This window comes from Salmo salar, chromosome 21, assembly GCF_965601325.2.
Source record: "Salmo salar chromosome 21, fSalSal1, whole genome shotgun sequence".
In the NCBI taxonomy this organism is placed as follows: domain Eukaryota; kingdom Metazoa; phylum Chordata; class Actinopteri; order Salmoniformes; family Salmonidae; genus Salmo; species Salmo salar.
Genome location: NC_138311.1, coordinates 5,223,039 through 5,799,754, shown reverse-complemented (window position 1 = coordinate 5,799,754; position 576,716 = coordinate 5,223,039). Strand labels below are relative to the sequence as shown.

The window sequence follows — 576,716 nt, the reverse complement described above, 5'->3', positions numbered from 1 at the left end:
TCCGTGTGCTGATGTGTAAATCCTATTTCCTTTCATCTCGGCAAAGCCAAACATGAGGAAATTAATGGTTTTATAATTTTATACGATTTTCGTTTTCTTATTTATGGTATCCAAATTGAGCATCAAGTAACAGAAAACTAATAATGACAATATATCAAATGTTTTGTTTTTCATTTTGTTCATACCTGGAAGTACACACCCCCTAAAATAATATTCACAGAGCATAGCAGATATTTGTTTACAGTCTGGGTTGAGCTGCAGTGTTGGCAGTACAGAGAAAGTATTATACATTTGTTATAGCCAGAAAAATTCAAAAATAGTGATGTTAGCTAAGGTGTGATGTTAGCTAACAACTGAGCAAAGTTGGCTTGCACCACCTGGCTAGCTAGCACTAGCCAGCTAACGTTACTGCTGACTAGCTAGCAAGCTGGCTAACTGACTAGCTAGAAGGCAGGCTAGATAGCCATACCTGGCTACTGGCTATAGTCAGTGGTGGAAAAGTACTCAATTGTCATACTTGAGTAAAAGTAAAGATACCTTAATAGAAAATGACTCAAGTAAAAGTGAAAGTCACACAGTAAAATATTACTTGAGTAAAAGTCTGTAAGTATTTGGTTTTAAATATACTTAAGAATCAAAAGTAAAAGTATAAATAATTTCAAATTCCTTATATTAAGCAAACCAGACGGCACAATTTTGTTGACAGGTAGCAGTGGCACACTCCAACACTCAGACATAATTTACAAATGAAGCATTTGTGAGTCCGCCAGATGAGAGGCAGTAGGGATGACCAGGGATGTTCTCTTGATAAGTGTGTGTCAAAATGTAACGAGTACTTTTGGGTGTCTGGGAAAATGTATGGAGTAAAAAATACATTATTTTCTTTAGGAATGTAGTGAAGTAAAAGTAGAAGTCGGCAAAAATATAAATAGTAAAGTACACCACTGGCTATAGTCATGCTGGTTATTCCCTCATGCTAGCTAGTAATAGCTAGAGGAAGTAAGTTAGTCCCTCAACCTGCTACAAGATGAAGCTGCCCGGCCAAAGGTACCTGCTGCATTGACATTTCTAGCTACATTACTTTCTGTAACTAATTTAGCTAGCTAGATCTTCTGTCTGGCTGATGCTCAGTAACTTTGTAGGCTAATAATAAACTGCAGTTGCTGTAAGTGGTTACCTATCTGGCCCTTTGCATAGCTATTTCTTACACATTCAATACAACAATATTCAGTTAAGCCACAACCAATGTTGTTATTGTGTGTGGGGTTCAGAATGTGCCTGCAGAAGGGCACAGTATGGCATCTGAGCAGATCATCATGAACTTCATCCAAATACATTAGCCAATGCAGTAAGCTGAAACCTCTCCAGGGTAGGGGGCAGTATTTTCACGGCCGGATGAAAAACGTACCCAAATTAAACGGCCTACTACTCGGGCCCAGGAACTAGACTATGCATATTATTAGTATATTTGGATATAAAACACTCTGATGTTTCTAAAACTGTTTGAATGATGTCTGTGAGTATAACAGAACTCATATGGCAGGCAGAAATCTAACCAGGAAGTGAGAATTCTGGTGCTTGTAGTCCTTTCAAGTCATTGCCTATCAAACACACAGTGACTTAGGGTTCATTTTGCACTTCCTAAGGCTTCCACTAGATGTCATCAGTCTTTAGAAAGTTGTTTGAGGCGTCTATGATGAACAGAGAGCGAACAGAGGGAGTTGGAAGTTGTTGACTCAGGAAGGCACTGGCGTTCATTGGCGCATATTCACGTGAGAGTTAGCTGTGTTCCAAAACGTTTTTCAAGACATTGCAATCGTCCGGTTGGAATATTATTGAAGTTCTAAGTGATAAAGATTGATGCTTTACAACAGTTGACATGTTTGAACGAACGTAAATATAACTTTTTTTACTTTTCGTCGTGACATTTTCGAGAGAGAACAACATTTATTGTGGACCTGGGATGCCTGGAAGTGCCTTCTGATGAAGATCATCAAAGGTAAGTGAATATTTCTAATGCTATTTATGATTTTAGATGACTCCAAAATGGCGGGTATCTGTATTGTCTAGTGTATTTTTCTGAGCGCAGTACTCAGATTATTGCAGTGTGCTTTCCTTGTGAAGCTTTTTTGAATTCTGTCACAGCGTTTGCATAAAGGAGATGTTCATCTATAATTCTTTGAATAACAGTTTAATATTTTATAAACGTTTATGGTGAGTATTTTTGTAAATTGTTGTGCTGATTCACCGGCAGTATAGGAGGCAAAATACACTGCTCAAAAAAATAAAGGGCACACTAAAATAACACATCCTAGATCTGAATGAATGAAATAATCTTATTAAATACTTTTTTCTTTACATAGTTGAATGTGCTGACAACAAAATCACACAAAATAATCAATGGAAATCCAATTTATCAACCCATGGAGGTCTGGATTTGGAGTCACTCAAAATTAAAGTGGAAAACCACACTACAGGCTGATCCAACTTTGATGTAATATCCTTAAAACAAGTCAAAATGAGGCTCAGTAGTGTGTGTGGCCTCCACGTGCCTGTATGACCTCCCTGCAACGCTTGGGCATGCTCCTGATGAGGTGGCGGATGGTCTCCTGAGGGATCTCCTCCCAGACCTGAACTAAAGCATCCGCCAACTCCTGGACAGCCTGTGGTGCAACGTGGTGTTGGTGGATGGAGCGAGACATAATGTCCCAGATGTGCTCAATTGGATTCAGGTCTGGGGAACGGGCGGGCCAGTCCATAGCATCAATGCCTTCCTCTTGCAGGAACTGCTGACACACTCCAGCCACATGAGGTCTAGCATTGTCTTGCATTAGGAGGAACCCAGGGCCAACCACACCAGCATATGGTCTCACAAGGGGTCTGAGGATCTCATCTCGGTACCTAATGGCAGTCAGGCTACCTCTGGCGAGCACATGGAGGGCTGTGCAGCCCCCCAAAGAAATGCCACCCCACACCATGACTGACCCACCACCAAACTGGTCATGCTGGAGGATGTTGCAGGCAGCAGAACGTTCTCCACGGCGTCTCCAGACTCTGTCACATGTGCTCAGTGTGAACCTTCTTTCATCTGTGAAGAGCACAGGGCGCCAGTGGTGAATTTTCCAATCTTGGTGTTCTCTGGCAAATGCCAAACGTCCTGCACGGTGTTGGGCTGTAAGCACAACCCCCACCTGTGGACGTCGGGCCCTCATACCACCCTCATGGAGTCTGTTTCTGACCGTTTGAGCAGACACATGCACATTTGTGGCCTGCTGGAGGTCATTTTGCATGGCTCTGGCAGTGCTCCTCCTGCTCCTCCTTGCACAAAGGCGGAGGTAGCGGTCCTGCTGCTGGGTTGTTTCCTACGGCCTCCTCCACGTCTCCTGATGTACTGGCCTGTCTCCTGGTAGCGCCTCCATGCTCTGGACACTACGCTGACAGACACAGCAAACCTTCTTGCCACAGCTCACATTGATGTGCCATCCTGGATGAGCTGCACTACCTGAGCCACTTGTGTGGGTTGTAGACTCCGTCTCATGCTACCACTAGAGTGAAATCACCGCCAGCATTCAAAAGTGACCAAAACATCAGCCAGGAAGCATAGGAACTGAGAAGTGGTCTGTGGTCCCCACCTGCAGAACCACTCCTTTATTAGGGGTGTCTTGCTTATTGCCTATAATTTCCACCTGTTATCTATTCCATTTGCACAACAGCATGTGAAATGTATTGTCAATCATTGTTGCTTCCTAAGTGGACAGTTTGATTTCACAGAAGTGTGATTGACTTGGAGTTACATTGTTTTGTTTAAGTGTTCCTATTATTTTTTTGAGCAGTATATTTTCGGAACATCACGCGCCAATGTAAAATGGGGTTTATGGATATAAATATGAACTTGATCGAACAAAAAATGCATGTATTGTGTAACATGATGTCCTAGGAGTGTCATCTGATGAAGATCGTCAAAGGTTAGTGCATAATTTTTTCTGTTTATCTGGTTTTTGTGATGCCTGTCCTTGCTAGGAAAATGGCTGTGTGCTTTTTCTTGTGTTGGAACTGTCCTAACATAATCTAACTTTATGCTTTCGCCATAAAGCCTTTCTGAAATTGGACAATGTGGTTACATTAAGGAGACGTGCACCTTTAAAATGGTGTAAAATAGTCCTTTGTTTGAAAACTTTGAATTATGACACTTTGTGGTTTTGAATGTGGCGCTCTGATTTTTCACTGGCTGTTGAATAGCCTTTTTATTGGTATGGGTATAATTCACAAACCTTCTTTCCTGCTTGCTGAAAGGCAGATGTAGAAAGGCATATGTGTGAGGATACCACATTAATTGTTATGAGAATTCGCCTACTTTTCTGAATGTATACCTACCACCTTTCAAGGATACAGTGCCAGTTTAATATTACTTGACTACTGATCCCCCCACACTCTCTCTTATTCACAGGACCATTCACACAGTCAGTCATTCAGCCTTATCCAAAAGCTCTCAAGGTCCTACATTACTTCCTCCTACAACACCCTGATTAGAAGTAAAAAGCATGGCCCCATGGATATCTCACTATCTCTGCTGTATCCTACCGTGCTGAGACAATCAGACTCTAAAACAGTATAACACTATTTTTAAATGGAATGCTCAACAGTGATTATTGATCTCTCTCTCTCTCTCTCTCTGTCTCTCTCTCTCTCTCTCTCTCTCTCTCTGTGTCTCTCTCTCTGTGTCTCTCTCTCTCTTTCTCTCTCTGTGTCTCTCTCTCTGTGTCTCTCTCTCTGTGTCTCTCTCTCTGTGTCTCTCTCTGTGTCTCTCTCATAGTTTACTCACTCAGATGGTATGTAGGCTGGTTGATGGAACCTACAGGCCTGTTTGAGGGACAACTGGACAGGACATATGAGAATGCTTGAACCTGAGCTGAGACCCTCGTCTCCTTCCCCTCTTTACCGTTCCTGTTCCTCCGCAGTAACACCCCACTACATTTTGTGATTTTAGTACCTATGCTATCTGTTCTCTCTGCATAAAAGCTTTGAAACAATGCCAGCAAAACATAACCTAGACTAATTTACTAGCTAACATCTCCAGTAGTCGTTCACTTTCTCTCAGCTTTGTTTGTATTGTCACAGCACTCGTGGATATGTGTAGAAAAGTGCATTGCCATTATCTGTTATGACTAATACAATGCAGGTTTAGAGATAGACCTCTCTCACATACAAGTCACTTTTTCTCCAGATCTAGTGTTTTTGTTGTTGTGTTGATTTATATCTAAGGTCATCCAGTTCCATGGTTATATTTTACTTTTTAAACTTTTTTTTAGATTTTATTTATGATTTATATATTTTTTTATGATACAAAACATACACACAACAAAATACAGACACATACAAACCTCCACAACATTACACCTGCCCAGACCCCTCCGGTTGACACCCCCATCGCCATCGCCCACATCACTCTGCTCCACATGGTCTTAAACTGCACCATTTTCTTTCTCTCAGTCGCCCACGCGCTTTCAACATTTAGATAATAAAGCATTTCACCTTGACCTGGTGTTATATTTTACATGTAGCTCGTAAACTGCTCTATTTTCATATTTCTTTTCACTTTAGGTTGAGGGTATAGTGAGTAGAGCACAGCAGCTAAAATGTTTCAGAAAGGTGGGTGTGGGTTTAAGGACTTCAACACTGAGTTAATGGCACTCAATCTGCTTGATTTGGATTATAGGTACATTTTCTGCAAATTCAATACCTTTGGATCTCACGCCAAAACCTCCTGGCCTTACTTAGTTGGGCAGCTCAGTTATTGAAGTTGGATTACTGCCATCTGCTGGATCATAAACATACTGCTGCTGTTATTCATGACATTAAATCAAATCAAATTTTATTTGTCACATGCGCCGAATATAAGCATTTCACCTTCCAGTGAAATGCTTACTTACAAGCCCTTAACCAACAATGCAGTTAAGAAAAATGCCACAAAAAAATAAATGAAAGGGGGGGGGGGGGGGGGGCACCGATCCAATAGAGGTTAAAGTGACTATGCATAGATAATAACAGAGGGTTGCTGGAGTCTGATAATTTTTGCTGGAGTCTGATAATTTTTAGGGCCTTCCTCTGACACCGCCTGGTATAGAGGTCCTGGATGGCAGGAAGCTTGGCCCCAGTGATGTACTGGACTGTACGCACTACCCTCTGTAGTGCCTTGCGGTCGGAGGACGAGCACTTGCCATACCAGGCAGTGATGCAACCCGTCAGGATGTTCTCGATGGTGCAGCTGAAGAACCTTTTGAGAATATAAGGCCCAATGCCAAATATTTTCAGTGTCCTGAGGGGGAATAGGTTTTGTCGTGCCCTCTTCACGGCTGTCTTGGTGTGCTTGGACCATGTTAGTTTGTTGGTGATGTGGACGCCAAGGAACTTGAAGCTGCTCCACTGCAGCTTCGTCGATGAGAAAGGGGGGGGGGCCTCGGTCCTCCTTTTCCTGTAGTCCACATTCATCTCCTTTGTCTTGATCACGTTCAGGGAAAGGTTGTTGTCCTTGCACCACACGGTTAGGTCTCTTACCGCTTCCCTATAGGCTGTCTCGTTGTTGTCGGTGATCAGTTCTACCACTGTTGTGTCATCGGCAAACTTAATGATGGTGTTGGAGTCGTGCCTGGCCGAGCAGTTATGAGTAAACAGGGAGTACTGGAGGGGAATGAGCATGCACCTGAGGGGCCCCCGTGTTGAGGGTAGGCCTGGCAGATGTGTTACCTACCCTTACCACCTGGTGGAGCCCAGAAGTCCAGGATCCAGTTGCAGAGGGAGGTGTTTAGTCCCAGGGTCCTTAGCTTAGTGATGAGCTTTGAGGGCACTATGGTGTTGAACGCTGAGTTGTAGTCAATGAATAACATTCTCATATAGGTGTTCCTTTTGTCCAGGTGGGAAAGGGCAGTGTGGTGTGCAATAGAGATTGCATCATCTGTGGATCTGTTGGGGCAGTATGCAAATTGGTGTGGGTCTAGGGTTTCTGGGGTGATGGTGTTGATGTAAGCCATGACCAGCCTTTCAAATCACTTCATGGCTACATACGTGAGTGCTTAGCTTTCTTGGGCACAGGGACTATGGTGGTCTGCTTGAAACATGACTCAGACAGGGAGAGGTTGAAAATGTCAGTGAAGAAACTTGCCAGTTGGTCAGTGCATGCTCGGAGTACACGTCCTGGTAATCCATCTGGCCCTGCAGCCTTGTGAATGTTGACCTGTTAAAAGGTCTTGCTCACATAGGCTGCAGAGAGTGTGATCACACAGTCGTCCGGAACAGTAATTTAGCTTGTCTGGTAGGCTTGTGTTAATGGGCAGCTCTCGGCTGTGCTTCCCTTTGTAGTCTGTAATAGTTTTCAAGCCCTGCCACATCCGACGAGCGTCAGAGCCGGTGTAGTACGATTCGATCTTAGTCCTGTATTGATGCTTTGCCTGTTTGATGGTTCATCAGAGGGCATAACGGGATTTGTTATAGGCTTCTGGGTTAGAGTCCCGCTCCTTGAAGGCGGCAGCTCTACCCTTTAGCTCAGTGCGGATGTTGCCTGTAATCCATGGCTTCTGGTTGGGTTATGTACGTACGGTCACTGTGGTGACGACGTCATCGATGCACTTATTGATGAAGCCAGTGACTGATGTGGTGTACTCCTCAATGCCATCAGAAGAATCCCGGAACATATTCCAATCTGTGCAAGCAAAAGAGTCCTGTAGTTCAGCATCTGCTTCATCTGACCACTTTCTTATTGAGCGAGTTACTGAGGCTTCTTGCTTTAATTTTTGCTTGTAAGCAGGAATCAGAAGGATAGAATTATGGTCTGATTTGCCAAATGGAGGATGAGGGAGAGCTTTGTATGCGTCTCTGTGTGAGGAGTAAAGGTGGTCTAGAGTTTTTTTCCCCTCTGGTTGCACATTTAACATGCTGGTAGAAATTAGGTTAAATGGATTTAAGTTTCCCTGCATTAAAGTCCCCAGCCACTAGGAGCGCCTCCTCTGGATGAGGGTTTTCCTGTTTGCTTATGGCCATATACAGCTCATTGAGTGTGGTTTTAGTGCCAGCATCGGTATGTGGTCGTAAATAGACAGCGATGAAGAATATAGATGAAAACTATCTAGGTAGATAGTGTGGTCTACAGCTTATCATGAGATACTCTACCTCAGGAGAGTAAAACCTTGAGACTTCCTTAGATATCGTGCACCAGCTGTTGTTTACAAACATACATAGACTGCCACCCCTTGTCTTACCAGAGGCTGCTGTTCTATCCTGCCGATACAGTGTATAACCAGCCAGCTGTGTGTTACTTCATGTCGTCGTTCCGCCACAACTCGGTGAAACGTAAGGTATTACAGTTTTTAATGTCCCGTTGGTAGGATATACGTGCTTGTAGTTCGTCCACTTTATTATCCAGCTGTTGTACGTTGGCCAATAGTACCGATGGCAGATTAGCCACTCGTCGCCGGATCCTCACAAGGCACCCCGAACTCCTTCCGCGAAACCTCCTTCTCTTTCTCCTGCGAATGACGGGAATGAGGGCCTGTTCAGGTGTCTGGAGTTAATCCCTCTCGTCTGACACATTAAAGAAAAAGTATTTGTCCAGTAATCGCTGTTCTGATGTCCAGAAGCTCTTTTCGGACATAAGAGACGGTAGCAGCAACATTATGTACAAAATAAGTTACAAACAATGCGAAAACAACTAACAAAATAGCACGGTTGGTTAAGAGCCCATAAAACGGAAGCCATCCCCCCCAGCGCAATCTTTACTCTTGCATTCGTACTGTTGATCACAACCGGTCATATTTAGTATCCATCAAAGCAACATTTGCAATGCAAATTAAGGGCATTTCATTAATTTGGACTAATTTGGATTAATTTGGACCAGTTGAGATGCGGTGGCATGACCTCAAGAGAGCATTTCACACCAGACATCCCAAGAATATTACTGAACTGAAACAGTTTTCTAAAGAGGAATTGACCAGAATTCCTCCTGACCGTTGAGCAGGTCTGATCCGCATCTACAGAAAACGTTTGGTTGATGTTATTGCTGTCAAAGGAGGGTCAACCAGTTTATTAAATCCAAGGGTTCACATACTTTTCCCACCCTGCACTGTGAATGTTTACATGGTGTGTTCAATAAAGACATGAAAACATATAATTATTTGTGTGTTAATAGTTTAAGCAGACTGTGTTTGTCTATTGTTGTGACCTAGATGAAGATCAGATCAAATTTTATGACCAATTTATGCAAAAATCTAGGTATTTCCAAAGGGTTCACATACTTTTTCTTGCCACTGTATCTGCAGAGGCATCAGGTTCTCCTCGTCAAACAATATTTTGTAGCAAATGTCCATGACATTCTGATTCATAATCTAGCTTTATTGTGACCATGGAACCTTTGGGCCAGCATAGTGCCCACCAAAATTCTAATGACAAACACCATACGAGAGCTTTTAAACCTAACCCCTACTTTCAGCACTGTACACTTTTGTAATTACTATATCTTATAAGAGCAGCTAGAACATTTTGGTACTGAAGTTGAAAATCGGTCTAAAAATATGACTGAGTTTCTGGACCAGGGGCACAAATGAGCGAGATTTAATATATATTTTTTAATCAGATATACCACATTGGTACACAATTTTGAAATTAGGACAGAGATTGGTGTTTTTTACTTTGTTTTACTCTGAGCCAAAACCAACTGGAACATGTGCTGTATGCTTCTAGTTACCCTTTGAAACATCATCTGCCAACTTTCTGTGAAAAAACACACTTGAAGCAGATGTAAACATTAACTTAAAACGATTTAATCAAAGACCAGTTGAAGAAGAGTTAGCAAAGTTTAGGATGAGGGGGATTAAGTCATTGATGTTGCCTGACAGCGTAGAATTGGTGCCAACAGCAAAGCAACTTCCCCTAATGTATCCTGGAGAGAAAGAGAGCGGGTGGCAGTGGAGGGATCATTCAAATTACATGAAAGGGACACACTTTTCAAACACACAGGTATCAAGTAAATAGCCTGATGTGGACACCAATTCAGAGGCAAACTATGTGAAAGTGTCTAGGAGTCATCTATAGGTAATACTAAACAACATGATAAAGAGACACACCTTGAGAGCATCATGCCAAACAGGAAATGTAAATAAGGGTCTTTCCTTGAAAGATGGGGAAGGCGAGGAGGGTCTCAGCTGAGGTCCAAGCATTCTGTCCATGTTCTGTCCAGTTGTCCCTCAAACAGGCCTGTAGAGGCCATCAACCAGCCTACATACCATCTGAGTGAGTAAACTGTGAGGATGGCAGAGAGAGAGAGAGCAAGAGAGAGATCTATAATCACTGTAGAGCATTCCATTTAGAACAGTATTACACTATTTATAGAGTCATATTGTTTCAGCACGGCAGGGTTAGAGAGAGATGCAAACTTACTGTCATGGGGCCAGGATTTCTGCTTCTCATCAGGGTGTTGTAAGAGGAAGTACTGTAAGACCTTGAGAGCTTCTGAATAGGGCTGAGATACTGGACTGTGAATGAGAGAGAGAGAGGGAGAGTGTCTGGGGGAATCAGTAATAAAGTAATATCATTGATCATCAGCCCCCTTGAAAGGTAGTAGGTATACATTCATAAAAAAATTGGCCAATGGTTATTGCAATTAATGTAGTATCCTCACACATACGCCTTTTCTACATTTGCCTTTCAGTAAGCAGGAAAGGAGGTTTGTGAATTATACCCATACCAATAAAAAGGCTGATTTTAACTTACTGCATTGGCTAATGTATTTGGATGAAGTTCATGATGATCTGCTCAGATGCCATACTGTGCCCTTCTGCAGGCACATTCTGAACCCCACACACAATAACAACATTGGTTGTGGCTTAACTGAATATTGTTGTATTGAATGTGTAAGAAATAGGGCCAGATAGGTAACCACTTACAGCAACTGCAGTTTATTATTAGCCTACAAAGTTAATGATCATCAGCCAGACAGAAGATCTAGCTAGCTAAATTAGTTACAGAAAGTAATGTAGCTAGAAATCTCACTGCAGCAGGTACATTTGGCCGGGCAGCTTCATCTTGTAGCAGGTTGAGGGACTAACTTACTTCCTCTAGCTATTACTAGCTAGCATGACTATAGCAGGTAGCCAGGTAGGGCTAGCTAGTCAGCCTGCTAAGTTAGCTACTGTAGTCAGTTAGTCGGCTTGCAACTAGCTGGTCAGCAGTAACGTTAGCCGGCTAATGGTAGCTAGACAGGTGGTGCAATCCAACTTTGTGATTGGCATGCTAACTTCATGATAAATTAAATATCTTCGCTGACATTATTTTTTCTTCCAAACTGTCACACAAATGTATAACACTTTCTCTGTGCTGCCGACACTGCAGCTCAGCTCAGACTGTAAACAACCACCAGCTCTCCGCCGAAGTGTATATCTTGGCCAATGTTTTTTCCGATGTGAAACAGCCCATTTGTCATTTTTATCAACAAAAAGTCGATAGTTCCTCTACACAGCCTATTTGAAAAATCTTTCCAGCTCTCTCCCTTTCAATTGTGCAAGGGAAAAAATGTCATAAAAACATTAAAAAGCCTTACCTGATTACTTCTTATCCCTTGCGCAAAAAAGCTCACACATGTGTCTGTCTGTCACAGGAAACTCGGAGGACCCAGAATATCCGATGAGCACTGGAGCCGGTGTAGTACGATTCAATCTTTGTCCTGTATTGATGCTTTTCCTGTTTGATGGTTTGTTGGAGGGCATAGCGGGATTTCTTATAAGTATCCTGGTTAGAGTCCCGCTCCTTGAAAGCGGCAGCTCTACCCTTTAGCTCAGTGCGGATGTTGCCTGTAATCCATGGCTACTGGTTGGGGTATGTACGTACAGTCACTGTGGGGATGACGTCATTGATGCACTTATTGATAAAGCCAGTGGCTGATGTGATGTACTCCTCAATGCCATCGGAAGAATCCCGGAACATATTCCAGTCTGTGCTAGTAAAACAGTCCTGTAGCTTAGCATCTGCTTCATCTGACCACTTCTTTATTGATCTAGTCACTGGTGCTTTAGTTTATTTCCTTGTAAGCAGGAATCAGGAGGATAGAATTAGAGTAAGATTTTCCAAATGGAAGGCGAGGGAGAGCTTTGTACCTATCTCTGTGTGAGGAGTAAAGGTGGTCTAGAGTTTTTTTTCCTTCTGGTTGCACATTAAACATGCTGGTAGAAATGAGGTAAAACGGATTTAAGTTTCCCTGCATTAAAGTCCCCAGACACTAGGAGCACCGCCTCTGGATGAGTGTTTTCCTGTTTGCTTAATGGCCTTATACAGCTCATTGAGTGAGGTCTTGGTGCCAGCATCGGATTGTTGTGGTAAATAGACAGCTAAGGAGAAATATAGTTGTAAACACTCTTGGTAGATAGCGTTGTCTACATCTTATTATGAAATACTCTACCTCAGGCGAGCAAAACCTCAAGACTTCCTTAATATTACATTTCGTGCTCCAGCTGTTGTTTACAAACATACACAGACCGCTACTCCTTATCTTACTGGAGGCAGCTGTTCTATCTTGCCGATGCAGTGTAAACCCCGCCATATGTTATCCATATCGTCATTCAGCCACGACTCGGTGAAACATAATATATTACAGTTTTTAATGTCCCGTTGGTAGGATCTTCGTGACCGTAGTGCGGCTATTTTGTCTTCCAATGATTGTACGTTGGTTAATAGGACTGATGGTAGAGGCAGATGAATCACTCGCCGTCGGATCCTTACAAGGCACCCCGACCTACTTCCCCGATATCTCCTCTTTCTCATTTGAATCACTGGGATTTGGGCCTTGTCGGGTGTCTGAAGTAAATTCTTCGTGTCCGACTCATTAAAGAAAAATCTTCATCCAGTACGAGGTGAGTAATCACCTTCCTGATATCTAGAAGCTCTTTTTGGTCATAAGAGGCGGTGGCAGAAACAGTGTACAAAAAACGTTACAAATAACGTAAAAAAACACACAATAGCACAATTGGTTAGGAGACCGTAAAACGGCAGCCATCTGCTCCGCCGCCATTCTGGGACAGAGAGCCGGCTGGTGATGGCTATTTAACAGTCTGATGGCCTTAAGATGATGGTCTTTTAGTCTCTCGTTCCCAGCTTTGATGCATTTGTACTGACCTCGCCTTCTGGATGATAGTGGGGTGAACAGGCCATGGCTCGGGTGGTTGATGTCCTTGATGATCTTTTTGGCCTTCCTGTGACATTGGGGGCTGTAGGTGTCCTGGAGGACATGTAGTTTGCCCTCGGTGATGCGTTGGGCAGACCGCACCACCCTCTGGAGAACACTGTGGTTGCGGGCGGTGCAGTTGCCATACAAGGCGGTAATACAGCCCGACAGGATGCTCTCGATTGTGAATCTGTAAAAGTTTGTGAGGGTTTTAAGGGCCAAGACAAATTTCTTCACCCTCCTGAGGTTGATGAGGCGCTGTTGCACCTTCTTCACCACACGGTCTGTGTGGGAGGACTGTTTCAGATTGTCAGTGGTGTGTATGCCGAGGAACTTTAAACTTTCCACCTTCTCCACTGCGTTCGCGTCAATGTGGATAGGGGCGTGCTCCATCTGCTGTTCCTGAAGTCCACGATCAGCTCCTTTGTTTTGTTGACGTTAAGTGAGAGGTTATTTCCTGGCACCACTCTTGGGATGTTTTACCTGGTTACATTTACGTTGACCAACACAACAGCTTTTCGGCATGTTTTGTTATTTCTTCATAACTAATCGACAATGAAGTTGGCTGTTTTGGGGGTCAATGGGAAATAAGATTTGATTTCCCCAATTTGGGGGCGTGGTCGAGGGGAATTCCATTTTTTGTGAACAATTGTTTTTTGGGGGGGTCACAAGGGCAATACAATCATAAAAATAAAATTACACTTTTTATATTATTTTTTTACTTACACACCCTCCCACCCATTCCAAACATACCCCTGCTGGCTCCACCCTGTCCCCTCCCCTCAAAAAGTTAATAAAATTAAAACAACACGCACTACACTAGTGCCTTGCAAAAGTATTCATCCCCCTTGGCATTTTTCCTATTTTGTTACATTGCATTTCATGTAATGGACATACACAAAATAGTCCAAATTGGTGAAGTGAAACAAAAAAATAACTAGTTTCAAAACATTCTAAACAATGGTGAAGTGGAAAAGTGGTGCGTGCATATGTATTCACCCCCTTTGCTATGAAGCCCCTAAATAAGATCTGGTGCAACTAATTACATTCAGAAGTCACATAATTAGTTAGATTGCACACAGGTGGACTTTATTTAAGTATCACATGATCTCAGTATATATACACACACCTGTTCTGAAAGGCCCCAGAGTCTGCAACACCACCAAGCAAGCGGCACCATGAAGACCAAGGAGCTCTCCAAACAGGTCAGGGACAAAGTTTTGGAGATGTACAGATAAGGGTTGGGTTCTAAAAAATATCCAAAACTTTGAACATCCCACAGAGTACCATTAAATCCATTATAAAAAAATTGAAAGAATATGGCACCACAACAAACCTGCCAAGAGAGGGCCGCCCACCTAAACTCACAGACCAGGCAAGGAGGGCATTAATCAGAGAGGCAACAATGAGACCAAAGATAACCCTGAAGCAGCTGCAAAGCTCCACGGTGGAGATTGGAGTATCTGTCCATAGGACCACTTTAAGCCGTACACTCCACGGAGCTGGGCTTTAAGCGAACACATTTGGTGTTCACCAAAAGGCATGTGGGAGACTCTCCAAACATATGGAAGAATGTACTCAGGTCAGATGAGACTAAAATTGAGCTTTTTGGCCATCAAGGAAAATGTTATGTCTGGTGCAAACCGAACACCTCTCATCACCCAGAGAACACCATCCCCACAGTGGAACATGGTGGTGGCAGCATCATGCTGTGGGGATGTTTTTCATCAGCAGGAACTGGGAAACTGGTCAGAATTGAAGGAATGATGGATAGTGCTAAATACAGGGACATTCATGAGGGAAACCTGTTTCAGTCTTCCAGAGATTTGAGACTGTGACGGAGGTTCACCTTCCAGCAGGACAATGACCCTAAGCGTACTGCTAAAGCAACACTTGAGTGGTTTAAGGGGAAACATTTACATGTCTTGAAATGGCCTAGTCAATGCCCAGACCTCAATCCAATTGAGAATCTGTGGTATGACTTAAAGATTGCTCTCCACCAGCGGAAGCCATCCAACTTGAAGTGGCTGGAGCAGTTTTGCCTTGAAGAATGGGCAAAAATCCCAGTGGCTAGATGCGCCAAGCTTATAGAGACATAACCCAAGAGACTTGCAGTTGTAATTGCTGCAAAAGGTGTCTCTATAAAGTATTGACTTTGGGAGGGTGAATACTTATACACGCTCAAGTTCAGTTTTTTTGTCTTATTTCTTGTATGTTTCACAATAAAAAAAATATTTTGCATCTTCAAAGTGGTAGTCATGTTGTGTAAATCTAATGATACAACCCCCCCCCCCAAAAAAAATGTATTTTAATTCCAGGTTGTAAGGCAACAAAACAGGAAAAATGCCAAGGGGGTGAATACTTTCGCAAGCCACTGTGCCATGCAGAGCCATTTGCTAATACAACGCCATCAAGTAAGAAGTTTACATCACATCCAACAGTTTAGAGATTTCCAAGGTGGCTACTTTCCATGTTTCCAGAGTGCTAGCACTGGCTTTATTCATACAGGCAACGGATAACTCCAACATAATCACGTCCTGAATGTATGCTAGCCATTTCCTTATATGAAGGTCATGTGGTGGCACCAGCACTGAACAAGTTTTTTGGCAGCAGTCAACCTAGCCAGCCAAACTTTGCTGTTTTTCATTCAGTGTACCTGTATCATCGTTAAGCATCAGCGTAATTGGTTCAAGGGGTAGGGGAATTCCTTCTTATGACGTGAATATTGACTTAGAGTATACCCAGGTTGCCATGGCAGCAACGGGATTGCAGGGTTGGTTGTTTAGCAATAGAACCGATGTTTGCCGCAACTATGGGGCAAAACAGATGGGATTGGCTTAGATTGTTGACAATATGTAAACTATATTTTGTCTCCAAATGTTTATTGAAAATATAAATACATTTGCACAATGAGCACTTGTTGTCTCTCAAATACATCGTTACAGTTGTTGGTTAGCTAGTTTGCATATATTTGCACTGACATGAAATCAGTCAAACACCTCAAAACAAGACATGGTGTCAAGAACAAGATAAAAGTTGCTGAAACTAGCAACCTACGATTCCCCACATGGGAGATTCTTGTCATTGTTTCTAGCTATCTGACCATTCAGAATCATAACAAAGCATGGCGTCCGGCCCGATTGATGCACACGCATAATTTTTGTGACATTGTCAGCCAACCATCTTCAAATGTTCTGCTTTCTTAACAAGTTACACAAAGAGCAATTATGGGGTGGATATCATTTATTTAACCTTCAAGAACAAATTCTTATTTACAATGATGGCCTACCCTGGCCAAACCCATCCCTAACCCGGACGACATTGGGCCATTTGTGCACCGCCCTATGGGACTCCCAATCACGGCCAGTTGTGATACAGCCCGGGATCAAACCCAGGTCTATAGTGACGCCTCTAGCACTGCGATGAAGTGCCTTAGACCGCTGCGCCACTCGGGAGGCCCATATCCATCGTGTGGCAGGGACCTGTTGGAAATTTGAGAATGTGATTTGTGTGTCTGTTTATCATGTTTGTCATGTCATTATGAGCCATATGAAGTGATTAGCCACAAAAATGTATAAAATTTTTTTTTTCTACATTAGAAGTCATAATTAAATGGTTATTATGTAATACTGATAGTATAAAAATCCTCCTCTCTGTGGGCCTAAATGCATCGTATTCTATATTTCTACCAAACATAGAGACCTTCCTTTTGAGTGTTCTGACCTTGGATTCAGACTGAATATCCAACATATTTTTCATGTTTTAAAACTTAAGGTGTGCTTGATTTAGCTTGTCAGGTAAAATGGAACCAATGGAATAGTGTGAAAACTTCATGCCAGGCAAGCTAAACCAAGTGTACCTCAAGTATTCAATTATTGGAGATACTGTATGGATTTGACCGATTTCTGCTCTGATCTTCTGTGCCTTGCAAGTATAGAGCAATTGAACTGCCAGCAAGGCCAAGATAATGCCAGTTTAAGGTCATATCTTTCTAAAGTTAGACTTTTCAGAATGTACACTTTGAAGTTATTGTTACTGCTCCAATTTCACATAGAATCTTATAAATCAACACATACTGCACCATTTACATGTAGTTTTCTACTTACTGATGAGCAACCAGTAATACCCTTAGTGACAGTAACCTGGAAACTAACATTGCAACAATACTCCCCAGTAAACATGCAGTCTAACCTCAGATAAAATCTTGAGGTTAGACTGAAGGCTAATACTTCACTGCTGTAGGCTACTAATTAAGGCACGTCTGGCTTAAACACATCATTATTACACAATGGTCAATAGGCTCTTTGAAGTTAACCCTAATTTTAAAATGAAAGTATTGTGGTGCATTTATAGCACAATGAGTAAAAACGACATTTGTTAGACAGACGTGCAGATACATGCTTAATATGGGTTGACACTCAGATTTCTGATTGTAGAGATTGATACATCTTCTAATTTGCTGTGTTTACATAGGCAGCACAATTCTGATCTCAGTTTCACTAATTGGTCTTTTGACCGGGCGGCTTTTGATAATATCTGATCACAAGACAAATTAGTGGGAAAAAATCAGAATTGGGCTACCTGTCTATACGCAGTCATTTAGGCTCAGACATGAACTGTCATGAATGAACTTTTACAGCATAACACACCTACCTGCTTGTGAAAAGTAGAACTGCCGTTAGTACTGTACAGTAGATTAAAATGTAAAACCAGAGCCGAATCGGAATTTATTTGACAAATGTAAAATACATAGAGTTGCCTCAGCCAAATACAACAATACACACATTAAATATCATTGAGGATTAAAAACAAAGTCAGACTTATTTTCATTGGCTCTGTTTGAAACAACTTCAGCTCACTGGCATGACAATTACTTTTTATGTCAGAAAAGTAATTTATGGTTGAGCTTTAGAAATCTAGAACTCAAACACAAGAGTGTACAATTGAATGTATTTCAGATAAATGTTTTCAATAGTGGATGTATTATATACACTGCATGTTATTAGAAACATAGCCTTGTCATGTCAACAGTTTCACCTGGTCACTATAGCCCTCATCTTTTTGTTATATTCACTGAGAGGGTACATGTTTAGATGCAGAGGTGATATCTCGAGATTCTCCTCTGCATCTAACCATTTGATTTTCCTATTCGCTGGTGTCTCCAGCTTCAGGGTCATTCTGATCCTGGTAATGTAGGGCTGTGTTCATTAGGGCACACAAGGGAATTTTTTGGGAATATTTTGGCAAAAGAAAACGGAAATTTGCATTTCTTATTGGACAAGTACTGAAACGGGGAGGGACTACCTAGACATTTTATTTTGTTTGGTACCGGGGCATCGGTGGCACATGAGTCTGAAGTTTGGGGAAGCAAATTTTCACCATAAATATTCACATTTATAATAAAGCATTCCATGCATCATCACATTTGCAGACTTATGTAAGATAGCCTACTATTCATAATGTGATGAGTAGATTGGATAGTCACAACTTAGGCTAATAATATAACTCAATCACTGTGATTCCTTTCTTTGCATGGAAAACAGTTGACTTTTATTATCAAATTTCATGCAATTCTATTACACTTTATATGACCGGACAATATTTTTCAATATGACAAAAATTACTGGTTAGCCTATACTCTGCTGACACTGACAAACAGATTAAAAACAATAGTCTGGGCCATTATTAACCACCACATCCTGTACACTGGAACTCCCAATGATGGCTATCTAGGGAGGGGGAGGTTGTGGATTTCTAGGTCGCAAGAAGCCAGCTGCCTGGGATGGCTGAGCTCCGAGAGCTCTAGGGCACATGGAGCTTCCCCCCACAATCATTGATGGGGGTGCACGGTGCAGCGATGAGTGCCTCTGCCTAGAAGGAGGTGGGGTGCCTCAGAGAGGGGGCGTCGCGGGGGGCAACGAGGGTCACCGTTGGCTCGGTGGTCCGAAGTTGCAGAAATCCGGCGGTGCCTAATGTTGGGGACAGAGGGAACTGTCTGGCTGCCAGCTGAAGGCGGACCAGACATAGGTAGAGGGACTGATATTGTCACCCCATTGTTTGATGTTGGCGATCACTTACCAAGCATCGGGGGCTCCAGGACGAGCGCGAACCACAACAATAAATGTATTAAATGTATTAAAAATATGTATTAAATGTATTAAATGTATTAAAAATATAAAACAGATTGGAGTCCACCTGTGGTAAATTCAATTGATTGGAAATGATTTGGAAAGGCACACACCTCTATATAAAAGATCCCAACAGTTGACAGTGCATGTCAGAGCATAAAACAAAACAAGAACACAGTGGCCTCCATCATTCTTAAATGGAGGAAGTTTGGAAGCACCAAGACTCTTCCTGGAGCTGGCCGCCCGGCCAAACTGAGCAATCAGGGGAGAAGGGCCTTGGTCAGGGAGGTGATCAAGAACCCGATGGTCACTCTGACATAGCTCCAGAGTTCCTCTATGGAGATGAGAGAATCTTCCAGAAGGACAACCATCTCTGTAGCACTCCACCAATCAGGCCTTTATGGTAGAGTTGCCAGACGGAAGCCACTCCTCAGTAAAAGGCACACGACAGCCCTCTTGTAGTTTGCCAAAAGGCACCTAAAGACTGACCATGAGAAACAAGATGCTTTGGTCTGATGAATCTAAGATTGAAGTCTTTGGCCTGAATGCCAGTCGTCACGTCTGGAGGAAACCTGGCACCATCCCTACGGTGAAGCATGGTGGTGGCAGCATAATGCTGTGGGATGTTTTTCAGCTGCATAGACTGGGAGACTTGTCAGGATAGAGGGAAAGATGAACAGAGAAAAGTACAGAGAGATCCTTAATGAAAACCTGCTTAAGAGCTCTCAGGACCTCAGACTGGGGAGACGGTTCACCTTCCAACAGGACAACGACCCTAAGCACACAGCCAAGACAACACAGGTGTGGCTGAATATCCTTGAGTGGTCCAGCCAGAGGCTGGACTTGAATCCGGTCAAACATCTCTGGAGAGACCTGAAAATAGCTGTGCAGCGACACTCCCCATCCAACCTGACAGAGCTTGTGAGGTTCTGCAGACAAGAATGGGAGAAACTCCCCAAATACAGGTGTGCCAAGCTTGTAGCGTCATACGCAAGAAGACTCGAGGCTATAAATCGCTGCCAAAGGTTCTTCAACAAAGAGTCTGAATGCTTATGTAAATGTGATTTTTCATTTTGTATGTTTTTACAAATTAGCACAAATTTCTAAAAAACTGTTTTTGCTTTGTCATTATGGGGTATTGTGTGTAGATTGGATTTTTTTTAAACTCCATTTTAGTACAAGACTAACGTAACAAAATGTGGAAAAGGTCAAGGGGTCTGAATACTTTCCGAATACACTCATTTTCTCCTCTCATCTAAAACTGCCTGAAATCTAGCCAGTTGATAGTGAAGCCAAATATTTGTATAACTGTGGTAAAGCTAGGATGAATGTCAGAGGACAGTTAGGTAGCACATTTTAGATGCTGTCAATGTAGCCTCTTTTAGAATCAAAGAGTGAAATACTTGCACACGCGTCTCTAACATGTAGGCACAGCATTCCCTAACAGTCCCATAAGTCAGAATGTTGAACAAACTTAATTTCAATTTACTGTACCTGTTGTCTGCCAATTTATATCCCTATGTCGGAGGTAATCTGATACAAAATATCCCGACCTTCAATACAGTTGTCTGTATATCGGTTTGTATTTCCGGTTTAGAATTTTCAATACTGATTAAATTCGCATGTGACAAACACTTGCACAATATGGACGAGCCTAACCAACAGCAAACACTTCCAGCTGATTGCAAGGAAACGTGCGTCAGTTGATTACGTTCTTCTCTACTTCTTCACATTTGTATTGGCAGATCACAACCAGCTGAAAGGTGCATAAACTGCCACCTACTGTACTGGAGTGTGAGGTCCCATCTTCACTGCTTCAGCATACGACACCTTCTGTACTACTCTGATCCTGGCAACCTAAACCTGTCTTTCTCTCCCCGGACACTTCTGATCTCCAGCACCATGGGTACCGCTGTAGTTAACAACTTTTTCCACCGATACTATACAGTCCTTTGTCTCATGCCCTTCTGCACACTTCTCACATCTCGTAATCTCCCTCCTACACACTGCTGCAACATGACCATAAGCTTGGCACCTAAAACACCATAATGGGGTCGGGACAAAAGCTCTCACGGGATAACTGACACATCCTAACTTGACTTTTGTCAGGTAAAGACTATGCATTAAAACTCAGGACAGACAGGGTCTTCTGTTTCACTACGCTCTCTAACGGATGTGCGTTGCACAAAATGGCGGGTGTCAGCCTCTGGGAATCTTCCATTTCTGTTGATCCTCCTTAACACTTAATGCCATCCCAGTTATCACTCCATTCAACGGCGCCCTGCACCGGAGATAAAAGCAAGTCACAGTTCTTGTCCTCAGGTGCGTGGTGTGGAGTACCCACTCCCTCTGGATGGAAGAAACGCAAAAAACATCGTCACAAGTACACTTCAAGTTACTTTCACTGACTCAGTCCCCAACCTCCTCTCCACCAAACCTGACATCACATATGGATCAGCCATTCTCTTCAAAAATCTAACTCCCACTGTACCAGAATCATCTTTGTCATGATCCGGACAAGGCTCGAACTCGGCGGTCGTCACCGCACCTGCCACGGGGGGTAGCTACTGAGACTTGATTGATTGGCAGAGGGAACTGATTGGTCAGGAGTAAAAGGACCTGCCCCCAGGACCATGCAAATCTTTCTATAAGCGTACGAATCTCTTGGTAACGTGACAACAATAACAGAACTCCGAGCATGCACAGATTCAAAATCTGCAAGTGTATTCACAGGAGAATATTAATCGTCGTAAAATGGACTTTTAATAATTCAGAAGATAAATCATCCTTGCAATTCTTATTTAATGTAATTAAATGCCAAGTGACACATCTGTGACCGAAGTAAAGATTTTCACACATGATACAAGCTTGCGAAATTAAATAACACATTTACGAATCGTACTTGCAAACACAAATCTCAATGTGCGATCACGAAATTGAAAATACAAACGCAAGTAGTTCTGTCATTATTATCCCATAAAAACAGGGAGAGAGAATTCACTTTGTTTCATCTGCTGCTGCTTGCTAATGTTTACTCAAATACATTTTTCCACATGTAATTGATGAACTTAGATTTTTATTCAATAGAGAGTGTCAATATGTTGTGAATGTTGTAGAAGATTATCTGAATATAGCTGCCAATAATGCAACCCATTCAGAGGTGCCTGAGCAATGAAGCAGCTGCCCCCCCACTTTCAAAATAGGGGTGAAAACGTATGTTTCTGCATCCCCCATGATCCATTGGGTAGTTCGTAATTTTCAATGATTAGTAATGTTTTGGGCTAGTCTGGATTAAAAAGAATATGTACATTTTATACACTGAAAAAATATATAAACACAACATGTAGTGTTGGTCCCATGTTTCATGAGCTGAAATAGAATGTATCACAAATTTTCCATACACACAAAAAGCTTATTTCTCAACATTTTTGGTACAAATTTGTTTACATCCCTGTTAGTGAGCATTTCTCCTTTGCCAAAATAATTCATCCACCTGACAGGTTTGGCATATCAAGAAGCTGATTAAACAGCATGCTCAATACACAGGTGCACCTTGTGTTGGGGACAGTAAAAGGCCTCTAAAATGTGCAGTTGTGTCACACAACACAATGCCACAGATGTCTAAAGTTGAGGGAGCGTGCAATTGGCATGCTGCCTGTAGTAATGTCCACCAGAGCTGTTGCCAGAGATTTGAATGTTAATTTCTCTACCATATGTCGCCTCAAACGTCATTTTAGAGAATTTGGCAGTGCGTCCAACCGGGCTTACAACCGCAGACCACGTGTATTTTTTTATTTTTATTTATTTCACCTTTATTTAACCAGGTAGGCAAGTTGAGAACAAGTTCTCATTTACAATTGCAACCTGGCCAAGATAAAGCAAAGCAGTTCGACACATACAACACAGAGTTACACATGGAGTAAAACAAACAAACAGTGAATAATACAGTAGAAAAATAAGTCTATATACAATGTGATGTGGCGTTGTGTGGGGGCGAGCGGTTTGCTGATGTCAACGTTGTGAACAGACTGCCCTATGGTGGTGGGGTTATGGTACAGTCAGGCATAAGCTACGGACAATGAACACAATTGCCCTTTATCAATGGCAATTTGAATGCACAAAGATACCGTGACGAGATCCTGAGGCCCATTGTCATGCCATTCTTCCGCCATCACCTAATATTTCAGCATGATAATGTTGCAAGGATCTGTACACAATTCCTGGAAGCTGAAAATGCCCCAGTTCTTCCATGGCATGCATACTCAGACATGTCACCCATTGAGCATGTTTGGGATGCTCTGGATAGACGTGTACAACGCATGTTCCACATCCTGCCAATATCCAGCAACGTCACACAGCCATTGAAGAGGAGTGGGACAACATTCCACAGGCAATAACCAACAGCCTGATAAACTCTGCAAAAGAGAGGTCGCTTTACATGAGGTAAATGGTGGTCACACCAGACTGGTTCTGATCCACGCCCCTACCTTTTCTTTAAGACCAACAGATGCATATCTGTATTCCCAGCCATGTGAAATCCATAGATTAGGGCCTAATGAATTTATTTCAATTGACTGATTTCCTTATATGAACTGTGACTCAGTAACATTGTAGAAATTGTTTAATGTTGCGTTTATATTTTCGTTCAGTGTCTATTATATCATAATTAACTCTGAACCCAAAGTGGCAGTCGACTGCCTTTCTTTAAATTACTGTAGTGTCGGTGAACTGCCTTGTTTGTCTATCAATAATATCTGTGTCAATATTGCAAAGTCTACTTGCAAACTACCTGTTGTCATCAACTAGACAGGGTATGCTGTCATTTCTTTTCACTTCAATAGTCAAAATGACAGCACCAAAGCGGACACACTTTTCACTGTGAAAGAGGCTGTATCTATGCTGGTTGGTGATATGGATTCGGACACGTCCTTGCACTTGGAAGAGCAATGATGTCGAGGTCAGTGAAATAAGTAAACATCAGATATATATGTTTGGTGTTGTCAATGTTTGATGTTGTGAAACTTAGGGAATAGCTCTCAAATTAGCAAATCCTGTCATACCGACCAAGTTTTCATGGCATGACTTGCTAATCTAATAGCTATTCCCAAGTTTCACAGCATCAAACATGGTTTTACCTGCATTAAGTAATTTTTGTTCAACAAAGGCTTTCTGCGAGGCAATAAAGACAGATTGATAGTTTACACAGTGTCACCTGCATACAGCGGTATCTTAGTGTTTTGCAATGACACCAATATGGTTTATATATACACACAGTAAAAAGTACAGGACCTAAAATCGACCCGTTGGACACCGTTCATAATACAGTATTGTATTTTGAACATATTGTATTATTAATACAATACTGTTGGCACCCTTGACGCATGTGGATCTTGTCCCCACGCACAGTGAGGAAGATGGTTCTGGAGGCAAAGAAAAGTCCAAGGAGAATTATACGACTTGGTCTCATCTTGGGGTCACCAAGTCTCTTAATCTACAATTAGACGCCACCCCCATGCCAATGCCAAGTTTTTTGGAAGGGTTGCCAGAAAAAAAGCTTTTTGCGAATAACCAATAAATGTAATGTCCAAGAGTTTGATAAATGGCATTGACACTTGGATTGCAACCAGGTGCTATGCCATATGAGACAAAAATAGAGGTCATTGGCCATACACATCACCGGCGGGTTTGGCGTTGAAAGAAAGATGTAAATTTGGTCAAAAGTGGATCTTCCAGCAAGGCAATGACCCAAAGCACACATTAAAAAAATATTCCTGAGTTAGAAAAATAAAACATTTAATATAAGTAGCAGGGAAATCCTGATGTGGGTGGGGCATTCACGTTGGCACAATCAAATGTAGCTACACTTACTGAGTGTGTAATGTAGTGTCTATTTGGTATACAGAAGTAAGTACTGTGTGTCTAAGACAATTTCCCCCTTGGGGACAAACCTCTCTGGGGTATGTGGGACAGTAGCGTCACTCGCCAACAGCCAGTGAAATAGCAGAGCGCCAAATTCAAAACAACAAAAATCTCCTAATTCAAATTTCTCACACATACAAATATTATACACCATTTTAAAGATAATCTTCTCGTTAATCCAACCACAGTGTCCGATTTCAAAAAGGCTTTACGGCGAAAGCATAGCATTAGATTATGTTAGGACAGCACCTAGACAAGAAAAACCAATAACCAGAAATACAGCTAAAATTAATCACTAACCTTTGATGATCTTCATCAGATGGCACTCATAGGACTTCATGTTACACAATACATGTATGTTTTGCTCAATAAAGTTCATATTTATATCCAAAAACCCCATTTTACATTGGCGTGTAATGTTCAGAAATGTTTTGCCTCAAACTTCCGGTGAATGAGCATATCAATTTACAGAAATACTCATAATAAACTTTGATAAAAGACACAAGTCTTCTGCACAGAATTATAGATAAACTTCTCCTTAATGCAACCGCTGTGGCAAATTCCAAAAAAGCTTTACGGCGAAAGCACACTTTGAAATAATCTGAGTACAGCGCTCAGAAACCAAAACAAGCCATACACATACCCGCCATATTGTGGAGTCAACAGAAGTCAGAATTATAGCATTATAAATATTCACTTACCTTTGATGATCTTCATCGGAATGCACTCCCAGGAATCCCAGTTCCACAATAAATGTTTGTTTTGTCCGATAAAGTTCATCTTTATGTCCAAATACCTCCATTTTGTTCGCGCGTTAGGTTCACTATTCCAAATGCAGAATCTGCGCACACTAAAGTCCAGACGAAAAGTCAAAGAAGTTATATTACAGTTTGTAGAAACATGTCAAATGATGTGTAGAAGCCTGAAACAACATTCTAAAGACTGTTGACATCTAGTGGAAGCCTTAGGAAGTGCAATATGACCCCATTTACACTGTATATTGGATAGGCAATCAATTGAAAAACTACAAACCTGAAAAACTACTCTTCTCAGCACGAGAGCAGATCCTTGTGCTCCACATGAAGCAGGCCTTCAGAAACATACTTCTGTAAAAGCTTCCTCACAGGTGTCTTAGGAATTAGTTTCTTGCAGTTGTGACTGGTAAAGTCAAGAAATAACAACTGAATAATTGAGTGAAAAACTAAATGTTGATATGATATTTACAGAGGGACAAGTAAAGGCAGGTTAACAATACTCACTGCCAACTTTGTTTTCCTTTGAGTAGAAAATAGTAAGCACACATTAATGGTTAAGAAAATGTTCAGACATTCAAACAAGAACAAACTGTCATAAATACTTAGTGTCCAGTATTGGTGATGGAGCTTGAAGGTCGCTTGCAGGTCTCTATTGTAGGGACCACCTCACTGAAAATAATGGACATGTATACAATAATATACGGTACTCATTGAAGTAAATTGCATACCTTGTAATGTAATATACAGTGCCTTCAGAAAGTATTACTTTTGTTACGTTACAGCCTTATTCTAAAATGGATTCAATTGTTTTTCTTATCAATCTACACACAATACCCCACAATGGCAAAGTAAATATAGGTTTTTAGAAATGTATGCTAATTTATTAAAAAATAAAAAACTGAAATATTACATTTACATAAGTATTCAGACCCTTTACTCAGTACTTTGTTGAAGCACCTTTGGAAGTGATTACAGCCTCGAGTCTTCTTGGGTACAAGCTGCAGATCCTCTCAAGCTCTGTCAGGTTGGATGGGGAGTGTTGCTGCACAGCAATTTTCAGGTCTTTCCAGAGATGATCGATTGGGTTCAATTACAGGCTCTGGTTGGGCCACTCAAGGACATTCAGAGACTTGTCCCGAAGCCACTCCTGTGTTGTCTTGGCTGTGTGCTTGGGGTCGTTGTCCTGTTGGAAGGTGAACTGTCGCCCCAGTCTGAAAAATATCCCTACAGCATGATGCTGCCACCACAATGCTTCACCGTAGGGATGGTGCCAGTGTTCTTCCAGACGTGACGCTTGGCATTCAGGCCAAAGAGTTCAATTTTTGGTTTCATCAGGCCATAGAATCTTGTTTCTCTTGGTCTGAGAGTCTTTAGGTGCCTTTTGGCAAACTACAAGTGGGCGGTCATGTGCCTTTTACTGAGGAGTGGTTTCCGTCTGGCCACTCTACTATAAAGGCCTGATTGGTGGAGTGCTGCAGGGATCGTTGTCCTTCTGGAAGGTTCTCTCATCTCCACAGAGGAACCCTAGAGCTCTGTCAGAGTGACCATCGGGTTCTTGGTCACCTCCCTGAACAAGGTCCTTCTCCCCTCGATTGCTCAGTTTGGCCAGGCAGCCAGCTCTAGGAATAGTCTCAGTGGTTCCAAACTTCTTCCATTTAAGAATGAGTCCACTGTGTTCTTGGGGACCTTCAATGCCGCAGACAATGTTTGGTTCCCTTCTCCAGATCTGTGCCTCGACACAATCCTGTCTCGGCGCTCTAGGGACAATTCCTTTGACCTCATGGCTTGGTTTTTACTCAGACATGCACTGTCAACTGTTGGGACCTTATATAGACTGGTGTGTACATCTCCAATTCATGTCCAATCAATTGAATTTACCACAGGTGGACCCCAATCAAGTTGTAGAAACATCTCAAGGATGATCAATGGAAACAGGATGCACCTGAGCTCAATTTCGAGTCTCATAGCAAAGTATCTGAATACTTATGTAAATAAGGTATTTCTGTTTTTTTATTTTAAAACATTTCCTAAAATGTCTAAAAACCTGTTTTCGCTTTAATTATGGGGTATTACAGTGCGGTTGCAAATGTATTCATCCCATTTGGTGTTTTTCCTATTTTGTTGCATTACAACCTGTAATTTAAATTGTTTGCATTTCATATAATGGACATACACAAAATAGTCCAAATTGGTGAAGTGAAATTAAAATAATTACTTGTTTAAATTAATTTTTTTCAATGGTGAAGTGGAAAAGTGGTGCGTACATATGTAGTCACCCCCTTTGCTATGAAGCCTCTAAATAAGATCTGGTGCAACCAATTACCTTCAGAAGTCACATAATTAGTTAAATAAAGTCCACATGTGTGCTGTCTAAGTGTCACATGACCTGTCACATGATCTCAGTATATATACACCTGTTCTGAAAGGCGCCAGAGTCTGCAACACCACTAAGCAAGGGGCACCACGACGACCAAGCAGCTCACCAATCTAAGTGTCACACCACTAAGCAAGGGGCACCACCAAGGAGCTCTCCAAACAGGTCAGGGACAAAGTTGTGGAGAAGTACAGATCAGGGTTGTGTTACAAAAAAATATCAGAAACTTTGAAAATCCAACGGAGCACCATTAAATCCATTATTAAAAAATGGAAAGAATATGGCACCACAACAAACCTGCCAAGAGAGGGCCGCCCACCAAAGCTCACGGACCAGGCAAGGAGGGCATTTATCAGAGATACCAATGAAGGTGCTGCAAAGCTCCAGAGCGTAGATTGGAGTATCTGTCCATAGGACCACTTTAAGCCATACATTCCACAGAGCTGAGCTTTACGGAAGAGTGGCCAGAAAAAACATTGCTTAACCTGTTGGGGCTAGGGGGCAGTATTGAGAATTTTGAAAAAAATATGTGCCCATTTTTAACTGCCTCCTACACCAACTCAGAAGCTAGGATATGCATATTATTACCAGATTTGGATAGAAAACACTCTGAATTTTCTAAAACTGTTTGAATGGTGTCTGTAAGTATAACAAAACTCATATAGCAGGCAAAAACCTGAGAAAAAAATAATAATTTTGGGGCTGTACTATTTTTTTTGAGTCATTGTTAATAGATACCACAGTGAGAAAGGATTCATTTCGCACTTCCTACGGCTTCCACTAGATGTCAACGATCTTTATAAAGTTGTTTGAAGCGTCTATGATGAACAGAGACCGGATGACAAGGAAGAGAAGTTGACCTCCCTGGGATGTCGTCACTTCATTATTGGCTGCACCTGCACAATCATGTGATGCGATACATTTTTCAAATACGTTTTTCAAGACACAGAAGAGGTCGGGTTGAAACATTACTGATGTTTCACGTTAAAAATGGCTCTAAAGATTGATGCTAAACAACGTTTGACATGTTTGAACGAACGTAAATAGATTTTTTTTTTTACTTTTCGCCGTGACTTCCCCCCCCCCCGCGCTACTTTTTAGTAGCCTACCGAAGCGCTAACAACTTGGAGTTATTTGGACATCAATTATGAACTTTGTTGAAAGAAACCACATTTGTTGTGGACATGGGATTCCTGGAAGTGCCAATGGATGAAGATAATCAAAGGTAAGGGATTATTGACAATAGTAATTTTGATATTACATGGTTACAAGATCGTGCTAACCTGTATAGCCTAGCCTATTGTTCTTAGCACAGCACCCAGTTTATTGCAAATTGTGATTTCCCAGTAAAGTTATTTTGAAATCTGGCAATGCAGTAGCATTTACGAAATGTTAAACTATGAATATTTGAATGACAATATTATAATTTACCAATGTTTTCGAATAGTAATTTTGTAATTCGTAACGTTGTTCACCGGAAGCATTTGAGAGAAAAAATAAATCTGAATTTCACCGCTACTGTAAAATGCTGTTTTTGGATATAAATATGAACTTGATGGAACAAAAAATGCATGTATTGTATAACATAATGTCTTGGGAGTGTCATCTGAGGAAGATTGTCAAAGGTTAGTGCATAATTCTAGCTGGATATCCGCTTTTGGTGACGCTTGTCTTTGAATTGACAAAACATTACACACAGCTATTTTCAATGTACTCTCCTAACATAACCTAACTTTATGCTTTCGCCGTAAAGCCTCTTTGAAATCGGACAATGTGGTTGGATTTAGGAGATGTTTATCTTTCAAATTGTGAGAAATAGTTGATTGTTTGAGAAATTGAAATGATTAGATTCTTGCAGTTTTGAATTTCCCGCCATGGTCTCTTGACAATGAATCCCTATACCGGGATAAGATCCCCAGAAAAAAATAAGCAAACACGTTTGGTGTTTGCCAAAAGGCATGTGGGAGACTCCCCAAACATATGGAAGAATGTACTCAGGTCAGATGAGACTAAAATTGAGCTTTTTGGCCATCAAGAAAAAAGCTATGTCTGGCGCAAACCCAGCACCTCGCATCACCCAGAGAACACCATCCCCACAGTGGAACATGGTGGTGGCAGCATCGTGCTGTGGGGATGTTTTTCATAGGCAGGGACTGGGAAACTGGTCAGAATTGAAGGAATGATGGATAGTGATAAATACAGGGAAATTCTTGAGGGAAACCTGTTTCAGTCTTCCAGAGATTTGAGACTGTGACAGGTTCACCTTCCAGCAGGACAATGACCCTGGGCATACTGCTAAAGCAACACTTGAGTGGTTTAAGGGGAAACATTTACATGTCTTGGAATGGCCTAGTCAATGCCCAGACCTCAATCCAGTTGAGAATCTGTGGTATGACATAAAGATTGCTGTACACCAGCGGAAGCCATCCAACTTGAAGGAGCTGGAGCAGTTTTGTCTTGAAGAATGGGCAAAAATTCCAGTGGCTAGATGTGCCAAGCTTATAGAGACATACCCCAAGATACTTTCAGCTGTAATTGCTGCAAAAGCTGGCTCTACTTTGGGGGGGGGGGGTGAATAGTTATGCACTCAAGTTTCACAATAAAATATTTTGCATCTTCAAAGTGGTAGGCATGTGTAAATCAAATGATACTACCCCCCTAAAAAATGTATTTTAGGCAACAAAATAGGAAAAATGCCAAGGGGGTGAATACTTTCGCAAGCCACTGTACGTGTACACTGCTGAGATTAAAAAAAATATTTAATCCATTTTAGAATAAGACTGTAATGTAACCAAATATTGAAACGTCTAGGGGTCTGAATATTTTCCAATTGCACTGTATTAAGGGCATGCATAAAATACATTTACTTGATGTTGTCCTGGCAGATTGGTCATTTGTATCCAGCTACAAAATCAACTGACAGAAAACCTAGAAATATATCATTGTCTCCAAATTTGCACTATGCCTCTTCCCCCATCATATCGTGTCATGTTCAAGCATGCTGTGAGTCTGAGTTGGTGGGCTTTGAGAGATAGAAGATGTCAAATTTAAAATCAAGTTCGAAGGGGTTTCTTAGGTCACAGAGTCCCAGTGTACACATGACTGCTTGTGTACAGTCGCACGTCATCTACCTCCGGTTGGACATCTGCTGCACTGCCCTAGGCACTGCCACAGTAGGGGTAAAAAAGGAGTATGGCATTTAACTCCTCAAACAATTGTGGTCGCTCTGTGCCATATCGTTCCTGTAACAAAAAGTGAAATACAATCAGATTACACATAGTGTGATGTGTACTGGATCATATATATATGTGATATGGCTTTGGTTAAACATTATGTGGCTAGTGTATTGTTTTGTCATGTCTTGCAGATAACAATGACAAAAGTCATACATTTTTGGCCACTGCAATCTCACATGGCTAATGTCCACTAGAAATGGCCATTTTACAAATGTCAGGGTATGAGGATTCCACCAGAAGTGCATTGGATGGACGTGGGACGCTCTACACCATTCAAAAGGTCTTCCAGGCCACATACATACTCTGTCACCACCGATAAGCCCACTATAATTGAGAATTTCAATAAGCATTTTTCTACGGCTGGCCATGCTTTCCACCTAACTACCCCTACTGCATTCAACAGCACTGCACCCCCCACAGCTACTCGCCCAAGCCTCCCCCATTTCTCCTTCTCCCAAATCCATTCAGCTGATGTTCTGAAAGAGCTGCAAAATCTGGACCCCTACAAATCAGCTGAGCTTGACAATCTGGACCCTTTCTTTCTAAAATTATCTGCCGAAATTATTGCTACCCCTATTACTAGCCTGTTCAATCTCTCTTTCGTGTTGTCTGAGATTCCCATAGATTGGAAAGCAGCTGCTGTCATCCCCCTCTTCAAAGGAGGTGACACTCTTGACCCAAATTGCTACAGACCTATATCCATCCTACCCTGCCTTTCTAAGGTCTTCGAAAGCCAAGTCAACAAACAGATTACCGACCATTTCGAATCCCACCGCACACTCTCCGCTATGCAATCTGGTTTCAGAGCTGGTCATGGGTGCACCTCAGCCACGCTCAAGGTCCTAAATGACATCGTAACCGCCATCGATAAGAAACAATACTGTGCTGCCGTATTCATTGACCTGGCCAAAGCTTTTGACTCTGTTAATCACCACATTCTCATCGGCAGACTCAGTAGCCTTGGTTTCTCAAACGATTGCGTCGCCTGGTTCACCAACTACTTCTCTGACAGTTCAGTGTGTCAAATCGGAGGGCCTGCTGTCCGGACCTCTGGCAGTCTCTATGGGGGTACCACAGGGTTCAATTCTTGGGCCAACTCTTTTCTCTGTATACATCAATGATGTCGCTCTTGCTGCTGGTGAATCTCTGATCCACCTCTACGCAGACGACACCATTCTGTATACTTCTGGCCCTTCTTTGGACACTGTGTTAACAACCCTCCAGACGAGCTTCAATGCCATTCAACTCTCCTTCCGTGGTCTCCAACTGCTCCTAAACACAAGTAAAACTAAATGCATGCTCTTCAACCGATCGCTGCCTGCACCTGCCCGCCTGTCCAGCATCAATTCTCTGGACGGTTCTAACTTTGTGGACAACTACAAATACCTAGGTTTCTGGTTAGACTGTAAACTCTCCTTCCAGACTCACATCTATCATCTCCAATCCAAAGTTAAATCTAGAATTGGCTTCCTATTTCGCAACAAAGCATCCTTCACTCATGCTGCCAAACATACCCTCGTAAAACTGACCATCCTACCAATCCTCGACTTTGGCGATGTCATTTACTAAATAGCCTCCAATACCCTACTCAACAAGCTGGATGCAGTCTATCACAGTGCCATCCGTTTTGTCACCAAAGCCCCATATACTACCCACCACTGCGACCTGTACGCTCTCGTTGGCTGGCCTTCGCTTCATAATCGTCGCCAAACACATTGGCTCCAGGTCATCTACAAGACCCTGCTAGGTAAAGTCCCCCCTTATCTCCGCTCACTGGTCACCATAGCAGCACCCACCTGTAGCACGCGCTCCAGCAGGTAAATCTCTCTGGTCACCCCTAAAGCCAACTCCTCCTTTGGTCGTCTCTCCTTCCAGTTCTCTGCTGCCAATGACTGGAACGAACTACAAAAATCTCAGAAACTGGAAACACTTATCTCCCTCACTAGCTTTAAGCACCAGCTATCAGAGCAGCTCCCAGATCACTGCACCTGTACATAGCCCATCTATAATTTAGCCCAAACTACTACCTCTTCCTCTACTGTATTTATTTATTTTATTTATTTTGCTCCTTTGCACCATATTATTTATATTTTAACTTTGAACTTTCTTCAAACTACAAATCTACCATTCCAGTGTTTTACTTGCTATACTTTATTTACTTTGCCACCATGGCCTTTTTGCCTTTACCTCCCTTATCTCACATCATTTGCTCACATTGTATATAGTCTTATTTTTTTCTACTGCATCATTGATTGTATGTTGTTTTACTCCATGTGTAACTCTGTGTTTTTGTATGTTGTCGAACTGCTTTGCTTCATCTTGGCCAGGTCGCAATTGTAAATGAGAACTTGTTATCAACTTGCCTACCTGGTTAAATAAAGGTGAAATAAATAAAAATAAATAAATAAATACATGGCTACAATGTTTGGGTTGCATACCGCATGTTTGACATTTCATCATCCCTCCACTTACTTTGACAATTCCATGATTGTCAGTTTCCAGCATAAAGTGGATGGTTGAGAATGGAATTTGTTTAATTTTCTAGAAAAAAAAGTGTGACAAAGGGCATAACACTGGTTACATCATTTCAGCCCTATTTCAGATTAATTTAACCATTACCTCTGTTGTGCCATGTCTGGTATAGCTGTGATCTGTAAAATAAAATATACATCTGGTAGCACGTAGTAGGGACACATTTGGTTACTGGGGTTGTGCTTTGCAAAAGTGTCAAAATAATTAACATTTTAAAAAGGAAATAAACAAGTGAACTTGTTACCCATATCCCTTCCACCAGAGGGCACATGCAGCATATTGAGCTGGACTTCATTAAATGCTCTGATTTGCTCACAGTCAAGTCTTGCAAAATCTACAGTGTATGTTGATTACAAAATAGAAGAATAACTAATGTGTCATATCGACATACAGTATATATTCATAAACAAATCTACATAAAAAAGAGAGCATAAAACCATCAAAAGATGCGTCGACTTGGGCAGACCACCAAAAGAGGCACATTTTAGCGTTGTCTTTACATGTGCACATGGAAAGCCTTTTACTGCCCTCACTAAACATTATGTTGCGGCTGCTGATAATTGCAAATTCCTCAGTCTTTAAACAAAAAAAGTATAATCTTGGACACACACCTAGAGGAAGTAAGAACACACAATACTATGTTGGCAACAAATGATTAAGTATAACCAAACATGGTACTCAAATGAAGATGCTGTGTTAAGTTGTTGAATGTGGAAATGAGGAAAGATTTCCCAGCCTCATACAACAACATCATACTTTTGGTCTCTAATAGGAGACAGATGTATTTGTCCAGGTCAAATGGAGCTGGTGGCCATCCCTGCCTTGTCATTTTGGAGTAACTTTTATTGTAAATAAGAATAGAATATGTTTGTAAATACTTTGCCTATTCATGAATCAGTTGGCTCATTCAATGAGGCTACTGTAGGTTACAAGGTTTTTTCATTGAACATCCTTTTTAACATAGGTTGTTGATATTCTATTGATGGTAATAATTGAGAACATGGTTTATACAACTCTTTTTAATCATATTGTGTGTAACTTAAATTATATTGGTTGGTGTTGTGAAACAATGTCTATTTGCACTATTTGATGTTCTATTATGTTGTGAAATGGTTTTCATTACATTGGAAGTCATTTTATATCACTAATTCCTATTCATTCATTCATATTTAATCTTCATATTTCAACATTAGGGGCCTTATTCTATTCTTATGATCTAAAACTCTATTTTTAAATTGCAATGTATGTCATTTTTCTATTGTTATTCAATATATCACAATCCTTAGTGGCGTTGGCAGAACGTGGATGTTTCTGGTTTTCAAGGATACAGTATTTTCAACCTAACTTCTGTTACCCCTGAAAAACGGAAGTGGGTTAATTAGGTTAATTATATCATACAATAAGAATGTATAGCAGAGCTGTTTCCGTTTGAATGTCGATCCCTGATGTCCCCTTTCCTTTTGCCCTGTGAACCAGATCTGTGTAGGGGGTTCTACAGTAGGTGATCTCCCACAGAACTTGATTTCCTGCAGAATTCATATTTATGAACAGAACACAACCGTTTTTCTTAGGTATTGCCACAATAAATTATATTGAAAATGTGTTTTAATGACTAGATTACTAATTTACTCCTATCCCTGAAAATAGCACCCACAATAATTAATTGACAGGTCTGAAACCCTACCAATCCTGTGACTCAAACATCCCTTCCCTGAAAACCCCACCCATAGTGATCGATTGACAGGTCTGAAACCATACCAACTCTGTGACTCTCACAAATATCCCGCTCCTCCCCTGACAATCCCACCCATAGTGACTGAATTTCTCTTTAACAATTTTCTTTCTCAATATATTATCTGGTAGGGCATTGAACAAGAACTGTCAACTTGAAAATGCAAACTGAGTTTGGCATTTAAATTTAGTCATAGATTATGTTCACATAAAAATAATATTGCAAATGTATTATTAATTTATCATTGTCATTATCAAATTACATTTTTGGGGGGCATCTATGTATATCGATAAATGACGGCCTGAAGCTGCAACAAAAATAATACAATTTAGCATATTTAAATGGTTTGGGCTAGACCAGGGGTCTTCAACCTTTTCTTTTATAAGAGCTACTTCATACTAAAAAATGTTTTTACGAGCTACTCATATACAGCCTGCATGTTTTGTTATTGTTGGGGCCTAATTTGGTTAATATAAACAAAGAACAGCACTGCAAACATAATGTAATTGCGTTTTGGGTCTTAAAACCACACATTTTCAACAAAAATCATTCTAGCCTACCGTGAGAACCTTGCCTTTTTAAGATAAGAGAAAATTAAAGGATTTTACATTTGAACATATCGTAGCCTCTAGTTACAGGACTAGGCTAATATAGATTGTCATTCTGTTTAACAGTGGCCTTTTAAACAACACACCACAGTGAGTAGGCTACATATTTGACATCAAATTGTTGTGGCGCCGATAGATGTGGTCGCCCTGTTCATGGCTCCTAAGCAACTTTGCAGTATTTTGCTTTTTGTGTGTTATTTCTTACATTATTAGCTCAGAACTTCTTTTGCACTATTATATACAGCCAGAAATAACTTTTGGATATTAGAGCGATGTTAAATCACCAGCATTTCGACCATAAATACGACTTTCCTGAAATGGACCCTTTGTTCATACCCCCCAAGGCAATTCCACTTATCCCAGAAACTGCTCCAAGACACCGCCGGCAGAGAAAAGGTATTCAGAGTGGACTTTTGGTCCAACTCAGGAGACGTGCATACCATCCACCGCTTCCGAGCATATTACTCGCTAATGTTCAGTCCCACGACAATAAAGTAGATTAGCTCAGGGTGAGGATCTCCTTCACAGACAGTAACATACTCTGTTTCACAGAATCATGGCCTCTCCAGATATACTGTCCCCGTCCATACAGCCAGCTGGGTTCCTAGTACATCGTGCAGATAGAAATAAATAACTCTCTGGAAAGAAGAAGGGAGGAGATGTGGGTTTCCTGATTAACTACTCATGGTGCAATTGTGGTAACGTACAGGAACTCAAGTAATTTTTTTCACCTGACCAAGAATACCTCACAATCAAATGCCACCGCATTACCTTCCGGAAAATTCTCTTAAGTCATCGTCACAGCCATGTATATTGCCCCTGAAGCCGATACCACAACGGCACTGAAGGAACTACACTGGACTTTGTGCAAACTGGAAAACGCATATCCTGAGGCCACATTTATTGTAGCAGGGGACTTTAGTAAAGAAAATCTTAAGAAAACGCTATCAAAGTTTTATCAACAAGTTGTCTGCGCCACACCCACATTAAAACTCTCTACCATTGCTACTATCCCTTCCGGGACGGCTACAGGGCCCTCCTCCGCCCTTCCTTCGGAAAATCAGATCACGTCTCCATCCTGCTCCTCCCTTCCTATAGGCAGAAACTCAAACAGGAAGTACCCATGGTAAGGACTGTTCAACGCTGGTCTGACCAATCGTAATCCATGCTTTAAGATTATTTTGATCATGCGGACTGGGATATGTTCCCGGGTTGCCTCTGAGAATAACATTGATGTATACACTGCCACGGTGACTGAGTTCATCGGGAAGTGTATAAGGGATGTTGTTCCCCCTGTGATGATTAAAACTTGTCCAAACCAAACCTTGGATAGATGGCAGCATTTGCGCAAAACTGAAAGCGCAAACCACCGCATTTCACCACGACTGGGAAAATGGTTGAGTAAAAATGTTCAGTTATGCCCTTCGTAAGGCAATCAAACAGGCAAATGTCAGTACAGAGACAAAGTGGAGTTGCAATTTAAGGGCTCAGACACGAGACGCATGTGGCAGGGACTCCTGACAATCATGAATTCTAAAAGTAAAATTAGCCATATTGGGGACACCGACGCCTTGCTCCCGGACAAGCTCTTTGCCCGCTTTGAGGAAAACACAGTGCCACCGACGCAGGCCAGCACAGCTCCCATGGACTGTGAGCTATCGTTCTCCAGACGGCATCCCTAGCCGCATCCTCAGAGCATACTCAGACCAGATGGCTGGAGTGTTCACGGACATATTCAATCTCTCCCTATCGCAATCTGTTGTCCCCACTTGCTTTAAGATGTCCACCATTGTTCCTGTACCCAAGAAAGCAAAGGTAACTGAACTAAATGTCTATCGCCCCGTAGCACTCACTTCTGTCATCATGAAATGATGTGCTTTGAGAGGCTAGTTAAGGATCATATCACCTCCACCTTACCTGATACCCTAGACCCACTGCAATTTGCATACCACCCCAATAGATCCACGGATGATGCAATCTCTATCGCACTGCACACTGCCCTACCCCATCTGGACAAGAAGAATACCTATGTAAGAACGCTGTTCATTGACTATAGCTCAGCCTTCAACACCATAGTACCCTTTAAGCTTGGGGCCCTGCGTCTGAACCCCGCCCTGTGCAGCTGGGTCCTGAGCTGTGTTGGAATACTCATACTAACCGTACTATTTGTGACATGAATTGAGTAAATTGTATGCTGATTGGTCATAGTATGGATATAGCTAGTATGCCAAAAGTTATCGGATGTCATACTAAATCCACCAAAATACGAAGTATACATGCAGCGGACACTATTTCCGTGCTTTTAGGGCCCATAATGCAATTCTTCAGAAAATGGGCATGGCTTCATAACGTTTTCAGATTTGAAGAAAATGGGGGAAAATATGCAGCCGAATTCATTGCTTTAACTAATTATGACAAGTGTTAACCTCTCTAGGGTAGGTGGCACCAAATCGTCCCACCTACGTAACAGCCAGTGTAATCCCGTGGCGCGTTATTCAAAAACCTCAAATGCAAAAACTTCAATTTTTCAAACATATGAATATTTTACACCATTTTAAAGACAAGACTCTCGTTAATCTAACCACACTGTCCGATTTCAAAAAAGCTTTACAACGAAAGCAAAACATTAGATTATGTCAGCAGAGTACCCAGCCAGAAATAATCAGACACCCATTTTTCAAGCTAGCATATAATGTCACATAAACCCAAACCACAGCTAAATGCAGCACTAACCTTTGATGATCTTCATCAGATGACAACCCTAGGACATTATGTTATACAATACATGCATGTTTTGTTCAATCAAGTTCATATTTTTATCAAAAAACATCTTTTTACATTAGCATGTGACTAGCATGTGACTAGCATTCCCACCGAACACTGCCGGTGAATTTACTAAATTACTCACGATAAACGTTCACAAAAAGCATAACAATTATTTTAAGAATTATAGATACAGAACTCCTCTATGCACTCGATATGTCCGATTTTAAAATAGCTTTTCGGTGAAAGCACATTTTGCAATATTCTCAGTAGATAGCCCGGCATCACATGGCTAGCTATTTAGACACCCAGCAAGTTTAGCACTCACCAAAGTCAGATTTACTATAAGAAAAATGTTATTACCTTTGCTGTCTTCGTCAGAATGCACTCCCAGGACTGCTACTTCAATAACAAATGTTGGTTTGGTTCAAAATAATCCATAGTTATATCCAAACAGCGGCGTTTTGTTCGTGCGTTCAAGACACTATCCGAAAGGGTAAATAAGGGTGACGAGCATGGCGCAATTCGTGACAAAAAAATTCGAAATATTCCATTACCGTACTTCGAAGCATGTCAACCGCTGTTTAAAATCAATTTTTATGCCATTTTTCTCATAAAAAAGCGATAATATTCAGACCGGGAATCTGCGTTTAGGTAAACAGACGAAAGAAAATAAAGCATTCGGTCGACTCGGGCACGCACCTAAGCCCATAGTACTCTGATCGGCCACTTGCCAAAAGCGATAATGTGTTTCAGCCAGAGGCTGCCTCGATATCGTTCAGCTTTTTCCCGGGCTCTGAGAGCCTATGGGAGCCGTAGGAAGTGTCACGTTAGAGCAAAGATCCTCAGTCTTCAATAAAAAGAGCCAAGATTAAACACTACTTGTCAGACAGGCCACTTCCTGCATGGAATCTTCTCAGGTTTTGGCCTGCCATTTGAGTTCTGTTATACTCACAGACACCATTCAAACAGTTTTCGAAACTTTAGGGTGTTTTCTATCCAAAGACCATAATTATATGCATATTCTAGTTACTGGGTAGGAGTAGTAACCAGATTAAATCGGGTACGTTTTTTATCCGGCCGTGTCAATACTGCCCCCTAGCCCTAACAGGTTAACTATCTGCTATCTAACTAACTACCCAATGTTTATTGACTTGATTATTCACATCATTCTTAGCTAAGTGGTATAGTTGTTGTGTGTTTCAATGGACATTGTTCATTCTGGCTATCTACTCCGACTTCAAAGCACTCTCTCGCAGAATAACTGATGAATTTACGAAAGCTCAACACCTGTTGAATATGGTCAGTGTCAGTAACCGTTGGCAAAAAAAGCGTAATTATATTGTTGCCAGCAGCACAGTTAGTCACCAACGCTCTGGATAACATGAAAACAGCCTAACCAGCTCTGCTAGGGTGAGTAAAATGGTCAGAGGGATGTGTTCTCTCATTTGTGTCTGGAAGTAGCTAGCCAACGTTACCCAGTTAACTTGGGTGCTTGACTGCCGTTGAACGCTTGGATCAACCCTACTCCACGGCGAGCGTCCATTGTGCACTCTGAATGCTCCGAGAGTGAAACGCTCTGAATTTAGGAACGGACAATTTGACAATGCTCTGGGTTTACAAATGCCCAGAGTGCACTCATTAAAATGCAAATCATTTTATAACATTTTTGACATGCGTTTTTCTGGATTTTTTTGTTGTTGTTCTGTCTCTCACTGTTCAAATAAACCTACCATAAAAATTATAGACTGATAATTTCTTTGTCAGTGGGCAAACGTACAAAATCAGCAGGGGATCAAATACATCCTGTCTGCAACAAGGCACTGAATCAATACTGCAAAAAATGTGGTAAAGAAATGTACTTTTTGTCCTGAATACAAAGTTTTATGTTTGGGGCAAGTCCAATACAACACATTACTGAGTACCACTCATATTTTCAAGAATAGTGGTGGCTGCATCATATTTCAGGATAAAAAAAGAAACAGAATGGAGCTAAGTACAGGCAAAATCCTAGAGGAAAACAGGTTCAGTTTGCTTTCCACCAGACTCTGGGAGATTAATTCACATTTCAGCAGGAATATAACCTGAAACACAAGGCCAAATATACACTGGAGTTGCTTACCAAGACGATATTGAATGTTCCTGAGTGGCCTAGCTACAGTTTTGATTTAAATTGGCTTGAAAATCTATGGCAATACTTGAAAATTGCTGTTTAGCAATGATCAACAACCAACTTGACAGAGCTTGAAGAATTAAAAAAATAATAATGTGCAACTATTGTACTTTCCAGGTGTGAGACTTACCCAGAAATACTCACAGATGTAATCGCTGACAAAGGTGATTCTAACATGTTTTGACTCAGGGGTTTGACTATTGAGATATTTCTGTATTTCATTTTCTATAAATTAGCAAACATTTCTCTAAACATGTTTTCACTTTGTCATTATGGGGTATTGTGTGTAGATGGGTGAGAGACAGAAATCTATTAAATCCATTTAGAATTCAGGCTCTAACACAACACAATGTGGAATAAGTGAAGGGGTATGCATACTTTCTGGAGGCACTGTATGTACACTGTACCATAACATTCAATCCAAAATTGGGCCTAAAGACTAGGTTGTTAAATTGTGAGGTCTGAGACCAGCTTGGCACTCCGTACTCATACTCTTCACTCTACAAAACACTTGAGGCCAGGACTGCTATTTTCACCATGTGACCTGCCAAATTCAAAGTGCTATTTTCTGAGTCAAACTATAATTCTTCACACGCACAGTATTTCATGCTGACATCAAACCTGGGTTTCAATACATTGTACAAAATTTCAAGCTTCATGGGATGGTTGCAAAATAAATTGTTTTGGGGCTGCACACGCGCACACACGCACACACCCACACACACACACACACACACATTATTGGTTCAAATGAAACCCCTTTATGAGAGTATGAATCAGTGTGTGCTTGTATCCTTTGTGCATTAGATTTTACTGTACCTGGTACTACATAGGACTACTTTATTTTCCTCATCACTCATTCCCTTGTTACAGAAGAGCAGTAGATGAAGAGCTTCGTCATGTTATGCCACTGGACTGTGGCCATTTTCTTCTTGCAAGGTCTACATGTTCCATTATTTATGCCTTTGCAGAGCCCAGATCTTTTCCGGAAGATAAGCATTCATGGACTGAGCATTAAAATGGGGGCGACTTCCTGTAAAAAGCAGGAAGTGTAAAGATTGTGTGTGCGTTGCTGTCATCCTAGCAGCCACCTTTCTTTTAATAAAAGCTGTTTCCAACCCAAAGCATTCTGATCTCATTGGCTCTGAAAGCTAAATGGAGTGTGTCAGAAGAGTACCATAGATGCTCCGCATCGGGCCTACTATAAACCCACTTTAAGCTTATTGTGGTATAAATGCTAATAAAGAATGTACATCAAATGTGTAACGTTACTGTATTACATCAAACATGTACTGTATTCGTTTTGGGGAGTTAAGGAGCAAAAGGACCCATGGTACAAGAGCAGCTTATATTTGACCTGCTGGTACAAAAGGCGAAAGGAGACCAGCAACTTTAATGTGAATGTTGATCTTATTTTTTGTGTAATTTTAGCAGATGCTCTTATCCATCATGTCAGATCAGAACAGCGTTTTGTTAATAGCAATCCTCCAAAACACGTCTAAGGATTGTTGACTTTTTATCAAGTGGATTATTCCACAAACAGTCAGCTTCAGATAAGACGAGTAGGCGAGGAGCAACTTGAGATGTCTCTAACATGTTCACTTCTATTTTGAAAGCGTCTCCAAGCCCAGGCTGTCTTTTACGCTTTGTCAACACCAGGCTGATGATCACGGGGCCTCACTGAACAGAGAACTGACTAACTGGAGGAATAGGACTTGGGGCCTAGGAGCAATGCAGAACAGCGCACAAAACGCAGCAACAACAAAAAGTTGGAATGGCAGCAACATAAAAACACAGGGTGGATTTTGGATGGTGACAGAGCTATAGAAAACCCATAGACAATGGGGATTCAAAGGAGACTGTTTAGTGTTGGTGATATGGCTGTAAAATATTTTTTCTAAATAAATAGATGACTTGACGCATAGGGCGATATGACCTTGCTATAGACAATCAAGCATTCATTAAAGCAAAACAAAAGCTAAAGCATCAAGACAAAAAAGTAATCAATTTACAGACAAAAATAACTGTATTTGTTACAGCCATCTGCTCTCTCCTCTAAACACTTTGAATCCTGGCAAGGATGAAGTGCTGTGTGTGTGTGTGTGTGTGTGTGTGTGTGTGTGTGTGAGAGAGAGATGAGGCAGTGCACTGCAACCATCTCCAAGTAGGAAACTCCCCAGAGACCTGTTACCTTGGTCGCTTTCCATCACAGTGATAACAGAAGTGATCCTAACCTTGGGGGAACGTGCCCGGCCGCTCTTCCTCATCTCTCTGTAGAGACCGCCACTGCCACAGCTGCAAACATGAGCTAAGAGGAAACCCTGGGTATATTTGTGTCAACCTGGCAAGACACAGGGTTGCCATTGGAGACATTTGGGTAATTCAAAGATGGCTGTGATAGAAAGGACAAAAGTTGTAATATCATCAGAAACGGCAAAAACACTGAGGTTTTAAGTCTTGATTTAGGGTTGAATTAATTTAATTCATTAGATTATCTCAGATGCCTTCCGTTTGCTGCCTAATGAACACAAGGTTGTGTACACCAAGTTGACAATTAGGAGCGCGCAGCAGGACTACTGGCCTATCACTGGAGTGTACAAGAGGAAAGCGCATCGTCATTAAGAAACAAATCACAATGGGTGTGTAGAGACTTGTTGACCTATTTTGTCCTTTTAGTTATACTGGAGCATAGGTCATCGACAACGGCTTTCCAACTTGACAACAGAGAATTGCATCAGAATTATGCTACAAAATGATGGTGTTATATTGTTATATAACTATTATATTGTTATTTAAGGTAGGCTCTTGTTTAATAGTCTGCTTTCATGTAGCATTCATTCCTCAGTGTTGGAAAAAGTACTCAATTGTCATACTTGAATAAAGATACATTAGTATATATTTGTATTTATTATGTATCACCTATAGCTGCTGCCTTCCTGGGGTCCAGCAAAATTAAGGCAGTTATGCATTTTTTTTAAATTTACAATACATTGTTTTAGTACTATATCCTCTTACATCTAGACGTTCCGCTAGCGGAACACCTGCTCCAATATCCAATGATAGGCGTGGCGCGAATTACAAATTCCTCAAAAATACAAAAACTTCCATTTTTCAAACATATGACTATTTTACAGCATTTTAAAGACAAGACTATCCTTTATCTAACCACACTGTCCGATTTCAAAAAGGCTTTACAGCGAAAGCAAAACATTAGATTATGTCAGCAGAGTACCAAGCCAGAAATAATCAGACACCCATTTTTCAAGCTAGCATATAATGTCACAAAAAACAAAACCACAGCTAAATGCAGCACTAACCTTTGATGATCTTCATCAGATGACAACCCTAGGACATTATGTTATACAATACATGCATGTTTTGTTCAATCAAGTTCATATTTATATCAAAAACCAGCTTTTTACATTAGCATGTGACTAGCATTCCCATCGAACACTGCCGGTGAATTTACTAAATTACTCACGATAAACGTTCACCAAAAACATAACAACTATTTTAAGAATTATAGATACAGAACTCCTTTGTGCAATCGAGGTGTCCAATTTTAAAATAGCTTTTCGGTGAAAGCACATTTTGCAATATTCTGAGTACACAGCCCGGCATCACAGGGCTAGCTATTTAGACACCCAGCAAGTTTAGCCTTCACCAAACTCCGATTTACTATTAGAAAAGTTTGATTACCTTTGGTGTTCTTCGTCCGAATGCACTCCCAGGACTGCTACTTCAATAACAAATGTTGGTTTGGTTCAAAATAATCCATAGTTATATCCAAATAGCGGCGTTTTGTTCGTGCGTTCAAGACACTATCCGAAGTGTAAATAAGGGTCACGTGCATGACGCATTTCGTGACAAAAAAATTCTAAATATTCCATTACCGTACTTCGAAGCATGTCAACCACTGTTTAAAATCAATTTTTATGCCATTTTTCTCGTAAAAAAGCGTTAATAGCGATAAAGCGATAATCCAAAGCTAATAATTATATGCATATTCTAGTTTCTGGGCAGGAGTAATAATCAGATTAAATCGGGTACGTTTTTTTATCCGGCAGTGAAAATACTGCCCCCTAGCCATAACAGGATATCTCTTGACACAATGATGAAAATAATCATGGCCTCTAAAGCTTCAAGCTGCATACTGGACCCTATTCCAACTAAACTACTGAAAGAGCTGCTTCCTGTGCTTGGCCCTCCTATGTTGAACATAATAAACGTCTCTCTATCCACCGGATGTGTACCAAACTCACTAAAAGTGGCAGTAATAAAGCCTCTCTTGAAAAAGCCAAACTTTGACACAGAAAATACAAAAAACTATCGGCCTATATCGAATCTTCCATTCCTCTCAAATATTTTAGAAAAAGCTGTTGCGCAGCAACTCACTGCCTTCCTGAAGACAAACAATGTATACGAAATGCTTCAGTCTGGTTTTAGACCCCATCATAGCACTGAGACTGCACTTGTGAAGGTGGTAAATTATTTTTTAATGGCGTCAGACTGAGCCTCTGCATCTGTCCTCGTGCTCCTAGACCTTAGTGCTGCTTTTGATACCATCGATCACCACAATCTTTTGGAGAGATTGGAAACCCAAATTGGCCTACACGGACAAGTTCTGGCCTGGTTTAGATCTTATCTGTCAGAAAGATATCAGTTTGTCTCTGTGAATGGTTTGTCCTCTGACAAATCAACTGTAAATTTCGGTGTTCCTCAAGGTTCCGTTTTAGGACCACTATTGTTTTCACTATATATTTTACCTCTTGGGGATGTCATTCGAAATATAATGTTAACTTTCACTGCTATGTGGATAACACACAGCTGTACATTTCAATGAAACATGGTGAAGCCCCAAAATTGCCCTCGCTAGAAGCCTGTGTTTCAGACATAAGGAAGTGGATGGCTGCAAACTTTCTACTTTTAAATTCAGACAAAACAGAGATGCTTGTTCTATGTCCCAAGAAACAAAGAGATCTTCTGTTGAATCTGACAATTAATCTTGGTGGTTGTACAGTTGTCTCATATAAAACTGTGAAGGACCTCGGCGTTACTCTGGACCCTGATCTCTCTTTTGACGAACATATCAAGACTGTTTCAAGGACAGCTTTTTTCCATCTACGTAACATTGCAAAAATCTGAAACTCTCTGTCCAAAAATGATGCAGAAAATGTATCCATGCTTTTCTTACTTCTAAGTTGGACTACTGCAATGCTATACTTTCCGGCTACCCGGATAAAGCACTAAATAAACTTCAGTTAGTGCTAAATACGGCTGCTAGAATCCTGACTAGAACCCAAAAAATGTGATCATATTACTCCAGTGCTAGCCTCCCTACACTGGCTTCCTGTTAAGGCAAGGGCTGATTTCAAGGTTTTACTGCTAACCTACAAAGCATTACATGGGCTTGCTCCTACCTATCTTTCCGATTTGGTCCTGCCGTACATACCTACACGAACGCTACGGTCACAAGATGCAGGCCTCCTAATTATCCCTAGAATTTCTAAACAAACAGCTGGAGGCAGGGCTTTCTCCTATATAGCTCCATTTTACCTGTCCCAGACCTGCTGTTTTCAACTCTCCAGAGACAGCAGGAGCGGTAGAGATACTCTCAATGATCGGCTATGAAAAGCCAACTGACACTTACTCCTGAGGTGCTGACTTGTTGCACCCTCGACAACTACTGTGATTATTATTATTTGACCATGCTGGTCATTTATGAACATTTGAAAATCTTGGCCATGTTCTGTTATAATCTCCACCCGGCACAGCCAGAAGAAGACTGGCCACCCCTCATAGCCTGGTTCCTCTCTAGGTTTCTTCCTAAGTGTTGGCCTTTCTAGGGAGTTTTTCCTAGCCACCGTGCTTCTACACCTGCATTGCTTGCTATTTGGGGTTTTAGGCTGGGTTTCTGTACAGCACTTTGAGATATCAGCTGATGTTTTATTTATTTTACCTTTATTTAACCAGGTAGGCAAGTTGAGAACAAGTTCTCATTCACAATTGCGACCTGGCCAAGATAAAGCAAAGCAGTACGACACATACTCCATGTGTAGCTCTGTGTTGTTGTAAAACAAACATACAGTCAATAATACAGTAGAAATATAAGTCTATATACGATGTGAGCAAATGAGGTGAGATAAGTGAGGTAAAGGCTAAAAAGGCCATGGTGGCAAAGTAAATACAATATAGCAATTAAAACACTGGGATGGTAGATTTGTAGTGGAAGAAAATGCAAAGTAGAAATAGAAATAATGGGGTGCAAAGGAGCAAAATAAATAAATAAATACAGTAGGGGAAGAGGTAGTTGTTTGGGCTAAATTATAGATGGGCTATGTACAGGTGCAGTGATCTCCAGTCATTGGCAGCAGAGAACTGGAAGGAGAGACAGCCAAAGGAGGAATTGGCTTTGGGGGTGACCAGAGAGATATATACCTGCTGGAGCGCGTGCTACAGGTGGGTGCTGCTATGGTGACCAGTGAGCTGAGATAAGGGGGGACTTTACCTAGCAGGGTCTTGTAGATGACCTGGTGCCAGTGGGATTGGCGACGAGTATGAAGCGAAGGCCAGCCAACGAGAGCGAACAGGTCGCAGTGGTGGGTAGTATATGGGGCTTTGGTGACAAAACGGATGGCACTGTGATAGACTGCATCCAGTTTATTGAGTAGGGTATTGGAGGCTATTTTGTAAATGACATCCCCGAAGTCGAGGATCGGTAGGATGGTCAGTTTTACGAGGGTATGTTTGGCAGCATGAGTGAAGGATGCTTTGTTGCGAAATAGGAAGCCAATTCTAGATTTAACTTTGGATTGGAGATGTTTGATGTGAGTCTGAAAGGAGAGCTTACAGTCTAACCAGACACCTAGGTATTTGTAGTTGTCCACATATTCTAAGTAAGTACCGTCCAGAGTAGTGATGCTGGACGGGCGGGCAGGTATGGTCAGCGATCGGTTGAAGAGCATGCATTTAGTTTTACTAGTATTTAAAAGCAGTTGGAGGCCACGGAAGGAGAATTGTATGGAATTGAAGCTCGTCTGGAGGGTTGTTAACACAGTGTCCAAAGAAGGGCCAGAAGTATACAGAATGGTGTCGTCTGCGTAGAGGTGGATCAGAGACTCACCAGCAGCAAGAGCGACATCATTGATGTATACAGAGAAGAGAGTAGGCCCAAGAATTGAACCCTGTGGCTCCCCCATAGAGACTACCAGAGGCCCGGACAACAGGCCATCCGATTTGACACATTGAACTCTATTAGAGAAGTAGTTGGTGAACCAGGCGAGGAAATCATTTGAGAAACCAAGGCTATTGAGTCTGCTGATGAGGATGTGGTGATTGACAGAGTCGAAAACCTTGGCCAGGTCAATGAATACGGCAGCACAGCCCCATGTCCCGTGTGGCTCAGTTGGTAGAGCATGGTGTTTGCAACTCCAGGGTTGTGGGTTTGATTCCCATGGTGGACCAGTACAAAAAAAAGGTATGAAATGTATGCATTCACTACTGTAAGTCGCTCTGGATAAGAGCGTCTGCTAAATGACTAAAATGTCATGTAAAAATGTATTGTTTCTTATCGATGGCGGTTACGATATCGTTTAGGATCTTGAGCGTGGCTGAGGTGCACCCATGACCAGCTCTGAAACCAGATTGCATAGCGAAGAAGGTGCGGTGGGATTCGAAATGGTCGCTAATCTGTTTGTTGACTTGGCTTTCAAAGACCTTAGAAAGGCAGAGTAGGATAGATATAGGTCTGTAGCAGTTTTGGGTCAAGAGTGTCCCCTCCTTTGAAGAGGGGGATGACAGCAGCTGCTTTCCAATCTTTTGGAATCTCAGACGACACGAAAGAGAGGTTGAACAGGCTAGTAATAGGGGTTGCAACAATTTTGGCAGATCATTTTAGAAAGAAAGGGTCCAGATTGTCTAGCCCGGCTGATTTGTAGGGGTCCAGATTTTGCAGCTCTTTCAGAACATCAGCTGACTTGATTTGGGAGAAGGAGAAATGGGGAAGGCTTGGGCGAGTAGCTGTGGGGGGTGCAGTGCTGTTGACCGCGGTAGGGGTAGCCAGGTGGAAAGCATGGCCAGCTGTAGAAAAATGCTTATTGAAGTTCTCAATTATAGTGGATTTATCGGTGGTGTCAGTGTTTCCTAGCCTCAGTGCAGTGGGTAGCTGGGAGGAGGTGTTCTTATTCTCCATGGACTTTACAGTGTCCCAGAACCTTTTTGAGTTTGTGTTGCAGGAAGCAAATTTCTGCTTGAAAAAGCTAGCCTTGGCTTTTCTAACTGCCTGTGTATATTGGTTTCTAACGTCCCTAAAAAGTTGCATATCACGGGGGCTGTTCGATGCTAATGCAGAACGCCACAGGATGTTTTTGTGTTGGTTAAGGGCAGTCAGGTCTGGAGAGATCCAAGGGCTATATCTGTTCCTGGTTCTAAATTTCTTGAATGGGGCATGCTTATTTAAGATGGTGAGGAAGGCATTTTAAAAAAACAACTAGGCCTCCTCTACTGACGGGATAAGGTCAATATCCTTCCAGGATACCCGGGCGAGGTCGATTAGAAAGCCTTGCTCGCTGAAATGTTTCAGGGAGCGTTTGACAGTGATGAGTGGAGGTCGTTTGACCGCAGACCCATTACGGAAGCAGGCAATGAGGCAGTGATCGCTGAGATCTTGGTTGAAAACAGCAGAGGTGTATTTAGAGGGCAAGTTGGTTAGGATGATATCTATGAGGGTGCCTGTGTTTAAGGCTTTGGGGTGGTACCTGGTAGGTTCATTGATAATTTGTGTGAGATTGAGGGCATCAAGTTTAGATTGTAGGATGGCTGGAGTGTTAAGCATGTCCCAGTTTAGGTCACCTAGCAGCACGAGCTCTGAAGATAGATGGGGGGCAATCAGTTCACATATGGTGTCCAGAGCACAGCTGGGGGCAGAGGGTGGTCTATAGCAGGTGGCAACGGTGAGAGACTTGTTTTTAGAGAGATGGATTTTTAAAAGTAGAAGTTCAAATTGTTTGGGTACAGACCTGGATAGTAGGACAGAACTCTGCAGGCTATCTCTGCAGTAGATTGCAACACCGCCCCCTTTGGCCGTTCTATCTTGTATGAAAATGTTGTAGTTAGGGATGAAGATTTCAGAGTTTTTGGTAGACTTCCTAAGCCAGGATTCAGTCACGGCTAGGACATCCGGGTTGGCAGAGTGTGCTAAAGCAGTGAATAAAACAAACTTAGGGAGAAGGCTTCTAATGTTAACATGCATGAACCAAGGCTATTACGGTTACAGAAGTCATCAAAAGAGCGCCTGGGGAATAGGACTGGAGCTAGGCACTGCAGGGCCTGAATTCACCTCTACATCACCAGAGGAACAGAGGAGGAGTAGGGTAAGGGTACGGCTAAAAGCTATGAGAATTGGTCGTCTATGACGCCCAGAATAGAGAGCAAAAGGAGCAGGTTTCTGGGGGCGATAAAATAGCTTCAAGGTATAATGTACAGACAAAGGTATGGTAGGATGTGAATACAGTGGAGGTAAACCTAGGCATTGCTATTACCTATTTCTGCTCTCCTGCGTCTGACTTCACTGCCACCAGTTCCGCAACCCTTACAACAATATTTACGCGTGTTTTGGGGAAGGGGGGATTGGGGGGCAAGTGTTTAAATTGTGCACTATTTAGCAATAATAAAAGAGTCTAGTAGCAGTAGATGTGATGTGTGTGTGTGTGTGTGTGTGTGTGTGTGTGTGTGTGTGTGTGTGTGTGTGTGTGTGTGTGTGTGTGTGTGTGTGTGTGTGTGTGTGTGTGTTGTGCATTCAGAAAGAATTCAGTCTCCTTGACTTTTTCCACATTTTGTTACGTTACAGCCTTATTCTAAACTTGATTAAAGTGCTTTATTTTATATATAAAAAAAAAAAAAAACGTAAATATCACATTTACATAAGTATTCAGACCCTTTACTCAGTACTTTGTTGAAGCACCTTTGGCAGCGATTACAGCCTCAAGTCTTTTTGGGTATGACGCTACAAGCTTGGCACACCTGTATTTGGGGAGTTTCTCCCATTCTTCTCTGCAGATCCTCTCAAGCTCTGTCAGGTTGGATAGGGAGCGTCGCTGCACAGCTATTTTCAGGTCTTTCCAGAGATGTTCGATCAAAATTCAAGTCCGGGCTCTGGCTGGGCCACTCAAGGACATTCAGAGACGTATCCCGAAGCCACTCCTGCGTTGTCTTGGCTGTGTGCTTAGGGTCGTTGTCCTGTTGGAAGGTGAACCTTCACCCCAGCCTGAGGTCTTGAGAGCTTTGGAGCAGATGTTCATAAAGAATCTCTCTGTACTTTGCTCCGTTCATCTTTCCCTCAATCCTGACTAGTCTCCCAGTCCCTGCTGCTGAAAAACATCCCTACAGCATGATGTTGCCACCACCATGCATCACCGTAGAGATGAGGCCAAAGAGTTCAATCTTGGTTTCATCAGACCAGAGAGTCTTGTTTCACATGGTCTGAGAGTTCTTTAGGTGTGTTTTGGCAAACTCCAAGCGGGCTGTCATGTGCCTTTTACTGAGGAGCGGCTTCTGTCCAGCCACTCTACCATTAAGGCCTGATTGGTGAAGTGCTGCAGAGATGGTTGTCCTTCTGGAAGGTTCTCTCACCTCCACAGAGGAACTCTGGAGCTCTGTCAGAGTGACCATTGGGTTCTTGCTCACCTCCCTGACCAAGGCCCTTCTCCCCTGATTGCTCAATTTGGCTGGGCGGACATTTCTAGGAAGAGTCTTAGTGTTTCCAAACTTTTTCCATTTCAGAATGACGGAGGCCACTGTGTTCTTTGGGACCTTCAATGCTTCAGACATTTTTTGGTACCCTTCCCCAGATCTGTGCCTCGACACAATCCTTTCTTGGAGCTCTACGGACAATTTATTCAACCTCATGGCTTGGTTTTTGCTCTGACATGCACTGTCAACTGTGGGACCTTATATAGACTGGTGTGAGCCTTTCCAAATCATGTCCAATCAATTAAATTACCACAGGAGGACTCCAATGAAGTTGTAGAAACATCTCAAGGATGATCAATGGAAAAAGCATGCACCTAAGCTCAATATCAAGTATCATAGCAAAGGTTCTGAATACTTATGTAAATATCTTTTAATTGTATTTTTTTTGTAATACATTACAGTTTTTGCTTTGTCATTATGGGGTATTGTGTGTACATTCACGAGGATAAACAATTATTTTATCAATTTTAGAATAAGGCTGTAACGTATCAAAATGTGAAAAAAGGGAAGGGGTCTGAATACTTTCCGAATGCAGTGTGTGTGTGTGTGGTGTGTGTGTGTGTGTGTGTGGATGAGTGAATGTCTGTGTGGATGAGTGGATGTCTGTGTAGGTGTGTGCATGAGTGAGTGCATGTGTGCTAAGGATTGGAGAGTCAATACAGGTGGTCAGTCCAGTTCAAGTGTTCAGAAGTCTGATTGCTTATAGATATAATCTGTCCCTGAGCCTGTTGGTATCAGACCTCATGCTCCGATACCATCTGCCCGACGGTAAGGGAGGGAACAGCTCAAGGCTGGTGTGTGTGGCGTCCTTGATGATGAAAAGACACCATTACTATTGCTCTCTATAGTCTGGGAAAGATTAGGAAAGATGGGAATGTTTCAGTGCTTTCTATACCAGTGGCCCAGAGAGGGAGACACCGGTGGAGTATTGATTATCTGTTGGCACAGCAAGAACTAATCAATCTCATGACCCCACATAGAAGCTTGGGCAACTGTCAACCTCACCAGAGCATGAGTATGTGTTGCATGAATACAACCACTGTACATAACATGATCAAAAGCTTATAGAGTTCAATGGGGAAAAGGTAAAGTACACAACATGTAAATCAAGCACAATATTTATCCAAAATCCTGTTAAGTGTATATTGGATTAATGCAAACTCCATTTACAGTAAGTGCAATATTCCTACAGTTTTTCAGTCCTCCCACCAGCCAAAAACCTGACATAACATCAAATTTGGCTACCTAATTAGCAACTAAACTTCCCTAGTGTATCTTTAAGGGGGATTCAAGATGTTTTGTGAATGACTGTACTGTGAAGGATGCAATTCTTGACTAAGGCCAAAAATAGAATATGTTTTCATCTTGAGGAAAGGAACAGGTTGATCCTACAGACTCTCACTGGACAGGAAAGTCCATGATCAGAGCTGGCTGTATTTTAAGGCCCTGCGCATCATTAAGTGTGTGTGCGTGAATATGTATGCATGCTTGTGTGAGTGCTGGCACATAACAGGCGGTGTCCAAGGGGGGTGAGAGAAGGCCAGAGAAAGGAGGGCACTGCCCACGTCTCTGATGATGTATAAGATATGCTTGGCATGGCTGTGACCACTGTTGCATTTTAACACTGTTGCGCTATAAGGCCTTCTCTACATTGACTGCTCTGAGGGGTTGGTATGGGGCTTGTACAGTTTATGCTTTCTGTACCTTGCCCAAAGCAAAGTTTAGAACATAATTAAAAGGTATCAACAATGTCATGTCTATAAAGGCCTGCATGGATGCATGGACCGTCTCCCCTTCCCGCCAACTTTCCTAACACAAATTCATTAAAGGAACAGATCTCTCCAAATTAACATTTTGTCAGACATTTTCAGACCTCAAAAGTAGTCTAATGTCTAAATTAATTCCACCTTCCACACCATCGGTGGGTAGATCCAGCTGTCTTCAAAAAGATCCTCAACCCCAAAAGAATGCAAGATAAGTACATAAAAAATAAATACGAAATTGTATGGTTCTTATCTGTTCCATTCATTTTGGATTAAGACATTATAGCTGCATCTACTCAACAGATGGCCTGGGACGTGGACCATCACTCCTATTGAGAGTATGATTATTTTAAATTGCCGCAAAGGAGCAAAGATGGTTTGGTGAGGAGAGAGGACTATCTATATGTCCAGAGAAAGAAATGGAAGAATTCGATGACTTCCATTACCAACTTTTGTGTGTGATTGTGATCTGAAGTTAGCAAGTAAGTAAGCACAGATAAACATCCATTCACACATTCATATCACAGTTATTACTATAGTCAGAAATAAAGTTTTCATTGTAATCATCATCAAACTATCAATACAAAATAGCCCTGTTACACAGTTGATATCATGGACAAATGGGACCAGTTTTGTTCCAAATGGACAGATGGGTGATATTAAGTACACTGCTTTGTCCCTTATCATGCATGCTCTATACACATTGCACGTGGGCAGATATATCTGTTGTGTGGAGACTGGAGAGTGGTTCCTAACTCATCCTTGTGCCAGTGTCACTGCCCTATATATTTGGAATAATGAATATTAATAATTAGTGAGGATTTTAAAGAGGTGGTTATTATGCGTGTGGGATCTGTCAATTTGTTCTATTGGTCTCTTGTCCTATTACTCATAATGTGGGTGCTCTCGAGAGGCTTTTGTGCTTTTCACTAAACATAAAAGTATGATGTCTAACATGTAAGAGAAAGTAATTTGTCTAAAATGATCAGTAAAGCAACAACTACATGAATGTAAAAAGGTAGTATTTTTGTAGATTTGTCTTTAAATGCAGGTTTCTAATAAGACTATAATGTACACAGCTGTCCAACTTCAATGTAATCCAACTTTATATTTTCAATTTATTTTGTTTATTTAACCATGGAAGTCATATCGGAATCGTTATCACTTTTAAAGTGAACCTGGCACTCTAAGTTAAAACATCAACAACATAAGAGCTTGGGGCAGAATTATAACTTAAAAAATGTATTACTCAATGTGTGCCATTGATTTCAATATATGATTTACTCAAACATCTTATTGACACTTTTTTCTCATGTTATGATGACAAATGGATTTGTAACCATTAAAGTAAAGTAACTACTCTATTGGGTTTGCTTCAGTCAAACTTCTCTAGAACTGGTATGCTAGCCTTGCAGTTTTGGCCCGTGGCGATGGCACAGACTGTTGGTCTGACCTGTAGCTTAGTCCCTGGACATTAGCAGGTGGGCTGGGGACAACCTGGAGGGTGAGGTTGGCAGAGAACCCTCCGGAACAGGGTGGGTGGATGTTGGCCATATGTGTGTGTTTGCCTATTTGTGTGTATGTGGGCAAGTATCAGCATTTCATCTGCTAGCTGCTCCTCACTACAAGCGGTTCTAGTTACTTGGCCCTCTCCTATTGGTGGAGAGCTGGGCTATGGGCATTCTGGGTGAATTATAGGGTGAAGAGGAGTGGATGGTTTTAACAGTGTTTGTCCTCTTCCTCGGGTGTGCACTGTAGGCCTGGTCTGCGCTTCCTCGTAATCAGCAGCATAGGGAGATATAGGGTTTACTCACTCTAAAAGTCAAATCAGACTAAGAGAGAGAAGTAGAGACTGATGATAGTCATTACCCAGCGGGAAATAAATATTGCAATGATGTCCTTATGACATAATTAATGACAGAATGGTCAGGTTGTATACCGTTGTATAAGGATGTTTTGTTAATGTCTTTTTAGCAAACAGAAAAATTATCTGGCATAACATCAAATCTACTTTTCATTTTGGTGGCTATTTAATTGAGTTGTCAACAAACGTGAATTCAAATTCAAATAAACTAACCCTTGAAATCCTTTTGTTTGAGGTTAAAATCGGGTTTGAATGAGTGTACGTTGACCCCTTTTTGCGAATTCAACCAAAAAAATCCATTGACATTCAGCGTCAGTATGTTGAACGAATATTTTGATAGAACATGCTTTTGCCCGGAGAGAAGGATCTGAAATTCCAGTGATGAAAATGATTCTGCTCGCTTTTTTCTATTTTGGTTGCAAAAAACAGACACTATATATACAAAAGTATGTGGACACCCCTTCAAATTAGTGGATTTGGCTGTTTCAGCCACACCCGTTGCTGACAGGTGTATAAAATTGAGCACACAGCCATGCAATCTCCATAGAAAAACATTGGCATTGAAATGCTCAGTGACTTTCAATGTGGCACTGTCACTTTCACCTTTCCAACATGTCAGGTTGTCAAATGTCTGCCCTGCTACAGCTGCCCCAGTCAACTGTAAGTGCTGTTATTGTGAAGTAGAAATGTCTAGGAGCAACAACGGCTCAGCTGCAAAGTGGTAGGCCACACAAGCTCACAGAACAGGACCGCCACGTGCTGAAGCTCGTATGGTGTAAGAATCATCTGTCCTTGGTTGCAACACTCACTACGAGTTCCAAACTGCCTCTGGAAGCAACGTCAGCACAAGAACTGTTCGTCAAGAGCTTCATGAAATGGATTTCCATGGCCGAGCAGCCGCACACAAGCCTAAGATCACCATGCTCAATGCCAAACGTCGGCTAGAGGGGTGTAAAGCTTGCCGCCATTGGTCTCTGGTGCAGTGGAAACGCGTTCTCTGGAGTGATGAATCAGTTTTCACGAATATGGGTGAATCTTCACGAATCCAGTGAAGGGAAATCTTAACGCTACAGCATACAATTACATTGTAGATGGTTCTGTGCTTCCATCTTTGTGACAACAGTTTGGGGAAGGCCCTTTCCTGTTTCAGCATGACAATGCCCCCGTGCACAAAGCGAGGTCCATACAGAAATGGTTTGTTGAGTTTGGTGTGGAAGAATATGACTGGCCTGCACAGCAGTGGAGGCTGCTGAGGGGAGGACGACTCATAATAATGGCTGGAATGGAGTCATTGGAATGGTATAAAACATGTGGTTGATACCATTCCATTGACTCCATTCCAGACTTTATAATGAGCAGTCCTCCCCTCAGCAGCCTCCACTGCTGCACAGAGCTCTGACCTCAACCTCATCGAACACTTTTGGGATGAATTGGAATGCCGACTGTGAGCCAGGCATAATCGCCCAACATCAGTGCCCGACCTTACTAATGCTTTTGAGGCTGAATGGAAGCAAGTCCCAGCAGCAATTTTCCAACATCTTGTGGAAAGCCTTACCAGAAGAGAGGAAACTGTTATTGAAGCAAAGTGGAGACCAACTCCATACTAATGCTCATAATTTTGGAATGAGATGTTCGACGAGCAGGTGTCCCTATAATGTTGCTCATGTAGTTTATCTAAGGGAGAAAAACGTCATAAATAACGTCCCGAGTGTACCTCTGTAAACAGCCCTAAACTACCCCATACAGTGCATTCGGAAATATTCAGACCCCTTCACTTTTTTCACATTTTGTTACGTTTTAGCCTTATTCTAAAATGGATATAATTTTTCCTCATGAATCTACACACAATACACCATAATGACAAAGCAAAAACAGGTTTTTAGACATTTTTGCAAATGTATTACAAATAAAAACAGAAATACCTTATTTACATAAGTATTCAGAGCCTTTTCTATGAAACTCGAAATTGAGCTCCGGTGCATCCTGTTTCCATTGATCATCCTTGAGATGTTTCTACAACTTGATTAGAGTCCATCTGTGTAAAATTCAAATTGAAAGGCACACACCTGTCAATATAAGGTCCCACAGTTCACAGAGCATGTTAGAGAAAAAACCAAGCCATGAGGTCGAAGGAACTGTCAGTAGAGCTCCGATACAGGATTGTGTCGAGGCACAGATCTGGTGAAGGGTACCAAAACATTTCTGCAGCGTTGAAGGTCCCGCACGTGCCCCCATCTCTGAAATGGAAGAAGTTTGGAATCACCAAGACTCTTCCTAGAGCTGGCCGCCTGGCCAAACTGAGCAATCGGGGGAGAAGGGCTATGGTCAGGGAGGTGACCAAGAACCCGGTGATCACTCTGACAGAACTCCAGAGCTCCTCTGTGGATATGGGAGAAACTTCCAGAAGGACAACCATTGTCACATGGGTCGTCGAAAGGGGACCAAGGCACAGCGTGTAAAGTGCTCATATTTCTTTTATTCACGAAAACACTTAAACCAAAATAACAAAAACGACAGCCAACAGTTCCGTGAGGTACACTGACTAAACGGAAAACAACTACCCACAAAACCCAAAGGAAAAACAGGCTGCCTAAGTATGGCTTCCAATCAGAGACAACGATAGACACCTGCCTCTGATTGGAAACCATACCAGGCCAAAACGTAGAAAACAAAACATAGAAATTGAAATCTAGAAAAAGCCCACATATAAACAGAAAAACACAAAACCACCCTGTCACGCCCTGACCACTCTACTATGGAAAATGACCTCTTCCAAGGGTCAGGACGTGACAGTACCCCCCCAAAGGTGCAGACCCCGACTGCACCCAAACAAAAACCAACAAAAACAACCCCAAACACAAAGGGTGGGAAGGGAGGGTGACAAACGTCTATGGCGGCTCATGTGCTACACCCAGACCCTTCCTCTCCCTCCGATCCTCCAGCAACGGAGGTGGCTCCGGCTCAGGGCGTAACCCCCGTTCGGCCAGCAGATCCCTCCGCTTCTGTAACACAGGCCTATGGATCATTATCGGAGGAATTGGACTGTAGATCATTACCGGAAGCTCTGTGCTGTAGACCACTGCTGGAGGTTCAGACCTACAGGCCGCCGCTGAAGGATCCGGGCTGCAGGCCGCCGCTGGAGGATCCAGGCTGCAGGCCGCCGCTGGAGGCTCCGGGCTGCAGTCTGCCGCTGAAGGCTCCGGGCTGCAGGCCGCCGCTGGAGGCTCCGGGCTGAGGAGCGTCGCTGGAGGCTTCGGGCTGAGGAGCATCGCTGGAGGCTCCGAGCTGAGGAGCGTCGCTGGAGGCGCCGGGCTGAGGAGCGTCGCTGGAGGAAGATTGCGAGGAGCAGGCACAGGACATACTGGGCCATGGTGGCACACTGGAGGGAGAGTGCGCGGAGCAGGCACAGGGTACACTGGGCCTTGGAGGCGCACTGGAGGTCTGGCACTTAGGGCTGGCACAACCCGTCCTGGCTCAATGTTAACCATAGCCCAGCAAGGGCGGGGAGCTGGAATAGGCCGCACTGGGTTGAGCTGGCGAACTGGGGTTACCGTGCGTAGAGCTGGTGCAGGATAACCTGGGCCGAGGAGACGCACCGGAGACCAGGAACGCTGAGCCGGCGCACTCCTTCCTGGCTGAATGCCAACTCTAGCACGGCAGCGGTAAGGAGCTTGCACCGAGCGCACCGGGCTGTGAGTGTGCCTGGGCGACACCGTGCGCACCACCGCATCACACGGTGCTTCTATCGTCACTCGGTCCCCACGGTAAGCACGGGGAGTTGGCTCAGGTCTTAACCTCGCCTTCGCCAATCTACCCGTGTGCCCCCCCCTTAAAAGGATCTCCTCCCAGGTCCACTCCTCTGAACCATACTGCTTGGTCCTGCTCTTCCTCCTGGAGAATGCATGCTGCTTGGTCCGTTGGTGGTGGGTAGTTCTGTCACATGGGTCGTCGAAAGGGGACCAAGGCGCAGCGTGTAAAGTGCTCATATTTCCTTTATTCATGAAAACACTTAAACCAAAATAACAAAAACGACAGCCAACAGTTCCGTGAGGTACACTGACTAAACGGAAAACAACTACCCACAAAACCCAAAGGAAAAACAGGCTGCCCAAGTATGGCTTCCAATCAGAGACAACGATAGACACCTGCCTCTGATTGGAAACCATACCAGGCCAAAACGTAGAAAACAAAACATAGAAATTGAAATCTAGAAAAAGCCCACATATAAACAGAAAAACACAAAACCACCCAAAACACCCCCCTGTCACGCCCTGACCACTCTACTATGGAAAATTACCTCTTTCATACATTTTACATTTTTACATTTTAGTCATTTAGCAGACGCTCTTATCCAGAGCGACTTACATTTCATTATTTATTTATTTTTTTAATTCCGTCAAGGGTCAGGACGTGACAACTATCGCTGCAGCACTCCACCAATCAGGCCTTTATAGTAGATTGGCTCGACGGAAGCCACACCTCAGTAAAAGGCACATGACAGCCTGCTTGAAGTTTTCCTAAAGACACCTAAAGGACCAGAGAAACAAGATTCTCTGGTCTGATGAAACCAAGATTGAACTCTTTGGCCAGAATGCCATCCGTCACGTCTGGTGGAAACCAGGCACCGCTCATCACCTGGTCAATACAATCCTTATGGTGAAGCATTGTGGTGGCATCATCACGCTGTAGGGATGTTTTTCAGTGGCAGGGACTGGGAGACTAGTCAGGATCGAGGGAAAGATGAACGGAGCAAAGTACAGAGAGATCCTTGATGATAACCTGCTCTACAGCACTCAGGACCTCAGACTGGGGCGAAGGTTCACATTCCAACAGGACAACGACCCTAAGCACACAGCCAAGACAACGCAGTAGTGGCTTCGGGACAAGTCTCTGAATGTCCTTGAGTGGCCCAGTCAGAGCCCGGACTTGAACCTGATCAAACATCTCTGAAGAAACCTGAAAATAGCTGTGCATCCAACTTGACAGAACTTGAGAGGATTTGCAGAGAAGAATGGGAGAAACTCTCCAAATACAGGTGAGCCAAGCTTGTAGCGTCATAACCAAGAAGACTCGAGGCTTTAATCACTGCCAAAGGTGCTTCAACAAAGTACAGAGTAAGAATCAAATCAAATCAAATTGATTTATATAGCCCTTCTTACATCAGCTGATATCTCAAAGTGCTGTACAGAAACCCAGCCTAAAACCCCAAACAGCAAGCAATGCAGGTGTAGAAGCACGGTGGCTAGGAAAAACTCCCTAGAAAGGCCAAAACCTAGGAAGAAACCTAGAGAGGAACCAGGCTATGAGGGGTGGCCAGTCCTCTTCTGTCTGTGCCGGGTGGAGATTATAACAGCACATGGCCTAGATGTTCAAATGTTCATAAATGACCAGCATTGTCAAATAATAATAATCATAGTAGTTGTCGAGGGTGCAACAAGTCAGTAACACAAGAGTAAGTGTCAGTTGGCTTTTTCATAGCCGATCTTTGAGAGTATCTCTACCGCTCCTGCTGTCTCTAGAGAGTTGAAAACAGCAGGTCTGGGACAGGTAGCACGTCCGGTGAATAGGTCAGGGTTCCAGCAGGTCTGGGACAACAGGTCTGGGACAGGTAGCACGTCCGGTGAACAGGTCAGGGTTCCATAGCTGCAGGCAGAACAGTAAGTAGTCTTTTCAAACAGCTCCTACACTAAAAAAGCATTATTAAAAAAAATGAATTTCAAAGTATTATTCCAACATCTTGTGGAAAATATATATAAAACACAGGAAATCTAGTTTTTTGACTGCACTGGGCCTTTAAGCCCGGTTACGTCTCCCTCTCTCTCCAGTTCCAGAAAGCTCTCTTTCTTTCTCTCTTGCTCTCTCTCCCCATCAGGGAGAAATAGGCTGTGACAGTCAAATCCTACCAGGGACCTCCTGCCTCTCAGCTCCAGCCTGGGTAATCAAAAAACGGTATTCTAATGATGGCTGACAAAATAGTCAGGGGATACCCTCCAGGGTGCGAAGATACTTTATATTATAGTAGACGGATCGATAGGGGGGTTGACATGAGTGGCCTCTATAGACAGGGCAGTGCTCTGTAGAGCCTGTAGTGAACAGCTCCAGGGGTTGTGTTTATATCACTGGTATTTAAAGCATGACCTCTATCTCTCTCACACACACACACATTCACCCATGCATGTATGCACACACAAGCGTGTACACATATGCACGTACACTTGCCACACCCATACAAAATATATACACACACACAGAGAGGCAAAAAAATCTAAAACACACCCATCAGGGGTCAGGATTTGTGTGTAGAGTGTGTAACCCCTCCTAGTGATATGCTGTGTCACTGTGTCACTGGGCTTTCCTGTAAGGAAATTCAATAAGGTCAAATATTGTTGTTAATAAGTGGCCCACCTACCTGCTGGCCGGGTCATCACAAATGAGAGACCACAGAAACTAGGTCATTAAAGTGGATTCATTCTGTAATTCTGAGAGAAAAGCACTAACAGACACATGCACGCATGCAGGCACTTATTTCCTGGTTGAAATCTAGTTTTGTGGTTGAAGTGAAATCAAATAACCAGATTACATGTAAAAATGTATTTTTCATGAGATCAAGACACGAGGGAAAGACATCATACTTTGGTTAATTCTTTAAAGAAACCAGAAAAATGTCTAAAAACAACCAGTTTACAGCCAGATGGCATTGCAACCAGAGCCCCACCTGTTTTGAGCCCCACATGTTTTGCATGTTATTTTGTCATTAATACCTGTCACATATCAGTTTGCAAACAATGTAAAAAATATATATCTCATTGATTTAATAAAGCTGCATACAAACATCGTCTCTTTTTTGTTTTATTGCGTAAGGTAGCTCCAAAATGCAGGGGTTTCAGCATAGCTCAGTGCTTTTGTGGTGGTGGGGCAAGCCAGCAGAAAATGCGGAGCATTGCGCTGTGATTGGCTCAGTGTTCTTTCACTCATGGGGACACTACATCACCGCCAAGTCTAAGCGTAGAGCTAGAAAATTCTAGACCTTTGGGTGCTGCTATAGAGTTACATTAGAAGTGCCCATCCAAGAAGGCTCAAGGTCATTGGCAACAGATAAAATGACATCAAATCACGTTATATGTACGGTACCTTTGATTGGACTGATTATGTCAACATCATCCTTTCAAAATCTTAGCTAGAAATCATCATCATGAATCATGTCGACAATCTACTGGCAAATCCTTTTTAATTCTTGTCATATGAAGATAAATAACGAAGAGAAATTGTAGATAAAACATATCGATGCTCATCGGCCACTGGACATAAACATTACACAACAAGTTGGAAATCGCACCTCCCGAGTAGCGCAGTGCTAGCTGTGCCACTAGAGATTCTAGGTTCGAGTCCAGGCTCTGTCGCAGCTGGCCGCGACCGGGAGACCCATGGGGCGGTGCACAATTGGCCCAGTGTCGTCTGGGTTAGGGGAGGGTTTGGCCAGCAGGGATGTCCTTGTCCCATCGCGCTCTAGCGACTCCTGTGGCGGGCCAGGCGCAGGGCACGCTGACACAGTCGCCAGGTGTACGGTGTTTCCTCCGACATATTGGTGCGGCTGGCTTCCGGGTTATGTGGGCATTGTGTCAAGAAGCAGTGCGGCTTGGTTGGGTTGTGTTTCGGAGGACGCACGGCTCTCGCCTTTCGCCTCTCCCGAGTTCGTACGGGAGTTGCAGCGATGAGACAAGACTGTAACTACCAATTGGATACCACGAAATTGGGGAGAAAAAGGGATAAACATTTGTTTTACAAAATTAAATAAAAGTTGGAAATCGCAAATTCAACAATGAGTGGTTTGGAAGTAACCAGTGACAGTGGCTAACTGCAAGCATTGCAAAGCAATCACTAGCCTGCTATTCAGTGGAGTGGCTGTGTGGTCCCAAATCTGGGATTAAGGGGCTCTTTTACAAATTTAAAATGATAAACATTCAACATTGGCCATGCTGTCAATGAAGCATGATTTGTTGCACGCTCAAAACAACTGTTAAGTCAGAGCTGCGAAAACTTGACTTCAGTGAGTTCAAGACAACTGGGAAGTCGGGAATAAATGAGCTCCGACTGGGAAAATAAGTTGTGAATGGTCATCCATCCAACTCGGAATTGTAAATCCTGCCTTAGTAGCCCATGTGCCTCACCCTTATAATATGGTCTATTTACCCCTCTTAATTTCGCCTTCTGTTCTGAGTTGGTGGTACACCAAGTCAGATAACCTGTTTGAGAGAAATGTAATCATTGAATATTGTAAGAGCTTTCGTTGTCTGCTTATATGCCCCCTTTAGTTATCCTACGGCTCTGACTTGGTGTATAGGGAGAACACGGTAAGAACGGCCCACTCCGCTGATAGCCATGTGTAGCAGTGGTAAAATGTTGGGGCAGCTTTATGTAGGCCCTAACAGTTTGTGGGCACCGTTTGTCACCGTTATAGTGGAAATAATGTATTGTTTAGTGTTGCGTTGTGTAGTGGCTTTTCTGGCATGCAGTGTACTGTATACAGTGCCTTCAGAAAGTATTCATACCCTTTGACTTATTTCACATTTTGTTGCAATATAGCCTGAATCTAAAATTGATTAAATACATGTTTTACTCATCCAACTACACACAATACCTCATAATGACAAAGTGAAAACATGTTTTCAGAAGTTTTTGCAAATCTATTGAAAATGAAATACAGAAATATCTAATTTACATACAGTATCAACCAAAAATGTGGACACACCTACTCATACCAAGGTATTTCATTATTTTTACTATTTTCTACATTGTAGCAATAACACATACGGAATCATGTAGTAACCAAAAAAGTGTTGACAATCCATTATTACTTTAAGACATGAAGGTCAGTCAATGATTCCATATGTGTTTTTCATAGTTTTTATGTCTTCGCTACTATTCTACAATGTAGAAAATAGTAAACATATAGAAAAACCCTGGAATGATTAGGTGTGTCCAAACTTTTTACTGGTACAGTAGATATTCACACCCCTTTGCTATGACACTGCAAATTGAACTCAGGTACATCCAATGTCCTTTGATTATCCTTGAGATATTGCTACAACTTGATTGGAGTCCACCTGTAACCAATTAAATTGTATGAACATGATTTAGAAAGAATCTCACCTGTCTATATAAGGTCCCATAGTTGACAGTGCAGAAGCTATACCACTAAGTCCAAGGAACTGTCCAATAGGTGCCCTTCTTTACGAGGCATTGAAAAACTCCCCTGGTCTTTGTGGTTCAAATCAAATTAAACTTTATTTGTTACATGCGCCAAATACAAGTGTAGACTTTACCGTGAAATGCTTACTTACAACTCCTTAACCGACAGTGCAGTTCAAGAAGAAGAAAATATTTACCAAGTAGACTAAAATAAAAAGTAATAATAAAAAGTAACACAATAAGAATAACAATAACAAGACTATATACAGGGGGCACCGGTATCGAGTCAGTGTGTGGGGGTACAGGCTAGTTGAGGTAATCTGTACATGCAGGTGGGGGAGAAGTGACTATGTATAGGTAACAAACAAACAGCGAGTAGCAGCAGTGTACAAAAGGGGGGGGGGGGGATCAATGTAAATTGTCCGGTGGTGATTTGATTAATTGTTCAGCAGTCTTATGGCTTGGGGGTAGAAGCTGTTGAGGAGCTTTTTGGTCCTAGACTTGGCACTCCGGTATCGCTTGCCGTGTGGTAGCAGAGAAAACAGTCTATAACTTGGGTGACTGGAGTCTCTGACAATTTTATGGGCTTTCCTCTTTCCAGTGATGTACTGGGCCATTTGCACTACCCTCTGTAGCGCCTTACGGTCAGATGCCGAGCAGTTGCCATACCAGGCGGTGATGCAACTGGTCAGGATGCTCTCGACGGTGCAGCTGTAGAACCTTTTGAGGATCTGGGGACCCATGCAAAAACTTTTCAACCTCCTGAGGGGGAAAATGTTTTGTTGAGCCCTCTTCACGACTGTTTTGATATGTTTGGACCATGATAGTTTGTTTGTGATGTGGACACTCTCGACCCGCTCCACTACAGCCCCATCAATGTTAATGGGGGCCTGTTCGGCCCGCCTTTTCCTGTAGTCCACGATCGGCTCCTTAGTCTTGCTCACATTGAGGGAGAGGTTGTTGTCCTGGCACCACACTGCCAGTTCTCTGACCTCCTCCCTGTAGGCCGTCGCATCATTGTCGGTGACCAGGCCTACCACTGTTGTGTCATCAGCAAACTTAATGATGATGTGGGAGTCGTGTTTGGCCACACAGTCGTGGCTGAACAGGGAATACAGGAGGGGACTAAGTACACACTCTTGAGGGGCCCCAGTGTTAAGGATCAGCGTGGCAGACGTGTTGTTGCCTACTCTTACCACCTGGGGGCGGCCTGTCAGGAAGTCCAGGATCCAGTTGCAGAGGGAGGTGTTTAGTCCCCGAGTCCTTAGCTTAGTGATGAGCTTCGTGGGCACTATGGTGTTGAACGCTGAGCTGTAGTCAATGAACAGCATTCTCACATAAGTGTTCCTTTTGTCCAGGTGAGAAAGGGAAGTTTGGAGTGTGATTGAGATTTTGTCATCTGTAGATCTGTTGGGGCGGTACGCGAATTGGAGTGGGTCTAGGGTGTCCGGGAGGATGCTGTTGATGTGAGCCATGACCAGCCTTTCAAAGCACTTCATGGCTACCGACGTGAGTGCCACGGGGCGGTAATCATTTAGGCAGGTTACCTTCGCTTCTTTGGGAAAGGGACTATGGTGGTCTGCTTGAAACATGTAGGTATTACAGACTCGGTCAGGGAGAGGTTGAAAATGTCAATGAAGACACTTGACAGTTGGTCCATGCATGATTTGAGTACACGTCCTGGTAATCCGTCTGGCCCAGCGGCTTTGTGAATGTTGACCTGGTTAACCTCTTTGGGCTAGGGGGCAGTATTTTGACGTCCGGATGAAAAGCGTGCCCAAAGTAAACTGCCTGTTCCTCAAGCCCAGAAGCTCGGATATGCATATAAACACTCTAAAGTTTCTAAAACTGTTAAAATAATGTCTGTGAGTATAACAGAACTGTTATGGCAGGCGAAACCCGGAGGACAAACCATCCCCCCCAAAAAATGTCAGCCTACCACTGTTTTCAATGGCTGTCACTTTTATTGTAAGTTGAAAACCTCCCAGATTGCAGTTCCTAGGGCTTCCACTAGATGTCAACAGTCTTTAGAAAGAGTTTCAGGCTGGTTTTTGGAAAAATTAGCTAGAAGTTGTAGTTTTTATAAGTGGCTCCCATTTTGGCTGTAGTGTTTCCATGCGTGTGGAGGAAAGCGCGTTCTTTGTTATTTATCTATGGTAATGAACATACTATTCTCCGTCTTAAATGTTATAGTTTATTTACGTATTAGGGTACCTAAGGTTTGATTATAAACATTGTTTGACTTGTTTGGATAAGTTTATTGGTAACGTTTGGGATTCATTTTGTATGCATTTTGAAGGAGGGAAACCGGTGGAATATTGACTGAAGCGCGCCACCTAAACTGAGTTTTTATGGATATAAAGAAGGATTTTATCGAACAAAAGGACCATTTGTGATGTAACTGGGACCTTTTGGAGTGCCAACAGAAGAAGATCTTCAAAGGTAAGGCATTTATTATTTTGCTTTTTCTGACCTTTGTGACGCACCTGCCTGGTTGAAATTTTTTTTTCATGGTTTTGTATGCGGGGCGCTGTCCTCAGATAATCGCATGGTGTGCTTTCGCCGTAAAGCCTTTTTGAAATCTGACACAGCGGCTGGATTAACAAGAAGTTAAGCTTTATTATGATGTATTACACATGTATTTTCATGAATGTTAAATATTTATATTTCTGTAGTTTGAATTTCGCGGTCTGCAATTTCACCGGATGTTGTCGAGGTGGGTTGCTAGCGGAACGCCTGCGCTAGAAAGGTTAAAGGTTTTGTTCACATCGGCTACCGAGAGCATTATCACACAGTCATCCAGAACAGCTGGTGCTCCCGTGCATGCTTCAGTGTTGCTTGCCTCGAAGCGAGCATAAAAGGCATTGAGCTCATCTGGTAGACTCGCGTCACTGGGCATCTCGCATCTGGGTTTCCCTTTGTAGTCAGTAATAGTTTTCAAGCCCTGCCACATCCAATGAGCATCAGAGCCGGTGTAGTAGGAATCAATCTTAATCCTGTAATCCTGTTTTAATCCAATACCTCGAGACATCTTTAATATTAGACATCGCAAACCAGCTGTTATTGACAAAAAGACACACACCTCCACCCCTCTTCTTACAAGAGGTAGCATCTCTGTACTGCTGGTGCATGGAAAATCCCGCTAGCTCTATATTGTCTGTATCTTCATTCAGCCACGTCTCGGTGAAACATAAGATGTTACAGTTTTTAATGTCCCGTTGGTAGGATAGTCTTAATAGTAGGTTATCAATTTATTTTCCAACGATTTCCTGTTAGCAAGAAGAATGGAAGGCAATGGGAGTTTACTCGCTCGCCTCCGGATTCTCAGAAGGTGTGGATCTGGGCCTGTTCTAGTGAAAGCAGGATATCCTTCTTGTTGGACTCGTTAAAGGAAAAGGTTTCTTCCAGTCCGCGGTGAGTAATCTCTTTCTGATGTCCAGAAGTTATTTTCGGTCATAAGAGACGGTAGCAGCAACATTATGTACACAATAAGTTACAAAATAAGTTACACAAAACACACACAAAAATAACAAAATTGCACAATTGGTAGGGAGAATGTAAAACGTCAGCCATGTTCTTCGGCGCCATCTTCATTTTCATTTTTGAATCTGTGTTTGAAATTCACTGTTCGACTAAGGGCCCTTACAACTAATTATGTGGGGTACAGAGATGAGGTAGTTATTCAAAAATCATGTTAAACAATATTATTGCACACGGAGTGAGTATATGCGACTTATTATGTGATTTGTTGAGCACATTTTTACTCCTGAACTTATTTAGGCTTGCCATATCAAAGGGGGTATCAAAGGGGTTGAATACTCATTGAATACTCATTGACTCAAAAACATAATTCCACCGTGACATTATGGGTAATTGTGTGTAGGCCAATGACAAAAAAATAGGAGTGTGAATACTTTCTGAAGGCACTGTATGTATAAATATATTAACGTACACACACACACACACACGCATGCACACACACACACAATTATACTGCATTGATCAACTGGGTTGCTGTTGCAGTGTCTGCTGTATGTGTAGTACTGCTCTTAGTGTTTTGGAAGATTTTCAGAGTGCAATGATATGGCTTAATAAAGATCTCTGTAAAATATTTCATGATGATTGCTGTTACTTCATAAGGATGCACTTGGGCCGTGTCCGGATACCTATACATGCGCTCTAAAGGCATTTTGGTTATAGGAAAATATAACGTTTTATAGTATGTGAAATGTTGAAAATTTAGTATGCTTCAAATGCCAGGATGTCATACTCATTTTGGCTTTTCATCTAGTTAAATTCGCTGCACACTATTGAGGAAGCTACGTGTGTCCGACTACAGCTGATCATCAGAATTGGGGACGCCCTCTACAAAAATGTATGAATGGTGGGGAACAAGCGTGATTGGGCATTAAATGACACCTTCTCAGTATGGATGAATGGTATGTTGATATTTGTTACGTACTGCATATCTTTTTACTAAACAGTACATTCTAAAATAGTATGTAATACGATTAGTACACAGTATGCAGCTTAAGTAATTAGTAGGCAAGACAGATTTCGGACACAGCCTCTGTTTCTGTTTTATGTTCAACTTCAACTGCCGGATGCTGGAGTGAGTGGTCGTGCTTCACTTCGCTCCGCGGGTAATATTACATTGCATTACATTACATTACAACGGAACAATTTGATTAGTGTAATGTTAGCTAGCTAGCTACATAGTTGTCTTTGCATCAAGGATAAAGGTGTAGCTAAAGGTGTAGGTGAAGCTTTGAGAAACTAACTTTGAGAAACTAACAAGGTTAGCTAGCCAGCTGTATTCGTTCGTTCGCACAGTTTTCCAAACGGCGTCAACACCACAACACCACAGCCACTGCTAGCTAGCCAACTTTACCAACTAGCAGTACTGTAGAAACTAAATACATTACAAGGGAACGATTTGATTAGTGTAATGTTAGCTAGCTACATAGTTGTCTATGTATCAAAGATAAAAGATAAAGCTAAACGCAGCCACTGCTAGCTAGCCAACTCTAGCAGCTAGCAGTACTGTATCATTTTTAGTCAATAAGATTTTTGCAACGTAAGCTTAACTTCCTGAACTTTCGAGTTGTGTAGTCCACTTGTGTAGCTAGCAGGACTGACTTTGTGTTAGCTAGCCAACGTTTAATTACTTCTGTGTTATGAAAGGAACTAGACACGGACACGAATGATCCATTGGTAGTTTGTTGTAATCAAGTATTGGTGCTAACCGTGTGTTATTGGATGCTAGCATGCTAGTTAGCTACGGCGTCATATGACACGGTGCACTGGGTGGGTTTCACGGAAGAATACTGTACCAAGTTATCTAGCTGAATAAACTAAGTTTGAGCCTATTCCTGGAAACATTAAACCACTGTAGTTTACATAAATTATAATTTCTAAAGTAGAAGTTGGAAAAGTTATATTTGAGTGTTTCAGTGAATGGTTAGTGAGGGAGGCCCTGCTCTCTCGCTTCCCCAGTTGTTTAGTTAATTTTCATTCCAATCTCCTTTGCATTAGCGTAGCCTCTCCTGTAGCCTGTCAACTATGTGTTTGTCTATCCCTGTTCTCTCCTCTCTGCACAGGCCACACAAACGCTTCACACCGCATGGCCGCTGCCACTCTAACCTGGTGGTCCCAGCACGCACGACCCACGTGGAATTCTAGGTCTCCGGCAGCCTCTGGAACTGCCGGTCTGCGGCCAACAAGGCAGAGTTCATCTCAGCCTATGCTACCCTCCAGTCCCTCGACTTCTTGGCGCTGATGGAAACATGGATTACCACAGAAAACACTGCTAATCCTACTGCTCTCTCCTCGTCTGACCACGTGTTCTCGCATACCCCGAGAGCATCTGTTCAGCGGGGTGGTGGCACTGGAATCCTCATCTCTCCCAAGTGGACATTCTATCTTTCTCACCTTACCCATCTGTCTATCTCCTCCTTTGAATTCCATGCTGTCACAGTCACTAGCCCATTCAAGCTTAACATCCTTATCATTTATCGCCCTCCAGGTTCCCTTGGAAAGTTCATCAATGAGCTTGACGCCTTGATAAGTTCCTTTCCTGAGGATGGCTCACCCCTCACAATTCTGGGTGACTTTAACCTCCCTACGTCTACCTTTGACTCATTTCTCTCTGCCTCCTTCTTTCCACTCCTCTCCTCTTTTGACCTCACCCTCTCCCCCTACTCACAAGGCAGGCAATACGCTTGACCTCATCTTTACTAGATGCTGTTCTTCTACTAATCTCACTGCAACTCCCCTCCAAATCTCCGACCACTACCTTGTATCCTTTTCCCTCTCGCTCTCCTCCAACACTACTCACTCTGCCCCTACTCAGATGGTATTGCGCCGTCGCAACCTTCGCTCTCTCTCTCTCCTGCTACTCTCTCCTCTTCCATCCTATCATCTCTTCCCTCTGCTCAATCCTTCTCCAACCAATCTCCTGATTCTGCCTCTCCTCCCTTTCTGCATCCTTTGACTATGTCCCCTATCCTCCCGGCCGGCTCGGTCCTCCCCTCCTGCTCCGTGGCTTAACGACTCATTGCGAGCTCACAGAACAGGGCTCCGGGCAGCCGAGCAGAAATGGAGGAAAACTAGCCTCCCTGTGGACCTGGCATCTTTTCTCTCCCTCCTCTCCACATTTTCTTCCTCTGTTTCTGCTGGTAAAGCCACTTTCTACCACTCTAAATTCCAAGCATCTGCCTCTAACCCTAGGAAGTTTTTTGCCACCTTCTCCTCCCTCCTGAATCCCCCCCCCCCCTCTCTACGGATGACTTTGTCAACCATTTTGAAAAGAAGGTTGACGACATTCGATCCTCGTTTGTTAAGTCAAACGACACCGCTGCTCCTGCTCACATTGCCCTACCCTATGCTTTGACCTCTTTCTCCCCTCCTTTCTCCAGATGAAATCTTGCAACTTGTGACGGCCGGCCGCCCAACAACCTGCCCGCTTGACCCTATCCCCTCCTCTCTTCTCCAGACCATTTCCGGAGACCTTCTCCCTTACCTCACCTCGCTCATCAACTCATCCTTGACCACTGGCTACGTCTTTTCCGTCTTCAAGAGAGCGAGAGTTGCACCCCTTCTCAAAAAACCTACACTCGATCCCTCCGATGTCAACAAATACAGACCAGTATCCTTTCTTTCTTTCCTCTCCAAAACTCTTGAGCGTGCCGTCCTTGACCAGCTCTTTTGCTATCTCTCTCAGAATGACCTTCTTGATCCAAATCAGTCAGGTTTCAAGACCGGTCATTCAACTGAGACTGCTCTTCTCTGTGTCACGGAGGCTCTCCGCACTGCTAAAGCTAACTCTCTCTCTTCAGCTCTCATCCTTCTAGACCTATCTGCTGCCTTTGATACTGTGAACCATCAGATCCTCCTCTCCACCCTCTCCGAGTTGGGCATCTCCGGCGCAGCTCACTCTTGGATTGCGTCCTACCTGACAGGTCGCTCCTACCAGGTGGCGTGGCGAGAATCCGTCTCCGCACCACGTGCTCTCACCACTGGTGTCCCCCAGGGCTCAGTTCTAGGCCCTCTCCTATTCTCGCTATACACCAAGTCACTTGGCTCTGTCATATCCTCACATGGTCTCTCCTATCATTGCTACGCAGACGACACACAATTAATCTTCTCCTTTCCCCCTTCTGATAACCAGGTGGCGAATCGCATCTCTGCATGTCTGGCAGACATATCAGTGTGGATGACGGATCACCACCTCAAACTGAACCTCGGCAAGACGGAGCTGCTCTTCCTCCCAGGGAAGGACTGCCCGTTTCATGATCTCGGCATCACGGTTGACAACTCCATTGTGTCCTCCTCCCAAAATGCTAAGAGCCTTCGCGTGACCCTGGACAACACCCTGTCGTTCTCTGGCCTGCTCGCCTCCCTACCTCTGCGGAAGCACAGTTCCCGCACAGCCCAGTCAAAACTGTTCGCTGCTCTGGCACCCCAATGGTGGAACAAGCTCCCTCACGACGCCAGGACAGCGGAGTCCATCACCACCTTCCGGAGACACCTGAAACCTCACCTCTTTAACCTCTATGGGCTAGGTGGGACGCTTGCGTATATTATAAGATATTCAAATACCTTAGAAATGCTATTACTTCAATTTCTCAAACATATGACTATTTTACACCATTTTAAAGACAAGACTCTCGTTAATCTAACCACACTGTCCGATTTCAAAATGGCTTTACAACGAAAGCAAAACATTAGATTATGTCAGCAGAGTACCCAGCCAGAAATAATCAGACACCCATATTTCAAGCTAGCATATAATGTCACATAAACCCAAACCACAGCTAAATGCAGCACTAACCTTTGATGATCTTCATCAGATGACACTCCTAGGACATTATGTTATACAATACATGCATGTTTTGTTCAATCAAGTTCATATTTATATCAAAAACCAGCTTTTTACATTAGCATGTGACTAGCATGTGACTAGCATTCCCACCAAACACTTCCGGTAAATTTACTAAATTACTCACGATAAACGTTCACAAAAAACATAACAATTATTTTAAGAATTATAGATACAGAACTCCTTTATGCAATCGCGGTGTCCGGTTTTAAAATAGCTTTTCGGTGAAAGCACATTTTGCAATATTCTGAGTAGATAGCCAGGCCATCACAGGCTAGATATTTTGACACCCACCAAGTGTGGTACTCACCAAACTCAGATTTACTATTAAAAAATTGGATTACCTTTGCTGTTCTTTGTCAGAATGCACTCCCAGGACTTCTACTTCAATAACCAATGTTGGTTTTGTTCCAAATAATCCATAGTTATATCCAAATAGCGGCATTTTGTTTGTGCGTTCAAGACACTATCCGAAAGGTAAAGAAGGGTGACGCGCCCGGTGCGTTTCGTGACAAAAAAAATCAAAATATTCCATTACCGTACTTCGAAGCATGTCAAACTCTGTTTAAAATCAATTTTTATGCGATTTTTCTCGTCAAAAAGCGATAATATTCCGACCGGGAAACCTTGTTTTCGTTCAAAGACGAAAAAATAAAAACATGGTGTCGGCTCGTGCCTCCAGTCTCATTGTTCTCAGATCGACCACTATCCAAATGCGCTACTGTTTTTCAGCCATGGCCTGCAAAGTCACCATTCATCGTTCTGGCGCCTTCTGAGAGCCTATGGGAGCGTTAGAAAATGTCACGTTATGCCAGAGATCCCCTGTTTTGGATAGAGATGATCAAGAAGGCCAAGAAATAGTCAGAGAGAGCGCTTCCTGTTTGGAATCTTCTCAGGTTTTGGCCTGCCAAATGAGTTCTGTTATACTCACAGACACCATTCAAACAGTTTTAGAAACTTTAGGGTGTTTTCTATCCAAATCAAACAATTATATGCATATTCTAGTTACTGTGTCACGTCCTGACCAGCAGAGGGCGTAATTGTGTTAGTCTTGGTCAGGATGTGGCAGGTGGTTTGTGTTTGTTAAATGTTGGGTTGGTGATTGGGACTTCCAATTGAAGGCAGGTGTGTTCAGTTGCCTTTGATTGGAAGTCCTATATAGGTGTATGTGTTTTTCTTTGGGGTTGTGGGTGGTTGTCCTTGCACTGCATTGTATGTGCCTGCAAGACTGTTGCCGTTGTAAGTACTGTTTATTGTTTTTTTCAATTGGATGCTTTACGTGTTTTATTTAATAAACATGAGTGTCCACAATCCCGCTGCGCCTTGGTCCTCTTCTCTCCATGACAACTTCTGTGACAGAACCACCCACCACCAAAGGACCAAGCAGCGGAAGAGGAGGAAGCCACAGGAGAACAAAATGGAGGAATGGACATGGGAGGACGTCCTGGACGGCAAGGGAGCCTACACCTGGGAAGAGATCCTGGCCGGAAGGGATCGCCTCCCATGGGAACAGGTGGAGGCGCTCAGGAGAGTGGAGGCAGCTAGACAGAGGAACCAACGCGAACGTTATGCTGGAACACGGCTGGCGAGGAAGCCGGAGAGGCACCCCCAATAATTTTTTTGGGGGGGGCACATGGGTAGTTTGGCCAGGCCAAGGAAGAGCCGTAAGCCAGCTACCCGTGACTACAGGGAGGTGCGTATGAGGTGGAGGGCACCATGTTAAGCTGAGGTACGCACCATCTCGCCTATACGGACGCACAGCCCAGTCCGCCCGGTACCAGCGCCCCGCAGGTGCCAGGGCAAGGTGAGCATCGAGCCGGAAGGGGTGACGCCAACCCTGCACTCAAGACCGCCAGTGCGCCCTTTCGGTCCGGTGTTTCCCGCTAGACGCACTAGCATGGAGGTGCGTGTCTCCAGGCTGGCACGTCCAGTACCAGCCCCACGCATCAGGGGTCTAGTGCGTCAGCCCAGCCTCGCCAGTCAACAGTCACCAGAACTGCCCGCCAGTCAAGAGTCACCAGAGCTGCCCGCCAGTCGTAAGTCGCCAGAGCTGCCCGCCAGTCAGGAGTCACCAGAGCTGCCCGCCAGTCAAGTCACCAGAGCTGCCCGCCAGTCGTAAGTCGCCAGAGCTGCCCGCCAGTCGTAAGTCGCCAGAGCTGCCCGCCAGTTGTAAGTCGCCAGAGCTGCCCGCCAGTTGTAAGTTGCCAGAGCTGCCCGCCAGTCGTAAGTCGCCAGAGCTGCCCGCCAGTTGTAAGTCACCAGAGCCGCCCGCCAGTCAGGAGTCACCAGAGCCGCCCGCCAGTCAGGAGTCACCAGAGCCGCCCGCCAGTCAGGAGCTGCCAGAGCCGCCCGCTAGTCAGGAGCCGCCCACTAGTCAGGAGCCGCCAGAGCCGCCCGCTAGTCAGGAGCCGCCAGGGTGGCCCGACTGCCCGGATCTGCCCGAGTGGCCCGACTGCCCGGGGCTGCCAGAGTGGCCCGACTGCCCGGGGCTGCCAGAGTGGCCCGACTGCCCGGATCTGCCAGAGTGCCCTGCCTGTTCGGGGCTGCCAGAGCGCCCTGCCTGTTCGGGGCTGCCAGAGTGCCCTGCCTGTTCGGAGCTGCCAGAGTGGCCCGTCAGTCAGGATCAGCCCGAGTGGCCCGTCAGTCAGGATCAGCCCGAGTGGCCCTCCTGTCCTCCGGCCCAGCCCGAGTGGCCCTCCTGTCCTCCGGCCCAGCCCGAGTGGCCCGCCTGTCCTCCGGCCCAGCCCGAGTGGCCCGCCTGTCCTCCGGCCCAGCCCGAGTGGCCCGCCTGTCCTCCGGCCCAGCCCGAGTGGCTCACATGTCTTCCGACCCAGCCAGAGTGGTCCGTCTGCCAGGGTCAGCCCGAGTGGCCCGTCTGCCCGGATCTGCCCGAGTGGCCCGACTGCCCGGGGCTGCCAGAGTGGCCCGACTGCCCGGGGCTGCCAGAGTGGCCCGACTGCCCGGGGCTGCCAGAGTGGCCCGACTGCCCGGGGCTGCCAGAGTGGCCCGACTGCCCGGGGCTGCCAGAGTGGCCCGACTGCCCGGGGCTGCCAGAGTGGCCCGACTGCCCGGGGCTGCCAGAGTGGCCCGACTGCCCGGGGCTGCCAGAGTGGCTCGACTGCCCGGATCTGCCAGAGTGCCCTGCCTGTTCGGGGCTGCCAGAGTGCCCTGCCTGTTCGGAGCTGCCAGAGTGGCCCGTCAGTCAGGATCAGCCCGAGTGGCCCGTCAGTCAGGATCAGCCCGAGTGGCCCTCCTGTCCTCCGGCCCAGCCCGAGTGGCCCGCCTGTCCTCCGGCCCAGCCCGAGTGGCCCGCCTGTCCTCCGGCCCAGCCCGAGTGGCTCACATGTCTTCCGACCCAGCCAGAGTGGTCCGTCTGCCACCTGAGCCACCTCCAGGATAGGTGGGTTGGGGAGGGAGGGTGTAGCACAGTGCCGTCGGTGACGGCAGCCACCCTCCCTTCCCTCCCTTATTGGTTAGGGGTTATTGTTTGCTGGTTTTGTTGGGGTATTGGGGATTTTCTTATGTTTTCTTTTTTTTAGGTGCATCCCGGGGTCTGCACCTTGAGGGGGGGTACTGTCACGTCTTGACCAGCAGAGGACGTAATTGTGTTAGTCTTGGTCAGGATTTGGCAGGTGGTTTGTGTTTGTTAAATGTTGGGTTGGTGATTGGGACTTCCAATTGAAGGCAGGTGTGTTGAGTTGCCTTTGATTGGAAGTCCTATATAGGTGTGTGTGTTTTTCTTTGGGGTTGTGGGTGGTTGTCCTTGCACTGCATTGTATGTGCCTGCAAGACTGTTGCCGTTGTAAGTACTGTTTATTGTTTTTTTCAAGTGGATGCTTTACGTGTTTTATTTAATAAACATGAGTGTCCACAATCCCGCTGCGCCTTGGTCCTCTTCTCTCCATGACAACTTCTGTGACATACTGGGCAGGAGTAGTAACCAGATTAAATCGGGTACGTTTTTTATCCGGCCGTGCAAATACTGCCCCCATCCCCAACAGGTTAAGAAATACCTGGGATAGGATTAAGTAATCCTTCTAACCCTCCCCCCCACCCCAAAAAGATATAGATGTACTATTGTAAAGTGGTTGTTCCACTGGATATCATAAGGTGAATGCACCAATTTGTAAGTCGCTCTGGATAAGAGCGTCTGCTAAATGACGTACATGTAAATGTTCTGACTAAGGCAGAGGTCAAACTTGTTTTGATATTTATCTGGTCACAGCTAGTATACACCAATAAAATATTATTTTAGCAAGTGTGGGGCATGGCACGATACGCTGTCTACGTATTATGTGTATGTATGTCAGTCTGCCTATTACAATTTATGATTACAAATTGACTAGCCTTACTCATAATGAAATAATGCTCTTCCAGAGTTATAGAAAATGTACAAAAAGATAATGGGACCCTAGTTCTTCACTGGGGCCACATCAATGAATATACATCTTCCTCTGGAGCCTGTTCAAGGTGACTGGATCTGTGTCCCAAATGGCACCCTAAGTCCCTACTTAGTGCACTACCCTTATAGAAGAAAAAAAATCATATTTGGGTTTTTATTTGGGGTTTCATGTTGGATCCTTTCCACAGAGAGTTCAACATGCAACCAAAAAGAGTTCTCCCTGGATCCAAAAAGGGTTCTCCTATGGAGACAGCCAAAGAACTAAGAGTGTACATACTGTAGGGGATAGGGTGCCATTTGGGATGCAACCTGATTTACTTAATAGCTATGAAAAGGTTCCGTTCCACTGAACTTCTGACGGATGTCATTCCTTCAACACAGACACACACCCTAAGACAACGCACTACCGTCTAGAGGAAAAACAGAAGATGAAGTAGTCCAGTAAGGACAACGAACCCTCAATGACAATCCTAGATGATGGATATGAGAGTAGCCTAAGATGTTTACATTTGCAATAGTATGTATCAAAGATGCTGTAATCAAGAACCTAGTAAAATGAAGATGAATACAACAGTCAGTGAACTACTGTATCTGTTACACTGCTACTATGTGCTACTGCGAGAGCACAGTTAGCACACCACTCACACCATTTCACAAAGGAAAACCAAATTTCCCAGGGATTAGGCTACAGTAGAATCAGAGTCAAACCATTATGGGGTACAGCTGTACAGCATTACTTCCTGGTCAGTATGGTTGTTTGTGGAAAAAGTAGCTAAACTGGTTAAGGATGTTATTCTGTTAGACAATTTCCTTCCATTCTCCCTAGAGATGAACGGAGTGGAGTAGGGTGAAGTTGCCCCTAGACGCTGATCTTGGGTCAGTTTTGCATTTTGGGGGTGGGGAAGCTGATCCTAGATCTGTACATCAGGGAAACTTCACCCTGAAGCTGTAAACAAGGAGTTGTTTTCCTTTCCAATTTAGACTGTGATGGAAAACCATCCAACCCTCAGAGACAAATATCGGTCTGCCAAAAACAGTCGTCATAGGCAACACCAACAGGCCCAGTATCCCCAGAGGCTGACCTGACAAACAGTTTCTAAGACTGAAATGAAAATAACAGGGGAGCTGTTACATGTAACTATCCCTGTGTAAACCTTGCGAGATGCCCTCTGTAGTTGTTGTAAAGACTATTATTGCTGTCGATTTACAGATTTATTTTACGTCTGTGAATAACAGGTGGGTCATGCTTTAAATATCCTTCATGATGTTGCACAATTCAATCATTATCTTATGAATGTGATCTGTGGTTACAGTGCATTCAGTCTGGGTACCAAAAGAGTTATAAAGTAGCTTAACTGCAAATGAATATAGCCTACTGTGTGGGTCTATGTAACATGATAGCCTACCAAAGAGACATCAGAGCAGGATTTCCAAAGATTGTCAGTTTAGTTCCTAAAGTGAATTGGAAAGGGGAATGGGGACAATAGCAAACATGGCAGTGAGAGTCTATCAGCAGGCCACAGCAGCCAAACACAGGTTCGCAATCTTTGCGCAATCTTCATTATGCGGAGCTGTCCAAGGTGCTGAAGCAGCGTCCGACTTTCCTGAGCTAACATGCTGACCACATACATGTTTTCATTGCACCCACACTGCTCGCACGCTTCAACGAGTGGCTGCATAGCCAGGCGCTAAAATAGAACTACTACCCATCTCCTCGTTGTTTTTTAGGAGAATATACCGATGTGGGTGATTGAAGGATGAACTGAGGTCCACACTCCAGTCCAGTTGGTGGTGGTAATGCACCTTAAAGTTGGTTGCCACCCGCCGTATAACGTCCAAAGAAGAAGAAGAAGCCTGAAGGAGGAGAGATTACTAGAAACAAACTCGGTTTACCCTTTTATCTGTGGATTAATTGTCAGAGTAGAGGACCTTGTGCATTTCAGGTAAAATAACAACCCAATGTTTATATCCCAGGACAAATTTGCTTTCAACAGCAAGCAAGCTAGCTAAATTGACATAAATGTTGAATGCTTTTGACCTGTCCTCAAATTAATATAGTTGGTTCAGAGTTCATTTAGATTTTTCAACCTGGGTGTCCTAATCGTGTCTGGTGTGGGTGGACAAAATCAACATGCGCTCGATGGTGCACGCGGACACACGCGTGTGAGCAGTGTGGTCAGCATGTAATAGCCCTGGCTGCATTCCCTCTCCATGATGCTGAAATGATTTCAATGCATCTATGATGGACACATTTGTGATTTTCAACAGGTTTGTGTGATGTCATCTGCTTTACCTGGGCTTCTCCCAATTAAGTGGCAACACCCTCTGTTTGTTGTTGAATAATATCATAACTTTATGAAGAGTATAGGCTAAAGTCTAAATGGTCATAGATTTTTTTTTATTATGGCATTTGTATCTCTTAGTTTATTCATAGTTATCACAAAGTTATCAACGCCCATATTATTTTCACACAATGTTATCAGGCACTCTCATTTGACAGAAAACTACTGGCAGTATCTTGTCATCTATTTACAGACATAGCCTGATCTGCAACACACCTCTTCTGCTTTTTTTCTTCATTAAAAGACAATGATAGTATCCTTTTGTTGTTTAGCCTATTCATAGCAGTTTTCCAGACACTTTACATTATGGGGGAAACTCACCTCAACCAAGCTATTACACTGAGTCCATTGTTTTGCATGCCACCTGTCGTTATGTTGACATCAGCTGTTATAGCCGATACTGTAGTTCACTTCTGCTTAGAACACTACCTGTCACCGCGCTACACGAAAGCATCCCCGACAGCCTATCACGGGGGAGTACCAGTACCAGCACCTGTGACTTCTTCCAGGAACACCTCTGTCACACAGGCTACAATCCGGGACCATTTAATAAACCCGACGCTTCAGAGTTGAATATGGATTAGGCACACATGATATTATATATTTGATATGCTATGAGTAGCTATAGTCTAGTAGCACTGTTACGATGCAGCCATTAGCCGATAAATTAGTCCAAACTCAATGCAGAAAATCTGTTTAGTATAACAACAAACTGCTGAAAAGTCACTGACATACCATCAATCATAGAGACAATTCTATCTCTTCGCATAATTCCTGAAAGCGTCCGTGATATCACGGCGCCGAAACCACGTGTCTACGTAATGGAAAGCCAATGTTTCAATTGCAACCCCTCCTTCCTGTTTATTTCCAACCAGAGATCCAAGGCGAAGCGAAATACATGCAAATATTTTCCCAGGCGCACCGTACTTTTGGAGTAGATGTCAGTGGTGCATTTGTGAAACAACTGAGAGATCCACCCTTTAGATAAGAAACACAAACCACCCAAAAGCATCAGGACAGACCAGAGCCTTCAAAAGGAAACAAACCTGGCTTTACCGTTGCAGTGAGAGCAAAACAAAGATATGAAAACTGGGGTTGTGGGAATTTGACTTCGGCAAACAGTTGGTTTTTGAAGAAAAAACACCACCAAGTGAAGTGACTTGATTTGGCAATGTCTTGTTTTATTGGGGCTATCGTTGCTGTCTGTGCGTGTGCATAGGATGCATCCTTCCCTGGCTGTTGATGCTGTTCAGATCCTTCTTCCTCTCATCAGAGTGATTAACTAATAGGCATGGTTTTCTCCTCGGAAAGCTCGTGTTTCACTGTTTTCACGTTAGTTCTGTTTGTTTAAGGGCAGCACGTCTCCTCCCGGTGCGACACATGCAATTTATAGAGTATATTTTCTATTACCGACTCTCGGAGGTGGCATCCTTTATTCGCCAGAAGAAGAAAAAAACACCTTTATTGCGAAGTCTGACAGATAGAGAAATATTTTCACCAGGTGAATGAAAACGCATTTATGCGACTTGGATATTTACTATTTTTCTATGATACAATTGGTAGCCCTATCCCGGAGAACTGAAACAATTGTGTTATTATGCAACCGCAAGGATCTCATCTATATCTGGGTGTTTAAGCCGCTGGATTGCTCTTCGCCCAAATCAATGTGGTTTCTTTGGAACATTTTCAGCAAAGGAACGCATATGCTGCAGTGTCTTTGTGGCAAGAGTCTTAAGAAAAACAAGAACCCAGAAGGTAAGCACTTTGCCATTGGATGTTCATTGCTTTTTTTCCGGTGGTGAACTGCACTGTCTGTGTTATAGCCCACGTTTGTTGGTTCTACGGGGTGATAGATCTGCAATGATTATTTGTGCAGCGAGTGGATGCAGTGGAGAGGGGAGGGGGATAACTTATCCTGTAGAGTCGCTATAGCCTGTCGGCGAGCCCTGGCATGGGGACGCGTAGTGCACAGACCGACACACACAGGAAAAAGCCCCCAGCAACCCCGAAGCATGATCTCCTAACTTTTTAAATAGCGTCCAGACACATGATATTTTAGCACTTTGGATGGACATTGGGATCACATGCTAATAAGGTTGCTCACTGAGCCGTCTGTCTATCCGTCTCTCTTTTAACCAGGTTTTATTTGTCGGGTTGCTGCAGCAGCATTTCCCCCGCAACACTTGCTTCTCGATTTAATAGGCTATTCGCTATGTTTCAGCGAGCTTGATGGATGAGCCAGACAGCCTATGTTTATCTCAGTATCCACACATACATAACGATACATGTTGTAATATTTATTAGCGATGCATTATCACATGCCTTATTTGGTCGAATGGAATGCATTGTTGGATAAAAGACGAACAGCGGCGCGTGCATGGGCTAATGCGATATTTTCTGAAAGCAAAAATACCCACTTCACAGCAATCTCCATTTGATTTCAGTCCTCATCACATTGGTGTGAAGTATCCCATCATAATAGTGATACTTATACCCCCAATACACAACTGCCTGGCTATTGAAGGCAGTGCATAAAAGTGAACCCACTCGGCAAAAACTGATTGAATCAACGTAGTTTGTAGTTAATTTCAACCACAAAATTCAATGTGATAACGTTGAATCAACGTAGAAAACTGATTGGATTAGTAAAAAGTCATACATGTAAAGGAACTTTTTATTTTTTACTTTTAACCTAAATCCAATGTCATGGTGATTTTGTTTTGATGATTTCACCATGAATTCAGGTGAGTTGACAACACAACCAAATGTAAAAAAATAAATGAAATAAAAAGACGTCTGTTCCCAGTGTGAAATTTCTCAATGCACCTGCGATTTTTTGCCACTGGGCAGGGGCGAAAATCTGATATCAACTTTGGAGGGGACAATTACATGAAATTTTCTCAAGAGCAATTCCTGAGGGGGACACCAAAAGTAGTGCTGTAACACATAGCCTACATTGTAATATGGTAAATGTATATTGAGGAACCAAAGAAATAAGGTGTTTGCCGTACTCCTAACTACCGGTACCCAAAACTACACAACTAATCACAACAGCAATACCATTGCCTTTAACAAATCTTAGTTCAGTCACCAGTTTAAGTTGAGAGTGGGGGTATCCATGGCATTTTCCAATTATGTTCCTATTTTACAAGTCCAAAAAATTGAGAACCTTTCATAATGTTGCCAAACAAAGACTCAACAAACTTACCTGAGACTCCCTGTCTCTGCCAGTCTGTCCCTGCATATCTGTCGCCAACTCTGCTGTCTGTGTGCCATCTGTTGCCTGCTCTGCCTAATGACATCATTGTGAAACATTTCCATTAGAATTTCATTTCTTTCTTATGAACATTTTATCAACTAGTCTTTGAGATATTAGGCTACTAGTGTTCTTACTTTGCGTTTTGGTATACTGAAAAATACTCTGATGTCCGTCTTTTATTTTTCTGCCATTTTTCTACCTGGCTAGTTGGCTAGCTACACACACAGTGTGTAGGTTATTTACAGTAGGAGATGGGCTTCTATCATATTCAATCATTCTATTTGGGCTTAGATCTAAAAGGTAGCTAGCAAATGTGAAACGGATTAAAATGACAAGAGTTGACAGCTGTATGAGTTCACCATTTACACAACATATGCTGCAACCTTTTGTAATTTTAATAGTTTGTTTCATATTGGCTGGCTTCCAACAATAGCTGAATTTGCAACGCTAGCGAGCACCAATTCAGTTTCAGTGGTGTTTGCTATAATCTTAGCTACCCGGGTTAAATAAAGGTGAAATAAAATAAATAAATAAAAGTTCACTTGCGACAATTTAGCTTTTGCAACGACACCATTAAATATATTTAAGACAATGGTAGAAGAGAGTGTAGTTCTGTTCAGTTTGGATTTCAGTTTATCGCTAACCTTATCACAGGGACTTTGAAGCACTAATTTACATCATCTGTATGCTGATTCCATCTTTGACGACGCCACATAAATGGAATAGGTACTAACTAGCTTAATAGTTAATATTTGCGCGCTAGCTCTGCATATTCAGCTAGTGTGTGTGCGCCATTGACTGGATGAACCTCCCGTCAGTTACGTGCATTGAGTGCCTTTCAGACAGTAGATACGACCTCTCTGTTACCTAGCAAGCTAAGGAACTGGCAGTGGATCAAACCATTGTGAGGCAAAGGGTGGGGGGGTTGCAATCATTTGAAACTTAAAAACGCGCTATTAAGTGTCTATAATCAGCACAATTGCTTTCATTGCGTATTATTAATTCACTGCTCAAAAAAATAAAGGGAACACTTAAACAACACAATGTAACTCCAAGTCAATCACACTTCTGTGAAATCAAACTGTCCACTTAGGAAGCAACACTGATTGACAATAAATTTCACATGCTGTTGTGCAAATGGGATAGACAACAGGTGGAAATTATAGGCAATTAGCAAGACACCCCCAATAAAGGAGTGGTTCTGCAGGTGGGGACCACAGACCACTTCTCAGTTCCTATGCTTCCTGGCTGATGTTTTGGTCACTTTTGAATGCTGGCGGTGCTTTCACTCTAGTGGTAGCATGAGACGGAGTCTACAACCCACACAAGTGGCTCAGGTAGTGCAGCTCATCCAGGATGGCACATCAATGCGAGCTGTGGTAAGAAGGTTTACTGTGTCTGTCAGCGTAGTGTCCAGAGCATGGAGGCGCTACCAGGAGACAGGCCAGTACATCGAGAGACGTGGAGGAGGCCGTAGGAGGGCAACAACCCAGCAGCAGGACCGCTACCTCCGCCTTTGTGCAAGGAGGAGCAGGAGAAGCACTGCCAGAGCCCTGCAAAATGACCTCCAGCAGGCCACAAATGTGCATGTGTCTGCTCAAACGGTCAGAAACAGACTCCATGAGGGTGGTATGAGGGCCCGACGTCCACAGGTGGGGGTTGTGCTTACAGCCCAACACCGTGCAGGACGTTTGGCATTTGCCAGAGAACACCAAGATTGGCAAATTCGCCACTGGCGCCCTGTGCTCTTCGCAGATGAAAGCAGGTTCACACTGAGCACATGTGACAGACGTGACAGAGTCTGGAGACGCCTTGGAGAACGTACTGCTGCCTGCAACATCCTCCAGCATGACCGGTTTGGCGGTGGGACAGTCATGGTGTGGGGTAGCATTTCTTTGGGGGACCGCACAGCCCTCCATGTGCTCGCCAGAGGTAGCCTGACTGCCATTAGGTACCGAGATGAGATCCTCAGACCCCTTGTGAAACCATATGCTGGTGCGGTTGGCCCTGGTTTCCTCCTAATGCAAGACAATGCTAGACCTCATGTGGCTGGAGTGTGTCAGCAGTTCCTGCAAGAGGAAGGCATTGATGCTATGGACTGGCCCACCCGTTCCCCAGACCTGAATCCAATTGAGCACATCTGGGACATCATGTCTCGCTCCATCCACCAACGCCACGTTGCACCACAGACTGTCCAGGAGTTGGCGGATGCTTTAGTCTAGGTCTGGGAGGAGATCCCTCAGGAGACCATCCACCACCTCATCAGGAGCATTCCCAGGCGTTGTAGGGAGGTCATACAGGCACGTGGAGGCCACACACACTACTGAGCCTCATTTTGACTTGTTTTAAGGACATTACATCAAAGTTGCATCAGCCTGTAGTGTGGTTTTCCACTTTAATTTTGATTGTGACTCCAAATCCAGACCTCCATGGGTTGATAAATTGGATTTCCATTGATTATTTTTGTGTGATTTTTGTTGTCAGCACATTCAACTATGTAAAGAAAGAAGTATTTAATAACATTATTTCTTTCATTCAGATCTAGGATGTGTTGTTTAAGTGTTCCCTTTATTTTTTTGAGCAGTATATTATTTAAATTACATAGTTATGTTTCAGTGATATATTGGGGGGGACAAATCATATTTTTCCCAGGATGGGGGGGTCGTGTCCCCCCCGGGATTTCCGCCCCTGCCACTGGGCAACTGTTTTTTTCAACAGGCTGTTACCAAGGGAAGACTATTGTACAGACAGCCTACATTGTAGGTTAACCTTGTGTTTTAAGTTGGCGTGGCAGCACTGTTTATTTTTCTTTCCTCGACATTGGTAGGCTACTGCAGCATAGTAGATAATCATAATGAAGCTATTTTGCCTTGTTGACACCGCAACAATAACGAATAAATAAACATTATATAGTCCTACTTTATAGTCAAATTCACATCATGTCCGATAACGAAGTCAATAAAGACAACTATCACTTTTGGTAGATGAAAAGAATAGCTAGAATATTCTGAATGTAGGCTATTGAACGAATTGCAGAAAAAACACAAACTTTCAGAAATGCCACTCTGGGGAGAATAACCAAATCGGCACATACAGCTGATCAATCACAGCTACAGTCATCTGTCGTCTGCAGTTTAGCCACTGTCCTGTCATGTGGCTCTTATTAAAACGGATATACAGTACCAGTCAAAAGTTTGGACACACCTACTCATTCAATGGTCTTTCTTAATTTGAACTATTTTCTACATTGTAGAATAATAGTTAAGACATCAAAACAATGAAATAACACATGTGGAATCATGTAGTAACCAAAAAAGTGTTAAACAGATTCTTCAAAGTAGCCACCCTTTGCTTTGATGACAGCTTTGCACACTCTTGGCATTCTCTCAACCAGCTTCAAGAGGTAGTCAACTGGAATTCTTCTTCAAGTGCAGTCGCAAAAACCATCAAGCACTACGATGAACTGGCTCTCATTAGGACCGCCACAGGAAAGAAAGACCCAGAGTTACCTCTGCTGCAAATTGCTGCAAAGAAAACACTACTAAAGGACACCAATAATAAGAAGAGACTTGCTTGGGCCAAGAAACATGAGCAATGGACATTAGACCGGTGGAAATCTGTCCTTTGGTCTGATCAGTCCAAATTTGAGATTTTTGGTTTTGTGAGACAGCGTAGGTAAAACGGATGATCAACGCATGTGTGGTTTCTACCGTGAAGCATGGAGAAGGAGGCGTGATGGTGTGGGGGGTGCTTTGCTGGTGACACTCTCTGTTAAGGCACACTTAACAAGCATGGCTACCACAGCATTCTGCAGCGATACGCCATCCCATCTGGTTTGGGCTTAGTAGGACTATCATTTGATTTTCAACAGGACAATGACCCAAACACACCCCCATGCTGTGTAAGGGCTATTTGACCAAGAAGGAGAATGATGGAGTGCTGCGTCAAATGACCTGGCCTCCACAATCACCTGACCTCAACCCAATTGAGATGGTTTGGGATGAGTTGGACCGCAGAGAGAAGGTAAAGCAGCTAGCAAGTGCTCAGCATATTTCGGAACTCCTTCAAGACTGTTGGAAAAGCATTCCTCATGAAGCTGGTTGAGAGAATGCCAAGAGTGTGCAAAGCTGTCATCAAGGCAAAGGGTGGCTACTTTGAAGAATCTCAAATATAAAATATATTTTGATTTGTTTAACACTTTTTTTGGTTACTACATGATTCCATATGTGTTATTTCATAGTTTTGATGTCTCCACTATTATTCTATAATGTAGAAAATAGTGAAAAATAAATAAAACCCTTGAATGAGTAGGTGTGTCCAAACTTTTGACTGGTACTGTACATTTATCTAGTGTATTTATGGAATTACCTGTACACTGTGGATGAGGTGCGTACAGTATAGGCTACTGGTGTCGCTGTGTAAATAGCAGGAGCCTATTCTATATCCAGAGGACTGAAATATAGAGCAGGTCATCTGTAAGCTATTTAAATCCTGTTTAAAGACAGCTGTTTGGGTCTGTGAATGTCTTTTTAGATAATTGAAAGACACTGATGTTTTGGACTCCAGTGTAAAAAGAGCAAAGCAAGCTTAGGCTATAGACCTGTGTTGACCCCCAAAACATATCCATGGAACCTATCTGAAACGTAAACATTGAAGGATCAGTCCTTTTTTTCACAGTCAGACTAAATTGAGGATGCAGACTGGGATGAGAGGGGCTCATATCAGCTGCTATATGATCCATACAGGCAAACAGGATGAGTTGAATGAATTCATCATCTCACACTTACAGGTAGCAAATCATGAGGTTTTGGATAAGTTTCCCAAAGTAATTACGGCCCCAGAAGCAGCAGTGAAGACAGAGAGACCCTCTCCGTCCAAAATGGCACCCAATTCCCTAGCCTACATACTTTTCTTTTTTACATGACATAACTCAGGGGGCAGCAAGACACATGATCAGATTTCCAACATTTGTCAGCATAGCAGATGGATCCATCTCTTTTCTCTTTCTCTCTCACACTATGCATTATATGGACTAGATGTTTAAAGTGAAGTTTCTATAGGAGCCTTCAACTCCACCAGATGGCACTTGCAGATAGCCTTGTGTTGGCTAATATTTGCCTGGCAGGGGCAAAATAGCTCTGTTGGCATTGATGTATGTTTGCGTATTCTGTACTGTAGGTGTGAGGTTAACACAGATTTTGTTTTTAGCTGGGGATGAAGGAAAGCTGATTGGTTTTGTGAGAGCAAACCCACTTCGCTGGGGAACGAAAATGACTCTGTACAGTTTCTCTGAGGGACACAAGCCTTCTGTCCTGTGGCATGACTGTAGAATATAGACTGAATATTTGACTTACTTAGTTGGTGCACCTTATTCTTATTCTGTGAAGTTCATGCATGCCAGATTCAATATAGAAACACAGTAACTTTACAGAGTACTCTAACTTATCAATCAAAATAAATCATTTGACACTGATAAACAGTAGAAGGCCTTTCCATATTTGAGATGTTGAGAGCAGTGAAACTGCAACTGTCAGCATCACATCAACAGTATAACTGGCTCGTCTCACTTCTCAGTTATGATTGACATGAATTGAAAGAAACACAAACATATTGCATTTCCCTCAAGGCAGCATAAACAGTGGCCCTCCATTGTTATTTTAGCAACCGCTGCGTACTGTAAATGTGATGAGCTGTGACAGTGCTGTCTGCCTTCTGTCTGTTCAACCCATACCCCAGGCCACACAGATCTAAGATCAGCTTAATGTCCTCAAATCCTGAACTTAACCAGAGGGAAGACCAAAGTAGGGCCCAGTACACAACCCATAGTTCATTAGCCCATGCCCCAGGCTAACTCTTTGATACCAAAGTCAGACAGTATTTTTTTCTTCAATTATCTTAACTTTACAACATAAAGTTTACAGGATAAGGGTATGGGAGTAATAGGGAGTTTGGCAAAGTCACTGAATAGGGCCTTCCACCATAGATACAACACAGGTGTGAGCAATCTTCAAGTGGTTCGCAGCGCTATCCACAACTGTGGTGTTGAATATGCGCAAACTGCTACTAGTTAGTGCTGGTCGCGGTGCTGTTCATGGTGCTGAATCTAAACCCAACCGTTGCTAGTTAGTGCTGACCGCAGTGCAGTCCATGGTTCTGAACTGACGGGAACTGCCGCTACTGCCGATTGCATTGTCCGTGGTGCTGAATCAGCATCCACCATCACTTGTTAATGATGGCCGTGGCACTGTCCATGGTGCTGAATTATTGTGCGGGTTGCTATAACAACACGATTGAGGTTACCACAGGGTAGTGACACATTATCTTCTTACCTGCAGCTTCTTCCAATGAAGTCGTAAATAAATACACTGCTCAAAAAAATAAAGGGAACACTTAAACAACACAATGTAACTCCAAGTCAATCACACTTCTGTGAAATCAAACTGTCCACTTAGGAAGCAACACTGATTGACAATACATTTCACATGCTGTTGTGCAAATGGAATAGACAACAGGTGGAAATTATAGGCAATTAGCAAGACACCCCCAATAAAGGAGTGGTTCTGCAGGTGGGGACCACAGACCACTTCTCAGTTCCTATGCTTCCTGGCTGATGTTTTGGTCACTTTTGAATGCTGGCGGTGCTTTCACTCTAGTGGTAGCATGAGATGGAGTCTACAACCCACACAAGTGGCTCAGGTAATGCAGCTCATCCAGGATGGCACATCAATGCGAGCTGTGGCAAGAAGGTTTGCTGTGTCTGTCAGCGTAGTGTCCAGAGCATGGAGGCGCTACCAGGAGACAGGCCAGTACATCAGGAGATGTGGAGGAGGCCGTAGGAGGGCAACAACCCAGCAGCAGGACCGCTACCTCCGCCTTTGTGCAAGGAGGAGCAGGAGGAGCACTGCCAGAGCCCTGCAAAATGACCTCCAGCAGGCCACAAATGTGCATGTGTCTGCTCAAACGGTCAGAAACAGACTCCATGAGGGTGGTATGAGGGCCCGACGTCCACAGGTGGGGGTTGTGCTTACAGCCCAACACCGTGCAGGACGTTTGGCATTTGCCAGAGAACACCAAGATTGGCAAATTCGCCACTGGCGCCCTGTGCTCTTCACAGATGAAAGCAGGTTCACACTGAGCACGTGACAGACGTGACAGAGTCTGGAGATGCCGTGGAGAACGTTCTGCTGCCTGCAACATCCTCCAGCATGACCGGTTTGGCGGTGGGTCAGTCATGGTGTGGGGTGGCATTTCTTTGGGGGGCTGCACAGCCCTCCATGTGCTCGCCAGAGGTAGCCTGACTGCCATTAGGTACCGAGATGAGATCCTCAGACCCCTTGTGAGACCATCTGCTGGTGCGGTTGGCCCTGGGTTCCTTCTAATGCAAGACAATGCTAGACCTCATGTGGCTGAAGTGTGTCAGCAGTTCCTGCAAGAGGAAGGCATTGATGCTATGGACTGGCCCGCCCGTTCCCCAGACCTGAATCCAATTGAGCACATCTGGGACATCATGTCTCGCTCCATCCACCAACGCCACGTTGCACCACAGACTGTCCAGGAGTTGGCGGATGCTTTAGTCTAGGTCTGGGAGGAGATCCCTCAGGAGACCATCCGCCACCTCATCAGGAGCATGCCCAGGCGTTGTAGGGAGGTCATACAGGCACGTGGAGGCCACACACACTACTGAGCCTCATTTTGACTTGTTTTAAGGACATTATATCAAAGTTGGATCAGCCTGTAGTGTGGTTTCCACTTTAATTTTGAGTGTGACTCCAAATCCAGACCTCCATGGGTTGATAAATTGGATTTCCATTGATTATTTTTGTGTGATTTTGTTGTCAGCACATTCAACTATGTAAAGAAAAAAGTATTCAATAAGATTATTTCATTCATTCAGATCTAGGATGTGTTATTTTAGTGTTCCCTTTATTTTTTGAGCAGTATATTTAGAGCCAATCTGTGTATGTTGACCAACCTTTGCATCGAAATGGCCAACCTTTGTATTTTGACAACATACAAGACAGAAGGTAAGACTTTACCACAGACTGATGAAGTACCGGTAGTCATGAATGGTTGTCTGAGGCTTGTTTTGTTTGTGTCAAGACTAACAGCTGTCGTTTACCTCATTGATCAACTATGGTCTCAGCTCACACAGAGGATTTGTCTTTCTCTTAGCAACTGCAGGTAGACAATAACTCCTGGCCCCCTCAGATATGTCACATCTGCCACTCCATACTTCCTCTCCAAGCTAAACAAACAACAAAAAACACTTCCTGGCTTATGGTTGGCTTAGGGTACATGGAAAGCTCAGTAAAGACAGGTGTTTAGATATATACAAAAGATAGGGATGTGTGTAAAGCTATTCCAGGAGTGCCAGTTTTTCTTAGAGTACAGGCAATTAAAGCGCAGAATTCTTTTCGAACACAAGAATGATGCAAATTAAGTTAGTAAAGTCAAAGACGGAAACTCTAACTCCAAACAGACCGATTCTAGATATCATTGAAGGCATGTTTCAACCTTTCAACTTGTGATGGTATTGACGGAATGATTTTGTCCCATTTCTTGTCACACTTCAGTGACACTGATGACCCCTGTAGTTAGCCCTTCAGATTAGTGGTCTGGTAGAACAGGCATTGCTGCTCTCTGATACACGTGCTCAGTCTGATGTCATAGAGAGGGGGTTAAGTCACTCTTGGTGGGCACATCATGATTCATTAATTCAATCAAGTAATGAAGTACTGTGGTGTAATTAGTGAACATTGGACAACTTTTACGTCATGTCACAGTGAAACTTTGAGGACACTTGGCAATAGTCCGAATTTTGTCTTAGTACTTTTTTGCCATTGTAATTAGTGTCAGTGACTCAAAGCTCTCTTTCTGTGTGTGTGTGTGTGTATTTATCTCCCTGATGTAAACCGCTATAAGATCCATACAGGCGAACAGGATACGTTGAATGAACCCATCATCTCACAGTTAGAGGTAGCAAATCATGAGGTTTGGGATAAGTTTCCCAAAGTAATTACGACCCCAAAAGCAGCAGTGAAGACAGAGACCCTCTCCGTCCCAAATGGCACCCTATTCCCTAGCCTACATAGTGCAAGACTTAAAAAGGAAGCAAGATGCACAGCGGTCCCTGTAGTATCAATGAGATTTCCAACAACATTTGTCAGCACAGTTAGAAACATCTGTTTTACAGTGTAAATGTAGATGGAACCATCTCTTCACTCACTCACTCACTCACTCACTCACTCACTCACTCACTCACTCACTCACTCACTCACTCACTCACTCACTCACTCACTCACTCACTCACTCACTCACTCACTCACTCACACCTCCTGCTGTCCGTACAGCTACCATCGCTCGGCTGCTTACTCAAATTCACCGCATGGTGCATAGTGTTTGTGGTGCATTGAGAGGTAATGCTCAGCTCTATGGTATGTTACAGAGGCTTGGGGGGACCATGGTTGTCCCTATCTGGCCATGCTAGAAAGGACACCATCGAGTCGAAGGTCACAGCCATGGACCAGAGCTAGGAGAGACTCAGGAGTAGAGTCGCTGGTCCAAAAAAAAGAGCTTTATTTCATACCTAACCATACAATCTCAGCGAGCAACAAAAGTTTTTCATTCAGAGAAAGTCAATAAGGTATGAGGAAGCTGATTCTGTATTTGGTAGAGACCAGGGATAGGCAACTTTGATGGGGGTGGGGGCCACAAAAACAATCGGAATTACCCCCTACACCACATTGCGAGCAAAACATTTTAGCAGCCTCCCTCTTGACAGTGGGGAGAAACATTTTACGTTTTAGAGTTAATTTAGTGCTATTCTACACGTTTTAGAAAAAGGAAACGCACACCTATAAAGGCGAGGTGCTGGCCAGCGGAGCAGAACACTAGAAAACAAAGGAAAGCCGCACACTCTAAGAGCTCAGATGCAAAAATTTAATAACCAACGTTTCGACAGCGAAGCTGTCTTCATCAGGGTATCATCACAAACACTGCGAGATGAGTCATTTATATAGTGTCAAGAGACACACAGGTGTTTGTAATCATGGCCAAGTATGGCCTAATATCATTGGTTAACTCAAATATTAAAAAAAAAATGGCATACAAAGGACATACAAAAAGACAAACAAATGGATAGCATACGATCATAGCATTTGTAGTCTAAAATGTATCTAACAAACAATTACAATGGCAAAATCACAATAATCACAAGAATGGCTTCAGATCAAAGTCTATGTTGAGACCGAAGGGAGCAAGGGTCTTTAAATTAAAGATCCAGGCAGCCTCTCGTTTTAACAATAAATTATCAAGGTCAACCCCCTCTCCTCGGGAGGGTGACATGTTCAATGCCAATATAACGCAGAGACGAAATCGAATGGTTTGCTTCCAAAAAGTGGGCCGCAACTGGGTAAGTCAAGTTTTTGCACCTAATGGTACTACGGTGCTCTGAGATACGTACTTTTAATTCACACTTTGTTTTACCCACATAATTTTTACCACAGGGACAAGTTATAAGATAAATTACTGCCTTAGTGGAACACATAATAACACCTTTAATTGGGATAGATTTCCCTGTTTGGGGGTGTTTGAAGGATCTACATTTATAAGTGCCATTGCATTGAGCACAGCCATTACACTTGTAATTTCCATCCAGTATGGGCGCAAATAGGCGTTGTTCAGGAATATCTTGGGGTGGTAAATCAGAGTGTACCAATTGGTCTCTGAGATTTCTGCCCCGCGAGAATATGACCAGGGGAAGATCAGGAAACACATTACCGAGACTATCATCATATTTCAGAATGTGCCAATGTTTGTGAACGATTCCTTTAATTTGTTCAGAGCACTTTGAATAGCGGGTAGTGAGAATAGCGGGTAGTCTTTTTGCGAGACTGACCTTGAAAAAGGTCATGTCTCGTTTTGTTTTGAATTTTCTCAATGGCAATATTAATCTGATCATTGTTGTACCCCCTCTCCTTGAACTTATCCTGAGTCTCAGCCATATTTCTGTCGAAATCTGATTGTTTAATACAAATTCTTTTGATTCGACAGAATTGGCTGTAGGGCAAACTATTTTTCAAGGGCAGTGGGTGACAACTATCAGCCCTCAACAAACTGTTACGATCAGTAGGTTTCCTGTAAAGATCAGTGTATAAAACATTATCTTCACACAAGATCAGAAGATCAAGAAAACTGATTTGACGTGTATCAGATTGCATAGTAAATCTCAAATGTTCAGAACAGGAGTTAAGAAAAGCATAAAACGCCTGAAGCAGTTCTGCATCACCCCTCCATAGAACAAAAATATCGTCAATATACCGTTTCCAAATAATGATGTTAGGCAAGAAAACATTTTTGAGAGGGTTGAAAATGGATTGTTTCTCCATGTAACCCACATACAGATTAGCATAGTTAGGAGCCATGGGGGATCCCATAGCAGTACCCTTCGTCTGAATTGTTTGTTAGATACATTTTAGACTACAAATGCTATGATCGTATGCTATCCATTTGTTTGTCTTTTTGTATGTTCTTTGTATGCCATTTTTTTTAAATATTTGAGTTAACCAATGATATTAGGCCATACTTGGTCATGATTACAAACACCTGTGTGTCTCTTGACACTATATAAATGACTCATCTCGCAGTGTTTGTGATGATACCCTGATGAAGACAGCTTCGCTGTCGAAATGTTGGTTATTACATTTTTGCATCTGAGCTCTTAGAGTGTGCGGCTTTCCTTTGTTTTCTAGTATTCTACACGTTTTGCCATGGAGCATAGAGAAAATGTTGCAGTTTTAAAGCAAGTTTGCTGCAATTCTACACATTTTGCCAAGGGGTGGAGAGAAGATTTTGGAATTTTATAACTAATTCCATGCAATTCTACTCATTTTGCCATGGGGCGGAGAGGAAAATGTGCTGTTTTATAGCAAATTTCCTGTAATTCTTCACATTTGGCCATAGGGTAGAGAGAACTGTTTGCAGTTTAATATGATATCTTAGTGAGACAGACAAACAAAATCAATGGGGGCCCCCGGGCCGGTAACTCGACCTTGACTACTAACTTTTGATAGCTGGCCGCTAGTGACTGAGTGACTATCAGTGACTGACTGAACGAGAGTACAGATTTTTTTAAATTAAACCTTGTGTAATGTACTATTCTAACTTGCAACAGTAAATTGAGACCCCTACTGAGTTCCCTTGTTATGTACAATCTACTCATTGACAGCCCGCGAGCTACTGGCAGCTGGCAATCTACCTTTTAGAGACCCCTTGGTATACTTTAACCTAATGGTGGTATTTAGAAAACATATATTGCCAAGTCCAAGAGGTGACTTGTATAATCCATTCTGCATTTTCTGTACTCACATGCACACTCGCAGGCACACACGCACACACCCACACAATATTATATGGACGATGAGTATTCAGTATCAATCGACCGACAGCCAGGTTTTGTATTGAATGTAGACATCACTTGCTTACTAGAATTGCTTGGGTTCATTGACTGTTGTGTAAATGCATTGTTTTTATGTATAGAGAGAGAACCTGGATTCAGTTATACATGCCAGAAAGTAGAGAGTGAAGATGTCTGAAATGATAGGACCTTGAACAGCCTTTAGAAATAGCAGTGTTTTTGTGTCAGTGTACTGAATGATATTTTAATACGACGTTCTGCTGTATGTTGACATGTGCTTGGACCAGAGCTAGGAGAGACTCGGGAGTAGAGAAGTAAATAAAGAGCTTTATTTCATACCTAACCATACAATCTCAGCGAGCAACAAAGCTAAATGAACAAATTAAAATAAATGAATAACTATATTATTAACTAGATGAACTGTACTGTTATTGCACTTCAATCAGAGAAAGTCAATAAGGTATGAGGAAGCTGGTTCTCTAGTTGGTAGAGACCAGGGATGGTCAACTTTCATGGTGGTGGAGGCCACAAAATAAATAGTTTTAGAGTTAATTTTGTGCTATTCTACATGTTTTGCCATGGGGCGTAGAGAAAATGTTTCAGTTTTAAAGCAAGTTTGCTGCAATTCTACTCATTTTGCCCTGGGGTGGAGAGGAAAATGTGCTGTTTTATAGCAAATTTCCTGTAATTCTAAACCTGTGAGTAGTATGATATTATCTTCCTCCCTGTACTTTTTATTTTATTTACCCCTTTTTTCTTCTCCAATTGGTAGTTACAGTCCTGTCCCATCGCTGCAACTCCCCTACGGACTCATGAGAGGCAAAGGTTGAGAGCCATGTGTCCTCCAGAACACGACCCTGCCAAGCCGCGTTGCTTCCTGACACACCACTCGCTTAACCCGGAAGCCAGCCGCACCAATGTGTTGGAGGAAACACCGTCCAGCTGGCAACCGAAGTCAGCTTGCAGGCGCCCGGCCCGCAAGGAGTCGCTAGTGCACCATGGGACAAGGGAATCCCGGCCGGCCAAACAATCCCTTAACCTGGACGACGCTGGGCCAATTGTCCGCTGCCTCATGGGTCTCCCGGTCATGCCCAATTGTAACACAGCCTGGTATCGAACCCTGGTCTGTAGTGATGCCTCAAGCACATCGATGTATTGCATTAGACCGCTGCGCCACTCGGGAGGCCCGCCACCCTGTACATTTACACACGCACACACACACACACGCAAGCATGCACACACGGACCCACAGGCAGGTAGACATGCGTGCACATTCTTCCCTATTGTGCTGAACAGTGTAAGGAGAGACTCCACAGTGTAATGTGAAATTACATGTGCATTTTAATAACCTAGATTTTGCTGATGGAAGACTTTTCTATGCAATTCTCACCTCAGAGCAAGTGTCAGTGCAACAGCCAAAGTAATATATCTAAAATCCTTGACTTTGCAAATCAGGGTTTAATACTGTATAAGAAAAAGGAGCAGTTTCTAGCTTGTTATAAGGCAGTTAATTCATGCTCGACTTGCAATTTGTGCCAAAGGAGAAAAGCCAGGCATTAGACCACAAGTCTATAATTAAAGGGGTTGGAAGAGATTTAAACAAGAACTCCAACAATTAGACTAACAACAGGGTTGTCCAAAAATAACCTAAGCACACACACCAATGGCTTGTTGCTATGGTTTCACAAACAAGCAATTACTGTGAGTTTATAATTGGTAGATCTGCAGTACTTTCTTCGCCCACATGGAAAAAAGTGTTGTAGACACACTTCACATTTGTTAGTACAGTTTCTCACTTCAGAAATAAAGACAAAGTGTATATGAACCAAGGGTAAGTAAGACTATATGAATTAGTATGGATATTATTGGCAGAATTAAAAGAAACAGAAACATCCTTTAAAGAAGTGAAGAGTCCAAGAATAAAAGTAGAAGACTCCAACCACTGTGGCATGTGTTCCTATTTGGTTTATTATTGAATCAGCATTTCAACGTCTAGGTTTAAGGGTAGAGACATTATGTTATGGTAGCATGGAATCATCTCTTATATGATTATTATGATCCCATTAAGTAGGCCTTGTAACAGGCGCTTGATGCAACGGGTACACATACTCGAGAGGCTCTTTCTGTAAGTTTCTTTAATATTAATCATCATGTTGTAGCCAACATGAAAATCGTCCGCAGCATTATCACTTTCCTCTATGAATTAATTTGGGTTCTCTCTCTTTTGCTCTTGAGAACTGGTTCCCATTCCATCTCCCTTGGAAAGGCAATCAAGTTAACATACAAATCAGTACAGATAGGGGAGAGGAGGAAGATGGGAAGAGAGTAAAATGGAGTAGTCCACAACAACAAAAAATCCTGTTGTTTTTACGGTACATTACTGGCAGCCAGTTACTGGTAAGTTATTGTAGAAAAAGGTACAGTATGTTACCTTAAATTCCAAAGAAACTTTGGCTTAACAGTACATTACTGTAAAGTGTACTGTACTGAACTCGACTCCACTCTATTCTACAGTACAGTATATGTACTGTACTGAACTGTACTCTTCTTTGCTGTACTCTACTGTGCTCTATTGTACTGTACTGTACTGTGCTGTCCAAACTGGTGAAACATAGACATCTATGATTGGTTCAGATTTGGTCCGGTCCGGACCAAATCTGAATCAGTCATGGACGTCTATATTTGGGCCCAATGAAGGCCGGTCCAGACGTCTGTGGATGTTGAAATCAAAGCTGATACAAACCGGTCCAGATGTATGTTGACGTTGAAATCAAGGCCAGGGTGGACTGACCAAATTTCAACAACTTTTCAATGTCCATGGATGTCCGATGTCGATTAGGGCTCAGTGAGTGAGGATGCTGGTTACAGTAAACGGAAAGAGTGGGGAGTCATGGGTAGGTGTCAGTAAGAGCCGGGAGAGGTGACATTAATGACAGAGAGAGAGTGAGATAGCGACTTTTCCAGACTTTTCACACACTTTCTTTGACCACCAGATGACAGAAAGAGAAAGAAAACAGTTATGAGCTGAACATAACAGTATGCCAGTGGAAGGGAGGACTGTAGCAGGTGACCCAACTGTGGTTTGTGACTACTATGATTTCCCATTGTAGCCAATTTAATTGCAGAAATACCGATTTGGTGACAGAATTTCAAGTTTTAATCACTTAATAATTCATAAACAAAATTGATATCAGTAAAAACAATTGCTAGATCTACTTTGATGAGGGAGAGAAATTAGAACATAGGTTTTTGGTAATGGAATTTTAAGGCACAAGGCAATATTTCTTGAACTTAAAGAATGCAGGTTTTTGGTAATGGAATTTTAAGGCACAAGGCAATATTTCTTGAACTTAAAGAATGCAGATTTTTTTCCCTAAACTAAATATGTGTTGCTATTGGTTGGCAGGGATCTTTACTTCAACATTAGTGTGTTTTTGAATGTATTTCTAATACTTTTTTCTGGTATTTCTAAAACATTTTTTCCAGTAGATGTTTTCTAAGACCCCTTTTCCAACTATTTGACTAGAAATCAAATCCTTTGGTTATTCCTAATTTTTTGGATGGAAAATGGTTGAAAAATATATATATGCCTTAATTTTTCACAAGAATCGTAGCTTTCATTTTACACCCAATTTGACATGCTCCTCTGAACTTCACGTTGGTGCTCATGAGTCCTTTTACATGAAAAATGACCTATATTACCTGTGTTAGATTTGAATGTACATCATAGGAGGCTGCTTTTTATTTAATTTATTTAACCTTTATTTAACTTGGCAAGTCAGTTAAGAACGAGTTCTTATTTACAATGACGGCCAAACCCTAACTCGGACGACGCTAGGCCAATTGTGTGCCGCCCTATGGGACTCCCAATCACGTCCGGTTGTGATACAGCCTAGAATCGAACCAGGGTCTGTAGTGATGCCTCTAGCACTGAGATGCAGTACCTTAGACCGCTGCGCCACTCCGGAGCCCTGCTGAGGGGAGGGCGGCTCATAATAATGGCTGGAATGGAATAAATGGAATGGCATGGAAACCATGTGTTTGATGTATTTGATACTATTCCACCATTCAGCTCCAGCCATTACCACGAGCCCGTCCTCCCTAAGAAAGGTGCCACCAACCTCCTATGATGTACAGGTAGGCCTAATCGAGGCCTAACCTAATGTATTGGCGCATACAGTTTTAGGAAAGGCATTCATTGCTTGTCATATTTTGGGAAGTAGCAGACAGATGTGAAAACAACTTCATTTCTGACAGTCCAAAGTTACCTTCTGCCTGCTGTGCAATTTATAAGTTAGCTGTGCTTTGTATGTATCAAAAACAGCTGCTTCCACATTTGTGATCTGGGGTGCGTGCTCATTTAAAAAAAAGAAAAACAACTGAAATGCGGCTTTTTATATTTTTATTAAAACAGTCATTCCAAACCTTTAAAAGGATTAATAATCCTGTATTGAAATTGGTGAAATTCTCAATGTACACTACTTTTATGTTGAATTTACAGAGTAGAAGAGGCCATCACTGCATTAATGGTAGTTATGGAGACTGTTAAGTTGACATTCTTTACAACTCTCATTAATTCAGTGATGGCCACTCTTACTCGGTAATGTCAGCATACACTTGAGCATGTACATCAGCTGATGTCACAAAGTGCTGTACAGAAACCCAGCCTAAAACCCCAAACAGCAAGCAATGCAGGTGTAGAAGCACGGTGGCTAGGAAAAACTCCCTAGAAAGGCCAGAACCTAGGAAGAAACCTAGAGAGGAACCAGGCTACGAGGGGTGGCCTGTCCTCTTCTGGCTGTGCCGGGTGGAGATTATAACAGACCATGGCCAAGATGTTCAAATGTTCATAGATGACCAGCAGGGTGAAATAATAATAATCACAGTGGTTGTAGAGGGTGCAACAGGTCAGCACCTCAGGAGTAAATGTCAGTTGGCTTTTCATAGCCGATCATTCAGAGTATCTCTACCGTTCCTGCTGTCTCTAGAGAGTTGAAAACAGCAGGTCTGGGACAGGTGAACAGGTCAGGGTTCCATAGCCGCAGGCAGAACAGTTGAAATTGGAGCAGCAGCACTACAAGGTGGACTAGGGACAGCAAGGAGTCATCAGGCCAGGTAGTCCTGAGGCATGGAGAGAAAGAAAGAAACCGAGAAAGAGATTGCTCTGTCTAATTCTCATACTTAAATTCACACAGGACACCAGATAAGACAGGAGAAATACTCCAGATATAACAGACTGACCCCAGCCCCCCGACACAAACTTTTGTAGCATAAATACTGGAGGCTGAGACAGGAGGGGACACTGTGGCCCCATCCGACGATATACCCCCCAGACAGGGCCAAACAGGCAGGATATAACCCCACCCACTTTGCCAAAGCACAGCCCCCACACCACTAGAGGGATATCTCCAACCACCATAACATGCTTACTTCAGCAAATACATTTTTTTGTGATGAAATTCTCTGGGCTAATGAGGTCTGTAAAAAGTTATGTGTAATTGACTGGAGAGGCAGAATGTCTTCATGGCTTGTCAACCTAATGCCGTCTTTCTCTGTATCACAATTAGAAGATTGTGAATTTACAAAATGCATTCCTACATTAATTGGTAATATCACCAAAGTCCACACTGAGATTTAACATTTTAATTACTAAAGTCGACTGAGTGATCAGCACTGTCGAGGAAAAGTGTTGTTATAGTCATTAATGGCATGCTTGGCTTTGTAAAACTGTGATATTGCCTGCACTTGTATACAATTAAATATAATTTACCTAAATAGAATAGAACTGCAGTGTAACATTTTTGAAGTTGAGTCAACTTAAAAAATCAAGGTAACCAGCTGCAATATGATTTCTAGTTTACTCCACTTTGGAGCAGGACAGTTCTACTAACATACATTCCTGAGTCGTCTTAACACATTTGCCAAAGTTTAGTCCCACATTTGCCAAAGTTGAGTCCCCTTCTTGAGTTCAAGTAAGGATATACATTTTAAGTTGGATGAACTATATATAGATGTCAACTCAACTATGGAAATTATTTTGTTATTGACATATGGCTGTTTTATTTTGCTTGAGACAAGTATGTTAACATTGAACTCCTTACCAGTTTCAGTCATGATCCAATTAATGGACCAGATACTGGGTTCTAACAAATCCACCCCGAGTTACCACAGACCAGAGGTACAAAAATCTCGCTAATGGTTAAAACAAATCCACTTATTTTTTTGCTAAATCGGGTTTAGTGCATCATATTCCAGCCTCTGAAATGTACAGTACCAGTTAAAAGTTTGGACACAACTGCTCATTCAATTTTTATATTTTTTTTGACTATTTTCTACATTGTAGAATAATAGTGAAGACATCGGAACTATGAAATAACAGATATGGAATTGTCTAGTAACCAAAAAAAGTGTTAAACAAATCTAAATATATTTTATATTTGAGATTTTTCAAAGTAGCCACCCTTTTCCTTGAATGACAGCTTTGCACACTCTCGGCATTCTCTCAACCAGCTTCATGAGGTAGTCACCTGGAATGCATTTCAATTAACAGGTGTGCCTTGTTAAAAGTTCATATGTGGAATTTCTTTCCTTTATGCGTTTGAGCCAATCAGTTGTGTTGTGACAAGGTATACAGAAGATAGCCCTATTTGGTAAGCAAAGAGAAACGACAGTCCATCATTACTTTAAAGGTCAGTCAATACGGAACATTTCAAGAACTTTGAAAGTTTCTTCAGCGCAGTTGCAAAAACCATCAAGTGCTGTGATGAAATTGGCTCTCATGAGGACCGCCACAGGAAAGGAAGACATAGAGTTACCTCTGCTGCAGAGGATACGTTCATTAGAGGTAACTGCACATCAGATTGCAGCCCAAATAAATGCTTCAGAGTTCAAGTAACAGACACACCTCAACATCAACTGTTCAGAGGAGACTCAGGCCTTCATGGCCGAATTGCTGCAAAGAAACCAAAGGACACCAATAATAAGACGAGACTTGCTTGGGCCAAGAAACACAAGCAATAGACATTAGACCGGTTAAAAATCTGTCCTTTGGTCTGATGAGTCCAAATTTGAGATTTTTGGTTCCAACCGCCGTGTCTTTGTGAGACGTAGGTGAACGGATGATCTCTGCATGTGTGGTTCCCACCGTGAAGCATGGAGGAGGTGGTGTGATGGTGTGGGGGTGCTTTGCTGGCAACACTGTCTGTGATTTATTTAGAATTTAAGGCACACTTAACCAGCATGGTCACCACAGCATTCTGCAGCGATACGCTATCCCATCTGGTTTGCGCTTAGTGGGACTATTAGGGTTCCAAAGTTTGGAAACTTTCCGGTAAATTTCTGGAATTTTTCCATGGGAAGGTAAGCCCGGGAACTTTGGGAATTTTGCTTAAATTTATCAAAAAAGTTAGCTTATAAAAAGTGAACCTTCTTGTGGCATATTTTGGTTAAACTATCCCCAATTCAATGGAATTACAACCCTCTGCATGAACAGTGCATTCTTCCATCATATGTACAGCTGACTCTCAAGATCTTGCACACTAATGATATGCTATTGAGCCCACACTACTACACTGTCTGAGCCAAGGACTACATGCTTTCTGGTAAGTATTGATTACAAAACTGGGTGGAGTGAATATATTTCATATGACATACAATATTTTTGTTAACTAGTAAATAAATAGTAGCCTACAGAAAAGTGTGTTTAAATCATTTGTAACTGTTAACAATTTCTGCTAGTTAGTTTTTGCTACCATGTGGGTTTTAGCTTGCTTGAGTCTGCTAACTGAGGAGTGTTAATTCACCTGTTTCCATACATGTTTCATTTTAAAACATTTATCTTACAAAGGAGTTGTTTAATCTAACTGTTTAAATATTTATCTGTACATGGAATTGTATATGTTTTTTCTTTACTCATTTTTTTCTAATCTTTACAGGAAAATGCCATTGGCACTATCTGACGTGTGGAGACATTTCACTGCAGCTAATGTAGAAGGAAAAGCTGTATACATTTGCAAATACTGTGCCAAATCATATGTGAAGAATGCAACAAAGATGCAGAATCATCTGCCCAAGTGCATAAAGTTCCCTCAGCGCTCACAACAAGCAACCTCTGGCAAAAGTCCCTCTACTTCTATTCGAGTTGAAAATTATGAATCAGACACCTTATCGATAGCAACAGCTCATGGTCCCCCTGGATTCAGAAGTTTTTTTGATTCAGTGGAGGAACGTAGTCAGAAATGCTGATGAATGTCTTGCTCGAGCTGTGTATGCAACTGGTTCATCTCTGATGCTCACAGGCAATGTGTATTGGAAGAGATTTCTGAATGTTCTTTGCCTAGCATACACCCCTCCAACCAGACATGCTTTATCTACTCATTTGCTGGATGCAGAGTTCAACAGAGTTCAAGTGAAGGTCAAGCAAATCATAGAGAAAGCAGACTGTATTGCAATCATCTCTGATTGGTGGTCGAATGTTCGTGGGCAAGGAATAATTAACTACATCATCTCCACCACTCAACCAGTATTCTACAAGAGCACAGACACAAGGGATAACAGACACACCGGTCTCTACATTGCAGATGAGCTGAAGGCAGTCATTAATGACCTTGGACCACAGAAGGTATTTGCACTGGTGACAAACAATGCTGCGAACATGAAGGCTGCTTGGTCTAAAGTGGAGGAGTCCTACCCTCACATCACACCCATTGGCTGTGTTGCTCATGTATTGAATCTATTCCTCAAGGACATCATGGCACTGAAAACAATGGATACACTCTACAAGAGAGCCAAGGAAATGGTTAGTTATGTGAAGGGTCATCAAGTTATTGCAGCAATCTGCCTCACCAAGCAAAGTGAGAAGAATAAGAGCACCGCATTGAAGATTCCCAGCAACACCCTTTGGGGTGGTGTTGTCATCATGTTTGACAGTCTCCTGGAGGGGAAGGAGTCTCTCCAAGAAATGGCCATATCACAGTCTGCCGATATGGATAGCCCCATCAAGAGGATCCTCCTGGATTATGTATTTTGGGAGAGAGTGGTAAGCAGTCTGAAACTCCAGAACACAGGTTTGAGGGAGACAATGGCATCCTGTCTGATGTTCAGACTCTGCTTGCAGATGTAAGAGAAGAAATCTGTACTTCCCTGCCCACTTCACTATTGCTCCAAGCAGAGGAAACTGCAGTTCTGAAATACATCAGAAAGTGTGAAGACTTCTGCCTGAAGCCCATACACGCTGCAGCGTACATGTTGGACCCCAGGTATGCTGGCAAGAGCATCCTGTGTGGTGCAGAGATCAACAAGGCCTGTGGTGTCATCACTACCGTGTCTCGCCACCTTGGCCTGGATGAGGGCAAGGTTCTTGGCAGTCTGGCGAAGTACACTTCGAATCAAGGGCTTTGGGATGGAGATGGATTATGGCAGTCGTGCCAACATATCTCATCAGCTACCTGGTGGAAGGGACTTTGTGGACCAGAGGCTCTTTCCCCTGTTGCCTCCATCATTCTCCAAATCCCACCAACATCAGCCGCCTCAGAGTGCAACTGGTCCTTGTTTGGGAGCACACACACACCAAAGCACTTAACAGGCTGACCAATACAAGGGTTGAAATATTGGTGGCCATCTGGGCAAATTTGAGGCTTTTTGAGCCTGACAACGAGCCATCCTCAACAAGGTTGAAAAGTGACAGTGAAGATGAGGCCTCAGAGTTCGATGTTCAAGAGGTGGACATTGAGGATGTCCAGGGAGAAGACATGGAAGCCTGAGAGGAAGACAACCAAAACTTTAGTTTCTAGACTATCATTTTACAGATATATGTTGAAAACGTTTTTGGGAGATGCGATGGATCATTGGGGATCATTCAATATTCCCTTCCTTTTGTTGTTCAGTGAAATCATCCCATGTGAAGAGTCAACTCATTTAATTAAAGTTCAATTCGTAACTAAATATTTTTTTTATGTCTATTGGAAGGATTTAATCATTTGCAATTATGTCTACTTATAAGGTAAAAGGTTTATGTTTCTGTCTCCATATCATATGGTAAATATATCCAATGCAAAAACATATACATTTAAATGGTATTAATTAGCAATTTAAATGGTATTAAAATACATTTCTGTTAAATCCCATTAATTCACATATATTTCGGTTAATTCCCACAGAAAGTTTCCACCTCTGAATATTCCCCAAAATGTGCAACCCTAGGGACTATCATTTTGTTTTCAATAGGACAATGACCCAAAGCACAGCCTCAAGGCTGTGTAAGGGCTATTTGACCAAGAATGAGAGTGATGGAGTGCTGCATCAGATGACTTGGCCTCCACAATCAACCGACCTCAACCCAATTGAGATGGTTTGGGATGAGTTGGACTGCAGAGTGAAGGAAAAGCAGCCAACAAGTGCTCATGTAGGAACTCCTTCAAGACTGTTGAAAAAGCATTCTTCATGAAGCTGGTTGAGAGAATGCCAAGACTGTGCAAAGCTGTCATCAAGGCAAAAGGATGGCTACTTTGAAGAATCTAAAATATATGTTGATTTGTTTAACATTTTTTTTGGTTACTACATGACTCCATATGTGTTATTTCATAGTTTTGATGTCTTCACTATTATTCGACAATGTAAAAAATAGTAATGAGTAGGTGGTACTGTATGTATTACTTTTAAACTGTTCCCTGTCAAGTGAAATAACTAAAGTAAAATACAATTTGCCGAAAGGCACACTGGGAAATATGTTTACGATACACACACATGTATTTTATGCCAACACAGTATTTTAAGTTGTGGGTCTCAGAAAACTAAACTCTCTTGTGTGATCAACTCAGCTATTGGTGTTGCAAATGCAAGCATCAATATTTAAGTTCACACAACATTGTTTTTCAAATTCAACTCACATTGAACAGAAATCACTGGGTAAATGGAGTATTCTGCTCAACAATTTCCCATTTTAAGTCCAGCCAATTTGGATATTTAAGCTACATGGACTTTTTCTAAGTTGGATTTTATACAGTGTGTATTATCTCCTGCATAAGCATTGAGTTTGTGCTGTCTATGTTAACTGTTGAATGTGCTGTGTAGCGGACCTCTATGATACAGTCACATGTCCAGAGCCATACATGGAGATAAGTGGATCCCTCCTATGAGCGGTGATGCCATAATTTTTCTGATTGTGTTATGGTAATTTTGGTTACGTGCCAAGTATCTTTTTCCAGGAAGTGAGCACAGGTGAAATGACAGTAAGGGAGATTAGTGTTCTGTAACCTGATTCTGGTTGATCTTAATTCATAATGCAACCCTGATGGTAAAGTTCATGACAAGCCACATGATCTAGTGGGAATTCATGTAGTAGACTATCTGCTTGTTTGTGATACAGCAGTTGAGTTTTATGGAATGAGAATCGCAAAGTTTTCACACTTTCACACAGTTGTTCATCCAATATGATAATGTCACAGGGACTTTACGTCACTATGTCTGCTGATGGTCCTGAGATGTTGTATAAAGTTGTGTTGTTTTGTAAAATATAATGGCACTTTCAGTAAAATCACACATCCTATGTGGCTTTAGTATGGAAGTGTAGTATATGGTTAAGTTAACATCACTATACCTTCCTGAGACCTGGACCACTGCCGCCTGGACCCAGAGATGCCTTGGATTTTCAGGGTCAGTGGTATCACTGATGCTTCTAGTTCATTGTTCATTGTGGCACTTTGCAGAGGGTCACAGGTTTGTGTCCTAGGCTGGGAAGACACGGACGGAACTAACTTCTGCTATAGAAGTATGGCTAGCTTGTGGACGGCAGAAAATAGCTACCTGCAAGCATCAGTGCACTCCCAAATAATGTTTTGAGAAACTGTCCTCTACATTTTGTCCTAGGTTTTGGCCAGTAACTGTTTGAATTAAGTAGAACTGTCATGTTAATGGTCAACTTATTGGTCAAAAACCCAAATGCATTGATATATTATCTTCTCAGTGAACATGTTAATTTGTCACACATCTCTCTGCCATGGTATCTGACCAGTGGTGGTACCAGTGCCGTTTAAGATTAGGGAGGACTTTTTTTATGAGCATAGACTAATTTCTATTACAACATATTGGATGACTGTCAGTCATTCATTTTCCATTCACCCAGCTCAATGTAACATCAATAGGTTTAGGCTACGACATGATACTCAATCACTTTCATAGCAGCCATACAAACAGCATCATCACATCTACGCTCTCTCCTCTCACATTTTCGCTTTGCTTGTGGACTTCTGTGCACAACACGATGTCTGCGAAAAAAAACTCTCCAAGCCAAACCTTCATACCATAACCTTTACACACAGCCTACATGGTTGTCACCATATTAACCTGTCTCCTAATCAACAGCCAGTGGAATCGCGTCGCGCTAAATGCAAAACCTCATAAATGCTATAACTTCAATTTCTCAAACATATGACTATTTTACACCGTTTTATAGATACACCTCTCCTGAATCGTTCAAACATGTCAAACGTTGTATAACATAAATCTTTAGGGGCTTTTTCAACCAGGGCTTCAATAATATTCCATTGGGACGGTTGCATTGTCTTTCAAAACTTTTCGAAAAGGGAGAGTACCCATGGGCGCCGACGTCACAATGGTAATGGCCCATCCCCTGTGACCAAGATAAACAGCCTCTCTTTCAGTCAATTTTGACAGTAGAAGACTCAAACCACTTTGTAAAGACTGGGGACATCTAGTGGAAGCCATAGGAAGTGCTAAATGATTCACAAGCCCCTGTGTGTTTCAATGGCAAATGTTTGAAGTGATATCCACACATCAGATTTCAGTTTCCTGTCAGGATTTGTCTCAGGGTTTTGACTGTCATATGAGTTCTGTTATACTAACAGACAGCATTCAAACAGTTTTAGAAACTTTAGGGTGTTTTCTATCCAAATCAAACAATTATATGCATATTCTAGTTACTGGGCAGGAGTAGTAACCAGATTAAATCGGGTACGTTTTTTTATCCGGCCGTGCAAATACTGCCCCCTATCCCCAACAGGTTTTAACTAACATCCTAATCAACATAGCTACTAGAACGAACACGTTGGTAAACCACAATCCAATCCATGTGTACAATCATGCAGTAGTGTACAACAAGAAGTTTAGCAGTTACACCGGCGATCCCCGGTGGCAATACATTTATAAAACCAAAAGCTTACCTTGATTTGGAAGTATTGGATAACCTTAGCCAGCTAGCTAACATAAATATAATTCCTCTCTGTTTGAGTCAGGTTGTTGAGTAGGTTAAGTTAGATGCATTAGCTAGCGTAAGAAAAATAAATAATAATACAACAAATCTCTCTTTCTCTCTCTGCTGCTTCTCCTTAATTTCTTTAGAAATTAATTTGTTCAAAACTGTTCAACTATTGTCTTTCTCTCTCTTTGAGTCAACTACTCACCACATGTTAGGCACTGCAGTGCTAGTTAGCTGTAGCTTCACGCTTTCAGTACTAGATTAATTCTCTGATCCTTTGATTGGATGGACAACATGTCAGTTCATGCTGCAAGAGCTCTGATAGGTTGGAGGACATCCTCCGGAAGGGGGTGAGAACCATGAGCCTCTTAGGTTTTGTATTAAAGTCAGTGAATCCAGAGGAGGACGGAAAATAGCTGTCCTCCGGCTACACTATGGTGCTACTCTACAGAGTGCTGTTGAGGCTATGTGAATATATTTCGTATAGTTTTATCTAAAAAGGATAACTTTTTTAATGTTTTACTATTTTTATGATATTCACTGAGTAGGATGGTCCTCCCCTTCCTCCTCTGAGGAGCCTTCACTGTGTCTGACATGGGATCCGAACCCACTTCACCAGTACCCTTTACCATCACTACCACATTCACACTTGCACTGATTGGAATATTCCTAAATGTTTTTTTTTCATCAATATAATCCTGACACTTTTATGAGCAATTTATTTCATCCCATTGAGATGGCCATATAAATACAAACACAGTGGTCATTTTTATGAATGTTTGTTTCATCAATTTGAATCATTGCAGAGCAAAACCTACCATATACTGCTTAAAAATGTATCTTTGTTTACATTGCCACACATATGTATTATACTGACAACTGGTGATAGACCCCTTTCAGGTAAATATCTACATTACCCAAATCTATTTCATGATTCCGACCACAAGAACAAATTCTAGTACAAAGACTGCAATGCGGTTTTGATTGAAAAGGGATCTTGGCCCTAAAATCCGTTATTACCTGCACCCATCCTTTGATATCGGACACTACTGTAGTTGCCCTAAATCTCTATCTTTTTCAGAGTGAACATGTGTATTGAGAGAGAAATCAGAATACAAACCCTACAGTATAGAATAACAATATGGACCATGCATTTTCCCCACATGGTTTGCTGCCTTGTGTCCTATACAGCTCCCATAAATAATTGTGTAATTTGGCCCATTCTCTGTCCTCAATCGTGGGATTTACCTGAAACATTCCCCCCCTGCATAAGAGTCCATATAGACTGGTAGGGTGTGGTGAAGGAATGTGTAACATAGCTCTAAGTAGATTCTCTCTCACAAATGGCACATCTCAGTGCTACTTCCTGTTTCGCTGTAGGATTTCCAATCACATGACAGGCAGCAGAGCCACATTGATTTTCTACAGGGACTCCGCTGTACCTTACTGTACAGTACTGATGGACCATGCTTTGGTTTACCACAATGAAGGAGGGACAGGGAGATTGATAGATAGTAAAGAACACTGTCCTAGGCTATTACAGATAGTATATCAAATCACATTTATTTGTCACATACACATGGTTAGCAGGTGTTAATGGAAGTGTAGCGAAATGCTTGTGCTTCTAGTTCCGACCATGCAGTAATATCTAACAAGATGGGTAGATTATAGGGACTCTAGGGGGGGTTTGTCAAAGGGTGCAAAGAGTGTTTGATGTCTTTTGTGACATGGTCAGGTTGTATATCTTAAAATAACTTGTTTTTCAACATATTTTTCGCAACCTGAATTTTTATTTTCATGGTAACTGGTTGTGATCTGGTTATCTGACCAGATAACAAAATATGACAAGTCTTGCTGTCTTCATGAAAAAGGGAGGTTGATCGATAGATCAGACTATTTATGTATATTGAAGGGATATTCAAAGGCTTCACAACGTTACGTCATGTCAAAAAGTTGATAAGTACCATATCTCTCTTTTTCGATACAGTCGTAGTTATCCCAACAAGTGAATTCTTAACATTTTTAAAAGTGAAGCTATTCTCCATTTAGAGCGCTTAATAAAGAACTGAACAGCCAGATTGTCAGGTCAGTACAGTCCAGAGTCTCTGTGGAAGGACCCTGAATGCGTCCCAAATGGCATCCTTTCTCTATGTAGTGCACTACTTTTGACCAGAGCCCCTGAATGCTTTCAAGGTTTAATTCTGTCTAAGGGACTTTAGAAGGAGGCTATGGTTTGGTCAGGGTTAGTTAAGGCAACTGGGGCGTACTCCCACTGTTGTGAATTGGCACTTTGGCTGATTGCCGGGGATGGGCCCTCTCTACAAGTAAAGCCCCCTTTGCCGTTCAGTGAAGAGGCATTGTGATAGACCTTTGATGTCACTATCACCTCATTTAATTCCTCACAAATTATTGTAATATTACTTGAAAAAATACAAACAATTCACCTCAGTCTTTACCAAAGTAGCACTTCATCTTTTATACCATTGGCCCAAAAGTAAACTAAGCTAAGCGGAAACGTCTTAAAATGTTAATATCACTGTCAACCACTTTAACGTTACAGTACAGAGACACTTTGCAGCTGCTTGTTTTCAACTGAGTCCCTCACCAATCCTCCCGTCCCACTCCCAAAATATAAGTATGTCAAAACACGTTGAAAAGAGGCGAAAATCCTGTAGTGTCTCTGCCGATGCGTCCTGGGGTCACAGGTTTGTGTTGACCTTTGTTAATCTCACTGTAACACTAGCCTCGCCCCTGTTAGCATCAAAAAGCTGCTGAAGTCTCCTTTCATCTGCCAAAACCATTTACCACATATCCTCTCCTTTTCTCTCTCTCGACCTCCTGGGTTTTCTCTTGCCTCAACTCTGTTCTCCGCTCACGCCCCAAGGCACTGGTGCTGCTGAGCCACACACCTCTCTTTCTCTCACTCTCTCTCTCTAACACTTTCATGTTGACATATCTCTCTGTCTCTACTGTATGCTCCTCTCCCGCATTCAAAGCATAGGCTACACCTATTTGTCTGATGGTAGGAATTAAGGTACCTTCAGGGATAAGTAAACAAACACATACATTAACACATACATTGCCATCACCACATACAAAGGTTGCATTTAATGTAACCCTAAACCTTACATTTCCTATACATTACCACACTAAACATTAAGGGTCAGTTTCCCAGACACAGATGAAACGAACAAAAAGTGACCCATGGAGCTTTTGTTGTCCAATAATAGACTTAATCTTGGTCTGGGAAACTAGCCATAAGTGTACTTGGAAATTTTGCTCTGATTCTGTTTAAGTGACCCATGCCGTTGATCTTTCAAAACACTGACATGACATATCTGTGTGTTGACACACAGTGTTGTTTCGCAGTCTGCCGAGAGAGTCCATGTGGTGTGACTATTTCCCAGCCATCCAGGAGCGGGAAGTGATGCAATTTCATTAAAAAGTCATGTCGACCCCAGTGCCGAGTGCAGGGCAGGCTTGGATTGTGTTCCTCTCACTACAAGGGTTCAAATATACTGCATGGGCAATGTTGTGTATATACCCGTTTCTTTCTTATGAAGCCTAGCTGTTTGATAGTGGTCTAACATCAGGATTGTGGGTTTGATTTCTGCTCGGGCCACCAATATGAAAAGGTATCCTCACACTACTGTAAGTCGCTTTGGATAAAAGCTTCTGCTAAATGGTATAATTGTATTATGATATGGACTTTGGCATGATAATACTTACTCACTTAGTGTTTGCGCTAGTGCAACATTTGCATCTGTCATGTTCATAAAGCATTCTTTCATACAGGATCAGCTTGATTTTAAATCAGAAACTGAAGCTAAATCACAAAAGTGTCTGTCTTTATACATACGGTGCCTTCGGAAAGTATTCAGACCCCTTGACTTTTTCCACATTTTGTTACGTTACAGCCTTATTCTAAAATTTATTTTTTTTAAAAATCCATAATGACAAAACGGAAACAGGTTTTTAGAAATGTTTGCAAATGTATTGAAAAAAATAAACAGACATACCTTATTTACATAAGTATTCAGACCGTTTCCTATGAGACTTGAAATGGAGCTCAGGTGCATCCTGTTTCCATTGATCATCCTTGAGATGTTTCTATAACTTGATTAGAGTCCACAAGTGGTAAATTCAAGTGATTGGACATGATTTGGAAAGGCACACAGCTGTCTATATAAGGTCCCACAGTTGACAGTGCATGTCAGAGCAAAAACCAAGCCATGAGGTCGAAGGAATTGTCCGTAGAGCTCCGAGACAGGATTGTGTCGATGCACAGATCTGGGGAAGGGTACCAAAACATTTCTGCAGCATTGAAAGTTCCCAAGAACAAAGTGGCCTCCATTATTCTGAAATGGAAAAAGTTTGGAACCACTAAGACTCTTATCTAGAGCTGGCCGCCCGGCCAAACTGAGCAATCGGGGAAGAAGGGCCTTGGTCAGGGAGGGGACCAAGAACCCAATGGTCACTCTGACAGAGCTCTAGAGTTCCTCTGTGGAGATTTGAGAACCTTCCAGAAGGACCACCATCTCTGCAGCACTCCACCAATCAGGCCTTGATGGTAGAGTGAACAGACGGAAACCACTCCTCAGTTAAAGCCTGCTTGGAGTTTGCCAAAAGGCACCTAAAGACTCTCCGACCATGAAAAACAAGATTCTCTGGTCTGATGAAACCAAGCTGTGGGCATGTTTTTCAGGGGCAGGGACTGGGAGACTAGTCAGGATCGAGGCAAAGATGAACGGAGCAAAGTACAGAGATCCTTGATGAAAACCTACTCCAGAGCGCTCAGGATCTCAGACTGAGGGGCGAAGGTTCACCTTCCGACAGGACAATGGCCCTTAGCACAAAGCCAAATCAATGCAGGAGTGGCTTCAGGACAAGTCTCTGAATGTCCTTGAGTGGCCCAGCCAGAGCCTGGACTTGAACCTGATCGAATATCTTGAAAATAGCTGTGATCTAAAAATAGCTATGCAGCAACGGCCCCATCAAACCTGACAGAGCCTGAGAGGATCTGCAGAGAAGAATGGGAGAAACTCCTCAAATACAGGTCTGCCAAGCTTGTAACGTCATACCCAAGTAGTCTCAAGGCTGTAATTGCTGCCAAAGGTGCCTCAACAAAGTATTGTGTAAAGGGTCTGAATTTAGAAATTAACATTCAATTCTCTGGCAACAGCTCTGGTGGACATTCTTACAGTCAGCATGCCAATTGCACGCTCCCTCAAAATCTGAGACATCTGTTGTGTTGTGTGACAAAACTGCACATTTCAGAATGGCCTTTTATTGTCCCCAGCACAAGGTGGACATGTCTAATGATCATGCTGTTTTATCAGCTTCTTGATATGCCATACCTGTAAGGTGGATGGATTATCTTGGCAAAGGAGAAATGCTCACTAACAGGGATGTAAACTAATTTCTGCACAAAATTTGAGACATACGTTTTTTTGTGCGTATGAAACATTTCAAGGATCTTTAATTTCAGCTCATGAAACATGGGACCAACACTTTACATGTTGCATTTTTATTTTTGTTCAGTATAACTACCTGCAACTGGACACAGACATTTATAAGATACTTCTTTGCCCGAATTAAGAACGAATAGTACAGGTTAGTTGAAAAATCTATGGTGGCGGTTTGTATGGGGCTTTCCTGTAACTTCCAGTAATGGACAACAACGTTTGGTTATATCACATTGTACAACAGATAATCTGTAGCTAACATTCTATGTTAATTTAATGGATCTTTCTCCATTCTGATAACAAAAATAAATAAATCAGCATAAAAAAAAGCATTTCCTGCACTCATTTGTTATAATTTCCATACTGTGCCACATAGGGCTGCATGAAACAGTCAAACACCTAGCTATGACGATTGAGATTTTTTTACCAAATATTGCGATTTGACTTGTGATTTAGATCAAAACACTTGGGTGAACTGTTGGAATCATGGAAATAGAATGATTATTCTAATTCTATAGTTGGAATATAGTGTGCAGCTCTTTCAATATATTGTTGTTTGACATGACAACGAATGAAAAAGCTAGGGAGGAGTTATTATGAGTTAGTGTTTTCCAGTGGACCCTAGATGTTACAAAACATGTTGTTTTCTCCAGAGTTCTCTCTTACTTCATGTAGCTAGCTAACATATTCATGCTTTGCCTATTCCTCTCTGATTTAAAATATACCATTGCACAAACAACATGCTGATCTAGGCCTACACCAGCACTGGTATCAGGCTGTATTAGCTAGCTACATTTGCTCTGACTCTGAGTACATTAGGCTAGCTAGCTATCCAACTAACTAGCGATTAGCATTAGCGGCTAAAATTGTTTATTTCAGCCACAACTTGCTAACAAAAGACAAACTAGACAAACTGTTTGAAGACAATAAGATACACAAACTAATAGTGCAATAGAACACCTGTGGATTTATATTATTAGGAATAAAAGTGGAAAGCACCATCGTTGTCACCAACATCTTGTTGCTTGTGACTCCATGGTTTAGCAACATGCTCTCCTGGAATGACAGGGGGCAGGGTTTGGTGTGGGAAGCGGCATGCAGGTGAAAGGAGAAAAACAACTCAAATCGCAATGGAGTAAACTATAAAAACAGACATTACACACGGCAGAGTGGAATATCACATTCAACAAACCAAAAATTGAAATACCGTTGTAGAATGCAAGGTAAAGTGCATCTATATCGGTATATAGTAAAATACAGTATACCGCCCAGCCCTAACCAGTGTAAACACACTAGGTATTTTTTTTAACTTAGCTGTGTCATTATATAGCTCCCAACCTGTGATCCGTGGAAATTGTTGAGGCTAGTGTCTACGATGTGAGTAACGTGAACGTGGATTCTTGTCTCAAAAGCAGTGACTTGCTCTGACTTTCTCTCTCTTTCACATTCCTTCTCTTTCTGCTGGCTCTCTGTCCTCCTCTTGCTTCCTCTCCATCTCTCTCTGTCTTTATCTCTCTCCCCCCAGTCTGTTTGAGGGTCTGTGCTGTGCAGTGTTGTGAGGTTGTGCGGTAGCGAAGGTGGTATGCTGTGTAGATTTTTGGTGCAGTGCAGCAGGCAGTATTGTAACGCCGCCTCTCTCACTCTCTCTCTCTGTATGTTTGCTTTTTTGTGGCCGCTGTTTGGGAGCCGTGGAACAATTCCAGACATTTCTGTTTAAAAAAAGGGCATTAGCCCCAGTGCTTCCGTCCCATCCATCACGCTTGGCAAGCCCCGGTGCTTTGTAGCCTTCCATTCCTGGGCCTGGTCACTTCCATAGCTTTGTCAAAAAAATGTATGAGGACCTTTTTAGAAGTTCTTATTTTTCTTATTATTTCGTGAACCTTCACCCCCCTTTTCTTCCCTGCCTGTTCTGTTTTTGAAACAAAATCAGTTCCACCTGACATCAGGTGTTGCTTGTATCTTTTGGGACTGCTCTGAATTGTGTCTATGTTCAATTATTCACTGACTTGGGAGATTGCTGTGTATGTAGTCGTTCATAACACAGGTATGTGTCTATGAGTATGAGACATGGAGTGGAGCAAGTGAAGGATATAATGAAGGTGGTACAGTATTATGAACACGTGTGTGAGAGGGCATGAGAGAGGGTGAGAGAGAGAGACTTAAGAGAGTCCATTAGCTAGACACAGCAGCATACCTCCCTGCATCCCAATGCTGGCTTACCTTTGAAGCTAAGTGGGGTTGGTCCTGGATGGGAGACCAGATGCTGCTGGAAGGAGTGTTGGAGGGCCAGTAGGAGGCACTCTTTCCTCTGGCTTAAATAAAAAACATCTAAATTCCCCAGGGCAGTGATTGGGAACATTGCTTTGTGTAGGGTGCTGTCTTTCGGATGGGTTGTTAAATGGGTGTCCTGACTCACTAAGGTCACTAAAGATCCCATGCTACTTATTGTAAGTGTAGGGGTGTTAACCCTGATGGCCTGGCTTAATTCCCAATCTGGCCCTCATACCATCATTCCCAGCTTCCAATTGGCTCATTCACCCCTCCTCTCACTGGCTTAAACTATTCCCCAGGTTGTTGCTGTAAATGAGAATTTGTTCTGAGTCAACTTAACTGGCAAAATATTAAAACTATTGAGTGCTGGACTTAGAGGCCCTGTAGTTTCAGTAGAACAGTACATGCTGTAGATAGACAATGAGGGGTACTGCATAGCTACAGCATGTTAGGACCAGGTGATACTCTGGGAGGAGAAACCCAGTTGGGTTATTAAAGGAACTACATGTAATATTTTAGCTGTACATTTGAATTCTTGGTGATATATATTTTTTTTACTTTATCATGATCCCAGAAAGATTAGTTACAGGGACGTGAATTATTTACTTTCTTTTATTTATTTAACTAGGCAAGTCAGTTAAGAACAAACTGTTATGTACAATGACGGCCTACCAAAAGGCAAAAGGCCTCCTGCGGGGACAGGGGCTGGGATTAAAAATAAATTAAATGAAAATATAGGACAAAACACACATCATGACAAGAGACAACACAACACCACATAAAGAGAGACCTAAGGCAACAACATATCATGGCAGCAACACATGACAACAGAGCATGGTAGCAATACAACATGACAACAACATGGTAGCAACACAATATGGTAGCACCACAAAACAGGGTACAAACATTATTGGACACAGACAACAGCACAAAGGGCAAGATAGGTAGAGACAACAATACATCACGCAAAGCAGCCACAACTGTCAGTAAGAGTGTCCATGATTTAGTCTTTGAATAAAGAGATTGAGTGTTTGTTGCAGCTCATTCCAGTCGCTAGCTGCAGCGAACTGAAACGAGTGACACATGGATGTGTGTGCTTTGGGGACCTTTAACCTGTTGAGGACAGACGTTCTGCTAGCGTAACCCCTAGCCAACAGCCAATGGCATCGCACGGCGCGAAATACAAAACCAACTAAATTACCACAATTACATTTTCTCAAACAATCAACTATTTTACACCATTTTAAAGATAAGACTCTTGTTAATCTAACCACATTGTCCGATTTCAAAAAGGCTTTACAGCGAAAGCAAAACATTAGATTATGTTAGGAGAGTACATAGACACAAATAATCACACAGCCATTTTCCAAGCAAGCATATATGTCACATAAACCCAAACCACAGCTAAATGCAGCACTAACCTTTGATGATCTTCATCAGATGACACTCCTATGACATTATGTTATACAATACATGCATGTTTTGTTCAATCAAGTTCATATTTATATCAAAAACCAGGTCACTATCCGAAGGGTGACACGCGAGCGCATTTTGTTGCAATTCTTTTTTAAATATTCCATTACCGTACTTAGAAGCATGTCAAACCCTGTTAAAAATAATTTCTATGCTATTTTTCTCGTAAAATAGCGATAATATTCCAACCGGGCAACGTTTTACTCATTCAAAGGCTGAAAGAAAAAAATTGAGTAGTCTCGTAATTTGCCATGTTGCATTGTTCTTCTTAATACAAATCTGTGCATTTAATACAAATCTGTGCATCTCCAGTCTCACTGTCCCCAGGCTGACCACTTACAAATTCTGCTGCTGTTCTTTGCCCAGAGACAGCAGACACCCCATTCCACTTTCTGGCGGCTTTAGAGAGCCAATGGAAGCCTTAGAAAATGTCACGTTACAGCACAGATGCTGTATTTTTGATAGAGATGCAACTGAAGGACAACAAATTGTCAGACAGGGCACTTCCTGTATGGAATCTTCTCAGGTTTTGGCCTGCCATATGAGTTCTGTTATACTCACAAACACCATTCAAACATTTTTAGAAACTTTAGAGTGTTTTCTATACAAATCTACTAATTATATGCATATTCTAGTTTCTGGGCAGGAGTAGTAACCAGATTAAATCGGATACGTTTTTTATCCGGCCGTGAAAATACTGCCACCTATCCCAAAGAAGTTAACAGAATGTGACCTGCAGAACGGGTGTTGTATGTGGAGGATGAAGGCTGCAGTAGATATCTCAGATAGGGGGGAGAGTGAGGCCGAAGAGGGTTTTCGAAATAAGCATCAACCAGTGAGTCTTGCGACAGGTATACAGAGATGACCAGTTTACAGAAGAGTACAGAGTGCAGTGATGTGTCCTATAAGGAGCATGGGTGGCAAATCTGATGGCCGAATGGTGAAGTACATCTAGCCACTCGAGAGCACCCTTACCTGCCGATCTATAAATTACGTCTCCGTAATCTAGCATAGATAGGATGGTCATCTGAAACAGGGATAGTTTGGCAGCTGGGGTGAAAGAGGAGTGATTACGATAGAGGAAACCAAGTATAGATTTAACTTTAGCCTGCAGCTTTGATATGTGCTGAGAAAAGGACTGTGTACCGTCTAGCCATACTCCCAAGTACTTGTATGAGGAGACTACCTCAAGCTCTAAAACCTCAGAGGTAGTAATCACACCTGTGGGGAGAGGGGCATTCTTCTTACAGATATCAGAGCACAAGTCAGAATTGGGGCTAGGAACAATAGGTGTACATGCACATTTCCAGATATCATCAACAGTAATACAATCAAGGCACGGTAGAGGACAGGGAGAGCTCTGCAGTGTTTATTTATGACATTTGAATATGCATTAGATGGCAACAAGATCATATTCTAAGAATTTTTGTATTGCTAGTGTTTTTGCTCTTTTTGACAACCGAACGAGGAACAAATGGTAATTCAGGAAGTTGTGCACACACAACAACAGCCGGAATGGCTAGTTGTATCTACAATAGTTACCTTCACCTCTTTCTCCTTTGGATCAGGAACATACTTTACTTGAAACCACTGTTACGAGGACTACATAACTCTGTTATAACACCAGATGTCATAAACTGTCAACCACTGGGATGGTGTCAACCATATTATGGCAATTGACTTTACACTGTCATGATGACACAGAACACTATTTAGCTAAGCGAGCAGTCTAGCCAATTGGGTGATGCTTTGTGGTCATGACGATGTAAGGTCAGTTGTAATAAGGTGACAACAGATGTAACCAGTGCTTGACTTGGACTGAAATAGTTGCTCATTTTGGGTGCTGGTACTGTTTATATACTGAACAAAAATAGAAACGCAACATGCAACAATTTCAAAGATTTTACTGAGTTACAGTTCATATGAGGAAATCAATAAATTGAAGTACATTCATTAGGTTCTGATCTATGGATTTCACATGACTGGGAATACAGATATGCATCTGTTAGTCACAGATACCTTAAGAAATGGGCCTCACAATGGGCCTCAGGATTTCGTCACGGTATTTCTGTGCATTCAAGTTCTGTGCATAACAAAATGGTGAGAAACAATGTTTTTGTGTGATGAAAACATTTGGGGATCTTTTATTTTAGCTCATGAAACGTGAGACACACTTTACATGTTGCGTTCATATTTCTGTTCGGTGTATTTAGGTGCAGAAGCTCCACAATACACTTGAGCTAATATTCTATGAGGTGCAGGAGCTCGGTGCCAGTACTTCACTTCGGTGAGCTCCTGCTGAAGTCAAGCACTGGTTGTAACTGTTTATGATATCTGTAATGTCTTTATTATCACAGTGTTATAGTCCTTTTGATGGAGGTTCAAGTGTTACTGATTAAAGCTACATTACTGTCTGTTTCACCAGTTGTCTTGTAGGAGAGCCTGTTGCTGAAGACAAACGCAGATTCAGCTCAGCTCCACTGTCATAGTGTTAGTCTAAGTCACAGCATGCTTCTTAAAACCTCTGAAGTATTTGAAGTAGTACAGTTAACATTCAAAAATGTTTTGTGATTCAACAATGCATATAATGACACATCGAGTAACTAGCGAAGCCAATGTTTCAGCTGAGGCCTCTGTTATGCAAAGCTGGTGCCAGCTCTTTTCATTTTTTTTATTTAACTAGGCAACTCAGTTAACCTCTCTAGGATATGTGGGACGAAATCGTCCCACCTACGTAACAGCCAGTGTAATCCCGTGGCGCGTTATTCAAAAATGCAAAAACTTCAATTTTTCAAACATATCACTATTTTACAGTATTTTAAAGACAAGACTCTCGTTAATCTAACAACACTGTCCGATTTCAAAAAGGCTTTACAACGAAAGCAAAACATTAGATAATGTCAGCAGAATACCCAGCCAGAAATAATCAGACACCTATTTTTCAAGCTAGCATGTAATGTCACATAAACCCAAACCACAGCTAAATGCAGCACTAACCTTTGATGATCTTCATCAGATGACAACCCTAGGACATTATGTTATACAATACATGCATGTTTTGTTCAATCAAGTTCATATTTATATCAAAAACCAGCTTTTTACATTAGCATGTGACTAGCATGTGACTAGCATTCCCACCGAACACTGCCGGTGAATTTACTAAATTACTCACGATAAACGTTCACAAAAAGCATAACAATTATTTTAAGAATTATAGATACAGAACTCCTCTATGCACTCGATATGTCCGATTTTAAAATAGCTTTTCGGTGAAAGCACATTTTGCAATATTCTCAGTAGATAGCCCGGCATCACAGGGCTAGCTATTTAGACACCCAGCAAGTTTAGCACTCACCAAAGTCAGATTTACTATAAGAAAAATGTTATTACCTTTGCTGTCTTCGTCAGAATGCACTCCCAGGACTTCTACTTCAATAACAAATGTTGGTTTGATTCAAAATAATCCATAGTTATATCCAAACAGCGGCGTTTTGTTAGTGCGTTCAAGACACTATCCGAAAGGGTAAATAAGGGTGACGAGCATGGCGCAATTCGTGACAAAAAAAATCTAAATATTCCATTACCGTACTTCGAAGCATGTCAACCGCTGTTTAAAATCAATTTTTATGCCATTTTTCTCATAAAAAAAAGTGATAATATTCCGACCGGGAATCTGCGTTTAGGTAAACAGACGAAAGAAAATAAAGCATGGGGTCGACTCGGGCACACGCCTAAGCCCATAGTACTCTGATCGGCCACTTGCCAAAAGCGATAATGTGTTTCAGCTAGAGGCTGCCTCGATATCGTTCAGCTTTTTCCCGGGCTCTGAGAGCCTATGGGAGCCGTAGGAAGTGTCACGTTAGAGCAAAGATCCTCAGTCTTCAATAAAAAGAGCCAAGATGAAACACAACTTGTTAGACAGGCCACTTCCTGCATGGAATCTTCTCAGGTTTTGGCCTGCCATTTGAGTTCTGTTATACTCACAGACACCATTCAAACAGTTTTAGAAACTTTAGGGTGTTTTCTATCCAAAGCCAATCATTATATGCATATTCTAGTTACTGGGCAGGAGTAGTAACCAGATTAAATCGGGTACGTTTTTTATCCGGCCGTGTCAATACTGCCCCCTAGCCCTAGAACAAATTCATATTTACAATGATGGCTTACCCTGGCCAAACCCTAACGACGCTGGGCCAATTGTGTTCGCCCTATGGGACTCCCAATCCTGGCCAGTTGTGATAAAGCCTGGAATTGAACCAGGGTCTGTAGTGACGCCTCTAGCACTGAAATGCTAACACACCTGATTAAACCAAATATATTCTAAACTGAAGACTTTGATTAGTTGTTCATTGGAGTCAGGTGTGTTAGCTGGAGCAAAAGAGTGTCACCAATCAGGGCCCCGAGGACTGCAGTTGCCCATCCCTGCATTAGATTAAAGGGATATTCCGCACCATCCACACTTTATATTTGTTTACGTAGCCACTGCTGCTATTTGTTTAGCATTTCATGCCCAAATTATCCCAAAGTCTCCCAAAGATTTTGTGTAGCTCAATTACTTGGTTTGAAGTTATTCTGACATTATTTGGGAATTCAATTGAAACATGCTAATATCTGGTACATAGGTTTTTGGTTTCAAAAACCAACCCAAACCAACCCAAAGTATATATTACCCTCTGTCCTGGTATATATTACCCTCTGTCCTGTCCATAGACGGGGGGGGGGGGGGATTTCATTATGATGCCGGGCTTCCAGAGTTTTTATTATATGTCCTGCATAAAATATAAACCTGTGGCAGGGTTATAATGAAGCGTAGTGGTGGATGGGGTCTAGTAAAGGTGCTGCAGGCCTTCATAGCTCCCATCCTCTGTGGTTGTAGCTAGATGGAGATTAAGTTGTCTATAGATCTAAAGTCAGTTTAGGCTTTTAATGTCCTCGTTAAGGACAGTGAACTAGTTCATTTTGCAAAACTTCTACCTGAAGCTACATAGATCCCAACTGCCTCTAGTAAGAGCCTGCGTCCTAAAAGTATTGAATAGGCTCCTTTGCTAGTATTTTCTGTTGAGATGGTGGATGGAAGCAGATGCGGTAAGACAAGGGAAGGTGGGTGATCTACAGTATTGGTCCACTGATTGAATCACACACATTCACACACACACATACAAATTCTAATCAAATGTTATTGGTTGTGTACACATTTTGCAGATGTTATTGCAGGTGCTGCGAAATGCTTATGTTTCTAGCTCCAACAGTGCAGTAACACACACACACACACACACACACAAACACTGCTGAATCAGGGCATACTAGTACATTATATCCCAGGCCCAGGGAAGTTGTTCCTGAAGTTGTTCCTGATTCCAGATGCCCCTCTGCTGTCAGAGGGATACACAGGCCATCGATAAGACATAGGTCACACAGACAGACTGTTTGGCACTCTCTTTCTCTCACACACACCACTGACTGGTGCTGGACTGCACAGATCAGCACATTCTCTAGATGCAGTGTACTGTCTCACTAGTCTGTGATACACCCAGAACCTGCATGTCACTCTGGAGACTGGTTCTGGTTAGAGAACAACCTAAAACCTCTGCACAGTACGAGCAACACCTAAGCCCTAATATAAAGTCCATTCAGAAAGTATTCACACCCCTTGACTTTTTCCACATTTTGTTGTGTTACAGCCTTATTCTAAAATTGAAAAAAATATATTTCCTCATCAATCTACACACAATACCCCATAATGACAAAGCGAAAACAGGTTTTTAGAAATTTTTGCATATGTACCCTTATTTACATAAGTATTGAGACCCTTTGCTATGAGACTCGAAATTGAGCTCAGGTGCATAAAAAATGTATAAAAACCTGTTTTTGCTTCGTCACTTGGTGGCATTGTGTGTAGATTGAGGAGTAAAAAAAACTAAAGCTGTAATTTAACAAAATGTGGAAAACATCAAGGGGTCTGTTTACTTTCCGAACTGTAGGTTTGTGTTTGCATGTGTGTGCGTGTGTGAGAGAAATGTTTCTATTACAGTATGAGAGTTTGTGCATTTCTTAGAGAGTGAAGGCAAATAGCTAGAGAGACAAAGGGAGAGACTGAATCTTTAATTAACGTTTAAGTCTTGAGACACTTGGTCTTTATTTTGTTTCAGACGACTGCACATTCTGCAAACCTAGAGTATAATGCCTCGCCCAAGCAGACAAACACAAATGCACGCGCATACACATACCTCTGACAGGACGAGGTAGTCCTCCCCCACACCTCCTTAACTAATCTTTGTTGTGATGAGAGAAAGGTTTTCCAATAATGAGACCACTAAATATATTCACCTCTCTGCATAACAACAGAGACATGCACAGCGAATATCAAGGCTGAACTTCACGACTGGCTTTTGAAAACCTTTCAATCTTGACTCACACCAACTTTGTCTTGTCTTGTTTATTTAAAACATTTCTTTTCAAAGGTCTAGAAAAGATCAGGACCAGTGCTAGAACATGCTTTAAATGTACACACACCAATGAGAGTAGGAGTCTTTTGAAAGCAGTACACAAATGCAGCTTTAGTTCACAACAAAATAGATTTAGTTCACAACAAAATAAGTAGATTTAGTTTACAACAAAATAAGCCCCAGTGGATTTGAATTTGTCACCTGCATCAAATACTCACTGTATTTCTCTCGCTGTGGATGCAATAACTCAACTTAGAAATGACCATCCACAAAAACATATTAGCAGATGCTGGATTCATCTCAACCCACACACAGTATATCTGGCCTCAGTCATGATGTTGCTAGCTAGCTAGCTGAGAGAATAGAAGAGGGTTTGTGAAAGTGGGGCAGATAGTGTAAAATGGCTAAGCTGGTGCAGACTTGGCCACTGTGGCAGTACTATAGGGATAAACACAATGCTTTGTGTGAAACTCCTCAGTGAAATGGCTGCAGCTCCTCTTCTACACCATTATTCAAACACAAGCTTTTTATATAGAGGCTTAAAGGTGCTACACATAGGATTCTTTTAATTTTTGCATTGTAATTTCAGAAAAATATCCATAAAATATTTGCAGTAATAGTGGAGTGATAGTGTTTCACAGTATTACTTACCCGCCAGTGTTACGATTGGCTATGATATTCACCTATTGGTTTATCCCACCAGAGCGGCATCTGTTGTCAAAATGGGAAAGTGGTTTTGACTTTGTGGCTGTGTTATCTAATTGAAATCGAGTCAAGTGGCCAATGTAGAAATCGGTCTGTCCTTTCCTGGTTGCTAAAATTCTACACTGTTCGTTCAATTTCAGTTTATGGAAGAAAACAAGCACTGAATAGTGTAGGGAATCATTGTACCATTTAAATCGCTGTGAAATATATTTTAAATGTAAAAAAGCGTATTTTCTTTAAGATGGTGAATCAAAACCGAGAGTCTGCTCCATGTCCCGGAGAAATGGGATGCGGGAGAAGGGGATATTTTTGGGGGATGCAGCCTAGTGCTGTTGCAATTCACCTAGCTTCCATATAGGGGAGAAATTCAGTGAAATTCTAGGCGTAGCACCTTTAATGATAGTTCCATAGCCTCATTATAACAACCTTACCGTGATCGTTACATTGTTGTGTGAGCATGTGTTGTTGTCAAACATGCGTCGAGTCTACTTTGACAGGCTGTCCCCTTGTCAGCCTGTGTCTAACAGGGTTGGGGTCAATTTGGAATTTCCGAATTGAATTCAGTTCAAACAATTCATTTGAATTGGCCACACCCCACAGGAAGCAGAATTTGAAGTCTCATTAATTTGACAAATTTTTTATCAAAAGGATATGTCACCCATTAATCCAAATAATACACATACCATTTTAAATATTAGTTTGACTATAACTCAAACATGTCAAACAGTATTTATCTTTGTCATGAGATGTGAGATAGTTCCCTTCCATGCTGCAGTGTTTGAGCTAATGCATTCTGGGATATGTATTTTTTCTGATATTTAAAAACATTAGGAAATGATGAATTATTATAGACAACTAGGGCTGGGCGATATAGTCAAAATGTCATGGTATTTAAAAAATGTTTGACCTCTATGACGTTACTTGACGGTATTTTATGTTTGTAACTAATAAAAGTTCTACATTTGCTTTATGAGTGGTACATGACTCTAGGGTGACAACACATACATTCTAAGTGATTTCGATGGGTCTTTCTCCATTCTGATTGTTTTATACTGTTCAATTAAACGTTTCAGCATTTTCATAAATTTCTGCATTTCCTGCACTCATTTGAGATCATTTCCACACTGTGATATGGGGAAAATATCTTGGCCTTATTTTTTACCAAATGTTGCAATTGTGATTTGACTTGCAATTTAGATTAAAAAACACTTTGGTGAACTTTTGGAATCATGGAAATGGAATGATTATTCTAATTCTATAGTTTTAATATGATAGTGGGCACTTTGAATACAGTGTTGTTTGACATCACAACAAATGGAAATGCCAGGGATGAACCAAAGTTTTGGTCAGTGTTTCCTAGGGGACCCTATAATCTTTGGCTACGTTCAATGTTTTCTCTTAGCTACTTTATGTAGTTAAGATATTCATGCTTCGCCGAATTCTGTTACTGTTGCACAAACAAAAGGCTGATTTAGGCCTACACTATTAATGGTATCAGGCTGTATAGCTAGCTACGTTTGCTCTGACTCAGGACATTTATTAGCTAGCTAGCCAGCTAACTGAAGTTAGTGATAGCATTAGCGGCTAACAAAAGATAAACTAACAGTTTGCAGATGTAAGAAACACAAACTAACAGTGTTGTTATAGAACGCTTGTGGATTTATATTAATAAGAAGCAAAGTAGAAACAGCATCGTTGTCATCAACATTGCTGCTTTAACCATGCAGACTGAACGCAAGTGTCTCGTAGTCGAGCGACAACAAATGTGCTCCTTGAGTGACGAGGTGGGACTAGGTCTGTGAAAAGCGGCATGCGGAGAGTGATGACTCAAGTAGCGGAGTAAACTATAAAAATGGGCGTTACACACGGTGTATCACATTTTAACAAACAAAACATTGAAATATCGTTATAGAAGGTAAAGTAAAAACCCAAACCGGTCCGTGCATCAATACCGGTATATAGTAAAATATGGTATCCCGCCAGCACTGTAGACAACCCACAACATGACAGTTAAGATTAAAGTTAGGCCTAAACCTTGCGTGCGAAAATGTGAAAATAGCAGAGAAAGTGTGTGTATGAAACAGAGAGAGAAAGTGTAGTATGAAGTTGCCTATAGAAGATGATCTAAGGTCAGTTTTATGTTTTGCTGGATGTAGATCTGTGGATACTACAGGTAAGAAAAATATAAAAATTAAGGAGATGGAGATAAAAAAAGAGAGGGAAGAAAAAAAATGGTCTGAGGTGTTTTAGCTTGCTCAAGCAAGACCCAACCAAGGTCCAGGACTTTAGTTGTGCCAAAGTTAAATCCCTTTCCTGCTGAGTAACTGGCTTCTTTGACAACCTTTCAGACCTTTTTAACATGTTGCTTTACCATCCCTCCTTCCTTCTATCCCAGAGGGGGACTGGCAAGAGCAGGATTCCTTTGATGTGTTTCATGACTAATTGATGGAGTTTCTTTTACATGATTCATAACCAGTTTGCTGACCGATCAGTTTTATTAATGGCTGAAATATAAAGGAGCTCGGGGAACGAGTGGGAACAGGAATAATGGAGTCAAATATTTCTGTAGAAACATCTTCTGGCGTTTGAAAACAGTGGATAAGTTTAAAGGTGTTAGGCCACACCTTTCCAAATGGCTACTCTACAGTATGTTAATATTATAGCATTTCAATGTACAGCTTTTCACAAAAGTATACTCAACTGTAACCTGTGGTCAGACCCCGCAAAGAGGAAGCAAAGTTGACAATGACAAGAAAAAATGACGTAGAAAGTAACCTTGAAAGGAAACAGACTCCAGAGAAGGAGACTACCCACCATTGATTCTTCTGGATAAAGGTTCACAATATTCAACCACATTTGTGGTCCATTACTCTGAGACTCTTGAACGGGTGTATCTGGTATCATGATGTTTATGGCAAAACAGAAAATGAAGATATGTATTTATCTTAGTGCTGAAATTGATGAGAACTTAGTGGTCTGGTACACACATCGACTGTATAGGCCACTCGCTGTGTACAGATACTAACAGATACCATTACAGTGTTGTCCTGTTTGTCTGACCTCCCCTGCTATTAGTCTGTCATATACCACCCGCCATGTGTAGTGCGATCAATAGGCATGGGATTCATTCACCATTCGGGTGTTCTTAAAAGTTGAACCTGATAAGCTTAACTTGATAAATGGAGTAGGCTGTTTTCCCTCAACTGCAGCTAGCTAGCTAGCAGTTCCATTCAGCCACATTGAGGCTAGAAAGAATAAACAACCCTTGATTAGCTATTAGTGGCTTTACTTCTAGTTCGGTGTGAAAAGCTGGGTCGTGTCAATTATGTTGGTTGTTATGAATGGACAAACTTCTGAGATTGTGGGAACTATATTCACATGGCTCGCATATCATGCTACAATGTTCCTAGCAAGCATCATTCGAAAGAAGATATGTCACAGTATCTGCTGGCCCATAGGCAAATGTAATGTGGGTGAACTATTGCTTTAAGGACATAACCGTGAATATGGTCTTCACTCTGTATATCTTAAGTGTGCTAAATTTAGGGCCAGGACGAGGGGAGAGAGTAAGGCACCCGTTTAGCTTTGTCAGTAGAGACCTGAGAGTCACTGCCGTTTTAAAGAGAGGGGAGCAGTGTGCTCGGAGAGTGAAGGTTAATATCTGCTGCTGCTGCTGCTGGGAATTACATGATGCACAGACACAGAGTGGAGTCTTTGTTAAAGGCAGCAGATCAATGAAGCAAAGAGACATATTTTAGCCCAACTATATTCACAGCTCAGAAGGCTCATAGCCTTTTATGCAAAAGAGTGAGATGTGTTTAAGCCCTTTCCAGTGCCATCAAAGTATTCACACCCCTTGACCTTTCCACATTTTGTTGTTACAGCCTGAATTTAAAATAGATTAAATTGAGAGTTGTAATGGAGACGCTGGGAGTCGAGAAGCAAGTGAGGTGCGTAACGATGGAGCCAGGTGTGCGTAATGATGTTAGACAGAACCAGTGATTTAGTAAACCGGCGACGTCGAGCGCCGGAGAGGGGGTGCGCAACCTGATTAGGTCGTCCACCCAGAGTGCTCAGAAAGACAGAAATCACATTCAGATTATGGTAATTCATATTAACAGAACATGCAAGTTGAGGATGCAACAATGTGCGGTCATTCTTACCGAATTCTGTTGCCCACTTTGAAGATGTTAATGTAACTGTCCACGTTTACTTTTCCTCAGCCAACAAGACAAGTAACGAACAGCAAAATCGCAAGCCTATGTCAATCTTCTATCACCCATGGTAGAAAAGTTGACCTATTCTATTGATCAGCTTATCAAGAAAGATATAGCCTATTCCAAACAGATTCTGCGACAGTTGTGGTACGATGAATCCCAAATTCAAACTACCAGTTGGCCTAGGCTACATAAAAAAATATGTTATAAAGCAGTCTGATGCAACAGATCAGATGCAACAGATCTGATAGTTTAGCTTAAAATGTAAAAAAGTATTATTTCTTCACTCTGCTACCTGACACTCTGCTACCTGACACTCTACTATATCATCACTCTACTACTTGACACTCTATTATATCTGTCACTCTGCTACCGGACACTCTACTATATCTGTCACTCTGCTACCTGACACTCTATTATATCTGTCACTCTGCAACTTGACACTCTACAATATCTGTCACTCTACTACCTGACACTACTATATCTGTCACTCTACTACCTGACACTCTACTATATCTGTCACTCTACTATCTGACACTCTACTTTATCTGTCACACTATATCCGTCACTCTGCTACCTGACACTCTGCTATATCTGTCACTTTGCTACCTGATACTACTATATCTTTCACTCTACTACCTGACACTACTATATCTGTCACTCTACTACCTGACACTCTACTATATCTGTCACTCTACTACCTGACACACTACTATATCTGTCACACTGCTACCTGACACTACTACATCTGTCACTCTACTACCTGACACTACTATATCTGTCACTCTACTACCTGATATTATACTATATCTGTCACTCTACTACCTGACACTCTACTATATCCATCACTCTGCTACCTGACACTCTACTATTTCCTTCACTCTGCTACCTGACACTCTATTATATCTGTCACTCCGCTACCTGACACTACTATATCTGTCACTCTACTACCTGACACTATACTATTTCCTTCACTCTGCTACCTGACACTATACTATATCTGTCACTCTCCTACCTGACACTCTGCTATATCTGTCACTCTGCTACCTGACACTCTACTATATCTGTCACTCTCCTACCTGACACTCTGCTATATCTGTCACTCTGCTACCTGACACTCTATTATATCTGTCACTCTACTACCTGACACTCTACTATATCTGTCACTCTACTACCTGACACTCTATTATATCTGTCACTCTACTACCTGACACTGTACTATATCCATCACTCTACTAACTGACACTCTACAATATCTGTCACTCTACTACCTGACACTACTATATCTGTCACTCTACTGCCTGACACTGTACTATATCTGTCACTCTACTACCTGACACTCTACTATATCTGTCACACTATATCCGTCACTCTGCAACCTGACACTCTGCTATATCTGTCACTCTACTACCTGACACTCTACTATATCTGTCACACTATATCCGTCACTCTGCTACCTGACACTCTATTATATCTGTCCCTCTGCTACCTGCCAGTCTACTATATCTATCACTCTGCTACCTGACACTCTACTATATCTGTCACTCTACTACCTGACACTCTAATATATCTGTCACCCTCCTACCTGACACTCTGCTATATCTGTCATTCTGCTACCTGACACTCTACTATATCCGTCACTCTGCTACCTGACACTCTACTATATCTGTCACTCTACTACCTGACACACTACTATATCTGCCACTCTGCTACCTGGCACTCTGTTATATCTGTCACTCTAATACCTGACACTGTACTATATCTGTCACTCTATATCCGTCACTCTGCTACCTGACACTACTATATCTGTCACTCTGCTACCTGACATTCTACTATATTCATCACTCTGCTACCTGACACTACTATATCTGTCACTCTGCTACCTGACATTCTACTATATTCATCACTCTGTTGCCTGACACTCTACTATATCTGTCAATCTGCTACCTGACACTCTACTATATCTGTCACTGTACTACCTGTCACTGTACTATATCCCTCACTCTGCTACCTGACACTCTACTATATCTGTCACTCTATATCCATCACTCTGCACACCTGACACTGTACTAAATCTGTCACTCTATATCCATCACTCTGCTACCTGACACTACTATATCTGTCACTCTGCTACCTGACAGTCTACTATATCTGTCACTCTGCTACCTGACAGTCTACTATATCCATCACTCTGCTACCTGACACTCTACTATATCTGCCATTCTGCTACCTGATACTCTACTATATCTGTCACACTATATCTGTCACTCTACTACCTGACACTGTACTATATCTGTCACTCTACTACCTGTAACTCTACTATATCTGTCTCTTTACTACCTGACACTCTACTTTATCTGTCACTCTGCTACCTGACATTCTTCTATATCCATAACTCTACTTCCTAACACTGTACTATATCTTTCACTCTATATCCGTCACTCTGCTACCTGGCACTACTATATCTGTCACTCTGCTACCTGACATTCTTCTATATCCATAACTCTACTTCCTAACACTGTACTATATCTGTCACTCTACTATCTGACACTGTACTATATCTGTTACTCTGCTACCTGACACTCTACTATATCTGTCACTCTACTACCTGACACTCTATTATAACTGTCACTCTACTACCTGACACTCTACTATATCTGCCACTCTACTACCTGACACTGTACTAGATCTGCCATTCTGCTACCTGATACTCTACTATATCTTTCACTCTAAATCCGTCACTCTGCTACCTGGCACTGTACTATATCTGTCACTCTATATCCGTCACTCTGCTACCTGACACTACTATATCTGTCACTCCGCTACCTGACATTCTTCTATATCCATCACTCTGCTACCTGACACTGTACTATATCTGTCACTCTGCTACTTGACACTCTACTATATCTGTCACTCTACCACCTGACACTCTACTATATCTGTCACTCTGCTACCTGTCACTCTACTATATCTGTCACTCTACTACCTGCCACTCTACTATATCTGTCACTCTGCTACCTGTCACTCTACTATATCTGTCACAATACTACCTGACGCTGTACTATATCTGTCACGCTGCTACCTGACACTCTACTACATCCCTCACTCTGCTACCTGACACTCTACTATATCTGTCATTCTGCTACCTGTCACTCTACGATATCTGTCACTCTACTACCTCACACTCTACTATATCTGTCACTCTGCTACCTGTCACTCTACTATATCCATCTCTCTGCTACCTGACACTGCTCTATCCATCACTCTGCTACCTGACACTCTACTATATCTGTCACTCTGCTACCTGTCACTCTACTATATCTGTCACAATACTACCTGACACTGTACTATATCTGTCACTCTACTACCTGATACTCTACTATATCTGTCACTCTATATCCGTCACTCTGCACACCTGACACTGTACTACATCTGTCACTCTATATCCATCACTCTGCTACCTGACAATCTACTATATCTGTCACACTATTTCCGTCACTCTGCTACCTGACACTCTAATATACCTGTCACTCTGCTACATGACACTGTACTATATCTGTCACTCTGCTACATGACACTGTACTATATCTGTCACTCTGCTACCTGACACTCTACTATATCTGTCACTCTACTACCTGACACTCTACTATATCTGTCACTCTACTACCTGATCCTCTACTATATCTGTCACTCTACTACCTGACACTCTACTATATCTGCCATTCTGCTACCTGGCGCTCTGTTATATCTGTCACTCTAATACCTGACACTGTACTATATCTGTCACTCTGCTACCTGACACTCTACTATATCTGTCACTCTATATCCGTCACTCTGCTACCTGACATTCTACTATATCCATCACTCTGCTGCCTGACACTCTACTATATCTGTCACTCTGCTACCTGACACTCTACTATAACTGTCACTGTACTTCCTGTCACTGTACTATATCCCTCACTCTGCTACCTGACAGTCTACTATATCCATCACTCTGCTACCTGACACTCTACTATATCTGCCATTCTGCTACCTGATACTCTACTATATCTGTCACACTATATATGTCACTCTACTACCTGACACTGTACTATATCTGTCACTCTACTACCTGTAACTCTACTATATCTGTCTCTTTACTACCTGACACTCTACTTTATCTGTCACTCTGCTACCTGACACAACTATATCCGTCAGTCTGCAACCTGATACTCTACTATATCTTTCACTCTATATCCGTCACTCTGCTACCTGGCACTACTATATTTGTCACTCTGCTACCTGACATTCTTCTATATCCATAACTCTACTTCCTAACACTGTACTATATCTGTCACTCTACTATCTGACACTGTACTATATCTGTCACTCTGCTACCTGACACTGTACTATATGTGTCACTCTACTACCTGACACTGTACTATATTCCTCACTCTGCTACCTGACACTCTACTATATCTGTCACTCTACTACCTTACACTGTACTATATCTTTCACTGTACTATATCTGTCACTCTACTTCCTGACACTCTGCTATAGCCATCACTCTGCTACCTGACACTCTATTATATCCATCACTCTGCTACCTGACGCTGTACTATATCAGTCACTCTACTACCTGACACTGTACTATATCTGTCACTCTGCTACCTGTCACTCTACTATATCTGTCACTGTACTTCCAGACACTGTACTATATCTGTCACTCCACTACCTGATACTCTACTATATCTGTCACTCTATATCCGTCACTCTGCACACCTGACACTGTACTATATCTGTCACTCTATATCCGTCACTCTGCTACCTGACAATCTACTATATCTGTCACACTATTTCCGTCACTCTGCTACCTGACACTCTAATATATCTGTCACTCTGCTACATGACACTGTACTATATCTGTCACTCTGCTACCTGACACTCTACTATATTCATCACTCTGCTACCTGACACTACTTTATCTGTCACTTAATTACCTGACACTATAATATATCTGTCACTCTGCTACATGACACTGTACTATATCTGTCACTCTACCACCTGACACTCTACTATATTCATCACTCTGCTACCTGACACTACTTTATCTGTCACTTTATTACCTGACACTCTACTATGTCTGTCACTCTACTACCTGACACTACTATATCCATCACTCTGCTACCTGACACTCTACTAGATCTGTCACTCTGCTACTTGGCACTCTACTGTATCTGTCACTCTACTATCTGAGACTCGACTATATCTGTCACTCTACTGCCTGACACTGTACTATATCTGCCACTCTGCTACCTGATACTCTACTATATCTGTCACACTATATCCGTCTCTCTGTTACCTGACACTCTGTTATATCAGTCACTCTACTACCTGACACTGTACTATATCTGTCACTCTACTACCTGACACTCTACTATATCCATAACTTTGCAATATGACACTCTACTATATCTGTCACTCTGCTACATGAAACTGTAGTATATCTGTCACTCTGCTACCTGACACTCTACTACCTGACACTCTACCATATCCATCACTCTGCTAATTGACACTCTACTATATCTGTCACACTATATCCGTCTCTCTGTTACCTGACACTCTGTTATATCAGTCACTCTACTACCTGACACTGTACTATATCTGTCACTCTACTACCTGACACTCTACTATATCCATAACTTTGCAATATGACACTCTACTATATCTGTCACTCTGCTACATGAAACTGTAGTATATCTGTCACTCTGCTACCTGACACTCTACTACCTGACACTCTACCATATCCATCACTCTGCTAATTGACACTCTGCTATATCCATCACTCTGCTACCTGACAGTCTACTATATCCATCACTCTGCTACCTGACACTCTACCATATCCATCACTCTACTACCTGACAATCTACTATATCCATCACTCTGCTAATTGACACTGTGCTATATCCATCACTCTGCTAACTGACAGTCTACTATATCCATCACTCTACTGCCTGACACTCTGCTATATCCATCACTCTACTACCTGACAGTCTACTATATCCATCACTCTACTACCTGACAGTCTACTATATCCATCACTCTACTACCTGACGCTCTACTATACCATCACTCTACTACCTGACACTCTACCATATCCATCACTCTACTACCTGACACTCTACCATATCCATCACTCTACTACCTGACAATCTACTATATCCATCACTCTGCTAATTGACACTCTGTTATATCCATCACTCTGCTACCTGACAGTCTACTATATCCATCACTCTACTACCTGACAATCTACTATATCCATCACTCTGCTACCTGACAGTCTACTATATCCATCACTCTACTACCTGACACTCTAATATATCCATCACTCTGCTACCTGACAGTCTACTATATCCATCACTCTGCTAATTGACACTCTACTATATCCATCACTCTGCTACCTGACAGTCTACTATATCCATCCCTCTACTACCTGACAATCTACTATATCCATCACTCTGCTAATTGACACTCTGTTATATCCATCACTCTGCTAACTGACAGTCTACTATATCATCACTCTACTACCTGACACTCTACTATATCAATCACTCTGCTACCTGACAGTCTACTATATCCATCACTCTACTACCTGACACTCTGCTATATCCATCACTCTACTACCTGACAGTCTACTATATCCATCACTCTACTACCTGACACTCTACCATATCCATCACTCTACTACCTGACACTCTAATATATCCATCACTCTACTTCCTGACACTGTGCTATATAAATCACTCTATTATCTGACACTCTACCATATCCATCACTCTGCTAATTGACACTCTACCATATCCATCACCCTACCACCTGACAGTCTACTATATCCATCACTCTGCTACCTGACAGTCTTCTATATCCATCACTCTGCTAATTGACACTCTACTATATCCCTCACTCTGCTACCTGACAGTCTACTATATCCATCACTCTACTACCTGACAATCTACTATATCCATCACTCTGCTACCTGACAGTCTACTATATCCATCACTCTGCTACCTGACACACTACTACCTGACACTCTACCATATCCATCACTCTGCTACCTGACACTCTACCATATCCATCACTCTGCTAATTGACACTCTATCCATCACTCTGCTAACTGACAGTCTACTATATCCATCACTCTACTACCTGACAGTCTACTATATCCATCACTCTACTACCTGACGCTCTACTATACCATCACTCTACTACCTGACACTCTACTATATCCATGACCCTGCCACCTGACAGTCTACTATATCCATCACTCTGCTACCTGACAGTCTAATATATCCATCACTCTGCTACCTGACAGTCTACTATATCCATCACTCTACTACCTGACACTCTACCAAATCCATCACTCTGCTAATTGACACTCTACTATATCCATCACTCTGCTACCTGACAGTCTACTATATCCATCACTCTACTACCTGACAATCTACTATATCCATCACTCTGCTAATTGACACTCTACTATATCCCTCACTCTGCTACCTGACAGTCTACTATATCCATCACTTTACTACCTGACAGTCTACTATATCCATCACTCTACTACCTGACACTCTACTACCTGACACTCTACTACCTGATACTCTACCATATCCATCACTCTGCTACCTGAAACTGTATCTGTCACTCTGCTACCTGATACTCTACTATGTCTGTCACTCTACTACCTGATATTATACTATATGTGTCACTCTTCTGCCTAACATTGTACTATATCTGTCACTCTGCTACATGATACTCTACTATATCTGTCACTCTACTACCTGACACTCTACTATATCTTTCACTCTGCTACCTAACACTCTACCTTATCCATCACTCTGCTACCTGACACTCTGCTATATCCATCACTCTACTACCTGACACTCTACTATATCTGTCACTCTACTACCTGGCACTCTACTATATCCATCACTCTACTAACTGACACTACTATATCCATCACTCTGCTACCTAACACTCTACTATATCCATCACTCTGCTACCTGACACTCTACTATATCCATCACTCTGCTACCTGACACTCTACTATATCTGCCACTCTGCTACCTGACACTCTAAAATATCTGTCACTCTACTACCTGATATTATACTATATATGTCACTCTACTGCCTAACACTGTACTATATCTGTCACTCTGCTACCTGATGCTCTACTATGTCTGTCACTCTACTACCTGATATTATACTATATCTGTCACTCTTCTGCCTAACACTGTACTATATCTGTCACAGTACTACCTGACACTCTACTATATCCATCACTCTGCTACCAAACACTCTACCTTATCCATCACTCTACTAACTGACACTCTACTATATCCATCACTCTGCTACCTAACACTCTACTATATCCATCACTCTGCTACCTGACACTCTACTATATCTGCCACTCTGCTACCTGACACTCGGCATTATCCGTCACTCTACTACCTTTCACTACCTATATCTGTCACTCTACTACCTGATACTATATCTGTCACTCTACTACCTGATATTATACTATATCTGTCACTCTTCTGCCTAACACTGTATTATATCTGTCACACTACTACCTGACTACTATATCCGTCCCTCTGCTACCTAACACTCTACTATATCCATCACTCTGCCACCTGACACTCTACTATATCTGTCACTCTACTACCTGACACTCTGCATTATCCGTCACTCTACTACCTTACACTGTACTATATCTGTCACTGTACTATATCTGTCACTCTACTTCCTGACACTGCTATATCCATCACTCTGCTACCTGACACTGTACTATATCTGTCACTCTACTATCTGACACTGTACTATATCTGTCACTCTACTACCTGACACTCTGCTATATCCATCACGCTGCTACCTGGCACTCTGCTATATCCATCACTCTGCTACCTGACACTCTATTATATCCATCACTCTGCTACCTGACACTGTACTATATCTGTCACTCTACTATCTGACACTGTACTATATCTGTCACTCTGCTACCTGACACTGTACTATATCTGTCACTCTACTACCTGACACTGTACTATATCCATCACTCTGCTACCTGACACTGTACTATATCTGTCACTCTACTACCTGACACTGTTCTATATCCATCACTCTGCTACCTGACACTGTACTTTATCCTTCACTCTACTGCCTGACACTGTACTATATCCATCACTCTACTATATTCATCACTCTACTACCTGACACTCTACTATATCCGTCACTCTGCTACCTGACACTCTGCTACCTGGCACTCTGCTATATCCATCACTCTGCTACCTGACACTCTGCTATATCTGTCACTCTGCTATCTGATACTCTACAATATCTGTCACTCTACCACCTTGATGTTATACTATATCTGTCACTCTACTACCTGACACTCTACTATATCCATCACTCTGCTACCTGACACTGTACTATATCCATCACTCTGCGACCTGACACTGTACTATATCCATCACTCTGCTACCTGACACTGTACTATATCCATCACTCTGCTACCTGACACTGTACTATATCCATCACTCTGCTACCTGACACTGTACTATATCTGTCACTATACTACTTGACACTCTACTATATCTGTCACTCTGCTACCTGACACTGTACTATATCCATCACTCTGCTATCTGACACTGTACTATATTCTTCGCTCTACTACCTGACACTCTACTATATCCATCTCTCTACTATGTTCATCACTCTGCTACCTGACACTCTACTATATCCATCACTCTACTACCTGGCACTCTACTATATCTGTCACTCTACTATCTGACTCTCTACTATATCCATCACTCTGCTACCTGACACTCTACTTTTTCCATCACTCTACTACCTGACACTACTATATCTGTCATTCTACTATCTGTCACTCTACTACCTGTCGCTCTACTATATCTGTCACTCTTCTACCTGACACTACTCTACTATATCTGTCTCTCTACTACCTATCACTCTACTATATTTGTCACTCTACTACCTGTCACTCTACTATATCTGTCTCTCTACTACCTGTCGCTCTACTATATCTGTCACTCTACTACTTTACACTCTACTATATCTGTCACTCTACTACCTGTCGCTCTACTATATCTGTCACTCTTCTACCTGACACTACTCTACTATATCTGTCTTTCTACTACCTATCACTCTACTATATTTGTCACTCTACTACCTGTCACTCTACTATATCTGTCTCTCTACTACCTGTCGCTCTACTATATCTGTCACTCTACTACTTTACACTCTACTATATCTGTCACTCTACTACCTGACACTCTACTATATCTGTCACTCTACTAAAGTACCTGACACTGCTATATCCAACAGTTTCCTTTTCTGCCACTCTACCTGTCACTCTACCTTTCACTGTACTCCTTGTCACTCTACTCTAGCTGTCTGTCTACCTGTTGGTCTAGATGTAATCAGAGACCAGGGACACAGTTATCAGGCCTATGTCCTTCTGTCACTGTACCTTCATCAGACAATTTCCCTCCTAATCAGCCTCCTGTATGCAATACATCTGACATACAGGAACCTGGCCTAACCAGAGACATATGGAAATTACTCTAATTTCAAGATATCTTATCACAGATTCAAATTAGGATTGTGAGATCCTGCTGTGCTGTCCTAAGTGGCAGTCACTGTCAACCTCCCAATTTGCCAACAAGCCACAACCTCCACAAGCCCCAGGGTAGGGTGGCACCTTCTCCCCTTATCTGTACTTTACTTCCTTTTCATCCCCCTCTGGTGTATCACCTTTCACAGCCAATGCAACATTCACACCCTCAAACCTGCCTAAAACAAGGCTGTCAGTAGAACCTGATCTGTTAGACTGACAGGATGGACCTTTTCTGTGCCAAAGCCCTGTTGATCGGGTCCAAACAACCTCTCTGTGCCCCCTAACCTCACTGCAATAGCAGGAACAACTCTCTTCTATTCTCCAACAGTAACTATATATTCTGATGACAGTGAGGAAAAGAGTGCGAGAGAGAGAGAGAGAGAGAGAGAGAGAGAGAGAGAGAGAGAGAGAGAGAGAGAGAGAGAGAGAGAGAGAGAGAGAGAGAGAGAGAGAGAGAGAGAGAGAGAGAGAGAGAGAGAGAGAGAGAGAGAGAGAGAGAGAGAGAGAGAGAGAGAGAGAGAGAGAGAGAGAGGAGAGAGAGAGAGAGAGAGAGAGAGAGAGAGGAGAGAGAGAGAGAGAGAGAGAGAGAGAGAGAGTTGGGGGTGTGAAGGTTCGTGAATTTTCCAGCTAACCAAATCAGCTCTCTTTTTTTGAGCGGTGTGAATAGAGTTGGAATGTATGTACATGATAGACTGACACAGAGTCTTGTCTTTGTTAAAGGCAGCGGTATGAGTTGTTTGAATAAATGTAGCCTCACACCGGAATATTTTCTGATCTGAGGCGTTCTAATAGAATGAGCATCGACAGGGTGGGAGGGCCTCTCTCTGGTTGGCATAGTCTACTGATGAAACTCTGCCGGATCATGAAAAATGGAAAATCATCACTTTACAAGCGAGACAGACGACACATTGATGAGAGGTTGGAGAGAGATGTACACAAGAAAAACATTTCATGCGTTGCTTTGTTTTTCCTATTCCCTGGAACTGGGGATAATTGTTTTCACACTAATTTCACAGATTGAACTAGGTTGACCACTGGAGATGTATATAATAAGGATGAGGAAGGAATTAATGAAGAATGAATGTGGAAGATGCAGCAGTCTGTAAGATCTATTCCTGTTTCATGGAAACAAGTGCAAATACAACTGAATATGTCTTAGTATTTGGAAGTGATCTCGATTAGGTATTTTTCATAACGATAGCAGTTCTGCATCTATTATGTCCCCATTCGAGAGTTTCTGGGCAGATGCGATAAGATATTATGCTGTTTTGGGGTACCAAGACGGAATGCATCATGTTTTCTTTCTGCATGGTGTGATGGTTTATGATATAAAAAGGGCTTTATAAAATACATTTGATTGATTAAATGATTAGTTTAGATATACCAGACCAACACGGGTGAACCCAGTCAAAATCCAGATTTACTGATTCACGCCGGGCCTTATTTGATTACACCATTGATGTGAGAGTTGGCAGTGGAGTTGATGGTGGTAAAAGGTAAGAGTAACTGACAAGGACACTCACTGGACTGCCAAAGTCCTCCACTGCAACGCCGGGTTTCACTGCTGAGCTCCTCACAAAAATCCCTTTCTTTGGCTCTTGGTCTTATTTTACGTTTTGAATTGTGTCATCACAATATAATATAATTAGCACTGTCAGAGTTAATCAATTAACTCTTCGTAATTTAAATGCAAAGAAAATGTATCACGATTCATCACATTGTCTGAAAGCGTTCAAAATACACTGAAAGCATCCAAAATACATAATCTATGATGCTAAAAACAACAGTTGACATTGAGGTTGAAAAAAGTGTGCTTGATCAATTTAGCCGATTTTGCTTACCATAACATTGGACAAAATCGAGACTTCAATATTCTTGTAATGCTTTTTGAATAAAAAAAAATCTTAAATTACAGGTCAATTTCAGCAAATTCAGAATTTGCCATTAATTGCAATTAATCACAGCAAATCCTACGATTAACTTGATTCAATGTTTTAATCGTTTGACAGATCTAAATATAATTAAATATGAATGTAAATATAGGAAATGTAAATATAGGAAATATGTATATGTAAGAACACTACCCTATAGGATAGAAGGTATTGTAATGTGTTATGACTTACCACCAAGTTAGCGTAATAAAAACTGCTTCATTGGCTTTAGCTGTTGGTGATATGATATGAACCACGGAAGCATTGAGAATCAAAAGTAACCACATAATATATCCGTATAGGTATGAGACAACTGGAGAAAATATCTTGATCATAGTGGGCCCTCTTCCTATACATGGCTGGATCCATCTGAAATCATACTAACATCATTCAATTGACTGCTCGTCTATGAAAGTTGTGTGTGGTATGACATGGGATCCATACAAAATGGACAACCTGGTGAATTTATAACTTTGCCCTTTAAATGTGAATTTCAGAAAGACTTGATAATTCATGTTTTCCTCACATATATGTCACAAGCACTTTTGGTTGAGGCGTATTGACTGAGCCCCGGACCAACAGAAAACAGAATCTTTGTTTAATTAGATTAAAAAGACCCATGGGAGTGGGTTTCTGTTTTGTTTTATGTTTTTTGTGTGTACTCTACAGTATATGTGTTTATTGCCGTGTGTGTGTGTGTGTGTGTGTGTGTGTGTGTGTGCGCGACTTTTATTGCCGTGTGTGTGTGTATCATATCTTGATCTTGTACCAGACCCTTTCAGTGTGTATACAGTATGTTACAGTGGATAGGAATCATAAGGTTACTTGCGTAACCCCGGTTCTCTGATATTATGAGTGAGATATCTCACATGTGGGGGTTTGCTAAGGACCTCCTACTCTCGGGAAGTATCAATCAAAAACATCTGTTGGCGAATGAGATGAGACCCTCACTTCCATCAAAGGAGCCACTCTCCCAGCCTCTGGTTATTCTCAAGCATGCTTCTCTTCCTCATGCTCTTGCGAGCAGGGAAATGCAGTGCGATATCGCACTCATAATATCAGAGAACCAGGGTTACGCAAGTAACCTTAAGTTCTCTTTCAACTATTCGTTTCAATATCTCACGTGTGGGGATATGTCCAACTCCCGTATCGCAAAACATGCTCTCCGAAGCCAGGAAAGTCCCAACATAGCAACCCTCAGCTGTCCCGAAACGAAGGGAGTACGCACCAAGAAGGTGCAGAGACAACCCCTCGGGCCGCCCAGTACAAGGCTAATCTCAGTTAATGATACATGTGCTAAAAACAGTTCACAAGAGGTAAACTCCTCTCTGAAGGCTTTCACCCTTGCCATTATACACTGAACAAAAATATAAAGTGTTGGTCATGAGCTGAAATAAAAGAACCCAGAACATTTCAATACGCACAAAAAGCTTATTTCTCTCAAATTTTGTGCACAAATTTGTTTACATCCATGTTAGTCAGCATTTCTCCTTTGCCAAGATAATCCATCCACCTGATAGGTGTGGCATATCAAGAAGCTGATTAAAGAAAATGATCATTACACAGGTGCACCTTGTGCTGAGGACAATAAAAGGCCACTTTTTTGTGCAGTTTTGTCACACAACACAATGCCGCAGATGTTTCAAGTTTTGAGGGAGTGTGCAATGTCCACCAGAGCTGCTGCCAGAGAATGTAATGTTCATTTCTCTACCGTAAACCACCTCCAACATTGGCAGTACGTCCAATCGGCCTCACAACCGCAGACCACGTGTATGGCATTGTATAGGTGAGCGGTTTGCTGATGTCAACATTGTGAACAGAGTGCCCCATGGTGGCGGTGGGGTTAAGGTATGGGCAGGCATAAACTACGGACAGCGAACACAATTGCATTTTATCAATGGCAATTTGAATGCACAGCGATACCGTGACAAGATCCTGAGGCCCATTGTCATGCCATTCATCCACTGCCATCACTTCATGTTTCAGCATGATAATGAAATCCATGTCACAAGGATCTGTACACAATTTCTGGAAGCTGAAAATGTCAGTTCTTCCATGGCCTGCATACTCACCAGACATGTCACCCACTCAACATGTGTGGGATGCTCTGGATCGACGTGTAAGACAGCGTGTTCAAGTTTTCACCAATCTCCAGCAACTTCACACAGCCATTGAAGGGGAGTGGGACAACATTCCACAGGCGACAAGCAACAGCCTCATCAACTCTATGCGAAGGAGATCTGTCGTGGTACATGAGGCAAATGATGGTCACACCAGATACTGACTGGTTTTCTGTGACGAACAGATGCATATATATATTCCCAGTCATGTGAAATCCATACATTAGCGCCTAATTAATGTATTTCAATTGACTGATTTCCTTATATGAACTGTAACTCTTAGAATCTTAGAAACTCTTAAATCTTAGAAATTGTTGCATGTTGCATTTATATTTTTGTTCAGTACAAATCAATATAATTGTCGCCATGAACCAGCAGGATACAGTCAAAAATAGCGAATAGCATGACACCCTTGCCCGAGCTCTCCCACAATCCAGGTGGATGCGAACCTTGCACACTGGACAACGACGAGGACGCCCGTGTAGGGAAAGCGACAGGCAAAAAGTCACAAGGTCCAAGTTGCGACAATGATAAAAAATAGACCCAGGCCAAAGATGGGTTTAGGTATAATAACCTGAAAAAACCCATGGGCAGACTGTTGGCGTAAACAGTGGCTGGTAGAGCTCAGTCCACCCATACGCTAGGGGTGGAAAGGGCAGTAGTAAAGTGAAAGGAGGAATATGACATCTCCAGTCTTTTCATTGGCCAAGAGCTGCTGTGAAAGGATTTTAAGCACAATAGTCTTGTCCCCAGACGAGCTAAAAGCTTATAGACTGTGCTCAGTTATAGATAAACTGTATCACTGTCAGGGGCCTTGGCAGGCCGAGAAAGTGGCAGAAGGGCCCTGACAAGATTAACCTTTTCGCCACTCAAAAGTCCTTCAAGGGCACAGGACCGTGGAAAACAGAATGAACTGAAAGGAGAACCAATCTGTACAGTCATACCAATTCTCCATGAAAGAAAATGCATCAACTGTAAAAACAGAGAGTGCAGAAGGGGCTGGTACTCTTTTCCAAGAGGCGCAGGCCTGTCTCTTTCTGGCATCCAGGAGGTCCACTCTGTCTTTGTCTGTTAAGCTGGATAAGCTCAGCCAAAGTGTGCTTTCTCCCATCACCGCTAGGCTCATGGTACATCCACTGCCTTGGATGGCACTCTGGGAGGAACGGAAGCTCTGGTCTGTAATCATAGATATCTCCTCCTAAGTATCTGGATCTTGGGTCTCCGTGTCCAATTGCTTCCCCATCTCCTCCAGTAACTCAGCCTGATACGCCAACAATAAAGAGTTTTGAACAGTCATGTTGAACAGTTCCTTTGTGGGACTATAGTCTATCCCCGTCGTACTGGTCCATTGACGGGCCATAGCGTTTAGAGAAGACGGCCACTCGATGTCGAGTCTGGCCGCGGCCCATTTGCAGACATGAAGGAGCCCAAACTCCACTGGAGGAAGGGCAGCTCCACAGTTCTCGGGACCGTCAGGTCTGCGGGCCTGAGAGGTTGGGAAAACGGGGTTGTTTGTCCCCAACTCCTGTACTATCTTGAGGATTTCCGAATGTTTGATCCCATCGCCATCCACGTCATCCCCAAACTCACTTTCCCCTGACACCACGTCATCTGACAGTGAGAGAAGGGAGACGAGGCTCACCCCACCTGGGCTCGGTTGTGGGGTGCTGAGCCTCAGCTGTCGTTGTTGGCTCGGACGCTAGAGGGGCTAACAAGATAGAAGCATGTTTCAGCCTCCTCTTCAGACCTGGTCTAGCTAACACAACGGGTGAATGCAGGTTAACTAGAGAAGGAAACTAGCAAAGGTGTCATGTTGCAGGTAGGGTATGCTAGTGAGGTTAGCTTGCTTCTCAGCAATCTAGCCAAATTAGCCTTGCAGCGTGAGCAAACTGAGTCTCAATAGTGACGCTAGCTACAAACAGAGACTAAAAAGTAGATTATGATTTCCACTCGAATACAAAAACCTTCCAGTTAGTACTCAACCTCTCAACAGAGGTCTGAAGACATACACTCAGCAGCGATATCTTTCATGGTTCGCTTGTGAGCAGGTAAGCAGGCAACGGGTATCCAGTTGATATGAGGAGCAGAGCCGCTGGAAAATGTGTGGCGAGACAGCATTTGGCCAAGTACTTTTCAATATATTATGGCGCCACCACACCATGTTCAAAGCAACAAGTGGTCTCCTACAGAGCCTCTCAACCACGCCTCTCAACAACTATGTTTGGTTGCACCAGCACTGGTTGTTTGATTCTGAACTCTGCACTTGGTATCTTTCTTCGCTCACGCTACTCTCCGTGGCTGTGTTATCTAGTGAAAACCCCCCTCTCCTGCCTGCCTGCCTCATGAGAGAGCGAACACACATTTTAATGGAAAACAAGGTATGTGTTAATAAAAGCAGTTAATTAAAGCAGTTTAGTCATCCTCCAAAACTATTTAGAATGATCCAATCTATTGCTAGCTAACATTAGGTTTAGAGTAGACTAGCTAGATAGATAGATATAGATAGATAGATAGCTAACATTAGCTAGCTAGGTTGACGCAATCATGCAGCCAGCAGCTTATGTTAATAATTTAGACTCACTGAATGAATGTGTTTGGCACAGGATAAAGAAGATTAAATTATCTTCTGCTGCTACCCAGGGGTACTGGCATTTCTGAAAAAGTTAGTCAGCCAGTTTGTTAGTCCAGGAATGTTCGTTGGCATATTATTTTATTTCCACGGCTGGTGATTTTTCACAAATGTTTGTGGCGCAAATTTTACACCACAGAGCAGTCTACATCGACAATATGAACACATTTCTCCAACCATATAAGATGGATGGCTATTGCAGAAAGAGATAATTGATGGATTCAGGCACCAACTTAACTTTCACAAATACAGAGACAGGGAGTCATCCTGGTGTCAGTCTTTTTTGACTAGCTAGTGCATAGTGACACCTACTGATGTGAACAGGTAATGCAGGTTTGGTTAGAATAGAGTAAGAGAATGAATGATATGCAATCAAATCAACTTCATGAAAAGGGGGATATTATTTTAAATTAACATTTTGAAAGTAGTTGACTTAATGATTGAACATATGGATTTAACATGCAATCAGTTCCTACAGTGAGCACCAGGGAACCAATCTCTGGTGGGCCAAATGGAAACCAGGACAACAACACAAGGTTAGTGGTTTTATGACTTACACATAAAAAACGTTGTTACAAAGTCTACTGTGTATAGTGTTAAATATAACTCTGCCTTTTTACAAAGTATACTGTGCATAGTGTTAAGTGTAACCCTGCCTTACATAAAGCTTACAGAATGAATAATTGCAGAAAAGCACTGTAATTGTTTTTTTACATAAAATGTAAATACTTTTCTACATCGGAACAAGTCTGTCTTTTTTAGCAGTCCACTGCTTAACATTGTGTGTGTATACAGGGGCGAAAATCTGATATCAACTTTGGAGGGGACAATTACATGAAATTTTCTCAAGAGCAATTCCTGAGGGGGACACCAAAAGTAGTGCTGTAACACATAGCCTACATTGTAATATGGTAAATGTATATTGAGGAACCAAAGAAATAATGTGTTTGCCGTACTACTAACCTGTTAGGGCTAGGGGGCAGCATTGACACGGCTGGATAAAAAACATACCCGATTTAATCTGGTTACCACTCCTACTCAGTAACTAGAATATGCATATACTTATTACATATGGATAGAAAACACCCTAAATTTTCTAAAACTGTTTGAATGGTGTCTGTGAGTATAACAGAACTCAAATGGCAGGTCAAAACCTGAGAGATTCCTTTACAGGAAGTGGCCTGTCTGACCATTTCTGGAACTTCTTTGCCATCTCTATCATTTACTAAGGATCTCTGCTCTAACGTGACACTTCCCACGTCGTCCATAGGCTCTCATAGCCCGGGAAAAAAGAGAATGTCGTCATTCCAGCCCCAGGCTGAAACACATTATCGCCTTTCTCAAGTGGCCCATCAAGAGACACTAGCTTATGCGCGTGACCCCGACCGCCCCCGCCTTTGGGATTTTTTCCTCTGTTTGCCGAAAAGGAGATTCCCTGTCGGAATTTTACCGCTTTTCTACGAGAAAAATGACGTAAAAATTGATTTTAAACAGCGGTTGACATGCTTCGACGTACGGCAATTGAATACTTTGAATTTTATTGTCAGGAATTGCGCCAAGCGCGCGACACTTCTTTACTATTTCGGATAGTGTCTGGAACGCACGAACAAAACGCCGCTATTCGGATATAACGATGGATTATTTTGGACCAAACCAACATTTGTTATTGAAGTAGACGTCCTGGGTGTGCATTCTGACGAAGACAACAAAAGGTAATGACATTTTTATAATAGTAAATATGATTATGGTGAGTGCTAAACTTGCCGGATGTCTAAATAGCGAGCCCGTGATGCCTGGGCTATATACTTAGAATATTGCAAAATGTGCTTTCACCAAAAAGCTATTTTAAAATCGGACATATCGAGTGCATAGAGGAGGTCTGTATCTATAATTCTTAAAATAATTGTTATGCTTTTTGTGAACGTTTATCGTGAGTAATTTAGTAAAATGTTAGCGAATTCCCCGTAAGTTTGCGGGGGGTATGCTAGTTCTGAACGTCACATGCTAATGTAAAAAGCTGGTTTTTGATATAAATATGAACTTGATTGAACAAAACATGCATGTATTGTATAACATAATGTCCTAGGGTTGTCATCTGATGAAGATCATCAAAGGTGAGTGCTGCATTTAGCTGTCTTCTGGGTTTTGGTGACATTATATGCTGGCTTGAAAAATGGGTGTCTGATTATTTCTGGCTTGGTACTCTGCTGACATAATCTAATGTTTTGCTTTCGTTGTAAAGCCTTTTTGAAATCGGACAGTGTGGTTAGATTAACGAGAGTCTTATCTTTAAATGGCTGTAAAATAGTCATATGTTTGAGAAATTGAAGTAATAGGATTTTGAAGATTTTGAAAATCGCGCCACAGGCTGGCAGTGGATGTTACGTAGGTGGGACGAATTCGTCCCGCCGGTCCCATAGAGGCTAACTACCGGTACCCAAAACTACACAACTAATCACAACAGCCTTTAACAAATCTTAGTTCAGTCACCAGTTTAAGTTGAGAGTGGGGGTATCCATGGCATTTTCCAATTATGTTCCTATTTTACAAGTCAAAAGAACCCTGCATATCTGTCCCCAACTCTGCTGTCTGTGTGCCATTTGTTGCCTGCTCTGCCTAATGACATCATTGTGAAACATTTCCATTAGAATTTCATTTCTTTCTTATGAACATTTTATCAACTAGTCTTTGAGATATTAGGCTACTAGGGTTCTTACTATGCGTTTTGGTGTACTGAAAAATACTCTGATGTCCGTCTTTTATTTTTCTGCCATTTTTCTACCTGGCTGGCTGGCTACACACACACACAGTGTGTAGGTTATTTACAGTAGGAGATGGGCTTCTATCATCTTATCTTTTATCATTCTATTTGGGCTTCGATCTTAAAGGTAGCTAGCAAATGTGAAACGGATTAAAATGACAAGAGTTGACAGCTGTATGAGTTCACCATTTACACAACATATGCTGCGACCTTTTGTAATTTTAATAGTTTGTTTCATATTGGCTGGCTTCCAACAATAGCTGAATTTGCAAAGCTAGCGAGCACCAATTCCGTTTCAGTGGTGTTTGCTATAATCTTTGCTACCCGGGTTAAATAAAGGTGAAATAAAATAAATAAATAAAAGTTCCCTTGCAACAATTTAGCTTTTGCAACGAGACCATTAAATATATTTAAGACAATGGTAGAAGAGAGTGTAGTTCTGTTCAGTTTGGACTTCAGTTTATCGCTAACCTTATCACAGGGACTTTGAAGCACTAACTTACATCATCTGCATGCTGATCTTGGAATAAAGTGACGATAGCAAAGATTCCATCTTTGACGAGGCCACATAAATGGAATAGGTACTAGCTAGCTTAATAGTTAATATTTGCCCGCTAGCTCTGCATATTCAGCTAGTGTTTGTGCGTGATTGACTGGATTAACCTCACGTCAGTTACATTCATTGAGTGCCTTTCAGACAGTGGATACCACCCCTCTGTTACCTTGCCAAATAAGGAACTGGCAGTGGATCATGCTAAAAACATGCTATTAAGTGTCTATAATCAGCACAATTGCTTTCATTGCGTATTATTAATATTATTTAAATTACATAGTTATGTTTCAGTGATATATTGGGGGGGGAAATCATATTTTTCCCAGGATGGGGGGGTCGTGTCCTCCCCGTCCCCCCCGGTATTTCCGCCCCTGTGTGTATAGAGTGAAATCCATTTTTACAGACATTGTAACCATTATTTGCATAACGCTCAGCCTTGCTATAGTAGTTCACTAAACTACAGAGTATGTTGTCCATTAAAGTTGTTGGCTCTTTTGATATCAGATTCAGAATGAATAATAACAAGATTTGAGGTAGTTTGAAAGGGTTTGATCCACTTTAGGCCAGCAGTGTTTTCAATTCACATGACCACTTTTGAACCTGTAGTGCCACATCTGTTGAGGAGAGCTATAGTAGTTACACTTCTGGTGAGAAAAAGAAGCGAGAATAACCAGAGAGTGGGAGAGTGGCTCCTTTTATTTGAAATGAGGGTCTCCCTTCATTCGCCATTTTACCTGTTTGTCTCTAACATACGTTTTTGATTGGCACTTCCGAGAGTAGACAATCTTTAGCGAACCCCCACATGTGATATCGAAATGAATAATTGAAAGAGAACTATGTGTGTCTATGTGTGCATATCCATGTGTGCATCCATCTGTGTCTCCATGGCTGCATTTATACAGTCAGCCCAATTCTGATATTTTTTTCACTAATTGGTCTTTTGAGCAATCAGAGTCACAGTACGGATAGCGTCTGAACAAGAGGCCATTACCTTAGAGCTTTATACAACACATCAGACAGTGACGAAGCTATTGTGATGATGTGACAAAACAAAAGCTTCCACACCCTAGGGAGTGAAGATTATCGATTTGATGATGGTTGGAGTCTAGGTTAATGTCATTGATAAAACACAGATTATTGTGTATTCCATGTTATGTGATGTTGCATCTGATAAGAAGATACGTGCACGCATGCACACACACACACTACAACTACACTGAACAAAAATGTAAATGCAACGTGCAGCAATTTCAACGATTTTACTGAATTACAGTTCATAGGAAATGATTAAATTGAAATAAATGATTTAGGCCCAAATCCATGGATTTCACATGACTGGGAATACAGATATGCATCTGTTGGTCACAGATACCTTTAAAAAAAGTAGGGGCTGTGGATCAGGACACCAGTCTGTATCTATTGTGACCACCATTTGCGTCATGTAGGTTGACACATCTCCTTCACATAGAGTTGATCAGGCTGTTGACTGTGGTCTGTGGAATGATGTCCCACTCCTCTTCAATGGATGTGCAAAGTTTGGATATTCGCGGGAACTGGAACAAGCTGTCATAAATGTTGATCCAGAGCATCCCAAACATGCTCAATGTGTGACATGTCTGGTGAGTATGCAGGCCATGGAAGAACTGGGACATTTTCATCTTCCAGGAATTGTGTACAGATCCTTGCGACATGGGGCTGTGCATTGTCATGCTGAAATATGAGGTGATGGCGGTGGATGAATGGTATCTCTGTGCATTCAAATTGCTATCAATAAAATGCAGTTGTGTTCATTGTCCGTAGCTTATCCCTGCCTATACCATAACCCCACCGCCACGAAGGGAAACTCTGTTCACAACGTTGACATCAGCAAACCGCTCGCCCACATGACGCCATACACGCTGTCTGCCATCTCCCCGGTTCAGTTGTAACCGGGATTCATCCGTGAAGCGCATACTTCTTCAGCATGCCAGTGGCCATCGAAGGTGAGCATTTGCCCACTGTAGTTGTTTACGACGCTAAACTGCAGTCAGGTCAAGACCCTGATGAGGACAACGAGCACACAGATGAGCTTCACTGAGACGGTTTCAGAAATTCTTCGAAAGAAATTCAGCTTTTATCTTTTATTTCAGCTCATGGGACCACCACTTTAAATGTGGCATTTATATTTTTTTTCAGTATACTATTTTATTGCAGTGAGAATGATCTTTCCACCAGACTTCACCTGATGGTACCCTAAAACTGGGTTGACAGGGAGGGCAGTAATATGTTCCCAGTCGTAGTTACTGTAAGAAGTTTTTTTTAAACTTCTCTGTTGTTCTCTTCTCTTGCGAAACAAGGCCAGGAGTCCCTGGAGCAAACAAGACTCCCCGCACGCTTCCATAAAGATTACCTCACTACCGCTGCACCACACAGTATTTGCTCCATTTAAAACCATGTCAATGTGCAAATAAAGACTTGCCACTTCTCCACTTTTCGCTACAGTGCCATAGATGTTAAATCTGATCTGTATACTATTATAATTTTTTATTGTTGTCTTTTCTGTCTGTTTGTTTGACGTCTTTATACATCCGTTAGTATGTTTGTATCTGTAAGTTTTGCTCTTTATTCCCATATGACTATTGTTTTTTGCCTTGTTGTCTTGAATGATATATTTGTGTATTTCTCTTACTCTTTTTATGAGCCACAAAATTATAAAATTATTTGAATAATATATAAAAGTGAAATGGCCCCTGCATATGAGTGCTAACCCCCCCCCCCCCCCCCCCGCACACACGTTTGGAGTTAGAGCTGCATTAAATATCCAAGAGTTTGTAATGTTAAAAAAATAATACAGTAAAATATTAATAATGGAATTGTCGTAGCTGGGGATGGCGTTACTTATTGATGCAATGCATGTTATGGAAATTGGGGAGTGGTTACTTATTTCTATGTGGCTTGACATTGCGTTATGAAACAGCCATGTGCGTCTGTCTCCTCTGGTTTAGGCTGTAGCTAACTTCTTCAGGAGCTTTTAAGCTTCTCTTGGCCTTGTTTTGTCATTCTTCTCCCTCCTGCCCCACATTCACTCACACGCTTTGGTCACGGTCGAGGCACTAGCACCCCACTGGGCACATCATGTCATTTCATTGTGGAAATATGGGTCATATTTGGTTGAAACATTGATCAATGAGATTTCAACCATTATTCACCCACTCAAAAAGACAGCAAGACAACCATCTAAAAGCACAACCAAATTCCAATGCAATAACAATGCTGCATATTTGGTAAGTTGTCAACAACATGTGTTATCACTGTGCTTTCAACCTTTTAAAAGCACAACAGAGGCCTAGATCAGATCAAGCATTAATCGGCGTAAGCGGACACCCACATACAGTAGCTGGTGCTTACGCGGTGTTGGACTTTGCGAATGCTATATACAGTGCCTTCAGAAAGTATTCATACCCACTGACTTACTCCACATTACACCATAATGACAAAGTAAAATCATGTTTGTAGAAATGTTTATTGAAATGTATTTATTGAAAATTAAATAGAGAAATATCTCATTTACATAAGTATTCACACCCCTGAGTCAATACTTTGTTGAAGCATCTTTGGCAGTGATTACAGCTGTGAGTCTTACTGGGTAAGTCTGTAAGAGCTTTCCACACCTGGATTGTGCAACATTTGCCCATTATTCTTTAAAAAATTCAACAAGCTCTGTAAAATTTGTTGTTGATCATGTAACAGCTGTCAAATCAGAGTGGCTGCTCGTGTGGTCATTGTCACGAAGCCACACCAGTCCCACTCGTGTTAGAAGTTGAGAACGAGAAAGTGTAGGCAACATAGAAATAATGACACTCAAATTGAAAATCATTAAAAAAAAAAAAAGAATGAGGATTTCATTCAGCCTAATTGAGGTTTAGATTACATCTCACATTCCGGTGTTCTAACTTGTCAACAAGGCTGCATGGGATTGCTCTTAATGCGACTACGTGCAGCCAATGACAATGTCCACTTCAGGAATATTGTTGCGAGCTGCATGTGGATTTGGCAGCTCGAACACAGTTCCACCTCAGACTGCCAAAAAAAACGCTATTCGGAAGTCGGCTAGCACGGATCTGATAGAATCTAGGCCAATGTTCAAATGGGAATACAGTGTCAGATATTTTTTATTGATACAACAATGTAATGTGTTATCAATGTACTTCATCTAATAGCACAGCCAAAATGACCTGGAATGCATTACATTAAAAGTACATTGTGCAAGTGATCAATGCCGTTCGAGATTCTGCACATATTATTATAGCAATTGCAAAGATCTCCACAGACCTGCAACCTTGTCATGCTATCTTGAACATGCACGCTTTCTATGATTACATAAGAAGACATTTATAGTTACAGGAACCTCAAAATATGGCCATAGATGTGTTACAAATTTTAAGGTTGAATAAATACTGTTACAATAGTTTGCAAGATAGCCTTAAGTTTAGCCTATTTAATGTATTACAAAAGTAATAATGAATTGTGTTTGGTTGAAAACGCAACCAAAGATCAACATTTATAGAATAGGACTGAATCAAATCAAACTTTATTTAAAGTGCATTTCAAGTTTGATTTGATTTAGTCCTATTATTTTTCTTACATTTTCGGTTGAGATGGAGAACTGAATCCAACATATCAATTATTAATGTGAAAACAAACTGGAATTAAATCCAGACTATGTCAGTGGCACAGATGGAACTATCTAAGCAGAAGATACATCTCCTTCAAATGCTGACATCTAGTTAAAACCAAACACAATTCAATATCCATTTTGAAAATATGGAGAGTGGTGCTCAGTAATGTGTTGTATTGGATTTGCCCCAAGCATAACATTTTGTATTCAGGGAAAAAATTAATTGCTTTGCCACATTTTTTGCAGTATTACTTAAATGCCTTGTTGCAAACAGTATGCATGTTTTGGAATAGTTTTCTTCTGTACAGGCTTCCCTTCTTTTCACTCTGGCAATTAGGTTATTATTGTGGAGTAACTACAATGTTGTTGATCCATCCTCAGTTTTCTCCTATCACAGCCATTAAACTCTGTAAGTTTTTAAAGGCACCATTGGCCTTATGGTGAAATCCATGAGCGGTTTCCCTCCTCTCAGGCAACTGAGTTAGGAAAGACGCCTGTGTCGTGACTTGACTTTAACCATAATCTGAAGACTGTTATTGATCTAATTAACTAACTATGTTTAATTGTTACCCGATTAAATTAATCATGTAATAATTAACTCATTAGGATCTGGAGCACCACGAGAGTGGTTCTTTAAAGAGTTACCATCTCCCGAATTAAACCCTAAAAGGTCTTTACCTATCACATCTATAAACAGTCAACTTATTAATCATAACCTCGTATCATATCATCATTCTGAACAGTCATAACCTCCTCTCATCTGCAAAAAGTAGAGCCTTACCTATGATTGAGTACTACACAAATTTGTTTAATTATTTATTTACAAGCTAATTAAATGGGAACACAGGATAAACATACACACTCTGCACCGGTTATTGACAGGTGACTTAATACGCTGAAAACAGGTCCCTAGCGGAATGACAATAACATGGTTGCTTGTTACAGAAGAGATAGGAGAGGGAGCGAGCGATAGGGACAGAGACACTTAACATTGGTACACTGTGTGGTGCCAGGACAACAACCTCTTCCTCAACGTGATCAAGACAAAGCAGATTATTGTGGACTACAGGAAAAGAGGGCCGAGCACGCCCCCATTCTTATCGACGGGGCTGCAGTGGAGCAGGTTGAGAGCTTCAAGTTCCTTGGTGTCCACATCACCAACAAACTAACAGGGTCCAAGCACACCAAGACAGTCATGAAGAGGGCACAACAAACCTATTCCCCCTCAGCAGACAGAAAAGATTTGGCATGGGTCCTCAGATCCTCAAAAGGTTCTACAGCTGCACCATCGAGAACATCCTGACTGGTTGCATCACTGCCTGGTATGGCAACTGATCGGCCTCCGACCGCAAGGCACCCAGTACTTCACTGGGGCCAAGCTTCCTGCCATCCAGGACCTCTATACCAGGCGGTGTCAGAGGAAGGCCCTAAAAATTGTCAGACTCCAGCCACCCTGGTCATAGACTGTTCTCTCTGCTACTGCATGACAAGTGGTACCGGAGTGCCAAGTCTAGGTCCAAGAGGCTTCTAAACAACTTCTACCCCCAAGCCATAAGACTCCTGAATATCTAGTCAAATGGCTACTCAGACTATTTGCAGTGTTTCCCCCCTTCTCACCCCCTCTTTACACAACTGCTACTCTCAGTTGTCATCTATGTATAGTAACTTTAATAACTCTACCTACATGTACATACTACCTCAAATAACCGGTGCCCTCGCACATTAACTCTGTATTGGTACCCCGCCCCCCTGTATATATTCTCGGTATTGTTATTTCACTGCTGCAGTTTAATTACTTTTATGTTTTTATGTCTTATTATCTGTATTTTTTTTAAACTGCGTTGTTGGTTAGGGGCTCATAAGTAAGTATGCAGTTCACCTGTTGTATTTGGCGCATGTGACTACTAACAAGTTGATTTGATTTGAAACTACTGCTTCAAGTAGCCATATACTTTGCACACGAACCACCGCCCACTTTCAGTAAGAAATCAAGAATGTATTTACGTGAAATGCCTAGGTTCACCGGGGATCTCTTGGGGAACAGGGCAGCCTTGGAAAGGGGGTTGGGCCTTTTCGCAGAACGCTTGGAAGGCTCTGATTGTCCCAAATTGTTCCAGCAAGTCTTCTACTGTTGTCCTTCTTTGTAGTTGTCCGGTATTCGGTTACTTGTCATGTAGTCTTGAACAGAACTACAGAGTTGATTACATTGGTGTTCTATAGATCACCTCTGACCATTCCCCATGTTCTGTGTTAGAAATATTGTTCCTTTTGAACGTGTTAGAGTTGCAGCGAGAAAAAGGTCTATTGAAACAAGGCACTTTACTTTGGTGAATTTGGAGAGGGAGAGCCTGGATCTTCTCCCTTAATTTACAACAGGTCATGAGTTGTTAATCCCCACTAGTTCTTTCCTTCCCCCTCTATGGGTGAGAGGGGGTCTGATTGAAGTTATTCATTGCAAACCTGATCTGACCTATTTGGATTCTCTTGGACAGTCATGGCACCTGTATCTTTGTATTGAATGGGTGTATTGATACACAAACCCAAAGTAGAATTAATAACTTCACCATGCTCAAAGGGATATTCAATGTCTTCTTTTTTTAACCAATTTACAAATAAGTGCCCTTCTTTGCGAGGCATTGGAAAAGCTACCTGGTCTTTGTGGTTGAATCTGTGTTTGAAATTCATTGTTCGACTGAGGGGCCTTACAGATAATTATATGTGTGGGGTTCAGAGATGAGGTAGTAATTCAAAAATAAAGTTAAACACTATTAATGCACACAGAGTGAATTCATGCGACGTAGGATGTAACTTTTGAAGCAAATGTTTACTCCTGAACTTATTTAGGCTTGCCATAACAAAGGGGTTGAATACTTATTGTCACGACTTCCGCCGAAGTCGGTCCCTCCTTGTTTCGGGCGGCGTTCGGCGGTCGAAGTCACCGGCCTTCTAGCCATCGCCGATCCACTTTTCATTTTCCATTTGCTTTGTCTTTGTTTTACACACCTGGTTTCAATCCCCCAATTACTTGTTCATTATTTAACCCTCTGTTCCCCCATGTTTGTTTGTGAGTAATTGTTCGTTGTAAATCGGTCCGTTATTGTGAGCTCGCATTATTGCTTTGTATTTTGTGTATTTTTTAGTAAAATATGTTGATTACTCATATCTGCTGTCCTGCGCCTGACTCTCTACACCAGCTACACACAGGACCTTTACACTTATTGACTGAAGACATTTCAGCTTAGAATTGTATTAATTTGTAAAAAAACAATAACAAAAAAACATTTGTAATTATGTTGTAATTATGTTCTTTTCTGTGCAGGCCAGTGACAGAACATCTTAATATAATCAATTTTCAATTCAGGCCGTAAAACAACAAAATGTGTAAAAAGTCAAGGGTGTGAATACTTTCTGAAGGCACTGTAGGCCTAAATAGTATCATTGATGATATGTGACTTATAAAGTATGGCTATATTTAATTTTCTCTGTTAAACCTACCCTTTGGAATGACTTCGATAGCAAAAGTGAATATGTTTGGTTATTAAGAGATCTTTCAATAATCATTATCATGATAGCACATTGGTTGTAGTGAGTGTAGCAGGGCAAGACTTGGTTAAAACTCTGTACTAGAGACCAAATTAATAGCTGCAGATGGATCAACTCACCAGTAGGAGGTGCTTCCCAGCCTATAGTTTTTTCTGATTGTGGATATAACTTTGAAGATCTGACGTTGTTTCAAAGGTACATATTCAACATATTTTATACATAGTCTGTCTATATTGAAAATTGGTTACAATGATTACATGATTCTGTGGTTGAAATTTCACCTTCAAAACAACAATTTGATTACTTTTTTGAAATCCAATGTATTTTTCACAAAGATTCCACATCACAATACGTTGACAAATTGCACTGAAACATAGTTGATTCAACTAGTTGTGCCCAGTGAAACTTTTCTTGGTATTTTTTGTTCTTTAAATAAAATGAAGAATTCTGATTACCCGTCATATTATTTGTTTATTGATAGGATGGCGGGGAAAGTAGAGAGGGAGACATGAGGGGCAAGTCAGGGCAAATACAGGAGGGTGACTGAGACAGTGCTTGAACCTCCTGGGTGGTCAGGAGTTGGCAGCACTACCACTAGAACAGACTCGAGCAATACCAGACTCATCCCATTGCTTTGTTGTTCGGGTGTTGGTTTTGGTGAAGAAATAACAGCTATTTAACACACAGGCCACTTCTTCACAGGTAATGACTAGCAATCTCATATCCTCTCTCTCTGTGTGTGTGACACTGGTCACTGACTAAAGACAGAGCGAACTGTTGTTATCGTGGATACTTACATTAACTCTAAGAGGACACATTAACACACACAACAGTACAGCGCTCGTTCACTCATTGCACATCTTGAATACGTTTCTCTCTCTCTCTCTCTCTCTCTCTCTCTCTCACATACACACATACACACAGACATTAGTTATTCACCCTTCAATTCTCTCTTAAATGTTTCTCCTTTCCTTCCCTCCCACTTACTCTTTCACTCTCCACCCCATCTTCTTCCCATCCCGCTCACTCTCCCACTTGCAGACATCTCTATGAATTCACTACTGCTGCTGTAAGCAAAGACTAGCTACAGGTCTATTGTGTGTGTGTGTGTGTGTGCTCGCACGTGTGTGTGAGTGTGTTCGGTGCAGAAATGCTGACTATTAGGAAGTTTCCGACTGTGACTTGTGTTTTTCTGAAACCTGTTCACCCTGCTGTGAGTGTGCGTGGCCCAGCCTTTTGGAGTGTGTTATGTTTGTGTTTTCCAACTGTATGGTTTGTGTTCATCTGGGTGTCATTCATCACCTTTTTTTTCTCAGTGTTGAGAGTATAACATTACCCTGTGTGACCTAACACAATTATATTATCTCTCTCTGGCTCTCTGTCTTTCTGTCAGACACGCACACACACACACTCACGGTAAAAACATTTGAGTGTCCTCCTCTTGACAACTTTTTTTTCTTGCAGGTAATTTCTACACATTTTGCCATAGGGTGGATACAATTTTTTTTGCAGTTTTGATGCTAATTTCTTGCAATTCTACACATTTCGCCATGACCTATGCCGTGTCAATATGATATCTTAGTGAGAGTGACTAACAAGATCAATTGGCGCCCCCTGGAGGTCAGGGCCTCTGGGCACGTGCCCTCCATGCCCGGTCGGTAATTCGACCATGATTACGACAAGTTTAGATAGGTAAGTTAGCTGGCTAGACTATCTAAAAAAATCTATTAATTGAGTGAATATCAGTGACCAACATAACAAGAGAAAAACTGCTAATGCACAACCAGATTTTGAAGTTGCACCTTGTGTATTCTACTATTCTAACTCTCAACAGTAAGTTTCGACTTCAACTGAGTTCCTAAAAACATACTACTAATAATATATATATATATTGTCAGATTGATTTGCATCAAAATGCAAATCAATTTATAATTTTTTTTATATATATATATATATATATATATATATATATATATATATATATATATATATAAAGTATTTGATCCCCTGCTGATTTTGTACGTTTGCCCACTGACAAAGAAATTATCAGTCTATAATTTTAATGGTAGGTTTATTTGAACAATGAGAGACAGAATAACAACAAAAATATCCAGAAAAACACATGTCAAAAATGTTATAAATTGATTTGCATTTTGATGCAAATCAATCTGACAATATAAGGCTTATATTTATACAAAATATTGGGTAGAAAATGTTTGAATTGCTCTCCTTCTGTACGTACATATCTGTATAGTAGACACAGTAGCCATCTGACATAAAGAAATACAGTGTCATAGCCATCTCTCTGTGGTTAGGCCTAAGCTTCTCTTCCTTTGTATACAGATATACACAACTAAAAATGGCACTGACAGAGAGGGCTGCCTTGCTTCTAGCTCTTAGGAAACTTTGTAGTATTACATTTTTTTATGTATTATTTCTTACATTAATAGCCCAGAAAATGTTTTGTGTTATTACATAGTGGATATCGAAGTGGCGGTCACTCACCTGCACTACCAGCATTACGACCAGGAATACGACTTTCCCGAAGCGGATCCTTTGTTTGCACCCACTAGGGCAATTGAACTGATTCCAGAGGCCGACCCAAAACAACGCTGGCGAAGGAGAGTTACTTGGAGTGGTCTTCTAGTCCGACTTAGGGGGTGCGCACACCACCCACCGCTTCCGAGTATATTACTCGCTAATGTTCATTCTCTGGATAATAAAGTTGATGAGTTCAGGGCGAGGGTTTCTTTTGTAACATACTGTTTCACGGAAACATGGCTCTCTAAGGATATAGTGTTTGAGTCGGTCCAGCCAGCTGGGGTCTCAGTTCATCGCGCAGACAGGAACAAATATTTCTCTGGGAAGAAGTAGGGCAAACACACCACCATGTGTTTCATGATTAAAACCTCTCTGGGGCAGGCGTGCCGCTAGCGACCCACCTCGACAACATCCGGTGAAATTGCAGAGCGCCAAATTCAAATGACAGAAATAGTAATAATAAACATTCATGAAAAAACAAGTGTTATACATTGGTTAAAAGATTAACTTCTTATTATTCCAGCCGCTTTGTCAGATTTCAAAAGGCTTTATGGCGAAAACATAATATGCGATTATCTGAGGACAGTGCCCCGCACACAAAAGCATACAAACATTTTCCGACCAAGCAGATGAGTCACGAAAGTCAGAAATAGCAATAAAATGAATCACTTACCTTTGAAGATCTTCATCTGGTTGCAATCAGAAGGGTCCCAGTTACACAATAAATGGTAATTTTGTTCAATAAAGTCTCTCTTTATATCCCAAAAACTTTTGTTGGCGCGTTTTGTTCAGTAATCCACTGGCTCAAAGGCGGTCAAAACATGCAGACGAATACATCCTAATAGTACCGGTAAAGTTTGTCGAAACATGTCAAACGATGTTTATAACTAATCCTCAGGGTGTCGATTATCTAAATAATCGATAATATTTCAACCGGACAATAGCATTTACGTCATTTACGTCATTTAGCGTATTCAATAGAAAGGAAAAAGGACGTAGGGCGCGCACACAGTGCATGCTTCCCCAGTCCCCTAACCAAAAGGTTTTTTTCTTCGTCATTTTTCAGAAAACAAGCCTGAAACCATGTCTAAAGACTGTTGACATCTAGTTGAAGCCATAGGAACTGCAATCTGGTCTCTAACCAATTACATAGTCAATAGGCATTCAATGGAAAACCACTCACATAAAGAAAATCCCACTTCCATGGATGGATTTTTCTCAGATTTTTGCCTGCCATGTCAGTTCTGTTATACTCACAGACATTATTTTAACAGTTTTAGAAACAGCAGAGTGTTTTCTACCCAATTCTACCAAATACATGCATATCCTAGCTTCTGGACCTGAGTGACAGGCAGTTTACTTTGGGCACATCATTCATCCGAATTTCCAAGTACTGCCCCCTGTCACTAAAATGTTAACGACTCATGGTGTAATTGTGATAACATACAGGAACTCAAGTCCTTTTGTTCACCCGACCTAGAATACCTCACAATCAAATGCCAACCATTTTTTTTATCCAAAATAATTTTCTTTGGTTATGGTCAAGGCCCCTCAAGCCGATACCACGACGGCCTTCAAGGAACTTCACTGGACTTTATGCAAACTGGAAACCACATATCCTGAGGCCGCATTTATTGTAGCTGGGGATTTTAACAAAGAAGATTTCAGAAAAAGGCTGCCGAAGCTCTATCTCCACATAGTACTTGCACTGTTAAATCACTCGACCACTGCTACTCCAACTTCCAAGATGCTTACATGGCCCTCCCTCACCCTCCTTTCGGCAAATCTGACCACGACTCCATTTTTCTCCTCCCGTCCTATAGGCAGAAACTCCAACAGGAAGCACCCGTGCTATGGACTATTAAGTGCTGATCTGACCAATCGGATTCCACGCTTCAAGATTGTTTTGATCATGCGGACTGGGATATGTTCCGAGTTGCTTCAGAGAATAACATCAACGTGTATACTGATACGGTGACTGAGTTTATCAGGAAGTGTATCGGAGATGTTGTACCCACTGTGACTATTAAAATTGTTGATAGATGGCAGCATTTGTACAAAACTGAAACTGCGAACTACCGCATTTAACCATGGCAAGATGACTGGGAATATGGCAGAATACAAACAGTGTAATTATTCCCTCCGCAAGGCAATCTAACAGGGAAAACGTCAGTAGTCGCAATTCGACGGCTCAGACACGAGACGTATGTGGCAGGGTCTCAAAACAACTATGGATTACAAAAGGAAAACCAGCCATGTCGCGGACACCGACGTCTTGCTTCCAGACAAGCTAAACACCTTCTTCGCCCGTTTTGAGGATAACACAGTGCCACCGACGCGGCCCGGTACCAATGACTGTTGGCTCTCCTTCTCCTTGGCTGACATGAGTAAGATATTTAAGCGTGTGGAGCCAATCTCCGCTGTGTAGTTTTGCACCTCCTTCATGGTTATCTTTGGTCTCTTTGTTGCCTCTCTGATAAATGTCCTCGCATGACTGCTGGCCCAGACGGCATCCCTAGTCGCATCCTCAGAGCATGCGCAAACCAGCTGGCTGGTGTCTTTACGGACATATTCAATCTCTCCCTATTCCAATCTGCTGTCCCCAAATGCTTCAAGATGGCCACCATTGTTTGCTTTTCTGTACCCAAGAAAGCAAAGGTAACTGAACTAAATTACTATCGCCCCGTAGCACTCACTTCTGTCATCATGAAGTGCTTTGAGAGACTAGTCAAGGATCATATTAGCTCTACCTTACCTTACCACTTCAGTTTGCTTACCGCCCCAATAGATCTACAGACGATGCAATCGCCATTACACTGCCCTATCCCATCTGGACAAGAGGAATACCCATGTAAGAATGCTGTTCATTGACTATAGCTCAGCATTCAACACCACAGTACCCTCCAAGCTCATCATTAAGCTCGAGGCCCTGGGTCTGAACCCCGCCCTGTGCAACTGGGTCCTGGACTTCCTGGCCGACCGCCCCAGGTGGTGAAGGTAGTAAACAACATCTCCACTCTGCTGATCCTCAACACTGAGGCCCCACAAGGGTGTGTGCTCAGGACCCTCCTGTACTCCCTGTTTACCCATGACTACGTGGCCAAGCAGGCCTCCAACTCAATAATCAAGTTTGCAAATGACAGAACAGCACCGAAGACGTGGATGTCGATTTAAAGCAGCCCCCCGAACCTCTCTGATTCAGAGGGGCTGGGTTAAATGTGGAAGACACATTTCAGTTGAAGACATTCAGTTGTACAACTGACTAGGTATCCCGCTTTCCCTTTCCCTAGTAGACTTGATTACCAACAATGATGACACAGCCTACAGGGAGGAGGTGAGGGCTCTGGGAGTGTGGTGCCAGGAAAATAACCTCTCACTCAATGTCAACAAAACAAAGGAGATGATCGTGGACTTCAGGAAACAGCAGAGGGAGCAAGTCCCTATCCACATCGACGGGACCGCAGTGGAGAAGGTGGAAAGCTTCAAGTCCTCGGCGTACACACCACTGACAAGAGGAACACACCACTGACAGACTGAAATGGTCCACGCAAACAGACAGTGTGTTGAAGATGGCGCAAAAGTGCCTCTTCAACCTCAGGAGGCTGAAGAAATTTAGCTTGGCACCTAAAACCCTCACAAACTTTTACAGATGCACAATTGAGAGCATCCTGGCAACTGCACCACCCGCATATGCAGGGCTCTCCAGAGGGTGGTGCGGTCTGCCTAACACATCACCGAGGGAAAACTACCTGCCCTCCAGGACACCTACAGCACCCAATGTCACAGGAAGGCCAAAAAGATCATCAAGGACAACAACCACCCAAGCAGCTGTCTGTTCAAATCAAGTCTGGTTAACCATTTGACTAGATGTTCAGGAATCTTATGGCTTGGGGGTAGAAGTTGTTTTGAAGCCTCTTGGACCTAGACTTGGCGCTCCGGTACCGCTTGCTGTGTGGTTGCAGAGAGAACAGTCTATGACTAGGGTGGCTGGAGTCTGACAATTTTTAGAGCCTTCCTCTGACACCGCCTGGTATAGAGGTCCTGGATGGCAGGAAGCTTGGCCCCAGTGATGTACTGGGCCGTTCGCACTACCCTCTGTATGCCTTGTTCACCCCGCTATTATCCAGAAGGCGAGGTCAGTACAGGTGCATTGAAGCTGGGGCCGAGAAGCTGTTTTTCAGTCTCTATCTCAAGGCCATCAGACTGTTAAATAGCCATCACTAGCACATTAGAGGCTGCTGCCTAGCCATCACTAGCACATTAGTGGCTGCTGCCTATATACATAGGCTTAGAATCACTAGGCACTTTAACCTCTATGGGCTAGGTGGGACGCCTACGTAACAGCCACTGGCAGCCTGTGGCGCGATTTTCAAAACCGTAAAAATCCTATTACTTCAATTTCTCAAACATATGACTATTTTACAGCTATTTAAAGACAAGACTCTCGTTAATCTAACCACACTGTCCGATTTCAAAAAGGCTTTACAACGAAAGCAAAACATTAGATTATGTCAGCAGAGTACCAAGCCAGAAATAATCAGACACCCATTTTTCAAGCCAGCATATAATGTCACCAAAACCCAGAAGACAGCTAAATGCAGCACTCACCTTTGATGATCTTCATCAGATGACAACCCTAGGACATTATGTTATACAATACATGCATGTTTTGTTCAATCAAGTTCATATTTATATCAAAAACCAGCTTTTTACATTAGCATGTGACGTTCAGAACTAGCATACCCCCCGCAAACTTCCGGGGAATTCGCTAACATTTTACTAAATTACTCACGATAAACGTTCACAAAAAGCATAACAATTATTTTAAGAATTATAGATACAGACCTCCTCTATGCACTCGATATGTCCGATTTTAAAATAGCTTTTTGGTGAAAGCACATTTTGCAATATTCTAAGTACATAGCCCAGGCATCACGGGCTCGCTATTTAGACACCCGGCAAGTTTAGCACTCACCATAATCATATTTACTATTATAAAAGTTTGATTACCTTTTGTTGTCTTCGTCAGAATGCACACCCAGGACTGCTACTTCAATAACAAATGTTGGTTTGGTCCAAAATAATCCATCGTTATATCCGAATAGCGGCGTTTTGTTCGTGCGTTCCAGACACTGTCCGAAATAGTAAAGAAGTGTCGCGCGCATGGCGCAATTCGTGACAATAAAATTCTAAATATTCCATTACCGTACTTCGAAGCATGTCAACCGCTGTTTAAAATCAATTTTTACGCCATTTTTCTCATAGAAAAGCGATAATATTCCGACAGGGAATCTCCTTTTCGGCAAACAGAGGAAAAAATCCCAAAGGCGGGGGCGGTCGGGTCACGAGCATAAACCCAGTGTCCCTTGATCGGCCACTTGAGAAAGGCGATAATGTGTTTCAGCCTGGGGCTGGAATGACGACATTCTGTTTTTTCCCGGGCTCTGAGCGCCTATGGACGACGTGGGAAGTGTCACGTTAGAGCAGAGATCCTTAGTAAATGATAGAGATGGAAAAGAAGTTCAAGAAATGGTCAGACAGGCCACTTCCTGTAAAGGAATCTCTCAGGTTTTGACCTGCCATTTGAGTTCTGTTATACTCACAGACACCATTCAAACAGTTTTAGAAAATTTAGGGTGTTTTCTATCCATATGTAATAAGTATATGCATATTCTAGTTACTGGGTAGGAGTGGTAACCAGATTAAATCGGGTATGTTTTTTATCCAGCCGTGTCAATACTGCCCCCTAGCCCTAACAGGTTAATAAATGGAGCACTAGTCACTTTAATAATGTTTACATAACTTGCATTACTCATCTCATATGTATATACTGTATTCTATTCTGCTGTATCTTAGTCTATGCCGCTCTGACATTGCCCGCAATAACATTTGCTAAACACGTGTATGTGACCAATAACATTTGATTTGATTTGATTTGATATACAGTACCAGTCAAAAGTTTGGACACACCTACTCATCCCTGGGTTTTTCTTTATTTTTACTATTTTCTAAATTGTAGAATAATAGTGACGACATAAAACTTTGCCATAACACATATGGAATCATGTCATAACCAAAAAAAGTGTTAAACAAATCAAAATATTTTTTATATTTTAGATTCTTCAAGGTAGCAACCCTTTGCCTTGATGACAGCTTTGCAAACTCTTAGCATTCGCTCAACCAGCTTCATGAGGTAGTCACCTGGAATGCATTTCAATTAACAGGTGTGCCTTAATTTGTGGCATTTTTTTCCTTCTTAATGCGTTTGAGCCAATCAGTTGTGTTGTGACAAGGTACACCAAAGATAGCCCTATTTGGTAAAAGATTAATTCCATATTATGTCAAGAATTGACAGTCCATCATTACTTTAAGACATGAAGGTCAGTCAATCCGGACATTTTTAAGAACTTTTAAAGTTTCTTCAAATGCAGTCGCAAACACAATCAAGCATTATGATGAAACTGGCTCTGATGAGGACCGCCACAGGAAAGGAAGACACAGAGTTACCTCTGCTGCAGAGGATAAGTTCATTAGAGTTACCAGCCTCAGAAATTGCAGCCCAAATAAATGCTTCACGGAGTTCAAATAACAGACACATTTCAACATCAACTGTTCAGAGGAGAATCCGGCCTTCATGGACAAATCATGGACAAATTTGTGCAGAGAAACCACTACTAAAGGACACCAATAAGAAGAAGAGACTTGCTTCGGCCAAGAAACACGAGCAATGGACATTCGACCGGTGGAAATCTATCCTTGGTCTGATGAGTCCAAATGTGAGATTTTTGTTCCAACCTCTGTGTCTCTGTGAATCAGCCAACAAGTGCTCAGCATATGTGGGAACTTCTTCAAGACTGTTGGAAAAGCATTCCAGGTGAAGCTGGTTGAGAGAATGCCAAGAGTTTTCAAAGCTGTCATCAAGGCAAAGGGTGGCTACTTTTGAAGAATATAAAATATAAAATATATTTTGATTTGTTTAACACTTTTTTGGTTACTACATGATTCCATATGTGTTATTTCATAGTTTTGATGTCTTCGCTATTATTCTACAATGGAGAAAATAGTAAAAATAAAGAAAAAGCCTTGCATGAGTCCAAAGTTTTGACTGCTGCTGTATATATTAAAATATGAATATCATACAGTGGACACCTAAGCCTTTGATGCTCAAATTTCTGACAGCTGAACCGTGAGGTGGACAATTATTGTTTTAGGAAAGTAGCCTAACAAAAATTGTCTATAAAGTTTTACATATGCTATATGTCAAAGAAAAAGTGTTTTTGTAATTTGTTCTCGGATGTTTTTAAGCACACTTAAATGTGGCTCATTTGGCCAACATCCCTTGTTTGTTGATGGCACTGGCTGCGCCAGGTTGGATCTAAATGCATATGGATGTCAATTAATGTCCGATAAATTAAAATCTTCCCTGTCATGTCGTCCACTGCCAAGCTTTCCTAAAGGAATCTATGAAATGGCGTATCGTTTTTATGAGGATTTTAGAATATTCACATGGAAATCTGTCACCAATTGGATGGAAATCTACACACCCTAAAGACTCTGGCAAGTGCGTTAGTCCAGTGTCACTTTGATTACGCTTTCACATCATTGTTCACCAGCAGTCCCAAACATTTAAAGAATAAGCTACCCGCCAAACAAACTGTACTTAAAAATAATTGTACTTAAACTCCCCCCCTCATAGTCATCTGGAGGTTGAGCATTTTTTGTCTGTATCTATGTCATTTTATATGTATTTATGTACAAAATAGGGGCCACAATGGAAATAAGTCCCTGACTTTATTGTGCAATCCTAAAAAAATATTTGTGTGTATATATGTATTTTTTAAACTGACAAATACAGTGGCTTACGAAAGTATTAACCCCCTTGGCATTTTTCCTATTTTGTTGCCTTACAACCAGGAATTAAAATTGATTTTTTTAGGGGTTTGTATCATTTGATTTACACAACATGCCTACCACTTTGAAGATGCAAAATATTTTTTTCTTGTGAAACAAACAAGAAATAAGACAAAAAAACAGAAAACTTGAGTGTGCGTAACTATTCACCCCCCAAAGTCAATACTTTGTAGAGCCACCTTTTGCAGCAATTACAGCTGCAAGTCTCTTGTGGTATGTCTCTATAAGCTTGGCACATCTAGCCACTGGGATTTTGCTCATTCTTCAAGGCAAAGCTGCTCCAGCTCCAGCTCCTTCAAGTTGGATGGGTTCCGCTGGTGTACAGCAATCTTTAAGTCATACCACAGATTCTCAATTGGATTGAGGACTGGGCTTTGACTAGGCCATTCCAAGACATTTAAATGTTTCCCCTTGAACTACTCAAGTGTTGCTTTAGCAGTAGGCTTAGGGTCATTGTCCTGCTGGAAGGTGAACCTCAGTCTCAAATCTCTGGAAGACTGAAACAGGTTTCCCTCAAGAAGTTTCCTGTATTTCCCTCCATCCATCATTCCTTCAATTCTGACCAGTTTCCCAGTCCCTGCCGATAAAAAACATCCCCACAGCATGGGATGGTGTTCTCTGGGTTATGAGAGGTGTTGGATTTGCGCCAGACATAACATTTTCCTTGATGGCCAAAAAGCTAAATTTTTGTCTCATCTGACCACAGTAATTTCTTCCATATGTTTGGGGAGTCTCCCACATGCCTTTTGGCGAACACCAAATGTGTTTGCTTATTTTTTTCTTTAAGCAATGGATTTTTTTTCTGGCCACTCTTCAGTAAAGCCCAGCTCTGTGGAGTGTACGGCATAAAGTGGTCCTATGGACAGACACTCCTATCTCCGCTGTGGAGCTTTGCAGCTCCTTCAGGGTTATCTTTGGTCTCTTTGTTGCCTCTCTGATAAATGCCCTTCTTGCCTGGTCCGTGAGTTTTGGTGGGCGGCCCCCTCTTGGCAGGTTTGTGGTGGTGCCATATTCTAGAATTTTTTTATATAATGGATTTAATGGTGAACCGTGGGATGTTCAAACTTTTAGAACCCAACCCTGATCTGTCCTTCTCCACAACTTTGTCCCTGACCTGTTTGGAGAGCTCCTTGGTCTTCATTGTGCCACTTGCTTGGTTGTGCCCCTTGCTTAGTGGTGTTGCAGACTCTGGGGACTTTCAGAACAGGTGTGTATATATACTGAGATTGTGTGACAGATCATGTGACACTTAGATTGCACACAGGTGGACTTTATTTAACTAATTATGTAACTTCTGAAAGTAATTGGTTGCAACAGATCTTATTTAGGTCTTCACAGCAAAGGGGGTGAATACATATGCACTCACCACTTTTCTGTTGTATTATAAAAAATTGAAAAATTGAAACAAGTAATTTTTTTTATCACTTCATCAGTTTGGACTATTTTTTACATTACATGAAATCCAAATAAAAATCTACTACAGTTTGTAATGCAAGAAAAATAGGAAAAACACCAAGGGAGATGAATACTTTTGCAAGGCACTGTAAAATGTATCAATCCAAACTGTGCAGCGGTCAATTAATGAATGGAAAGAGACATACACTACCATTCAAAAGTTTGGAGTCACTTAGACATTATCTTGTTTTTGAAAGAAAAGCAATTTTTTTGTCTATTAAAATAACATCCAATTGATCATAAATACAGTGTAGACATTGTTAAAGATGTAAATGACTGATGTAGCTGGAAATGGCAGATTTTTTATGGAATATGTACATAGGCATACAAATACCCATTATCAGCAACCATCACTCCTGTGTTCCAATGGCACGTTGTGTTAGCTAATCCAAGTTTATTGTTTTAAAAGTCTAATTGATCATTAGAAAACCCTTTTGCAATTATGTTAGCACAGCTAAAAACTGTTGTACTGATTAAAGAAGCAATAAAACTGGCCTTCTTTGGACTAGTTGAGTATCTGGAGCGTCAGCATTTGTGGGTTCGATTACAGGCTCAATATGGCCAGAAACAAATAACTTTCTTCTGAAACTTGTCAGTCTATTCTTGTTATGAGAAATGAAGGCTATTCCATGCGAGAAATTGCCAAGACACTGAAGATCTCGTACAGCGCTGTGTAATTCTCCCTTCACAGAACAGCACAAACTGGCACTAACCAGAATAGAAAGAGGAGTGGGAGACCCCGGTGCACAACTGAGCAAGAGGACAAGTACATTAGAGTGTCTAGTTTGAGAAACAAGTCCTCAACTGGCAGCTTCATTAAATAGTACCCGCAAAACACCAGTCTCAACGTCAACAGTGAAGATGCGACTCCGGGATGCTGGCCTTATAGGCAGAGTTGCAAGAAAAGCCATATCTCAGATTGGCCAATAAAAATAAAAGATTAAGATGGGCAAAAGAACACAGACACTGGACAGAGGAAGATTTGAAAAAAGTGTTATGGACAGACGACTCTAAGTTTGAGGTGTTTGGATCACAAAGAAGAACATTCGTAAGATGCAGAAATAAATGAAAAGAAGCTGGAGGAGTGCTTCACATCATCTGTCAAGCATGGTGGAGGCAATGTGATGGTCTGGGGGTGCTTTGGTGGTGGTACAATGGGAGATTTGTACAGGGTAAAAGTGATCTTGAAGAAGGAAGGCTATCACTCCATTTTGCAACGCCATGCCATACCCTGTGGACGGTGCTTAATTGGAGCCAATTTCCTCCTACAACAGGACAATGACCCAAAGCACAGCTCCAAATTATGCAATAACTATTTTGTGAAGAAGCAGTCAGCTGGTATTCTGTCTATAATGGAGTGGCCAGCACAGTCACCGGATCTCAACCCGATTGAGCAGTTGTGGGAGCAGCTTGACCGTATGGTACGTAAGAAGTGCCCATCAAGCCAATCCAACTTGTGGGAGGTTCTTCAGGAAGCATGGGGTGAAATCTCTTTAGATTACCTCAACAAATTGACAACTAGTATGCCAAAGGTCTGCAAGGCTGTAATTGCTGCAAATGGAGGATTATTTGACAAAAGCAAAGTTTGAGAGACACAATTATTATTTAAATTAAAAATCATTATTTATAACCTTGTCAACGTCTTGACTATATTACCTATTCATTTTGCAAATAATTTCATGTACAGTTGAAGTCAGAAGTTGACATACACTTAGGTTGGAGTGATTAAAACTTGTTTTTCAATCACTCCACAAATCTTTTGTTAACAAATTATAGTTTTGGCAAGTCGGTTAGGACATCTACTTTGTGCATGACACAAGTAATTTTTCCAACAATTGTTTACAGACAGATTATTGCACTTCTAATCCACTGTATCACAATTCCAGTGGGTCAGAAGTTTACATACACTAAATTGACTGTGCCTTTAAACAGGTTGGAAAATTCTGGAAAATGATGTCATGGCTTTAGAAGCTTCTGTTAGGCTAATTGACATAATTTGAGTCAATTGGAGGTGTCCCTGTGGATGTATTTCAAGGCCTACCTTCAAACTCAGTGCCTCTTACTTGACATCATGGGAAAATCAAAGGAAATCAGCCAAGAACTCAGGAAATAAATTGTAGACTTCCACAAGTCTGGTTCATCCTTGGGAGCAATTTCCAAATGCCTGAAGGTACCACGTTCATCTATACAAACAATAGTACGCAAGTATAAACACCATGGGACCACGCAGCCATCATACCACTCAGGAAGGAGACGCGCTCTGTCTCCTAGAGATGAATGTACTTTGGTGCGAAAAGTGCAAATCAATCCCAGAACAACAGCAAAGGATCCTGTGAAGATGCTGGAGGAAACAGGTACAAAAGTATCTATATCCACAGTAAAACAAGTCCTATATTGACATAAGCTGAAAGGCCACTCAGCTTGAAGAAGCCACTGCTCCAAAACCACCTACGGTTCGCAACTGCACATGGGGACAAAGATCGTACTTTTTGGAGAAATGTCCTCTGGTCTGATGCAACAAAAATATAACTGTTTGGCCATAATGACCATTGTTATGTTTGGAGGAAAAAAATGGGGAAGCTTTGCAAGCCGAAGAACACCATCCCATCCGTGAAGCACGGGGGTGGCAGCATCATGTTGTGGGGGTGCTTTGCTGCAGGAGGGGACTAGTGCACTTCACAATATAGATGGCATCATGAGGTAGGAAAATTATGTGGATATATTGAAGCAACATCTCAAGACATCAGTCAGGAAGTTAAAGCTTGATCGCAAATGGGTTTTCCAAATGGACAATGACCCCAAGCATAGTTCCAAAGTTGTGGCAAAATGGCAGTAAGACAGCAAAGTTAAGGTATTGGAGTGGCCATCACAAAGCCCTGACCTCAATCCTATAGAAAATGTGTGGGCAGAACTGAAAAGGCGTGTGCGAGCAAGGCGGCCTACAAACCTGACTCAGTTACACCAGCTCTGTCAGGAGGAATGGGACAAAATTCACCCAACTAATTTTGGAAATCTTGTGGAGGCTACTCGAAACGTTTGACCCATGTTAAACAATGTAAAGGCAATGCTACCAAATACAAATTGAGTGTATGTAAACTTCTGACCCACAGAAATAAAATCTGAAATAAATCATTCGCTCTACTATTATTCTGACATTTCACATTCTTAAAATAAAGTGGTGATCCTAACTGACCTAAGACAGGGAATTTTTACTAGGATTAAATATCAGCAATTGTGAAAAACTGAGTTGAAATGTATTTGGCTAAGGTGTATGTAAACTTCCGACTTCAAGTGTATGTTTTCATGGAAAACATGGACATTTCTAAGTGACCCCAAACTTTTGAACGGTAGTGTATATTACAAAACACCAATAAGTTTAATGACATTTGAAGATTGTCAAGCCAAGCCTTCGATACTGGGTAAGCCTACAAGGTAGAGATGGATGTATTTTCTCTTTATTTCTCTATTTATTGTGGTGCTGAAAACGTAAACCATGATATTGAAGTGCCTGTAGTCAGTATGCTTTGTTAATTGGTTGTGTGGTGCATTGGCACAGAAACCTGTTGGTGGGAAATGTTGTGCATATATTTTATATAATTATAAATGGCATCAAAATGTTGAACATATGATTTCCCCCTAACTGATCATTGCCTGCAGCCGGCTCTGATTTTAGTGTAATGAAACAGGCAGAGGAGAGTTAGCTGATTGACGTACCCTCAACCTTCTGGCCCGTAGCGCTGCGTGGCATCGACTGTGCCACAAAAGCCTGCTGAAGTCGATAACTACGTTTATAAACACAGTTATTGTTATTTGTGGTCATAAACCCCCCCTTAGAACAACCTCAATTCGACGTGGCATGGACTCCACAAGCTGTCGAAAGCGTTCCACATTGATGCTGGCCCATGTTGACTCCAATGCTTCCCACCGTTGTGTCAAGTTGGCTGGATGTCCTGTGGGTGGTAGACCATTCTTGATACACACAGGAAACTGTTGAGTATGAAAAACACAGCAGCGTTGCAGTTCTTGACCCAAACTGGTGCACCTGGCACCTACTAGCATACCCCGTTCAAAGGCACTTAAATCTTTTGTCTTGCCCATTCATCCTCTGAATTGCACATTTACAGAATGTCTCAATTGTCTCAAGGCTTACAAATCCTTCTTTAACCTGTCTCCTGCCCTTCATCTACACTGATTTAAGTGTATTTAACAAGTGGCATTAATAAAGGATCATAGCTTTCACCTGGATTCACCTGGTCAGTCTATGTCATGGAAAGAGCAGGTGTTCTTAATGTTTTGTACACCCCAGGTATGTATAGGCCTATATTGTATTTTTTGGGGTTGGTGGCCCCCTAGCAGCCACTAGGGCCCTTAGCGGTTGCTTATGTCTCTTATGCCTAGGGCCGGCCCTCCACACACACACACACACACACGCACGCACTGCTCCCATCTCTAATTTAATGAGTAATCTTTTCCCAGCTGTCATCAGTTATTGAGTCAGGAACAGAACATGGGTTCTACAACCAGTGTCTGGGCATTATCACATCAGTTTTGTCGACGGGCCAGTTAGAGAGCTATTGACTGAAAATGATGAGATTGCTGAGTTGATATCACAGACAAAGCACTGCGAGCGCTCAGCTGCCTCCTGAGCTAGGGCACACCTAAGCCATGGGCTCTATAGTCTGAAGTGGTGGCCTCCTCTCTTCTCCTCCACTCTATCCTTCACCAACTGTGATCTGAAAGAAGGGGACAGGTGTCAGTCAGATCAGTGGTGAAGAAGACGGGATTATTGAGATTCCATTATCCTGTCCTGTCGTATCTTGCCTCTCTGTATCCAACACAGAATCAATTCCACAAACACCAGAGGGATATCCTATGAAGTAGGTTGGAGGAGTTAGCGAGGTAACTTTGGTCAATCCTGAGTTCAACTTGGGATAACCGGTCATATGAAGTGGCTCACCTTTTAGCCAGGTACATTTCTGAGGGCCAATGAAATCGGACTCTTGCAAAGATTGCATCATCATCCCCTTCATTTGAAGATGACTGATTAAATATTTTATTAATTAAATGTTTTTGTATTCAAAAATTGTAATGTTAAAATATGTCACATTACACGTTTGTGACCGACCGGCTCGATTTGGTCTTATGTAGCAACATTTGAAGTTGTGTTTTTTCATTGGATAAATGTAGAGAACCAGAGCTTGAATATGGTATATCATACACTACAGTTGAGGAACAATGGAAAAGTAATTCTGCTTTGAAAGTTGATAAACTTGTAACCACACTTTTGAGAAAATGGCCTTGAATATTTTGGTACACCTATTGGAGAGCTCTTCTAAATTGATAGCGCTTCGCTTTCAGAGCGTTCAGAGCTCACACTGGATGCTCTGGTCGAGGCGTAGGGTTGATCCGAGCATTCTGACCTAACAGCAGTCAAGCACCCAAGCTAACTAGCTGGCTTGTTTGCTACTTCCAGACAGAAATGAGAGAACAGCTCACTCTGACCATTTTACTCTCCCTAGCAGAGCTGGTTAGGCTGTTTTTATGTTATCCAGATTGTTGGTGACTGTAACTGTGCTGCTGGCAACAATTTAATTCTGTGTTTTTGCCAACGTTTACTTACACTTGCCATATTCAACGGGTGTTGAGCGTTCGTAAATTCGTCAGTTATTCTGCGCTCTGGCACACTCAGACGAGAGTGCTCTGGAATCGGAGTAGATAGCCAGAGCGAATTTACCTGCTACGTCTATTGACAGTTGTTGCAGTGACATCATGAACATTCTATTGAAATGGTTACTTGCATAGATGGAGTCTTTTGTTTAGACATGTAGTAGCTAAGTAAACAATTAACCATAATCCCAACTCATGACATTACTACCTTGCATGAATCTGCAGGTAGCTATCCAACCAGCTTCAATGTTAGCTAGCGAACATTAGGCTATAACTAGCAATATAAATGGCTCTGAGATACGAATAATATTACTACACAGATCATACATGTAACGCTAGCTAGCTAGCTAACAGTATACTTTAACTTGAAATGAAATTGACTTTCTGACAAAATTATTAACGTGTAATATCTGAAAATGTAGCTAGCTAGACTATTTTACCCATATACATGGCTGGACACTTCTCCCTCTCTGTCACGGATACCATGGTTGCCCTTAGTTTGAAGACGTAATCCGGAGGCAAGTGTTTTATACAACAACCTTCTGTGTGTTCTCTTTTCAAATTTTCTCCATCTCCTTAGCTATCAAACTCTAATTCCACTGATTTCCAAACTCACTCCAGAAAGTGGAGAGCAACGCTTATGCAGTTATACTACATGATATCTTTCAAAAAAGCCACATTAGAAAGGATTACCGAAACATACTGACCAGCTCATGTTATAGACAGAAGCGTGCTACATGGCAGACCAATCCCAACTCCTCTCTCGCCATGTCCAGCCCACTCATTATCTCAGCCAATCATGGCTAGCGGGAATGTTGCTACCTTTTTTTGTGGCTAAATCAACTAAGCTTGTAATTTAACAATTTTATTTGAATTTACAGATGGCATACAAGTTTGTTATTAAGAGACATGAAGGTTCACATGTTCCAGAAGGCATTTCTGCCCCCCCCCTCCTGTAAAGTAGCTCTCCTGTAAAGTAGTGCATTGGATTCAGTGCAGCCAGAATATGTTCCTTGTCCAACACTATTGAACCTTCTCTTAATTTCTATGCTATGTTCACCTTGTTGGTAGGGAGCAGGGAGTTAAGGAGAATACACTTTTGATGTAAAATGCAGCTGAAAATTATTTTGCAGGAAGTTCGAACTGTCATGTCAATCTTTTTATTTAGCCATACCTCGTATGACTTTACATGCGTCATTTGCTTGTTGTCTACTTGTCACGTTCCTCGTATTCTCTCTCATCGGAAGATATGTCGAAATCACTCGATGACCAATACGCAGCAGGTTGACTGTTCCACATCATATTTATTTTAGATGGAAACGACAAAACAAAATAAACACTCAGAGGAGAAAGGTGACAGTTTCACAGGTGAAACGAAACACAGTGCAAAATTACAATTACCCACAAAAATCAAACAAACACACCCCACTATATGGGACTCTCAATCAAAGGCAGATAGACAACACCTGCCTTCAACTGAGAGTCCCAACCCCAATTAACCAAACAAACATACACTCACTAAACTCCACATAGAAATACCTAACCTAGAACCTACCCCAACACTCACAACCCCACTATACCATAACCAAACATAACTGCCACGTCCTGACCAAATATAATACAAAAAAAACCTAAGTATATGGTCAGGACGTGACATTACCCCCCCCCTAAAGGTGCATACACTGAATGCACAAAACCAACAGAAAAAAAAACAAAACAAAAAAAAACAACACACAAATAACCTCCTAACTAAAGGGAGGGAAGGGAGGGTGGCTGCCGTCAACGACGGCACAGTGCTACACCCCCCCTCCCCAACCCACCTCTATTGGAGGTGGCTCCGGTTCTGGCCTACTGTCCAACAGACCGTAGACAGACCTGTTGGGCTTAGGACAGTAGGCAGACTTCTTTGGTTCTGGTTCGTGGGCCGACTCCGTCGGTCCCAAGCTGTAAGCAGACTCCTTCGGTTCTGGGTTGTAGGCAGAATCATCACAGTCATAGTTAATCAACTTTATTTTAGAATTGTGACCAGACTCACCCGGTTCTGGGTCACAGGCAGCTCCCCTCAGTCCCGGGTCGCAAGAGGTTGTCGGATACTCTGGTCCGCACCCCGGTGTCGGATCCTCTGGGCCGCACCCCGGTGTCGGATCCTCCGACGGCCCTGACCCAGGATTCACCAGGCTGGGGAGACATGATGGATGCCTGGCCCTGGGCACAGGCACAGGACTCACCAGGCTGGGGAGACCCACTGAAGGCCTGGTCCTGGGAGGTGGCACAGGATGAACCAGGATGGGGAGACCCACTGGAGGCCTGGTCCGAGGAGGTGGCACAGGACGGACCAGGATGGGGAGACCCACTGGAGGCCTGGTCCTGGGAGGTGGCACAGGATGAACCAGGATGGGGAGACCCACTGAAGGCCTGGTCCTGGGAGGTGGCACAGGACTCACCAGGCTGGGGAGACCCACTGAAGGCCTGGTCCTGGGAGGTGGCACAGGATGAACCAGGATGGGGAGACCCACTGGAGGCCTGGTCCGAGGAGGTGGCACAGGACGGACCAGGATGGGGAGACCCACTGGAGGCCTGGTCCTGGGAGGTGGCACAGGATGAACCAGGATGGGGAGACCCACTGAAGGCCTGGTCCTGGGAGGTGGCACAGGATGAACCAGGATGGGGAGACCCACTGGAGGCCTGGTCCGAGGAGGAGGCACAGGATAAACCGGGCTGTGGGGGAGCACTGGAGTTCTGGTACGGACACTCTTTACCCACACTCCAGGCTGAATGCCCACTTTGGCCCGGCACGGGCGGAGAGCAGGCATTGGGCGAACTGGACCCTCCCAGCGCTCTGGAGACACAGTGCGCAACGCCGGCGCAGGATAACCTGGACCGAGGAGGCGCACTGGAGACCAGACGCGCTGAGCTGGCACCATCCGCCCTGGCTCGATGCCTGCACTCGCATGGCACTTGCGGGGGGCTGGTATGTAGCGCACCGGGCTTTGAACGTGCACTGGGGACACCGTGCGCTCCACAGCATAACACGGTGTCTTACCAGTACCACGCTGCTTCCGGTAAGCACGGGGAGTTGGCTTAGGTCTACCACCTGACTCCGCCAATCTCCCCGTGTGCCCCCCCCCAAAAAAATTGTGGGGCTGCCTCCCGTGTCCGTTGCGCTCCCTCTCCTCATACCAGCGCCTCTCAGCTCTCGCCGCCTCGATCTCCCACTGTGGGCGGCGATAATCCCCAGCTTGAGTCCATGGTCCTTTCCCGTCCAGGATTTCCTCCCAAGTCCATGACTCCAGATAGCCTTTCTCCTGGTGCCTCTCCTTGTGCTGCTCCTTCCTCTGCTGCTTGGTCCGTTGTCGGTGGGTAATTCTGTCACGTTCCTCGTATTCTCCCTCATCGGAAGATATGTCGAAATCACTCGATGACCAATACGCAGCAGGTTGACTGTTCCACATCATATTTATTTTAGATGGAAACGACAAAACAAAATAAACACTCAGAGGAGAAAGGTGACAGTTTCACAGGTGAAACGAAACACAGTGCAAAATTACAATTACCCACAAAAATCAAACAAACACACCCCACTATATGGGACTCTCAATCAAAGGCAGATAGACAACACCTGCCTTCAACTGAGAGTCCCAACCCCAATTAACCAAACAAACATACACTCACTAAACTCCACATAGAAATACCTAACCTAGAACCTACCCCAACACTCACAACCCCACTATACCATAACCAAACATAACTGCCACGTCCTGACCAAATATAATACAAAAAAAACCTAAGTATATGGTCAGGACGTGACACTACTGCAATAAAGTACAAATCTATTGTTGCTGCATTCTTTTAATTTCATATGAATATGTAATATGAATCATAGATTGAGATATTACCTAAGATAAACAGTTGAATCCTGATAGGATTAGACCAAAAGTTTTGAAAGATGAATTCTGTTGCATTTGGACACAATCAGTGGCGAATTTGGCATGTAAATCTTGGTGGGGCAAAAAAATTCAAAAATGGTTTTAGCTGCATGCCAGCAAAGCCACTGCACAACACAATACAACATTAAACAATAAATTAATTGCACTATAACGGTGACAAATGGTGCCCATAAACTGTTAGGGTCTACATAAAGCTGTCCCAACAGCAGAGCTTTCTTTTCAGCACCATGGAGTGAATCCTTACCACTGCTACACCTGGCTATCAGCGGAGCCTTGTCTGGCAGTGAAACAGTTCATTTAGCCTCATTTACTGCCTTAAAAAAAAAACATAGCTGATATGGCAGACTTGCTTAAACAAATGTGGTTTCTACTGACAATTGACATGTACAAACTATGGCAGTGGTTCCCAAACTTGTTATTGTCCCGTACCACTTCAAACATTCAACCTCCAGCTGCGTACCCCCTCTAGCACCAGGGTCAGCGTACTCTCAAATGTTCTTTTCTGCCATCATTGTAAGCCTGCCACACACACACTATACAATACTTTTATTAAACATAAGAAAGAGTGTGACTTTTTGTCACAACCCGGCTCGTGGGTAGTGACAAAGAGCTCTTATAGGACCAGGGCACAAATAATAATATAATAATAATCAATAATTTTTCTCTTTATTTAACCATCTTACATATAAAACCTTATTTGTTCATCAAAAGTTGTGAATAACTCACCACAGGTTAATGAGAAGGGGGTGCTTGAAAGGATGCACATAACTCTGCAATGTTGGGTTGTATTGGAGAAGGTCTCAATCTTAAATAATTTTCCACACACAGTCTGTGCCTGTATTTAGTACTCATGCTAGTGAGGGCCGAGACTCCACTTTCACATAGGTATGTGGTTGCAAAGGGCATCAGTGTCTTAACAGCAAAATTTGCCAAGGTAGGATACTCTAAGCGTAGCCCAATCCAGATATCTGGCAGTGGCTTCTGATTAAATTAAATTTTCAGAGAAGCGCTTGTTGCAATTTCGATGAGGCTCTCTTGTTCAGATATCGATAAGTGGACTGGAGGCAGGGCATGAAAGGGATAACGAATCCAGTTGTTTGTGTCATCTGTTTCGGGAAAGTACCTGCTTAATTGCGCATCCAACTCACTCAGGTTCTTCGCAATATCACATTTGACATTGTCCGTAAGCTTGAGTTCATTTGCACACAAAAAAATCATACAATGATGGAAAGACTTGTTTGTTGTCCTTGTTAATGCAGACAGAGAAGAGCTCCAACTTCTTAATCATAGCCTCAATTTTGTCCCACACATTGAAAATAGTTGTGGAGAGTCCCTGTAATCCTATATTCAGATCATTCAGGTGAGAAAAAAAACATCACCCAGAAACTCGTCATCATGCAAGCAGTCAGACAAGTGAAAATTATGGTCAGTAAAGAAAACTTTAAGCTTGTCTCTCAATTTAAAAAAAGGTGTCAATACTTTGCCCCTTGATAACAAATGCACTTCTGTATGTTGTAAAAGCGTTACACGGTCGCTGCCCATATCATTGCATAGTGCAGAAAATACTTGAGAGTTCATGGGCCTTGCTTTAACAAAGTTGACTATTTTTACTGTAGTGTCCAAAACATTGTTCAAGCTGTCAGGCATTCCCTTGGCAGCAAGAGCCTCTCGGTGGATGCTGCAGTGGACCCAATTGGCGTCAGGAGCAACAGCTTGCACGCGTGTTACCACTCCACTATGTCTCCCTGTCATGGCTATTTGCGGCATCAGTACAAATACCAACATGAGCAGCAGCTACGTTTGGCTACATACGGACCGTTTGTGGAATTCCCACGAGTGAGTAACGGTTAATGTGTCATGGCTGTCGAAGTGATTAGACCAAGGCGCAGCGGGTTGCGTGCTCATAATTATATTTATTAAAGCGAACACGGAAAAACAATAAACAAAGAACGACAGCTAACAGATTTGCAGGCTAAAACAACAGCAGTGCAAATACAACTACCCACAATCAACCAGGTGAAAACAAGCTCCCTATATATGACTCTCAATCAGGAACAACGATGTACAGCTGTTCCTGATTGAGAGCCACACAGACCAACAAAGAAATATACAAACTAGAAAAACGTAGAATACCAAAACAAGAACATACACCAAAACCCGGAACACATAAATAAAACACCCCTCTACATACACATAACCCCCGAACCACATAAAACAAATACCCCCTGCCACGTCCTTACCAAACTACAATAACAAATAACCCCTATACTGGTCAGGACGTGACAGTACTCACCCCCCCAAAGGTGCAGACCCCGTATGCACCTCAACAAAAAAAAACCAACTAAAGGGAGGGAAGGGAGGGTGGCTGCCGTCAATGACGGCTCCTGTGCTACACCCCCACTCCCCAAACCTCCTACAGTGGAGGTGGCTTAGGTTCGGGCCTAAGACCACCCCCTGACCAGTCTACTCCTCCCAAATACCTAGGCCTGACTCGTGTCACTGTAGACCCTGGACTGTAGGGCGACTCACTCGGTTCCGGACCGTAGGCAGACTCACTCGGTTCCGGACCGTAGGCAGACTCACTCGGTTCCGGACCGTAGGCAGACTCACTCGGTTCCGGACTGTAGGCCGTCTCATTCTTTTCTGGACTGTACACAGTTGCCGGATACTCTGGACTGGACACTGTTGCCGGATACTCTGGACTGGACACTGTTGCCGGATACTCTGGACTGGACACTGTTGCCGGATACTCTGGACTAGACACTGTTGCCAGACACTCTGGACTGGACACTGTTGCCGGACACTCTGGACTGGACACTGTTGCCGGACACTCTGGACTGGACACTGTTGCCGGATACTCTGGACTGGACACTGTTGTCGGAAGCTCGAGACTGAGCTGACACACTGGAAGCCTAATGCGTGGGGCTGGTAGTGGAGCTACCAGACTGGAGACACACACTTTAAGGCTAGTGCGAGGAGCTGGAACAGGCTGAATAGGACTGGGCTGATGCACTGGAAGCCTAGTGCGTGGGGCTGGTAGTGGAGCTACATGACTGGAGACACGCACTTTAAGGCTAGTGCGAGGAGCGGGAACAGGCTGAGTTGGACTGGGCCGACGTACTGGAGGCCTGGTGCGTGGTGCTGGTACTGGATATACCGGGCCGTGGAGACGCACTGGCGGTCTCGATCGCACCTCCTGCACAACCCGTCCTGGCTGGATGGAACTAGTAGCACTGTACGAGCGGAGTGCTGGTACAGGGCGAACTGGGCTGTGCAGGGGCCTGATGGCTGCCGTGCGTAGAGCGGGCGTAGGGTAGCCTGGACCTAGGAGGCGCACCGGTGACCAGATGTGCTGCGCTGGCATCCTCCTACCAGGCTGGATGCCCACTCTAGCACGGCACTTGCGAGCGGCTGGGATCACTCGCACCAGACTGTGCGTGCGTATGGGCGAGATCGTGCGCACTTCAGCATACCTCAGCGCTCTCCACTTCATACGTTCCCCATAATAACCACGGGGAGCTGGCTTAGGGCTCACCCTTGGCCCAGCCAAACTACCCGTGTGCCCCCCCCAGAACAATTATTGGGGGTGCCTCTCCGGCTTCCTCGCCACCCGTGTTCCCCAGGAGCGTTCCCGGTCCTCACCAGACTTCCTCCATGGGCCCTCTCCGGCCAGAATCTCCTCCCAAGTCCATGACTCACGACAGTCCACCCGTTGCTCCTTCCTCCGCTGCTTGGTCCGTGTTTGGTGGGTAGTTCTGTCACGGCTGTCGAAGTGATTAGACCAAGGCGCAGCGGGTTGCGTGCTCATAATTATATTTATTAAAGCCAACACGGAAAAACAATAAACAAAGAACGATAGCTAACAGATTTGCAGGCTAAAACAACAGCAGTGCAAATACAACTACCCACAATCAACCAGGTGAAAACAAGCTCCCTAAATATATGACTCTCAATCAGGAACAACGATGTACAGCTGTTCCTGATCGAGAGCCACACAGACCAACAAAGAAATATACAAACTAGAAAAACCTAGAATACCAAAACAAGAACATACACCAAAACCCGGAACACATAAATAAAACACCCCTCTACATACACATAACCCCCGAACCACATAAAACAAATACCCCCTGCCACGTCCTTACCAAACTACAATAGCAAATAACCCCTATACTGGTCAGGACGTGACATAATGTGATTGGATGTTAATTATTTCACTAGGCTACCTGTATTTGACATTGTGTTGTTATTTCGCTGAACACTATAAACAGAAAGGGAGGGAAGGGAGGGTGGCTGTCATCAACGACGGCACAGTGCTACACCCTCCCTCCCCCAACCCACCTATCCTGGAGGTGGCTCAGGTGCGGGACGTAAACCTTGCTCCACCTTCGGCGTCGTCCACTTTGGTGGCGCCGATAGCTGCGCCGGGCAGACGGGCCACTCGAGCTGACCCTGGCAGACGGACCACTCGGGCTGGGCCGGAGGACAGGCGGGCCACTCGGGCTGGGCCGGAGGACAGGCGGGCCACTCGGGCTGGGCCGGAGGACAGGCGGGCCACTCGGGCTGGGCCGGAGGACAGGCGGGCCACTCTGGCAGATCCGGCACGGCGGGCCACTCTGGCAGATCCGGCACGACGGGCCACTCTGGCAGATCCGGCTCAGGATTCACCAGGCTGGGGAGACAAGAAGGAGGCCTGGCTCTGGGCGCAGGCCCTGGACTCACCAGTCTGGGAAGACCCGCTGGAGGCCTGGTTTGAGGAGGTGGCACAGGAGAGACCAGGGTGGAGAGACCCACTGGAGGACTGGTCCGTGGAGGAGGCACGGGTTTGACCAGGATGGGGAGACCCACTGGAGGACTGGTCCGTGGAGGAGGCACGGGCTTGACCAGGATAGGAAGACATGCAGGAGGCCTGTTTCTGGGCGCAGGCACAGTCTTTACCAGACAACCAGCACGCACCTCAGGACGAGTATGGAGAGCTGCCTCAGGTGACATCATTCCCACGACACGCTCATTAGGGCGAATGCCATACTTTATGCACCACACTAGCAGCTCTCTCATCTGTCTCTCCTTTAATTTACCCATTAACTCTGTCACAGTCTCTGCCTCGTACCCCTCGCTCACCTCCCATGTCCTCCCGACTGGCTCTGGTTCCGACCTCCGCTCCACCAACTGTCCCGTGTGCCCTCCCCCCAAAAAATTATTGGGGCTGCCTCTCGCGCTCGTTGCGCTCTCTCTCCTCGTAATAGCGTCTCTCCGCTCTCGCCGCTTCAATCTCCCACTGCGGGAGGCGATAATCCCCAGCCTGAGTCTATGGTTCCTCTCCGTCCAGGATTTGTTCCCAAGTCCATTGGTCCATCACGCTGTACTCCTGCTGCTCCTTCCTCTTCCACCGCTTGGTCCTGGTTTGGTGGGTAATTCTGTAACAGCTGTCTGAGGAAGAAGTGGACCAAAATGCGGCGGAGTTAGGGTTCGTCATATTTAATCACACGAACACTTTACAACTACACAAAACAAGGAAAAACTGACAGCCAACACAGTCCTGTCAGGTGCAACCACTCTAACAAGAACAATTACCCACGAAACACAAAGGAAACGTAGGCAATTTATGTGTGACTCCCAATCAACCACAACCCTTTTCAGCTGTGCCTGATTGGAAGTCACACGGCCAAAATCAACGAAACAATAAAAAACACACACTCCCTTCTGCCACGTCCTGACCCAACTACACCCTCTACTGGTCAGGACGTGACAGGCCCATGTTGTTGCATTTAAATATTTATCCCTTTAAGCTTGATAAAGAGACCCTTAATCCCAGAATTGGACCACACACCCTCTCCACTGAATAGCAGGCTAGTGATTGCGTTGCCATGCTTGCAGTTAGCCACTGATTCCTTCCAAACCACTCATTGTTGAATTTGCAATTTCTAACTTGTTGTGTAATGTTTATGTCCAATGTCAAATGAGCACCGATACATTTTATCTATAATTTCTCTACATATGACAAGGATTGGAAAGGATTTGCCAGTATGTTGTCGGCTTGATTCATGATGATAACTGCTTGTTTAGCTTGCTAGCTAAGAAAGTATGATGTTGACATGATCAGTCCAATCAAAGCTATGGTAGATATAACGTGATTTGACGTAATTTTATCTATGGCTAATGACCTTTTATTTGTAATAATGTTTTACCCCTTTTTCGTGGTATCCAATTGGTAGTTAGTCTTGTCCCAGCGCTGCAACTCTCATATGGACTCGGGAGAGGCAAAGGTCGAGAGCCATGCATCCTCCGAAACACAACCCAGCTGAGCACTTCTAATGTTAATCTACGGCAGCACCCAAGTGCTTGAATTTTTGAGCTCTCCCTGTAGATTTTGCGGTGACATACTGTCCCCATGAGTGACGGAACACTGAGCCAATCACGGCGCAACTAGAGAACATTACCAACCCCTAAGTCGTAACTAGAGAACATTACCAACCCCTACGCTCTGTATTTTACGCTGGCTGCCCCACTACTTGCAAACACAGTAAGTCACCTGTCTATTACTTGCTAACTTTAAAATTGAGCGCAATGGCATGGCAAATAGCTAGTTAGCTAGCTAATTGTGTTTGAGAAAGTTGTTTACTTATGCACTACTACCTAGCTAGTGAACGTTAGTTTCTAACTTCAACATAGCCCAAATGCGTTTGGTATGAAATGTTATATATATATATATATTTACTATTTCATTTGTATGTGACCCGAACCTCATCAACAACAATCCCTATGAGGTTTTCTTGATATACTGTTAATGCCAGCATATTCCGCCACTTGTTGTTCAGCGACTAATACTTTCTGGGTCACCGAAAACAATCTGGCAACGTCCATGGATTATGTCTGTGTAATTATTTACACCGAGCTGCATAGCAGTGATCCCCAGTTTCGCAGCCTCTCTGATTTGGTCCTCCATGAGGGCAACTAATGGCAACACGACTATCAGTAATGGGTTTGTCGATCCGTCACATTTTCTTGACTACCAGCGGAGCCAGCTGGTAAATCAAGCTCTTGCCGAACCTGGTCGGGAGAAGAGCGAAAACATGTTATTCCCAGAGAAAAGCCTTCAATGCGCTTAATAGCTGTTCTTTCAATGTAGTAATGCCCTCCAGTTCTGCTATAACTGATGCTACAGTAGCATCAACTCTAACCTCCTCAAGAGCAGGCATTGATGTTGATGTAGTTATTAGAATACAGCACTCACAGCAAGTAAAAAAATGTTTGTTGGGAGGGTAGGGGAAGGGAGGGGAACGGGGGGAAGGTAGGGGCCGGGGTGTCTGGGCTCTTACAGTGCGATACAGTACAGTAGTTGTTGCATGTATGCACTCTCCGTCTCTGTTAAATTTATAATGGTTTTAAACCCCTTTTCGGATCATGGAGCAGCCAGGAAGCACTTTCCCTCCCCTGCCTTGGGTAGGCTATGTGGAGGGAACAGGATGAGGCTTGTCCCAAATGGCACCATATTCTCAATATAGTACACTACTTTTGACCAGGGCCCAAAAGTAGTAGGGAATAGGATGCCATTTGGGACGCTACCCTGGGGTTGTGTTTGTTATATAACACTGAGGGGTTAAGAAGTGACAGGACCGTTATTAAACAGGAAGTGATGGCAAGGTTCTGTTGCACCGTGCTCCTATCCACCTGAACCTGGTCTGCTGTCTGATGACTTCAGCTCACAGCGGGAAAGGCTGTGTGTGTGTGTGTGTGTGTGTGTGTGTGTGTGTGTGTGTGTGTGTGTGTGTGTGTGTGTGTGTGTGTGTGTGTGTGTGTGTGTGTGTGTGTGTGTGTGTGTGTGTGTGTGTGTGTGTGTGTGTGTGTGTGTGTGTGTAAAGGGGTGGCATGTCTATGTGTGTATCTGTGTTGTTTGTGTGAGTGTATGTTCTGTGCATGAATGCATGGATTTGCGTGTGTGTCTGTGTAAATCAGCTCAATAACGCTACAATCTCAATGGATGACCAACCTAGGACCTGATGCAGTGGCTTTAGAATGCTGACAATTTATTTGCTTACAGAGCTGTCTGTCTCAGACAGGCTGGTGTTTTATTGGCCACACAACTGTCAGTCTCTGATAGAGGTAGGAGCATGGAAAACGCTAAAAAAGTCAGTATAGTATTTTATTGTTAGTCATTATTTTAACAAGACTTTGAGTGATGTGATCAGATTTCAGCAACGTTTAGAAAGAAAATCATTGGCGATGTCGCTGTGAGATAACCACGAGCAAGGTTTGACACTGTCCTCGATGGGCTACTACCACCCAACCTACTGTTGTGAATGCTGTTTGGAAGAAACACCCACAATGTGCAATCAAGGCAGTGCCTCACTAAACAATTGAAGAATTTAATTTGAAAACACAGTATATACATTTTCAGAAATGTTGGTCAATTTACATTAACCTGTTGGGTCTAGGGGGCAGCATTTGCACGTCTGGATAAAAAAAATGTACCCGATTTAATCTGGTTACTAATCCTACCCAGTAACTAGAATATGCATATACTTATTATATATGGATAGAAAACACTCTAAAGTTTCCAAAACTGTTTGAATGGTGTCTGTGAGTATAACAGAACTCATTTGGCAGGCAAAACCCTGAGACATTTTCTGACAGGAAGTGGATACCTGATGTGTTGTATTGATTTTAAACCTATCCCATTGAAAAACACAGGGGTTTAGGAATATTTTGGCACTTCCTATTGCTTCCACTAGATGTCACCAGCCTTTACAAAGTGTTTTGAGTCTTCTGGAGGGAGATCTGACCGAACAAGAGCCATGGAACGGTGATGTCCCATTAGACACCTGGCGCGCTACTTCATGTTGGGTACCCTCGTTCCAATACGTTATAAAAGGCTATGCATTCGTCCACCTTGAATATTATTCATGTTCTGGTTAAAAAAGGCCCTAATGATTTATGCTATACAACGTTTGACATGTTTGAACGAACGGAAATATATTTTTTCCCCTCGTTCATGACGAGAAGTCCGGCTGGCTTACATCATGTGCTAACGAGACGGAGATTTTTGGACATAAATGATGAGCTTTTTTGAACAAAACTACATTCGTTATGGACCTGTGATACCTGGAAGTGACATCTGATGAAGAGAATCAAAGGTAATGGATTATTTACATAGTATTTTCGATTTTAGATCTCCCCAACATGACGTCTAGTCTGTATCGCAACGCGTATTTTTCTGGGCACAGTGCTCAGATTATTGCAAAGTGTGATTTCCCAGTAAGGTTATTTTTAAATCTGGCAAGTTGATTGCGTTCAAAAGATGTAAATCTATAATTCTTTAAATGACAATATAATATTTTACCAATGTTTTCTAATTTTAATTATTTAATTTGTGACGCTGACTTGACTGCCGGTTATTGGAGGGAAACGATTTCCTCAACATCAATGCCATAGTAAAACGCTGTTTTTGTATATAAATATGAACTTGATAGAACTAAAAATGCATGCATTGTCTAACATAATGTCCTAGGAGTGTCATCTGATGGAGATTGTAAAAGGTTAGTGTATCATTTTAGCTGGTTTTATGGTTTTGGTGACCCTGTCTTTGACTTGACAAAACATTACACACAACTCTTGTAAATGTACTGTCCTAACATACTCTAAATTTATGCTTTCGCCGTAAAACCTTTTTGAAATCGTAAAACGTGGTTAGATTAAGGAGATGTTTATCTTTCAAATGGTGTAACATAGTTGTATTTTTGAAAAATTTGAATTTTGACATTTATTTGGATTCAAATTTGCCGCTCTTGAAATGCACCTGCTGTTGATGGAGTGCACCACAGGTGGCACGCTAGCGTCCCACCTAGCCCCAAGAGGTTAATTTAAAAAACTATGTGAAAGACAGAGCAATTATTTTTTCATCTTATGATGACATGGGCTAGAGAAAAGACGGACATGATTTTAGCCAGTCTCCAGACCTGAACCCAATAGAAAATCTTTGGAGCGAGCTGAAAGTCCGTATTGCCCAGCGACAACCCCGAAACCTGAAGGATCTGGAGAAGGTCTGTATGGAGGAGTGGGCCAAAATCCCTGCTGCAGTGTGTGCAAACCTGGTCAAGAACTACAGGAAACGTATGATCTCTGTAATTGCAAACAAAGGTTTCTGTACCAAATATTAAGTTCTGCTTTTCTGATGTATCAAATACATATGTCATGCAATAAAATGCAAATTAATTACTTAAAAATCATACAACGTGATTTTCTGGATTTTTGTTTTAGATTCCGTCGCTCACAGTTGAAGTGTACCTATGATAAAAATTACAGACCTACATGCTTTGTAAGTAGAAAAATCGGCAGTGTATCAAATACTTGTTCTCCCCACTGTATTTTCTTTTTGGACATTTAGGCAAATTTTGTTCGATTATACACTCGTGGCCAAAAGTTTTGAGAATGACACAAATATACATTTTCACAAAGTCTGCTGCCTCAGTGTCTTTAGATATTTTTGTCAGATGTTACTATGGAATACTGAAGTGTAAATACAGGCATTTCATAAGTGGCAAAGGCTTTTATTGACAATTACATGAAGTTGATGCAAAGAGTCAATATTTGCAGTGTTGACCCTTATTCTTTAAGACCTCTGCAATCCGCCCTGGCATGCTGTCAATTAACTTCTGGGCCACATCCTGACTGATGGCAGCCCATTCTTGCATAATCAATGCTTGGAGTTTGTCAGAATTTGTGGGTTTTTGTTTGACCACAAGTTCTCAGTGGGATTAAGGTCTGGGGAGTTTCCTGGCCATGGACCCAAAATATCTATGTTTTGTTCCCTGAGCCACTTAGTTATCACTTTTGCCTTATGGCAAGGTGCTCCATCATGCTGGAAAAGGCATTGTTCGTCACCAAACTGTTCCTGGATGGTTGGGAGAAGTTTCTCTCGGAGGATGTGTTGGTACCATTCTTTATTCATGGCTGTGTTCTTAGGCAAAATTGTGAGTGAGCCCACTCCCTTGGCTGAGAGGCAACCCCACACATGAATGGTCTCAGGATGCTTTACTGTTGGCATGACACAGGACTGATGGTAGCGCTCACCTTGTCTTTTCCGGATGCCCCAAACAATCGGAAAGGGGATTCATCAGAGAAAATGACTTTACCCCAGTCCTCAGCAGTCCAATCCCTGTACCTTTTGCAGAATATCAGTCTGTCCCTGATGTTTTTCCTGGAGAGAAGTGGCTTCTTTGCTGCCCTTCTTGACACCATGCCATCATCCAAAAGTCTTTGCCTCACTGTGCATGCAGATGCACTCACACCTGCCTGCTGCCATTCCTGAGCAAGCTCTGTACTGGTGGTGCCTCGATCCTGCAGCTGTATCAACTTCAGGAGACGGTCCTGGTGCTTGCTGGACTTTCTTGGGCACCCTGAAGCCTTCTTCATAACAATTGAACCGCTCTCGTTGAAGGTCTTGATGATCCGATAAATGGTTGATTTAGGTGCAATCTTACTGGCAGCAATATCCTTGCCTGTGAAGCCCTTTTTGTGCAAAGCAATGATGATGGCACGTGTTTCCTTGCAAGTAACCATGATTGACAGAGGAAGAACAATGATTCCGAGCACCACCCTCCTTTAGAAGCTTCCAGTCTGTTATTCGAACTCAATCAGCATGACAGAGTGATCTCCAATCTTGTCCTCGTCAACACTCACACCTGTATTAACGAGAGAATCACTGACATGATGTCAGCTGGTCCTTTTGTGGCAGGGCTGAAATACAGTGGAAATGTTTTTTGGGGATTCAGTTCATTTGCATGTCAAAGAGGGACTTTGCAATTAATTGCAATTCATCTGATCACTCTTCATAACATTCTGGAGTATATGCAAATTGCCATCATACAAACTGAGGCAGCAGACTTTGTGAAAATGAATATTTGTGTCATTCTCAAAACTTTTGGCCACGACTGTATACATTTTGGGGAAGGATTTAAGGACTAATAAGGACATTGAAAGTCTGTTGGATTGACACAGCCCGCTGTGCAGCCTCGTATGTTTGCACCCGAGGCTAGGTTGTTTCCCTTTCACCTGAATGGCGCTGGATCTTGGCTCTCTCCTTTTGCTTTGTGGAAAACTATGCTTACCATGGCAAGCGGTACCGGAGCGCCAAGTCTCAGACCAAAAGGCTCCCGAACAGCTTCTACCCACAAACCATAAGACTGCTGGACAGTTAATGAAATGGCTACCCAGACTATTTACATTGACCCCCTTTATTTGTTATTTATAAAAATAAATCACTGACTCTCTTGTACTGGCTCTATGTAAACTCACTAGAATCTTCCCACACACTGACACTCCAATGCACACACACTCACACATAGACACACTTTCACACTCTTTACATATGCTTCTGCTACTCTGTTTGTTATCAATCCTGATTGCCTATCACTTTTACCCCTACCTACTGTACATACTTTAACTCTGCATTGTTGGGAATGGGCTCGTAAATAAGCAATTCAAAGTAAAGTCTACACCTGTTGTATTTGACGTATGTGACCAATACAATTGTATTTAATTTTATTTGGAAAGTACACTATATGACCAAAAGTATGTGGACACCTGCTCGTTGAACATCTCCTTCCAAAATCATTGGCATTAATATTGAGTTGGTCCCCCCATTGCTTCTATAACAGCCTCCACTCTTCTGGGAAGGCTTTCCACTAGATGTTGAAACATTGCTGTCGGGACTTTCTTCCATTCAGTCACAAGCGTTAGTGAGGTCGGGCACAGATTTTGGGCAATTAGGCCTGGCTCGCAGTCTGCTTTTCAATTCATCCCAAAGGTGTTTGATGGGGTTGAGGTCAGGGCTTTGTGCAGACAAGTCAAGTTCTTCCACACCGATCTCGACAAACCATTTCTGTATGGACCTCGCTTTGTGCATGGGGGTATTGTCATGCTGAAACAGGAAAGGGCCTTCTCCAAACTGTTGCCACAAAGTTGGAAGCACAGAATCATCTAGAATGTCATTGCATGCTGTAGCGTTAAGATTTACCTTCATTGGAGCTAAGGGGCTTGCCCGAACCATGAAAAACAGCCCCAGACCATTATTACTCATCCACCAAACTTTACAGTTGGCGCTATGCGTTGGGGCGGGTAGCGTTCTTCTGGCATCCGCCAAACTCAGATTTATCCGTCGGACTGCCAGATGGTGAAGCGTGATTCATCTCTCCACAGAACGCGTTTCCACAGCTCCAGAGTCCAATGGTGGCAAGCTTTACACCACTCCAGCCGGCGCTTGGCATTGCGTATGGTGATCTTATGCTTGTGTGCAGCTGCTTGGCATTGAAACCCATTTCATGAAGCTCCCGACAACGAGTTATTGTGCTGATGTTGCTTCAAGAGACAGTTTGGAACTCGTAGTGAGTGATGCAACCGAGGACAGCTACGCGCTTCAGCACTCGGTGGTCTCGTTCTGTGAGCTTGTGTGGCCTACCACTTCACGGCTGAGCCATTGTTGCTCCTAGAAGTTTACACTTCACAATAACACTTACAGTTGACCTGTAACGAGGGTCGTACAAAGGGGACCAAGGCGCGGCATGTGAAGTGCTCATATCTTACTTTAATGAAACACTAATACAAAAACAACAAAATGACCGACAACAGTCCTGTCAGGTGAACATACACTAAATAGGAAACAACTACCCACAAACAACAGGAAAAAACAACCCTACTAAATATGACCTCCAATTAGAGGCAAGGAGGAACAGCTGCCTCCAATTGAAGGTCAACCCAATAAACCCCAACCTAGATATAGACAAACTAGAAATCCAACATAGAAATAGAGAACATAGAACAAACACAAAAACACCCCCTGTCACGCCCTGACCACTCTACCATAGAAAATAACAACTTATATTGGTCAGGACGTGACATGGCCGGGGAAGCTCTTGCATTGCAGAAATTTGACGAACTGACTTTTTTATGACGGTGCCACGTTTAAAGTCACTGAGCTCTCCGGTAAGGCCATTCTACTGCCAATGTTTGTCTATGGAGATTGTATAGCTGTGTGCTCAATTTTATACACCTGTCAGCAACGAGTGTGGCTGAAATAGCCGAATCCACTAATTTGAAGGGGAGTCCACAATATTTTGTATATATAGTGTAACAATTTTTTCCCAGGTGAACAAATAATTACTTTGAAGGTGACTAACTATTTGAATACAGATTTAAAAAGGTTGCTACTTTCAAAAATATTTGAATACAGATCTCAGAAAGTAACAACCTTTTTAAAACTATCAGGAAGTGACTACTTTGTTGAAACTATTGGATTGGCTGCCTTCAACTAATGGCAGGGCTGTATCTGGAACTACATGTTGAAGATAGAGCACACACTATTCCAATCTATCTGAGAGTCATAAGCATCCAACTTGCTGTTTGCAATGTTTGCATATGGCCTTGAATTACTTTGCAGTAATTTCAGGTATCATGAAATTAATTGCAGCTTTCAACCTTTTCAGTGGCATGTTGAAAGAGTCATACAGTAGTTGACTGTCACAACTTATTTATACTTATCTTTACAAAATATCATTGGTTAATTGGTTTGACTTGATTATGTACACTTGGGGCAATGGACATTCAGGAGAATGGAATGTTCATGGCCCCAGTTGTACATAATCAAGTCTCGAAATTGTCTTTCCTAGCAACATTTTTAGAATCATTAATCAACTGTCAGCTTAGATGCTTCTTAGTTATGAGATGTTTTCTAAGTGTTCACAAATCTGGTTTCAGGCCGGGTCATAGCACCATCTCTGCTGCAACCTTGGTGTTAAATTATGTAGTAAAGGTTATGGATAGGAGGAAGCACTGTGCTGCCCTCTTTATTGCCTTATCGATTAAATAGCAGAAAACAAATAATTCAGTTGACATTCAAACCGATTATAGACTATGGTCATGTTTTCTATATTAATGTAGCTGCCACTGTATTGAAGCCATTGGATGCAGGTTATCACAGCGCACTACTCTTTATTATGGGAGATAGGTTCAGTATACATCATTGCATTCTATATCATAAAGTAGGCTGGCCCTCTTTGAAGTCTTGTAGATCGATGCATTGTACTCTTTTTGTTTATAAAGCCCTCCTGCATAAACTTCTGCCGTACCTTATTTAATTGTTAACTTACAGACATATGAGATACCAGAACCAGTCTCAGGGATGGCTAACTCTGGAAATCCCTTCGATCTCCACTGAGTTAGGTAAATCTGCTTTTAGTTTTTTTACACCTAACTTGTGGAATAATCTCCAAGGCTCTCTAAAATTGGATGAATTGTTGCCTCTGTGGCAATTCAAAAGGCTGATTGAGGACCTTTTTACCAAATAATGTGTTTGTTTTCTATGATTTTATTTTGCTTTTTGTGCATTGATGTGATTATTGATGTGCATATTGATGTGTGTAGTGTATATTGATGTGTATTGATGAGTATACAGGGCTCATCTTTGAAAGAGATCTTGGTCTCAGCATGACTCCCTGTCAAAATCAAGGTTACATTTTTTTTTAAGTATCATAATGCAGTGTCGTGTCTTTGGCATCATTAAACTGAAGACTGTTATTTTATCAAATCAATTCTCTGTAATTATTATTACGTGATTATTCTAATCATGTAAATGTAATTAACTAGGAAGTTCGGGCACCAAGGAAAATATTCAGATTACAAAGTTATAATTTTCCTAATACAACTTTTCAGATATTTTAATATCTGATCAATTAGTCTTCTAATTAATGAATTAGTCTCATTCCAAACGTCGTAAATCTGCACGAACCCAGTCTTCACTATGAATCATCCATTCATCAATTGTCTCAATCATTTATTTATTAACTAACTAAATAATCACAGGAATGCATAAACAAACAAAGTAGATATGGTTACAAGGAAATGATAGGGGATGTGCCCTAGTGGGCTTAACCGGTATGGCAGCTTGGTGGACAAAGGGACTGAGAAGGGCACAAAAGACAACAGACACTACACAGTTGATAATTATAACCATTGAAATGCTAATCCTTTGCACACGAACGCTCACTCATTCGGGAATAATTGCAATCAATATATATATTTACGTGGGTCGTCGTGATCTCTGTTGGAATCGTCCTTCTTTTCTGTTGGAAGTTCATCCGCCCGTCTTTCGTGGTTAGAATGAATACTTCAGAGTCCCATTCAGAAATGTTGTTATAGAATAGATGTTTTGGCGGTTGCCAGCCTTCGCATTCAATGGTAGAGAATTCCTAGCTGCAGACTAGAAATTAGTATCAAATATTTGCTCTTATTCTGTCGGTATCGATAGTCTCAGAGTTTCAACAACCATTACAACCTTAGCTCATACTCAGGTTTATGGTCTCTACTCAAACCTTAACCCTCTCGGTAATCGAGGTAAGCTGGTCTCTACTCAAACCTTAGCTCCCTCTGTGATCGAGGTACTGGTCTAAAGGGAAATTCCCATGGTGGGGGTTATATCCAGAACAGTAGGAAAGGGCTGTCCCATGAAGCCAGATCCATGTCTGTGCTCATGGGGCGGGACTATGACTTAGTTAAACTCCAAAGGGAATTGGAGTTTCCTTCATTAAACAGTTTAAAATCACATTACATAAAATCACGTTTCATCTTTACTCATTCATTTTATACAACAATAAGATGCAAGCCTCACAACTGAGACTCTTGTATAAACAGAGTTATGGTAATGTGGCTGTATTGTCTCTCATGAGTTTCATGAAATGTTCTTCATGTTTAAAATGCCATTTTTGTATTGTTTTTCCATTTAAAATGATAAGAAAATGTAATGAGATTCTATGTGAAATCATATTGCGTGGTATGACTGCTAGTGGGCAAGGAAGTTCTAACTTCATACAGTAGGCTTAGTCCCAAAGACAACCGTTGACTCACTTTGACTCTAGGTTCCTTCCATTTGTTATTTGAATAGCGACACACAACAAAAAATAAACCTAGCCAAGTGATCACAGTTCTGTTCCCTACATTTTCACTCCGTTACATGTCTCTCACTCAATTTCATTCCTCTACACCACAGGAGGTTGGTGGCACCTTAATTGGGGAGGATGGGCTCGTGGTAATTTACATTTACATTTACGTAATTTAGCAGACGCTCTTATCCAGAGCGACTTACAAATTGGTGCATTCACCTTATGATATCCAGTGGAACAAACACTATACAATAGTACATCTATAATGATTGGATCGGAATCGGTGGAATGGTATCAAATACATCAAACACATGGTTTCCATTCCATTCTCTGCCATTCCATTTACTCCGTTCCAGCCATTATCATCCTTCCCTCAGCAGCCTTCACTGCTCTTCACACGTCTGCTGCGCACCCACAATCCTACAAAAATGAGTGCCTATTAAAACCTATCTAACTGATGGGATACACAACCAAACTGTAAACAAGATACATTCCTTTCCAAATGACAATAGCTTTATCACAAATTCAATATGGACTGGTTGATTAAAGTAGGGACATATGTGTTCCAACCACGTCTCGTTTGTTTTAGGCTTTTTTGCAAACTGCTATAGTGGGCCATTTAGAATAGGTTACAACCCCCCTTTAACCTAGGCAGGTTCCAGACTAAAATATGGAGAAAAATAAATAGCATATTCATTAGTCTCTGGGTCTATTTTAGGGGCTCCTGAGTGGCGCAGCGGTCTAAGGCACTGCATCTCAGTGCTAGAGGTTTCACCACAGACCCTGGTTTGATTCCAAGCTGTATCACAACCGGTCATGATTGGGAGTCTCATACGGAGGCACACAATTGGCCCAGCATCGTCCGGGTTTGGCCGGGGTAGGCCGTCATTGTAAATAAGAATTTGTTCTTAACCTGTTGGGGCTCGGGGGCAGTATTGAGAAATTTTGAAAAAGCTGATGTCACAAAGTGCTGTACAGAAACCCAGCCTAAAACCCCAAACAGCAAGCAATGCAGGTGTAGAAGCATGGTGGCTAGGAAAAGCCCAAGAAAAGCCAAAACCTAGGAAGAAACCTAGAGAGGAACCAGGCTTTGAGGGTTGGCCAGTCCTCTTCTGGCTGTGCCGGGTGGAGATTATAACAGACCATGGCCTAGATGTTCAAATGTTCATAGATGACCAGCAAGGTGAAATAATAATAATCATAGTGGTTGTAGAGGGTGCAACAGGTCAGCACCTCAGGAGTAAATGTCAGTTGGCTTTTCATAGCCGATCATTCAGAGTATCTCCACCGCTCCAGCTGTCTCTAGAGAGTTGAAAACAGCAGGTCTGGGACAGGTAGCACGTCCAGTGAACAGGTCAGGGTTCCATAGCCGCAGGCAGAGCAGTTGAAACTGGAGCAGCAGCACGACCAGGTGGACTGGAGACAGCAAGGAGTCATCAGGCCAGGTAGACCTGAGGCATGGTCCTAGGGCTCAGGTCCTCCGAGAGAGAGAAAGAAAGAATTAGAGAGAGCATACTTATATTCACACAGGACACCGGATAAGAAGGGAGAAATACTCACGATATAACAGACTGACCCTAGCCCCCTGACACATATACTATTGCAGCATAAATACTGGAGGCTGAGACAGCAGGGGTCGGGAAACACTGTGGCCCCGTCCAACAATACCCCCGGACAGGGCCAAACAGGCAGGATATAACCCCACCCACTTTGCCAAAGCGTAGCCCCCACACCACTAGAGGGATAACTTCATCCACCAACTTACCATCCTGAGACATGGCCGAGTATAGCCCACAAAGATCTCCCCCACAGCACAAACCGAAGGGGGGCGCCAACACGGACAGGAAGATCATGTTAGTGACTCAACCCACTCAAGTGACGCACCCCTCATAGGGACGGCATGGAAGAGCACCAGTAAGCCAGTGACTCAGCCCCTGTAATAGGGTTTGAGGCAGAGAATCCCAGTGGAGAGAGGGGAACCGGCCAGGCAGAGACAGCAAGGGCGGTTCGTTGCTCCAGTGCCTTTCCGTTCACCTTCACACTCCTGGGCCAGACTACACTCAATCATAGGACCTACTGAAGAGATGAGTCTTCAATAAAGACTTAAAGGTCGAGACAGAGTTGTGTCTCTTACATGGATAGGCAGACCATTCCATAAAAATGGAGCTCGATAGGAGAAAGCCCTGCCTCCAGCTATTTTCTTCAAAATTCTAGGGACTGTAAGGAGGCCTGCGTCTTGTGACTGTAGCGTACGTGTAGGTATGTACGGCAGGACCAAATCGGAAAGATAGGTAGGAGCAAGCCCATGTAATGCTTTGTAGGTTAGCAGTAAAACCTTGAAATCACCCCTTGCCTTAACAGGAAGCCAGTGTAGAGAGGCTAGCACTGGAGTAATATGATCACATTTTTGGGTTCTAGTCAAGATTCTAGCAGCCGTGTTTAGCACTAACTGAAGTTTATTCAGTGCTTTATCTGGGTAGTCGGAAAGTAGAGCATTGCAGTTGTCTAACCTACAAGTGACAAAAGCTTGGATTCATTTTCCTGCATCATTTTTGGACAGAAAGTTTCTGATTTTTGCTAATGTTACGTAGATGGAAAAAAACTGTCCTTGAAACAGTCTTGATATGTTCGTCAAAAGAGAGATCGGGGTCCAGAGTAACGGCGAGGTCCTTCACAGTTTTATTTGAGACGACTGTTGAACCATCAAGATTAATTGTCAGATTAAACAGAAGATCTCTTTGTTTCTTGGGACATAGAACTAGCATCTCTGTTTTGTCCGAGTTTAAAAGTAGAACATTTTCCGCCATCCACTTCCTTATCCTCTTGGGGCTAGGTGGGACGCTAGCGTGCCACCTGTGGTGCACTCCATCAACAGCAGGTGCATTTCAAGAGCGGCAAATTTGAATCCAAATAAATGTCAAAATTCAAATTTTTCAAAAATACAACTATGTTACACCATTTGAAAGATAAACATCTCCTTAATCTAACCACGTTTTACGATTTCAAAAAGGTTTTACGGCGAAAGCATAAATTTAGAGTATGTTAGGACAGTACATTTACAAGAGTTGTGTGTAATGTTTTGTCAAGTCAAAGACAGGGTCACCAAAACCATAAAACCAGCTAAAATGATACACTAACCTTTTACAATCTCCATCAGATGACACTCCTAGGACATTATGTTAGACAATGCATGCATTTTTAGTTCTATCAAGTTCATATTTATATACAAAAACAGCGTTTTACTATGGCATTGATGTTGAGGAAATCGTTTCCCTCCAATAACCGGCAGTCAAGTCAGCGTCACAAATTAAATAATTAAAATTAGAAAACATTGGTAAAATATTATATTGTCATTTAAAGAATTATAGATTTACATCTTTTGAACGCAATCAACTTGCCAGATTTAAAAATAACCTTACTGGGAAATCACACTTTGCAATAATCTGAGCACTGTGCCCAGAAAAATACGCGTTGCGATACAGACTAGACGTCATGTTGGGGAGATCTAAAATCGAAAATACTATGTAAATAATCCATTACCTTTGATTCTCTTCATCAGATGTCACTTCCAGGTATCACAGGTCCATAACGAATGTAGTTTTGTTCAAAAAAGCTCATCATTTATGTCCAAAAATCTCCGTCTCGTTAGCACATGATGTAAGCCAGCCGGACTTCTCGTCATGAACGAGGGGAAAAAATATATTTCCGTTCGTTCAAACATGTCAAACGTTGTATAGCATAAATCATTAGGGCCTTTTTTAACCAGAACATGAATAATATTCAAGGTGGACGAATGCATAGCCTTTTATAACGTATTGGAACGAGGGTACCCAACATGAAGTAGCGCGCCAGGTGTCTAATGGGACATCACCGTTCCATGGCTCTTGTTCGGTCAGATCTCCCTCCAGAAGACTCAAAACACTTTGTAAAGGCTGGTGACATCTAGTGGAAGCAATAGGAAGTGCCAAAATATTCCTAAACCCCTGTGTTTTTCAATGGGATAGGTTTAAAGTCAATACAACACATCAGGTATCCACTTCCTGTCAGAAAATGTCTCAGGGTTTTGCCTGCCAAATGAGTTCTGTTATACTCACAGACACCATTCAAACAGTTTTGGAAACTTTAGAGTGTTTTCTATCCATATATAATAAGTATATGCATATTCTAGTTACTGGGTAGGATTAGTAACCAGATTAAATCGGGTACATTTTTTTTATCCAGACGTGCAAATGCTGCCCCCTAGACCCAACAGGTTAAGTCTGCAACACAGGCTTCCAGGGAGGGCAATTTTGGGGCTTCACCATGTTTCATCGAAATGTACAGCTGTGTGTCGTCCGCATAACAGTGAAAGTCAACATTATGTTTTCGAATGACATCACCAAGAGGTAAAATATACACTGAAAACAATAGTGGTCCTAAAACTGAACCTTCAGGAACACCAAAATGCACAGTTGATTTGTCAGAGGACAAACCATCTACAGAGACAAGCTGATATCTTTCCGACAGATAAGATCTAAACCAGGCCAGAACTTGTCCGTGTAGACCAATTTGGATTTCCAATCGCTCCAAAAGAATGTGGTGATCGATTGCAAACGTAATAAAATGGTGGTCCGATTGTCCAGGATTATGAGTAAAAACATTAAGATCCACAACATTTATTCCACTGGACAAAACTAGGTCCAGAGTATGACTGTGGCAGTGAGTTGGTCCGAATACATGTTGGACAAGTTTAAGCTCTCAAATCAAACGCAGGGCAAAAGAAAACACATGCCAAATGTGGGTATCTACTTTTTATCGACTAATTTTAGCTTTCTAATGCTGATAACTGTAAGTCTCAACTCCCATTACAAAGGAAATAACACCCTTATGAAACGGGAGTAAACGGTGAACAGTGATATCGCAGACAGATTGCTCAAGATTGACTTCGAAATTGGACATCTGTCCATGTACTGAGGACGTTGGGAAATGTTTTCAAAACCATCCGCTAGGTGCAACTGTGAGCGCTATTACCATCAAGTAAGCTTGGGTTTTGCTAGGGTGTTGTGGATGGGGGTGGTGGATAGACGTAATCCCCCATGACTCCGGATCAGAAGGTTGCATGTTACCCTATCCCAAACCCTAACCATTAACTTAACCATTCATAATTAATGCCTAAACATAATGTTTTAAACCTTAACCCTTAACCTAAACCCTTAAGTTCGAAATTTTATGTTTGGAGCAACTTCGAAATTTGACATTTAGCAAAAAGTGCGGTCGGCAGTGAGACTGTGAGGGCTTGTTTGATATTGATGAGAAAGCGCATCTGTTTCAGTAGCGCAAGTCGCGGCTCAAGTGGTGCTTGCAGTCCTTCATTTAGCAAATTACCTCACAACTCAAGTAGGCCATTGACAATGGCTGCATTTCAACTGCAACAATTTCTGTAATCAGCGCTTTTACCATACCACTATAACGTTTTTTTGTATGAAATAAGTGCAAAAACATATTTTTAACGCACATCTAAAGTAAATGTTTTCAAAAGTATGAGAACAACCGTAATTGATACACATAGAAAGGGACCCATAAGCTTTCCTTTTAGATGAAAAAATGCTGATGTGAAAAATGTATGTACAGTGAGGGAAAAAAGTATTTGATCCCCTGCTGATTTTGTATGTTTGCCCACTGACAAAGAAATGATCAGTCTATAATTTTAATGGTAGGTTTATTTGAACAGTGAGAGACAGCATAGCAACAAAAAATCCAGAAAAACGGATGTCAAAATTGTTATAAATTGATTTGCATTTTAATGAGGGAAATAAGTATTTGACCCCTCTGCAAAACATGACTTAGTACTTGGTGGCAAAACCCTTGTTGGCAATCACAGAGGTCAGACATTTCTTGTAGTTGGCTACCAGGTTTGCACACATCTCAGGAGGGATTTTGTCCCACTCCTCTTTGCAGATCTTCTCCAAGTCATTAAGGTTTCGAGGCTGACGTTTGGCAACTCGAACCTTCAGCTCCCTCCACAGATTTTCTATGGGATTAAGGTCTGGAGACTGGCTAGGCCACTCTAGGACCTAATGTGCTTCTTTTTGAGCCACTCCTTTGTTGCCTTGGCCGTGTGTTTTGGGTCATTGTCATGCTGGAATACCCATCCCGACCCATTTTCAATGCCCTGGCTGAGGGAAGGAGGTTCTCACCCAAGATTTGACGGTACATGGCCCCGTCCATCATCCCTTTGATGCGGTGAAGTTGTCCTGTCCCCTTAGCAGAAAAACACCCCCAAAGCATAATATTTCCACCTCCATGTTTGACGGTGGGGATGGTGTTCTTGGGGTCATAGGCAGCATTCCTCCTCCTCCAAACACAGCGAGTTGAGTTGATGCCAAAGAGCTCCATTTTGAAGAAACTTTCAAAGTTGTTGACATTTTCCACATTGACGGACCTTCATGTCTTAAAGTAATGATGGACTGTCTTTTCTCTTTGCTTATTTGAGCTGTTCTTGCCATAATATAGACTTGGTCCTTTACCAAATAGGCCTTCTCTGTATACCACCCCTACCTTGTCACAACACAACTGATTGGCTCAAACTCATTAAGAAGGAAAGAAATTCCACAAATGAACTTTTAACAAGGCACACCTGTTAATTGAAATGCAAAGCTGTCATGAAGGCAAAGGGCGGCTACTTTGAAGAATCTCAAATATAAAATATATTTTGCTTTGTATAACACTTTTTGGTTTCTACATGATTCCATATGTGTTTTTTCAAAGTTGTGATGTCTTCACTATTATTCTTCAATGTATAAAACAGTAAAAATAAAGAAAAACTCTTGAATGAGTAAGTGTGTCCAAACTTTTGACTGGTACTGTACTCACACACATACTCTCTCTCTCTCTCTCACTAACACTCTCACTCTCAAGTGTTATTTGTCATATGTACAGGATATACATGGTATACACTGTCCAATGAAATGCTTCTGTGGAGATTCCCTCTCGGTTATGCAACACAATAACAAATAATAAGAATAGAAAATAATAATAATAAATAAAAAGACAAATATCACACACACTGCTCTCTCCCTCTCCTCTCCTATGGAAAGTCTAAGAATAGCAGTGTCACCTGATGGGTTGATAATGCTCTATTGATGCATGCCCTATGCTGCCCTGTGCTGCACTGTGTGCTGCTGAACTAGTGTGTGTGTGTGTGTTTATTTTCGTGGTGGTGGGAAACAGATAGTCAGTGTGCTGTTGACACCCAGAATCCTGTTCCACAAAAATTATAGCCACAAACGGGACAGGGTTCCAGGGACAGGGGAAAAGGGTCTAGAGGGACAGGGGAAAGAGTTTAGTTACTGTGACCAGCTAGAAGGACAAGGTGTAGGTACTAAGTCCAGTTAGAGAGACAGGGGACAGGGTTTAGCTTCTTAGGTTAAATTAGAGAGACTGGGGACATGGGTTAGCTACTGAGTGTGGCTAGAGGGACAGGGGACAAGGTGTAGGTGCTGAGTCCAGTTAGAGAGATAGGGGACAGGGTTTAGCTTCTTAGGTTAAATTAGAGAGACTGGGGACATGGGTTAGCTACTGAGTCCAGCTAGATGGGCAGGGGACAGGGTTTAGGTACTGAGTCCAGCTAGAGCGACAGGGGTTAGCTACTGAGTCCAGCTGGAAGTACAGGGGGCAGGGTACAGGGTTTAGCTACAGAGACAGGCGAGGGAGACAAAGGACAAGGGAGACAAAGGGCGTCTGATTATGTGGCTATGTTCCATACCTCTCACTCTCATCTCATAATGCTTCACCTATGTGGAACACCTCAGTACGTTTCCAAACCTTGTTTTTTATGACACAGACCCATCCAGTGGAAAACGAAACACTGTTCCATGCTGTCCATTTCTGTACCAGAGAAAGAGAGAGGGAGAGAGATGGGTCATATATGTATTATTGTTAATCTGACCTGAAATGTCTCTGAGCAGCATTTGTGTCATAGTTAATCCAGAGCTTTTTGGGCCAGGGAGAGAGCCATTTGACCTGAACTCCTTTAATCTCTGTCACTCATCCTCACTTGTCACTCACCTTACAGCACCTCAGCATAGAAACTCGGTAGGGCCGGTTTCCCAGACAAAGATTTTCTAGTTCTGGACTAAAAGGCACTTTCTATTTAGAATATCCATTGAGAATATTTGTTCGTCCAGGACTGTGCTTAATTTGTGTCTAAGAAACCGGTCCTATAGGCCTAATTTACATGCCCATATAAGTACAAGGCCATCTCTGAAAGATAAGGTAAAGAAAGAAAAGCACCCAAGCTAACTGGCACCCAAGCTAACCGGCACCCAAGTTTACCGGCACCCAAGCTAACTGGCACCCTGGCACCCAAGCTAACTGACACCCTGGCACCCAAGCTAACTGGCTAATTCCAGACACAAATGAGAGAACACCTCGTTCTGACCATTTTACTCCCACTAGCAGAGCTGGTTAGGCTGTTTTCATGTTATGTTTTCATGTTATCCAGAGCGTTGGTGGCTGCAACTGTGCTGCTGACAACAATTTAATTATGCTTTTTTTGCCAACGTTTACTCACACTGGCCATATTCAACGGGTGTTCATCGTTCGTAAATTCCTCAGTTATTCTGCGCTCTGGCACACTCAGATGAGAGTGCACTGAAATCGGTGTAGATAGCCAGAAAGAATTTACAAATGCACCCGAATGTCCATTGAGAATGCACAAAAACTAAACCACTTAGCTAAGGTAAGATTGACGTAAATAATCAAGTCAATAAACATTGGGTAGTTAGTTAGATAGCATATAGTTAATATACTGGGAAGTTCAATGTATTAGTAGCCAACTAACGTTAGGTAGCTAGCTAACATGCCGGTACATACTGCTGTAATGATATGCTATGCGGTTCGTAAGGACAGCGTAGCTAACAAATTGTCAGCCAACATAATGTGTTATGTAATTTATTTGAAAAGTAATTACTTTATTACATTGCTCAACATTTTCTTAACCTTTGTCATAAATAGTTAAATTAATGTATCAGCTCTCGTCGGACTTTGGCTGCATAATTTCCACCATTTTCTTCAATTCTGAAAATGTTGTAAAGCCACGCCAATTTTCTGAAGAATTGCATTATGGGTCCCAAAAGCATGGAAATAGTGTCCACTGCTTGTATACTTCGTATTTTGGCGAATGTAGTACGACATCCGGGCACTTTTGTCATACTTACTATATCCATAATATGACCAATAAGCATACTACATACTCAATTTAAGTCTCAAATAGTACAGTTAGTATTAGTATTCGAACACAGCTATAGTCATTGTATTATCACACTACTTAGTCATAAGCGTAGTCACTTCTAAGCTAAGTCCGACCACCTATTTGCAGTTGGACAATCTTTCTGCACAAATGTGGATTGTTGTTCCTTTGCTCCTCAGCCAGCTCCCTCTTCCCAGGCGGTGACAAGGAGCCCCTTCTCCCACAGCTGCGGGTTTCAGAAACTCGTAGTCTGACCAGCCCGGCCTTGAGTCAAGATGGCAGATGAAACTTGTGTTAATTGAAGGTGCCTCCAATGTAGATCTAGGATGAGTAAACCCAACCTACATTCTAATTATTAGGGCTGAGTATGAGGCATGCGAAACTGATCTTAGATAAGCATTTAGGGGCTGTAAGGCAGACTCTCGTGGCCTGTACTCGTTCTCGTTCTCTGGAGCTGAGAGCGAGCATAGACATGGGCTTAATTTTTTTTTCTCTTTTCTTTCTTACCTAGCTTTTCCCAATGAAACTTGTCCTACATTTATTTCCCCCAAATTCATACTGAAGTATCTGTCTTCTAATTATGTCACAAATGGTGTGTGTTGCTTTATCTTCCTAACAAGAAGTGACTGGACTGGGAAAGCTGCCCTTGTCATACATACACATTGACGTATTCATAGCTGTTGTACAATGGAATTCCATTGAGGTGAGACAAGCTTGATTCAGCAAAGAACAGGGGAAAACAAGACATTATTTGGGAATTGGAGGCGTGCGCATTTCACACATTAATTGTGTAGTATTTTTCGTATTAAAAAAAACCTTTTTGCATCTTATTTTCAAGTTCTTTAATACTCATACTTACAGTGGAACTATATTAGTTAGTTATAAACTTCATATTTCAAAATAAGTCTGTTCAAACATTTGAAGTAGGCAATGTTAAGCAGAGAGATGTAGAGATGGAATGATAGAACAAAGGAAGGAAAGACGATTAAGGGCAGTAGGAGGGAGAGGAGTAAAGGAGCATTGTTGCTGCACAGTGTTTGTAGATGAAGGCTCATAGCAGCACCAGAGCAGGCCTCATTGTCACTGGTAAACGGGGCCAGCTACTGTAATGTACTGTAAAGTACAGTTTCCCCATAGACTACTGCCTTCTCACTGACCCGCTTTCTCTACCTCTCGCTCTCTCTACCTCTTTTCTCTCCCTTTGACACTTTCTGTCTCTTTCATTATTGTTCTCTCTCTTTGTCCTCTCTCCTTTTCTCTCCTCTCTCACTTTTTCTCTCTTTACTCTGTCTCCTGCTGGCTCCTATACACATACAAATCATAAAAACAATACCAAGGCTATTTTAGAAAATGTAATATATTTTTTAAATAGGTTGATTTTATACTATTTTTATTTTATAATTCTGGTCTTGCTTTCGGGGCCACTTTAAACAAACAACAACTTATAAAGGCTTCTTACAACATTCATGAAGTCTTCATAAGGGGCACTGCATAATGGTTCACAAACCATTCATAGAAAAGATCTTGTCAAGACCAACCTCAAGTGCTGTATTTACCCTGCATGGTGTTACAGTGTGATGCGTTCCACCCTCTGTCTTGTGTCTGTTTCCTTGTGAGTCAGAGAGTTGACCCCTGTAAATGTGTGTTCAGTAGAGTGGTCTCATCCCTACAGGATTAACCCATTAACTTCTGTGACCTGCAGACCCTCTCAGACTATTGAAGTTGACTCGTAGTCTTAATGACTGAGTGAGTCATTACACATGCACTCACACACACACACACACACACACACACACACACAATACAGGGAGAATGCTGAAGTGTTCTGGACAGTGTGCATTTATTGTGCTTTTATGTAATCAGTCGCAAATCAGTTGCAAATCAGTCCCTCATTCACATTTTCTGTGTTGCCTTTCAATAGGTAGTAACTTGTCAGTCTATTGCTTGTTTCAATCCATCCTTATAAAACAAAAAGCCTTTAAACCAGTTGGTTGTTTCTCTAGTTTACATCATTAATAATCATCTGTCTGGGTGACTAATTTGCAGTTAATATTCAGGTGCTATTTTCCCACTCCTGTGACTCAGCGCTCGTCATGTTCCTGAAGGTGAGAACCTACCCCAGGGGTGCAGATGCACCGCAGTCTCAATCACCTCCACTAAATGCTCCATTCGCAGACAGAGACCTGCGCCCCTAAATATCTCCCGTAGACACAGACTCCACCGGGGGTGATTGACTGCCTCTGCATCACTAGCGGCTCAGCTCCTAGCTGCTTTAAGTATCCAGGAAGCTGCATCTTCTCATGAAAGAGACTTAGAATTACCCATTAACCCGTTTTCACAGGCCGACTGGACAAAGTTCAACAGATGGTGTTGTGAGAGAAAGCGTTGCGCTAGTGATTTATTTTTTAACTTCCTCTTAGTGCTGAGACTGAGGGAAGTTAAGAAGATGTGGAAACAAACTGTTACTGGTTGCCTGGTTGGTTTTATACAAGGCTAATGGTTTGTCGTGGAAAATGATATGAAAATGACCTAGAAAAATGATCATCCAGATAGTTGTTGTATTGATTAGGCATCGATGTACTGTGGTTTTCAGATACCCTAGACATAAAAGCCTTAACAACTGCAATGTTTTTTCTTCCGATTGTGAATTGGCTGTATCATTATGCGAGCTGTCCCAAAACCACTCGTAGGCATTTGTTTGCACCTTGTTCAGTTATATAACTTCATTAGCTAACTAGCTAGCTAACAATCAGGGCCTCGTTTCTCAGTTGCAATGTAACTTAAGCTTTACGATGATCGTTGTCAGACCATGTGTCAATACTGATAAGATCGAAAGAAAAGCAGCGCTGCTCGTGGATCAGCTTTCTCAATTCAAATCTTACCTTGTCATTATTGTGGAATAATTATAATGTTAATGGGTCTGGGCCTTGTTTGCCAGTTGCAATTTAATTTAAACATTACGATGATCGTAACAGAGGCATCATTATTTGCGAGCCAACTTTTTAAGAGTGTTTCCCAAACAAGCACATAGAGAGAACATTCGCTAAGTGCGTCATTAAAGAAAAGCAGTGCTACTCAGATCAGCTTTCTCCATTCAAATAAAATACAATTGTATTTGTCACATGCGTCATAGACAACCGGTGTAGACGAAGAGTGAAATGCTTACTTACAGGTCCTTTTCCAACAATGCAGATTTAAAGATAAGATAAAAAATAAAATAAAACATTTTAAATAGTGACACGAGGAATAAGTACACGTGAATAGTGAATAAAAATAACGAGTAAAAATGACATGGCGCTACACTGAGTGTACAAAACATTAGGAACTGCCACTTTTTCCCTCAGAACAGCCTCAATTCATCAATGCATAATTGTGTCAAGTTAGCTGGATGTCCTTTGGGTGGTGGACCATTCTGGGTACATGCAGGAAAATGTTGAGTGTGATAAACCCAGCAGTGTTGCAGTTCTTGACACACTCAAACCGGTGCACCTGGCACCTGCTACCATACCCTGTTCAAAGGAATCTTAAATCTTTTGTCTTGCACATTGACCCTTTGAATGGCACACATACAGATGTAGGATCTGGAGGGGACTAAGCACGCACCCATGAGGAGGGGACTAAGCACGCACCCATGAGGGGCCCTTGTGTTGAGGGTCAGCGTGGCGGATGTGTTGTTGCCTACCCTCACCACCTGGGGGCAGACTGTCAGGAACTCCAGGATCCAGATCCAGAGGGAGGGGTTAAGTCCCAGGAACCTTAGCAGAGTGATGAGCTTCAAGGGCACTATGATGTTGAACGCTAAGCTGTAGTCAATGAACAGCATTCTCACGTAGGTGTTCCTTTTGTCCAAGTAGGAAAGGGCAGTGTGGAGTGCAATAAAGATTGCGTCATCTGTGGATCTGATGGAGCAGTATGCGAATTGGAGTGGGTCCAGTGTGTCTGGGATGATGGTGTTAATGTGAGCCATGACCAGCCTTTTAAAGCATTTCATGGCTACATATGTGAGTGCTACGGGGCGATAGTCATTTAGACAGGTTACCTTGGCGTTCTTGGGCACAGGGACTATGGTGGTCTGCTTAAAAATATCCATAAAGATACTTGCCAGCTGGTCAACGCATGCTCTGAGTATGCATCCTGGTAATCCGTCTGTGGCCTTGTGAATGTTAACCTGTTACTCATCTGTTAACCTGTTACTCAAGGTGTTACTCACATCAGCTACAGAGAGCATGATCACAAAGTTGTCCAGAACAGCTGGTGCTCTCATGCTTGATTCAGTGTTGCTTGCCTCGAAGCGTTCATAGAAGGCATTTAGCGCATCTGGTAGGCTTGTGTCACTGGGCAGCTCGTGGCTGGGTTTCCTTTGTAATCTGTGATAGTTTGTAAGCCCTGCCACTTCCGACAAGCTTGTAGTAGGATTTTAACTTAGTCCTGTATTGACACTTTGAGTGTTTGATGGTTCATCAGAGGGTGTAGCTGTATTTCTTATAAGTTTCCAGGTTGTTGTCCCACTCTTTGAAAGCGGCAGCTCTACCCTTTAGCTCGGTGCTGATGTTGCCTGTAATCCATGGCTTCTGGTTGGGATATGTACGTACGGTCACTGTGGGGACGACATTGTGATTAATGAAGCCGGTGACTTATGTGATAAACTCCTCAGTGCCATTGGATGAATCCCGAAACATATTCCAGTCTGTGCTAGCAACCAGTCCTTTAGCTCAGCATACGCTCCATTCGGAAGTGATCCGATGAAGTGGGTCACTGGTACTTCCTGTTTGAGTTTTTGCTTGTAAGCAGGAATCTGGAGGATAGAATTATGGTCAGTTTTGCCATCTAGAGGGAGTGACGGAGAGCATTGTATGTGTTTCTGTGTGTGGAGTAAAGGTGAGCTAGAGTTCTTTCCCCTCTAGTTGCACAGGTGACATGCTAGTAGAAATGAGATAAAACAGATTCCTGTTTCCTGCCATTAGGGGCGCAGCCTCTGCATGAGCATTTTTTTGTTGGCTTATGGCACTATATAGCTCGCTGAGTGTGGTCTTAGTGGCAGCATCAGTTTGGGGTAGTAAATAGACAGCTACAAAAAGCTCTTGTTAAATAGTATGGTTTACAATTTATCATGAGGTATTCTAACTCTCGAGAATCTCGAGACTTCCTTAACCTCTTGGGGCTAGGTGGGACGCTAGCGTGCCACCCGTGGTGCACTCCATCAACAGCAGGTGCATTTCAAGAGCGGCAAATTTGAATCCAAATAAATGTCAAAATTCAAATTTTTCAAAAATACAACTATGTTACACCATTTGAAAGATAAACATCTCCTTAATCTAACCACGTTTTACGATTTCAAAAAGGTTTTACGGCGAAAGCATAAATTTAGAGTATGTTAGGACAGTACATTTACAAGAGTTGTGTGTAATGTTTTGTCAAGTCAAAGACAGGGTCACCAAAACCATAAAACCAGCTAAAATGATGCACTAACCTTTTACAATCTCCATCAGATGACACTCCTAGGACATTATGTTAGACAATGCATGCATTTTTAGTTCTATCAAGTTCATATTTATATACAAAAACAGCGTTTTACTATGGCATTGATGTTGAGGAAATCGTTTCCCTCCAATAACCGGCAGTCAAGTCAGCGTCAGAAATTAAATAATTAAAATTAGAAAACATTGGTAAAATATTATATTGTCATTTAAAGAATTATAGATTTACATCTCTTGAACGCAATCAACTTGCCAGATTTAAAAATAACCTTACTGGGAAATCACACTTTGCAATAATCTGAGCACTGCGCCCAGAAAAATATGCGTTGCGATACAGACTAGACGTCATGTTGGGGAGATCTAAAATCGAAAATACTATGTAAATAATCCATTACCTTTGATTCTCTTCATCAGATGTCACTTCCAGGTATCACAGGTCCATAACGAATGTAGTTTTGTTCAAAAAAGCTCATCATTTATGTCCAAAAATCTCCGTCTCGTTAGCACATGATGTAAGCCAGCCGGACTTCTCGTCATGAACGAGGGGAAAAAATATATTTCCGTTCGTTCAAACATGTCAAACGTTGTATAGCATAAATCATTAGGGCCTTTTTTAACCAGAACATGAATAATATTCAAGGTGGACGAATGCATACTCTTTTATAACGTATTGGAACGAGGGTACCCAACATGAACTAGCGCGCCAGGTGTCTAATGGGACATCACCGTTCCATGGCTCTTGTTCGGTCAGATCTCCCTCCAGAAGACTCAAAACACTTTGTAAAGGCTGGTGACATCTAGTGGAAGCAATAGGAAGTGCCAAAATATTCCTAAACCCCTGTGTTTTTCAATGGGATAGGTTTAAAGTCAATACAACACATCAGGTATCCACTTCCTGTCAGAAAATGTCTCAGGGTTTTGCCTGCCAAATGAGTTCTGTTATACTCACAGACACCATTCAAACAGTTTTGGAAACTTTAGAGTGTTTTCTATCCATATATAATAAGTATATGCATATTCTAGTTACTGGGTAGGATTAGTAACCAGATTAAATCGGGTACATTTTTTTTATCCAGACGTGCAAATGCTGCCCCCTAGACCCAACAGGTTAATATTAGAGATTGCGCACCAGCTGTTGTTAACAAAGACAGACACATCCACCCTTGAGGTTGCGAGACACTGCCGTTGTGTGCTGCCGATGCATAGAAAAAACAGCTAGACTTATATTAAGCATGTCCTCGTTCAGCCACAACTGTGTGGAGCATAGGATATTACTGTTCTTCAGGTCCCGTTGACAGTATAATCTCGAACAGAGCTAGCCTAGTTTGTTCTCCAGTGTTTGTACATTCTCTAATAGAACAGAGGGTAGGGGCAGTTTATTTACTCACTGCCGTAGTTTCATCAGGGTGCCCCAATGTCGGTGTCTTTTCATCTTCTGAGTAGCAGGGACCAGGGCCTGGTCCTGGGTGAACAGTATGTCCTGCACAGCCGAGTCATTGAGATAGAATTCTTCATCCAAATTGAGGTTAATGATCGCTGTTCTAATGTACATTATGTACAAAACAAGTTAAGAGCAGCACAAAAAACACACACAAAGTAGCTTGGTCAGGAGCCCATAAAATGGCTGCTATACATCCCATATCTCTAATCCTACCTTAACATTATAATTATACCACAATACTGACGACGGATCAGCTCCTACAGATATATTACCACCTTTGGCTGCAAATAGGCTATTTTGCTTGTCCAATAATAATGCACTGAATCGCACATCATTGCGCACATTAGTGATGCGTGGATTGACTCATAAACCGCAGTCCCAGCGGTTATATCCGAGTGGCGGTTGGGTTTAATGAATAAAGAGAAAACAATACATTATAACAGGGTTTCCTAAACTCGGTCTTAAGGCACCCCCCGGGTGCAAGTTTTGGTTTTTGCGTTAGCACTACACAGCTGATTCAAGTAACCTCAATGTGGTCCCGTGTGGCTCAGTTGGTAGAGCATGGTGTTTGCAACACCAGGGTTGTGGGTTCGATTCCCACGGGGGACCAGTACAAAGAAAAAAGGAAATGTATGCATTCACTACTGTAAGTCGCTCTGGAAAAGAGCGTCTACTAAAATGTAAATGTAAGTAATTGATGATGAGTTAGTTATTTGAATCAGCTGTGTAGTGCAAAAACCAAAATGTGCACCCAGGACTGAGTTTGGGAAACCCTGCATAACAAAAATGTATTGTATACATTGCATTTGGAAAATATTCAGACCCCTTGAGTTTTTCCACGTTTTGTTAAGTTACCGCCTTACTCTAAAATGGATTAACATCTCTAGGGTAGGTGGCACCAAATCGTCCCACCTACGCAACAGCCAGTGGAATCCAGTGGCGCGTTATTCAAATACCTTAGAAATGCTATTACTTCAATTTCTCAAACATATGACTATTTTACAGCATTTTAAAGACAAGACTCTCGTTAATCTAACCACACTGTCCGATTTCAAAAAGGCTTTACAACGAAAGCAAAACATTAGATTATGTCAGCAGAGTACCCAGCCAGAAATAATCAGACACCCATTTTTCAAGCTAGCATATAATGTCACAAAAACCCAGAAGACAGCTAAATGCAGCACTAACCTTCGATGATCTTCATCAGATGACACACCTAGGACATTATGTTATACAATACATGCATGTTTTGTTCAATCAAGTTCATATTTATATCAAAAACCAGCTTTTTACATTAGCATGTGACGTTCAGAACTAGCATACCCCCCGCAAACTTCCGGTGAATTTACTAAATTACTCACGATAAATGTTCACAAAAAGCATAACAATTATTTTAAGAATTATAGATACAGAACTCCTCTATGCACTCGATATGTCCGATTTTAAAATAGCTTTTCGGTGAAAGCACATTTTGCAATATTCTCAGTAGATAGCCCGGCATCACAGGGCTAGCTATTTAGACACCCAGCAAGTTTAGCACTCACCAAAGTCAGATTTACTATAAGAAAAATGTTATTACCTTTGGTGTTCTTCGTCAGAATGCACTCCCAGGACTTCTACTTCAATAACAAATGTTGGTTTGGTTCAAAATAATCCATAGTTATATCCAAATAGCGGCGTTTTGTTCGTGCGTTCAAGACACTATCCGAAAGGGTAAATAAGGGTTACGAGCATGGTGCATTTCGTGACAAAAAAAATCTAAATATTCCATTACCGTACTTCGAAGCATGTCAACCGCTGTTTAAAATCCATTTTTATGCAATTTTTCTCTAAAAAAAGCGATAATATTCCGACCGGGAATCTGCATTTAGGTAAACAGACGAAAGAAAATAAAGCATGGGGTCGACTCGTGCACGCGCCTAAGCCCATAGTACTCTGATCGGCCACTTGCCAAAAGCGATAATGTGTTTCAGCCAGAGGCTGCCACGATATCGTTCAGCTTTTTCCCGGGCTCTGAGAGCCTATGGGAGCCGTAGGAAGTGTCACGTTAGAGCAAAGATCCTCAGTCTTCAATAAAAAGAGCCAAGATGAACAACAACTTGTCAGACAGGCCACTTCCCATATAGAATCCTCTCAGGTTTATGCCTGCCATATGAGTTCTGTTATACTCACAGACACCATTCAAACAGTTTTAGAAACTTTGGAGTGTTTTCTATCCAAAGCCAATAATTATATGCATATTCTAGTTACTGGGCAGGAGTAGTAACCAGATTAAATCGGGTACGTTTTTTATCCGGGCGTGTCAATACTGCCCCCTAGCTCTAACAGGTTAACAAAAAATATATATATTTTTGCAAAACTGAAATATCACATTTATATACGTATTCAGATCCTTTACCTAGTACTTTGTTGAAGCACCTTTGGCAGCGATTACAGCCTCGATACTTCTTGGGTATGACACTACAAGCTTGGCACACCTGTAATTGGGAAGTTTCTCCCATTCTCCTCTGCAGATCCATTCAAGATCTGTCAGGTTGGATGGGGAGTGTCACTGCACAGCTATTTTCAAGTCTCTAGATTTTGCTCGCCTGAAGTAGAGTATCTTATGACAAACTGTATTCCACACTATTTGCCAAGAGAGTTTTCATCTATACTTTTCGTGGCTGTTTATTTACCACCACAGTTGGATGCTGGCACTAAGACTGCACTCAGTCAGCTGTATAAGGAAATAAGCAAACAGGAAACCGCTCACCCAGAGGCGGTGCTCCGAGTGGCCGGAGACTTTATGCAGGGAAACTTAAATCAGTTTTACCTAATCTCTATCAACATGTTAAATGCGCTACCAGAGGGAAAACAATTATAGAGCACCTGTACTCCACACACAGAGATACGTACAAAGCTCTCCCTCGCCCTCCATTTGGTAAATCTGACCACAATTCTATCCTCCTGATTCCTGCTTACAAGCAAAAATTAACGCAGGAAGCACCAGTGACACAGTCTATAAGTGGTCAGATGAAGCAGATGCTAAACTACAGGACTGTTTTGCTATCACAGACTGGAACATGTTCCGGGATTCTTCCGATTGCATTGAGGAGTACACCACATCAGTCACTGGCTTAATCAATAAGTGCATCGAGGACGTCGTCCCCACAGTGACTGTACGTACATACCCCAACCAGAAGCCATGGATTACAGGCATCATTCGCACTGAGCTAAAGGGTAGAGCTGCCGCTTTCAAGGTGTGGGATTCTAACCTGCTGTGCCCTCCGGCGAACCATCAAACAGGCAAAGCGCCAATACAGGGCTAAGATTGAATTGTACTACCCCGGCTCCGATGCTCGTCTTATGTAGCAGGGCTTGCAAACTATTACAGACTACAAAGGGAAGCACAGCCGCGAGCTGCCCAGCGACACGAGCCTACCAGACAAGCTAAATCACTTCAATGCTCGCTTCGAGGATAGCAAGGCTGAGGCATGCATGAGAGCATCAGCTGTTCCGGACGACTGTGTGATCTCGCTCTCGCTAGCGGGACACCAGCTGACAACATCCGGTGAAATTGGAGGGCGCGCAATTCAAATAAATAATCGTAATATGAAACGTTCATGAACATACAAGTATCTTATATCATTTAAAAGCGTAAATTATTGTTAATCTAACTGTGTTGTCCGATTTACAATAGGCTTTACGGTGAAAGCATACCATGAGATTGTCTGAGGACAGGCCCCACATCAACATATTTTTCAACCAGCACAGGCTTCATAAAATCACAACTAGCGATTAAATAAATCACGTACTTTTTGAAGATCTTCCTCTGTTTGCAATCCCAAGGGTCCCAGCTACAACATGAATGGTCATTTTGTTAGATAAGACCCTTCTTTATATCCCAAAAAGTCAGTTTAGTTGGCACCATCGATTTCAGTGATCCACTTGTTCAACATGGAGACAAAGGAGTCTAAGAAGCTACCGCTAAACTCCGTCCAAACAAGACAAAGGATGTTTCTATTTAATCCTCAGGCACTCTAAAATGTAAATAAACTAAAATATTTCAAACGGAAAGTAGTATGTTGAACAGGAAAGCATAATTAGTATGCGCGCGCCCTTTCCCTTGCTCGCTGAAAGACTGATATTGTTCCGGTGCTCTCCTAACCAAAACTCAAAATTCTTGCATGTTTTTCAAAAAACAATCCTGAAACCTTGAATAAAGACTGTTGACATCTAGTGGAAGCCATAGGAATTGCAATCTGGGAGATGGAATTACATAGAGCATGGGACCTAAAAAAACAAAAACAATTCTGGTTGGTTTTTCTTCGGATTTTCGCCTGCCATATATATTCTGTTACAGTCTCAGACATTATTTTAACAGTCAAAGTGTTTTCTATCCAATGCTACCAATTATATGCATATCCTGGCTTCTGGGCCTGAGTAACAGGCAGTTTACTTTGGGCACGTCAGTCAGGCGGAAATGTAGGAAACTAGACTCTATCCCTAACAAGTTTTAAACAGGTCAACATTCACAAGGCCGTGGGGCCAGATGGATTACCAGGACGTGTGCTCCGGGCATGTGCTGACCAACTGGCAGGTGTCTTGACTGACATTTTCAACATGTCCCTGATTGAGTCTGTAATACCAACATGTTTCAAGCAGATGGTCATAGTCCCTGTACCCAAGAACACTAAGACAACCTGCCTAAATGACTACAGACCCGTAGCACTCACGTCCTTAGCCATGAAGTGCTTTGAAAGGCTGGTAATAGCTCACATCAACACCATTATCCCAGGAACACTAGACCCACTCCAATTTGCATACCGCCCAAACACATCCACAGATGATGAAATCTCTATTGCACTCCACACTGCCCTTTCCCACCTGGACAAAAGGAACACCTATGTTGGAATGCTATTCATTGACTACAGCTCAGCGTTCAACACCATAGTACCCTCAAAGCTCATCACTAAGCTAATGATCCTGGGACTAAACACCTCCCTCTGCAACTGGATCCTGGACTTCCTGACGGGCCGCCCCCAGGTGGTGAGAGTAGGTAGCAACACATCTGCCATGCTGATCCTCAACACTGGAGCCCCTCAGTGGTGCGTGCTCAGTCCCCTCCTGTACTCCCTGTTCACCCACGACTGCGTGGCAAGGCACGACTCCAACACTCCAACCATCATTAAGTTTGCAGACGACACAACAGGCCTGATCACTATAGGGAGGAGGTCAGACACCTGGCTGTGTGGTGCAAGAATAACAACATATCTCTCAACGTAACCAAGGCTAAGGAGATGATTGTGGACTACAGGAAAAAGAGGACTGAGCGTGCCCCCTTTCTCATCAACAGGGCTGTAGTGGAGCAGGTTGAGAGCTTCAAGTTCCTTGGTGTTGACATCACCAACAAACTAGAATGGTCCAAACACACCAAGACAGACGTGAAGAGGGCACGACAAAGCCTATTCCCCGTCAGGAAACTAAAAAGATTTGGCATGGGTCGTCAGATCCTCAAAAGGTTCTACAGCTGCAACATCGAGAGCATCCTGACTGGTTGCATCACTGCCTGGGACAGAAACTACATGGCCTCAGACCGCAAGGCACTACAGAGGGTAGTGCTTACGGCCGAGTACATCACTGGGGCTAACCTGCCTGCCATCCAGGACCTTTACACCATGCGGTGTCAGAGGAAGCCCTAAAAATTGTCAAAGACCCCAGCCACCCCAGTCATAGACTGTTCTCTCTACTACCACATGGAAAACGGACGAAAAGGCTTCTCAACAGCTTTTACCCCCAAGCCATTAGACTCCTGAACTGGTAATCAAATGGCTACCCAGACTATTTGCATTGTGTTCGAACGACTTAGTATTTTGTCTGAACGACTTAGTAAAATAAAACAAAAATCATATGTCAAAAGATCATAGCCCCTCCAAGATATGCTAACCTTTCATTACCCTTAACAGGGGAAGTTAGCATTTCTTGGGGGTATGATCTTTGACCCTCTGTAACTTTCTCACTCATCATTATTCATGATTCAATCAGGATTATCCGTCATCATGGTAGCATCCACATTAATGTAGAAGTGTTTAGAAACATAGTATATTCTTATTTACAGTAAAAATGACTCAAATGCATACCATGCACACCATTAATTTCTATTGGTAACAAAATGATCTGAAACTCAACCAAAACTAAGTGCAAATGCATCCAACAAGCTTGATGTAGTCATTGACCTTGTTGGATGCATTTGCTAGGAATGTGACCAAACACTACACTTTTGACTACTTTACTTATAAGAACCTTTAGGTGTGTTAATAATTTTACCCCTGTCTTTTTAAGAAAATATATATACACTACCAGTCAAAGTTTTAGAACACCTACTCATTCAAGGGTTTTTCTTTATTCTTACTATTTTCTACATTGTAGAATAATAGTGAAGGCATGAAAACTATGAAATAACACATATGGAATCATGTAGTAACCAAAAAAGTGTTAAACAAATCAAAATATAGATTCTTCAAATAGCCACCCTTTTCCTTGATGACAGCTTTACACAGTCTTGGAATGTTCTCAACCAGCTTCACCTGAAATGCTTTTCCAACAGTCTTGAAGGAGTTACCACATATGTTGAACACTTGGCTGCTTTTCCTTGACTCTGCGGTCCAACTCATCCCAAACCATCTCAATTTGGTTGAGGTCGGGGGATTGTGGAGGCCAGGTCATCTGATGCAACACTCACACTCTCCTTCTTGGTAGAATAGCCCTTACACAGCCTGGAGGTGTGTTGGGTCATTGTCCTGTTGAAAAACAAATGATTGTCCCACTAAGCCTAAACCAGATGGGAAGGTGTATCGCTGCAGAATGATGTAGTAGCCATGCTACTTAAGTGTGTATTGAATTCTAAATTAATCACAAGCAGTGTCACCAGCAAAACACCCCCCCACCATAACACCTCCTCCTCCATGCTTTACGGTGGGAAATACACATGCCGAGGTCATCCGTTCACCCACACCGCTTCTCATAAAGAAACGGCGGTTGGAACCAAAAATCTCCAATTTGGACTCCAGACCAAAGGAGACATTTCCACCGGTCTAATGTCCATTGCTCGTGTTTCTTGGCCCAAGCAAGTCTCTTCTTCTTATTGGTGTCCTTTAGTAGTGGTTTCTTTGCAGCAATTCGACCATGAAGGCCAGATTCACGCTGTCTCCTCTGAACAGTTGATGTTGAGATGTGTCTGTGTCTTGAACTCTGTGAAGCATATATTTGGGCTGCAATTTAGGAGGCTGGTAACTCTAATGAACTTATCCTCTGCAGCAGATGTAACTCTGGGTCTTTCACACCTGTTAATTGAAATGCATTCCAGGTGACTACCTCATGAAGCTTGTTGAGAGAATGCCAATAGTGTGCAAAGCTGTCATCAAGGCAAGGGGTGGCTATTTGAAGAATCTCAAATATAAAATATGTTCTGATTTGTTTAACACTTTTTTGGTTACTTCATAATTCCATATTTGTTATTTCATAGTTTTCATGTCTTCACTATTATTCTACAATGTAGAAAATAGTGAAAATGAAGAAAAACCCTGGAATGAGTAGGTGTTCTAATACTTTTGACCGGTAGTGTATATATTTCTTGCTAAACAAAATATCTTTCTCTGAGCAATTGTATTAGTATAAAAGAGCATACAATATATCTCAGTATTTTCATTATTTATTTAATCCATCAATCTTACTCATCTTTATCAAGGGTGTCAATAATTCCAGACCCAACTGTATATTATCGACTTTCCCAGAGAGAATTGTTGATATGTTGTAAAAAAAAAAATGTAAACTGCATCAACAATTCATTTTACTGTATGTACATGTCGTTAGTACAGATAGATAGATGAACAAAGTATTTATCCACTATCTGCTCTGGACAAGTCCAGTCCTGGAGTGTCTTAGAAAAATGAAATTAAAATATTTAGTCTAACTTCATCCAAATTAATTGTGATATAATTCTACTTTGAAGAATCTAAAATCTTAAATATATTTAGATTTTTTTTAAACACTTTTTTGTCTTCACTTATTTTCCTCAATGTAGAAAATTGGAAAAATAAAGAAAAACCCTGCAATGAGTAGGTGTGTCCAAACTTTTGACTGCCACTGTAAATGATAGACCTATTTTCATGTTTTATCGGTGAAACTTCTATGCAGCATCTGCATGCTAACCATTTGAATGTACAGCGTAAAAATAAGGTAATACACCATATACTGTTGTCATGACTGTCATGTGAGGATCACAATGGGTCAGATCAGCTTGGCAATGGTTGACAATAACCAGACCTTCTCTCACCCACAGAAGAGGGGAGGATAGAACTGGGCCGGTTTGACAGTTCTCACCCTGCTCTTTCTCCCCCTCCAGTATGAACAAAAGGAATGTCTTTGTTAACAGGCTTTTCCCACCAAAACATTCAAAAGTGAATACTGGAACAATATTTCTAACATAAGAACATGGGGAATGGTCGGAGATGAGCTATGAAAACTAATGTCATGTCGGTTTTTATTTTGTGATGTCATTAAAAATGTTATAGTGGAAATATGGTAACTTGAAAAGTATTTACACTACAGATATGTGGTCTCCATCCTTAACCTCTTACATCTAGACGTTCCGCTAGCGGAACACCTGCTCCAATATCCAATGATAGGCGTGGCGCGAATTACAAATTCCTCAAAAATACAAAAACTTCAATTTTTCAAACATATGACTATTTCACAGCATTTTAAAGACAAGACTCTCCTTTATCTAACCACACTGTCCGATTTCAAAAAGGCTTTACAGCGAAAGCAAAACATTAGATTATGTCAGCAGAGTACCAAGCCAGAAATAATCAGACACCCATTTTTCAAGCTAGCATATAATGTCACAAAAACCCAGAAGACAGCTAAATGCAGCACTAACCTTTGATGATCTTCATCAGATGACACACCTAGGACATTATGTTATACAATACATGCATGTTCTGTTCAATCAAGTTCATATTTATATCAAAAAACGGCTTTTTACATTAGCATGTGACGTTCAGAACTAGCATACCCCTCGCAAACTTCCAGGGAATTTGCTAACAATTTACTAAATTACTCACAATAAACGTTCACAAAAAGCATAACAATTATTTTAAGAATTATAGATACAGAACTCCTCTATGCACTCGATATGTCCGATTTTAAAATAGATTTTTGGTGAAAGCACATTTTGCAATATTCTAAGTACATAGCCCAGCCATTACGGGCTAGCTATTTAGACACCCGGCAAGTTTAGCACTCACCAATATCAGATTTACTATTATAAAAGTTTGATTACCTTTTGTTGTCTTCGTCAGAATGCACTCCCAGGACTGCTACTTCAATAACAAATGTTGGTTTGGTCCAAAATAATCCATCGTTATATCCGAATAGCGGCGTTTTGTTCGTGCGTCCCAGACACTATCCGAAATGGTAAATCAGGGTCGTGCGCATGGTGCAATTCGTGACAAAAAAAATCTAAATATTCCATTACCGTACTTCGAAGAATGTCAACCGCTGTTTAAAATCAATTTTTATGCCATTTTTCTCGTAAAAAAGCGATAATATTCCGACCGGGAATGTCCATTTAGCTAAACAGAGGAAAGAAAACAAAGCTTTCGGTCTACGCGGGCACGAGCCTGAGTCTCACAGTACTGTAACCAGCCACTACCCAAACGCGCTACTTTTTTTCAGCCAGAGCCTGCAAAGCCACGATTCAGCGTTTTGCCGACTTCTGAGAGCCTATGGCAGCCGTAGGAAGTGTCACGGGACAGCTAAGATCCTCACTCTTCAATAAACAGAGACAAGAAGAACGACACCTTGTCAGACAGGCCACTTCCTGCATGAAATCTTCTCAGGTTTTTGCCTGCCATATGAGTTCTGTTATACTCACAGACACCATTCAAACAGTTTTAGAAACTTTAGGGTGTTTTCTATCCAAAGCCAATAATTATATGCATATTCTAGTTACTGGGCAGGAGTAGTAACCAGATTAAATCGGGTACGTTTTTTATCCAGCCGTGAAAATACTGCCCCCTAGCCATAACAGGTTAACGTTGTGTGTGAAATATGAAAAATAATGAGAGTATTTTGAATGTGATTTTAGAAGCCATAAGAGATAATAGTTTTACATAACTTTGTACAAGTAAGTAGCCATGCCCCGAGTGAGGTCAAAGATCATGTCATGCTGACGGAACCGTCCCCTTTGGCCAGAGTGCATAAAAGGATTGGTAACAGAAATTAACATAAGACAAGGAAATATGAGTCGGGAGCTACACGTTTGAAATGGTTGGAACTTTGAACATCAACATGAGGTGAAGAAATAAATTCACCTTCCTTTAGACCAGAAAGATGGCGAGCTGCAGCTTATGTCCACAGTGGTCCAAATCCTGAATAGCGACACGAGGGGGAAAACAAACTCCTCTCTAGGACAATCACTGGTACAGCTGTCTTGAGTCAAATATCTAGAAAAGCAAATCTAAGTGAGACTATCCTATTACGCTCATCACCAATGGGAACTGTCGACATGGCTGGATAGCTATCTTCCAGAGTGAACAACAGTAGAAGACGGGAAACGGAAGACCTCTTTCGGCCAATCAGAGCCATACAAGCGTACCGCTGAAAGGCAAACTACCTTCCTAAGGAGGACTGGTTCCGACAGAGATAAACAGCGAACAAAGGCATTCACACGTAAATACATTCATGATTTCTTATTCAAAATGGGTGGCGGTTTGTGTGCAAACTATATGATTGCTGTGAGAATAGTTCTGAAATGTATCAACGATAAGTAACAATAACGATTCTCTCTCTCTCTTCCCCACCCCTCTTCATTTTCTGTGTAACAAGCTGCCATATTTTGACAGTCCGCTAGGGACCGTTTTCTCATGTATTAAGTGTGTATGTTTGTTCTGTGTTCTATTCGAACATCTTTGGGATGAATTGGAACACTGACTGCGACCTCATCGCCCAACATCAGTGCCCAATCTCACTAATGCTCTTGTGGCTGAATGGAAGCAAGTCCCTGCAGCAATGTTCCAACATCTAGTAGAAAGCCTTCCCAGAAGAGTGTAGGCTGTTATAGCAGCAAAGGGGGGACCAACTTCATATTAATGCCCATGATTTTGGAATGAGATATTCAACGAGCGGGTGTCCACATACTTTTGGTCATGTAGTGTATAACGAGTAATGTGAATCCCAACACTGGTGACAGAACACTTGCTCAGGCTACAGTGGTACATTGTTGACCATTTAGGAAACACTTGACATATTCATGTCCATCTGTTGTTTTTTGCCAGCGCAAGGCTGTCCTCCTGGGAGATTGTAAGAGGTGTCAGAAGCCAACATGTTCAGAAAGCTGTGAAGGGCTTTACAAAGTCAAACAGATGATGCTTTTTTCACTGGTATTTATGAAGTGTTCTCTTCACACTTCGTTGTTGTTGTGATATTTTAAGTTTTACAGGTTAGACACTGATGCAACTAAACCCCCCCCCCCCCCCCCCCCCCCCCATGACAGGGGTGTGTGTGTGTGTGTTTAACTATACTATACAAGAATAGTAAATAAACAAGTATTTGACCAACTGGGGACATTTTGTTGGTCCCCATAAGGTCAAATGCTATTTCTAGGGTGTTTAGGGTTAAGGTTAGAATTTGTGTTAGGGTTAGAATTAGGTTTAGGGTTATGGTTAGGAGATAGGGTTAGGAGCTAGGGTTAGGGTTAAGGTTAGGTTTTTGGGATTAGGTTAGGATTAGGGTAAGGGTACAGGTTAGGATTAGGGGTTAGGGAAAATAGGATTTTTAATGGGACTGAATTGTATGTACGCACAAGGTTAGCTGTGCAAGACTGTGTGTGTGTGTGTGTGTGTGTGTGTGTGTGTGTGTGTGTGTGTGTGTGTGTGTGTGTGTGTGTGTGTGATCAGAGGAAGACCCACTTACTGTACAGAAGAAGAACAGTTGAATGTCCTGGTTAGCCTGGTCAGAATATGGGTCAAGACAGGATCCAGATACTGTACAACTTCCTGCTTGACTTTCTCTCTTGATCTACCCAGGTCTACTTTCACTCTGTTGGTACCGTAGTGATTTGTGTTGGAAAGAGGAGAGCATACCTATACACACTATTACATGTATAAATATACTTTTTTAGTGAAGTTACAGTTATTTTCCTGATCAGGGCACATCATGTGATTAATGCTGCTGTGGTTGTCTTGATCTTACTAATTATTCTTTCCACTTTGATTGTGAGGGAGGCAATGCAGTGAATGGGGTTTTCTTATTGAGAGCGTTTCTGTGAGTGAATGACATATTCTGTTTTATGTCACAGTATGGAAAGAGCAGAGCAAGTATCCTTTAAGAAATTCTTATTGAGTGAGGTGGCTAGTGGTTAGATATTTCTCTTAGAGCTTACATTTCCAACATGTTTTATGTCGGTTTTGTTTTGGACATTTTGTGACCCACTGTATTCTCAGACCAGTATTTTTATGACTCCTCCTGGTTGTCTCAACTTCTTTTTTTTATTTCTCCCCAACTTTATTTGTCCTGTGGTGTTACACCTTTATTGGTCCCCATAGTATGTGCTGCCACAGATCTATCTGCCCCTTCGGTGGGTTTCACAACTTTATTGTTTACCTTGGGTGTCATTGGTTCCCCAGTGTCATAGCTTTATTAGTCCCCCATTAAGTCCCCTGAGGCTGGGTGTCACGGATTCACCTTGTGAATCCTCTGACGCCATTATGTCATGGTTTCATCTCTACCACCTCTGTATCCCGGTTGTCACAGCTTTATTAGTCCCCCATTAAATCCCCTGAGGCTGGGTGTCACGGATTCACCTCGTGAATCCTCTGATGCCATTATGTCATGGCTTCATCTCTACCACCTCTGTATCCCGGTTGTCACAGCTTTATTTGTCCCCCCCTCTCTTGTGAGTCCTAAGTGTCCTGTGTGTCACAGCTTAATCAGCCCCCCTGGCCCACAGGTACTGTGTGATTGATGAGGGGCTGGTGCTGTGGCTGACTGATCTCCTGACCCCATCGATCAGCACTGCAGTCAGTCTGCCCAGTCAGACCACTGGATCCACGCTAGTGTGTGTTAATATGCATGTGTAAACACTGAACAAAAATATAAATGCAACTTGCAACAATTTCAAAGATTTTACTGAGTTACAGTTCATATAAGAAAATCAGTCAACTGAAATTAATTCATTAGGACCTAAGTCAGTATCTGGTGTGACCACCATTTGCCTCATGCAGCGTGACACATCTCCTTCGCACAGAGTTGATCAGGTTTTGGTGAGTATGCAAGCCACAGAAGAACTGGGACATTTTCTGCTTCCAGGAATTGTGTACAGATCCTTGCAACATGGGGCTGTGCATTATCATGCTGAAACATGAGGTGATGGATGAATGGCATGACAATAGGCCTCAGGATCTCGTGGTATCTCTGTGCATTCCAATTGCCATTAATAAAATCCAATTGTGTTTGTTGTCCGTAGCTTCTGTCTGCCCATACCGTAACCCCACCGCCAACATGGGGCAGGCACTCTGTTCGCAACGTTGACATAAGCAAACTGCTCGCCCACACGACGCCATACACGCTGTCTGCCATCTACACGGAACAGTTGAAACTGTGATTCATCTGTGAAGAGACACACTTCTCCAGCATGCAAGTGGCCATGGAAGGTGAGCATTTGCCTGCTGAAGTCGGTTATGACGTCGAATTGCAGTCAGGTCAAGACCCTGGTGAGGACGACAAACACGCTGATGAGCTTCCCTGAGACGGTTTCTGACAGTTTGTGCAGAACATCTTCGGTTGTGTAAACCCACAGTTCCATCAGCTGTCCGGGTGGCTGTTCTCAGACGATCCCGCAGGTGAAGAAGCCGGATGTGGAGATCCTGGGCTGGCGTGGTTTCACGTGGTCTGCGGTTGTGAGGCCGGTTGGATGTACTGCCAAATTCTCTAAAACGATGTTGGAGTTGGCTTCAATTCTCTGGCAACAGCTCTCGTGGACATTCTTGCAGTCATCATGCCAATTGCACGCTCCCCCAAAACTTGAGACATTTTAGAGTGGCCTTTTATTGTCCCCAGGTGCATGTGTGTAATGATCATGCCTTTTTATCAGCTTCTTGATATGCCACACCTGTCAGGTGGATGGATTATCTCGGCAAAGGAGAAATGCTGACTAACAGGGATGTAAACAAATGTGTGTACAAAATTTTAGATAAAATAAAAAAAATTGTGTTTAAGGAGCATATCAGGGATCTTTTATTTCAGCTCATGAAACATGGGACCAACACTTTACATGTTACGTTTATATTTTTGTTCAGTGTTTATGCGAGAGAGAGTGTGTGTGTGTGTGTGTGTGTGTGTGTGTGTGTGTGTGTGTGTGTGTGTGTGTGTGTGTGTGTGTGTGTGTGTGTGTGTGTGTGTGTGTGTGTAAGAGAAAGAGCTAGAACCACAGATCCAGGCTGAGAGAGGGAGGAGGGAAGACAAGCCCACTGCTCCCTTTACGTAAACCACAGCGGGCAGGATTAGCCCCCAGACTGTGGGAGGGTCACCATGCAGCCAGCCAAAGTTGAGCCTCACAGACATCACGCTTTCCAACATCACACCCGTAGCTCTACTGCTGAATGCTATTTTGAACAAGTGCCATTTGAATCAATTCATTATTGATATAAAATGCCAATGATGCTCCTAAACATGTACAGTAAAACAACTGAATCCACACACAATGACAACAATGTGATAGAATCACTGTTGGAACACTGCCTACCCAAGTGCTCAATACATTTGTAGGTAATGAATGGGATACACAAAAGAGTTTCAAAGCATCCGTGAACATGTCGGTGCATCTAAAATGAATAAGTGACTGTCTCCGGTACACTTACATGTCTGTTATTTTCAGTCTGAAGTCTGAAAGGGCAGGGTTTTCACATGGTCGTCCGCGGTCTGTTAAGAGCCCGACTAAATGTAATGGAAGCTATTAATCTTGGTCACCACTTCCCCATGATGTAATGCAGCCAAGTCACTCAGCGTTCGTTGGACACTGACACACGACACCTATAATAAAGGGCTCCTGAAGAATACACTGTGTAAATCTCACTCTTAGAGACAATCACAATGTAAGATATTTAAAGTAGATGTCATGTTAAAGTAGATGTCATGTCAGTGTACAGGTATCTAGTAATGTCAGCTTTTGCTTATTAGAACATATTCCTTAAATAGTTCATCGAAATGGCTGTTGACATATATTTTCCCCATAGTGTGAATCTAATGTATTAGCTGTTTTTTTTCTTTACTTCCCTAAAGGCCTTTCCACACTGTACTTCGGATTCAGTCTTCTACAATTATTCCATGTCACACTGTGTTAAAATCTTGATATCAACCTGGCCAGATTGATTGATTTGCTTCAGTTTTGTCATCACATTCTGCGATTGGCTTGAGAGGATATGTCAGCAGACGTATTCTACATTTGATCTGCACATGTACCAGCACCTGCAACGCAAGCATCCCTCTAGGCTTATGTGTGAGTGAAGTGAGTTCGGAAACACTGAAAGTATGCGTTTAGCAATAGTTTTCAAATACCATCTTTATATGCTCGAATTCAGAATCTAATAGGCCTCCCAAAAACAACATGGTCGCTCTGTTAAAACGTTTATTTAGATTACATTTTTTGGGCTATTTATCAAAATCCCATCAGGTAGCCTGATTTCAAATGTGTCATGTACTGTAGTTAAAACAAGATTATTAGGAAAATCTTTATTTTTGCAAGCATGTAAACGTTTAAATCTAACTATTACATGAATCGGACTATTCACAAGAATCATATTGTGTGCCTATTCAGTGCCGGCCGTGTTCCTATTGGTCAGTCATCGGAATCATCTTGTAACACCAGCCACACTACATGATAAAGTAAAACAATTTCAGACACTACCAGAACTTTGTCGGATCCTACGACCACACGTAGCTGTACTTGATTGGCAGACCTAGACCATGTCACACTGAATTACCCAAGACGGCCGACAATTGTTTACGACCTAAGAATTTGCCCTTGACGCGGCCATTTTGTCTGGGAAGGTAAAATTGTGGGATAAGACGTCTAAAATTCTCCATTCTGTACGGGCCTTAAAGGGATACTTCAGGATTTTGGCAATGAGACCATTTGTCTACTTCCCCAGGGTCAGATGAACACTTGGATACCATTTTTATGTCTCTGTGTCCAATATGAAGGAAGTTAGAGGTAGTTTGCGAGCCAATGCTAACTAGCGTTAGTGCAATGACTGGAAGTCAATGGGTATCTGCTAGCATGCTAGTAGCAGCAACTAAGTTACTGTGTACGTCTAGGGGCTATCCAAGGTGCTATTTCCTAACCATAGAACGGTAACTACTTTGACTACTTTGATGATATCAGGTTCAGGTGAATATCTTCCTCTAACCCTGGGACAGTATAATACATCCCACCAGGCAACACATATTGAATTAACATTCTATTAATGTTATATTTAAACATACAGTTCCTGATGTTGAAAATCAATCGATTTTTTTGTGAATTTGCAAAATGTCATCAACAAACACTGTTTTTGTAAAATGTTTTTGTCACTTAACTTTCAACCGCAAATGAAGGATAGGATTTATATCTGTTAACAACTCAACCAGAGTTGTAGTTGTCTTTGATGCATGCTGTAATGTAACTGTCCTCACAGCTGGAAATTAATTTGAGATGTGTGTAAGACACACAAACACCTCTTCCTATTTGATTTGTAGGATTGTGTGTCCCTGGTCATGTTCATACTAGCAAAACGTGTTGCAACAAAAACCGATAATCTGTGTTCTTATTGGATTAAAGGGATACTGCGAGATTATACTACCGTACCTGTAGACTTCCAGTCATCGCGCTAATGCTTGTTAGCATTGACTCGCGTAACTACCTCTAACTTCCTTCATACTGCATGCAGAGACATAAAAATGGTATCCATCTCTGGGTAAGTAGAACAACAGCTTATTTGCTGCATGCAGTATCCCTTTAAATTCAGGTACTACCCCTCTGTTTCAAACCATTTTCTCCCCACTGTTGTGAACACCTTGCACGTAAGTGGTGAAACCATGAACCTTCATAAAATGGCCTGAAAATACACTTCACAGTCCCATTTGTCAATGAAGCTATTGTCACTAGGGTTGCAAAATTCCAATAACTTTCCCAAAATTACCAGGTTTTCCAGAAATCCGGAAATCGTCCAACCTGGATTTCTGGAAAACCTGAGGATTTGGGGGAAATTAAGGGAATTTTGTAACTCTAGTTGTCATGCTAAGTGATCTGCCAGAGCGCAGACATTTTGCAAAGAGATCTCATTGTTTCTGTCCTGATATAAACTAGTGCTAAACAGCGGTCGTGGGGACTGAAATATGCAGGTTTTTTTTGCCGTCATTTAGCAGGCCTTTCTTGATTAGCATGAGGAATTAACATCTCCACACCTCATTGCTCTGCTCTCTGCCTATCTGAGGAACGGACTGTGATGCATGGTGCTAGCTCCTGTCACTTGAAAAAAAAGAGAGACTCGCACACACACTTCTTCAGGCACTGCATGCTGAAATATCGCACTTATATCCTATCACTGCAATTACAAAAACAGGGGGTAGTAGTGTATCTTGTCTATTTTTTATGTTGTGTCTTCAGCTCCTGATTGGTCCAGTCATTGTTAGTTGTTACCTGTCAGTGTGGCCAATCGGAGCCTGTAATCTGCCTGAGGTACATCTCAATAGCCTAAAGTGGCTGCCTCTCTTTGTCTCCTCTTCTGATAATCAAGGATAAGGGGAAACAATATACTTTTTGTACAGGAGAACTCCAAGCGGTAAAGTCTATCAGAGTGGCCGAGTGAGTTGGTGTGCCGACTCAAACACAGATACATCAACGTTCTCCATCCTGCTGTCAATAGTAACCCTCTCATATCGCCATGCTTTCAATAAACGTGTGTGTGTGTTTTATGCATATACGGTGAGTGTGTTTACATGTGTAAGTTTGTACTGTGTGTGTATGTACTGAATATGTTTGTATATCCAGTGTATGTGTGTATATACAGTGTGTGTATGTGAGCTTACAGTGTGTGTGTGTGTGTGTGTGTGTGTGTGTGTGTGTGTGTGTGTGTGTGTGTGTGTGTGTGTGTGTGTGTGTGTGTGTGTGTGTGTGTGTGTGTGTATACAGTGTGTGTGGCCCACGTGTGTGTGTGTGTGTGTGTGTGTGTGTGTGTGTGTGTGTGTGTGTGTGTGTGTGTGTGTGTGTGATACAGTGTGTGTGGCCCACGTCTCCACACTATCAATAACCGTCTGCTCTTACAGTATCCAGAATGTGCTCTGGGGCTTGCTGAGTGATGGTCACAGTAGAAACTGATTAGCCGTGTAAAAAGGCCTGTTACCCATGAATCACTGGTAGACATGGTAAAGCAGTTGAGAAACGCTCGGGATCCCTTGAGTGTGAGTCAGTCACTGGAGCAGATAGGCAGATGCATCCCTCGTAGGAGGTCGGCTGGGAAACATGCGGGATGCAGTTGCAAACCTCTCCCAAACATCCTGCTACAACTGCATCTTAAACATAGCATGAAAAAACTCAAGTAGACTTTCCTGAGACGCTACAATAATTTTGTTCTTCAGAATTTAGTCGTTAGATAGAATCACAGTGGCTGTTCATAAAAATCACTTATTTCTTTTGCCCCTCTGCGGTAAAAGGTTTTCATGTTTGTTTGTGAGTGTGTGTGTCAGTGGAGGCTTATGTCACTTTAAATCGTGGATGGGTGTGGGTGGTAATGTGTGCAAGTGTGTAGGTGTTGGTATGTATGGGAATGTGAATGGTGTTATAATTGCAATATGATTTATTATTTGATGCAGCAGCCAGACCACCTAGCCTGCACTCTGGAGTGCAGTGTGGAGTAGTTAGGAGTACACATTACAATTCATTCACTAGATTTGAAGTGTTCTCTATACTGTCAGAGCCACTGGGAGAATGAGGAGCCCATTCATTCGTACAGTTAAATCCACTTCACAGATAATTACAGAGCACCAGTTTGTTGTGAAATGAGATTGGTTGATCTTCCTCCCCTCTGTCTCTCTCCATACCCATGCAGTCGTGCCGTGTGCCTGCTCTGAGCTGTGTGGGTTGTGCCAGGTCACTACTCTACCCACCGTGGGCACTGGTCCTAGATGCCTACATCTATCACAATTGGAAGGGAGGAGAGAGAGTGATGGAGGGATTTCAATAAAAGAGAGAGAGAAAGACAGAGACAGAGTTTGTGTGTTTGTGTTTGTCTGTCTGTTTGTGCATGTGTGAAAGAAAGAGACAGCATGAAAGAGAAAGAGCATAAAAGAGACAGACAGATACAGCAGCTCCATGGGAGCTTGCCTTGGGGTTAAGTTAGGTGATTTGAGAAGCAAGAGAGGCTCTCTTTTCCTTTAATTACAAGTTATCACAAGGACTTTCATTAAAGATGGTCATCAAGTTTGCTTTTATACTTCTGGAGCATGATGCTGGAGCACTATACAGCAGTACATCCTGCTAAATCAGCAAATACATCAGCAAATACCATCAACGGACATCACAGCAAAGCACTGGGCATTTCCTGGCAACGTACATACCAATTTACAAAACCCGTTGAAGACAAAATAAAACATACACATATTCAATTCCTTTTAAATCGATTGTATCGTGCATATTAAAACGTGTTTACAGAGAGTCAACACACAGTTTATATGCATTCATATATTTATGGAATAGGGATGGAATATTTAAGGGAATTTTCACTCCAGGTACTGAGGGGTGTTTTGTTGGAAAATGTGCATCTATTTGTATTCATCTGGAGAACATGCAGGTAACTGTGAATATAAAGGAAACACTTGAATAAATGAACGATACAAAGTATAATGACTGCATGTGCTTCCACACAGGTGAGGTTCCTGAGTTAATTAAGCAATTAACATACCATCATACTTAGGGTCATGTATAAAAATGGCCATTTATTTTAGCTACCATGACTAGAAGAAGAGATCTCAGTGACTTTGAAAGAGAGGTCTCAAAGGAGCATGGGGGTTTAAAGGGTGTGTCTTAGTCACCAGATGTTAACCCAATTGAACATTTTGGGAGATTCTGGAGCTGCGCTTGAGACAGAATTTTCCAGCACCATCAACAAAACACAAAATTATGGCATTTCTCATGGAATATAGTGTGGCATCCCTCCAATAGAGTTCCAGACACTTGTAGAATCTATACTAAGGCGCAATGGGACTTTTATGGCGGCTCGTGTTGGCCTAATGCTCTATTAAGACGCTTTATGTTGGTGCTTCCTTTATTTTGGCAGTTAATCGGTATGTCCCAGTATAGGATGCTCATACTGTACAACAGGAGAGATGAAGGGGATAAAAGGAGAGGAGAGAAGGGAAGAGGAGAGAAGTGGAGAGGAGGAATCAATGTCTTTTACCATGTCTTTTACAAACAACATATTCAATTTCACCTTACAGTAATTCGAACCACATTGAGTTTTAGTCATCTACATCCGTTATGAGGGAAAGCATTGATTCATGTCTGTTGAGTATTTCTCTTCTCGTGAAGAAATAATCATTGAAGAGTTATCTTCTACAGGATGAATCACTCCTCTAGGACGCATGGTCAATATGTGTATATGTGTGTGTTGTTATTCCTAGCTCTCTGTCTGATTGTCCGTTGTTTCAGCCCAGGCAGTCACTTGGGGAAATTGTGTAGATCAATACAATTTTGTTGTAGGGTAATTAAGTGTGAAATGTAATGTTTGGAAAGTAGAAAACAAAACATTTGTGAGCAGGTTGGTAGGTTGGGTGGTGGATGGGTGTGAACCACCGGTTTTCAAAGCCAAAGCTGCCCCGTTTTGCGTCCTCCTTGAGGTGATTTAAGTTTTGTTTTCGCTTTGACTAACCACTCTCATTTAATCTTACCTTCTCACATTTAACCTAACCAACACACAATTTTACCTAACCCACTTCCGATATGTGAAACCAAGACATTTTGCCCGACACACAGCATTTTACCTGGGTTCCATTTCGTAGTGTTAAATACATTTTGTGTGGTATTACACAAGATAACTGTGCTTCCACTTACTATGCCTACTATGGGAAATGTTATGATGTTGTGTTGATTGTTTATAATGATGTCACAGACTGCCAGTGAGCAGTGTCTTATTGGTCAGGGTGTCTTTAGCGCAGAGATGATAGGATGTCATGGCGTATCCCTGGGGTGGAAGTGCTGTGTGGGGAGTGTTTATTGGTAGTAAGGGTGAACGGGACCTCTGATCTCTCTCCGATTACATAATTTGTGAAAAATAGAGTTGTTGAGGTACTGTCACTCATGTATGCACGCTTCTAAACTTATTTGGGAGTTTGCTTTTCAGTGAGAATAATGTTTTCCATGTTTTTCACCAATCCTCCCATCCCCACACTCTCAGTAGCCAATCAGAGCAACTGTGGGTGGAAACAGTTCTCAAACGTTCCCCCTAGCTATTGCCACTAGTTGTAAGATGGAACCAATGTCAGGTGTGTATATTACTGTCCGTTTGATGCAGTGCATGTGTGCCTCCCAAAGTAGGTTATGTGTGTAATTGAGGGTGTTCTAACTGAGCAGACCTGCTTGATATTCTAGAGCAGGTAAGAGTGTTCTGAAACAGCAACCTTTTCTATAAAAAACCTGATTCTGTCTGTGTGATTTACATCGCTGTATGGACTTCACTGCTGCTTTTATCTCCTCCTGACTTACAGGCCTGGCTTGAATTTGGGGATATAAATGATAAATTACCTTGCAGTGGTGAGGATGCACGCATGCATCAAACTCTGTTACTTAAACTCTCACACAATGCCTAGAGGGGGTGTACGGAGAATAGAATGTGTCCTGCTCTTTTCAATGTATACTGAACAAAATTAAAAACGCAACATGTGAAGTGTTGGTCTAATGTTTTATGAGCTGCAATAAAAGATCCCAGACGTTTTCCATATGCACAATTTTGTGCACAAATTAGTTTACACCCCTGTTAGTGAGCATTTCTCCTTTGCCAAGATAATCCATCCACCTGACAGGTGTGGCATATCAAGAACAGCATGATCATTACACAGGTGCACCTTATGCTGGGGACAATAAAAGGCCACTCTAAAATGTGTAGTTTTGTCACACAGCACAATGCCACAGATGTTTCAAGTTTTGAGGGAATGTGCAATTGGCTAGCTAACTGCAGGAATGTCCACCAGAGCTGTTGCCAGATAATTTAATGTTAATTTCTCTACCATAACCTGCCTCCAATGTCATTTTAGAGAATTTGGCAGTACATCCAACCGGCCTCACAACTGAGACCAGCCACCCGGACGGCTGATGAAACTGAGGAGTATTTTGGTCTGTAATGAAGCCCTTTTGTGGGGGAAAACGCATTCTGATTGGCTGTGCCTGGCTCCCCATTGGGTGGGCCTATGCCCTCCCAGGCCCACCCATGACTGCGCACCTGCCCAGTCATGTAAAATCCATAGATTAGGGCCAAATTAATTTATTTCAATTTACTGATTTCCTTATATGATTTGTAACCCAATAAAATTGTTAAAGTGTTTGCATGTTGCATTTATATTTTTGTTCAGGATAAAGGATGCTACAAGGATAGAGGGCCTTCTATTAGGGTAACATATTATGTTTAAAGCCGTGATAGTTTGACATATTTACGAGCTCATACAATTGGCCCTTACGAGGCTCAGATATGTCATAATAGTCTTTGTGGGCTCTGTGGCTGTGAGATATAATTTGAAGCTTAACTCAGAAGTGATCAAAGCCATTTGAAATCCAATCAATTTATTACTAAGAGATAACACCGGAACTGATCATCCAGCTTTGTTGATAAGCATTCGAGAGTATTCCCTTTCTTTTACGCTATAAACCTCCCAGTGCATTTATTGATTGATTGATTGATGAATTTTATTTGCCGGTTAAAAAAAACCCAGATATACACACAGTGCATACATTTAAAAAATGTGACAGGGATATTACAAAAAAGTCTGATTTATTTCATTTCCGTTGTTGCCGTTGCACGTTAGTTAAATAACGTTCACATACCTGTTATGCTAATGTAGCATTGTTAGCGTTAGCATTTGTGTTACTTGCCAACGTTTATTCACTCAATTCCTGCTTATATATTATATTTGAGAAAAAGCATGTTTTGTTCTCCTTTAATTCCTGCAGTTTCTTTCTCTCTTCATAATCCACTCGGGTGGAGTACCTCTCTCGTAAACTAGCTATTTTCATCCACTCTGTTTTTATGAATCTGTTTTTCCTTGACAGGCACCATGCTCTCTCCTTCATCATATTAGTATAATACATTGTCTCCTGCAGTGCTTTTAAATAAGAGAGAAGAAAGAAGAGCCAAGGTAGGTAGATAGATCACAGATCACAGAAGTGGTTCGGACAAGACCAGAACGTGGACTGGACTCTCCATTCTTCTGCCTGCTCCTTACCAACCATACTCACTTATGATTACTCTGATGAGTCTGTGTTCTGTGTGTAGTGGCCCGGAACAGGGTTTTACTCAGACCAGACCTGGGATCAGCTATCTGCATGGCATCATTGTGAGTTTTGAATATGCAGTGGTTGTTTAGAACCGTGGAGAGGATAGATGTTGTTGCCCTTTAGCCCTGGACCTCATCTGATCTCACTTACAGTAGTGTGTAGAGTGGACAGGTACAGCCCAGCCAAGCTCTGACAGGGAGGGAGGGAGGGAGGGCTAGAGAGAGAGAGCAAGAGAGAAAGAGAGAGAGAGAGAGAGATGGGGGGAGAAGGAATGGGGAGAAGGAATGGTGAGCCTTTACATAAAAAACACGTCAAATTTGCAGATTCACGTATGAAACCATATTTTCACATGTATTAAATTGAGAATTTACGTTACCACCAACTTTTCACGTGAGAAAAAAAAACATGTTTTCACCTCACATGTCACATGTTAAAAACTTTCACATGTGAAAATCAGATATGCTGTTTCACATGTTAAACATTTTCTCATGTGAAAATATCACGTTCACAGGTGGAATTGCATTTTCCAATGTAAATTAAAAAAACATGTAAAAATCACATTTGCAGTTTCACATGTGAAAACTCCACATGTGAAAATATCACTTTCTCATGTGGAATTGCAAGTTCCCATCTGAAAAACGAGCATATGTGAAAATCTAAATTGCAAGTTGTGGTGGTGAAATAGTGTTATTACCTTCACATGTGAAAAGGTGGTGTTAACATGTTCTATTAGCACTGTTTCCACATATGGAATAGCAAATTATGTAATGTAATTTGGTAAATGGTAACTTTTGGTATTTTATTAGGATCCCCATTAGATGCTGCAAAAGCAGCCGCTACTCTTCCTGGGGTCCACACAAAACATGAACATGACATAATACAGAACATTAATAAACAAGAACAGCTCAGGTACAGAACTACATCAATTAACAAATACATTTTAAAAAAGGCACTAAAAGCCTACATATCAATACCAATACCCAACTATGTTGGTGTTGCATTATCTGTTTTTTGAAACCAGGTTTGCTGTTCATTTGAGCAATATGAGATCGAACGACTCTGTATAATACTGTACGCTTTCTTGAATTTGTTCTGGATTTGGGGACTGTGAAAGACCCTTGGTGGCATATCTGCTGGGGTAACTGTGTGTGTCAGAGCTGCGTGTAAGTTGACTAGGCGAACAATTTGTGGTTTTCAACACATTAATGTTTCTTATAAAAAGAAGAAGTGATGCAGTCTCTCCTCAACTCTTAGCCAAGAGAGACTGGCATGCATAGTATTGATACCAGCCTTCTGATTACAATGAAGATCAAGTTGTGCCGCTCTGTTCTGGGCCAGCTGCAGCTTAACTATGTCTGTCCTTGCAGAACTCGACCACAGGATTGGAAAATAATCAAGATAATCAAGATAAGACTAAACTAGAGCCTGCAGGACTTGCTTTTTGGAATGTGGTGTCAAAAAAGCAGAGCATCTCTTTATTACGGACATACCTCTCCCCATCTTTACAACCATTGAATCAATATGTTTTGACCATGACAGTTTACAATCTAAGGTAACACCAAGTAATTTAGTCTCCTCAACTTGTTCAACAGCCACACCATTCATTACCAGATTAAGCTGAGGTCTTTAACACAACACAGACACAAATACAATGCTCTTAGTTTAAAAGATGTTCAGGACCAGTTTATTACTGGCCACTAATTTCAAATCAGACTGCAACTCTTTGTTTAGGGTTTCAGTGACTTCATTAGCTGTGGTTGCTGATGTGTATATGATTGAATCACCAGCTTACATGGACACACATGCTTTGTTTAATGCCAGTGGCAGGTCATTGGTAAAAATAGAAATGAAAAATGAGTAGAAGGCCTAGAGAGCTGCCCTGCGGTACATCACAGCTGCGGTACATCAGATTAAAGATATGACAGATAGGAGTGGCTAACCCACCAGAGTATAATAAAATATTCTTTCTTCATATGTTGGTCAGTGACCGTTGGAAGAAGCCCAATGAAAAGAACAGAAGCTAGCACTCTGAGTCTCCATATTTATCCTGTTTAACGTGTGAAAATGTGCACTCTCAGAGTTAATCAGTTGACTGAAGTAAACTTTTTGTAATTGTATTTCACTTTTTTTATCGCATTGTCTGAAAACATTTAAAATACACTGAAAACATCCAAAATACATCATCTGTACAGCTAAAAACAACAATCTGATGTCAGATGTGGGACGGCTTACAAACTATTACGGACTACAAAGGGAAGCCCAGCCGCGAGCTGCCCAGTGACATGAGCCTACCAGACAGGCTAAATTACTTCTACGCGTGCTTCGAGGCAAGCAACACTGAAGCATGCATGAGAGCACCAGCTGTTCCGTACAACTGTGTGATCATGCTCTCCGTAGCCGAGGTGAGTAAGACCTTTAAACAGTTCAACATTCACAAGGTCGCAGGGCCAGACGGATTACCAGGGCGTGTACTCAGAGCATGCGCTGACCAACTGGCAAGTGTCTTCACTGACATTTTCAGCCTGTCCCTGACCAAGTCTGTAATACCTACGTGTTTGAAGCAGACCACCATATTACCTGTGCCCAAGAACACCAAAGTAACCTGTAGCACTCACATCTGTATTTTTATTTAAACATTTTTATTTAACCTGTATTTAACTACGCAAGTTGTCATTGTCACAATGGTAGGGATTAATTGAGATGGTCTCGGATCATTTACCAGTCATTGTTTCAATGCAGCCTTGAAATGTGTGGACAAAGTCCAGGAGCCAAGATGATTTTGATGGACTCCGTCATTCCTATAGGGTATCTTCTGTTTCCAGAAGTTGTCAAAGTTATCAATAAAAGGGACTCCAGCAGAGCTACAGTAGTCTTTTAGCCAGATGTGTAATGCCAGCAGTGTGCTGAATCTTTCACACCCGTGGCCCAACAATGGTACTGGACCTGAAATAATTGGCCATGTTTTTTGGCGTCTTTTAATGCTAAAATAAGCTCTTTTCAACTGTTCCGAGCTAGCCCTCCTGATGTCGTTTGACTCCACATGGACTACGACAGTGTCAGCTCCCGGCATCTGTGGTAGAACAGTCGGAAACAGCCTTGTTATGTCCTGTACTCGTGCTCCTGGGTAGCACAGGGTTTTTGCCTTGGGGACTGATGTGTTTCTCACCATAGAGCTGCCTATGATCACAGCTGGTGATGTTGAATGGGCCGGTCACTCAGGCAGCCTCACGGTCTGGTGAGGCTGGGAGCTCCGAGGATCTGAACCCAAGGTAGAAGCCAACGGAGAGGGAGAAAGAACCGAGGGCAAAGACGCAGGTACCTCCGGATCCAATCTTGATTGGGAAGCCACCAAGGACAAAGGCGCCGGAACCTCTGGTTCCAGGGCGGCAAAGCTGTTTCTGGTCTGTGTCAGTTCCGGGCTCAACATCTCCATGGAGACCCCCGTTGCCAGAGGACGCCTTCTTTGACTTCCACTGGCGAGTGACGTACCTCCATGGCTGGTTGGTTGGGTCGAGAACAGCTCCGTTCTCCAGGGAAGGGGGAGACCCCTTCAGGGATGGAACCTTGCCTAGCACCGGTGACATGACGACAAAATGTCCACCAGACCAGAGTGCCGTCTGGCTACTGGGGTGGAAGAAAAATAAAAAGTAGGTGGGCGTGGGTTCCCCAGTAGCTTATGTAGGTTTCCTACTTGCTTGCTAAGAGTAGCTACTTCGCTTCTGTAGTCCTCCACAAGCAAGCAGTTGCTACATTGAAAGTCAGCATGGTCCACATTGTTCCAGAACAAAGCAAAGTAAACACAGCTCCTGCAGCACTGGAAATGTTCAATAGCGGCCTCCATTTGAGACTGCCAAGCCAGCTAGGCTAGCTGGGCATTCGCATCTCTCCCCTTTTACGGAATCTGGCAGGATCCCGGGACAGATAGTAGCGCTCACAGCAATTTAGCCCCATAGAGCCGCAGGATTCAAAATAAAATAAAAGTATTTAAAAACACTTGTCAACTTTTAAACCAATGTCTTTAGTTCAGGTTTCGGGGTTCGACAGCGTTCAACAACAACAAACAAACATTGCGCTCTGACCATCCAGATCTGTTTACACTTGTTGTTTGCCTACAACACAACAATGGTAGGCCTGATCACCGACAACGATGAGACAGTCTATAGGGAAGAGGTCAGAGACCTGGCAGTGTGATGCCGGGACAACAACCTCTCCCTCAATGTGATCAAGACAAAGGAGATGATCATGGACTACAAGAATAGGAGGGCTGAGCACGCTCCCATTCACATCGATGGGGTTGTAGTGGAGCAGGTCGAGAGCTTCAAGTTCCTTGGTTTCCACATCACCAACAAACTATCATGGTCCAAACACACCAAGACAGTCGTGAAGAGGGCACGACTACTCCTTTTCCCCCTGTGACTGAAAAGATTTGGTATGGGTCCTCAGATCCATAAAAACGTTCTACAGCTGCACCATCGAGAGCATCCTGACTGGTTGCATCACTCCCTGGTATGGCAAATGCTCTGCATCCAACCGCAAGGCACTACAGAGGGTAGTGCGTACGGCCCAGTACATCACTGGGGCCAAGCTTCCTGCAATCTAGAACCTCTGTACCAGGCGGTGTTAGATGAAGGCCCTAAAAATTGTCAAAGACTCCAGTCAACTAGTCATAAACTGTTCTCTCAGCAACCGCATGGCAAGCAGTAGTGGAGCAGCAAGTCTAGGTCCAAAAGACTCCTTAACAGCTTCTACCCCAAGCCATAAAACTGCTGAACAGTTAATCAAATGGCTACCTGGACTATTTGCAGTGACCCCCCCCCCCCCTTTTTTTATGCTGCTGCTACTCGTTGTTTATTATCTATGCATAGTCACTTTACCCCTAGCTACATGTATGTATTACCTTAATTATCTCAACTAACCTGTATAATGTTGAACTGGAAGAGGAAAGTATGTAACTATTGTGACCTCGAAGATATACAGAATTAAATTAATGTTATACTCTACTGCCCTTTCTACCAATTTATAAGCTTGTCCTTATTCCAGAAAACTCACCATATATACTCTGGCATTATGTGGCTGAGCGATGAGGAGAAACTGAAATATATTTTTGTCCATTGTGTATTACCGTTTGTGGATTTTTTTTATAAAGCCTGGAATAAAAGAAAAAGGGTGACCTATAATTAAATTATACAACTATTTAGCTCCTATATAGCAAATGGCTCATATGTACATAGATTGTGTGTAGGCCTGTCTCACACTTGAATCTTCTCTTTGTGCCAGACTGGGTTCAAACACCTTTCATTAATTTTTCTGTATTAATTTATCTGTACTTATTGGGTTATAATTATTGCTTTGATAACCTTATTTACTATTATGTATGGATTTATCTTTCATTGTTTATCTGGTGTGCCCTGCACATAACACCGGAATAATTATCACTGAATTATCACAGTGAATTCTTGTTAAATTTGTTTATGTGTAAATTATTTCCTAAGGGATGGTTTGCCAACAGGCATTTTTGACATGAAAATAAAATGTAATTCATTCAACTTTTGGATGTTTTGTAACAGAGGACTTTTTACATTAATCAAATGGCTGCTGCACAGTTGGGATTGATTGATTGATTTTATTTGACAGTAAAAAAACAAACGTATACAATGCATTTCGAAAGTAATCAGACCCCTTGACTTTTTCCAAATTTTGTTACGTTACAGCCTTATTCTAAAATTGATGAAATCGTTTTTTGTCCCTTATCAATCTACATAAAATACGCCATAATGACAAAGCAAAAACGTTTTTTTAGAAATGTTTGCAAAGGTATAATAAAAAAAATATGAAATATCACATTTACATACATTTTCAGACCCTTTACTCAGTACTTTGGTGAAGCACCTTCGGGAGCGATTGCAGCCTCAGGTCGTTTTCGGTATGACGCTACAAGCTTGGCACACCTATATTTGGGGAGTTTCTCCCATTTTTCTCTGCAGATCATCTCAAGCTCTGTCAGGTTGGATGGGGAGGGTCGCTGCACAGCAATGGTTTAGGTCTCTCCAGAGATGTTCGATCGGGTTCAAGTCCGGGGTCTGGCTGGGCCACTCAAGGACATTCAGAGACTTTTCCCGAAGCCACTCCTGCGTTGTCTTAGCTGGGTTCTTAGGGTCGTTGTCCTGTTGGAAGGTGAACCATCGCCCCAGCCTGAGGTCCTGAGTGCAATGGAGCAGGTTTTCATCAAGGATCTCTCTGTACTTTGCTCCGTTAATCTTTTCCTCGATCCTGACTAGTCTCCCAGTCCCTGTCGCTGAAAAACATCCCCACAGCATGATGCTGCCACCACCATGCTTCACCATAGGGATGGTGCCAGGCTTCCTCCAGACATGACGCTTGGCATTCAGGCCAAAGAGTTCAATCTTGGTTTCATCAGACCAGAGAGTCTTGTTTCTCATGGTCTGAGAGTCCTTTAGGTGCCTTTTGGCAAACTCCAAGAGGGCTGTCATGTGCATTTTACTGAGGAGTGGCTTCCGTCTGGCCACTACCATAAAGGCATGATTGGTAGAGTGCTGCAGAGATGGTTGTCCTTCTGGAAGATTCTCCCATCCCCACATAGGAACTCTGGAGCTCTGTCAGAGTGACCATCGGGTTCTTGGTCACCTCCCTGACCAAGGCCCTTCTCCCCCGATTGCTCAGTTTGGCCGGGCGGCCAGCTCTAAGAAGATTCTTGGTGGTTCTAAACTAAGAAGAGTCTTGGTGGTTATTCCATTTAAGAATGATGGAGGCCACTGTTCTTGTGGACCGTCAATGCTGCATAAATATTTCGTTACCCTTCCCCAGATCTGTGCCTTGACCCTATCCTGTCACGGAGCTCTATGGACAATTCCTTCAAACTCATGGCTTTGTTTTTGCTCTGAGGCCATATATATAGACAGGTGTGTGCCTTTCCAAATCATGTCCAATCATTTGAATTTACCACAGGCGGACTTCAATTAAGTTGTAGAAACATCTCAAGGGTGATCAATGGAAACCTGATGCACCTAAGATCAATTCCGTGTCTCAAAGCAAAGTGTCTGAATACTTATGTAAATACGTTTTTTCTTCTTTTTTTTTATACATTCGCAAACATTTCTAAAAAACTGTTTTCGATTTGTCATTATGGGGTATTGTGTGTATATTGATGAGGGGAAAAAATATTTAATCAATTTTAGAATAAGGCGGTAACGTAAAAAAATTTGGAAGAAAGGTAGGGGTCTGAATAATTTCCGAACGCACTCTATATTTACAGTACCAGTCAAAAGTTTGGACACACCTACTCATTCAAGGGTTTTTCTTTATTTTTACTATTTTTTTACATTGTGGAATAATCGTGAAGACATAAAAACTATGAAATAACACATATGGAATCATGTATTAACCAAAAAAGTGTTAAACAAATCAAAATATATTTTCTATTTTAGATTCTTCAAGGTTGTCACCCTTTGCCTTGATGACAGCTTCGCACACTCTTGGAATTATCTCAACCAGCTTCACCTGCAATGCTTCACTCTGCGGTCCAACTCATCCCAAGCCATCTCAATTGGTTTGAAGCCAGGTGATTGTGGAGGCCAGGTCATCTGATGCAGGACTCCATCACTCTCTTTCTTGGTCAAATAGCCCTTACACTAACTGGAGGTGTGTTGGGTCATTGTTCTGTTGAAAAACAAATGATAGTCCCACAAAGCGCAAACCAGATGGCATGGTGTATCGTTGCGGAATGCTGTGGTAGCCATGCTGGTTAAGTGTGCCTTGAATTCAGTGTCACCAGCAAAGCACCCCCACACCATCACACCTCCTCCTCCATGCTTCACGGTGGTAACCACACATGCGGATATTATCCATTCACCTACTCTGCGTCTCACAAAGACACGCCGGTTGGAACCAAAAATCGCAAATTTGGACTCATCAAACCAAATGACAGATTTCCATGAGTCTAATGTCGATTGCTTGTGTTTCTTGGCCCACGCAAGTCTCTTCTTCTTATTGGTGTCTTTAGTAGTGGTTTCTTTACAGCAGTTCGACAATGAAGGCCTGATTCACACAATCTCCTCTGAACAGTTGATGTTGATATGTGTCTGTTACTTGAACTCTGTGAAGCATTTATTTAGGCTGCAATTTCTAAGACTGGTATCTCTAATGAATTTATCATCTGCAGCAGAGGTAACTGGGTCTTCCTTTCCTGTGGATGGTCTTCATGAGAGCCAGTTTCATCATAGCGCTTGATGGTTTTTGCAACTGCACTTGAAGAAACGTTCAAAGTTCTTGAAATGTTCCACATTGACTGACCTTCATGTCTTAATGTAATGATGGACTGTTGTTTCTCTTTGCTTATTTGAGCTGTTCTTGCCATAATATGGACTTGGTCATTTAACCAAATAGGGCTATCTTCTCTATACCACCCCTACCTTGTCACAACGCAAGTAATTGGCTCAAACGCATTTTGAAGTAAATAAATTCCACAAATTAACTTTTAACAAGACACACCTGTTAATTGAAATGCATTCCAGGTGACTACCTCATGAAGCTGGTTGAGAGAATGCCAAGCGTGTGCAAAGTTGTCATCAAGGCAAAGGGTGGCTACTTTGAAGAATCTCAAATATAAAATGTATTTTGATTTGTATAACACTTTTTGGGTTTCTACATGATTCCATAGTTTGACTTCTTCACTATTATTCTACAATATAGACAATAGTATAAATAAAGAAAAACCCTGGAATGTCACGCACTTGTCGAGGAACGGACCAAGGTGCAGCGTGAGCTTTTATTTGAATGTGAAACTTTGCAAGACAAACAATAAACTATAAACAAAACACAAACTGTGACGACAGAGTTGCAACATGCACTAACTCAAAAATAATCTCCCACAAACAAAGGTGGGAAAAACAACTACTTAAATATGATCCCCAATTAGAGACAATGATGACCAGCTGCCTCTAATTGGGGATCATCCAAAAAACCCAACATAGAAAAACAGAAACTAGAACCAAACATAGAAAAATAAAACTAGAATAAACCCCCCCAGTCACACCCTGACCTACTCTACCATAGAAAATAAGAGCTCTCTATGGTCAGGACGTGACAGTACCCCCCCCCCCAAAGTTGCGGACTCCGGCCGCAAAACCTGAAACCAAAAAGGGAGGGTTGGGGGGGGGGGGGGGGTGTCTAGTGTTGGTGGCAGTTCTGGTGCAGGATGAAGAACCTTCTCATCCCGCGGGTCCTCCTGCATCGGAGGCGGTTCTGGTGCGGGACGAAAAACCCTCTCATCCTGCGGATCCACCAGCATAGGAGGCGGCTCTGGTGCAGGACGAAGAACCCTCTCATCCTGCAAACCCGCCAGCATTGGTGGAGGCTCTGGACTGCCGACCGTCGCTGGAGGCTCTGAACTGCAGATCGTCGCTGGAGACTCTGGACCGCAGATCGTCGCTGGAGACTCTGGACCGCGGACCGTCGCTGGAGACTCTGGACCGCAGACCGTCGCTGGAGACTCTGGAACGCGGACCGTTGCTGGAGACTCTGGACCGCGGACCGTCACTGGAGACTCTAGACCGCAGACCGTCGCTGGAGGCTCCAGGTTGTAGGCCATCTCAGGAGGCTCCGGGCTGTAGGCTGTCTCAGGAGGCTCCGGACTGTGGGCCGTCGTCGGAAGCTCTGGACTGGGAACTGTCCCTGAAGCTCTGGACTGGGAACTGTCGCCGGAAGCTCTGGACTGGGAACTGTCGCCGGAAGCTCTGGACTGGGAACTGTCGCCAGAAGCTCTGGACTGGGAACTGTCGCCGGAAGCTCTGGACTGGGAACGGTTGCCGGAAGCTCTGGACTGGGAACTGTCGCCGGAAGCTCTGGACTGGGAACTGTCGCCGGAAGCTCTGGACTGGGAACTGTCGCCGGAAGCTCTGGAACGGAAAGGCGCACTGGACAACGGACAACGATGACCAGCTGCCTCTAATTGGGGATCATCCAAAAACCCAACATAGAAAAACAGAACCTAGAACCAAACATAGAAAAATAAATCTAGAATAAACCCCCCCAGTCACGCCCTGACCTACTCTAACATAGAAAATAAGAGCTCTCTATGGTCAGGACGTGACATGGAATGAGTAGGTGTGTCCAAACTTTTGACTGGTACTGTACAAATTGACCACGATTGCACAATAATGTTGATTAAATTGTTTTATACATTACAGAGATACAGACAAAAAAATTCTCGACCTCCAGATGAATATCAGAGAGGAGTTTAAGTACAATTTGTACAAACTTGTTTTGGCCGGTCTGTAGCTTATTCTTTAGATGTTTGGGGCTGCTGGTGTACCATAATGTGCAAGCATATACACCGTGACACTGGACTAGCGCATTTTTCCGGAGTCTTTAGGGTATCTATAGCTAGGTTTCCCTCCAATTGGCGACAGATTTTCATGTGAATATTCCATCATCTGCACTGGATAAAAAGGGTCAATATCAGGGGATATCTTCATCTATATACTGTATATATCTGGATATCTGACATTTTATTAGATAAAAGTTATAGACATGCTCCAGATACCCATGTCCTTAATTTCATATACTGTGTGGAGCTAGGATATTTTCTGTAATGGAACAGTTTCTATATTTACTTGTGAAGATAACTTTAGCGCCACCCTAAAAACCATATTAAAATTCGACACAAACCAACTCTTTATAGTGTTTTATTTACATTTTAGAGGTGAATAGTTGGATAAATCGGGTGAAAAAAGCTGTTTCCCCACATGACATATCTTCCCCTTTCACTATCACTCAGTAGCCGCTACCCCATCCATTTTTAAAAAGACCCGGTGGAGCTTCCTTCTTCAATCATGCAGAGAGGGGCAGCATAAAAGTCTCGTCATTGATTTTGCTGGAAAGGGGTTAAGTTGTGCTTTACAATGGTATTAATATTACAGTTGATGTGGAAGTATTACATTTTTTGGCCGCTAAAATAAGGTTGAGTGTACAGAACACTTGCGATGTATGAAATTTTGCTAGCTACCGTTAACCCCCTACTGGCTGCTGGCCAAATTATCTAATGTTCTTGATTGTAGTTACTAAAATAAATAAAACATCTCAAATTAGCTACTCACTTTAGCGTTAACTTCTTTGAGGTATATTCTGCACAGCTTCTCACTTTTTTGTTTCTCCAGTTGTCATTTCAACCACACACCGTTAATAAAATATAAAAATGACTCCACAGCAGAAAATACATGATTTTTGTTGCTAGGCTACCAGTTACAGTGTTTTTAGATTTATGTTTGCACGTGCCTTTATGCAGATTGGACACAAAAGGTTTAGCTAGGGTCTGAAATAATTAAATATGGATTTAATATTTGTCCAATTATTTCACATGTCCTCAAAACTCAAATAAGCATCAGAAATTGTCCTTATTTAGCATATCAAAAAGTATATTAAGATCCTGATATGGACCTCAGTCAAGAGCATAATGCATTGTATGTGCTATGCATGCGTTCGTAGTCCAATTTCAAAGCACTCTCCTTTTGCAGCGCAAAATAACTGATACATTTACAAACACTCAACACCAGTTGAATATGAGCAGTTGAATAAGGCCAGTGTCAGTAAACATTGTAAAAAAATACGTTATTATTTACATTTACATTTAAGTCATTTAGCAGACTAGTTTAGTTTAGTTATTATATTGTTGCCAGCAGCACAGTTACAGTCACCAATGCTCTGGATAACATAAAAACAGCCTAACTAGCTCTGCTGGGGTGAGTAAAATGGTCAGAGTGAGGTGTTCTCTCATTTGTGTCTGGAAGTACCTAGCAAGCTAGCTAATGTTAGCCAATTAGCTTTGGTGCTTGACTGCCGTTGTGAGGTCATAATGCTCGGATCAACCCTACTCCTTGGCCAGAGCATCCAGTGTGCACGCTGAAGCTCCGAGAGCTTAACACTCTGAATTTACAAATGGACAATCTGATAACGCTCTGAGTTTAAGAACGCTCCAGATTGAATTCATGAACACACCCTATGTAGGCCCACTGTCAGTATTTGTCATCATATAGAGAAAATAAGATGTCCAGATCTCAGGATATCAAATGAGTCAATATCCAACCATGCCAGGTATGATATCCAGAGGGAATAAAACAATGATTTGTGCATGAAAGAAAAATTAGCATGTGCTAAAAAATCTGAAATACATCAGAAATCGTCCTTATTTTCAGAATATCAAAAAGCATATCAAGATCCGGATATAGACCTCAGCCAAGTGAAGCATATCTGGAATCAATATAGCTTAATATCTTGAATGTGCTGAGAAAAAACAGATATGCGATGTATACAGTCAGTATTTGTCAACATGAAGAGACAAAACGGGATGTCTAATATCTCAGAATATTGAGTCCATATGTGAACCGATTCAGGAACTAGGCGTATGTCGCAAGTCACGACTTCACAGGGGAGCTGTTTGAACGTAAATAATATTTTTTGATCTAAACGCGTATTTTGGCAGAAATGCCTTCTCAAACATGTGAACTTTCATGTGCCTTAATATCAAACTTGTATGCCATCTGTAAATACATATACAATTGTTGAATTACGAGCCTAGTTGGTTTAGCCACAGAAAAAGCGAGCAACCTTCCCGCTAGCCATGATTGTCTGAGATATTGAGTGGGCTGGACATGCCGAGAGATGAGTTTGGATTGGTCTGCAATATAGCACGTCTGTCTATTAGAGCTGGTCAGTAGGTCTAGGTAATAGTGTCAAACCCGGCTTTTTTTTAAGTGTATAGCGTAGTAAAACTGCATAAACCTAATGTCAAGTTAAATTGTACTGTTAGCTAACTAACGTTAGCTAGCTGGCAGCTAGCTAACATTATGTGTATGCTCTCCACTTTCTGGAGGACCGAGTTTTGAAATCAGTGAAATTCGAGTATGATCGCTAAGGAGATGGAGAAAACACCAGTCTGGATTACATCGTGCATGGCATCAGACAGGAGACACATCCAATCATGATGTATACTGGTGAGATAGTCTAGCTAGCTACATTTTTAGATATTACACGTTTCTAATTTTGAATGAAAGTGGTTTCATTTCATGTGTACTGTTAGCTAGCTAACGTTAGCTGGCTGGGTCGCTAGCTAATGTTTTGTGTATGATCTTATTCTTCGTATCGCAGACATATTTGCTTGACTAGTTATAGCCATAGAACTTGGTTGGTTAGCTACCTGCAGATTAATGCAGGGTAGTAATGTCATGAGTTGTGATTCTGGTGCATTGTTTAGCTAGCTAGCAAGCTACATATCTTAACAAAAGACTCCACTCTAATTTTGACAAAGTTTTTTCATTTTAAGTTAGTGTACTGTTAGCTAGCTAGCTAACATTACCTGGCTGGCTCGCTAACTAACATTATGTCATGTGTTGGGATTCATTGTTTACCTAGCTACCAACGCTCTGGATAACATACTGTAACAGCCTAACCAGCTCTGCTATGGCGAGTAATGTTCAGTGAGCTGTTCTCTCTCTCTTAGATGTATGGAAGTAGCTGGCAAGTTAGTACAGAACGGTTGGATCAACCCTTAAAGAGATGGGTGGGGCTAAGGCTTAAGAGGGTGTGAACAATGCTGAATGGGTGTAGACAATGAAGGGCTCTCGAATAGTAGTACCAAAACATTGAAATACGGTTTTCTCAAAAGTGAGTTTCAAGTTGATCAACTTTCAAAGCAGAATTACTTTCCCATTGTTTCCTCAAATACAGTGAATGATATACCATTTTGTAGCTCTGAGTCTCGAATTTTATCCAATGTAAAAAACAGAAATTCAAATGTTGCTACATAAGACCGAATCCAGGTGGTGAGTCACAGATTTAGCCATAGGAAGTGTCCATGTGTGATATTCGGAGTAATGTCATATATGTGACCGACCGGTTCGATTCGGTCTTATGTATAAAAATTTGAAATTGAGTTTTTTACATTGGATAAAAGTAGAGACTCAGAGCTAGAAAATGGTATATCATACAATACAGTTGAGGAACAATGGGAAAGTAATTATTCTTTGAAAGTTGATAAATTGTAAACTCACTTTTGAGAAAATGGCATTTTAGTGTTTCGGTGAGAGATCTCTTCTTTGTCTACACCCATACGGCATCGTTTACACCCTCTTAAGCTTTAGCCCCACCCATCTAGTTTCGTTCTCGGAGCGTATAGAGCGCACACTTGACACGTACACTTGATGCAGCTCTGCTGGCAACAATTTCATTATGCTTTTTTGCCAATGTTTACTGACACCGGCCATATTCAACGTGTGTTGTACACTTTCGCTTAAGACATGTAGCTAGCTGTACACTTTAGCTTACGGATTACAAAGGGAAACCCAGCCATAAGTTTCCCAGCGATGCAGAACTCCCAAATGAGCTAAATGCCTTTTATGCACGTTTCGAGGAATATAGCATTGTGCCTAACATGAAAGCCCCTGTTTTTCCGGATAACTGTGTGATCTCGCTCTCTGTGGCCGATGTGAGCAAAACGTTTAAACAGGTTAACAATCACAAGGCCGTCATGCCAGACGAAATATCAGGGCGTGTTCTCAAAGCATGCGCAGATCACTGTGTCTTCACAGACATTTTCAATCTATCCTTGTCCCAGTCTGTAATCCCAACATGTTCCAAGATGACTAACATTGTCCCTGTTTCCAAGAGCTCCAAGGTAACCTGCCTAAATTACTATCACCCTGTAGCACACACATCTGTAATTATGAAGTGCTTTGAAGGGCTGGTCATGACACACATCATCTCCATCATCCCAGACACCCTGGACCAATCCAATTCGCATACTGCCCCAACAGATCCACAGATGACACAATCTCAAATGCACTTCACACTGCCATCTTCCACCTGGACAAGAGGTGAAATAACCAAGCTAGGGTCCCTGGGACTGAACCCCTTCCTCTGCAACTGGATCCTGGACTTTGGGATGGGCCAGACCCAGGTGGGGAGTGTAGGCAACAACACCTCCGCCATGCTGACCCTCAACACGGGGGCCCTCAGGGGTGTGTTCTTAGTCCCCTCCTGTACTCCCTGTTCACCCACGACTGCGTGGCCACGTACGTTTCCAACACCATCATCAAGTTTTCTGACGACACGATGGTGGTAGGCCTGATCACAGACAGCGATGAGTTAGCCTACAGGGAGGAGGTCAGAGACTTAGCAGTGTGGTGCCAGGACAACAACCTCTCTGTCAACGTCACTAAGACCAAGGAGCTGATCATGACTATAGGAAAAAGAGGGGAGAGCACGCCCCCGTCCACATCGACGAGGCTGTTGTGGAGTGGGTTGTGAGCTTCAAGTTCCTTGGCATCCACATCACTAAGGACTAAACATGGTTCACAGACACCCGTACAGTCATGAAGAAGGAACGGTATCACCTCTTCCCCCTCAGGAGGCTGAAAAGATTTGGCATGGGCCCTCGGATCCTCAAAGTTCTACAGCTGCACCATCGAGAGCATGTTGACTGGCAGCATCACCGGCAAATGCACCGCCCTTTTCTGCAAAGCGCTATAGAGTGTGGTGAGGACAGGCCAGTACCTCACTGGGGCCGAGCTCCCTGCCATCTAGGACCTCTATATCAAGCAGTGTCAGAGGAAGGCCCAAAAAATTGCCAAAGACTCCAGCCACCCGATCCTTAGACTTCTCTCTGCTACCGTCCCGCAAACAGTACCAGAGAATCAGCTCTGGGACAGCTTCTACCCCCAAGCCATAAGACTGCTAAATAGCCAGACTTCTAAATAGTCAATTAAGGGTATCCGAACTATCTGCACTGGCTATGTTGCACTGTCCCTACGCACACTCAAAAGGTATTCACACCCCTTGACTTTTCCCACATTTTGTTGTGTTACAGTATGCATTTAAAATTGATTAAATGTATATTTGTTTGTCATGTCACTGGCCAGCACACAATTCCCGATAATGTCCAAGTTGAATTATGTTTTTAGACATTTTTACTAATTAATTAAAAACGAAAAGCTGAAATAAGTCAATACGTATTCAACCCATTTTTTATGACAAGCCTAAATAAGTTCAGGAGTAAAAATGTGCTTAACAAGTCAGTATAATAAGTTGCACTCTGTGTGCTTTAATAGTGTTTACCATGATTTTTTAATGACTACCTCATCTCTATACCCCACACATACAATTATCTGTAAGGTCCCTCGGTTGAGCAGTGAATTTCAAAAACAGATTCAACCACAAAGACCAGGGACGGGCAACTATTGGTAAAAATGTAATGGTGACTTTAAAACAGTTACTGAGTTTAATGGCTGTGATAGGAGAAAACTGAGGATGGATCAACAACATTGTAGTTTCTCAACAATAGTAACCTAATTGACAGAGTGAAAAGAAGGAAGCCTGTACAGAATAAAAATATTCCAAAACATGCATCCTGTTTGCAACAAGGCATTAAATAATACTACAATTTATTGGGTCCTATTTACAAAATGTTTTGTTTGGGGCAAATCCAATACAACCCATTACTGAGTACCACTATCCATATGTTCCAACATAGTGGTGGCTGCGTCATGTTTTGGGAATGCTTGTAATCGTTAAGGACTGGGGACATTTTCAGGATAAAAAAAGAAACGGAATGGAGCCAAGCACAGGCAAAAATGCTTTCCATCAGACACTGGGAGATGAATTCACTTTTCAGCAGGACAATAACCTAAAACACAAGGCCAAATCTACACTGGAGTTGCTTATCAAGAAGACAGTGAATGTTCCTGAGTGGACGAGTTACAATTTTGACTTAGATCTACTTGAAAATCTATTGCAAGACCTGTAAATGGTTGTCTATCATTGATCAACAACCAATTTGACAGAGCTTGAATACTTTTGAAAAGAGTAATTACCCACAAAGACTCACAGCTTTTCCACACCCTAATTGTAGGCTAACCAATACCCAAATGGAGATTCGGTGAAAATAAAAATCTCATTGATTTATCAAGACCATTCCCCATGCTTGTCTCAGAGCAGCGTGAAACTGTGCTTTTGGGTGACTTTGGGTGTACCAGTAAGCAACAATGTGTTGCTTCATTAGCCTACTTTATTCCAATATTTATGTCATTCAGTGATATTTATTCCCATAGTAATTCGTTATGGATCCATCCAGATGTGGTTAGAAAACAATGGATTTGGTGGACTCTGTAAGAGTCTATTGACCTGCTATTGGCCTGCTGATAGCCCATCAAGGGTGGATCTCTTCTTTTGTATTCCTAAAAGAACTCCAGCACAGAGAAAAGAAAGGACCCTTGAATAATTAAACATGTTGGTAAAATACTGTTAGACATGGGGTTTATGGTCATGGACAGTGCTATTCGCTTGTGTTACGCCGAATGCAAAAGCCCAGGAAAATGAACAGGTACAGTAGGCTACAATACTGTAAAGTAGGCCTAATAATGCTAAAAATAATGCTTAAATGAATCGACAGCTGGTTTTTACAGTATGCTGCACATTTTTACATTGAAATCCATTTCCAGCGAGACTATTCAAGCCATCGACTCACTGATGGTTGAAGATGATGAGCGATCGGCAAAGACAAAATGGAATCTGCTGGCATCAAGGCACAACATCAACTTCGCTCTAATCACAGTCAGAAGACGGTTGAAGAAACTTGAGTGGACTTATGGAAAGGGCTCTGTAAGACATTTTATATACATTTCTTTTTTTTCAGAACATTAACCATGTGTGTTCTCTTGTTTTGTACTGTTCTGTACTTTTGACCAAATGATTCGTCTGACAAACAAAGACCTTTGCGTGCTGCAGGCCCAGGCATGGATCAAAGCTCTCGAGACATTCAATGACATCATCAAGAGATGTGCTGGACCCTATGCCAGAGAGGTGTTTTTGGGACCACATCGTGTCTATTGTCCTGCAAATAGCCCTTGTGAAAAACAAGTGTTTGAGAAGATGTTTTCAAAACGCCTCCAGCTGTCTATCACTACAATAGAAACACAGCATCTACAGTGGTACAAATATATGATTGAATTCAATAAAAAAATACAAATGCACATAATTTTCGATCTTAAACTAGCAAGTGGTTGTCATGGTGAATAATCCAATAATAATTGGTATGACACGGCTTTTTCATATCCTGACCAGTGAAAAGAGTCATTTGCCATAGTAGAATGATCAGGGCGTGGCAGGGGGGTTGTTTTGTGTGTCTTGTTTTTTTTTTGGTTCTAGGGTTTTTTGTTCTAGTTTTCTATTTCTATGTTTCGTTTTTATGTTTGGCCGAGTATGGTTTCCAATCAGAGGCAGGTGTCTTTCGTTGTCTCTGATTGGTAGCCATACTTAGGCAGCCTGTTTTCCTTTGGGTTTTGTGGGTGGTTGTTTTCCGTATAGTCTGTGTACCTTACGGAACTGTTGGTCGTGTTTGTTATTTTGTAAGTGTTACTCATTAAAGATTTAAGAATGAGCACTCAACACGCTGCGCCTTGGTCAAATCCTTTCGACGCCTGTGACAGGCTTTCGGAACTCATTTTAAGAGGCGGCTTCTAAATGAAAATACTAATTCAATTTAGAGGATTGGAGGATTCTAAATTAATATCTAAGGCTTTTATACAATTATAATGCAGGGTTAATAAAAATAATAATAATTTTGTATCCCCCATAGATATAACATTCTATTGGCTGCAATAATTTTGTATAATCATTTAAATAGAAAAATTCAGAGTTTTGAATCCGGCGTCATTTTGTGTGTCAATTCATAAACCATGTGCCATGGAATCGGTACATCGAAAATCTCTTCCCAGCTAGTTTGCAATCTATACAGCACAGCTGTGAATTATTTTGTCCTTAAATGAAACTGGTATATATTTTTATTTATCACAGTTTTCTTTAACCAATTTTGGTCTTTAATGCAGGGCCGACTGCACTGCATTATCTAACTGCACTGGCCGATTTACAGTAGGCTTTACAGTGAAAGCATGCATTGCGATTGTTTGAGGATGGCGCCCCACATCAAAATATGTTTCCACCGGGCACAGGTTTCATAAATTCACAAATAGCGATTAAATATTCACTTACTTTTTGAAAATCTTCCTCTGATTTGTCATCCAAAGGGTCCCAGCTATAACGTGTAGTGTCGTTTTGTTAGATAAAATCATTTATATCCCAAAAAGTCAATTTAGTTGGTGCCATCGATTTGGGTAATCCACTCGGTCAACATGCCAAGATAGGAATCCGAAAATCTACCCCTAAACTTTGTTTCAACAAGTCAAAATACATTTCTATTTAATCCTCAGATACCCTAAAATCTAATCAAACTATAATATTTCATATGGAAAGAAGTATGTTCAATAGGAAAGCAATATTAGCAGGTGCGCGTTGTCTTCACGGCGTGCACACACACATTTCCAAGCAGATGTCCTTGTACTAAAACTCATTATTCTTACTCGTTTTGGAAAAACAAGCCTGAAACCTTGAACAAAGACACCCAGTGGAAGCCATAGGAATTGCATACTGGGAGCTAGATTTAATTATTTCCCTATACTTTCCATTGTAAGAGCATGGGCTCCAAAAAAATGTAAATTCTGGTTGGCTTTTCTTTGGATTTTCTCCTACCATATCTATTGTGTTATAGTCTCCTACATTATTTTAACATTTCTACAAACTTCAGAGTGTTTTTTTCCCAATGGTACCAATTATATGCATATCCTGGCTTCAGGGCTTGAGCAACAGGCAGTTTACTTTTGGCACGTCAGTCTGGCGGAAATTGATAAAAAAGGACCCTAGCCTGAAGAAGTTTTAATTAAATGAAACTGGTATATATTTTCATTTATCACAATTTTATTTAACCAATGTTGGTCTTTAATGCAGGGCCGGCAGACAAGTTCCTTACTTTTTCCCCTTCCACTTGATAAAGTAATTTCTAATTTCTGCCCTCCAAATTCATATTCATTATATAAATAGTCCCTTTTAATTTTGTCTGGCTTGCCATTCCAAATAAAATTGAATATTTTTTGCTCATATAATTTAAACAGGTCGCTAGGTGTAGGCAAAACCATAAGCAAATAGGTAAATTGTGACATGACTAAAGAGTTAATCAGGGTGATTTTTCCACAAATAGGCAGGTATTTTCCTTTCTATGGTTGCAAGATCTTAACTACTTTTGCTAACTTTCTATTAAAATGTATTGGAGTGAGATCATTTCTTTCTTTCAGGATATGTATACCGAGTATGTCCACATCCCCGTCAGTCCATTTTACTGCTAAACTACACGGTAATATAAAAGTTAGATTTTTTTTGTGATCCAATACGTAATATAGTAAGTAAAAAAATCAAGCTTGCAACACGCATCTGATTATTCATTATGAATAGGATTTAATTGATTTATTTTGTTTACATTCTTCATTGTAACCACAATGTCACATATAATTGAACACACACAACATGAGCAGATTAATTTGTTCAAAACAGTCAAAGCATTTCTTTATTAAAGACTACCATAAAGAATGTTGGTGCTTATTTATTTTGATCCAAAACAATGAACGAGTGAGTCACTCAGCTTTATGCTGACAAATCCTCGCTGGACTATTTCATTCCGTTTATTCTTCACATCAGCAAAGAAGGACTCCGTGTTTAAGAAACTCACTTTATATAAAGGGGCTATCACTCTTTCACACTGTGGTCAATTAAGCCAGTTTGTTATTCAAAATAATTTATTTCTGTTTTTAGAGGGAGAGAAACCAAAAGCCTATGCCTATTTTTCGAAAATCGTCAGAACACATGTCAGGTGTAATTCCCCCATTGTATTTACCCAATTTCTTTCTTAACCTCTCTGGGCTAGGCGGGACGAATTCGTCCCACCTACGTAACAGCCACTTGAAGCCTGTGGCGCGATTTTCAAAACCTTAAAAATCCTATTACTTCAATTTCTCAAACATATGACTATTTTACAGCTATTTAAAGACAAGACTCTCGTTAATCTAACCACACTGTCCGATTTCAAAAAGGCTTTACAACGAAAGCAAAACATTAGATTATGTCAGCAGAGTACCAAGCCAGAAATAATCAGACACCCATTTTTCAAGCTAGCATATAATGTCACAAAAACCCAGAAGACAGCTAAATGCAGCACTAACCTTTGATGATCTTCATCAGATGACAACCCTAGGACATTATGTTATACAATACATGCATGTTTTGTTCAATCAAGTTCATATTTATATCAAAAACCAGCTTTTTACATTAGCATGTGACGTTCAGAAATAGCATACCCCCAGCAAACTTCCGGGGAATTCGCTAACATTTTACTAAATTACTCACGATAAACGTTCACAAAAAGCATAACAATTATTTTAAGAATTATAGATACAGACCTCCACTATGCACTCGATATGTCCGATTTTAAAATAGCTTTTTGGTGAAAGCACATTTTGCAATATTCTAAGTACATAGCCCAGGCATCACGGGCTAGCTATTTAGACACCCAGCAAGTTTAGCACTCACCATAATCATATTTACTATTATAAAAGTTTGATTACCTTTTATTGTCTTCGTCAGAATGCACTCCCAGGACTGCTACTTCAATAACAAATGTTGGTTTGGTCCAAAATAATCCATCGTTATATCCGAATAGCGGCGTTTTGTTCGTGCGTTCCAGACACTATCCGAAATGGTAAAGAAGGGTCGTGCGCATGGCGCAATTCGTGACAAAAAAATTCTAAATATTCCATTACCGTACTTTGAAGCATGTCAACCGCTGTTTAAAATCAATTTTTATGCCATTTTTCTCGTAGAAAAGCGATAATATTCCGACCGGGAATCTCCTTTTCGGCAAACAGAGGAAAAAATCACAAAGACGGGGGCGGTCAGGTCACGCGCCTAAGCCCAGAGTCCCTTGATCGGCCACTTGAGAAAGGCGATAATGTGTTTCAGCCTGGGGCTGGGATGACGACATTCAGGTTTTTCCCGGGCTCTAAGCGCCTATGGACGACGTAGGAAGTGTCACGTTAGAGCAGAGATCATTAGTAAAAGATAGAGATGGCAAAGAAGTTCCAGAAATGGTCAGACAGGCCACTTCCTGTAAAGGAATCTCTCAGGTTTTGACCTGCCATTTGAGTTCTGTTATACTCACAGACACCATTCAAAAAGTTTTAGAAACTTTAGGGTGTTTTCTATCCATATGTAATAAGTATATGCATATTCTAGTTACTGGGTAGGAGTGGTAACCAGATTAAATCGGGTATGTTTTTTATCCAGCCGTGTCAATACTGCCCCCTAGCCCTAACAGGTTAACTCCAGGACCACCGACTGTTTTTTGTTGTTGTTGCCTGATGCAGGACTCTAGTGCCAGAGAAGAGAGACTCTCAGACTGAAAACACCTCCATTATTTTACGAAAACATAGTCAATTTGTGCCACAGTTTAGACTACCGATAGATCAGCGCTCTAACTCCCCCTTGTGATAGTGTGGTGCAATGACAGAATGCCACCATCTACCACCAAAGGTTGCGGCATAAGCTCGAAAATTTTAAAGGAACAACCACTGTATATAGCTCCAATCTTGTGTATTTTATTTTATTACCATCTCACTGTAAAATCTACACCAGTTGTATTCGGCGCATGTGACAAATACATTTGATTTGATTTGGCAGATTCCTGTGACATTCATTTCATGAAGCAGATGCAGCTATCCATGCTACGTTGTCACTCTTCATTTACAGACAAGAGCCTGTCTTCAGTTAGATACTGGAGAGCTAGTGTGATCTTCGTACGAGATGAATGGATGGCTGTAACAAATCTAATTCCAGCTGCCTGTCGATAGCAGAGCAGAGCATTTTCCTGAGCAGACATTGACCCAGGTGTCAGAAGGCAGACAGAGAGAGGGAAAGTGTGTATGTGTGTGTGTGTGTGTGTGTGTGTGTGTGTGTGTGTGTGTGTGTGTGTGTGGGTTTGTGTCCGCGTGTGTGTGCACATATGTGAGGGAGGGGATAGTGTGTATTTGAGAGTGTGACTGTGTGTGTGTTTAAGTGTGCACTGCTCATGTCTGAGGAGCTCCCCTTTATTTCTGTGCTTTACTATTTTTAACACTGCATGTTGAAAGATCAGTTCCTGTATTAGTTGGATTACCACTGTAAAACTGGTGAAACGTGCATCCCCTCAGGAAATAGATGCTACCCATGTCATGGGTGATTACTGCTCACTTATATCGCACTAAAGGATGTTTAGATGTACTGGCTGTGTGTGATGCGAACCAATCTGTATATTTGTCTGTTAGCTTGTTTTATGTCATCCTTTAAGTCAGCTGGAGCCATTTTTATGTGATGGTTTATATTAGTGGTGTGTGTGTGTAGACAGGTTTATGCAATAGTTTAGATTAGTGGTGTACGCTTAGAGTTTTTACGTCTCGTTCATCGGCTGTCAGAGGTAATTGAGTGTGTGTGTCTGTTTATTTTCTGGATGCAATGTTCAGACATTCACAGAAGTAACAACAGCAGAACACAATTCTCATCCAAATCAGAAAATGTAGGCTACATTTGTCCATGTGCTAACTGAGTAGAGTGAGCAATTACTATTTACAATTCATCACAGCACAAGTGAGCTTACCAGTGATCAAAATAATTTAGTAAAACACTTTCTTTGTGCATGCCGTCATGTTTAATTTATTGATACAAGTGACCCGTGCTGGTGTTATGATACTGATGATTTGTCGCCACAGATGGTTGTTTACATTTCTACCATTGTGGCTAGATGGAGCAGCTAGGCCCACAACAGCTCTATCTAGTGGTCGTGTCAGGATCAGCAGTTGGTGACAACTGTAGCATTGGTGACAACTGTAGCTAAGCCTAACCCTAACCCTTTTCTGAACCTTAACCTCAATTTGAGTCCTGCTTGAAGATCAATGAAGTCCCAGGTCCTTCTGAAGATGCTGGTGGTGATGGAGGCAGACCAACAGTGGGTGAAGTACGGCAGGTCTGCGGTAGCTGGAAGGCCGCCAGCCCTTTCACCCCTCCTGGCCCTGCTGTTGGCTTTGACGAGTCCCAGTGTGGTATGCAAAGCCCCTTGCCATCTCCCTCTGAGACAGAGTGCTTCAAGTTGTTTCTGACAGAGGAGCTGTTGGGACACATAGTGGAGGAGACCAATCGAAGAGAGAGCCACAGGGAAGGTGGACCGCCTGACGGGAGAGAGAAAGTTGACTATAGTTGCAAAATGGGGGCAGTTTGTTGCAAACAGTTTGTTGCAAGCATACAAAAGCTGTCCTCAATCTTCAGCAAGAAAGATGTCCAGTTCCAGTTATGATCTTGGCAAGTTATGTTCAATACTGTGTCTGTTTGGTTTCTGAAAGTACACAATAAAGAGGAGTTATTAGTAAATACAATAAAATATTAGGATATAGCAATAAAACAATATTACAATGACATAACATAAGAGCTCCACAAGGGGGCATGGCAGGGCAGAGCTATGCTAAGCAGGCCAAATGAAAACACAGGCCAATGCAATGGTCATGATAAGGTCAGGGTAGGTTCAAAGGATACAACACAAGCTAAAACTTATTTGACGCCATTATCATTGTTTTACAAAGCTATTCGCAAATGTAACTACATAAGCACAATTGAATATAACACCATAAACGTTAAGAAATTACTACCTCAGGTGTCCGTGGTTATAAAGGAATACACACAGACTACATTATGCTCCATACATACGGTGTGCTACAGGTGAAATTATGTAACACTGTATTATTGTATTATGTATTATGCTGTATTATGATAATGTAATAAGGCACTAACTTTGATTTGGAACACACACAGTAATTATTAGTAAGGAAAACAACAATGTAGGCAATGTGGGCGCCACCCGGAAAATGAGCCAGGGGGATAAAGGTTGGGCAGGTTCTGTTCTGTGTGGAGATGTGCAACTGTCTGCATACTTGACCTGAGGAAACACTGGGGGAGTGCTTGGGCTCTCATCAAAGAGAGAAGTTTGTCCAGCTCATTTAGTTAATGCTCGCCTTACATTAGCATAGCGTGCCTCAAACGTAAATTGTCCACCACAGTAAAATGGGCTACTTCTATGTGAATTAATGAGGAGACGGAATGCACCTAATTTCAAACTGCTTGTTAGAAAATCATGTAAAATTGACAAGTTAAAACATAGCCTATAGATAATTAGCAGGCACGTGTGCCTTGGTTTGAGGGCAAGTGTGGATTAACTGTCCTGTTGCGTAACAATCACATTTTGGAACAGAAACCAAGTTTCCATCCACAGATTTTATGCAAGCAAACTTATACCGCATAAAAAAGAAATATCACAACAGCTGTGATGGAAAGAGGAAGTTTTGGTACAATTTTAAAATGTCGACAGATAATTTGTACGTTCGACTTGGTGGGATCTTTTTGTGTCTGTAAAATGTATTATGCGAGAATTGGCAGTGAAAGTGCCTTTATGCGCAAATATTGATATAATAACCATCATATTGAAGTAAACTTGGAGTCACCTGATGATATGGTGTGTGGTCCTCTCACTATGACTCGAGAAACCATGCAGATTATTAGGCTATTGTTGAAATAACTGATGATAAACTTCACAGGGAGGTGAAAGTGCACGGTGATATTGATACTCCTTTACAATAAATATCCAGGGTCTGATTCTTGTTACTTGATGATTGATGCTTGACTGCCATTTGACAAATAAAAATATCCAACAGAAAATGATCCATTAAAGTCTCATCATGTATACTAGCCTACCCGCACTGTATCTGCTAGCTGTTGGCTAGAGCGCACGTGCCAAGACCAGAGGAGGCACATTTGCTATTTCACATAACAGTTCTTGTGACATATTCGCATGCAAATCTGTTGACAATTGGATGGAAACCTAGCTACTGAGCGAATTCTGACATCACACGCAAAAGAAAACTCCATTAGAGACCATAAGAGATACTGTATTTGGAACTCATTTGGAACCCACAGGGGACCAGTACGGAGAAAAAAGAAAATGAAATGTATGCATTCACTACTGTAAGTCGCTCTGGATAAGAGCGTCTGCTAAATGACTAAAATGTAAATGTAAATGAAAAGGTTAAACAAATTTGAAGCTAGACAAATTGACTCAAATTACTATAATGGAGTAATACAACCTAATGTTATGCGTTACTATAGGACAAGACTGTTGTACTAAGGTCGTTATTGTCTTCAAGAATCAATTGGTATATATCATTAATTGAAATGAAAATTTACGAGCAAGAAATATCCCAGTTTGCCTTTAACACATCCTGACCCAGTGGATCAGCAAGACCTGTATTCTGCCGTCTCACTTACACACCAGCTAATTATAGTCACAAGTAATTACTAATGTGTCATTTCTCATTAGCGATCACCAGTTGACAGGCAACTGAAACATTCTACTTGGCAGATTATTATTAATTTTTTTATCTCTCAAAGTTCATTTTGAGTAAGAGCTTTGTTAAGATATGGTATTGTTCCCTTTTAATTAAGAGAACCTCCACATAATTATTTAGTCACAGTGGTCTGATATGCATATATGTTAATTAGGCCTGCTGGACGTGAAGCGGGAGGATGGTGTTCAGGTTTTGATTCCTGTATTGTCCTCAACTGGTTTATATTCACATCCGCTATTGGCTTAGTTGGGCTTTGTATGTATGTGTCCCAAATGGCACCCTATTCCCTATATAGTGCACTAATTTTGACCACTAATAAGCCTATAGCGGATGTGAATATAAACCAGTTGAGGACAATACAGGAATCAAAACCTGAACACCATCCTCCCGCTTCACGTCCAGCAGGCCTAATTAACATATATGCATATCAGACCACTGTGACTAAATAATTATGTGGAGGTTAGTGTACTGCATAGGGAATAGAGTTCCATTTGGGCCGTACCCTCATTTATTCCTCTCGCTATGGAATTCAAACTGTGTTTTATACATATCTAGAACAGGCTTTCTCTACTCTTACCATAGTCTAAACGATAGGTCAAAAATATAAAAAAAACTGCTGAGAAATTAAGTTGGAGGGAGATGACTGCGTTAACACAATACTGCTTTTTACAATGCTTGTTTTGAGCATCATAAGTCGTATCAGTTGTATATTGTAATGTGGAACAAACTGACATCAGCTCATTATGAGATTAAACATTATAAGAACAAAAACATTATAAGGATCCGCAGCGATCACTAGCACATTAGAGGCTGCTGCCTATATACATTGAAATCACTGGCCACTTTAATAAATGGAACACTAGTCACTTTAATAGTGTTTACATATTTTGCATTACTCATCTCACATGTATATACTGTATTCTATTCTGCTGTATCTTAGTCTATGCCGCTCTGACATTGCTCGTCCATATATTTATATATTCTTAATTCCATTCCTTTACTTAGATTTGTGTGTATTTGGTATAGGTTGTGAAACTGTTGTTAGATATTACTTGTTAGATATTGCTGCACTGTCGGTTCTAGAAGCACAAGCATTTCGCTACACCCATAATAACATCTGCTAAACACATGTATGTGACCAATAAAATTTGATTTCATTTGATATATGCGTATAACAAATGACATTATATAATGCAGTATACCCCATTCATTTTGTAATACTGTAGCTCTTAAAAGGCCAATCTGTTGCAGTTATATAAACAGGAGCAGGACTACTGACTTTGATTTTGTCAACATTTCAGTCAGTATCAGTGGAAAGTCTTGAGCTACAGAGGTAATGTACACACTGCAGCACAGTCATAACTCTGCTTGGACTAACTGTAATGACAGTAAGGGCGGGTCAGATCATAGAATTTGAATTCTATGACACATACACACATATCCTCATGTGCAGGCACACACATGCACACACGCACACACACACACATACACACATATCCTCATGTGCAGGCACATACATGCACACACGCACACACACGCACACACACATACACACATATCCTCATGTGCAGGCACACACATGCACACACACACACACACACGCACGCACGCACGCACGCACGCACGCACCCACACACACACACACACACACACACACACACACACACACACACACACACACACACACACACACACACACACACACACACACACACACACACACACACACACACACACACACACACACACTACATACTGTATACTAACTGTCTGCCACTGACTCAACTATTCCACAATTGGAAACTGTGTATCCTAAGACTGTGATCTATACTATAGAGGCCTGCGTCTTTCTCTCTATTTGTTACGTAAAATGGAAATGAGCTGACAATCACACACACGTGCAAAAATGCAAAAGCTTGCGCACACACGTGCATTCACTGCTAAACACACACGCACGCACGCACGCACGCACGCACGCACCCACTCACACACACACACACACACACACACACACACACACACACACACACACACACACACACACACACACACACACACACACACCAGCTAATAGAGGGAAGTGTATGTATGTTTTAGACCTCCCAGAAACCTAGACCACATCAGCACTCATCCCTAGTTACTGTTATCAAGCTGTATGTGTATTATTAGACTGTAGAAATTCAATCAATCAGCCTCTTGAAACGTGAACACTAACAGGTGGGTTGATTGTTAGAAAGTCTTCAACCACCGGGTGTGTGAAATAGCTAGCTGTGGCCACTTGAGGGCATCTTTGTTGTTTTAGGCAAATAGTGTTGCATTTCTTCAAGGCCTCGCTGGACCTGATGCTATTTCTATACCTCAAACACACAGTCACTGACTCTAACTTAGGCAACACACACAGCACACCGTTTGTGGTCAATTCATAGATCAAGTCAAGCTATGGGGAGAATAAAGATTGAATGATGTTAATGTTTTTATTAACCTCTGAGAGAAGCGTCTCCTTAACCCTTCAATGAGATTATGTTGTTTTTCCTATGTGCTGTCGGACTGGTTTGATGGTTCTATTTTAAAGTGAATTGTTGTTAGCTATATCATAGCTAATACTCTAATTAATTTAAATCTAATTTCTCTCACGTCACCCCGCTCCTCCGCTCTCTCCACTGGCTTCCAGTTGAAGCTCGCATCCGCTACAAGACCATGGTGATTGCCTACGGAGCTGTGAAGGGAACGGCACCTCCATACCTTCAGGCTCTGATCAGGCCCTACACCCAAACAAGGGCACTGCGTTCATCCACCACTGGCCTGCTGGCCCCCCTACCTCTGAGGAAGCACAGTTCCCGCTCAGCCCAGTCAAAACTGTTCGCTGCTCTGGCACCCCAATGGTGGAACAAGCTCCCTCACGACGCCAGGACAGCGGAGTCAATCACCACCTTCCGGAGACACCTGAAACCCCACCTCTTTAAGGAATACCTAGGATAGGATAAAGTAAACCTTCTAACCCCCCCCCCCCCCTTAAAAGATTTAGATGCACTATTGTAAAGTGGTTGTTCCACTGGATATCATAAGGTGAATGCACCATTTTGTAAGTCGCTCTGGATAAGAGCGTCTGCTAAATGACTTAAATGTAAATGTAAATGTAATACATTTACTGTATACAACATGGCACATTATCATCAACTCAACATACTGCTGCCATTATATAAGCCACAATCCCGCACTGTGGCATTCACCCCTGCTATAGCACACACAGTGAAATATTGAGAACCTGCAGTGATCAATTGAGCTCCAGGCAGCCCTCTGCTGGCTGAAAAATGGTAGAACAATTTGAGCCTGGCTCTAAAAGCACAGGGCCTCCTTTGAGTACTTTAGGACAGGGGTGTCAAACTCATTCCACGGAGGGCTGATTGTCTGTGGGTTTTTTGGTTTTTCCTTTCAATTAAGACCAAGACAACCAGGTGAGGGGAGTTCCTTACTAATCAGTGACTTTAATTCATCCATTAACTACAAGGTGGAGTAAAAACCCACAGACACTCAGCCCTCCATGGAATGAGTTTGACATGTGCTTTAGAAAATGCATACTTCCCTCCTTGTTTCCTGGAGGTAAGCACAGATCTATAAGTGGATAGGTTTAAGCAAAGTCCACCAATCTAACCAATTCATATCTGTGATTACTTCAAGGCTTCTGAGTGGCGCAGCGGTCTAAGGCACTGCATCTCAGTGCTAGAGGTGTCACTACAGTCCATGGTTCAAATCCAAGCTGTATCACATCCAGCTGTGAATTGGAGTCCCATCCAGATAACACTGCACAATTGGCCCAGTGTTATCTGGATTTGACTGGGGTAGGCTGTCATTGTAAATAAGAATTTGTTCTTAACTGACTTGCCTAGCTAAATAAATGTTAACAAAGAAGAGAGGATGCATTTCTGAAGTATTCAAACAGGGCCAGGGTCTTGTTTGAATACTTTTTGGTTCAAGGTTAAAATACTTCTAAAATACATTCTTCCTCCATCCCTTCCACTCAGTCAAATAATCACTGATCTGGCTAGATTGTATAGGTGAAAATAAGGGTTCCACCACACTGCTTACACCAATCCACTTCATTACTTCAAGGAAATGATGTATTTTGAAAGTATTCAAACAGAGCACTTATTTGTGTCCTTTCTTCCTTCCATCCTTGAAGTAATCACTGATTTATAAATACAAGATAGGGGTAGGCAAGAGTTCCATAGCTTTCACCTTTCCTGACATGTCTGATTAGTGATTACATCAATTTAAGAACAAAGTAATGAAGGATGCATACTGCACTGAAATAAACTTTTGCCAAATCAGAAAACATTTGTGTCAGTGGCCAGTGTCAACCACCTGACACAGTAAAAGTGGCTTGATCGAATCAAATATTGTGTCAATAAGACATGTGCTGGTTGAATGCCACATAAGGATTTCATTGTGAACCAGGAACTACTCAAAAACTTACAGCGTCGCCATTTAGATTTAGGGACGGGTAGAAATGGACGCAATTGTTATCCCGAGGAAAATGGGGGAGGGTCATGCTTTTTTAATTTCATGCTTTTTCAATTTTAGTTAGGGGGAGGGTTTAGTATTTGTTTATTTAATCCAGGGGAGGATCATGTAATTTGTAATCAATTAAATGTCAGCGATCGTCAGTGGTGTAAATTACTTAAATTAAAATACTTAAGTCGTTTTTTGTGGTATCTGTCTCCACTTTACTATTTATAATTTTGACAACTTTTACTTTTACTTCACTACATTTCTAAAGAAAAGTATGTACTTTTTACTCCATACATTTTCCCCGCCCCCCAAAGTACTCGTTACATGTTGAATGCTTAGCAGGACAGGAAATTTGTCTAATTCACACACTTATCAAGAGAACCTCCCTGGTCATCCCTACTGCCTCTGATCTGTCGGACTCACTTAAATGCATGCTTCGTTTGTAAATTATGTCTGAGTGTTGGATTGTGCCCCTTGCTATCCGTACATTTAAAAAACAAGAAAATGGCGCCGTCTGGTTTGCTTAATATAATGAATTTGTAATGAGGTATACTTTTACTTTTGATACTTAAGTATATTTTAGCAATTACATTTACTTTTGATACTTAAGTATATTTAAATATTAAATATTTTGACACTTTTACTTGGTGACTTTTGAGTCATTTTCTGTTAAGGTATCTTTACTTTTAATCAAGTATGACAATTGGGTACTTTTTCGACCACTAGTGTTCGACAGCATTTTGGAATTTACTTGAATTCTACTATGTGTAACTTTGGTGTACAACCCTGCTCTCCCTTTCTCATTTTCCTCGCTGAGCCTTACCTGGCTGTTCAATCAGTCCCTCTTTGTTCTTGGGATATCCAGAACGTAGGCATGTAGAGTATCTGGTGAAACAAATAGCACTTGTAGTGATGACATGAAGAGAATCTAGAAAAGTTCAATGGAATTTTGGAGTGGAAAGGAGATGGCTCCTCAATGCAGAAAAAAAAGTGAATGGATTAAATCAGGTGTTGGAGGAGTTGCTACCGAATGGGGATAACAGTCTATGTGGATGGCTGGACTATCTGTATGCCTACAAGCGATATGTTTATCCTAGGCTGCCTGTCATTTCATATGATTCCTAATAATTACACTTTTGCTCTTGGAGTCCCAGGACTAGGCCGGAAATAGCTTGTTGTACACTTATTTCAAGCATTTTATTTAATGCTACAGCTTGCTCTTGCTTGCTGAAAGAGAGCGAGAGAGAGAAATGGGGTGATCAAAATACACCATAAGAGTAGCCTGCTAATATACCTTTCTGGACCTTGTAAACTGTCGAGAATAAACCCATAACAGATCCAAATGGTTGCATAATCAGATCGTGGCTCTATGGTACTCCCTGTATATTGTTCCATTCTTGTGTATTTTATTTTATTCCTCTTGTGTTACTATTTTAGCAAGCGTTTCACGGTAAAGTCTATACTAGTTGTATTCGGTGCATGTGATAAATACAATTCGAATTTATGCAGTTATTTCGGCATGAAGCGTTCAAAACAGGACGTTTAAGCGGTTATTGTCTTGCTCATTACTGTAATCAGATGGCTAATATCAAAACTATTCATGCCATCCTCTCTTGGCTAAAAGTAAAAGAGAGACTGACTGCATCACTTTTTGTTTTTAGAAAAAGCATTAATGTGTTGAAAATTCCAAATTGGTTGCATAGTCAACACACATTTACCCCAGCAGCTATTTGTGATGTTTTAAATGTATATACTGTACTTATGTCCTTAAGCTGTTCTTGTCTATTAATGTTCTGTATTAAGTCATGTTTCATGTTGTGTGTGGACCCCAGGAAGAGTAGCTGGTGCAATAGCCACAGCTAATGGGGATCCTAATAAAATAAAAAATAAAAAAATAAAACATAGAATTATTCTACATCACTGCAGTTTACAGCCCCAGACAATAATGGTGTACTCACTTGATAACAATAATACATTCCTCATTGCACTGTGTTGTTGTAGCCTAGGTAGAATTATATTATTGTCAAAAAATGTACGCCTAATCAACAGTGGAGCTCTGCGTGCCCGACTTCTGCAGAGCTCAGCCTGGAGAAACGCACAGATCTGCCATTTCATAATCTGTAAATGTTTTTATTTTTCTTGCATTTTGACAGGTAAATATTTTTAGCAATAATATATAATGAATGAGTGGCCTAATATCTAGCTAATATTTAGCTTCTTTGGCAACACAACTCTAGCCTCTCTTCCAGCTATTTCTGTATGCGATAGGAAATAGACTTTGGACGCAAGCCTGTCCGCTTGTCCTCTTCTTGTGCAATCCCAGGAAAGCTATAGGCTACAAAAGCAATAGGATATTATTATTATATATATTTTTTAAACTAGACCTAATAGGTTTGTCGTGGAGACAAGCAGGCTTGCTCTTGCTAATTGCTGAATGTAAAATAGGCATAAGTCAAATTAACTGTCGGGAAAGTTGCGGAGAGAGTGTGCCTCACTGGCCAGTGATGATAACATTGTTGCAGTGATGTATTAAATGGTTACACTTGACAGACAGTGATGAGCACAGTGAAAAAGAAGATCCAAACTAATTGACATCCATTAGAAAAATGGAAATCACTAGCAAACCACTTGATCAACGAGGCAAGCAATAACATGATGTAAAAGATGTGCAGGTCAAACAGTGTTTGTTTTTGAATTTCTACATTTAATACGTTTTTATATTATATTACATATATCCTACATAGAATTATTATTTGCAGTTGTCACTTTGACAATGAACGCACCCTGAATCACTGATGAATGATCTGTGTTATCACATTATTAACAGGCCTACAGCGTGCAGTAAGCAGGATGCTTTGATCAGTTGATTGACTGTAAAACAATAAACTTTCCTCTAGTATGGATGTTCGCCAAAGTTTTATAGTTGCAGTATGTATAATTTATTCTTTGCCCCATTCTTTACAGTATTACTTTAGTGCCTTATTACAAACAGGATGCATGACTTCCTTCTTTTCACTTTGTCATTTAGGTTAGTATTTTGAAATAACTACAAATGGCTTGTTTTAGGAAACTTGTCACGTCCTGGCCAGTATAAGGGTTAATTGTTATTGTAGTTTGGTCAGGACGTGGCAGAGGGTATTTGGTTTATGTGGTTCGGGGTGGTGTTTTTTCTAAAAGGGCATTTGATTTATGTATTCCGGGGTTTTTGGGCACTGTTCCTTGTTTATGTAATTCTATGTTTAGTCTAGGTAATCTGTTTCTATGTTGAGTTAATTGGGGTGGACTTCCAATTGAAGGCAGCTGTGTGGTGTTGCCTTTGATTGGAAGTCCTATATTAGTTGGGTGTGTTTGTTTGTGTATTTGTGGGAGATTGTTTCTTGTTTTGCCGAGTGAGCCTTTCAAGACTGTTTCGTTGTTCGTAAGTTCGTTTTGTTCTTCACTTAGTTTGTAAATAAATACACAAGATGAGCATCAACATTCCTGCTGCGTTTTGGTCCTCCTTAACCAATGACAACCGTAACAAAACTAGGCATATGTCACACATCACTACTTCACAGGAGCGGCATTTAAACGTAAACTTAAAAAAAAAATGACATCCGTTTTTTGGGGCAGGAATGCCTTCTGGAACATGTGCACTTTCATATGCCTTAAAAACAAACTTGTATGCCATCTGTAAATACGAATGCAATTGTTAAATTATGAGCCTAATTGGTTTAGCCACAGAAAAAGTTTGCTACCTTCCCACTAGCCATGATTGGCTGAGATAATTAGAGGGCTGGACATGCCGAGAGATGAGTTCGGATTGGTCTGCCATGTAGAACGCTTCTGTCTATTTGAGCTGGTCAGTATGTGTAGGTAATCCTGTCTAACGCAGCTTTAAAAAATATATATTGCTTAGTAGAACTGCTTAAGTGTTGCTCTCCACTTTCTGGCGGACCGAGTTTTGAAATCAGTGGAATTAGAGTGTGATAGCTAAGGAGATGGAGTGAACAACTGTCTCCGGATTATATCTTCAAACTAAGAGCAACCATGGCACCCGTGACAGAGGGAGAAGCGTCCATCCATATATACTGGTAAGATAATCTAGCTAGCTACATTTTCAGATATTACACATTTCTAATTTTGTCGGAAAGTAATTTTCATTTTAAGTTAAAGTGTATTGTTACCTAGCTAGCTAATGTTAGCTGGCTGGCTCGCTAGCTAACATTACGTGTATGATCTGTGTAGTAATATTATTCGTATCTCAGAGGCATTTGTTTTGTAAGTTATAGCCTAATGTTAACGAGCTAACATTGAACCTGGTTGGTTAGCTACCTGCAGATTCATGTTGGGTAGTAATGTCATGAGTTATGGTTTATTGGATTATGGTTCATTGTTTAGCTAGCTAGCTACATGTCTTGACAAAAGACTCTACTAAACTTCAATAAAATGTTCATAATGTCACTGCGACACGACAGCTGTTGATAGATGTATTTGGTAAATTCTCTCTGGCTATCTACTCCGATTTCAGAGCTCTCTCTCGTCTGAGTGTGCCAGAGCGCAGAATAACTAACGAATTTATGAACCCGTTGAATATGGCGGGTGTCAGTATACGTTGGCAAAAAAGCGTAGTTGAATTGTTGCCAGCAGCGCAGTTGCAGTCACCAACGCTCTGGATAACATAAATACAGCCTAACCAGCTCTGCTGGGGTGAGTAAAATGGTCAGAGTAAGGTGTTCTCTCATTTGTGTCTGGAAGTAGCCATTAAACTCTGTAACTGTTTTAAAATCACCATGATGAAATTCCTGAGCGCTTTCCTTCCTCTCCGGCAACTGAGTTAGGAAGGATATCTGCATCTTTGTAGTGACTGGGTGTATTGATACACCATACAAAGCATAATTAATATCTTCTCCATGCTCAAAGGGATATTCAGTGTCTGCTTTCTTTTCCCATTTTTTTTTTACCATCTACCAATAGGTGCCCTTCTTTGCAAGGCCTCCCTCGTCTTTGTGGTTGAATCTGTGTTTTAAATTCACTACACGACTGAGGGACCTTACAGATAATTGTATGTGTGGGGTACAGAGATGGGGTAGTCATTAACAAGTAATGTAAACCAATATTATTGCCCACAGAGTCCATGAAACTTATTATGTGACTTGTTAAGCAAAGTTTTACTCCTGAACGTATTTAGGCTTGCCCTGACAAAGGGGTTGAATACTTACTGACATTTCAGATTTAAATTATTATTCTTTAGTTATTTTATTCTAAAAACAAAATTCCACATTGACATTGTGAGTTATTGTGTGTAGATCAGTGGCACAAGATCTAAATTTAATCCATTTTAAATTCAGGCTGTAACACAACAAAATGTGGGAAAAGTCAAGGGGTGTAAATACTTTCTGAAGGCACTGTAGGCTACAGTTTTCCCGCCAACCTGTCACTTCAAAAGCACTCAATCAATGGTCTCGGAGTCTCTGCATTTTAATTGTATGTTTATTGTGTGATAGCATGATTTAAGCATAATTCAATATAATTCCATTGCAAGAATCCCCCAAAATTGTGCCCCCTCACGATTTTAACTGCCCCACTTTATCCTGGTGCCGGGTTTTCCCCATTTCATGAAGGTTTGTCTAGTGAATTGCTTACAGTAACAATACAATGCATCTCACAGGCTCACAGATGGGAGAATACCCTGCTTTAACCAGCTCTTATGGTTCTTAGATAAATTCATATGTGATGGCAGTCATCCTCTTTATATAAACCCTTTATGGAATTTGTGTCCCTTTTCAGAAACATTAAAAAGCCTACGAACAGGAATTAAAACCCTGAGTACCCCTTTTGTATTCTCCAAAATTGTTCTCCCCAATTCCTGATGTTTCTGAAACTCTGGCCAACTCTTATCACAGCAGTTTGGAATGTTGTATTGACACACACACACAACACCTCTCTCTCTTTCTCTCTCTCTCTCTTTCTTTCTCTCTCTCTCTTTCTCTCTTTCTCTTTCTCTCTTTCTCTCTTTCTTTCTCTCTTTCTTTCTCTCTTTCTCTCTTTCTTTCTCTCTTTCTTTCTCTCTTTCTTTCTCTCTTTCTCTCTCTTTCTCTCTCTCTTTACAATGGTTTAATCTGACTAATTCTCTGTTTGCAGATGTTGTATTGGCTTTCCGAGATAAGCCTGTGGGCTGGGGAGAATGGCATTGTGATGTGTTCCTGTGTGTCAGGGACTGAACTTGTCCCGTTCAGTTTGAGGACAGTGGATTTGGCCTCGTGCCGTGGGTAGCCCTACTGTGCAGCTGGAGAGCTACAACAACTCACAGTATGTCCGATTGAGTTGAAGTTGTTTGTGTAATTAAATATGGTGCCTTTGAATTTAAAAAATGATGTTTGGAAATGTCTGGGTGGAGAGAAGTCCACCTGTGCTGCTTGTTATCTGCCCTCCACTGTGTTAATTAAGCAATCAGGCCCGAGGGGGTATGGTATATGTCCAATATACCACAGCTAAGGGTTGTTCTTATGCGCAACGCGGAGTGCCTGTATACAGCCCTTAGCCATGGTATTTTGTCCATATTCCACTAACCCCCGAGGTGCCTTATTGCTTTTATAAACCGGTTGCCAACACAGTAAGGCAAGGAACTACACAAATTGAACATGTTGCTTTAATAAATAAATTAATAATAAATACATTCCGCTAGAAAAAGTAGTCCGGACAAAAGTCTTGTTGCTAGACTGGCTGCTATGCAACAACCACAGGCTAGCTAGCCAGCTTACATTAAATATATGCAAAAACCGAGCATTAGCGCCACTTCCACAGTGACTAACACATGACAATTATTTATTCATGTTGATCTGAATGTTGTCATTTTTTGTGCACAAGTGAAAAAATTGTCCCATGTTAGAATTTGTTGTTGGCTTGCCCATGTTGCTGTTTGCTGGCTCCACGCTGCTGGAAACAGGGGGAGCTGCTGCTGTGTTGTCAGAGAGAATAGTGATCCACTGCTTCCAGATTTGTCCTCCAGTAACTTTGAAGAGAGGTTTCGAATCTGTGTCCTCTGACATTTCTGTATTTCTCGTACCTCTATTTCTCGTGCTTCTGTCATTCGACAGTTTCTGGATCATGGTGGTTCGAAGGCAGTGGTTTGTGTAGATCTGCGACGGGCCAGCTATTTTGCAGATCTTTGGCAGCGTTTTTGTGTACCTGAAACTTAAGACAATAACGTTAGCTAATAGTTAGGCCTACATAGCTACCGGTTATATTGTCACTGGTTATATTGTCAGGGTATATTAGAATGATTTAGCTAGCTAACAGTTACATACCATGTAGCCATTCACTGGTGGGCAGCTTTATCACGCCCCTCTTCCCTCAACTGTTTAACCCCTGTGCGGCCGAAAAATCATATCGCCATTAGTATAACAAAATTTTGTACTTTTTTTTTTCAAATTTTTTTTCTCAAATTATATCATTTTATAGATACACCTCTCCTGAATCGAACCATGTTGTCAGATTTCAAAAAGGCTTTACAGCAAAAGCAAAACATTAGATTATGTTAGAGGAGTATATCGTAAAAGTAGCCACATAGCCATTTTCCGACCAACCACATGCATCACAAATAACCAAAAAACAGCTAAATGCAGCACTAACCTTTGACAATCTTCATCAGATGACACACCTAGGACATCATGTTACACAATACATGCATTCTTTTGTTCGATAAAGTTCATATTTATATATAAAAACAGCATTTTACATCGGTGCGTAACGTTGACTAACTATTTTCCCTCAAATGCATCCGATGAAACAGAGCTACAATTTACTAAATTACTATTCGAAAACATTTTTAAAATGTAATATTGTCATTCTAAGATTTATAGATGAAGATCTCTTGAAAGCACCTGTAATGCCAGATTTAAAAATAACTTTACTGGGTAATCACACTTTGCGATAAAAGGGATGCGATACTCAGAACAATAGGCTAGCAATAGCAATAGGCTAGCCATCTTGGAACAATCGCATATCACATCTAGTCTTGTATACTATTGTCAGTAATCCCTTACCTTTGGTTGTCTTCATCAGAAAGCACTTCCAGGAATCCCAGGTCCACAACAAATGTATTTTCGTTCGAAAAAATGACTTCCGTCGGCCACGGGACAGCCATTTCGAGAAAATGCATTTTCTTCTTATTTAGGTTCGTTCAAACATGTCAAACGTTGTATAACATAAATCTTCAGGGCGTTTTTCAACAAGAGAGCCAATAAGATTCGAGGGGGACGATTGCATTGTGTTTCAAAACGTTTCGAAAGGGGAGGGTAACCAGGGGCGCCGGCGTCATAATGGTGATGGCCCTCTCCGTGTGACTACGTTCCACAGCGTCTCATTCATTCAGTTTTAACAGTAGAAGGCTCAAACCAATTTGTGAAGACTGGGGACATCTAGTGGAAGCAATAGGAAGTGCTCAATGAACCATAGCTCACGGTGTGATTAATAGGCAACGTGATGAAGTTGAGTTCGCAATTCAGAATTCCACTTCCTGTTTCCATCTGTCTCGGGGTTTTGACTGCCATATGAGTTCTGTTATACTCACAGACACCATTCAAACAGTTTTAGAAACTTTAGGGTGTTTTCTATCCACAAGTATTAATTATATGCATATCCTAGCTTCTGAGTTTGAGTAGGAGGCCGTTTAAAATGGGCACGAATATTTTTCAAAAATCGCTTTAGCGCCCCCTATCCTAGGGGAACGCCAAGAGGTTAATTACGCCGACAGACACATTTTTGCTCTTTGCGAATTCGATGTCCTTCTGTATACTCCATGCCAAACTGAGAGGTGGGTCATTGATATGTCAGTTCAAACCAGCCCTGAGTCCAGCGTAGCTGCTAATCCCATATTCTTTGGCATTCATGTTTCTCACTAAACCATACAAGTCCTGTAGAATGACGTTCAGCTCCGTTTTGGTTGTATATCCAAACTCACAATGTATCCCTTTTCTGCCCACCAGTTAGTAAAGCAGGTACAGTTGAAGTCGTAAGTTTACATACACTTAGGTTGGAGTCATTAAAACTCGTTTTTCAACCACTCCACAAATTTCTTGTCAATAAACTATAGTTTTGGCAAGTCGGTTAGGACATCTACTTTGTGCATGACACAAGTCATTTTTCCAACAATTGTTTACAGACAGATTATTTCACTTTTTACTCACTGTAAGGGGGAGGCTTGCAAGCCGAAGAACATCATCCCAACCTTGAAACACGGGGGTGGCAGCATCATGTTGTAGGGGTGCTTTGCTGCAGGAGGGACTGGTGCACTAAACAAAATAAATGGCATCATGAGGTAGGAAAATTGTGGATATATTGAAGAAACATCTCAAAACATCAGTCAGGAAGTTAAAGCTTGGTCGCAAATGGGTCTCCCAAATGGACAATGACCCCAAGCATACTTCCAAAGTTGTGGCAGAATGGCTTAAGGACAACAATGTCAAGGTATTGGAGTGGCCATCACAAAGCCCTGACCTTAATCCCATAGAAAATTTGTGGGCAGAACTGAAAAAGTGTGTGCGAGCAAGGAGGCCTACAAACCTGACTCTGTTACACCAGCTCTGTCAGGAGGAATGGGACAAAATTCACCCAACTTATTTTGGGAAGTTTGTGGAAGGCTACCTGAAACGTTTAACCCAAGTTAAACAGTTTAAAGACAATGCTACCAAATACTAAGTGAGTGTATGTAAACTTCTAAAATATAGTGGATCCTAACTGACTCAAGACTATACATTTTACTAGGATTAAATGTCAGGAATTGTGAAAAACTGAGTTTAAATGTATTTGGCTAAGCTGTATGTAAACTTCCGACTTCAACTGTAAGTGCCCACTTTGTTTGTTTCACAATGTTATTTTCATTTCAGTTTCTCTCAAGTTAATCTAAAGGTTTATTTTGTACATCGGCATGTCAAACTGTTGTTGATGTAGCCATTTTATCGAGGTGAAAAGCTGCAACGATATAAAGGCTAAATGTCATAGTCATGGTATACGGTCTCACATACACACAGCTAAATGCTGTTTTAGCCAATCAGTATCCAGTAACCCAACTACCCGGTTTATTAAAATAAATAGACCATCGACAAATAGATTCTGAATGCTCAACAGACTTGCCAAAGCAGTGGGGAGATTAAGTTAAGTTTGTTAGAATAAATAAATGTATCTAAAAACTTTGGGCTGTTGGGAGAGCATAATGTGCTTCTATTCCCCTGGGGTCCATCTCTGGTTCCTCTTTTAGATGTTATGAACACTCCACTCTGCCAGACCAAGTGATGAGTGGAGTCTGTGTTGGTTTGAATGAACATCAGGAGTTAGGTTCTCTTTAGGAGAGCAAAAGATCACAGGACAGGTCTAAACATGTCCACATATCACATTACATTATGCAATATATATTCAATATTGATTCCGATTCTGGTGTTAGCCTGAGTGTCTTTTTTCAATTGAGAAGCTCCTCTGTGGTAGGGTTGAATGAGTGTGTTTCCCTGGCTAATGTTGTTATGTGTGATATGTTGTCTAGTCTAGGCGTGGTAGTGGGCGTGGCCAATGTTGCTGTTTTAATGCTAGTTTCCTGCAATCCGGGCTGCATCACATCCGTCCGTGATTGGGAGTCCCATTGGGCGGCTCACAATTGGCCCAGCGTCATCCGGGTTTGGCCGGGGTAGGCCGTCATTGTAAATAAGAGTTTGTTCTTATCTGACTTGCCTAGTTAAATAAAATAAAAATTCTAGACATTTTGTCATGAGGCCAAGAGGAAAAAAAGCAGTTTTGAAGCTATTTTCTTGCAATTGGCATGGACATTTTGTAATGTGGCTGAGAGATAAATGTCAGTTTTAAGGCTAAATTCCTGCAATTCTACACATTTTGCCATGGCTTGCACCGTGTTCTTATGCTATCTGAGTGATTCAAATATTATAATATATATATATATATTATATTTTTGTTCAGTATATATATATATATATATACTGAACAAAAATATAAAAGCAACATGTAAAGTGTTGGTCCAATGTTTCAAGAGCTGAAATAAAAGATCCCAGAAATGTTCCATATGCACAAAAACTTTGGGCAAAAATGTGTTTACATCCCTCTTAGTGAGCGTTTCTCCTTTGCCAAGATAATCCATTCACCTGACATATATAATTAAACAACATGATCATTACACAGGTGCACTTTGTGCTGGGCACAATAAAAGGCCACTCTAAAATGTGCAGTTTTGTCACACAACACAATGCCACAGATGTCTCAGGTTTTGAGGGAACGTGCAATTGGCATGCACAAACACAACATTTTCCATCACATTCCCGCCTCTTACCACTCAATCTGTGATAATTATAATTACATTTTAAGGTCAGCATTAGATTATAGATTCTATCAAAAGGTTCATACAGTTACACATATGCTTCATTACACAATTTAATTTATGGATTCTGGCAATGACATTTTAGCTGGAGATTTTGTTGCTAGTGGCATGTTGACAGATCAGCATCTCAATGCATTTCTAGTCTAAAGTACTATACATTTCGCAAGTGTGCAGACCTCCACAATCAACATGATACCCAAAATAACAATTTTGGATAATCCTAAATTAATTACGGGCACAGTTGACCACCCCCCTCCCTCCTGGCAATACTTTTTCTGGCGTTTCAGTTCGTCCTCCCAATGGCACATGTTCAAAGTGGATGGCCCTTGATAATGTCTCTCACCTGAGCCGCCACCGTCTTGTCCATTTTCCTACCAGTACAACAGCAGCATGAGGGAAGTTTGGACTGGATCTCTCTCCATGCTCACTCCACATGGTCTCATGTTACACAGGGTCTCCTGAGAGAAAAGTAATGAGAGAAGTTGATAGCTTCGACTGAATGCTGTGTACAGATTGCTGGCTCGGACTCAGGTTTCAGGTGGTGAAGGACCATATTGAACGCCATTGTCGCCATTACTTCAGCCAGTTAGAGGGTGGTCACACTGTTCTCGGCCAAATTATCCCTTCCATGCATATAGATACCATCTATGGTCACCTTCGCTATAAACTCGAGAAAGGACAGACCAGAACAACAGTTTAGTTTAGGGCATTTATGATCCAGTGTCACGTCCTGACCAGTAAAAGGGGTTGTTTGTTATTGTAGTTTGGTCAGGACGTGGCAGGGGGTGTTTGTTTTATGTGTTTGGGGGTTTTTTGGTTAATGTTCTATGTTAGTCTATTTCTATGTTCGTTCTAGTTTTTATATTTCTATGTTTAGTTTATGATGAACGTGACAGAACTACCCACCACCAACGGACCAAGCAGCGGGCCCAGGAGGAGCAAGGATCCTGGGCCAGGGAAAGAAGGGAGTGGAGGACATCATGGACATGGGAGGAGGTAATGGCAGGGGACAAGACCCTGCCATGGAAACAGGTGGAGACAGCGAAGGGAGGAACGGCGACAGTACGAAGAGCGTGCCCAACGACGGAAGCACGAGAGGCACCCCCAAGAAATTGTTTGGGGGGGGCACACGGGTAGTGGCCAACTCCCCGTGCTTATTATGGTGAGCAGCGGATCAGAAGAGCACCGGTCTATGTGGAAGTGCGCACGATCTCGCCCATGCGCATGCACAGTCCGGTGCGAGCGATTCCAGCCCCTCGCAAGTGCCGTGCTAGAGTGGGCATCCAGCCAGGTAGGAGTATGCCTGCGCAGTACATCTGGCCACCAGTACGTCTCCTAGGCCCAGGCTATCCTGCGCCTGCTCTATGCACGGCAGCGATCAGGCCTCTGCACAGCTCAGTTCGCCCTGTGCCAGCACTCCGCCCGTGCAGGGCTAGTGTTACCACCCAGCCAGGACGGGTTGTGCAGGCTGTGCGCTCCAGACCTCCAGTGCTTGTTCATGGCCCGGTGTATCCAGTTCCTGCTCCTCGCACGAGCCTTTAGGTGTGTGTCTCCAGTCTGGCGCCTCCAAAGCCAGCACCACGCACCAGGCCTCCAATGCGTCAGCCCAGTCCAGTACGTCCTGTTCCCGCTCCTCGCACTAGCCTTGGGGAGCGCGTCTCCAGTCTGGTACCTCCAGTACCAGACCCACGCACTAGGCCTCCAGTGCGTCAGCCCAGTCCAGTTCGTCCTGCTCCTGCTCCTCGCACTAGCCCTGTGGTGCGTGAAAATAGTCAGGCGCCTCCAAAGCCAGCCCCACGCATCAGGCCTTCAGTGCGCAGTCCCCATCCAGAGCTTCCGACAACAGTTCCCCGTCTAGAGCTTCCGGCGACAGTGCCCCATCTAGAGCTTCCGGTGACAGTGCCACGTCCAGTGCTTCCGTCCCACAGTCCTGAACCGACAGAGACGGCCTCCAGTCCGGAGCCTGCAGAGACGGCCCTCCAGTCCGGAGCCTGCAGAGACGGCCCTCCAGTCCGGAGCCTGCAGAGACGGCCCTCCAGTCCGGAGCCTGCAGAGACGGCCCTCCAGTCCGGAGCCTGCAGAGACGGCCCTCCAGTCCGGAGCCTGCAGAGACGGCCCTCCAGTCCGGAGCCTGCAGAGACGGCCCTCCAGTCCGGAGCCGGCGCATTTAGAGTCGCCCTCCAGTCCGGAGCCTTCAGCGGGGGTGGACAGGTTAGGTTGGGGACTAAGGCCAGAGCCTGAGCCACCTCCATAGTGGAGGATTGGGGAGGGTGTAGCACAAGAACCGTCGGTGACGGTGGCCACCCTCCCTTCCCTCCCTTTAGTTTGGGATTATTTTTGTTTTGGGGTGTATTTTTGTGTTTTTTGTTTGAGGTGCATCCGGGGTCTGCACCAGTAAAAGGGGTTGTTTGTTTTTCGTTTTTTTTTTGGTTAATGTTCTATGTTAGTGTATTTCTATGTTCGTTCTAGTTTTTCTATTTCTATGTTTAGTTTATTGGGTTGACCTTCAATTGGAGGCAGCTGTTCCTCGTTGCCTCTAATTGAAGGTCCTATTTAGTAGGGGTGTTTTTTCATGGGTTTTTGTGGGTAGTTGTTCCGTATGTAAGCTGTGTGCCTTACAGGACTGTTTTTCGTCGTTGTTTTTAAGTGTTTATTTTGGTTTTCTTCATAATAAAGAAGATAAGTATACACATTCCCGCTGCGCCTTGGTCCCATCTTTATGACGAACGTGACATCCAGACAAATTATTAACTGTATGACAAATTATTACAACAACCAATATTCTTAATACAAATGTCTAAGACAAACAGCAATACACTTCTTCATATAAAACTAGAGGTGGGGAACACTTCAATCCATTTGGAGTAACTGTCAACCATTACCAACATATCCTTGTTCCTTTTACAGGCAGGCATGTGAAAAAAAATCTATGAGCATATTTACCAAAGGGCCCCAGGGGACTGGTCGCATCGTGATTCATGTGTCCAAAAACAACAACACTGCCTGTTAAAATCAAAATAACAAATACAATTAGAATTACAACCCTTGACCACTTCATCTTAATTTAATTGTATCCCATAAGGTAATGGTAAAATAGACTGGAGACAGGTGTACCTCATTCAGGGGCAGCGCTCTCTCTCCTTCTCGTGTTCAGAATCACACATAGGACTGTTGATAAATTATGAACTTCTTCCAAATTATTAGTGTTTACATAGCCCAATTAAATCTCACCCAATGTCTCTAGTCTTTCTAGGAGGGTGACTAGGCCTCACCAGGAAGTCAGAACAGAGGTCATTCAACCCCATTAAGTGAGTGTTTGTTTCCCTGTACTTCAGACATTATTTAAAGATATTTCAAACATTTCAAACATTTTATGTATCAGGTTTACATTGAGTTTTTCAGTACATTTCTTATCCAGGTGTATTTTGTGTGGGTGCTGTTATGTTTGTTCCTTATATTATGACAAACGGGGGCATAGGTTTAACTACTTTTAATGAACATATACTTCAGCTAGAAAACTCCATGTTTAGCCATGCAAGACATTCTTCAACCATCCGCCTCCTGCATCTTAATCAGTCCTAAAAAATGATTCATCTTAATCGAGTTTACTGCATCTTGGGCAGGAAGTCTTGATAAACCCATGCGTATACATAAATATACTTCATACACATCAGATGATACCATGTCCTGTCAAGCTGAATAGGCACATTCTAAAGTAAACAATCCCAGAGCCCCTCTCTTGTAATCATTGTCATTTTGACCCGTTGCATTGACATACAGTTCTGTACAAACTCTCCCTGGGACATAAACTAGTCAAAATATAAAACCTGTTGTTTAACAAATCTGCTAGGACCTTCAAAAAGTTGGTGCAGGCTTATCAGCTCAATATTCGTCACTAAAAACATTTACTTTGATCTACTTATTCTGAACACTGTTCCACGTAATGGAAACAGATTATTGTTGTAGATTACATTACTTACTTAAATCACTGGACACAGTTCCACGTAATGGAAACAGATTACACAGTGTAAACTGGTGGCTATCTATTGTTCCACAGGAACCTTACCTCTAACCTAAATACCAGATGGCGGCCTCCAATTTAATATCAGTCCCAATGCTCAATCCCTCTGTTCGTCATGTGACCTTATATCAACCAAATTGAGATGGTTAGGGATGAGTTGGACCGCAGAGTGAAGGAAAAGCAGCCGACAAGTGCTCAGCATATGTGGGACCTCGTTCAAGACTGTTGGAAAAGCATTCCAGGTGAAGCTGGTTGAGAGAATGCCAAGCGTGTGCAAATCTGTCAAGGCAAAGGGTGGCTATTTGAAGAATCTCAAACATAAATTATATTTAGATATGTTTAACACTTTTTTTGGTTACTACATGATTTGATATGTGTTATTTCATGGTGTTGATGCCTTCACTATTATTCTACAATGTAGAAAATAGTAAAAATAAAGACAAACCCTCGAATGAGTAGGTGTTCTAAAACTTTTGACCGGTAGTGTATAATAACCGTAGATAACATTATAGATTTAAAAGAAACTCAGCTCACAGAACTGGTTGGGGTATCCATTCAGACACACACTCAGTAATCTCCCGTATTACATCTTCACACCAGAGCCAGTCCCCTGACAGCTCTCATCCACTCAGTACTTAATAGTAATAATAATATCTATTATTATTCTAAATTTCAATATCTTATTATCTTAATTTCAATATGCTTAATATCCAAATTTCAATCAGCTTAACCTTTTTGGGCTAGGGGGCAGTATTAGGAATTTCGGATGACTGACGTGCCCAAAGTAAACTGCCTGTTACTCAGGCCCAGAAGCTAGGATATGCATATAATTGGAAGCATTGGATAGAAAACATTCTGAAGTTTCGAAAACTGTTAAAATAATGTCTGTGAGTATAACAGAACTGAAATGGCAGGCGAAAACCTGAGGAAAATCCATCCAGGAAATGGGATTTTTTTGATGTGAGTGGTTTTCCGTTGAAAGCCTATTGACTATATAGGGGTTTAGCCCCCAGATTGCAGTTCCTATGGCTTCCACTAGATGTCAACAGTCTTTAGACATGGTTTCAGGCTTATTTTTTGAAAAACGATGAAGAATAAGACCTTTTGGTAAGTGGTCTATGGAATCATGCAGTACTGGTTTGCGCACATGACTGTGTGCGCGCTCTTCATTCTTTTTCCTTTCTATTGAATACGCCATTGTCCGGTTGAAATATTAGCGATTATTTAGATAATTGACAACCTGAGGATTAATTATAAACATCGTTTGACATGTTTCGATGAACATTACCGGTACTATTAGGATGTATTAATCTGCATGTTTTGACCGCCTTTGAGCCAGTGGATTACGGAACAAAACGCACCAACAAAACCGAGTTTTTGGGATATAAAGAGGGACTTTATCGAACAAAAGGACCATTTATTGTGTAGCTAGGACCCTTTGGATTGCCAACAGAGGAAGATCTTCAAAGGTAAGTGATTTATTTTATTGCTATTTCTGACTTTCGTGACACTTCTGCTTGGTTGGAAAATGTTTGTATGCTTTTGTAAGCGGGCGTTGTCCTCAGATAATCGCATGGTATGCTTTCGCCGTAAAGCCTTTTTGAAATCTGACTAAGTGGCTGGATTAACAAGAAGTTCATCTTCTAACCGATATATAACACTTGTATTTTCATAAATGTTTATTATTACTATTTTTGTAATTTGAATTTGGCGCTCTGCAATTTCACCGGATGTTGTCGAGGTGGGACGTTAGCATCCCAATGAGCCGAAAGAAGTTAACACGTCCTTTCCATAATCACACATCTACAATCACTTAGTACTATTGCCAAACTCACTCAGTAATCTCCATTATTACTCCATGTGCATCTTCAACGATTCTCCTGTCGTTATTTGCTATGCACCAAATGTATCTTCAACGGTTCTCTTGCCGCTACTTCCTATACATATAAATAACACCCCATTTTCTAAAACACCTCTTGTTATTTGTAGTGGCTGCAGACCATGTAGACACTTCTTCAATAAATGTCTACAGGCAGCTATCAGCGGGGCTTTCCATGGTACCATTACTCGCCCTCACTCTAGTCTTTTGACCATAAGACTAGTGAATAGCCTTCTCTCTAGAAGACTATGGGTACCTTTTTATGTGCTATTCACCTTAATTATATTGGATTTATCTTTTCTTTTAAATATTTATTTTACAAATTAATTTAAATTGACATACTGAAATCAGTTGCCGTCCCTCAATTGTTTGTGGATGAGTCTCCTCCTTGGCTGCTCACAGTAATGTTCTGGTCTTGGCGGGTCTCGTCCTCTTTTGGTCAGATGGGAATTTCCCTCACACTTCATCAAATGCACCAACGTTTTTCCTCAGAGAACCCCACTGGAAAGCTCTGCAGGCAGAATCAATAATGCCAAATTGTCATGGAAATTCAACTCAGGGACACTCAAAGTCAATATTAAATTAATAATCCTTAATTATCAGTGCGCTGGAGAGGTTCCAACCAACTCAATGCACCAAGTACACATGTCGATCAGGTGCTCCACCGGGGCAGTCCCGTTAGTTCTCTTATAAACAGACAAGTTATATTTGCATGATTTAGCTTATTCGTCATTCATAACTAATTCATGAGTAACGTTTGCTTCATTCATGTGACTGCATCTCAAAATTAGGAAGGTGTTCCTAATGTTTGGTATAATGTTTGGTATAAAAGTATATACAGTATACATTTTACATCATATTTTTGGGAGTGGCGGCCACGGTGAACATAGGGGAAACACTGATTCCATTCGAGCTAAACAAAGGATACATAGCATTTTGCATACACATCTAAAATCTATGATTAAAAAAATCTGAAAACATTAATATCTTGCACACACATGAAGCTGCCCATAAGTAATCATTTCTGATGAAAAAACACAAATGTGAAAAAATGGTGGATATAGCGTTTTGGAAATAAAATCTTTAATTAAAAACCTTTGTAACATTTGAAATGCAGATATTGGCTAGTCAGAGCTGAGTGTGCTGTAATGTATGTATATATGTGTGTGTGTGTGGTAAAGACTGCTATCAGACTGGAGAGTATTAACTTCCTCTCTTCTGACTAATCACCACACTCTCTCTGGCCCCTTTCACCCCCATTACCTGTCTCTGCTCAGACGATGGGGATCTGAGATATCTCTTGAGACACACACACACACACACACACACACACACACACACACACACACACACACACACACACACACACACACACACACACACGTGTTTGCATTCGTACATTGTCTACATCTAGGCATGATGGCACTCATCAGAACAAAAGGTTGAGTGTGGTCAAAGTGTGGTCACAATTAATGACTGTCAGGCCCATAACTGTGGTCATTACTGACTAATTAGCATTCCATAGTCTCAGAGCAATAACCATAGAGCTGTCCTGAATTAGCTCTGGCTAAAAATCTCAATCAAGACCTGTCAGAGGAAATTAATGTCATATGTTCATGATGCTTGCCATAATAGGAAGTATTGAGTATACATCATAAACATCAAAAATGCTAATTAACTAACAAGTCTAAGCGTGTCACATAATGACATATTTAATTTTTACTTTCAGTAAAAAATATATATATATGGTCAGCTAGTGTCACGTCCTGACCAGTAAAAGGGGTTGTTTGTTAATGTAGTTTGGTCAGGGCGTGGCAGGGGGTGTTTGTTTAGTGTGTTTTTTTTGGGGGGGGGGCAATGTTCTATGTTAGTATATTTCTATGTATGTGTCTATTTAGTCTATTTCTATGTTCAGGGTTTTTGGTTTTGTCTTCAATTAGAAGCAACTGTTCTTCGTTGCTTTTAATTGGAGGCCATATTTAAGTAAGGGGTTTTTGTCACTGTGTTTGTGGGTAGTTGTTCCATGTATAGCCTTACAGGACTGTCTTCGTCGGTGTTTATTATTTTTGTTAAGTATTCACGTTTTTCCAAATAAATAAGGAAGATGAGCATTCACGTACCCGCTGCGTTTTGGTCCACTTCTTACGATGCTCCTGACAGCTAGGGTATTGAATGCTAACACCCTAAGATCTGCATGTGTAACACACAAATCTTCCATTGAAATCACACCTGAGTAGAGAAGTCATATTGATAATACTATTCAATGACTGTTTCCACCTTGACAGGGTAGTGTTCATTATAGCATGCTACAGAAAACAAACATGAGCATTTCTCATTGAGCAAGTACAGGTAGTCCCTCTCTGTTTCAGGCCATTTTCTTCCATTTGGTGCCTAATGAACATGACCCAATCCTGAACCACTATTACACTGTGTCTGTCTGGCTAGAAAGAAACAAGCAGTCCAGACAAGGCATTAGTAATTAGGGCTGTTGGGGTGATCATGTTACCGCAACACTGGCAGTCATAAGTCATGACCGTAGTAAATTTCCACGTGACCGCTGAGTCATGGTAATTTCCTGTTAGGCACTCTGGACATGGTTTGGTAGTACCCAACTCACTAACAACCATCAGGTTGCTAATGTCCTGGTAAACAGGGCTCTATTGTCCCTCTAACCACTCTGACATCAATGCAAAAGCAATCGAAAATCACATCAAAACAGTATGGTGCTTTTAAAACTCACCTCACTGTGATTGATACATTTGAAGAAAGAAGTTCAACAACAGGTTGAAACTGTGTAAAACATGGTCGTAGTGGATGTTGTTTCAAAGCCTAACACAACGAAATGGACAGCGCTTTCTAAGGTGATGATACCTTGATGGTTCAAAATACCTTTTATATACACTATGTATAAAAAAAGTAAGTGGACACCCCTTCAAATTTTGGGATTCTGCTATTTTTAACCACACTCATTGTTGACAGGTGTATAAAATCGAGCACACAGCCATGCAATCCCCATAGACAAACATTGGAAATAGCCACCCTCATTGCTGACAGGTGTTTAAAATTGAGCACACAGCCATGCAATCCCCATAGACAAACACTAGCTGTAGAATGGCCTTGAAGAGCTGACTTTCAATCGGGCACCATCATAGGATGCTAGCTAAGTCAGTTTTTCCAATTTCTGCCCTGGTAGTGCTGCACCAGTCAACTGTAAGTGCTGTTAGTGTGAAGTGGAAACATCTAGGAGCAACGGCTCAGCCGCGAAGGGGTAGGCCATACAAGCTCACAGACCGGGACCGCCACGTGCTGAAGTGCGTAGTGTGTAAAAATTGACTGTCCTCGATTGCAACATTCACTAACAATTTCAAAACTGCTTCTGGAAGCAACATCAGCACAACAACTGTTTGTCGAGAGCGTCATGAAATGGGTTTCCATGGCCGAGCAGCCACACACAAGCCTAAGATCACCATGTGCAATGCCAAGCATCGGCTGGAGTGGTGTAAAGCTCGTCACCATTGGACTCTGGATCATTGGAAATGCGTTCTCTGGGATGATGAATCACACTTCACCATCTGGCAGTCCGACGAAGGAATCTGGATTTGGCTGATACCAGGAGAATGCTGCTTGCCCAAATGCATAGTGACAACTGTAAAGTTTGGTGGAGGAGGAATAATGGTCTGGGGCTATTGTTCATGGTTCGGGCAAGGCCCATTAGTTCCAATGATGGGAAATCTTAACGCTACAGCATACAATGACTTTCTAAATTATTCTGTGCTTCCAACTTTGTGGCAACAGTTTGGGGAAAAACCCTGTCCTGTTTCAGCATGACAATGCCCCCATGCACAAAGCGAGGTCCATACAGAAATGGTTTGTCGAGATCGGTGTGGAAGAGCTTGACTGGCCTGCACAGAGCCCTGACATCATCCCCATCGAACACCTTTGGGATGAATTGGAAGGCCGACTGCGAGCCAGGCCTAATCACCCAACATCAGTGCCTGACCTCACTAATGCTTTTATGGCTGAATGGAAGCAAGTGTCGTGTGTGTGCTCCCTCTCCGGCCTCTAGGTCACCAGGCTGCTCGTTATGGCGCACACCCGTCACCATCGTTATGCACACTTGCGCGTCGTCAGACTCACCTGGACTCCATCACTTCCCTGATTACCTTCCCTATATATGTCACTCCCTTTGGTTCTTTCCCCAGGCATCATTGTTTCTGTTTCCTGTCAGTGCGTTGTTCGTGTTTCTTGTTTTGTTTTATGTTTCGTTTATTGATTAAATCACTCACGCCCTGAACTTGTTTCCCAACTCTTAGCGCACATCGTTACAGCAAGTCCCCGCAACAATGTTCCAACATCTAGTGGAAAGCCTTCCCATAAGAGTGGAGACTATTATAGCAGTAAAGGGTTACCAACTCCATATTATACAATGGATGGGTCTAATGCTGATTGATTAAAACCGCATTCCAGCCAGTGTCTATTCCACAAGTTACCAGCATCTATGACGTTAAAATGCATATTTACTCTGTTCGATCTGACTGTGCAATCCACTGTCTCATCAGCCCAGCAAGGCAATTAATAAACTTGATCTCCACTATAAAAAGCATCTAGACGTTATCTCACATTTCTTTGAGACTAACATTTAGTTTTCAACAGTGGAGATTTATATAAACCTTGCTGTCTGTCTCTCCGACATTTGCAACATTGTTTCAATATTCAAATTCTTATCTCCAGCTGTCCCATAGTAATGAATGTGTCAGGAGTCGGGACGAAGCAGACAGACAGGCAGCGTCTCTCAGCCAGTTGAAATCATGTATCAGCTGGCATCATTTTTATAGATATATACCAAGAAATGTCAATTAAAAAAAGATGAAATGAAATGAAGTGCAGCTAATTTGCAGTCTTTCCAGCTTCAGTTTAACCTCCGTCCCACCTAGTCAACAGCCAGTGGAATCGCGTGGCGCGAAATACAAATACCTCATAAATGCTATAACTTCAATTTCTCAAACATATTACTATTTTACACCATTTTATAGATACACTTCTCCTGAATCGGACCACGTTGTCCGATTTCAAAAAGGCTTTACAGCGAAAGCAAAACATTAGATTATGTTAGGAGAGTACATCGACAAAAACAACCACACAGCCATTTTCCTAGCAACTGAATCAGCGCCACAATTTACAAAAATACTTGTCATAAACATTGATACAAAATTAAACTGTCATTCAAAGAATTATAGATGAACATCTCCTTTATGCAAACGCTATGAAAGATTTCAAAAAAGCTTCACGAGGAAAGCACTCTTTGCAATAAATTGAGTACTGAGCTCAGAAAAATACACTAGGCTATACAGATAGCCGCCATCTTGGAGTCATCTAAAATCCTACATTGCATTAGAAATACAGTGCCTTGCGAAAGTATTCGGCCCCCTTGAACTTTTCGACCTTTTGCCACATTTCAGGCTTCAAACATAAAGATATAAAACTGTAATTTTTTGTCAAGAATCAACAACAAGTGGGACACAATCATGAAGTGGAAAGAAATTTATGGATATTTCAAACTTTTTTAACAAATAAAAAACTGAAAAATTGTGCGTGCAAAATTATTCAGCCCCTTTACTTTCAGTACAGCAAACTCTCTCCAGAAGTTCAGTGAGGATCTCTGAATGATCCAATGTTGACCTAAATGACGAATGATGATAAATAGAATCCACCTGTGTGTAATCAAGTCTCCGTATAAATGCACCTGCTCTGTGATAGTCTCAGAGGTCCGTTTTAAAGCGCAGAGAGCATCATGAAGAACAAGGAACACACCAGGCAGGTCCGAGATACTGTTGTGGAGAAGTTTAAAACCAGAGAGATTCCTTTACAGGAAGTGGCCTGTCTGACCATTTCTTGAACTTCTTTGCCATCTCATTCAATTACAAAGGATCTCTGCTCTAACGTGACACTTCCCACGGCTCCAATAGGCTCTCAGAGCCCGGGAAAAAACAGAATGTCGTCATCCCAGCCCCAGGCTGAAACACATTATCGCCTTTGTCAAGTGGCCGATCAAGGGACTGTGGGCTTAGGTGCGTGCACTGGCTGCCCCCGTCTTTGTGATTTTTCCTCTGTTTGCCGAAAAGGAGATTCCCGGTCGGAATATTATCTATTTTTTACGAGATAAATTGCATAAAAATTGATTTTAAACAGCGGTTGACATGCTTCGAAGTACGGTAATGGAATATTTCGACATTTTTTGTCACAAATTGCGCCATGCGCGCGACCCTGATTTACCATTTCGTATAGTTTCTGGAACGCACGAACAAAACGCCGCTATTCGGATATAACGATGGATTATTTGGGACCAAACAAACATTTTGTTATTGAAGTAGCAGTCCTGGGAGTGCATTCTGACGAAGACAACAAAGGTAATAACATTTTTGTTATAGTAAATCTGATTTTGGTGAAGGCTAAACTTGCCGGGTGTCTAAATAGCTAGCCCGTGACGGCTGGGCTATGTACTTAGAATATTGCAAAATGTGCTTTCACCAAAAAGCTATTTTAAAATCGGACATATCGAGTGCATAGAGGAGTTCTGTATCTATAATTCTTTAAATAATTGTTATGCTTTTTGTGAACGTTTATCGTGAGTAATTTAGTAAATAGTTAGTAAATTCCCCGGAAGTTTGCGGGGGGTATGCTAGTTCTGAATGTCACATGCTAATGTAAAAAACTGTTATTTGATATAAATATGAACTTGATTGAACAAAACATGCATGTATTGTATAACATAATGTCCTAGGTGTGTCATCTGATGAAGATCATTAAAGGTTAGTGCTGCATTTAGCTGCCTTCTGGGTTTTTGTGACATTATATGCTAGCTTGAAAAATGGGTGTCTGATTATTTCTGGCTGGGTACTCTGCTGACATAATCTAATGTTTTGCTTTTGCTGTAAAGCCTTTTTGAAATTGGACAGTGTGGTTAGATAAAGGAGAGTCTTGTCTTTAAAATGCTGTGAAATAGTCATATGTTTGAAAAATTGAAGTTTTTGTATTTTTGAGGAATTTGTAATTCGCGCCACGCCTATCATTGGATATTGGAGCAGGAGTTCCGCTAGCGGAACGTCTAGATGTAAGAGGTTAAAGCCGGATTTGGATACAAAAAGATTTCCCAAGCTTTAAACATCCCAAGGAGCACTGTGCAAGCGATAATATTGAAATGGAAGGAGTATCAGACCACTGCAAATCTACGAAGACCCGGCCGTCCCTCTAAACTTTAAGCTCATACAAGGAAAAGACTGATCAGAGATGCAGCCAAGAGGCCCATGATCACTCTGGATGAACTGCAGACATCTACAGCTGAGGTGGGAGACTCTGTCCATAGGACAACAATCAGTCGTATACTGCACAAATCTGGCCTTTATGGAAGAGTGGCAAGAAGAAAGCCATTTCTTAAAGATATCCATAAAAAGTGTCGTTTAAAGTTTGCCACTAGCCACCTGGGAGACACACCAAACATGTGGAAGAAGGTGCTCTGGTCAGATGAAACCAAAATCGAACTTTTTGGCAACAATGCATAACGTTATGTTTGGCGTAAAAGCAACACAGCTCATCACCCTGAACACCCTATCCCCACTGTCAAACATGGTGGTGGCAGCATCATGGTTTGGGCCTGCTTTTCTTCAGCAGGGGCAGGGAAGATGGTTAAAATTGATGGGAAGATGGATGGAGCCAAATACAGGACCATTCTGGAAGAAAACCTGACGGAGTCTGCAAAAGACCTGAGACTGGGACGGAGATTTGTCTTCCAACAAGACAATGATCCAAAGCATAAAGCAAAATCTACAATGGAATGGTTCACAAATAAACATATCCAGGTGTTAGAATGGCCAAGTCAAAGTCCAGACCTGAATCCAAACGAGAATCTGTGGAAAGAACTGAAAATTGCTGTTCACAAACGCTCTCCATCCAACCTCACTGAGCTCGAGCTGTTTTGCAAGGAGGAATGGGCAAAAATGTCAGTCTCTCGATGTGCAAAACTGATAGAGACATACCCCAAGCGACTTACAGCTGTAATCGCAGCAAAAGGTGGCGCTACAAAGTAATAACTTAAGGGGGCTGAATAATTTTGCACGGCCAATTTTTCAGTTTTTTATTTGTTAAAAAAGTTTGAAATATCCAATAAATTTCGTTCCACTTCATAATTGTGTCCCACTTGTTGTTGATTCTTCACAAAAAAATTGTTTTATATCTTTATGTTTGAAGCCTGAAATGTGGCAAAAGGTCAAAGTTCAAGGGGGCCGAATACTTTCGCAAGGCACTGTATTCCCTTACCTTTGATCATCTTCATCAGAAGGCACTTCCAGGAATCCCAGGTCCACAACAAATGTTGTTTTGTTCGATAAAGTCCATCATTTATGTCCAAATAACTGCTTGTTGTTCGTGCGTCCAGTAAGCTACTCCAAGTGTAGAAAGCGCGCAGACGATGTTGCGACGAAAAGTAAAAAAAAGTTGAATTTACGTTCGTTCAAACATGTCAAACGTTGTAAAACATCAATCTTTAGGGCCTTCAGAACGTGAAGATTCAATAATATTTCAACCGGACGGTTCCTGTGTCTTGAAAAAGGTTTTGGAATGGGAGGGATCCATCCTCATGAACGCGCTCCAAGAAGTGATGTCACCCCCTGCCTCAACAACTTCCCCTCCTTGTCATTCAGGCTCTGTTCATCGTAGAAGCTTCAAACAACTTTGTAAAGACTGTCGACATCTAGTGGAAGCCGTAGGAAGTGCACAATTATTACTCCGTCACTGTATTCAATAGGAAACGACTTGAAGAGAGCCCATGCATCCAGATTTCCACTTCCTGGTAGGATTTCTCTCAGGTTTTTGCTTGCCATATGAGTTCTGTTATACTCAGACACCAATCAAACGGTTTTAGAAACTTCAGAGTGTTTTCTATCCAAATCTACTAATAATATGCATATCCTAGCTTCTGAGTTTGAGTAGGAGGCAGTTTAATATGGGCACATATTTTTTCCAAAATTGTCAATACTGCCCCCCAGCCCCAACAGGTTTTAAAGTGATTGTGTTAGCTATGTTGTTGGCTAACTCCTGTGAACAACAGTGTCCTGAGGAGAGAGCACATTTTTTATTCCATGTGAAATTGTGCGTCATTAGCTCATTGTTATGGATTTATCCAAATAAATGTCACTAGAAAACAGCTTAAACCAATTCAAACCCAGCTACTGTTGTTATTCTGTTGGCACTGTTTGACGTGACTGTAAGTTAGCCGTAGTTGGCTAGCTAGCAAACAATGGATAAGAACGTTGCCAGCCAGTATGGCAATGGAACATTTAGAACAAACGACTGGGTCGCGTCCATAAATACAAAACAAAAAGACTGAACGACTGGGTCGCATCTCTAGCAACCAAACCGATAGAATGAATGACCAGCCGGCTTGGGTAAAAACCCTAGATTTGTGTTGGGACTATATCTTGTGGAAGGATGAAATAGTATGAATAAATTCATCAAAATAACGTTTTTAATGAAAATATGTCATTTATTATTTGAATGTGTTGGTAACGTGTTGTATAAAAGTGATAATGCCCTCGAAGCCGGTGTTTGGAGGATATATTGGCACTTCCTCTCGGGCCTAACAACATCCACGCTAATATATCCTCCAAACACTGGCTTCTCGGGCATTATCACTTAATTAATGCTCATGATTTTGGAATGAGATGTTCGACAAGCAGGTGTACACATCAACAACAGTTTGACATGTCGATGTACAAAATAAACCTTTAGATTAACTTGAGAGAAACCGAAATGAAAATAACATTGTGAAACAAACAAAGTGGGCACTTACAGTTGAAGTCGAAAGTTTACATACAGCTTAGCCAAATACATTTAAACTCAGTTTTTCACAATTCCTGACATTTAATCCTAGTACAAATTCCCTGTCTTAGGTCAGTTAGGATCACCACTTTATTTTAAGAATGTGAAATGTCAGAAAAATAGTAGAGAGAATGATTTATTTCAGATTTTATTTCTTTCATCACATTCCCAGTGGGTCAGAAGTTTACATACACTCAATTAGTATTTGGTAGCATTGCCTTTAAATTGTTTAACTTGGTTCAAACGTTTCGGGTAGCCTTCCATAAGCTTCCTACAGTAAGTTGGGTGAATTTTGTCCCATTCCTCCTGACAGAGCTGGTGTAACTGAGTCAGGTTTGTAGGCCTCTTTGCTCGCACACGCTTTTTAAGGTCTGTCCACAAATGTTCTATAGGATTGAGGTCAGGGCTTTGTGATGGCCACTCCAATACCTTGACTTCGTTGTCCATAAGCCATTCTGCCACAACTTTGGAAGTATGGTTGGGGTCATTGTCCATTTGGAAAACCCATTTGCGACCAAGCTTTAACTTCCTGACTGATGTCTTGAGGTGTTGCTTCAATAAATACACATAATTTTCCTACCTCATGATGCCATCTATTTGTGAAGTGCACCAGTCCCTCCTGCAGTAAAGCACCCCCACAACATTATGCTGCCACCCCCGTGCTTCACGGTTGGGATGATGTTCTTCGGCTTGCAAGCCTCCCCCTTTTTCCTCCAAACATAACTATGGTCATTATGGCCAATCAGTTCTATTTTTGTTTCATCAGACCAGAGGACATTTCTCCAAAAAGTATGATCTTTGTCCCCATGTGCAGTTGTGAACCGTAGTCTGGCTTTTATGGTGGTTTTGGAGCAGTGGCTTCTTCCTTGCTGAGCGGCCTTTCAGGTTATGTCGATATAGGACCCATTTTACTGTGGATATAGATACTTTTGTACCTGTTTACTCTAGCGTCTTCACAAGGTCCTTTGCTGTTGTTCTGGGATTAATTTGCACTTTTTGCACCAAAGTAGGTTCATCTCTAGGAGACAGAACACATCTCCTTACTGAGCGGTATGACGGCTGCGTGGTCCAATGGTGTTTATACTTGCGTTCTATTGTTTGTACAGATGAACGTGGTACCTTCTGTAATGGCTGTCGTAGGAGAGAGAGGACCAAGGCGCAGCGGGTTTTGTGCTCATCATTATAATTTATTAAATAAACGTGAACACGGAAAACAAGAAAACAAAGAACGACAGCCCGACAGTTTCACAGGCTACAATAATAACAGCAGTGCGAAATACAACTACCCACAATTAACAACCCCAAACACATACCTATATATAGGACTCTCAATCAGAGGAAAATAGAAACACCTGCCTCCAATTGAGAGTCCACACCCAAACCTAAACATAGAAAAACTAAACTAGACAGAACATAGAAAATACAACCTAGAACATACCCAACACCCAGAACTAACAAATCACACACCCTAAACACAACCAACCACCCCGAACCAACCAAAACAAATACCCTCTGCCACGTCCTGACCAAACTACAATACAAATAATACCTAAACTGGTCAGGATGTGACACCATCAGGCGTTTGGAAATTGCTCCCCAAGATGAACCTGACTTGTGAAGGTCTACAATTATTTTTCTGAGGTCCTGGCTGATTTCTTTTGATTTTCCTATGATGTCAAGCATAGAGGCACTGAGTTTGAAGGTAGGCCTTGAAATACATCCACAGGTACACCTCCAATTGACTCAAATGATGTCAATTAGCCTATCAGAAGCTTCTAAAGTCATGACATCATTTTCTGGAATTTTCCAAGCTGTTTAACGACACAGTCAACTTAGTGTATGTAAACTTCTGACCCACTGGAATTGTGATATAGTGAATTATAACTGAAATAAACAATTGTTGGAAAAAATACTTGTCATGCCCAAAGTAGATGTGCCCAACCGACTTGCCAAACTATAGTTTGTTAACAAGAAATTTGAAAACGAGTTTTAATGACTCCAACCTAAGTGTATGTAAACGTCCGATTTCAACTGTACTTTTAGTCATGTAGTGAATAGGAGCCCAAGCCTGGAAAAAAAACGGAATTAAAATAATGATTGTGCCATTATACAAACCATAACTTACCGCATATTATGCACAGCAGAAAAACAATTTAAAAAAAGATTTTTGATGTCTTTGGTAAATAATTGTTCTAGCCTATAGGCCTACTCCAAAATTAAACAAAGTCTAGTAATCACATGTGTCGACTGGATTATTATGCATAATGGATGGACTGGTTACCTTATGCTAAGCTCCAAACTTTTTATCCATGAGTCTGGGAGAGAACTTATAGGCCTAGGCGATTGGTTCATTGATTGTGCAGGGCGGCTTCCAGAGTTAGCCTGCAAATGTAATGAATTTTGTATGTGATTTTGAATAGCCTAGTAGCATTTTTTTAATATTTTCATAATAAATAGGCTGACACATTACGTTTAGCTACAGAATATCTCACCGCCTTGCTTTTCCATCTCCTCCGTTCTCTCCTTCATTTCTTTCTCAAGCGTGCAGAAATAGGGGTTGTCAGTTTAATGAAATATGTTTCATTGTGAAAACATGTTACTATCGATTTCACTTTGTTTCCCAAATTAAGTACTGGGTAGCTGCAGGAACTGGGTTGGAGAGCCCATGGCATACAGCGTTTCAGTGAAATATCACCCTTCGTGCAGGGAGTGGCTGCATGCTCCTAAACAGTGGTTGATGCAATGAGTGAAATAACCGGAATAGCCTACCAAGCATGATTGAAAAACTAACCAGCTGGAAAGTGGCCTCCATTCGCTGTTCAAGTGCAGTGCATATGGATGACATGTATTTTTCCCCTGCCGTTGTTCCTGCCAATTTGATAATGGGCCATTCTAATTTGAAACTAATTTGACATATTAGTAAAGACAGGCTTAAATTGAGAATAGTCTGATGGGTGTTCACTTGATGTTCACTTGATGGGTGTTCACTTGATGTTCACTTGATGATAGAATCGTGTTTGCAGCCTGAGGCAGAGCGCAAGCTTTTTTCGCAACTTTCTTGATGTTCACTTGATGGGTGTTCACTTGATGTTCACTTGATGATAGAACCGTGTTTGCAGCCTGAGGCAGAGCGTAAGCTTTTTTCGCAACTTTCTCAAATCATCAAATAAAATAAAATGTTATTTGTCACATGCTCTGAAAACAACAGGTGTAGTAGACCTTACAGTGAAATGCTTACTTACAAGCCCTTAACCAACAATGCAGTTCAAGAAATAGAGTTAAGAAAATATTTACTTAATAAACTAAAGTAAAATTAGTAAAAAATAAATAAAAAGTAACAATAAAAATAACAATAACGAGGCTATATACAGGGGCAGTACCAAGTCAATGTGCGGGGTACAGGTTAGTCTAGTTATTTTGTACATGTAGGTAGAGGTAAAGTGACTATGCATAGATGATAAACAGCGAGTAGCAGCAGTGTAAAAACAAAGGGGGTTGGGGGGGCATGTCAATTTAAATGGCCCAGGTGGCCATTTGATTAATTGTTCAGTAGTCTTATGGCTTGGGGTAGAAGCTGTTAAGGAGCCTTTTGGTTCTAGACTAGACGCTCCGGAACCGCTTGCCATGCGGTAGCAGAGAGAACAATCTATGACTTGGGTGACTGGAGTCTTTGACAATTTCTTGGCACTGCCTAGTATATAGGTCCTGGATGGTAGGAAGCTTGGCCCCAGTGATGTACTGGGCTGTACTCACTACCCTCTGTAGTGCCTTACGGTCAGATGCCGAGCAGTTGCCATACCAGGTGGTGATGCAACCGGTCAGGATGCTCTCAATGGGGCAGCTGTAGAGCTTTTTGAGGATCTGGGGACCCATGCCAAATCTTTTCATTCTCCTAAGGGGGAAAAGGTGTTGTTATGCCCTCTTCACAACTGTCTTGGTGTGTTTGGAACAGGATAGTTCGTTGGTGATGTGGACACCAATCTGCTCATTTGTCTTGCTCACATTAAGGGAGAGGTTGTTGTCCTGGCACCTCCTCTCTATAGGCTGTCTCATCGTTGCTGGTGATCAGGCCCACCACTGTTGTGTCATCAGCAAACTTAATGATGGTGTTGGAGTCGTGTTTGGCCACGCAGTCGTGGGTGAACAGGGAGCACAGGAGGAGACTAAGCATGCACCTCTGAGGTGCCCCATTTTTGAGGATCAGCGTGGCAGCTGTGTTATTGCCTACCCTTACCACCTGGGGGCGGCCTGTCCGGAAGTCAAGCATCCAAGTGCTTAGGGAGGTGTTTAGTCCCATGTTCCTTAGCTTAGTGATGAGCTTTGTGGGCACTATGGTGTTGAACGCTGAGCTTAAGTCAATGAACAGCATTCTCACATAGGTGTTCCTTTTGTCCAGGTGGGAAAGGGCAGTGTGGAGTGTGATTGAGATTTTGGCATTTGTGGATCTGTTGGGGCGGTATGTGAATTGGAGTTGGTCTTGGGTTTCAGGGATGATGGTGTTGATGTAAGCCATGACCAGCCTTTCAAAGCACTTTATGGCTACCGACGTGAGTGCTACGGGCATTTAGGCAGGTTACCTTCACTTCCTTGGGGACAGGGACTATGGTGGTCTGCTTGAAAAATGTAGGTATTACAGACTCACTCAGGGAGAGGTTGAAAATGTTAGTGAAGACAGTTGCCAGTTGGTCCGCTCATGCTTTGAGTACACGTCCTGGTAATCCGTCTGGCCCTGCGGCTTTGTGAATGTTGACTTGTTTAAAGGTCTTGCTCACATCGGCTACCGATAGAGTGATCACACAGTCATCCGGAACAGCTGGTGCTCTCATGCATGCTTCAGTGTTGCTTGCATCAAAGCGAGCATAAAAGGCATTTAGCTCGTCTGGTAGGCTCGTGTCACTGGGCAGCTCGCGGCTGGATTTCCCTTTGTAGTCTGTGATAGTTTTCAAGCCCTGCCACATCCGACGAGCATCAGAGCCGGTGTAGTAGGATACAATCTTAGTCCTGTATTGACGATTTGCCTGTTTGATGGTTCGTTTGAGGGAATAGCGGGATTTATTATAAGCATCCGGATTAGTGTCCCGCTCCTTGAAAGCGGCAGATCTAGCCTTTAGCTCGGTGCGGATGGCTTCTGGTTGGAATATGTACGTATGGTCACTGTGGGGACGACATCGTCAATGCACTTATTGATGAAGCCGTTGACTGAGGTGGTATACTCCTCAATGCCACTGGATGAAGCCCGGAACATATTCCAGTCTGTGCTAGCAAAACAGTCCTGTAGCGTAGCATCCACGTCATCTGACCAATTCCGTATTGAGCGAGTCACTGGTATTTCCTGCTTTAGTTTTTGCTTGTAAGCAGGAATCAGGAGGATAGAATTATGGTCAGATTTGCCAAATGGACGGCTTCTGTGTGTGGGGTAAATGTGGTCTAGAGTTTTTTTCCCTGTGGTTGCACATGTGGCATGCTGGTAGAAATTTGGTAAAACAGATTTAAGTTTGTCTGCATTCAAGTCCCCGGCCACTAGGAGCGCCGCTTCTGGATTAGCATTTTCTTGTTTGCTTATGGCCTTATATAGCTCGTTGATTACGGTCTTAGTGCCAGTATTGGTTTGTGGTGGAAAATAGACGGCTACAAATAATATAGATGAGAACTCTCTTGGTAGATATTGTGGTCTATAGCTTATCATGAGGTACTCTACCTCAGGCGAGACTTCTTTAATATTAGAAATCGCGCACCAATTGTTATTTACAAATAGAGACCAGACGTAGCTTCTCTGTCCTGCCGATGTATGGAATACCCAGCCAGCTCTATAGTATCCATGTTGTCGTTCAGCCACGACTCGGTGAAACATAAGATATTACAGTTTTTAATGTCCTGTTGGTAGGATATTCTTAATCGTAGATAATCCAAATTATTTAATTATTTTCCAGTGATTGCACATTGGCCAATAGTACGGGTGGTAGTGGAAGTTTACTCACTCGCCTATGTATTCTCACTCAGCCTCTTTTTATCCGTCTTTTCTTCACGCAAATGACGGTGGTTTGGGCCTGGTCTCGAGAAAGCAGTATATCCTTTGCGTCGTTAAAGAAAAAATCTTTGTACAGTTCGAGGTGAGTAATCACTGTTCTGATGTCTAGAAGCCCTTTTCGGTCATAGGAGACGGTTGCAGCAATGCAAATAAGTTACAAACAATGCAAATAAATTAACAAAATAGCACAGTTGGTTAGGAGCCCCGTAAAATGTCAGCCATCCCCTCTGGCGCCATTACACATGCTCTATATCATAAAGCTGCTTATTACTGTAACGTTATATCAATAGCCTACAGTCGCATCATGCAGCCCATATACTGTGTGTTTTGATTTCTAAGATATTCTACGGTTTGTATCATTCACAACTAAAGTTGTAGTACCTGTTTTAAATGATCACTTTTATACTCAACATACTGTAGGTACTTCATATGCGCACTTGCTCTGGAATGGAAAAATATTATTTCCATCTTATTCTGCTAAGTTCAATTATTCTTCTTACTATAAAATCATATAATATAAAATAATGGAACGGGACTTTTAAACATATATTGTCTGCTAAATCACCAAGCCTTCAGCCTATGGCATGGAGCATAACCAGATAACATAGAGTGGATCAACTCATATTCTGTTCTTCTGAAATATACTTTCTTCATATCATGTTTCTTTAGACCTGCCTAAAATAAATAATGGATTTATTGTGATAGTGTATATTAAATTGTTTTATTTGACTTTTTTTACATGAAAATGTTCCTAAGGCACGCATCAGCAGCTTGTATGCGTGGAGGCCCGGAGATGCTAAAAGCAGTTATCTTAATTAACCTTTGCATGACCTTTCATGACCGCCACAGAAATATTAGTAATACGTTTTAATACAATATATCTGCCTTTACAATACCTAAGCCCTGTGTCGTTGAACATAGTTCTGCAGGAGGATTATCCACAGTGGTGCACTAAGCAGCTTTTGGATGGCTATTACTGTAACATTATATTACACTGATCCTAATGGGAGTATCTCTTTATCTGCTGATACTGTGGTAGCGTGTTCCTGTGCAGTGTCTTTCAGTGTATGGGTGCATGCAAGCTGAATTTCTTAGTGCTTAGTGCTTAGTGTGTATTTGTGTGTAAGCATGCTGAATACCTGAATGCTGAGTGTGTATGCGTGCTGAGTATGTCTGTGTGTGTTTGCATCTTCAGTGTGTGTGTGTTTGTGTGTGTGGGTGGGTGGAATTCCTGAAGGCTCAGTGGTAACCGTCTCTAGAGGTCTTTCCCGGGCTCTGTGTTTGTTTGATGCTATTTGATAGCATTGTGCTTGTTCAGGAGAGAGGCCTATGTGTGAGACGTGTGTGAGTGAGTGTGTGCGTACGTGTGTGTGTGTGTGTGTGTGTCAGGCATGTATGTGAAGCGTGTGGGAGAAATCAACACACAAGGGTAGTTATCAGAGGAAGGGTGTGATGTCTGCTGCTCTACTAAAGAATATGGGGAGGCATACAAAGCCTGTATAGGCTATGCTCACCTTAAAGCTGTTCAACCACCCTTGGAGCAAAATGTATGTTCGATATAGGTTGTTTCTTTATTATTCAAGATATATGTTTCAGCATTAACGCGCATCAGTGTGTTTATTGTATTACAGAGCATGCACAAACTAAGATCATATTCTGTTGTTCCAATGTTGGAATTGGCTTATAATTCTGCATGGTAATGGGCCTCTCTCAAACGAAGGCTGACCTTATTTCAACTCAATTACTATTCTATGAGACCTTTTATGGTTTAGGAAACACAAGTGCATTTCCTGAGCCTGGGATTCTCTTGGCACCCTGGGATTTGCACACACACACGCCCCCAGGTTCAGGTCTGCCAGAGGGGTGTAGTGTATAGGCTAATTGATATTCTCTCACGCTGCCCTGGGCTTCTCCAAGGAACTTCTCTCTGCAGTGTTGCTGACAGGGAATGTTCCTACACTGCTACAGACTTAAAATAGGATCAAAGGATGGAAGCGTGTGTGCATGCGTGCGTGTGTGTGTGTTAAAGAGAGAGCAAAAGATAGTGGTGTGTGTTACCAGCATGCAAGCTGTCTGCAGTCATCATTCTGCCTCTCTTGCTCTCTCTCATTTTTATCTCTCTCCCTCTCTCTCTGTTATTTCCATTCAAGGAGAAAGAATAACATCAACATTTTAGTGGAGTTTCTCGCTGTACGTGCATGGATAAAAACATCCAGTCTGAGTCTTGACATGTGATTGATTGGATTGGGAAGTGTCTAGGTATGACACTTAACTAATCACTGAGTGTAAAGGCTGCACTGCTGCAGGCCTCCAACTAATCTTTTGGCATTATTACACAGCTGTGCTCTTTCCTTCCTTTATAATCAGGTTCCCTGTGAACGTGTAAAAGTCTAATTAAATGGCAAAACCCCACAGCCACAATTTACAGATTAAGCATCGATCCACTTGGCCTTTCGCTTACTAGGAGAGAACGGTCACAGCCTATTATGAGCACTGGTCAAAATCAGGGTCCTCTGTGAACATTATCTCCATTGTAATCTGTTTTGGTTAGGCATTTGAGGTGTTTTTATGATTTGCTCTCAATTTAACTGAATGTCAAACTCTGTGTGGTCTCTCTCTCTTTCTTACCGACCACCTCTCTTTCCCTCACCATTTTCAACTTTCTTTCAACCTCCACCCTCTTTCTCAGTGTCACCATCTATCTCTCGCCTTTCTCTCTTTCACCCATCTCTTTCTTTCTCCTATCTTTCCCCCCCATCTCTCTCCCCTCTCTCACAGTCGCTGGACAGGTAACAGTATAAAAACATGTCCCCAGCTGTCGTTATCTTTATGTGAAGAGAAGTTTAGCAGTGGTTTGATCGTTAATGGAGGATTGCAAATTAGGATTTAATGGTTCTGTGGCCTATAGGTTGGCCCTTCTGGGCCACCGTTGGTTATTGTGTTTCATTAGTGTCTCGGTTGGAGGCTGTTGACACCTCCGGTTCGTCCTAGGCTGCGTCTGAAATGACACTCTATTCCCTATGAAGTGCACTACTTTTGACCTGGGCCCATAGGGCTCTGGTCAAAAGTAGTGCACTATATAGAAAATAGGTTGCCATTTGGGATGCAACCCTAATTCTATCACAGTCAGAAGGGCGTTGCTCCATCCCACTCACAACAGAGAGCCTTATTGTTCTGTGGCTACAAATATACTCCAATGACATATTTATTATGCCCTAAGGCCAATGCATGATGAGCATTTAAATGCTTTTATGGCTACCGCCCGATAGGAAAACAAACCGTTTGGCGACCCATTGAATTCTAAGTAGTTATGAGAAGAAGAGCTTGTGAATAATCAATGTTTGTGTCAGTATTTGAGGGTTCTTACCATGACTTGCCTTTCGAGGTGTAATATCTGTAATCAACTTAATATGAACCGGGCAGTGTGAACTCAGATGTACTGTATGGCGGATGATTAGAATGATATTTGTAGGCAAGCTTTGATAAAGACCGATTGAGGTCGAAACGCGTCAGCTTTTTAATAAATAAGAGCATCTATGCCTTGAAAGAATTCTTGTTGTTGCAGTCTTTTTGGGAGATGCCTTCACCTTGTTCATTTGTACCTGTTTGTCCAAATGGGATGTATAGTAACAGTAATATGTTGCCCAATAAAAGATCATTTCTTCACGTTCCCAATGTTTTGCAACACATTTTAGAGCTTGCTATTATGTACGATACACTTTGATCATTTTATTGCCCATTTCCATGGAAATTAATTAGGCGTTATAATCCTTTCAATTATCAATTATTGTAAAACAACAACAAAAATGCATTCTTGTATAATTCATGGTGATTTGATTGGGCTCTGAATTGAAGTTTAGGGCTGATATATGGGTCTCCTTTTTCAACGCAATCAATTGTCATAGAACTTTTTTTTACCAACGATCTCATTTGTATTATTGCTGTATAATTAGTCCATTCCATTATATTGATTAGATTGTGTTTTGATGGTGAAGCAGTCCCTGTGTCATTTTGCACATAGCAATATGAAACACTAATATGGACTCACAGAAAAAAATGCAGTTAATCTAAGGACTACCTCCTAGTACCTCATTCACGTACACTTTTTCACTCAGAATATTATGAGAGCAGTTTAAGCACCACTTAAGAAGCTTGCTCCATTTTCATTTTCTTCATAAGCTGCTTATGTACAAACCCCCACATCTAGAATACCTGATTAGCTTAGAGTATTAGACTTCTCAAACAAAACACACACACATGCGCACATGCAAGAAGGTACACATCCACACACAGATGCGGGCACACACACGTGCGGGCACAAGTGGACACAAACACACACACGGCCATGTTTTGCTGGCTAAGCCAGTTATTTTTAAAGACCCTGCATCTGATTGCCTCACTGGATGGACTAGTGACATTTCAAGACTTAGATTAAACCCTACAGTTTAGCAAAGAGCGATAGAAAGAAGGGAACGAAATGACTTAATTCTCTTCTAAGCAAAAATCATTTCTCGTTTTTCTCATCTCAGTCTCGACCATGAAAATGTTCTGACTCCCAATTTACAATTTACCCCATCAGGGAGGGGACTAGGAGAGAGGAGAGGCCCCCGGAGCGACTCAAATTAGTAGGAATAATCTACAGCCTTGTTTATTGAAGTCCAAATCCGCTGACATTTTCTGTTCCTCTGCGGCAGGACATCTCGTAAGCACTAACGTAATTCTGAGGAAGAAGATTTGATAAGTGAATCCAGCCCTAATGGATCAGTTAGCTTTATAGTCTTCCTCTTGTCTGGCTTTTTGTTTTCCTCCCTGCATCTTAGATCCCAATATGTGCATTGTTCTTCTCGTGGGGAGGGGGTGGGGGGTTGTTACTGACATCCACAGTGGTGGTAACAGGTTTTAGTATACTAACAAGACCAACTCTGCTATTTCTGTTGTTTCTTTTTTGGCCAATTCTCATCAAGTTTAGAACATCTGTCGATTTAGCAATGATGTGTTGTCACAGTTGATTTGGGTGCCCTAGTAGTGTCTGATGTCAATTTGATTAGATTTTTGAAACGTCAGTCATACAGTGTAGTTGAGTATGACAGTCCCACTGTAGTTTTAGTCGGTATTGGTGCAATACATCACTTTTAAACAGAAAACAAACTTTACTCTTCTTCCTTATTTCCCCACCTTAAAGAGCGCATAAGTGACAAATTAATTTGAACAGTTTGGGGCGGACTGTCAGTTCACACTAACAACGTTATCTCCTAGTATAAGCTGTATAAATGGGGCAGAAATCATTCCAGGTCAGATCCCATGCAGTAAAGAAGGGCTCTTAGCCTGCTAGGGGTTGGAATGGGTCGGCCATGGAGTCCCACACTTTCCGAAGGAAAAGACATGTAGGTATGTGCTCAACTTTCTATCTACAGGACAGTAACGAATAGAACAGCAGAAGGAGTAGAAAACACTTGGTAAATATTTACTTAAAGCATTCAGGTATAATGCTTTATGACTTGTTATAAGTATGTATGAGCTTTTATAATGTCTTACAACAAGGTTTCTGTGTCTAATATTAAAATGTCAAATTTACTGGTACTTTATTACCTCAATGGGAGTGGGGGGTTGGTTTTGCAGCAGAATCCTCATCAGTATCTGAATGTAGTATGGTAATCTGGTTTAGACATGCAGGTATGCTCAATTATTTATTGGCAAGCACTATCTGAAGGTAGCTCACATGCTATGCAGCTTGATATCATTTTGAATTTCCTGTTGAGAATCCTACCCAAGCTTATCTTTCACCATGGCATAGACATATTCAACATAGATATTATATGGATTCAGACCGTTGCTTGCATTACTGCTGTAGAGACTCTCTACATGTATGTTTTAGATAAGTTTATGTCTCCACTCGGTGAAGGAAAGGCTTATCTATCCCCACATGCTGTGTTGACTCCTAAGTAGTGCTTAATGATTAACTAAAATATTGGTTATTTTCCGTTTTTTAAACAACTTATTGACTTACGTCGGTTCAATCATTTGAATTCCATTTCGTTTTGGTTTTTTCTGAGAGCTTAATACACACATTGCACAGTTTCTCTAAATCAGATCCAGCCTGAACTGTGTGATGTAGTAGAGAGTTGCAGTTTCCAACAGGCCAATGTTCTACATAGTTTAGTGCATAAAATGTGGTAACTAACTACAATGACCATAATCCATTGCGCAGCTACTTGTCTAGTCTCTGTTTATTTTATGCCTGCTATGGAAGAGTCAGAAGAATGTGTGATCGTGAGGGGATATACACTGAGTAGACTCAATTTGTTGGGGCATGGACTCTATAAGGTATCAAAAGCATTCCACAGGGATGCTGGCCCATGTTGACTCCAATACTTCTCACAGTTGTGCCATGTTGGCTGGATGTCCTTTGGGTGGTGAACCATTCTTGATACACATGGGAAACTGTTGAGTGTGAAAAACCCAGCAGCGTTGCAGTTCTGGAAGCAAACCAGTGACCTGTCACCTACTATCATACCCCGTTCAAAGGCATTTAAAACTTTTGTCTTACCCATTCACCCTCTGAATGGCACACATACACAATCCTTGTCTAAATTGTCTAAAGGCTTAAAAATCCTTCTTTAACCTGTCTCCTCCCCTTCATCTACACTGATTGAAGTGGATTTAACAAGTGACGTCAATAAGGGATCATATTTTACACCTGGATTCACCTGGTCAATTTATGTAATGGAAAGAGCAGGTGTTCTTAATGTTTTGTATGCTCAGTGTAGAGCACAGCTGTTGCTTCGCGAGGTATCTCTACCTGAAAATACATGATCGAAGTGATTGACAGTTGGTATTCAGCAGTCATCGAAGTATGCCTTATTCATTTTGAAGAACTACAAAATTGTGATTTTGTCAGACAGCATATGTAGCAGCTCTATAGAGATGAGATGATGACTTGGAATGAAATAGTAGTCATCAAATAAAACAAATGTAATATACACAACAACTAAAATATTGTATTAAAGTAATGTGAATAAATGATGGTTAATAAGTGATAAGCAGAAATGGGCAGACACTACCATCATGGGACTTGTATTAATTGTTTTATTCTGATACAACATTCAACCCAAAGAATAGAAACCGACATTGAAAGCCGTGAATATTTTTTTATAATCAAATCAACCTCAAAAAGCACTGATCTCTCAGCACTACTCCCCCAGAGGCGTATTGCTGGTAAAGCAGTAGTCTAATCCAGTCTGCGTCCCCCATATACTCTCCATATGCTTCAGCCCTGCTAGAGACTGAGCAGTAAAGCATTGGCTGCATGCTGTGCAGGTTGCAGATGAGGACACAACATACTGCAGCATCATGCTCATTGTAACATTTCTATGCTGTAGCAATAGTTTTTATGGGTATGTTTTGTAGCTCATTGAACATGCTACTGTAATCTCTCATAAGTAATGTGTTCCTCTCAGCAAGCAGCTGGATATATATTGTTTTGTCATGTAATTCTCCTCGCTTCGGGGATATGGCTGTACACTGATTTGAAATTATGTCCATGTATTGACTGTGGGTAATAACAATGCAGCAAATATGATTTGCAATTGGATCATTTATCTGTTCATGTTGCCATGCAATGATGGCAGTGGGTAAAGACAACAATTTAGATGCAGCCTCATACAGAAATAGCAATTCATTCGTTGTGCAAGAACATTTTTGAAAGACTGTCTCCACATATGGAAAACATAGTCCTGTCATGTTCTAGTAAACATTTGATCAAATTGCATTGATTTACAGTGCATGTAATACATTATAGCCAGACTATCATGTCATACAGTCTCTGTCCATAACTCACTGCTACTGCACTGTGCCGGTGGTGTACTGTGTCTGTACCTACGTGTAGAGTCATTGTTGGGCTGACAGTGTCCGCTGCTGGCTGCAACATAAACTGCATTGTCTCCAACTGTGCATGTCTCTGTGGTGGCATCTGAGCGCAATCTATCCGCGGAGCATTTACGTGTGAAGACAGGCACCCCACACGTATAGACCGGTCACATGGGTATTGTTTTCCTCAAAAAGGTAGGCGTCCAAACTATTGACACCAGGAAATATTCTTATAAATAAAGTAGTCAAAAGTTTAGTCCCATATTCCTAGCACGCAATGACTACATCAAGCTTGTGACTCTACAAACTTGTAGGATGCATTTGCAGTTTGTTTCGGTTGTGTTTCAGATAGTTTTGTGCCCAATAGAAATGAATGGTAAATAATATATTGTTTCATTTTGGAATCACTTTGGAGTCACAAACAATATGTTTCCCATTCATACATAATATAGCATTAATTTCTATTGGGCACAAAATAATCTGAAACACAACCAAAACAAACCGTAAATGCATCAAACAAGTTTGTAGAGTAACAGGCTTGATGTACAGTGCCTTCAGAATGTATTTGCACCCCTTGACTTGTTTGGTTTTGTGTTACAGCTTGAATTGAAAATTGATTAAATTGAGACTTCATGTCACTGGCCTACACACAATACCCCATAATGTGAAAGTGGAATTATGTTTTTAGAAATGTTTACAAATTAATTAAAAATGAAAAGCTGGAATGTCTTATAAGTATTCAATGATTTTATCGCAAGCTTAAATAAGTTCAAGAGTAAAAATGTGCTGAACAAGTCACATAATAAGTTGAATGGACTTATGATTTTTGATTTTTGAATGACTACCTCATCTCTGTACCTCATTCATAAAATGATCTGTAAGGTCCATCAGTCAAGCAGTGAATTTCAAACATAGATTCAACCACAAAGACCAGAGAGATTTTTTAATGCCTTGCAAAGAAGGGCGCGTATTCGTAGATGGGTAAAAATTAAAAAAGCAGACATTGAATATCCATTTGAGCATGGTGAAGTTATTAATTACACTTTGGATGGTGTATCAATACACCCAGTCACTGCAAAGATACAGGTGTCCTTCCTAACTCAGTTGCCGGAGAGGAAGGAAAATGCTCAGGGATTTCAACATGAGGCCAATGGTGACTTTAAAACAGTTACTGAGTTTAATGGCTGTGATGCCACAATACTAACCTAATTGACAGAGTGAAAAGAAGGAAGCCTGTACAGAATAAGGATGCATGTTTTAGAAAAAAACTATTCCAAAACATGCATCTTGTTTGCAACAAGGCACAAAAGTAATACTGCAAAAAATGTGGCAAAGCAATTAAATGTTGTCCTGAATACAAAGTGTTATGTTTGGGGCAAATCCAAAACAACACATTACTGAGTACCACTCCAGATTTTCAAGCATAGGGGTGGCTACATCATGTTATGGGTATGCTTGTAATTGTTAAGGACTTGGGAGCTTTTCAGGAAAAAAAAAACCGATATGGAGCTAAGCCCAGGCAAAATCCTAGAGGAAAACCTGCGCAAGTCTGCTTTCCACCAGATACTTGGAAATTAATTCACCTTTCAGCAGGACAATAACCTAGACACATGGCCAAATATACACTGGAGTTGCTTACCAAGATGACATTGAATGTTCCTGAGTGGCCTAGTTACAGTTTTGACTTAAATACATGAAAACATAAAAACATGGCCACACTACAGAGGATTATATTGGTCCACCAATAAAGGACTAGTAAATGCCCATACTTTTACATTTTTATTTTTCAATTGTTTTTTTGTTGTATATATTAACATTGTTTTTTTAATTCCGATTTTTCAGGGGGTGCTGCAGCACCCTCAGCACCCCTACATCCAGTGGCTATGTGGGAGTGAATACCTATGTAAATGAGATATTTCTGTATTTCATTTTCAATCAATTTGGGGTATTGTGTGTAGATGGGTGAGAGACAAAAAAATATATTTAATCAATTTTGAATTCAGGCTGTACTGCAACAAAATGTGGAATAAGTCATTGTGTGCAAGGAATATGGGACCAAATACTAAACTTTTGAATAGGCCTACTTTATTTATAAGAATCTTTAGGGTGTCAATAATTTTGACCCCTACCTTTTTGAGAAAAAAAAATCTTTCTTTGAGCAATTGTATTCGTATAAAATAATATAATTTCCCAATTTTTGGGAGAATACAATATAGCTCAGTATTTGAATTATTTATTTTATACACTCATTATTGTGGATCTTTATCATGGGTGTCAATAATTTCGAACCCCTCTGTACATTTGATTTAATAAGGTTAGATGGTTTTCCCTCTGAATATAAATAGGGATTGCATGCGGCATGCCCCCTCCCTCTTTAATCATCCAGAATATCTACCCCATGGCTAAAACATTAATTAGTAGGCCCTAAAATGACGCAGTGATAAAAAAAAAATTCATTCATATCGCTGAATAATTTCTCTGACCGGCTCCCTTGTTTCCAGGTGCAACGTGAAAGAGAAAGGGTATGCATACGAATCCAGCCCTGGCCCGGCCATTTGGCAATGTATCTCAGCCCCGTATGCCTTGACATCAACAAGTGGATGCTCGATCGTGTGTGGAAAGCGTGTAGCCTAGAGCCCGGTGATGCCACTGTCCCCAAATGTTCCCACTTCTTTAATTAATTGCGGCGACAAACGGCAGATGGCTCTCTTGCGTTTTAATTTCTATCTGTGAATGTTGTCTCTGGAAATGATATCCATCTAACAGAGAAATATCTAATGATTTATGGTGTTGTTTTGTAGCATTGGAACCACCAATCCAGCATATATTGAAGTTTCTGAAGTGTCTCTCCTGAATATGTCAATGTTTTTTGTGTAGCCTATGGTTTGCTCAACGAGTTATCCAGAAATGAGCACTGTACGCCCTCAAACTGGGCACAGAAGTCTATTCCACGTTGGTTCAACGTAACTTCATTGACATGACGTGGAAACAACGTTGATTCAACGTGTGTGTGTGTGTGTGTGTGTGTGTGTGTGTGTGTGTGTGTGTGTGTGTGTGTGTGTGTGTGTGTGTGTGTGTGTGTGTGTGTGTTGGGCAAAGGAATGAAGCGCTGAAATGAATGAGCCCGAAAGTGATTGAGAGATAGACGGAGCGATATTATTGTGAGATGAAATGGCGATAGTGATCATTCCTTTATCATGCATGTTAGCCTACTCGAGTTGCAGATTTTATTGACATTTTAGTCATTTAGCGGACGCTCTTATCCAGAGTGACTTACATGAGCGATTTGTAGGGTTATTAAGTGCCTTGCTCAAGGACACATCGACGATTTTTCAACTAGTCAACTCGGGGATTTGAACCTTTTGGGTTAATGGCCCAACGCTCTTAACCGCTAGCCTACCTGCCGCCCTATGTTTTTGCAGTTAAGCTATTCCCTCTGCTTAAACATTTGAAGCACACACTTTTATTTCATTTGATTAGCGAGGATTTCAATAGCCTACATTTTGATGTACCGTTTACTCTTTTCCAATAGGCTGCCTGACCAGGGTCATGCGTAGGCTACCGGGCAATAAATGCCTACACGGATACATGCAATGGTGGACGGTCCCATACACATTAAAACATATACAAATAGATGTATTTTCAGCCATATTTGTAACGCGCCTATTAAATGCCCATTGCAGTTTAGTTGCGAGCATGTTCGGAGCGGGGCGTCAGTTATTGCACAACTGAAGACCCCTTTATGTGTCAAATCTCACTACCGGCTCATAGCAACGCCTGAAGTGAGGGACTTGTGCTCGACAGGTCGAAAGAGAGGGAGGGAGGGTATTCTCCTCTTTCCTCTCCGAGGCGAGTGCAAAGGAGAGGGTGAGTGGTTAAGACTTGTTGATGTGGAAGATGGGTAGATCTATAGACGGAAACAAGAGTCACCCTTCATCGTTTTTCTTACAGCGCGGGATTGATACCAAATGCGCTTTTGCGCGGGAAAGGTGTGCTTGTGCAATGGTGCCTATAGATAGCCTATGTGTTTCCATGCGGGGTCTCCTATCCTGTCTTTTCGATTACGCACCTGATTGCTGTCACTCCAACGAACGATGGGTTTAATATGACATTCCCCACAGCCGTATTGTCTCCTCCGCATCCGGCAGCGTAAGTTTATCTATTTGTATGCAGTTGTCACACCGTCCAGACGTCATCCGCACAGGACCCGGTTAAGCTTAGGTTAGCCTACATTTTTTCTCTCTCTCCAATCGGTGTACAATCGCCCATGTTGTGTTTGTTTCTCTTTGACCACAATACCAATCTACAATGACAGCTCAGATGTGAAGGGAAATGGACTGTACAAAGAGAAGACGTGAAAACGCATCATGCAGCCATGCGGTCGGATAGGTATAGCTACCTATTGAATAGCTATATTGCTATTCAATAGGCCTAGATATAGCCACGTTTGATATTTACGTATTACTTTGATGTCGTATTTATCTTACTGACATGTATTGGCTAACATTTGACTCTCCAAGATGAATGGCCATTTCAGGAGCAGTGTTGCGTATTGAATGGTCAACTTGGCTAATATTTCTGCGTAAACGTCGTGTTATGCTATGCTGTACCCTGGCGAGTGAGTGCCCGTCGTCCGACGGCGATAATCACCCAGAAAAGCGCTTTTGTTTGTTTGTTTGGACGGCTGGCGGAACACGCACGCACACACACACACACACACACACACACACACCTCAACACAGCGTGGCCACCGCTGTCCAGCGTGCTGAGTTCTGAATCCTGCACCGGTCTCCAGGACGAGAGGAGGGAAGGAAGACAAAAGGAGAAGAAGAGACAGGAGTGTGGGAAGGGGAGGCTACAACACACACTGGACATTTAGCAGGGGATGGAAGTGAAAATGTCACCCAATAAATCGAAAATCAATACGCAGATATGACTGTTAAGCAATCTCGTTTGGGGTGAGTTTTTGCCAAGCAATTTCACCAACTAGACTCCTGATGAAAATATGGAATGAAATAATTTTATGACAACAGTTTCATGATTCTCACGAACCGTACAATTAATGATAACGCAATGTTTCAGAAGCACTAAAATGTAGTGTCTGTAGACTAAAGGCAGTTATCAAAAAGTAGACTACTATTTAAATATTCCTGATTCAACACCACGGACCGTCTAGCCGCCAATATGGGACTGTGACCGTGCTGCGAGCGACTAGAGGAGGTTGTTTATGTGGTCTGTGCTCCGTGTGCGGACGGAGTGCGGACCGGACCTGAGCAGCAGTGAGACATTGAGCCATGGCAGCCGCTATTGCCAGCGGTCTGATCCGGAAGAAGAGGGAGGCACGGGAGCAGCATGTAGACCGACCACCCCCAAACAGGCGGAGGAAGAGCCCCAGTAAGAACAAGGGGCTCTGCAATGGCAACCTGGTCGACATCTTCTCCAAAGTGCGTATCTTCGGCCTGAAGAAGAGGAGACTACGGAGACAAGGTGTGAGAAGTTGTGTGTCCCGTGTTTGTGAGGTGTCTTTTGTGACTTATGTGGCTAACGCATTGTGCTGTAACGTCAACCTTTTTATTCACATCATTCATTTGGGTAACCCCTCATTGGGAAGTAGGCAAACCATTAACATTGGTTTAATATAATTCATTCACTAAACTCACGAGATAAACCATTACAGTATCATATTTGCACTGACTATCCCATCATCCGTAAATGTTTAATGAAGGGAGAAAACACATGTGGTAGGCTATAGCCCAGGGTTCCCCAACTGGCGTCCTGTGTGGGACTTGGCCTGCAGGGGATTTTACTTGACCCCCCCAAGTTTTCTAAGCAAAACATATATATATATACTAAAATTCTTAATTGTTGGACATAAAAGACTGTAAAAACACCAGGAAATCCGCTATAAGTGATTTTAATTTTGTAAATCTGTTCTGAAGTGTTCCCAAGCATAATAGAGAGATATATGTGATTGTATACAAATCTAAGCAAGGTTTGAAATGATTATGTTTTAGTCAAATATTAGATCTGTTTGGGCTTCTTGCGGTCAATTTGCAGTCTACAAATTATTTGTAATTATGTTCTAGCCCCGTCCTGCGGCTGAAGTTGATGATCCCTGCTATAGCGTGTGGCGGCCAATCCCATGGTTCTTATGGTTGACTATAGCGGTCTGTTTGTTGGTCCCTCACAGGAAGGAGAGGAGAGAAAAAACAAATCTAACCCTGATTTAGCCTACATGCAATCTCAGGTAGATGACAGACAACAGACGAGCTGTGCGTGATGCTTTAGATCAGGGTTCCCCAACTGGTGGCCCATGGGCCAAATGTCTGAGCTGAAAAAAACAAAAACATTGTTGGACATAAAAGACTGTAAAAACACCAGGAAATTTTAATTTTGAAAATCTGTTCCGAAGTATTCCCAAGCATAATAGAGAGACGTGATCGTATAGAAATGTAAGCAAGGTTTGAAATATTATATCTCTTTGGGCTTCTTGTGGTCAATTTGCAATTTACAAATTATTTGTCAGTATGTTCCACCCCCCCGACCATCCGCTCAATAAAAAAATCGTCCTGTGGCTGAATCTAGTTGATGATCCCTTCTTTAAAACGGAGCTGTCACCACGTCTTGCTTGAATTGGCCTGTCCGCTTCGAAGCTCCTACATGCACACTGCTGGACTGATGAACTGCATTGTGCATATAACAAAGCCTTACACATCCCCAGAATGAACAACAGATACAATTAATTGCTATGAGACCTAAAAGGTTAATAGTTCCCTGATAAGAGGCTACGCCTTTCAAACATAATCTTTCCTCACATAACTGTATTGAACCTGTGGGCCACTGCCTTTCATTTATATCCTCCGATCCAAAAACCAAAAACTCATACAATACACAGGCTTAACAGTGCTGTATTTCGCCAGCTAGACAGCATATTTCCATTCCTAGTCCCTGTCTGTCTGGATGCCCACTGCACTGTCCAATAACCCAGTTCTTCTGGTTTGTGGACAGAGATCCCAGCAGTTGCAGAAGGGACTTGATGCTAGACCATGCCAACAGAGAAGCCGGGGCCTAATAAAACCATAATAGGTGCTGTGGGCTTGGGTATGTGGCGTAGCTGTGTATCTTGGTACCTGCCACTGGTGTCTACGGGGGCAATCTGTCGCTAATAAATTCCAGAGTCAAAGACACTGATGCCAGGCTTATCCAGCGTGACAAATTACTCCTACAACGCCTTGACAACAACACACCTGCCAACTCAGGGTCCCTCTGTCTGTTTGTGTGTGTGTGCATGTGTGTGTATGTATTTGCTTGCGTGGGTGTGTGTTCATGTGTGCATGTGTGACAGTGACATTGCCCTGATAAGTATTGGCAAGCGATGCATTGCATTTGGCCTTTCTAAAACAGGTCCTCTGCCGTAAGACAATGCATTATAAGAATTAAATGTAGTGGTGGAGAAAGCTAGTCAGAAATGTATGATTTGTTCTAGTTGCTGAGTGATACAGTTGTAGTCAGACCACATGGCAAACACTTGGGCCACGTCCCAAATGGCACCCTGTTCCCTATGTTGTGCACTACTTATGGGCCCTGTCAATTTTTTTGCACTAGAAAGGGTGCTATTTGGGATGCAACCTTGGTTGTCACTCATCTTCATCATAGTCGTTATTTGTGATTACTGGCCCAGTGGGAAGATATCTCATTAATTTCCCACTCGCATGAGAGTTGTTGGGGACAATCTTTAGCGAGCGATTTCATCCACCACCACAGCTTTCAGAGCTCACAGGGGGCTGCTAGGAAATGCTGCCCACTCTAGTGCTCTCTCTCTCACACACACACATGTACAGAAACAAACACACACAGGCTAAAGGAAGAGTAATGGCTTGTTTGGTGTGCTTAATTCAATACCGGCCTCTCTGGAAGGACATTTCCAGCAAAATAAAGCTGAATGCTCCACCAATCACACGCGGCTCTATAACGCGAGCGGACAATGCAGTTGTCTTTTTTATCAGGGCTTCCACAGCTGAGGATACACTGGAAATAGGGCTTCCAGGGGAGAGCTTTTTCCTAGATGATTCGTTTTTTCTGAGACTGTGTGGGTTTTCCATTGAGGAGACCAGCCTTTTCTTTTCTGTGGCGCAGGTGACACCGCTGGATGGAGCATAGTGCTGGGTGGTGTTCATTAGGCACCAAATGGAAGAAATTGGACTAAAACAGAGAGGGACTACCTGGACGTTTCATTGCAAGCTCTAGTGAACACGAATGTGTCTTGGATTCATGCATTGGCCACAACACACATACTGATTGTATAGCTGTAGTCCTTTTTTGTAAAAGCGTTTGAAAATTCACCATTTTATAATATTTTTATGGTAATGTCCTTAATCTGAATTTCTTATGATTCTACTAAATTTTGTTTGGCAAAAAACAACTGAACAACAGCTTCCATGTCTGCATCTGAAAGACAATATATTTATGTCCTCTTAATGCATTTCTTAGTATCTTAGTAGTAGTAAGTCCCTCTTCCACATGTACATACTGAATGTCATGTATCCCCCTGGACCAGATGTGAGCAAGATGGGTGTATACACTATCAGTGAGGTGAAATGGGCAGAATATTGCAGATAGAAGTGAACTATCTCCAACAAGTCTCCATCAACTTACCTGGTGAATCTCCATCAACTTAGGCCACCTAAAACAGTTTAAATATGTAACCTTTTCACACGCACCAACAAACAGGTGAGATCATTCTACAGTGGTCTCTGCAGCATACTCTAAAACCGGTGTGATTAGAACGCTTATTTAGAACGTCCAGTTTTGATTGACACAACAGTCAGCATTTGAGATAGCCTCACTGGTTTTTCACAGAAACATTTTGCACAAACACAGTCCTTACAAAGTTATGTCCTGTATGTGACCAGTTTATTTTGGGATGCAATATTCAGACATGCACAGAAGTAGCGACAGCATACACAATCATCCAAACCGTGAAATGTAGGCTACAATGGTCCTAGCGCTAACTGAGGAAAGATTGACGCAACACAAGCGGTCATATTTAGAGAACTCTCGGCTGACAGAAACCATAATATGAATTAGCCAATAGCAATTACTATTTATAATTCATCACATCACGGGTGAGCTCAACATTGATAGAAATACACTTTCTAGAAATCTGAAGTAATCTGATCATGGGTAGTTTGTGCGTGCTGCCATATTAGTTTTCTTTTGTGTCAACCGAAGATAATAAGAGAAGACAAGATGAGTTTGGTCTGTTTGCAGTATGCATGTTGAAGGGGGTGTGTCATCTACGATAATTCACTTCCCTTCATTCATTTCTGGAAGTTTACTCAAAATTTGAGTGAACCATTCCTTCACCTCATTATAAAGTATTTGGTCTGACAGACATTTACGTGACATCCAGAATGCATTGTATAATGTCAACAAACATGGTGCCACACATAGCTAGCAAATAGCTTAGCATTATCTCATTATAATCAGTACAACCGTCAAAAAAGTATTTTACACACATCATAGTTGTCAATTACAATCTATGCAATAATCGGAATTCATTATTTGTCACCAGTACTTGAAAACATGTGAATAAAACTGTAAATACATTATGCTCCATACATACATATGCTACAGTAGAAATGACAACACGATATACAGAAAATAAGGCACTTACTTTGATAGGAACGCACACAAGTTATTATTTGTAAGGAAAACATCAATGCGACAATGCGAGCACCAGCAAGAAAATGTGCCAGTTCGTGCATATGTCTGCATACATGATGTGCGGGGGAAGGGATATCATTTTACATTTACATTTTAGTCATTTAGCAGATGCTCTTATCCAGAGCAACTTACAGTAGTGAATGCATACATTTCATTTCTTTTTTGTTGTTTTTTTGTACGGGCCTCCTGTGGGAATTGAACCCTCAACCCTGGCGTTTCACACACCATGCTGGCATTGCAAACACCATGCTCTACCAACTGAGCCACAGGGAAGCCTCTCCTCGAAGAGGGAAGTATGTCCAGCTCAGTAAAGCTTCAAACATAAATTGGCCGCAACACTGAAATGGGCTACTTCTATGTGAATTAATGAGGAGGTGGAACAACCCTCTAATCAAACTGTTGTTAAAAAATACAACTTGTTAGAAAATAACTTGAAATTGACAAGTTGAAGCATAGTCTACAGATAATTAGCAGGCAGCGTGTATTAACTGTCCTGTTGCATAACAATCACATTTGTGACTCACAACCTGGATTCGGTCTTATGTAGCAACGTTTGGATTTCTGTTTTTTACATTGGATACAAGTAGAGACTCAGAGCTACAAAATGGTATATCATTCACTGCATTTGAGGAAACAATGGGAAAGTAATTCTGCTTTGAAAGTTGATCAACTTGAAACTCACTTTTGAGAAAACCGTCTTTCAATGTTTTGGTACTACTATTGGAGAGCCCTTCTTTGTCTACACCCATTCAGCATTGTTCACACCCTCTTAAGCCTTAGCCCCACCCATCTCTTTAAGGGTTGATCCAACCGTTCTGTACTATCTTGCCAGCTACTTCCAGACATCCAAGAGAGAGAGAACAGCTCACTGTGGTTTCACGTTCAGAGAGCACACTGGGCACTCTGGCCAATAAGTAGGGTTGTTCCGAGAGCTGTGACCTCACAACTACAGTCAAGCACCCAAGCTAACTGGCTAACATTGGCTAACTACTTCCAGACACATAATGAGAGAACACCCCACTGTGACCGTTTTACTTGCCCTAGCAGAGCTGGTTAGGCTTTTTTCATGTTATCCAGAGTGCTGGTGACTAACTGTTCAGCTGGCAGGAATTGAATTTCGCTTTGTTGTCGACATTTACTGACACCGGACATATTCAACGGGTGTTGAGCGTTCAAATAGTATTAGTTATTATGCGCTCTGGCACAATAAGACAAGAGTCTTTTGTAACTATGTAACTAAATAGCTAGCTAGGTAAACAATGAATCCCAATGCATGACGTTACGTTAGTTAGCGAGCCAGCCAGCTAACGTTAGCTAGCTAGCTAACAGTACACTTTAACTTGAAATGAAAATACTTTGTCAAAATTAGAGTGGAGTCTTTTGGTAAGACATGTAGCTATCTAGCTAGCTAAACAATGGACCATAATCACAACTTATGACGTTACTACCCTGCATGAATCTGCAGGTAGCTAACCAACCAGGTTCTATGGTTATAACTAGTCAAGCAAATGTGTCTGAGATACGAAGAATAAGATCATACACTTAACGTTAGCTAGCAACCCTGCCAGCTAACGTTAGCTAGCTAACAGTACACTTGAAATTAAACCACTTTCTGTCAAAATTAGAAACATGTAATATCTAAACATTTTACCAGTATACATCACGGTTGGATGCGTCTCCTGTCTGATGCCATACATGGTTGCCTTATTTTGACGATGTAATCCAGACTGGTGCTTTCTCCATCTCCTTAGCTATCATACCCGAATTCCACTGATTTCAAAACTCGGTCCTCCAGAAAGTGTAGAGCATACACAAAACGTTAGATAGCGAGCCAGCCAGCTAATGTTAGCTAGCTAACAGTACACTTTAAGTTGACATTAGGTTTATGCAGTTTTACATTAAAAAAAGCTGCGTTCTTCACAATTATCTAAACATACCAGCTCCAATATACAGACGCGTGCTATATGGTAGACCAAATCCAAATTCATCTCTCGGCCCTTCCAGCCCACTCATTTTCTCAGCCAATCATGGCTAGCGGGAAGGTTGCTCACTTTTTCTGTGGCTAAACCAACTAGGCTCGTAATTTAAGAATTTTATTCGTATTTACAGATGGCATACAAGTTTAATATTAAGGCACAGGAAAGTTCACATGTTCGAGAAGGCATTTCTGCCAAAAAATGCATGTTGATAAAAAATATATTTTTTTATGTTCAAACAGCTCTCCTGTGAAGTCTTCACTTGCGACATACGCCTAGTTTCCTGAATCGGGTCACATTTTGGAACAGTGAGTGTATTCTGACATCACGTGCATAAAACTATCTACGTGAGATATATGGAACTCACGTGTGAAAAGGTTAAAACAGTTAAAATACTTAAATCTTAAAAGGAAAAAATGTTATAAAATGCTGGCTAATTGTTATGCAATGTATACATCTACTCACCTATCATTCAAAGCTGTGACAACAGGATCAGTTTGAGCATGTCAACTAACTGCTGATTGTGAGTTTTTCAGGGGAAAATTTATTATTTTTAGTCTATGGAAATACTGAGCCTGTTTCCTTTTGAACCTGCTGAATGTGCCCCATACATATTCAGAGCAATATTGGACAGCACACAACATGCTAACACATTTATTTGTTGTATTGGATAATAACTTCAGAATCCAGACAAAATGTGATATATGTAGCCTCGTTTAAATGTTTCTTCTCACAACATTAAGATGGATTGATAATATATAATAGAATGCATATCACATTGACGATACCTGTGGCAATCTGTAACAAGCAGATCTCGGTTGAAATACTATTAAAAATCATTCAAATACTTTTTGCGTTTTCTTTAGCCTGCCTGGAGTGCCAGATGGGCAGGGTTTGCACTTTTGCTACTCTATTGGTTCCATTGCTCCAGAAAAGCTCAATCAAGACCTGCTAAAGTATTTGATGTGATTTCATTTGATTACAATTCCATAAATCATTGGACTCTATCTACAGTATACTATTAGAATGTGTCCTATGAGAGAGTTTTACCCTAAGATTGAACATCTTTGGCCAGGTGTAGACTAGAGTTTGATTTTTCAACGCCGATACCGATTATTTGAGGACCAAAAAAGCAGGTACCGATTAATCGGCCAATTTTTAATGACAATTACAACAATACTGAATGAACACTTTTATTTTAACTTAATATAATACATAAATAAAAATCTATTTAGTCTCAAATAAATAATGAAACATGTTCAATTTGGTTTAAATAATGCAAAAACACAGTGTTGGAGAAGAAAGTAAAAGTGCAGTATGTGCCATGTAAAAAATCTAACGTTTAAGTTCCTTGCTCAGAACATGAGAACATATGAAAGCTGGTAGTTCCTTTTAACATGAGTCTATAATATTCCAGTTAAGAAGTTTTAGGTTGTAGTTATTATAGGAATTATGGGACTATTTCTCTCTATACCATTTGTATTTCATATACCTTTGACTATTGAATGCTCTTATAGGCACTTTAGTATTGCCAGCCTAATCTCGGGCGTTGATAGGCTTGAAGTCATAAACAGCGATGTGCATCCCAGCATTGCTAAGAGCTGCTGTTTGAATGAATGCTAACGAGCCTGCTGCTGCCTACCACCGCTCAGTCAGACTGCTCTACCAAATATCAAATCATAGACTTAATTATAATATGATAAACACACAGAAATACGAGCCATAGGTCATTAATATGGTCAAATCCGGAAACTATCATTTCGAAAAAAGAAAACGTTTATTCTTTCAGTGAAATACGGAATCGTTCCGTATTTTATCGAACGGCTGGCATCCGTAAGTCTAAATATTGCTGTTACATTGCACAACCTTCAATGTTATGTCATAATTATGTAAAATTCTCGCAAATTAATTACGGTCTTTGTAAGGAAGAAATGGTCTTCACACAGTTCACAACGAGCCAGGCGGCCCAAACTGCTGCATATACCCTGACTCTGCTTGCACAGAACGCAAGAGAAGTGACACAATTTCCCTAGTTAATATTGCCTGCTAACATGAATTTCTTTTAACTAAATATGCAGGTTTAAAAACATATACTTGCGTATTGATTTTAAGAAAGGCATTGATATTTATGGTTAGGTACATTGGTGCACCGACAGTGCTTTTTTCATGAATGCGCTTGTTAAATCATCACCCGTTTAGCGAAGTAGGCTGTTTCGATGATAAATTAACAGGCACCGCATTGATTATTTGCAAATCAGGACAAGCTAGTTAAACTAGTAATATCATCAATCATGTGTAGTTAACTAGTGATAATGTTAAGATTGATTGTTTTTTTATAAGATAAGTTTAATGCTATCTAGCAACTTTCCTTGGCTCCTTGCTGCACTCGCGTAACAGGTGGTCAGCCTGCCACGGAGTCTCCTCATGGAATGCAATGTAATCGGCCATAATCGGCGTCCAAAAATGCCAATTACCAATGGTTATGAAAACATGAAATCGGCTCTAATTAATCGGCCATGCCGATTAATCGGTCGACCTCTAGTGTAGACGTTCAAAAGACACTTCTGTGTGATTCAATCATGATTGGATCTGGCTGATGATGTGATTTCAAATAGTGTCTGATTACGATTCCATAAAACATTGTACTCTATCTATCTATAGTATACTATTGGAATGTGTCCTGTGAGAGAGTTTCTCCCTAAATTAATGAGATTGCAGGTCTTTGACCAGGTGTAGATGTTCCTTTAGAGGTGGACAAGAATGATTTTTGTCTGTGTTGTCACCAAATCTACAAATACGTTAGTTGTTTATTGCCACAATTGGAAATCCAATCAAAAAATGTGATGACCTATTTCAATGCCATGCCAGTGATACCTGGATAATACATTGTATTTCCATCATATCAAGAGTGACTTAGAAGGGTTAAGTGCCTTGCTTAAGGGCACATCAACATCTTTTTCATCAGCTCAGGATTCAAACCAGCAACCTTTCAGTTACTGGCCCAACGCCCTTAACTGCTAGGCCACCTGCCGCCGTAGATGATTGGATTAGTTCTATGGTTCAAAGGGTTTTCATAGATTGCATCCAAACCCATGTTCTACTAAATATATACACTGAGTATACAAAACATTAAGGAACCCTGCTCTTTCCATGACATAGACTGATCAGGTAAATCCAGCTGAAAGCTATGACCCCTTATTGAAGTCAGTTGTTAAATCCAAAGTCTTGAGAGAATTGAGACATGGATTGTGTATGTGTGCCATTCAGAGGGTGAATAGGCAAAACAAAAGTGGACCACCGGGTTGACATTCACTCTCTATGTTAGCTATCATTGTATTCCTGGCAGGGTTTTTTTCCAGGAAAATCCGTCATCAACATGATTACCTTTTCCAATGGAACATATTTATTCTTGAAGGGTTTCACACACAAATGTCATATTAAACCACAGTGGAGGCACTAGTTATTTTGATTGTATGGGAAATGTCTGAATGCAAAACAATCACAGAACACCCTGTACTGTAATGTAAAGCCACGACAGGGCTGCTCACTCATCTTTGTATTGAAACAACGGATACATGTTCTTTCCCTGGATGAATGACAAACAGTCTACCATGTACATCACTTGAATTGATGATAGATTTAAAAAAAATTGAGACAGAAGTGAGATCGTTCCATATTGTTTAGTAATGTCCGTATCAGAATATGAATGTTGACATAAGCCCTCAGATAAACAGTAAAACTGAAAGCAGCTTTTTTATTGGCCTGCAGGTCCCAGATCTGTTGGTGATATCATCTCAACTACTTGTCATGCTAAACATGATAACACAAACAGATCTGTGACCAGACTAGCTTTTCATATGCTTCCTGCTATCTTCCATGACAACATGGAGGAGAAAGAGACGGAGAGGGCTTTTCCGATGCGGGCTGGAAAAGCCCCTAAAATATTCCAGAAACATCCAAAGTGTGTCAATCAGGGTTGGGCTGGCGGTGAGGTGTGCAACTGCTGTGTGTGTCTGTGCATGCAGCTGAGCATGTGTCTCCACTGTCTTGACAGTTACCTTTCCTGACAGAGAGAAAGAGAGAGAGTGAGTGAGAGAAAAGAAGAAGAGAAAGGAGAGAGAAAGAAGAAAAAACAACATCAAGTATACAGTGATTGTTCCATTTTTCCCAGGAGTACCCCTATTGTAAAAAAAAAAAAAAAAAAAAATTAATAAAAAAAAATAAAAAATAACACAATTTCAGCTTGAGAGAAAGGGTTGTAATCTTTTTGATGTGTGTGAAGGTTTTGAGAGAGCGGGCAAGGGAGGGATACACCTATTGCATAAACCAACATTTCTACTCAGCAGAAGGAAGGATTTGATGTGTGTTTGTTGTGTATGGAGAAAGAGGGATACCCCTACAGCTGCAAAACCACTGCAGCTATATCAACTGTTAGTTGTGAAGGGTACCCTGCCCGGCTCTTCATTTGCAAAACCACCATGTCTGACTCTATTGAGATAATTACCTTTAAGGAGAGAGAGAGAGAGAGCTCAAGTGAGAAAGAGGAATACACCTTCAACTGCTCAGGATGCGGTTTTGAAAAAGCACCCAGGGATTTTCTCAGTACAGTATATCCAACCCCCTTTCTATTCAGTGACTGAAAGCCTTACGTATCGTAAGTCTGAGAATATGCCTTATTCTCAATAGTGGTGCCCTAGTAACACCCACAGCTTTGCTTGTTCTGTACATGTAGCATACCATCTTGCATCCCACTGATGGCTTGCCACTGAAGCTAAGTAGGGTTGTTTCTGGATGGGAGACCAGATTCTGCTGGAAGTGGTGTTGGAGGGCCAGTAGGAGGCACTCTTTCCTCTAATCTAAAAAAAGATCCCATTGCTGTCTTTCAGATGGGACATTAAACAGGTGTCCTTACTCTCTGTGGTCACCAAAGATCCCATGGAACTTATTGTAAGAGTAGGGGTGTTAAGCCTTGTGTCTTGGCTAAATACCATCATCCCCAGCTTCCAATTGGCTCATTCCTCTCTGCTGTAACTATTCCTTGGGTTGTTGCTGTAAATGAGAATGTGTTCTCAGTCAACTTACCTGGTAAGATAAGGGTTAAACAAATATGTGAGAGAGGCCAGTAGCCTTGCATATGGGTTGAAAATGACAGATCTGGGCATTGTTAAGTGTCTAAATTGGAATGCATTGGCTGTACCTTAACATGTTCTAAATGGCAGGCCTGGGTTTCACAGCACTGAATGGGTTTTGACTGACAGATGTTCTGAATTTAAGTCCACAAGAAATTGCCCTCATGCTAATTTAGCAACTTTAGCAAAATATTTGTTGTCTGAGTGAGGGAAATGCTGTAAATTACAAGGACTCTATGTATTTTGAAAGATGAGAAGTTGAGGATTATAATAAATACCGCTTCGATGTCATTAAAGCAAGCCAAACACCTGTGAGTCCAAATGTGCACTTCACATTTCCAAATCATAAAACTCATGTAATATACAGTGTCAACGTTCATGAAGACTATGCTTGATGTACAGTTACAAGATGACATGATGTCATACCCTGGGTTTTTCTGAACCGAATGAGCCTATGTTGGTTTATTGTGAAGAAAATTCACTGTGAAACACGCACCTGAGTGCACGCATAACTCCTTTCTATGCACACCAAAATTACAATCTGTTGCCCTGTGAAAAGCCTAGAACTGTGAGATCGTAATTTATAACTTAGCTAGTCATGTTGGAAATAGAACAAGCTTTCAAATGATGCCCATCTGACCCAGATTACGGTTTTGAATTGCGTAAACAAAAACAGTAGTTGTGTGATGACGGGGATGCTGGGTTGTGTTCCAAACAAAACAACTACAAGTCTGCTTGCTGTAGTTCCTCCACAGCACAGCTAGGAGAGCTAAAAAAAAAAGCACCTTACAGTTGAATTCTCTTCTTTGAGTTATTTTGGAGAGGTGGGTGGCCACTTGGAGACACAAATTAGTCCTCTCACTCAAACCCTGTAGCACCTACCCCATCTTGCACCCACCCCACCCTTTCCAGGAATATTACTATCATTTTACTGAATGTATCCAGAGTATTTTCAGATTTTGTTATCAACAAATGAGGCAAAAAGTACAGTAAATGTAAAATGCACATAAAATCAACAGTGTAATGTTTGGATTCAGTTTTGTGTCAGCTGAACTGTTGTGTCCTCAACTTCGGTTTAATAATTTCCCCATAGTCTCTGAACAGTTCCCTTTCAATTGCTACCATGCCTATGTGTATGCTTTTCATATTTCTTCTGTAAGAAACATTTCAATGTAGTCCTATCCATATAGGCCAATTCCCACAAGTATAAAGGGTTAACTTAACATTTCACGGCCACACATGTAGCAGCGTATATGAATGTCTGCCATCAATTGGCAACTGTGAATAATGTATTGAATATTCAGTCTGAGGACATACGAAGGCTTGCATAATAGATAGGAGTAGATTACTTCAGCTCCACTCATACAGAAGGACTAAAATGCTCCAATTCTGCCATGATGAGAAAGAATGCCTGTGGCTTCTATCTTACATTTAGTAAGGCATTTAAAGGGATACTTCCCAAATTACAAAAATACAAGTGGCCAGGTAAACAAAAACAAAGCATGGATTGTCTTACCTTGTCCATAGACTCCTAACAGGGTAAGGGAACCAATATGTCATTTTGTAATTTGGGTGAACTATCCATTTAAGCCTATTTTGCATTGTTCTCAGTGTAGCTGCTGGATTTGCATTTCAGCTATAGATTTGCTGGTTTTCTCTGGGCTTTTTATCAAACTGGGGTCACTTTGGAAATAGTGGGGAAATTAGTCCCTGGGCTACAGGATACAGTGCCTTTGGAAAGTATTCAGACCCGTTGACTTTCTCCACATTTTGTTACGTTACAGCCTTATTCTAAAATTGATTAAATTGTTTTTTCCCCTCATCAATCTACACACAATACCCCATAATGACAAAGCAAAAACAGGTTTTTAGAAATGTTTTCAAGTTTATAAAAAAAATAAAAATCTGTAATATCACATTTACAAGTATTCAGACCCTTTACTCAGTACTTTGTTGAAGCACCTTTGGCAGCAATTACAGCCTTGAGTCTTCTTGGGTATGACGCTACAAGCTTGGCAGACCTGTATTTGCAGAGTTTCTCCCATTCTTCTCTGCAGATCCTCTCAAGCTCGCGTAACAGGTGGTCAGCCTGCCACGGAGTCTCCTCATGGAGTGCAATGTAATCGGCCATAATCATTGTGTCTTGGCTAAATACCATCATCCCCAGCTTCCAATTGGCTCATTCCTCTCTGCTGTAACTATTTCTTGGGTTGTTGCTGTAAATGAGAATGTGTTCTCAGTCAACTTACCTGGTAAAATAAGGGTTAAAAAAATATGTGAGAGTAGCCCTGTATATGGGTTGAAAATGACAGATCTGGGCACTGTTAAGTCTCTAAATTGGAATGCAGTGGCTGTACCTTAACCTCTTTTAACATGTTATAAATGGCAGGCCTGGGTTTCACAGCACTGAATGGGTTTTCACTGACAGATGTTCTGAATTTGAGCACCACACGCAACAAGAAGTTGCCCCCGTCCCTCATGCTAAATGAGCAACTTTAGCAAAATATTTGTTGTCTGAGTGAGGGAAATGCTGTAAATTACAAGGACTCTATGTATTTTGAAAGATGAGAAGTTGAGGATTATAATAAATACCGCTTCGATGTCATTAAAGCAAGCCAAACACCTGTGAGTCCAAATGTGCACTTCACATTTCCAAATCATAAAACTCATGTAATATACAGTGTCAACGTTCATGAAGACTATGCTTGATGTACAGTTACAAGATGACATGATGTCATACCCTGGGTTTTTCTGAACCGAATGAGCCTATGTTGGTTTATTGTGAAGAAAATTCACTGTGAAACACGCACCTGAGTGCACGCATAACTCCTTTCTATGCACACCAGAATTACAATCTGTTGCCCTGTGAAAAGCCTAGAACTGTGAGATCGTAATTTATAACTTAGCTAGTCCTGTTGGAAATAGAACAAGCTTTCAAATGATGCCCATCTGACCCAGATTACGGTTTTGAATTGCGTAAACAAAAACAGTAGTTGTGTGATGACGGGGATGCTGGGTTGTGATCCAAACAAAACAACTACAAGTATGCTTGCTGTAGTTCCTCCACAGCACAGCTAGGAGAGCAAAAAAAAAAAAGCACCTTACAGTTGAATACTCTTCTTTGAGTTACTTTGGAGAGGTGGGTGGCCACTTGGAGACACAAATTAGTCCTCTCACTCAAACCCTGTAGCACCTACCCCATCTTGCACCCACCCCACCCTTTCCAGGAATATTACTATCATTTTACTGAATGTATCCAGAGTATTTTCAGATTTTGTTATCAACAAATGAGGCAAAAAGTACAGTAAATGTAAAATGCACATAAAATCAACAGTGTAATGTTTGGATTCAGTTTTGTGTCAGCTGAACTGTTGTGTCCTCAACTTCGGTTTAATAATTTCCCCATAGTCTCTGAACAGTTCCCTTTCAATTGCTACCATGCCTATGTGTATGCTTTTCATATTTCTTCTGTAAGAAACATTTCAATGTAGTCCTATCCATATAGGCCAATTCCCACAAGTATAAAGGGTTAACTTAACATTTCACGGCCACACATGTAGCAGCGTATATGAATGTCTGCCATCAATTGGCAACTGTGAATAATGTATTGAATATTCAGTCTGAGGACATACGAAGGCTTGCATAATAGATAGGAGTAGATTACTTCAGCTCCACTCATACAGAAGGACTAAAATGCTCCAATTCTGCCATGATGAGAAAGAATGCCTGTGGCTTCTATCTTACATTTAGTAAGGCATTTAAAGGGATACTTCCCAAATTACAAAAATACAAGTGGCCAGGTAAACAAAGCATGGATTGTCTTACCTTGTCCATAGACTCCTAACAGGGTAAGGGAACCAATATGTCATTTTGTAATTTGGGTGAACTATCCATTTAAGCCTATTTTGCATTGTTCTCAGTGTAGCTGCTGGATTTGCATTTCAGCTATAGATTTGCTGGTTTTCTCTGGGCTTTTTATCAAACTGGGGTCACTTTGGAAATAGTGGGGAAATTAGTCCCTGGGCTACAGGATACAGTGCCTTTGGAAAGTATTCAGACCCGTTGACTTTCTCCACATTTTGTTACGTTACAGCCTTATTCTAAAATTGATTAAATTGTTTTTTCCCCTCATCAATCTACACACAATACCCCATAATGACAAAGCAAAAACAGGTTTTTAGAAATGTTTTCAAGTTTATAAAAAAAAAAAAAATCTGTAATATCACATTTACAAGTATTCAGACCCTTTACTCAGTTCTTTGTTGAAGCACCTTTGGCAGCAATTACAGCCTTGAGTCTTCTTGGGTATGACGCTACAAGCTTGGCAGACCTGTATTTGCAGAGTTTCTCCCATTCTTCTCTGCAGATCCTCTCAAGCTCTTTCAGGTCGGCTGGGAGCGTTGCATCACAGCTATTTTCAGGTCTCTCCAGAGATAGCCAATCGGGTTCAAGTCCGGACTCTGTCTGGTTCACTCAAGGACATTCAGAGACTTGTCCCAAACTCCCATGTTGTCTTGGCTGTGTGCTTAGGATTGTTGTCCTGTTGGAAGGTGAACCTTCGCCCTAGTCTGAGTTTCTGAGTACTCTGGAACAGGTTTTCATCAAGGATCTCTCTGTACTTTGCTCCATTCATCTTTCCCTTGATCCTGACTAATCTCCCAGTACCTGCCGCTGAAAAACATCCCCACAGCATGATGCTGCCACCACCATGCTTCACCGTAGGGATGGTGCCAGGTTTCCTCCAGACGTGACGCTTGGCAGTCAGGCAAAAGAGTTCAATCTTGGTTTCATCAGACCAGAGAATCTTATTTCTCATGGTCAGAGTCATTAGGTGTCTTTTGGCAAACTCCAAGTGGGCTGTCATGTGCCTTTTACTGAGGAGTTGCTTCCGTCTGGCCACTCCACCATAAGGAGATGGTTGTCCTTCTGGAAGGTTCTCCCATCTCCACAGAGGAACTCTGGAGCTCTGTCAGTGACCATCAGGTTCTTGGTCACCTCCCTGACCAAGGCCTTCTCCCCGATTGCTCGGTTTGGCCGGGCGGCCAGCTCTAGGAAGATTCTTGGTAGTTCCAAACTTCTTCCATTTAAGAATGATGGGAGCCACTGTGTTCTTGCGGACCTTCAATGCTGCAGACATTTTTTGTACACTTCCCCAGATCTGTGCCTCGACACAATCCTGTCTCAGAGCTCTACGGACAATTCCTTCAACCTCATGGCTTGGTTTTTGCACTGACGTGCACTGTCAACTGTGGGACCTTATATAGACATGTGTGTGCCTTTCCAAATCATGTCCAATCAAATGAATTTACCACAAGTGAACTCCAATCAAGTTGTAGAAACATCTCAAGGATGATCAATCGAAACAGGATGCACCTGAGCTCAATTTCAAGTCTCATAGCAAAGGGTCTGAATACTTAGGTAAATAAGGTATTTCTGTTGTTTTTTTATACATTTTATACAATTGCAAATATTTCTAAAAACCTGTTTTCACTTCTTCATTATGGGGTATTTTGTGTAGATTCATTAGGAAAACATTTATTTAATCAATTTTAGAGTAAAGCTGTAACGTAACAAAATGTGGAATAAGTCAACAGGTCTTAATACTTTCTGAAGGCACTGTATATCCTTGCTCCTTACACATAAATGCAAACGCAGACAAAATCCATGTCACGTCCTGACCAGCAGATGGAGCTATTGTATTAGTTTTGGGGTCAGGACGTGGCAGTTTTGTGTGTGTGAATGTTTGTGTTGGTGATTGGGACTTCCAATTGAAGGCAGGTGTGTTGAGTTGCCTTTGATTGGGAGTCCTATATAGGTGTGTGTGTTTTTCTTTGGGGTTGTGGGTAGTTGTTCTTGCACTGCGTTTTTGTATGCCTGTAAGACTGTTCCTGTTGTGTGTATTGTTTTTCCAGTGGATGCTTTACTCCTTTTTTTTTATTAAAATATGAGCATCCATATTCCCGCTGCAGTTTGGTCTATTCAACACGGCTCTTTTTGTGACAATCCAGGACATTAAATGTAAAACATTTTAGTCATTTGTCACCGATCGCCTTGATTCAGTCTTATGTAGCAAAATTAGAAAGTGTTTTTTACATTGGATAAATGCAGAGACACAGAGCTACAAAATGGTATTTCATACACTGCATTTGTGTAATTCTGCTTTGAAAGTTGATCAACTTGTAAACCTCACTTTTGAGAAAATTGCCTTTGAATGTTTTGTCTACACCCATTCAGCATCGTTCACACCCTCTTAAGCTTTAGCCCGACCCATCTCTTTAAGGGTTGATCCGCGCGTTCTGTACTAACAACAGCAGTCAAGCAACCAAGCTAACTGGCTAACTTGCTAGCTACTTCCAGACACAAATGAGAGAACAGCTCACTGAACATTTCTCTCCCTAGCATAGCTGGTTAGGCTGTTTTTATGTTATCCAGAGCATTGGTGACTGCAACTGTGCTGTCAGATTGTCCTTTCGTAAATTCAGCGCACATTAAACGCTCTGGCCGATGAGTAGGGTTGATCCGAGCATTCTGACCTCACAACAGCAGTCAAGCACCCAAGCTAACTGGCTAACATTGGCTATCTTGCTAGCTATTTCCAGACACAAATGAGAGAACACCCCACTCTGACCATTTTACTTGCCCTAGCAGAGCTGGTTAGGCTGTTTTCATGTTATCCAGAACTTTGGTGACTGTAACTGTGCTGCTGGCAACAATTTAATTATGCTTTTTTGCCAACATTTACTGACACCGGCCTAATTCAACGGGTGTTGAGCGTTTGTAAATTCATCAGTTATTCTGTGCTCTGGCACACTCAGACGAGAGTCTGAGGCGAGAGAAATCGGAGTAGATGGCCAGACTGAATTTACGAATGCACCCAAAATGGTTACTTGCATAGTGGAGTCTGTTGTTAAGACATGTAGCTAGCTAGCTAGCTAAATAATGAACCATAATCCCAACTCATGACATTACTACCCTGCATGAATCTGCAGCTAGCTAACCAACCAGGTTCAATGTTAGCTAGCTAACATTAGGCTATAACTAGCTAAGCAAATGGCTCTGAGATACGAATAATACGATCATACACATAATGTTAGCTAGCAAGCCAGCCAGCTAATGTTAGCTAGCTAGCTAACATTGCACTTTAGCTTGAAATGAAAATGAATTAGAAACGTGTAATATCTAGCTAGACTATCTTATACAACATTGCTTCTCCCTGTCACAGATGCCATGGTTGCCCTTAGTTTGAAGATGTAATCCGGAGACAGGTGTTTTCTCCATCTCCTTATCTATCATACTCTAATTCCACTGATTTCAAAACTCGGTCCTCCAGAAGGTGAAGAGCAATTCTACTAAGCAATATATTTTTTCAAAAGCCACGTTAGACATGATTACCTACACATATTAACCAGCTCAAATAGACAGAAGCGTGCTATATGGCAGACCAATCCGAAATCATCTCTCTGCATGTCCAGCCCACTCATTATCTCAGCCAATCATGGCTAGCGGGAAGGTTGCCAACTTTTTCTGTGGCTAAACCAACTAGGCTCGTAACTTAACAATTTTATTCATATTTACAGATGGCATTCAAGTTTGTTATTAAGGCACAGGAAAGTTCACATATTGCAGAAGTCATTTCTGGCAAAAAAAAGATTACGTTCAAAGGGCTCTCCTGTGAAGTAGTGACCTGCGTCATACGCCTAGTTTCCTGAAACGGATTCACATTTAGCAGACACTCTTATCCAGAGTGACTTACAGTTAAGTGCTTTGCTCAAGGCGACCATTCGGGTTCTGGCCCAATGCTCTTAACCACTAGTCTCCCTGCCGCCCCATTACGCACACACACACATGCTCACACACTTGTGCACACACACACACACACACGCCTCTGCACACTGTGTGCTAGCGCAGCGAGCTCTCAGCTCTGTCTCCATTTTAATTATTACAAATCGGCCTCTGCTGAACTGTCTGAGGAATCAATCTCACTCTCTGAGATTGTTTTAAACGCTGCTGATCAAAGTCTTTAATTGATTGGAGGAGGCCATCTTAGTGTGTCTGCCTGCTTGTTCTCACTCAAGGGGATTGTGCTCTCATTAAAAATCCATGTGAAAGTGTGTGTGTGTGTGTGTGTGTGTGTGTCACATGGGGATGTGTGAAACTTACTCGTCAGCCTGAAGTGTCCCCACATCAGCCTGAAGTGTCCCCAGCAAATAGCTACCTTTTTGCGTGGCGCTGACTGTTAAGACGCTTCATGAGGGCGGTCACATGTGCTAGCAAAGCAGAGGTCCAAAGTTCACGCCAGGTATGGGCCAAATTGGGAGGAAGTGGTACTTACTAAGCAAGCGTCACGATGTCCTTTACGTGTGCTGGCCTATGAAGTCTTCATAAATGTAGATATCAATTCATGACATCTGAAAATCCTAATGTGGTCTCTACGCTGCCTCAGCGTTAGTGTCCCATACTCTTCAGTCAGAGAGAGAGGGCGATGTCAGTAGTTTTTTTCAATTGCTTTGGTGCTATTTTCACAAGTAAGTGGTGAATTTTCAGAACTCCAAACTGGTAAAACTTGTAACGCCCAAGTCTTAAATTCAAAACCTTTTATTGTGCATTCATTTTGTTTGGAGACATCGTTCACCACACAACCATTGATCCAAAAATGGTGAAATATCTTGAGAACATTATTTTAATCACCAAACCACAACATGATATTTTCTCAATGTAGTTGTTTTTACAACCAGTTAATCCAATAGCATTGCCCTTTGAATGTAACATGCTACAGTATTGTAAATTACAGTACATTACACTGTTTTCACATTAGGCAATACACTTGCACTACCCATCAAAATGTAACATCAAATTTCCGTAATGTTATCCCATGTGTGATCAATGAATCAATCAATCCATCAATCCATCAATCAATCAATCAATCAATCAATCAAATGTATTTATAAAGCCCTTTTTACATCAACAGATGCTACAAAGTGCTTATACAGAGACCCAGCCCCAAAAAACTAAGTGCAAGCAATGTAGATGTGGAAGCACAGTGGCGAGGAAAAACTCCATGTAAAGGCAGGAACCCAGGAAGAAACCTAGAGAGGAACCAGGCTCTGAGGGGTGGCCAGTCCTCTTCTGGCTGTGCCAGGTGGAGATGTTAAGAGTACACAGCCATTTAGGCCAGATTGTTTATCAAGATGTTCAAACATTCATGGATTACATTTTATTTTTATCAACTTTATTTAACCAGGTAGGCCAGTTAAGAACAACTGCGACCTGGCCATGATAAAGCAAAGCAGTGCGACAAAAACAACAACACAGAGTTAAACATGGGATAAACAAATGTACAGTCAATAACACAATAGTAAAATATATGTACAGTGTGTGCAAGTGTAGTAAGGTTAGGGAGGTAAGGCAATAAATAGGCCATAGTGGCGAAATAATTACAATCTAGCATTAACACTGGAGTGATAGATGTGCAGATGATGATGTGCAATTAGAGATACTGGGGTGCAAAAGAGCAAAAAAATAAATAACAATATGTGGATCAGGTAGTTGGGTGTGCTATTTTCAGATGGACTGTATACAGGTACAGTGATCGGTAAGCTGCTCTGACAGCTGATGCTTAAAGTTAGTGAGGGAGATATACTGTAAGTCTCCATCTTCAGTGATTTTTGCAATTTGTTCCAGTCATTGGCAGCAGAGAACTGGAAGGAAAGGCGGCCAAAGGAGGTGTTGGCTTTGGGGATGACCAGTGAAATATACCTGCTGGAGCGCGTGCTGCGTATATTGGTTCCTGACTTCTCTGAAAAGTTGCATATCGCGGGGGCTATTCAATGCTAATGCATTACGCCACAGGATGTTTTTGTGATGGTCAAGGGCAGTCAAGTCTGGAGTGAACCAGACTCTTAGTTCTACATTTTTTGAATGGGACATGCTTATTGAAGATGGTGAGGAAAGCACTTTTAAAGAACAACCAGGCATCCTCTGCTGACAGGATGAGGTCAATATCCTTCCAGGAGACCCGGGCCAGGTCGATTAGAAAGGCCTGCTCGCTGAAGTGTTTTAGGGAGCGTTTGACAGTGATGAGGGGTAGTCATTTGACCGCGGGCCCATTACGGACGCAGGCAATGAGACAGTGATCGCTGAGATCCTGGTTGAAGACAGCAGAGGTATATTTAGAGGGCAAGTTGGTCAGGATGATATCTATGAGGGTGTCCATGGTTACGGATTTAGGGTTGTACCTGGTGGGTTCCTTGATGATTTGTGTGAGATTGAGGGCACTAGCTTAGATTGTAGGACGGCCGGGGTGCTAAACATATCCAAATTTAGGTCACCTAACAGTACGAAATCTGAAGATGGATGGGGGGCAATCAATTCACATATGGTGTCCAGGGCAGAGCTGTGGGCTGAGGGGGGGTCTATAACAAGCGGCAACGATGAGAGACTTATTTCTGGAAAGGTGGATTTTTAGAAGTAAAAGCTCGAACTGTTTGGGCACAGACCTGGATAGTAAGACAGAACTCTGCAGGCTATCCTCTGCAGTAGATTGCAACTCCGCCCCCTTTGGCAGTTCTATCTTGATGGAAAATGTTGTAGTTGGGGATGGAAATTTCAGAATTTTTGGTGGCCTTATTAAGCCAGGATTCAGACACGGCTAGGACGTCAGGGTTGGTGGAGTGTGCTAAAGCAGTGAATAAAACACATTTATGGACGAGGCTTCTGACGTTAACATGCATGAAACCAAGGCTTTTACGGTTACAGAAGTCAACAAATGAGAGTGTCTGGGGAATAGGTGTGATGCTGGGGGCTGCAGAGCCTGGATTAACCTCTACATCGCCAGAGGAATAGAGGAGGAGTAGGATAAGGGTACGGCTAAAGGCTATAAAAACTGGTGGTCTAGTGCGTTGGGAACTGAGAATAAAAGGGGCAGATTCCTGAGCATGGTAGAATAGATTCAGGGCATAATGTACAGACAAAGGTACGGTAGGATGTGAGTACAGTGGGGGTAAACCTAGGCATTGAGTGACGATGAGAGAGCTTGCATCTCTGGATGCACCAGCTAAGCCAGGTGAGGTCTCCCCATGTGTGGGGTGTGTGACAAAAGAGCTATCTAAGGCATGTTGAGCTGGACTAGGGGCTCTACATTAAAATAAAACAATAACTAACCGAAACAGCAGAAGACAAGACATATTGACATTAGGGAGAGGCATGTGTAGCCGAGTGATCATAGGGTCCAATGAGCAGCAATAGGTGAGTCCGGGAGCCGTTCGGTAGTCGCTACTATGCTAGCCGAGTGGGAGGCACGGCATTCAGAAAGCTACTGGGCCGGGACAAGCAGATGGGTCTTTGGCGACATCGCAATTGAAAAGCCTGTTGAAACCACATCAAACGATTACATCGGTAGACCAGTCGTGATGGATTGGCTGGGCTCCGTGTCGGCAATAAAGGGTCCAGGTCAATTGACAAAAGAGGTATTGTATTCCACGGATTAGCGGGTATACCTCTTCTGCTAGCTGGGAGATGGGCCTAGCTCGATGCTAGCTCAAGGCTAACTGGTGCTTGCTACAGGACAGAGGCGTTAGCCAGCAGAAGTCCTTTGGTTGCAGCTAGCTAGCTGCGATGATCCAGTGTAATGGTCCAGAGCTTGCGGCAGGAATCCGGTGATGTAGTGGAGAAAAGTAGTCCGCTATACTCTGGGTTGATATCACGCTGTGCAGACTGGCAGGTATTGACCGAGCTAAAGCTGGCTGGTGTCCGAGCTAAAGGTGAAGGCCGTTAGCCGTGGCTAACAGTGACTACTATCTAGTAGCTAGTTAGCTGGCTAGCCGCTGATGGAGGTTCCTGTTATAATGTATAAAAATAGCAGATCCGTACCACATTGGGTGAGGTGGGTTGCAGTAAAGAATATTTAGTTCGTAGATAGAAAGTGAGATTAAAATATATACGAAAAAAAACTATGAAACCGACTATTTACATGGGACAAGACAAACACACGTCCGACTGCTATGCCATCCTGCAGGATGACCAGCAGGGTCAGATAATAATCACAGTGGTTGTAGAGGGTGCAACAGGTCAGCACCGAAGGAGTAAATGTCAGTTGGCTTTTCATAGCTGAGCATTCAGAGGTCGAGACAGCAGGTGCGGTAGAGAGAGAGAGAGAGAGAGGGAGAGAGGGAGAGTCGAAAACAGAAGTGTGATCTCTCACAATCCTTGATGCAAAAAATAAATGTATTTTTCAGATATAATTACAACATAGGTGAACTGTAATCAAATGAAACAAATGTTTAGTAGGCACTAGTTTGCATCAAGCCTGTCTTGAGCATAGGTTCTCATCGACCTTGCAGTAAATGTCCTCATTGTTCATGCACCTGGGGAAAAAACCTTTTGGCATGGAGAATCAAAGCCTGACATAGGTCTGAATTTATGTCATGGTACTCTCATTGGGATGGCAATCATACACCTTTCATCTGTATTGTAATCATGTATTGTATTTTACAGTATTGTAGTGGTTGTGTGTGGCACTAGCAACACCAGAGTTGTGGGTTCGATTCCCACTGGGGTCACATACAAAAATGTGTGGACTCAAAGTTATCACTTTGGATAAAAGCACCTAATACGCATTGGCAATTCTACCTTTTTTACTCACACTCACATAAATGCACACACACACACACACACACACACACACACACACACACACACACACACACACACACACACACACACACACACACACACACACACACACAGGGCTCATGTGATTATTCATCTCCTCAGGGCTTAGTGAGAATCAAATCTGGCCTGATAGCTGTCTCTATGATAAGGCTAATGTGGAAGGCATTAGGCCCTTGGGTAGACACACACACACACACACACCACACACACACACACACAGCCACACACACAGGAGGCACACATACACACATACAGGTGAAACACACACACTGGCGACACACACACACACATGCTAAAGTGTTGTACATAGATTAATGCATTATGTTTATTTCTTAGTGGATGCAACTGTTCTTCTGTGGAAAATGTGCATGTATAAAGAGTTCACGGCAAGACCTCCCAATGTGGTGGGTGGAAGCAGCTCTTAAAAGCTTACTACCTGTTCCAATACCAACATCTCACTCAAACATCCACATTTAACTACAGGAGCTAAGACAATTGTTTCAGTTAAATTATTCTGTTTTGAAAATGACTTGAACATTCGCTTGAACTCTTATCTGTAATTATGAATGATAAAATAGACTTTAAACCAGAGCATTTCCCCAGCTCTATTAAGACAATATAGGCCATCTTATCCCCTAATTCACATGACAACCCTGTGATGAATTTACAGTGCAACATTACCCATTATTTCCCCTCACAGAGAAGAGAACTGAAGAGGGTGCTGTTGAGTTTGCTATCAGACCGACTTTCATATTAATTTAATCACATTTGATTGGGCCAATTTCTGAGTAAGGCATGGCTTTTATGCAGTACATTTTAGCTACATGATTTGCCTCTGAAAATTCACAATGGTCATAAAACAATCATAAAGAGTTAGGTACTTTGTTTTCTGGAATGGTTTTCAAACCAGACACAAACAGTGGATTATGAAACAATATATTCAAACAATTTCCACATAAGAATGGATTGGTTGCTCTTTACTCTGTGATCCTTTACCTCTCTTCTCTACATTTACAGTATATTACAGTTCATATAGAGATTTGAATATTTGCTCTATGTCTATATGAAGTGTTTCTTTGGTGCAGCATTTGTGTGGTAGAGTCCTCTTCTCTCTCCTTCGGTTGAAAATATAAATGATATTGAGCTGGTCTAACTATTTGTATACTGTTGCTAACCTATCTCTCTTTTTCTCCCTGCTTCCCCCTCTCTCTCTCTGTTTCAGATCCCCAGCTCAAGGGTATAGTGACCAGGTTATATTGCAGGCAGGGATACTACTTGCAAATGAACCCAGATGGTTCTCTCGATGGGACCAAGGATGACAGCAGTAACTCCTGTGAGTATACAATCTCTTCATCTATCCTGCTACAGCAGTGGATCCCAGCCAGGGGTACTAGGACCTGGGTGTACTTGGCCTATCCACAGGGGGTACTTGAGAAGACTCATGAGACCATAGGCCTACTGGTAAAATACACATGGGTACTTCAGGGTACTCCGGGCAGAGCTAAATTCAGTTGGTGGTACAGCAACCGAAAAAGTTTGTGAACCACTGCGCTACAGGATCAACAAGTTGTCACTTTGCATACATTAGTGTGAAACTGTTTAGTATGCATGGCCAATACTGCATTCTAAGTAGTATGCAAGTCTAGATATTGGGTCATAGCTACTGTGGTGTCTCATAATCAGCAAATGAAGATATTTTTTTATATATGATGTATGATTTACGATAAATAATGGTAAACTGTTTACATGTGGTTGAGGTTGATAAATCTATAATTGTATCTGTCCATGATGACAATCTAGAAAATCAAAATGTTGAGCTTGTCAACACATTGATTTAGTCTCCCAACCTCACCTGTATTATATTGCTTTTTTGTACCGGCACATATCTCAAATGACAATCACAGAAAGCAGATGGGTTCTTCTCTCTGAGAGGGAAAGTGGTCCAAGAAACAGTGGGCTAGCTAGAGAGAAGAGAGTAGTATTCTTAGCTCTTCGCTGGCACAGCTTTCTTAGTGCTCCAGGCTAGCTGGTTAATTTGATTTCAGTATGTGGCGCTAACTCTAGCTTGACACTGCTTTGTCTCTGTGTCTGTCACTAGGAGCAGAGATGACACGTGTCACTTCCATAGACCAATAGAACCTTGTTTATGGATATACAAGGGGCACCTACACATACACTCATGCACACATGATAGATATCATAAATAATATGCTATGAAATGTAATTAAATACGTGAATATGTTATGTTACTAAGTAATGATTGTAAGATCAATAGTCAGTTGGACCAAAGAATCCATCCATATTTTATGTCATTAAGAAACAATATAAACAATTCATGGGTTTCACGGTCATGCCATTGTTATGAACATCCACTAAGGACTGAGGACCAACTTTTCTAAACAGGTGTTAATGACGATGTTGTCTAAATTACACTACATTGTCTTAGAAATACGATGACATTGCTAAAATAGGCAAATCATTTGTGGGAAACAACTTTGTCATTCACTTCATCAGCACCAATTGATAATGCATTGAGTAGAACGTTCAGTCGGACCACATAGAACTTTCAGCGATGTAGTGACATGTTGTTAACACAGTAACAACATTTGCACAACACAGTATCAGCCAAAATCCCTATCCCATATTGGCTCAATGCCTCTAAAAACCCAGTGTCCATACATACAGTGCCTTCGGAAAGTATTCAGACCCCTTGACTTTTTTCACATTTTGTTATGTTACAGCTTTACTCGAAAATAGATTATATAAAAAAAATCCTCAGCAATCTACACACAATACCCCATAATGACAAAGTGAAAACAGGTTTTTAGAAGGGTTTGCAAATGTATACAAAACAACAGAAATACCTTATTTACGTAAGTATTCAGACCCTTTGCTATGAGACTCGAAATTGAGTTCAGGTGCATCCTATTTTCATTGATCATCCTTGAGATGTTTCAACAATTTTATTGGAGTCTACCTGTGGTAAATTCAATTGTTTGGACATGATTTGGAAAGGCACACACCTGCCTATATAAGGTCCCACAGTTGACACTGCATGTCAGAGCAAAAACCAAACCATGAGGTCGAAGGAATTGTCATTAGAGCTCAGAGACAGGCACAGATCTGAGGAAGGGTACCAAAACATTTCTGCAGCATTGAAGGTCCCCAAGAACACAGTGGCCTCCATCATTCTTAAATGGAAGACGTTTGGAACCACCAAGACTCTTCCCAGTACTGAGTAAAGTGTCTGAATACTATAAATGTGATATTTCAGTTTTTAAAATTTCTAAAAACCTGTTTTTGCTTTGTCATTAAGGGGTATTGTGTGCAGATTGATGAGGGGGAAAAAACAATTGAATGCATTTCAGAATAAGACTGTAACATAACATAATGTGGAAAAAGTCTTGGTCTGAATACTTTCCGAAGGCACTGTACGTCTCACATCCCTCATTCTTCTCTACCTACTGTACATCCACACCAATACCAATTACCTCAAATGGTCAGGAGAGCTTATTACTGTGCATCCAAATCAGCCATACACACACTGGTTGTATCCCAAATGGCACCCTATTCCCTATACATTTGTACAACCTATAGGGCTCTACACAAAACTAGTGTACTATGTTGGGAATAAGGTGCCATTTGGGATGCGAATGCTTAGTGTCGCCGCCAAGACTAACCCTGTTATTTCTCAATCGGTACAAACAAAACAATGGCCATTACCTAACAGGGCCAAAGTATGTTCTACGGCCAAAAAGGACATTAAATCAGCCACGCTCCTATGGTGGCTCCAGTTTTTCCAGTGCTACTTCCCAGGTCCATCAATGTAACACAATTATACTTTTGTTACATTGTTTGCTAGCAGGTTAGCTAGCTCTTAGTGCTGAGCGATTAACCGACATTTCTTTATTTTTGGGGGGTTGAGTTACTTGAATTCCATGTATTTATTTTTTTGTGAGCTCAACACTTCTTTTCTCTAGATAGAATCCATTGCGCCTGTTCTTTCCGGCCATGGACAGAGGCGGATACACACACAGACCATATGAGACCGCATGAGAGAGGAATGACACAACACAACAACGAGAGGGAAAGAGACAGTGAGGCAGCTCTACCTGATTAATAGTTGAAGTAGTTGGTAATAAGCAGTCTACTTTGAAGAACTAGTAAAATGATTGTGGCAGCCAGCTAGCTACTACTAGCCTAGTTAATTAGGATGACTCATTCAATGGGGAGCACAGCGATAACGTGAGATGGTTGTCTGGATGGCTGGTTGCTACTGCCTGAGCAGAGATGAGATGATGACTTTTAAGGAATGAAAATAATGAAGTCATAAAAAATATAAGTTATATACACAGCTGAAATCTATTATTAAAGTAAGGTAATTAATGTGCTTAAATGATGGTTAATAAGTGATAAGCAGTAATGGGAATTCACCACCATCATGGTGCTCTTATGAATAGTTTTATTCTGTGTTGTTACAGCGTTCAACCCACTGTCAGTGTCAGGAAAAAGGCAGGTGATGGCTGAGGGAATTATTTCATAATGCATTTAGTGTAAAAACATTTTTTTTTATCGAACTGAAACTGAACCCATCTCAAAAAGCACTAATCACTCAGCACTACTAGCTTTAATTGACCTCTATTGAACATTTTGCTAATGCTAACTAGCTAGCAAGGTAATATAGCTAACATGTTTTGTATGTTAATTAGCTAAGTTATGTTAATTAGCTAAATGTATGTTAATTAGCTAAGTTAGCGAAATTATTAATATAACGTTCATCTGCTGTCGACATCAGGATACGATTTGAGACCACTAGTAGCTCCAAAAATAGTTAGTAGCATTGACTGCATGCTGACAGTGCATTCAGAGCCATCCAGTGGCTAGCCACACTACAAACTTAATTTTACCAGGTTTCTGTAAAGCAATTGTAACGACAGTCCACCACAACATATCCAAGAGTCTCCTGATCAGCAAGGGGTAGTCTGTGTTTAATTTAATTCTGTATTGAAAAGACTATTTGAGATCATTGTTTATTTTTATTTTTATTTCACCTTTATTTAACCAGGAACAAGTTCTCATTTACAACTGCGACCTGGCCAAGAATAAAGCAAAGCAGTTTGACACATACAACAACACAGAGTTACACATGGAATAAACAAAACATACAGTCAATAATACAGTTAAAGAAAATCTATATACAGTGTGTGCAAATGAGGTAAGATAAGGGAGGTAAGGCAATAAATAGGCCATGGTGGCGAAGTAATTACAATATACCAATTAGACACTGGAGTGATTGATATGCAGAAGATGAATGTGCAAGTAGAGATACTGGGGTGCAAAGGAGCAAGATAAATAAATAAATACAGTATGGGGATGAGGTAGTTGGATGGGCTATTTGCAGATGGGCTATGTGCAGGTGCAGTGATCTGTGAGCTGCTCTGACAGCTGGTGCTTAAAGCTAGTGAGGGAGATATGAGTCTTCAGCTTCAGTGATTTTTGCAGTTCGTTCCAGTCATTGGTAGCAGAGAACTGAAAGGAAAGGCGGCCAAAGGAAGAATTGGCTTTGGGGGTGACTAGTGAGATATACCTGCTGGAGTGCGTGCTACAGGTGGGTGCTGCTATGGTGACCAGTGAGCTGAGATAAGGCGGGACTTTACCTAGCAGAGACTTGTAGAAGACCTGGAGCCAGTGAGTTTGGCGACGAGTATGAAGCGAGGGCCAGCCAATGAGCGCGTACAGGTCGCAGTAGTGGGTAGTATATGGGGCTTTGGTGACAAAACAGATGGCACTGTGATAGACTGCATCCAATATGTTGGGTAGAATGTTGGAGGCTATTTTGTAAATGACATCGCCGAAGTCGAGGATCGGTAGAATAGTCAGTTTTACGAGGGTATGTTTGGCAGCATGAGTGAAGGATGCTTTGTTGCGAAATAGGAAGCCGATTCTAGATTTCATTTTGGATTGGAGATGCTTAATGTGAGTCTGGAAGGAGAGTTTACAGTCTAACCAGACACCTAGGTATTTGTAGTTGTCCACATATTCTAAATCAGAACCGTCCAGAGTAGTGATGCTGGAAGGGCGGGCAGGTGCGAACAGCGACCGGTTGAAGAGCATGCATTTAGTTTACTTGTGTTTAGGAGCAGATGGAGACCACGGAAGGAGAGTTGAATGGCATTGAAGCTCGTCTGGAGGGTTGTTAACACAGTGTCCAAAGAAGGGCCAGAAGTATACAGAATGGTGTCGTCTGCGTTGAGGTGGATCAGAGAATCACCAGCAGCAAAAGCGACATCATTGATGTATACAGAGAAGAGAGTTGGCCCGAGTATTGAACCCTGTGGCACCCCCATAGAGACTGCCAGAGGTCCGGACAACAGGCTCTCCGATTTGACACACTGAACTCTATCAGAGAAGTAGTTGGTGAACCAGGCGAGCAGTCATTTGAGAAACCTGGCCTTGGCCAGGTCGATGAATACGGCTGCACAGTAATGTCTCTTATCGATGTCAGTTATGATATCGTTTAGGACCTTGAGCGTGGCTGAGGTGCACACATGACCAGCTCTGAAACCAGATTTTATAGTGGAGAAGGTAGGGTGGGATTCGAAAATGGTTGGTGATCTGTTTGTTAACTTGGCTTTCGAAGACCTTAGAAAGGCAGGGTAGGATTTATATAGGTCTGTAGCAGTTTGGGTCTAGAGTGTCTCCCCCTTTGAAGAGGGGGATGATCGCAGCAGCTTTCCAATCTTTGGGAATCTCAGACGGTACGAAAGAGAGGTTGAACAGGCTAGTAATAGTGGTTTCAACAATTTCGGCAGATAGTTTTAGAAAGAGAGGGTCCAGATTGTCTAGCCCGGCTGATTTGTAGGGTTCCAGATTTTGCAGCTCTTTCAGATCATCAGCTATCTGGATTTGGGTGAAAGAAAAATGGTTGAGGCTTGGGTGAGTTGCTGTGGGGGGTGCCGGGCAGTTGACCGGGGTACGGGTAGCCAGGTGGAAAGCATGGCCAGCCGTAGAGAAATGCTTATTGAAATTCTCAATTATAGTGGATTTATCGGTGGTGTCAGTGTTTCCTAGCCTCAGTGCAGTGGGCAGCTGGAAGGAGGTGCTCTTATTCCTCATGGACTTTACAGTGTCCCGGAACTTTTTTGAGTTTGTGCTTCAGGATGCAACTTTCTGTTTGAAAAAGCTATCCTTAGCTTTCCTAACTGCATGTGTATATAGGTTCCTAACTTCCCTGAAAAGTTGCATATCACGGGGGCTACTCGATGCTAATGCAGTACGCCACAGAATGTTTTTGTGCTGGTCAAGGGCAGACAGGTCTGAAGTGAACCAAGGGCTGTATCTGTTCCTGGTTTTACATTTTTTGAATGGAGCATGCTTATTTAAGATGGTGAGGAAGGCACTTTTAAAGAATAACCAGGCATCCTCTACTGACGGGATGAGGTCAAAATCATTCCAGGATACCCCGGCCAGGTTGATTAGAAAGGCCTGCTCGCTGAAGTGTTTTAGGGAGCGTTTGACAGTGATGATGGGTGGTCGTTTGACCGCTGACCCATTACGGATGCAGGCAATGAGGCAGTGATCGCTGAGATCTTGGTTGAAAACAGCAGAGGTGTATTTGGAGGGCGAGTTGGTTGATGATATCTATGAGGGTGCCCGTGTTTACGGATTTGGGGTTGGACCTGGTAGGTTCATTGATAATTTGTGTGAGATTGAGGGCATCAAGCTTAGATTGTAGGATGGCCGGGGTGTTAAGCATGTCCCAGTATAGGTCACCTAATTGCACGAGCTCTGAAGATAGATGGGGGGCAATCAATTCACATATGGTGTCCAGGGCACAGCTGGGGACAGAGGGTGGTCTATAGCAAGTGGTAACGGTGAGAGACTTGTTTCTGGAAAGGTCTCTGCAGGCTATCTCTGCAGTAGATTGCAACACCGCCCCCTTTGGCAGTTCTATCTTGGCGGAAAATGTTGTGAAGGGTTTTCTCCAGTGGTTTGAATGGGGAATTGGTCTGTCTGTCTGTCTGTCTGTCTGTCTGTCTGTCTGTCTGTCTGTCTGTCTGTCTGTCTGTCTGTCTGTCTGTCTGTCTGTCTGTCTGTCTGTCTGTCTGTCTGTCTGTCTGTCTGTCTGTCTGTCTCCGCTTGTCTCTGACTCTGTCCCCCTCTGCCGCTCTTTCCATCTTTCTGTCTTCCAGCTTTGTTCAACTTGATTCCTGTGGGTCTCCGAGTTGTTGCGATTCAGTCTGTGAAGACAGGGTTATACATCTCCATGAACGGGGAGGGCCATCTGTACACATCAGTGAGTAACAGTATATTCTATTCTGTTTTATTCTGTTTCATTCAACTGTATTTTCAGCTTTTGTAACATTTAAGGCATGAAGGAATGACACACACACAGGTCATGCAAATAATAATTCAAGAAACAGTCAATATACATTACATGCAAATGAGTATTCAAAGCATTCGGAAAGTATTCAGATCCCTTGACTTTTTCCACTTTTTTGTTACGTTACAGCCTTATTCTAAAATGTATTAAAAAAAATGTTTTTACCTTATCAATCTACACACAATACGCCATAATGACAAAGCAAAAACATTTTTTTATTTTTTGTTTTTGCACATGTATAAAAAAAACTAAAAAAAGATCACATTTACATAAGTATTCAGACCCTTTTCTCAGTACTTTGTTGAAGCAACTTTGGCAGCGATTACAGCCTTCAGTCTTCTTAGATATAACGCTACAAGCTTGGCACACCTGTATTTGGGGAGTTTCTCCCATTCCTCTGCAGATCCTCTCAAGGTCTGTCAGGTTGGATAGGGAGCGTTGCGGCACAGCTATTTTCAGGTCTCTCCAGAGATGTTAGATCGGGTTCAAGTCCGGGCTCTGCCTGGGCCAATCAAGGACATTCAGAGACTTGTCCCAAAGCCACTCCTGCATTGTCTTGGTTATGTGATTAGGGTCATTGTCCTGTTGGAAGGTGAACCTTCGCCCCAGTCTGAGGTCCTGAGCGCTCTGGAGCAGATTTTCATCAAGGATCTCCTGACTACTCTTCCAGTCCCTGCTGTTGAAAAACATCCCCAAAGCATTATGCTGCCACCACTATGCTTCACCATAGGCATGGTGCCAGGTTTCTTCCAGATGTGATGCTTGGCATTCAAGCCAAAGAGTTCAATCTTGGTTTCATCAGACCAATGCCCTTCTCCTCCGATTGCTCGGTTTGGCTGGGCAGCCAGCTCTAGGAAGAGTCTTGGTGGTTCCAAACTTCTTCAATTTAAGAATGATGGGGGCCACTGTGTTCTTGGGGACCTTCAATGTTGCAGAAATGTTTTGGTACCCTTCCCCAGGTCTGTGCCTCAATACAATCCTGTCTTGGAGCTCTACGAACAGTTCCTTCGACCTCATGGCTTGGTTTTTGCTCTGACATGCACTGTCAACTGTGGGACCTTATATAGACAGGTGTGTGCCTTTCCAAATCATGTCCAATCAATAGAATTTACCACAGATGGACTCCAATCAAATTGTAGAAACATCTCAAGGATGATTAATGGAAACAGGATGCACCTGAGCTAAATTTTGAGTCTCATAGCAAAGGGTCTGAATACTTATGTAAATAAGGTATTGCTGTTTTCTATTTGCAATAAACTTGCAACAATTTTGATGAACTTGCTGAGATGTTTTATTTTTTTAATCCATTTTAGAATAAGTAACAAAATGTGGAAAAAGTCAAGTGGTCTGAATACTTTCCGAAGGCACTGTATGTCCAGCTCAGACACCTTTGTTATCATATCACATTATGCATTTTAGACACACACACACACACACACACACACACACACACACACACACACACACACACACACACACACACACACACACACACACACACACACACACACACACACACATAAACACACAATATCAAATCCCACTGTTTATTCTAAAGGGAAGATGTCAACCTTCTCTTCGTTTCCGGAATCAGAGTTAAAACTTTTTGCAGCAGAGCAATGTTGGTGTTGAGAATATTTACTGCAGTATTTCAAGGCTAATTGCTCTGCAGAGAAGGTGAGAAATCCCATTACACACGGTTTCATGCATATAGATTTATATTAATCACATCAAGTACCTCCAGAATCACATCAACTAGATATTTCCAGTCCATGCATCAAGAAAAACGGAGAGACAGTTTGTCATGCTGTGTAGAATAACATATTTATATTTTATTGTATATATTTTATTTTAGATGCAAAATGTATGCATATTTTTTTCTAAATTGGAATTAAGAATTTAATAAAGTAAAATAATTTAATAAAGTAAAATAAAGGTTATGAGAAGGAATACAGTATGATGTGTCAATGAAGACAGGCTCATATTTTAACCTTTTTGGCAAAAAAAAACATTACATCTGGTGCAAACTCTAAGTAAATCTGGTCCAAAGAGCCTAATGCTTTGGGGATTACTTGGGAAAATGAAATTGATAGAAACACAATCGTGGTTTATCTATATACAGCAAATAATTTACATACCATGATATGTTAACGGTCCTGTGCAGTGATATGAATGTTTGAGAGCGTGACTTATACACAAAGTGTACAAATTCCTAATGCTGATTTGCATCCCCCACTTTTGCCCTCAGAACAGCCTCAATTCGTCGGGGCATGGACTCTGCAAGGTGTCGAAAGTGTTCAACAGGGATGCTGGCCCATGTTGACTCCAATGCTTCCCACAGTTGTGTCAAGTTGGCTGGATGTCCTTTGGGTGATGGACCATTCTTGATACACACGGGAAACTGTTGAGCGTGAAAAACCCAGCAGCTTTGCAGTTCTTGATGCAAACTGGTGGGCCTGGCACCAAATACCATACCCTGTTCAAAGTCACTTAAATATTTTGTCTTGCCCATTCACCCTCTGAATGGCACACATACACAATCCATGTCTCAATTGTCATTCTTAAACCCATTTCCTCCCCTTCATCTACACTGATTAAGGTGGATTTAACAAGTGACATCAATAAAGGATCGTAGCTTTCACCTGGATTCACCTGGTCAGTCTGTCATGGAAAGAGCATCTCAATGTTTTGTACATTCAGTGTCTACTTAGCATAGTCGGTGTATAACCACAGGTCCCATTTTGAACAGTGTGTTCTCAAGGTAACTAGTTTGTGTAGTAATGAACTACTTTCTCTTACTCATGGCCAGTTGAAACAGACTGCAGTGTCAGTGGCCTGCCTGCGGTATTGACTTTTCCTCTGTAAAATACACTAGCCATCCTCATGGCAGGCAGCCTTGAAGACGATAAAACCCCATTCCAATCGCAACCCTCTTTTCTCTCGTCTCTAAAATGCATAATGTGATATGATAACAAAGATGGTTACATGTCCTAGCTGGACCAATTTTGCATGTAATGTGTATTGACTGTTTCTTCATTTATTATTTGCTTGACCTGTGTGTGTCATGCTTTTATGTCCTAAATGCCACACAAGCAGAAAACAGTTGTTTGACTAATATAATCAAATTGAATTAAGATGATAACACTCCACCCAAGGACAAATAGACACCATTCCACCCACAACCCTCTTTTCCTCTCTCATCTCCACTTTTGTCTTTTCTTCCCTTCTCCATCTTCCACTACCTGTATTTCTATTTCCTTGCCTCCTCTTCTCTCTCTTCTCCTCTCCTCTCAGTTCCCCCTTATCTCCTCTCTCTTTTCATTTCCTTTCATTTCCAATCCTAGTTAGCTATATTAATCAGGATGAAGAACATCCTAACCTCATCTCCCAGATAGGGAGATCCATCAGGATCAGTGCCCTAAAATCCCTCTCATGTCTTCCCATCCCACATAGAGCATCAGGGACACTGAATTCTCATTCCCTTTGCTGTCCTCATTCATTATGTGCAGAGGATAGAGGCACAGTTTTCCAGCGACAGGCAGGCAGGTATTTCGATGGAATTCCGTACGACTTTATAATCACTGCTTGGCTAAAGCCATGAAGGGAATTACAGTGGAGAGGATTGACCTATAGTCTATGGATTTACGGTAGTGATTGGGAATGAATCTACATTATGGATGCTACATAGCGCATTACATAACGTGTCTTCATAGGGCAGTGGGCCACCACTAGTCTCGCGTTGCCATACCTACAAAATCAAACTGTTGTCACGCCACCCTTGAGGGTAATTTTGTATTGCAAAAACAGTTTATTGATCCGCTGGCTCCAAGCGATAACATTTTTGATTGGATGCTACATTTCAAGAACCCTCCCCACATGCCCGTTGGTGCTATGTGTTTGTTCGTCACAGTTTTCAGACTGAGAAGGACACATTTTGCAGTTGTTTCGTATGCTATTTTGCAACTTTGCAGAAAATGGAAGAAAACATGGAGGAAAAAAACAAATTCTGTTTTGCCAGAAGTGTGCTCTATACACAAAATTGACATAAATCAAGATATTTTGATGGGGTTTTAATCTGCGATTTCCCGGCCATCCTCACACACCGTTGCACCTACGACACAAATCTAGTGAGCACCATTGGAGCTCCGCTCAAGCAAGGCATTTGATTGGTTTGACGTGTTGCAAGACGTCACAGATTTACACCGGGTTGCCACCCCTATTTAGCTATTTTCTTGCCATGAACTTCTCCAGGCTTCCTATTTTAGGGAAGCCTGATTCTCGACGAGGCTAGGCCACCACGAGCCGCCAGAACAGCTTCAATGCGCCTTGGTATAGATTCTACAAGTGTCTGGAACTCTGATAGAGGGATGTGCCACATAATTCTTCAACAAAATTCCATTTGGTGGTTTGTTGATGGTGGTGGAAAAAACTGTCTCAGGCGCCGCTCCAGAATCTCCCATAAGTGTTGAATTTTGTTGAGATCTGGTAACTGACACACACACACAGACACACACACCCTTTAAACCCTCTTTCAAAGTCACTGAGATCTCTTCTTCTTCTTCAGCCATGGTAGCCAAAATAATGACCCTAAGCATGATTGTTTAATTAACTCAGGAATCACACCTATGTGGATGCATCTGCTGTTTCCTTTATTTTGGCAGTTACCTGTAAATATATAGAGGTGTTTTTTTTCATTGGTTCATTTCATCTTGTAGGCTACACATTCACAGCTAAAAGTTGAATTGCAGTGTAGGCCTACAGATAAAGATAAAAAATAACAGTATACAAACAATTAGGTAGATTAACAGTGTGCCCGCTCATGGTGGAGACTGGTGCTTCTGGCAACCCACTGGAGTTAGATGAATTGATGATGATCGATGTCAGATGATGGTGAGGCAGTGGGGTGGCTGGCATGTGGACTTGATCTGCACAATTTGCACTCTGCTCTCTTCGTTGTCTTTCACTTGCTCTCTCTCTCTCCCTCTCTCTTGCTCTCTCAATCCATCTTTCCTTATATCTGATTCTCCCGCCGTCCCTTTATCAACATATATATTTTGATAACGCTTTAGTCTTAAAAAAGCAACATAGAATGTGATGTGAAATGCTTAAACACGTTGAGTGGGAATCTGCTTACGACCTCCTTCGACAAAGACCTTGAATACATGCAAATACGTTAAACCTTGTACACTGACTATACTAAACATTAGGAGCACCTTCCTAATATTCAGTTGCACCCCCTTTTTCCCTCAGAACAGCCTCAATTCGTCGCGGCATGGACTCTACAAGGTGTCAAAAGTGTTCCACAGGGACTCCAATGCTTCCCACAGTTGTGTCAAGTTGGCTGGATGTCCTGTGGGTGGTGGACCATTCTTGATACACACGGGAAACTGTTGAGTGTGAAAAACACAGCAACGTTGCAGTTCCTGACACAAACCAGTGCACCTGGCACCTACTACCAAACCCTGTTCAAAGGCATTTAAATATTTTGTCTTGCCCATTCACCCTCTGAATGTCAAACATACACAATCCATGTCTCAAATGGGAAAACCCATGGAAGAGTTTAACACTGCTAGATTTGCTCCAGCATTCAGAATGCTCTTCTGCTCAATTTGCAGCTCATTTCCAACCAGCCACACACTCACTCACACTCAGTTATCTTGCTGTTCTCTTGCTGTTCTCTGGTGTGTGAATTACTCGTATAATCACAGCTAGCTAAAACACACCTCATCCCCCCCACCTCCTCCTCCTATTTTATCTCTTTTTCATCCTCCCCTGAAAGCAAGTTACAGTTGAAGTTGGAAGTTTACATACACCTTAGCCAAATACATTTAAACTCAGTTTTTCACAATTCCTGACATTTAATCCTACTAAAAATTCCCTGTCTTAGGTCAGTTAGGATCACCACTTTATTTTAAGACTGTGAAATGTCAGAATAACAGTAGAGAGAATTATTTATTTAACCTTTTATTTCTTCCATCACATTCCCAGTGGGTCAGAAGTCTACATACGCTCAATTAGTATTTGTTAGCATTTCCTTTAAATTGTTTAACTTGGGTCAAACATTTCGGGTAGCCTTCCACAAGCTTCCCACAATAAGTTGGGTGAATTCTGGCCCATTCCCCCTGACAGCACTGCTGTAACTCAGTCAGGCTTGTAGGCCTCCTTGCTCGCATACGCCTTTTCAGTTCTGCCCACAAATTTTCTATAGGATTGAGGTCAGGGCTTTGTGATGACCTCTCCAATACCTTGAATTTGTTGTCCATTTTGTAAATTTTTTGTCCATTGTGTCCATTTTGCCACAACTTTAGATGTATGCTTGGGGTCATTGTCCATTTGGAAGATCCATTTGCGACCAAGCTTTAACTTCCTGACTGATGTCTTGAGATGTTGCTTCAATATATCCACATTATTTTGCCTCCTCATGATGCCATCTATTTTGTGAAGTGCACCAGTCCCTCCTGCAGCAAAGCACCCCCACAACATGATGCTGCCACCCCGTTCTTCATGGTTGGGATGGTGTTCTTCGGCTTGCAAGCCTCCCCCTTTTTCCTCCAAACATAACGATGGTCATTATGGCCAAACAGTTCTATTTTTGTTTCATCAGACCAGAGGACATTTTTCCAAGAAGTACGATCTTTGTCCCCATGTGCAGTTGCAAACCATAGTCTGGCTTTTTTATGGCGGTTTTAGAGCAGTGGCTTCTTCCTTGCTGAGCGGCCTTTCAGGTGATGTCGATATAGGACTCATTTTACTGTGGATATAGATACATTTGTACCTGTTTCCTCCAGCATCTTCACAAGGTCCTTTGCTGTTGTTCTGGGATTGATTTGCACTTTTCGCACCAAAGTACGTTCATCTCTAGGAGACAGAACGCGTCTCCTTTCTGAGCGGTATGACGGCTGCGTGGTCCCATGGTGTTTATACTTGCATACTATTGTTTGTACAGCCGAACGTGGTACCTTCAGGTGTTTGGAAATTGCTCCCAAGGATGAACCAGACTTGTGGAGGTCTACAATTTTTTTCTGAGGTCTTGGCTGATTTCTTTTGATTTTCCCATGATGTCAAGCAAAGAGACACTGAGTTCGAAGGTAGGCCTTCAAATACATCCACAGGTACACCTCCAATTGACTCAAATGATGTCAATTAGCCTATCAGAAGCTTCTAAAGCCATGACATAATTTTCTGTAATTTTCCAAGCTGTTTAAAGGCACAGTCAACTTAGTGTATGTAAACTTCTGACCCACTGGAATTGTGATACATTGAATTATAAGTGAAATAATCTGTCTGTAAATAATTGTTGGAAAAATTACTTGTGTGATGCACAAAGTAGATGTCCTAAACGACTTTCCAAAACTATAGTTTGTTAACAAGAAATGTGTGGAGTGGTTGAATAACGAGTTTTAATGACTCAAACCTAAGTGTACGTAAACTTCCGATTTCAACTGTGCATCTATTCCTGCCATTTACTGCACACTGTCTTTCGTTCTGAGTGTGGAAGCTCATGATCCACCTTTTCCCTCCATCAGGTGTATTTGATTATAGTGCACTTACAATCCCAGCCAATGCCTTGGAGGTTGTATTCAAGTAATGGGAGAGTGTACTTTTAGCGAGCAAGATTTAAAAATGTAATGGGAAAGTCGGTGAAACCTGGCTTTTTTTCAGTGTCCTTTCAATCTCTAGCGGAGCTCTTTCGCCTCTAGTTTTAGCACGACTTCAGGTTCATGAAATCTGAGTAATGGATGATCAATTCTTCCTCTCCTTTCACCATAATGAATCAATTATCAACACAACGACAGAGATTACGCAATTTGATGCTAAGCAGAATTCTATTTTTTGATAAGAGGAATAAAAGAGTGAGTCTGGTAGGCTTTCAGATAGAGGAGCCGGAAGGCATTTTGAGCATCCCTGGTTTTGAGAAATCCTCGGCGAACAAAGTATGAGAGAATACAGATAGCATCAGAGTGACTGAGCTGCCTGGCACAAAGGACTCACCACAAAATAAAAGGGAGTTCAATCATCTCTCCCCTTTTCAATCTAGTACCTTTGTATCTAGGGCAATAAACTCAGTCTAATTTCTTCTCTTCTGTTGGGAGAGGGATGAGAGAGTTCTCCAGAATAATAAGAAGACGAGGGGGCATTTCTGTTTTTCTATCATGGCTCGCAAAACGGGGACATGGAGAAATAGGGTTTATTGTATTCTCCAGATGTAATGTAATGGAACTGTTTATGCAAACAGCAAACCAGAAACATTTTTAAACATGTTCATGTTATTACTCCCAAAAGACTATTACAACACCTGACAAGCCTTGGGCAGTGTTGTATTGTTTTACTTCTATTGGTCGTTGTGAAGTGTTCACGTTAGCAAACCTAAGTGGCTGGTGTTGGGTTTGCTCATAAGTCTCATACTTCCCTGTGTAAAGGTTATTTTCACAGCCTGTTGGTTTTCTTTAGAAATTGTCCTCCCTCCTTCAATTCACTGTTCAGTCAGACTGCAGGCGTTTTCTTCATCTGACGCCCGCACTTGTTTGTTTGTGGCACCTTTTTACAATTGTCAAATTTACTTGCCACATCAAGGAAGTGACCCTGTTGAAATGAGATCCTTCAGAAGACCAATCTCACGCAGTATTGTAGTGGAGCTGAGTGCAGAGTGGCTTTTTTTTGGTATCATTGAGCTTAAAACGGAGACCGCAGAAGGCACCTGTTTCGTTTCAGTGCTCGATTTAGGCCAAACATGAAAGGTTGGAGGTGATGCATGGACAAACTTAGATTGCATCAATATGAATGAAAAAAAATGAAAAAAACGACGGGTACCTTAGGACAGGGAGTGTTCAGGGAGGAATAGAGAGCAGCATCTTATACAAGAGTCGGTAGCGTGAAACAGAGTGATTCTTTGCGAGGATGCTGGAGACGAGTCCCTAGTGCTTTGGGTGTTTTTTATTTTGGCACAAAATTTCCTATTTATCATTCCTGTCTTGTTCTATCTGGTCCATGCTGCTCTCAAAGTTTCTCCCATTCTTCTCTGCAGATCCTCTCAAGCTCTGCCAGGTTGGATGGGGAGCGTCGCTGCACAGCTATTTTCAGGTCTCTCCAGAGAAATTCGATCAGGTTCAAGTCCAGGCTCTGCCTGGGCCACTCAAGGACATTGTCTTGGCTGTGTGCTTACAATCGTTGTTCTGTTGGAAGGGGAGCCTTCGCCCCAGTCTGAGGTCCTGAGCGGTCTGGAGCATATTTTCATCAAGGATCTCTCTGTACTTTGCTCAGCTTATCTTTCCCTTGATCCTGACTAGTCTCCCAGTCCTTGCCGCTGAAAAACATCCCCAAAGCATGATGCTGCCACCACTATGCTTCACCATAGGCATGGTGCCAGGTTTCTTCCAGACGCGATGCTTGGCATTCAGGCCAAAGAGTTCAATCTTGGTTTCATCAAACCAGAGAATCTTGTTTCTCATGGTCTGAGAGTCTTTAGGTGCCTTTTGGCAAACTCCAAGCGGGCTGTTATGTGTTTTTCACTGAGGAGTTGCTTCCGTCTGGCCACTACCATAAAGGCCTGTTTGGTGGAGTGCTGCAGAGATCGTTGTCCTTCTGGAAGGTTTTCCCATCTCCACAGAGGAACTCTGGAGCTCTGTCAGAGTGATCATCGGGTTCTTGGTCACCTCGCTGACTAAGGCCCTTCTCCCCCGATTGCTCAGTTTAGCCAGCCGGCCAGCACTAAGAATAGTCTTGGTGCTTCCAAACTTCTTCCATTTAAGAATGATGGGGGCCACTGTTTTCATGGAGACCTTCATTGCTTTCCCAGATCTGTCCTTCGACACAGTCCAGTCTCGGAGCTCTACGGACAATTCCTTCAACCTCATGACTTGGTTTTTGCTCTGATATACTGTGTACTGCCAACTGTGGGATGTTATATAGACATGTGTGTGTCTTTCCAAATCATGTACAATCAATTGAATTTACCACAGGTGGACTCCAATTAAGTTGAAGAAACTTCTCACGGATGATCAGTGGAAACAGGATTTTTTAAAACATTCGATTTTTTTATTTCACCTTTATTTAACCAGGTAGGCCAGTTGAGAACAAGTTCTCATTTACAACTGCGAACTGGCCAAGATTAAGAAAAGCAGTGCGACAAAAACAACAACACATAGTTACACAGAAACAAACATACAGTCAATAACACAAAATAAATGAAAAATAGAAAAAACTATGTACAGTGTGTGCAAATGTAGAAGAGTAGGGAGGTAGGCAATAAATAGGCCCTAGAGGCGAAAATAATTACAATTTATCATTAATACTGGAGTGATAGATGTGCAGATGAGGATGTTCAAATAGAGATACTGGGGTGCAAAATAAAAGGAGGGTAAGTAATAATATGGGGATGAGGTAGTCGAGTGTGCTATTTACAGATTGGCTGTGTACAGGTACAGTGATCGGTAAGCTGCTCTGACAGCTGATGCTTCAAGTTAGAAAGGGAGAAATAAGACTCCAGCTTCAGAGATTTTTGCAATTTGTTCCAGTCATTGGAAGCAGAGAACTGGAGGGAAAGGCAGCCAAAGGAAGTGTTGGCTTTGGGGATGACCAGTGCAATATACCTGCTGGAGCGCGTGCTACAGGTGGGTGTTGCTATGTTGACCAGTGAGCTGAGATAAGGCAGGGCTTTACCTTACTTATAGATGACCTGGAGCCAGTGGGTTTGGCGACTGATATGTAGTGAGGGCCAGCCAACGAGAGCATACAGGTCGCAGTGGTGGGTAGTATATGGGGCTTTGGTGATAAAACGGATGGCACTGTGATAGACTACATCCAGTTTGCTGAGTAGAGTGTTGGGAGCTATTTTGTAAATTACATCGCCAAAGTCAAGGATCGGTAGGATAGTCAGTTTTACGAGGGTAAGTTTGGCGGCATGAGTAAAGGAGGCTTTGTTGCGAAATAGGAAGCCGATTCTAGATTTAATTTTGGATTGGAGATGCTTAATGTGAGTCTGGAAGGAGAGTTTACAGTCTAACCAGACACCTAGGTATTTGTAGTTGTTCAGGTATTTGTAGTTGTAGTTGTCTAGGTATTTGTAGTTGTCAGGTGCTCAGGATGCACCTGAGCTCAATTTCGAGGTCTTATAGCAAAGGGCCTGAATACTTTTTGGGTTATTGTGTGAAGATTGATGTGACAAAAAATGTATTTAATACATTTTAGAATAAGGTTGTAATGTAACAAAATGTGGAAAAAGTCAAGGGGTCTGAATACTTAACGAATGCATTGTAATATCTAAAAGAACTCAAGTAAAATCAGATCATATCATGGACATGGCATTCATCCAGAAGGTTGTACTGTAGGTCATTGACTTTACCTATCTTCAGAAGATATCATATAAAATAACTTTTCAAATCCCCTCATAAAAGATAATGGTATTGAAATATGTCCCTTCCATTTTCTCGCTAGAATGACTCAAATGCATCCAAGTTATGATCTGATTTTCCTTTGATTTTAGAATCCACAGACTCACCATGGACAATACGTCCTTGTCCACCCTTAGAAGTAGTCAGCCGAATCTGACACAGTGGCCAGAAATATCCAGTCAAACTGAATGGGTCCGCAATCTGACACAGTGGCCAGAAATATCCAGTCAAACTGAATGGGACCGCAATCTGACACAGTGGCCAGAAATATCCAGTCAAACTGAATGGGTCCGCAATCTGACACAGTGGCCAGAAATATCCAGTCAAACTGAATGGGACCGCAATCTGACACAGTGGCCAGAAATATCCAGTCAAACTGAATGGGACGACAATCTGACACAGTGGCCAGAAATATCCAGTCAAACTGAATGGGTCCGCAATCTGACACAGTGGCCAGAAATATCCAGTCAAACTGAATGGGACCGCAATCTGACACAGTGGCCAGAAATATCCAGTCAAACTGAATGGGACGACAATCTGACACAGTGGCCAGAAATATCCAGTCAAACTGAATGGGACGACAATCTGACACAGTGCCCAGAAATATCCAGTCAAACTGAATGGGACCGCAATCTGACACAGTGGCCAGAAATATCCAGTCAAACTGAATGGGACCGCAATCTGACACAGTGGCCAGAAATATCCAGTCAAACTGAATGGGACGACAATCTGACACAGTGGCCAGAAATATCCAGTCAAACTGAATGGGACCGCAATCTGACACAGTGGCCAGAAATATTCAGTCACACTGAATGGGACCGCAATCTGACACAGTGGCCAGAAATATCCAGTCAAACTGAATGGGACCGCAATCTGACACAGTGGCCAGAAATATCCAGTCAAACTGAATGGGACCGCAATCTGACACAGTGGCCAGAAATATCCAGTCAAACTGAATGGGACCGCAATCTGACACAGTGGCCAGAAATATCCAGTCAAACTGAATGGGACCGCAATCTGACACAGTGGCCAGAAATATCCAGTCAAACTGAATGGGACCACAATCTGACACAGTACACAGACACATAACACAGTAAAAGGAAATGGCCTACTACACTAGCCAGAAACATTTGTCAGTAGTTTAAGTCAAGGCAGGATTCCATACAATTCTAACATGACAGCAAGCAGTGGCCAGTACATAGGTTTGAACACAAGTATTGTAGTGAAAAAGAAACTCTAACTAAATAGTTACCATTGAATAGAACAGTTGTAGTACTATTTTGCAGTCTGCACTTGTAGCACTAGCCTTTTACAGCCTAGGAAGACTGTGTGTGTGTGTGTGTGTGTGTGTGTGTGTGTGTGTGTGTGTGTGTGTGTGTGGTGTGTGTGTGTGTGTGTGTGTGTGTGTGTGTGTGTGTGTGTGTGTGTGTGTGTGTGTGTGTGTGTGTGTGTTTAACTATACTTGTGGGGACCAGAAGTCCCCACAAGAATAGTAAACCAACAAAAATTTGAGCAACTGGGGACACAAATGCTGTACTCAGATAACGGGTTCCATTTCGCGCCCCCTGACTTTACATACCTGCACGTCACCCAGAGGTGAGGAGGAAATATAGGTGCAGGTCATTATAGGCCCATGTTCCCAGACTTCTGCAGGTGCTTAATTACATAACTAATTTCTGCCACAGTGGACAGTCAGACAGCTCTCTCCTTTCTATAATGTAGTGTCAGTCTCAGGCAGGTCGGCGTCCACAGGGGCTAGTGGGTGACCAGCTTCGTGCAATAACCCTCTAGTAGATGCACATTGTTGCCCTCAAGTAACAGAACACCCCCCCCCCCCCACATGTAATACATTTTCCCCCTACACATGACAATATGTGATGGCATGTCTGTAAACAATCCAATGAGGTGCAGAAGTTGTTATGATGAATCAATTGGGGGAGGGACCTTCTTTCAGGAAGTAGAGTGCACACGAACGCATGGTGTGAGCGAAGGGTAAGATACTGTACATTTCATTCTTTTGCATGTTTAAACAATAAAACATATGAAATGTACTTGTGTAGGAACCTCTAAAGAAGCATATTTGATAGGTTTTGAAAATATTTAATTTGTATATATACTGCTCAAAAAAATAAAGGGAACACTTAAACAACACAATATAACTCCGAGTCAATCACACTTCTGTGAAATCTAACTGTCCACTTAGGAAGCAACACTGATTGACAATAAATTTCACATGCTGTTGTGCAAATGGAATAGACAACAGGTGGAAATTATAGGCAATTAGCAAGACACCCCCAATAAAGGAGTGGTTCTGCAAGTGGTGACCACAGACCACTTCTCAGTTCCTATGCTTCCTGGCTGATGTTTTGGTCACTTTTGAATGCTGGCGGTGCTTTCACTCTAGTGGTAGCATGAGACGGAGTCTACAACCCACACAAGTGACTCAGGTAGTACAGCTCATCCAGGATGGCACATCAATGCGAGCTGTGGCAAGAAGGTTTGCTGTGTCTGTCAGCGTAGTGTCCAGAGCATGGAGGCGCTACCAGGAGACAGGCCAGTACATCAGGAGACGTGGAGGAGGCCGTAGGAGGGCAACAACCCAGCAGCAGGACCGCTACCTCCGCCTTTGTGCAAGGAGGAGCAGGAGGAGCACTGCCAGAGCCCTGCAAAATGACCTCCAGCAGGCCACAAATGTGCATGTGTCTGCTCAAACGGTCAGAAACAGACTCCATGAGGGTGGTATGAGGGCCCGACGTCCACAGGTGGGGGTTGTGCTTACAGCCCAATACTGTGCAGGACGTTTGGCATTTGCCAGAGAACACCAAGATTGGCAAATTCGCCACTGGCACCCTGTGCTCTTCACAGATGAAAGCAGGTTCACACTGAGCACATGTGACAGACGTGACAAAGTCTGGAGACACCGTGGAGAACGTTCTGCTGGCCTGCAACATCCTCCAGCATGACCGGTTTGGCGGTGGGTCAGTCATGGTGTGGGGTGGCATTTTTTGGGGGGGCCGCACAGCCCTCCATGTGCTCACCAGAGGTAGCCTGACTGCCATTAGGTACCGAGATGAGATCCTCAGACCACTTGTGAGACCATATGCTGGTGCGGTTGGCCCTGGGTTCCTCCTAATGCAAGACAATGCTAGACCTCTTGTGGCTGGAGTGTGTCAGCAGTTCCTGCAAGAGGAAGGCATTGATGCTATCGACTGGCCCGCCCGTTCACCAGACCTGAATCCAATTGAGCACATCTGGGACATCATGTCTCGCTCCATCCACCAACGCCATGTTGCACCACAGACTGTCCAGGAGTAGGCAGATGCTTTAGTCCAAGTCTGGGAGGAGATCCCTCAGGAGACCATCCACCACCTCATCAGGAGCATGCCCAGGCGTTGTAGGGAGGTCATACAGGCACGTGGAGGCAACACATTTTGACACAACACATTTTGACTTGTTTTAAGGACATTAAACTCCAAATCCAGACCTCCATGGGTTGATAAATTGGATTTCCATTGATTATTTTTGTGTGATTTTGTTGTCAGCACATTCAACTATGTAAAGAAAAAAGTATTTAATAAGATTATTTCATTCATTCAGATCTAGGATGTGTTATTTTAGTGTTCCCTTTATTTTTTTGAGCAGTGTATATTTGTGTTGCTTCAGGGCAACATTGTGCTGTTAGGCTACTTTTCAGGGCAATATCATACTCATAAAATGAATGTAATTCGATGTAAAAAGATGGCCTTGGTCAATGTTTTTGCCAACATATCCTCTGACATTCACAGGAAATGAACACAGGGACATTCTATGGGTGAAAGGAGCCTAATCGAGCAGTTAGGATCATTCTCCCTGATAGTGAGCTTGAGAATTTTTTTATTTAACCTTTATTTAACTAGGCAAGTCAGTTAAGAACAAATTCTTATTTACAATGACGGCCTACCCCAGCCAAACCCGGACGACGCTGGGCCAATTGTGCGCCACCTTATGGGACTCCTAATCACAGCTGGATGTGATACAGCCTGAATTTGAACCAGGGGCTGTAGTGATGCCTTTTGCACTGAGATGCAATGCCTTAGACCGCTGTGCCACTCGGGAGCCCTGAGGACAGTGACAACAAGGAAGAATGAACCCCAGAATCAGGTTTTAGAGGCAGTGAAATACTAGTTTATGGACAGCTTGTATGTTCTTATGAAAAGAGTGCTTGTTGCTACTATATTTCACTTAAAGGGAAATTGTATTAATGTTCAACTTCAGCACCACTCCAACATCAAGATGTGAAAATGGCGTGGTTCGGTTTTGTAGTAAAAAAGATAGAGGAAGATAAGTGTTTCTACCCTTATTGCACAGCGCTGCCCTGAGACTTCAACATTTCTTCTGGTTGTAGGGGGTAAAAATGATTGATACATTATCAGAAAGCCTAAATTGTCCCAAGAAATAGGATGGAATATTTTTTTTATGACAAGACAAAATGTGTGCAATAGAAGTAATGAACAACAAGGTCGGAGGAAACCATCAGAGCTGGCCTGGCACACCGCTAGCAGGGGGCAAGACAGGGCTAAGAATATACTTTGGTTCTCAGCCACATTATTGCACTGTTATTATTAACAATGGGCCAACCTGTGTTATTATTAGTAATGGACCAATCTGTAAGGATAGACTGAGAACTCAAACTTAGTGGAGTTGTATGGTTAGCATGCCTTTAGACAAGATTTAATCATGATTAAAACGTAGTTAAATTAAGTTATTATGGTCTATTAATTTCATGTCCCCTCCTCCATTCCTCTATCATTCCTCTCTCGTTCCTTTATTCCTCTGTTTATTCTAGATAATTACCCGTGTGCAGCTGTTTTCTGAGTCACTGGTTTACAAGACACTTATTTATGACGTACAGTAAAGCGGAGCTGTGAGACTGTGGTTGTGTTCCAAACGGCGGCCTATTCCCGATATAGTGCACTACTTTTGACCAAAGCACTATGGGCCCTGGTCAAAGGTAGTGCACTAGGGAATATGGTGCCATTTAGAATTCAACCACTGCATGGAGAGACTGCATGTGCTAGGAGGAATAGTAAGGATGTGTGATGGATAGTGGAGAGAGGAGAGGGATATTGTACAATCCCATAGCACACTCAGAGCAACAGATAAAATGGCGGATAAAGTGGATATTATCCTTTACAGAAGTAGACTTTCAAAATTCCCTTCTCTCAGAGCCTGTTGTCGTGAGCCTTGGTAGTCAATGCTGTGTGAACACTGAAATAGCCTGTGTCTTATGCTGGACCTAGAAGGGACAAACATATGATCAATAATATGATCAAGATTTGGGTTTATATCATTTAAACCCCAAACTGTGAATTTAAATTCTGTTAATTTACAAAACACCAATTATTCTCTTGACATTTTGAGATTGTTCAAATTGGCTTATCTTTTCACCATGATGTCCATAGGGTCTCATGGCTTGGTACCTCCTGTAGGGTTTCCTTGGCGCTATTGATCCCCAATCCTTCTCTGCCCACTGTCGACAACCCAGCAATGATGGAGGCCATCCCTCCATTGATCTGTCAACCAGGGCTCAGACATTGTGGTTAGCATAAACCCTATTGAGACATTTGGGACTATTATTGCAACAGACTCTCACAGTCTCACTGCAGAATTAGACATTTATTCACGTTTATCCAAATGTCAAATTTCAAAGTTGTTCCAGACGTCAAATTTCGAAGTTGCTCCAAATGTCACATTTCAAAGTGTTTTTGACAACCTGCGTTGACTCCAACTCAGTATCGCTTCGTTTCTCCAAACGTAAAATTTCAAAGTTGCGCTAAACGTCAAACTTAAAAGGTTATGGTCTAAGGTTTTGGATTTGGTTAAAACATTAAGTTGAGGCACTCATTCCAAATGGTTAAGGCACAGGTGTCAAACTCATTACACAAAGGGTTGAGTGTCTGTGGATTTTCACTCCTCCCTTGTTCTTGTCCTTGATTGATGAATTAAGGTCACTAATTAGTAAAGAACTCCCCATACATGGTTATCTTGGGCTCAATTCAAAGGAAAAAACAAAAACCTGCAGACACTAGGCCCTCCATGGAATGAGTTTGACACCCCAGGGTTAAGGTAAGGGATTGAACATGCAATCTTCTGATCCAGAATCATTGCAAAAATAAAAAACGAGTTTCCACCACTGGGATCGAACACGCAACTTTCTGAACCAGGGTCATAATTGTTTTTTTTAAAATAAATGTGTGTCCGGCACTGGGATGAAACACGAAACCTTTTAATCCAGTGTCATGGGATTATGCTCATCCGCCATTTTCTTTCACAACGCCCTAGCAAATCCCAAGCCTATGGTAATAGTGCTCACTGTTGCCCTTATTGGCCAGTTTTGGAGGCATTTCCCGACGTCCCAGGACATGGATAGACGTCCCATTTCGAAGTCACTCTTGAGCGTTCTGCCCGATAAATGATATGGGTGTGACAGATAATGGGAAAGCAGGAGACTGGAAAGAGCAGCGCATTGATTAGTGGGAGAATGAGAATTATTAAGAGAGAAGAGGAACCCTTAGGTAAGTCTATCAGGGGAAAGACCCACTAATGCCAATATAACCTTAATTGTAAGCTGCAGACCCTTTAATCTACCAAGAGAGTTCTTATCCGTAATTATCACAGCTGTCTACATCCCTCCACAAGCCAACACCACTCTGGCACTCAATGAACTGTATGGGGCCATAAACAAACAAGAAACTACTCGCCCAGAGGCAGCATTTCTGGTCTGGGTGAGCAGAGACTAACGCTGGGAGACTAAATACCGTCTTACCTCACTTCTACCAACACGTCTCCTGCACCACTAGGGGCGCAAATATTATTATTATTATTATTATTATATATATTTTTGGACCATTTTTATTCTACCAAAAGAAACGCATACAAGGCACTCGCTGGTCATCCCTTCTGCAAATTTGACCATGACACCTTTCTCCTGCTTCCTGTTGACAAACAAAAGCTCAAACAGGAAGTTCTAGTGATGTGTTCAATATGGAAGTGGTCAGATGAAGCAGATGTGAGGTCACAAAATTGTTTGGCTAGTACAGACTGGGATATGTTCCAGGATTCATCTGTAGCATTGAGGAGTTTAACACAACAGTCAGAGGCTTCATCAATAAGTGCATAGACAACATCGTCCCCACAGTGAATATAAGAATGTATCCAAACCAAAAACCATGGATTACAGGCAATATCCTCACTGGGCTGAAGGCTAGAGCTAGTGCAAGGACCTGGACACGGACATGCACGACCTCCAACGAGACTTCAGACATGCAAAAGGCCAATATAGGAGGAAGGTGGAATTCTATTACACTGGCTCCAATGCTCGTCGTATGTGGCAGGGTTTGCAGACGATAATGGATTACAAAGGGAAACCCAGCCGTGAGTTGCCCAGTGATGCAGAACTCCCAAACGAGCGATGCAGAACTCACAAACAAGCTCAATGCCTTTTATGCTCGCTTTGATGAATATAACACTGTACCTTGTGTGAAAGCCCCTGTTATTTCGGATGACTATGTCATCTCGCCCTCCGTGGCCGATGTGAGCAACAGGTTAACATTCAGACAGAACTCGCCCTCCGTGGCCGATGTGAGCAACAGGTTAACATTCAGACGGAATACCAAAGCATGCGGACACCAGCTGTCAGGTGTCTTCACGGACATTTTCAGTCTTTTCTTGTCCCAGTCTGTAATCCAAACATGTATCAAACTGACCACCATTGTCCCTGTTCCCAAGAGCTCCAAAGGAAACCTGCTTAAATGACCTTCGTCCTGTAGCACTCACATCTGTAATTATGAAGTGCCTTGAAAGACTATCATCCCAAACACCCTAAACCCACTCCAATTCGCATACCGCCCCAACAGATTCACAGATGATTCAATCTCAATTGCACTTCACACTGCCCTCTCCCACCTGGACAAGAGGTGAAATAACTATGTGAGAATGCTGTTCTTAGACTACATCACCAAGCTCGGGTCCCTGGGACTGAACCCCTCCCTCTGCAACTGGATCCTGGACTTCGGGATGGGCCGGACCCAGGTGGTGTAGGCAACAACACCTCCGCAATGCTGATCCTCAACACGGGGGCCCCTCAGGCATGTGTTCTTAGTCCCGTCCTCTACTCCCTGTTCACCCACGACTGCGTGGCCACACACGACATCAACAACATCATCAAGTTTGCTTAAGACACGACAGTGGTAGGCCTGATCACTGACAGCCTACAGGGAGGAGGTCAGAGACTTAGCAGTGTGGTGCCAGGACAACAACCTCTCCCTCAATGTCAGTAAGACCAAGGAGCTGATCGTGGACCATAGGAGAAAGAGGGGAGAGCACATCCCCATCCACATCGACCAACAGGCTCCGAGGCAGCTTTTACCCCCAAGTCATAAGACTCCTAAAATAGCCAGACCGCTAAACAGTCAATTAATGTTACCTGAACTATCTGCACTGACTCAATCTTGCACTGACTATATATATACACACCATATAGACACCCACTCACACACACTACATTGACACTCCCACACAAAACCCACGTACATTTACATACAATACATACGCACATACGCACACACATAACACACACACGCATACCGGCACAACACAAACACATACATACACATTACACACACATGCACACTCACACACACACTTTTACACTCATAATTTGCTGCTGCTACTCTGTTCTTTATTTTACTCTTATTATTATCTATTTTTATGCCTAGTGACTTTACCCTGCCTTCATGTACATATCTACCTCAAGAACCTCGTACCTCTGCACATTGATCTGGTACTGGTACTCCCTGTATATAGCTCCACATTGATCTGGTACTGGCACTCTCTGTATATAGCTCCACATTGATCTGGTACAGGTACTGCCTGTATATAGCTCCACATTGATCTGGTACTGGTACTCCCTGTATATAGCTCCACATTGATCTGGTACTCCCTGTATATAGCTCCACATTGATCTGGTACTGCTACTCCCTGTATATAGCTCCACATTGATCTAGTACTCCCTGTATATAGCTCCACATTGATCTGGTACAGGTACTGCCTGTATATAGCTCCACATTGATCTGGTACTGGTACTCCCTGTATATAGCTCCACATTGATCTGGTACTGGTACTCCCTGTACATAGCTCCACATTGATCTGGTACTGGTACTCCCTGTATATAGCTCCACAGTGATCTGGTACTGGTACTCCCTGTATATAGCTCCACATTGATCTGGTACTGGTACTCCCTGTATATAGCTCCACATTGATCTGGTACTGGTACTCCCTGTATATAGCTCCACAGTGATCTGGTACTGGTACTCCCTGTATATAGCTCCATATTGATCTGGTACTGGTACTCCCTGTATATAGCTCCACATTGATCTGGTACAGGTACTGCCTGTATATAGCTCCACAGTGATCTGGTACTGGTACTCCCTGTATATAGCTCCACATTGATCTGGTACTGGTACTCCCTGTATATAGCTCTACATTGATCTGATACTGGTAGTTCCTGTATATAGCTCCACATTGATCTGGTACTGGTACTCCCTGTATATAGCTCCACATTGATCTGGTACTGGTACTCCCTGTATATAGCTCCACATTGATCTGGTACTGGTACTCCCTGTATATAGCTCCACATTGATCTGGTACTGGTACTTCCTGTATATAGCTCCACATTGATCTGGTACTGGTACTCCCTGTATATAGCTCCACAGTGATCTGGTACTTCCTGTATATATGTCACAGTTGTCGTACTGGAGAGAAGACAAAGGCGCATCGGGAATGTGGATACTCATATTATTTTAATGAAACACGCAAAGCATCCACAGGGAAAACAATACTCACGACAACAGGAAGAGTTTTGCAGGCTCACAAAACACAGTGCAAAAACAACTACCCACAACCCCAAAGAAAAACACACACTACTATATAGGACTCCCAATCAAAGGCAACTCAACACACCTGCCTTCAATTGGGAGTCCAATCACCAACACAACACTAAACACACAAAAACCTGCCATGTCCTGACCAAAACTAATACAATTGCTCCCTCTGCTGGTCAGGACGTGACAATATAGCTCCACATTGATCTGGTACTCCCTGTATATAGCTCCACATTGATCTGATCTGGTACTCCCTGTATATAGCTCCACATTGATCTGGTACTGGTACTCCCTGTATATAGCTCCACATTGATCTGGTACTGGTACTCCCTGTATATAGCTCCACATTGATCTGGTACTTGTACTCCCTGTATATAGCTCCACATTGATCTGGTACTCCCTGTATATAGCTCCACATTGATCTGGTACTCCCTGTATATAGCTCCACATTGATCTGGTACTGGTACTCCCTGTATATAGCTCCACATTAATCTGGTACTCCCTGTATATAGCTCCACATTGATCTGGTACTGGTACTCCCTCTATACAGCTCCATTCTTGTGTGTTATATTTTACTCCTCGTGTTACTATATTATTGTATTTTTTTTACTCTGCATCGTTGGTAGGGCTCGTAAGTCTACACCAGTTGTTTTCGGCACATGTGATAACTAAAAATGTATTTGATTTGATTCAAACCGATACCATTTAGATTACAATTCATCACAGGTACATGTATTACGAATGTATTACGCATTGCACACGTTTCAGCATAATGCCGTCTTGTCAAAACATAAACCATTCCAACGTGATGTATTGTGTGTACAAGGCAGTTTCTCTTCCCGAAATGCTTCCATTTTGCGAAGAAGCGATTAGCTATCCCATTCGTCACACACGACTGATCTTGTGTGTTCGCCGCTGATAGGCTAATTCATCCTCTAGCATGTCTGATTGACCCCCGCTTTAGAGAGGCATGCCACCTCTGCAGTGGATTGATTATTGATCCACTCAGCCTCACTGTGATAACCTTTACAGGACAATCTTTAGAGAGGCAAATTTTCATATGGGAGCCCCTAATCCATTCACACCAGTCGGGATCGCTAGCTGGTGAGTTATAGCTCATGGGGCACTTAGTGAATTACGTAAAGAAGCTGGCACCTGTAGGTCGCCATAGAGACCAACGAACAGTAGTCATGCACACATCGGCTCCGCTCCAATTTCTACACTAGCATACTACTTAGAATGCATGTTCCATACATTGCTTCTTCCTTAGTCATATGCTGGTATGGAAATTGGATTGTAGCCATCATTTACACCCAAGTCAGGTGACCCCTTATCATCTCATCAGCTTGAATATAGACCACTTTTGAGGTAGGAATTCAAAATGCCTTCTATTTGGTACATTTAATCCAGAGGGGAAGCATATAGGGAGGTCAGGATTTGGCATTTACTGAACAGTTCAGCTCTCACTGCTTATCTCAACTACCTTGGCCTGCTCTGATTGGACAGCAAGGCAAAGGTGATTCTCATCCAAGGAGATTGGAGAGAACCAGCTATGGCTGTGTATGGTCATACAATTCCCTCAATTCCCCCTAAGTAAAAGTATGTTTTGAATTTTCTAGGCATATTGTAATAAATCATTGGTATATGGATTAGACCTTCTTGTTTTTCCTGTCCACAATTAAACTGAAAAAGACTATGGCTTTAACATGGATTTATTTGGTCATGGCAGGACTCCATACCACGGAACTGTGTCTAGACATGTGCCTCTAGACATGAACCGGACAAGAGACCTCTTTCTGCTCCTCTATAGTCACTTGTGCTGTGCATGCATGTGTGCATACGTGCATGTGTGTCTGTGCGGCTTGCATGTGCCCATGCCCTTATCATTGTGTGTATTTGTGCACGTGTATGCACTTGCTGGTGTATGCACTTGTCGTGCCTATGCCATCATTTCTCCTTGAATACACAGTAGCTATCTGAGCATTTGCTCCCAGCCAGCAATCTGTATTAATGACCCTAATGCAGACCTAATTGCTTTGCCAGTGTTTAAATGTCAAGTACCATGCAAATACAAATGGTGTACTTGTGCTTGTTGCTTCAAGTACAGTGTAATGTGCAAAGGAGCAGGGTTTGAACAGCCACAAGTAGTCATCAGGACGCGAGTGTTGAAATAGTAATTTGATTTGTATCACTGTCAAACCTCTCCACAGTACATACGGTTCAGATCAAATCAAATCAAATGTATTTACATAGCCCTTCTTACATCAGCTGATATCTCAAAGTGCTGTACAGAAACCCAGCCTAAAACCCCAAACAGCAAGCAATGCAGGTGTAGAAGCACGGTGGCTAGGAAAAACTCCCTAGAAAGGCCAAAACCTAGGAAGAAACCTAGAGAGGAACCAGACTATGAGGGGTGGCCAGTCCTCTTCTGGCTGCGCCGGGTGGAGATTATAACAGAACATGGCCAAGATGTTCAAATGTTCATAAATGACCAGCATGGTCAAATAATAATAATCACAGTAGTTGTCGAGGGTGCAACAAGTCAGCACCTCAGGAGTAAGTGTCAGTTGGCTTTTCATAGCCGATCATTGAGAGTATCTCTACCGCTCCTGATGTCTCTAGAGAGTCGTAAACAGCAGGTCTGGGACAGGTAGCACATCTGGTGAACAGGTCAGGGTTCCAAAGCCGCAGGCAGAACAGTTGAAACTGGAGCAGCAGCACGGCCAGGTGGACTGGGGACAGCAAGGAGTCATCATGCCAGGTAGTCCTGAGGCATGGTCCTAGGGCTCAGTTGCTCCTAGAGAGAGAGAGAAAAAGAGATAAAGAGAGAATTACAGAGAGCATACTTAAATTCACACAGGACACCAGATAAGACAGGAGAAATACTCCAGATATAACAGACTGACCCTAGCCTCCCGACACATAAACTACTGCAGTATAAATACTGGAGGCTGAGACAGGAGGGGTCAGGAGACACTATGGCCCCATCCGATGAAACCCCCGGACAGGGCAAAACAGGCAGGATATAACCCCACCCACTTTGCCAAAGCACAGCCCCCACACAACTAGGGGGATAACTTCAACCACCAACTTACCATCCTGAGACAAGGCCGAGTATAGCCCACAAAGATCTCCGCCACGGCACAACCCAAGAGGGGGCGCCAACCCAGACAGGAAGACCACGTCAGTGACTCAACCCACTCAAGTGACGCACCCCTCCTAGGGACGGCGTGGAAGAGCAACAGTAAGCCAGTGACTCAGCCCCTGTTATAGGGTTAGAGGCAGAGAATCCCAGTGGAGAGAGGGGAACCGGCCAGGCAGAGACAGCAAGGGTGGTTCGTTGCTCCAGAGCCTTTCCGTTCACCAGACTACACTCAATCATAGGACCCACTGAAGAGATGAGTCTTCAGTAAAGACTTAAAGGTTGAGACCGAGTCTGCGTCTCTCACATGGGTAGGCAGACCATTCCATAAAAATGGAGCTCTATAGGAGAAAGCCCTGCCTCCAGCTGTTTGCTTAGACATTCTAGGGACAATTAGGAGGCCTGCGTCTTGTGACCGTAGCGTACGTGTAGGTATGTACGGCAGGACCAAATCAGAAAGATAGGTAGGAGCAAGCCCATGTAATGCTTTGTAGGTTAGCAGTACAACCTTGAAACCAGCCCTTGCCTTAACAGGAAGCCAGTGTAGGGAGGCTAGCACTGGAGTAATATGATCCCATTTTTGGGTTCTAGTCAGGATTCTAGCAGCCGTATTTAGCACTAACTGAAGTTTATTTAGTGCTTTATCCGGGTAGCCGGAAAGTAGAGCATTGCAGTAGTCTAACCTAGAAGTAACAAAAGCATGGATACATTTTTCTGCATAATTTGTGGACAGAAAATGTCTGATTTTTGCAATGTTACGTAGATGGAAGAAAGCTGTCCTTGAAACAGTTTTGATATGTTCGCCAAAAGAGAGATCAGGGTCCAGAGTAACGGTGAGGTCCTTCACAGTTTTATTTGACACGACTGTACAACCAACAAGATTAATTGTCAGATTCAACAGAAGATCTCTTTGTTTCTTGGGACCTAGAACAAGCATCTCTGTTTTGTCCGAGTTTAAAAGTAGAACGTTTGCAGCCAGATATACACTATGTGTACAAAACATGAAGAACACCTGTTCTTTCCATGACATAGACTGACCAGGTGAATCCAGCTGAACACTATGTTCCCTTATTGATGTCACTTGTTAAATCTACTTCAATCAGTGTAGAAGAAGGGGAGGAGACAGGTTAAAGAAGGATTTTTAAACCTTGAGACAATTGAGACATGGATTGTGTGTGTGCCATTCATAGGGTGAATGGGCAAGACAAAATATTTAAGTGCCTTTAACCTCCCTGGGCAAGGTGGGACGCTAGTCAACAGCCAGTGGAATCGTGTGGCGCGAAATACAAATACCTCATAAATGCTATAACTTCAATTTCTCAAACATATGACTATTTTACACCATTTTAAAGACAAGACTCTCGTTAATCTAACCACACTATCCGATTTCAAAAAGTCTTTACAGCGAAAGCAAAACATTAGATTATGTCAGGAGAGTACCCTGCCAAAAATAATCACACAGCCATTTTCAAAGCATGCATATATGTCACAAAAACCAAAACCACAGCAAAATGCAGCACTAACCTTTGATGATCTTCATCAGATGACACTCCTAGGACATTATTTTATACAATACATGCATGTTCTGCTCAATCAAGTTCATATCTATATCAAAAACCAGCTTTTTATATTAGCATGTGATGTTCAGAACTAGCATACCCACCGCAAACTTCTGGTGAATTTACTTAATTACTCACGATTAACATTCACAAAATACATAACAATTATTTTAAGAATTATAGATACAGAACTCCTTTATGCAATCGCGGTGTCAGATTTTAAAATAGCTTTTCGGCGAAAGCACATTTTGCAATATTCTGAGTAGATAGCCCGGCCATCACGGCTAGCTAATTTGACACCCACCAAGTTTGGCCCTCACCAAACTCAGATTTACTATAAGAAAATGTTATTACCTTTGCTGTTCTTCGTCAGAATGCACTCCCAGGACTTCTACTTCAACAACAAATGTTGTTTTGGTTCGAAATAATCCATAGTTATATTCAAATACCTCCGTTTTGTTTGTCCATTCAGGTAACTATCCGAAGGGTGACGCGCGAGCGCATTTCGTGACAAAAAATGTCAAAATATTCCATTACCGTACTTCGAAAAATGTCAAACGCTGTTTAAAATCAATTTTTATGCGATTTTTTTCATAAAATAGGGATAATATTCCAACCGGGCGATGTTGTATTCGTTCAAAGATTGAAAGAAAAACATGGAGTCCTCTCGTGGACTCCAGTGTCATTGTTCCCTGCCTGACCAGTAACAAACAGAGCTGCTGTACTTAGCCCAGAGACTGCAGAGCTCTCATTCCACTTTCTGGCGCCTTCTGCGAGCCAATGGAAGCCTTAGAAAATGTCACATTATAGCAGAGATGCTGTATTTTTGATAGAGATGCCACAGAAGGAGAACAAATTGTCAGACAGGGCACTTCCTGTATGGAATCTTCTCAGGTTTTGGCCTGCCATATGAGTTCTGTTATACTCACAGACACCATTCAAACAGTTTTAGAAACTTTAGAGTGTTTTCTATCCAAATCTACTAATTATATGCATATTCTCGTTTCTGGGCAAGAGTATTAACCAGTTTAAATTGGGTACGTTTTTTATCCGGCCGTGCAAATACTGCCCCCTAGCCCCAACAGGTTAAACGCGTTTGGTAGTAGGTGCCAGGCGCACTGGTTTGTGTCTAGAACTGCAACGCTGCTGGGTTTGTCACACCCAACAGTTTCCTGTGTGTATCAACAATGGTCCACCACCCAAAGGACATCCATGCAACTTGACACAACGGTGAAAAGCATTGGAGTCAACATGGGCCAGCATCCCTGTGGAATGCTTTCGACACCATGTAGAGTCCATGCCCCTGACGAATTGAGGCTGTTGTATTGGCATATTTTCAGAAATGTATCATATCTGTAGTCACTACCTGGTCATTTCTGTATTTCTGTATCTGTGTTTCTCAAACAATGCATAATTTTAATAGATATCCTTTCATGATACTGTAGGTAATATTCATCCTGTATGTCTGATAATTGAAAATGGACTAAATCCGACCCAAATAATTTTACCTGTTCAGGTGCTGAAAATGATCGTGCTTCTATACACGAAGGTGAAATATCTGAGCATAGATTTGCACCATATTCAGTAGTAGGCTACAAAGCATGGAAAGGCAAACATCATCATATTTAATCCAAGTTGCTATTTCCAAAGCACATTTTTGCCATTTCTCTTTAAAAAAATCCAACATAGCAAATCCAGAGCTCCAATCACAACACGTTTTCTGTAAAGATACAAACTTGACCAATCTTTGTTAAAAATGTATTATTATTATTTTTTACCCCTTTTTCTCCCCAATTTCGTGGTATCCAATTGTTAGTTACAGTCTTGTCTCATCGCTGCAAGTCTCATACGGACTCAGGAGAGGCGAAGGTCGAGAGCCATGCGTCCTCCGAAACACAACCCAACCAAGCCACACTGCTTCTTGACACAATGCCCACTTAACCCGGAAGCCAGCCACACCAATGTGTCGGTGGAAACACTGTACACTTGGCAACTGTGTCAGTGTGCATGCGCCCGGCCTGCCACAGGAGTTACACGAGCGTGATGGGACATGGACATCCCTGCAGACCAAACCCTCCCCTAACCCGGACGACGCTGGGCCAATTGTGCACCGCCCCATGGGTCTCCCGGTTGCAGCCGGCTGCGAGAGTGCCTGGACTCGAACCAGGATCTCTAGTGGCACAGCTAGCAACTGCGATTCTGGGAGATCCCGAAATGTATAAAACTTTATAAAGGTTGCACACCCTCAATACCTCGGCCTGCCCTGTTTGTTATGGATACAATGGGTACAGATTGGGTCACCAGCAGCAGTCCCTCGCAGTCCAGCCCCTACATGGTAGTAGTGTTGGTCTGTGATCCACTCCAAACTGTCAATGCATAAATCATTAATCAAAATTGTGTCGATATTGCAAGGAAACATTGTCATTTCACATAACCATACCACAAGGTAGCTACTCTACCTGCTTCATACATGATGAGAAAGCTTGTTCCAGTTAGTTAAGTTAGATAGCTAGCCAAGTTGCTAGTTAGCTAGCTAGATAAATTAGTTAGCTAGCTAGCTTGTTAACCAGTAATACAAAATATGACTAAATGTTTTAAAACGTTAGCTGTCACCATGAGTATTGATAGGAGGTTAAAAAAAACAATAACGTTATTTGTTAGCTAGCTAGGCTACCTATTACCTTTTACCCCCCTGTCAAGCCTAGCTAGCCTTATTGGCTGCTTGCCGAATTAGCTAACTTTCTTGATTCTAGTGACTTATATAAATAAAACATCTCAAATTAGCTACTCGTTTTAGTGTTAACCTCTTACATCTAGACGTTCCGCTAGCGGAACACCTGCTCCAATATCCAATGATAGGCGTGGCGCGAATTACAAATTCCTCAAAAATACAAAAACTTCAATTTTTCAAACATATGACTATTTCACAGCATTTTAAAGACAAGACTCTCCTTTATCTAACCACACTGTCCGATTTCAAAAAGGCTTTACAGCGAAAGCAAAACATTAGATTATGTCAGGCGAGTACCCAGCCAGAAATAATCAGACACCCATTTTTCAAGCTAGCATATAATGTCACAAAAACCCAGAAGACAGCTAAATGCAGCACTAACCTTTGATGATTTTCATCAGATGACACACCTAGGACATTATGTTATACAATACATGCATGTTTTGTTCAATCAAGTTCATATTTATATCAAAAAACAGCTTTTCACATTAGCATGTGACGTTCAGAACTAGCATACCCCCCGCAAACTTCCTGGGAATTTGCTAACAATTTACTAAATTACTCATGATAAACGTTCACAAAAAGCAGAACAATTATTTTAAGAATTATAGATACAGAACTCCTCTATGCACTCGATATGTCCGATTTTAAAATAGCTTTTTGGTGAAAGCACATTTTGCAATATTCTAAGTACATAGCCCAGCCATCACGGGCTAGCTATTTAGACACCCGGCAAGTTTAGCCTTCACCAAAATCAGATTTACTATTACAAAAGTTTCATTACCTTTTGTTGTCTTCGTCAGAATGCACTCCCAGGACTGCTACTTCAATAACAAATGTTGGTTTGGTCCAAAATAATCCATCGTTATATCCGAATAGCGCCGTTTTATTCGTGCGTTCCAGAAACTATCCGAAATGGTAAATCAGGGTCGCGCGCATGGCGCATTTCGTGACAAAAAAATTCTAAATATTCCATTACCTTACTTCGAAGCATGTCAACCGCTGTTTAAAATCAATTTTTATGCAATTTATCTCGTAAAAAAGCGATAATATTCCGACCGGGAATCTCCTTTTCGGTAGACAGAGGAAAAAACACAAAGACGGGGGCGGCCAGTGCACGCGCCTAAGCCCACAGTCCCTTGATCGGCCACTTGAGAAAGGCGATAATGTGTTTCAGCCTGGGGCTGGAATGACGACATTCAGGTTTTTCCCGGGCTCTGAGAGCCTATTGGAGCCGTGGGAAGTGTCACGTTACCGCAGAGATCCTTTGTAATGGAATGAGATGTCAAAGAAAGACAATAAATGGTCAGACAGGCCACTTCCTGTAAAGGAATCTCTCAGGTTTTGACCTGCCATTTGAGTTCTGTTATACTCACAGACACCATTCAAACAGTTTTAGAAACTTTGGAGTGTTTTCCATCTAAAGCTAATAATTATATGCATATTCTAGTTTCTGGGCAGGAGTAGTAATCAGATTAAATCGGATACGTTTTTTATCCAGCCATGAAAATTCTGCCCCCTAGCCATAACAGGTTAACTTCTTTGAGGTCTTTTCTGAACAGCTTCTCACTTCTATGTTTCTGTAGTTGTCAGTTCAACCACACAATGTTTACACACTCATTTAAGGCACCCAAATTTAAAAATGACAGTTGGAAGTCCACAGCAGAAAAGATGTGATTCTTGTTGCTAGGCTACTAGTTACAGTGCTTTTAGCTTGCAGTTTGCACCTTCTTTATGCGGAGGGAATACACAAATTATAGCTAGTGTCTGAAAGAATTATATGGATTTAATATTTGTTAAATTATTGAGCCTGTCCTCAAAACTCAAATAAGCATCAGAAATGGTTCTAATTTAGCATATCAAAAAGCATATCAATATCCTGATATGGACCTCAGTCAAGAGCATAATGCATTCATTGCATGTGCTGAGAAAATATACTATGTAGGCCTACTTCCAGTATTTGTCATCATACAGAGAAAATAAGATGTCCACATAGGCCTATGTCACAATGTGCATGAAAGAAAAATATGGATTTCATATTTGTCAAATTATTGAGCATGTGCTGAAAACTCAGAAATACATCAGAAATCGTCCTTATTTTCAGCATATCAAAAAAGCATTCATTTTACACCAATGAGAGTTAATTTAACACCTGAATCAACACTAGAAATTAAAAATCAGCACTAGGTAACACTGGCCAATTTTCTGTGTAAGATAGCGTATAACTCTGGTCTTGTTGACAACACAGAGTACGAAAAGAACGCAGCGACTACACGTACAGCATCTGACTTCAGCATGCGACACTGTGACAGTTCCTCATCCCATCTCCTGATCAGATAGATGATAGCTTCTATCTCTGTACTGTAGATGATCACAACTCTGTGGAGCTCTGTGTGTGTGTGTGTGTGTGTGTGTGTGTGTGTGTGTGTGTGTGTGTGTGTGTGTGTGTGTGTGTGTGTGTGTGTGTGTGTGTGTGTGTGTGTGTGTGTGTGTGTGTGTGTGTGTGTGTGTGTGTGTGTGTGTGTGTGTGTGTGTGTGTGTGCTGCCACGTACTGTCTGTCAGAGTATCTCTGTATCTCACCGCTGCAGATGGTATTGCTTGAGCTCTCAGCTGATCAGCACACTGGCTTTGTTGTTGGCTAATGGACTGGTCTCTTGCTTTGCTGGCTATCTGACTGGCTGGTTGGCTTTCTGACTGGCTGGTTGGCTAACTGACTGGCTTGCTGGCTATCTGATGGACTGGTTTGCTTGCTGGCTATTTGACTGACTGGCTTGCTGGCTGGCTAACCTGTATGCATGCCATCTTTTATCTCCAGTTGGCAAGGACTGGAAAGTTTTAGAAAGTTTGGAATTCTTCATGCATAAGGAACCAATATAATGTCTCCTTGGTGATTTTCCTACTGCATAAATCCACTGAAACCACATTCTGGGCATACAGTGAGCTACAAAAGACAGTGAAAAATGTTTTGTTGTTTTTGCTCTGTACTCCATCACTTTGGATTTGAAATTATACAGTGACTGAGGTTAAAGTGCAGACTGTCAGCTTTAATCAGCTTTTCATCCATATTGGGTGAACCGTTTAGAAATTCCGTCACTTTTTGTACATAGTCCCCCCATTCTAAGGGACCAGAAGTATTGGGACAAATTCACTCATACGTGTATTAAACAAGTCAAAGGTTCAGTATTTGGTCCCATATTCCTAGCACGCAATGATTACATCAACTGAAAGACTCTACAATCTTGTTGGATGCATTTGATGTTTGTTTTGGTTCTGTTTCAGATTATTTTGTGCCCAATAGAAATGAATGGTAATGTATTTTGTCATTTTGGAGTCACTTTTATTGTAAATGAGAATAGAATATGTTTCTAGACACCTCTACATTAATGTGGATGCTACCATGATTACGGATAGTCCGAAATGAATCTTGAATAATAATGAGTGAGAAAGTTACAGAAGCACCATTAGAATAACAGGGGAGGTTAGCATTTTTGGGGCGTCTGCAATTTTCTTACTCATCATTATTCACGATTCATTCAGGACTATCCATAATCATGGTAGCATTTCAAATCCAAAGTGCTGGAGTACAGAGCCAAAACAACAAAAAATGTTTCACTGTCCCAATACTTTTGTAGCTCACTGTATATAGACATGCCACAGTCCTTTAAATCAGTAGCATTTATAGTACATATATTAGGAACAAACTGGCATTATACTGAAGCCGCCAAACATGAGGCAGGGAGGATGGTCTCAGATTCAGAGGGAGTGGCAGTGGAACTGTACAGACGGGAGAGAGCATCAGGCTTCACATTTTTTGACCCTGGGCGGTAGGAGATGGTGAAATTGAACCTGGTAAATAACAAGGTCCAACGAGCTTGCCTTGGGTTGAGGCGCTTGGCAGTGCGGAGGTGTTCTAAATTCTTATGGTCCGTCCAGACCAGAAATGGATGTTCCGCCCCTTCCTGCCAGTGTCTCCACTCCTCCAAAGCCATCTTAACCGCTAGAAGTTCCCGGTTCCCAACGTCATAGTTCCTCTCCTCAGGATTGAGACGATGGGACATGAAGGCACAGGGATGAAGCTTTTGGTCCTGGACGGATTGCTGGGAAAGGACGCCCCCTACTCCCACGTCTGAAGCGTCAACCTCAACCACAAACCTGACGAGTCGGGTCCGGATGGATGAGGATGGGGCAGTAGTGAATCGCTGCTTTAGATCCCCAAAGACCATGTCCGCTGCTGGGGACCATGTGAACGGTACCTTGGGAGAGATGAGTGCAGAGAGGGGGGCCGCCAAGTTGCTGTTGCCCCGAATGAAACAGCGGTAGAAATTAGCAAACCCCAGAAACCCTTGTAGCTGCACCCTGGACGTGGGCTGGGGCCAATCCACGACCGCTCTCACCTTTTCCGGATCCATCTGAACATTCCCTTCAGTGATGATGTATCCCAGAAAGGAGATAGTGGAGCGATGGAACTTGTACTTCTCAACATTTACAAACAACTGATTTTCCAGGAGGCTCTGAAGGACCTGTCGAACATGGAGAATGTGTTCCTGGGCAGAACGAGAGAAAACCAGGATGTCGTCAAAGTAGACAAAAACAAAATGATTCAACATGTCCCGGAGCACATCGTTGACCAGGGCCTGGAAGACAGCAGTTGCGTTGGTGAGTCCAAACGGCATGACCAGGTACTCCTAGTGTCAGTGTTGAAAGCCTTTTGTCACACATTGATTTGTTTCACCTGTCTTTGTGATTGTCTCCACCCACCTCCAGGTGTCACCCGTTTTCCCCATTAGTCCCTGGGTATTTATTTCGGTGTTCTCTGTTTACTTGAATTATGTCAAGAGTCCCGTAGTGTGGCAGACTACGCTGTAGACTTCCGCATGTTAGCTGTCGAGAGTGCCTGGAATCCGGAGTCCCTATTCGATACCTTCCTTCACGGATTATCAGAGGTGATAAAAGATGAGCTAGCTGCTCGGGAATTACCGGTGGACCTCGGTTCCCTCATCGCCCTCACCATTAGGATTGATGGACGTCAACGGGAAGGCAACCGAGAGGAGGTCTGGCATATGTCTCACTCGTACATCCGCTGCGGCTCGCTCACCTCCAAAGGAATCCGGGAGTCCCCGAAGCCTGTTTTTCCCAAGAGGATCCGAGGCCACCTGAGAAGAATCGAGAGAATCATTGACGACGGGTGAGTCGGATACACCGGAACCTATGCAACTGGGAAGAGCTAGATTATCGCGTAGGGTACGTTCACGCAGGCTAAGCTCCAATAGTTGTCTGTATTGTGGTTCTGTCGGGCATTACATAGCCACCTGCCCAGTGAAGAATCCTTAGTAGGTACAAGTACACTGGTGAGCCTGACTGGGGACCCTCTAATTCCCATTATCCAAACTCCTTTTTATGTGATGTTGCTGTGGGGAGACCAGTCTAAGTCTCTCCGGGTGCTCATTGACTCTGGGGCTAATGAGAGTTTCGTGGACGCTTCCCTGGTATCGGAACTAATTATCCCTACTCAACTCCTCTCCATTCCCATGGATGCCAGGGCACTGGACGGCCACTCCATTGGAAGAGTCACACACAGCACAGTTCCCATTAATATGCGGGTATCTGGAAATCACAGTGAGTCAATACAGCTTCTCCTCATTGAGTCTCACCACATCCCTATTGCTTTGGGATTTTCTTGGCTCCAGAAGCACAACCCCGATATTGACTGGACCACGGGTTCATACCTGGGTTGGAGCCCGTTCTGCCGTTCTTCCATGACCGCCTGAAGGTTTTCAGCAAGGCTTGTGCTACCTCCCACCCTCCACATCTTCGATACGATTATGCTATTGACCTCCTCCCGGGCACCACACCACCTCGAGGTGTGGTGCTATATTCCCTGTCTGGATCTGAGACCAAGGCCATGGAGGAGTACATCGAGGACTCTCTGGATGTTGGGAGCATTCACCCTTCTGCCTCTCCTGCTGGCGTAGGATTCTTCTTTGTGGGGAAGAAGGACAAGACCCTGCGTCCATGCATTAATTACCGGGCGTCAATGACATTACGATCAAAAATCGGTACCCCCTACCACTCCTCTCCTCGGCTTTCAAACCTCTCCAGGGGGCTACCATCTTTTCCAATCTGGACCTTCGGAATGCCTACCACCTTGTGCGTATACACGAAGGAGACGTGTGGAAGACAGCTTTCAACACTGCCTCCTGCAGGGACGGGGGATTAAAACTACACATAAATTAAATAAAAATATAGGACAAAACACACATCACGACAAGAGAGACAACACAACACTACATAAAAATAGATCTAAGACAACAACACAGCATGGCAGCAACACATGACAACACAGCATGGTAACAACACAACATGATAACGTGGTAGAAATACAACATGGCAGCAGCACAACATGGTAGCAGCACATAACAGGGTCCAAACATTATTGTGCACAGACAACAGCACAAAGGGCAAGAAGGTAGAGACAACAATACATTATGCAAAGCAGCCACAACTGTCAGTAAGAGTGTCCATGATAGAGTCTCTGAATGAAGAGATCGAGATAAAACTGTCCAGTTTGAGTGTTTGTTGCAGATCGCTCCAGTCGCTAGCTGCAGTGAACTGAAAAGATGAGCGACCCAGGGATGTGTGTGCTTTGGGGACTTTTAACAGAATGTGACTGGCAGAACGGGTGTTGTTTGTGGAGGATGAGGATCATTCTTGATACACACGGGAAACTGTTGAGCAAGAAAAACCCAGAAGCGTTGCAGTTCTTGACACAAACCGGTGAGCCTGGCACCCACTACCATACCTCGTTCAAAGGCACTTCAATCTTTAGTCTTGCCCATTCACCCTCTGAATGGCACACATACACAATCCATGTCTCAATTGTCTCAAGGCTTAAAAATAATTATTTAACCAGTCTCCTCCCCTTCATCTACACTGATTGAAATGGGTTTAACAAGTGACGTCAATAAGGGATCATTCACCTGGTCAGTTTATTTCATGGAAAGAGCAGGTGTTTTTAATGTTTTGTATACTCAGTGTGTGTATGTGCCTGCGTGTGTGGTTGTGCATCTATATTCGTGCACATGTGCGCGTGTGTGTGTGCATGCTTGCATCTGTGTGTGTGTGACTGCCAAGTTTGGGCCATCCAGCACACAATGAAATGTTACCTTGCAGTAAATGTGTATGGTAGTTCTATCCATATTGTTTGTATGTGAACCCTGCCCCATCCAGATGTTTCCATCCAGTTACAACGTGTTGCCGTGGAAATGACTTAATACCGTACCAGTACGACATAATGGCAGTGCTTATTGCACAATACTGGATAATAATAGTTCTAATAGGCATGTGGTTCAATATATAAACTCTAGCTTATCTCCTGACCTCTGACCTCCACCAGATAGGCACTATGTCTGATTAATACCTCTTTTGCGTCACTATGTTATTACATGGTGACCCTGTTGACATGGCTTAGTGTCACAGACATACAACCGGATGGTATTATCCCCTGGATAACATGACGTTAATGCCCATGTACAACTGATGCATTATAAGGTTCAAGGTTAATGTTTTTAAAATAATGTTTTAAAGTTAGTAGGGTTAATTTGTCAAGATACATAGGAAATGTTTTATTTTTATGTTACATTTCGTAAAATTAATTAGTGGATATGTTCTGGTATTATTTAGAACTAACACTAGCTACCTGATATGAAATGGAACCTTTTAGTGGTTGTTCTAATCTAATGGATCCCAAACATCTAAAGTACTTATTCCTAGGTAACTACCTAGGTACTTACCAGTTCATTTTGAAGTGAATACTGTCATTTGAGGCCATTTACAGTAAATACTAAGCAGTCCATAAAATAAATGTTGTGGATACTTGTTCATTAAGCCTAAAAGTTCTCTGTGAGGACAATAAAGTAACGTATCTTAACTTTGCTTTAACTGTACAAGGCAATGCAATGTTCTGCCCCCCCCCCCCCACCCCCCCCACCCCTCCCCCAATGCAATGCATTGTCCTGCATCATACACTCTGGTAAAGTACATTTTAACATCAGGGAGTTCACGTAACAGACACATCTCAACATCAACAGTTCAGAGGAGACTGTGTTAATCCTTCATGGTCGAATTGCTGCAAAGAAACCACTACTAAAGGACACCAATGAGAGGAAGAGACTCGCTTGGGCCAAGAAACACGAGCAATGGACATTAGACCGGTGGAAATCTGTCCTTTGGTCTGATGAGTCCAAATTTGAGATTTTTGGTTCCAACCGCCGTCTTTGTGAGACGCAGAGTAGGTGAACGGAGGATCTCTGTATGTGTGGTTTCCATCGTGAAGCATGGAGGAAGAGGTGTGATGGTGTGGGGGTGCTTTACTTGTAACACTGTCAGTGATTTATTTAGAATTCAAGGCACACTTAACCAGCATGGCTACCACAGCATTTTGCAGCGATACGCCATCCTATCTGGTGAAGGAAAAGCAGCCAACTAGTGCTCAACATATGTGGGAACTCCTTCAAGACTGTTGGAAAAGCATTCCAGGTGAAGCCGGTTGAGAGAATGCCAAGAGTGTGCAAAGCTGTCATCAAGGCAAAGGGTGGCTACTTTGGAGAATCTAAAATCTAAAATATATTTTGATTTTATTAACACTTTTTTTGGTTACTACATGATTCCATAAGGGTTATTTCATAGTGTTGATGTCTTCACTATTATTCTACAGTGTAGAAAATTGTAAAAATAAAGAAAAACCCTTGAATGAGTAGGTGTGTCCAAACTTTTGACTTGTATTGTATATAAAGTGTAATATTGGGATACAAACTCAAAATTGTGTGTGATGTGTATACTTTTGTTTCAAAGTAGAGATGTGTTTAAGAATACCAAGAAACACTCGGTGTGACCCTGATTTAGCCCACTGCAGTAAAAGGTTAAGTCCTGTCAGCGGTACACTGCGGCTTTGCAGAACATTTACATTTGAAGTGAGTGTGAGGCTGCAGAGATGCAGGGATGTCAGACAAATTGAGACTTTAATTGCCAGAGTGGGCTCAGAGGAATGAGAGGGGGAGGGAGAACGAGAGACACAGAGAGAGAGAGAGAGAGAGAGGGGGGAGAGGGAGAGAGTTTAAAAGGAGGCACAGAGATGTTATGCTATTGATGAAAGATTTAAGTTTCCAATACCAGGGTACACTTCTAGATAGATAATGCATTGCTCGTAAAGGGATGAAGTGACATAGATGTGTTAGCAGTTGACAGATGTTTATGTACAGCAGTTATCTTGTACCCATATAAAATGGACATGGTACTCAGTTGTTCCACATTGCAACAACATCTTGCCAGTTCTGTAAATCTTCTCAATCTGCAAAGTTCAACTCACCCTAATAAGCCTCTGGTTTCAATTCTGTCTTTGGGCCTTGTGTGGGTAGTACATTGGGCATCTTGAAGAGAACATAATATGACTGTTTAAGACAGCTATGACAAATGGCTCTGGATCTGTGGTGTTATCTTGGAAATCCAGGTACATTTTTTGCCTCGTGTCCAAACTGACTTCATTGGTTACATCATATATGTGTTTTTATCCCTTTTTTCTAACCTATCTGATAATCTCTTCCCAGCTCTTTCAGATTCAGTAAGACACACACACACACACGCACACACACGTTTCTCTCCTACGGTATTACTTCCTCTCTTTTCAGCTCTTTCAGATTTGGCAAATGCCTGCTCAGTCAGATCAAACTTGTGCGTATACTTTTTTTCTATACTTATTCACTCACTGTGCAATTTTTTTAATTTGGCTGTGCTCTTGCAGTAACATTGTTTGTCAGCGACGTTCACACTCGACTGAATAAGAATGGTAGTGCCCATCGGCCTTCAAGGCTGGCCAGCAAACCGTAAGGGGCCTAAATTCCCTTCCTTTAGATGACAATGCTGTCTAAGAAAATCCAGTTATAAGATAAGGGCAGAAAAACACTGTTGATTGAATACTATTCTGTATTAATTTAGAGTCCTAAAGATACACTAGTGTCAGTTTTACTGCATTTGCCTTGTTGAAAGTTACCACAACTGGGGAGTTAAAAAATTCCACACTTTGTGAAGATAAGGCAAGTAGTACACCTGAGAATTGGTTCTTGAATCCGTTTTGTTCTACTCTGCTTTCCAATACCCTATTGTGCCGACCTGAACCAAACTGTACTGGTTCAGATACAACCAAGTTAGCTCAGTAATACTTGGTATGGCTCAGCTTGGTTCAGCTCTGTAGTGTGAACAGTCCTAAATGTTTCTGTTTTCAGCTGGTGGCTCAAGCATGCCGCAGTGTCAATTTTAGTGCATTTACCTGCATTGGAAGTTAACTGCAGTTAAGAAATGGAAGCTGAAATGTCATCTTCAGTGACATTTGGACTTGATTATCTGACGCACAATGCAGAACATGCTACCCAATTCGTATTCTGACCTGCTTCAAACATGCTCCAATGTTCATTATCAGTGGTAAACTGTCATTCAGACTGTAATTCAGAAATGTACGTTATAATGTCAGTTAGACTTGTTCAGTTTGAATTATTCTGTAAATTCAGGGCAGTGCTTGATTCAGGCAGGTGAGGGTGAAGGGAGTGAGTGTTAGAGAGGAACAGAGAGACAGAAAGATGGAGAGAAGAGAGAGACCAGAAGAATGAGGGAGTGGTCGATCACTTCCTCCCTGAAACAGGAACTGGGACACGGTCTCCATGAATGTGTGTATGTGTGTGTGTGTGTGTGTGGCCCGTCACTACACAGGAAACCCAGTACTCAGAAACCTGATTCTCTCTCCTTCTCTTTCCCTTTCACTCGCTATGATATAGTGTCATCATTAAAATGCATTAATGCCATATCATACCATAATGCCACCAAAGCCGCTCGAAACAGATTATTAACATTCTGTAAATGTGTGATAAAGCTAAACATTTTTAGGAAAAGCTGTTGTCTACCAATTTCTGCCAGAGTCAACCTAGTATTTAATCAAAAGTGAGGCATTTATATCAGGTTAATCTAATTTCTAATCAACTGTTACTGTACTGTCAGGCAAAGCAGTCAATAGCCTGTTTATACAGTACGCATCTGTCATATCCCAGCTTTCATCTTTGGAGAATTGGATTCTGAAAACTGAGTCCAACTCATGCTTCCCTGGGCTGGAGATGAATGTTGACAGCCACTGTGTCTTTGTGTGTGGGTGTGTGCGTGGGTGTAGGTGTGTGTCATGGCTGTCAAAAGGAGAGGACCAAGGTGCAGCGTGTGTGTAGATCCACATTTTATTTACTCTGTGAAACTATGCAATACATCAAATAACTGAATATACAAAACAACAAACTGTGACGCAGAGGAGAAACGAATACTACTCAAAAATAATCACCCACAAAACCCAGGAAGAAAAACCCCGACTTAAGTATGATCTCCAATTAGAGACAACGAGGACCAGCTGCCTCTAATTGGAGATCATCCCAAACAAACCAACATAGAAATACTAACATCAAGGCGGTGACCCGATCCTGTAGGTTCATGCTCTACAACATTCGCAGAGTACGACCCTGCCTCACACAGGAAGCGGCGCAGGTCCTAATCCAGGCACTTGTCATCTCCCGCCTGGATTACTGCAACTCGCTGTTGGCTGGGCTCCCTGCCTGTGCCATTAAACCCCTACAACTCATCCAGAACGCCGCAGCCCGTCTGGTGTTCAACCTTCCCAAGTTCTCTCACGTCACCCCGCTCCTCCGCTCTCTCCACTGGCTTCCAGTTGAAGCTCGCATCCGCTACAAGACCATGGTGCTTGCCTACGGAGCTGTGAGGGGAACGGCACCTCCGTACCTTCATGCTCTGATCAGGCCCTACACCCAAACAAGGGCACTGCGTTCATCCACCTCTGGCCTGCTCGCCTCCCTACCTCTGAGGAAGCACAGTTCCCGCTCAGCCCAGTCAAAACTGTTCGCTGCTCTGGCACCCCAATGGTGGAACAAGCTCCCTCACGACGCCAGGACAGCGGAGTCAATCACCACCTTCCGGAGACACCTGAAACCCCACCTCTTCAAGGAATACCTGGGATAGGATAAAGTTATCCTTCTAACCCCCCCCCCCCCTTAAAAGATTTAGATGCACTATTGTAAGTGGTTGTTCCACTGGATATTATAAGGTGAATGCACCAATTTGTAAGTCGCTCTGGATAAGAGCGTCTGCTAAATGACTTAAATGTAAATGTAAATGTTAAATGTAAAAATACAAAAACTAGAACCTAACAACATAGAAATATAACACATAGAATAAACCCCCCTGTCACGCCCTGACCTACTCTACCATAGAAAATAACAGCTTACCATGGTCAGGAGGTGACAGTGTGCGTGTGTTTGCATGCCAGCGATATTTGTGCGCGTGTGCTGCGGCTTTTTTCTTTCCTTTGTGTATGTGTCTTTGAAACCCATTTGAGACGACTTTGTCAGCTTGTTAGAGGTAGGAGACGGCTTTCCCCTGACGAGAGATGACTGGCCAATCTAGCTGGGATCTCAGTCTCTTGACACCAATATGACCCCAATTTACAGATCAACACCACAGCACTGGGCAGTGGCTGGTTGGATAAATACACACAGGCTTTGAACTTAGGAAGCAAGGCTGTTTGAAAGCCATTGATCCAGGTCTAGGCTTTGTGCGTGTGCGTGCGTGTGCGCGTGTGTGTGTGTGTGTGTGTGTGTGTGTGTGTGTGTGTGTGTGTGTGTGTGTGTGTACCAGAAGTCCTCACAAGGATAATAAACAAGGAACATTCGGATAAGTGGGGAAATCTTTCCAGTCCCCAAAGGAAAAATGCTATTTTAGTCTTAGGGGTTAGGTTTAGGATTAGGGTTACAATTAAGGTTAGGGTTAGGAGTTACGGTTAGGTTAAGTTTAGGTTTAGGAGTTAGGATTTAGGGTTAGATAATGTTTTAGGGATAGGGGTTTGGTCTTAAGATTAGGCTTAGGGTTAAGGTTAGGGTTATGGTAAGGTTAAGGGTAAAGGTTATAGAGTTAAGGTTAGATTTAGGGTTAGGGGTTAGGGACAATTGGATTTTGTATGGGAATAAGTTATTTGGTCCCCACAAGGATAGCAATACAAAACTGTGTGTGGCTAGAATAACAGTGTGCAGACCATTAAGGATCCAGCATGTGTTCATATAATGACGGTCATTGTGAACATGAAAAGAAACAGAGTGCCTAATGAGCATGTTCAGTCTACTTGCGACAAACCGACTAGAAAAGTTAACCATTAGACCTAAATTTCTGTATGTCACATTTTCTGTGGGCATCCGAGTGCTGTCTAGTGACAATATGCGTCACTTGTAGAGTTTGCTTTCAAAAACAATACTAGCAAGCCAATTGAGGCAAAGCTAGTATGAATACAGCAGAATCCCAGTGCAGGAATATTTTCTTTGAGAACCTTGAAGTAGCTATGATTTACCCATCCCTCTGTGTTATTGTCTAGATGTGTGGCGCCTTCAATTGACCTTTGGCCTTTGAAATGTAAACCTGAGAGGGGGGGGGGGGGGGTCTACTCTGGGGCTTGGCAGGTGGCCTAGTGGTTAAGGGTGTTGTGCCAGTAACCAAAAGGTCGCTGGTTTGAATCCCCAAGCCAACTAAGTGAAAAAGCTGTTGATGTCCCCTTGAGCAAGGCACTTAACCCTAATTGCTCCTGTAAGTCACTCTGGGTAAGAGTGTCTGCTAAATGACTGAAATGTGTCTCTGTTCCTCTCTGCTGAATCATTAATTAGCCTTGTCCTCAATCAGCTGTGTCATCCACAACTAGACTCTGGAATAAGGAAAGAAAATACAATTCAAATTAAAGAAAGGAAATTAAACCAAGGAAGAAATATGTGGAATCTGTTGTAATGTACAGATGCTGCACAATCAGATTCATAATTGACCAGGTTAGCCTTTTGGTTTTGACTGGTCAAGTTCTAGTAAAGAGATCATGCACTAAACTAGAGCATGCAGTTATCAGGATCAATTGAAATGAATTTCCATGAATTGAATTGGGACTGTAAAATTCTCTTGCCCTCAAGATGAAATTGTACCTTCGACTGCGTATTTATATGTTTTTTTCAAAGTGTATTTGGCCTGGTTCGTCCCATTGAGATTGCTATGTCTTTTGCTAGGGAGACTCTACTGTTTTTTCTCTCTGGTTGCTCTGGAGCTGCAGTGAAGTGTCTGTTTGTGTGAGTGGAAGTGCAGTGAGGTGGAAGTTAAGGAGATAGAATGAAAGAGCAACTGAATGTGGTGCAAAGCATTGAGGGTATAATACAAAATCAAGAGAATATTAGGGGGGACAGATACATAATTAGAATGGTATCATAGTACATCAATTAAAATCTAAACTCAGTCTGTATTTGGTTGAGAGGGGAAATACTTGAGATTGAGCATCCCGTGTGTGTGTGCGAGTGTGTGTGTTTGCGTGAGCACAATGTGTGACTGTGTGTGTGTGAGTGTAGTTTGAGGATGGAGTTAAAAATCGAAACATTTAAAAGGTCAGTACCCTCGGGATGCTATATTGAAAGCTTAAGTGCTTCAGATCGCCAAGCACTTTAAAAGTATCAGTACTTTTTTTTCCCCACTCTCAAAAATAGATATCCTCCATGATGGAAGTAAAGAAAGAGAGCGAGAGAGAGAGAGAGAGAGAGAGAGAGAGAGAGAGAGAGAGAGAGAGAGAGAGAGAGATGGGTGACTGTTAGTAGAAACAAATATACTGTACACTGAGTGTACAAAACATGAATATACTAATATTGCATTGCATACCCTTTTGCCCTCAGAACAGCCTCAGTTCGTCGGTACATGGACTTTACAAGGTGTCAAAAGCATTCCACAGGAATGCTGGCCCATGTTGACTCCAAGTCTTCCAACAGTTGTGTCAAGTTGGCTGGATGTCCTTTCGGTGGTGGACGATTCTTGATACACATGGGTAACTGTTGAGCGTGAAAAACCCAGCAGTGTTGCAGTTCTTGACACACTCAAACCGTGGCGCCTGGTACCTACTACCATACCTCGTTCAAACGCACTTACTGTAAATATTTTGTCTGCCCATTCACCCTCTGATGACACATACATAGCACACATACACACTCCATGTCTCAATTGTCTCAAGGTTTAAAAATCCTTCTTTAACCTGTTTCCTCTCCTTCCATCTACACTGATCCACTTCAGGATTTAACAGGTGACATCAATAAGGGACCATAGCTTTCAGCTAGAGTCATCTGGATTCACCTGTCATGGATAGAGCACGTACACTCAGTGTATGTGAACTTTTTGCACTTTCAGCCATAGAAATCGGGACATTGCCTTATCATCTTCAATACTCTTAGAATACTAGTTTTCAGTAGTGTCTAGTTTTTCTGTCTTTTTGACTACTCTCAAGGAAGTGAAGTTGATGTCTCCCTTTGCTGCAGTGCTATTTGTCTTTCTCAGTCATTACCTTATTCAGATAAAAGATGACAAGAGGATATTTTTTTTATACAAAATAATTCCCTCTCCCCTCAAATTGTCACATTTGTCTGAATGTGAAATGTGGTGAAGGAACTGAAATCAGTTTGGTATCCAGTGCAATTTATGCTTCAGTTATATTGGAGATAATAGGAAAACCCATTCTGCTGTAATATTCAGACAATTCCCCCAGCTTCAGCTTCAAAGAACTTCTCAAGGTTTCTAGACAAAACTATGTTACGGACATCATTAGCCTTGTTAGAAACATGTTTGTTTATCAAGGCTGCCATGTTAGCAATTCCAATAGAAAAGAGTGAAACTTTTCATGTAAAAATTGTACTGGGGATTCTTCATCAAGGGTAATACCATGTTGATGTCCTTTGATCAATAGTTGTGGTCTGCCTCATGTGGTAATAGGTTCAGTGACACTTATAAACTACTTATGAAATTAAACTAGTTATGTGTTGTAAAATTCTTCATGATTAATATGATTACAGGCCCTAATAAACTGTTTATATATACAAGTGTTCTGTTAAATAAATACATTTACGTAATATATTTGTGATTGAATGATTTAAAAACTGTTCATGAGCACTCCTACAAAAATAGTGTTACCATAGGAGGATTTGATAAGTTATGATCTACCTAGAATGGTGTTGGAATGGGTTTGGAACGAGACTTGGAATGTGCTTGGAATCATCCAGTGTTCTCCAGCTGGCTCCAGATCCAAGGATTAGTGGATATTGGCTGTCAAAACAACAGCTTTTGCCAAGTAAAGAAATGTATTACTTGATAACCACTCTGTGATCGGGTCAGCCACCTGTGGGCTTGATAGGACTGGAGAGTGGCCAGGGGATGGACCGAATATCAAACACATGCACGTACACACGCACATATGAAAGCATGCACACACACACACACACACACACACATACACACACACACCCACCCACACACACACACACACACACACACACTGGACTAGACTGGGACTACAGTTTACCTTTGAAACAATTTGGTTCGTCCGTTCATCTGACTGTAAAATGCTTTAAGCCCCCATGCAGTCTTTTTAATTAATCATCACAGTATGTCTAATAAATCACTGTGTGTGGTTATTTAGGAAAATAACTCCTACATATTTCCCTGAGCCTCCTTTGGCCATTGAAATGATCAGTCTGATCGTGTGGGCGTTAGGTCATATTAGCTGATAGGATGGTCTAGAGCCCACCCCCTTATTTGATATATCATTGTTGTAATTTGTTATATCAATGTCCACTTTCCCGGTCAGGGGATAAAATGATTACTTGATATTATTAATGATGATACAGCAAATGAAGATGAAAGATGTATTTTGAGGACAAAACATAGTAGCCTACACACCTGTGTAAGTTTCCTCACTTTCAGAGTCCGATTCCTGCTCCAACTGACAGGTTGAGTACCATGTGCCTTTTTGTAATAAAAAAAAAAGATCATTTAGAGGTAGGTCACCAGAAGATGCAGACAGGTCCCAGAACAGCCTGTTTGCATGGCAGACCATCCTGGACTATACCCCCATCTGCCTCGACATCTATTCATAGCAGAACGGCATGATTAACTACAGGGCAGACTACAGGCCTCTGCGTCTCAGAGACCTAACACAGTCAGTATTACTTACTGTGTTAGGCCTCTGAGACGCAGAGGCCCATGGTATAATCTTCAGCAAATGTTTTTGACTAAACACTCTTGAATTTTTGGAATGGTGTCTGTTGTTGAAAGTACATAAAGAAACCAGACTGCAATGAAAGGTTGATGTCATTCTTTATAAATTATCTTGGCAGTTATTTACATAACATAATAAAAATATCAATAATAAGCAGACAAAGCTATAATAAAAGTAGTGGTTTTATTTACACTGTAATCACCAATACTCTCAAACACTGACATTGCTATACACAGCTACTCAACTATAATTTCATCCCCTGACAGGAAAGGTGGAAGAGTGTCAGTATTGCACACACACAATTACACTGCCATAAAAACAGTTTTTGGTAACCTAATCAAAAGCCTAGTCCTACTTTTTATTTGGAACTATGACAGTCTGTAACAAATCAGTCTGACAGTACTTTGACAGTATTTCAAGTATGGTTTGAAATGACTGAAATGATTCAGAAAGGTATTGGTAAGATCACCAGGCAATAATTGTGTATGCTCTTCTGTGTAGAAAAGAAACATCATAATTGCTTTAAATTATTTGGTGCTTTTCCCCCCAGTTTGATTATGCCTAGTCCTGTCCACTCTGTTCTAACGAGTCCCGTGAAGCTTGTGAGCATCGTAAAGGGAAACAGATTTGTTTTCCTGAGAGTCTTAGCTTTCAGTAATAGTGTCATAATAGCTTATAGCTCCGACTGTTCAAAAGTTAGAGCGACATTTGCATGAGAAAAACCGATCGGAGGTTCCTCACGTAACCGTGGTTCTATGAACTAAGCAATTGTCACAAGCGTCGTAGTGAAGAGACCAAGTGCTCATTCTTAATTTATTTTATGAGAACACTTAAACAGCAAAATAACAACGACCAACAGTTCCGTCAGGTAAAACAACTAAACGGAAAATAACCACCCACAAAACCCAAAGGAAAACAGGCTGCCTAAGTATGGCTTCCAATCAGAGACAACGAAAGACACCTGCCTCTGATTGGAAACCATACTCGGCCAAACATGGAAAACGAAGCATAGAAAATTAAAACTAGAACAAATTCCCCTTGAACCAAAACACACAAAACAACCTCCCTGCCACGCCCTGACCATTCTACTGTGGCAAATGACCCTTTTCACTGGTCAGGACGTGACAGCAATACATTTTTATTTTATTCAGAGATTCTGTCGCAACCCCATTTTCAAATCAGGCGACCACACATGCGAGCCCTAGTTTGGGAAACACGGCAAGCATACAATATTTCCCTAGTTTGGGAATCCAGCTAGCTAGGTAGCTAGCAAAGTAGCTAGGTAGCTAGCTACCTACCAGCTAGCTGAATCCCAGAGATAGGGGAAAGTGTATGCTGGAACATTGTTGCAGGAGGCAAAGTTTGGTTTCCCTTTAAGAGCCGATCAGTTGGTAGAGCACAGTGCTTGCAACACTAGGGTTGTGGGTTTGATTCCCATGGGGGACCAGAACGAAAATGTATGCACTCACTACTGTAAGTCGCTTTGGTTAAGTGTGCTAAATGACTAAAATGTCAAATTTGGACATTGCTTTATTATGTACAGGTAGCTACTATGGAAATGTAAACGTCAAGTCAGTAGCTAGTTATCCTAGTTGCGGTCGAAGCTAGTAGCTAGCTAGCTAGTTAGCTAACTAACAGCATTATACAAGCTATATCATGCCCTTCAATAATAATTAATAGAAGAATAACTATCTAGACACTTAATTCTTGAGCTGTTGCTGCTGCCGCTGTCGGGTACAAGATGTATGGGACAGAACATCGAAGGAGGATGAAGCTGCTAGCAAATCCACTAGTTTAGCTCACTACCTTGTCGAAGTGTGCTGTGCATATGATATGCACAGGTTCAAACAACATTTCTATAGCACTTGAGTGTTAAAAATAAATCAAAGCCAATTCAGACAAAGCTTTGCAGCCAGCTTCTGCAGAATCTCTCTTGTTTTTGGCCATGCATAAAGTAACAAGCTAGTTAACTCTCCGTGCATGTAAACAATGATACCCTCTTCATGCTTAGGACCCCGCTACATTTAATCAGAAGTGTCTGTACCTTTTCAGACAGTAGAAATCTGCTTCCTTGACAACAATAAATGTTGCTGATTGATGTGCTGTTGTTTTCCACAAGGGTGTTTAGCGTCATCCCCAGTGGTTCTGCAAGTGAGGAGAGGATATTCTCTGCTGCTGGACAGCTCTCCAGGAACCATGAAGCCACAGACTGGCCAAACTTGGATTTCTAAAAATGAATTCTAAAAATTCAATGTCACTAATAAGACAAATTAAACGAAAAATGAATTTAATTCTAAGTAAGTCACAGGCTATATGTGCAATTTAAAGGCTATAATGATTGAAACAATGTTGTTTAAATGCTAGGCGCATTATATCCCTACCAGCTTATTGTGTCGCACTCCCAAATGCTTCACAATGTATTGATTTGTAGGCTATAGCCTTGAAGTAATATAAATAATAAAGCCTAAATAATTCATATTTGCTCCTTCTTAGGCTCCCAGTCTGGCTCCTGACCTATTTAGAGTTAAATGCTGTTTAATATGACATGTAGCCTACTTGAAATGATGTTCAAATCCGTATGGTTTAGTTTCAATACTTCAAAACCAAATGGTAGGTCCAGGTAGTCACAAAAATATATGGGTGTTGGTTAAATTGTGGAGTTAATATGAAGTTTATTTTCCTGTGAGTGCATTGGGGTTTTAGCGGAGCATTTGGAAAGGACATGGAGCACCGGAGCTTGTGCACTGCTCCACAAGCGGGATTTCCAAGAGCTCAACTCAGCTCACATGCTCTGGAATGAGCACACACAATCATGCACGCATGCACACACACTCTCTCTCTCACTATACATACAGTATACATTTCATTAATACATACCATTTTCATACAGTCTTCACATATCCTTGCCCTCATATCAACTCATTCTCTGGTGTCTCTTTACGTTTATGCTCTCTCCTCTCCTCGGTAATCAGTCGGGTTCAGTGAAGCCCCTTCAACTGCACCCACCATTGACATGACTTTTAAACGTATGAGAATAGGTTGGCGTTGCAAATGCAGCCCAGCTTTTAGGAAGATGACCTTTTTCCATGGATTAATAGGCTTTATGCTGGCAGCATTAATAAACAATTTCTTAGTTTCCTCTCTGTGGTAGTGAACAAACGCTCTGCATATTAATGCTGGTCCATTCCTTCTACCGGTCCCCTCTCCCCTACACCTACTCTACACCAGCTGTCCCCATAAGAGAACCCTTTGAGGAACCCTTTTTGGTCCCTGGTAGAACCCTTTTGGGTTCTGTGTAGAACCCTTTCTACAGAGGGTTCTACATGGAAGCCATAAATGGTTTTACCAGGAACCAAAACAGTCATGGACTGTTCTCTCTGCTACCGCATGACAAGTGGTACCAATGCACCAAGTCTGGAACCAAAAAGACCCTGAACATCTTCTACCCCTAAGCCATAAGGCTGCTAAGTAGTTAACCAAGTAGCTGCCTGGACTATCTGCATAGTTTTCTAAAATGGCGCCGGAAGAAATGGTAGCAGTTTTACAGCGCCCAACCAATTGTGCTATTATGTGTTTTTTTTTCACATTATTTTTTACTTATTTTGTACATAATGTTTCTGCAACCGTATCTTACGGCAAAACAGAGCTTCACTTAAACCATATCTACATGTATATACTACCTCAATCAGCCTGACTAACCGGTGTCTGTATGTAGCCTCGCTACTTTTATAGCCTCGCAACTGTATATAGCCTGTCTTTTTACTGTTGTTTTATTTCTTTACCAACCTATTGTTCACCTAATACCTTTTTTGCACTATTGGTTAGAGCCTGTAAGTAAGCATTTCACTGTAAGGCCTACACCTGTTGTATTCAGCGCACGTGACAAATACACTTTGATTTGATTTGACCCTTTTTGCACAAACTCTTTTGACTCACATACGCTGCTGCTACTGTATTATCTATCCTTTTGCCTAGTCACTTTACCCCTACCTTTATGTACATACAGTATCTACCACAATTACCTTGTACCCCTGCACATCAACTCGGTATTGGTACCCTGTGTATATACAGTGCCTTCAGAAAGTATTCACACCCCTTGACTTTTTCCACATTTTGTTGTGTTACAGCCTGAATTTAAAATTGATTATTCAAAATTAGATTTTGTGTCACCTGCCTACACACAATACTCCGTAATGTCAAAGTGAAATTATGTTTTTTGAATTTTTTTACAATTGAATTACAAATGAAAAGCTGAAATGTCTTGAGTCAATAAGTATTCAACTGTTTAAAAAAAATATATATATATATATCCGAAACATACAATATACTTGCAGTGAAGCCGCTCAACAACTACACAACACCAGTCATCCAACAGACTCCCATTCAGAGCGACACACACAAGCATCCAGGGTCAATGCCCTGCTCAAGGGCATGTTGACAGATCTCACACCAGGCCAAAAAACGTGAACCCGAACCCTCCAAGATCCCCCCACAGTTCCCCAATAGTAGTCCCTCAACCATTTGAGACCCCTCCCACATTCCCCCCAAGAATAATTTTTTAAATAAAAAAATACAACTAATTTCATTCCAAACCCCCAAGAACCACCCAATGCACCAACAACCAAGAAAAGTTAACTAAAGAGAAAAAAGAAAAAGACAGAAGAAAACAGCAAACAACAATGAAAAAAAATAAATAAATAATTAAACAACGGACATCAAGGACACCTGAAATCATAACAGCAATGCCAACTGTATATGTTTGTGTGCATGTCTGGCACTATTACATGTATGTGTGTGTTCTTGTATGCGTTTATTTGAATAAGAGTGTGTGTATATGCATGTGTACAAACACCTGCACTGCATCAGCCTCAGGCAAACAGGCATTAGTTGTAAAAACACTGCCACTTAGTGTCATTTAAATGTACTTTTTATTATGTTTAATTTTGACTTTATTTTTTACTTTTATCTTTGACCATCATTCTATCTCTCGCACAGCAACTCCACTCCCACTTGTCTCCAATTCCACATCCCAAACATCAGCTTCTCTCAGCCCATCCCATCTATCTCTGCTGGTTACCCTCTTCGGATTTCTACGCAACACATATCTTTCCACTATGCTGTGATGTTTAACGTACAATTTCAATCTATCTAATCGAATAGAATCCACAGATTGCGAGTTTAAGATAAATACTTTTACTAAGAGTATTAGTAATTGACTGACCCGTCTCTCCAGATCTCCTAACAGTACTATTTCTAGGGTCAATTTTAGATCAATGCTATGCATTTTCAGCCATTCCTGAACCTGAGACCAGAAACAGGCTACCTGAGGGCAATACCAAAATAAATGGTCTATTGATTCTGTATCCTCACAACAAAATCTGGAGAGCTGTGATGATGTTATGCCCCAAATATTCAACATTTTGTTGGTGGGAAGAATTCTATATAATAATTTTAGCTGAAAAGCACGAAGTCTTGAATCTTGCGTTGTTTTACATATCAACTCATCAGTATCATAACCATCAGTACATCAAAAATCTCTTCCCAATTATTTTGCAATCTGTATGGCACAGTTGTCAACATCCTGGTCCTCTAATGAAACTGGTATACTTTCCTAATTATGCTATTTTTATTCCTCCGCCAGTTTTGATCCTTTATATTGGGCAGACAGACCAGTTCCCTACCTCCTCCCGCTGCCACCTGCCTCCTCCATTTTTGGGGTAATGCTGTAATCAATTGGTTCTACTCTTGGATTGAGCAGACCTTTCCATACAATTCTAATAACTCTATGAAGGACATAACTCTACCATTCCAATTTACAATATATTTTAAGAACAAAATACCCTTTTCAAACATCTTTCCCAGAAATACAGGTATTTTATCAACCAGCACATTTGAGTTCAGCCATAATATTTGTTGTAATATACAGTTGAAGTCGGAAGTTTACATACACTTAGGTTGGAGTCATTAAAACTCGTTTTTCAACCACTCCACAAATTTCTTGTTAACAAACTATCGTTTATGCAAGTCGGTTAGGACATCTACTTTGTACATGACACAAGTACATTTTCCAACAATTGTTTACACACAGATTATTCCATTTATAATTCACTGTATCACAAATCCAGTGGGTCAGAAGTTTAAAAATTCCAGAAAATGATGCCATGGCTGTAGAAGCTTCTGATAGGCCAATTGACAATATTTGAGTCAATTTGAGGTGTACCTGTGGATGTATTTCAAGGCCTACCTTTAAACTCAGTGCCTCTTTGCTTGACATCATGGGAAAATCAAAAGAAATCAGCCAAGATCTCATAAAAAATTCTAGACATCCACAAGTCTGATTCATCCCTGGGAGCAATTTCCAAACACCTGAAGGTACCACTTTCATCTGTACAAACAATAGTACGCAAGTATAAACACAATGGGACCACACAGCTGTCATACCGCTCAGAAAGGAGACGCATTCTGTCTCCTAGAGATTACAGTACTTTGGTGCGAAAAGTGCAAATCAATCCCAGAACAACAGCAAAGGACCCTGTGAATATGCTGGAGGAAACAGGTACAAAAGTATCTATATCCACAGTAAAACGAGTCCTATATCGACATAACCTGAAAGGCCGCTCAGCAAGGAAGAAGCCACTTCTCCAAAACCGCCATTAAAAAGCCAGACTACGGTTTGCAACTGCACATGGGGACAAAGATCATACTTTTTGGAGAAATGTCTTCTAGTCTGATGAAACAAAAATAGAACTGTTTGGCCATAATGACCATCGTTATGTTTGGAGGAAAAAGGGGGAGGCTTGCAAGCCGAAGAACACCATCCCAACCGGGAAGCACGGGGGTGGCAGCATCATGTTGTGGGGGTGCTTTGCTGCAGGAGGGACTGGTGCACTTCACAAAATAGATGGCATCACGAGGGAGGAAAATTATGTGGATATATTGAAGCAACATCTCAAGACATCAGTCAGGAAGTTAAAGCTTGGTCGCAAATGGGTCTTCCAAATGGACAATGACCCCAAGCATACTTCCAAAGTTGTGGAAAATGGCTTAAGGACAACAAAGTCAAGGTATTGGAGTGGCCATCACAAAGCCCTGACCTCATCCTATAGAAAATCTGTGGGCAGAACTGAAAAAGCGTGTGCGAGCAAGGAGGCCTACAAATCTGACTCAGTTACACCAGCTCTGTCAGGAGGAATGGGCCAAAATTCACCCAATTTATTGTGGGAAGCTTGTGGAAGGCTACCCAAAACATTTGACCCAAGTTAAACAATTTAAAAGCAATGCTACCAAATACTAATTGAGTGCATGTAAACTTCTGACCTACTGGGAATGTGATGAAAGAAATAAAAGCTGAAATAAATAATTCTCTCTGCTATTATTCTGACATTTCACATTCTTAAAATAAAGTTGTGATCCTAACTGACCTAAGACAGGGAATTTTTACTATGATTAAATGTCAGAAATTGTGAAAAACTGAGTTTAAATGTATTTGGCTAAGGTGTATGTAAACTTCCGACTTCAACTGTATGTAAACTTGCTCCTTGCTTTCAATGCTGATTTGAATGTCATTGAGAAAACCGAGAAGTGTCAAAGATTTCTTTCCGCCAATATCCTTTCTGAATTTAATCCTTGAAGTAATTATCTAGTTTTTCAAAAGTGTGTGTAATCTGATTACAATATTTTTGCTGTTAACGTAACAGATTACAGTTACCGTTTTTTATTTTAATCCCTTACATGTAATCCGTTACCCCCCACCCCTGCTTGTCAGTATGTTTGTCATTGGCAAGGACTAGGGAGTTATTTGCATAAAAGTAGAGAGCTAAGCACAGGCAATATCCTAGAGGAAAACCTGGTTCAGTCTGCTTTCCAATAGTCACTGGGAGACAAATTCACCTTTCAGCAGGACAATAACCTGAAACACTAGGCCAAATATACTCTGGAGTTGCTTCGCAAGATGACATTGAATGTTCCTGAGTGGCTAATTACAGTTTTGACTTAAATTGCCATGAAAATCAATGACAATACTTGAAAATGGTTGTCTAGCAATGATCAACAACCAATTTGTCAGAGCTTGAAGAGTTTATTGTGCAAATATTGTACAATCCAGGTGTGCAAAGTTCTTAGAAACTTACCCAGAAAGACTCACAGCTGTAATCGCTGCCAAAGGTGATTCTATTGACTCAGGGGGTTGAATACTTATCTAATCAAGATCGTATTTTAAACTGTTAAAATGTTTCTTACACTTTGACATGACCAGGTATTTTGTGTAGAAAAAAGAATAATCAAATCCATTTTAATCCCACTTTGTAACATACCAAAATGTAGGAAAAGTCAAGGGGGTGTGAATAGCTAACTGTAGCTAAATTATCGTTACTCATTGTGTATTTATTCCTTGAGTTATTCTTTTTTGTATTACCTTTCTATTTTTCTCTCTGCATTGTTGGGAAGGAACCGTAAGTTAGCATTTGACTGTTAGTCTACACCAGTTGTATACGACGGATGTGACAAATACAATTTGATTTGGTTCTCCTACTGTATGGGGACAGCCTTTTTCTTCATGCTTATTTCTCTTTCTGTTTCTCTCTTTCCCTCTCTATATCTCACCATTTTCTCTTTCACTCTTTCTCCCAACTCTCTATTTTTCTCTCTCGCTCTCTCTCTCTATATATATGACTCTCTTTCTCCCCCCCCCCTCTCTCTCTCATTCATTCTGTGGTGAGTGGAGTGATTATGTTGGTCTGAGCGGTGCTGGCCCTCTGTCTGTGGCCAAGGTCAATTATGGCTGCCCATTTAGAGCGCTGCGAATCAGGGTGCCGGGGAGTCACTGATGTGGAGAGGCAGGCAGGAGGATTGAGAGGGGAGAAAAATCAACCGTTGTGTGCCTCAGAAATGATTCGATTTGCCACGGGTGTAGAGGGGTGTGCCCCGACCTCATAACTCTCTGCCAATGTCACCCTTCTCTTTCTAAACATTATCTCAAATTCAGGTGGATCTCCAGCAACAGCTAGCATTATACAGTGTACCCTGCCGAGTACATGTATTTTCCCTGCTGAACTTGTAGAATACTAGCCAAACAGTATTTGAGCTGTTAATTGGCCTTAGATAATTAATAGCACATTTTTCATCTGTGCCAACATTGGCTGCCTAAAAAAACTGCAACAACTCACCTATCTTGAAATTCATTTTGAAATGTATCAAACCATAATCTGTATCTTTAACGTTTTGAAAGGGAATATGTTATATGTTGATCACAGGAGACATTTAATGCAATTACTGCCCCCCCCCCCCCCTCCCCCTCCGATTTACGTTGCTATAGGGAATGACCACCACCGGTCCTGTTCTTTAAGAGCATATCACTATTCCGGAGCAACCCCTTCTCTGTTGCCATAGCAACCGAGTGCAACTGTATGTGCCATGTTCTGCCCCCCACCACAAAAAAAATAGAAAACAGAAGAAAAAAAGAGAGAAGAGGAGAAGGGCCTGTCAAGGAAAGCACGGAGGCAGGAGCTGACAGTGTGGACCAGAGGTTGTCTGTCCTTAATAAAGTTTGCAAGCTGCAGCTCAAAGTCAAGACAGCCCCTGACACAGACTCATCACCTCATGGCTCATTTACAGGTTGTGGAGGTGAAATTAAGTAGAGCTTTCTATTACGCCCTCAGATATCGACCAAACTCACCAGACACACGCACACACACACTGAAAGCAATAAACTGGGAGGGCATGCCATGCACACCTCTTCACCTGAAAAACAAGATGGATGTGCATGCCAACATTTTGACTGGTGTATTAAATACCACAACAATGAAATTATATATTGCTCTATTTCTATGTCTCTATCCTCAACTTTCAGAATTTGTCAGTCTTCTCCGAAGCAATTTGGCACCAACGTTTTATATTTATGAACACAATGTTATTATGGCCAGCTGAAGTGGACATCAATATTTTCTATCCAAGATTCAAACAAGGCATCAGAAATGAGGAGAGTGGCGATGGCTTAGTTTCAGACTGTGATTTTTAAGCATCCCCTCATGAATTTAATGAACATGTTTTAAAAACAGAAAGAGGACGTATGTCTGTTTGGCTTTGTTCACGTTCCCAATACAATCATCTGAAAAAAACTGACTGTGATGAACGGAAGACAACAGAGAAGCATTAAAAAGCTCTATTGAAGCTGGAGATTGAGATGCAATCAGCGCCCGAAGAGGAGTCGTTTGACTGCCTCGGAGTCATCTTCAAACCACTATGATTATCGGTGACTGACAGTGTTTGTACCCAAGAAACTTTATCTCCCCCCACTCTCCCCAAGTCACTCAAAAATCTGGGAACCTAGTTTTATGAAAGTATTTGCATCCAAGAAACCTTCTCACTCACTTTGTTCAGCCGCTCTCGGGTGGTTGGAGAATCGTACGGTGTAAGTAATCAGCGCTCGGCCCAACATGGTCTGCCGCACAAGCGATCTCGTTGATTACAGTGACCAGTCAACCAGCAACGAGCCTTACCTGACGAGGAAGATGTTTAATTAATTACCTAATTGAAGTAACTGGGAACCGTGAAGGTAAAAACATATTTGGCTTTGTAATCGGCTCTGAGACATTAATTTGGTTCTGAAAGCAACGCTTCAACACCGTTTTATAACAAATGTTTTGAGGAGTGTATGGGATCTGGTCCAAAAAAGAGACACTTGGAGCCAGTTGAGCATGTGAAACACCTGTTGCAAATGTGCTTATTGGTTGAATGGCACAGTCAAAAGTCACTGCTTCCTCTTGCATTCAGATCTGTTGTTTTGTTGTGTGGTACGGTACTCTCATATTGTGGTGCTAATATACATACATACTGTTATGCTCCTTCCGATTGATATCCCACCTCTTATAGGTATGAATATTATTTGACACTGTGGATTTATCCTTTGGCTGCATAGGATGAAGCCATGGAGTTTTTACTCACACTACTGCAAAGTGGTCAGTATTGTAAAGGACTGTTCGTTCTCAACAACTTACCTGACTAAACAAAATTAAGGGCCAGATTCAATCCGTATTGCGGAAGATAAGCACTATAGGGTGATTGAAATTCAAAGCTAATTACAGATTGAGTCAACAAATGCAGCGTTTACCATAAATGCAGTCTCCACAAATGGGGCCACATTGCCTTTAAATGTAAATCATGCTATAGTGCTTATCTTCAGAGATATGGAATGAATCTAGGCCTAAATCAATACTCACTCCAATTAACTTCTACCTCAAGCCATTATATTTTTGATAAGCTGTGTAGCTGATCTGTCCTGAGTCCTGTCAGTACAGTACAGCGTGTTAAAGACTGTGCTTTCCCCGATCCCCTTGGAGACGGGAAGAGACAGGCATCTTGCACATGATAAGCGGTCCTTTGGAAGGAGACTGCTGACACGCCATGAATCTGAGGATGCGGGTCGCCAAATGAGGATGGAATTTTGCCTCATGTAGTTCAGTATTGTATTTTTTTTCATATTAAACATGCCTCTGAGCTCCGATTGCTTAGATCATAATCTCTTGAAGGGATAGTTCACCCAAATTACAAAATGACACATTGGCAAGCAGTCAATGGACAAGGTATGAAAGCAATCCATGCTTTGGTTTTATTTCCTTGGCACTGTTTCCAAATACTAATGTTTTAGCATTTGTGGCACAAATCCCATTCAATTCATGGTACTGATATTAGCATTTGTCAGGCATCGTAAAGTGTTTTTTTTGCACATGACCTGCCGTTACCACAATTACCACCCAAAAATGTAAAGGAAAAGTGACAGGAAATGAGCATTGCATCTATGTGCTACTTTAGAGGGAACCTAACGTAGCAGCCTTAAAAGAAACGCCTGAATGTAGATCTCCTACATACTGGTCTTGACGAGAAGAAAAAAACTGTCTAGGGAGGTTCTCTTCTGCACTGTTCAACCAATCCAGTAAATGTGGAGGAGGAGTTAAGATGGAGCTGAAGTCTCTTGCTTGGGTGATGCGTTTTCAGGTTGTCTAACTAGCATAAATACCGGAGGAAAGACCATCCAGAGAAAAAGCGCTTCACTCTCTGTTATTGCATGCACCCACTGTGTGATCACATTTGCGTACATATGATTGGCAAGACACACACACTGCAGTTTGGGCTGGAGAAACTCCGATGTGTGGCACACAATGCTGTGCTGACTGCAGTGCGACAGCACTAGCTTTCAATGCCAGACCGCGAAGGAACACAGGAAATCAAACGACAAAATGCATTCAAAGGCTACTGGCTGCGAGATTACTGTCCGGTCCCGACCCATGTTTTAACTAGCCTCGTTCGTGCCTGCGGGCCTTCGTTAAATTTTCAATGCCGTTCGAGATTCTGCACAGATTATTACAGCATAGGTGTGACGACCTTTGCATGTTATCTTGAACATGCACACTTTATATGATTACATAAGAAGACATTTATAGTTACAGTTACCTAAAAATGTGTTACTAATTTTAAGGTTGAATGTTACATTAGTTTGTAACATAGCCTTAACTTTAGGCTATTTACTGTATTACAAAAGCAGTTTGTGCTGAGTAGGTAGTTGGCTAGCCTTAGCAATTCAAAAGACACAGTCAGCTAGATAGCTAGTGCTATTAAAATCATATATTGTTTGGAACTGTTTCTAATGCCGATTCAAAGTGTGATAATGGTGATGTACTCACCCAATGCTGACATTAATGCTTAGATGACCGCCGAATCGAACCACAGAGAACTCGAGAAACTAAGATGTTTGTTTCAAAATTAAAGCCCACATACTGGTATCTTCTAGCATTCACTCGTGAGACATTCAGAGATTTCATTATAGTTTAGTCAACGTGTATTGTATAATTCACTGGGCAACATTACTCATTGAGTCAACTTCTCAACATTTTCTGACTAGTTGACTAAATCATGTTATCTCAACATTTTCAGTTTAATTGACTATTTTTCAGTTGAATTGACTTTGGAAAATTAGCTGAAACAACTAAAAGGCTAAATACGTTTTTACAGTGTAGGATGGCAGTGTAAACACAGCCTATGAGTCTTATGTCGATTCCTCAGTGTTACAATCATGACACAAGGGATATACAGCATTAGCTCTACTAGCAGCTCTCGCTAACCAACTGAGCCGGTTAAGTTCCTCGGGTCTGTATGCAGTCAATGGGATCCCTCTGAGTGTTCAATTAAGGAGACTGGAAGCTCTCCAAATATAGCTGCCAGCCTGTGCCTGCCTTACCTAATGCAATTTCATCTGATTGAGCCAGTCATTAATAAGTCCCCTAAAGTGTCACTTTGTCGTCGTCATCGTCCCCAACTGGTTGTTAAGCCCTGACAAGAGCAATTTAACACAGTGCTAATAACCTGCTATTACTCAGTGATGGGGTGCGTCGTCGGAACTACACACTCACCCCATAAATTATCCCCAGGGTGAAGCTGTGAGAGTTATGAGCAAACACCTAAATGATGGAAAGACCACCTAATATGTATTAACTACATCAAGTCCCGCTCATAAATGCCTAGCAAGGGGAAATAGCAGGGAAGAAGATTAAACGTGAGAGAGAAATTGGGATTTGAGGGTCTCTTTTTGTGGCTCAGACCCATTCAAATAAATTGCTGCTCTGACTGGATAGGTGTAAGCTAGTAGTGGGGTCTCTTACATTGACCTATGCAATCATGTCAGCGATAAATAAACTGTAAGGAATTGGGGGAGGAAGGAAGGATACATTTTGGAATTATTCAAACAGGGCCTTTGTGGGGGTGTGCTGAATAGGCCATAAGTGAACTCCTCCAACCAGAAATCCTTGGAGCATGACCAGGCGTTTATTAATACACCCCAATGAAAACCCCAATGTGGGGCAGATAATGTGGAAAGCTCTTTATTACCCTCCTGTTCTCTTCAGTTTAATGAGATGAATGGGGGTAAAGCGGAGTGAGATGTGGTGTTCATTTGTCATTGACAAAAAGGGGTGTGTGAAGGATGGTGAGGTCTTTGGATTAGCTAAAAGGTTGTTTGCACAAAGTATTAGAGATATAATGAGTATATTTTCATGACTCTTTCTTGGGTGTTTGCTAGCACAACATACACACAGATATAATCTAGCTAGTGTAACAAATTGAGGCATCTAGGCATATAATGTAGAATGTAGAATGGCACTGGAGGAAATGGCTGCCGTTTTACGGGCTCCTAAACAATTGTGACCCGATTCAGGAAACTAGTCATATGTCGAAAGTCACGACTTCATAGGAGAGCCGTTTGAATGTAAAAAAATATGTTTTTTTTAATCAAAATGCGTTTTTTGGCAGAAATGCCTTCTGGAACATGTGAACTTTCATGTGCCTTAATAACAACCTTGTATGCCATCTGTAAATACAAAAACAATTGTTAAATTACGAGCCTTGTTGGTTAAACCACAGAAAAAGTGAGCAACCTTCTTACTAGCCATGATTGGCTGAGATAATAAGAGGGCTGGACATGCCGAGAGAGGAGTTTGGATTGGTCTGCCACATTCAGGGCTTCTGAATATTTGAGCTCGTCAGTCTGTGTTGGTAATCCTGTCGAACGTGGCTTTTTTTTAAACGTATTGTGTAGTGGAGCTGCATAAAATTTGTCTTTGTGACCTCTGGATATGGCTACATGTTCAAACATGAATGATGTTCATATGCTTCATTGTTTTTTGCACAAAGGCTTTGTGTCTCAAATTATATCTTAATACATAGTATACTTCTTTTCCCAGAGCCATATGTCATAGTGAACCACATAAGTGTAGTGAACTATATGGGGAATAGGGTGTTACCTTTACCTATGCTTCGAGACCCAAATGGAACATAATTTATATTTCTTATAAGAACAAGATACATCATGTTTTTAAGAACTTGACTTTTTAAAGTTTTATTGTACAAATTATAAATTACAAGGGGGGATACAGGTGTGGAGAGGAGAGAACGTTGGAAGGGTACCCAGCAAACTGGGAAAAATCCCATAAAATTAGCTAAGATTCCCATTAAGTTCTAGTTAGGGTTTTATCTAACATTAGGACAACATCCCAAAAGCATTCAAATAATGTTTTCAATTAAAATATTTTTCTTTTCAGAAAATGTTTTAAATTAAATATTCTTGGAATGTTCTCCAAACATTCACTAAAATGTTGTGCAAAGCTGTAACAACCACCGCAGAACATTCCCCAAACATTCTCATTAGGTTTCCAGGTAAGGAACAGACTAAATGTGTTCTGGGAACGTTCTTGCAAGACAAACTTTGTATAATGATAAACACAACTGGACAGTTTTTGTGTTATGAGAACAACGTAACGACTGTTCTGGCAACTTTCACAGAACAAATTTTGGTTTGCAGGGTAAACTATGGGATTGAACCCGGTCACCGATGGGGAGTTATACACGTATTGAGAGCGGGGACCATTACCACTTAGCCATGACTCTGCCACATAGACATGATACTTAACCTGTCTTCTGTCTTTGCAGGAACTCTTTACGGCAGAATGCAAGTTCAAAGAGTCTGTGTTTGAGAACTATTATGTGATCTACTCGTCGATGCTGTACAGGCAACAGGAGTCAGGGAGAGCTTGGTTCCTGGGGCTCAACAAAGAGGGCCAAGCCATGAAGGGGAATCGAGTGAAGAAAACAAAACCAGCTGCTCACTTCCTGCCCAAGCCATTAGAAGGTATGCCAACACCACATTCTGAGTTTGATTTGTTTTCATTAGAAAATAACTGTTTCAGGGGCATTAGAGCAGTACAAGCAAGAGAGCAGCAAATATAGTTTTTGTTGTTTTGTGATGAGAGGCAATATATTGAACTGAAAAGTAGGGCATTTATATCTGCTAGACTTCTTTCAAGGATAACCTTTGCAAAACATAATTCTGTACCTTCTACTGTATATGAGCATTTCTTCCTGGCTGAGATCAACAGAAAATTAACAATTTTCTGACTGACTAGGGTTGCAAAGCTAGTCATTTACCAAAGTTAAACTTCTGTAATGTTGGTAACTAAAAGGTAATCTATGGCAATCTATGGTAACTTTGGTAATGTATATTTGAATGTTTTAAAATGGATTCATATATAGTATTATTACATATAAAGGATATTTCATGCTGAAACCCTCATATTAAACACCAATGGTATTCACTAAGTTGATGGATATTTATTTAAGATAATGTTTTACAGCTTTGTCATTCTATTTCTTGTTTTAAAATCATCTTATTTGATTTTTTTTCATATAAACTGTTGTCTTGTGTCAGGTTGGCTAGATATCCTTCTAGTGGAGGACCATTCTTGATATACGCTGGAAACTGTTGAGCGTGAAAAACCCAGCAGTGTTGCAGTTCTTGACACAAACCGGTGCGCCTGGCCCGTTCAAAGGCACTACGATCTTTTGTTTTGCCCATTCACCCTCTAAATGGCACACATACACAATCCGTGTCTCAGTTGTCTCAAAACTAAAAAAAAAAAACGTATTTAACCTGTCTCCTCCCCTTCATCTACACTGATTGAAATGGATTTAACAAGTGATATTAATAAGGGATCATATCTTTCACCTGGATTCACCTGGTCAGTCTACGCCTATATGGCATGTCATGTCCATAATGCTTCGCACACTCAGTGTATTTTACATGTGATAAGGTCACACAGAGGGCCAGAGATAATTACAGACACCTGTGATAATCCGAAGTACCCAAAAAGGCCAAAGTTACAAAAATTCTGGTAGTTTACTGGTAAACTTCAAAAGTTTCCAGTAATATACCCTCCCTTTGCAACCCTACTACTTATTGTTGGTACCAAGTTTATACCTCATGTCAGAGGTGTCAAACGTATTAAATGTATGGGCTACCTATGAGGCAGGGTTTATGTATATATCACCAGAATCCTACACAAGTCATAAACATGTAAGCCATTACATGCCTGCAGGTTCACAATACTACATTTCATCCTCCACACCCCTCGGAATGACCATCCCACACCTAAACCCTGTCACGGTAGTGTCTTTAGAGGGAACAAGTCTATCTGATCATGCCCCCTTTCCTGTTAATCCCACCCTGAGTAACCACCCACCGCTACACTGAAGGATGGTTATCTTCCCCTTGACGTATCATTTATATTTATCATTCCCATCCATAATTCACAGGTTGGCATATAGCACAGAGCGGAAGGGACAAGCCCTATCTTTGCGGCCATGAAATGTTGATGCTTTATGGTGCGTCTACACTCTCCTCCCCTCCCTGGCTGATTTGTGTCCATTATTTAAACATGGAAGCCTCCAGGAACCTGTACTGCACTGTCGTGACAGTGACACAGCTGCAGTGCAGGGAGCGTAAAGTGCAGGATCATTTGGGAGGTTCCCACTGCTCATTTTGCATAAAGGCTTTTGGCCACATTCAGATTGGGGTCTGTAGAAAGGAGAGGAAGATATATACATTTTTGAAAATGTAACCTTTACTTAACTATGGCAGCAGCCACAGGCTAAATAATGTGTTAGACACTTTTTTGGTCTTTTTCACCCCCTTTTTGCCCCTTTTGGTGTGGTCTGGAATGATTTCCAAAAACAAATAGAAGCCTCTGCATCAACAAGACATAAAACGGATTAAATCATTCATGCTAGCAGTCATTAGTGAAAAAGGAGCCATGTGGTTAGTTTTACAAGTTATTGAATTGAAAAGAGGAGAAATAAGACTTATTTTGCCCTGGGTTTTACAAAATCTTCCCCCTCTCCTCCATTCTCTCCCTTTCTTCTTTTATCTCCCTTTTTCTTACCCTCTCTATCTCTCTCTCTATCCCCTCCCTCTTTTTCCCTCTCACCCTTCCTTGCCTCCTTATCTCCTCCCTTCTCTTTATTATCTCTCTCCCTCACAGTTGCTATGTACAGAGAGCCATCGTTGCATGATGTAGGAGAGACCAAAGCGCCCAAAACAGCCGTCCTTCCCAGTAAAAGCACAACCGAGCCCCCAGTGATGAACGGAGGCAAACCAGTCAGCAAGCCTACTACTACTACTACTACTACTGCTACTGCTGCTAAGCCCCCCACATAGCCACAATTCACCTGGTGTGTGTGTGTGTGTGTGTGTGTGTGTGTGTGTGTGTGTGTGTGTGTGTGTGTGTGTGTGTGTGTGTGTGTGTGTGTGTGTGTGTGTGTGTGTGTGTGTGTGTGTGTGTGTGTGTGTGTGTGTGTGTGTGTGTGTGTGTGTGTGTGTGTGTGTGTGTGTGGCGGAGAGGGAGGGAGGGAGGGACGTACATGATGGAGTCAGGGATTTTCCCTACCAGACTCCAAACCGGCACCCTCTTTCTTCTGTGGATTAGATCCAGGCAATCTCTCGGTTCCTTCCTTTCTTCTTCTTCTTCTCCTCTCTTTCTTTCTTTCTTTCTTTCTTTCTTTCTTTCTTTCTTTCTTTCTTTCTTTCTTTCTTTCTTTCTTTCTTTCTTTCTTTCTCTTTAACTCATCAGTGGGGGATTGATGCAGAAGGGTGGTCGCCCCCGCCCCCACCACCCAAAACAGAAGGAAGAGTGACTCTGACAATGGAATCCGTAAAAATTATGTGTGTTTCACGGCCACATGTGATACCTTGCTTGCTGACGGTAACCCAAGACCACCCCCTCTACATATATGCCCTGTTGCAACAGTGTGTGCGATTAAGATCTATTTTCTATACCACAGTGCACCAGCTATGTTCTGGGGTAGATGCTTTACACATATAGTAAAAAAGAAAATGGACTGCTATCTTCTACTTTTTACAAGTATGTTCCCGTCTCTTTCTCTTTTCACATTTTTCTCTTTGTTGAGTAACTTAGAAAAAATACATTTTGCAGGGGCAGTGTGTGGTTTTGTAATACACGCGTTCATGCCGATGTATACTCAACACACACTGAAATACACTCTTCTTCCCATACACAACACATACACACACAAGAAATAAGATGCCACCGGTGGCTTGGTTCCAGGGACTCATTTAGGAAGTCTGGTGTTTGGGAAGCACTACAGATACACACACACACACACACACACACACACACACACACACACACACACACACACACACACACACACACACACACACACACACACACACACACACACACACACACACACACACACACACACAGCATCTACGTCGAGGGGAGAGTCAGAGTCTCAGGCTGCGTGTTGCTTTTTTAGAGCTCAATAAAGAAAGACTGGAGGATAGCTCACACAATCATAGCTGATGAAGTGCTAATTACCCCACTGCAATCAATGCGAGGAGCCCACACACACATACAGACACAGATGTGCGTGTGTGTTGGAGAACGCTTTAACAAGTGGTGTATAGGTGTATACATATCACAATCCGCATCCCACCAGCGGTGAGCTCTGCCTCATCCGGTTGGTAAATAGGAACCTGAAATCTATTTTTCTTAAATTCTTATTTCTGAGCAAGGGCTTTAGGAATATCTATAGGCCTTGTAGGCCACAGTCCCTTACTCGCTGACTTCTCTGAACAACGGGCTAGGCTAGTGGCTTAGACTAAATGGTTCAAGCCCAACGGCGGCAGCCATTTTACATTCATATTTACTCGAGGTTCGGCTGCATACCCATTTTGTTCAGCAAACTAAAGCATGGGCAAGTTTAGTATTGTGTTCTATTTTTCTTGCAGAAGCAATGCAAGAGATGGCTTATATTATAACATTTTCACTGTAAAAAAAAAGATTATACTACATATTCTGAGATATTACGAGAGGATTTTCTCTTAGCTCAGCATGAAGAGTCCAGTATCGCTCATCTTGGCCTATTACATGCCTGTTTAGACCTTGATCCTCAGCATGCAAATACATATATCCAGTCACGACTGGGCCTAAGGTGTCTCACCCACCAAACACATCCAATAAAGACCTAGCAGAATATTCACTCAACAACCTTTACAGCTGACAGAGATTGATTCATAAAATGACCAAAGTATCCAAGGAGCCAAAACGATACCACAGTTGTTGCTGTGTGGGACAACGGCAACAACAGCCGACTGCATTCTGATTCGATTTTCCTTTCTCCGGTTTTGCTTTTTTTCCACTGTGATTTACCATATGGTTCATTTTCACAAAAATAATCCCATTGCCAAATTGATTCTCTGCTGGCCTTCTTGCTGAACCTTTGAAAGGTCTTGATTGATGTCATTTTGGATCTTGTGTTCATATGAATCAAGGTTTTGGGATACCTAGAACCATTTACATGCATGTTTTTCCACATAGGACTATGGCAGAGTTCCCCAACTGGCGGCCCGCAGGCCAAATTGTGGTTTTATTTGGCCCCTCCCCAAGTTTTCTGAGCAAAATAAAATGGCAAAGTTGTTGTTGGACATAAGACTGTAAAAACACCAGGAAATCAGCTCCGAGTGATTTTAATTTGGGAAATCTGTTCCTAAGTATTCACCCGCATAAAAGATAGACACGTGATCGCATACAAATAAACGTAAGCAAGGTTTGAATTATATCTGTTTGGACTTCTTTCAGTCTATTTCAAATGTACTATTTATTTGTCATTATGTTCCGGCCCCCGCGGCTGAATCTAGTTGATGATCCCTGGACAATGGGATAAGGGAAAGGTACTGTTCAGACCTATGCTAGTGAGGAGTTGTTTGGAAATTGTTTGGGACTCGAATTAGCATGTTGTTAGGCACACTCCTACTTCCACTGGAGCTACTTCAATGCACTTTCTGTTCGGAGTCCTGATCTGATCATGACTGTTAGCAATGTATCAACCATTATCTGAATCAGCTGATTTAATTCTGACTTGATTTACTGGATTCTATTGATAGCTAAGATGTACAATGTTGATAAGTAGACTGAAGCTACTGTATGCTGCTAAAAATTGGAAATATATTAAGAGATTTATTTGCTGATATAATTTTCCAGTTTATTGGGATTTTAAGCCCCTATTTTCTAGAGGATGTTGAAGCACATTTACTAGTTAGACTTAAAAACACTTGTCTGTACAAAGCTACATTGATGCTATTATAACAATGCCGTAATATACACAAAGGAGTTGAAATAATACGTTTTTTCTTTAGGGCTTGTGTCCCCTCCACATTACACCCAGGTTGCATCCCAAATGGCACCCTATTCCTTCCATAGTGCACTATGGGCCCTGGTCAAAAGAAGTGCACTGAATAGGGAATATGGTGCAATTTGGGATGCAGATCCAGTAATTTCCCTACATCATAATGAACTCTACATGCTGGGCTACCCAAGCCCCTGCAGACCAGTTGACTGGTTCTTTGAAAGCTGAACTTTATTTTTGTAAATGACTGTGTAAATGTGCGTCTGTTTATCTCTCTAGCCGCCATCTTGTTTTTTTGTTTCTTTGTTTGTTTTGTTCCTACTGTATATGGGTCGTGCGTGATGTTGTTTTTCTGATCCTTCCCGAACAGTTTATTTTCAGTTTTCTCCCTCTGTCAACTAATTTGTCAAAAAGTAGTTGGAGAGGTTTTAGTTTTGCTTTTGTCCTTTTTCTCATCTTTTGCATGGGGAGAGGATGGCATTGATGGGCTGCATGTAGTAGGCTATGTGTATCAAGAACTGTTGGTATGTACTTCTAATTTTACATACATATATGCTACGAGTTTGTCTGCACTGTACAGTTTGTTTGTTGTATACATATATACAACATATTGAATAAAATATTTATATAAAGGTGTGACTGTAATGTCAGTAACATTAATGCAATATAGTGTGCAGTATATTATTGCACCTGTCATTTTGATGGGACAAATAAAACGAAAGGTTGGCTAGTACTAAAAAGCATGAAAAGGCCAAAGTAGAATTATTTACATTACATTTTTTCTTTACTACTTCCTATCAATCATGTTTTCAGGTAGAGGTTGGGCTCTCGAGTCAAAGAAACTCACATCCCCCGAAACCACCTTCTGAAGTTACAGGAATACCCAGCATCGCACTATAGAGCTATGTGTGTTTTTTGTTCTTTTTTCGGCCACGACATTTGAACATTTTCATGACATGGAGTTCACGAGTAAGGGGGAATTGCCATGCATTGATTGACCGGTTGTAGAAGATTATGATGTTTGTGATAGTTTTCAGCGATAATAGGCACTATTAAAACGATTTATATTTAAATATATACAATTGCAAGAGTGCCACTTGGAGATATGTATGTCATGTTATAACAGATTTATACCCACGTATGATTATGGTATTTTCATTGTTTTCCATGCAAAAATGTTGTGTCACGCGGCACATTCAATGTTTCATTATTAAAAAATAAATAAAACGCTCAAACGATACTCTTGACTTGAGTGCAGGGTGTTCTTTGAGGCAATTTGTCAGGAAGCACTTTTAACCCAAAAAACACACCACTGGTGAGAATCCCCCAAATGGAAATGATCATCAACACATACACATTATCATCATCACACACACACACACACACACACACACACACACACACACACACACACACACACACACACACACACACACACACACACACACACACACACCACACACAGAGAGTATTCATATTAATAATAAAACATTTATCCTTTTGTTTTCAATGTTTGGATTCTGTTTATGTACCTGCATCTTATTATGTGTAGCTTCCTGGAATATGTAAGCATTCTTACAGAAACAATTGTCATACATATAATTGTATTGGAAACATATAAAGGGTTACATGGTAAGGTCTTCTAAAGAGAAAAAACATATTTTTGCTACAAAAGTTTTTTTCTTGCATACAAAAAAGAACATAGTTTTAATAAAGATTATTTGTAACCAGTACAATGAATGCTGTTATACAAGTGATATGCAGAAATCTGAATGAAGAATTACATCCCAGTTTGGTTGACTTCTTTTTTATGCTCCTCTCCATCGCTCTCTCCATTCCTCTCCTCCCTTTGGTGTTGCACACCTTTTCTGACAGCACAGTCTCTTTGTATAGCTACTGAAATGTTCTGTGGTGTTAGTATTCAGTTCCCACCCAGATCTCACAGGCGTTCCCCGTCCAGCCATCCCAGCAGTCACAGTTGCCGCAGTTGCACATCCCATTCCCTGCAATAATAGGTAAGAGGAGAAACTGTAAAGCGACAGAGCCACCTGACCCATCATGCCTGCCTGAGCTTTCTTAACTAGGTTCCTGAACCCCCTGACAGAGTTCCACGATGGGGGCTCGAGCTAGGCTGAGGTCTCTTAGGTTGCTATGGGTATGCTCTAGAGTGGGATTACATTCTTGGTGTGAATTTATTATATGACGCTATTACATAAGGCTCAATCTGAGTCAAAGACAAAAGTATTGAAGTAAAAAGACAATGTGTGTGTGGTATAAAATATTGAGAGCGCCTGACAGATCATCAACACAGTGAAATGGTCATAGGAAATCACTATATTTTTGGCCTTAATATTGAGGCCTATAGCTTAGGGAGTTCCGCTGTGTCGACAAGAGAACACGGGAAATTAGTGATATTTTGAGCAAGTCTGGTCATGCAGTGAGCGATTTCACTGGGCTGCGGGCAGGGCAGATCAGGGCAGGACAAATCACCTCATCTAGACTCTCAGAAGTGGAGTAGTGTTGTGTGTCATGCCTCCGAGTTGGGCATTAAAGCAGGGATAGATGGAAAAACCAAAATATTTGTGTTGTGCTGTATTTTACATTGTATCATAAACATTCACACAAAGGGAATTCCCACATCTTCAAACTACAGGTATACATGGTTCTGGATGTTCTGTCTAGAAAATATATTGTGACATGTTTGGGGGATAGCTCTGACCAAAACTCAAACCCATGTTTGAACCCAAGTCCCTGCGACTGTCAGTCCAACGCCTTAACCACCAAGAGGTCTGTAATTTTTAAAAGGTCCTTAGGTGTTGTCCTAAGGTCACTACAATACAATTACAGACCTACATGATTACACATGCAATGTAAACTGTGCTATATTCCCTTAAAGTGATTTACTGGAATGACTATTCAAAAACACAACAACCAAACATTTAAGTTATTTTCGGAACACAAATCCGACAAAGACAATTAGATGTTTCTAATGTTGACTGAAGGTTGCAATTTGTTTCACAGGTTTGCACCCTCGTTTCTCTCTAGGCTCAAAGGGTACCAGCACTATCATCCTTGGTGCATGAAATGAACCAGCAGGCATTCCTAATAGATTTAATTTTCCACATCACTCATGAATTGTATGCATAATGAGAATCTCCTGCTTTGAACAATCCACAAAATTCCCACAGGTGGATTAACTCATCCACAAACTTTCAGACAGATGTTTGCGTGGTTCTAATTATAAAATATTGAGTGCATTGTACTGCCACCTTGGGAAGGGGGAGTAATCAAATAATTACTATTGTTTGTTTTGATTTGCATAACCCCCCCTTCCCCACTTTTTGAGAAGTCACTTTTCCCAGGGAAACATGAAAAAAACACGATTTCAATCATCCTCATGTATATGGTAATTGTGACATATGCCCTAATCATTAATATGCTAAACAGCGACATTTAACCAACATATTTATGAATTCCCTTTGTCCACTCGCATTTTTTCTCACTCATTTTTAATGAATGTTTGTGTGAATTCTGTGGTTACACCATTGCTTTGAGTGACACTATGACTGACACAGGAGTCATGAATCCAATAAGAGAAGTACTTCTAAACAGCTGTCCAATTGCTTGCTGCCCTGAGGAAATATTAATGTGAGACCAACTCGCTCCCACTTTAAATGAAGTGCAGCTTATAAAGGATTCATAAAGCCTTCATAAACACAACATAAATGTGTTACACATCATCTATAAACGTAAGTCATGCTCTATAAAGGGTTCATAAATGTGGCAAAACTGTGACATAACCATCAATGTCAAATGTGACATAACCCACTAAGACAAATATAGGTGGCATAAGCACCTCTTAATAAAGGCCTTATAAATAACATTACATTTAGGCTTCACAAAGCATTTATAACCCTGTCATGCATCTTGGTAGAGCATTGCAATGCCATGATAGTGGGTTTGAATCCTGGGATCACACATATGTAAAAATGTATTCACACATGACTGTAAGTTCGCTTTGGATAAAACTGTCTGCTAAATTGTATATATTATATTATATTACTCAAAAGAATTATAGGATGTCCCAACCTCTTTTCCCTCTTGGGATCATAGTCAATATTGGACCTGATCTCAACCTTCCTCAAAACTTTGATAGGGCCTTTTTAAAATACGTTATTATTTTTGCCTACTTCTGTTTTTTTTCCCAAATTCCGTTTTCTCATTTTTGTTTTTTCATGTTTCGTATTTCCCAATTTCTTTCTGGTTTTACCATTTTCTTCACACTTTTTAATATAAAAACAAAAACCAATGATTTTCTGTGTTTACAACAATGCTTAATCCACATCAGGGGATGACTTTTGCGGTCTTGGAAAAATCTTAGAAACGTACATTTGGAGTGTAGTTGACCTTTAATTCAGTGAGCATTCCCTGCAATGTTGTTTGGTTAGCACGTGATGATTATGCATTCCATATGCAGTGTTTCATATTGTGACCGTCAATGGAGTGGGTTGAATAAAAGGCCAGCAACACTCCGTATTATTCAGAGCCCCATGAAATGACACCATATATACATTCTATAGACCCTACTGAGTATTCCCTACAATATTTTTACTGCGGCACCCAGAATTGTTCTTGCTATAAGCCAATATGTATACCATATACAGTGATTCACATTGTGGGCATTTATTTGGCCTTTGAACATGGTTTTAAAACCAAATTTAATGCAAATGTCACTTAAATATGAACAAATATGCATTATTGATAATGTTTAGACAATTATGTTTCATATATCATGAATAAATCCAGGTTATTGACACTTTTCTACTATTATGTCGGGGAATATTATTTTCAAATTTTTCCAAAATTCCGTGACCCAGAAGTAATATTTTAGTAATGAGATGCTGATCATGTAAGGAGTTCGCAAATCAAATGACTACTTGTGGTGCCACTGGACTGCGGAAAACAAGTAACTTAACCTTTATTTATTGCAATTTAAATTCGTTTGTAGTAGTTTAGTTACATACTGTAGCTACCTCAATCGTTATTTCAAATAATTTTGGTGATTTCACAGCAATTGCTAGCTAACCGAAATGTAGCTAGCTAGCAGGCTCAGTTAAATAAGAGACAGATTGAAATGCACTGGTATTTGGTAATTGGTATTTTATTAGGATCCCCATTAGCTTTTGCAAAAGCAGCAGCTACTCTTCCTGGGGTCCACACAAAACATGAAACGTCACACAAAATGACATAATACAGAAAATCAATAGACAAGAACAGCTCAAGGACAGAACTACATAAAACATTTTTTTAAAGCACACGTAGCCTACATATCAATGCATACACACAAACTGTCTAGGTCAAATAGGGGAGAGGTGTTGTGCCGCGAGGTGATGCTTTATCTGGCAACCAGTTTTGCTGTTTATTTGAGCAATATGAAATGGAAGCAAATTCCATGCAATTAGGGCTCTCTATAATACTGTATGCTTTCTTGAATTTGTTCTGGATTTGGGGACTGTAAAAAAAACTCTGGTGGCATGTCTAGTGGGATAAGTGTGTGTGGCAGAACTGTGCCTAAGTTCACTATGCAAATAATTTGGGATTTTCAACACATTGATGTTTCTTCTAAAAAGAAGAAGTGGTGCAGTCAGTCTCTCCTCAACTCTTAGCCAAGAGAGGCTGGTATGCATAGTATTTATATCAGCCCTCTGATTACAATTAAGAGCAAAACGTGCCACTCTGTTCTGGGCCAGCTGCAGCTTAACTAGGTCTTTCCTTGCAGCACCGGACCACACGTCTGGACAATAATCAAGATTAGACAAAACTAGAGCCTGCAGAACTTGTTTTTTGGAGTGTGGTGTCAAAAAACAGAACATCTCTTTATTACGGACAGACCTCTCCCCATCTTTACAACCATTGAATCTATATGTTTGACCATGACAGTTTACAATCTAAAGAAACGCCAAGAAATGTAGTCTCCTCATCTTGTTCAACAGCATTCAACATTCATTACCAGATTCAGCTTTGGTCTAGAACTTAAAAGGAATGATTTGTACCAAATACAATGCCCTTAGTTTTAGAGATGTTCAGGACAAGTTTATTACTGGCCACCCATTCCAAAACAGACTGCAACTCTTTGGTAAGTATAGGTGGACACACATGCTTTGTTTAATGCCAGTGGCAGGTCATTGGTAAAAATAGAAAAGAGTAGAGGGCCTAGAGAGCTGCCCTGAGGTACACCATACTTTACATGTTTGACATTGGAGAAGTTTCCATTAAAGAAAACCCTTTGAGTTCTATTAGATAGATAGCTCTGAATCCACGACATGGCAGAGATTGAAAAGCCATAACACGTACGTTTTTTCAACAACAGGTTATGGTCAATAATATCAAAGGCTGCACTGAAATCTAACAGTACAGCTCCCATAATCTTCTTATTATAAATTTCTTTCAACCAATCATTAGTCATTTGTGTCTGTGCAGTACATGCTGAGTGCCCTTCTCTATAAGCATGCTGAAAGTCTGTTGTTAATTTGTTTACAGAGAAATAGCATTGTATTTCGTCAAACACATTCTTTTTCAACAGTTTGCTAAGAGCTGGCAGCAAGCTTATAGGTCTGCTGTTAGAACCAGTAAAGGCCACTTTGCCACTCTTGGGTAGCGGAATGACGTTGTCTTCCCTCTAGGCCTGAGGACAAAGACTTTCCTCTAGGCTCAGATTAAAAATATGACAGATAGGAGTGGCTATAGAGTCAGCTACCATCCTCAGTAGCTTTCCTTCTAAGGTGTCAATGCCAGGAGGTTGGTCATTATTTTTCCATCTCTCCCACACTAACTTTACAAAATTAAAATGTGCAATGCTTTTCTTTCATTATATGTTTTTTTATGCATGAATGCAATTGCTCACTGTTCGTTGTTGGCACTTCCTGCCTAAGTTTGCCCTCTTTGCCAATGAAATAATCATAATCATAATAGGCAACATCAAATGGTTTCGAATGAGTAAGCCATCTGATTCGATGAAAGAATATGTCTTTCTGCCCATAATTTCATTTACAGTACTCCAAAGTGTTTTCCCATCATTCTTTATATCATTGATCTTGGCTTCATAATACAGTTTATTCTTCTTTTTGTTGAGTTTAGTCACATCATTTCTCAATTTGCAGTAAGTAAGCCAGTCAGATGTGCAGCCAGACTTATTACTCTTTTTGCCCCATCTCTTTCAACCATACAGTTTTTCAATTCCTCATCAATCCATGGAGCCTTAACAGTTCTAACATTCAGTTTCTTAACATGTGCATGTCTATCAATAATTGGAAGAAGCAATTTCATAAATTCATCAAGTGCAGCATCTGGATGCTCCTCATTAATCACATCAGACCAACAAACATTTTTAACATCAACCACATAAGAGTCACAGCAAAATCTTTTGTATGATCTCTTATACACTATTTTAGGCCCAGCTGTTGGAACTTTACCTTTCATGGATATAGCCACTATATTGTGATCACTGCATCCAATGTGTACGGATGCAGCTTTAGAACAAAGTTCTACAGTATTAGTAAAAATGTGATCGATAAATGTGGATGACCTTGTTCCTGTAGTGCTTGTAAACACCCTGGTAGGTTGATTAATAACCTAAACCAGATTACAGGCACTGGTTACAGTAAGAAGCTTCCTCATGAGCGGACAGCTTGATGAAAACCAGTCAATATTCAGGTCCCCAAGAAAGTAGACCACTCTGTTTACATCACATACACTATCAAGCAGCATTTCACACATATTATTTCGATACTGACTGTTAGCACTTGGTGGTCTATTGCAACACCTCAAAAGAAAAGGCTTTAGATGTGCCAAGTGAACCTGCAACCATAACACTTCAATAACACTTGACATATGATCTTCTCTAAGCATTACAGGGATATGACTCTGAATATACACTATCGTTCAAATGTTTGGGGTCACTTAGACATTTCCTTGTTTTCCATGAAAACATACATGAAATGAGTTACAAAATGAATAGGAAATATAGTCAAGACATTGACAAGGTTATAAATAATGATTTTTATTTGAAATAATAATGGTGTCCTTCAAATTTTGCTTTCGTCAAAGAATCCTCCATTTGCAGCAATTACAGCCTTGTAGACCTTTGGCGTTCTAGTTGTCAATTTGTTGAGGTAATCTGAAGAGATTTCACCCCATGCTTCCTGAAGCACCTCCCACAAGGTGGATTGGCTTGATGGGCACTTCTTACGTACCATACGGTCAAGCTGCTAACACAACAGCTCAATAGGGTTGAAATCCGGTGACTGTGCTGGCCACTCCATTAGAGACAGAATACCAGCTGACTGCTTCTTCCCTAAATAGTTCTTGCATAGTTTGGAGCTGTGCTTTGGGTCATTGTCCTGTTGAAGGAAGAAATTGGCTCCAATTAAGTGCCGTCCACAGGGTATGGCATGGCGTTGCAAAATGGAGTGATAGCCTTCCTTCTTCAAGACCCATTTTACCCTGTACAAATCTCCCACTTTACCACCACCAAAGCAACCCCAGACCATCACATTGCCTCCACCATGCTTGACAGATGGCGTCAAGCACTCCTCCAGCATCTTTTCATTTTTTCTGCGTCTCACGAATGTTCTTTGTGATCCAAACACCTCAAACTTAGATTTGTCTGTCCATAACACTTTTTTCCAATCTTCCTCTGTCCAGTGTCTGTGTTATTTTGACCATCTTCATCTTTTGTTTTTATTGGCCAGTCTGAGATATGGCTTATTCTTTGCAACTCTGCCTAGAAGGCCAGCATCCCGGAGTCGCCTCTTCACTGTTGACGTTGAGACTGGTGTTTTGCAGGTACTATTTAACGAAGCTGCCATTTGAGGATTTGTGAGGCATCTGTTTCTCAAACTAGACATTCTAATGTACTTGTCCTCTTGCTCAGTTGTGCACCGGGGCCTCCCACTCCTCTTTCTATTCTGGTTAGGGCCAGTTTGCGCTGTTCTGTGAAGGGAGTAGTACACAGCGTTGTACGAGATCTTCAGTTTCTTGACAATTTCTCACATGGAATAGCCTTCATTTCTCAGAACAAGAATAGACAGACGAATTTCAGAAGAAAGGTGTTTGTTTCTGGTCATTTCGAACCTGTAATCGAACCCACAAATGCTGATGCTCCAGATACTCAACTAGTCTAAAGAAGGCCAGTTGTATTGCTTCTTTAATCAGGACAACAGTTTTCAGCTGTGCTAACATAATTGCAAAATGGTTTTCTAATGATCAATTAGCCTTTTAAAATGATCAACTTGGATTAGCTAACACAACGTGCCATTGGAACACAGGAGTGATGGTTGCTGGTAATGGGCCTCTGTACGCCTATGTAGATATTCCATAAAAAAAATCTGCCATTTCCAGCTACAATAGTCATTTACAACATTAACAATGTCTACACTGTATATCTGATCCATTTGATGTTATTTTAATGGACAAAAACGTAATTTTCTTTCAAAAACAAGGACATTTCCAAGTGACCCCAAATGTTTTAACGGTAGTTCAACCTCCCCCATAAGCATGTCTGTGTCTTCTATAGATGTTATATCCTTGTATTGCTACTGCTGTATCATCAAAATAATTATCTAAGTGAGTCTCAGAAATGGCTAATATATGAATGTCATCTGATGTTAGCATGTTACTGATTTCATGAACCTTATGTCTAAGGCTACATATATTAATATGGGCTATTTTCATCCCTTTCCTGGGTAGCTTATCAGATATAGACACAATACTGAAAAGAGCACATAAAGCAAGAGAACAAAATATATACATGCAGCAGTTGATTAATCAATTGGTGTGTGTGTGTGTGTTCCGTGGGGTTGAAGCTACAAACCCATAGGCTTGTCTCTCTCATCCCTTCAAGGCTTCTGGGAGGGAGGGTGGACAATGAGCTTGTCATAACGGATGTAAGCAATGTCCCCACGCGCTCTGGCAGCTTTCATGGCTGGAATCAGTTCTTTGCTCTTCTGGCACACAGCTTCAGGATAGTCCTCATTGAGGAAGATATACATTCCTCTCAAGTTCTTGGCTCTTTCCAGAACAGCTACCTTGTCCTTGAAGCCCACTATTGGCCTGGGCCTATCACCTGGGCCGGTGGTGGGTTTTCCAGTCCTGTGGGTGCGCTCCACCTCACTCTTCTTGTGGTCCATCTTCAATTTCTCAGAAATCATTTCCCTCACTTTGTCCTCAGACTCCGTCCAGGTCTCATGTGGAGATCCTGCAATAGCGTCCACAACCATGTTGTTCCGCCTTGATTGTCCCTCCGCCTTGATTGTCCCTCCGCCTTGATTGTCCCATTGTTATCATGGATTCACACACAGAATTTATGTCCTCTCTCAATGACTTACAGATTGCTGTCATCTTGCCGTTCTTGTGTTTCAACTCATCGAGTTGACCCTGGGAGAACTGCAAACTGTTCTTCAGGTCCTGGACCTCTTTGGTCAGGTCGTCCATTCTTTTATTAGTAGAATCAACGAGTATTTGGACAAAACACTTGAAGCTATTTTCTTGTTGTTGTAACAACTGCTTGTAGGTCTCTTTTTATTCGGTTAAAAGATCCTTCATGTGTGATAGAGAGACACCATTGTCCTCAACGGCTTTGGTCTTTGTCATGGTAGCTAGCAACATAGGTTATGCTGTTACTCCTCGCAGTTCCAGACAGGGCAGTTCGCGGCGAAGATTGAAAACAACAATCAGCTGGGATCTAGACAGCTACAAACCCGGGACAATCCACGGTCCCAGCCACAATGGCTAACCGCTTTGCGGGCTCTGTTCAAGAAAACCTTGCTAGCTTGATGTGCAGCTAGCTAGCAGCTAAGCTAGCTGCGACACCAAATAGCTCCTCAGACCCATTCTTGGTCGGCAGGATCACTGGAAAGAGACAAGCAGTCCCAGCAACTGATGCCAACTGTGTTTTTGGGATCAAAGAAGTGGGTGCCCATCCGAGTGCATTCCGCCAAAGATCAGCAAAGGTAAGTAAATATTTCGAACATATTTTTTTAGATTTGTCGACGTCGTGGTTGTAGGCTAACTGTATAGCTTAGCATTGAAGGCAAAGTTCTGTACTCAGAATATTGAACAATGTGCTTTTTCCGTAAAGTTATTTTGAAATCTGACAAAGTGGTTGCATAAAGGAGTAGATTATCTCTAATTCTTTAAATAATTGTTATACATTTTGTCAACGTTTATGAGTTCTTCTGTAAATTAAATGTGCCTATTCACCGGAAGTTATGGGGAGAAAACCTTTTCTGAACATCACGCGCCAATGTAAAAATTGGGTTTTTGGATATAAATATAAACTTGATCGAACAAAAAATGCATGTATTGTCTAACATGATGTCCTAGGAGTGTCATCTGATGAAGATTGTCAAAGGTTAGTGCTTAATGTTAGCTGTATATCTGGTTTTGTGATGGCTATCCGTGCTTGGAAAATGGCTTTTTTAATTTTTTTGCTAAGGTGCTATGCTAAAATAATCTAATGTTTTGCTTTCACCGTAAAGCCTTTTTGAAATCAGACAATGTGATTGGATTAACGAGTAGAGTATCTTTAAAATGCTGTATAATACTTGAATTTAAATTGAGATTATTTTTTGGGGGAATTTCGCGCCATGCTATCTCACTGGTTGTTGTCCAACCAGTCCCGTTAACGGGATTTTATCCTCTAGAGGTTAATGTTTATTTGTTTTAGCCGTCTTTCAGGGCAGGTTTGGCTTTCCTGTTTTGCTTGTTATTTTGGCATTAATACGTGTCACATATCAGTTTGCAAACAATGCAAAAAAGATATATATCGTTGATTTAATAAAGATGCATACAAACATGATCTCTTTTTTGTTTTCTTGAGTAAAGCAGCTCCAAAAGGTTTTTCAGCCTAGCTCAGTGCTTTCTGTGGTGATGGGGCAAGCCAGCAGAAAATACGGAGCGTTACGCCGTGATTGGCTCAGTGCGCTGTCACTCATGGGGACACTACGTCACCTAAGGGTAGAGCTAGAAAATTAAAGTCCCTGGGTGCTGCCATAGAGTTACATTAGAAGTGCCCAGCTAAGAAGACTCAAGGCCATTGAACATAGATAAAATATGTCAAATCACATATCTATAGTAGCTTTGATTGGACATGTCAACATCATACTTTCAAAATCTTAGCTAGTGGTCATCATCATGAATAAAGTCGACAATCTACTGGCAAATCCTTTTTACTCCTTGTCATATGAAGAGAAATAATGAAGACAAAGTATAAATAAAACCTATCGGTGCTCATCAGCCATTGGATATAAACATTAAACAACAAGTTGGAAATCGCAAATTCAACAATGAGTGGTTTGGAAGGAATCAGTGGCTAACTGCAAGCGTTGCAAAGCCTGCTATTCAGTGGAGTGACTGTGTAGTCCCAAGTCTAAGATTAAGGATCTCTTTTCCCAGTTTAAAATTATAAACATTCATCATTAGCCATGCTGTCAATGAAGCATGATTTGTGCTGCTCTCAAAACAACTGTTAACTCGAAACTGCAAAATCTGACTTTAATGAGTTCAAGACAACTGGGAATTCTGGAAAAACGAGCTACAACTGGCGAAATAATTTTTAAACTTTTGTCCAACTCGGGAGATCACTGACGTCGTGATGATTCAAACTTTTTTTTGTGTGTTCCAAGTTGTCTTGAAAGCACCATAAATTCAGAGAATGTCAGACTTTGATGACAAAGTTTGATGACAAAGTTTGATGACAAAATTTGCCGACGAAGGACCGGCGTGCCACCTTTCTGTTGAAGTGAACACAGCACAACAAGGTGAGTCCATAAATTATGTAATATGCCAGGGAGATATGTATACTGAGGCTAAGAAAGTAATACTAAGTGTACGTTGTGTAGTAAGCTGTTAGTAGCCCATGTGCCTCACCCTAATAAGTTGGTCTATTTTCACCTCTTAATTCCACCTACTATTCTGACTTGGTGGTGCACATGTAGCCTATAACCTGTTTTTGAGAAATGTAATCATCGAATATTGTAAGAGCTTTCATTGTCTGCTTATATGCCCCTTTTATTTATCCTACCGTTCTGATTTGGTATACAGCGAGAACACTGTAAGAACGGCCCATGTTCTGAATTTTGTGGCTGTACATTTAAAAAGTGCTGTACAAATAGCTATATTGACTACCTCTGACCTAGCTTGCTCATTAATGTCTTAATCGAAATTACGGATTGTCTCTTATCCGCTCATCGTCCCTTTATGCCATATGCCATACATCTCAATTGTCAGTAGAAACCACATTTGTTTAAGCAAGTCAGACATATGAGCTATGTTTTTTTAAAGCCAGTAAATGAGGCTGAATGAACTGTTTCGTTGCCAGACAAGGCTCTGCTGATAGCCAGGTGTAGCAGTGGTAAGGTATTGGGTCTGCTGTTGAGACTCTGCTTTTGGGACAGCTTTACGTAAGCCCTAACAGTTTGTGGGCACCCTTAGTCCCTGTTACAGTGCAATTAATGTATTGTTTAGTGTTGTATTGTGTTGTGTAGTGGCTTTGCTGGCATGCATCCCACATTATTTATTTTTTGCCCCACAAGATTTACATGCTAAAATCGCCACTGGTGCTAATACATTTGTGTTTATATCATTAAGCCTTTATGTATGTGTTTTGAATGGCCAAAGGGTCTGACTTTAAATTAAGTATAGCGTCATGCGATATAGTCTTTATGGGTGTGTTATGAATGGCCAAAAGTGTCTCACTTCAAACTAAGTATTACAGGATACTACATAAAGTGTTATTAAGGTTCTGCTGCTAATGAAGTTTCTCATGATCCACAGGTTACTGTAGGGTGTGATAGATATTTAAATGGGTTAATGGACCTGCAAAGCTTGTGTTTATGTGTGTGTGTCAGAACCAAGCTGATTTGGAGTAGTCCAACCAGAGACTACCGCATTAGGTATTCCTCTTCTGTTCCCATGCTGGAGACCAGGGCTTGATTACAACCTGTTACAATGGTGCCAACAGTTTGTGGCTGATCTTTCAGCGGGGGAGTGGGTGAAAGTGTCAAAGACCTGACTGGGCCCAGCACCACACGGTATGGCTCGTTTTTGTTATGTGCATATTTGTGTACTGAGGAACCTGTAACTTGGTTCCAGAAGAAAGCCACTTTCAATTTCTTTAAGTTGGGGGCTTTCATCAAGGTTGGTGTTTTTTGGTGTAACATCGTCCCCAGGATATTGCCCACACAGCACATACACTATACTGTATATACAAATGTATGTGGACACTCCTTCAAATCAGTGGATTTGGCTATTTCAGCCACACCCGTTGCTGACAGGTGTATAAAATTGAGCACACAGCCATGCAATCTCCATAGACAAACATTGACAGTAGAATGGCTTTACTGAAGAGCTCAGAGACTTTCAACGTGGCACAGTCATAGGATGCCACCTTTCCCAAAAGTCAGTTTGACAAATTCCTGCCCTGCTAGAGCTGCTCCGGTCAACTATAAGTGCTGTTATTGTGAAGTTCAGCAACAACGGCTCAGCTGTGAAGTGGTAGGCCACAAAAGCTTGCAGAATGGGACCGCCGAGTGCTGAAGTGCGTAGCGCGTAAAAATCGTCTGTCCTTGGTTGTGACACTCACTACCGAGTTCCAAACTGACTCTGGAAGCAATGTCAGCACAATAACTGTTCGTCGGGAGCTTCATGAATGGGGTTTCCATAGCCGAGCAGCCGCACACAAGCCTAAGATCACCATGCGCAATGCCAAACATCGTCCGTAGTGGTGTAAAGCTTGCCGCCTTTGGACTCTGGAGCAGTGGAAACGCGTTCTCTGAAATTATGAATTACGCTTCACCATCTGACGGACAAATCTGTGTTTGGCGGATGCCAGGAGAATGACACCAGCCCGAATGCTAAGTGCCTACTGTAAAGTTTGGTGGAGGAGGAATAATGGTCTGGGGCTGTTTTTTATGGTTCCAGTGAAGGGAAAGCTTAACGCTACAGCATACAATGACATTCTAGATGATTCTGTGCTTCCAACTATGAGGCAACAGTTTGGGGAAGGACTGTTTCTGTTTCAGCATGACAATGCCCCCATGCACAAAGCAAGGTCCATACAGAAATGGTTTGTCAAGATTGGTGTGGAAGAACTTGACTGGCCTGCACAGAGCCCTGACCTCAACCACATCAAACACCTTTGTGATGAATTGGAACAGCAATTGCGAGCCAGGCCTAATCGCCAACATGAGTGCCCAACCTCACTAATGCTCATGGCTGAACAGAAGCAAATCCCTGCAGCAATGTGCCAACATCTAGTGGAAAGCCTTCCCAGAAGAGTGGGCTGTTATAGCAGCAAAGGGTGGAGCAAATCCATAGTAATGCCCATGATTTTGGAAGGAGATGTTTGACAATCAGGTGTCCACATACTTTTGGTCATGTAGTGTATAAGCCTGGGATACTAACCATTTAAAGTTGGCCTTAGTGGGAGTGACCATAGAACACTATAGGGGGGACCTGAGTCAAGTATTTTTCAATGTCACTAGTTGGGTGTGCAACTCTATTTTTATAGCTCATCGTCACTACACACGTCTACAGCGGCCGCTGCTAACTCAACGGCTAGGAAGTATCACTTCTGTAGTGAATAAGCTCAAAGTTCATACCATTCGCCACCAAAGCTCACGCCGAGGTTGGCTTAGTTCTGTCCTTGACATGTGTGTCCTTCTAACGTAGAGGCTGCAGACCTCACGTGCTGGAACAACCCGGTTATCTTTTCGTCAAAGGCTTATATAGTGGAGAGGGGGGAAGGATGTGTTTCATCGTTTATAACCCCTCCTCTTCACAGGGATGGGCCACTGATCAAGCAGGGCACTTTCCTTATGAAAACCCAATTCTCTCATTTGGAAGCTAAAATTACATTTAATCTCCTAACAAACAATTTCAATATCAAACATTTCAATTGCATAACAATTCAATGTTACTCTGATAACTAGAGGGTGTATACTTTCTCAGGTACAGTTTATGTCGTCCTGTCATCAGTCATAATGTCTCAGATAACAACGAACTGACATCCCTACTCATTACGTTCCAAAGCATATTTCCAACTGGTTTTATTACCAAAATATGGTTCCTTTCCCCATTTGTTTAATGTTCCCAGACTCTCTATATTTAACACAGGCTATTCAAGTCCTTCAGTAGGGTCAGTCAGAGAGGGGAAGGGAGAAAGGTATTTATGGGAGGGTCATAAACCTTACCCACAGGCCAACGTCATGACAGTGGTAGAAGCTGTTCAGGGTCCTGTTGGCTCCAGACTTGGTGCATCGGTACCGCTTGCTGTGCGGTAGCGGAGAGAACCGTCTATGACTTGGGTGGCTGGAGTTTATGGCAATTTTTAGGGCCATCCTCTGACAACGCCCGGAATAGAGGTATATGGCGCCTTGCAGTTGGATGCCAAACAGTTGCCATACCAAGCGGTGATGCAGCCAGTCAAGATCCTCTCAATGGTGCAGCTGTATAACTTTTTGAGGATCTGAGGGCCCATGCCAAATTTGTTCTTGGTGCGTGTACCATGATAATTCCTAAGTGATATGGGCAGTGAACTTGAAGCTCTCGACCCGCTCCACTACAGCCCCGTTCGATGTGGATGGGGGCGTGCTCGGCCCTCCTTTTCCTGTAGTCCACGATCAGCTCCTTGGTCTTGCTGACGTTGAGGAAAAGGCTGTTGTCCTGGCATCACACTGCCAGGTGTCTGACGACCTCCCTATAGGCTGTCTCGTCGTCGATCAGGCCAGTAAACTTAATGATGGTGTTGGAGTCGTGCACGGCCATGTAGTTGTGGGTGAACAGGGAGTACAGGAGGGGACTGAGCACGCACCCCTGAGGGGCCCCCGTGTTGAGGATCAGTGTGGAGGATGTGTTGTTACCTTCCCTCACCACCTGGGGGCGGCCCGTCAGGAAGTCCAGGATCCAGTTGCAGAGGGAGGTGTTTAGTCCCAGGGTCATTAGCTTAGTGATGAGCTTTGAGGGCACTATGGTGTTGAACGCTGAGCTGTAGTCAATGAACAGCATTGTCACGTAGCAGTGTGGCATGTAATAGAGATGGCGTTATCTGTGGATCTGTTGGGCGGTATATGAATTGGAGTGGGCCGAGGGTGTCTGGGATGATGGTGTTGATATGAGCCATGTCATCCTTTGAAAGAATTTCAGGGCTACAGATGTAAGTGTTACGGGGTGGTAATAATAACCCGATCCTGTAGGTTCATACTCTACAACATTCGCAGAGTACAACCCTGCCTCACACAGGAAGCGGCGCAGGTCCTAATCCAGGCACTTGTCATCTCCCGTCTGGATTACTGCAACTCGCTGTTGGCTGGGCTCCCTGCCTGTGCCATTAAACCCCTACAACTCATCCAGAACGCCGCAGCCCGTCTTGTGTTCAACCTTCCCAAGTTCTCTCACGTCACCCCGCTCCTCCGCTCTCTCCACTGGCTTCCTGTTGAAGCTCGCATCCGCTACAAGACCATGGTGCTTGCCTACGGAGCCTTGAGGGGAACGGCACCTCCGTACCTTCAGACTCTGATCAGGCCCTACACCCAAACAAGGGCACTGCGTTCATCCACCTCTGGCCTGCTGGCCCCCCTACCTCTGAGGAAGCACAGTTCCCGCTCAGCCCAGTCAAAACTGTTCGCTGCTCTGGCACCCCAATGGTGGAACAAGCTCCCTCACGACGCCAGGACAGCGGAGTCAACCACCACCTTCCGGAGACACCTGAAACCCCACCTTTTTAAGGAATACCTGGGATAGGATAAAGTAATCCTTCTAACCCCTCCCCCCCCCCCTTAAAAGATTTAGATGCACTATTGTAAAGTGTTTTTCCACTGGATATCATAAGGTGAATCCACCAATTTGTAAGTCGCTCTGGATAAGAGCGTCTGCTAAATGACTTAAATGTAATGTAAATGTAATGTCACTAGTTAACACAGTCAAAAAGTCATAATTATGGCTAAACCCTGCCCATTTCCAGAATTTATCTTCCTAAAATGTGATTTTAAACCTAACCCTAACTAATGAAGTCCATGTTTGATGCGTTGGTCCACCAGACCTTCCGCACATTTTGGTGGATGTGTCTGGGAACAAGATTAGGTGTAATGTGACTAACATGACATCACTTTAGAGTGTATGCCATCCTTCAGCACAATGTCACCCTTCACGAAGCAAATGTTTATATCATATTCTACATAGTGGGTTATGTCACATTTGACATTGGTGATTATGTCACAGTTATGTCACATTTATGAACCTTTTATAAAGCATGACATATGGTTATAGAATATTTGCAACACACTTATGTAGTACTTATGAAGGCATTATGAAGCCTTTATAAGCTATACGTAATTTAAAGTGTGCCCATAAACTCTTATTGTGATTTTCAGCATCAGTGGACAGAAGATAGCACTTCTGGATGAGAGCTGGGCTGTTAAGAGGAAAGTCTCTCTCTTTCTGCTCTCTCTTTTCTCCTGTCTTTACGCTTACTCGTTCTCCCTCTCTTTTCTTTGTCTCTGTCTTTCTCTCCTGCTCGTTGACACCAAGCCAAGGCCATTATCGGAGGTAGAATTGGGCCTTGGACAGAGGCTTTAGGTGTGTGTGTGTGTGTATGTGTGTGTGTGTGTGTGTGTGTGTGTGTGGTCTATACCGTACCTGTGCAGATGAGTCCGTCGTGCTTATCACACTCTCTGTCGTCACACTCACAGTAATCCCCAGAGACCCACCAATCCTGAGGAGATCCAGAGCAGATACACCGGCCACAGTGACACGACCCTGCCAGAACACACACACACATTCACACAAACACACACATACACACACAACAACAACGGACGTTCAAGCAATCAACAAAATAATTACAGTTATAAGAATATAAGGATAGATTTGTGAGGACAAGGTACTGTGCTCACAATCATAGTGTATTGTAGTCCTGACCCTTTTTAAATTGTGACTGAATTAAAATACAAGACAGGCTGGTTCCAACCAGTGGGATGTAGTTTTCCCATGCTTGTCCACCCCTTAAGTATATCACATCAGCTATATTTTTACCTGGGAATCGTCCCCAGCAAACCTTCACTGTAAAAGTCTGTCCTCCTTGGCTCCCACAGTACTTCCTCTCCTGAACAACAAAAGCACTGTCCTTGCATTTCTCCCATCAGATATTGCTACTGTGTGCTCCAGTGCACATCAAGGGCAGTGAGCGACGGGCTGGATAGTAAGGTGTTAAATGCTTGGAAAAGGCATACAAGCAGGCAGACGGACGAGAGGGGAACAAATCTCTCATGGCTGTAACCCAGGAGAGGTCTTTTCAGTCTCCACTATTTATCCCCATAGACTACCCACTGGGCACAGACGTCAGTTCAACGTCTAGTTTTGTTTTACATTTGGTTCAGTTGTCAACTAACATGAATTCAATGTGAAATCAACAAAATATTTCACCATATCATTGGATTTAAGTTAAAAGTTGGGTGATGACTTTTTGCAAATCAAATTAGTTTTCTGTGTTTATTCAACGTCATCACATAGATGTTTTTGGTTGAAATGACGTTGAAACAACATTGATTCAATCCTTTTTTGCCCAGTGGGTAGTGTGTGCCTGAAGGATGGCAGTGTGAGAGTTGAAGGGTTGACTCCACTTGAGTCATAGGTTACCGCTTGTTGTCATGAATCTTGTTCTGGAGGCAGCTCTGCAGAGTGGTCACAAGCTGGCACAGCCACAAAGTCATAAAATCTGATTTTAAACCTAACCCTAACCTTTACCCTAACTGAAGGGGAGAGGATAGTCTTATGCTTGTGTCTGAGTGCAGAGGAGCATGGTGAAACATGCCCATCTCCATTGTGCAGCCTAAGAAGGTGTGAGACCAGAGGGTGAGGATGTCCTAAGATGGACAACATACCTTTGGTTTAGTAGTTCACTGCCAGTACTCCATACTCCAGTAATCTCCATGCACCTGACATTTGGCTGAAATCTCAGTGTGACATGCAAGTTGTTCTTTGGTTACATAGCTGAATAGAGTATACGGCCTCCAACACATGATGATATACAGTGCCTTCGGAAAGTATTCAGACCCCTTGACTTTTTCCAGCGTTATTCTAAAATGTATTAAATTGGTTTTTTTCCCTCATCGATCTACCCCATAATGACAAAGCATAAACAGGTTTTTAGAAATGTTTGTTAATTTATAAAAACTGAAAAACTGAAATATCACATTTATATAAGTATTCAGATCCTTTACTCAGTACTTTGTTGAAGCACTTTTGACAGTGATTGCAGCCTTGGGTCTTCTTGGGTATGACACTACAACCTTGGCACACATGTATTTGGGAAGTTTCTCCCATTCTTTTCTGCAGATCCTCTCAAGCTCTGTCAGGTTGAATGGAGAGCGCCGCTGCACGGCTATTTTCAGGTCTCTACAGAGATGTTCGATCGGGTTTGGGTCTGGGCTCTGAGATGGTGCCAGGTTTCCTTCAGACGTGACGCTTGGCATTCAGGCCAAAGAGTTCAATCTTTGTTTCATCAGACCAGAGAATCTTGTTCAGGTGCCTTTAGGCAAACTCCAAGTGGGCTGTCATGTGCCTTTTACTGAAGAGTGGCTTCCGTCTGGCCACTCTACCATAAAGGCCTGATTGGTGGGGTGCTGCAGATGGTTGTCCTTCTGGAAGGTTCTCCCATCTCCACAGAGGAACTCCGGAGCTTTGTCAGAGTGACCTTCAAGTTCTTGGTCACCTCCCTGACCAAGGCCCTTCTTCCCTGATTGCTCAGTTTGGCCGGGCAGCCAGCTCTAGTCTTGGTGGTCAAAAACGTCTTCCATTTAAGAATGATGGAGGCCACTGTGTTTTTGGGGACCCTTCCCCTGATTTGTGCCTCGACACAATCCTGTCTCTGAGCTCTATGGACAATTTTTTCGACCCCATGGCTTGTTTTTTGCTCTGACATGCACTGTCAACAGTGGGACCATATAAAGACAGGTGTGTGCCTTTCCAAATCATATTCAATCAATTGAAATTACCACAGGTGGACTCCAATCAAGTTGTAGAAACATCTTAAGGATGATCAAAGGAAACAGGATGCACCTGAGCTCAACTTCGAGTCTCATATCAAAGGGTCTGAATACTTATGTAAATAGGTTATTTCTGTTTTCTATTTTTAATCAATTTGCAAAAATGTCTACCAACTTGTTTTTGTTTTGTTGTTATGGGGTACTGTGTGTAGATAGCTCATGATTTTTTATTTATTTAATCCATATTATAATCAGGCTGTAAAGTAACAAAATGTGGAGAAAGTAAAGGGGTCTGAATACTTTGTGAAGGCACTGTAGATATACCTTGGATATTGGGTATATCTACAGTGCTACATAGTAAGACAGAGGGGCTCTGTTTTGCTTGAATGGATGCTTTCTCCGGTGAGATAGTAGTTTCTTCTCCCAACAGTAGAGCCTGATCCTCTCCTTCTCCCGATCATTGAAGGTATCTTGCCCAGTTGATAATCATCCCGATAATTGCCTCAAAACTGAACCTAAACTATATTGAAACAAATTTCACATATAATAAAAGATTAAATAAATTAAGTAAAGTATAATGGGGAGAAAGGGGGAGAATGGGTAAGTTGATGAGTGAGAGAAAGCAAATGATGCATAATTATGTCATCACCAATTGTGAATGAAGAACAGGGCGGGCCATCCTATTATGTTGATCTATTCTAATGATATACCCTATATCAGTCCACCGAATCCAAGCAGTCTTATCAGTCTACTCTGGCGTACTTGGAGTAGGCCTACACAGTGAGAGCATGCGTAATCTACAATGGCAAGAAGACCAAGACGAATGGATGCACATGCTGCGTCTGCGCTGCTGCAAAATGTAAATGAAAACGACTCAGATGACAGGGAAGAAATGAATCATGACATCTCTGATGATTATTCTTCTGATTCTGAGCCTAAGCCTGAGCCTACAACTCCGAGGCCTAAGCGCAAAAAAAGACAGAACATTGCGCACTGATCATGTTTCGGAGCCATCACCAAATGAAACGGTGAGACTGGAGAGAGGAGGGACAGCACCAATAGAACAAGCCGGTGACAATGCTACGGGCTGATTATGAGCACAAAATGTCATCACTGAGAGAGTACGTCCTACATCTCAAGCAAAAAAACAGGATGCGCATCACACTCACCAACTTTCGTTGTTTATGTGACATGGACATGCTCCAACTGCTGCCATTGCTTGAAGACGCACACAATGTAAGCGCGAGCGGACATTAACTGACTATTTTTGACGTCTCTCATATTGACACTTCATTATAATACCATTATTGGTTTTGTGTGGATTTTCACTATTTATCATGTACAAAAAGTTGTTACCACGTGCCAACACATATATAGTTTCTGTTTCATGATTTAAAACATTTTTTTTTTACTTAAATCCTGCATTAACATAAACTAATGTAAATGCTTTTTTCGTATTCTAAAGTTAGCTAAGACCTTCCTAAACACAACCAAATGATTATTTTTGCATATACATACAATCTATTAATTACACTGTCAGAATGACTGCTCATTAGCTTGAAGGGGGATCCCTCCAGGCCCAACGTCTCTAGTAAAAAAAAATAATGTGCAACGCATGCAGACATAGGAGGTCCCGTGAAAAAAAGAACCCTATGGAAATCAAATTCTCATCCAACAGATTTGTTCTGGCCCTGCAAAGCAGCCGGGGCCCTAACAAACCACTTATGTCGCTTCTACCTGAAGCCAGCCCTGGGAAGACTGCAGGTATGAGGGTGTCGTTTCTTTATGCCTGCTACTGCCCTAATCTGTGTGATCAGATCTCATGGAAAGCTCTACTCAAGTGGTCTACACAAATCAATGGAGTAGAAAATAACTGAATGGAATGAAATAGTGCAGAGAATAGACACAAAAAGAAGCCAATAGATGGAGATAGAAATGAAATAAATGTAATAGAATGACAAAGGAAAAAACAAAGGAACCTTTTCCATTGCACATGACTCCATCGGCGGTCTCACACAGCTCTTTGCTCTGAGCGTCAGTCATTTCGCATGTCCGAGGGAACGAGCACAACTTCCCAAACCAGCCGTCACCACAGATACACCGGCCGCATGAACAGAAACCATGACCTGGTGGGGGACAGGGTAGACATACAGTATGTTATACAATAGAAACCAGTAGAAACCATGACCTGGTGGGGGGCAGGGTAGACATACAGTATGTTAAACAATAGAAACCAGTAGAAACCATGACCTGGTGGGGGACAGGGTAGACATACAGTATGTTATACAATAGAAACCAGTAGAAACCATGACCTGATGGGGGACAGGGTAGACATACAGTATGTTATACAATAGAAACCAGTAGAAACCATGACCTGGTGGGGGACAGGGTAGATTCTTATGAGTAGAATATCACAATTGTCACGTCCTGACCAGTATAAGGGTTATTTGTTATTGTAGTTTGGTCAGGACGTGGCAGAGGGTATTTGTTTTATGTGGTTCGGGGTGGTGGTTTATTTAGTAGGGCGTTTGATTTATTATTTCCGGGTTTTGGTTTATGTTCTATGTTTTCTACTTCTATGTTCTTTTTGGGTTGGTGTATTTCTATGTGTAGGTTAATGGGGGGTTGGACCCTCAATTGGAGGCAGGTGCTTTCTCGTTGCCTCTGATTGAGAGTCCTATATATGGGTAATTGTTTGGTCTAGTGTTGTGGGAGATTGTTTCTTGTTTTGTGTGTGTGAGCATGACAAGACTGTTTTGTCGATCGTTCGGTCTTCTTTTGTTATTTTGGTGTTTTCTTGGTTAAAATAAAATACAAGATGAGCATCCACATTCCTGCTGCGTTTTGGTCCTCCATTCCCGACGACAACCGTTACAACAATACACATTTGAAACAAGGGAGATGATGATCGAAAAAGTTAGTAATGTTACCGGTGTCAGTGATGCGTTTGCTGTGTTTGGTTGTATGAACCACTGCACACACACAAAAAAATTGTAATTGGAACTTGAATTTGAAGTTGTTTGGATTTGAATCTCCATTTCTCTCTGGCCACGCTACCACCATTATGACATCACTTGAATGGATCTAGTGCATCACAAGGAAATAAGCTTGGTTTGCCATGGAAACCACCAATAACATTCTACATTCACAACATTCTAGAGACAAATTCAAGACTCTCCTCATAAACAACCAAACCTTCTGAGAAGACAAGTCGAACTTTGGATCTCTTAAATGTCACGTCACTATGACTATGGCTACGAGTCTGACTCCGACTCTCAGTCTGATAAGGAGGAGCCTATGTGTCTGGCTGTGACTCTGAGTCTGAAGAGTCCAGAGAGCTGGGCCTCTACCTCTTCATAGAGCCCACACCCTCCCAGCCATCCTCTGCACACTTAGAATTGTATTTTTCAAAAATGGGTTCTTCAGTTGTCCCCATAGGAGAACCCTTTTTGGTTCCAGGTAGAACCCTTTTGGATTCCATATAAAACGCTGTGTGGAACAGGTTCTACATGGAACCGAAAAGGGTTCTTCAAAGGGTTACCTTATGGGAACAGCCGAAGAACCCTTTTAGGTTGGAGGTAGCACCTTTTTGTTGCGTGTGCTGGTCCCGCTGGCCAATGCCAGTAGTGTGCAGTGACCAGGAATGATGCCCTGAATCAGGCTGGGGTGGAAGAGGCAGTGTCAGTGCAACCAGCTCTCACAATCTCATTGCAGAATTAGACTTCACCCACGTTTCCAAACATCAAATTTCAAAGTTGCGCCAAACGTCAAATTTTGAAGTGTTTGTGTTACTCCTGCTCCTGTGTATCGTTCAACTTCTCCAAATGTGAAATTTAGAAGTTAAGGGTTAAGTTTAGGCACTCATTCTGAATGGTTAAGGTATGGGGTTTGGGATAGGGTTAAAACATTATGTTTAGGCTCTCATTCCAAATGGTTAACGTATTGTCTGTTCTTAATGTGGGCTAATAACCAGCTGACGCTAGTACAAGGGTATTGCCCTCCCTCGGCTCCTTCATGTGCTCTTAACAATTTATCTGAATTACTATCTACAGTAAATATGGTCAATCTGAACTATTAATAATGAGCGGTTTTTTAATATTGATTGGAGGACACCAGTGTCAGATTAATATGAAAATATCGAAGTGGCGATCATTACATTTTGTCAGCCGGTTATTGTCATGCAAAAGACTGCCGGTTTCACGGTAATTTACTGTTAATTAACACAAACACATTTAGCATCTTCAGGCCTCCACCCATACAAGCGCTGATGCACGCCTTTGGAACATCTACATTTCAAAAAGTATAATAAACCAATTTAATGTACAGCATCACAATAAATCCATTATTTATTTTACGTCTAAAGAAACACTACATATGAAAATGTATTTCAGGTGAACAGAATATGAGTTGACCTACTATAGGCCTATGTTATCTGGTTATGCTCCATGCCATAGGCTGTAGGCTTGTTCATTTAGCAGACAAGATATGCTTATAAGTCCCGTGCCATTATTTTACTTTATATGATTTTATAGTAAGGATAATATAATGGAACTTAGCTGAATAAAATCAGAAGGTTATTTTTCCCATTACAGAGTGAGTGCGCATATGAAGTGGCTATGTTGAGTGTAAAAGTGATCATTTGAAACAGGTCCTATATGCTAGACTTAGAGTTATTTGGTAACATTAGTTGTGAATGATACAAAACATTAGAATTTCTTAGAAATCAACATAATTGGGCTGCATGGTGCGAGTATAGGCTACTGAGGATTTGAGAAAGTAACAAAAAAAGTTTGTTCTCTGTTCCTTGCCTCAGGCTGCACAGCTGTTCTCTCATCAAGTGATCATATTTTCACCCATCAGATTATTCTCAATTTAATCTTGTCTTTACTAATATGTAAAATTACATTTCAATTTAGAATGGCCTATTATTAAATGGGCAGGAACAGGGGCACTCGAATAAAGAATTGATAGCGAATTGTGGCCGTGCGCTTTCTCGCTGGTCGGTTTTGTAGGCTCATTCGGTTGTAAACCAGAGTATGTGCTTAATATGAGCTGCTGAGATCAATAAATAGAAGAACACTATTTTCACTCCACACATCCACCACTGTTTGAGGAGCATGTTCTCACTGCCCAACAGGTGATATTCCGCCTAAACTCTGTATCCCATGGGCTCTCCAACCTTGTTCCTGCAGATACTCAGTGCTTAATTTGGGGAAACCAAGTGAAATCGGTTCTGGAACATCGATAGTGACATGTTTTCACAAACAAAACATATTTCACTAAACTGTTGACGGCCCGTCTGTGTGCTCAAGAAAAATAATAAAGAAGAGAAGAGGCGATAAAACGCATGGTGGTGAGGTATTCTGTATAGCTAAAGTTAGTGTCACCCAATTAATTATAAAAATATAAAAAATATGAAAAATCAAATACAAATTCACTAACTTGTGGTGGGAAAAAGGACACACTAAGTATGATCCCCAATTAGAGGTCACAATTATCAGCTGCCTCTAATTGGGAACCATACACACACACCAATATAGAAATAAAATACCTAGAAACCCCCCTAGTCACGCCCTGACCTAAAACACCATAGAGAACCCCGAGGGCTCTCTATGGTCAAGGCGTAACAACAGGTTTTATTTGCTTAGCAGTTAATTAAGAGTGTTTGGCCAGTAACTGAAAGGTCGCTGGTTCGAATCCTCCGGCAAGCTGCAAAAATCATCCTTTCTGCCCTTGAGCAAGGCATCAACAACTGCTTCCCAGGCGCCGTGGGCGTCGATTAACCTCTTACATCTAGACGTTCCGCTAGCGGAACACCTGCTCCAATATCCAATGATAGGCGTGGCGCGAATTACAAATTCCTCAAAAATACAAAAACTTCAATTTTTCAAACATATGACTATTTCACAGCATTTTAAAGACAAGACTCTCCTTTATCTAACCACACTGTCCGATTTCAAAAAGGCTTTACAGCGAAAGCAAAACATTAGATTATGTCAGCAGAGTACCAAGCCAGAAATAATCAGACACCCATTTTTCAAGCTAGCATATAATGTCACAAAAACCCAGAAGACAGCTAAATGCAGCACTAACCTTTGATGATCTTCATCAGATGACACACCTAGGACATTATGTTATACAATACATGCATGTTTTGTTCAATCAAGTTCATATTTATATCAAAAAACAGCTTTTTACATTAGCATGTGACGTTCAGAACTAGCATACTAACATTTTACTAACAATTTACTAAATTACTCACGATAAACGTTCACAAAAAGCATAACAATTATTTTAAGAATTATAGATACAGAACTCCTCTATGCCCTCGATATGTCCGATTTTAAAATAGCTTTTTGGTGAAAGCACATTTTGCAATATTCTAAGTACATAGCCCAGCCATCACGGGCTAGCTATTTAGACACCCGGCAAGTTTAGCCTTCACCAAAATCAGATTTACTATTACAAAAGTTTGATTACCTTTTGTTGTCTTCGTCAGAATGCACTCCCAGGACTGCTACTTCAATAACAAATGTTGGTTTGGTCCAAAATAATCCATCGTTATATCCGAATAGCGGCATTTTGTTCGTGCGTCCCAGACACTATCCGAAATGGTAAATCAGGGTCGTGCGCATGGCGCAATTCGTGACAAAACATTTCTGAATATTCCATTACCGTACTTCAAAGCATGTCAACCGCTGTTTAAAATCAATTTTTATGCAATTTATCTCGTAAAAAAGCGATAATATTCCGACCGGGAATCTCCTTTTCGGCAAACAGAGGAAAAATCACAAAGACGGGGGCGGCCAGGGCACGCGCCTAAGCCCACAGTCCCTTGATCGGCCACTTGAGAAAGGCGATAATGTGTTTCAGCCTGGGGCTGGGATGACGACATTCAGGTTTTTCCCGGGCTCTGAGCACCCATGGAAGACGTAGGAAGTGTCACGTTAGAGCAGAGATCCTTTGTAAAAGATAGAGATGGCAAAGAAGTTCAAGAAATGGTCAGACAGGCCACTTCCTGTAAAGGAATCTCTCAGGTTTTGACCTGCCATTTGAGTTCTGTTATACTCACAGACACCATTCAAGCAGTTTTAGAAACTTTGGAGTGTTTTCTATCCAAAGCCAATAATTATATGCATATTCTAGTTACTGGGCAGGAGTAGTAACCAGATTAAATCGGGTACATTTTTTATCCAGCCGTGAAAATACTGCCCCCTAGCCATAACAGGTTAGGCTGGCTGTGAACTGCCCAACAAAATCAATGAACCAACAGCATTGGCTAGGGCATAATAATACATACAGTCCACACTCAAAAGGCAATTACTCAAATTTGTTTCGTTTTGGAGTATAGGCTAGACCAATTATGTACCAAAGACATCTTAAATCAGTTTTGTTTTGTTTTTCTGCCATGCGTAATATGTGGTAGGCTATGTAATGTGTGATGGCACAGTAATCATTTTTATTCCTTTTTTTTTTTTTCGGGCTTGGGCTCATGTATAAGCTCTAATATGTGTATGGGTGTAATGAATTAATCATCACCTTAGAACGCGCTGTCCATTTTGTTGTGTTAGGATTTGAAACAACATCCACTACGACCATGTTTTACACAGTTTCAACCTGCTGTTGACGTTTTGATGACAAGTGTTTGATGTGATTTTAGATTGCATTTGCATTGATGTCAGAGTGGTTAGAGGGAAAATACAGCCCTGCGTACCAGGTCATTAGGGCCTGATGGTAGTTTGCAAGTTGGGTACTACCAAAGCATGTCCAGAGTGCATAAAAGGAGATTCAACAGTCACAAGGAAGTTTACTGTGGTCATGACTTATGACTGTGCAACGTCCGTCGTTAGAGTGAGACCAAGGCGCAGCGTGGGTTGGGTTCATCATATTTTAATATAAACAGTGAACCAGCAAAAACAATGAACAACACAACGAACGAACAGTTTCGCAGGCTACTAACAGCAATGCAAAATCAACTTCCCACAAAAGACAGGTGGAAAAAGGGCTACCTAAGTATGGCTCCCAATCAGCGACAATGATGTACAGCTGTCCCTGATTGAGAGCCATACCAGGCCAAAACAAAGAAATACAACACATAGATAGGGAACATAGAATGATCATAGAAATAGAAAATATAGAACATACATCAAAACCTCGAAACACACAAAACAAACACCCCCTGCCACGCCCTGACCAAACTACAATAACAAATAACCCCTTTTACTGGTCAGGACGTGACAGACTGCTAGTGTGGCAGTAATATGGTCCCCGCAACTAGTCACTATAACAGCCCTAGTCAGATATGCTGAAAGATATTTGCTCTGAGCTAAACCTCTCAGCTGATAACTGAGCCTACACAGCCGAATCCTAAAGATCCATCGAAATCTCCCTTGATTGATCTTATTTTGACTAATACTCCAGATAAATATGTTGCTAATGGAGTTTTCTCACTGGATTTTAGTGACCATTGCCCAGGTGACTGTTTCAGAGATGTGAGAATGCATAAATCTAAGCCTCCTGTCATCACTAAGAGGAACTTTAAAAACTTGAACAAGCTTTTTTACATTATGTTTATTTTAGTGACCTTGATTGTATCTCAGCTATTTCTGAACCTGATTTAGCTTCAAGCTTTTTTGTAAATGTCTTCAACACTATTGTAGATAATCATGCTCTCTTTAAAACTCTGAGAGTTAAAGGTAGATTGAATGCCTGATTCAGTTCTGAATTATCTGAAGTCATTTGTAAGATAAATGTTGCCTGGGTCAAGTCCAGAAACATAGGCTTAGACCCGGATTGGCAAACTTCAAGGCAACTAAGGAATCAATGTCTAAGACTAATTATAAAGGCTACATTTGATTATTATGTAACCACTCATTCTGATTGTAAGAAGAATCTGGAAAAATGGAAAACTGCCCCCACAAATTAATTCAGACTTGCCCCATTACAGACAAAAATGTCATAATTGATGCATTTAATCGTCATTTTATTTCAGCAAGCTATTTTTTTGAAAGAGCGTCTAGCCCTACAATCTCTAAAAGCCAATTTATGCTTGATCCGAAAATGTGGTCGGAGGCTTCGTATGGAGGCTGTGACAGAGGCCAAATTGTATGAAGGCATGCAGAGGCCAAATCAAGCTCCGTACCGCATGGGCATATGCCTCTCAAATTTTCTAACAATGCAGAGGGCTCCGTATAGCTCCGCATTGACATGATTGGTTGACAGTAGGTAAGGGCGGGAGGTCATGTATAAGCACAAACTCACTTTCTTGACAACTTCCTTCGCAGCAGCTCTGTGCTGCTCTGCGAAGCGGAAGAAGTATGAATGCTCTGACTTCTGCAGAGGCCGTAGCACCGTGAATACTGCACTGCCAATGCCGACGTCGGATTGACAATGCAGCGCCTTTAAGAGTGGGCTAAATGCTGATTTGGAACTTTTGCAGATTGATTTGGAAAACAGAAGTCAAGTTTTTGCATTTTGGCAATTCACAGAAAATAAGTCCTTCATGACTTACTTGCTTTAGATACCAAGAAATCCACAGGGGCTGACCCACTGATCAGCCGGGAATGCTCAAGTGTGCTTCCCACCTCATTGTTGGCTGTGTAACCCATATCTTATATCTTAAATCTAACATTATTATCAGGAAATATTCCTAAAGTATGGAAAACAGCTTATGTGCTACCACTCCATAAGGGCTGGGAGAGTAGTGATCTAGATAATTATCATACCATCTGCAGGTTTCCATGTCTAGCCTAAGAGTCACAACTTTCGCAACATGGTATTTTGAATATAAATCAATGTGGGTTTAGGCCAGGGCACAGCACTATCACAGCACCACATTAGTTGTTAATGATATTGTCAATTCTTTAGATGCTAAAATTAATTGTGCTGCCTTGTTTGTGGACCTGTCAAAAGCTGTTGATCATGCTATGTTATTGAACAAGTTGTCCTTGATTGGGCTCTGACGCCTACTCATGGATTTATGATTATCTTAGTGACAGAACTCAGGCCATCATGATTGATGGGTTTGAATTTCTTGAGGTAGAGTACATAAAGGTGTTCTGCAGGGGTCGATACTAGGACCTGTTCTTTTCACGTTTTATATAAATGTTATTGGTCAGTCTGTAATTATTATTTTTTTTACATTTCATCGATATGCGGATGATACTATTATGTACGCAATTGCACCTACTGCTGACCTGGATGTGACAAGGCTGGCTGGACTTCTTTAAAGTCATGTAGATCACATCATTACGCTCTTTTTGTTTACAAAGCCCTGCTCCATAAGCTTCTGACTTACCTGACATCACTGTTAAGCTTTAAAATGACAAGTTTTCAAACCCGTTTACAGGGTTGGTTAACTTTGGAGACTCCTTTGGTGTCTAAAGATTGAAGTAAATCAGCCTTTAATTTCCTTGCACCCTATGTTTGGAATAATAATAAAAATATGTTTCCATTGGATCCTTTGAAGAATGTGTTTGTTTTAATTGACTGTGTTTTGTATCTTAATGTGTATTTAATGTGTATATTGTCTATCTTTATGCATATCTATACTTGCCTGTTGTATGTGCTTATTTTGGTATTGTGCAGGGCTCATTTGTAAAAGAGACAATAGTCTCAAAATGACTTCCTTGTTAAAATAAAGGTAAATAAATAAAAAGAGGTTAAAATAAAAAAACTGTGTCCATGACTGGGATCAAACACACAACCTTCTGATCCAGAGTCATGGGATCAGGAGGTTCCTCCTGTTGCTGTGTATCGTTCCATTTCTCTAAATGCCAAATTTAGAAGGGTAAAGTTTAGGCACTCATTCCAAATGGTTATGGTAAGGGTTAAGGTTTGGGATAGGGTTAAAATAAAAAATAAAAATCCAGTGTCCACGACTGGGATCAAATACATAAACTTCTGATCCAGAGTCACAGGAGTATGCATGTCCACCACCCACATCCACAATGCCTGAGCAAAATCCAAGCCTACTTGATGGTAATAGCACTCACTGTTGCCCCTACTGGCCTGTTTTGAAGGCATTTCATGACGTCCTCAGGACATGGATATTCCAATATCGACGTCAATCTCGAAAGACCTGGCTGGTCAGTGACCACGCTCCTAAAGATCATGGAGACCATGATACGCGAGCACCATGAAGAGCCCCAGAGCTCCAGCCTTGAGATCACCAGAGGGTCTGACAGTGTCCTTGCCCCTGTTGTGGTGCCAGCATGGGTCACCTGGTTCAGGAGCATGGATTCAGCCACAGCAGGGACTCAACCAGACAGCACCCAGCCAGAGAGCTCACCATTCAAGAGGGAGATCAGAGGAGGACACCTCTATGAGGCAAAGCGTCTCCCGAAAGAGAGACACATAATCATCCACTTCTGGTTGCCCAGGAGGCTTTCAGACAGAAGGCCTGTCCTCCAAGAGAAAGACGCAATCAGAGGACTCTGACAGTTTCCTTGTCCCTATGTAACCATGGGTCCCCTGTAAGAGGATGAGGCAGAGTGAGCTTCGAGTTGCACATCCTGGATGAAACTGTAGAGGTATTCTATCTTTGGCTCTGCTTTTAATAATGTATTTCCACTTTGTTTTTGTGCTTTTAGTTTTTTTCTTTGTAGGCTACAAGGGCCTTGGGTGACATTAAAAGTAAATGTATTGTTATTTGTATTATTATCAGATCAGATGTGAAAAAGGTATGCCCGAAAGAGGACATGGGAATCAGCCCCTTGCCCTGAGTCGGAGGAAACCAATCAGAAGAGACAGATGGTCTAATGAGGATAGGGACTGAACTCAACTGACATCAACCAATCTCCCTGAACTTTTCAGATAGTCATGGTGGGTGAGTACTGTTTCATTGCATGTGATTGTATTGACTAAATGTATTACCATTACATTTTTTGGTCTATTATCATCATATTCACTTAATAAAATGTAGTACACCTGCAATCTAAATTGTCATTGTGTCTCATTGTCCTTGATTATAATTTCTTGGGATTGGATTTGAAAATGTAGCTCAATAAAAATGCATCTGATTCACACACTAAGGGCTCAAATCAATCCATAGCGCTGAAGATCTGCATAACAAAGCGATATAAATTTAAAGGCAATGTCCCACGTTAGTGGAGACTGCATTCATGGTAAATGCTGCATACAGCGTATGTCGGCTCAATCGGAAATTACCTTTAAATTTCAATTACGCTATAACGCTGAACTTCTGCGATACGGATTGAATCGAGCCCTAACCTAATATTGTTTAAAACCTTGAAAAAAAAAAAAAGAAATGTATATACACTATACAGTATATACAAAACTATGTGGACAACCTTTCAAATTAGTGGATCCGGCTATTTCAGCCACACCCTTTGCTGACAGGTGTATACAATTGAGCACACAGCCATGCAATCTCCATAGTCAAACATTGGCAGTAAAATGGCCTTCCTGAAGAGCTCAGTGTCTTTCAATGTGGAACCGTCATAGGATGCCACTTTTCCAACTAGTCAGTTTGTCAAATTTATGCCCTGCTAGAGCTGCCCTGGTCAACTGTAAGTGCTATTATTGTGAAGTGGAAATGTCTAGGAGCAGCAACGGCTCAGCCGTGAATTGGGAGGCTACATAACCTCACAAAATGGGGCCGCCGAGTGCTGAAGCCCGTAGAGCGTAAAAATCTTCTGTCCTCGGTTGCAACACTCACTACCGAGTTCCAAACTGCCCTTGGAAGCAATGTCAGCACAAGAACTGTTTGTCGGCAGATTCATGAAATGAGATTCCATGGCCGAGCAAGCACACACAAGCGTAAGATTACCACGCGCAATGCCAAGCGTCGGCTGGAGTGGTGTAAAGCTCACCGCCATTGGACTCTGGAGCAGTGGAAACGCACAAAGCGAGGTACAAAATGGTTTGTCAAGATCGGTGTGGAAGGACTTGACTGGCCTGCAGAGAGCCCTGACCTCAACTGCATCGAACACCTTTGGGATGAATGCGAGCCAGGCCTAATCGCCCAACATCAGTGCCCAACCTCACTAACTCTAGTGGCTGAATGGAAGCAAGTCCCCGCAGTAATGTTCCAACATCTAGTGCAAAGCCTTCCCAGAGGAGTGGAGGCTGTTATAGCAGCAAAGGGGGGACCAACTCCATTTTAATGCCCATGATTTCTGAATGAAATATTTGACGAGCAGGTGTCTACATACTTTTGTTCATGTAGTGTACTTAAAAAAATATGTGAATACACTATTAAAAAAAATGAACAAAAATATAAATGCAACATGCAACAATTGCAAAGATTTGACTGAGTTACAGTTCATATAAGGAAATCGGTCAATTAAAATAAATGAATTAAGACCTAATCTAGGGATTTAACACGACTGGGAATACAGATATGCATCTGTTGGTCACAGATACCTTTAAAAAAAAAAAGTAAGGATGTGGATCAAAAAAACTGTCAGTATCTGGTGTGGCCACCATTTGCCTCATGCGCGACATATATCCTTCCCTTAGAGTTGTTTAGGCTGTTGATTGTGGCCTGTGGAATGTTGTCCCACTACTCTTCAATGGGTGTGCGATGTTGCTGGATATTGGCTGGAACTGGAACACACTGTTGTTCACGTCAATTCAGAGCATCCCAAACATGCTCAATGGGTGACATGTCTGGTTAGTATGCAGGCCATGGAAGAACTGGGACATTTTCAGCTTCTAGGAATTGTGTACAGATCCTTGCAGCATGGGGCCGTGCATTATCATGCTGAAACATGAGGCGATGGCGGTGGATGAATGGCACGACAATGGGCCTCAGGATCTCATGACGGTATCTCTGTGAATTCAAATTGCCATCGATAAAATGCAATTGTATTCATTGTCCGTAGCTTATACCTGCCCATACCATAGCCCCACCACCACCATGGGGCACTCTGTTCACAACGTTGACATCAGCAAACCGCTCGCCCACATGATGCCATACACATGGTCTGCAGTTGTGAGGCAGGTAAGACATACTGACAAATTCTATAAAACAACTTTGGAGGTGGCTTATGGTAGAAACATTATCATTCAATTCTCTGCCAAAAGCTCTGGTGGACATTTCTGCAGTCAGCATGCCAATTGCACACTCCATCAAAACTTGAGACATCTGTGGCATTGTGTTGTGTGACAAAACTGCACATTTTAGAGTGGCCTTTTATTGTCCCCAGCACAAGGTGCACCTGTGTAATGGTCATGCTGGTTAATCAGCTTCTTGATATGCCACACCTGTCAGGTGGATGGATTATCTTGGAAAAGGTGAAATGCTCACAAACAGGGAGAAATCAGCTTTTTGTGTGTATGGAATATTTTGGGGATCTTATATTTTTAGCTTATTAAACATGGAACCAACACTTTACATGTTGTGTTTATAGTTTTGTTCAGTGTATATACGCAACTGGGGGATACGTAAATGGCTATTGTTAGGCTTGAATCCACAGGTGTCCACCTTATGTCTGTGTGTGACCAGACACAGTTCATTAATTTGATGCAAAAGTTACTGGCTTGTCCTATACCATAGAAAAATATAGATAGTTTTCTGATGAGTTTCAGAGATGTACTCCTTTGTCAGATCAATGTTTCATGATTTACACAGTTTGTTTTTTGTATATTCAATCAATCATTTTCTCAACATAATATAAAATTGTGAGCCAAGGTAACAAGAGTGTGGTACACTACAAGGCTACAGACCTGGGTTACATTTTATTTTATTTAACTAGGCAAGTCAGTTAAGAACAAATTCTTATTTACAATTACGGCCTACCCTGACCAAACCCTAATCATGCTGGGCCAGTTGTCAGCTGCCCTATGGGACTCCCAATCACAGCCGGTTGTGATACAGCCTGGAATTGAACCAGGGCCTGTAGTGACGCCTCTAGCACTGAGATGCTGTGCCTTAGACTGCTGCGCGACTCAGGAACCCCTCACAGATGTACAATATTAATTTGATTACATTGTTATCGCAGAGAATTTTCTTGCGCAGCAGAAAATCCAAACTTGTAGTTTATTCAAGGTTCAAAAAAGGCTTCTAAGGTTTGTAATTTCCACTTAAAAATTCCAGATGTGATTTGCTCGAACAAAACATTTATCAATCCCTAAAAAAATGTCCATTAATTATAATCCACATAAGAATTCACATCTCCTGTTGCTGCAAGATTATTTTTCTGATGTGAGAAAATTGTCAAAATAAGATACACTGCTCAAAAAAATAAAGGGAACACTTAAACAACACAATGTAACTCCAAGTCAATCACACTTCTGTGAAATCAAACTGTCCACTTAGGAAGCAACACTGATTGACAATACATTTCACATGCTGTTGTGCAAATGGAATAGACAACAGGTGGAAATTATAGGCAATTAGCAAGACACCCCCAATAAAGGAGTGGTTCTGCAGGTGGTGACCACAGACCACTTCTCAGTTCCTATGCTTCCTGGCTGATGTTTTGGTCACTTTTGAATGCTGGCGGTGCTTTCACTCTAGTGGTAGCATGAGACGGAGTCTACAAGTGGCTCAGGTAGTGCAGCTCATCCAGGATGGCACATCAATGCGAGCTGTGGCAAGAAGGTTTGCTGTGTCTGTCAGCGTAGTGTCCAGAGCATGGAGGCGCTACCAGGAGACAGGCCAGTACATCAGGAGACGTTGAGGAGGCCGTAGGAGGGCAACAACCCAGCAGCAGGACCGCTACCTCCGCCTTTGTGCAAGGAGGAGCAGGAGGAGCACTGCCAGAGCCCTGCAAAATGACCTCCAGCAGGCCACAAATGTGCATGTGTCTGCTCAAACGGTCAGAAACAGACTCCATGAGGGTGGTATGAGGGCCCGACGTCCACAGGTGGGGGTTGTGCTTACAGCCCAACACCGTGCAGGACGTTTGGCATTTGCCAGAGAACACCAAGATTGGCAAATTCGCCACTGGCGCCCTGTTCTCTTCACAGATGAAAGCAGGTTCACACTGAGCACATGTGACAGACGTGACAGAGTCTGGAGACGCCGTGGAGAATGTTCTGCTGCCTGCAACATCCTCCAGCATGACCGGTTTGGCGGTGGGTCAGTCATGGTGTGGGGTGGCATTTCTTTGGGGGGCTGTACAGCCTCCATATGCTCGCCAGAGGTAGCCTGACTGCCATTAGGTACCGAGATGAGATCCTCAGACCCCTTGTGAGACCATATGCTGGTGCGGTTGGCCCTGGGTTCCTCCTAATGCAAGACAATGCTAGACCTCATGTGGCTGGAGTGTGTCAGCAGTTCCTGCAAGAGGAAGGCATTGATTCTATGGACTGGCCCGCCCATTCCCCAGACCTGAATCCAATTGAGCACATCTGGGACATCATGTCTCGCTCCATCCACCAACGCCACGTTGCACCACAGACTGTCCAGGAGTTGGCGGATGCTTTAGTCCAGATCTGGGAGGAGATCCCTCAGGAGACCATCCGCCACCTCATCAAGAGCATGCCCAGGCGTTGTAGGGAGGTCATACAGGCACGTGGAGGCCACACACACTACTGAGCCTCATTTTGACTTGTTTTAAGGACATTACATCAAAGTTGGATCAGCCTGTAGTGTGGTTTTCCACTTTAATTTTGAGTGTGACTCCAAATCCAGACCTCCATGGGTTGATAAATTGGATTTCCATTGATTATTTTTGTGTGATTTTGTTGTCAGCACATTCAACTATGTAAAGAAAAAAGTATTTAATAAGATTATTTTATTCATTCAGATCTAGGATGTGTTATTTTAGTGTTCCCTTTATTTTTTGAGCAGTGTATATTGTTCTGTATATTTGAGTATTTTCAAATAATGTGGCCAAAATAGCTGCCTTAATTTGAAGTAATTTAAACTATTTCCAAAAAAGTATTTCTAAATACATTATTTCAAATACTCCTAAAACCAATTGAAATACCTTAAATAATATTTTAACCCAGGTCTGGTGTGACACGCGCACACACAGACGGACCTTTATGCACGCACTTACACATACACTTACGCAAACTTTGCACACACATACACACATGCGCATGTAGAAACACAAACACAATCAGGGCTTTTATCAGGCCTGCCAAAGCCCAGTGGAAGAGAAACCCTTCTGACAATGAAATGCCATTCTCTGGCAACCCTTCCTCTTATCCCATCCCCACATTCTTACTCTCTCTCACACACACACACACACACACGCACGCGCACACACACACACACACACACACACACACACACACACACACACACACACACACACACACACACACACACACACACACACACACACACACACACACACACACACACACACACACACACACACACACACAATCTCTCTCTCTCTCTCTCTCTCTCTCTTTCTAGCTCTGTCTCTGTTTGAATCACACCTCATGTGGCACATCATGTCGAGTCAAACATGACATCAGTTGTATCCTCTGCACTTTCAAGAAGTTAGTTACTGACTCCATCAAAGGATTGGTGACTAGGGTTGGAAAATTCTGGGAACTTTCAATAAATTCCCTGGTTTTCCTGATATTCTAATTGGAAGATTCCTATAATCAGGAGGGAATAAGTAGTAAATCCAGATTCCTCAACCAGGATTTTTGGAAAACCAGGGAATTTATTGAAAGTTCCCTCCCTCCCGCCTTCCCTCCGTATCTGTTGTGGTTTTTATCATATGGAAATTGACACATCAGTTACTGTAGTATTGTAAGGAGGGAGGGGGAACTGTGGATTAAACAGTGGATGGGGAGGAGTTTGTCACAATCGGTTGGGAGCGAGTCAACTCAATGCTCAAATCAACCGGCCTGGGAGAGGAGTTAATTGCTTTGGAGGGAGCAGCACTCCCCCAGTCCTTATAATTAGACTACACCTGCCTTTGCTAACACGGTATTATACAGGCTTGTAGACCCAGTGATGAGGCGTGGTACTGGAGATTTATAAGTAAGGTGTGTGTATGAGGAGGGGGTTGGGGGGGGGTTGTGTGTGTGTGTGTGTGTGTGTGTGTGTGTGTGTGTGTGTGTGTGTGTGTGTGTGTGTGTGTGTGTGTGTGTGTGTGTGTGTGTGTCTGTGTGTGTGTGTGTGTGTGTGTGTGTGTGTGTGTGTGTGTGTGTGTGTGTGTGTGTGTGTGTGTGTGTGTGTGTGTGTGTGTGTGTGTGTGTGTCTGTGTGTGTGTGTGTGTGTGTGTGTGTGTGTGTGTGTGTGTGTGTGTGTGTGTGTGTGTGTGTGTGTGTGTGTGTGTCTGTGTATGAGCGACCGTCTGTGTGTGCAATTTCTGTGCATGTGTGTTTGACTATTATGTATGTTTCATTTTCCTCTACAGCAGGGATCATCAACTAGATTCAGCCGCAGGACGATTTTTTCTGGAGCGGATGGTCAGGGGGCAGGAACATAATTACAAATAATTTTGTAGACTGCAAATTGACAGGAAGGCGGCCAAACAGATGTAATATTTGACAAAAATATAATAATTTCAAAACCTGCTTGCATTTGAATACATTCAAATACAGTAAATCTCCGTATTATGTGTGTGAATACTTTGGAACAGATTTCCTGAATTTTAATCACTTGGAGCTGATTTGCTGGTGTTTTTACAGTCTTCTATGTCCAACAATAAAAAATATAAACACAATAAAAAAAAGTATTTTCTCAGAAAAATTGGAAGACCAAGTCAGTTGCACAACTGAATGCATTTAGCCTAAATGTATCTTCTGCATTTAACCCAACCCCACTGAATCAGAGTGGTGCCTTAACCTGTTATGGCTAGGGGGCAGTATTTTCACGGCTGGATAAAAAACGTACCCGATTTAATCTGGTTACTACTCCTGCCCAGTAACTAGAATATGCATATAATTATTGGCTTTGGATAGAAAACACTCCAAAGTTTCTAAAACTGTTTGAATGGTGTCTGTGAGTATAACAGAACTCAAATGGCAGGTCAAAACCTGAGAGATTCCTTTACAGGAAGTGGCCTGTCTGACCATTTCTTGAACTTCTTTGCCATCTCTATCTTTTACAAAGGATCTCTGCTCTAACGTGACACTTCCTACGTCTTCCATGGGCGCTCAGAGCCCGGGAAAAACCTGAATGTCGTCATCCCAGCCCCAGGCTGAAACACATTATTGCCTTTCTCAAGTGGCCGATCAAGGGACTGTGGGCTTAGGCGCGTGCCCTGGCCGCCCCCGTCTTTGTGATTTTTCCTCTGTTTGCCGAAAAGGAGATTCCCGGTCGGAATATTATCGCTTTTTTACAGCGGTTGACATGCTTCGAAGTACGGTAATGGAATATTTAGAAATGTTTTGTCACGAATTGCGCCATGCGCACGACCCTGATTTACCATTTCGGATAGTGTCTGGGACGCACGAACAAAACGCCGCTATTCGGATATAACGATGGATTATTTTGGACCAAACCAACATTTGTTATTGAAGTAGCAGTCCTGGGAGTGCATTCTGATGAAGACAACAAAAGGTAATCAAACTTTTATAATAGTAAATCTGATTTTGGTGAAGGCTAAACTTGCCGGGTGTCTAAATAGCTAGCCCGTGATGGCTGGGCTATATACTTAGAATATTGCAAAATGTGCTTTCACCAAAAAGCTATTTTAAAATCGGACATATCGAGTGCATAGAGGAGTTCTGTATCTATAATTCTTAAAATAATTGTTATGCTTTTTGTGAACGTTTATCGTGTGTAATTTAGTAAATTGTTAGCAAATTCCCCGGAAGTTTGCGGGGGGTATGCTAGTTCTGAACGTCACATGCTAATGTAAAAAGCTGTTTTTTGATATAAATATGAACTTGATTGAACAAAACATACATGTATTGTATAACATAATGTCCTAGGTGTGTCATCTGATGAAGATCATCAAAGGTTAGTGCTGCATTTAGCTGTCTTCTGGGTTTTTGTGACATTATATGCTAGCTTGAAAAATGGGTGTCTGATTATTTCTGGCTTGGTACTCTGCTGACATAATCTAATGTTTTGTTTTCGCTGTAAAGCCTTTTTGAAATTGGACAGTGTGGTTAGATAAAGGAGAGTCTTGTCTTTAAAATGCTGTGAAATAGTCATATGTTTGAAAAATTGAAGTTTTTGTATTTTTGAGGAATTTGTAATTCGCGCCACGCCTATCATTGGATATTGGAGCAGGTGTTCCGCTAGCGGAACGTCTAGATGTAAGAGGTTAATCGACGCCCACGGCGCCTGGGAAGCAGTTGTTGATGCCTTGCTCAAGGGCAGAAAGGATGATTTTTGCAGCTTGCCGGAGGATTAGAACCAGCGACCTTTCAGTTACTGGCCAAACACTCTTAATTAACTGCTAAGCAAATAAAACCTGTTGTTACGCCTTGACCATAGAGAGCCCTCGGGGTTCTCTATGGTGTTTTAGGTCAGGGCGTGACTAGGGGGGTTTCTAGGTATTATATTTCTATATTGGTGTGTGTGTATGGTTCCCAATTAGAGGCAGCTGATAATTGTGACCTCTAATTGGGGATCATACTTAGTGTGTCCTTTTTCCCACTTGCGATGTGGGATATTGTTTGAGTGCCTATGTGCGCTACGTATTTCACGATCGTTATATCTTTGTTGTTTTGGAAGTTTCACTATCATTAAAATGTGGAACTCTACTCACGCTGCGCCTTGGTTCAATTATTCATACGACGGTCGTATCCCACCTTTATAGGACCAAGCAGCGTGCCCAGGAGGTAAAGGAGAGTTGGTCATGGGAAGAGATACTAGGTCGATGTGAGACCCTTCCTTGGCGACGCCGGGAGGACAGTGACGACGCCGGGAGGACAGTGACGATGCCGGGGTCCGCGGCCACAAACAGCCCAAGGGCAACCCAAAGATTTTTTTGGGGGGGGGCACAAGGGGCGGTCGGCCGAGCCGAGGAGAGAGCCAGAGACCGTCTGGGGATCGATGGAGCAGTTTGAGGAAGGATATCGGCGAGAGGTGTTGGCTAGGAGTATGCTGCAGCGCAGGCGTTTTGAGGAGCGTGTCATCAGTCCGGTGCAACCTGTGCCGGCTCCATGCACCAGGCCTCCAGTGCGCCTTCCCAGCCTGGTACGTCCTGTGCCGGCTCCCCGCACTCGCCCTGAGGAGCGTGTCATCAGTCCGGTGCAACCTGTGCCGGCTCCACGCACCAGGCCTCCAGTGCGCCTTCCCAGCCCGGTACGTCCTGTGCCGGCTCCCCGCACTCGCCCTGAGGAGCGTGTCATCAGTCCGGTGCAACCTGTGCCGGCTCCACGCACCAGGCCTCCAGTGCGCCTTCCCAGCCCGGTACGTCCTGTGCCGGCTCCCCGCACTTGCCCTGAGGAGCGTGTCATCAGTGCAGTTTAACCTGTGCCGGCTCCACGCACCAGGCCTCCAGTGCACCTTCCCAGCCCGGTTCGTCCTGTGCCGGCTCCCCACACTCGCCCTGAGGAGCGTGTCATCAGCCCGGTGCAACCTGTGCCGGCTCCACTCACACGCCCTGAGGAGCGTGTCATCAGTCCGGTGCAACCTGTGCCAGCTCCATGCACCAAGCTTCCAGTGCGCCTTCCCAGCCCAGTACATCCTGTGCCGGCTCCCCACACTCGTCCACCAGTGCGTGAGTACAGTCCGGAGTCTCCAGCGATGGTCTACAGCTCGGAACCTTCAGCGACGATTCACAGTCCAGAGCTTCCAGCGATGGTTCACAGTCCAGAGCCTCCAGTGACGGTTCAGAGCCTCCAGTGACGGTCCATGGTCCGGAGCCTCCAGTGACGGTCCACGGCCCGGAGCTTCCTGCGCCGGTGTCATGGCCGGAGCCTTCCACTGCGCCGATGCCCAGACCAGGCACGGTGTCCAGTCCCGCTCCATGGCCGGAGCCTTCCTCTGCGCCGATGCCCAGTAAAGGCACGGCGTCCAGTCCCGCTCCATGGCCGGAGCCTTCCTCTGCGCCAGTGCTCAGTCCAGGCACGGCGTCCAGTCCCGCTCCATGGGCGCAGCCTTCCTCTGCGCCGGTGTCCAGTCCAGGCACGGTGTCCAGTCCCGCTCCATGGCCGGAGCCTTCCTCTGTGCCAGTGCTCAGTCCAGGCACGGCATCCAGTCCCGCTCCATGGCCTGCGCCTTCCTCTGCGCCAGTGCTCAGTCCAGGCACGGCGTCCAGTCCCGCTCCATGGCCGGAACCTTCCTCTGCACTGGTGCCCAGTCCAGGCATGGCATTCAGCCCGGCTCCATGGCCGGGTCTGCGGTCTGAGCAGGTGCTACGTCCTGCACCGGAGCCGCCACCGATGCTAGTTGCCCACCCTAACCCTCCCCATCTAGTTTCAGGTTTTGCGGTCGGAGTCTGTACCTTTGGGGGGGGGGGGGGGGGTACTGTCACACCCTGACCATAGAGAGCCCTCGGGGTTCTCTATGGTGTTTTAGGTCAGGGCGTGACTAGGGGAGTCTCTAGGTATTATATTTCTATGTTGGTGTGTGTGTATGTTTCCCAATTAGAAGCAGATGATAATCGTTACCTCTAATTGGGGATCAAACTTAGTGTGTCCTTTTTCCCACCTGCGATGTGGGATATTGTTTTGTTTGTATGAGGGCCTATGTGCGCTACATATTTTACAATCATTATATCTTTGTTGTTTTGGAAGTTTCATTATCACTAAAATGTGGAACTCTACTCACGCTGCGCCTTGGTACAATTATTCATACGACGGTCGTGACACCTGTGGACCGCCAGTTGGGGAATCCTGCTCTACAGAGTTCTTCCAGCATGTAGTGTAGAAATAATGGAGCTGAGACAACTCTAGTGCTGTAATGTTTACACAGAGACACGTTGGAAACACTACTCTAGGCCTCCCGAGTGGCGCAGTGATCCAAGGCACTGCATTGCAGTGCTATCTGTGCCACTAGAGATTCTGGGTTTGAGTCCAGGCTCTGTCACAGCTGGCTGCGACCGGGAGACCCATGGGGCGGTGCACAATTGGCCCAGTGTCGTCCGGGTTAGGGGAGGGTTTGGCTGGCAGGGATGTCCTTGTCCCATTGTGCACTAGTGACTCCTATGGTGCAGTGCACACTGACATGGTAGCCAGGTGTGTGATGTTTCCTCTGACACATTAGTGCTTCTGGGTTAAGTGGACATTGTGTCAAGAAGCATGGTTGTGTTTCAGAGGATGCACGGTTCTCAACCTTCACCTCTCCCGAGTCCGTATGGGAGTTGCTGCGATGAGACAAGACTGTAACTACCAATTGGATACATGAAATTGGGGAGAATTTAAAAAAAATCGAAACTACTCTTATGTCTGTGTTGACATCGAAAAGTAAAAAGTTGAGATGGGAATATACGTGCATAATTGTAAATATTAATGATTGTATATCCATGTACTTTAATGTGTATGTTGACATGCCCAGCTAGGTCACACGTGATACAAGTCAGTATTTGACATTCTGATGTCTGAAAACATCGGGAGATGACATGGAAACCGGCCTCTCGAAGCAACAGTGAACGCTATTACCTTAAAGCAGGTTTTCACTTACACACTTGAGTCTACTGTTCACAGCCTTGACTGAAGGCTATGATAAGTCGATCATTCGAATCAGGTCTGGTAGGGTTTGGCTTGAGCGAAACATGTAATCTAAACTATGCATTATATTGTCACACTGGTAATTTATACTTGAATAACTTCAAAAAAAACGTAGTCATGTAAAGTATTAACTTATTTTTATATATCTGTAAAGTAACCATTTGAAGTAACCATTTGTTTTATATATCTGTGTCCATATTGTCCATAAGTTTTTAGTGGATAGACAATATGTTTCAAGAGAAAATAGCCTTGTAAAAAAGCATCTAAACAAAAATGTAATTATTTTTACAACTGCCACCAGTTTGGTGATAAAAACTTAACAAATACTTATTGACATTGTATAATAAATAAAAGTGTGTAAAAAATATATAAAGGATATTTCATGCTGAAACCCTTATATTTAACACCTTTGGTTCTCACTAAGTTGATGGTTTATATTTAAGATTATGTTTTACAGCTTTGTCATTCTTTTTTTCTTCAAAAGTTACCAGTAATATACCCTCTCTTTGCAACTGTCACGATTTCCACCGAAGGTGGCGCCTCTCCCTGTTCGGGTGGTGCTCGGGGGTCGTCGTCGCCGGTCTACTAGCTGCCACTGATCCTTTTTTCCTTTTCGTTTAGTCATGTCTGTTTTGTTGTGCACCTGTTTCTTGTTTGGGTTGATTAGTGTGGGTATTTATTTTCTTTCTACCCGCTTTGTGTCGTGCGGGTTTATTTTTCGTTTCCCTGTGTTATGTTTGGGAAACGTTGTTTTTGTTCATCATTTTTTCATTCAGGTTATGTCATTGGGATTTCATTATTTTGGTCATTGTTGAACAGTGTATTTTTGTCCGGTGCCTGTATGATTTTTGATGGACTTTATTAAACTCTGGTTATTGGAATTATTTTCTCTCCTGCTCCTGACTCCTACACCCATCTCTCGTAGAGAGACATTACAGCAACCCTACTCAGACCTCACACCCCCCTCTCTCTATCCAACCTGTCTTTCCCTCTCGACGCTCTTTCTCTTTCTTTCACTCTTTCCCTTTCAATCTCCCTCCCTCTTTCTCTTCCCCATCCTTCTCTCTCTAATTCTCTCTCCCCCTACCTCGGTTCCATGGCAGCAGCAACAGGAAATGTCAATTCCAATCCAGCCTCTAATTCCGAGACGACTCCAGTTAAGCATCACACTGCCATTTACGGTGGCGTGTCTAAATGCCCAAATTATGAGCAAAAACTTCCCAATTGTAGAACGTAGAAACTTCAAAGGCTTCCAGAACAATTCAATTCAGATATTCAGTGTGTGTATCTGGGATATCAAAGGAGATAGGCAGGATAAAATTGCATTGCTTTTTAATCAGTCCTCTTGACGTGGCTGTTTATTTAGTGTGTGTGCATGTGCGTGCATGCTTACGTGTGTGTATGTCACTGTCTGTTTATGTGTGAGTGTGTATGTGTGCATGCATGTGTGTGTGCATGCGTGTGTGTGTGTGTGTGTGTGTGTGTGTGTGTGTGTGTGTGTGTGTGTGTGTGTGTGTGTGTGTGTGTGTGTGTGTGGTGTGTGTGTGTGGTGGTGTGTGTGCATATGGTTGTTATGGTGACCATATTACCGCCACACCGGCGGTCACGATTCATGACCACAGTCAAATTCCACTTCTCCAAACTCTAATGCTGGTGATGGTCATTAGTAGCCTACCAAACTTGCTAACTGCCTGGCACTCAGCACTCTCTTTTATCCCTCTAATCACGCTGACATCAATGCAAATCTTTTAAAAAATGTAATCAAACACTTCATGAGAGCCCATTAGCTCATGTTGCACAACATTTCTATTGGCTATGTAATTTATCAACTTTTCTAATAGTAAGCACATTGCTTCTCTTTACAACATTACAACAGGACTGTATAGCCTACCTGGAAGGCAAGAAAATGAACCACGAGAAAAGCGTCCTCCATTTAATATTAAAGTGCTCAGATGACATGTACTTTTTTTCCAAGGCGGTCCATTCTAAATCAAAACTAATTTCCCCAAAATATTATTTAGTATACGGAAAGTCAACATTAAATTAAGAGTAGTCTAATTGGTGACAATATTAGCTATCACTTGTGAATGATGGATTATCACTTGTGAATGATGCCCAGCTTCTGTGCAGTAATGCAAGAAACAGCAGAGGACTTTTTTTTTTTGACTTTTTAAAATCATAGTCGCACACCTCATGTGGCCTAGCCCATAGAGCTGTATGTTTTGATTAGGTTTGTATCACAAGTAAAGTGTCCAAATAACTTCTTAAAATTAAGCACATGAATCCGCTTTATAACCGGTGTAGAGTCCAATTGGCATACATAGGCGGCGTGTGAGTTTCAAGTTTAGGGAAGATCATTTTCACCATAAAAATGCACCTTTGTAATAAAGCAATATGAGCATAATCGCATGCCCAGTCACTTTTGCGAATAGTGTTTTCCCACTAACTGATTACATTTTGGAACATTCGCGCGTATAGCCTACTGCCGTGTGCGCATTGCTGCATTTATTAACAGTTTAAGCTAAATGTTCTGATCTGTTGCCTCAGCATCATTGCTTTTAAAAGTTATTTTGATGCGAGTTGTTGTATTAATTTGGGATCTATCACATCCCACAACTGTCCCAGAGTATGTTTGGAATATTTATTTCTTGCACAGAAGGAAGTACAAGTTGACCTATAGAATAGGTAAACTTTTGTACTATGGGGGATAGTACAGTAAACAAAAATATAAACGTAACATGTAAAGTGTTGGTCCCATGTTTTATGAGCTGAAATAAAAGATCCCAGAAAATGTTCCAAACGTTTATTTCTCAAATTTTGGGAACAAATTTGTTTACATCCTTGTTAGTGAGCATTTCTCCTTTGCCAAGATAATCCATCCACCTGACAGGCGTGGCATACCAAGATGCCAATTAAACAGCATGATCATTACACAGGTGCACCTTTTGCTTGGGACAATAAAAGGCCACTTTAAAATGTGCAGTTTTGTCACACAACACAATGCCACAGATGTCTAACATTTTGAGGGAGTGTGCAATTGGCATGCGGAATTTGCATGCTGAATGTCCACCAGAGCTGTTGCCAGATAATTGAATGTTAATTTCTCTACTATAAGCCACCTCCAACATTGTTTTAGAGTATATGGCAGTACATTCAACCGGCCTCACAACCGCAGACCATGGCGTCGTGTGGGTGAGCAGTTTGCTCAACGTTGTGAACAGAGTGCCCCATGGTTGCATTGGGGTTATGGTATGGGCAGGTTTAAGCTACGGACAATAAACACAATTACATTTTATCGATGGCAATTTGAATGCATAGAAATACCGTGATGAGGTCCTGAGGCCCATAGTGAGGCCCATTTCTTTTAAGGTATCTCTGACTAACAGATGCATATCTGTATTCCCAGTCATATGAAATCCATAGATTAGGGCCTAATGAATTAATTTCAATGGACTGATTTCCTCATACGAATTGTAACTGCTTTTGCTGTTCGTTAGGCCTACTCATCTTGTTGGCTGATGAATATGCGCCTCGGAATTTGATAAAAGGACGCGCGCAGTTGTGTCCCCAATGAGTCGGTCTTCACTTATAGCCTACTTGTTAGCTGAAATGACTGTGAGAAGGACTGGCTCATGTGACGGGCATTGGCTAATAAAAATGTAGATATCTGAGAGAGCCATGGGAGTGAGAGGTGCTTCGGAGTACGGCAGCCGGGTGTAGGGAATTATTATTATATTCAGCCCAAGGGCACATTGGCTACTTTAGCTTCAAAATGCATGGATTTTTTTAGTTGAAGCCTGGTGAGAATATTATGAAGTGCTTGTCAAATTGTGAATGAGAGACTGATGAAGTGTGTGCAGTTTGCACAGGAAACAAATCAGAGCTCATGCCTTTCATGCAACTTTTTTCAAATCATCGTTAGAGTTTCATCATGCAGCCTTAGAATATATCAAAAATCAAAATATATAATCTAACTTTGGTTCACAACTAAAGTTGCATAAATAACTCTAAATTAAGCATATAGCAAGACATGTTTCTTTGTTAATCGCTCAACACAGAATAGCCGCATGTGCGCAATTCCTTGGAAATTGTTTGGAGAAAGTATCCGTTCTATTTTATTCAACTATGTTCAATTGTATTCCTCATACTATAAAATAGTTTTAAATAATGCCACGGAATTCTAAGCAAATCTTGTCAAAATGAATTAGTGTAGCCCACAGCCATATAACATAGCCATATCAGGGCCTAACATAAGGACAACTCAGAGTATGCTATTCTGTTAATCTGAAATAGACTACATTTTATTCACATCATGTTGATTTATACCTGTCTAAAATAAATAATGGTGTAGGCTATATTAAATGGATTTATTAGACTTTTTTAAATGTAGATGTTCCAAAGGTCTGCATCAGTTGCTTGTAGGCTATGAGTGTAAACCAGTGTAAACCAGTTTAGACAGAGTGTCGGGATTAAACATAATCGGAATTGTAGTGCACTCGAGCAGGGCTTACCAAACTTTTTCACTCGCCCCCCCTTGCAGCAGATACTAAACGTGTTTATGTTAACCTGTTGGGTCTAGGGGGCAGCATTTGCACGTCTGGATAAAAAAAATGTACCCGATTTAATCTGGTTACTAATCCTACCCAGTAACTAGAATATGCATATACTTATTATATATGGATAGAAAACACTCTAAAGTTTCCAAAACTGTTTGAATGGTGTCTGTGAGTATAACAGAACTCATTTGGCAGGCAAAACCCTGAGACATTTTCTGACAGGAAGTGGATACCTGATGTGTTGTATTGACTTTAAACCTATCCCATTGAAAAACACAGGGGTTTAGGAATATTTTGGCACTTCCTATTGCTTCCACTAGATGTCACCAGCCTTTACAAAGTGTTTTGAGTCTTCTGGAGGGAGATCTGACCGAACAAGAGCCATGGAACGATGATGGCCCATTAGACACCTTGCGCGCGAGTTCATGTTGGGTACCCTCGTTCCAATACGTTATAAAAGAGTATGCATTCGTCCACCTTGAATATTATTCATGTTCTGGTTAAAAAAGGCCCTAATGATTTATGCTATACAACGTTTGACATGTTTGAACGAACGGAAATATATTTTTTCCCCTCGTTCATGACGAGAAGTCCGGCTGGCTTACATCATGTGCTAACGAGACGGAGATTTTTGGACATAAATGATGAGCTTTTTTGAACAAAACTACATTCGTTATGGACCTGTGATACCTGGAAGTGACATCTGATGAAGAGAATCAAAGGTAATGGATTATTTACATAGTATTTTCGATTTTAGATCTCCCCAACATGACGTCTAGTCTGTATCGCAACGCGTATTTTTCTGGGCGCAGTGCTCAGATTATTGCAAAGTGTGATTTCCCAGTAAGGTTATTTTTAAATCTGGCAAGTTGATTGCGTTCAAGAGATGTAAATCTATAATTCTTTAAATGACAATATAATATTTTACCAATGTTTTCTAATTTTAATTATTTAATTTGTTACGCTGACTTGACTGCCGGTTATTGGAGGGAAACGATTTCCTCAACATCAATGCCATAGTAAAACGCTGTTTTTGGATATAAATATGAACTTGATAGAACTAAAAATGCATGCATTGTCTAACATAATGTCCTAGGAGTGTCATCTGATGGAGATTGTAAAAGGTTAGTGCATCATTTTAGCTGGTTTTATGGTTTTGGTGACCCTGTCTTTGACTTGACAAAACATTACACACAACTCTTGTAAATGTACTGTCCTAACATACTCTAAATTTATGCTTTCGCCGTAAAACCTTTTTGAAATCGTAAAACGTGGTTAGATTAAGGAGATGTTTATCTTTCAAATGGTGTAACATAGTTGTATTTTTGAAAAATTTGAATTTTGACATTTATTTGGATTCAAATTTGCCGCTCTTGAAATGCACCTGCTGTTGATGGAGTGCACCACGGGTGGCACGCTAGCGTCCCACCTAGCCCCAAGAGGTTAATTAACAGTAAATTACTGTGAGACCGGCAGTTATTTGCTTGACAATCACCAGCTGACAACATTTCATGACCGCCACAGCCCTATATGTGCATGCATGTGTGTGTGTTTGTGACCGTGAGTGGCTATAATCAGTCTGTAATCAGTCCGCAAGCACCTTTCTTTTTATAGATAAGTCTGTATAAAACACTTAATATCACAAACAGAACTGGAGTTGTAACCAGTTTAAAGATGTTATTTTTTGAATGGTTTTCCCCAATTGCCCCTCCTTCTCGTGCCCTGTTGATAATCACCCTGATAATTACCTCAAAACTGAACGTAAACTACATTGAAATATCACACATATAACAACAGATTAAATAAATGGAGTAAAATATGGTAGCGGAGAAAAGGGGGAGAATGGGTGAGTTGATGAACAAGGGAAAGCAGACGATGCATATTAAACAAGCCTGGTCGGCGCCATGAACAAAGCGAGACGGGAGCTCCCTCCATTTGCACAAAATATGGCAACTGCACAGCAGCTGTACTCCATAACGGGGCTGAAGAATGACAAGACAACACTCACATGATACCAGTGTTGGGAACTATTCATTTAACTACATTTTGCACTAGCTTGGTGGTAGTTGAACGACATTCAAATCTATGTAGTGTTTTCAGTAGTTAATAATTTTTTTGCAATCAGTAGTTAACTACTGGAACTACACACTACTTTTTTTTTAAATAACATAAAATATGGGCAATAATCAGACCTGCCTAACTCTCTCTTGAAACATAATTTTTGTGTTTAATAGGCTAAATAACTCATTCTATTAACATATGACCCCAAAGTGATTTGTTCTTTCAATTTGTAGTCTGTGACATTTCAAATGACAATTTTTCAAAAAGTAGTTTGGATGGAGTGAACTACTTTTTCAAAGTAACTTTTGTTAATAAACTTTATTTTTCTGAAGGTTAGCTTTAGCGTAGCTTAACTTCTTCCACTGTGAAGTTAGTAGGTAGTAGCTTGGTAATCTATTTTTTCAGAGTACTGTAGATTCCCCAATACTGCACTTTACAAATGCAAGGCAAGAAAGGTTTGTGTCATGTGCATCATGCATCCGACAGTTGACGCTTACAGGAACACAACAAAGAGAAAACCAGAGACTATTACTCACTACAACTGAACAAGGTATGTCAACATTACATAATATGCATTGCCATATATATAGATAAACTTATGCAATGCATTATGCTCTTCTGTATGGGAAAAGGATCCTAACCTTTTCTACTTCATTCTATTCCATAGGTCAGTGTGGATGTTTTGGATCAGATGGCACGGTTGCACTCTGTGAAAGGAGGAACTTGCCGCTGGCCTATCGCTGTGTTCTACAACATGCTTGACTTGGCTGCTATCAATGCACACTTGTTGTTCAAGCTTTGCGTGAACAACACCAACTTCATCATGAGTCTGGCACATGGGCTACCTGAGAGATATATGAGGGCCAAGGCAACAGCAAAGATTCCACACGGGCCATTGTGCAAGCAAAATTGCACACAGCTCCCAGCGAGGAGAAACTGCCAGGTGGGTAGATGAACTCACAACAAAACCTACAACACCTGTTTCAGCTGCAATTGACTTGTTTGTGGGAAGTGTTGCAAGCAATTGCAAGTGACAAAGATTTTTGTCGACTGTTAGGACAAGGGATAACAGCTAAATGAGATCCAACTGATGCCATTGTGTGAAGATGCACACCATACTGTAAGCAAGAGCGAGGCCACAAATAAAGTGTCCAATAACTGATAATGGTGGACTACTTTTTACTGCAGTCATATCGATACATTCATTATAATGCGATTATTGCTTTTGTGCTGATTTTCACTATTCACAAGTACACTTGGCGCTTATACTGATGTTTAGGCAACTGATATTTTCTACATTTGACCGTGTCTTACTGACCATGCATCTTGGTGTTTTGGGTATTTTTACTTGTTTTGTCGTGTTCCAGTGTTCCAAGGCACATGTTTTTTGTATCATAGTCGTAACAAAGGCACTCCACCAATGAAATAGATTTTACACTTGAAATTCTGTGGGTTTTAGTGGTTATTTGTTTTTACATATCATAAACTAATGAAAATATTATGTTCTGTCAAATATATACAGTGGCAAGAAAAAGTATGTGAACCCCTTGGAAATACCTGGATTTTTGCATAAATTGGTCATAAAATTTGATCTGATCTTCATCTAGGTCACAACAATAGACAAACACAGTCTGCTTAAACTAATAACGCACAAACAATTATACGTTTTCATGTCGTTATTGAACACACCGTGTAAACATTCACAGTGCAGGGTGGAAAAAGTATGTGAACCCTTGGATTTAATAACTGGTTGACCATCCTTTGGCAGCAATAACCTCAACCAAATGCTTTCTGTAGTTATGGATCAGACCTGCACAACGGTCAGGAGGATTTTTGGACCATTCCGCTTTACAAAACTGTTTCAGTTCAGAAATATTCTTGGGTTGTCTGGTGTCAACTGCTCTCTTGAGGTCATGCCACAGCATCTCAATCGGGTTGAGGTCAGGACTCTGACTGGGCCACTCCAGACGGCGTATTTTCTTCTGTTGAAGCCATTCTGGTGTTGGTTTACTTCTGTGTTTTGGGTCGATGTCCTGTTGCATCACCCAACTTCAGTTGAGCTTAAATTGGTGGACAGATAGCCTAACATTCTCCTGCAAAATGTCTTGATAAACTTTGGAATTCATTTTTCTGTCGATGATAGCAAGCTGTCGAGGCACTGAGGCAGCAAAGTAGCCCCAAACCATGATGCTCCCTCCACCATACTTTACGGTTGGGATAAGTGTAACCCTCTCACCAGGCTCGAATATGACTCACAATATTAACTTATGTAGAGTATCTCAACAGCATGGGATGTTAGGTGAGAAGGACATCTCCAATAAGAATTCCTATTGTAAACTATCTAGGGTTATGACAATAGGGTATTAACTTCAGATGAAATGATTATAGATTTCTGTTATTGAATCAGGATAAACCATCCCATGCATTAACCTCTCTGGGCTAGGCGGGACGAATTCGTCCCACCTACGTAACAGCCACTTGAAGCCTGTGGCGCGATTTTCAAAACCTTAAAAATCCTATTACTTCAATTTCTCAAACATATGACTATTTCACAGCTATTTAAAGACAAGACTCTCGTTAATCTAACCACACTGTCCGATTTCAAAAAGGCTTTACAACGAAAGCAAAACATTAGATTATGTCAGCAGAGTACCAAGCCAGAAATAATCAGACACCCATTTTTCAAGCTAGCATATAATGTCACAAAAACCCAGAAGACAGCTAAATGCAGCACTCACCTTTGATGATCTTCATCAGATGACAACCCTAGGACATTATGTTATACAATACATGCATGTTTTGTTCAATCAAGTTCATATTTATATCAAAAACCAGCTTTTTACATTAGCATGTGACGTTCAGAACTAGCATACCCCCCGCAAACTTCCGGGGAATTCGCTAACATTTTACTAAATTACTCACGATAAACGTTCACAAAAAGCATAACAATTATTTTAAGAATTATAGATACAGACCTCCTCTATGCACTCGATATGTCCGATTTTAAAATAGCTTTTTGGTGAAAGCACATTTTGCAATATTCTAAGTACATAGCCCAGGCATCACGGGCTAGCTATTTAGACACCCGGCAAGTTTAGCACTCACCATAATCATATTTACTATTATAAAAGTTTCATTACCTTTTGTTGTCTTCGTCAGAATGCACTCCCAGGACTGCTACTTCAATAACAAATGTTGGTTTGATCCAAAATAATCCATCGTTATATATCCGAATAGCGGCGTTTTGTTCGTGCGTTCCAGACACTGTCCGAAATGGTAAAGAAGGGTCGTGCGCATGGCGCAATTCGTGACAAAAAAATTCTAAATATTCCATTACCGTACTTCGAAGCATGTCAACCGCTGTTTAAAATAAATTTTTACGCCATTTTTCTCGTAGAAAAGCGATAATATTCCGACCGGGAATCTCCTTTTCGGCAAACAGAGGAAAAAAATCACAAAGGCGGGGGCGGTCGGGTCACGCGCCTAAGCCCAGAGTCCCTTGATCGGCCACTTGAGAAAGGCGATAGTGTGTTTCAGCCTGGGGCTGGGATGACGACATTCAGGTTTTTCCCGGGCTCTGAGCGCCTATGGACGACGTAGGAAGTGTCAAGTTAGAGCAGAGATCCTTAGTAAAAGATAGAGATGGAAAAGAAGTTCAAGAAATGGTCAGATTTTCCTGTAAAGGAATCTCTCAGGTTTTGACCTGCCATTTGAGTTCTGTTATACTCACAGACACCATTCAAACAGTTTTAGAAACTTTAGGGTGTTTTCTATCCATATGTAATAAGTATATGCATATTCTAGTTACTGGGTAGGAGTGGTAACCAGATTAAATCGGGTATGTTTTTTATCCAGTCGTGTCAATACTGCCCCCTAGCCCTAACAGGTTAAATTAAATTGAAACAATCAATGACTCCACCAAGGCAGCATACATAAGGTTCAATATGTGTATTAATACATTTTCAAACACAAATACATTTTCAGACACAACATCAAAGGAAATAAAAAATAATAAACCCCAATGAGTCGTGCACAACCTGTGTCCAAATTATTTTCCCACGCTTTGAACCTCGCGGCTTAAACAATGACGCGTCTAATATATGGATTTTTCCCGCTTTCAAATTTTTTTTCTCCAAAAAAACACATTCTGTGACTTGCTCAGTTTTTTGGCGGCATGAAGCTTTCATTAGACCAATGAAATTGCCGAACGGGTTAAGGTCAAACAACTTTTTTGTTTACTGTTTAGAGTGCTCTCAAACTTCCCATCATTCTAATTACGGTAGTCATTTTGTCACCCTCATCATGGCAAAGACACGGAGAAATGCATATGATGCAGCTTTCAAGTTGAAGGCGATTGATCTGGCTGTTGGAAAAGGAAATAGAGCTGCTGCACGGGAGCTTGGTCTTAATGAGTCGATGATAAGACGTTGGAAACAGCAGCGTGAGGATTTGACTCAGTGCAAAAAGACAACTAAAGCTTACTGCTATTTTTTTATTTTTTGTTACAAGCCGTGTTTCGTTAAAGCCTATTTATTTTTGTTACAAGCCGTGTTTCGTTAAAGCCTATTTATTTTTGCTACAAGCCGTGTTTCGTTAAAGCCTGTGTAAAGTTCATTTGTTTCAATGTACCGGTAGGCACCTGCGGCTTATAGACATGTGCGGCTTATTTATGTTCAAAATAATATATTTAAAAAAATTCAGTGGGTGCGGCTTATATTCAGGTGCACTTAATAGTCCGGAAATTATGGTATGCTTAAATAAACCGTTGGTGCGCGTTGGAGCTCCAAAAAAATGACGGCACCCAAAAATATCCAGAAGCACCTCACATTGTGGTTACTCACTACTTAGTAGATATTCCCTCAGCGAAGGGTGGCAGTTCCATGCATGTTTCCTCACAAAGTCCAAGGCAAGCACAGCTACCCATGCAGACAGTACTCCTTAGCCGTAACCGATATCCCATGGGAACATGAACTCGTTAAGCTTCCCAAGCAATTATCTCCCGGTGTCACACGATGCTAGGCTAACCTCAAGGCTGGCAAATACCTCCACAATGAGACGGTAGCTTCAGTCTTTACTAAGTCTTAACAAAATTATAACAACTCTTTTATAAAATAAAATTGGTATTTCCCTTCATGTCTTAGTAGGTATGGGTTTTGTTCTAGTTTTGTCGTCTTCTTATATAATTTTTCTTCACCAACCGTCCTAATGTAAAACGTCAATCCTTTTATCAACTTCTCTTTCCCTCTCTTTTCTTCCCAGGCCTCCCGTTAACCAGGTCAACTCCCATTGGCCACAGCTTAACAAGCGACCTTATTGGTCAAAACTTAAACTTCAAAGTAAACCAAACTATTCACTTATACATTAAATAAATATTTCTTCAAAAAGCATAATGCATTAACAACAGTACAGTTTAGGAGCAATTCAATCATCTTTTAAATATAATATCAATTAATAATAACAAATAAACTCAATACCTAGTTCAAACAAGTGTATTTATAACATAAGGTTTTGATGTTGGTGTGCTGTGCCTTTTTTTCTCCACACATAGTGTTGTGTATTCCTTCCAAAAAACTCAACTGTAGTTTAATCTGTCCACAGAATATTTTACCAATAGTTCTGTGGAACATCCAAGTGCACTTATGCAAACTTCTGACATATAGCAATGTTTTTATTGTACAGCAGTGGCTTCTTCCATGGTGTCCTCCCATGAACACCATTCTTTTTTAGTGTTTTACATATCGTAGACTCATCAACAGAGATGTTAGCATGTTCCAGAGATTTCTGTAAGTCTTTAGCTGACACTAGGATTCTTCTGAACCTCATTGAGCATTCTGCGTTGTACTCTTGCACTCATCTTTGCAGGACGGCCACTCCTAGGGAGAGTAGTAGCAACAGTGCTGAACTTTCTCCATATATAGACAATTTGTCTTACCATGGACTGATGAACATCAAGGCTTTTAGAGATACTTTTGTAACCCTTTCCAGCTTTATGCAAGTCAACCATTCTTAATCTTAGGTCTTCTGAGATCTTTTTTTATTCGAGGCATGGTTCACATCAGGCAATGCTTCTTGTGAATAGCAAACTCAGATTTTGTGAGTGTTTTTTATAGGGCAAGGCAGCTCCAACTAACATCTCCAATCTCGTCTCATTGATTGGACTCCAAGTTAGCTGACTCCTGACTCCAATTAGCTTTTGGAGAAGTCATTAGCCTAGGGGTTCACATACTTTTTCCAACCTACACTGTGAATGTAGACAAGAAAAATACAACAATGTGTGTGTTATTAGTTTAAGCACACTATGTTTGTCTATTGCTGTGACTTAGATGAAGATCAGATCAAATTTGATGACCAATTTATGCTGAAATCCAGGTAATTCCAAGGGGTTTACATACTTTTTCTTGCCACTGTATATGTTTATATTATGATGTTACCTTCATAAACACAAACAAATGATTATCTTTCCGATAACATACATAAAACATATTTGACTATTAGAATGGCTTTTCTAATGTTAAGAAGGACAGCATGATTGCATACGCTTAGCAACGTTGTTGACATCAGGCTTATGCCATGTTGAATCGATCCCCTCGCTCCCTCCTCCAGCGAGCGCATAGGCCAACTTAGTTAAACACTCCTCATGGTAGCTTTAGCAGATATGACTGGCTCAAAGGCCCTGTTCTAATGTTTCATTGGCGGTTGACATTTCTCATTGAGAGAAACAGAGAGAGATTTGTATGTGGTATCAGGAAGTATCAGCTAATCACTCAGCCATTCAAGAGACACACACATGCAACTTCCAAGACTAAGTACAATGGAACATGCTCAATTACACAACGGACCCCCTGCCTTATCGATAATCTCTGTGGTTGGCATGGCTGCCTGCGCCACAGGTGTGTGTGTGTGTGTGTGTGTGTGTGTGTGTGTGTGTGTGTGTGTGTGTGTGTGTGTGTGTGTGTGTGTGTGTGTGTGTGTGTGTGTGTGTGTGTGTGTGTGTGTGTGTGTGTGTGTGTGTGTGTGTGTGTGTGTGTGTGTGTGTGTGCGTGTGTGTGTGTGTGTGTGTGTGTGTGTGTGTACCCTCACCTCCACATATCTCTCCGCTGATGTCCTCACACTGGCGGTCATCACACTCACAGTTCCTCCCATGCACACGAGTGTCCCCTGGGGGATGGCAGGTACACTGGCCACACTGACACAGACCTGGAACACAGGTAGTACATGGGTACACACTGGTAAGAATACAGGTGTAAAGGTGGCAGTGTTATTCTCATTTAACAACATTATGACAGATGACTAAATTCTAAAATACAGTTTTTCAACAACAATTATCAGAATTTTTTTATTTGCCATCGCTCATGTTGTATTGTTAAAGGTAGATTCAGTGAAGTGACATCCTCAAATACAGAAGGGCGAGATCCTGTTTACAGAAGATAACAACAACCACTATTGGCTCTTGAGGTAAGGGAATCTTAAGGTATTGGCAGCCAAACGCACCTAATATTGGCTCTTAAAGTATTTGCATACTGTACCTAAAGGGAGCAATATATTCTTCCAAATTAGGTTGTAAATTGGTCAGTTTTAGGTGATTGAATTCTAGTCTGCTTTCAACTGCTTTTTAATGACCATTGAATCATTAATTTAACAACAATTACATTACACTGAAACATAATATGACAACATTTTGAGGGTAAGGGGGAAATGATCTGTTTTACAGTTTCTATCACATGACGAAATGGGGATGGACTACTTGCACTTGTACAATAAGAAACAATCATTTTCGTGGCACAACGTTTTCCTTTGCAAAACATTTTACTTCGGTATACTATGATGTGCATTAATAAATACACCCAGAAGGCTTTAAAAGGAGGAGAGTGAAAACGGCAACAGAGACAATCCCAGTACAAAGTGCTGTCTATCCAAAACAACTGCCAAAGCAAACAGAGAGTTGTCATAATTACAGGTTTCAGAGATTATGGAGTGTGTCGCTGTGTAGATTACGGAGTGTATTGCCCTTTTAATTACGGAGTGTGTCGCTATCTGTTAGCTGTCAGTCAAACTAAGCAAAAGTGAAACCAGAACTATCCTCAACGGTTAAATTTAGACATTCATTCTTAGATTTTGGTAACAATTTAAGCATTAGGGCTGAATATCCAATGCAGCTGTTTTTATCTCGATATCAAATAATATCTGGGTAACAACTGAGTACATTACTGTGATTGTTTTGCTGGTCTGAGTGGGGAGGGGAAACTAAAAACTAGCTGTTATTGGCAGAGTTTAAAAATCTCTTTCTTATTGGTCTATTAATATTGAGTTGACAGCAGTTTTTAACTGGTTTGCTATGGCTGTATTCATCAATCCAGCAAGAAAGCAATATTTTTAATAATATATATATATATATATATATATATATATATATATATATTTTTTTTTTTTTTTATTGGCCCATCCACCAAAATAAACGTTCTTACAGATTTTTCTGCAGTAAAACTCATCCCAAACCATCTCAATTGGGTTAAGGGTTGGGTGATTGTCAAGGCCAGTTCATCTGATGCAGCACTTCATCACTCTCCTTCTTGGTCAATTAGCCCTTACACAGCCTGGAGATGTGTTTGGTCATTGTCCTGATGAAAAACAAATTACAGTCCCACTCTGCTCAAACCAGATGGGATGGTGTATCACTGCAGAATGCTGTGGAAGCCATGCTGGTTAAGTGTGCCTTGAATTCTAAATAAATCACTGGTAGTGTCACCAGCAAAGCACCCCCACACCATCACACCTCCTTCTCCATGCTTCACGGTAGGAACCACACATGCAGAGAACATCCGTTCACCTAATCTGAGTCTCACAAAGACACAGTGGTTGGAAACAAAGATCTCGAATTTAGACTCATCAGACCAAAGGACAGATTTCCATGAGTCTAATATCCATTGCTTGTGTTTCTTGGCCCAAGCAAGTCTCTTATTGGTGTCTTTTAGTAGTGGTTTCTTTGCAGCATTTTGACCATGAAGGCCTGATTCACGCAGTGTCCTCTGAACAGTTAATGTTGAGAAGTGAAGCATTTCTTTGGGCTGCAATTTCTGAGGCTGATAACTCTAATTAACTTATCCTCTGCAGCAGAGGTATCTCTGGGTCTTCCTTTCGTGTGGCGGTCCTCAAGAGAGCCAGTTTCATCATAGCATTTGATGGTTTTTGCGACTGCACTTGAAGAAACTTTAAAAGTTCTTGAAATTTTCCGTAATGACTGACCTTCATGTCTTAAATTAATGATGGACTGTCATTTCTCTTAGCTTATTTGAGCTGTTCTTGCCATTATATGGACTTTGTATCTTACCAAATAGGACTATCTTCTGTATACCACGCCTACCTTGTCACAACACAACGGATTGGCTCAAACCCATTAAAAAGGAAAGAAATTCCACAAATTAACTTTTAACAAGGCACACCGGTTAATTGAAATGCATTCCAGGTGACTACCTCATGAAACTGGTTGAGAGAATGCCAAGAGCGTGCAAAGCATCAAGGCAAAGGGTGGCTACTTTGAAGAATTTCAAATATAAAATATATTTTGTTTTGTTTAATACTTTTTTTGTTACTACATGATTCCATTTGTGTTATTTCATAGTGTTTATTTCTTCACTAGTATTTTATAATGTAGAAAATAATACAAATGAAGAAAAACCCTTGGATGAGTAGGTGTGTCCAAATTTTGACTGGTACTGCACATCACATCCAGATACGTTATATATCCGTATACGTTATATTGTGTTTTTAGTCATAACTATTATAAAACATGAGGTTTTAAACATGAGCTTTTAATCCCACACCTCAGCTTTTGAAATGGTTTATTTATGTCTGAGAAAAAAACACTCGACCCATGTGATCTAGTACTCTAATTAAAGTGTGTGGGTGGGTGGGGGGTGTCTGTGTCTCAATATTATGAAGGTGCTCCTAATGCTTGGTATACTCAGTGTATAGTTACAATCAGATTTAGGAACATCTACCAAAAATATTTCACCTTCTTTTCTACTTTTCTCAAAATGTCATCACATTAGTGATAGTCAGAATTTGCGAAATTTGTGAACATCTAAATCAAAAATGTTGCCATTCAAACAGCGTGTGCACCCCATCAACAAGGGGAGATGCGCCCCGAAAAAGTGTCACGTTCGTCGTAAGGATGGGACCAAGGCGCAGCGGGAATGTATAAACTCATCTTCTTTATTATGAAGAAAACCAAAATAAACACTTAAACAAAAACAACAATGAGAAAACAGTCCTGTGAGGCACACAGCTACACATGGAACAACTACCCACAAAACCCATGGAAAAACACCCCTACTAAACAGGACCTTCAATTAGAGGCAACGAGGAACAGCTGCCTCCAATTGAAGGTCAACCCAATAAACTAAACATAGAAATAGAAAAACTAGAATGAACATAGAAATATACCAACCTAGAACATTAACCAAATACCCTGAAACACATAAAACAAATACCCCCTGCCACGCCCTGACCAAACTACAATAACAAACAACCTGTTTTACTGGTCAGGACGTGACAAAAAGTAGCTTTTCTTGATTCTACTGTGCTTTTAATGTCTGTCTCTGCAGTACATTTTTAGGGGGGACTTCCACATAAAATGAGTTCTTTACTGATAATATGTTTACATTAATTATATAATTAATTTCCCACTGTTTTATTAGTCAGAACACAAAAGACTAGATAGTCCTAGGACACTCAGGCTTATCTGTCGAATAAACATGTCTCTGGCTCAATCGAGTGGTCAGCTGCATCATTACAATCCATTTTGTCTCCTCTTTGCCACGTCACGTCAAAGTGTGGTCCTTAGCAAGCTGTTTGTCTAGTCAACTCGCTCGCGACACAGATATGATCGCTGGATTCCTATTGAGAAGGCGGTTCTAAATATATAACTTCCATAGATACACGATAAAGAATGTGACCTACACACTCCTTAAACCTAAAATAAGTAATCATCAGTTAATATAGTGCCCACTGTAGTTTTAAGAGGTTTAATTTAATTTAATTTGATGTCACCAGGCAGGCCAAAACTCCATCCCAACAAAACAGGCTGAAATTTCAGGCGTTCTTTTCAAACAGCTCTTACACTAAAAGGGCATTATCATAATTTGTACAATTTCACAGTATTATTCCAACCTCATGGTGTGGAATTAGGTACACCACCCCGTTCACGAAAATGGATTGCTCCACAGACAGTGAGTCAAGTGGCCCTATATAAAGCAAGCAGACAGGCATCGAGGCATTCAGTTACTGTTCGATTTAAAATTAGAATGGGCCAAACAAGTGACCTAAGCGACTTAGAGCTTGGTATGATCGTCGGTGCCAGGCGCGTCGGATCCAGTGGCTGTCTTGTGGGCGAAAACAGCTCGTTGATGGGAGAGGTCGAAGGAGAATGACAAGAATTGTGAAAGCTAACAGGCAGCCAACAAACAGACAAATAACGGGCATCTCGGAACTCACAACTCGTTGATCCTTGTCAGGGATGGATTATTGCAGCAGACGACTACACCGGGTTCCACTCCTATCAGCTAAAAAGATGAAGAATCGGCTCCAGTGGGCACCCGATCATCAGCACTGGACAATTGAGAAGTGGAAAAACATTGCCTGGAACATGACAGTGAGTTCAGTATATTTGAGTGGAATGTGCAGTCCCCAGACCTCAACCCAATAGAACATCTTTTGGATGAGATGGAACTGGCTGTTTACAGCATTAATGTGCCGCAGTCCAATCTGCAGCAACTACTTGATGCCATTGCATCAGCATGGACCAGCATCCCTGTGGAACGTTTCTGACACCTTGTAAACATGCCTGAAGAATTCAGGCTGTTCTAGAGGTAAAGGTGGGTCCGACCTGCTCCTAGAATGGTGTACCTAATAAACTAATAAAGTGTATATAAATCACAGGAAAATCACATTTGATTGTGCTGGGCCTTTAAGTTAAGCACTAAGGTTTGGGTTAGGGTTAAAACAGACAAACTACAATTACAAAATGAGAACCTAGCACTGAGATTGAAGCTGCAATGTTCAGAACCATAGCTAACACCTGGACAGCATGTGTTCAGGTTAAGGCCAATGGGCCAGTAACTGAAAGGTTGCAGGTTTCAATCCCCGAGCCGACTACGTGAAATATCTGTTGATGTGCCCTTGAGCAAGGCACTTAACCCTAATTGCTCCTGAAAATCGCTCTGGATAAGAGTTTCTGCTAAATGACAAAAAACAATAAAAATCTGTAGCTGACTGTGTGTGTGTTCAGTTAACCCAGTGGTTAAGGGTGACAGGTAGCCTAGCTGTTAAGAGCATTGGGCCAGAAGCTGAAAGGTTGCAGGTTTTAATCCCAAAGCTGAATAGGTGAAAAATATGTTGATGTGCCATTGTGCAAGGCACTTAACCCTGTATAAGAGAATCTGCTAAATGACTAAAATGTGTTCCACTAGAGTTTGGGGTGTGTCCATCTCTCAGTTACCAACAAAATGAATAGCGTATGCTGGAGAGGCATGTGTATGCATCCAAGTTCCATTCTTCAAAATAGACATGCTGTTAGGTGCATGGGCAAGGCTTACTTGCAGGTAAAGAGAAGCTAGAAGTGACAATTCCACTTCCAGCTAGTGCCAAATGTCAATGACATACCAGTAGTACTGTAGAATATTAATTTGTGCCAGTTTCCTGAGTTTCCTACCACAGGAAAAATACAAACTTTTACAAGCCTTTTTAAACCTTAAATACACTTAAGTTTGTCGTTTTCTGCTTTGCAGGAAAGTTGTTCTGTGTCAGGGTGATCGAATTAAGATCTGTAGGAAAAAAAAATTATCCACGAGAGTAACATTTACATTTATGAACAAAGCGCGACAAATTTTCACCGCTAATTAGCATTTTTACCACAAATTGCCTATCCGGCTGTTGTTGTGTGGACAACTTCCTGAATTATGATTGGTTCTCGTTTGCAAAGTTAACAACAATAACAAACATATTAGCGATACAAAACTTCTTCACGTCGTTGCAACTGATGTTTTTTGGATTCTGATAAGGTAAGAAGCAGCAGAAAGCCATTTTAGCCATTTCTAAGCAGTGTCCTTCAAAAACCCATGAAGAAATCACATGTATGGATAAAATGCTACATGTTTCTCCTTTAAAGCAACTATCTTAACAAATACCGTTAGAAGTTGGTAGGTCAGTGAAGTGTGAATAGGTGTGAAAATAGTAAATGAACTTGCTTGAATTGGCAGTTTAATATGTACTGTATGTGTTGATATAGAATCAGTCCTGTCTTGAAATGACTTACAGCTGTCATCTGGCACACTGGACACACACACACACGCACGCACGCACACACACACACACACCACTCTGTAATTAGACATAGTAACCTGCAGGCAGTGGCCTGGTTGACAACCTCTCCAGTCATCCTCACTGATAACACACCACTGTCTGCTCTGGCCTCGTACACCCCTGTCTTCTCAATTATGTCTGTGGTCGTCATGGTTGCCTGCGCCTGAGAGGGGTGTGTCTGGTGTGTGTGTGTGTGTCAATTGTTTACCCTCTACACTAACCAACTTTCCAAGGATTTGTTGTCTTCCTGAGTGTGTGTTTGTGTGTGTTTATGTGTGTGTGTGTGTACATAACATCTTCACTATAGCAACAAGTGAATGTGGGGCAGTGGAACTCAGTTTGCCCCTGTTTGAAGATGCAGTGGACAGACCAGTGAAGCCTAAACATAGTCAATCGCCTACAGGCACTCTACGTCACACAACACAGATATCAACTGTGACACTAAGGAGCCAGAGTGGACGCAAGTGCAAACCAGCTCCATGGTTTGTCAGTGGACTTAAACACAGAAAACTATTCCCAATAACCACAAATAACAAACAACAACAATAGAAATACCCAGCAGGCAAAACCAGTTGTAATAACGTCATATCAACAAATTTCTGATTTCAATTTCATTCAAATGAGAGGCTCATTATCTTGTCACAGTCACAGCATCAACTATCTTCCGACTTCAGAGATGAAATAGGTTAAAACCAGGTAAGCTGCCTCCAAATCTCCAACAATTAAAAATTCTCTTAAATCTTTCTTTCATGCCGTATTGTGACAGGCCTATAGCCGACTTCACACAAAGCATGACAAATCCTGTGAAATCGTCCTCGGTGCCACATCACAGTGGTCCTGTGGTGCGAATGGGAAACAAGTCGGGCTAAAGCATTCCATTAACTCAACCTCCTATCTGCCACGTAGGACCTTCCTCACATCAAGCCTCACACTTCAAGTTATCTTCAGACAGCTTGAAAACTTTTCTCACTCTCCTTTCTTCCCAAACTCTGCAATGCTAGGGAAATCTGACTTGTAAATAGGCCTACATGGCGGGAGGAGGGGTGGGGGGTATCTCTCGCTCTCTCTGCTCGCCAAGCAGAAACAGAGGCCCGCTCTCTCGCTGTGTGTGTTTGTGTGAGCCGGATAATTTTTTTACCCCTGGTGTGTGTGGTGAAGCATAAAGCCACTATGAAAAACACAACAATAAAAAATACACAGAAAAATTGAGAATGAGTCCAGATGTTAACAATGGGATCCCAGGGACCCTGAAGTGAAACTCCTTGTTTGTCAAGATCAGAGTAATGTCAAAAACAGAATAAATACTGCAGTGTGTGTTGAACTGAGAGAAATAAGAGTAAGAGAGAGAGCGAGAGAGAGAGAGAGATTGAAAGAGAGACTTAGAGTTGAGTAAGAGGCATTGACCCTGCAACTGTGTCTTAGACTAGTTTACAAATGTTTCTGACTGTGATTGACCATGTGTTTCAGCACCATCTGTGAGCACTGTGCACTGTGTCCTTTCAAGGTATGGAAGCATTAATGGTACAAAAGCAGGGGCGGACTGGGACAAGAATTAGGTCCTGGCATTTTATCCACACCAAACCATATCACGGTGCGCATCGCCAACTCATCTTTTTGTTTGCCTCCCAGTTGTGCTGTCTACCTGTCTCAGCATATTCTCTGATGTCACTCTATGCTTCTTCTTGTTAGGCCTAACTGAATTATAAGGAGTGTGAAGATGTTGATTTAATATAGAAAGACATTAGTGTAGCGATACGTTTATGTTATGCCTATTTATCAGCAGCAAATAAATTGACCGCACGCCTTACGGGTTGATACCATTGTCTTTTACGTTATACTTTGTAAAAAGAAGCTTTTATAGGACCGTTTTATTTACTGTAACTCTATTACTAATCACATTTATTGTAAGGGAAACAAAAACATGCTACAGACAGTCTTTAGAATAATGGCAAACATATTGTCATGACTCTCCTGGTCGAGGATTAAAGTCCTCAGATCAGCTTGGTAAATAGCTGACAACATCCAGACCTTCTTACCCACAGAAGAGGGGGGGTTTCATGACACCTTCACACCCTGTCGTATATTAAGTGAGAGAGAACTCTCCCTTTGCTCCTCAGTATTGGGAAAGGAATGACTGTTACAGAGACATTCTGCCACCCAAAACTATAACACACAAAGAGTGAACTTTGGAACAATATTTCTAAGATAGGAATGTTAAGAATGGTCCGTGGGGATCGGAAGAATAATCATGTCATAATGTTTATTATTTTGTGACGTTATTAAAAACTGTATGAACCATACAATGTAACTTAAGAAGGAAACATATTCTAGCTTTCAAGTTTCCATTCAGTATGATGTTAATACACTACGAAGAACAAGAAAACTAATTTTGTTAAAATAGGAATGTGATTTTAGTCTTCTAATGAGATAATGTTTTTTTCATGTCCGTTGCACATTAACTAAGCCATGCCCCTAATGAGGTCAGAAGACCGTGTCAGCGTGAAAGACCCGCTTTTCCGACCAGAGTGCTTAAAAGAACTTGCTAAGAATTAACCTTTTACGGCTAGGGGTTCTGCTAGCGAAACGTTTCGACAACATCCAGTGAAATGGCAGAGTGCGAAATTCCCCCAAAATTATTTGAAATATGTAACTTTCAAGTGCAATACACCAAATTAAAGCTTAACTTCTTGTTAATCTAGCCATCATGTCAGATTTCAAAAAGGCTTTACGGCGAAAGCAAACCATGCTATTATCTGAGGACAGCACCCCATTAAACAAACACATGACAATCATAATTCAACCCGCCATGCACGACACAAAACTCAGAAATAACGATATAATTCATGCCTTACCGCACTCCAATATGTCCCATAAACATCATAAATGGTTATTTTGTTTGATAAATTCAGTCGTTATATCTCCAAAATGTCCATTTCTTTTGCGCGTTTGAGTCAGAAAAACACCGGTTCCAACTCGCGCAACATGACTAGAAAATATCTAATAAGTTACCTGTAATCTTGATCCAAACAACTTTCCTAATACAACTTTAGGTATTTTTTTATGTAAATAATCAATTAAATTTAAGACGGGATAAACTGTGTTCAATACCGGATGAAAACAAAGTGGAGCGAACTTTCAGGTCTCGCACTCCAACCACAACAGTACACTAGACTCGTCCCCCATTCTGAACAGCCATACTTCTTCATTACTCAAAAGAAAAACATCAACCAATTTCTAAAGACTGTTGACATCCAGTGGAAGCGATAGGAACTGCAAGCAAGTGCCTTAGAAATCTAGATCCACATAGAAACCCATTAAAAACACTGTCACCTCAAAATATAAAATCCTGGATGGTTTGTCCTCTGGGTTTTGCCTGCCAAATAAGTTCTGTTATACTCACAGACATAATTGTAACAGTTTTAGAAACGTTAGAGTGTTTTCTATCCAAATCATATCCTAGCTTCTGGGCCTGAGGAGCAGGCAATTTACTGTGGGCACACTTTTCATCCAAAATTCCGAATGCTGCCCCCTATCGTAAAAAAGTTAACATATCAGACCAGCAGACAGACTGTGTGAGCCGGACATTACGAATGGTTGAAACTACTAGACCAGAAAGCGTGGAGTGGTGGCTACACGGCTGAAAATGGTGAGAACAGTACATTGCCAGGTTACTACTGGCATGTAAAGTGGTCGGGAGCAGAACCCTGAATAATTAACCATTGAGACCAAAAGATGTGAGACCGTGGTTCACACGTTGAAATGGTTGAAACTACCAGACCAGCTGACATGAAGCGCAAGCTAAACATTACAAATGGTTAAAACTCTGAAACCCAATTTCTACACGAGACGATAAACTCACTAGACCTTTGCATTACCAGTCTGCAGCTGTTATGTAAAGTAGTCTAGAACTTTGACTAAAGACATTAGGTGGAACGGAGAATCCCATCTCAGACAACTGTTGGTGCATCTGAAGTATCTGTTCTGACAAACACTTCACTACCAGAGAAGCTCTACAAAGAAGAAGGACATTGTGACGTCTGGTGACAACCAGAGCCTTACACCCATCCAGCCCCTTCCTCATAGAAGGATCGATTGGTTTCAGAGGGATGACGGACAAAGACATCTACACGTAAATACATTGCATTTTTTACCCAAATGAGCAGTGGTTCGTGAGCAAAGTATTATTATTATTTTGAAGGTACCTTCCAAATGTATCCAAGTGTTGTCTCTCTTTGTCTCTCCCTCTCTTTACCTACCCCTCATTCTCCATATGTGTAACAAGCTGTCATATCTTTTCAGTCCACTAGGGATTTTTATCTCATTTAAGTGTGTATGTGTATTCTGTGTTATTATTTAGATTGTTAGTAAATAAATTATTAAATCAATTTGTGTAGAACTGAATAATCAGAAAAGCTGGGGTTGTTTATGATTCAAGAGTTCTACGAATTTCAGAATGAGACTGATATGCGGTAATAATTAATACGTGACTGTTATTGAAATAAGAAATATTTATATATTTTTAGAGTTTAATTCAGGAGATAGTAATTTGTTAAACAACTTCTCACGTGGTGCCCCAAATTCCTAATGAGTTAATTGTTACATGATTCATTTAATGGAGTAACAATTAAACATAGTTAGTTGATAAGATAAATAATAGTCATCACATTAATGCAAGTCACGTCACGACAATATCCTTGATTCTATCCAGCGTAGCAAACGATACCAGCCCACTGAATGAATGACAAATGGATGGGCGATAATTGTGCAAATTACTTCAAAATAGAATTTAAATTAGGCCTAACTGAATGATGAAGAGGTTGATTTAATTTAGAACAACAATAGTGTAATGATGAGTTGGTGTTATGCAAATTCATCAACTTTGGCGCTCATGTTAATAATTTGACCACAAGGCTTGCAGGTTATTGCCATTCTCTTTTACATTTTACTTGGTAAAAATAAGCTGTTATGGGACTGTTTTATTTACTGTAACTCTATTACTAATAAAATTTGCTGTATGGGAAACGAAAACATGCTATGTGTTGCATTGGGTCTTTAGAATAATACTAAACAAATTATGATGATGCCAAATGATGCCAGTCAGCAATAACAAAATGAATTTCACACATAAGAGTTAGCCTATAAACAAGATTAAATTGACAATAATGAGATGTGTGACAATATTAGGCCTATCCTCATTCAAAGCCAATTTCGTGGTATCCAATTGGTAGTTACAGTCTTGTTTCATCGCTGCAACACCTGTACGGACTCGGGAGAGGCGAAGGTCGAGAGCCGTGTATCCGCCAAAACACAACCCAATCCAACCCACACTGCTTCTTGACACAATGCCTGCTTAACCCGGAAGCCAGCCATACTAATGTGTCAGAAGAAACTCTGTATACCTGGCGACCGTGTAGATGCCTGACCCGCCACAGGAGTCGCTAGAGCGTGATGGGACAAGGACATTCCTGCCAGCCAAACCCTCCTCTAACCCAAATGACACTGGGCCAGTTTGCCCCGTGGGTCTCCTGGTCTCGGCCAGCTGCGACAGAGCATGGACTCGAACCAGGGTCTCTAGCGGCAAAGCTAGCATCGCGATGGAGTGCCTTAGACCACTACACCACTCGGGAGGCAGCAAATAAATTGACCGCACACCTTACGGGTTGATAACATTGTCTTTTATCCTGTTAGGGCTAGGGGGCAGTATTGACACGGCTGGATAAAAAAACATACCCGATTTAATCTGGTTACCACTCCTACCCAGTAACTAGAATATGCATATACTTATTACATAGGGATAGAAAACACCTTAAAGTTTCTAAAACTGTTTGAATGGTGTCTGTGAGTATAACAGAACTCAAATGGCAGGTCAAAACCTGAGAGATTGCTTTACAGGAAGTGGCCTGTCTGACCATTTCTGGAACTTCTTTGCCATCTCTATCTTTTACTAAGGATCTCTGCTCTAACGTGACACTTCCTACGTCGTCCATAGGCGCTCAGAGCCCGGGAAAAACCTGAATGTCGTCATCCCAGCCCCAGGCTGAAACACATTATCGCCTTTCTCAAGTGGCCGATTTAGGGACTCTTTGCTTAGGCGCGTGACCTGGCCGCCCCCGTCTTTGTGATTTTTTCCTCTGTTTGCCGAAAAGGAGATTCCCGGTCGGAATATTATCGCTTTTCTACGAGAAAAATGGCATAAAAATTGATTTTAAACAGCGGTTGACATGCTTCGAAGTACGGTAATGGAATATTTAGAATTTTTTTGTCACGAATTGCGCCATGCGCACGACCCTTCTTTACCATTTCGGATAGTGTCTGGAACGCACGAACAAAACGCCGCTATTCGAATATAACGATGGATTATTTTGGACCAAACCAACATTTGTTATTGAAGTAGCAGTCCTGGGAGTGCATTCTGACGAAGACAACAAAAGGTAATCAAACTTTTATAATAGTAAATATGGTTATGGTGAGTGCTAAACTTGCCGGGTGTCTAAATAGCTAGCCCGTGATGCCTGGGCTATGTACTTAGAATATTGCGAAATGTGCTTTCACCAAAAAGCTATTTTAAAATCGGACATATCGAGTGCATAGAGGAGGTCTGTATCTATAATTCTTAAAATAATTGTTATGCTTTTTGTGAACGTTTATCGTGAGTAATTTAGTAAAATGTTAGCGAATTCCCCGGAAGTTTGCGGGGGGTATGCTAGTTCTGAACGTCACATGCTAATGTAAAAAGCTGGTTTTTGATATAAATATGAACTTGATTGAACAAAACATGCATGTATTGTATAACATAATGTCCTAGGGTTGTCATCTGATGAAGATCATCAAAGGTTAGTGCTGCATTTAGCTGTCTTCTGGGTTTTTGTGACATTATATGCTAGCTTGAAAAATGGGTGTCTGATTATTTCTGGCTTGGTACTCTGCTGACATAATCTAATGTTTTGCTTCGTTGTAAAGCCTTTTTGAAATCGGACAGTGTGGTTAGATTAACGAGAGTCTTGTCTTTAAATAGCTGTAAAATAGTCATATGTTTGAGAAATTGAAGTAATAGGATTTTTAAGGTTTTGAAAATCGCGCCACAGGCTTCAACTGGCTGTTACGTAGGTGGGACGAATTCGTCCCGCCGAGCCCAGAGAGGTTGTGTTATACTTTGTTGAAAGAAGCTGTTATGGGACCGTTTTATTTACTATAACTCTATTACTAATCACATTTATTGTATTATTATTTTATCATGACAGAAGAGCATATTCTGCAGTTTCGATGACACTTAACTTTGTCAAATAACTCTCAAAATTCAAGAAGTGTTGCTCTTTTTCCAAATTTCACTTTTTTCCAAAATGTCTGTGCTGTCCATGCATTCAGCACATGACCACTCACGCTGGACCATTCCTCTGGCTACTAAGCAAAAACTAGTAACATAATCAACTTAAAATGAAAATATGCTATTCTGTCGTCAAAGGATAAATGGTCAATAGATAGAAACTGATAATAGAGCATGTGACTTCAGTTAAGTTTTGGTTAGCCACCAATGTCAAAAACGTATTCGGGGAAAGATGAAACCAGGCCAGCGGGTGAGCGACTTTCTGAGGCTGTGGTTTTGAGACTCGTGGAGCCTTAGATGGGCAAATGCAGAAATGTGACCATGGACAACTTTTTCACATCAATTTCCCTGCCAGACAAGTTGATTGCAAAGAAGACTAGCCTGCTCTGAACAGTGAACAAACAACTGCTGCCCTCTGCGCAGAACAAATCAAATCAAATCAAATGTATTTGTCACATACCCATGGTTAGCAGGTGTTAATGCAAGTGTAGCGAAATGCTTGTGCTTCTAGTTCTGACCATGCAGTAATATCTAACAAGTAATCTTCCAATTCCTCAACAACTACCTTGTACACACAAGTGTAAAGGAATGAATACGAATATGTACATAAAAATATATAAATGAGTGATGGCCGAACGGCGTAGGCAAGATGTAATAGATGGTATGGAGTACAGTATATACATATGAGATGAGTATTGTAGGGTATGAAAACATATAAAGCGGCATTGTTTAAGGTGGCTAGTGATACATTACATCAGGATGGCATAGAGTACAGTATATACATATGAGATGAGTAATGTAGGTAATGAAAACATTATATAAAGTGGCATTGTTTAAAGTGCTAGTGATACATTACATCAAGATGGCAAGATGCAGTAGATGGTATTAGCGTACAGTATATACATATGAGATGAGTAATGTGGGGTTATACACTACTGAAAAAAAATTATAATAATCTTATTAAATACTTTTTTCTTTACATAGTTGAATGTGCTGACAACAAAATCACTCAAAAATAATCAATGGAAATCCAATTTATCAACCCATGGAGGTCTGGATTTGGAGTCACACTCAAAATTAAAGTGGAAACCACACTACAGGCTGATCCAACTTTGATGTAATGTCCTTAAAACAAGTCAAAATGAGGCTCAGTAGTGTGTGTGGCCTCCACGTGCCTGTATGACCTCCCTACAACGCCTGGGCATGCTCCTGATGAGGTGGCGGATGGTCTCCTGAGGGATCTCCTCCCAGACCTGGACTAAAGCATCCGCCAACTCCTGGACAATCTGTGGTGCAACGTGGCATTGGTGGATGGAGCGAGACATGATGTCCCAGATCTGCTCAATTGGATTCAGGTCTGGGGAACGGGCAGGCCAGTCCATAGCATCAATTCCTTCCTCTTGCAGGAACTGCTGACACACTCCAGCCACATGAGGTCTAGCATTGTCTTGCATTAGGAGGAACCCAGGGCCAACCGAACCAGCATATGGTCTCACAAGGGGTCTGAGGATCTCATCTCGGTACCTAATGGCAGTCAGGCTACCTCTGGCGAGCACATGGAGGGCTGTACAGCCCCCCAAAGAAATGCCACCCCACACCATGACTGACCCACCGCCAAACCGGTCATGCTGGAGGATGTTGCAGGCAGCAGAACGTTCTCCACGGCGTCTCCAGACTCTGTCACGTCTGTCACATGTGCTCAGTGTGAACCTGCTTTCATCTGTGAAGAGCACAGGGCGCCAGTGGCGAATTTGCCAATCTTGGTGTTCTCTGGCAAATGCCAAACGTCCTGCACGGTGTTGGGCTGTAAGCACAACCCCCACCTGTGGACGTCGGGCCCTCATACCACCCTCATGGAGTCTGTTTCTGACCGTTTGAGCAGACACATGCACATTTGTGGCCTGCTGGAGGTCATTTTGCAGGGCTCTGGCAGTGCTCCTCCTGCTCCTCCTTGCACAAAGGCGGAGGTAGCGGTCCTGCTGCTGGGTTGTTGCCCTCCTACGGCCTCCTCCACGTCTCCTGATGTACTGGCCTGTCTCCTGGTAGCGCCTCCATGCTCTGGACACTACGCTGACAGACACAGCAAAACTTCTTGCCACAGCTCGCATTGATGTGCCATCCTGGATGAGCTGCACTACCTGAGCCACTTGTGTGGGTTGTAGACTCCGTCTCATGCTACCACTAGAGTGAAAGCACCGCCAGCATTCAAAAGTGACCAAAACATCAGCCAGGAAGCATAGGAACTGAGAAGTGGTCTGTGGTCTCCACCTGCAGAACCACTCCTTTATTGGGGGTGTCTTGCTTATTGCCTATAATTTCCACCTGTTGTCTATTCCATTTGCACAACAGCATGTGAAATGTATTGTCAATCAGTGTTGCTTCCTAAGTGGACAGTTAGATTTCACAGAAGTGTGATTGACTTGGAGTTACATTGTGTTGTTTAAGTGTTCCCTTTATTTTTTGAGCAGTATATAAAGTGGCATTGTTTAAAGTGGCTAGTGATACATCTAATACATCAAGATGGCAAGATGCAGTAGATGGTATAGGTACAGTATATACATATGAGATGAATAATGTAGGTTATGTAAACATTATCTAATATGAATAATATAAAGTGGCTAGTGATAAATTGATTATATCAATTTTCCCATTATTAAAGTGGCTTGAGTTGAGTCAGTATGTTGGCAGCAGCCACTCAATGTTAGTGATGGCTGTTTAACAGTCTGATGGCCTTGAGATAGAAGCTGTTTTTCAATCTCTCGGGTCCAGCTTTGATGCACCTGTACTGACCTCGCCTTCTGGATGTTAGCGGGGTGAACAGGCAGTGGCTTGGGTGGTTGCTGTCCTTGATTATCTTTTTGGCCTTCCTGTGACATCGGGTGGTGTAGGTGTCCTGGAGGGCAGGTACTTTGCACCCGGTGATGCGTTGTGCAGACCTCACTACCCTCTGGAGAGCCTTCCGGTTATGGGCGGAGCAGCTGCCGTACCAGGTGGTGATACAGCCCGACAGGATGATCTCGATTGTGCATCTGTAAAAGTTTGTGAGTGTTTTTGGTGACAAGCCAAATTTCTTCAGCCTCCTGAGGTTGAAGAGGCACTGCTGCGCCTTCTTCACCACGCTGTCTGTGTGGGTGGACCATTTCAGTTTGTCCGTGATGTGTACGCCGAGGAACTTAAAACTCTCCACCCTCTCCACTACTGTCCCGTCAATGTAGATAGGGGGCTGCTCCCTCTGCTGTTTCCTAAAGTCCACGATCATCTCTTTTGTTTTGTTGACATTGCGTGCAAAGTTATTTTCCTGACACCACACTCCGAGGGCCCCCACCTCCTCCCTGTAGGCCGTCTCGTCGTTGTTGGTAATCAAGCCTACCACTGTAGTGTCGTCTGCAAACTTAATGATTGAGTTGGATGCATGCATGGCCACGTGAACAGGGTGAACAGGGAGTACAGGAGAGGGCTGAGTTCGCACCCTTGTGGGGACCCAGTGTTGAGGATCAGCGGGGTGGAGATGTTGTTACCTACCCTCACCACCTGGGGGTGGCCCGTCAGGAAGTCCAGGACCCAGTTGCACAGGGCGTGTTCGAGACCCAGGGTTTGGAGGGTACTATGGTGTTAAATGCTGAGCTGTAATCGATGAACAGCATTCTTACATAGGTATTCCTCTTGTCCAGATGGGTTAGGGCAGTGTGCAGTGTGACGGCGATTGCATCGTCTGTGGACCTATTGGGTCGGTAAGCAAATTGGAGTGGGTCTAGGGTGTCAGGTAGGGTGGAGGTGATATGATCCTTGACTAGTCTCTCAAAGCACTTCATGATGACGGAAGTGAGTGCTACAGGGCGGTAGTCATTTAGCTCAGTTACCTTAGCTTTCTTGGGAACAGGAACATTGGTGGCCCTCTTGAAACATGTGGGGACAACAGACTGGGATAAGGATTGATTGAATATGTCTGTAAACACACCAGCCAGCTGGTCTGTGCATGCTCTGAGGATGCGGCCGGGGATGCCGTCTGGGCCTGCAGCCTTGCGAGGGTTAACACGTTTAAATGTTTCACTCACGTTGGCTGCAGTGAAGGAGAGACTGCAGGTTTCTGTAGCGGGCCGTGTCAGTGGCACTGTATTGTTCTCAAAGCGAGCAAAAAAGTTGTTTAGTCTGTCTGGGAGCAAGGCATCGTGATCCGCGACGGGGCTGATTTTTCTTTTGTAGTCCGTGATTGACTGTAGACCCTGCCACATACCTCTCGTGTCTAAGCTGTTGAATTGCGACTCCACTTTGTCTCTGTACTGACGCTTAGCTTGTTTGATTGCCTTGCGGAGGGAATAGCCACACTGTTTGTATTCGGTCATGTTTCCGGTCACTTTGCCCTGATTAAAAGCAGTGGTTCGCGTGTTCAGTTTTGCGCGAATGCTGCCATCAATCCACGGTTTCTGGTTGGGGAATGTTTTAATAGACGCTGTTGGTACGACATCACCGATGCACTTGTTAATGAACTCGCACACCGAGTCAGCGTATTCGTCAATGTTGTTGTTCGCAGCAATGCGGAACATATCCCAGTCCACGTGATCGAAGCAATCTTGAAGCGTGGAATCTGATTGGTCAGACCAGCGTTGAACAGACCTGAGGGCGGGAGCTTCCTGTTTTAGTTTCTGTCTATAGGCTGGGAGCAACAAAATGGAGTCGTGGTCAGCTTTTCCAAAGGGAGCGCGGGGGAGGGCCTTATATGCGTCACGGAAGTTAGAATAACAGTGGTCTAGGGTTTTGCTACCCCTGGTAGCACAACCGATATGCTGATAGAATTTGGGGAGCCTTGTTTTCAGATTAGCCTTGTTAAAATCCCCGGCTACAATAAATGCAGCCTCAGGATATGTGGTTTCCAGTTTACATAGAGTCCAATGAAGTTCTTTCAGGGCGGTCGATGTGTCTGCTTGGGGGGGATATACACGACTGTGATTATAATTGAAGAGAATTCTCTTGGTCGATAATGCAGTCGGCATTTGATTGTGAGGAATTCTAAGTCAGGTGAACAAAATTACTTGAGTACCTGTATGTTGTTATGATCACACCAAGTCTCATTAATCATAAGGCATACACCCCCACCCTTCTTCCTACCAGAGAGATGCTTGTTTCTGTCGGCGCGATGCATGAAGAAACCAGGTGGCTGTACCGACTCAGATAGCGTGTCTCGAGTGAGCCATGTTTCCGTGAAACAAAGAACGTTACAGTCTCGGATGTCTCTCTGGAATGCTATCCTTGCTCGGATTTCGTCTACCTTGTTGTCAAGAGACTGGACATTGGCGAGTAGTATGCTCGGGAGCAGTGCGCGATGTGCCCGTCTACGGAGCCTGACCAGAAGACCGCTCCGTCTGCCCCTTCTTCTACGGCGTCGTTGTTTTTGGTCGCCTGCTGGGATCCGATCCATTGTCCTGGGTGGTAGGCCAAACAGAGGATCCGCTTCGGAAAAGTCGTATTTCTGGTCGTAATGTTGGTGAGTTGACGTTGCTCTTATATCCAATAGTTCCTCCCGACTGTATGTAGTAAAACCTAAAATTACCTGGGTAACAATGTAAGAAATAACACATAAAAAAGCAAAATACTGCATAGTTTCCTAGGAACGCAAAGCGGCCATCTTTGTCGGCGCCGGAAGTCCAAAACAACATACTGTACCAGCGGAGAAATTCAAAATAAGAGTGTTTGCATCCTCAGCACCATGCATCCCACTGGATCTGAGTTTCGTGGGAACCACATGAACGCCAAGAAAGAAGCTACAGCCGCCAAGCAGGCTGCCAAGGCAGTAGGTCCTGCTCTCCCTGTTTCCCAAGCACCACAGCTCCCACTCGGGAAAAATAACACACAATGTCAAGTCGGCAGGTGCACTCGAAACAAGACCCATGACAACTGTGTGCATTGCAACTGATTTGTTTGTGGGGCTTGCCCAGAAGCTATACTAACTGTGGACCCGAAGCAGAAAGAGAAGACACAGTTGATTCATGAGTAAAGGCACTGGTATAAGGCCACAATACCATGTCTGATACAATCAACAAATGACTGTTTTTATGTCATGAATATATTTCCAATAATATTTCTTTATGCAATTAATCCTTTACAATTGTTCATGCACTGGTGCTTTTGTTCAGGAATACAGCAAATAATTTCACCTGCGCACCTGGCTTGTTATATTATTATTATTCTCATACTGTTTTTCTACTTTGTCAAAATAAATTACTAGAACTCTATTACTAATCAAATCTAGAATTAAAAGTTGATCAAATGGATTACACTGTAATGTCTTTATTGTAAGGGCAACGTTATAGGCCTACGCTTTTTATAGGACTTTGTAGAATAATACAAAACATATCCTTGACTCTATCTAAACAAATAACTATTGTTGTTATTTCTTTAAATTGATATATTCCCATGAATATTTCTTCATGCGATTAATCCTTTACAATAGTTAATGTACTAGCAAGCATTTATTTATCAAGCATGTTTGCGCACCTTGCAGGTTGATATGCATATGCTGAAAGACCAGGCGGTTCTAGTGTTAAGCCATTATAAAAGCCAAGCTAATGACTTATAGTGATCTTTCTAAGTTTATGAGCACCCTTTTTGTTTTTTACCATCCATGATCTTGGCTGTCTAACTGATGACAGAGTCAGAGAGTCAAAGCAGGTATCTTTACTGATGCCGCGTTTGACTTTGAATGTGAGTTTGTGTGACCTCTGCTCAGCTCAACCGGCTGTTGCACACTGATCAGCCAAAGGCTCATTATAGATTAGTATAACAAAAATGAAGCAATCTCCCCCCCCAAAAAAAAATCTTAACTGGCCTATGTCACCTTTTTCATTGTTTTATTTAGATGTGTGCGTTAATTTCCACCAGCTCACCCAACAAAAAAATGGTCCAGCCCATCTGGCATTTGCCCGACGCCAAATCCGTAGGCCTATGATCTGAGGACCTGCTATTGTATTTCTGCACTGCTAAAAGCCATACAGAACCTGCTCTATTTTCTGTATAAGTACATGTTAACATACTGTAGTTTGCCCTTAACTTGATTTTCAACCACATACCCTTTAATGGCCTTTCAGGAGGTCAAAAACAAATTCTGATTGGCTGGGCTTGGCTCCCCAGTGGGTGGGCCTATGCACTCCTATGCCCACCCATGGCTGTGCCCCTGCTCAGTCATGTGAAATCCATGGGTTAGGGCCTAATTCATTTATTTCAATTGACTAATTTCCTTATATGAACTGTTGAAATTGTTGCATGTTGCGTTTGTATTTTTGTTCACTATACATTTACCCCAATCCTGACACTTATACATGGCATCCTCTTCTTTTCTCCTCTCCTCTTCTTTCTCCTCAACTTTAAATTCACACAATCACTGCCCCCCCCCCCCTCCACTCTTCCCTGGTAGGAAGCTGGAGGTAAACACACAGACGGTCTGTCTCTCACCATGCCTAGCATTCACAACCCTTCAATCAGCACAGAGGAGGGAAAAGGTCAGTGAGGAGAGAGATAGAGAGAAATTATTGGTTAATCACTCAGGCATTCAAGACACACACACACATGCAATGCTAAACAGAATTTGCCAATGAAACACACACACATACATATAGGCATACATGTTTGCACGCACGCACACATGCACACACACACACACACACACACTGGCTCCTACCTCTCTGTCCATGCTAGGCATGGAAAGGCCAGGTGAGAGACAACTGTCTTTTTTTTTGTTTTGTTTTGTTTTAGGGGTGTGACTGAATCTAGGGTATTACGCAAGATTAAATTTAGATCCTCAGTTAGGTGGTTAACCGTTTTTTGTACTCCGACGTCCTTGGGTAGGTGGAGGGAGCGTGGAAGAGCATCTAGGAATCCGAGATTTTATAGCACAGCTTTCAATGATCCTTGTTTGGGGTCTGAGCAGATTATTTGTTGTGATTGCAAACATAATAAGTAATAGTCTAGGATTATGAGGAAAAACATTTAGATTCACAATGTTTATTCCACAGGACAAAACTATATCCAGGGTATGACTGTGGCAATGAGTAGGCCCGGAGACATGTTGGACAAAACCCACTTTGTCGATGATGGCCTCCGAAAGCCTTTTGGACTGGGTCTGTGGACTTTTCCCTGAGAATATTGAAGTCACTAAAAATGTGAATATTTCTACAAGGTCCGATAGGAATTCAGGGAACTCAGTGAGGAACGCTGTATATGGCCCAGGAGGACTGTAAACAGTAGTGTCTCGCTCGTCGTAAAGATGGGACCAAGGCGCAGCAGGAATGTGTATACTCATCTTCTTTATTTATTAAAGAAAACGAAACAAAAACACGAACAAAAACAACGACGAGAAACCAGTCATGTGAGGCACACAGCTACACATGGAACAACTACCCACAAAAACCCATGAAAAACACCCCTACTAAATAGGACCTTCAATTAGAGGCAACGAGGAACAGTTGCCTCCAATTGAAAGTCAACCCAATAAACTAAACATAGAAACATAATAACTAGACATAGAAATAGACTAACATAGAACATTAACCCCCAAAAAAATGAAACACATAAAACAAACACCCCCTGCCATGTCCTGACCAAACTACAAATAACAAATAACCCCTTTACTGGTCAGGACATGACAAGTAGCTATAAAAAGTGATTGAGAAGGCTACATAGAATTCATGACTAGAAGCTCAAACGACGAAAATGCTGTCATTTTTGGTCAATAGTGTAACCAGGAGGAGAGGCCTCATTTAACATAGTAAATTCATCAGGCTTGAGCCAAATTTCAGACAGGCCAACCAGATCAAGATTATGATCAGTGATTAGTTCATTGACTTCCTTGGAAGTGAGGGATCTAATATTAAGTAGCCCTATTTTGAGATGTGAGATATCATAATCTCTTTCAATATTGACAGGAATGGAGGAGGCCTTTATTCCAGTGAGATTTCTAAGGAGAACACCATGTTTAGTTTTGCCCAACCTAGGTCGAGGCACAGACACAGTCTCAATGGGGATAGCTGAGCTGACTACACTGACAGTGTTAGTTGCAGACTCCACTAAGCTGGCAGGCTGGCTAACAGCCTGCAGCTTGGCCTGCACCCTATCTCATTGTGGAGAGGAGTTAGAGCATTGTTTATGTTGATAGATAAGATGAGAGCACCCCTCCACCTAGTCATTTACTCAGCAGGCCAGGCTTGGTCCTGTTTGTGGGTGAATCCCTAACAAAATCCCTATACTCTCTATGCTCACCAGTTTTATCCTTAGCCAGCACCCTCTTCAGATAAGCCTTTACTTCGGTAGCCCTGCCCCCAGGCAAACAGTGTATGATCGCTGGATGATTATTTTGAAGTCTAATATTGCACCAATTTGTAAGTCGCTTTGGATAAGAGCGTCTGCTAAATGACGTAAATGTAAATGTAATGGAGTAGCCAATGACTAGGGTTTTCAATTTGTCAGAGCTAATGGTGGGAGGCTTTGGCGGCTCAGACCCCGTAATAGATGGAGGAGAGATCTGAGAAGGCTCGGCCTCTGACTCCACTCGTTGCTTAATGGGGAAAACTGGTTGAAAGTTTCTGTCGGCTGAATGAGCGACACCGGTTGAGCATGCCGACAGCATTTCTTTCCAGAAGCCTTGACAAAATTGTCCGGCTGTAGGGACCGTGCAGGGAGATTTAAACTAATATCTGTACTTACTGGTGGCACAGGCGCTGTTTCATCCTTTGACCTTCCCTAACGATTGCATCTGAAGCTTGGCTTGCAACACGACTATCCACACCATAAGGTGACCATAAGGTGATATTTCTCCTGTATATTATAATTACAGCGACTGCAATTAGATGGCATAGTGATAATGTTACTACTTAGCTTTTCCGGCTGGTGGAGGTCCTGTATAACCATGTCCAGATAAAGCGTCCAGAGTGAAAAAGATGAATGAAAAAAGTTGAGCGTGGTAAAAACTAAGATGTTGGTAAAAACTAAGACGTTTGTTAAATGCACATTTTTATTAAACAATTGACTTTCATCTTTCTATCAATCAACCCAGCTAGACACATCTGCATTACTCCCAATCCCACACATAATTAAGCAATCATTACTATATATTAAACAACATCAGATGTGTGAAAAATTATGTTTTTTGAACGCAACTGAATGTTATTACGATTAATTCTACAGTGTATAACATTGCATAATGCATACAGGAAGTTGATTTACATATACAGTACCAGTCAAAAGTTTGGACACACCTACTCATTCAAGGGTTTTCTTTATTTTTACTATTTTCTACTTTGTAGAATAATAGAGAAGACATCAACACTATGAAATAACACATATGGAATCATGTAGTAACCCAAAAAGTGTTAAACAAATCTAAATATATTTTAGATTTTAGATTCTTCAAAGTAGCCACCCTTTGTCTTGATGACAGCTTTGACAACTATTGGCATTTTCTCAACCAGCTTCACCTGGAATGCTTTTCCAACCTGTCTTGAAGAAGTTCCCACATGTGCTGAGCACTTGTTGGCTGCTTTTCCTTCACTCTGTGGTCCAACTCATCTCAAATTATCTCAATTGGGTTGAGGATGGATGATTGTTGAGGCCAGGTCATGTGATGCAGCACTCCATGACTCTCCTTCTTGGTGAAATAGCCCTTACACTGCCTGGAGGTGTGTGGGGTCATTGTCCTGTTGAAAAACAAATGATAGTCCCACTAAGCGCAAACCAGATGGGATGGCATGTTGCTGCAGAATGCTGTGGTAGCCATGCTGGTTAAGTGTGCCTTGAATTCTCAATAAATCACAGACAGTGTCACCAGCAAAGCACCCCCACACCATCACACCTCCTCCACCATGCTTCACGGTGGGAATCAGACATGTGGAGATCCTCCGTTCACCTACTCTGCGTCTCACAAAGACACAGTGGTAGAAACCAAAAACATAACATTTGGACTCATCAGACCAAAGGACAGATTTCCACTGGTCTAATGTCCATTGCTTGTGTTTCTTGGCCCAAGCAAGTCTCTTCTTCTAATTGGTGTCCTTTAGTAGTAGTTTCATTGCAGAAATTCAACCATGAAGGCCTGATTCACGCAGTCTCCTCTGAACAGTTTATGTTGAGATCTGTCTCTTACATGAACTCCATGAAGCATTTCTTTGGGCTGCAATTTCTGAGGCTGGTAACTCTAATGAACTTTTCCTCTGCAGCAAAGGTGACTCTGGGTCTTCCTTTCCTGTGGCGGTTCTCTTGAGAGAGTTTAATCATAGCACTTGATGTTTTTTGCGACTGCACTTGAAGAAACTTTCAAAGTTCTTGACATTTTCGGGATTGACTTATCTTCATGTCTTAAAGTAAGGATGGACTGACATTTATATTTGCTTAATTAATATAGATTTGGTCTAGACTTGGTCTTTTATCAAATAGGGGTATCTTCTGTACACCACCCCTACCTTGTCACAACACAACTGATTGGCTGAAATAAGTTGAAATTTGTTGAAATTCTACAAATAATGTTTAACAAGGCACACCAGTTCATTGAAATGCATTCCAGGTGATTACCTCATGAAGCTGATTGAGAGAGTACCAAGAGTGTGCAAAGCTGTCAAGGCAAATGGTGGCTACTTTGAATAATCTCAAATATAAAATATATTTTGATTTGTTTAACACTTTTTTGGCTACTACATGATTCCATATATGTTATTTCCATGTTTATGTCTTTACTTTGATCCTACAAAGTAGAAAATAGTCCAAATAAAGAAAACCCTTGAATGAGTAGGTGTGTCCACACTTTTGACTGGTACTGTACATAAAGCAATTGTTGTCTGTATGAATATTCTGTATATTTTGGTGCATGAAAATTGCCAGTAGATATTGGAGACCTGGAAAAGTATGGTATGGTATCGGGGTTGAAAGAGACTGTCAGTCAGAAACCTTCCAGAACACTGAGAGAAAGACACCATTCTAAAACACAGAAAAGCTGTGTAGCTTCCAGAACACAGAGAGGAGATGAGATTTTAGAACACCGAGATTAGATTCATGAATGCTCAACATTCATAAATTACCTCTGGGGTGCCAGAGAGCGCTCAGAGTGTGCTCTGGGCATGCGTAAATTCAGAGCATTGTCAGATTGTCCTTTTGTAAATTCAGAGAGTGTCACAACTTCCGCCGAAGTCGGTCCCTCTTCTTGTTCGGGCGGCGTTTGGCGGTCGATGTCACCGGTCTTCTAGCCATCGCCGATCCACCTTTCATTTTCCATTTGTTTTGTCTTTGTTTTCTACACACCTGGTTTCATTCCCCAATTACATGTTCATGTATTTAACCCTCTGTTTCCCCCATGTTTTTGTGCGTGATTGTTTCTATGTTCATTCGGTACGTTATGGCTGGTTTTCGACGGGTGCTGTTTTCATCCGTGCGTAATTGATGACCGTTTATTGTTGGTCAAGTGTATTGTTACCTTGTGCCTTTATTTTGAGAAAAGTACATTGCTCACTTATTCTACTCTCCTGCGCCTGACTTCATGCACCAGCTAACACCCACCTTCTGACAGAGCGTTTCGCTCTCTGAGGGTTCAGAGCGCACACTGGACGCTATGACCGAGGAGTAGAGTTGATCCGAGCATTCTGACCTCACATCAGCAGTCAAGCCCTAAGCTAACTGGCTAAAGTTAGCTAGCTTGCTAGCAATTTCTAGACATACAGTTGAAGTCGTAAGTTTATATACACTTAGGTTGGAATCATTAAAACTCGTTTTTCAACCACTCCACAAATTTCTTGTTTACAAACTATATTTTTGGCAAGTCGGTTACTTTGTGCATGACACAAGTCATTTTTCCATCAATTGTTTACAGACAGATTATTTCACTGTATCACAATTCCAGTGGGTCAGAAGTTTACATACACTAAGTTGACTGTGCCATTAAACAGCTTGGAAAAGTCCAGAAAATTATATCATGGCTTCAGAAGCTTCTGATAGGCTAATTGACATAATTTGAGTCAATTGGAAGTGTACCTGTGGATGTATTTCAAGGCCTACCTTCAAACTCAGTTCCTCTTTGCTTGACATCATGGGAAAATCAATAGAAATCAGCCAATACTTCAGGAAAGAAATTGTAGACCTCCACAAGTCTGGTTCATCCTTGGGAGCAATTTCCAAATGCCTGACGGTACCACGTTCATCTGTACAAAAAAATAGTATGCAAGTATAAACACCATGGGACCACGCAGCCGTCATACCTCTCAGGAAGGAGACCCATTCTGTCTCCTGGAGATGAACGTACTTTGGTGCGAAAAGTGCAAATCATTCCCAGAACAACAACATAGGACCTTGTGAAGATGCTAGAGGAAACAGGTACAAAAGTATCTATATCCACAGTAAAACAAGTCCTATATCGACATAACCTGAAAGGCCGCTCAGCAAGGAAGAAGCCACTGCTCCAAAACCGCCATAAAAAGTCAGACTACGGTTTGCAACTGCACATGGGGACAAAGGTTGTACTTTTTGGAGAAATGTCCTCTGGTCTGATAAAACAAAAATAGAACTGTTTGGTCATAATGACCATCGTTATGTTTGGAGGAAAAAGGGGGAGGCTTGCAAGCCGAAGAACACCATCCCAACCGTGAAGCACGGGGTGCCAGCATCATGTTGTGGGGGTGCTTTGCTGCAGGAGAGACTGGTGCATTTCACAAAATAGATGGCATCATGAGGTAAGAAAATTATGTGGATATATTGAAGCAACATCTCAAGACATCAGTCAGGAAGTTAAAGCTTGTTCGCAAATTGGTCTTCCAAATGGACAATGACCCCAACAGCTCTGTCAGGAGGAATGGGACAAAATTCATCCAACTTATTGTGGGAGGCTTGTGGAAGGCTACCCAAAATGTTACACAATTGAAAGGCAATGCTACCAAATACTAATTGAGTGTATGTAAACTTCTGACCCACTGGGAATGTGATGAAAGAAATAAAAACTGAAATAAATAATTTTCTCTATTATTATTCTGACATTTCACATTCTTAAAATAAAGTGGTGATCCTAACTGACCTAAGACAGGGCATTTTTCCTAGGATTAAATGTCAGGAATTGTGAAAACTGAGTTTAAATGTATTTGGCTAAGGTGTGTGTAAACTTCCGACTTCAACTCTAAACGAGAGAATACAGTTGAACTCGGAATGCACAAAGAAGATGTCCTAACAGACTTGCCAAAACTATAATTTGTTAACAAGAAATTTGTGGAGTGGTTGAAAAACGAGTTTTAATGACTCCAACCTAAGTGTATGTAAAATTCCGACTTCAACTGTACCTCACTCTGACCATTGTTCTCACCCTAGCAGAGCTGATTAGGCTGTTTTCATGTTATCCAGAGCGTTGGTGACTTCTGCTAGCAGTCACCTTTAACAATTTAACTACACGTTTACTGACACCGGCCATATTCAACGGGTGTTGAGCGTTCGTAAATTCATCAGTTTTTCTGCACTCTGGCACACTCAGACGAGCGTGCTCTTAAATCGGAGTAGATAGCCAGAGGGAATTTCCGAACGAACACAGAAAAGAATTGAGATTGTAGAGCATTGAGAGAAAACAATACTCTAGAACCATCACATTCAAATCTGGAACTCAAGGCCAGTTCCACTGCTTTTAAAAAATGTTTTTTCCCCCATTTTAATCACAGCCTTGAAACAGAAAGACTCAAAACACCATAATTGTGTGATAAAACCACAAACCATGAAGTAGTGCAACTAAGATGAGATCTGGTGTTTGAAGTGTGTTTGAATGTAAACCCAATGTAAGTGTTATGATACACTGAATTCATTTAAAAAACAGAATGGAAGTGCTCTGAAACACCCAAAGTGTTTCTTCAATCCTAATAATTGTGTTTTTAAGAGAACTCTGTGAAATTTGTTTGGGTGTTTCAGTGCATGTAAAAGCATCATGTCTCTCATTCAATCAAATGGTTTTGCATTTCAAATTGTTCTTTTTGCACAAATATTGTTTGATTTTTTGTCTATATTTGATTAACATTTTAAAAGACACTGGGAAATTAATACTTTTCCTAGGGTAGACTTGGCACTTACAATAGCCAGGCTCATTGTGAGATTATAAATAATGTTATAATCAAAATGTTTAGGACTAAGTTATAGTAGAGGTAACATGATGTCACATGTGTAAAATGGGCTTTCACTGGTATTCATGTGAGAAAGTGAATGTGAACCTGGGTCTCCTGCTTGTCAAAACACCACCTTAGTCCACTCAGCAGGACTAAACTGTTGTGCTGAACCACCCTTAATACACTGAGCACATGAGGCCCGATTCAGATTTGAGATACATAGGCTTAACATGGACAACTTATCTTAAGTCTGAAAAGGGCCTATAGAGAAATGTGAAATGCCACATTTATTTTTTTGTGCTTTGTTTAAACAGATTAGAAACAGAGAGACAGAGAAAAAGTGAAAGTTGGACAGGCGGAAATGGGAAATTAACCCCAGACTGCTGGAGCAGTAAGATTGGAATTTTACCCCCTCAACCACAAAGCCACATACTGTGTGAGGAGCTTGGGCCCCAATATCAGAGGCAAAAGGTGAACTCCAAACATTGTACTGGTGCACTGTTCAGAATTCACCCAATCTGAGGCATGGAGGGGGAGAGAGGGCATACGTGGCAGGTGTGCCCTCTAGCAAGCTCAATGGCCAAGCATAAAAACACACCTCCCCTGTATTCGGGTCCTTCACAAACTCAGACAGGTAAGAGCACACCAAACGCACATATGAAATGCTCCAAAACAATCTAAGAAAGTATGCGTCAATGAGTAAAACATTTTATCACATTGAAGGAAACATAAATGGAATTCACTCAATATGCACATTTGTTTTGTGTAGCATTTCAGCCGCCAATGCTAATAGTCCGAGTCAAACAGCCATTTTGATTCATTGATCAGTTTTCATGATGCTACATGTAGTTGTTTATTGGCACATGTTATTGTTTGCACCTTTTGTACAGTTGTGCAAATTTAAGGCCTGCTTTTTAGTTAACACTGCTGACTTGTTTGACTACTAGCTTTATGAGCTTTATCTATTGTTTGATTTATGACCAACATGTGATATACTACATTAAATGGCCACTGCCAATTTAGCCTGCTCTAGCATTGGCCTACCACACCAAACCACATGTTATTGCATCCTATCCTATGTTATTGCATCCTATCATTAGCATAATGGGGATGACTGGTAGATTGTATTGAGCCCTGGGCTAAAGTTTGTAAAAGTGCTACTGCTATCAAGTTTTGTATAACTGCTACTGCTAACATTAGCAGTTATTAGACAGGTTTCCATTGACTCAGGTTTATTCGACAAAAGCAATGTCGCAAAAAAAACATTGAAACGTGTAATTGAAACGGCAGCTATAGGACAAATGTTCTAAGAATCAAAATTTGTATCCGTTCAACAGGGGTGGATTTTAATTTTGTCTTACTTTCTTTATTGCAACAAATTATGATGGAAACAGTATTTTTTTCGAATAAATGATGATTGCTGAATACTTTTGAATGTATGCAGGGCACGTGATGTCATAACGTAGCTGTAAAGGTCCACCCCACATTTAACTATGACAATTATGTTTCTTTGCAGGACAAGGATTGTCTTGACTTTCAAGAATGCCTAAATTGCTTTTATAGTTGCAAATTTCACCATCCCAATTATTTCAGAATTACAGGAGTGCAAGTTTCACCATGGCACAGAACGTAACAATACGTTGGCACATGATAATTATTAGAAATGGCAAATATTAGTCAATTCTTGTATTCTATCCATGCTGGCTTTTGCGGGCTATCTGAGACATGAAACAGATAGGTTGGAGGGCATACAAAATGTCACCGATTTATTCACCAATTTGCCTACATGGATAATGGAGACACTTCAACCACTTAATTTTTATTCGACATTAGGTGTTTTCTATGTTTTTTAGTTTTTTTTGGTGTGACATCATTACATCTAGCTGTTTTTATCGACACAAGACAGTCCAGGCTCTGGCTGGGCCACTCAATGGAAGCGCACACTTGTAGAATCTATTTTCAATGCGAACGTTCTAAATGTCAACAAATAAATCACTGGACAAGTTTATGGAAATGTAGCTACTGCCTCTATTTCTTTTCCATAAAGGTGAAATATAGTTCCATATTTCCGTTGATTTTGTTTGCTCAACTTTTTGATCAAAGTGTTACCTGAACCTAATATTTTTTGTCAGCCCAAACTGAACTCCAACATTAGAAAAAAATTCAAAAATTCTGTCAACTTAAAATGTGTTCGCTCAAATTGTATCATATATTCATTCAACTAGAAATTATTACTTAAAAAGGCTTTAGAACTAGTTACACACAGTGCTTTTAACTAACAATGTTTTCATCTTATTCATTTACATGATTATATTGTGCATGTTCATTTACACAGTCATTATTATTCAACATGTCCTCACTTGGGATTTGAACTCACAACCTCCATTCCAATCTTCCTGCTGTCTGTACCAATGACTAATTTCTATGTATTGCTACACTTTGCACTTCAAAGTACATGTCAGCTCTGTTAACAATACACTCAAGAATAACTATAGTGATTAAGGGGTAAAATTAAAACAGAGTAATATGCCCCAACAACATTAGACAAAAATTGCTTATTTAACTAAATCAAATCAATGATGAGAGAACAGTATGATTAACTGATAATTGACACAGACATGGTGGCATAGATTAAAGGTCGGCATGCCATGAACCAAGAATAATAGTTACTGTATTAACGAACATGCACAATGTAATCATGTACAGTCCATTTGGAAAGTATTCAGTCCATTGACTTTTTCCACATTTTTTTACGTTACAGCCTTATTCTAAAATGTCTTAAATAGTTTTTTCCCCCTCATTAATCTACACACAATACCCCATATTGACAAAGTAAAAAATGTTTTTTAAAAAGAAACTGAAATATCACATTTACATGAGTATTCAGACCCTTTACTCTGTACTTTACAATTGCAGCCTCGAGTCTTCTTGGTTATGACGCTACAAGCTTGCCACACCTGTATTTGGGGAGTTTCTCCCATTCTTCTCTGAAGACCCGCTCAAGCTCTGTCCGGTTGGATGGGGAGCGTCGTTGAACAGCTATTTTCAGGTCTCTCCATAGGTGTTCAAGTCTGGGCTCTGCCTGGGCCACTCAAGGACATTCAGAGCCACTCCTTCGTTCTCTTGGCTGTGTGCTTAGGGTTGTTGTCCTGTTGGAAGGTGAATCTTCACCCCAGTCGGAGGCCCTGAGCGTTCTGGAGCAAGTTTTTATCAATGATCTCTCTGTACTTTGATTCCCCTTGAACCTGACTAGTCTCCAAGTCCCGGCCACTGAAAAACATGTTTTCACTTCATCATTATGGGGTATTGTTTGTAGATTTATGAGGAAAACATTTAATTTAATCCAGGGCTGTAACGTAACAAAATCTGGAAAAGTCAAGGGGTCTGAATATTTTCAGATCGCACTGAATGTCAACCTGTGTCAAATATGTAAGTTGAAAACATTGTATGTTGAAAGCACTGTGAGTGTGTGTTTGTGTAACCAGTTGCACAGCCTTTTTTAGCTCAAAAAGTAATTTATAGTTGAATGAACATATTACTTACATTTTTGCCAATGTTTTCTCAAGTAGGAGGTACGTTTGGACCAACTAATTCCTTTTAGTTATGGTAACACTTGGATAAAAAAAAATGGCTGTGGAACCAGCTACTTAAACTTCTTTGGGATCGGCGTCCCATCAACGGGACAGTTGTAAATCATGCGGCGCCTTGTGTCATGATCACAGATTTTAGAGAAACAACAAATGTTGGTACATATAAGTGTCTTATATCAGCTGAAAGCTTAAATTCTTGTTAATATAATTGCACTGTACAATTTACAGGAGCTATTGCTGAGAAAAAAATGCCATGCTATTGTTTGAGGAGAGCTCCTAACAACAAAACACTTTTGTCACCGTGATAGGTTAGATACATTCCCCTCTGAAGGTGAAATGTATACTTACATTCTGAAATCTTGCTCTGATTTATCATCCAAAGGGTCCCAGAAATGACATGAAGTGTCGTTTTGTTAGATAAAATCATTTTTCATATCCTAAAAAGGTCCATATAGCATGCATGATGGATTTTGTATTTCCACTCGTTCAATATGCAAAAGAAAGGAATCTGTGAAAATCATGTTCGTATGTATTCCTCAGAGATCTTAGAATGTAACTAGACTTCACTATATCATTAGGGGTGTAGTATATCCTATAGGACACCATGTTTGGTCAGAGAGCGACGCCTTCATGGCACACCTATGATGCAGGCGGTCTTCACTTGAACGACTAACTTTGTCAAATAAGCACCAATCGGGGTCAAACAAAGCTAGCTAGATAGCCAATGAGCTGGGCTTTACGGGAGTAAAGGAAACCCTGTATCTGTCGTAAAATGTAGCTACAAACCTTGTGCGACAGCATGACTTTTCCTTTTGGACAAAAATTATATTTATGAAGTTATGAAGTTATGAGAACAGGTTGTTTTGCAAATGTTGAACTTCTAATATGGCTTCTAATACTGGAAAAGTATACAGATCTGACGATATTCTTGCAGAAAAATGTAATATGAATGCAAATGTCTTCTTCACGATTTGCCCAAATGTACCTGGGTGACTTCGCACTAAATGTCATGTAGTTCGCTCATACTTCAAGTTATCCGTCTGAAACTTTACACATACATTGCTGCCATCTTGTGGACACCATCAGAATTACAACCAGAGTGATGGAAAGAACTGGGACCTCTCTCTTGCATTTGAAAGACAGTGGTAGAAAAACATGCATATCCTTGCTTCAGGGCCTGAGCTACAGGCAGTTAGATTTGGTATGTCATTTTTGGAGCAAATTGAAAAAAAGGGGGCTATCCATATTTATAGTAGTTGAAACAACAATTATTTTTCTTATTATAGTTTTGACAGTGCAGATCTTTGAACTGTCTTACTTTATCAATATACAAATGTGAAAGACCTGTTAATGTTTTGTAATTTGATAATTTGCAAAGAAAAGATAAAGCATTAGAAGCTTTAAAATCATGTCATAGAAAAAGTAATTATGTAATCTAATTAATTAATTATAATCCTGGCCAAACTTATTCATTTTGGTTTTTACAAAACTATATTTTCTCGTGTCCTTGGTTAGAGCATAATACTGTATATTTGACCATTTTGAATGACCAATGAGGAGTTTATTAACACAACATTGAAGAGCAGAGACTATACAATAAGAGGAAGGACCCTATTTACATTATTTCGTCCAAAAGAGAAGGGGTCTAACTCTGCATTACACAGGACTCGAAACACCATAATAGTTAGTGCTCTCAGTCAGGCAAGGTGTTGCACAACTCTTGATTATGTGGTGTTATAACACACCATGTCATGTTTCAGAACACCTTAGGATAAATGTTTCAGTAGAGTTGATATCTGCGCCCCCGCATAAATCGAATTAGCATAATAATAACAAATCCCCAGCAAAATCCATTGGTTTAAGGCTTCTCATCTGCGGTGGAAGTTGACAGAGCTATACCGGTGTTTGTCAGACCAGGAGACATCCAGAAAATCTGTCTTCTCGTGATACCGTCTGTAGCATCCCAACGGTTTGGGCTACAGACTAATATGACCCCTCTATAGAAAGATGTGACTCTCACCGGCTTCATTAATAAGTGCATCGACAACATCATATCATCCCCACAGTGACCGGACGTACATATCCCAACCAGAAGCCATGGCTTGCAGGCAACATTCGCACTGAGCTAGACCTGCCGCTTTCAAGGACAGGGACACTAAACCCGGACGCTTATAAGAATCCCACTACGCCCTCCGACGAACCATCAAACAGGCAAAGCACCAATACAGGACTAAGATCAAATCCTACTACACCAGCTCTGACGCTCGTCGGATGTGGCAGGGCTTGCAAACTATCACGGATTACAAAGCGAAACCCACCCGCAAGCTGCCCAGAGCCTACCAGACGAGCTAAATGCCTTATGCTAACTTCAAGGCAAGTAACACTGAACCATGCGTGAGAGCACCAGCTGTTCCAGACGACTGTGTGATCTAGCTCTCTGTGGCCGATGTGAGTAAGACCTTTAAACAGGTTAACATTCACAAGGCTGCAGGGCCAGATGGATTACCAGGAAGCGTACTCAGAGCATGCGCTGACCAGCTGGCTAGTGTCTTCACTGGCATTTTCAACCTCTCTCTGGTCCAGTTTGTAATACCTAAAAGTTTCAAGCAGACCACCATCGTCCCTGTGCCCAAGAGCGCCAACGTAACCTGTCTGAATGACTATTGCCCCGTAGCACTCACATCTGTAGCCATGAAATGCTTTGAAAGGCTGGTCATGGCTCACATCAACACCATCATTTCAGACACCCTGGACCCACTCCAATTTGCATACTGCCCCAACAGATCCACAGATGAAACAATCTTTATTGCACTCCACACTGACTTTTGCCAAATGGACAAAGTGAAAAATTATGTTCATTGATTAAATCACGAAGCTAAGGACCCTGGGACTGAACACCTCCCTCTGCAACTGGATCTTGGACTTCCTGACGGGTCACCCCCATGTGGTGAGGGTAGGCTACAACACATGCGCACCATTGACCCTCAACACGGAGACCCCTAAGGGGTGCGTGCTAAGTCCCCTCCTGTACTCCATGTTCACCAACGACTGTGGCCGCACTGACAACGATGAGACAGCCCATAGGGAGGAGGTCACAAACCTATCAGTGTGGTGCCAGACAACAATCTCTCCCTCAACGTCAGCAGGGCAAAGGAGCTAATCAAGGACTACAGAAAACGGAGGGCTGATCATGCCCCCATTCTCATCGACGGAACTGTAGTGGAGTGGGTCAAGAGCTTCAAGTTCCTCGGTATCCACTTCACTAAGGATCTATCATAGTCCAAACACACCAACACAGTCATGACGAGGGTAAGACAACGCCTCTTCCCCCTCAGGAGGCTGAAAAGATTTGGCATGGGCCCTCAGATCCTCAAAAGGTTCTATGGGTGCACCATTGAGAGCATCTTGACTGGCCGCATCACCGCCTGGTATGGCAACATGTTGGCATCCGACCACAAGGCACTACAGAGGGTAGAACGGACGACCCAGTACATCACTGGGGCCAGGTTCCCTGCCATCCTGCACCTCTATACCAGGTGGTGTTAGAGGAAAGCCCTAAAATTGTTCTCTCTGCTACCACACGGCAAGTGGTACCGATGCACCAAGTCTGAAACCAACAGGACCCTGAACAGCTTCTACTCCCAAGCCATAAGACTGCTAAAGTGTTAGTCCGGGCAGCTATTCTGTTAACTATTTAACTATCTGCACTGACCCTTTTTGCACTAACTTTTTTTGGACTCAACACATACGCTGCTGCTAGTGTTTAATATCTGTCACTTTATTCCTAGCTATATGTACATATCTACCTCAATTTCCTCATAACCCTGCACTTCGACTCGGTACTGGTACCCCTTGTATATAGCCAAGTTGTTACTCATTGTGTATCTATTATGACTTTTTTTTATGACATGTTTTTATTATTTCTAAGCCCCTGTTGTTTACAAAGCATGTGATTAAAAATATTTTATTTGATAAAAGTATACACCAAGTGTGCAAAAAATCAGGAACACCTCTTTGCATGACATTGACTGACCAGGTGAATCCAGGTGAAATCTATGATCCATTAACGGTATCAATTGTTAAATCCACTTCAATCAGTGTAGATGAAGGGGAGGAGACAGGCTAAAGAAGGATAGTTAATCCTTGGTGACAGTTGAGACATGGATTGTGTATCTGTGCCATTCAGAGGTTGAATGGGCAAGACAAAAATTGTTTGTGCCTTTGAATGTGGTATGGTATTAGGTGCCAGGCGCACCGGTTTGAGTGTGTCGAGAATGCAAAACTGCTGGATGCTCAACAGTTTCCTGTGTGTATCAGAAATGGTCCACCACTCAAAGCCAACTTGACACAACTGTGGGAAGCATTGGAGTCAACATGGGCCAACATCCGTGTGGAATGCTTTCAACACCTTGTAGGGTAAAAATAAAACACAAATACTTTCCTGTACTTTCTTATATCTCTTAGATATAGAACTGACACTTCAAAACATACTTCCTTTTGATTTATTTTTTTACTATCTGTTTTGCCACGTGTTATTTAATGCGTTTCTATGGGCTAATAGCCAACTAGCTTTCATATTAGACGTTCATCCAAATTTTGAAGTTCTTCCAAATGTCAAATTTCAAAGAGTTTAAGGTTAAGCTTAGTCATTAACTTCAAATTTTTAAGGTTAGGCTTGAACTCCAAATGGTTAAGGTAAGGGTTAAGGTTTGGGATAGGCTTAAAACAAAAATAACTTTCCATTGCTGGATTTGAACATCCAAGCTTTGGCACCAGAGGCAGATGCTTACGCCCATCCGCCATTTCCATCCACAATGCCCTAGCAAACCGAAACCTTCTTGAAGGTAACAGCGGTCACTGTTGCCCCTATACTGACTTGTATCAAGGGTGACCTGGCTGCTAATAGCAGTAAGGACAAATTCAGTGTTTCATCAAATATTAGTATTTTGTTTTTATACTTACAGGTCCTAAAATTCAAAATAAAATTGCTAAATGATTCTTGGTATGACCATCTTAAAACAAATCCATAGGTTAGCTTAGTATAAACCCATCCCTGGACCCTTAGACAAATCTGTCCCAAAACCGTTCCAACATTGTGTTTCAATACTCCAGAAAAGATACATTTTCGTCTCCTTTAATGTGATGGCGGCTCAGTTACCACTAGTTTTAGCGTTACAAAGCACTTCATTTTAACAGTGCAGGGACTGATTTAGACCTGGAACACCAGGCATGTGCAATTAATTATCAGCTAGAACAGAAAACCAGCAGTACTCCGGACCTGATAGGCTAAGATTTGAATACCCCTGCTCTAGAACAATGAGAGAAAGATGTTATTGTAGAACATTAAAAGAAAGGTGAGACTGTCAAGAGATATTATTCTAGAAAATAATCCAGAACACGGAGAGGAGATTCTAGAGCGTTCTCGGTGCCGTGTTCTGGAACATTGTACAAATGATTTCAAATTTGCTACCGCTGTGATGCATATGACTTGTTCATAAATTACTGATCAATGCATTGAGTTGTACAGCTATCTAGGTATCCCCCTTTCCCTTTCCTTTCATCACACCAGGCTGGGAGGTAAACTTGTTGTCTTTTTCTCTGCCTGGGTGGGTGGATCCATCCCCCTCTACAGCAAACTATTAATCAGGATGCATTCATGACTTGCCGTTTAACAGGAAACATACGGAATTAGAAAGCATCAGTGGACTAATCAGGCAGTATAGACACACATATAGACACTTCTCTCTAATGCTTTTTAGAGATCATTCATTCCATTCCCAGTTCATAGCTGTTTTCCTTAGCACAGTATTGTTCTCACAGACTTTTTTGGAATGCAAGGCCAAACATGTCCTCGTGACACACTAAAACAGCACAGCATCTCATATTTAATGTCATGCAACATTTGAAATGACTGCAGATTTAAATATAGCATATGTCTGCCAATCACATCTGCAAAGCTATACTAGGTTTTCTTTCAAGTATGAAATATGAACGTTTGTTTGAAGGTGTTCAGTTTCAATATTTGAGAGAGGATATGCCTACAGTTTATCTACTACATTTACATTTTATTTTATTTTATTTTTTTTTTTTTTTTTTGTCATTTAGCAGACGCTCTTATCCAGAGCGACTTACAGTAGTGAACGCATACATTTCATACAATTTCATACATTTTTTTTTTTTTTTCTGTGCTGGCCCCCCGTGGGAATCGAACCCACAACCCTGGTGTTGCAAACACCATGCTCTACCAACTGAGCTACAGGGAACTTCAGAGGGCACATAAAGGAATCAGCAGAAAAATTATCGAAGCAGGTGTTTCCTTGAGGAAATACCACAGTAAAAATAATGTAATATCTGCAAGCATTTGACTTCTGCCTTTCAGGAAGAAACTCAGACACTGCTGTTTCCACTCAAGTCCTGGACTGTACCAGCTGCACTCATACGTGTCTCCCTGAGCCTTTCTTTCTCTTTATCTCCCTTTGTTTCTCTCTCTGTTTCTCTCTTCCAACCATTCCGCTTCTCCCCTCTTATCTATCATGTCTCCATACCTCCCTTTCGTTCCCATCATTCTCTTTCTCTCGTTCTCCAGGCCTTCACACACTGATACAGACTGATCTACAATAATTTGTTACACAGTATAACCAATCCGCTTCTCCCAACCACAGGACTAAGACAGAAATGGGTTGTGTGCAGCATCTATCCTTTTATCAAATGAAAAAGTACACATGCATATGCCTGCAAATGTACGCACGCACGCACACACGCCCACACACACACACACACACACACACACAACACTGCCAAATAAAGGAGTGAAATACTGAGTAATATATAGGGAAGTTATGTAATTGAGCCAACTATCTGAGCTACTGGCTGTGTCCAAAATCTGGCTTTCCTATTACTAATTTAAACTTCATACTGTGTACTAATCGTACTACATACTATTTAGCACGTACTGTTTAGTAAAAATTATGCCACGGTCTAAACATTTTACTTTTGGTGCTTTCAAGACAACTGGGAACGAGCTCAGACAAAAAGGAATAATCGTGACGTCGGTGATCTTAAGGTCGGAGAAGTTGGAGCTCTATAGGATGATGCCCGAGTTGCTGATGTAATTCCGAGTTGGATGACCGCTCAAATCATTTTTTACAGTCGGAGCACGTTCCCTGTTATCTTCAACGCACCATCACTTACGGCTTCACATATGAACCGGAAAGGATCATCTGTAGCCCCATCCAGTGACCTTCCATTACTAGAGTGTTGTTTTGTGTTAACGTCAGCTAAGTAGCTAGTATTTGGAATGACGTATTTGGAGTAAACGTGAGTTCCCATAGGCCTACACATGTATAAATGAAATAGTCTCCTGAAGCTGGAAAGGAATGGGAGATGCATTAAAGAAAAGCAGTGCTGAGGCAGAGGACTCGTAATGAGGACGACTGGTTACTACTCCGAACTATGTGTGGTGTGCTTTCTGTCGCCCAGAGCTGCAGAGGCATCACCCAAGTGGGTGCCAAACATTGTGAAGGTGGAAACACGACTCAGGCTCAGGCTGGTTCCTAGGTTATCCCTCTACAAGATTGTCACCAAACTACATCTTCATCAACCATCTTCCTGACCACCTTCCTCTGATCAAGCCATGAACTGTTCCTCTCCATCTTTGGAGGATGCAAAGAATTGGCCTTTATTGGTTGACCTGGCCAACTATAGCTAGGCTACTCATTATGTTGTATTGCTTGTTTGTTTTTGCTTTTAATGTGCTTTGAGATTGTTACGAAAAGCGCTATATAAATGTAATAAATTATTATTATTGATGGTCAGTTTTGTTTAGTAGATGATTTATAATAGTAAAATGGTCATAAGGCATGCCTCCCTGGCACTCCACATCTGGACCCTTCTGGGAGGGAGAGGAGCCCACAGCTGCACCTTGGATGAGGAGATGATAATCGGTGGGGTGATGGAGGAGTAGCCCCCAAGCGCCTCATTCATCACCACATACCACTTCCAGGATGCGGCTGTGGCCTCCCCTCCCTCCGTGCTGACTACGGTGGGGGGAGATTTCAATTCCTGAAAAATATGGAAAAGGATAGCTTTCAGCATCAAACTTAATTATTAAAAGGTATTATGCCAATTGCCAATCTCAGAAATACTTTCACCTTTCTAACATGTACAGTTGAAGTCGGAAGTTTACATACACCTTAGCCAGTTTTTCGCAATTCCTGACATCCTAGTAAAGATTCCGTGTCTTAGGTCAGTTAGGATCACCACTTTATTTTAAGAATGTGAAATGTCAGAATAATAGTAGAGAGAATGATTTATTTCAGCTTAGTGGGTCAGAAGTTTACATACACTCAATTAGTATTTGGTAGCATTGCCTTTACATTGTTTAACTTGGGTAAAACGTTTCGGGTAGCGTTCCACAAGCTTCCCACAATAAGTTGAGTGAATTTTGGCCCATTCCTCCTGACAGAGCTGGTGTAACTGAGTCAGGTTTGTAGGCCTCCTTGCTCACACACGCTTTTTCTGTAGGATGAGGTCAGGGCTTTGTGATGGCCACTCCAATACCTTGACTTTGTTGTCCTTAAGCCATTTTGCCACAACTTTGGAAGTATGCTTGGGGTCATTGTCCATTTGGAAGACCAATTTGCGACCAAGCTTTAACTTCCTGAATGATGTCTTGAGATGTTGCTTCAATATATCCACGTAATTTTCCATCTATTTTGTGAAGTGCACCAGTCCCTCCTGCAGCAAAGCACCCCCACAACATGATGCTGCCACCCCTGTGCTTCACGGGTTGGGATGGTGTTCTTCGGCTTGCAAGCCTCCCCCTTTTTCCTCCAAACATAATGATGGTCATTATGGCCAAACAGTTCTATTTTTGTTTCATCAGACCAGAGGACATTTCTCCAAAAAGTATGATCTTTGTCCCCATGTGCAGTTGCAAACCGTAGACTACATGCCTTTTCAACACAGGTATAAGGCCCTCTCTAGCCCTCCTTTCAGCAATTCTGACCACAACTCCATTTTGCTTCTCCCGGCCTACAAATAAAGTCTCAAGAGGGAATTCACGCTCCAAGACTGTTTTGATCACGTGGACTGGAATATGTTCCAGGTCGCCTCTAGGGGTACACAGTGGGGAGAACAAGTATTTGATACACTGCCAATTTTGCAGGTTTTCCTACTTACCCTCTCTGGGCTAGGAGGGACGTTTGCGTCCCACCCTAGTCAACAGCCAGTGGAATCCCGTGGCGCGATATTCAAATACCTTAGAAATGCTATTACTTCAATTTCTCAAACATATGACTATTTTACACCATTTTAAAGACAAGACTCTCGTTAATCTAACCACACTGTCCGATTTCAAAAAGGCTTTACAACGAAAGCAAAACATTAGATTATGTCAGCAGAGTACCCAGCCAGAAATAATCAGACACCCATTTTTCAAGCTAGCATATAATGTCACAAAAACCAAAACCACAGCTAAATGCAGCACTAACCTTTGATGATCTTCATCAGATGACACTCCTAGGACATTATGTTATACAATACATGCATGTTTTGTTCAATCAAGTTCATATTTATATCAAAAACCAGCTTTTTACATTAGCATGTGACTAGCATGTGACTAGCATTCCCACCGAACACTTCCGGTGAATTTACAAAATTACTCACGATAAACGTTCACAAAAAACATAACAATTATTTTAAGAATTATAGATACAGAGCTCCTTTATGCAATCGTGGTGTCCGATTATAAAATAGCTTTTCGGTGAAAGCACATTTTGCAATATTCTGAGTAGATAGCCCGGCCATCACAGGCTAGCTATTTTGACACCCACCAAGTTTGGCCCTCACCAAACTCAGATTTACTATAAGCAAAATTGGATTACCTTTGCTGTTCTTTGTCAGAATGCACTCCCAGGACTTCTACTTAAACAACAAATGTTGGTTTGGTTCCAAATAATCCATAGTTATATCCAAATAGCGGCGTTTTGTTTGTGCGTTCAAGACACTATCCAAAGGGTAACGAAGGGTGACGCGCCCGGCGCATTTCGTGACAAAAAATTCAAAATATTCCATTACCGTACTTCGAAGCATGTCAAACACTGTTTAAAATAAATTTTTATGCGATTTTTCTCGTAAAATAGCGATAATATTCCGACCGGGAGTCGTTGTTTTCGTTGAAAGACTGAGAAGTAAAATGGACTCTTCACGTGCACGCGCGCCCGTCTCATTGTTCTCAGATCGACCACTTACCAAATGCGCTACTGTTTTTCAGACAGTAACTGCAGAGTATTTCATTCAAGGTTCTGGCGCCTTCTGAGAGCCTATGGGAGCCTTAGAAAATGTCACGTTACAGCAGAGATCCTTTGTTTTGGATAGAGATGACAAAGAAGGCCAAGAAATGGTCAGAGAGGGCGCTTCCTGTTTGGAATCTTCTCAGGTTTTGGCCTGCCATATGAGTTCTGTTATACTCACAGACACAATTCAAACAGTTTTAGAAACTTTGGAGTGTTTTCTATCCAAAATCAAACAATTATATGCATATTCTAGTTACTGGGCAGGAGTAGTAACCAGATTAAATTGGGTACGTTTTTTATCCGGCCGTGCAAATACTGCCCCCTATCCCCAACAGGTTACAAAGCATGTAGAGGTCTGTAATTTTTTTGAATCATAGGTACACTTCAACTGTGAGAAACGGAATCTAAAACAAAAATCCAGAAAATCACACAGTATGATTTTTAAGTAATTCATTTGCATTTTATTGTATATATGGTCAGTCTGTTATAGGGTCAGTCTGTTATATCTGGTGTAATTCTCCTGCCTTTTCTGGTGTCCTGTGGGAATTTAAGGGAATTTAAGTATGCTCCCTTTAATTCGCTTCCTCTCTCCTAGCCCTAGGATCATGCCTCAGGACTACCTGGCCTGATGACTCCTGGCTGTCCCCAGTCCACCTGGTCATGATGCTGCTCCAGTTTCAACTGTTCTGCCTGCGTCTAGGGAACCCTGACCTGTTCACCGGACGTGCTACCTTGTCCCGGACCTGCTGTTTTTGTCTCTCTCTCTCTCTCTTTACCGCACCTGCTGTCTCGACCTCTGGATGCTCGGCTATGAAAAGCCAGCTGACATTTACTTCTGGGGTACTGACCTGTTGCACCCGCTACAACCACTATGATTATTATTTGGCCCTGCTGGTCATCTATGAACATCTTGAAGAACAATCTGGCTTTAAATGACCATTTACTCTTATAATTTCCACCCATCACAGCCAGAAAAGGACTGGCCACCCCTCAGAGCCTGGTTCCTCTGTAGGTTTCTTCCTAATTTCCTGCCTATCCAGGGAGTTTTTCCTAGCCACCATGCTTCTTCATCTGCTTTGCTTTCTGTTTGGGGTTTTAGGCTGGGTTTCTGTATAGAACTTTGTAAAAAGGGCTTTATAAATCAAAGGCATATGTGGCAGGGGCTCCTAATGATCACGGAAAGCCAGTCACGTCGCAGACACCAACACCGCCCTACCAGAAGAGCTAAACACCTTTCTCTCATGCTTCGAGCACAACGACGACTCTGAGCTGCCGACGAGAGCCCTGAGGACAACGAGGGCTATGTACTTACGGTCTCCACATAGGATGTACAGTATATGTCATTCAAATGTGTTAACCCTTGCAAACAGCATCCCTAGCCGTACCCTCAGAGCATAAACATAAAAAAAAAATTGTAAATGTAAATGTGCAGACCAGCTTGCAGTTGTGTTTTCAGATATCTTTAATCTCTCTTTAGCTTAGACCACTATTTCCACCTGCTTCAATATATCCACTATCATCCCAGTGCCCAAGAAAGGGAAAGTAACTGAACTGAATGATTACTGACCCGAAGCACTCACCTCTGTCACCATGAAGTTTCTCGAGAGGCTAATCAAAGACCATATCACCTCCTCCCTCCCTGACACACTCGACCCTCTCCAATTCTCCTACCGCCCTGACAGATCCACTGACGATGCAATCGTCATTGCATTGCACACTGCCCTCATCCATCTGGACAAAAGGAATGCACATGTGAAGTTGCTGTTCATCGACTACAGCTTGGCATCAATACCATAGTGCCCTCTAAGCTCACCACAAAGCTCACTGCTCCCTTGTTCCCTTCCTGCCCCTTACCCTGCCCCCACACCAAAGGATATTTACCATTGTTAGTGTTAATATACAGTATTTATATATATTTATTTAAATATATATTTGTTTATAGTCCTTATTATTAAATGTGTTTTTATTTCACTTTGACCTTTATTTCACTTTAGCCCAGTTGGTAGAGCATGGCACTTGCAATGCCAGGATTGTGGGTTCGTATGCCATGGAGGACCAGTATGGAAAAAAGTATACAAATGTATGCTCTGTCGCTCTGGATAAGAGCATCTGCTAAATTACCAAAATGTATCTGCATGCTTGGAGCTTAAGATTTTCACTGTGCCCTGTAATTTACTTTTACTATTCAACATCTAATCTAAAAAAAAATGGTATGGTTAGGAGGTGTCTGTCAATCAATCTCTTCTAAGCAAATAGGGTTAAAGTGTGGGTCAGAATTAACTGTCTAGCTTTATAAATTAATTCATTCAAAATGCATAGCTGCATAGCTACAATGTGTATTGTACCAGTTTCAGACCTAAATCCTGGTTGAAATATGTAAACATTGAGTCATAGGAGTCTATATCAGCGGGAGACTTTGTTTTCTTTGTTCTTTCAAAATTGGAGTCAACTAACGTAATAGAGAAGGTGTTGAGAGTGGACTTGTTTGGTGCTGACACTCCACCACTAATTAGACATTGTGGCATTTGATCTGGTAGAATCACCATGGCGTTATTACTGTAATTCCCCCGATGGCGAGCCAGGGGAAAGCTGGGTCACATTTAGCAGGGCACAACAGAGTGCAATGTTTAATTGAACGGAAATTGTGCTGTTCTGAATGACCAGTTGAAGAACATTCTGATCATGTGGTGTGCTGCTGCACTAATTTTGCTACTTCAAATGGTCACCCCGCCACACCCACAAAACAGGAGCAAACATACCTTGAAGACTATTGAAGAATGGTGTGCACCATTGTGGGAAAACGTGACGTTCAGGTCAAACTACCAAAAACCTTAACAAAATGTTTAATCAGCTGAATGGACCCCTGTAGTGTCATTTCAGGTGCTGGGTTATACAGTAGGGCCAACCATGGGGCCTTAGAGACCCAACCCGGACCAGCCCTGCAACACCCACAAACACCAGCCTGTTCAGTTTGTTTATTTGGGCCCTGGCAGCAGTGACCAAGCCAAGCAATCCCCCACCGACGTCATCTCCTCTTTGAGTAACACAAAATCAATGGCTTACATTAACCCATGTTAAATATGGGGAGCTTTGAGACCTGGCGGGTTATGTTCCTCTTAATGAAGATAACCGCCAGCGACATAATCAGGAAACTCTCCACCGTTTAACAGTTTAAATTCAATAAGGGCACGTCAACCTGAATTACTTTCATGTTATAGTGCCATGTGCTATGTTAGTTATTTTTCTGACACCGGTCATTGCATAGATGGTACAATGTGGGAACAATGTCAGCATCCTTCAGGGATTTAAAGACAAGGTAACACCAAAAGGAAGAACAATGCAATATGGCAGGTCACATTGAAAAATGCCCTACACATCAAATCAAATCAAAGTTTATTTGTCACGTGCACCGAATACAACATACAAAATGCTTACTTACAGGCTCTAACCAATAGTGCAAAAAAGGTATTAGGTGAACAATAGGTAAGTAAAGAAATAAAACAACAGTAAAAAAGACAGGCTATGTACAGTAGCGAGGCTACATACAGACATCGGTTAGTCAGGCTGATTGAGGTAGTATGTACATGTAGATATGGTTAAAGTGACTATGCATATATGATGAACAGAGAGTAGCAGTAGCGTCAAAGAGGGGTTGGCAAGTGGTGGGTGGCGGGACACAATGCAGATAGCCTGGTTAGCCAATGTGCGGGAGCACTGGTTGGTCGGCCCAATTGAGGTAGTATGTACATGAATGTATAGTTAAAGTGACTATGCATACATGATAAACAGAGAGTAGCAGCAGCATAATAAGAGGGGTTGGGGGGGCACACAATGCAAATAGTCCGGGTAGCCATTTGATTACCTGTTCAGGAGTCTCATGGCTTGGGGGTAAAACTGTTGAGAAGCCTTTTTGTCCTAGACTTGGCACTCCGGTACTGCTTGCCATGCGGTAGTAGAGAGAACATTCTATGACTGGGGTGGCTGGGGTCTTTGACAATTTCTAGGGCCTTCCTCTGACACCGCCTGGTGTAGAGGTCCTGGATGGCAGGCAGCTCAACCCCAGTGATGTACTGGGCCATACGCACTACCCTTTGTAGTGCCTTGCAGTCAGAGGCCGAGCAATTGCCATACCAGACAGTGATGCAACCGGTCAGGATGCTCTCGATGTTGCAGCTGTAGAACCTTTTGAGGATCTGAGGACCCATGACAAATCTTTTTTGTTTCCGGACGGCCAATAGGCTTTGTCGTGCCCTCTTCACGTCTGTCTTGGTGTGTTTGGCCCATTCTAGTTTGTTGTTGATGTGGACACCAAGGAACTTGAAGCTCTCAACCTGCTCCACTACAGCCCCATCGATGAGAATGGGGGCGTGCTCGGTCCTCCTTTTCCTGTAGTCCACAAATAATCTCCTTAGTCTTGGTTACGTTGAGGGATAGGTTGTTATTCTGGCACCACCAGGCCAGGTCTCTGACCTCCTCCCTATAGGCTGTCTCCTCGTTGTCCGTGATCAGGCCTACCACTGTTGTGTCGTCTGCAAACTTAATGATGGGGTTGGAGTCGTGCCTGGCCATGCAGTCGTGGGTGAACAGGGAGTACAGGAGGGGACTGAGCATGCACCCCTGGGGAGCTCCAGTGTTGAGGATCAGCGTGGCAGATGTGTTGCTACCTACCCTCACCACCTGGGGTCGACCCATCAGGAAGTCCAGAATCCAGTTGCAGAGGGAGGTGTTTAGTACCAGGATCCTTAGCTTAGTGATGAGCTTTGAGGGTACTATGGTGTTGAACGCTGAGCTGTAGTCAATGAATAGCATTCTCACATAAGTGTTCCTTTTGTCCAGGTGGGAAAGGGCAGTGTGGATTGCAATAGAGATTGCATCATCGGTGGATCTGTTTGGGCGGTATGCAATTTGGAGTGGGTCTAGGGTTTCTGGGATAATGGTGTTGATGTGAGCCATTACCAACCTTTCAAAGCATTTCATGGCTACGGACGTGATTGCTACAGGTCTGTAGTCATTTAGGCAGGTTGCCTTTGTGTTCTTGGGCACAGGGACTATGGTGGTCTGCTTGAAACATGTTTGTATTGCAGACTTAATCAGGGACATGTTGAAAATGTCAGTGAAGACACCTGCCAGTTGGTCAGCACACGTCCTGGTAATCCGTCTGGCCCCGCAGCCTTGTGTATGTTGACCTGTTTAAAGGTCTTACTCACGTCAGCTACGGAGAGCGTGATCACATGAGAAGATTGATTGTAAATGATGTGTAATCGTACTGTTCGTTTGTAAAGCATGCACAATTTACAGGACTCTGGAGAATAAGTGCTATCCTAAAGAAATGAACTACAATCCGGCATCATGAACTGCCTCTAAGAGGCCAAAATGTGACAGGCAACATTGTTCCCAATTGTTGGCCAATTGCTATGAATGTAAGTCCGTGTGTGCAGCAGCTTTATGTAGTTGATATGGAGGGGGGACTTGTTATTAACAGCGCTAGTTAGAAGCGGTCTAGTTAACGTCTATCGTGCAAGTGCTCTTGCAAGGCCCATGGCTTTTGTAGAGCGATAGATAACGGCGCTATGAAAGTGCAAAGTGTTGTTGTGTAGAAGGTCCCCGGTGAAGGAAAGGTCACCCAGTGAGAGACAAGGACAGGACCTAACATGTTACAGTGTCACTAGGTGGAGGACGTCAAAGGGGTTAAGTGTACCCGATGTGGAATTACTAGCTAGTTAGTGCACTGGTTGCAACCAAGTCACTGGTTGTGACCAAGTGACATCCCTCCCTTTGACAAGTCATGGCTTTTGAGGAGCGATAAAATGCCGCTTCATGAGTGTGAAGTGTTAAAATCAAATGTTATTTGTCACATGCACCGAATACAACAGGTACCGTGAAATGCTTACTTAAGGGCATTGTATTCGGCGCATGTGACAAATTAAATTTGATATGATTTGATTCCAGTGAGGGACAGGGATGGAGATCTACTGTGTTACATAAATAGCTCAACCTGAAAACAGTGGACTTCCTTTGTGGTGAACCTGGCCAACCCACATTTACATTTACATTTTAGTCATTTAGCAGACGCACTTATCCAGAGCGACTTACAGTAGTGAATGCATACATTTCATACAATTTCATACATTTTTTTCTGTGCTGGCCCCCCGTGGGAATCGAACCCACAACCCTGGTGTTGCAAACACCATGCTCTACCAACTGAGCTACAGGGAACCCCTTCTATAAGATGCTCACACATGTTTTTATACTGTTATTCAAACTTTCTTCCTCGCTACAGCCTAGTCTTTGATTATGACCCAAGATGGACAGGTCGCAACTAACCACCAGCGAGACACATTTTACTAAGTTAATGTGAATAGAGCAATGACATAACACTGTGTATAAAATGGATTTTCTTTTTACAATGCCGTTGGATCACCCTGACTGACCACCCTGATGGACCAGGTGGGGGAATTTAACACAGCCAGTTAAATCAACGTCTTCTTGAAAATCACAGACCACAGTGTCCCAGAAAGATCTACTGGAAATGCTAGTGTCTGCGAAAGGCATGTTTCCTGTAACATACATACAGTACATGACATACATCAGATGCCCATACAACACAATACAAAGTACTGTACATACAACACCAACACAAAGAATGCCCATACAAATCACATACAATGTAAAGGCATTACCGTGAATTTGACAGTAGCTTACTGTAATATGAATACAGCATCAAAGCGAGTACTGTGTAATGACACACAGTACAATACTGTAAAACTCACTGTATTACGCTGTAAAAAGTTAATGCTACAGTAATCAGAATTAATGAATGGATGAACAAAAGAAATTAGTTGACGGAGGGGTTTGTATTTCACAGTACTTTACTATAATTACTGTCACGTCCTGACCAGTAAAGGGGTTATTTGTTATTGTAGTTTGGTCAGGACGTGGCAGGGGGTGTTTGTTTTATGTGGTTCGGGGTTTGTTGGGCTATGTGTTTATATAGGGGGGTGTTTGTTTAGAGTGTTCCAGGGTTTTTGGTTAATGTTCTATGTTAGTATATTTCTATGTTCTAGTCTAGTCTTTCTATTTCTATGTTTAGGGTTTTTGATTGACCTTGAATTGGAGGCAGCTGTTCCTCGTTGCCTCTGATTGAAGGTCCTATGTATAGGGATGTTTTGCTATGGGGGTTTGTGGGTAGTTGTCTCCTTGTTTAGTGTCTGAGCACATGGCAGGAATGTTAGTGGCGGTCGTTGTGTTTGTATATGTGGTTTGTTTGTTTTTTCCTTCTTTTTACCAATTAAAGAAGATGAGTATACACGTTCCCGCTGCACCTTGGTCCAATCATTACGACACTCATTACAATTACAAGGGATTGGTGCAAGCAGGTTGGCTGATAGGTAAACATTACAGCATACTAATGCATATTTGGTGTTTTATACCACTTGCACTTCTAGAGGCCTTAACAAACACTGGCCGAAAAGGGTTCATATCAGGAGATTATACAGAATACAGACCATTTCCAATGCATATTTAGAGTTTTGTGGATATGCACCATATCCTGACAAATTCGGAATCCAGATGTGTCTTTTAGACCTCTATGATATTGGGATTACTCTCTTTATGTTGACAAATACTGACTGTATACATCGCTTGTCTGTGTTTTCTCAAGATATGAAGCAATTTTGATTCCAGATATACTTCTCTAGGCCGAGGTCCATATCTGCATCTTGATACGATTTTTGATGTGCTGAAAATAAGGACGATTTCCGATCCATTTCTTTGTTTTCAGCACATGCTCAATATTTGGACAAATATTAAACCCATATTTTTTTTCATGCACAAATCATTTTGGGATTCCCTCCGGATATGTTACATGGTATGGCCGGAAATTGACTCATTAGACATCCTGAGATAGGCCTTTGTGGACATCTTATTTTCTCTGTATGATGACAAGCACTGAAAGTAGCACTGCATACTATATTTTCTCAGCAAATAAAAAATACATATGCACTTGACTGAGGTCCATATCAGGTTATATGCTATCATATCAGGTTATAGAATAAGGACAACTTCTGATGCTCATTTGAGTTTTGAGGACATGTTCAATAAGTTGACAAATTTGAAATCCATATTTTTCTTTAAGAACTTGCTCTAATGATTTTAACCCCTCTGCATAAAAGACACACGCAAACCGCAAGCTAAAAGCACTGTAACTGGTAGCATAGCAGCAAAAATCATGTATTTTCTGCTGTGGAGTTCCAGCTTACAATTTTTTATTTGGGCGCCACAAAATGAGTGTGTAAACAATGTATTAAATAAAAAAAAAATATATATATACATATATATACAGTTGAAGTCGGAAGTTTACATACACCTTAGCCAAATACATTTCAACTCAGTTTTTAACAATTCCTGACCTTTAATCCTAGTAAAAATGCCCTGTTTTAGTTCAGTTAGGATCATCACTTTATTTTAAGAATGTGAAATGTCAAAATAATAATAGAGAGAATGATTTATTTCAGCTTTTACTTCTTTCATCACATTCCCAGTGGGTCAGAAGTTTACATACACTCAATTTGTATTTGGTAGCATTGCCTTTAAATTGTTTAACTTGGGTAAAATATTTCGGAAAGCCTTCCACAAGCTTCCCACAGTAAGTTAGGTGAATTGTGTCTGATTCCTCCTGAAAGAACTGGTGTAATTGAGTCAGGTTTGTAGGCCTCCTTGCTCACACTCTCTTTTTCAGTTCTGCCCACACATTTTCTATAGGTTTGAGGTCAGGGCTTTGTGATGGCCACTCCAATACCTTGACGTTGTTGTCCTTAAGCCATTTTGTCAAAACTTTGGAAGTTTGCTTGGGGTCATTGTCCATTTGGAAGACCCATTTGCGAACAAGCTTTAATTTCCTGACTGATGTCTTGAGATGTTGCTTCAATACTGCACTAGTATCGAATAGTCGCCGTGATATGTAACTTATCAGGGAAGTCAGGAACCAGTACAGACAGTCAGTTAGGAAAGCAAAGGCTAGCTTTTTCAAACAGAAATTTGCATCGTGTAGCTCTAACTCCAAAAAGTTTTGGGACACTGTATAGTCCAAGAAGAAAAAGAGCACCTCCTCCCAGCTGCCCACTGCACTGAGGCTAGGAAACACTGTCACCACCGATAAATCCACAATAATCGATAATTTCAATAAGCATTTCTGTACGGCTGGCCATGCTTTCCTCCTGGCTACTCCAACCCCGGCCAACAGCTCCGCACCCACCCCAGCTACTTGCCCAAGCCTCCCAGCTTCTCCTTCACCCAAATCCAGATAGCAGATGTTCTGAGAGAGCTGCAAAACCTGGACCCGCAGAAATCAGATGGGCTAGACAATCTGGACCCGATCTTTCTAAAATTATCCACCGGCATTATCGCAACCCCTAGTCTGTTCAATCTGTCTTTCATATCATCCGAGATTCCTAAAGATTGGAAAGCTGCAGCGGTCATTCCCCTCTTCAAAGGGGGAGACATTCTAGACCCAAACTGTTACAGACCTATATCCATCCTGCCCTGCCTTTCTAAAGACTTCGAAAGCCAAGTTAACAAACAGATCACTGACCATTTCGAATCCCACCATACTTTCTCCGCTGTGCAATCGGGTTTCCGAAGTGGTCACGGGTGCACCTCAGCCACGCTCAAGGTACAAAATGATATCATAACCGCCATCGATAAAAGACAATACTGTGCAGCCATATTCATCAACCTGGCCAAGGTTTTTGACTCTGTCAATCACTGTATTCTTATCGGCAGACTCAACAGCCTTGGTTTCTCAAATGACTGCCTCGTCTGGTTCACCAACTACTTCTCAGACAGAGCTCAGCGTGTCAAATCGGAGGGCCTGTTGTCCGGACCTCTGGCAGTCTCTATGGGGGTCCCACAATGTTCAATTCTTGGGCCGACTCTCTTCTCTGTATATATCATTGATGTCGCTCTTGCTGCGGATGATTCCTTGATCCACCTCTACGCAGATGACACCATTCTGTATACATCTGGCCCTTCTTTGGACACTGTGTTAACCTGTTGGGTCTAGGGGGCAGCATTTGCACGTCTGGATAAAAAAAATGTACCCGATTTAATCTGGTTACTAATCCTACCCAGTAACTAGAATATGCATATACTTATTATATATGGATAGAAAACACTCTAAAGTTTCCAAAACTGTTTGAATGGTGTCTGTGAGTATAACAGAACTCATTTGGCAGGCAAAACCCTGAGACATTTTCTGACAGGAAGTGGATACCTGATGTGTTGTATTGATTTTAAACCTATCCCATTGAAAAACACAGGGGTTTAGGAATATTTTGGCACTTCCTATTGCTTCCACTAGATGTCACCAGCCTTTACAAAGTGTTTTGAGTCTTCTGGAGGGAGATCTGACCGAACAAGAGCCATGGAACGGTGATGTCCCATTAGACACCTGGCGCGCTACTTCATGTTGGGTACCCTCGTTCCAATACGTTATAAAAGGCTATGCATTCGTCCACCTTGAATATTATTCATGTTCTGGTTAAAAAAGGCCCTAATGATTTATGCTATACAACGTTTGACATGTTTGAACGAACGGAAATATATTTTTTCCCCTCGTTCATGACGAGAAGTCCGGCTGGCTTACATCATGTGCTAACGAGACGGAGATTTTTGGACATAAATGATGAGCTTTTTTGAACAAAACTACATTCGTTATGGACCTGTGATACCTGGAAGTGACATCTGATGAAGAGAATCAAAGGTAATGGATTATTTACATAGTATTTTCGATTTTAGATCTCCCCAACATGACGTCTAGTCTGTATCGCAACGCGTATTTTTCTGGGCACAGTGCTCAGATTATTGCAAAGTGTGATTTCCCAGTAAGGTTATTTTTAAATCTGGCAAGTTGATTGCGTTCAAAAGATGTAAATCTATAATTCTTTAAATGACAATATAATATTTTACCAATGTTTTCTAATTTTAATTATTTAATTTGTGACGCTGACTTGACTGCCGGTTATTGGAGGGAAACGATTTCCTCAACATCAATGCCATAGTAAAACGCTGTTTTTGTATATAAATATGAACTTGATAGAACTAAAAATGCATGCATTGTCTAACATAATGTCCTAGGAGTGTCATCTGATGGAGATTGTAAAAGGTTAGTGTATCATTTTAGCTGGTTTTATGGTTTTGGTGACCCTGTCTTTGACTTGACAAAACATTACACACAACTCTTGTAAATGTACTGTCCTAACATACTCTAAATTTATGCTTTCGCCGTAAAACCTTTTTGAAATCGTAAAACGTGGTTAGATTAAGGAGATGTTTATCTTTCAAATGGTGTAACATAGTTGTATTTTTGAAAAATTTGAATTTTGACATTTATTTGGATTCAAATTTGCCGCTCTTGAAATGCACCTGCTGTTGATGGAGTGCACCACAGGTGGCACGCTAGCGTCCCACCTAGCCCCAAGAGGTTAACAAACCTCCAAACGAGCTTCAACGCCATACAATACTCCTTCCGTGGCCTCCAACTGCTCTCAAACGCTAGTAAAACTAAATGCATGCTTTTCAACCGATCGCTGCCCGCACCTGCCCGCCCGACTAGCATCACTACTCTGGACGGTTCTGACTTCCAGTCAAATTCCAGTGGGTCAGAAGCTTACACACACTAAGCTTCTGATAGGCTAATTTACATCATTTGAGTCAGTTTGAGGTGTACCTGTGGATGTATGTCAAGGCCTACCTTCAAATTCAGTGCCTCTTTGCTTGACATCATGGGAAAATCAAAAGAAATCAGCCAAGACCTCAGAAAAACAATTGTAGCCCTCCACAAGTCTGGTTCATCCTTGGGAGCAATTTCCAAACGCCTGAAGGTACCACCTTCATCTGTACAAACAATAGTATACAAGTATAAAGACCATTGGACCACGCAGGCGTCATACCGCTCAGGAAGGAGACGCATTCTGTCTCCTAGAGATGAACGTACTTTGGTGCGAAATGTGCAAATTAATCCCAGAACAACAGCAAAGGACCTTGTGAAGATGCTGGAGGAAACAGGCACAAAAGTATCTATATCCACAGTATATTGAAGCAACATCTCAAGACATCAGTCAGGAAGTTAAAGCTTGGTTGCAAATGGGTCTTCCAAATGGACAATGACCCCAAGCATACTTCCAAAGTTGTGGCAAAAGGGCTTAAGGATAACAAAGTCAAGGTATTGGAGTGGCCATCACCAAGCCCTGACCTCAATCCTATAGAAAATTTGTGAGCAGAACTGAAAAATATCTGGAAATCCCAGTAAAACGAGTCCTTTATCGACATAACCTGAAAGGCCGCTCAGCAAGGAAGAAGCCACTTCTCCAAAACTGCCATAAAAAAGCCAGACAATGGTTTGCAACTGCACATGGGGACAAAGTTCGTACTTTTTGGAGAAATGTCCTCTGGTCTGATGAAACAAAAATAGAACTGCTTGGCCATAATGACCATCGTTATGTTTGGAGGAAAAAGGGGGAGGCTTGCAAGCTGAAGAACACCATCCCAACTGTGAAGCACGGGAGTAGCAGCGTCATGTTGTGGGGTGCTTTGCTACAGGAGGGACTGGTGCACTTTACAATGGGTCTTCCAAATGGACAATGACCCCAAGCATACTTCCAAAGTTGTGTAAAATGGCTTAAGGACAACAAAGTCAAGGTATTGGAGTGGCCATCACAAATCGCTGACCTCAATTCCATAGAAAATGTGTGGGCAGAACTGAAAAGCTGGACATTTTTGTTATGCCTGAGGTACGGCAGCTGAAAAATGAGCTCCTACAAATATTGAAATTGACATGGTTTTTAGAGTGAAGTACATCGGAAAAAAGCAAAAGAAAACTGCAAGACTGAAGAGGAGAAAAAACAAGCAACAAACAAGGAAGATAGGCTTTTGAAAAATAACTATTTTTCATAAATTGTAGTTATCTTAGCTAGCTGAATTGTTTACCAGTTGCTAAGCAGTTGCTAGGGACTCTTTTGGAAGAAGCTAGCTAGCTAACGAAGAACAACAAAGAATATCTAGTTAACAGAAGAAGAGAAAGAGAAAATCAGGACAGAAGAAAAAGGATATCAAAGTGAAACAGTTCTCTAAAGACACAAGAGACAATAATACAAGAAACAACACTTCTGTAGCTTGTCAACTATGTGTCTGTCTATCCCTGTTCTCTCCCCTCTGCACAGGCCATACAAACGCTTCACACCGCGTGGCCGCTGCCACTCTAACCTGGTGGTCCCAGCGCGCACGACCCACGTGGAGTTCCAGGTCTCCGGCAGCCTCTGGAACTGCCGGTCTGCAGCCAACAAGGCTGAGTTCATCTCAGCCTATGCTACCCTCCAGTCCCTAGACTTCCTGGCGCTGACGGAAACATGGATTACCACAGATAACACTGCTACTCCTACTGCTCTCTCTTCGTCTGCCCACGTGTTTTTGCATACCCCTAGAGCATCGAGCCAGCGGGGTGGTGGCACTGGAATCCTCATCTCTCCCAAGTGGACATTCTCTCTTTCTCCCCTGACCCATCTGTCTATCTCCTCATTTGTGTCTGTGAGTATAACAGAACTCATTTGGCAGGCAAAACCCTGAGACATTTTCTGACAGGAAGTGGATACCTGATGTGTTGAATTACCTTTAAGCCTATGCCATTGAAACACACAGGGGCTGATTAATGTTTTGGCACTTCCTATTGCTTCCACTAGATGTCACCAGCCTTTACAAAGTGTTTTGAATCTTCTACTATGAGATCTGACCGAACAAGAGCCTTGGAACGGTGATGGCCGATTAGACTCTGGCGCGCGAGGTCATGTTGGGTACCCTCGTTCCAAAACGTTTTAAAAGAGAATGCATTCGTCCACCTTGAATATTATTCATGTTCTGGTTAAAAAAGGCCCTAATGATTTATGCTATACAACGTTTGACATGTTTGAACGAACGTAAATATATTTTTTCCCCTCGTTCATGACGAGAAGTCCGGCTGGCTTAGATCATGTGCTAACAACACGGATCTTTTTGGATATAAATGATGAGCTTTTTTGAACAAAACTACATTCGTTATGGACCTGGGATTCCGGGAAGTGACATCTGATGAAGAGAATCAAAGGTAATGGATTATTTACATAGTATTTTCGATTTTAGATCTCTCCAACATGGCCGTTTGTCTGTATAGCAAAGCATATTTTTCTGGGCGCAGTGCTCAGATTATTGCAAAGTGTGATTTCCCAGTAAGGTTATTTTTAAATCTGGCAAGTTGATTGCGTTCAAGAGATGTAAATCTATAATTCTTTAAATGACAATATAATATTTTACCAATGTTTTCTAATTTTAATTATTTAAGTTGTGGTGCTGACTTGACTGCCGGTTATTGGAGGGAAACGATTTCCTCAACATCAATGCCATAGTAAAACGCTGTTTTTGGATATAAATATGAACTTGATAGAACTAAAAATGCATGCATTGTCTAACATAATGTCCTAGGAGTGTCATCTGATGGAGATTGTAAAAGGTTAGTGCATCATTTTAGCTGGTTTTATGGTTTTGGTGACCCTGTCTTTGAATTGACAAAACATTACACACAGCTATTGTCAATGTACTCTCCTAACATAATCTAACTTTATGCTTTCGCCGTAAAACCTTTTTGAAATCGGACAACGTGGTTAGATTAAGGAGATGTTTATCTTTCAAAGGGTGTAAGATAGTTGTATGTTTGAAAAATTTGAATTTTGACATTTATTTGGTTTCAAATTTGCCGCTCTTGAAATGCACCTGCTGTTGATAGGGTGCACCACGGGTGGCACGCTAGCGTCCCACATAGCCCCAAGAAGTTAACCTCCCCACGTCTACCTTTGACTCATTCCTCTCTGCCTCCTTCTTTCCACTCCTCTCCTCTTTTGACCTCACCCTCTCACCTTCCCCCCTACTCACAAGGCAGGCAATACGCTTGACCTCATCTTTACTAGATGCTGTTCTTCCACTAATCTCATTGCAACTCCCCTCCAAATCTCCGACCACTACCTTGTATCCTTTTCCCTCTTGCTCTCATCCAACACTTCTCACTCTGCCCCTACTCGGATGGTATTGCGCCGTCCCAACCTTCGCTCTCTCTCTCCCGCTACTCTCTCCTCTTCCATCCTATCATCTCTTCCCTCTGCTCAAACCTTCTCCAACCTATCTCCTGATTCTGCCTCCTCAACCCTCCTCTCCTCCCTTTCTGCATCCTTTGATTTTCTCTGTCCCCTATCCTCCAGGCCGGCTCGGTCCTCCCCTCCTGCTCCGTGGCTTGATGACTCACTACGAGCTCACAGAACAGGGCTCCGGGCAGCCGAGCGGAAATGGAGGAAAACTCGCCTCCCTGCGGACCTGGCATCCTTTCACTCCCTCCTCTCTACATTCTCCTCTTCTGTCTCTGCTGCTAAAGCCACTTTCTACCACTCTAAATTCCAAGCATCTGCCTCTAACCCTAGGAAGCTCTTTGCCACCTTCTCCTCCCTCCTGAATCCTCCTCCCCCTCCCCCCCCCTCCTCCCTCTCTGCGGATGACTTCGTCAACCATTTTGAAAAGAAGGTTGACGATATCCGATCCTCGTTTGCTAAGTCAAACGACACCGCTGGTCCTGCTCACACTGCCCTACCCTGTGCTTTGACCTCTTTCTCCCCTCTCTCTCCAGATGAAATCTCGCGTCTTGTGACGGCCGGCCGCCCAACAACCTGCCCACTTGACCCTATCCCCTCCTCTCTTCTCCAGACCATTTCCGGAGACCTTCTCCCCTACCTCACCTCGCTCATCAACTCATCCTTGACCGCTGGCTACGTCCCTTCCGTCTTCAAGAGAGCGAGAGTTGCACCCCTTCTGAAAAAACCTACACTCGATCCCTCCGATGTCAACAACTACAGACCAGTATCCCTTCTTTCTTTTCTCTCCAAAACTCTTGAACGTGCCGTCCTTGGCCAGCTCTCCTGCTATCTCTCTCAGAATGACCTTCTTGATCCTAATCAGTCAGGTTTCAAGACTGGGCATTCAACTGAGACTGCTCTTCTCTGTGTCACGGAGGCTCTCCGCACTGCTAAAGCTAACTCTCTCTCCTCTGCTCTCATCCTTCTAGACCTATCTGCTGCCTTTGATACTGTGAACCATCTGATCCTCCTCTCCACCCTCTCCGAGTTGTGCATCTCCGGCGCGTCCCACGCTTGGATTGCGTCCTACCTGACAGGTCGCTCCTACCAGGTGGCGTGGCGAGAATCTGTCTCTGCACCATGCGCTCTCACCACTTGTGTCCCCCAGGGCTCTGTTCTAGGCCCTCTCCTATTCTCGCTATACACCAAGTCACTTGGCTCTGTCATATCCTCACATGGTCTCTCCTATCATTGCTATGCAGACGACACACAATTAATCTTCTCCTTTCCCCCTTCTGATAACCAGGCGGCGAATCGCATCTCTGCATGTCTGTCAGACATATCAGTGTGGATGACGGATCACCACCTCAAGCTGAACCTCGGCAAGACGGAGCTGCTCTTCCTCCCGGGGAAGGACTGCCCGTTCCATGATCTCGCCATCACGGTTGACAACTCCCTTGTGTCCTCCTCCCAGAGTGCTAAGAACCTTGGCGTGATCCTGGACAACACCCTGTCGTTCTCCACTAACATCAAGGCGGTGACCCGATCCTGTAGGTTCATGGTCTACAACATTCGCAGAGTACGACCCTGCCTCACACAGGAAGCGGCGCAGGTCCTAATCCAGGCACTTGTCATCTCCCGTCTGGATTACTGCAACTCGCTGTTGGCTGGGCTCCCTGCCTGTGCCATTAAACCCCTACAACTCATCCAGAACACCGCAGCCCGTCTGCTGTTCAACCTTCCCAAGTTCTCTCACGTCACCCCGCTCCTCCGCTCTCTCCACTGGCTTCCAGTTGAAGCTCGCATCCGCTACAAGACCATGTTGATTGCCTACGGAGCTGTGAAGGGAACGGCACCTCCATACCTTCAGGCTCTGATCAGGCCCTTCACCCAAACAAGGGCACTGCGTTCATCCACCTCTGGCCTGCTGGCCCTCCTACCTCTGAGGAAGCACAGTTCCCGCTCAGCCCAGTCAAAACTGTTCGCTGCTCTGGCACCCCAATGGTGGAACAAGCTCCCTCACGACGCCAGGACAGCGGAGTCAATCACCACCTTCCGGAGACACCTGAAACCCCACCTCTTTAAGGAAAGCTAGGATAGGATAAAGTAATCCTTCTAACCGCCCCCCCCCCCCCTTAAAATATTTAGATGCACTATTGTAAAGTGGTTGTTCCACTGGATATCATAAGGTGAATGCACCAATTTGTAAGTCGCTCTGGATAAGAGCGTCTGCTAAATGACTTAAATGTAATGTAAATGTAAAAAGCGTGTGTGATTCTTAAAATAAAGTGGTGATCCTAACTGACCTAAAACATATAATTTTTACTAGGGTTAAATGTCAGGAATTGTGAAAAACTGAGTTTAAATGTTTGTCACATCCTGACCCTTGTAAGAGGTCATTTTCTATAATAGATGGGTCAGGGTGAGACAGGGGGTGTTTGGTTGGTTTTCTGGTTTTCTATTTCTATGTTTTGTGTTCTAGGTTTTCTATTTCTATGTTTTTTGGGGAGGTGTTGATCTCCAATTGGAGGCAGCTGGTCCTCGTTGCCTCTGATTGGAGATTATATTTAAGTAGGGGGTTTTTCCTTTTGGGTTTGTGGGTTGTTAATTTTGAGTGTGTTTTCCATTTTGTCTGTAGTACCTGACGGAACTGTTTGGTCGTTTTGTTGTTTTCTGTTTTAAGTGTATTCATTAAAGGAAATATGAGCACTTCACACGCCGCTCCTTGGTCCCCTTTAGACGACCCACGTGACAGAACAACCCACCTCAAAAGGACCAAGCAGCATGGTAAGGAGTATCTAGAGGAATGGACTTGGGAGGACATTTTGGATGGAAAAGGACCTTGGAGGCAGGCTGGGGAGTATCGACGCCCGAAGGAGGAAATTGAAGAAGCAGAGGGAGCGACGATACTACGAGGCACTATATCCACCAATAGGCAAGGCGGAGAGGCAGCCCCCCCCCCCCCAAATGTTTTGGGGGGCATACGGGGAGTTTGGCCACGTCAGGGGGGAGACCTGATCTAACTTCCCGTGCGTATCGGAGAGAGCCGTGGAGTAGACAGGAGCCAGTCAGGGAGTCAATCGCGGAGCTCGACACAAGATTCCGAAGAGAGGTACTGGCAGAAAGAGCACTACGGAGCGGGCGTGCTGAGGAGCGAGTGGATGAATGAGCAATGGGTTATGGTGTGATGCGCAATATATCACCCATACGCATTCACAGCCGGGTGCGCTCGGTGCCAGCTTCTAACCGGTGTAGGACAAGGATGGTCATTCACCCAGAAAGGATTAGGCCTGCTCAGCATGCCTGGTCTCCAGTTCGCCTCCATAGCCCGGTACGTCCTGTTCCTGCTCCCTGCACTCGTCCTGAGGTGCGTGTTACCAGTCTGGCGCCACCTAAGCCAGTTCCACGCATCAGACCTTCAGTGCGCGTGCCCAGTTCGGAGTGTCCTGTTCCTGCTCCCTGCATTCGTCCTGAAGTGCGTGTTACCAGTCTGGTGCCACCTAAGCCAGTTCCACGCATCCGACCTCCAGTGCGCATGCCCATTCCGGAGTGTCCTGTTCCTGCTCCCTGCATTCGTCCTGAGGTGGGGGTTACCAGTCTGGCACCACCCATGCCAGTACCACGCAACAGGATTCCAGTTCACATTCCCCGTCCAGAGCTTCCGGCGACAGTTCCCCGTCCAGAGCTTCCGGCGACAGTTCCCCGTCCAGAGCTTCCGGCGACAGTTCCCCATCCAGAGGTTCCGGCGACAGTTCCCCGTCCAGAGCTTCCGGCGACAGTTCCCCGTCCAGAGCTTCCGGCGACAGTTCCCAGTCCAGAGCTTCGGCGACGTTTTTTAGTCCGGAACCTACTGAGACGGCCTACAGTCCGGAACCTACTGAGACGGCCTACAGTCCGGAACCTACTGAGACGGCCTACAGTCCGGAACCTACTGAGACGGCCTACAGTCCGGAACCTACTGAGACGGCCTACAGCCCGGAGCCTCCGGCGACGCTCCTCAGCCCGGAGCCTCCGGCGACGCTCCTCAGCCCGGAGCCTCCGGCGACGCTCCTCAGCCCGGAGCCTCCGGCGGCGGCCCGCGGCCCGCAGCCCGGAGACTTTGGCGGCGGCCTGCAGCCCGGAACCTTCGGCGGCGGCCTGCAGCCCAGATCCTCCGGCGGCGGTCTGCAGCACAGAGCTTCCGGTAATGATCTACAGTCCAATTCTTCTAATAATGATCCACAGGTCGGTGTTACAGAAGCGGAGCCGGAGCCACCTCCGTTGCTGGAGGATGGGAGAGATAGGAAGGTTCTGGGTTTAGCACCAGTGCCGCCATAGACTTTTGTCACCCTCCCTCCCCTCCCCGTGTGTTTTTGTGGTTGTTTTGTTGGGGGGGTTGTGTGCAGTCGGGGTCTGCACCTTTGGGGGGGGGGGCGCTGTCACATCCTGACCCTTGTAAGAGGTCATTTTCTATAGTAGATGGGTCAGGGCGTGACGGGGTGTTTGGTTGGTTTTCTGGTTTTCTATTTCTAGGTTTTCTATTTCTATGTTGTTGTTTTTTTGGGGTTGATCTCCAATTGGAGGCAGCTGGTCCTCGTTGCCTCTGATTGGAGATCATATTTAAGTAGGGGGTTTTTCCTTTTGGGTTTGTGGGTTGTTGATTGTGAGTAGTGTGTTTTCCGTTTTGTCTGTAGTACCTGACAGAACTGTTTGGTCATTTTGTTGTTTTCTGTTTTAAGTGTATTCATTAAAGGAAATATGAGCACTTCACACGCCGCGCCTTGGTCCCCTTTAGACGACCCACATTACATTGTATTTGACTAAGGTGTATGTAAACTTCCGACTTCAACTGTATATATTTTTAGCAAAGATTGGCCTACCTTTGCATCTTCACAGAAAATGTGTTGTGATTGGAGGTCTGGATTTGCTATGCTGCATTTTTTGGAAACTTGGATTAAATATGATGTTTGCCTTTCCGTGCCTTTTATAACCTGCTACTGAATATGGTGAAAATGTATGCTCAGATGTTGTATGTCACCTTCATGTGAAGAAACACTATAATTTTCGGCACCTGAACACAAAATAATTTGGGCGTGAGTCGGATTTAGCACATTTTCGATCGGATATACGAGGATGAATGCTACATATGTAACGCTATCTATTGAAATTGTGATTATTTTTTTAAATGCGGATACATAAATGATCAGTTAATGATTACAGATATGAAACATTTCTGAAAATATGCCTAAGTGTAAAGGCTTAGATATGTTGACACATACCCTTTGCAGAGTTAGAATATTCAACAAATATGTAAACGGGTGCATGCGCATTAGGTGCGTGTCTTGAACGTATCTCAACCCAGAAATCTCTCTGGACTCATACGGTAGAAGGGAGATTTCTCAGGTCCAGATTGGATGCATGTAGAAACTGTCCCATTATGGAGAATACCCTAGCTCCGTATCTGCATATCTGGAGCATGTCTACACCCTACATTTAACCTCTCTAGGGGCGGCTGGACGAAATCGTCCCACCTACAGCCAGTTGAATCCCGTGGCGCGTTATTCAAATACCTTAGAAATGCTATTACTTCAATTTCTCAAACATATGACTATTTTACACCATTTTAAAGACAAGACTCTCGTTAATCTAACCACACTGTCCGATTTCAAAAAGGCTTTACAACGAAAGCAAAACATTAGATTATGTCAGCAGAGTACCCAGCCAGAAATAATCAGACACCCATTTTTCAAGCTAGCATATAATGTCACATAAACCCAAACCACAGCTAAATGCAGCACTAACCTTTGATCTTCATCAGATGACAACCCTAGGACATTATGTTATACAATACATGCATGTTTTGTTCAATCAAGTTCATATTTATATCAAAAAACAGCTTTTTACATTAGCATGTGACGTTCAGAACTAGCATACCCCCCGCAAACTTCCGGTGAATTTACTAAATTACTCACGATAAACGTTCACAAAAAACATAACAATTATTTTAAGAATTATAGATACAGAACTCCTCTATGCACTCGCTATGTCCGATTTTAAAATAGCTTTTCGGTGAAAGCACATTTTGCAATATTCTGAGTAGATAGCCCGGCATCACAGGGCTAGCTATTTAGACACCCACCAAGTTTAGCACTCATCAAAGTCAGATTTACTATAAGAAAAATGTTATTACCTTTGCTGTTCTTCGTCAGAATGCACTCCCAGGACTTCTACTTCAATAACAAATGTTGGTTTGTTTCAAAATAATCCATAGTTATGTTCAAATATCCTCTGTTTTGTTCGTGCATTCAAGACACTATCCGAATAGTAAAGAAGGGTGACGCGCATGACGCATTTCGTGACAAAAAAATTCTAAATATTCCATTACCGTACTTCGAAGCATGTCAACCGCTGTTTAAAATCAATTTTTATGCCATTTTTCTCGTAAAAAAGCGATAATATTCCGACCCGGGAAAGCGTGTTTACGTTCAAAGACGAAAGAAAATAAAACATGGGGTCGACTCGTGCACGAGCCTCAGTCTGATGATACTCTGACCGGCCACTATCCAAACGCGCTAATGTTTTTCAGCCAGAGGCTGGAATTACATCATTCAGCTTTTTCCCGGGTTCTGAGAGCCTATGGGAACCGTAGGAAGTGTCACGTTACAGCAAAGATCCTCAGTTTTCAATAAACAGAGCCAAGAAGAACAAGAACTTGTCAGACAGGCCACTTCCTGTAAGGAATCTTCTCAGGTTTTTAACAGCCATATGAGTTCTGTTATACTCACAGACACCATTCAAACAGTTTTAGAAACTTTAGGGTGTTTTCTATCCAAAGCCAATAATTATATGCATATTTTAGTTACTGGGCAGGAGTAGTAACCAGATTAAATCGGGTACGTTTTTTATCCGGCCGTGCAAATACTGCCCCCTATCCCCAACAGGTTTTAATAAAATGTTAAATATCTGGAAATATATAGATAAATATATCCCTTAATACTGACCCTTTTCGCCCAGTGAAATTCTTCCAAACTGGCAGCGGCTACAGTGCAAAACAGACCAAAGGACATGGCAAAATGCTAAAACAGTTAAGGTTTAATACTTCCTGCCACTCTAATCTATCCTCTATACATTTGAAATTGATTGGGCACTATAACCATATATGAGTTCAATTGGTACAGCATTCTCACTAATGGGTGCACAAATATAGCGTCACACCTCAAAATATGTTAATATGTTAATTAACCAGAAACAACAATACCATGCACCCACTAGTGGTCAAAAGGTATTTGGCTCACCAAAGATACGGTACTGTATTATACAGGGTGGAATTACAGTACCATTCGAAATACAGCAATTATTTCCCCCACCACAACATTTTCCCACAATGCACCATCATTTTCAGTATGCTGCAGTAAAATGTTTCAGAGTATTCTTACTGTTGACAATACAAAAAATGACCAAATAATTTACTGTTTTCCATTACAGTGTAGGCTACTATACAAGGTATTTGCTACGCACAAACAATTACCATGATGCAAATACAACATCCACACAATGTTTGGATCTCATTAGATCTGTATGGTATCGAAGCGCATCGTTTTAGTCCATTTAAAACCCACTGCTATCAGCAATATTGGACATTGGTTTCCTTTATTATTTCAGTGAGAGTCAGGTATAAGAATCACACAAAGGATAAGGAGGTCCCAAGAAAACATGCTTCCTCAGTCCAGAGGGACAGTTAATGAGGCATATAATGCAGTGTAATAAATCTAGAAACATCGACCCAGGCCAGTGCTATTGAGAGCAGCCCCTACCCTGACTCACACTGTAGCTGGCCAGCCATGCTCATTAGACACACACACACACGCACACACACACACACATACACATACGCACACACACATACGCACACACCAAGGGCGGTGGGTTCTATTTAAGATGAGGGAGAATTCCAAAATGTTTATGAGCATGGCATTATTTCTATTACAGCATATTGGATGACTGTCATTTATATTCCATACACCCAGCTCAATCTAACATTGATCGGTTTAGGCTACTACATGATACTCAAATGTTCCTTGTACCCATCATGAGGTTGCTCCAACCTAGCCTATAAATGAAAGTTTACAAAGTAGGTGCACAGGTCGAAAGAATTTTGAGTAATCAAGGTGACAGACACATTCAATACTGCATTGCACTAGCTATCTTCTTTTGCTATCTAAGTGAAAGTGAAAGTTTAAAAAATACAACCAAATATAGCTCTCTCTCTCTCTCTTGCTTCTCCTTAATTTTGGAATAAATTCATTTGTACAAAACGGTTCAACTATTGCCTTTCTCTTTGAGTCAACTACTCACCACATGTTATGCACTACAGTGCTAGCTAGCTGTAGCTTATGCATTTAGTACTAGATTCATTCTCTGATCCTTTGATTGGGTGAACAACATGTCAGTTCATGCTGCAAGAGCTCTGATAGGCTGGAGGGTGTCCTCTGGAAGTTGTCATAAGTACTGTGTAAGTCTATGGAAGGGGGTGAGAAACATGAGCCTCCTAGGTTTCGTATTGAAGTCAATGTACTCAGAGGAGGAGAGAAGCTTGCTGTCCTCCAGCTACACCATGGTGCTACCCTACAGTGTGCTGCTGAGGCTACGATAGACCTTCATTGTAAAACAGTTTGTTTTAATACATTATTTGGTGATGTGAATATATACTGCTCAAAAAAATAAAGGGAACACTTAAACAACACATCCTAGATCTGAATGAAAGAAATAATCTTATTAAAAACTTTTTTCTTTACATAGTTGAATGTGCTGACAACAAAATCACACAAAAATAATCAATGGAAATCCAATTTATCAACCCATGGAGGTCTGGATTTGGAGTCACACTCAAAATTAAAGTGGAAAACCAACCTACAGGCTGATCCAACTTTGATGTAATGTCCTTAAAACAAGTCAAAATGAGGCTCAGTAGTGTGTGTGGCCTCCACGTGCCTGTATGACCTCCCTACAATGCCTGGGCATGCTCCTGATGAGGTGGCGGATGGTCTTCTGAGGGATCTCCTCCCAGACCTGGACTAAAGCATCCGCCAACTCCTGGACAGTCTGTGGTGCAACGTGGCGTTGGTGGATGGAGCGAGACATGATGTCCCAGATGTGCTCAATTGGATTCAGGTCTGGGGAACGGGCAGGCCAGTCCATAGCATCAATGCCTTCCTCTTGCAGGAACTGCTGACACACTCCAGCCACATGAGGTCTAGCATTGTCTTGCATTAGGAGGAACCCAGGGCCAACCGCACCAGCATATGGTCTCACAAGGGGTCTGAGGATCTCATCTCGGTACCTAATGGCAGTCAGGCTACCTCTGGCAGGCACATGGAGGGCTGTGTGGCCCCCCAAAGAAATGCCACCCCACACCATGACTGACCCACCGCCAAACCGGTCATGCTGGAGGATGTTGCAGGCAGCAGAACGTTCTCCACCGCGTCTCCAGACTCTGTCACGTCTGTCACGTGCTCAGTGTGAACCTGCTTTCATCTGTGAAGAGCACAGGGCGCCAGTGGCGAATTTGCCAATCTTGGTGTTCTCTGGCAAATGCCAAACATCCTGCACGGTGTTGGGCTGTAAGCACAACCCCCACCTGTGGACGTCGGGCCCTCATACCACCCTCATGGAGTCTGTTTCTGACCGTTTGAGCAGACACATGCACATTTGTGGCCTGCTGGAGGTCATTTTGCAGGGCTCTGGCAGTGCTCCTCCTGCTCCTCCTTGCACAAAGGCGGAGGTAGCGGTCCTGCTGCTGGGTTGTTGCACTCCTACGGCCTCCTCCACATCTCCTGATGTACTGGCCTGTCTCCTGGTAGCGCCTCCATGCTCTGGACACTACGCTGACAGACACAGCAAACCTTCTTGCCACAGCTCGCATTGATGTGCCATCCTGGATGAGCTGCACTACCTGAGCCACTTGTGTGGGTTGTAGACTCCATCTCATGCTACCACTAGAGTGAAAGCACCGCCAGCATTCAAAAGTGACCAAAACATAAGCCAGGAAGCATAGGAACTGTGAAGTGGTCTGTGGTCCCCACCTGCAGAACCACTCCTTTATTGGGGGTGTCTTGCTAATTGTCTATAATTTCCACCTGTTGTCTATTCCATTTGCACAACAGCATGTAAAATGTATTGTCAATCAGTGTTGCTTCCTAAGTGGACAGTTTGATTTCACAGAAGTGTGATTGACTTGGAGTTACATTATGTTGTTTAAGTGTTCCCTTTATTTTTTTGAGCAGTGTATTTAGTATAGTTTTATCTAAAAGGATAACTTTTTTAATGTTTCACTTTTTCTTTTTATGAACTTTACTGAGGAGGGCGGTCCTCCTCCTCTGAGGTCCCTCCACTGACACACACACACACACACACACACACACACACACACCACACACACACACACACACACACACACACACACACACACACACACACACACACACACACACAGCCTTACATTAGCCAGTAAACTGAAAGGGAGACACTTGGCATCCCCTCAGTTCTGCTGAGATCCCAACACTAGGCGCAGAAGGATTCCATATGGACCGGTGTATAGTTGGACTGGTTTGCTCAGTTAGTTTGAGTATTGTGCACCAACATTTGAAACTACAAACAATTTCTTAAAAAACACATTGAAACCATGGTGACGAGAAATGATTGGAAGTACTGTGCTGTAGTGTAGTTTTCTGTACCTCGTCCGAAGCAGGGCATGTTAGACGTTCCCTTGCACTTCTTCAGGCTGCTCTCCAGAGACAAGGAGCAGGACAGAGGGTGTTCACATTTCTTCCCCATCCAGCCTTCCTTACAGTCACACCTTCCACAGTTACACTGGCCATGTCCTGAGGGAGAGGAGGGAGAGTGTAAAGATGAAGGGGTTGGGGAGGAGAAGGGGAAAATAGTGGAAAGATTAGGTAGAAGAAAGAGTGTGAGTAGATGGGGTGATTTGGGGTTGGGGGAAGGGGATGGAAGGAAGAAGAGAGGGACAGAGAAAGAGGGGAGCGAGTGGGAGAGGGATGGATGAAAAGGGACTGGAAAGGATGAGGGAGAATTTAGTGTTGTGAGGGAGAGGTTTACTGTGTTTTGACAAACAAAACACCATAAACATAAAAAGCTGTTCCAATGCAAATATATATTTTTGAAACAAATCAGAGGAATATACTTTATCATCACCAATAGAAGGCACAGTGAGAGCATCCATTACATTTGCCCAATAAGTTACTAAAACCTCCTTCCCAAAAATATAGTTGGAAAGTTACATATGAAACAGCATAACTTTTTATGGCTATAAAGTTTTACTGTTGTATTAGAACCAGATGGAAGAGTTTCTTTTCGGTGTTGGCCCTGTGTCTGTGATCTCAGGGTAATCCTGAAAAACAGAAGTGGGTGGAGTGTTTTCTTTGCCTGAAACTGTATTATTCCACCCAACGCCCAATTTCTGAATCAGCTGGACTTTAATCAAGAACAGAATGTATCCGGTTTCTAAAGTTCATGTAACCCTCACAAAATCTTTGGGTTACTTTGACAAAGATTGTGTAATATAATTGTCTGTTTTGTGTCCATGTTGTTGGTTGATGTTACATTTTGTTCATAATCACCTTTCAATAACCTTACATACTAAACATTGCTGTCACATCCTGACCATAGAAAGCTGTGGAACGACACACACGCTGCACTTTGGTCCGCTCCTTTCTACGACAACGGTGACAGCATCTCCCAGCACCAAAGGACCAAGCAGCGCGGTCAGCAGGACAAATGGACATGGGAGGAAATCCTGGACGGGAGAGGACCCTGGAGGCAGGCCGGGGAATATCGCTGATCAAGGAAGCAGATGGAGGCTGCGAGAGATGAACGGCGAATATATGAGGCACTAGCACGGCAACAATGGAAGCCCGAGAGGCAGCCCCGATAATTTTTTTTGGGGGGGGCACACGGGGAGATTGGCAGAGTCAGGGTGGAGACCTGAGCCAACTCCCCGTGCTTACCATGGGGAGCGAGTGACGAAGCAAGCACCGTGTTATGCGGTGATGCGCACTGTGTCGCCAGTGCGCATTCACAGCCCGGTGCGATCTGTGCCCGCGCCCCGCATTTGTCGAGCTAAGTTGAGCATTCAGCCAGGAAGGGTGGTGCCAGCTCAGCGCTCCTGGTCTCCAGTTCGCCTTCTCGGTCCAGGATATCCTGCGCCGGCTCTGTGCACTGTGTCGCCAGTGCGTATTCACAGCCCAGTGCATCCTGTGCCAGCGCACCGCGTTTTCCGGGCGAAAGTAAGCATCCAGCCAGGACGGGTTGTGCCAGCTCTACGATCGAGACCTCCTGTGCACCTCCACGGCCCAGTATATCCTGTGCCTGCCCCATGTACCCGGCCTCCAGTGAGTCTATCCAGCCTGGTATGCCCTGTGCCTGCTCCTCGCACTTGCCCTGAGGTGCGTGTCACCAGTCTGGCGCCACCTGTGCCAGCCCCACGCATCAGGCTTCCAGTGCGCCTGCCCAGTCCAGGGTGTCCTGTTTCTGCTCCCCGCACTCGCCCTGAGGTGTGTGTTACTAGTCTGGCACCACCTGTGCCAGCCCCACACATCAGGCCTCCAGTGCGCATTCCCAGTCCAGAGCTTCCGGCGACAGTTCCCAGTCCAGAGCTTCCGGCGACAGTTCCCAGTCCAGAGCTTCCGGCGACAGTTCCCAGTCCAGAGCTTCCGGCGACAGTTCCCAGTCCAGAGCTTCCGGGCGGCAGTTCCCAGTCCAGAGCTTCCGGCGGCAGTTCCCAGTCCAGAGCTTCCGGTGGCAGTTCCCAGTCCAGAGCTTCCGGCGGCAGTTCCCAGTCCAGAGCTTCCGGCTGCAGTTCCCAGTCCAGAGCTTCCGGCGGCAGTTCCCAGTCCAGAGCTTCCGGCGGCAGTTCCCAGTCCAGAGCTTCCGGCAGCAGTTCCCAGTCCAGAGCTTCCGGCGGCAGTTCCCAGTCTAGAGCTTCCGGCGACAGTTTCCAGTCCAGAGCTTCCGGCGACAGTTCCCAGTCCAGAGCTTCCGGCGACAGTTCCCAACCTCCAGAGACGGCCCGCAGTCTGGAACCTCCAGCAGCGGTCCGCAGTCCAGAACCTCCGACGATGATCTGCAGTCCAGAACCTCCGGTGATGATCCACGGTCCGGGTCATTCGGCGACGATCCAGAGTCCGGTGACACAAAAGCGGAGGGATCAGCGAGCGGAGTGGGGGTTACACCCCGAACTGGAGCCGCCTCCTCTGCTGGAGGATCCACGGAATGAGAAGGTTCTGAGTACTGCACCAGAGCCGCCATAGACATTTGTCAACATCCATTACCCTCCCTTTTTTTTGTGTGTTGGTGTGTGGTCAGAGTCCGCACCTTTGGGGGGGGGGGGGGGGGGTTACTGTCACGTCCTGACCATAGAAAGCTGTTATTTCTATGGTAGAGTAGGTCAGGGCGTGACGGGGGTTTTCTAGTTTAGTTTTTCTATGTTGTTATGTTCTAATTTTGTATTTCTATGTTGGGTTTTGCTTGGGATGATCTCCAATTAGAGGCAGCTGGTCCTCGTTGTCTCTACTTGGAGATCATACTTATGTAGGTGTTTTTCCCACCTGGGTTGGTGGGAGATTGTTTTTGAGTTAGTGTAAGTTTCACCTCTGCGTCACGGTTTGTTGTTTTGTTATTCAGTTTATATATATGTATTTCATAGTTTCACAGTGTAAATAAAATGTGGAACGACACACACGCTGCACTTTGGTCTGCTCCTTTCTACGACAACCATGACAATTGCTATGATTCTATTGTTTGCACTTCTCTTCTCCCCTTTGTTTACATATTCAATCAAATCAAATTGTATTTGTCACGTGCGCCAAATACAACAGGTGTAGACCTTACAGTGAAATGCTTACTTACAAGCTCTTAACCAACAATGCAGTTTTAAGAAAGTACCTTAAAAAATCATTAAAGTGCCGCAGTAAATAACAATAGCGGGGCTATATACGGGGGTACTGGTACAGAGTCAATGTGCGGGGCACCGGTGTCGAAGTAATTGAGGTAACATGTACATGTAGGTAAAGTTATTAATGTGACTATGCACACATAATATCAGAGAGTAGCAGCAGCGTAGTGGGGGGGGGGGGGGGGGGGGTGGATGCAAATAGTCTGGGTAGCCATTTGATTAGAAGCCTCTTGGACCTAGACTTGGTGCTCCGGTACCCCTTGCCGTGCGGTAGCAGAGAGAACAGTCTAAGACTAGGGTGGCTGGAGTCTTTGGCAATTTTTAGGGCCTTCCTCTGACACTGCCTGGTATAGACGTCCTGGATGACAGGCATCTTGGCCCCAGTGATGTACTGGGCCGTACGCACAACACTCTGTAGTGCCTTGCGGTCGGAGGCCGAGCAGTTGCCATACCAGGCAGTGTTGCAACCAGTCGGGATGCTCTTGATGGTGTTGCTGTAAAACCTTTTGAGGATCTGAGGACTCATGCCAAAACTTTTCAGACTCCTGAGGGGGAATAGGTTTTGTCGTGCCCTCTTCACGACTGTCTTGGTGTGCTTGGAAGATGTTAGTTTGTTGGTGATGTGGACGCCAAGGAATTTGAAGCTCTCAACATGCTCCACTGCAGCCCCATCGATGAGAATGGGGGTGTGCTTGGTCCTCCTTTCCTGTAGTCCACAATCATCTCCTTTGTCTTGATCACGTTGAGGGAGAGGTTGTTGTCCTGGCAACACATGGTCAGGTCTCTAACCTCCTCCCTCTAACCTCCTCCCTATCGATGTCGGTGATCAGGCCTACCACCGCTGTGTCATCGGCAAACTTAATGATGGTGTTGGAGTCATGCCTGGCCGTGCAGTCATGAGTGAACAGGGAGTACAGGAGGGGACTGATTGAGTGTCTGATGCTTTACTTGCCTGTCATTTCTCGTGGACAGATTCTCGTGGACAGATGAAACGTCAAAAATCTGTCAAGGCTAATGTAAAATTGTGGTTACGAGCAGCAGTTTTTCCTGGTTTTCGTCGTTGATTATTCGGATGAATCAGGATTGGGTGAATGCCGTGCTTTAACTGGTGTGGTGATTTTCAAGCCCGTGTGCGGATGATACACAGTTTCCACTAGATTACACAGCCACAAAGTCAAAATTGGCTGTATCGTAAAAATGTGCTTTTTGGCCATGATTGACACGGGTGAAATTAGTGGAAGGGAGGGGTTTGTCAGAGAATTTCTGTTTGGAATCTTCACTTCCTTCTTTTGCACAAAGCTAATCACAATTGTTAACAGCATTCCCCACAGAAGTAGAACAGGAAATTAAAAACTTTCACAAGATCATTTTAGTTCTGGGTAACCGAGATTAGCTTGCCCTTACAGTTGTCCTATGTCAGTACATGTTAACATTGCATTAACATTATATTAAAGTGACATATAGAATGCATTACATTTGAGTGTTTCAGACCGAAGCGAACACAGCCAGTTGCCATCCTGTCTCACCTGAACAGAAGTCGTCAGAGTATCGGTCGTAGGTTGCGTGACAGCTCCTCTCATCACACTCGCAGGTGTCCCCGTGAATGTCACCCCAGTCCCCTGATGGATCCACATCATAGCATGTACACTCCCCACATATGCAGGTACCTATACACACAGAAACCCACACAGCAAAGAATGCACACACACACAAACACACGCACAATATTTTCAAAATTTGGAGTTGATTCTGCTTTCAACACATTCCCAGAGAAAACCCAGTCTAATCCTTTTTTAACTAAATGAATGTTTATGCACCACAGAGATCAAACAATAGAGGACCTATGGGAACTCAAAGAAAGTCAGAGAGACTACAAACATTATTTTGTTGTATGGAATATTTTAGGCAGGGAAACCTTATTGAACACACAAGAGCCATCCTTCCTATGCCTCTTGAGTTTAAGGATTAGGAGGTTTGCTGAGACATTTTCAGTTAGTGGCAGTAACACAATCAAAGTCTGGCTGAGAGGGAAGGCAGACTGATTCCCCCTGAGTCTCAAATCCTTGGTAATGACCCCAGAGTGCAGACTGTTGACAAGAAAAGACCACCGCTATTTTATTTATTTTACCTTTAATTAACTAGTCAAGTCAGTTAAGAACAAATTCTTATTTTATGATAGGAGGGACTGGGTTTGGGCAGGAGCATGGCAGTAGCCTTAGTGGGCATAGCAAGGGACAATGGCAGGAGCCTACGTTTGGGTAAGGCAATGAGCAATGGCAGGGTAAATGGCAGGAGCCTGTAGGGGCACAGCAATGGGCAATAGCAGGGGTAATGTCAGAAGCAAAGGCAGGAGCCTAGGTAGGGGCACAGCAAAAGCCAATGGCAGGAGCCTAGGGGTAAGGCACTGGGCAATGGCAGGAGCAAAAGCAGGAGCCAAGGTAGGGGCACGACAATGAGCAATGTCAGGAAGCAGGATCACAGGCAGGGGGAGGAGAATAAGATTAAGTACAGTATAGGCAGATGTATGGTCAAGCATGGTCAGGTCTGGAGGTAATCTGTGATAGTGGAACAACCGTGGCTCTCATGCCCTTTCTCTATCCTCCTTCCCACTCTCCGCTAATTTCCTAGCTCACGTACCTCCAACTCTCTCTTTCATTATTTTCCCTCTGATGAGTCTAAGCCAGGGTGCCAGTTGAGCAGTTGCCAGTGGAAATCCCATTTTCTCTTTTCAGGCGCGACAGGGCAGGACAGGGGAGCCAGGTCAGTTGCCAGGCCTCTTGACTAGGGCAGACACATGGCAGACTTGGCCTCTGGCCCTGGATCTCCTACCCCTTCTGGGAACCCTGGAGCTCAGGCATCCCTGGCTATAGAGCCATGCTGTTTCATGCCACTAACAATGTCACTGTTCTAAAAACTTGAATGCAAACCATGAGTCCTGACTTTAACACCTGGACCTGTATATCTCAGAGATATACACTGAGTGTACCAAACATTAATAAGAACACCTGCTCTTTCCATGACATAGACTGACCAGGTGAATCCAGGTGAAAGCTATGATCCCTTATTGATGTCACTTGTTAAATATACTTAAATCAGTGTAGATGAAGTGGAGGAGACAGGTTAAGGAAGGATGTTTAAGCCTTGAGACAACTGAGACATGGATTGTGTGTCATTCAGAGTGTGAATGGGCAAGACACAAAATGTAAGTGCCTTAGAACGGGGTATGGTGGTAGGTGCCAGGCGCATCGGTTTGTGTCAAGAACTGCAACGCTGCTGTTTTTTCACACTCAACAGTTTCCTGTGTGTATCAAGAATAGTCCACCACCCAAAAGACATCCAGCCAACTTTACACTGTGGGAAGCATTGGAGTGAACATGGACCAGCATCCCTGTGGAATGCTTTCGACACCTTGTAGTCCCTACCCAGAAGAATTGAGGCTGTTCATTAAAGATATATATTATTATTGGCTTATACAGTACAGATTTTAAGTGTTTGCCTCTTTTTACATTGTTTTCAAAGAATACCAGCTTTATCTTCCTCCCACCAAGAGAAGATATGTAGCATTCCAATAACCCCTTTTCTTTAAGAACCATGGTACATGCACATGTTGTCATTGATCTGAATTTCAATAAAATCATCAGGATCAAATCATTTTGGATGTGCATTTGTATTTGCACTCTTATGAATGTTCACATTTAACCCAGCAATATTTCTGATGTTGAGAATTTCCAAAGCCTGCCAATTTGGGGCAAATTATTAGAACCAATGAACAAACAAGGTGATTCAGATGAAAAGATGGGGATGGGGATAAATTGAATTGATGGGGAGACATCCACAGTGAGTTGTCAATCAAATCACTGAGTGAGCACGGGAGATGAGAGAATACAAGAGGGGATGATCATTTTTCACTGCTATAAATACCACTTATTCTTTGGAATAAGGATGCAGCGTTCAAGCGAGCACCCGCTTTGAGCACTTATTTACCTTGATCCCTTTCTGATGATGATTGTGTGTCATCTTGAAAAGGCCCCACTATAGCAATGCAAATGTTCCTAGTACTAATAGCTTGTTTCTATGTCAGTTTAGAATGACGTTTTATACTGAAGTAAGTAAACTAAATGGTAGGTGGAGAGTGACATACACACACTGGGTGTGTCTATTTACTTTCACAGAGTGACTACTGCAGTCTGGGACACCTGCAGCTCTTCTCCCTCCAGTTGAACACAATCTCACTGATTAGTCAGGCACCACAGGCACTGTGTAAACCAAACACAACACCTGATTTTGGACTGAGGGAAACTGTAGGTTTCTAGTAGGGTAACCCAAGTGTAGGTTTTATTTCTGCATTGCTCTATCTGTTGCACCTACCGCAATGTACACTTTCTCTTTGAGTTTCAATGTATTGGTCTCTCTCTCTCTCTCTCTCTGTGTGTGTGTGTGTGTGTGTGTGTGTGTGTGTGTGTGTGTGTGTGTGTGTGTGTGTGTGTGTGTGTGTGTGTGTGTGGGGGGGGGGGGGGGGGGGGGGGTAAGTAGAGTGGTAAAGGTGCAGTTGTATTCACACCGTGTTAGCTGTCCACTTGACCACAAATGAGAAATTCAGCTCTGTGGTCGAGTTCAGTCCATGTACCACTTACCCTTAATTTTTGCTGAAAAGCTCACGGGGACAATTTCTGCAGTGGGCTTTTTCTCCTGCCTGTCCAAGCTCTGATGAGACTTTCAGTGGAATATACAAAATGAGGGAATTTTTATCTTTCTCTCTCTCCTTCTCTACCCCTCTCCTGCTCTCTCTCTCTCTCTCTTTCTCTCTCTCGCTCCTTCTATCCCCCCACAACTCTTTTATCTCTCTCTCTCTCTCACTCTGTCTCTCTCTCTACACAAGCAGTAATAGTTTTGGAACTGTGCCAGAGGTAGCCCTCAGTCTCATCTGCACCTGTCAGTTAGCTAAATTAGACTGAAAAGAGGTCCTCTCATCTGTGTCTGTTTAGTCATACATACTTTCCCTGCCTGTCCCCTGTTGCGTCTTTGCAACAACAATCAACCTCAGTATCAATGGAGCAACTAAGATGATGAGGCATAGCAACTGGGTATGGATATCACCAACCACAGTATGATTGAATTATCTCAATATCTAGATGAAAGACATTGAGAGATGTTATCTTCCGTTTTTCATTCTCTCTGTTACATGTTGCATCTGTGCTCACTTTCTAGCTCTCTTTCTCTCGCCATGTCCTCTGCTCTTTTTCAATCCTCCCTCTCACTATCTGTCTTCCTCTTCTGTCTCTCTGTCTCTCTCTCTCTCGCTCTCTCACTCTCTCAGAGACTCAGTGGGACCGACCTCTGTTGCTGCAGATCTTGCCATCCGGAGACGTACATCTCCGCTTGCTCTCCCACGGGCTGATGTCACACTGTAATTCACATTTGTCTCCATGCCAACCGGCCGCGCAGTAACAGTTGCCACAGTAACACTGGCCGTGGCCTGGAAGCAGAACAGAATGCAACAGTCACACAGAGACGAACAAACGCCTTCATCTTTACATAGCATACAACAAGAAATCTGTTATCATTGTTGAATCGTTGGGTGTCACTTTGGGTAAACATTTTCTGCCTTTTTGAATATAATTATTTATTCATTATTTAATTTGATAATGTATATATGTATATATATATATATATATATATATATGTATATATACATGCCTTATAAATGGTTTATTACTGGACTATTATAACTATTGTTAACGAATCAACATTTCTGTCAATGTAGGTTTATCCCAGAGGATAATTACACAAGGTACTTTTACAGCCACATAAATTAAGGAAAGTAGTTCCCTTTTACAGTGCCTTAAGAAAGCATTCATATTCATAAATTCAAAATGGATTAAATGTTTTTTTCTTCCTCACCCATCTACACAAAGCGAAAATGTGTTTTGATATGTTTGCAAATTTATTGAAAATGAAATACAGATATACTGTATAGCTTTTACATAAGTATTCACACCCCTGAGTCTACTTTGTAAAATCACCTTTGGCAGCGATTACAGCTGTGAGTCTTTCTGGGTAAGTCTCTAAGAGTTTTCCACACCTGGATTGTACAACATTTGTGAGTTATTGTTTTAAAAATGATTCACGCTCTGTCAGCGCACTGGGATTTTAACAGTCCCGGTATTAGCGGACCGATATAGCCCTCTGTAGTGCAGGCAAAAAAAACATTCTCAGCACCTCGCCCCCAAACATCTTCCCACGGCTATGTACCCATAACATGATGCAGCCACCACTATTCTTCAAAATATGGAGAGTGGTACTCAGTAATTTGCCACAAACATTGCAAACAGGATGCATCTTTTCACTCTGTCAGTTTGGTTAGTATTGTGGAGTAACCACAATGTTGTTGATCCATCCTCAGTGTTCTCCTATCTCAGCCATTAAACTCTGTAAGTATTTTAAAGTCACCATTGGCCTCATGGTGAAATTCCTGAGCGGTATCCTTCCTCCTTCCAACTGAGTTAGAAAGGACACCTGTATCTTTATAGTGACTGGGTGTATTGACACACCATCCAAAGTGTAATTAATAACTTCACCATGCTCAAAGGGATATTCAGTGTCTGCTTTTTTTAATCCATTTACCAACAGGTGATCTTCTTTGCGAGGCAATGGAAAGCCTCCCTGGTCTTTGGGGTTGAATCTGTGTTTTAAATTCACTGCTCGGCTGAGGGATCTTACAGATACAGAGGGGTACAGAGATGAGGTAGTCATTCAAAAATCACTATTACTGCACACAGTGAGTCCATGCAACTTACTATGTGACTTGTTAGGTACATTTTTATTCCTGGACTTATTTAGGCTTTCCATAACAAAGGGGTTAAATACTTATTGACGCAAGACATTTCAGCTTTTCATTTTTAATTAACTTTAGAAAAATTTTGAGAAACTGAATTCCGTTTTGACATTATGGGGTATTGTGTGTAGGCCAGTAACAAAAATGTCAATTGAATCCATTTTAAATTCAGACTAAAACAACAAAATGTGAAAAAAGTCAAGGGGTGAAGTACTTTCTGAAGGCACTGTATATTCTGGTAATTAGGTTCACCTTTAATTACAGTTATTACAGAGACAGGTTGTGTCCCAAATGGCACCATATCACCTATATATACATAAATAAATAATGAATAGGGTTCCATTTGGGACGCAGGAACTGTCAATCTCTGTGCTTTGAATCTCCTGAAAAAATGTAATGACTTTGTCTCTCACAATGGACTGATGAGGAGAGAACATAATGTGTTTTATTTCAAATTAAATTAGAGAATGGTTAATTAAAGTTGACAACCAGGGGATCCCAAACCTTCAGGAACCGTTAGGATAAGTATAATAACCCCACTAAGTGATTCAGAAAACATTAGGTCAATCTTTAATTAACTTCCTATTAACCTTTTCACAAATTAAACTGTGGAATGTTTTTCCCACTCACAGAAGCTTTATAGATTGCACTGTCAGAAGTGCATTTGATTGTGCAAAGCCTGTGGTCTTGTGATAAGTTACCCGGCTGCTTGAACATACTGTACCTATGCCTCCCCACCGGAGACTGTGGTTCTATCCCCGTGTCTATCCCCGTGTCTCCCACTCTATTTCTAACCTGTCTGAAAGGAATATGGCATTCCACTATCTTTGGAAAAAAGATGTGCGTTTGATTTGCACAGGCACAGCATGTCCCAGATAGAGGGAGTTTGACACTTGCTACTGGTTGCGTACATTGGATTACTTTTCAGCCAGGTTTGCTGTCAGAACTAAACGGGTGATGCCACAGGACTGCCAGTTCCTTAATCTAGTGTCAACTCCCTCTATATAGGGGAGATGCTGCTTCTTCTGAACATTTAATGTTAAGCCACTAGCTGCAATTGACTGAATCCCAGCTAGAGTAACACGACCAGGGTGGGAGTAAGAGAGCATACCACAGCCAATATTGGAGACAGTTTCCATCAAATACAACATTCCCAAATCCTGCATTAGGTCTATAACAGTACAGCTATTTGTTTAAATGACATTCAAAACCAGGTCAGAGAAAACAATTTGTGCCGTCGTCTCAGTGGAAAGCATGGTCTGTTTGATGTGGAGGACATATTCTAGTGGCTACCTACACATACACCACACACAGGCTCAGGGGCGTACCTCCACACACCTCTCCGGTGTCCTCGTCCAGACATTCGCTGTCGTCACACTCACAGAAACGTCCTGTTACCAGACTCTTGCCATCGGGGTTGTGACACATGCAGCTGCCGCAGTGACAGGAGCCTGTCAGAGACACAAACATCTGTGTGTGTGTCTGTGGTGTGAGTGTGTGTGTGTGTCTCATCTGTCTGTCTGTCTTGATGTGATGCACATTAAGGGGTGAGGACACAGCTGGTTTGCAGATGTGCTTTGGGAGGGGTTGTGTGTCATCACGTGTGTGTTGGGGGCTCAGGCTGGGAAGCCTGTGCAGTGTTTGTGTGTGCATCTGCTTTAGGTCCCTAAGGCAGGGTGACAGCATGCTGTGAACGGATTTGCATTCACACATGCTGATTGGTCTTGCAATCAGGCCACACACGTTCTCACAAAAACACAGACACACAGACACACACACGGTCACAGGCAAGATCGTTAGGGTTATCCACATGTGGGTATGGTGAGTCTGAAGTAATAAGCTTGTGTCTTCAAATGTGCAAGCTCGCCCATAGGGCTCTGCTCAAAAGTAGTGCACTATATAGCGAATAGGGTGCAATTAGGGACGAAGCCACAGCTACTTTTCCTGTGTCTGTGTCATTATAGTTGTGTACCTGTGCTCACATAAGAGAGAGAGAATAATAGAGACAACACAGGGATAATCAAGCATGTGTCATACCTTTGCTAGCAAGAAAGAGCGAGGTGAGATACCTGTGTCAATATGAAAGAGGTTGAGGTGCGACGGCATAGTACAGTATACCTGCGTTGGAGCACACTACTCCCTGTGGGTTTCTGCACAGCTCCTTGCTCTTCTTGTTGGTCAGGTTACAGTCTTCCTGGTACTGGCAGGCCTCCCCGAACCAGTCCTCATCACACTCACACTTCCCACAGTGACACACACCATGGCCTACAGGGGAGGGAGATGGCAGAGTCAGATCAAACGTTGTGAGAGGTGTAGACCTAAGTCATAGAATTTAGAGACAATGGAATATTTTGATCAGCTGATGTTAAAAGCACAGTACATAGTGTACACATTGAAGTTCTCACACGCAGACACACATTGTATTGATAATACACAGGCACACAAGTGCACAGACACTCACCTGCACACACACATAATCATACATTTCACATGAATGTGCACACACGTGGTTGCTCTCACGCACGCAGGCACATGCACACAACCTTGCATTAGCCAGTTAAATGAAAAGGAGACACTTGGCATCCCCTCAGTTCTGCTAAGATGCTGAAGCTCTTCAGTCTAACCAGATGATGCAATAGTCCTCCAATCCAATCCTTACATTTTTATTTAACCTTTATTTAACTAGGCAAGTCAGTTAAGAACAAATTCTTATTTACAATGACGGCCTAGGAAGAGTGGGTTAACTGCCTTGTTCAGGGGCAGAACGACAGATCTTTACCTTGCAAAAATCCCCAGCTCGGGGACTCGATCTAGCAACCTTTCAGTTACTGGCCCAATGCTCTAACCACTAGGCTACCTGCCACCCCTTACATTACACAAGTAAGCCATGATGACTAGGATTTATACTATAGGGTATTCCTTCCTATTGTAATATTATTCAAATGTCACATCTTAAAACAAAGTGTTGGGAGAGAAGAGGGTTTAGGTAGAATGACACATTTTAAAGAGGCTCCCAGGTCTAGGCTGTCTTGCTCTAAAGGCAGACCTACATTAGATTGCGTAACTGTTGTAATAAGGCCAGCAGGATAATAGGTTTAACTGCCTCTGACACCATTACAGACATGATTGATAGACAAAAATAAGGATTTTAATTCTTCCTAATCAAAAAGGGTTCTGCTGCCTTAAGGTCGTCTCTCTCACATATACTTTGTCCCTCTCATTGATCTCCCTTTCTCTCTCTCTCTCTCACTCTCTCTCTCAATGATCTCTCTTTTACTCCATTTCTCTCTCACACTCTTTCCCTCTCTCTTCCCCATTCTCTCTCTCTCCCTGTTTCAGCAGATGAAACATGACAACTTTGAAAAGGGAAGAAAATACCCAGATAGCACATAACATTCTGAGAACAAAATGCTTCTTAGAGTTTGGCGAGCTTGGTGAGATTGGTTGTCCTTTGGTTATTTTGTATACAACCTTGCCACAACTTTCTGGGAATGGTGCAGGATAGTTGGCTTTGGAACATTCTATGCACATTTAAGGAACTTGACCAATTTTTTATTTTTTTTCTTGGTATTTCATTACTTGAAGTTAACAGAATGTTTTCTAAAAGTTCAAACATGGTTACATTTAATGTCCATTTTGGTGGTGTTGCAGTAGTAACATTCTCCAACTGGTTTGACATTGGGAATGTTCTGAAATAGTTCAGAGAATGTTAAGAAAACTTTCCATAAAAACTTTAGTAACATTCAGCGAACGTTCTAAGAATGTTATTTAAAAACATATACATTCTGTTCTCAGCATCAACAAAACTCTCTATTATCCTCTATCTCAGAGCTCTCCAACCCTGTTCTTGGAGAGCTACCCTCTTGTAAGTTTTTGCTCCAACTCCAGTTGTAACTAACCTGATTCAGCTTATCAACCAGCTAATAGTTAGAATCAGGTGGTCTAAATTAGGGTTGGAGTGAAAACCTACAGGACAGTAGCTCTCCAGCAACAGAGTTGGAGATCCCTGCTCTATTTTGTTAATTAAGTGTATCAGGTGTATTGGCCACACCTGATCTTAATGAGTGCTTGTTTCCTTTGAAACGGGGTCTATTTGAATAGACTAAAACAAACAGCTTTGTATGAGTAAAAATAACATGGTCTTATCAAAAGTCTTATTGCAACATGTTCTCGGAACGTTATTTAATTACCTTCAAATAACCTCTAATTTCCGTTCTCAGAACATTAATAAAACCTCCAGGGAACCATAGTAAAAAGGAACTTTTCTTTAACCTAAAAATATACATTCCCAAAACAGGCAAACTTTCCACTTCAGTTCTCAGAAAGTAAAAAAAAAAAAAAAACACTCAGTTTTACCGGTCAGGAAACTTATGGCTTCATTCCCAGAAGCAATGGGAAACCATAACTTCCAAGGAGCTTAATGTGCTAGCTGGGTAAATTATATTAAAACACATTTTCCAATAAATGTGTAAGAAACCATATTTGTTGTGTGGTTTCACAGCCATATTTGCTTGAATCACTTTAATCTTCTGTATAACACATTTCAGTGGTGAAGATCAGCGGTTGTTTACTGAAATCAAGTATATCTGTTTTCCGTCTCTGAAATTGAGGGCCAAAAACACGTTTAGGTATTCTGAGGGTTTGTGAAACTGCTTTGTCTGTGTACCATTACTCATAATTCTAATAGCTGAAGTGTGCAATGTTGAACACGGGGGAATTCACAATGCAAATGAGGTCTGTTGACAAGTTATTATAAATGTTGCTCTAGTCGCGTTTTGCTGGGGCCTTGCATGTCATACTCCATCATTCGTCTGCCTCGTCCATCATGGAAATGTGATGTCCTCTTCAAGGGCTATCCATCAGGCCATAAAAATAGGCCTTGTCCTCATCACGCTCCTCTCATTACTGATCTGTCCCACCAGACTGCAGAGGAGTTTTTTTTATACCCAGGTTATTTCATATCATGTAGCGTTGTTCTATCCAAAACACTTATCATAAATATTCCAGGCAAAAAGTGGAAATGTCCACAATCAAATGTCTCCATTCTATCCCCTTGTTGCTTTTGTTTAAGTACATAACTCAAGTGAAGGTTTCAAGCTCAAGTATTTACTGATTTGGTGCTCATGTATTTTATTCTATCCTTCTTAGAAGAAAGGGAAAAAATGCAGGATTCATCTTTCATGCTAAGTATTTTGCCAATGTAGCAATCAAAAATAAGTAATTTACTCAAACAACTGAAAAACAACCCAAAAGTAGGGAGAAATGTTTGTTATCTAGATGTAAAATAGATCTATATTATTATTATTACTATGAAGTACAACAATGGTGGCTAGCTGTGGACAGAATGTGTCCTATGGGTAGCTTTAGAGCAGCTGTATTCTCAACAACACTAGCTTCTCTGAGTGTTAAAGCTATCATCAAAGCTGTCAGCACATCACAGACCAAACCCAGCCCCAGAATATGGCGTCCATCTGAATAACCTTCAACTGAAAGACACATAGCCAAGCCCAGGCAGGCTGAGGGTTCCACCATCACAGATGTACATGTTACTATAGTACACTGCTCAAAAAAATAAAGGGAACACTAAAATAACACATCCTAGATCTGAATGAAATAATGTTATTAAATACTTTTTTCTTTACATAGTTGAATGTGCTGACAACAAAATCACACAAAAATAATCAATGGAAATCCAATTTATCAACCCATGGAGGTCTGGATTTGGAGTCACACTCAAAATTAAAGTGGAAAACCACATTACAGGCTGATCCAACTTTGATGTAATGTCCTTAAAACAAGCCAAAATGAGGCTCGGTAGTGTGTGTGGCCTCCACGTGCCTGTATGACCTCCCTACAACGCCTGGGCATGTTCCTGAAGAGGTGGCGGATGGTCTCCTGAGGGATCTCCTCCCAGACCTGGACTAAAGCATCCGCCAACTCCTGGACAGTCTGTGGTGCAACGTGGCGTTGGTGGATGGAGCAAGACATGATGTCCCAGATGTGCTCAATTGGATTCAGGTCTGGGGAACGGGTGGGCCAGTCCATAGCATCAATGCCTTCTTCTTGCAGGAACTGCTGACACACTCCAGCCACATGAGGTCTAGCATTGTCTTGCATTAGGAGGAACCCAGGGCCAACCGCACCAGCATATGGTCTCACAAGGGGTGTGAGGATCTCATCTCGGTACCTAATGGCAGTCAGGCTACCTCTGGCGAGCACATGGAGGGCTGTGCAGCCCCCCAAAGAAATGCCACCCCACACCATGACTGACCCACCGCCAAACCGGTCATGCTGGAGGATGTTGCAGGCAGCAGAACGTTCTCCACAGCGTCTCCAGACTCTGTCACGTCTGTTACATGTGCTCAGTGTGAACCTGCTTTCATCTGTGAAGAGCACAGGGCGCCAGTGGCAAATTTGACAATCTTGGTGTTCTCTGGCAAATGCCAAACGTCCTGCACGGTGTTGGGCTGTAAGCACAACCCCCACCTGTGGACGTTGGGCCCTCATACCACCCTCATGGAGTCTGTTTCTGACCGTTTGAGCAGACACATGCACATTTGTGGCCTGCTGGAGGTCATTTTGCAGGGCTCTGGCAGTGCTCCTCCTGCTCCTCCTTGCACAAAGGCGGAGGTAGCGGTCCTGCTGCTGGGTTGTTGCCCTCCTACGGCCTCCTCCACGTCTCCAGATGTACTGGCCTGTCTCCTGGTAGCGCCTCCATGCTCTGGACACTACGCTGACAGACACAGCAAACCTTCTTGCCACAGCTCGCATTGATGTGCCATCCTGGATGAGCTGCACTACCTGAGCCACTTGTAGACTCCGTCTCATGCTACCACTAGAGTGAAAGCACCGCCAGCATTCAAAAGTGACCAAAACATCAGCCAGGAAGCATAGGAACTGAGAAGTGGTCTGTGGTCACCACCTGCAGAACCACTCCTTTATTGGGGGTGTCTTGCTAATTGCCTATAATTTCCACCTGTTGTCTATTCCATTTGCACAACAGCATGTGAAATTTATTGTCAATCAGTGTTGCTTCCTAAGTGGACAGTTTGATTTCACAGAAGTGTGATGGACTTTGAGTTACATTGTGTTGTTTAAGTGTTCCCTTTATTTTTTTGAGCAGTGTATATTGAAGTGTTTGAACAACTTAATGACTACTAACCCGCTCCCACATCTTTTTGTGCTCTTGCCAACTCCATTGCTGTCATTGTCAAGCCAAAAATGTAAATCTTTTTTTCTATGGGGCCCATATGTTGATGGAGGACAGAGGAAACTTGAAGTGTCAAAACTTGAAATTAGTTTAACTTTGATGGATAAACAGATGCATGGTGAGGTCTTTGTGCATTTCATCAGTCTCTGTGTGGCCGGTGCCTAAGAGATAGCAGGGTTTGCTGTCTCCTTGGTAGCAAATTCCCTTAGCCATAGGGTGCCCAGATCCTTCTTTACTGATCGACAGACATATTTAGCCAATGACACGCTCTGACAGATAGACCCAGCCAATGATAATGAGGCAGATAGACAGATTCAGCCAATAAGGCCTTGGGAAAGACTTTATCAAGCCCAGCAGCTGTGGGAGTTAAAGATAGGTGATGCACCGTCACCGTCAGATAAACTGTTGATGGGGAGAGAAGCAATGACTCATTCAGGAGGCTAATTTGAGTGTTTTTATTCCAGTCACGTCTTTCCTGTCCGCTGATAAATGGTGGATATATCATTTAGATAGAGGTGAACAACAAAGTGGGCTTGTTTGAAACACAGTTTAAGATAATAATGAAGCAATCTTGAGTGATATAACCTACCCTGACTGTTCAGCTAAAAATGGACAAAGATGGTGATGTGTCATTCTTGTTATGAGCTACTCATTTGACTTTACCATGACACATACAGCTGTATATGGAGTGGATTTCAACAATATATAAACACAGGGATATGTAACATTTAAATTACTCATTCAATTATCTAAAAAGAGAGAACAGGACTGTCATTAAGAATCTCAAACTAGTTTAAGTTAATACAACCTCCACAAGTAAGCATTTCACTGTTAGTCTACACCTGTTGTTTACGAAGAATGTGACAAATACAATTTGATTTAATTCAAGACTATTATACAACAACGATGAGGACCTCTAGCTGAAAACCTGGTTCTGTAATGAGCAAATTAGGAAAAACGTTTGATTGTCTTCTGTGTTCATTTACTGCTTGGTTCCCGGGTTTTATAGTGTGATGGCATTTTTCCATTCACTTTCTCTATTAAACACAGAAAAATGTTGGTAAATAATTATTCCATCCTTGCTCTCTTTTCTTCTGTGATGCGGAGCGTGAAATGGCTGCACGTCAGGTCACGTCTTAAGCGAGAGAGGAAGGAGTCACGTCTCAAGTAATAATTTATCCTTATAGAGCCGCAGAAGACTGAGAAAGAGACCAGAGCCATAGATAGACCAGGAAATAGAGTGACAAGTAACAGTAAATTAGTCATTTTAATTCTATGAGTCCAAAACACATTGTGATGTTTGTTTCTTCTTCATAGAAGCGATGGGCAATAACTGTCGACAACATTTTCCAGAACTGTACAGTTGCGAATCTGAACTGCTGGAAAGTATATAATGGAAGGATAACAGCCAGGTGCAGTTAAAGAGATTATGCAGAGTAACAAAATATATTCAGCCAGTAATTCTGACAGTAGTGCTAAAAAGCTAAAAGGGTCCCCAAAAATAGTGTACATCACCACAGTACCACAGTATTATTCATGATCATTGCGCTGGCACATGGCTGCAATGTTCCAAGCATGAAACGGTCTAATGTAACTCCCTGAGGAACCTGAACACACATCAGAGAGCAGCTCTCAACCTCTCCTTCATAGCCGCACTGGACCCATTAGGTGAGTCATCATACAAGCACACAGTGCATCACATCTGTATTAGAGCACATCAAAATATACACCAGGAAGGAAAGAAATGGAGAATGAGGGACAGGGTAATAAGGTATAATAATAAGTACAGCACAGTACTGTAATCCTTGCTGCAAATTCAGAGACCAGTAAATCCGTAGTCGACAAAGGGTGTTGTTCAATTGGTGGACTGGACATTTTCAATAACATCAACAATTGCAATGAGGACATCAAATGCCAGAGGAGAGCTTTCCCAGGGGGCAAACTGGTTGGAATGGAAATCTTATGACGTCTCGGTCAGGTTGTATACTGGTTGAAATAATGTATTTTTCCCCGCAACAAATAAGAGAAGACTTTATGTGGTTGTAATCTAACCAGACAACAACCAGAATATTACGTCTTTCCTGTGACGTCTGGGTTGTGGATCATAATGCCTAAATATCTTCTACAATAGTTTGCCTCAAGTTTGGAGGATATAAGATTAATGTTCAAGTGAGCCATGGAAACTCTCTCTTTCCTGCATTCAGGGAATGTAGGGAAACCTTTTTCTTATAGCACACTGACGTGTACTCAACTTGACGAAGATGATGCATCTGCCAGACACCCACAACTGTTGTGTCCAAAGGAGTCAGAACTACTCAGAGGCAGGCAGGGGGGATTTCAGATTCAGCCAAGCCCAGAATTACGTAAACTCCCCTGGGGTGGGATCGCCTTGTGCCGTGGCAGGGCTGACTGGAGGCAGGACTGCCTGGAACAGAACAGTGAAGGAGACTGTGAAACCCCAAAGCCTTCAGTAGGGAGAGAGAGAGAGAGAAAGGGAGAGAGAGAACTGAAAGAACTTTCTGACAGAGCACAGCTAGGGCAGTCAATCAGCAGAAAAGGTATTTTCTCTTGCCCGTTTTCTTACTTTCCTCTTTCAACCAACCACCCTTCAGAGATAGAGGAGAGAGGAGGACACATAGAGATGATAAAATCCACACAAATCATAAAGTTACAGATTCTTCCAGACTGGAGAGACATTTAGCTTTTTGCTGAAGGTCCTTTGGGGTAAGAGAAGGAGAGTTGGCGTGCCGAAAGGGTTGAGAGCATCTGACCCATGCAAAATGAGTTGCTCAAAGGCCCAATGCAGATGTTTTTATCACCAATATCAAATCATTTCTGGGTTACAATTAATGGGTAATTACCTTACTGTGATTGTTTTCATTTAAAATTGTCAAAAAGAACAAAACAATTTTCTTAGCAAGAGCAATTTCTCAAGCAATAATTTTATTAGGACTGGGGAGGGGAAAACTGAAAACTATCTGTGATAGGCAGAGAGGTTTGGAACTCTCTTATTGGTCTATTAACTAATTCACCAGGCAGGCCAAAACTCCATTCCAGCAAAACAGGCTGAAATTTCAGGCGGTCTTTTCAAACAGCTGTCGTGGACGAATCAGAATTAGTTGGGTAACATAGATAATTAAGATGTTTTATTAGTATAATATGCTTATTTGAGGTACTTGTCATTAGAAAGTGTCCATTGGACTCTGGTGTCTTTTCAGTTGCATGTCTACCTTAGCTGGGGCTCAGACACTTGGGGCCCAGAGAGAGGAGAGGTCAGACTTGTCATCATGGGAATGTGTCTTTACCTATGCTTAAACCATGTGAAGGGATGGCGTGATTACTGGGGAACCAATGACTTGTCTCCACAATGTCTGTGAGCAAGTCACACCCTCCTTTTCCTTATTGTGGGGAGGTTTATGGCAGTGTCTGGGACCATGGTCTCTTAGATCTCACACTTATCCTGTGATAATATATGGCCTAGAGGTTCACTCCCTCCAGTGAGCCTGTCCAGGAGTGGGGTCAAGAGGGGGTTTGCTTGAGATGGGAGTATCTAGAGTTGACAATTGATATATGCCATTGGATGAAATGGTGTTTTCGTTCTATACCGTACCTGGGAGGGACAGTTCTAAGGAGACCAGATACTGGGCTATATAATGAACCAGGTTGACATAGCAGTTACTGTCTGATGTGTTTTATGGATATCTGTCATACAAAACGTAACCTTTGTGAACTGTTACTAAGTATCTGTGGTTTGTCAATGTACGTTGAAGGGGCTGTATCGTTGCTATAAAAGATCCCTGAGCCATTCTGTAAGCACCTCATTAAATTATTCATTCGAGAGAGTGCATTGGTGGGGTCAAGAACTTTTGCAAAAGTATCTTAAGTATTAAAGATGTAGTTTAACTCAGACTGGTGTGTTTGTAACTCCTCATTTGGTAATGCGGAAATTAGCCACCACACAGCTCTTACACTAAAAGTCCATTATCATAATCTTATTACATTTCACAGTATTATTCCAACCTCATAGTTTGGAAATATATATACAACACAAGCAATCCCATTTTTGACTGCACTGGGCCTTTAATTAATCTTCAATGAATAAACCAAATAAAAGTGTAATTATAACCCATTTGGCAATAAGAAGGTGAATACCTTTCTTCAGTAAGGAAGACATGGAGTTCACTCACTGCATCCGTTTATGCAGTATTGCAGGACTCCTTGATCTTGATGGGAAGGTTGACCTACCTACAACAATTTGCAACGTTTTTAACATCTTTAAACAACATTCACTCGCTAGCCTCATCTGATGATTACTTCAAGAATGAGCTTTGCACATAATTCACATTCAGATCACCTTGAACAGGCTGCTAGTAACCTGTTGTGCCCCAGGTCTTACTTAGTGTGTCTGACAGTGGAAAAGATTAGGCATCAGAGAAAAGGAGAGAGAGAAAAGGAGAGAGAGAGAGAGAGAGAGAGAGAGAGAGAGAGGAAAAGGAGAGAAAAGGAGAGAGAGAGAAAATGAGAGAAAAAGAGAGAAAAGGAGAGAGAGAGAGAGCGAGAGAGCGAGAGAGAGCGAGCGCGAGAGAGAGCGAGCGAGAGAGTGAGAGAGCGAGAGAGTGAGAGAGCGAGAGAGTGAGAGAGCGAGAGAGAGAAACCAGTTATTTCACATGGCTCATTTAAAAATGGAATAATCCAATAAATGTTTTTTTTAAAACACTGTGAAAGGGATGGAAACATTGCCACGTCAAGTCGCCATAAGTCTGGGAGGACAACGTTCAGAACAAAAACACATTATACCAAAGGAATAAAATGTTTTAATTGTGCACCAATTAAAGGTTACTACACCAACAATGGGGAAAGTTCAATCAAGTTGTGGCTGTTTACATACAATACATAACTAAATATGACTTTATTCCTGGGATCCTCTCCTTTTTTATGCTGTTTTATACTGTTGTTTTTCTTTCGTGATTATATTAAGCCAATAGACAGAAATATACAAGGTTGATCAGGGACAAACCAAGACAAAAACAAAACAGATAACAGGTAAGTCCTGCACAGGACTGCAGTAGCATATTTCCCCCCAGTAATGGGGAATAGGGTGTTTAGGACTCACTCATGATCCTGGGAGTGCTCGGGTAGAGTGCCCACCAGATTTAAATGGGCCCTTTTTGAATACAGAATTATGTCGCCCGGGGATTTCAGGGAAAATTAGGAATCTGCAACCTCTGAGTGAACTCTGTTACCTCTTTGTAATGTTGATATTAAATTACCGTCATACTAATCAAAAGCATGCCATGCCTTACTGTTATCAACAAAAACTATGCACATTGTGTCTTTCTATTTGCACAACAGATGGACAGAAGAGACAAGGACTTAATGTGAATCAAACCTCCAGGCGGATTGAGATCACAAACGAGATACAATAGTATATTGTCTCTCAAACTTTTAAGAAATGTCACATGATCAGACATTTTGCAGTGACAAACAGTTAATTCAACATGCAAAGCATACATGTATCTTGCTACTGAACATCTCTTGCAGATTTAAGCCAATTCATTCTCAGATAACTTCAACAGCGAGTCGCTACAGTCGCTACTTGTTGCTTTGACTAGCGATACATCTAGGCCATGTGTCACTGATGAATAGCATCCAAAGGAAAAGCTCAAGTTCAATGTCAGCCCAGCTAACGTGTTTGGAGGAGGAAAACCCATAGTTTAGCCCTAAGGAGGAAAATCCATAGAATCTTATCTGGGGGCAGTTGGGAGAGGCAGAGATAAGTGAGCCACAGGAAGTGCATGGATGCTGGGCACAGAACAGCGGAGAGAGAACATGGCAAATGCAGTGAGAGAGAGAAATGCTCCATTTGGTCGTCTTCTTACTGTTTTGAATAACATTGACATGTGAGTGTGGTTGTAGGCAGTTACACACATGTGGATGAATATGCAAGTGTGTGTGCGTGTGTGTATGAAAGTCTAACTCCAGACATTGGCCCATTTTGCAATGTGTATGGGTGAGTGAAACCCCATTATCAGGCTGAGGCAGAACCTTCACTCTCCGGACCCGTGAACCATAATGAGCTCCTTACCAGCTCCCAACCTGTCTTCCCAAATAAATCACTCTCCCCCTCACACACAGGCAAGCATGCAGGTGCACACCAGTGGCGGTCGGTGCCATTTAAGATTAGGGAGGACACTTTTTTTTTTAGGAGCATGACCTTATTTTTATTTCCCCATTTCGTTTCGTTTGCTTCTGTTTAAGAAACGTTTTTCAACAGAATCAGCAGAATCACTGATCACCCGCACACAGTTCACTTTCATAGCAGCCACATACAAACAGCCTGATCACTTTGCTCGTTGTTGTCATGATCGTTAACAAGGACGGACCAAGGCGCAGCGTGATTTGAGTTCCACATCTTTATTCAAAGTGAAACTACCAAAAAACAAATAACCAGACACAAAACAATATCCCACAAAGCAGGCGGGAACAGGGGCACCTTAAGTATGATCCCCAATTAGAGACAACGAACATTCAGCTGCCTCTAATTGGGAACCATACTAAGAGCACCAACATAGAAATGAAAAGACTAGAACACCCCCTAGTCACGCCCTGACATACAACACCATAGAGAACCCAGAGGGCTCTCTATGGTCAGGGCGTGACAGTACCCCCCCCCCCCCCCCAAAGGTCCGGACTCCAGCCGCAAAACCTGAAACCAGATGGGGAGGGTTGGGGGGGTGACTAGTGTCGGTGGTGGCTCTGGTGCGGGTCGTAGCCCACCCCCAGACCCCGGATCCCTCCATGGCGCCGGGCTGAACGCCGTGCCTGGACTGGGCATCGACGCAGAGGAAGTCTCTGGCCTTGGAGAGGTACTGGATGCCATGCCTGGACTGGGCACCGGCGCAGAGGAGGACTCCGGCCATGGAGCTGGGTTGGCTGCCGTACCTGGACTGGGCACCAGCGCAGAGGAAGGCTCTGGCCTTGGAGCGGGACTGGACACCGTGCCTGGACTGGGCACCGGCGCAGAGGAAGGCTCTGGCCTTGGAGCGGGACTGGACACCGTGCCTGGACTGGGCACCGGCACAGAGGAAGGCTCTGGCCTTGGAGCGGGACTGGACACCGTGCCTGGACTGGGCATCGGCACAGAGGAAGGCTCTGGCCTTGGAGCGGGACTGGACACCGTGCCTGGACTGGGCATCGGCGCAGAGGAAGGCTCCTGCCCTGGAGCGGAACTGGACACCGTGCCTGGACTAGGCCTCGGCACAGAGGAAGGCTCCAGCCATGGCACCGGCGCAGGAAGCTCCGGGCCGTGGACCGTCACTGGAAGCTCTGGGCCGTTGACCGTCACTGGAAGCTCCGGACCATTGACCGTCAGTGGAAGCTCTGGACTGTGAACCGTCGCTGGAAGCTCTGGACTGTGAACCGTCGCTGGAAGCTCTGGACTGTGAACCGTCGCTGGAAGCTCTGGACTGTGAACCGTCGCTGGAAGCTCTGGACCGTGGACTGTCGCTGGAAGCTCTGGACTGTGAACTGTCGCTGGAGGTTCCGGGCTGTAGACCGTCGCTGGAGACTCCGGACTGTACACACGCACTGGTTGACGAGTGCGGGGAGCCGGCACAGGACGTACCGGGCTGGGAAGGCGCACTGGAGGCCTGGTGCGTGGAGCCAGCACTGGTGGCACCGGACTGATGACACACTCTTCAGGGTGAGTGCAGGGAGCAGGCACAGGACGTACCGGGCTGGGGAGGCGCACCCGGAGGCCTGGTGCGTGGAGCCGGTACAGGTTTCACCGGACTGATGACACACACTTCAGGGCGGGTGCGGGGAGCTGTATTGAAGTCAATGTACCCAGAGGAGGACGGAAGCTAGCTGTCCTCTGGCTACACCATAGTTCTACCCCAGAGAGAGTTGTTGAGGCTACTGTAGACCTTAATTGCAAAGCAGTGTGTTTTAATAAATTATTTGTTGACATGAATTTCACAGGAGGTTGGTGGCACCTTGATTGGGAAGGATGGGCTAGTGGTAATGGCTGGGGTGGAATAAGTGAAATGGTATCAAATACATCAAACGTGTTTGATACCATTCCATTAGCTCGGTTCCAGCCATTATTATGAGCCGTCCTCCCCTCAGCAGCCTCCACTGGTGAATATATTTAGTATAGTTTTATTTAAAAAGCATAATTTTTTTAATGTTTACTATTTAGATTAATTTTTTATTCACTGAAGAGGATGGTCCTCCCCTTCCTCCTCTGAGGAGCCTCCATTGGTGCACACGTACACACATACACTAACACACACTCTCCTGAAGGAGCTCACTAGCACACTCACATGTACGCACACAAACACAGACACACATGTCTTTAGGCCTGTTCAAGACTGTAAATCTTCAGCAAAAAATATATTTATTACTTTCAAGTTCATGAAATTGGATAGTAAAGTAGCTGTTACGATGGTATTGATCAGTGTGAATGCTTTGATTTAGTTCCACTGGTTTCAAAGAAGAACGACTGCAGCATGTTTCAGGATAATTTGTATCAGGTGTTCAGGATATGGAATGTTTGGCGACTGCACAGCAGTTGCTATCTGGTAATACAACAAGTTAAATGTTCAGATGCTCAGATGCTTGAAGTGCCTGTAGAAATGCATAAAGTGCTTCCCTTCCACTTAATAAGAGGAAACAGGAATAAATATGAAACCCAAAACAGCAAAAAAAAATCACATTTGATTGATACTAGCTTAACATCAATTCCCCTTGCAAAGACAAAACTATTTTGTTTTTTTTCCACAAGAAAGAATCTCGAACTTGAGTTGTTTTATTTTTCCAAATCCATTTATTTCATTACGCCCAGAGCCATGATCCCTGTAGTCCATGACTGGATGTCAGCACTCCAAATGTCTTTAGTATTTCAAGGAACAATGCCAATAACCACAAGAGACTGAAGAGGATGAGGGAAAGAGTGGACATATTTGATGCTAGAAAGGTGTGCAGTCAAGCTCAAACCAACTCCATGGATTTGTGTGAACGCACATCTCCTTTCTGAGAACAATTACCGAAATGTCAACTGAACGGCCGCCCAACATTAAAAACAGACTGGCTATCTAACAGAAGCTAATGCCACCATGACGTATGTGGACGGCAAGCTGTCTATTCCAAAATGTATGATTTCTCTGATGTGTATTCTAGAACTAATAAGGCCAGAGCATTCTTATTCTGTACCGATAAAGCAGCGACCGGTCAAACTAAATGACTACACTTTCAGAATGTACTTTTCGATCTCTATTGAAATGAATGGCTGTCAAATTTAAATGAGCTTCCAGAAGCTGATGAAAGGGGAGAGTGGGGTAAGTTGAGCCAAATGGGTAGTATGAGCTACCCATGTTTCTAAGAAACCATTCACAAAATGTATAATTTGGTCCAAATGCCGCATGAAGTGCTTTGAAAGGTTGGTAATGGCTCGCATCAACGCCATTATCCCAGAAACCTTAGACCCACTCCAATTTGCATACTGCCCAAACAGATCCACAGATGATGCAATCTCTATTGCACTCCACACTGCCCTTTCCCACCTGGACAAAAGGCACAATTATGTGAGAATGCTATTCATTGACTACAGCTCAGCGTTCAACACCATAGTACCTTCATAGCTCATCACTAAGATAAGGATCCTGGGACTAAACACCTCCCTCTGCAACTGGATCCTGGACTTCCTGACGGGCCGCCACCAGGTGGTGAGGGTAGGTAGCAACACATCTGCCACGATGATCCTCGACACTGGAGCTCCCCAGGGGTGCGTGCTCAGTCACCTCCTGTACTCCCTGTTCACCCACGACAGCATGGCCAGGCATGACTCCAACACCATCATTAAGTTTGCAGACGACACAACAGTGGTAGCACTGATCACCGACAACGACGAGACAGCCTATAGGGAGGAAGTCAGAGACCTGGTCTGGTGGTGCCAGAATAACAACCTATCCCTCAACGTAACCAAGACTAAGGAGATTATTGTGGACTACAGGAAAAGGAGGACCGACCCCATTCTCATCGACAGGGCTGTAGTGGAGCAGGTTGAGAGCTTCAAGTTCCTTGGTGTCCACATCAACAACAAACTAGAATGGTCCCGTGTGGCTCAGTTGGTAGAGCATGGTGTTTGCAACACCAGGGTTGTGGGTTCGATTCCCACGGGGGACCAGTACGGGGAAAAAAATGTATGAAATGTATGCATTCACTACTGTAAGTCACTCTGGATAAGAGCATCTGCTAAATGACTAAAATGTAAAAAAAATGTAAAATGTCCGAACACACCAGGACAGATGTGAAAAGGGCATGACAAAGCCTATTCCCCCTCAGGAAACTAAAAAGATTTGGCATGGATTGTCAGATCCTCAAAAGGTTCTACAGCTGCAACATCGAAAGCATCCTGACTGGTTGCATCCCTGCCTGGTACAGAAATTGCCACCCGGACTATTTGCATTGTGTGCCCCCCCAACCCCTCTTTTTACGCTGCTGCTACTCTGTTTATCATGTACTTTTTGACTTAATTTTACTTTACTTTAACTTTTAACTTTTACTTTACACCACTGGTTGACACCCTTTCAAATGAGTGGATTCGGCTATTTCAGCCACATCAATTACCGACAGCTGTATAAAATCGACACACAGCCATCCAATCTCAATAGACAAACATTGGCAGTAGAATGGCCTTACTCTCTATGACTTTCAATGTGGCACCATCATAGGATGCCACCTTTCCAACAATCAGTTCATCAAATTTTTGCCCTACTAGAGTTTCCCCGGTCTACTGTAAGCACTGTTATTGTGAAGTGGAAACGTCTAGGAGCAACAACGGCTCAGCTGTGAAGTGGTAGGCCACACAAGCTCACAGAATGGGACTGCCAAGTGCTGAAGCTCGCAGCGTGGAAAAAAATGGTCTGTCCTCGGTTGAAACACTCACTACCGAGTTCCAAACTGCCTCTGGATGCAAAGTCAGCACAATAATTGTTTGTCAGGAGCTTCATGAAATGGGTTTCCGTGGCTGCACACAAACGTAAGATCACCATGTGCAATGCCAAGCGTCGGCTGGAATGGTGTAAAGCTTTCCGCCATTGGACCCTGGAGCAGTGGAAACGCGTTCTCTGGAGTGATGAATCACGGTTCCTAATCTGGCCGAATCTGGGTTTGGCGGATGCCAGAAGAATACTACCTGCCCCAATGCATAGTGCCAACTGTAAAATTTGGTGGAGGAGGAATAATGGTCTGGGGCTGTTTTTCATTGTTTGGGCGAGGCCCCTTAGTTCCAGTGAAGGGAAATCCTAACGCTATGGCATACAATGAGATTCTAGACGATTCTGTGCTTCCAACTTTGTGGCAACAGTTTGGGGAAGGCCCTTTCCTGTTTCAGTATGACAATGCCCCTGTGCACAAAGCAAGGTCCGTACAGAAATGGTTTGTCGAGATCGGTGTGGAAGAACTTGACTGGCCTGCACAGAGCCCTGACCTCAACCCCATTGAACACCTTTGGGATGAATTGAAACGCTGACTGCGAGCCAGGCCTAATCGCCCAATATCAGTATCACCTCACTTATGCTCTTGTGGCTGAATGGAATGAGATGTTCGACGAGCAGGTCATGTAGTGTATGTTTTCAAAACTGTCATTTTTATATTAATTCTGATTATTTCCTGGGATTCTCAACATCCTGAAATAATTCCCTTGACAGAGTGATGCTGAATGTAAAAAATGTCAAAACTCTCCCCTACAATGAAAGACTGTGGGAACATCAAAGGCCTTAATAAAACCTGGAGGAGGATTTTTAGTGTGACTCCAGGATGAGGCCTAGCTATACTTCTCACACACTTGGCATTGGCTGCTAACCCGATGATAGTGTCAGTCTGGTTGAGTCAAAGCAAAGAGCTTTCCAGAATGTTTGCAATCTGAGAGAGAAGATGTCTGCTTTATAACTTATCTATGGAAGACCGAGCTGGGTCAAAACGTGTTGCACCATGCATCCACTGACATGTCAAACCGTGAGAGTACATGTCCTTGTACTGTACATACTATGGTTGGTTACCTACAGTATTTGTTAATGACATAAAATGCTTTACAATTCAATCAATCAACCAAAAGAGGGAGCAACAGTCACAACAAAAACTGTAGAAGAGAGGAACCATACACCCTGCTGACTGAGTGTTTTTGTATCGCTTTATCCCTTACCTCCACATGTCTTCCCGTCATATGTAGCACAGACCCAGTCATGGCATTCACAGCGTGGTCCATAGTAGTTCCCTGGCTCTGCGACCTGGCATATGCAAGCTCCACAGTCACACTCTCCCCTACCACTGCAGATAAGGCCTTCAGGGGTCTTGCACCGCCGCTGGGATGACTCAGCAGACAGCGTACATACCTGCCTGGGAAAACAAGAGGATTAGCTTTTTAAATTTCTATAGCCTATAGATCACATATTTGATGTATATATTAAGTATATTATTATCAACACAATCTCCAAAGAAAATACATAACTGGCCAGAACTGCAGCAACAAAGAGATGGCATGGCTGGCCCTTTTAATTATGGCGTATGGGGCAGTCTGTGGAGCTGTCCATTGATTGTGGAATGTGTTGCCGTTAAGGTTAGGGTTTAGGTTTGGGATAGGGTTAGAAACATAAAATATAAAAGTACAAAATGATTGCCTACAACTGGGATAGAACCTGGGAGACCATCCTTAATCCCATCCCGAATGCCCTATAGTGGGGCAGTTAAGCTGATAAATCGTTCACTTTTTAATAAAAGCAACACATTTTGAAAAGATGGAGATTTATGTACCATGAAAATATTTAAATATGAAGCCACCCCAGATTTGACCCCTGGCGTCCGTGGCGACCATCTTTCAAAATGACTGCTGTCGTTAGCACTATTTATCTGGACTTTTTCAAGACAAACGCACCAAATTTGCTTTGAGGTGGATTAATTTACCCTGAATAGATTTAGATATGGAGCCACCACAGATTTGGCCACTGGAGACCTTGGTAGTCATCTTACAAAATGGCCATAGAGGGTAATGCAATTTTACATTTCACAAGGCCTACTTTGAGACAAACACCACATTTGGCACAGAGGTAGATTTAGGTACCCTAAACATTTGTAGATATAGAGCCACCACAGATTTGGCCCCTGAGTGCCATGAATGCCATCTTACTAAATAAATGTCCCCAGGCTGTACAACTATTTTACAAACATTAAATCTACAAAACATCATGGCATATAGTGTACTTCTTTGACTTTTAAAAGTCATAGCCTATACTTCTTGCCTTGAATCGTCTGAATGCCAAAAAGGCTTAAAGTCCCAGTGCAGTCAAAAACTTGATTTCCCTATGTTATATATATACACAGTACCAGTCAAAGGTTTGGACACACCTACACATTCAAGGATTTTGTCTTTATTTTTACTATTTTCTACATTATAGAATAATATTGAAGACATCAATACTATGAAATAACACATACAGAATCATGTAGCAATCAAAAATGTTGTGCATTTTATATTTGAGATTTTTTAGCCACCCTTTGCTTTGATGACAGCTTTTCACACTCTTTCTATTCTCCCAACCAGCTTCACCTGAAATGCTTTTCCAAAAGTCTTAAAGGAGTTCCCACATATGCTGAGCTCTTGATGGGACAAACTTCCAGAAGGACAACCATCTCTGCAGCATTCCACCGATCAGGCCTTTATGGCAGAGTGGCCAGACGGAAGCAACTCCTAAGTAAAAGGCACATGACAACCCTCTTGGGGTTTTCCAAAAGGCACCTAAATGACTCTAACCATGAGAAACAACATTCTCTGGTCTGATGAAAATAAGATTGAAGTCTTTGGCCTGAATGCCAAGCATCACATCTGGAGAAAACCTGGCACTATCCCTACAGTGAAGCATGGTGGTGGCAGCAGCATTGTGCTCTGGGAATGTTTTTCTGCGACAGGGACTGGCAGACTAGTCAGGATCGAGGCAAAGATGAGCGGAGTGAAGTACAGAGGGATCCTTAATGAAAACCTGCTCCAGAGTGCTCAGGACCTCAGAGTGGGGCGAAGGTTAACTTTCCAACAGGACAACAACCGTAAGCACACAGCCAAGAGAATGCAGGAGTGGCTTTGGGACACGTCTCTGAATGTCCTTGAGTGGCCCAGCCAGAGACAGACTTGAACCTGATCAAACATCTCTGGAGAGACCTGAAAATAGCTGTGCAGCAACGCTCCCCATCCAACCTGACAGAGCTTGAGAGGATCTGCAGAGAAGAATGGGAAAAACTCCACAAATACAGGTGTGCCAAGCTGATAGCGTCATACCCAAGGAGACTCGAGGCCGTAATCGCTGCCAAACTTTCTTCAACAAAGTACTGAGTAAAGGGTTTGAATACTTATGTAAATTCTTTTTTTTTTTTGTAATACATTTGCAAACATTTCTAAAAAACAGTTTTTGCTTTGTCCTTATGGGGTATTGTGTGTAGATTGATGAGGGGGGGAAATGGTTTAATCAACTGTAAAATAAGGCTGTAACCTAACAAAATGTGAAAAATTTCAAATGGTCTGAATACTTTCCTAAGGCACTGTATGCACTGAGGTTGGGACAACTCAGCAAATAGAAAATAAGGGAGGAGGAGAGGTGGACTTCTCTACATGCAGTGTGTCTACAATACATTTTTTGTGTATATGTATTAGGGCTGTCTGTCAATTAGATTTCTCATCTTGGCCTTTATTCATATGTGTTATAGGCACAGTGCCTTCAGAAAGTATTTGACTTATTCCACATTTTGTTGCGTTACAGCCTGAATTCAAAATTGATCTTTTCACAAACACAGACACACTATACCCCATAATGACAACGGAAAAACGTGTTTTTTGACATTGTTGCTAATTTAATGAAAATGAAATACAAAAATATCTAATTTACATAAGTATTCACACCCCTGAGTCAATACTTTGTAGAAGCAAGTTTTGCAGTGATTACAGCTGTGAGTCTTTCTGGGTAAGTCTCTAAGAACTTTCCACACCTGGATTGAGTAACATTATTATTTTTAAAAATCTTCAAGCTCTGTCAAACGTGTTGTTGATCATTCCTAGACAACCATTTTCAGGTCTTGCTTTAGATTTTCAACTAGATTTAAGTGAAAACTGTAACTCGGCCACTCAGGAAGATTCACTGTCTTCTTGGTAAGCAACTCCAGAGTAGATTTGGCCGAGTGTCTTAGGTTCTTATCCTGCAGAAAGGTGAATTCATCTCCCAGTGTCTGGTGGAAAGCAGACTGAAACAGATTTTCCTCTAGGATTTTGCCTGTGCTTAGCTCAATTTTTTTTTTTTTATTAACTCCCCAGTCCTTAACGATTACAAGTATACCCATAACACGATGCAGCCCCCACTTTGCTTGAAAATATGGAAACTGGTACTTGTATTGGATTTGCCCCAAACCTACAACTTTGTATTCAGGACAAAAAGTTAATTGTTTTGCCAATTGTTTTGCAGTATTACTTTAGTGCCTTGTTGAAAACCGGATGCATGTTTTAGAATATTCCAAAGCATCTTTCCACGGCTATGTACCCATAACTTGATGAAGCCACCGCTTTGGTTGAAAATATGGAGAGTGGTACTCAGTAATGTGTTGTATTAGATTTGCCCCAAACATTGCAAACAGGATGCATGTTTGGGAATAATTTGTATTCTGTACAGGCTTCCTTATTTTCACTCTGTCAATTAGGTTAGTATTGTGTAGTCAGTGTTGTTGATCCATCCTCAGTTTTCACCTACCATTCAATTCTGTAACTGTTTTAGTCACCATTGGCCTCATGGTGAAATCCCTGAGCGGTTTCCTTCCTCTCCGGCAACTGAGTTAGGAAGCACGCCTGTATCTTTGCAGTGAAAGTGCAATTAATAACTTCACCAGGCTCAAAGGGATATGTCTGCTTAAAAGAAAAAAAATGACCCATCTACTAATAGGTTCCCTTCCTTCTTTGCGAGGCATTGGAAAACCTCCCTGGTCTTTATGGTTGAATCTGTGTTTGAAATTCACTGCTCTACTGAGGGACCTTACAGATAATTGTATATGTGGGGTACAGAGATGAGGTAGTCATAAAAAAATTATGTTAAACACTAATTTCACACAGAGTAAGTCCATGCAACGTATTGTGTCTTCTTAAGTTCATTTTTACTCCTGATCTTATTTAGGCTTCCCATAACAAAGAGGTTCAATACTTATTGACTCAAAACAGTTCAGCTTTTCATTTTTAATTAAAAATATAGAAAAACATTCCACTTTGACATTATGGGGTGTTGTGTGCAGGCCAGTGCCAAAAAAATCTCAATTGAATCCATTTAAAATTCAGCATGTCACACAACAAAATCCGTAAAAAGTCAAGGGGTGTGAATTTTTCTGAAGGCACTCTACATTCTATATCTATGCTATACCTTTCCTCATCCCTTCTTTTAGCTTTTTCCATTTTCTTTTTAGGAATAGGAATGTGTTTCCTTTTGTAAACAGTGCTGGTCTCTGGTAACAATCCCCATCTCAAGAGTCAAGAATCCCTCTGTTCTCTCTTCCCTCACTTTCTTCCCTCATTTTATTTCCTGTGAAAAAGTAATTTGTCTATAGGTGCAAGGTGACTGTGTGAAGTTTTACAACTTTAATTGTAACCGTACTCACTTTCCCTTTCTTTCCGACTGTTTCTCTCACTCTCTAAGTCTTCCTATCCTCTCCTCCTCTCTCTCCATGCCGCTTCCCCTCTCTTGTTTTTCCTCTTTCCCCCTCTCTCTCCCACCTTCTCCCTCTCTCTCTGGCTGTAAATCTTTCGTGGCTCCTGAAAGTTCAGCTCTGCAAATGCTGTAGGAGTATCTCACAAATGAATGGATTCTCTCATTGTAATGTAATTTCTATTACTATTCACGTCCTATTTTAAGCATAATGTGAACTAACCAATACCTATGAACTAACTAATACCTACTGTACTCTAAAGGCAGGAATACCTCCTATGGCTGGTGAGCTACTGTATGACAACAGCTAACCAGTGCAGTATAAGAAAATGGTAATTTGACAATAGCCAATGTTTCTCTGTGTTATGTAATTCAACTGATAATGGCCAAGGTTAAAGCTGGGGTAGAAACCTACAGTCTACAGACACAGGTATGTCAATGTTCAATGTTCAGGAAAGAGAGACAGAGTCCCGAGTCATTTCAAATAGGTTAAAGGGAAAGGAAAATGGGGATACCTACTCAGTTGTACAACTGAATGCAGTCAACTAAAATGTGTCTTACGCATTTAACCCAGGTTGGAATGGAGAATGAGAACAAAGAAAATAACATACTGTACAGATACAGTATAGGATCTCAATTTGATCACTCTTTTGTTGCTGAGAATATTCCTGCAAAGCAGGAAATGCAAACTTGTAGTGTATTTGAGTTTTTCAAAGGATTCTAACGTTAGCAATTTCCACTTTGAAATTTCAGACTTGATTTTCCCTTACAAAAAATGAATCAATCCCTACAAAAATGTCCATTAATTATAATCCACATAATAATTCACATCTCCTGTTGCTGCAGAATTATTTTCCTGCTGTAGCAAACTGGCTGTACAGCCAATCCACTTGGACTGCAACTCCAGACGTGCGATCTTTCAAAGCTTTTGTTTTGCTGTCCCATTCACTCAGAGATTTCTCAGTGAGATATGTTTCTTTTGGTCTAGGTTTCAGACATTCTTTTCTGTTCCTGCCCTCACATGCTAAGGCCTTTCCTGTTCAGGAACAGCATAAACTTTCCAAAGAGTGAGTAAAACCCAAATATCAAATATTCCTGCCACTCCCAATTTGATAAAGGAACAGCTTATTACACTCTTTATGGACTAATGCATGCATACCTTATCTAAAAGAAATGGTGGCATATAAACAAACACAAACCAACAAGCATAGAAAAAACTCAACCCTGCATTTGAGCTATGGGCTACAACAACATACTGTTATTAATCCTTGACTTCACAGTAGCTGTCACATTTACAGTAATGGTACAGAAAGCCTCTATATTTCCCAATTAACATGTGCTGTGGATTTTGGGGCCTACCACCCAAACACATAACACAACAACAAACACCCTACACAGCCTCAACATTGGCCACATTCACACGCGCTCGCGCATACACACATACACACAGCCCCCTGGTGCACCTATTTTGAGTAAATACCCCCTTCTCTCCTCAGCTGAGTCAAGTTTACAGACTATGCTCTGCAATGTCATGTGGCAATACTTACTGCAGGCTCCCCTTTAAGGCCCAGGCAAAGGAAGATGTGGTTTCCCACATTCACATCAGACAACTATTTCACTGTCTATTTTTGTTTAGTTTTGTGTAGTATCATAAGAAATAAAGATGCATGATACAACACAACACAAAACAAGCACTCATGACAGAAGAAAAAAAAACAGAACATTTTCAAGGGAATGGTTTCATATCCTGCAAATGCATCTTGATCTCTGAATGTGGATTTTTTTTTTATCAACGTTCTGTACAGATACAGTTCATATGGCATAGACATTCTTTTCCATTATTGATGTAACATTTGTACAATAACTTTTCAATCACATAATGTCCTTTGAAAACACCTACCCAGTGCAGAGGTAGCAACTTTCTTATGTGTCAATAAAATAAAAAACTTGTACTCCATAATAGAGAATCTGACAGTACAAACTAAACCAACCACATTTACGTACACTACTGTAACGGCACCTTTTACTCTACTTCTAAATGTTCACCCAGTCAGCAGATCTCACCTCTCTCTGCCCTCTCTCTCTCTCTTTGAAACCCCCAAACTAACTGAAAAAGAAAGCCATGGTGAAACTCCAAAACTCACCCCAGCGATTGTAACAAACTTTGCTCGACAGCCGTGAGCAGAATAAGAAGCAAGGGAACTAACATACAGTTCACCAAAACCTCCGCACGCATGTTTAAATCCCACAGAAACCTGGAGTGAAGTCGCCTACAAGAATTTACCCCCTTTTTTCCCAAACAGAGGGAGAGCTAGAGGGAGCGAGGAAGAGAAGGAGTAAGGAAGAGAAGGAGAGAGAGAGGGAGAGAGCGAGAGCAACGGGCTGGACAGAACTGGTCAACCCTTCAGAGGCCAATAGCTCTCTCTCTCTCCATACAAGTGCCTTTGATTAGTTGTGACTCTCTCAGGCTGAGTCCTGGGCAGGAGTTGGAGAGGGGGAACCTGCCAAAAAAAGAAGAGAAAAGTTCAGTCACAGTTATGTAATTAGAAACAGTCTTTCATACATATGATTTATCGTAGTCCTGAGTTTCTTGATCAAAGACAAATATTGAATCAAAAGTACCCTAATAGGTACTATACCTGACCATGGTCAAACTAATGGACAAAGTTTGCAAAGCAGTATTAATTGAATTAAAATATTTTATTAGCAT

The 576,716-nt window shown here is 42.1% G+C and overlaps 2 protein-coding genes across 2 annotated transcripts; one reads left to right on the top strand and one right to left on the bottom strand.

The window, feature by feature from the left end:
- The first annotated feature begins 312,282 nt into the window (after positions 1-312,282).
- fgf14 (fibroblast growth factor 14) lies at positions 312,283-411,940 on the top strand. The gene is made up of 5 exons (XM_014163796.3): positions 312,283-313,993; positions 339,229-339,339; positions 346,199-346,302; positions 407,756-407,954; positions 410,140-411,940. The coding sequence occupies exons 1-5, from the start codon at positions 313,801-313,803 to the stop codon at positions 410,313-410,315; spliced, it is 783 nt and encodes a 260-aa protein (XP_014019271.1). The 5' UTR covers positions 312,283-313,800; the 3' UTR covers positions 410,316-411,940.
- Positions 411,941-414,895: 2,955 nt separating this feature from the next.
- Positions 414,896-576,408, bottom strand: itgbl1 (integrin, beta-like 1). Its single transcript, XM_014163793.3, has 11 exons — positions 576,151-576,408; positions 569,488-569,681; positions 552,191-552,337; positions 551,401-551,523; positions 548,573-548,713; positions 544,764-544,904; positions 540,002-540,148; positions 471,561-471,677; positions 436,329-436,475; positions 432,002-432,121; positions 414,896-415,311 (listed from the first exon to the last, which is right to left on the bottom strand). The coding sequence occupies exons 1-11, from the start codon at positions 576,240-576,242 to the stop codon at positions 415,223-415,225; spliced, it is 1,458 nt and encodes a 485-aa protein (XP_014019268.1). The 5' UTR covers positions 576,243-576,408; the 3' UTR covers positions 414,896-415,222.
- Positions 576,409-576,716: the final 308 nt, after the last annotated feature.

Coding starts and splice junctions, on each gene's coding strand:
- fgf14 (XM_014163796.3), top strand. CDS start 313,801: ATGGCAGCCGCTATTGCCAGCGGTCTGATCCGGAAGAAGAGGGAGGCA. Junction 313,994..339,228: donor GAGGAGACTACGGAGACAAG/GTGTGAGAAGTT, acceptor TCTCTGTTTCAG/ATCCCCAGCTCAAGGGTATA. Junction 407,955..410,139: donor CCTGCCCAAGCCATTAGAAG/GTATGCCAACAC, acceptor TCTCCCTCACAG/TTGCTATGTACAGAGAGCCA.
- itgbl1 (XM_014163793.3), bottom strand. CDS start 576,242: ATGCGTGCGGAGGTTTTGGTGAACTGTATGTTAGTTCCCTTGCTTCTT. Junction 552,338..569,487: donor TGACGGGAAGACATGTGGAG/GTAAGGGATAAA, acceptor CCTCCCCTGTAG/GCCATGGTGTGTGTCACTGT. Junction 436,476..471,560: donor CAGCGGAGAGATATGTGGAG/GTGAGGGTACAC, acceptor GTCCCCCACCAG/GTCATGGTTTCTGTTCATGC.